This window comes from Oryzias latipes, chromosome 15 (genome assembly GCF_002234675.1).
Source record: "Oryzias latipes chromosome 15, ASM223467v1".
Classification (NCBI taxonomy): domain Eukaryota; kingdom Metazoa; phylum Chordata; class Actinopteri; order Beloniformes; family Adrianichthyidae; genus Oryzias; species Oryzias latipes.
The window spans coordinates 27,077,271-27,653,986 of record NC_019873.2 but is presented as its reverse complement, the minus strand read 5'-3'; the positions used below and the strand labels follow the sequence as shown (position 1 = coordinate 27,653,986).

Sequence of the window (576,716 nt, the reverse complement as noted above, 5' to 3'; positions counted from 1 at the left end):
GGGTCTGATATAATGAGAAAGAGCTTACTAAACATGATCTGTAGCTCTTTCAAATGAGCTTCTTGAAAAAGCTCCAGCCTGAAACAGTTGTGCAACGGCTCCGATTCATGGGTACACATGCTCTCTCTGTCTACTTCTGTGGGGGTTTTGGGGGGAGTTTGAGGCGGGGGGGTTTTAATGTGCGAGACACAGATGCAGAAGAAGCAAAGCCACCAGAGTCTCCCTTCTTGTGTCCATCCAGAACTCTCACACACAGTTTAATTACTTCCTGCTGGTGCAAAGAAAGGAGCAAAAACAATTTTTAATGATTGCAATCAGGCTCCGCATTTATTCGCTGAATAGACGTTTAGACATCCAGCACAGCGCTTGACTCTTCTGAAAATGTAGTCATTATCAGTTAAATTTCATCACTCTCAGCTGACAAAAACATCGCCGTGGCAACAAAGGTACTTTCCTTTGTCGCCCAGAATCATGAAGTGAGCGTTTTACTGCCCCAGAAAGTGATGCGTTTATTTAGATGGAGGCTTGCTTCTCTCTAATTATTCATAACTAAGCATAATTTGAGGCTGCAGCTTCAAACTGAAAGGATACTGGAACACAAAGAGCGGAGCAACATTACACAATATTCTTCACAATCTGACTGAGCTTTAACAGCCTGCCTTTGTGCCCTAATTAAAGAAGCGTGGTTTATCTCCTGTTCATCTGTCCTTTTTATGTCCTGCTTACCACAGGGAAAACCACTTTCAGTGTCTGAAAAGTCCAAGCAATTAGCACTGTTCAAAAACAGAATCGCCAAGGCAACTGTAGCTGGCAGACAAATGGAGTGATGGACTAAAAATGACCTGAAGGTAAAGAACCTGCAATCACTGCATCTCATCTCTATAGTCTCTTAAAATCCCACTCCGATCATCTTTTGATCTGTTTTCAAAGAGTCTTTTAATTAGTTTTTGGCAATTCTTTGGTAAAATAAAAAAAATTTGTGTCGTTTTCTGGGACATAGCTTCTGCAGAGCTACAAGACTTAATCGAACTTCACCTTGGAGTTGTGAGCAGGACCATTGGTGCAGAGTAAGCCCACCCCTACTTCCCGACATCCATCTGTGTAAACTCTCTTCTGCTAGTTTACAGCCCCTCCCAACCCCAACCTAACATTAGCAGTGCAACAAAAATGGTGATCAATATCGGAGCTGTCCAGCCGTTCCATTTAGATCCAGATTCCAGCTCAGACGAGGAAAATAAAGACGTTCATGGATCTATTTGTCTGCTGGTGGATGCATCAGAATGGAGCAGAGCAGGAAGCTTCTAGCCTGCCCAGCATATTTTCTACATCACAAATACAAGGGTTGTCTTTTTTCAAATGACATTTTTTTGTTTGCTCCTGTCTGATTGACAGCAATTTGACTTAAGAAATACTCAAAACTTTTAAGCTTAATTCTTGATATGAGCCTCAAGAACATGTTAAAAACATCCAAAAACACAATTTTCTTTGGACTGGGGCCTTTAAGAAATGACTTCAGCTTGATGTGTCTCATGAACCGACCATTAGACCAGTAAGAACCGATCTCATCCTATAAATAATAAACAAAACTAACCCTTAAATTGATTTTTGTTGATAAAATGTAATGGTCTCTTCAAACTGGCAGCCAAAGGGGAAAATGTAATGTACTGTATTGTATTAGAGATTCCTCGCAGCTGCCATCTATGTTCATCTGACCCCAGTAAATGTCTTTCTCTGCCTTTTCTGTCTCCAGTCAGTCCCCAAACTATTCCCAGCCTGCCCTCAATAATGGCCCCAATTTAAGCTTTACCATGCCTTACCTTCCCCTAACGTTGCTTCCTTTAAAGTAGCAAAAGCGCTTTCTTCCTTTTTCTGCTGAAAATTTTCACAACATGAAATAAATTACACTATCTTGTTTGAAAACATTCCATGCAGGTTTTAATTGCTTTCTCTGCAGACAGAATCCACTCTCATTTTGTGGCTCACGATCCTTCTGTGCAAGTAAAAGACAATCGTAACAATAAATCCAGTCAAAATACTGTAAATCACGTGATTCATGTCATTTTTTTTACTAAAAGCAGTGTTGACTTGAAGGATTAATCCCAAATGAACTGTTAATGTGCAGAAATAGCGTATGGTAGGCAACATAATGCATCAAATCACAGGCGCTGGAATGTATGCTTAATGTGTTTATTTATGTTATTAAAAAAAGGAGGGAAATGCAGTGATTAGTATGTGGGCAGATGTAATTACAGAACAATTTACACAAAAAAATGTGACGCTGTCATGTTTTTTCCCTGAATAGTACAAAGGGTTCTAAACAAGAACACATTAGAATCCATATAAAGGAGTGTGTATACATTTGGATTCAGTCAAAAAATGCAATATAAAACAGTTAATTTATCTTTTGTGTCATTGTTTTTTCATTTAAATAATTATTTTTATTCTGTTTCTGTCTTATTTTAACCCAATGCCAACCAAGGCGACCCTAAAAAGGCCAAATCAAGCGAGCAGTCATACAACAGAAGGCGGTTTAAACTATTAAAAAAAATATTCAGGATCAGGAAATAGGCACTGGCACAGCTCAGTATGAATAATTTATTTCTTTTATTAAAGAGCCATTTTGAACTCTGGGTTCATTATAAAGCACATCCTGTGCTTTTCATGTCATCTTAAAAATGAAAAAAACTGATTTTTTTTAAAGACTTTTGAAAGCAACGAAGAAGAAAAAAAAGCTCCAGCTGCTGTCATATCGTTCCTTGTGTTTCAAAACGATGCAGCAGATATCAAAAGAATAAATGCGTCAGAGCTGAGAAGATTGGAGCGGAGAGGAATTTCCTTCAGTGTGCAGCTCTGCACCCCCAGCAGTACTCTCCATGGCGGGGAGGAGCAGCTGAAATTCCATTTCTCTGAGATGAAACTTTTCTTTATCCCGCTTTGCATGACAAAGGTGCATGAAATTCCTTTTTTTTTGTGCCAAACTGATGCTGTAAACCACCTCCGAAGGGTTAGATTTTCAGGGTTAGAGGCAAACAACCTCAAATGCAAATGATGCTCCCAGAGTGCTGTAATGATTTATTAAGTAATCTGCAGTTTTTTTTCTTCGTGGTGTCATTCATACCTTTCTAAATACATCCTTTTAATTAGCTTTTGAGTGAATCTTCTCGCACCGGTGGCTTGTTTGGTTGGATCCCACACAGAGATCAGGGGAGCGCGGAGAACGAGCTGTGAGCTTCTAATTCATCATCAGCGGCTGATAAAAGGAAAGAGATGAATAAGAAAGCTCATTATGGCTGATGATCCATACCAGGTGTCACTATAATTTAATCAAATCCCTAAAGACAAAACCGTGGCCTGAAGGAAGCCTCTCCATAACGGCCTGACTGGAGATGACAGGTGGCAGTAACCTGTGACTGAACGGACAGACAGAGGCTTTAGGGCAGCTTTCCACTCTGCCAGGATTGAGTGGTTTCAGAAACGCAGATGGAAAAGGACATCAGTCATAAAATATGATCTAAAGTGACTCATTTAGTGAAGTTTAGTTGAAAAAATGTACTGAATGAGAGGTAAATTGAGTGTCACTGCTTGTAAAACAGATGGATTTCTTTTTCCTGGTAAACATTAGAGAATTATAGGTTGTGTAGCAGGTTTTTCTCACCTTCTCTGTATATTCTCTGTAGCTGATATTAGTGGTTCCCAACCTTTTTCAGGCAACGGACTAGTTTAACATCAGAGAATATTTTCATGGACCGGTCTGTACAAGGCTTAAGAGGACATCCGGGTTTTTTTTTTGCCTCCAGTTTTCCTGAAGCTTTTAACCCTAGAGCGCCATCGCCGGGTGACTTTTACCCCGAGCAAAACTGTTTACATGAATTTCAATATGTTGTGTGTCAAGGGGTCTGTGCCTTCACCAAGGAAGTCCCAGGAATTAGACACGACACCGAGCGACTTGACACGCGTCAATGAGTCGGATGTCGTGGGGAGATTCCAGTAGTTTTCCAAAATAAAACTATCTTCAGAACTACCTATAAATGTAAAGAATTGATGGTGTTTTTTTCTCCTCTTTGTAGATTGGTACCGGGCGTTGGAGACCACTGGCTTAAAGAACTGCAACCCATTGTTCTGAATGTCTCTGCATCTGTAAATCTAAAAGATTATTGATCCGATCAGGTGTCATCAAACCCACATGGTTTGACTCTGAATGTGTGGAGGTGGACTGACGAATGATTAAAAGACAACCCTGCAAATGAATGGGAACCCAACAAGATGCATTTCATAAATTATGCTTAAGTAGGGTTATTTAGGCCATTTTCTGTCTCAGATATTCAATCGAGCTCCTGGGTTCTCAAGAAGATTTGCAGGATTAGAGGTTGTAAGCCAGTCCAGCTCAATATATTGATCTCCGTCGCGCTGAGGGCTGCATTTAATTTCCCAACAATTAGATGTGGCTGAAAGTTAACCTGGTGCCTTCTTAATCCGTTGCCCAAAACTCTGTCTGTGTCCAATGGCCGGTGCAATAATCTCTAGGATGGAGGACAGTTGACAATTAAATCGTTAACGATGCAGGGATTGGTCCTGCAGGCTGGAGGTCATTTTAAAGGAGCGTTAATGACCACAGTGAATCATACTGGCTACTGCTGAGACCCTGTAACCACAATAACATTGGATACAGCCACAGTCCGCTTTTAATGGCCTGGTGTACTCTGTCACACTCATGGTTTGGTGTTCATCTCAACTCGATGATTTCCTATTCTAAGGATGAGGCGCAATTTATAGCAGAGTAGGAAGGAAATTTCCCTCGTGGGGTTCCAGAGATATGTTTCTATGTACCTGCAGTGACCTTGGAGAAGTAGAAATGACAGCAACATTATACGCTTTCAATAAAACTTCCATAATGTTGTCAGTTTTTATTCTTAGGGACCAACAACATGACTCCCGGTGCGGCGGCGGAGGATTTTAAGCAATTTTCTGCTATAAATCTTTGGAGTTATGCTGTCGATAAAAAATAAAGAGACAGAGGCGTAACATTCACAGCTCGATTAAGGGCTCACGTGAGCTGCAGAGCAGGGACAGGGGGGATACTGGTTAACTAGGGAAAAGGAGATAAGCAACAAAGTGTTTTGTTTTTTTCAACTGCTATTTTTGGGGCAAAACTACTAATAGAAGCTGAAAAGGCAAACAATGACTGCAGGTTTGGAGAAAAAAGTAGTTGAGGAAGAAGCAAAGAAAAGCTTTCCAGGTGAAAATGAGAGATAATACTCATTATTTCAAACACTAATGGCTTTCCATAATATCTACCATGAATGTATTATCCTGAAGCCAGGTACGGCAAATTTCTGAATCAAAGAGTCCTCATCTTGTAAAAATAAATGCCTAATAGGTTTTCTTTTAATCGTTATTGTTTCTTAGTTTTGACTAAAATCATTATGAGAGAAGACGACCCAAGAAAATATTCTGTTCTAACCCATGTGGAAAATCAAAAATATGTTAAAACACGTTACAATTTTAAATCTTTATTTCTTAGAAGTCTTTATTTTACATGTAATAAGTTCACTAAAATAATTAGTGACATTTCTGATCATTTTCAGAAAATCTGAAATCAGAAATCCTTTAATCTCTTTGTTACTCAAGAAGCTTGTGACAACGAAAATTCTGGTGTACTCCAGCTGTTTAACCAATATAAAATAAAGGAATATATATGTATACAGTAAACCCTTGTTTTTCGCGGGGGTTACGTTCCAAAAAGAACCCGTGATAGGCAAAATCCGTGAAGTAGAAACCTTTATTTTTTTTTACAATTATCATACAATTAAATACTCTATTATACAATGAAAAGAAAGAACAAACCATTTTACAGGCTCAAGCTTTTGTTTAACAAATAAAGGTACTTTAGAAACATTTTTTTTTCAACAAATAACTTATATACTGTCATGTCAAATATCATTTTAATCATCAATGTGAACAGAAGGCGTCAAATCGCGGAGATTAGCCCCGCCCTCCGCGACCCGAGTAATTGGATTAAACGGGAGAAAATTTAAAATGATTATGAAAAAAATACAAAGTACAGTGGGACAAATGGTGACTCAGGTGTATTTCACTGCTCTACAGACTGAGCCGCTGCATCCTGACTCCTCTGCAGTGTTTTCTTCTTTTGAAGCCCGCGGTGCAGCTGTGTTTGTTCGGGAGAAGAACACAGTGAAAGGCAGTTGTTGTTGCTCTTTTTTCTATGGGTTTAAGAGAAACTCCAAATTGCAAGAGAATTTGCACTTACGTAATGTTAATTTGGCAAGCTGTTTTACGTACGTGGACATATTAAACTGCAGCGTTATTGATGCACAGGTAGAGAAGAAGCGGAGTGACTTTTTAGCCAATCAGAATGCAGAACACAATGCACGATGCAAATCCGTGAAGTAGCGAAACCGTGAAAAGTAAACCGCGTTATAGCAAGGGATCACTGTATATATATATATATATATATATATATATATATATATATATATATATATATATATATATATATATATATATAGATATATATATATATAGATATATGTATAGAATAAAAAGAGAAGAGCAAAAGGAAGAATTTGAGGAACTATTATATATACATACATGTATTGCACACAACCATTATTGCACTTCCTGAACTGTTAAATATTGCACGGCTGGTATACAGTAGTTACAGTTTTTATTTTTTTTAACTAAAAACTTTTTTCTGCCGCATGACTTCCTGTTGGCCTCATCAAGCCTCCAACATGTGTTGAGGTTGTTAGCGACCAAGTGCAAATCAGCTGGGTCATTTGTCCTCTCTAGGTGGGTGGAGTGCTCCTGGCCCGGGTGGAGGACTTTAAGGGGTTTTTTGGGGTCTTGTTCATGAGTGAGAGCTGATCGGAGCGTGAGACTGACGGGCCGATTTGGAACCCCGTCTGCTGTTAGACAGTCGCTGGGCCAGTCTGTGGTGAACAGAGAGTTGAGTTCGAGAGCAAAGCTCTCAATGTACACGTCGATGTTCGTTCCAATTCTCATGGGCTCTGGGTCATGACCTAAAGAAACAAAACGAGCTTCCTCCATAGGGCGGCTGGGGCTCCCTTAGAGATAGGGTAAAGTTGGGCCGCTGCTCCTCCACATTAGGTCAACTTGGGTTTTTTGTTGTTGTTGTGCGTTGTCTTTAACCAGGTTTTAATTTCCCAACCTTATCAAAACTCCACAACTCTGTTAGATATTTACATTTATTATTGTTTACGAGACAAAAAAGTCATTTGCTTTACTGCCTTTTTTCTTAGAACTTCATCTATAATCACACTTTCACACTGAGCCGTATGGTGTGCACCGGGGTTTGTTTTCTTGGAAACCTTTCCTCATGTCAAAGTTATTAGAGTTCATGCAAACTCTGGTGCTGACCCTAAGGAACAACGGACCACCTGAAAACCAAGGTCTTGGATTACTTCCATACTTGTGTGGTTTGGTGGATAGTGTGAGCATCTGTCCTGCCAAAAGAGCAGCTGAAAAACAAAGTAAGGGAGTGATTTCAGCGCTGAACGTTTAATGTCGTTTAAGACCAGCATGAACCACTAAAAGATTAAGAAAATGACTCGTCGGTAAACGTGGCATGGGGGGAGGTAAGCCGCTTATTTTTAATTTGCTAGTAAGAGGTTCTTTATTTCTTTGCCCTTTTTCACTGGTCAGTGCTCATTTTGCTCAAAAATGCTGCTGTAACTTAGTGCTTTGTTTCGAACCGCACAAATATCATCAAATTCTGAAAGAACACCAGGAAAACCAAGCTTTTGGAATAAAACACAACTGCCTTTCTTCCTGTGTGCAGCAGGCAGTTTTAGTGGGAGGTGGAAAAGTCAATACTTCCTCTGATTGGCAGATTCTTAAATCAGTGTTGTTGCTACCTAAGAGATGCAGCTCCTTCCCACATACATATACAGACATGATAACAGGAAGAAAGCCAGGTCAGAGGGACTTCTTTAGTCATGTGATCAGCTTGGAGATCCTCTGTCACTAAAAAAGAAAAACTGTACATTAGTCCATAAGGTAAATGTGACAGTCAGAATGTGGTTGACCATTTCTTTATCACCTTTCACGTACTGGTGTAGACATTTTACATCCTCAATCAACGGCGTGTGGAAATCAGACCAACAACCTCTTTTCCAAACATGTTGAACCAACTTCCGTGGGTTTTCTGGACGGGGCGGGAAAAGGTGACGGGATCTCCACATGGACACGTTAACCCTGTCATTGCTGTACATACTTGGCCTTGTAGTTTACTGAAATGTATTTTTTATATTGACATAGTTAAACTTGTATACTTTTTTATACTTACTCCTTGTACTCTGTTGGAAAGTCATGCAATACATTTCACTACATACATATATATATTATATATGTGTATGTATGTGGCAGATAAAATTAGAATTCTCCTGTCAGGATGATAACTTTCACAATCATTTTGCTAAAGCTCCAGTCGTGACTAAATTACTCTGCAAATTCAACAAGTATTTGTCTGTCTGCACTTTTTGGTAGTTTTTTTCAAGCAAATATTCTGCATAAAACATTGATTTACAATGAATACAAACAACCCCGAGGCTTTCACAGTTCAGCCAGAGCATATAAAAGGTCTCATTGTAGATTCTGTGACTTGCTTTTCGAAAGGCATCATGTCAACAGTGAGAACAAAGCAAGGAAATAAAAGCAGGCTCTTTTATTTTCACTTTATCTCATGGATCAGCTAATTCAAGCCATTAATTCAAGCCCACACTGTTGTCAGAATCCCTTCATTTCTGCTGCTCCGCGCAGACTAATACTTTATCCCCTGGTGGTGTATGGAGAAGCGGATGCGGGCACTGCCTCAGTAATTGGAGAGACCTTCTGAAACATGCAGATGAAGCTGAGTGAGAAGGAGAGGAGCAAGTGGAAAATGAAAATGGACCATATTGGTAATTACCCGTTTCTCCTTTTCCCCTTTTTCATGCTCTGTCAGGGCTGCAGTCCTGCATTGGGGGTTATTTCTAATGTGCATGCTGGCCTGCACATAATTAGGCCCTGTGCAGATGATTGAACAGAGAGTGATACTGTCATGACGGCCGGAGCAGGGGGGGGTCAGAATGAAGGCACAAGCTTTGATGAGGGTTAAGAGCATCATCAGCCGCTGCTGGGATGCTTCCTTTGGAGGGGAGCTAATTAGATTGGAGGATTAGGACAATTAAAAAGCAGTTAGCCTGTATTTTCTGGGAAAACCTTTGTTTTGAAGACTTGTGTTTGACCAAATGTAAAATCCACTATGCTGTCATATCTATTTTTTTAATAAATCTTTGATTGATCTCATTGTTTGTCTTTATTTTATGATTTACTCTAAACGCCTAAAAGACAGCGGCAGCAACGATTGATAAAACATACAGCAGTTCATAAAAAAAACATGTGAAAATAAAGAGTCCAGACTTTAATAATAATAAATATGCTCAAACTATAAGTTAGGATTGTAAAAAGGATACAAAAATGAGTATTTCTGTTAGCAAAGCAGGTTTTACTTCATTGTGTGGATAAAAATATAATTGTTTATATACTCTGTTAGGAAAACTGTAAAAGTCACACGTCAACAGCCTGTGATGAACTTGGCTTCAATTCCTAATGTATGACAAATGGATAAAATGAGTAAGAAAACAAATTATTGTTTGCTGAAATGTTCATGGTTTTCCCTCATAGTCCAACATTTTCAAAGCCTCTGTGTTCTAAACTGTTCGTCGTGATTGTGAATGATGTCGATGTGATCCCTGAATACACTTTTTCTGCATTGAATGTTTATATCGAATTAGAGCAGCTAAAAGGTTAAAAAGATTAAAAGGTAAAATAATAAAATAAGGGATTCAGTCAAATAAAAACACTGATGAAAAACAAAAGCCTGGGTAGCCAGGCTGGGGGTGATGTGGTCCCTGTTCGAACAGCAGCGTTCCGGACCAGCTGGAGACGTGGGAGGGACGATCGGTACAAAATAAAGAGAATTACAATGAAGGCATGGATTACTGTCTCAAAAATTAAAAAAACGGCTTCATCTTCACCAATTTCCTTATATAAAAGAATCTGGATTAATCCCAAATGCTGGGGGACCAAACTCCACTGTGGAAGAATCACAGGAGCTGCTCGGGTCAAACATCATCAAACTTAAAAGCTTAGGATTGTCCAGTTTTTCATATTGGAAACAAAACAGAAGTGGGGTAACGGATCAACCTTTCTTAATGGTAAGGATAGTGGTCTATCATCAGCATAGAGAGAAAACTTAATGTTTTCCCAGGACGGAACCCAGAGGAAAGAGGTACAGGGAAAACCATAGAGGTCCTAAAATTGAGTCCTGTGGAACAACAAACAACAGTGGAGTAGTTGAAGAATAAGATCCAGATGACAGCAGGGCGATATTCCAAAAAGCAGGTTATGCTAGTAACCATGGTAAGTTTGAGGCTAGGAAGCGGATAACCTCAGCTTTCGGTTCCAGAAATGGAGGTATGTTTTAGGGTAGGTCAAGTTGCCATGGCAACTCATGCTCTGAACATAACCTGGTCTGGAGCAGGTTAAGTTGAAGCTTAGTATGTTTACAGAGAGGTGAAGCAGCATGGCGTGTCCATTTGAAGATGATTTAGTGGATGAAGAAGCTCAGATAATACTTTTTCCAGCATGAGAGGGTGATAAGACCACATATGGATGTTGGAAAGATAAACTTTTTACATTAATATAACTTTATTTGCTTCAGTTAAGATAAATCATTTTTTGGAGTTCAGTCACTTTCATTTAAATTAATTCAATTAAGTAGGTGTAAGGTGAAGGTGTAAGGTGATTGTGAGATACCATTCCCTTTGCCTGTCTGGACGGTTTTGGGTGTGTGGGTTTTTGACCTAATGTGTTTAGTTGTTTAGCTGTTTTGCTGTGTATTGTCTAGTTATTTTGTCCAGTTATGTTCAATTCTTTCTGCACCATGAGTGAGCGGGAGGAAGAGGAGGATGAGCTTATTATGCACCACTAGTGCAGTATAATGGTATAAGAACTGAAGTTACAGAGTCACAACTATTATATGCATGGTATGTATTATAAATCAACACTTTATCATTTATTTTGATTTTATAAAAATGTGAAAATCTACAGCCTCTATCTTAGACATATGAGAGTTCAAGAAGTAAAACAAATTATTGTGGAAAACATTTAATTGGATTTTGAATTTAATTTAATTGGAGTAATGTGACATTTAGTTAGATTGAGTTGTATAAAGAACTATTGAGTTGGGTAGACATAAGAAATTGGGTTGAATAAAATTAAGTTCTTGTTGTACTTGTTACCAATTGAATCAATTCATTAAAGTTTCATAAGTTGTATATACTGTATATACATCACAATGAAAATAGAAGATCAGAAACTTGTGCGTTCACTCTGTTTGTTCTTTTTCTCCAAGCAGAAACTCTTTCTTTTGCTGATGATGCAGCCCTGTTACTTTTTTGATGGGCGTATAATCTTCATACGCCGTCATTTAAATCTCAGACTCCGTCTCACTAAAGTATAGCGCTCTCTTTTGTTTACCACGCGTTTCCATGGTGACTCCGGAAAGCGGCGATCTATTGAAAATGTCTTCATGTAGTTGTCGTGCACGTGCATTAACCCAGGGTTACCAAGTCGAGTGTAACTACGCTAATTCATATCCAGTCTTTTGGAACCGACATACCCAGAGTAAGAAAGTTCAGGCGGATTTCTGCCAGTTAAAGTCAGGGTAGTTTAAACTTGTTTTATACCCCCAGTACAGCACCGAACAGAATGACAACTGCCATCCAAATGTGTCACAAACATGCGCACAAACGAGAAAACGACTGCTTTGTTCACTGTTGTGAACCACATAATCAAACCCAACAAAGAGGAGCGTTTCTCTACAGAGGAGTGCTATGCATACTACCTTCATCTGTCCTGTTTAAAGTGGTATTTAATGCACATTCATTACCTCTAAAACTATTGTCATGTGTTGGCTGGAGATGTAAGCTATTGCTCTGGGGAAAGTTGAAAAAAGCCTGATAAAATGTTGACACATTTTTAAAGAAATTGAATGAAGTAAGAATTTGAAATGTGCAGACAGAACCAGTTTTTGCTCATTCTCTTCAATTCATTTGTGTTCCTCTCATAAAAAATATGCTTTTCTACTGTTTTTAGTTGTCTATTCATGAGAAACTTTTTTTATTTTAACATTAAACCTATTTTGTCATTAGCATGAAGTGTACTAGAAATGGATTTAATGTAAAATTGTTTATATTTGAAAGATTTCTGACACATTTTAATATTTTGTCACTTTATTCTAACAGGAGTGGATCACTTTGGAGCAGATACATTGCTTAGTTTATTTTTTTCTTTACAAACATTTTGCAAAGGGTTGACTGAATTGATGAGAGCAAAAGGGCCATGGATCCTTCCTGCAGCAGCTAAGCTACCTACCGCAGCTAAAGGAGGTTCAAAACTACCCGTCTTGCATCCTACGCCGGGCTGCTCTTATCGCCAAGCGGCGGGGCTACAGAGAGGTAATAGGATTGTGCCTCGCAGAGAAAGTGCGCCGCTCACCAAGCAAGGCAAAGGTTGAGGTAGGAATGTGTAGCTGTCCAGCTCTGCCGGCAGACAGGAGCAGCAGGGGAGGATGTGCTCGCCTCGATCCGTAAATAACTGTGCTAAATTGCAGGCTTTGTGGGGTCACTGAGACACTGGTCTGTCAGGGTGTTTCTAAAAGCCTGCATAACCTGTAATCCTGCATCCCATAAACCCAACAGCACAGCAGTGATGCTGAAGGAGTATTTTCTACAAAATTGAAACGCAGCTATTTATGAGCTTTGGGACAGAAAATGGCAAAAAAAAAAAAATGAGGGTGTGAGATTCGTTGTGATTGCAGTCGCTGTGCTAGACGTCTTCCTGTGCTGGATGAATCCCAACAGCAGCACAGAATCCACTTTGTACTCAGAGGAAGGGGATGAAAGCAAGCGTTAGTCGAACAGGGATGGATGGGGGGCAGAGAACGGAGGTAGTTGACAGACAAACACATCCTTTTTACTTCATTTGGCTGAAATGAAGGACAGCTCCAACAACAACAACTCTGCTTAGATAAACTCTAAATATGGATGTAAATTGTGAAGGAGCCATCTGTGATGTTCTGGAACAAAAAGAAAAAGTGCAATTCTGCTTTGACGTTTATCTCTGCGTGTTGTGATCCAGAAGACATCCTGGTTATGTAAGACTGAATGTGTTTTAGTTGAGGTTCCCCAGCAATCGTTGAAGAAAGACGGGATGGGAAACGGCTGCAGCAGCTGACTTCTTTTTCCCTTGAAAACATGATTGAAGGAGGCAGCGAGCACTGAAAGCAGCGTGTTTGTGTTGATTTCAGGTCATTACTGAGAGAAAGACACAATGACTGTGTTTCACACCAAAGACACAGGAATCCCCTCAATCTCTATTACAGTTTTAAAACTTTTAACAATAAAAAAGAAGAAAAATCATTTTTTATCAGAGCAGAAACGCTGGCCAGAAGACGGAGGATTGAACCGCCATATTTACGTTTAAAAATATGCACACAACCTGCCAACACTACATAAAGAACTAATTTATTCATTAATTAATCTTAAGATGAAAATCACTAAAAAGTAGTAAAATTGTGAAGTTCACTTGATTTCACAAGAAATCTCACAAGATATCAAAATCTTCAAATAGGTAAAAAGCTAACTGTTAAAATTACTTCAATTTAAATGTTAAACAGCCTAATATTAAATATGTTTGCTGATTCTACGCAAATTGTAGTGTATATTGAATAAAGTTACAAAAAACGTATGTAAAAAGTGGAAATGACTCATTTTAGAACGAAAAGAAAACCAAAAGTTATATTTCTTTCTCACAGCTGATTTAAGCACTCAAACACTTTACTAAAAAAAGATTTTCACTTTTCCTATTTTACCAACTTACTATTGTTATAAGATGCTTACTTTATTGTTTTTGTTGTGTGTGAGAGAATAAAATGACCAGTCCTGCTAGATTTTAGTGACTAAAATGATGATTTTCTTTTCTTGTTTGCATTTCTGTCAGACAAAATAAGATTGCTGCTAAGGAGGAATCAGTGCCTGAACCCAAAACAAGACATTTACCTATCAAAAAAAAGAAAGAAAATTAGAAAAGTCAGAGTAAAAAAAAAAAAAAAAGTCTAAATAGACCCAAAAAATACAACTACAAACAGGAAGAGAGGGGAGAAGCTGGGAGAACAACGCCACAAAAACAAAACAAAAGAATCAACAGAAAAATCCAAAAAGATCACATGTTGAGGAATTAGACTCTTTTGTCCTTGTCATTGGATCAGTGAAAACCCTCCTGGCAAAATCCCGACAGGCTGTCAATCGTCCTTCAGTGAGGACCGCTTCCTGACTGGCCTTCCTGTCACGGAGGTCCAGATGATGGAGAACTTCTGCCTCACTTCTGTCAAGTCTTGTCGCTTGGTTTTAGGTTAAAATGAACTTTTGAGAAGGTTGTTGTTGGTTTTTAGGCACTTTTCTTTTTTCATGCTGTCCCAAGAATTTACACCAACAAATGACAAACACCTATGACAGAATTATAAACTCCTATGACAGAATTATACGCTGTAGTTAACATGTTCTGACTTATTTATGTTTTACATTTGATTTTTTTATTGCTTTTTGTATTTTTTGCAATTCTATTTTACTGAATCTTATTTTTTGCCAGCTCTCCAAAATGAACAAACAAACAACATAAACGGTCAAATTAACTGTAAAAGCTCAGAAAAAATGTTTTTTAAGGTCAAACACTGTCTAGTTCATTCTTGTCTGGCTTAACATTAAATATATACACTCAATCTTCTCATCACTGTTTTCTATTCTAACTCTCAATAATTAACTTGAATTGTGATAAAACGTGTTACAAACGGAGGAAAAAGGCAGATCAGAGGGATTGATGTGAAAACGAGGAAACAGGTCTGCAGACCTTCTGGTTTCCCTCCGTTTGCTGGCCTCTCATTTATTTCTTGTCAGCCTTAACGAGATAAAGTGACAAGTTGTAAGAGATGGCTGTCAGGCACAGACGGCGTCTTTCTTCTGGCTGCCTTTTGGCGGCTATCAGTTGTAGGGATCGGGTTTGGATCACGGCTGTCACACGGAGGGTCAAGAGCCCCTCGCTCAGCGACAAAACCTGTTTTTGTTGTGTGGCTGAAGGACGCTCGCCACACGCACTGCTTTTTTAAAAAGGGGATTTGGCTTTTCCGATGGAAATAATTCAAAAAGGAAGAATCGGTTACCTTAAAGAACCACTCTGATGAAGGAGGTATCTTTTTTTCTGATGATGGAGGAGATTATATAAAGAAAAATAAGCTTGAAATTGCTTTTTGGAGTTTTTCTTTATGCAAATAGTTGTGAATCCGGAGCAGACGAACAGAAGGCAGTTTGAAAAAGATCGTATTTGTGAGAAAATACACTTTAGTGTCAAAAAAATTTTTTTTTAATGAACTACTGCCGCTCTGCAGAAACTATGTCCAAGAAAACAACGCAGGATTTTAGAGGTTTGCTAAAAACAGCATCATCATATTTTAAAAAAACCATTGGGATAAAGCATGTAGCTCATCTGCTTTCATATGTGGTTCTGTTTTGTTAACGATGGCATTTATAAATTCACATCATCACCGATGAGATGATAAAAAGATCTTATAATGCTTGTTATTCGCTCCAAGGCATGTGTTGTAGCATTAAGTGAGCGTTAAGGTTTTAATGGTTGGAAAATTAAAAGTTAATTTGATTTGTGCTTGTGGGCTACGACGGAACATTTAATAGAAAAGCAGGAAAAAACCCTCAGCAAAATACAACAGACCTTTAAGTAAGCAGATAAACTGAGTGGAATATTCATTTTCCCATTGCAGCTTCACAGATGATTACTTGCAGGCTGTTTTTTTTCAATTTGAATGATATGTTTGTGATTGTTTTGTTCACATTGCTCTGTTTTTTTAATAAAATGTAAAAAATATTGAATTCCCATACCGTGTCACTTTTGACGGTCACTTAAAGGAAGTTTTTTTTTTGTGGCACATTTTGACATCTTCTAGCTTGTCACATAAAAGAAACATTTTCACAAACTCTTCCACATTCTGCTGTGTCTAGTCTGACCCATGGGACAACAGCCTTTCTTTGATGTATTTTTACTTTACCGTGAGCTGTCTATATATTAAATCTCTGCTGTTTCCGGTTTGTTTTCTCTCTGGTCTGCTTCTCCGCTTCTCTCTCTCGTTGGCAGAAAAAGACGAAGCGCCCCGTCACCGGCTGAGCTTCTGCTTCAAAACCCACAATCCTGTTAGGAGTTGGCACAGCCATAGCCGAAATGCAGTTTGCTCATCAGTAAATGTGAACGATGCTCACGACTAGTTTTTAGGTAGCGGAACGTCATCCAAGGATGAAAATGTTGTCCCGTTTTGTAGAAGTGGGTGAAGCTCAGCAGCGAAACACAAAGATTTGATCAGGACAGAGCAATGGTCGCACTAATTGGGCCCACCGTCTGATCAGCATTCAGCAGGTGCTCTGTGCAGGGGGGGGGGCTGGCGTTTTCCCGGTGCCATCCATCAGAGTTAAATGGCAGATGGTCTTCTCTGCAGCCAGGCAGGAAGCATGCTAACACAATTGCTGCAAAAACACAGGGAGCACTTTACCTGCTGATAATCCACTTATGCACAGATGAGGCTGCTTTAATCTGCCTGATCCTTCCTGAAACACCCCCCCCACCCCCCACCCCCCACCCCCCTCACACACACACACACACACACACACACCAACACCACCCCGGCAAGGCCAGACCCCATGCTGGAGAAACGCCGCAGATCCACTGCACGTATGTGCTCAAGCTGGGCCCTGACAGATCACGCTACGATGAACTGATCCGGAGCCGTCTGAGAGGTGACAGAGGGGTCGCCGACAGTACTTGTTAAAGGCCGGGAAATATTCACAGCAATGCAGCTTTCATTTCAGCAGGTTGTTTCCTCAAATGTTGAACGATTTAAAAAATAAAAAAACAGAAGGAAAACAATCAAAGTGTTCTAACAAAACAAAAAAATCATAACTGTCGTATAGTAACATCCTGTCTGCACGGTAGTGATAGATTACCCAAACGCAGGAGACGTGTCACTAACAATAATAACTTAAAGATCCACTCCAAGGAAAACAGTGTTTTAACATGTTCTGGTGGCATTTTTCTGATGCTGGAGGAAATATTTCAAGAAATCTAAGTATTTCTTTATTCAAATCGTTGTAAATCAGTAGCATAAGCTCCCTGCTCCTCTCCATTCTGATGAATCAACACAACATCTTGGTTTTCCTGGTCGGAGCTGGAATCTTGGTCAGAACTGAACAGCTGGATTGCTCCGATATTGCTCGTCGTTGTTGTTGCTCCGGCAATGTTAGCTTTGGGCTGTGAGGTAGCAGGAGAGCTTGGAAAGAGCGTTCTCAGTTATGGGTGATAGGACAAAGGGGGGGGTTTCCTCCACACTACGTCTCAGGGGTGAATTTCTAAAGAAGCCCTGCAGAAACTATGTCCTGGAAAAACGACACAATAATTTTGATTCTGACGAAAAACTGCGTAGTTGTTGTTAAAATACCGCTGGGAATGCTTTGAAAACAGACCAAAATATGATCGGAGTGGGACTTTAAACATTTTATAACTGGAAAACTGTTGTTTTGCAATCTTACCACTGGGTGGCGATGTAAGGCATGTTGCAAGAGAAGAAGAAGCTTCACCTGTCATCACCTGTCCTGCTGACATGTGACTGTACAAAGACGTAACATTAAAGTTCTGTGTAAGGATCCGCCGTCTGATTCCAGTGACTTCTCAGTATAACCCAACAGAAATAATTTACAGAAAGAAGCTGAGATTATTATATTTTTGAAGCCTGGTGTGAACATGAGGAGGACACAAAACATGACTCAACAAAGATTTAAAAGAAGAGCCAGAATGAACTAAAGTCAGAAGGAGATTAGTTTTATGCCAGTGACTGAATAATTTACACATTATTTTATTCATTTCATTAAAAAAAAAGCAGGGCCTGCACTGTGGTGTAGTGGTTAGCGCCCTTGCTTCACAGCAATGGGACTGTTATCAACAAAGTACTAACAAAATGAAAGAGGAAGCTTTCACAGTTTCTTGAGACATTTGAACATTGACATTTAAATTAAATCTTTATAGGCTTTCCAGGTGTCATACATTCGTTTAAATCTGGCTTTAAGTCACCTTTGATGGGTCTGGGATACGGAAACTGTCATTTTTCGGGGACAAAAAGAAACATTTGACTTGAGCTGTTTTTCTAGGAATGTGCAAGATGCGTAGGTCAACATAAAAAGCATTTGCATATTTTCAAAAATAAAAAATAGGAGAAAAATAGAATTAAAAGTAAATTCAAGACATGTGAATAAATCATGTATTTGCACTTATTGCACAGATGATAATTGGTCGTATGTTAATGAGAAAAGTTGTGGTCTTTACGTGAAATGTATCAGGAATGAACCACATTAAAATCACAGAAGAAGTTTGAATGAATCATGCAAAGAACACGCACATCAGCGTAGAACATGAACTGTGTGTGATTGTTGTGTTGTTTAAATGTAATTTTTTAATCATTTGTGTGTCAATAACGTAATTTGAGCGTGATATGTGCGGCGTGTGCATGATATGAAAGTTTTGCATCTGTAGTACTAGCATAAAAAAATCCATTAAACATGTGTGGAGCGGTCAACCGACCAAATATGTTGAACAGCTCAAGATGTAAAGACCTGTCGGCCAAAACCCTCGACGGACATCTGCGCACATCGACGAATGACGGATGCAAGAAACATTTAGGAATGAAGTATATCACGCATGAATCACGAATTTCATACATGAAAAACGCGCAAAATGCAAGTAGAGACTGCTTGACACGATCTTTAAACAGGTTCATGGGTATGGAACTGTTCCAATGTTTGGTTGTCAAGAAAAATTTGAAAATTACATTTGGGCTTCCTTTTTAAGTTTTCACTATAACTTTTTGTTTTTGTTTTTAACCATGGTCGGGGTGAATACTTGATTCTGATTGGCTGCATGGCGTCCATTAATTTCTAATATTGGACGCCTACAAAAGAAGTTCATAGCCTCCGCGTTGTCCATTCATTTCCGATAATGGACGACTCGTTATCCCTTACTTAATGGACACCCTGTAGCCAATCAGAATCCAGTGTTCACCCAAACCGGGGTATAACCATAAGATCAAAGCTCTGATCATCTCTGGTGTATTTGACGCTACTGCTGGTTCCATGTTTGTAGCTCTATCTCATCCACATCTACAATCAGGTTGGTCCTGCAGCAGAGGAAAGTCAAAGAGCGAGCGTGATTCACACAAAGGCACCTTTATACAGAGGTTCACGGTGGAGGACTTGAGCTTTTTTATCCCCTGACCTCACCTCACTTGACTCATCCACACGACACAAATTTCTTTTATGTCTCATCTCCTCTTTGTTCTGGTTATACGCTCTCGTTCTTCTCGCAGGCGGCCAACGGCGGCCCAATTCCTCCCCTCAGTGAGAACTCTTTGCAGAGTCTGGTTTGAACAGCCTCCTGCAGAGAGCCCTGCTAAGATCTGCTCTGTTAGCTCGCTCTTTGCACCGCCGGAGTCTGCGCCTGCATTTTATGAATTTACAATCGTGTCATTTTATATTTATGGGATGTTACTTCCTGTGAAAATTTTAGATGGTTTTAATTATTCAGGGAGCTAACCCTCTTTTTGTCTTTCAGAGTGAGAATCACTCAGCTAAGAGGGAAATTCTGGCAGGTTTTTTATTAAGGATATGTATTTAAATAAAAAACAAAATGTATATAGAAAGTATTTCTAGTTGGAAATAGAAAAGAACAAATAAGAATTGTTGCTGTTTAAAGAATTTCTTCTTAAAAAACCTATAACTAGCTGCTAAAGTTGTGTCCTTTTGTGATATCTTCCTGATTAATATGCTTATCAGAAGCTTGGAGGCGTGTCAAACCACAAGCTGGAAATCCCAAAGAGAGTCATTAAATTTCAAGAGTGGACTTTTTCCTGATTAGGTTTCATTAAAACAACAGTTATTTAGGCAAAGCGGGAGAGCAAAATCCCTTCTTTTTTTTGTACTGCTTTCAGAATAAAATATCCTGCTGGCCTGATATTCTGCCCACATCAAACCAGATTTATAGAACATTTCATTTTCTGTATCCTGAGGCGCTGTCCTGTTCCGACTCGTGAACTCATCCCTTTAACAGTTTGAATAAAGACTTCTCCTCTTTCCTCAAAGCGCGATTACTGAAGCTCTACAGGGAGGAGGTGTCAGAGCGGAAGAAGAGCAGGAGAGGATGAACAATTAATGTGGAGAGGTGGAACAGCTCCATGACAAGGCAGAGGCGGAGGAGGGATGGGGGGCCATGAAAGAGGCCAGGTGCAATACGGCATCCGTCCTGTCAGATCGCTGTGAAGGGGGGCAGAGGAAGAGCGTTTAGCTCCAGAGGATGCATGTGGAATGCTGACCGCAGGTTGAAAAGAATCAACTATTCAGACGGCGTCTCCTCTCTGTGCCCTGTGGAGGGTGGGGGGGGGGGGGGGGGTATCTGCCAAGTGAAAACTATTCCAAGCATTTTTTGAGGTGCCTGGAATACCGACAAGAGAAACCAGGTCTGGAGGATGAAAGCTGACCTTGATTACACCTGCTGGGAAACTGCAGGATGAAAAATGAAATTCAATTAAATGAAAGAAAATCAAATCTGCAGCTGTCGTTTTACAGATGACAGTTCTGATTCCCTTCCCTTTGTTGTTCCTTTGCCTTCAACAAATCACACATCAGCACAACTTCCTGGAAATAAATTGCAGTTAAAGTTTAAGCCGTCTATTGTCTACGCTGAGTTTCTGTCAGCGTTTTCCATCCGCAGAACAACTTTTAATTCTGCTAACTCATTAGTGTCAAAGAAGAGTAAAAACAATTCTCCTTTGAGTTTATATAGTCCAATTGATCTGACAGCATCAAATTCTCTCACAGAAACAAAGTGAATTGAAGCCGTTAGCATCGTTGCATGACGGCCCCCTTTTGGCCCCGCCCTCACTGCTGCATGCCCCTCACTCTGCCCCGTCACCCTGGTCAGTGCTGACAAATTCATGAAAGAAAAACGTTTATTTTTCCTCAAAATGGTGACTTTTCTGTTGGTTTTGTCTCCATAGCAACCATTTCATGTTTTGGTCGCCGGCTGGTGACAAACAGGTCGACATAATTTCTAGATGAGTCAGCAAGAGTAATTTTTTTTATTTCTTTGGCAACTGAGGTATTTTGTTAACCACGCCCACATTTCTAATATGGTCATGTTGTACGCCATATTGTTTTGTGCACCTTGAGCCAACGACTCGTACTCTGGATTAAATATGGGAGCAGCAGGGGAGCGCCATTTTTCGGGGTTTGCCACGCTATCGCCGTTCAAAATCTACAACTTCTGAGACCAACATTTTTACCTAAGTAGCTTCCTGTTGACGCTCAAGGAGCGATGAGGCGGTAGATTGAAAACCATAGGAGGAATTTTAATTTGTTAAAAGGTACTGAAGGCGAAAAAATGAAAATTTGGCCACCAAGGGTCCTCTGGCCTCCCAAACTAATTTCAGAACTTCCTTCATCCCCGACACGTTTTGGTTTTGTTGGTGAATTTTGACATTTTTGGGCTTTTTTTTTTTTTTAAACGATTTCTCCTCCTGTGGTGTGACAAGTTTTCCAAACTGTCAGGAGTTGCTTAGAAAGGTTTAGCAAAAAGTCTCATTTCAGTTCTTTTGTGAACTCTGTTGATAACATGTGTCAGGGTTTTTTTTTTGTTTTTTTGTCATGCAGCAGAATTAAAAAAGGATTTGAAGGTAAAGAAAACCTAAGGTGAAGGTGGAACTCAATAGATTGATCATCTGTGTACGCTTTATGGAAAGTAAGACCTTAAAATGTGCTTTAATATCATATTTAATAGTTGCACTTTTGAGATTTCAGTGTGGAACAAAACGAGTGAAACCTCAAATGTCTAAAATTCTCTTTAGATAAGGAATATAAAACCCTAAAAACCCCAAAGTGTCCAGGTTAATAACACAATAGAAGTCAAGTGCTTGTCTCTGATTGGCTTTAAGTGCAACTGCATTAGTGCTTTATACAAGAACTTTTTTTAACTGCTCTTAAAGCTTTTTTCTTGATTAAGGTTATAGAGCGTGCTTAAAGAGCATTTTAAGCTCCTGCCGAAAGGGAAAACACACCATTTCAACCATTTTCCTTATTTAAAGAGAAATGAATGATGGGCCGTCCAAGATGTCCTACTGATCTGGCACACAAAGCTGGACAGAGTTAAGTTTTAAACCTCAAATGAGGCTGAGACATACAGTTTTATGAGGGTCAAAGATAGATACTTTTTAAATATAAGCTTCATCTTTGATTTTTTGTTCATAGATTGTTTTGTGGTTTTGTGAAGGAAAGCTGTATAGGCTGAGAAATCTCGGTATTTGTCCATCATTGATTGGTGTCTCTGTTAAAAGTGCAGACTAATGTCTTGATTAAATCATTGGAGGGCGCTGGTGTGGTTAAAAAGCCACCCGCTGCTCTCACAGACAGCCCCCTTTTTCCTTTTACAAGCATGAAAAGCCTTATTTTTTTATTGACTTTTTTTTACCTCAAAAGGTCAAAACCAGCCTCTTGTTCACTTGGTGAAAAGCAGGGTACTGTGCAGGGTACTGTGATCTTTCTGTCTGTTTGTCTGGCTGGCTGGCACAGCTGTTGTCACAGCTTCTTGTTTTTTCCCTTCACCAATGTTAAAAAGGTGAAAAAAGGGACAAAGGTGTGTCTTCTACAAACAACATTTCTGTTTCAAGGCACTTGACAGGAAAAATAAAGGTCAAAACGGTGGATTAATGAAGTCAAGTGAGAGTAACCGGCTCACAAAGCTGCTTATCCTCTGAGACGCTCTGTAATTCTATCGATCAGTTTGGGGACCTTAACTGTTCACCGCCTGACAGAGTGGAGGACACGCTTTGCATAAGACACTGAAGGACCCTCAAAATTAGCCTCAAAGCCAATCATTAGGTGTCTACTGTGTAAAGCATATTCAGTTTTCTTTCCGGCTCTGGGATCCTGTATCTCTTCATTTTTTAGAGATTACTTCAACAGGCGGAAAATGTTTTCATTATAGAAAAAAAAATGAACAAGACCTTCCTGTTTTTCACAACAAACTCAACCAAAAGGTTAAAACTTTAACAGTATTATTGACTCAGGAGGCCTACAAGCCTTGAAGGACACAGAAGTTAAGAATTTCATGTAACAGGAATAGATCTTCTCACCTAAGCCCCGGGCTAAAGTGGTTCAGGTGAATGACTGACTCACAAGTCAATCATTCACCTGACGCTTTCACAATGTCACAGTTAACGGCACAAAAACTCACGAGACGTTTTACCCCATCATACATGTGGACATTCAATGTTTGCAATATCAGGGCAGATCCACGTCGCCTTCATTCTTCAATCACTGATGCAAACTAGGTTCTAACTATATCATTAAAACAAAATGATGATTGACTAAACTGACAAATGTTACATGTCAAAAATACTGTATTTTGAGGGCTTTTTGTATTCTTTATCGTCATCACATCGTTGTTGTCTTTTGTGAAGTTGTTTTTTAATGCAACAGTTGTATAAACACTATTACGTTAATAATTGTTCCTTCTATTAATTAGTTAACTTTTTTTTGCATTTGCACGTTTGCATCTCGTCTTCCGACTGTTTTCTATAAAGCAAAGAGAGACACGCGGCTCAGGGAAGTTAGGAGGACGGACATTAAGGTCATTGTGAATGTTTCTGGGCATCCACATCTAGGAGGTTTTCAAATTTTCACAGTCGTGAGAAAGACCTAAAGCGGCCCGTGGGAGTCAGTCTTTTTTTTTATGTTACAAATATCTGGAGTTATTGCCATTGGTTGGATATGAGAACTGGACTGAGTGACTCTGGCGTTCCAAACAGGAAGTGACCACTGGCTCCTAGAAGACTCAGTCACTCTATTAGTCAGAATAACCATTCTTGCTCCGATACCTTTTCTTTACGTTCTTGAGAATCCTCATTTCTTTCATATTTTTCTCTGTAGTTCAAGTTTTCAAGTCATAAACTGACCAATTAGAAGCCTCAATAGAAGTAGGTGGAGCCGGCTGGCCCCCACGTCCAATAGCTTTCATTGCCATCTCCTTTTTATACGGTTAAAAAAAACATGTAAATGTTCCCAGATTTAGGACCAGGATGCTCTTCATAGAGCTAAAAGCCTGAGATGAGGTTTTGTTGTGATATAGGCACCAATGATCTATGTTTTAATTCAAACTTTTAACAACCAAAACCAATATAGCTGCCTGGAACATTGTGTACATAGTCTTCATGCACTTATTACTAATCATGAGGAGATCCTCGGGCACCTCTTTAGCAAATGTTCGCTGCAACAACAAGATGAGGAGAGCATAAACAAGTTCTAAGGGCTCCTCTGTGGCTCTTTCACTTCTTGTTCTGCCTTTCTCATTATGCACAAGCGATTCCCTTTAGGAGCTAATCTCATGCAGGAAAAAGTCAGAGCTGAACGATGCCAGGATCTTATCACAGAAAAGAGCATCAGTAAACAGCCAAGCACGAGTAAAAAAAAAAAAAAAACGTTTTTATTTTATCAGGATGTCCAGCAGAGGATCAAAGCTGCCAGAAACTTCTCTTAGCCAGGTCTGAGGAAACAGGATATTCCAGCAAAGATCCCTGCAGGTCTGAACATGGCTGTTGGTGTAGCAAATATTTCATGGCAACCATCATGGAGCTGATAGCAGCATTGGCCACAGGACATGAAAAAGAATGTCTCTAACAGGGGAGGGGGGGCATTAGCATGCACAGACATCGGGAAGAATTACAGAGATGCAACCCACTATAAACATGGACGCGTAAACCTAAGCAAAGTTTATTTCCTTTTAAAGAACACAGCTGGGGCTTTGGAGAGATGCATTTTCTAACTCCTCAGAGGCTGTTGCTTTAGAAACACTTTTATCTTAAAAAGCCTTAGTCGCATGGAGCAGACTATGAGGAAACATAATTCTCCTGAAAGGTGAAAGACTTCATAAAAAAAACAGATTGAAACCTTAATCACATGGACACTTTAGAGGAGTTGACCTGTACGAGCACTGCAGGTTTTTGGGTTGTCCGAGCCCATGGAGGGTCCTAGAGAGGAGCCGCCACATCTTAAAGATCCAAAGAAGATTGAAATTGCATTTCTGTACTTTTTTTTTTATTCAAATCATGTGAATCAGGAGCAGTTGAAAAAATGTATTTGGAAAACGATCATGTTTTGTAGAAAATATGCTGGGCTGGCAGCCAACTCCCTCCTCTGACCTCTCTCAGTATCAAGGAGGGGAAAGGGGGTGGGGTTGCTCCCTGCCAACCCTTCAACACCAAAGCTTTAGCTCCAGTATTGACGTTCTTTCGACTACCGGAACTCCTCAACCGTTAACGCACTTAACCGAATTCCGGCTCATTCTGAAGCAGAGAAAAGTAGCCTTGCGCTGAAATGCAACACTTCACAGCAGTGACGTGCATACACCAACAAATTAGCGGATTCACGTTGATCCTGCAAGAGCGCAAGACAGCTCTGGTGTCATAGGGTTAGGCGTAACACAGGTGCGTCTTGCAGTTCCCTCAAAGGACGTCATGAAAATGGAACGTACCATTGTCATGTGTATGGTAAAGTGTATCGTGAAGTAAGGATAATGGAAGTTACACGCAGCGGTGATGGTATCATACCATGTCCTTCTAGTTCAGGATTGTTAGATTCCAGGCCTCGAGGGCCGACCTCCTGCTGGTTTTTCAAATATCTTGCCTTTTCTGCAGTTGATTACCTGAATCAGGTGTGTTTGGCCAATAAGAAGCTGCAATAGCAGGTTAGCTGGAATACATGTAGGGCACCAGCCGTCGAGGTCTGGAGTTTGACACCTGTGCTCCAGTCTGAAAGGAAGGTGGGAGTACTGACATCTTACAGACCAGCATGGGATATATACATACGTGCTCGTAGGACGCCAGTAGGATGCCCACACAGTGTACGCTCTGATTGTCTTACTAGATTGTTACAATTTGGGGGGTTTGAAAAACGAAAAATCTTTACGACACGCTTGCCTCTCACCTACTTTAACCTTCCCTGTGACCTGCATGACTGTAGAAAGAATGTGCGTGATATTTTTGCTCTATGGGCTCACTGAGTGGTCCATGACCTAGAAATTTTGCACAGCCACCTGTACAGGTTTGGCTATTTTTCGTTAAGAGACAGCCCGTATCCCCCCGTAAGGACGTTAAGGCTGGTATCAAGGCTTTAAGTGCAGTGTTACAACCTAAACTTTGCTCTGAAAAAAGCTAAAGAAAACTGTGGGTTTAATGAGATTTTCTGTCACCCCTACATGTTTCATACGCAGCTGCAGCATGGAGTCAAACTGTTGTTGATCTCCCGTTATTAAAGGCGCAGTGTTCAGCTTTGGCTGCGCTGTGATGGGCTCTCCGGAGAGGCCGAATCATGTAGTCTTATTATAGAGGAGACAAATGAAGTGTACTAAAACCCATCCCTTTCAGCCCTACATTCTCAAGGTTATTTTCAAAGATAGCTCTTGTCGCTGTGCTGCATGTGGGCCTGGCTTAAAGTAAGCCCCCCGCCACAAGAGGCATGGCGTAACCCTGTTCAGTAGAAATAAAGGGGGAGTCAGAGGCCTCAGAGAGACGGGGGTGCCGCTAATTTAAACCCCGGGGAGGTTTGGATGGGCGCTGGCTTTCGTCCTAGCAGACTGAGGACAGGCCACTTTAGTTCTGGGCACGCTGCGCTTCACACACCAAAGGCGTCGTCGACGTGTGTGTCAGCAATCCGGCTCTTAAAGGTAATGAGATTTAGGCTTTCTGCTTCACAAAGTAGGACCGGCTTGAGAAACCCTAGAGACAAAAGTAACTGTGTTCTGCCTAGAAGCACAAAATAGACTTACATCATATCAGAATCACCACATTCCTCAGTAAAAAAATGGTTATGGACTCCAGGGAGGCATGTTTCTTCTGTCAACGGAGCGGTAACCATCACACGGCATATCTATCATGAGCAAGTGGACAAGCTCCACAACAACAAGGAAGGAATAGCAACTTCACAGCTCACTGACTTATATGCCCCCGAAAACATCTTGTCTACTGCAAAAAAAAAGAGAAAGATCTTATTTTTTCCTTGAAACCAGGATTAACAAATGATACATTTGCACAAAAACAATGAATGAGACCACTGAGGCAGATTTGTCACCGTAAATTACTGTCATGGATTAGTGTTCACTCCAAATAAAATCCAGTGTTTCAGTTTGAATCATGTGAAAGTGGGAGGAGTTACTAAGAGTTAAAACACAAGACAAGCACTGCTCTGTGGTTTTGACATCTTAAAAACAACATATTAAAACTACAAAAGAAATTATTCCAATCGTGGTGTGACATGTTCAGCTAAGACAAGTATTATAACAGGGTTGCTGGAGCCTGTACTGGCCACTATTGGACGAAGGCAGAATAACACCCTGGACAGGTCACCAGTTTGTCGCAGGGCGTCACAACCATTGGGAATTATTTCCGGGCTCAGAATTATTGCTAGATGTATAATCATATGCGTATAGCAGGGCTGCTCATTCATGGTCCTCGAGATCTACCACCCTGACTGTTTTCCAGATCTCCAGGTCCTCCTTGCTGCTCATTAGCTCAATCCGATGTCTCCACACTCTGATTGAATGAACACACCTGGTCCAGGTAATCAGCAGCAAGCAGTGCGGGGAGAGCTGGAAACAGGCAGGGTGGTTGGAATGAGCAGCCCTGGCCTATAAAGTCAAAACTAGCGATGCCACAACACATTAAAACTCAGCCATACGTTACACCATTGAACAGAATCTTTTACACAGTAAATCTTTGCATCACTACTGAATATCAGTATGATTACGCTAAAAGTGTCAAACGTGAGCTGAATTCAAGAAGCATGTACTATCTATTGTTTAACTATGCTACACCAGGCTGAGTTTGAGCCAACCCAAAGATTTTTCTTTATCGTTTACTTTTCATTTTCCTGAATTTGTTGTTTTTTGTTGTTGTTTTGTAATAAACAGATCAGATCTTGATTTGAAACAAAAATCCAGGTTTGACCAGGATCATGGAGAAAGTCAACCATTGCGTCCTCAGTCAGAACATTAATCAGTTAAACCGCTGTTTTATTTTGTGATAAGGCTCTCAAAATGAAGACCGCACAAGAGCTAACAACTGCACCATCCCAGACAAAGTCACATGACCTACTGACAATGTTTTGGAGTAGAAGTGTGCATTAGGTTCCAGTGAGAAGTTTTAATCCTTTTTCACCTGAGCTTTAGCTCCAGTGTCTGTATTCCTTTGACGACTCACTCTTTAACGCAGAGAATGTAATTCCAGCGTTTTCCCCTTTGCAAAGAAACTTTCCGAAGATGTTTGTTTTTACCCATTTTGCTAGCTCCTGGGTTTTATTTTAGCGGTAACCTATCACGTGACCGAGATGAGCGCCTTGGCCTGCGTCAAGAGTAACGTAGACGGATGTACCGGACATAGCGGTCCGCGGCCCGGGTGTTGGGGACCGCTGCGATATATGAAATGATATAGGCTACGTTCACACTGCAGGCTTGAAAGACCCAATTCCAATTTTTTTGCCCCTTTGCGACCTGCATCTGATCTTTTCATGACAGTCTGAACGACACAGATCCGATCCGATCCTGACCAGAAAACTAGGAATAAGTTGAGGAGACCACGAAAACCAAAAATACCCCCCTTAAAGGTGGGCAGCACCAGAAGCCAGGAGCCATCCATTTGACACAGCTTCCAAACTGCTGTAGGGCAGCCATTTATACGTTTTCTTCTGCCTTGAGGCTGGCATCCCTGAACCTCCAAGTGGCAAATCCTTTTTTTCCCTCCATCCTATCAGTTTCTAATGACCACAGATTCTTAAGACCCAGCATGCCTAAGTGTGCATGGCTGATTGATGATGCAGCTGAAGTGCTTGTCTCTTCAAATGCACGCGCATTGCAGGAACCATCATCCAGGCAGGTAATTGGCTGCTGTTTACATTGCCCTTGGCGCGCTCCTCTCCTCCTGCTTGACACATCTGTGCTGTTCATTTGAACTGGGGGAGGGTTGGCTGTGATGAACTGTGTGGAGCAGCGAGGCCTCTGAGGCTGTTCGTTTTGACAAGCCAGATCAGTAATCAGATTTACGCCTCAAACTCCGAAGCTGACGCTTAAACCGCCCTTTAGAGGACTCACGCAAAATCCAACGCAACACAAATGAATTAAAAATGAGTTGCAGGTTTTTTGTGAAGATTTGGAGACAGCTGCTGATTTAAAAAGCGGGGGGGGGTCATGTGTGGTAAACGCGGTGGGGGCTTACTCCACGTGGTCAAACGGCAGATGGAACAGCAGCTGAATGAGATCCAGGGAAATGGACCCATCATCATCTCCACTCTCATCGCCTTTAATGAAAAGCTGAACAAAAGTGACAGACGATTCAAATGCCCAGAAACTCCAGCAGCTTGTTGGGTAACATGGTTAAAGCAGACCAGGAGGAAACAAATTACCTGAAAGATGTCGGATCTCGCCCATCCAGGAGGTTGAGTCTTAGCAACTAAACTTAAAAACGTACAGAAATTAAATGTCTTTCCTATGACTCGACTTCAAGACAATACACCTGAAAGGTCAAAGACCTACAAAACCACAGATTAAAGCCTTAAGGCCGTGTCACACAGCCACCACGTACATTTGGAGCATTTTCCACGTGTAAAACGTCCATCTTTCGTGATAAATGTGTGATGTCTGCAATTGAGACGTGTGTCTTCGTTGGTCATTCGTCGATGTGCATTGATAAAGTGTTCAATTGAATTCAGTTATGAGCTGGAGTTGTTCAGTTGAGAATTACGCAGTTTATGCCTATTTTACCCAATTTTAACGTAAATCTTACGCAATTGTGCGGCATTTTTTGTCATATGCAAAGGAGAATTTCTGGTTTTCCATGAACGTATGCAGACTTCTCATGCAATCCTTTTTTTTTTTTTAATAGAATTGGCCAGTCCATGTTTTAGTACATTGCTTACCCGCTTTTACCTGCGAGACATGCAAAACCTGCAACATCAGTGTGGAAGAAACAGCATAAATCACACTTCTATGTCCACTTTTTGCTTTTATTACTTACAGACCAACCTATTCTTCTGCTGCTCACCTACCTTTTAGAGATTCATTTTAGATCCCAATCATGTATGTAAAATGATCCACTTTCTTTTTACAACAGCTACTTTATGATATGCAAAACATCTGAAACTCAAACTTCATATGATATATTTCATTTTAGCAACTATAATTGGACCCGTTGGCACCAAAATCCTTCAAGTCTCTAAATTATAAGCAGTTTAAGAGCAGGATCTATTTCCAGAAAATTCCCATCTTTGTTAATATTCATAGGAATAAATAGAATAAACAAAGATATAAATAAAACATTTAATTTTCATTTATACATTTCCATAAGATTTTGATTTAATTTAATAAAACTTAAACCTAACAGTATCTTTTTTTTATTCCATTGATTTCTGTTTTTAGACTTTTTTCTAAAAAAAATAATTTTTTTAATAATTTCATTTCTATAATTTTACTATGACTTAAAGAGTAGATTTTGTTTAACACCAACAAATTATTTATTATAGTTTACAAAGTTCATCACAGTTAAAGATGCTCTTCGATATTTTTTTTTTTTTTGCTTGAGCCCTCATCAAGTTTGATCATTTGAAGAGCAAAAAAAGTACAATTTTATTAAACTGAAAAACCCCAAAGCTACTAATAATACATTTACACATAAGCAAGCATTAATATTTTTTTATTAAGACAAACTGCAAAAATAAAAATGTTAAAAACTATTATTTAGAGAGGGGATTTTCCTGTTGAAGCCTCCTGAGGAGCAGATGGGTGCAGTTCAAACGCACAAATATCTGATTCCTCTAAATACCCCCCAGCCCCTGCCTTGCTTTGCATTTTCATTTCTTTTTTTTTTAAAGCAGTGGAGAAATATTACGTTTGCTTCCTATAAGTTGATCAACTTGATTTAAAAATGACTGCGAAAATACTGTGGCGATAAAGTGGCGTCCAAATATCAAAACATAGCGATCAACAACAACAAAAAACCTCCCGAGCTCCCCTCTCCTCCTCCATCCGGAGTGCAGGTGAGTAGGAAACAGTCGGGTGTCGCTAATTAAATTAACAAATGTGAAACATGCAAAACTACAAAGTAGCAAGGAAATACGGGGGGAAAAAACTACATATTGGCTCCTAAGTCACTTAAAGTAGGTCCATCTCTGGTTCCATTGTTTTTCTTGTATTGCTGCTCCTTGGCAGCCTCAGGAAAAGGCCTCTTACTGTTTTTATTGCTTTCCTGATTGCCATGGGAGAACGACTGACCTCAAGACCTCGCCAACCTAGTATTACTCACTTTGACCAAACCCGTCCTTCTCCGCAGGCTCCCAATCAGAATGATTGCCCAGCACCCACTCCCCAGCAACCACACTTGAGGGTCATGGGCCTTCTCAACATCGACGAAAAGTGTCTGGAGGATTTCTGATCAATGAGAGAAGAGATGGTCCAGTTTGCATCAGAGTAAGGGAGAGAAAAACATTCCATGAAGAGAGAAAGACAGGAAAGATTTGGCAAAAGGAGTGGTAAAAAAGCCACGCTTAGGGAGGATTTTTAGCAAATACAAAAGTGAAGTAAATTCAGAATGTTGACATTAAAGAACTGAATTTTTATTTCTATAAGCACAAACCAGAGTTTTTTATCAGGAGTGTCGTGTTTTAGACGTTGTTGATTGTGCGTGCACAGAGTTCTCCCCCTCTGAGAATTTCTGGTTCGGTCTTTTCATCTAAACTTTCAGCGTGTCTTACCTTTCCTTCACCTCATTACTTTCCAAAAACAACGTTATGAAACGCAGGCAGAGAAAAGGCGAGGTAGAAAATAGCAATGTGTTAGAGAGCTCAACACGTGTGCTAAACGTGTGGAAGGAAATTCCTGACAAGGAACGAGGAAGAAGCCGAGGGGGGAAAACGAAGAGAGAAAATGCTCAACGTCAAAGCAGCTTCTCCAGAAATAGTTGCATCTGTTTCATAGAGATGAAAATGTCGGTGAAGCTTTGTTTCCTACACCACCTCCATCCTCAACGTCCACAGAGAGATGGAAGCTGTACGTTATTTTTTTGTATCGAAATGAATCGGTCACAAGACGCCACCAAACAGACGGACTGTGTTCTGCTGGGCCCTGCTGCAAAGACAAACACTTGTAACATATACGTAATATCATGCCATAAATGAAAAACTATTGCATATACAAAATTTTAATCTTTCCTGCACACTCTGTGGTTCAGAGCAGGTCCAATCCAAACCAGCCTGAACTGTACCACCTCAGGCTGGTCTGATAAATACAGATTCTATTTATTATTGCATCTTCTGAGGTCTTCAGCCAGGCTTTGCCTCTCCTTCTGGCAGTCTGGTCGGCTGCAGAAAGGTAATGTTATAGCTGTGAGTTTCAGGAAAGAAGCGTCGCAAGCCCTTTGATGTGGCAGCAGTGCGTGGGCGGCACACCTCTGCAAAACACGGAAATGTGATGCAACAATGATAGGTGAGGGCAAAGACATGCCAGGGGCTAAACGAAAACGCTGCAACCTCTTCCTCTTCCTCACAGCTCTGTCTGTCTGCATCCTAACCCTGATGCAGCCTTTTGGCTACCGCTCGTTTTTACATTTCGGTTGACACGTTGTGCACACCCTTCGCATGTAATCGTTTGCATCTCTTTTACATCTCTTTCTTAGGCTTTTTGTTCATCTAGTTTAGTACATCGACATCCTGGATGACGTGTTCTGACTTCAGAAAACTTTCAAAAATCCTCTAAAGTGATCAAGTCGGTGCTTTTGTTGGTCAGGACTCAGAAGCATCGTCTCCACTGAGTGGTCCAGTCCGGTTTAGAATGGTCCAGGTCCGCTGCAGCTTCCTTTCTGCTTGGCTTTGGTACTTTGTTTTTCTTTTTGTCATCTTTTGACGGCAATCAGCGTGTTTCAACAGCAGCTCCGCCCTAACTGGTCCGTTCAATGATTCTATGGAACTACAACCAACAGAAGCCCAAAAATGGTACGATTCAGTCCAGACTAATGAGTCCCTTTTGTAATAGAAACACTCAAAACGCCGGATTGGACCGGACAGAACGGCTCAGTGTAAACGAAGCGATAAAGTACAGTATAGCAAAACCTTAAACTTTGCCAATAGTCGTGGTTTATCAGAGCAAAATGTGCAAAACTTTATCGAGATTCTAGAAGTCGAAAAAACACAATATTGCAATTACGCTGTTTCCATTGAATCCTAATTATGCAAATAAACACAAACCAACTCAGGCGATAAGCTATTCAAAAACATTGTGACGGATGTGAAAAATACTTTGACACGTTACATTCAAATTTCTGCCACGACACTAGCGCTCATCATTATCTATCTACCTCCTCCAAGCACATGAACTTTATTTCGATAAATGCGAATTTTTTCAAACTCGTCATGTTTCCATTAAGCAAATTTCTTATTGCAAATCCAGTTTGCGCAATGTCATAGTCAATGTAAACACAGCTAGAGTGGTTGCCCAGGTGATTGTTGTTTGTTTTTGCGTATCTAAAAATGAACACACAAACAAATTTTAAGCTCAATTGTCCGCTGATCCACTGCACACAAAAGCAAGCCGGCAAACTCCTTCTTGGTCTGACCTTCACCTGCACTGCAGAGTTGTGTGTCTAAAGGAACGCAGCCACATCCTGTTAAAACCAAGACCTCATGGACGGTAGTGAATTGCAGACTAAGAGATATGATTGTGCAGTCAGATCAGGCCTGCAGCAGCAAGGCTTTAGAGGCTTTAACATGTACGCAGCGCATGTAATAACCAAGCCTCGGGGCATGGCTGTGAGCCAGCAGCCTTTTAACAAAACAGCCATTGTGGACGCTCATGTTCATGTCACATAATTAGGTAAATAATGATCCCCCGGAATTCATGTTGCAAATTCATCTTTTTCTAGTCTCCACAAAGTCCAGTTCACTCTCCTCTGAAATAACCGCAAAGGACGGTCCATCTGCCTGCATCTCAATGTAGAATTCTGCTGCTTTCAATCATCTAACAAAATCATTTGCTCTAATTAGACCATGTGGAGATTCTGCAATAAATTTGCAGCGTAGATCTGCCTGAGAAGCTCAACCTTTAACCAACTCGTTAGATGCACGGCGCAGTGCATCATGGGGATTGGATTACTAATGCCTTCTTTCCTCCACAAAAACTGGAAATCCTAATCCCCTGAAAAAAGAAAATGCAAGTACTGTACTTATTGGCATTCAGTGCATTCACTGTTTGCCGCTTTCTGTTCCTTCTTTAGCTTTTCAACATCTTTCCTCTAGTGAGAGAGTAAAAAAAAAAACCCAGTGCGGATGTATTATTGTCCATCAGTAGAGCAGAACATGAAGCTGTGATGTCAGACAGAACTTTAACAGTGACTGAGACAATAACAGCATTCGTTGTTGATTTTCACCATAAAAATAAGACTTTAAAATTGTTTTTTCATCTATTAAAATAAATAAAAAATGATGTGTCTGAATTCAAACTTATGTTCATCTCAAGAGTCTGGGGTGTCTTATATTTGTTTGAGCTCACAGGTAAGCCAACTCAGTGGCCTAGTGAAGGAGTGTCCGTCCTGAAACGGAAAGTTGTGAGTTCAAATATGTGCTTTAGTCATACCAAAGACTAAAAATGGGACATGAAGCCTCGCTGCTGTTCACTCACTATTAAGGGGCTGGACTGGGGGTATAACCCAGTAAAAAAAGAAAATTTACTCAAAGAAATGTTTGTAATCTGCAGTTCCAACTCATAAATGAGTCCTTCAGCATTAAAGCATTTAATATATCAATCCGATCACTTGATCCATCACTGATACTTTAATTCTGCAGAAATATATCCGGCATCAGGTAAATCAATCTTCGTTCATGACCTGAAATCCATTTTTCTCTGCGCTCCCTGAGCATTGGACTATGACATTGTGTTAGCATTGTTTGCTCTGACTCACCGTTATGCAATCTGACCCATGCATGACCCACAAAGGGGATCTGGCTATTTTAGGAGAAGTTTCTGCAATAATCGATACAGAAAATGAGCCCTAGAATAAAATGATTAGACGTGAAATGGTGGTAGGATAACCACTTCATCCCTAAACTAGTCTGCAAATTGAAGGAAACTGGTTTTGCAATCTGTATTTCCACATTGGTATGCATGAATATGAAACCAGATTATTATTAAAGAGGATGTAATCTGACTGCATTAAAGAAAAGGGATGCTTCTTTTTGCATTTGTATCTTTAAAAATACATGTTTATCGTGGGTATCTGAAGAAGTTCAGCGTTTTGTCCTCTCATGCACATCTTCCCCTTCACCTCCGGTGTCACCGAGCAGCAGCATGCACTATGACATCTCTCTATTTTAGGAATCTGACTTGAAGATGAGGAGCAGCCTCGCGCTGACATGCAGAGCAGATTGATGGGTGCTGTGCTCCTGTAAGTACATGTTTCTCTGACGTGAGGGGGTTGATTATATCTAGGTCACTATTTTTGCAAGATCAAACAATGAGGAACTCGGAAAAAAAAATGCTGCAGTGTGAGAGCACAAAAACTGTTGTGAGTTTGCAAATAGAAATAGCAAACATTGGTGCAAAAGAACACAAGTCTACGCAATTATGGTGAATTCACAACAGTTGGAGGACTCTGGTGTATTGCCTTGTAAATGGGTCATCCGAAGACTTAAATGCAGTCTTCTTCTTTGCGGATCAAACGTAATTCTTGTTTTGTCATCTAGTATTTTTGCAACATGGTGGGTGCTAAAAAAAATCAAATGCAGTGAACCAACTGATCTGGTGTGTGTCAGATTGTTCTTTGTTTTGTAAAGTATTCACTTAAAACCAGATTAAATGCTCACAGAGGAAGAAAAAGTCAAACAGAGCAGCAGAGATGAGCCTCATTTGTTGCTCCAGACACTAAAAGGTTGCAGCAGTAAAAGAAGAGCAACACAATAAACCCAGATTTTTACTCTTTAAGGCCGTGTCACACAGCCACTATGTATGTTTTACGCATGTTGTGGTGGTTTTTACATGAAACTTTCACGTGCAAACCACGCAAAGAACTCGTAAATCAAACCATGCGCGATTCATGCGCTGTTTATAGGCAGTTCATCAGTAATTTGTGCGTCTATTACATCATTTCAATGTGATATGTGCACCGTATGTGCGCTATAAAAGTTATGTATTCCTGGTACATGCGTGAAAAACCCTCAGTGAACATCTGTGCACATCGCCAAAAGACGAACGCAGGAAACACGTATGAATTAGATATATCACGCATGTATCACAGATACATATGTACCACTTGAAAGCGGCCTATAGGAAATCTGTCAGTCAGGTTTTGAACGTTGGTAGGGGGGGGGGGGGGGGGGGGGGGCTCCACCTACTTTTATGAAGGCATCTGATTGGACAGAAAGTTGAACACCTTGACCTACAGAAAAAATGTTTAACAAATGATTAAGATCATGCTAAAAGGACGGTATAGGAGCGAGAATAGTCATGATGCCATACTTTTAAGCCAGGGGGGCGGGGCCACTCGGTACATTGCTCATGTACAGTGTTGACACCCCAAATAACAAACCCTGTGGTGTAATTAGGTCATTCTCAGTGGGGGGTGTTCATGTGGAAATCGCACATATTGTTGTTGACTTCAGTGCCAATCAGGGGTCCATTTAACCAAAGAGAGAAAACTGAAATTAACTGAACACTTCAGTATTTCTAAAATGTTTTCTCGTTTCCAATTTTAAAAGTGTTGTATATTCAAAGTGTTTTGGCAGAAACACAGACTCATCAGATTGTTTATCTTCTGTTCTTAGACTTTGGGGAGATCCTGAACCGTACAGTCAGCCTCCGTTTGCTCAGTTGACAGCGGTGACAGCTGTCTTCTGCTGCTGCATCCCTTCGGCATTAAGTTTTAATGTGTTGTGCATCCGGCAGACAATGGCTGTATTGACTCTGTGTCATCTGGAAGCACTTGGATCATTCTCTGTGTACTTATGGCACCAACAAGGCATTTTCATCCAGACAATACACTCACTCCTGATCCACCATGACAGGTACGTCCAAAAAAAAAACAAAAAAAAAAAACAGCAAAGCAGCTTCCTCCTAGTTTCAACCAAAAACGGATCACCACGTTGTGCAGAGAAATACAGTCAGCAGTTTTCCAGAACTCACTGGTGATGAAGATCTTTCTGAAAGGTCCATTTCCTTCTTAGCTTGTTTCAAACAACACTTTTTCACCGAGACATCCGCAGTGGCGCCACCAGGGGGTGGCCAGGGGTGGCCATGGCCACCCCTCTCCGACACCTGGCCACCCCAGTGGCCACCCCAGTAGCCACTATAAGCTGTGGTAGCATCAGTTGTGCGTTTCATCCCAAATGCACAGCCAGCAAGCGGCAAGTCGCTCTGATCACCTAAACCGGCCCACACCCCCTCCCCTCCCTGCTGCCTTTGAGTGCGCAGACATCTACAGAGGAGCCGCTGGACGCAGAATGAACAAGACGCGTGGTTCACTTCCGCGTTCGAACCCTCAGATCCTCTGGGCCGGTCAGACAAAAGAACCAGTCTCAGTCACTAAAGATGAACTTTCTTTATTACTTTTTCCTTAAGTCCAAAACGGCGACTGACCGCGCGTGTATGCGCTCCACACCCTCACACGCGCTCTCCCCCCTCTCTTCCTGCATCGCGCGAGCACCGGTTTCAGCACGCATACACACGCGTGCGCGCGAGAGCGCACGCACGCGTGTGTGTGCGTGCGTGCGCGCGAGAGCGCACGCACGCACACACAATCACACATCCCAAAATGCTACGTTTCTTTTCCTGTTAAATATTTTCCGTGGGTCTTTAACAATCTGTTTACTGTACTTTAGATCTAGATAGATAGATAGATAGATAGATAGAAAATTATTATGAAAAATTATTATCAAAAATTAGATTCTTATTAAATAAAGAAATAAATATTAAATATTAAATAAATACAGCTGCAAAAGTGTAAAAAACAGGCGGTCTGCAAAACATGTAAACCCAGTGTGCAAATACTTGGTGCAAATACGCCACATCATCAGCGGCGGTGGATGTGTCATTACTTCTTATTAATAAGTAAAAAAAGGATGTCCCTGTCACAAGCCACTCATTTTCATGGCACTATTTAAGCACTGGTTGTTGTGTTACCGCAACATTTTGATGTGTTTTTGTTTGCACAGAGTTACCTATAGTCATTAGTTGATGCTTGTGTCTGTCCATTTTCAGAGAATGAAGAGAAATTCAACATATATTCTTATTTTAAGAATAAAAGTGCAGCAGAAGGAGTGAAAGAGATGGTAGGGGAGCAACAGAGGAGTAGTGAGGAGGAGGAAGATGAGACAGAGCAGCATGAATGACAGAAGAGAATAAGGAAGACAAAGATGAGACGGCATCAGAGGAGGGACAGTCAGCATCATTGGTCAGAGAAGCAAGGCAGAACTCAGCATAAGCAGGGGCTCCACCTGTTCCTGGACCAACTGGTGAAGTTAGAATTATGTTACCCTAATAATAAAAATGTTTCATGATTAGAAGTCTGAATAGAAATGTCTACAGATATAATTAATAATTAGAAGGATATTTTTATTATTATTTCAGAACAACAGATTTCATTTTTTGTTTATTGTAGAAATCTCTCAGTCAAGAGCCGAACACCCCAAGCAGACACACCAAAGCATTAAATATAAACAAAAAATATATATATATATATATCAGTAGTAGTATCTACTAATGGTATCTACTAGTATCTATTAGTTATTATACTAGTAGTATCTACTATAAGTTCATGTTCTACAAAATATCAGTAGGCATTTATCTTTCTGTTGGTTTTCTAAAGGTTGTTTTACTACGTTTGGTAGAATGAATTTTAAAAATATAGCTCATGGTTTTTGTGTGCCACCCCAAGATTTAATGTGGCCCCCCACTGGCCACCCCCATGAAAAATTTCTGGAGGCGCCACTGGACATCCGGTCCCCCCCACCCAGTAATTTCCTCACGATAAACCAAATTTGCATATCAGACTGATTAAAGAACTCTCTGGAGACCACCACTTGTCCCTCATGCCGTTGTTTTTCCTGGTGTTTTGAATATTTTACATTGAGCGTGTGGAGCTTGTCAAATGAGAAGCTGAAGGTTACTGATGTCATTTTAAACTGCGTTAAAAACAGGTCCCAACTTGACTGTGGCCTTAGCGAGAGCTTATTGTTCCGTTATTGTTGGACCTCCATCACATGTGGCAGCCTTTCCGCCCTTTTTTTTTCACGACACCACTACCAGCTTTCATAAATAATTAAAGATTTAATCTGTGATATTTTCAAAGGTCAGATGCACAACAAAGAAAGAGAAATGTCAGTCCTTCCGCTGCAGGAGCACTTTTTTTTATTTTTTATAATCACTGGGTTTGTGTGTGTTTTTTTTTTTTTTACTGGACCAACAAAAGGCGTTTCTCTGCGTCTCATGGCAGCTGAGGTCCAAGTGTGACACGTGAGCTGAATGGATGTGGTCCTGATGGTTTCTCCTGCTGATGCATTATCAATGAGCATCTCATCCTCAGCAGACAGAGAAGACTCATCTGCTCAGTGCTCATCTCACAGAACTCAGCAGAATAAGACGCCTCACAGTTCAGTCTCTGAGAACTGAGGTGCCAGTGAGGTCTGACACGTTTGGGGTTTTTTCTTCTTCAAAAATAGTCTGAACAGTTCTACATTTTGAACCTTTTATCATCATAGCTTTAGCTCCAATGATTGCATTCTTTCGATTATCGTGACTAAAAACGTAAACTCAACCATTTACGCAACTAACGTGACTCCAGCAGATTCTAAAGTGGAGAAAAGCAGCCTTACGCTGATATGCAACACGGAAGTGTTTACACCATCACCCTAAATCAGCTGAATCTGTTGCTTAGACTTAATATTAGTAATGAAATACATGAAAAGCTGCTTTTATCTGAATCAGCTGATTCACGGTGATCGTGTAAACGATCGAGGAGTTACGTCAAAGAGCGTGTATGATTTTGATGGTGACGTTAAAGGGTTAAGTAACTAAAACAGAGGTCACCAAGGGTCAAAGGCAACCTTTGTTTTTCTATTTTCCTTCAACATTTCAACAGCTTCATTTGGTAAATGCTTAATTATTTTACTTTACTCTTTATCTATTTCTTGATTTATCTATTTTCTCTACTTAAGACATGTTTTATTTTTTAAATTGTATAAGGACTATTATCATGATTTTTATGTTTTTAACATACTACCCTTTTTATTGTTATTATATTTATTATATTTAAGGTTACATTTTAATCATTTACGGATTTAATTTTTTTATGTATTTTTTTTAATCACTAATATTGATATGTCTTATATTTTTTTTAGTATTATAATTTTCATTTTGATGTTTCATAATCCAGTGTTTCCTCTTGGGGATCCATTGTTCTGGGGCACCACCAACTCTGCCTGTAGGGGGTGCTGTTGCTGCGGTGCTCGTTCTCATTGGGTCGGCTGGGGGCCCGCTCTGTAGTCTAATACCCATGGAGTGGGCCCTAGGGTGCTCTGTGTTGGGTGGGCGCTGTGGGAATGACCCCCAAGGTCGGGCTGGGCCCTGGAATTAATGGATCCTCATGATTTTGTTTCCTCACAGCAGAACCGAGCCAGACCTTTTCCTTATGCTGCAGTTATTCGTTTTTGTTCAGGGTTCTACTGGGCGAACTGGGTGGGTGGAGGGAGGAATCTGGAGAGGGAGGGGTCCCATCTTGTGTTTTCTGTTTTGAATAATTTTCATGTTTTATGACTATTTTATCTGCTTTTATGTTTAGCGCTTTGTGTTTTTAACCAAAATGAAAGGCGTTATACAATCAATAAAGTTTGAAGTTTGGAATGATGGACTGATCAGTTTTTGTTGTCATCACATGCGTGTTTGTCTGCTGTGATGGTCAGTTTTACCTTTAATAAACTTACCGTGTCTCAGTCCAATTGGTATTTTCCAATATTGATTAAAGTCTTTTTTTCTTTTCCATTTTGAGACAGCTTTAAAATTTACAGGTCGATGGGATTAACAACTGGCCTCAGACAGATGATCTGGTTGGATCGCTAAGCATTTCATCATTATATCTAATAATATATATCTAATGTTTATGCTTTGAGGTTTAACTGATTAACAAAAGAAATTTTACATGAAGGAAAAGCAGGCGATTATAAATAATTTAAACGTCAACAAAAGCTGTCGGATGATTTATAATATCCTACTATAGTATCCAACAACTCAATTAAAGGTTAAACAACGTTAAAATGGTATGTTAATATGGGACCATTACGTTAAAGAGGAACATAATGAAGTAAAAATCTGGTACTTTATGCATCAGTGCTAAACCCCAAAATGATATAGAACCTAATCATGCAGCAGTATTATTACTGTTCCTTCTCTCCTTTAGATGTACGCTCAGGGCTGGAGTCTTATCTCGTCAGAGCACCTGGACAGGAAAAGAAGAACTTCACTGAGTGAAGTTTCCTGTTCCGTCAGGGTTTGGTTTCTCTCTATTTGCTCCGAGCTTTTGTGTGTTCTTTTTTTTTTTTACTCAAAGCTGGAAGGATGAGACTGTCAGATCCAAAGAAAAAGTTAAACTTAAAACTTTTAATTAAATGTTTCTTATGTTTGTTGCTTTAAAGCAATCTTCAAAAAATCTGACGGCGTTTCCGTTTTTATTTTACATTGACCTCACCCTTGGCCACACATCATTTCATATGCAATCCAATTCAACTCGGAAAAAAAAATTCTTATTTCTTTTTTGCTGGTTCAAGCGTTTCCTTCTCCGTCTTACTGATGTCTGTGTGTTGAGAAGATGAATTCTGACACAGAAAATGTGAAAATAAACTTTTTTAGATTAACTTCTCATTCTGTCCCTCTAGTTCATAAAGTTGCATTCGCTGAATGTTTTTTCACTTCTCCAGGGCTTATTCCTCATTACAGCTGTGAAGTTTTCCCGTCTGCGCTGGGTCATATTTAATTACTCTAATGAGTATTGTACAGACTGCAGTGGCTTTACTATCTGCGATGCCCCACAAAAATACTTCAGTGAGTGTGTATACAGTTAGAAGAAGGGAGGGAAAGTGTGTTTCCTTGTGTGCATAATTGCATACCGCTTCCAATCCTCATCTCAATGGGTCCAACGGGTGTTTTTCTTGTCAGAGGTTGTGTTTGGCTGCCTGCGATAGCGGCACCCATTGTTTTTAACCTCCACTCTGCCTTTGAGTTAGTACGTTTCTGTCAAGCGGCAAACCCGGCTTGGCAGGCCCAAAACAGGCTGCTTACCCATTAAACATTCATGAACTGCAGCGGAGCGGCACCAGTGCAGAAAGGTCACTGAGGAATGATCACTTTTACAGCACCATGCATCAACGAGCCCAAAAATGAAAACCAACTGCTCTGTCTGTCTGCGGGCAAAAAATGGACAAACCTGTGCGGGGCTGGTAGGTGGCCTCCAAAGGTTGTAGACTGTCAGTGAACCAATACAGCCAAAATGTTCACGGTTGTAGTGAACACTTGATTGTGCAAAAATCCCATTAGTTCTGTTCACGTGATACGTGTGTGCCCCTAACGCAGTGCTTCTCAATTATTTTTTGCCAGGCCCCCCCTAGGAAAAGAAAATGTTTCGCGCCCCCCCTGACCCCCCCCCCCCCCATAACCCCCCCACACACACACACACACACACAGACACACTCGCGCGGTGACAATACATCAGGTCAGTATCTATAAAATTTGTATACCTAAAATTGTATCTTTTAACACTAACAAAAGAAAAAAGCAAAATAAATCCACTTTCAACAAATATTAACTTTATTTAGCCACAGAAACCCTGTTCTAGTCTAAAACAGAAAAGAAGCTGAAAGTACCTGAAATAAAAAAAATCTGTCATTCCTTATTTAAACTAGAAACATTTTGACCAACTGAACCATTTGATGCTGAAAAAAATAATTCAATCAATAAATAATATTAAATCTAAATTGATCTGAAACATTAACACAGCAGCACCAATATATTTAACGTTTTTAGTCTGAAGAAATAGGTAAAAACGTGCTGATTTTTTTTTTCTAAATGACGGATTGTTTATTTCTGATCTCATAAAAGTGCAGCTGTTTTCCTGCATTACCTGCTGTCTTTATGTCTGTCTGACACCAACTAAACCACAGGCAGACAAAGAAAACATGGATGGAAAATAAAGACACGTCATCAAAATGTCTACAATAGTTCATAAAGAATGACATTGTTAGCATGAGCTTAGGAATCTAAGGGCAGCGGTGATCTTGGGCAACAGGCAGCGGTAGCAGTGGTCCGCGTGCCCCGATTCCCCTGGCAGACAGGGCCCACACCACCCCTCCCCTTTCGTTCTCACTCGCGCAGCCGCGGACAGACAGAACAGACAATAGGAACCGAATAGTGGACCAGATTATTTTCCAAGCACTGAGCCGCTGTCACCGCTGCCCCCACGTTAAATTTGCGCACCGGACAAACCTGTGCCTAAAACCGCCACCACCGCGCGCCCCCCCTGGCATCGCTTCGTGCCCCCCCCTGGGGGCGCGCCCCACTATTTGAGAAGCACTGCCCTAACGCAACTGTCAGAGTTAAGGAAATAAACTTTCAAAGTGTAGTTAGTGTGGGGGCCCTACGGCCACTTACATATAGCGTGCACGCCTGGTGCGTGCAGCAGTCAGTAAGGAGCCAGTACTCTCACTTTACTGCTAACTGGTGTGGTGTTAGGGCATCACCTGTATGGCGTGGGTGGAACATCTTTCAGCCTCACAAATACTTTGCGATATACTTATCACTTGCATGACACCAGTATGTTCCATTTTCATGATGTTCCTGGGAACTGCAAAACCCACCTGTGCTCCCTTAGATGCAGCCACTTCTCTCTATGACCCCCCATGAGCCCAGACGCCCCAAAAACCCCTTATCACCCATTCAGGTGCATGTGACTAAGGTTTTACCCACAGACCTTTAGCCTGACAGTCTGTCTCTTTCCTAACTCAAGAGGCATCCATTTGTTGAAAGGCTGAAGGCTCTGTGGGTTTTTGGGACGAGTTCTGAAACTTTTTTCTTACAGCAAAGCAACACATTTATCCGGCTGGCTTTGGCGATCTGCTCTGAGAAAAGGTGTCATTAAAAAAGGATTGAGTGATTTTTTAGAATAAGTCAATACTAAAGAGTTCTTCAGGGAAAATTTGTTCTGTCTCGGTCTTTCATTGCTGGTCCTCTGTGATAACAAATGAAGAGTGTATATTTTCAAGATTTGACAGTGCAGCAGCTGTTTTATGAGGCAAGGTTCTTTGCATCCAACTGCAGTAGTGTTCTTCATCCAAGGACACCCCAAAAGCTTTGACGTGATGAGAAAGAAAAAAAAAACATACACGGCTAAGCCTTTCACAAAGTCAACAAAGACATTTAGACTCAGGAATTCAGGCCAAAACATTTGTCTAGAAGTAAATTTGCAAGTTTATCCACTCCACACAGCACAGCTCTTAATACCTTCATAGCTCTGACCCCTGCACTTTGATTAATGTCAGAAAACTCTCACATGTACAGAAATGTTGCATTCCAGAAGGCTTTACTGTATCCTTGAACGAGAAATCCTTACAGCTGCAGTTTCTGTTCATTAAAGCTACAGTGCGGTTATGCATTACAGACATTGCTTATAAGGCTTTTGTCATTTAATCTTTATCAGTTGTTGGTTGTTCAAAGCACATAGACACAGCTCAGAGCTTCAGACCGTAATGAATTGGATTCAGTGGAATGGGTTACTGGAAGGCCGGCAAAACAAATCACATTACACCTCTATTAACACCACAAAAGGGTCCACTTTTATTCTCTGCAATAAAACAATCTGTCTCACGCTGAGACACTTTCTGCATGCTAACGAACCTGCATGCTATAGAGCAATGGGATAGGGGGGGGAAATGAATACAGAGACCAGACACGCTAATAAGCCCTAATGCAGCTTTAGTGATCCTAGTTAGACTGCAACTCTTGTGTCTTCCTGACCCCGCTGGTCTCACTTGGTTAATTATGAAGGGGTGCATCTGCCTCAGAGGGCTGAGAGCTGATTGGACTGTCCGGTGGAGCAGTCACCACCCCCCGTCAAGAGACAAGGACATTCCCAGGGAGGGCCCGGTGTACAGCTGAAGGCCAATTACCCACCTGCTGCATGACTGCAGTTCAGGATGTCATTTCATGCTAATAACACTGCCACTATTGCAGTGGTTTTCCAAGTTATGGAGTTATTGAAAAGGGACCCTAAAAAGCTTTTTCAGCAGAAACAAATGACAGACCATACGCTTCATTTATGCGGAAAGAAAACCTAATAAAAGCAGATTGGAAAATATTTTTGGTACATTGACAAGTTAATTTTACTGAGTCTAGTACTTGAAGCTACTGAGATGAGTAATGCCAGAATGACCAGGCTGACTGTGCGGACCAAACTGTTGTTTTCCTTCGTGATGAGCAAAAGTGAAAGTCTTTGCACCAGGATCCAAGTTGCAGATCATTTTTAATTGTATGTACATCATAGATACGGAATTCACTTTTCTCTACTTCTTACCACAACAGCAATCAAAGACCTTTGGCCCAGAAACACACCTGTCTGAGTTCAGCTCATTGGCCTAAATTTATGATTGACATTAAGACGACATGTTGACACCAACGGAATGAGATGATTCAATATGGCTCCTACAATTTCTCTCTCATAACAGTACTCTACGTTAGTCTTAGTCTTACCTGTATGGGTGGATACGGGCTGTCTGAGGACGAAAAATGGTCTAACCTGTACGGGGCATGCAGGTGGTCCCCATGAAATATCAAGACCACTCGGTGAGCCCGTGCATATAAATGTTTGTGCTCATATTTTTCTACAGGCATGCTACAGACGACAGGTCGGCTTGATCAAGCTTGATTATTTTTTTTCTCTCATTTTGAAACATCATAGGTCAATTGGATTTGATTCGATATAATCCCGCCTCAGATAGATCGATCTAGTTGGATCACAGGAATAAAAATCGATTAATCAATTAATCGTTACACCCCTATTAAGTGAGATAATCATGGGTACCTGGAAATTCCATGAGCCTTAAGAATACTTTGCACTTACCGCATGCACAGCAATGGTACGTTCCATTTTCGTGATGTCCCTCGTCTCAAAAGGAATTGCAAGATACACCTTCACTCCTCTCAAGATCCTCTCTATGACGCTGCACGGACCAGAACGACCTAAAGATAAGATACAATTTCTTTTATTGCCATATGTACAGCTTTTACACTGACTTACGAAATTACATTCCAGTACAACACAAACAAGATCAGACATTCAACAGAAATACACATACAGTTCAAAGTTGACTGTCGGGTAGCCACAGCAGTCGCACCTTGCTTAGGGTGGGTGTAGATGGATTATGATATGGGGGATATGTGTCGTATCTCAACACTGCTTACTACAAGGTGTAGATACAAGAAAAAAAACTACACCATTTAAACACAGAGCCACATATGCAGACAACAACACAGTACATGACGCTCGGTGGGGTGATTTTATAGATCTAGAAATGCATATTTTCCTTTAAATGACACTATTACGTTTTGTATGAAAATTGTAATCTGCTCACATCAACGAATGACGAGTGAATTATGTATATTATGCATAAATCACAAAAGACGGAAATCCCATACATGGAAAATGCCCAAAATGAACGTAGTGGCTGTCTTAATGCTTTAATTTTTTCTTTTTCTGGTCTTTGACCTGTCAGGTGAATTGTCTTGAAGTTGATCCAGACGACTCAAAAACCTGTTTGGGTCAGCCGTCCCACCGGTGCACCTGACTACATGACTAAGAGTTACGTTTAAAATCCCCTCGTCATCAAAATTATTTCGTGTTACACCAGTTGAAATGGTGTCATTGTGTTGCTCCAGAAGATGCAGTAAACACAGGAGTAGCGTGGGGACTCTTGTTTACGGCAGCCTTTTTTATCGCTGTCACTATCGGTTTTTCACACCGGTTAAGCACAACACTGAAACAACATGTCCCGCGTTCATTGTGAAGTCAGTCCCGGAGTCTGCTGCCTTCTCTCAGCCTTCGTCTCCCTCATGACTCTCACATGAGAGTTCTGAAAGAGTGGAACAAATGTAGGTCAAAAAAAGAAAAGAAGTCCCAAACTCTAAAATGACCACCAAGAAATTCCATTACATATGAAAGAGAACAAGTGGACTAAAGGTAAAAGAATAAATATTTTTAAAATTCTGGCATCTTCTCACAAAGCTGCCTTCTGAACATCTCTGGGCTCACACCACTCCGGTCAGAACCGAGCCCGACCCGAGACTTTCCCAGCAGGAATGGATCCTCCCCTCCGATGTCTAATCACTTTTCTACGCTTCAGCCGGCTTTTGCCTCCAAACATATGAGTGAGGATGATGATGAGTGACAGCAACTTTTACATCTTGTCCCAATTAACGAGCCCCCCTTGTCCAGCTTACAGCATTTAGCAGTCAGTTTCCTTCCTGCGTCGTCCTTCAGTTCTGTCTTCGTGCTCAGGGAATGTTGTCAGGATCTCCAGAAGTCCTACATTAAAAACTAAATCTAGAATAGAAAAATGTTCATATATGCTCATCTGATTAGTACATTCAGTACATTTTGTGCTGAAGGACTTCATACCTATTGTTAAATCTGAACCACACTTCGGTAAATGATAGAATAAATCTTTATAAGTAACATAAACAATAAATTGTTGCAATTATTCCCCGCCAATAGGCCATTTCCAGCACCATTGTGAAGCGCTAACACATTTGGCATTTGTTAGGTTTGATCCAAAAGAATGAGATGTGTCTGCTACAGCTGTGAAATGAACGGCTGGGTTACATTGTGCAACAGATGCAGGCTGTGTTCAGAATGTCTCTTCATATGCTGAATCTCATTTTTTTAACCATCAGCTTTACTTGTGGATCTTTACGCATTGTCTAGAATGTCTCTAAAGTTCATAGTTCCACTCTGATCTCATCTTTTGATCTATTTTCAAAGTGTTCCCAGTGATGATGCTGTTTTTAGCATAAATCCAAAAACCCTGTGTCGTTGTCATGGACTGTATAATAGAACTGAACTGAGCGTGTGTGACATCACAAATAGAAAATGACTTACCTACACTGATTCAGTTGCCATTTTTCTGCGATACCGATGTCGCCACGTCCGAATTCCCTCCCTATTCCCTAAAAAACCATGAGTTTTAAAAGCAATTCAACGCTCACAACTATTTTTCTCTGTATTTTTTACCGTCAAATACAATTTCACAAAGTGAAAACCTAATTAACACAAGCATTCTACGAAGACTATGAATAAACCATCTACTGAAGATGAAAAATACAATCAAATGCATTTTTTTTCCTCATAAGTTGTTAAAACGCTGCACACAGACTTCTGGGAAATTTGTAGGGCACTCGATTCTGTGGTTGTAGATTTGGACAACCCTACAAAATGGCGCACACACTATATAGTGCATGGTAGTGAGTAGTGAAAAAATTCGGACACAGCCTGTGATTGGTCGACGTCGGTCTGAGTCAACTTTTCTTTGGCAACTACGGTCATCCGTCAGGGGTCATGTTGTATGAAGTCCACACCCCTTCCTCTGAAAGAGGCTTGGGAGAATCTGACAAGTTGGTTGCCAGCAGGCACCACATGCTTTTACTGGGCGTTTTTGATTGGCAAACTATAATTCGACTAAATTGTGATAAAGAAAAACTACAATAAAAAATGAGGATTATCAATAACATGTTAAAAAAAGGTATCAGAGCAAGAACGGTTATTCTGACAATAGAATGAGTAACAGCTGTAGATTTCTCTATAGAAGATTTTGACTTTCTGGAACCAGTGGGTACCGTTCTTCCTTTTTGAAATGTCACTCAGTCCAGTTCTCCTATGCGGTCAATGCTAAAACTCCATGTGTGACACTGTTGTGCTTTAAATAATACTTTTTGCTTAACAGTCTCCAAACAAAATCTTTGTCAGCATGTGTCCGGTTTGTTCTTCATTGCTGATTTTGTTCACTTCCATTTCCACTTCTTTCTAATTTGAGCTCTAGGGCTTGCTGGAGTCTTTCCCGGCTACACTTGCACCCAGTTTAGGAAAAATCAAGCCATCAGAGTCATGCTCTGTGCATGCAATGACAGAGAGTTCCAGCTTTGCTTAGCTTTTACAGTCACCTGCAGCAGAAACAAGATCAGCAAAAGCTGCAGGATTGGACTTTCAATCCAACAGTAACATCCAGAATCAGCAAAGACAAAGTGTTGTAAAGCAATGCTGCAGCGCTGTGCTGTACTGTAGACTAATGCTCTCATAAAAACTGTGCTCGATTAAACAGGCTCTGAAAAAAAACCTTCTATTCTGATGGAGCAGCTCCAAAAACAACTGGTCCCAGTAAATCTGTGAACTGGTCCAGTTTTAAAGAGAACTTCAATTCTAGAGCTTTATTTTTGCTTCATTCAGCGTTTCTGTAAATTTAACACCCTTTTGAGTCAATCCCAAGTTTTAAATAATAGTGTTTTTCTTATTTTTTTTAGCACGAGTACTTGACACTTGCTCCTAACTGAATCGGTTTTATTTTATTTTCCCTTCAGCGTTTTCTGTTGTAAAAGATTTTCTATAAAACTGACCTAAAATATAAATTATTGTCTTTATTTGAAACCAGCTGTCACTGAGCATTACATTCGTCTTTGGGTTATTGGAAACATGCTCTCCATGCTTTCTCTGCTTTTGCTGTGATAAATGATTCATTAAGCAGAAATGTTTCTGCCAAACCCACAGAGCAACATCTCTCAACATATATCCTCATTTATTCCGGGGTTTTTTTGACAGTCCAGCTCTAATAAACAGGCTTCTTTTTCGTCACGCCGCCACGAGTCTCATCAGAGAGGACAAACATGTTCCCCCTCTTGGAGCAAACCATTCATCCTTTTGGGCATCTTTGTCTGGAGTGACAATAACTTCAGACTGGCCCGGTGTGGAAGGAGAAACCATCTGCTAATGCCTGATGGTCCGTGCATCAATTATCCAGATACAAAATTACCTGCCAACCTTTTTTTTCCTCTCTTTTCCGTCCAGCTCTCCGGCTAATTGACCACATCAGTGAGATTCAGGCAGACTGTCAGAGGTTCTGGTCAGGATGTTCTCAGCAGACCATCATCACAGCTGAAGATTTCCAGGCCTGGAGAATCATTCATGCCACTTACAAAAAGCTTCAGTGGGCAAAGTAAATAAAACAAAATATTATTCAACTTTTACTGACACTATGGGCATTAATCAAAGCAGTTTATCCACTTAAATTGGAAAACCTTCAGATCTCCATGGAGTTAAATCCACAGTTAAATTTAAATCGAATCCGGAGAGATGTGGATGCAGAAAAAAAACGCAATTTGATGCTCACAGACATGATTGCACGTGCTTTTCTAGAATAACATTTTAATTGAAGTACTAATCAGATTCGTTTCGCACAATATGGTAAATATATCTTTCTCTGTTGGCGGATCAATGTCCAATCCTTTTCTTCCATTTCTTAGTATTTGCTGTTATTTCAGGGATTTTACTCCTTTAAAGTCACACTGCTAGAATGTGATTGTTTAGCAGCTGCAACTAAAGTGGAAGGAACCAAAGAGAACTTTAAAAACTGAACATTAAAATAAAAATGTGTTCAGTTTATTTGTATAGCTCTAATAAGGAGCAAGATCATTTTAAGCTATTATTCTGAGAAAGCTAATAAAGTACAGTAATTATATTACATTTTACTTCAATTTTCCATCATTCCTGTTCAATTAAAGCCATTTTAACGTATTTGACTGTGGAAGGAAACCAACAGTCTATGTTGGAGAATTGGAATGAAAATAAAAAGAAATTAGTCTTTTCTTCTTTTTATAGAAAGATTTTTGTATTTAAAACACAACAGAGATGAATTGGTAGCCGAATTATGACTAAAAATCCTTTTTCTATATACATCCAAAGAGAAAAGAACGTTTTCAAACTAAAAAACTGCCTAAAATCATAAATCTTTCTAGGTGATTGGCGACATATGTGCACAGTTGGACTAATTTATAGGACAGAAACTGCCTTCAAGTCAAGCCAAGACAAAAAACCACGGCGAGGCCTCGTTTAGACACTACGGACCTCGTCTGTGGAACAGCCTGCCTGAGGATGTGAGGACCTCATCCTCTGTTGAGGTTTTTAAAAAGAAACTAAAGACTCATCTGTTTAACTTAGCTTTTAATTAGATCTTATATGTGGTATTTTTACTCTTATATTTTATATGCTATTTTATCAAATATTTATTTGTTTAATATCTTTTAGTCTTTTTATATTCTAACTTATTCTAATTTATATTTTAGACTTTTTTAGGCACTAAATCATCTTATCTTATTTTAATTAATATTTGCATATTTTACCTGTTTTTATATTTTAACTTTCTTATTTTATTACTTTTACATTTTAGACTGTTTATGAGTGTTTTCTCTCCCTTGGCCGGGGTGTTAATGTTCGGGCTCGAAGAGATTCTGTCCATGCTTGCCCTCTGGCATCTCTTGTTCCGACTCCCCGGGCTGCCGGGCCTGGTGCGCCCACGTTTGGTGCTCTGGGCCTGGGGGTTGGGGGTCTCTGGGGTGGGGGGGGGGGGTGTGGGGGGGCTGGGGATGAGTTGTGCTTGTGTTGCTTAGATGCTGACACCCCGGCCAACAGGAGGACAGGGCGGACGGCGCCTTCTGGGTTCTCTTTTCTTAAGCTCTGTTATTTCTCTTTTACTTGTGCTTGTTTTTGTGTGTATTATGAGGGGCTTATTTAATTATTTTACTTCATGTGTGGGGTTTGTTTTTATTGTATTCTTGTTTGTTTTTTATGGAAAGCACCTTGAGCTGTCTGTGTGACATGAAAGGTGCTTTATAAATAAAATTAATTTGAATTTGAATTTGCCTTCTTTCAGCTAATTTCTTACTACCTTTATTTATTTTTATTTATCCATTTTATCTTGTTTTATGAACTTACACTAGATTTTTAATGTGTTATTTTAATTTTCTTTTACCCTATTTCAATGTTTTGTTGTTTATTGCTTTTATCAGTATGTTTACTTTTTCATTCTCATTTTTATTTCCGGTGCCTCCTCAGTCGGGACCCCTCCCTCTGGGTCGGCTGCTGTTCAGCCACTGTGGCTCTGGATGGGGACCTGCATCACTGCTTGGCTGTGGTGGAGCGGTCCCCGCCTGTGATGCTGCATTTGGCTGTCTATGCAGCTATTACCAGAGAGGGAGGTTCCAATTATTAGCGTTTCCAACATCTAGTTTTTCTGCTCAGCCTATTTCTCATTGTCTTTCCCCATCAGTTAGGGGGGTGGGAGGTGTGAAAGAAGTGGGGGGTTGTGTAGGTACGGGGGAGGAGGGCCCTATTTTTAAATTTTTTATTTTTGTGCTTGTTTATTTTAATTTTCATGCTTGTTTTTATACTATTTATTTTGTTTTGTTTTAATGTAAAGCACTTTGTGTTATACATTTATATGAAAAGTGCTTTATAAATAAAGTTTGATTTGATTTGATCTGATTTCTACACACGGGCGTCTTAGACGATGGATGCAAAGATCTTTCTCATAAACTGGAAAAATGCTGCATCTCTCTGCATATGCTGGAAAATGTGAGCTTTCCCAGTAATTACAGTTTGTATTGTCTTTTTTCTTATTCAGTCTGCAATTCCTCCCCCACACACACACAAAAATATTCAAACTTTTCTGCAAGTGTGCCATAATTTTGTCTTTTTCCTCACAACTGAGTGAGCAGAAGTAGAAGTGGGATTCATGCTCTGCATTTATTTCCATGGGATTGTGTTCAATTGCGTGGATGTTTCCCCTCAATGTACCCAAAAACAGCAACGTCTGAATCTTCCATCTCTCATGATAAAAATATCTGCTGCAGCTTCTATTTGCATGTTAAAGTAAGAAGCTGCAGCAGATGCAATATTCTCTATATCACCAGGTTTTTCTTCATATCACTCTAGATATTGAAATGAGGTCAGCCGGTTCTGACGAAGAAATTACATGATTTAATAGCGCCTCGAGGAAAGTTTAAATATAGCTCTGCATCACAGCTGGCCTCCATGCCATGACAGGAGTTCATCCATAAACAATGGTCCAAAACCCAAAGGTGAAACTAAAAAAATAAAAAACACGGCACGATCTGGGAATCTCTTTATTGGAAGATGAGTTTTCACGTGAAGAGGAGACCATGGAGGTACAGGTGTGTTCTCAAATGAGGAGGGAGGATGCGCTCCTATTTGGTGCCTTGGGTTACCACAGGGTGGCAGGACAACCCACCGAGTGTTGTGCAAAAAAAACAGAAGTGTGATTAAACAGTTGGCCAAGCAAGTAACTTTGCTAATCTGAGTTAAAACATGCGGGTGATAGAAAGGAACTTTTTATTTTGTTTTATTATCTGACCATGAAATTAGAGCGAAGAGGAGAATTCCACCAGCCGCTGTCCTGGAAGGATTCATCTGCATCCACAGAAATCTCCTCGCTAAGTTTTTAGTCACAGCATTTAAAAATTATTACAACTCAGGTCGTTGCTTCGTCCGTCTGTCTGACAGCATTTAAAGTTTGATCGATTGATATCACTTTATTTTCAAACACAAAATAAAATAATTAAGTAACCATGATGAACAAAAAGTGATCAAGTTCTCAAAAATCCTATTAATTCCAGCCCCTAAGTTATCAATACCCCCCCCCCATAAAGTAAAAATTATTGCAGCAACTCAAGCAGTTGCCCCACCCCCCTGTCTGATAAAACGTCAATCAAAAATTATTGCAACAATTCAGATAGTCGTTGCGTCCGTCTGAAATTCAAATTTAGATAAAAAATTATTGCATCGATTGAAGCAGTAGCAAGTCCGCCTGATGAAATTTTAAGTAAATGTTGCTCAGGGAACTCAAAAAATTGCTACATCCGTACATCCAATAACATATAAAGTAAAAACTATTGTAGCAACCCTAGATGCATCTCTGTTAGTTGATAAAAATCAAAGTAAATATTGCTGCAGCAACTCAAGAAGAAGAAGTTTATTTGTCAAACCGTTAAAATTTAAAGTGACAATTGTTGCGGCTACTCAAAAGTTTGCTCCATCCGTCTATCTGATAAAGCTTTAAGTAAATATTGCTGCAGTAATTTAAGAAATTGCTTTGTCCATCAGATAAAACATAAGTAAATATTGCGGCAGCAACTTAAGAAGAAGTTGCTTTGTCCATCCATTAAAATATAAAGTGACAATTGCTGCGGCAACTCAAAAAGTTGCTTCGTCCGTCCATCTGATAAAGCTTTAAGTAAATATTGCTGCAGCAACTCAAGAAGTTGCTTTGTTCATTCGATAAAATTTAAAGTGGACAATTGTTGCAGTAAAACGAGAAATTGCTCCGTCCCACCATCTGATTAAACTTAAGTAGATATTTCTGCAACAACTCAAGAAGTTGCTCCGTCTGTCTGTCCAATAAGATTTTGTCTAAAACTTATTGTTGCAATTTTAAAAGATATTCTGTCAGCTTGATAAAATCTAGACCAAAAAATATTTGCACCAACTCAACAACTTGCTCCTTTCTAAAAATAAATTAAATAAATATTGCTGCAGCAACTTAAAAGGTTTTTACATCTTAAAGTAAAGTAAAAAATTAAAGCTCAAGATGTTGCCCTGTCAGCATGATACAATTTGAAGTAAAAAATTATTGCAGCAACTAAAGAAGTTGCCCCATCTTCCCGTCTGATAAAATTTTAAATGAAAGTTAATGCAGTAACTTAAGAAGTTGCGCCATCCGTCCAAAAGAATTTAAAGTAATAACATTTGCTGCAACTAAATAGTTGCTGAATGTTTTAATGATTGCAGTAACCAAAGCAGTTTCTCTGCCTGATCGTCGCATTTGAAGGAATATTTAATAGTTTGAATAGAAAAAGCGTCCTGAGGAAACAGTTCACTCACAGGATAGATTTCAGTCAGTCTTCTGATGAGGAAATAGTCATATTGCTGAGAAAACCACCTTTCATACCATAATTAAACTGAATCCACTTGTTTAGCAGGATGACTAAACATCTGACTGCTTCTTTAATCCTGCCTTTCTGGAGCACAGACTCAGAGGAGGACAATTCAGGGATGAAGAGCGGGAACAGACTGCAGATGGGAAGAGTGGAACGGCTGCAAACATCTTTAATTTTAGAAGAATGCTCCGGATGCAGAACCGCCTATTAGCATTCATTACGTGTTCCTCGCTCTTGGCTTCGTTCTGAGTGCACTTCCACGCACTCATCTGCCAGCTTTGTAGTTTTCCCATGCATACAAGTGTCAGCCTTCATCCCCAATCACTGACAACATTTCTAAATTATTACTTAGCCATCATACGTCAGTGACAAATGCCATCCCACAAGGCCTTGCAGCTTTCAGGGAACACTTCAAACAGCGCTCAAAGAAGATCCGAAGTATAATCTGCTCTGACTTAAACCAGGATTTAGAAGTTCTGCACATTTCAAGGTTTAATAGAGGAAACAAATGTCCGGCAAACCATGTTGCTGTGAATGTGATGATTTAGACTGGACAACCCAAAAAGGCAGCAAACACTGAGCAGGAGGTGAAACAGTGGTGACCAGGGTGGTAGTGAGGTAAACCCAGCAAACAATCCAAAGGGTAATCCGGTCCATAAACGAAGCTCAGAGTCCAAAAACAGGGGGAAAAAAGGCAACGACAGGTGAACAAGGCTTGAAGGTGGGGACAGTCTCAACAAACTAGCAGAGAAGCAGAGTAGAGTAGGTGCAGTTCAGAACAGGTGAAGGTAACACTTTAGTCACATGCACCTGCACAGGTGCTGATGGTTTTTGAAGAGAGAAGAGAGAAGAACCACACAGGGAAGGAGAATTTATGTTTGGCTTCTGCAGAAGGAGAGTCGGTCTGTCGCAGGCCGCCACAGAGGAACTCTGGCTTCCCGGTACATGCAGTCCGTTTTTACTGCTGATTGCATGAAAGAGGGTCAGTCAATCAGGCAGAACAGGAACAGCATATCTTGTATAATCAGCACTTTGCACGTCAGTGTTTTGTCACTGAAAGACAGGACTGGACTGACACAATCATATTAGGTTGATGACTGCATGTGTGAGCAAATGATAACTGCATAAACTATCAATTACATTTTAGAAATCAAAACATAATTCCAAAAAAATGAAATTATGGAGCCCCTAAAGGAAGATTTAAGAAAAAAAAAACTAATTGGTGCACAACCGTTACTAACTGGTGAGCTCCAGTTGGTTGTTTTTTAGTTTTCTTTTGTTTTGATACTTAAGTTGTTTTTTTTTCTTCCTTCAATGGCCCTTTATAAAATGTATACAAATTAAACTTTTCTCGAAAAGAGAATACACAGTATGACAAGGTAGGTACAATGGGACATCACTGATTGGATGATGCCTCTGGTTTTTGACGTTTGGGTTTTGTCAAATCCGCAGAAGTTTAGAAAATTTTACTATTCCTACTGAGCAGATCCAGTATCGCTTCATGCCAAATACACTTCAGATTAAATGATGGACAACTGTCATCATCCAGTCAGTGAAGTCCCATAGTACCTACCTCTTCTGGTTTCTTCTCGTGTTTCATTTTTGAACATTTCATTTTGATTTCTGGAAATTGCTTTAGTTTTTTACAAAATGTTATAATTTTTGGGGGGGATTGTGTTTCTGTTTGTGAAATTTGTTGATTTCTAAAATGTAATGTTGTTGTTTTATTATTTGTTTTCTTTTTTTTATTGTTGTTACGACCTTTAAAATGTTTTACATTGAGGGATTGTTGATGTGATGTGCACTTCAGGGCCACCGTACTTTCGGGTCGTGTGGGCCCGTGGGGGGGTAGTAGAGGGGAGTGGCTGCGTCTTAATAGGGGCGCAGGTGCGTTTCCTTGGGGCTTATATAAACACATCAAGGGGTGTCATGAAAATGGAACGCACCATTGTCATGCAAGCGAAATATCTGTAAGGTTAATGGGAGTTACGCACACTTATGAAGTACTGTCCCCTTACTGATTGTGTGCAAATGCTGTATGCACTAGGTGCACATGATATGCATAAGTGTCCATTGGACGCCTGTAGGATGTCCACAGAAACCACTCTGTCTAATTTTCTCATGCTGCACATAAGGAGCGTGCACTTATCACGTTAAAGTTCCTTGTGGATTCTGCAGGGTTTGTGGGGGGTTTAAATAAAATTGAAAATGGGTTTAAAAAAAACGCCTACTTTACTCTTGCATGTTGCACAAGTATTTGCTAGAATCCATCGCCCGCAGCATATCCATAGAAAACATTTGCAAGAACACTTTCTCTCAACGTGCTCACCAAGACATCTGTGAACTTAAAATTTCCCGTGGGACACCTATGTCCCCGTACAGGTTTGACCATTTTTCCCGCTGCAGATAGTCCATACCCACCTATAAGGAAAGTTGTGACTAAGGAGGCCAATGTGGAGGGAAGGAAGACCTGATTAGCAACAACTGCTGGATGTTTGGCAGCCCAGGAAAACATGACGGTGCAGGATGGAGTTTACCACCAACAGCAAACAGGCGGTTTGTTGTGAAACGACACACACGTAAGAACAACTGTGACAGAGACAGCAGCACATTAGAAAATGGGCTCCCAACAAGATTTGTCATGCACAAACATTCCTGAGCATACCTCACGCAAAACGTTTAGACATGCACATGCATTCCACACGGCATGTTCTGCTCCGTCAGCTTTTGATCGTTAACTGTCATCACCCCAGGTCTATAAAGGCAACAGTTGAATCAAAAATGCAGCATTCCTCTTCCAATTCTTCCCGTTTACTCCTCAAACTTCCAGGTCGTAGTGCTCACACCGAAAAGGAGGAACCTCAAACCAAAGAGGTGTATTCTCTTTATTTGGGTGGGAGGTCAGATTGAGGCATTCCTGTCTTGTGATCGGTGACTTTCTGCTCTTGGAAATGAGAAACACTTTGATGCGGACAGAAAATAAAAGCTGCAAATAAAAAAGAGGAAGGTGAAACTGAGTCCTCTAGCTTGTTGCTGTATACTCTAAACAATTATGACGACAGAACTAGACTTCGAAAGAAAGAACCAAACATAAATGTCATGTTTGTTTTCTTTCATGTTGAGTTTCAAGATTTAAAAGCAAGAAGAAAAATGATGTTGTTCTTGTCACTCCCATGTGTGAACTGTTACCTACTATCTGAGCTTAATAGATCAATAATCGATCCATAAAAGTAGAGATCAATTGTTATGCCTTTCCGGTGACCTAACGCAAAACGGCAGTATGGCCAAAGTCCGCTAGCTTGATGCTAACATACGATGGAATTTCCCATAGGACGGCTAATGCTAACGCTTGTTTGGCCTAAACGTACATTGCTGACTAAAGGAACAGCTTTAAATACTCACATGCAAGAATTTTCCAAACTCTTTTAAGGATTTTTTTTCTTGTTTGTTTGTCTTTTGGGGTGTGTATTGACGAGAGTCTGGCGATACGATACATATATAAGAATACACGTCTCATGATACCCACCATGAACTTGTAACGGAACAAATTTTCATTTGTTTTTTTTTTCCAAGAGTATGACTTAGAAAAAGCCTCCTGAATATCAATACGCCTTTCATTGTAATAAAATGGTAACATTTATTATATTTTAAGATCACAATGTTAAGCACTGCAACTATATTTTATGTACAAGTTGCTTTTACCAAAGCAAATTCATTGTGCTTTTATTTTGGTAACTTAAAACAACTTAAAAACTTAATGTAACTTAAGGTACAAACTTAAGGTAACTTAAAACATATTTTTTCTTAAACGGAAAAGTCAACATTGTCTGATTTTTCGAAACAAATGTTTATCAGTATAAGAAAAAGAAAGTAGAATGAATGTGTCTTAACCAATAATGATAGTGATAATGAGGAAATAAAGTTCTGTTTGTTTCCAATATTGCTTGATGTAGCTTCTCCAGTACTTTTAAACGGTTCAGGAGTCTGAACGGTGCTTCAAAAATAAAGGGGAAAAACACCAATTCTTTCTATAAACAATAACGTGATGATGATGAGGCAGCATGACAGGATGAAGGAGACTCACCGCTCATCACCTTTTTTCAGAGCGTTGGACACATCCCTCTGGTCCATCAGGTCGCTTAACCAAACTTCTCTTTATGGGAGGTTCTGCAGAACTTTGGCCCGCTTTGCTGACAGCATTTTGGCTGATGCTCCGTGCATTAGCCGCTGTGCAGCTGCAGTGCTTCACTCGTTCTTATCTGAGCCGCTACAAAGCACAGCAATCTGGTTTTTATATGATACTGGCAGCAACACGGCACAGAGTTTGGGTTCGGTACCATCCCAAGTAAAAACTAAGTAGTTCATGTCTCATAACAACAGAACAAGCTGCTTCTCGCTGAGATCTCTTTGTCTTGTGCGTGTAGAGCTGCTCTCAGTTGGGCGACGGGGAAAAGGGACGGAGGCGCTCTGTGCATTTCTGCCCACAACTCAGAGGTGAATTTCTAATGAACTCCTTCCGCTCTACAGAAACTATGTCCCAGAAAACAACACAGATGTTTTTTTATTTTGGTTAAGAACTGCATAACCCTTATTAAAAAACCGCTGTGAACACTTTGAAAAGAGATCAAAAGATGATTGGCATTTAACACACTTTTTGATTGTAATTACTAATGCAACTTCAAGTAGTTTTAAGTTATAATTTCTTGATTTTAATTACTAAATTATACACTTTTTATTAGTTGCAATTATTTTTCCTTTTTGTTTCTTAATTATGAATGATGTACTGACTTATCTATCCATTCATGTATTTATCTATTCAGGTCAAACCATAAACATAACGTTTGTTGTTTAAAATTCCTTTAGTTGGTTTAGTTTCGCCCCTTACGCACAAAGTTAAAGGTCAAATAAAGAGTTAAAAGCAGATATGGTTGGACTCTGTAAACGGTCTGAAGCGTCCCGTTTACGCAGAACAGAAACATCAAGCGGTGAAGTGAAGTTTCAGAGGAAACCGCAAACAGGTCCCAACATTTCTGGAGGCTGAACCGAAACGGCAGAAGCAGGAAGTCCCCGCCAGTCCGTCATTTACGCAGCGCAGCGGCGCCTTCACGCGCAGTGGAGGAGGAGTAGCCGCTCCCGGGAACATGGCGAGGAGCGCAAACGGAAGCGGCCTGAAGCAGCTCAATCACAGCGGGATGAAATGGGACGATTCCGGGAAAAACGGATATCACAGAATAACCACAGAGGTATGTCCGGACCGGCGCGGGGATTCCCTATACCTTAAGGTGACGGTGACTGGCGTGGATGCGCAACAGACGCCGCATCCGCGTCTGTGTTTACAGTGGGGTGTCTGACATGACGTGACCTCCAAACTCCTTCCAGTCTGACCTCATCCTGAAGCTGAAACTTTATTCTCCTGAAGGGGAAGAGCTTCCTGGAACTTTGATGCGCATGAAATGTAATCCTAATCTTTCCACTTAAATAACAACTTTTGAGTTCAGGTTGCAGGACAGAATGATGTGACAGTTTAGAAGGGAAGTAGAAAAATTATCCTTCCTGAAACATGTCCTCTAAACAGACAGTCAAGTGGCAAAGTTTCTGCTTTGGATTTCTCCTGAGGCTACAAGCTTCATGTTTACTGCAGTTTTCTGTAGATAATAGTAGCACAGTGTGTTCAGATCATAAATTCAGACCTTGACATATTTTACAGGAAATTTGAGAAAAAGTTCTGAGAATTTCTTCCCATTTAGAAATATTTTCATTGAAATCCTCCTGAAGAATTAAGTTTAAATTCTAAACATCTTTGATTTTTTAATTTTAAGCTGTAAAAACAGTTTTCTAAATGACTGTTCCATCCAGGAGATTGTTTTTAACACATAAGAAAAAAAGAATATTGAATTTAAGGTGAAATAACTGGCATAAAAAAAACTAAAAAGATGTTTAAGGCGCAATCATCTTATGGTCATCTTTCAAAGCGTTCTTTTCATTATGATGACGCCGTTTTTAGCCAAAATCCAAAAACCCGTGTCGTTTTCTAGGACATCGTTTCTGCAGAGCGGCAGGAGGTCATTAGAAATTCACCTCTAAGTCATGGGCAGGACTGTTGGCACGGTGTACGCCTGCGCTAATTTCCCATCATCCATCTGTTTACACTCTTTCCCACTAGCTTACAGCCCCTCACAACACCAACCTAACATGACTACCAGTGCAATAGAAATGGCGAGCAACATCAGATCTAACCATCCGTCCAGTTTAGATCCAGATTCCAGCTCAGACGAGGAAAACAAAGACGTTCATGGATCTGTTTGTCTGCAGGTGGATGCATCAGAGTTTTTCAAACGTCATTTTCTCATCTGCTCCAGTTACAACAATTTGAAATGAAGGCCTTTTTCTTGATTTTCTTAATATAATGTCGTCCATCAGGAGAAAAATACAACAAGAACAAGTTAAAAAACACCAAAAACACTCATCAGAGTGGGTCTTTCACAGCCCATTACAGCTTATTACAAAGTGGACATTAGAAAACTAACGTACTGTCAATTCCAACCACCATGCTGCAGGTGTATGGCTGCATTGTTCGAATGACAGTTGGATTGTTCAGAGAGTCAATAAAGGAGGTTTACAAACATCCGCAAAGCGTGCATAACTCCAAACACAGTGAAAGCAAAGAACTGGCTCTGTAAACTAAATGTTTCCTGATGATGAAGAACCTCATCACAACTGTCATCACTAAGCATTACAAATGCCGGTGAGCTCATGCAGAACTGGAAACACCACCATATAGGAGGAAAAAACAGAAAGCCTGAAGGCACTACAACCTCATAAGGCTGGTCAAAACCACTAAAGTCATTTTTATTCAAAAATAGGACATTTATTGACAGTAGTAGACGGATTTTAGATGTTCGATTCTGGGTGCAGTTGGTGAATTTTAAACTTTTATACTTTCTCGCGAGTATTTTTGACTTCTTGTCACTTTTTTGTTCCTTTTTATTCATATTGAAGGTATGTACTTTAGAAAAATGACAAAGCTTTTATACCAGAAGGGTATTTTTGACCCGCTGCAGCCCCCCCTTTCAGGACACCTCCACCCCCCTCTGTATTCCTGATAAAACAACATTTCTGCTCCTGCAGATACTCAACCGGTAACTTTAATGGATCTTTAGGAGCAAAAATGCTTTGAGGACATTTATGATTTGAGCCTCACCATGCATGAGGTTTTTCACACCAACTGCTTAAAAACCCACTCAGATGAACATGGTGTTTTGGGGTTTTCACAAGCTCCTGTGGTATTTTTCTCACGACAGGAGGACATTTATAAAGAAGTGCATTTGTGATGTAGAAAATAGGCTGGATCGCTCGAATATTGCTCGCCATTTTGTTGTACCGTTAATGTGAGGTTGAAGGTGTGAGGGGCTCCTAAATTTCTTTTTCTCTCAATTGCACTTATTATTTAATTTATAACTAACAAAAAGTATTGTTCTCATTTAACTTTCTTCAAGTTTGGCTGATTATATTGTAGATTTTGGTTGAGTTTTTCTTCACACCTGGTTGTTTGTTCTAGGAGGAGCTTTGCAGAAAGAACTGGTCTGACAACTTCCTTACCTAGTGCTTATGTATCAGGTTGTTGCAAAGACTATTCCCAAATGAAATGAAGCATTTGTGCCTATCTTTAATTCTTCAAAGCACTTCTTTTAATTTTACAGCATTTGTTTTCTCTGTGCTCTACAAATACGATTACCTTTTGTTGCCTCGCCAAGCGATGTCACATGTCTTTTGCTCAACAGAAGCTCGGCGCCGGCATCAGCACGGCCTCCAGGCAGAACAAACAGGAGTCTTTTGAACAGGCGCCCATGTATGTGGCTGTCTGCACCTACATGGGCTTTGGCATCGTCACCCTGTTCGGGTACTTCAGAGACTTCCTCAGAGCCGTGGGCTTGGAGAAATGCAACCTTGCCCAGGAAAGAGAGGAGCAGAAGGTGGCTATGATGTCATCACCTCACACAATGCCATATAATGCCCTCACAGTTAACCCAGTCTTGAAAAAACAGTTTTTCTCACATAATTTCTCTTTTAGCCCTTCTGCATGTTTCTCCCTCTGTGTTCTTTTGCTTTGTAGCATTGCCATGGTTGAGACATGACACCAAAGATGTGCTGAAGATCTAATTAAATCTCAGAGGATTAAGCCTTGTCTTTGTTGCAGATACAGATTCCGTACAGAGCCTTGGCTCTACTTTTCTGTGTTTTAAAAGTCCTCATCCTACCATAAATCTGTTTTTGTCTTGTTGCTCTTTGCATGTTTTCTTTGAAGTTGAAATCAGAAAAATCCTCCTTGTTGTTGTTGTCTCTGTTGGCACATGAAGGAAAGCTGCTTCTGGAAGAAATCATGAAGCAATTTGTTCAGTAAGAGTCGATCAAAGAAGGAGAAAGAAGAAAAGAGGCTAAAATCCAAACTTTTCCTAAAAATGAAAAAACTTTTGACCCTGTGGACACAGGATTCGTCCTCTTGTCACAAATGTTTCTACTCTCTTTCAGGATTTTGTTCCTCTTTATCAGGACTTTGAAAACTTTTACACCCGAAATTTGTACATGAGAGTACGGGACAACTGGAACCGGCCCATATGCAGCCTGCCCGGGCCCGTCTTTGACCTGATGGAGAGAGTGTCCGACGACTACAACTGGACCTTCAGGTACAGAAACATCCTGGTGGCTCACGCTGATAGAAGCCAAGGAAAGTGGCAGCTGAGTAGCTCACAGAAAGCTCATCAGGTTCTGGGAGATCTGATGTGATCTGTGCTCAGGCCAAAGTGGCTTTTTTTTTTTTCTCAGCATCACTTCCTGAAACTCAATTGATATTCAACCAGCACAGCATGAAGAAAAGGATGAGCGGAGCCACACAGGAGGAAAAAATATGAATCTGTATTAAATAGGGTTTAAGTGGAAAAAGTAGCTCGACTTTTGGTGGTCAAGTGTGGTGAATCTGCACGGCTGCATGCTAACTCAGTTTGCTGGAAAGAAGTGGGTCAGTTGGTGAAATGGAGAAGTTTTCTTTAAATACTTAAACAGGCATGTGCAGCAGGGATGTGCACTCTGTCCTGACAGCATGTTTCCCAAACTTGCTCTGTTGCAAAAACACCCAAATGCTGAACCGTTTACTGGGAATGAAAATATGCCAAAAAAAGGACGAGGCATTCAGCTTCATCTTTGCTTCTGACAATAGAAATTGAAACGTGTTGGAAAAAAATTACACATTTTAATTGAAGCCATTCGTAACATTGTATGTATGGCCCTCGCCGTCCACTTTTGACCCACGCTCATTGGCTGCTACACACCCCTCACTCGCCCCTTCTGCCCCCGCAGCCCTGGTCAATGCTGCATGTGACAAATTCATGAAAAAAACACTTTTTCTTAAAATGGCAGCTTTTCTGTTGGTTTTATCTCCATAGCAACTATTTTATGTTCTGGCGGTGTCGAACAGGTCCATGTCATTTTTAGAAAAATCAGTAAAAGTACATTTTTGGATTTCCGTGGCAACAGAGTTTTATTTGTTAACCACGCCCACATTCCTAATATGTTCGCATTGCATGATATGTCATTACATTCAGCTTGAATCAATGACTTATGTATTCAATTTTCACAATATATTCCTCAAAAAATGTGTGAGCAACATAAAAATGCCACTTTAGCAAGCTCGCCATGCTAACGGCGTTTAGAATCTACAGCATCTAATTCTAACATTTTATCCCAACTCGCTTCCCAATGATGTTTGAGGAGTTGGGAGCGATAGATTGAAATCCCTAAGAGGAGTTTACATTTGCAGAAGGGGAGGAATTCAAGATGGCGACCTTATGCCAAGGTCAAAGGTCAATGAAGCTTTGGCTGTGGTTGTAGACTTAACCTGGTGGCGTGTGTGTGTAATTTTGTGACAAACAAAAGTTTGTCCTTTCCCATACTGTGCGAAAATGTGAAATTGCCAAATTTTACACTTTGCCACAAAGTAGCCACCAAGCCGTAAATTCATTTTCAGTCTGGGGGGGGTTTGCGTAAGAAAAGAAGGACTGTGAAAAAAATTAAATTTATGAACCAATCATTACTGATGATTGGTTCATATATCCTTTCAGGATCCCTTAACCTAGTTTAATGTCTGTTTCTTAGTAGATGAAAAAGTCAAACTGGTAAAAGGTGCAGTTAGCTTTTCATTAACTTTTCTCCAACCAGGCCTGGTAAATGTGTACTTCCCTGTGCTGGCCTCAGGTTTCCTTCTTTCAGTTGACAATGGACGCAACTTTCTGTGTTGCTTAACCACAGTACAGGAAAACAATTTTTTTTGTTTGTTTTAATTGTAGATTGGAAAAAAATCCAGATTTTTCAGACTTTCTCAGTTTGCACTACAAACTCTGGAGATTTTGCAATTTCAGATACAGCTTTAGATATACAAGTTTACGTGAAAAAAACAAACGCCCTAATGTAAATACTTATACCTTTTCAGGTTTACTGGAAGGACGATACCCAACGTCATCAACATGGGCTCCTACAACTACCTTGGTTTTGCTGAGAACAACGCTGATTTCCTCAAAACGGTAGCAGACAAAGTGCAGCAGTACGGAGCTGGTGTCTGCAGTACAAGACAGGAAATTGGTGAGTTTGTGGTTTGTGATGGCAAATTTCAGTTGCCCTGAAATATCTTGTTTTTGCAGCGTTTAGTACAACTAGCAGTGCAGAGATACTTAAATATCTGCCTGCGATGGGAAAGGCAGGTCAATTATTTAGGCTTTTCGTTAATTATGCACTGCAGGCATCGCTAGAGGCACATATCAGTCCACAGACGGGAGCTGTGAAAGCCATGTTTAAGTGGAACGTGTGTCAACTTTAAACAAACCCAAACAGAATAATGGTATTGATTAGTCATGTGAAAGTGGGTTCTCTGTACTGACTGTATCGGAGAACTGGAGTGAGCGCCAACCATAGAAAATGGTTTACCTTATGGATCCAAACAAATGAAGTCAATTCAGTCACCATTTTTTTACATTACGGACGCCGCCATGTTGCAGCCAGACATCATCAATAAGCCGTGATTTTCCAAGTCGGTCTGAGTCAATGTTTCCATGGCAACTAGGGGTGTGAAGATTCATTTTATTATAAATTCGATTCATATCATACTATGATTCATAGTCGATACTGGTTCATTTTGAACGATTGGATTTACTGACCTAAAATGGATCCAGAACATCTTTATGTAAAACTTCCAGCAGTGAGACTCAGACAGAAATTCCTGCTACTGAACAGTGAAGTTTTCCAGATTCTTGGATTTCTTTCAGATCATCAAGTGGAAATGAAATCTGTGTCCAAACAAACAAGTAAACAAGAATGAATGTCAAATCCATTCACATGTTAGTTTCCTAAAGTTCACCACTGTTGTTTTTCCACATCCAAAGAATCCAAAGGGAACATTCTTAGAACATTCTAGACACTGGAATGTCACATGACTTTGCTAAATTCAAAGTGTTTCCACACATTGAACTGCAACGATGGTTTAATCCAAATGGTATTTGGTCAATTTGATCAACTTTTTGCTCCAGACAGATCGATCTGGTTAGATCATAGGAATACAAATCCATTTATCGTTACACCCCTAAACAAGAACTCATGTAAAAACACCAAAAACACAATTTTCCTCAGAGTCTTTAAACAACACCAAACAGAATATAACTATTGATCCATTATGTCGACAAGGATGTGAAAGTGGCTTCTCGTTCATTTTAATTGGTGCTTTTTGAAATTTGAATCCAGTTACTGATTATTCTGTCCAGGTTTTGCCCTAATTTGCTCCCGACAGCTTGGATCAGCTCCAGCAAACCCAGGACCAAGTCAGCTTATATCATTGATGGTTAACGTTTAAATGACGGTGTAAATGTGACACTCATAGGGCTGAAGGCTTGTTTATTTTGTTAAATTTTGCTTTTATTTTTGTCCCTCTGTGGTGTTTTTGACACTTGTGGTTCCTGTTGGTTTTAGCGAGCTTTTCTTAAAGACAGAAAGATGGTTTTGTTTCTGTAAAGTGTTGCATTCTTGCACCAGTTTGGCAGAGAAAAACTAGCAAAGCTAAAAGGGACAATTTTTTTTTTTTTTGCTTTATATGTTTTTCCAAAGTTCCACTCATTCTCAGAAATATGAAATCCCCAAACTATGTATTATTTATGTGTGTTTTTACATGCAGTTTTCTCTTTTAAACTTCTGCCTTTCCAGTTTGAGAATGTGTTGAAGCAGATGTAAATATTTGAAGAATCCAGGGTTTCTCTGTCTTGCAGCAGAGATGTTGCCATCGCCACAGAAACTCACTCTGGTGATGCAAACAAAGCCCGTCCATATGTTTTTGTTGAATCTTTTATATTTAGCACTAAAGTGAACCCAGAAGCAAAGGTTTTCGGCGCCAATTGAACGAGATCCTACGATTCAAAGGGGAGGATCTGGTGATGAACTGATTATGTGGAACCTGATTGGAGCTGCAAGGACAGTAACCTTATCGGAAAACGCTTTCTGAACAAAAGAGGAGATGAAAAGTTTAAGGGAGCATAAGTGACAAACAAGGTCAAAGATGGCCATCTGTTCCTGACTGGTTAGACGAGACATTCTGGCAGCAGGTGACTGAAAGGCTCGAGGTTATCGGTCGCTGGAGATTGTAAGATTTGAGTTAGATTTGTTTGGCAGCTGACTCATACTGGAGAGCCAGGCTCCACCTATAATGACAAAACACTCAAAAAAGTTCAATTTAAGTCATTTCCTTTCTTGAGATTGGCCACTTTTCAAATTCCATTCCATGTCATTTTACATGACTATATATGGAATAAAAGCCCTCAAAGTTCAAACTACACCTTTCTGAAGTCTTCCAAACACGAGTTTGTGTACAAAAACTACACAAACACGTGAAATAAAGCTGAGAATGTCAACACAAAGTGCACTGACTGCACACCCTGTAATTAAGCAGGTCAAACATTCATGGAGCCGTATGAATGGCAAAGCTGGCGTTCCCTCCTTTTCTGCAATCATTAACGGCTAGAGATAACACTGCACATCACTTGTCATGATAAACCGCATTTAGGAAGCAGGGGTAGCCACCAAACCTGTGGAAGACGGTAGACAAACTGATGTTCAGGACACGGGCCTTTTGTGTCATAACATGTTACAGTGAAGCACGGGGCTTAGCCGGTGTTTGGAAACTCTTTAGAAGTCCAGTTTTAGAAATGATTAACTACATAAAAGCTGGTTTTATTCTTCTCTTGCAGTAATGGCTTCAGGAAAAGTCACATGCTAACAATAAAAGAGGGAAACACAGTAACGCCTTTCCAGCTCAGGTGACCAAACCTGAGTCACTGTTGCACCTGAGCCAAAGTGAAGCCAGCTAAATCCGTTTAATCTAGTCCTACCTCCGAGTGTCTGGATTTGGAGCTTTCTGGAGCTTTCTGGATGAAGGAGAGCGTCCTCTGTTTAGGGAAATGTTGTCTAAAGAGACTGAAGTGATTGAAACCAGCTGAGGTGCCACCTGAGCGGTCAGAGCGGCGCGCCGATCGATCCGACATCGCCTCAGCCGTGATGGAAAGCTCCAAACGAATCACCATATAGATGGAGCTGCTCCTCTTCATTACCAGTTTATTCCCATCACTACACATTCTCCTGGAAACATCTGACAGTTTGAACTTTAACTGCCTGCTTTAGTCAAATACAGGCATTGATCTGGATTATAATGTTTGGAGCTCCTCTTGAAAGCAATTATCACACCGTTCTGAACATGTAGTGAGCTTTTTTTTTTTCAATCATACAAATCTGTTATCATCGTCACAAACTGTTCTGAAAAAGTGATCCGGTACAAAATAGAAAAACCAGAATGTCATTTTATAGATTTAAAACACAATGTGAGCAATTTTCTAAATCAATTCAGGGTCAGAGCTGTTATGCGGGCTAATCATTACCTGACTGACTGAGCTGCATGCAGTGCAGCAGAACTGTTCAGAAACACGCATGGTGGGCGAGGACCAACAGCTTTCTAACATCTATGAATTTAAATCATATATTAAGAGAAGAACATGTACAGCGAGAATGGGATGAACCGCTGGATCACCAGTGATTTCATTGAGTTATTCATTTGTGATCCCATCTCTTAGGTAATCTGAGCATCCATGAGGAGCTGGAGCAGCTAGTGGCCAATTTTCTGGGAGTGGAGTCCGCCATGACTTATGGGATGGGTTTTGCTACCAATTCAATGAACATCCCGGCACTTGTTGGCAAGGTAGGTTATTTTACACCAAACGTGATCGGCATTAGTCACAATCACCCCTACGGGGCAATGACCTGGGGCTTTCTGGACCAATAGAAGGTTGTAGAGAGGAGTGGCTGCATCTTAAGATGAGCACCAGTGTGTCTTGCAGTTCCCTTGAGGCTCCACATCAACCATACTTTGATTACCTCTCACCTACTTAACCTGTACTTACCCATACGTGTAGTATAAGTGTTTACGTTGACCTGTCGCCTGCAGCATGCCCGTAGACAAACATGAATGCACGTTTTCCTTCTACGGGCTCACCAAGGTCTATGAATTTAACATTTCCAGCGGTCCAGTTGGATTTCCCCTACAGGTTTGCCCATTTTTCCCCCACAGACAGCCTGTATCCACCTGTAGGGGTAGTTGTGACTACGGCAAACAAAGAATTTTGATTGTGTGTGGGTGGCTCAGCCGTCTTCATCAAATTACTTCTTACATTAACGACTAAACTCAGCTGCGAACAATTAACCACCTCAGTTAATTAAAATCATAATGAAACATTACAGTAGCCAGAAGGAGAAGGCTCAGGGACAATTTGCTGCTTTTAGACATCAGACCAGGAAAGGCAGCTTTTGTCACGGGCGATGCTTCGGGGTGTGACGAAGCACAATGTGGTTTCTCAGCAGATTAGGCCGCCTCGTGCAGAGAGGATAACCAGAGGCAACGCAGCATATATGCAGTGGACTAGACAGAAGGAAGACGAGGCGGATGGCTTAAGCCAGCGGTCTTCAACCTTTTACAGGCCACAGACCGCTTTAATAACAGACGGTCCGGTCTGTTCTAGGCTAAAGAGAGCATCTGTTTCACTAAACATTTGAGGGTAAATTTGATCTTTATCTGTAAATATCTGGAGATCTTTTTCTGTACACAAGATTTCATGAAAGAAGCACAAAAATGTCTTCTAGATTTTTCCTTAACTCATATTTGTCAAAGTGGAAGCTAAAAAAATCAGGTGGCGACTTCATCTTCGACCGACTTTTAAGTACTGATAAATAAATAAAAAAATAAAAGAATAACGGTCACTAAAACTGGTGTTTTCTAAATATAATAACACACGTTATTCCACTACTCGAACAACTTTATTAGCAGCATCCTTGTAACGTTAGACAGCTGGTTGATGAATATTCTTACATTATTATTATGGTCTGTGGGAACAACAGTCATAATGAATCCATTTTCGGAGTAAAGACTCCTGGTTTTTGTCTGTTAAATTTCCTCTCTCTTTTATTTTGAAGTCTTTTGTTTCCTTTTTTCTGCCAAAAGAAACTTTTCAAAGAAGTTTGTTTCCCGCTAACTTTGCTTGTTTTGGAGTTTCAGCTTAGCGGTCGACTTAGCCGCTTCAGGAAGTAGGCATTAGATTTTACCAAGTGACTTGACACGCGTCAAGAATGAGTCGCATGTGGTGGAGAGAACCCAGTAGTTTTTCAAAATGAAATTTCCTTCTGAATCCAATTATAATTAACACGCAAAAAAAAAATGTAGTTCGTGTTTTATTTTTCTCCACAGCCCGGTACCAACTGTCCTATGGACCGGTACCGGTCTGCGACTCACTGGTTCAAGTGATTGGAGTGCAACGCAGGAGGTGTACACTTTTTGGGCTGAAGCCCCAACTGACCCTGTCAGGGTGCGAGGTCAACCCCGGCTGCAGCGTCTGTCCTGCAGGGAACAGCGCGTGTCATGGCGGGCTCCGTGTGCAGCCAGAGCAACATCAAAATGACAGCTGTTGGTACACGAACAAGTGGGTCAGCTGAACCCCGGGCCAAAGTCTGCATATCTGTCACTGAGATGGTGCAAGCGCTGCCTCAGTCAGATTAATACAGCGTCTGTGTTATATATGCTAATGCTCAAGAGAGAATTTTGTGGAACAACTGAATTCATTTGCATGCTGATTTTTTATGTAACACCAGGAAACTGCACTCTCTACATGAAATCTGTAATGTCTGTGGGGGTAAAAAAAAAAAAGTATCTTTGAGGATAAAAATTCATACACAGAGGACCCAGACATGGATAATATGTGATAAAGAGGGATGGGCTGACTAGCAGTTTAGCCATGTGAATCCATTTTATTCTATTCCCGTTTCTGCAGGGGAATCTGGCGTTGATGGGATAACAGAGATGAACAGCAAGCTTGAACCTCATTAGCTGCTTTTACGATGCTGAACACCGTTCATTTATTTACTTATCTTATCAACACTGTTCAGATTTGTAGACGAGTTTTGTTAGAAATGGCCTCCAAGAAGATGATAGGCTTTGGATGTCATACTATGTGCCGCTGTTTTTCAGGGTTGTTTGATACTAAGCGACGAGCTGAATCACACGTCTCTTATTCTGGGGGCCAGACTGTCTGGAGCAACTATCAGAGTGTTCAAACACAACAGTAAGTTTACGTCTTCTGCGTCCTCCTGCAGGCTGAGAGACGCACTTCCTGCTCTGCAGAGCGGGATCTGCTTAAGGCTCAGACCTACTTAACATTCCTTATTTAGAGCGGAAGAAGTTTTCACCAAAGAAGCTCAGTTTGCAGTTTAAACTGCTTTTCATACATCAGCCGCAAAAAACGACCCCACATTTAAAGTCCTATTCCATATTCCTTATTCTGTTTTCAAAGTGTTCCCAGTGGTCTGTTAGTTATAATTATGCCCTTTTTAGCCAAAATTGAAAAATCAGTGTTGTTTTCAAGGACATAGTTTCTGCAGAGCGGCAGGAGTTCATTCAAATTCACTTCTGAGTTCTTTATGTTCTATCCTGCTAGCTTACAGCCCCCTCACAACCCCGGTGCAACAAAAGTGGCGAACAATATCAGAGCTATCCAGCCGTACAGTTTAGATCCACATTCCAGGAAAGCAAAGACGTTCGTAAATCTAGGCGTCATAATGGGGCGGAGCAGGGAGCTTGTAGCGCGCTAATTGTAGCACGTCAAAAATACGATCTTTTTCGAGCAGCATTTTTTCATTTGCTCCTGATTCACAACAATTTGGATAAAGAGATACCTAAAATTGCAATTTTAAGCTGAATGTTCTTTGTATATGTCCTCCATCATCAGAAAAAGGCCACAAGCAGATGTTAAAAACACCATTTTCACTGGAGTGGGGCTTTAAATTGAAATTGTACGTCACGCTTGCATGTAAACCTACACCATTCAGAGCAAATGCACAGCAAGCGGCTGTTTTTTCTCGCAGAAAACCATTTCATGCACAATAGCTGGAATAAGCCAGTGATGTGTGAGCAAATGTGTGCTGACAGGTACAAGCTCAGTCAGTTATGGGCTCTCCCTGCAGACCCCACAGGCCTGTCTAAAGGCTAAGAACCCTCCAGCAAATCAACTGCGGATCCTTTTCCCCCCCCAAAAAAATGATATTTGAGTGGAAGATTGAGTGTATCTGAAATATTTAAAACAATAGCATTAACATCACCAAACTATGGCTGTGGGAAAATGCTACAATTTGTCTCTTTTTACTGTCCTCATGTTGTACAAGTAGCATTTCCTCAGCCAAGGAGATAAGATAAGAGGCGAGATGGAAGATTTACAGCAGGAAGCACATGTCCCACATAACCAAGCAGTCACACAACATTTCAGACGAGTTTATCTGAAAGCTGAGCTGTGAAGCCGTCTCCTTCACAGTGGTGTCTGCTTGTCTCTAACGCTGTTCTGTCCAGAAAATCAGCAGAAAGGCATCCGTCTCCTCTTGAGTAAACATGCTTTTTCATTCAGGCAGTCATATCAATCATGCAGACCCTGTTATTAGCGGTGGCAGACTTTCTTCTGATCAGTACTGTTCAATTTCAGTCCTGCTTGAAATGTTTCATGGGTGGTCAACACTGCCCCCTGCTGGCGTGCAGCAGGATTGCTTCACTTGTTTCTCAAAGTCTTAGTAAATCAGAAAATTTGATTCGAATATTATAACAAAACAACAATGTGGATGTTTTTCTTGGTACGCTCTTGACTAAATATTCACAAATTATGCTTTTTTTTATCTTTGTCAGACATGCACAGCTTGGAAAAGATGCTAAAAGAGGCCATATGCTGTGGGCAGCCCCGGACCCACAGAGCCTGGAGAAAGATCCTCATCATGGTGGAAGGCATCTATAGGTCAGAGATCTCCACACAGACGCACATATTTGGACTCGGTGGAGAGAGTTTTTGCTCCCCCAGGTGTTTCTCACAAAGTTTTCCCCTGACAGAAATGTGTAATCTGAGGTGACCCTGTGCTCAGCGGTTTCTATAATGGACCCTTTTCATGGCGGCCCCTCCCACAAAACGGATCATGTGTGTGCCTCTAAAGGCGCCGTGTTTGTGTGTCGTTTGATTGGTGCGGAAAAGGAGAGGTTTTGTGTGTCCTTCCTGGCAGCGAGCTGTCCCAGGTCTCAATGACCCTCTCCATCTGCTCATTAGCTCCATTTCAAGGCCAAATGGAGCTACTGAGATTGATTTGGCTGAACTTCCAACTCTTTTTCCTAAAGCTTTCATATTTTGCATGTTTGAGGAAAATCCAAAACACAGCCGTTAATATTTTTATAGATTTTATGTTTATCAGACTCCATTTATCAGACAATAATGGCTCAAACTGACGATGCAGCGAAATACTACTCCGGAAAAAATGTTCTTGTTAAAAAATATAGAACGATGATTTTTATTGCTATGAATAAATAAAATTCTTTAAAACAAGCTTTGATTTCCCGCCCTTTCAAGGTGAAATTAAATCCTAAAAGTAGCTTTACACATGATTTAGATCTCTGGTAATTGGAAAAACTATGTCTTAGAAAATCTATTTATTCTTATTGTTTTCATTTTATTTAAAAATATATGGTTTTGTTATTTTTGCAATGCTTTAAGAAGCTCGTGTTGGTGATTTCTTAGTCTTTGTCAATAATTACACTAGTATTGACTCAAAAAATGGGGGTGGGGCAAAGCTTTATGGTGGGGTCGACAGCTTTCCCGATTGCCCCGCCCTTAGCTCCTCCCCTGCTTATCATTTATATAAGTGTTAAGTAAAGTGAAAAGAAGCATTATTATATTTCTTATAGACATTGCTAAAAAACTGAAAAATAAAAAAACAGATAATTTCAAGAACAAATAACTCAACTTCTTGTTTTTAAATGTATAATTTTTAAACAAGTTGTTACATTTACTGAAAAGTTACTTGTAATTTGGTCTTAAATCAAGTTAATGAGATATTAAAACTAGAAACTAAACTAGTCACACATTCTCGTCTCTGAATAAGTTAGTGTTCAAACCTGAGTTCCTCTCAGTCATCTGACACCTGAACAGGTGCTCAGCCAGCAGGTCAAATCGCTCAGCCACATCACTTATTATGTTAGTACTTTAAAAGGATTCAAAAAGTTTTAGAGGAAAGGAAAACACAGAAGAAGAAGGAAAGACAGATGCATAAAGATGGATCAAGTTTGTGCATTAAAAAAAAATGTCGTCCTCAAAAAATCTGCCAGTAGAGCCGGTAGAATTGGTAAGATGTCTTAAGATACATTGAGATGTTGTGCTCCAATTTTGCATTTGTTTGGTTCTCCAAACAATAATCAATGATCATTATTAAAGCATCTTGCTTATCAAAGCTCATACAAGAAAATCAAGAATACACAAAGAAAGAAAACTGCATTATCTTTAAATGAGCAATAAAGACTCAAAGTGAGGCATTTTGCTGTGGTCACTGGAAATATTATGTTACCAAAAAAAAACTGTATTGTTAAAAAAAACGTTATATCTTTAAAGTAGGTCCATTTACATACATACAGTACATGTGAGGCACTGACGTCATCATCTGATGTACAAACAAATGAACCCTACGGAGTAGATTGTGTGTTGTTTAAAATTGAATTTCAACATTTGTCTTCCGTTTGCAAACTGTAGCATAGAGAAGAATCACTGAAATGGTTATAAGTGACTTACTTTTACTCATAATTGAAGTCTGTGTGCCTCTCCTTCTGAAGAAACACTTGGATAGCCTGTTTTAGACGTCTTCCTTTTTCTTTCTTCAGCTTTAAAAGTCTCTCTGTCTCCATGGAGATCACTGTCCAAGACACGTCTAAACAAATTCCCGAGTTTAGACAGTAAATTCTCCTTTCAGAAAATGATGCTAAGCAATATTAAAGAACTACTGGATGGCTGCACCTGACTTCTCCCACTAATTCTATTATTCTTTATCTGCAGTGCCACATTCTGTGGGATCACCAGCGCCCTCTGCCTTGAGGGAAGCGTACTGCGGGCCTCACCTGGTGTATTTCTAATGCACATTTTTAGCAGATAAAAAAGACTAGATGGGTCACAAAATGACACCAATGTAATCAGACAGTTGGCGCCAAATAGAAAAATGAAGTAGTTAAAAATAAAGCGCCTTCTGTGATGATAGAAAGACCGAAACGCGCGCATCAGCTGGAACTCAGTCAGTGTCTGCGGCGCAGGGTAGGCACGGACTGCCGGTGCCTCACCTGCTGCTTTATCGTGTGTTTTTTTTCATTTAGCTCAATGTATTTATGTATTAAGCTATATTTTGGAGGTGAGGTACAGACTCACCTGCCTCCACTTACTGCACGTCAGTAATGCAAATACTTTTACCCCAAAATATTCTATTTTAATCACTGCAACAAACCAACTATCCTCATTTTTAGGCTTGATAAAATAAGACAAGGTTTAGACAATTTCGGAGAAAGTTTTTAAATTTGTATGTAAATTATGAGTCAAAAAGATGAGTTTTATCATAGAAATGATTTAAAACAAGATTTACGGTTGAATTTTATATTGAAACAAGCATTTTCCTAAAAAGGTTACTATCAAGTTATTTTTATCTTCTATCAAGGGTAAAATGATATATAAACTAGAAACTAGACAGAAATCCTCGGTGATATTTTGTGTTTCTGCTATAAAGCTTGAGTTCCTTCGATGCTAATTGTGACTCTCCGGCCGTCAGCATGGAAGGCTCCGTGGTGCGGCTGCCTGAAGTCATTGCCCTGAAGAAGAAGTATAAGGCGCACCTGTACCTGGACGAGGCCCACAGCATTGGAGCTGTGGGGGCAACGGGGAGGGGAGTGACTGAGCTGTTTCATGTGAACCCGGCTGATGTGGACGTGATGATGGGGACTTTCACAAAGAGCTTCGGGGCTTCTGGAGGCTACATCGCAGGGAAAAAGGTTGGCTTTTTCGGCCAGCATTGGCTGCTACCTGTTGTTTTCTTGTCCGCTTTTGATTTATATTCTTGCACCACCGTAGATATTAATTTTCAGATGGCTAAAATCCCTCTCCGAGCGTTCCTAATGGTCTATTGAAAATGATTGTGCCATTTTTAGCCAAAATTGTTTTCTTGGACATAGTTTCTGCAGAGCGGCAGGAGTTTATTAGAACTGCACCTCCAAGTTGTGTGCGGAACTGCTGGCACTGAGCAACCCCGCCCCCCCTTCCCCTCCTTTGTAGCTGGGAGCTCAGAGCCTTGTGGCCTGCCCAGCGTATGTTCAAACAGCATTTATTCATCTGCTCCTGATTCACACTAATGTGAATAAAGAAATACTCAGAAATGTAGTTTTGAGATTAATTGATATATTTATTTATATTATATATTATAAACAACAACAAAAAAACAACAAAAACACTATTTTCATGGGAATGGGTGTTTAAATTATGTTTTAATGAAAGATCTTGTGTTCGTAACACTCACTAGTTTCTTCTTTCAACAAACTTCTTCAGTTATGGAAAACGCTCTTCATAAACTAATTGATAAAAAAAAGAAATGAGATTTTCCCCAGAATTCCTTTTTTCGGACATCAACCAAAGTGTCCAATCACTTTAATGAGGAGCACAGCAACAGCCTTCCAGTTCTCTGTGCAGCTTTTATCCGGAAAACAGGGATGTGTTGTCTCAGAGTAAACGCAATGCCGTCCATCATCTGTGTTTTTATTTCCTTTCACATCTCCAGAAACCCGTCTAGTTGCTACGCAAAAAAACAATCCTCTTGGACCCAAATAGAGTTAAGATTGATTTCCAGAAATAGGTCCGGAGGATTAAATGCTCTGAAACAATTCCAATAGCCATTAGTTATAATTACAGGTTGTTATTTCAACACTTTTTAAAGCGCCTGGCAAGATGAAATACATAACGCACTTTTTAAATAAACTGTTGGATGGAGAGATGAGAGTTAATCACACGCACTCCATCTAACATCCCTTTTTATGCTTCTCATGTGTCCCGACAAGTGTTCCTAATATCCCCTTAACTGTAAATCTGGGCCTTTGGAATTCCTTTTTAGTCCATTAAAAAGTTCACTTTAGTACATAACTGCGCTGGTTTGTGGCAGTTGATTAGAAAGCAACAAAAGAACCAGCCGTGCTGTTCGAATTAGGCGGCGAGGAGCGGACCCTTCCTTCACGCCATGGAAGCTCAGGCCTGTAATAAGAAGGTAACGCTGGCAGAGGGCCAGCCCCTTCTTGTGGCGGGCATCGGAACTGCGCTCCAGATTTTTACCAGGCACGGTGAGGTTTGGGGCATGAACACACGGCACGGTTTGACAGCTGACTGTCGTAAACTCCCAGAAGAAGAAGGACAGGAAAGGAGTTGATGCATTTGTTGTTGTGGTGAAGACCCCAAATCCTACTTTAAGTGGGTTGGGGTTGGCTAACTAAAGACTCTGCAGATGTGATCTGGAGAACAGTTGTGCTTTAGCTTGTTTTATGGGACTACCTCAAATAAATAGCAGAGAAAAATAGTCTTCAAGAACTTTCTAAAATATTTACAAAGTCCAGATCCAATCATTTATTGAGCTATTTTGAAAACATTGAATTATGTCGATTTTGGCCAAACTCAAAAACTTCCCTCTGCAGGAGTTCATTAGAATTTAACCTCTCAGTTGTGGGCAGAGCAACCCCGCCCCCCTTTCCCTCCTCTTTCCTGGGTGCTTTCTGTTTAGTCCTCCACTGCCCCCCCCCCCCCCCCCCCCCAACTAACATTAGCGGTGCAACAAAAAGAGCGAGCAACATTGGAGCCATCCAGCTGTAGAGTTTGGAGCCAGATGCAGCTCAGACCAAACGTTCAGTGGATTCATCAGAATGGAGCGGAGCAGGGAGATTGCAGCCAATCTTTTTCAAACACGTTTTTCCGTCTGAAGAAAGATGTACTCAGAAATGCATTGTAAGCTTAATTACCTGTTGGGTTTTTGTTTGCCCTCCATTAACAGAAAAAATGCTACAAGAAGATGTTAAAAACACCAAAAATGATTTTTCCTTAGCAGTGGGTCTTTATGTGAAGGGAAAGATTATTACTGTGGCCATATTAAAACCACTTCTGTGACCACCATGTGGCTGAGGAACCATTCTCAGCTGTCACTCCATCCCCAAAGCGTCTAATGGATTTCGGACATCTTCTCTCAACGGGCTTATCTTGGTTTGCACCACAATCCTGCGGGACCGCAGGGCTGCAAAAATCGTCCGCCTTAAATGAAAACACATGTCAGGTTTCTCCCAGACTCCTGTCCTCCTTCTGAGCGCTTTTCACTCCAAATCCCCGTCTCTCCTCGAGTGTTGGAGGAAGCCACAACCGCCGCCCAGTGGGGGACAGATGGCATTGAACAGAGTGGTGGCCAGACATCATCTCCGGCTCCGTGTCATCACCCCGCCGCCGCTCGCTGCCACTGAGCGGCGGCCTATGGCAGCTCCAGGCCCACTCCCAACCTCCAAGTACTCACACATGCTGTAGAGCCAAATCAGTTCCCCTGAAATTCTGCTCCTCTCCTGTCAAGCATCGGTAGAATTCATCTGCTGCTGACATTTCAGACAAATGAGCTCTGACGATCCTCATTCTGGCTCATGACGCTGTTGGTTCTCTCTGCGGTTCAGCTGGGAGATCATCCTGAACTGCTTTACAGCCAAGACGTTCAAAACGTGTCGGGTTTTAAGTGAGCTCTTCCTCATGGCGCTAAACTTCTTTTGCATTTACAGATCTGAAATTTGAAGGACGCGCTCAGTCTTCACACACTAATCCTTACCGCTTGTCTCACCTGGCAGGAGCTGGTGGATTACCTGCGCAGTCACTCCCACAGCGCCGTTTACGCTTCGGCCATGTCGCCTCCGGTCACAGAGCAGATCATACGGGCCATCAAGTGCATCATGGGAAAAGATGGAACAACGGAGGGTACGTGTTTTTGTGTTTTTTTTGCTGCCTTTTGTGTAAGTTCGTCTGCAGGACTGAAGAAGTTGAGCAGTGGAAAACAAAGAACTCATTAAAATGAGAGCAGCTCTTCAGATTTGCATGACCTCAATCGCCATTTCCTCTGGACTTAATGATATTTAGCAACTTTTACTTTCTTGACGAACATTAACTTACGTTTTATACTTTTTTTAAATAATTATCTTATAGAAAAAACAACTAAGCAAATCCAGGAGACACTGGCATTGTTAACGTTACGAGAAAGACCTGCAGGAAAACACAAACAGCTGCTCCGTCCGGCCATGTGGAAACAATTACAGGGGTCTGTGGTGGTGAAAGAAGGGGAGGCGTGCAGTCGTGGAACATTCTTATATGGATGTTGATCCAACGTTACTGTGTCACGGGAATTAGACACAAGAGCAGAGAAGAAGGGCAGAGAACGCTCTGAATTTCATCTATGAAGAAGAGGAGGAGGAGGAGGAGGAGGAGAAAAGGAGCGGAAGTTTGTGACACCTAGTAAATGAGGGGGAAATAAAGCAGCATTATAGAACAAGCATCATGGGTTAGTCAGTGCAAGGATGAATGTGTTTGAGAGACAAAGTAGGTTCAACCAGGACATCTTCGCTTGATGCTTGACAGGCTTTCAATCTGACGTTGTTCAGGGAAATAGCTGTTCTGAATAAAAATCGAGTTTTTGGCGTTTTTCACATGTTCTTGCGTCATTTTTTTCTGAGAATGGAGGGCATATATCAAGAAAGTTCAGCTCAAAATTGCATTTCTGAGTATTTCTTTATTCAAATCATTGTGAATCAGAGGCAGACGAATAAAGTCAGTTTGAAAAAGATCGCGTTTGTGACGTAGAAAAGTTCTGATGCATCCACTTGTAGATGACCGCGTACGTCTTTGTTTGCCTCCAGTACTGCTCGCCATTTTTATTGCACCGGTAATGTTGTGTTGGTGTGAGGGGCTGTAGCGGGAGGGTGTGTGAACAGAGAGCTCTCAGCAGTATGAAGGTTATTGATCTCAGAGCAACTTGGAGGTGAATTTGGAACTCCTGCCACTCTGCAGAAACGATGTCGTAGAAAAAAAAAACATTTTTTTTTTTTACTTTTGGCTAAAAACTGCATAATCATAGTTAAAAGACCACTGGGAATGCTTTGAAAATAGATGAGAAGATGATCAGAGTGGGACCTTTTCCTGTCTAATGAAGGGAAAAAACGCAATCAACACAGCATCTCTCTGAAAAGACTTTTTCTCTTTTGATCTTTCTCCACGATGTCACCTTTTGCATCACTTTGACAGAAGCAGCATCCACAGATTCTCCTATCATTTCTGCGTTCGGCAGCAGGAGTTTGACCTCCGTGGCTGCTTGCTTAGCAGAAAGGAGCAACTCACTGGTGCTTTTTGGCAGATGTTCTAAAGTTATGTCCCCCCCCCCTCTGTTGCTGCTCTCAGATAAGGGGATTTAAAGTTCTTTCTTACGTCTCTTTGAAAGATCTGCCAATCTGTTTCCCAGTAACCCGAGGGAAACAGAGTCGTGCTCCAAGATTGGGCCGATCCAAGCTCCGCTGCAGTTAGAGAGCAGGCAGGCTGCCTGGCCGTTCCCATTGTTCACAAACACAGGGAGGGGGGTGAGCTGAGAAGGCCACCTCTGCTGCCTTTGACGTGTTTCCTGAGTTCATCTGAAGGGCTGTACATTCACCATTCAACCGTTATTCATGACGCTTTTCTGTCTTTGCTGACCCGCTGCGGCAATTTCCAATTTTTGGAGAAACCCATTGCAGCCGATTAGTAAGCCAGTCATCGTGGAAACAAATAAGTGCGTGTGCAGTGCTATCATGCAGGAAAAGCTGAACCATCTGCTGCTGCTGCTGCAGCTGAGATGTAATCAGGAGCAACCTCGTCGTAGAGGTTAGAATGGCCCAGATGGAGATGCAGGACTCACAAGGAGATGCTACTGCACAATCTCACAGCGCATTAGCTGATCCCGACTCCTGCAGCAACGTGGAAAATGGGGAAACAGAGAGGGTAACTCATCTGGTGGTGTCCTTGTTTTAATTGCAGGCATTCGACGGATCCGCCAACTGGCAGAGAATACCAGATACTTCCGAGCCAGGCTGAAGGAGATGGGCTTCATCATTTACGGCAATGATGACTCACCTGTTATTCCTGTCCTGCTCTACATGCCGGGCAAAGTGGTGTAAGCACACACAAGAACAGGACACTCCCACTGAAGCAAAAATGAACCTCCTGAGGCTTCACACAGCTCTGCCTGTATAATATCGAACTAATTAGAAGCCAAGTTTGGAAACATTTGACAAAAATCATTAAATAAAATTGTCAGAATCCATGTTTTACATGAAGACCATTGTTGTTCAACTTCAGGTTGTCTGAAGTTCTGTTGTCGACAAGTTTTACCCTCTATGATACAAAGACTATTGGTCAAATGTTTGCACACATTATTTTTAAAATAACTTGTTCCAAAAGAAAAAGAAAAAAGAATCAAAGTTGTGTTTTTTCTTCCTTGGTCAGCGCTTTTGCCAGAGAAATGCTGCAGAGGAAAATCGGTGTGGTGGTGGTCGGCTTCCCAGCCACGCCAATAACAGAAGCCCGGGCTCGCTTCTGTTTGTCTGCAGCGCACACCAGAGCCATGCTCAACCAGGTAAACGCACAGTGACATCTCTACGGTGGCCCTGAAGTGCAAATCACATCACCAAATCACTCAACACAAAAAATATGTATTAAAAATGACAACAAAATGTTAAAAAGCAAAAGAAATCAATTAAAAAACTCAATTTTTAACATTTCATTTGATTTCTGGAACCTACTTCTGCTCTTTTAAACGTTTCCTTTTTATTTTGTTTGATTGTTTTTATTTTGTTTGATTTCCAAAATGCAATTTTTGTGTTGCTTTTTTAACTGTCATTGTGATTTTTGATGTTTTTATTGCGGTGAGTGATTTGAACTTCAGGGCCACCGTACATCACAGACACACACAGAGCGCTTTAGCCAATGACACTTTGCATTTTCAGGTGCTGCAGCATCTGAATGAAGTGGGAGACCTTCTGTGTCTCAAGTTCTCCCGACGGAAACGTCCATCTTCGCTTGACCTCTGTGAAGAGACAGACTTCGGGCTGGACAGCTGATGCACCTTTCTAGCAGTTTAACATTTCAGTGTCAAAATCATTGACTGTATCTGGGAACTGGACTGAGGGGCGTTCCAAACAGGAAGTACCTGCTGGCTCCAAGAAGCCAAAATCCCACAGACTTCTATAGAGAAATAAACAGCTGTGACTCAGTCATTCTATTGGTCAGAAGAACCATTCTTGCTCTGACCTTTTTTAAAACATCTTCTTGATAATCCTCTTTTTTTATTCCAATTTTTTTTCTTTGTTGCACGTTATTGAAATTATGAACTGACCAATCAGATGCTTTAATCAAAGTAGGTGGAGCCCGCTGGCCCCCACGTACAAGCTTCCAAACCTTTGACAGATTTCCTGTAGCCCGAGTGCTAGGGGTGTGGCCTTCCAACAAGCTCGCCCCTGATTGGTGAGAGTGGTCGCCATAGAAACTCAGACCGACTCAGACAATCGCTGCTGCAACAAGGCGGTCTCCATATTGCAAAACAAAAGTTAGGCAACTGAATTGACTTTTTTACACATCACACCCACTCGGCCCAGGTCTCAGATACGGTCAAAGGTCAAAACCAGTTTTTTTACGACACTACCGGCTCGCGAACGAGAGGCTCCAGCGAGTTCATGCATCCCACTGCACTGCGGGATTCAGATGTGTAGCAGATGCTTTCACAAGGTTCTTAATTCTTCCTGATTCTAGTTAATTGTTGTTGCTGTTCCTCAAAAACCCAATGGACTTGATTAACGTGGAGAGATTTGTGGAAAATGTGTTGAACAATCAGAAACAATCTGGTTTCAGTCTCAGGTATTTTGTAAAATAGTGTCTATTTTGGAAACTGATTTTTATTTTATTTTAGAAGACTTCAGTCCAGAGGCCTCAGCCTTTTGTGTCTCATTTTATCATTGATTTTTAAAAATAGAGCTCAGAAGAAGGCTCGCTCGTCTCTTTATGTCTATATTTAGACTGAAACTTTATGTGGGCAACTTTTTTTTGCCTTGTATAAAATAAAGTCTGCCACCATATATGGAGAAAAGTTGGGGCTAGTAGACCATAAAGAACAATTTTGTGTTGGAATGAATGAAGATGGGAAACGTATTTACTGCACTGCAAAAACAGATCCCGTAGCAGGAAGTCAAACAATCTGCCAGTGGGGGAACAAAAATGCTCTTACCAAAATTTGTTATGTTAAGAAAAAATGCAAAGTCACACAGATGTGTTTTCTTAAACTAAGATTATTTTGTTGTTAAAAAACTTTTAAATAAGATTTTTTTTCTTACAAGACAGAAAATGAGACTATTTGTCTTTAGATTCTATTTTTGCAGTGCGTACGTTATTTTTAGATCGTCCAACTGTCGAGTTGATTTTAAGGAGGATGATGCTTTTTTTTTTATCTCAAACTGAGGTCAGTGACAAGAAATCAGATTTTAAAAAACAAAAGGCAATAAACATATTTCTAAAAAGAAATGACGTTTTTTATGTTCAAAGAAAAGAGTTTGAAGCTAACGGAAACACAAAAGTTGATTAATGACCCGACTGAGGCGTTTCTGATCTTTTCTTTTGTGCGTTTTGGTTCCTGACACGAGATTATTTACCCTGTTGCAGCCGATCCGACTCGGCAAAAGACGGCAGCGTTTGTGTTCCACAATGAGCTGTTGTTCTGAGCGTTTCCTCAGAGTGCAGCGCCACTTTCATCTCTGTGATAAATGGCGGCCCTTCTGTGTGCCGTAGATCACGCAGCAATTACTCCTTTGACGTGCAGTTAAATCTCAACAAATACAGAAGGTGTCACGGCTTGTTTTGTGGCGAGACTGCTCCTGCACTCGGAGTCTAAACAACTTAATTGATGATGTTTTAAAGACCTGCTGCTCACAAACTGTGCAGCAGTCGTGAAGGTAAGTATGCTGAGCATGCAGCACCTGAGCCAACAGAAACCTAACCCAGCAATTAGCGCTGAACCCTAAATTCTCATGGTATGGAGTAATCATCTGATTAACTAAGGAAGGATAATGGCTGCATAAAAAAATAGGCTTTCACAATGTGTTCGCTGCATCGAGTTAGCACTTGTTTCTCTTTGGGTTCTCCTGTCCACGACTGTAGGGATTTCTTCTCCAAAGGTTTGGTGAAAATGCGGCACACGGGTCTACGGAACAGAAACAAGAAACCAACCTCGACTCTCTCTCTAATGGATCAATTTGTTCATGAAGTTAATCCTTCACATCTGGCTCCTATAGCCAAAGAAAATCTGGAACAGCTTAATCATTAAATCTGTGATGTCATTCTAATACTCGGTAAAGACGTTGAGGAGCAGCTGAAAGGTGGCCTCCTTTGTCGGATTAAGCTGCGCTAATGTCTTTCGGATGTCTGCGCTTCAGCTTTGTGTACTTTTACCCATAAGTCTGAGTGTGAACACACCTCAATTCACAGCAGAAAACCCCTTGTGTGTGAAGAGAGACTGAAAGTTTGGAAGCTTAGTAGACGGGGCTGGGGGGGTGGGGGGGGGCAAACACTAACCTGCTCTATGGAAAAAATGAAATTCAATGATATGTGTATATGCCCCCACGACCTGGACCGGGTCGTGGGGGCAGCAGTCTAAGCCTGAAACTGTCCAAAAAGTAGTAATGTTTTTTTTACTGCGAAAATCACAAAAAACTAGATTAAACTGTTTTTTTGTGGCAATACTGAATGTCCATGTATTACAGATATCCATTATTTTAAAGATACTTTTCCTTATATAACAAAATAATTGCAAAATACACCTGAAACTGTCAAAAAAACTCAATTTCGAGTGATAAATGTAATCACCATTTTACAGCGAAAATCACAAACGTGACTAAACAGCTTTTTTTGTGGCAATACTTGATTTCCATCTATTAATACAACTTATATATATTTTTTCATGATATCACACAAAAACTCCACAAATAACGTAAAACTATTCAATTAACTATTCAACTATTCAATTCCAAGTAGTATAATTTTTTACTGATAAAATCTACAAACATTTATGGCAAACTCGTCTTAATGTTTTAACAGAGATTAAATGTGCAGAAACACCATAAAAATGTATAAATGTGAAAAAAAAGTATATTACAAAGTCTAAACAATGTAAAAGCCGGACAAAGCTCCACTAAACTACAATGTCCTAATGACTATTCTGTTCTTTTAAAACCGGAATTTCAAAGCTGAAAACTGAAAAATGTTAACTGCGATTTGCAGTTAGTTCGATATCTAAGATGTCATAAGTTTATATATATATATATATATATATATATATATATATATATATATATATATATATATATATATATATATATATATATATATATATATATATATATATATATATAAACAGACAAAATGATTTCTCATAAATGTAACTCTGGAGGACCCAGGGAGGAGTGTATATAATTCATTTTGTTCCGAGCTGTTTGTTTTTAGCTCCACATCAGAGGCGTGGCTTTCAAAGTGACCAATAACACATGGAAGTCAGTCAAGGTGGCGAGCACGTGTGCGTTGCCGGGCTTCCTTCCATTTACTTGTAACTGCCGTCAGCTTCATCAGAAGTGGCAAATGGGCTGCGATGGCATTCAGAACATCTGTGCAGCTGGACTACTGGTGGCAGCTCTCCCAGGACCTGCCTGCCTGCACCAGCCTCTTTTGAACTGCAGATCTGAACGCGCTGCACTTATTGGAATGGCATGTAGCAGCTATTCTGAAGGGGGGGATCCTCTGCTACGCCTTTGATGTTCACCACTGTGTCCAAAGCAGGCCGACCATTCTCTGTTTTTCATTTAGACAGAGACACTTAGAGTTTGAGGCCAAGCAGACAAAGCACAGAGGTGCACTATTTGGACAGCCGAAGACTTTGAAAAAAAATAAAAATAGAGAGAACTCTGCAGGGAGGGAATGGGAGATTTCATAACGTGCAGAACACCCAGACATTTTTTTAGCTTTATGCAATTATATGTCCTTTATGTTCATTTAATGTTTCATAATGTATTTGTTCACAACCCTCGTGGGTATTTCAGTTTAGTTGTATTTTCCTTGAATATCTGTTTTATTACTCTTTTTTTAAGGTAGACGATTTTAAGATGAAAAGTAATTCTGGCTCATTGCTTTTAACAATCCCTTAGAAATAAAATCATAAAATAAAACAACTTATTTTGTTTCCAAAAACTCTGGATATAATGGCAGGTGAATTAGTTGATAAAAGTCATAACTATTATGTTATTATTATTATTATGAAGGCAAATTAGAGACAAAGGCTTTGAAGATAATCTTGTGATTTTAAATAGAATCTTGCATAAATATCTGGTTTGGATTAAACTTCTTTGTTATGAATTGATATTGACCCCTTCGTGCTGCATAAATACTCTGCAGAAACGTAAAATCCTAACAACAGTTTCAAGTTTAATCATTTTATTACACTTGATATCAAACAAAACTAGCTAGATGGAATGACTTGTTTTAAGACAAAACATTTTGAATATCGTTTAATCTAGAAAACTTCTTATTTTAAGTCATATCCCTAACGAAGCTCTTTTTTTTTACTCATAATTTACTTATAATTTTTTGACAACTCTATCTTTAATTCTACATTACTTGTCTTATTTTAATTGGTGTGAAAATATTGTAGCGCTTAAACAGGGTTTAATTGAGGATAAAGCATTAGCATGTATGTGAATGTACCTACTTTAAAGATATAAAACTTTGTTTAAATAAATGCTTGCTTTACAAGATAATATCTCTAATTAGAGTAAAATAAATTATTATGAGTTTGTAAGGTTGGTTTTGAAATTCAAATTTGTCCTAAAAGAGCTACTTGTTTTAAGAAATCTTACAGATACAAGTTCCCTTTTTGTCACTTGTAACAAACAAAAAGGTCTTGTATTTTATATTTTTTATCTTGTTTTGAGAAGGACATTTTTTCTCGTGTGTGTGAAGTTTTAGCCTGAGGTGAAGGGAGCTGTCAATCACACTGACGCATGGCATCAGCTGTTAAGGCAAATGGAAAAGATCAGCTCAAACTAGGTTGGCGTCATCAAAAGGATGCTGACGAGCATCTTTTGGCTCGAACGGGAGTCTCTGCAGTGAGACTCTAAATGACATTGTGGATTTTGACTTAAACCTCCAAATTCAAAAGAAAGTCCATCCTGGATGGAGGCTGTACTGCGTCCATGTGTGTTTCCTCTTCATCTGCCTTGAACACAGTAGCATCTCTGGCATTCCGACCATCTTGTGGGCTTTTCTAAGTGTTCCTCAGAGGTCTTTTGATTCCGCTGAAGCCAGTTTTAGTCAAAATCCAAAAAACCTACATCGTTTTCTTGGACATAGTTTCTGCAGAGTGGTAGGGGTTCACCCAACTTTAAGCCAGTTGCAGCTCAGAGGAGAACAACAAAGATGTATATGGACACCCCCACACACACACACACCACCACCACCCCCACAAAAAATGAACTTTTTGGCATGTTTTCGTCTGCTCCTGATCCACAACGATTTGAATAAAGAAACACTCAGAAATGCAATTGTAAGCTTGGTTTACTTTATATGTGCCTTTCATCGTGATAAAAATGCAACAAGAACACGTTCAAAACACAAAAAACGTCATTAGTGGGTCTTTGAAGGACGAAGAGTTAACCGGGGGCGTGGGCGCGCGCGCACACTGGGGCGTTTGGTATAAATCCACCTCTAGAGCGCACAACAGGACCAGCGTGTGTCTGAGGGAACCTACTTTCATTTGGTTTGACTTCTCTCCTCCAGCAGGCCACGACGAGACGCACACCCTCCCGCGTCCCCTTTTGCAATGGATGAATCCTGTTTGTGACGCAGACGCGCGCCGTTTAGTACAGAAAATCCGGTTTTTGTAAACCCCCTGAAGACAGTCTCGCAGAATGTAGCCAGAAGAAGAAGAAACGGACCAAGTGGAGCAACCTGTGGCATGAGGAAGAGGAGGCAGCGAAGGCAGCTGGAAGCGCGCTGAGGTCTGAGCGGAGCGGAGACTTGGGGCTGCGCGCTGATCGGGATCGAGTCCTTCAGTCTTGATCTTCAGCTTCTTCAGACTGTATGAAGAAACTCTAACTAAGGAAAATACCTCCCAAAGAGGAGTGGCGGCAGAGACATTTTTATCCGTGTTCTTTCTTTGGCATCTTTTTGGATCCTTTTTCTTTTCGTTTTTTGAAATTCTGATCCCCGAAGTGGCTCCGAAGTGCTGTTGCGGCTCCTCGTCCCCGGCGGATCCGGAGATCGGAGTCTCTGCACCGGCAGGAGGCGGAGTCGGAGCTCCGGCCACGCCGGAACCCCCGAAGAGCGGCCGCGTCAAGAGGATGGTGCGGCTGGCGGCGGAGCTGCTGCTGCTCCTGGGACTCCTGCTGCTGACTCTGCACATCACAGTGCTGCGGAGCAGCCCGCTGCCGCAGGCAAACGCCACCCGGAGCCTGGACCGGGACGCGGCGCCCGCAGAGGTGAGTGTGGAGGGTTCCAGGCCGGCGTGCGCCCCGGGGTCTGAGGGGACGGGCGCTAGACCATGATCCAGGGTCAGAGATCAGCTCCCCGCCGCTGGGGCCTCAACGGTACCTGCAGGCAGCCCTCTGTCATCAACCGGGCGCTCACTCGATAACACAGAAGGTCAAAGATGAGTCCTAGAGGGGCTTTGGAGAGTGCAGCACCGACCTGATCTGTTTAGGGTCAAATTCGAACTCCAAATAAATCCATTTGAGATACATTTATGTAAAGAGGTTGCTCCACTTGGATACTGGCGTCAGATAAGCTGCAAGTTCTGATCTGAGATTTGTTGAACCCTAAATCAGCTGAGGGGCCAAATGCAGCCTGCGTTCAAATTTCTACTGGGCTCCTGTCATAAAACTCAATGCAATGTGGCCCCCAGGACTTTCTCAGAACTTTATGTAGACATTTTGGAATATTAAACATTTTAAATGAAGTTAGATTTAATGTTGAAAAGCTTTTTTTCATTTTATTCCTGGTCATTCCAGTCATTTTTGGTTTAAATGTCTTTAGAAACATTTCTGTTCTATGTGAAGAAATATCCCATAGCAAATAAAAGCATTAAATTGTTTGTTTGCATTTAATATTATTATAACAATTGGATGGAATGGTTGGCCCTCCCTGCAAAAAGTTCGCAAAGAAATGTGAAATTAAAAAGGCTTTTTACAGTGAAAATGTGCAGATTTAAAATGTTATTTGATGCTCAACAACACCTGTCATCTGTCAGTGATGTGTTTGTCCACTGAGCTGTTTCCTCAAGAAAACTTTCTGGGATTTCTTGAAATAATTCCAGGACTTGGGTCAGGATCCCCGCCAGCATCAGTCTTATCTCTGAATCGCTTTCCCGTCTGTGTTTTGCTGGACATTCGACCACGCAAAGATGAGGAAACATCCCAGGAATTTCTTGAATATTTGTCACCCGGCCAAATGTTGAATTGGACGAGCAGGATGAAAAGCAGCGGGGGGGTTACTCCTGAGGGATCAAAGAGGAAACTCGAAACATACACCTCTTCTCCCAACTTCAACATCCCTTTTGTCATTTGTCCCATTTTTCCAAGATTCTTCCTGGAGATAAAGCCGGAGGCATGCTTTGAACGCCGTTGCTTTAAAATACGCTCCTCTGCATGTTTGCCTCTCTAACTGTCGGTGATGTCACCTTTCAGCCATGCTTGTTACAGTACACAGTGGTGTCAATTCAAAGAGAAAAAAAACAATACAGGAAGCAGCCTTGTGCACCTGAAGCGCAGAGAGGAAACTCTAGACGCTCTGCAGAGTTTGGGTGAATATCGGGGTTTTCTGGATCTTTGTGGAGGCAAACATTTGTGTTGAGCTTCATGAGGTGTGCAACGATGGAGGGATGTTTCTGTTCTACATGAGTGATTGCTGGCACAACGTGAGCTGCCTTCATTTCCTGCCAGTCTCTCCGGGGGGGGACCGGGGGGGGGACCCCTGAGTTGTTTCCAATTGAAAATGGAGTCATGCCCCTTTAAGCAGCTCCTCACAGAGGGGAAACGAGGGGTGGCGGGAAAAGAAGATACCCTGAGAAGAGAGAGGGGGGGTTGTTGTTTGTGCAAGTGCTCATTCATAACATGTTGTAGGGGGGGGGCTGAAGAGGCCCCAGATAAACTGAGAACCGTTGTGTCACTTTTGATCTCCAAATGAACACATGTTCCTTTGCCGCTGACCCACAAAGACAGCAAGGCGGCCCCACACTGCGCAGTATTCCAGGTTGAGGCGGGTTTTCTCCTGGGTTCTGGGATGGTTCTGTTATTCTGACCCGCAGCCGTCCTGGACCGAAGGACCAGACTGATTTAGCAATTCCACCCAAACGACACCTTTGCCAACAAAAAACGCACAAATCTAGCACCAGGCGAAAAGGAATTCTGGACAAAGTGAACCCCACAAAATGATGACATCACACCAGACTAGTGATAGCCAAGAAACATATCCTAAAGAAGCTCTGAAGTAATTATGGGATGGACGCAGGACCTATGGCTTGGTGTTAATTTTGTGGCAAAGTGTGAAATTTGTGAATGTTCACATTTTTCCACAACGTGACAAAAGAAAACTTTTGTCCGTGTAATCTTTACGAAGTTTCACACCTGCAACAAGATTAAGTCTACAACCGCAAATGAGGTTTTGTTGACCTTTGAACTTCCCCTAAGCAAAAAGAAGTAATTTTACTTTATGAAGTATACTTGAGTATAAGTATAGCAAGTGTACTATAGACATTGTACATGTAGCGTAGAAAGTGTGACTAACTGAATATTTCTTCAGACTAAAGTTTACAATGTAGTAAATACAAAGTAAACTTCATGTATACCTGCCTCACCATTTATATTTCCCAGAAGTCTCTGCGAAAAACTAGTGTGCATCGATGCTCGATTGGCGAATATAGACCACAATGCACTGGATTTGAACAATAGTTGTAAAAAAAATGTGTTTAAATGTATTTTTTTTAGACAAACCATCAAAGTTTTAATCATTAAAACACAGTGGATTCATAAATATTCATCATAAAATGTTTGTATTTATTAGCTTTTTACTTTGTGAAATCGATGACGTCAAATTCGCCAATAAAAAAAAGGCAAAAAATGTAGTGAGCGTGGTGTCTGAATTGCTTTTAAAATCCAGGGCACTACATAGTCCCACACTATGTCGCTTTTTAGTAGTTAGGGAGGGAAATCGGACTTAGCCTAAGTATGCCAGTACCAGTAGTTTACTTAAATAGACTAAGTTTTGCAGATGGTTGGAAGAGGCCGCCATCTTGAATTTAAAAAAAATCACCTTTATCACCTGCAAATATAAACAACTACTAGTAATTTCGATCTATCACCTCATAACTCCTTGAGTATCATTTGGAAGGTACTTGAGAAAAAAATGTTGGTTTTAAAAGTTGTAGATTTGCACGGCGTTAGCACGTCAAGGTCGCACAAATGGCGTTCCGTTATTGCATGCATATTTTACCAGAATATTGTGAAAATCTAACACATGAATCATTGGCTCAAGCTAAATGAAATGGTAAAACTTATGATATGAGCACATTAGGAATTTGGGCGTGGTTAACAAAAACCTCGGTTGCCAAGGAAATTCAAAAGTTTACTTTTGCCGATTCTTTTAAAAATAACATAGACCTGTTTGTCACCCCTGAGCGAACAAAATTTAGAATGGTTGCTATGGAGATAAAACCAACAAAGCCGCCATCTTGAAAAAAAGTGTTGGTTTTTTTTTCATGTCGTGCAGCCTGACCAGGTTGTCAGGGGCAGAGGGGGAGAGTGAGGGGTGTGTAGCAGCTGCTCAGGTAAATAGTGGGTAGTGGGAGGGCGGTGAGGCGCACCTGTGGACCATTTGCTTCTTTCATTGTCCTAATTGTTACTAAACTGCTTGAAATAAAACAGTTTGTTGATGACCTTAAATTTTGACGGCTTCTCCTGCGGTGAGCCAGAGTCAAATTTGAAGTTTACTTTGAAGTTTGTGTTGAAATTCTGCTTGAAACTTAAAATCACTGCGCGTCCTTCTTTGGCCGACTTTTCACAGCACCGAATCAAAGCCTTCTACTTCTTGATTTGCAGATAAAACTCGGCACACAAAAAAAGGGGCTCTGATGGGGATTTGCGTCTGTTCTTTTGGCAGAACAGATTTAGTTTTATCTTCAAAGGTTTGGCCTTTAGCTGCAGAAAACACTTTTTTAAATGAAAATATGCAAATGTCAGGGAGAAATTAAGCATCTTTCTTGTGAAGCGAGGATTACGAAACGGCTCTTATTCACCTGTGAAGCCTTTAGTTTTGTAATCATTGATGATTACGCAATCTAGAAAAAAAACTATTATATAAGAAACTGAATTACACTGATTTCCACATGCTTTTTTATGTTTCTACTTTCTCCCAAATAAGACATTCTAATTTCGTATTTGTTGTTGGACTTTGAGGAAGAGACAAAAAAAAAGCAAAAACAGCAATAAAAGGGAAACCCTGGAAAAAAAATCAGCAGTTTTCCGTTTTAGTTGTTTTGTTTGCTGTCAGGAGCTGGAAAAATGTCATGAGATGCATCAAAACTGCAGCGTAAACATCAGACTAGTTCAATCTGTAGGAAGGTTAAAGACTTGCTGGGATTTCTGGGATGTCTGCTCAGATGTGAGTAAAAAAACCTTTGACTTTAAAGCTTTAAGTGTGCAGAAGACACATTTTTGCCTAAAAAATAGTAACATTTGGAGACTGCATGTGGCTGGACTTTTTAAGGTTATTACTCTCACTTAGTTAACTAATTTACAAAAAGATGTTTGCATCATTTTTATTGTTTTATTATCAGTGAGACTTAGGTGGAAAGTGTTCATGGGAAAGCCTAATGCTAGATTCTCACTCTGAAGGGGACGTTGTCTTGAAATTTCAAGGGGAAAAAAGCAAAATTATGAATAATTTCTTATGTTTCCATTGTGTTTATGCAGATCTATGTAATATCAGTGGAGAAGGGTCAGTCATCGTCAGTGGTATGGGGTTCTCTTCTCTCATATCATTTTTTGGTTTCATCGGAATACTTGCCTGACAAACTGTTCCCCGGATTGAGTTCAGTGGTCTCTCCAGAGTAAAGATTCATTTAAAGATAAGGATAAAATACCATATTTTATGGTGACAAAATACAGTACATGATAAGATGTCATTTATTACACAGGAGGGAGGAGCTAAAACCTGTTGCAAAAGCTCACTTCCACCTAGTTTCCACCTATTCTGGATTTTTCTTCTCAAAACTTAAATGGGAATCCTAACGAAAAAGGCAATAACAGTACATTTGCGTTGTGATTTACAGGGAGCGGCACATAACTACATTTTTCTGAGTCAAATCATCAAACCATCAGTCAAATTATCGATCTCAATCCAGGTTTCCATGTCGGTTTTCAATTTACGCTTTAAGTTTTATGGGTGTGGGGGTCAGGAGTGTTGTGAGGGCGCGTTGTGTGTCTTATCATTTTTTTTATTGTTTTAAACCAGTAAAGCACGTTGTGTTACGGCTGTACGAAGAGTTTTTTTATAAATAAAGTTTAAATTTTAAACAACAAGCAAAATGCATCCCTGATTTTATGGATTTCTTTATCATTTTTTTCTCTGTTAATCATGTTTTCTCTGGAAAATAAGACATTTTAATTATTGACTGAAATCTGTGGTGCAAGAATATCCACACAAACGATGATCATCATCATCATACTTTCCCCCCAATCAGCATAAAAACATCTTTACTTGGTGGTTGTAGAACTCTTTCCTGAAATTATGGCTGCTTTTGTAATTGTTTTAATTATACCGCAGAAGCCCACGTTCCAATAGAAATGTGCTGTCAAAGTTCTTTCCCATGCATCATGTCATCATATCTATCTGCTGGACACAAGCTGCAGGCATTTCTGACCTCCTCCTTCCTGCTGTGCAGCTCCTCTTACAGCATCTGCATCAGCACACGGTGCAGCTCGGCTGGACACGAGCTGCTCCACTGGGGGGGGGGGCTTTTATGCCCACCACAATGTGGCTGAGATGACCGTTTGTCTGTGACTGGCAACCGTACAGCAGCGCCTTCATAACCTCACGCTGGAGAACGGCTACAAAAACACAGAAAAAGGAGGAAAACAAGACGCATGATTGATGTTTCCTTTGAACTTATTTCTGCCACCAGAGATTGCATGATTGCCGACTACTTAAGGCTGTCTGTCCAATTTAGAGGTAATTGTTTTTTTCTGTGCATACCTGATGGAAGGAATATGCCTCAGCTGTCATTTTGGGATGGATTTACAACAGCGCTGGCCCAGGACCAAGTGTTTTTCTGTCCTAAAGAGCAGATATTCTCAGCGTGTTTGCTAAGGCCTCTCTGCATAGCAGGAAAGCCATCAATTCAGCAAAGCTCTTATCTACTAGCAGGCATCCAAACACAATATGTCTGGAGCAGCAACTGTGTATTTTGTATGCTAAGAAACGGAAAAATGCGTATTTCAGCTGTAAAATTGGATCTGAATGCTGGGAAGCAGAAGGATAAAAAAATAAGATCTGACGTTCTGAGCATAAGGATGTTTTAAATGTGGAGTCAAAGCATAAACTCCTTTCCTTTTTATTGTGTATAAAGATGTCTAACCGAAGGCATTTTTGTCTAACGTTTGTAATATGTGATTGTTGTGTCTCTTTTGTGGCCTGTGCAGAAAAACAAAAATGGAAGAAGCCGCTCCTCTTCACATCTGGCTCCTGAAAACCGAGGGTCCGGTCCGGAACACCGAACATCCCATCAACCGGCGTCCCATCCCTGGACACAGGACGGCAGCGTCCGCAGGGACGGCCACGGATCCTTCCTCCTAGACCTGCACAACTTCCCGGACCTCTCCAAAGCGGATATTAACGGGCAAAATCCCAACATCCAGGTGAGCGTGTGCGACTGTGCACCTGCCGCGGCGCTTTGATGCTGCCCGTGGCTTTAGAGGTGGCTGCTCAAGCACACAGGGCAGGAAGAGGCGTCTCCTTACACCCTTTAACACCAGCTCCTTGTCCCTTTCACACTTCCTGAGTCCTATAGATAAGACAGAAACTTTAATTAATCCGGTAGAGTAACCAACAAAGGTGGGCACAGCTTCTAAACTCTCATAAACCCCCCAGTGAGTCACGTTTGAACCGTTTTCCTGCAAGAACATCTTTTCCTTTCTGAGGACATCGCTGCTAAATGTCAGCAGTGTATTATGTGGAGGGAGAGCACAGCTACCAATTGAGCCAGGGCGTGAGGCTGTGGGATACGGGGGGGGGGTCTTTGATCCTGGAATTCATCTGGCTTTCATGGTCTGGAGGAGGCTGAGGAGCCCTTTGAACTTTGTGTTTAGGTGGAGAGAGCCCCGAGAGGCGGGGGGTGATTGTGGAGCAGGGGTGGTGTTCCCCCCTCATCTGGGAGGCACATGTGTTAGGACAGAAGGGGGAGGGCGGTGGTACTGTGTGTAGGGGGGCAACCAAGGGTGCCACCCAATTGATTTTGTCATTCTTTTAAGTGTGGCGTGTGTTTTATTCCTTTTGCAGAATGTGGCGTTTAATTGGGCTTTCTTTTACCGCAGGTGACCATTGAAGTGGTGGACGGACTGGAGGGCCACGAACCAGAGAAAGGCTTCCGAAAGGAAAGCAAACCCAGCTGGGCCTCTCCCAACTGGAGGAACTGGTGGCCTCGCACTTCTTCATCCTCCTCCTCCTCTTCCTCCACTCATCAAACGGGAGTGCGCGATCGCTCCTACGGCGGCAAAACTGCAGATAGCAACTTCCTCAGACCGCCGGCAGACTGGGACAGGAAAGGCAGCAAAACTCAGACAGAATATGGTGAGATCCACGGCAGAGAAGAGGAATGCACATCACTGCAGCACTGCTGACCTCACTGCTCCAGTCTGAGGTGGAATCTGTCATTTACAGATTTAGGCATCGTGATAAGTGGAAGCATCACAGGCACAGCTTTTGGAAGCCCCTGATTGAAGCCTTTAAGCTCTTTTATGAGAGGTATTCTTCGGCATTGCAGGGTTATCGAACTGTTTAAAGTCCCACTTCAATCATCTTTTGATCTGTTTTCAAAGCGTTCCCGGTGGTCTTTTAAATACAACGTTGAAGCCTGTGTTGTTTTCTAGGACGTAGTTTCTGCAGAGGGGCAGGAGTTCAGGAGTTGTGAGAAGTGGTGTGGAAGAAGAAGAAGCCTTTCTTGTCATTGTACATAATACAACGGAGCAACCCCGCCCACGTTCCCCTCATCCATATGTTTACATGCTCTCCTGCTAGCTTACACCCCCAACCTAACATTAGCGGTGCAACAAAAATGGCGAGGAATATCGTAGCCTTCCATCCATCCAGTTCTGATCCAGATTCCGGCGTTCATGGGTCTGTTTGTCTGCAGGTGGATGATCAGAATGGAGCGGAGCAGGAAGCTTTCTGTAATAACTTGCACATTTTTTCTTCTTCAAGCAACATTTTTTCGTCTGCTCTTAATTCACAATGATGTGAATAAAGAAATACACAGTAATGCAACTTTAAGCTTCATTTTCTTTGTCCATGTCCTCCAAAAAACACTATTTTCTTCTTGATGGAGGACATTTATCAGGACAATATAGCTCAAAATTAAATTTCTGAAGATTTTCGTATTCAAATTGTTGTGAATCAGAAGCAGATACAAAGAGATCGTATTTGTGACGTAGAAAATACGCTGGTGCCTCCACTTGCAGACGACTACATCCATGTACGTCTCTGTTTTCCTCGTCTGAGCTGGAATCTGGATCTGTGCGGCTGGATTACTCCAATATTGCTCGCCATTTTTGTTTTAGCAATAATGTGTGTGAGGAGCTGTAAGCTAGCGGGAGAGAGTATAAACAGAGAGCTCTCAGCAAAAGAAAGGAGGGGCAGGCTGGGTTACTCCATGCCAACGGTGAATATTCTAATAAACTACTGTTATGCTTTGTCCTAGAAAACGACACAGGTTTTTGATTTGGAAAAAAAAAACTGCATAATTATAATTAAAAGCAATTGGGAACTTTTTAGAATAGCTCATAAAATGATTGGAGTGGGTCTTTAACCGCCTCACTGCACCTACGTGCAGTCAGTCATGGAGCCAGAAACATGGTCAGGCGTCCACAAAGCGTCACAAATCTCTCCATGAGTAGCCACACTGATCAATTTGTCAGGAAAGAGTATAAACTAGATGTCACACAGTGAAGGCTGTGTTGAAGCTCGCCCAAACCAGAGTGGCCAGGCGGGAATGCATGTGCCGTAGGAGATGTCATTCCCATGGAAGCTTTTAGGAGGGTGATTTTCTATCATTTGTAAAACCTCAAACCAATATGAAATTCTTCCAATTTATCGCCGTGGTTAGGTCTCGTTTTCTCCTCATTTCTCACCACACAAACGGCTTAGGAAACACTTCATCCTCTTTACTGTCACATTTTTCAAACTTAATGATCACAGCTGTTGACTGGCTGTGACAATCGTCCATCAAAGAGCATTACAGTTGTCTCGTTTGTGGTCTAAACACAGGCTATTATCGAAATATCTAAGTTCAGACTTTTGTCCGAGGTGCCAAACACTTCTTCAAATCACTTTTCAAAATCATGACCTGACAGGGAGAGCAGAACAGCTGCTGCTGGCTACTGTGCAATAAATAAGGTTACTTCATGAGGTTACTTCGTTGGTTTCGATTGTTTTGGGTGTAAAATGGGTTCAGGGCATCCGTCTTCACCCATTATCAGTGAGGCATGCTGGAGCTCCCTAAGAATAAGACCCGTTTTTTCTCTCTGTGATCCAAGATTACATGGATGGAGATGGGGACTGGAGCAACTGGTCTGCATGCAGTGTCACTTGTGGAAACGGAAATCAGAAGAGAACCCGTTCCTGTGGTTATGCCTGCACGGCCACAGAGTCCAGGACATGCGACATGCCCAATTGCCCTGGTAATCTATCACCACAACAGACACGGACAAACGAGTTGTTTTTCATCCACTGCTTCACCTTTCAAAATGTCTGTCTTCCTCTAAAGGTATTGAAGATACCTTCAAGACAGCAGCCACTGAAGTGAGTCTGTTAGCTGGAACGAATGAGTTCAACGCCACAGAGCTCTTTGGTGTTGGTAAGAGTTTTCCTCACATACTACCCACTTTTGCCTAATGCTACACACACACGAGGCGAGGGACACTGGTTCCTAAACGTGCTTTTAACATTCACACTGGACTTGGTGTGAAACATCGTAGCGGCGCAAATCTGGTGAATCTTGCTCCAGGCTTTTTCTTTCATAGCTCTATTCCGATATATGGAAGACTTTGTTGTAGAATTCCGACCAGACAATAATTAGTTTTTGGAACTTCAAAGGATTAAAAAAAGGGCACAGAAAAAACTGATTTAAAAACTTGTGTATCAACGTTTTAACTCGATTAATGCAGAAGCCAGAAACGCACATGTACACCCCATTTACATAGACTTTTCATTGGAAGTAGACTTTTCACTTGGTTGTCAGGGTTCATGAAGGGACACAGAGAGGAGCAGCCGTATCTTAAAGGGGAAGGCAGGTGTGTGTTTGCATTTGAGGCTCGTATGGCCAGCCGTCTAAATGGAACATTCAATTGCTGTGCATGTGGTGAGGGTATCAGGAAGTATTCGTATGGATAATGTAAGTTGCATACACTTATGGTCATGCCTCAAGTCCTTGAGTAGCACTCACTGGGTGAGCATGTGACAAGGGCTGAACACAAGGATTTGGGGGTGTTGAAAAAATAAAAAATCTGCACCTCACCTATTTGACCTTTATTTACCCTTATGTGTCATATATAAGTGTTCACTACGACCTGTCTGCAGCGTAGCCATAGAACAAAATCTGCATGAACAAATTCTCTATATGTACTCACTGAGCGGTGTACGATATTGATATTTTGTACAGGCCACCTGCATACAGGTTTGCCCACTTTTATCCCGCAGTCTGTATCCACCCGTAAAGGCAGTTGTGACTGAGGCATTACATCACTTTGTTCCCAATAACCTCATTGTAGGTTTCATCGAGTTTCTTGTCAGGCATCGACTGCATCTTCATTTTCTTCCAGACACCGACAGCTGCGAACGATGGATGAATTGCAAAAGCGATTTCTTGAAGAAGTACATGACCAAAGTGGCAAACGATCTCCCCAGCTGCCCGTGCTCTTACCCAACCGAGGTGGCGTACAGCACAGCAGACGTCCGCGACGCCCCAACGCGCAGAGATTTCCGCTGGAAAGACGCCAGTGGACCAAAGGAGAAGCTGGAAATCTACAAGCCCACAGCCCGTTACTGCATCCGCTCCATGCTGACCCTGGAGTCCACCACGCTGGCGGCTCAGCACTGCTGCTACGACGACAACATGAAGCTCATCACGCGCGGCAAAGGTGCCGGCACGCCCAACCTTATCAGCACGGAGTTCTCAGCCGATCTGCACTACAAGGTGGACATCCTACCCTGGATCATCTGCAAAGGAGACTGGAGCCGCTACAACCAGGCTCGACCGCCCAACAACGGGCAGAGATGTCCAGAAAACCCTCAGGATGAGGACTACTACAAACAGTTTGAAGAAGCAAGGGAGTTCTAGCCTCGTTAGAACGTAAGGACTAAAAAGAAACTGCTTACATCTTCACCTAAACCCAAAGAATGGCTCTTTAGGTCAGATTACACCTGAACTGTGAGGAAAGGCTTTTACTGCTCGACTGAACTGACACCACTCCAACAAACTTCCATGCCAAGCAGTAGTGCCCAACCGAGTGCTGCTTTTTTATTTACACTTTCTTTTTAAAGAAAATGAAATGCTACTATTTCTAACTCAGATTTGGTCAATATAGGGATAAGAGATTTCATATCCTCAAAAGGGAAGAATAGTATTGTAGAGAAGTCAGTTTGCCCGTGTTTGTTTCTGTACATTCTTTATGTTAGTAGAATCTGAGAGGTAATGGAAAATACAGCATCCCTCGGGAAATTGTCAGCAATTAGAGCACAGAACAGGGTTTTCCAGTTTTTCTCGTTTTGTGGGTATGTCTATTTAGCATGCACATTTTTTTTTATTGCATTAATTTACCTGTTATTTAACTGCATCCTTTCTGTCTCTAAGGCAGTTTTTCAATGTAAAAAATCCTGCAATATTTTTGTAAAGTATATTTATTAAATGGTAGCTGTGTCTGGGTCGGGAGACTGTGACTGTGGCTCGTCATTAGCATATGGCGGAATGCTAACTTGAGATTCCTCTCCAGTTTATACTTAGCCAACATTGTGCATGTCCCAAGTTGAAATTAAAAATGGAAAGACAGCGACGGATGTGTGAATTCAGTTGTAGGGACATAACGGTGGGATATCACTCAAGTTACAAAAGTCTTGTCTTTCAGGGGCAGATTTTCCCAGAAAGTGCCTCTAAAATGCATCCTTGATGCATTTTAATTTAGTAATTAATAGGGGTGTAACAATTAATCAACTTAATCAATGAATTCCTACAATCCAACCAAATCGATCTGTCTGAGGCAAGTTGTTAAACGAATCGACCTTAGGCATTATTAAATCAAGTCAAAATGAAATAAATCGACGATAACTGATCTTGGAAAACACGGTTTGGATTGAGGAACGGTAGGTTTATTTTACTCTAAAGTAAAAATGACCAAATGCCATCACAGCACATATGATGGCTGCAAAATATGATTAAACCATTGTTAAGCTACGTCCACACTTGGCATGTGATGCACATATTCTGGAATGCGAATGTCTCCACCTGATACTAGCACATGTATGCATGTGCGAATCTGGTGAATCTGCCTCCAGTCTTTTGCCTTCACAGCTGTATTCCGATTTAATGCCAGACTCGGTGCCACATCACTCCAGCCGGGCACAAACCATAATTATTAATTGTCTCTTCATGATTAGTTTTCAAATAGCTGACTCTTCAGTCCTTTGAAGAGGGCGCTATGTATACGTCACTACGAAATCCATGTCCCCAATCGGTTAAAGTCCAACTGGTTTAACTTTTAGCGAGCATTCAATGGCCGCCCGTTTCCTACGTAGACGGTAAATGGTGTAAAGACCGTAAGCGCTTTACAGTCACTGTACGATTCACATTCACACACTGAATTCAGCGCAGCAGACCTCTTTGGGAATCAAACCTAAAACCTCCTGATCATGGGTTGACCTGTGGAGCCCAAAAACTGGTTTAAAAGCTTGCGTAGTGATGTGTGAATGCTAGAGTTTTGAAAACAGACGCAGACTTTCGTGCATAGATTTTATGTGGCAAGCCAAACGGATCATAAATCCTCAGGAAAACTGACACAAAGTATGGGGTAATTATCTCTGGTTGAAGTTTTGGCTAAAGATGTCCTGGTTCCATTTCAGGTCAGTGAATCCGATCGTTCAAAATGAACCAAAAACCCAATAATGAATCGCATTGACAACTGCAAAATTTGGTATGAATCGAATTGTTAAAATGAATCGTTACACTTCTAACTAGTTGGAGTTTGAGGCTGTTATTAAAACAAATTTCTAGGAAAAAGGGGGTCTCATCTGATCAATTACTCGTCTGCAAATGACTTAAAGCAACCCGCAACCATTCCATGAGTTCTTTTCAGCGTCGCTGTCCGAGCAGGCATGTTGATGGGGGTTGTGATATTTCTTCAGAGGGCGAGGAGAGTAAGGTTCCTTCAATGTGACTCAAATTCTTTGTCTTTGGCAGGCATCCTCACATTCCAGAGTAATGTCTCAGTGTACACACACTCTTTCACACACGCTCACCGCAGCTCGTCCGCGGCCGGGACCTCTGACCATTCCTTTCTCCGCCGAGCGTTGCAGTCATTGTCACACAGAGAAAGCCATTCATGGCGCGCTCATTCCTGCGGCCGCGTGTGCATCACAGTTGGCCGGGCGCAGGGCTTGTCTTTCTAACGCAGCAGGCCTCTACACGCCTTGCAACCCCTGAGGCGCTTTTTTTTTTGCAACTACCTACTTGTTTCACTCTTCATGCAGAATTCCTCTTCAGGCATCGTTCGACCCATTTATCCCAAACGCTGCCTTCTGTCAACACCGCAACCTCTCCTACTTATGAATCACACTTTCTCATAAAATGTTGTTTGCACAGATTCATTCAGACTTAAGCTCTTTTTTTTTTAAGAAACCCCTCTGTTCCTGCGTAACTTAATTTAAAAGATTAAAGGAACCAACATGGATCGCTATCGTGGCAGAGCGTCTACTCAACAGGCCTTGAAGATCAAAGACATGTCTCCATCCTTATTTTGAAACATTAGTGCCAAGCTCAAATTGATGACATACTTCCATTCTCTGCACCCCACCCCCACGCAGGCTTCCACGTGGCTCCAGAGCATCCACTCACTTCTGCACCCTTCCCTCCTGTGCCTCCTCCTCTAAATCACAGACAGGCCTGCAGGTACGTTTCAGGTTGGATGGTGGGAAAGTGGATTTGAAGACCAGTTAATGCAAAGCAAGGCTAGATATGGACATGGGGGGGGGGCTGTCCCTCCAAATGTGATGGTCTGCAAAAGTACACGATTAACTAAAGACATAAAAAATGTATATTAAAAAAACAAACAAAAGATAACAAAATACAAAAAAACGACAGACAGATGGACAAATAGACTGACAGACACAGATAAATAAATGAATGCAGCTTCAACAGGGCACAAAACCAGTGTCCTGCTTGTGCTGGTCCCAAGCCCGGTCACTGCAGAAGGCGGTGTCAGGAAGAGCATTCGACATAAAACTTATAGGAGATGGGCAATTCCAGGCCTCGAGGGGCTGGTGTGTCTGCATGAAGCCCCACTCATGACTGATGACCTTGTTCAGGTGTGTCTGGCCAATTAGAACATGCCATAGAAGGGTATGTTGGAAAGGTATGTTGCACCCCATAGTGACGCGGGCCAAAACCAACATGATGCACTGACTGCATGGCATCAGTGAGCCCCCCCCCACCCATTGTGTTTCTATATCCAGGACTCCACGTCGGTCTGTTTCAAACCATCATATTAGTGGTTTATTGTCAAGAAACCAGAAGGGCTCATGAGGCATCATAGAGGTATGATTTTTGGTGTTTTGTTTCTACTTTGGTCAGAAGGGTAAAAAAAGATCTTTGACAGAATTTGCTGAACAAAACCTTCATAGAAGAGAAAACTGGGACTATGGGTCAGGTACAATCATGTAGGAGGTTTGGTTTGGCAGTGCTCACAAAGATCTGCTGCTCCCTCTACATGCAGCGTTTCAGGTGGTTTGTGGATACTCCCATGGATAAATGAGAGGCACGCTTCTGTGGAAATCACACATCTTTGTTTTGAGGTCTGTTGCAGATGTGGCAGAGCCATTTTTAGGCCCTCACTTTCTTTCACTCGCCGCCTCACGTTGCTGCTTTATGGGTGGTGTAGCACAATGCAGGAAGTGTCTGGGCCACAATACCGCAGGGACAGAACTGCATGGCAAACCTAATTAAAAGGGTTTTTCTTTTTTCCTTTTAATCTGCAAGTACTGACCTGGATAATATGTTACTTACAATGGAGAAAAAAAAAGTATTTCTCAGTAACTATTCTGCAAGCTGACCCAACTAAAAAGCTGAGTTTGGTCTGTAATGTTCATCACAGATACACTTTAAATGTGAGAAACAGAATGTATCAATATACATCGTCTGATTTACTTTATTTGTATAAGAATTCCTCTTGCATCTCAGACCTCTTATTTCTTCTTTAAAAAGCTTTTCTGTTCTCCACCAGTTGCCTGTATTAATGTCACCTGTTTGAACTGGCTATCTGCATATAAAGACATCTGTCCTCACCTTTAACCCTTGTGCTATCTTAGATGACCCCACCCTTACATTGACGTGTTCTCCCTACCATGACAAAGGTGGATAAAGGTGGAAAGATTTCATGTAATCCATGGACACCAGTGAAGATCACAAATCATTGAAGAAAAAAGGTTCAGAGCACTGTCTAGTGGGTCTAGATGACCCAACTCCCAAAGTTAAAGTGCCTAGGATAGCACAAAGGTTAAACAGTCAGACTGAAACCTCTCCACCAGGACCAAAGAGCTGTCAAAAGTCCCCAACAACAAGATTGTAGACCTGAAAAAAGACTGGAATGAACCAATCTACAAAAAGCAAGCAGCAGCAGAGAGGAGATAAACTGTAGGATTACAAGATCACTGACAATCTCCCTCCCCCTAAAAGATCTCACCTGGTGGGGTCCAAATGATCCTGAAAACAGCTACATGGGGGAACGGCTCAATGACCTGAAGAGAGCTGGGACCACAGGCACAGAGGCTGCTCGATGTGGTCAAGGGTTCAAATCCTGCAGAGCTCCAAAGATCCCCCAGCTTAAACAGCGCATGTCCGGGCCCGTCACCCAGACCATCTGGATGATCCAGACAAAGATTGGGAGACGTCTGTGTGGTCAAATGAGACCAAATGGAACTCTTTGGTAAAAACACCGTGTTTGAATGAGGAAGAATGCTGAGTTTCATCCCAAAAAACACTAAACCCACTGCATAGCATGGGGGTAGAAACATCATGTTTTAGTGCTGCTTTTCCACTAAGGGGACAGAATGACTGATCCGTATGAAGGACAGGATGAATGCAGCCATGTATGGTAACATTTTTGACAAAAACCTCCTTCCATCAGTGAAAACATTGAGGATAAAACATGGCTGGATCTTCCAGCAAGGAAATTCATCGCTCTGGGCGACCAAGGAGTTGCTACGTAAGGTTCTGGAGTGTTCTAGCGAGCGTTTGGACCTCAGTCCAACAGAGAATCAGTGGAGGGAGATAAAAGTACAGCAACAGCCCCAAAACATCACAGCTCTGGAGAAGATCCCCATGGAGGAATGGACCAAAATATCAGCCACAGTGTTTGAAAACCTGCTGAAGGCCTACAGGAAACCTTTGACCTCTGTCCTTAAAACCAGGGTCACATTACAACTTTTCAGAATTTTTTAGGCAAACTTTTGGATCTTCTGCTCCATTTTACAACTAAACTATTTAAATATATAAAATTGACATCATCTTTTTATAGGGAACAAGTTACAGAATCGGCAACTGCCACTCAACGCTCTTTACCTACCAGACGAGGGGGAGTGGCCTCCCACCTGTCGTAGGCTCACATCTTTGACATGGCGACACAGGGGAAGAGTGGGTCAGAGGGTTGGGGGACAAATATACCCGGGCGTGCTGCTGAACAAACACAGCAGATATATGTGGACGATCTGAAAGGGCAGAGCGCCGTCCTCCAACTCCCGCTGCCTGGACGTTGCTGGGATGCAAAAACTAAAAACCACATAGTGCTTCTTCCCCCCGAACACAAAATGTGCAGTGATGTTAGACACTTGTATTGCGTCAATAAATAGCCAGTTCAATTATGATATATTTCAGAATTTATTGCATATAAATCAATTTAAAGTGACTTTGAAGTTAAAAAAAAAACGAAATTGGAGGATTTTAATTGAAATAAACATGGCCCAGGGATCTAATCTGTAACTATAAGCATGCACAGCAACAATCACCACACAGTATAAATCCAGGAGCCGAATAAAACCCCGGGCTGCTGATAGAAGTGCTGTTGTAACCCTGTGTGTAGGTGTTGACAGTAGCCACTGCCGCAGAGTGCGTCGGCGTGACGGAGTCAAAGGGTCTGGTGGCGCTGAGATGCTCGGGGGAGAGGAGGCAACATGTGCGTGGAAGCTGCATGGCCGTGACTCACGGTGACAGCCCCGCTCGGCATGTGAGGACAGCAGGGAAGACGGGCAAGGTTGCCTGCCTTTGATCTTTATTTGCTCCACCGTCTGTTTTGCATTTAAGAGCCCTGCCGAGCAAAAGGCATTGGATGGGCCCTGAATAGCTCAGGACCCTCTCCACTTTTTAAAGACCAAGGGGTCCCTTTTCAAAGCCGAGGGAATCTAGGAAAAAGGGAGGGATGATGTTTGAAGGGGAAACCTTTAAGCTGATTGAGTAACAGCTTAGCTTTGATGAAAGAGGGGGCTCCATAATAACACAATCACAAGTGGAGAATGGGGGCTTTGTGAGCATATATGGGGCAAGGCAACATCAATCTTCCTTCAGACGGATCCAGTGGCTGTGGAACAAAAACAAACATCTCCTCCACTAACACTCCAACGTGGATCCACTTGGAGTCCAGCATTTCAACCAAACACGCAGCCTTCTGCTTTAAACCAGGTTTTTTTTAAAGTCGTGTTGTTTATTCTTTCCATGATCTAAAAAAAAAAAAGAGCTAAATCAAAGTTTTGCCACTTATGATCGTAACTTTCGCAAATCCCAAACTGGAAATCTTTTTTTCTCTAAGGGAATCCTCATTTTGATAAATATAAAAAAACTTGCTTGATTAAAAAAAAAACATACGTGAGGATTTCCTGTTTTTCAGTGACACCATTACATCACATTTCTCTGTTTTGTTTTCTTTACAGACTTTTTACTGTTTTCTAAAATTACTACTGTTCTTATATTTGTACACATTTGAAATGTGATATATTCTATTGCTTCTTCATATTTACATTGTATTTGAACACCTTAATAATATCAGTACATTAGAGATGTAAAAACTACAGACATGTCCTGAAAAATCGTTCTAGTACCGGGAGTAACATCTGTATCGGTTGAAAACCACAAATAAAATCAAAGTTATGTTGGTACAAAAAAAAGGTATAAATGCAATCAGGAAGTAATTAATCTGTTTCTGTCAAACTTTGTGTGTTTCTCTTCCTGTTTGCCTTTTTACGCACATCTGATGCAAACATGTGGTCCAATCACAAGCTTGCTTCTGTTTTAAACACCAAATGAATGACAAACATCTAGATTGTATCAGTTTAGGTAAAGAATTGGACTCCATCTGTCGTGTCGCCACAAAGTTCATGGAATCTTTTATGGACTGATTCGTGGACCATGCATGGAGATGCGTGTTGAGTCACGTGAGAGGGAAAAATACACAACCATATGATATATTATATATAGTTTTAATTCTCATTTCTGTTCCCTTTGGATTTTTGTTGTTAACTTCATTTTGTTTTTAGGAAGACTAATTTTCCATCTGTTTAGCAACAACAGATGATAAATAGCATTGAGGCTGACTGTGGTACATTTGAAGAGATGCTATTTAGTGAAATAAGTGTGTTCACCTTTTGGCATATCCCATCAGCCACCACAGGGGGGTTTGGCAGAGATTTTCATGAGCGTTGCCCTTCCTGACATGACCGGCTTGGGGACCGGCACATGGAGCACATAGGCAGGCAGTGGATGAAGCTGATCGCACCACCTGGGAATCGAACCCGGATTTGCCATGTGCAAGGCCTGCACTTAACCAGCCATCCAGCCACAGTTTTTTGTCCTGTTAAATAAACCATTAATAATTTTTGAAAAAAGAAAAAAAAAAAGATAGGATTTTTGGTAGAACTATCATAGAGTTTAAAATATGACAAATATGATCCACAACGTCCTCTATGTTAGAAGTTACGTGTAAGAAAAAAAAATAATTTTCCATTTATAACAATTATGAACAATTACAGATCAAATAAAAACACAAAACAATAAAAGCAAAATAAAAGCCATTATAGAAGTGAAACCTTCTTCCTGCTGTTTGTGACTTTACGATTCACGGAACATCATTTTTTTTTTCAATTCAGTGAGAAATAAATACAGAAAAGAATAGGAAAATTCACTAAGGGATTCTTTTTAAGTACTTGCTGCAAAAATACATCTCATATTGGAAAAAAAAGACAAAGAATTCAAAGCATCAGATTTTATTTTGGTGCTTGGCACTGCTGGGGGGGAAGGGGGGTCCACATGATTCTTATAGCTTATAGGACTTTATTTTGGTTGGACATTTGAAATAAACCATGACAAACTGTAAAACGAAAACATACTAGCAAAAAGAAAAAACCTAATGAACTGAATGGATTATCCCAGCAGACACAGAACTGAACACCACGGCAGTGGTGTTCAGTTCTGTGTCTGCAAACACAGGCTTTTAGCTGCTTCTTTCTACTATAGCTTATGCTTTTGTAAGGTTTAAAACAATAAAAAATTATAAAATGATATTATCTGTTCATTTGTGTGCATTTCATAGCACAGCTTCCTTCTTAACCAATGGAAATCCTTAGCAGGAGAAGAAAAGGTATAGTGAAACTTTGCAAGGTGCTGGAGGATTAATTTATATACAAAGACGTTGATTTATCATCACTGGTATAGCCTTAAAAATAAAAATGTTTCATTGCACTAGCAGGCATTCCACAAAGTGCAGACTTAAATCTTTTTGAACAAACTGAAGCTTAGGTCCAGCATTTTAATGTTTTCAAGAAGTCTGTGCTTAAACACATAAATCATTTTCCACCCTGTTGTCCTAAATCATAGCTTTTATACATATATATATATATATATATATATATATATATATATATATATATATATATATATATATATATATATATATATATATATACAATGATATATATATATATGTGTATATATAAATGAAACAAACCAAAAAAAGCCATTTAGCTGAAAAAGGTGCATCAAGGCAATGGGGTATCAAGTATCATCCAGGTGACACTGGAAGGGCAAAAACTGGCATAGAAGCTGGAGGCAAAGGGGAGCAAAGGGGAAGTCCGTTAAGTGCACTAGAACAGAAGGCAGCAGTCCTCGCTACCTCCTCACCAGCTGTTGAAACACCTCAACACATCTGGAGTTGCAATGATGCAGGAGAGGGGGAGTGCATGTTGGTTCTGTGCAGCAGTTTTAAGGAAGCCCAGAAGAAAAGGAGATGAAGAGGCTGAGATTCACTCCGTCACACCCATCAGCCGACACACCCCTCCCTCGATGGCCAGAGACTGTCCAGGAACCGTCCCAGATGGTAACCTGGATATGTGCGTCTGCAGGAAACACATGAAGACGCACGACGTGAAAAAGACGCACACGGTGAAAAGAAAAAGGTCTTCAAAGGAGGTGAGAATAAGTGTCTGTCTCCAACCTAAAAGAGCTGTTCAGAATGTAAAAGTGCTCTTTTATTTAACATGTTCAAAATATTAACTAAAACAAATTACCCCTAACTAAAAGCGCATTATTTATTCAAATCGTTAGCATTTTCTCCAAAGTCAAAGAGCCACAATGTAGGCATGAAAGAGCCGCATGTGGCTCCACAGCCTCAGGTCGCAGACCCCTGATTTAGACCATTTTTGTGTAACACGAGGAAGGATTTTATCGTCCAAATGAACATTTAGACCAATTAATCACCAGAGTTTTCTCTCATTTTTTTGCCCGATGTGATCAGATGTAACTCCAACCATGTTATTCAAAAATAAGTTGGCTAAGTGCTCTATGAGTGTGGTCATGTGTGAAAATATATCTTCCAATAGCAGCCCCGGCGCTTACGTATTCTAAAAATTTGGCAGCTGGCGCCGCATCTATTGGAGACTGGCGTGGTGATGGCAGGAAAAAAGAAATGCAGACAACACCACCAGATGAATATTTCAGGATTCACTGAAATGATGAGGACGTTGGCTGTGAAGTTTCTTTTTCTTTTAAAGTGTCAATTTCTATCAAAAATCCTCTTAGCTTTCATGCCAATCATTTTCCTGGAGACACGCACACCTTTCCGTCTTTGGTGGGGGCTTTAAAGGAGCCCAGCCACTATTAGAGACCGGGTCTAAAGTAACAAAAACCCGATATGCCCGGCTTTTATTGGAGACCGGCCACTATTGGAAGATATACAGTTTAACTTCTTTCTTTGTTTTTGTTTTTTCTCCAATGTTGTGAGTTTTGGTGGTGAAGATTTGGCTTCCAGCATTTTCCTAGATTGATAACTACTCTTCTAAGTAGTACTTTTCTTCAAACATATATGTGTAGGAGACATCAAATACTAATTAAAATCAATACGTATCTATTGTGCACAAAAAACTAATGAAACTATTCACTTTGTTTCAAATATCTGCTAATAAGCACAATATTTTCTCCATTAAATTGTTGTAATTTATGATAAATCTCAAATATCTATGGAATAACTGAAGGTACATGAAGAAACTTGTTTTTTTTTTAGAGGACAAACTAAAAAGTGACCATTAAAAGGGGGCAGGAAAATGCCAGAGGGGGAACCGTGTGCCTGTGAAGCAAGAATACAGCAGAAAAAAGATCTGCTGAGCAGCAACACTTTGTCTGGTGAGAATGTGTGAACGCCTCACAGGAAGGGGTCTCCCACCTAACATTACAGCTGAAACTAACACAGCTCTTCATAAAAACAACAACTTTCAAGTGAACAAAGTGCTGTGTCAGCATTTGTAGAAAACAGGAGCCAAGCAAACTGCTGGAGGACAATAGGAAGACGGCAAACACAGCTGTGGTGATGGGAGAGATGCTTCCACCGGGGGATCAAAGGTGGCTTGACTTGCCCTGTTCTGTTAATAGCTGCCATTCTCCTTTCCCTCCCCACACAAGGTTTCTCAGACTCCATCATGGAGACAGACGGCACCCACTCGTGAGGCAGGCCATTGATTGGCCGGACGTCTCCCTTCCAGATGCAGCGGCAGACTGATCCGTCTTTGTTTAGGCTCAGACTATCGCCCAGAGCAACTGTCACCGTAATGGGACAAGAGCCGGACAGGATGAGGCACATATGGCAATACTCTCAGGGAGCGCTCCGTCTCCACGTTCATCTTTCCCCTTCATCTTCTGAGGATGAGGTTAGGAAAGGCCTTGTTGAAATTGTTGCTTAGCTGGGTCATAGTTAGCTTTTGGTGACATGCTAAGTGTTTTCCTTTTGATCTTTATATGTGTCAGGGGGAAAACAAATTCCTTTCCACGCTAAATATATGCTGTGAATTTATTTTGATTTTTTTGGAGTGAGGAATAAGTGAGATGTCTTTTAACTGAACATTTATGCTTAAAAAAATCTAGAAAAGTGTGTAAAAACACATTTACGTACGTTAAACAAAACTACAGGCCTAAAGCGTTTGAAGCATGTTGCTCAGTGACCAAACTTCTGCATGACAGCCTCATGGCAGAGTCACAGAGTAAAAACAAAAACACATTATGTCTTTTTTCTCTTTAAAAGAAAAACAAAATACTTGGGACATGAATGTATTTGTCAGTTTGTAAATCCACACATTAAGTTTATAGAGTAGAAGACGCACGGAGCTTTGTGACGATGAGCTGGATTTTCCCGCGGTTTTCTTTAAAAAAAAAAAAAAATTAATAAAAACAACTAGAAAATCTGACCTGAGTGTGGCGGTTGAACGGTACTGATGGGTCCGGACAATTCAGATAAAAACTCCAATAACTAAAAGACAGAACGCACTCTGATGCAGGGTCGATCCACTCTGACCTCTGTCCTAAACACCCCAGCTACTGTGTATCAGGGCTTTCATGTTCTTATCACAGAGAGGCAGTGGACGATGAACTCCGGCTGCAAAGAAACAGCCAGCTAACAAGAATGGGAGGAATGTTTGATTAATAGCAGCTGGGACTGAAGATGACTTTGGGCTAATATTCTCAGCAAAGATAAACTATTCAGGAAAACTCAACCCTTCTTTTTAGGAAGACTTTTTAGAATTAAATTGATTGTTGCAGAAGGATGGCAAATGTTGTGACTCAGAAAAATTAAATATCTATGATATCTCTTGTTTTTTGTTTTTTTTGCTTTCAACAAACCTTCTCACAGGTTCATTATCAAGGCTAAGGACCGTGACGGGTCACGTTATGGGTCTCCACAGCAAAGGAGACGCAGCCAGAACACTATCTCTCCAGTCAGAATAAGTTCAAAAGGCCAGAGTGTGTGAACCATGACTTCCCCTTAATGGATTTACGCTGGAACGTGATGATCAGAGACCAGTTGTAGCACAGCTGGAGTCAAACAAACCTGGTTTGGCACCCAGACTGCAGCTATGACGATCAGAAGAGCCGACTTGTCTGTGGCACAGATGGTCACGTGCAGAAGCACATCAGAGCTTCGCACCTCAAGCCCCAAAACTAGTCAATGACACCGATGTAGGCGAGTAAGCCTTGGTGGGGCAGCTGTGGTCCTGACTGCCCTCTCCAATTACACCGAAAGGCTCTCAGGGGGACGTGGACACCCTCCCCCAATGGCTGAGAGATCACTGCAAACAGATGATGTTCCTCGACGGCTCTTAATGTGCCACAAAGGGTGTTTTACAGTACATCTATGGCAACAAGTCTGGCCAAGCAGGAGTGAGCTTGTTAAAAGGCCACACCTCTACCACTCGAAAGCGCGATACACAAAAATCTGTCGATCAAATGTCAAAGTTGGTGACGGGGGGGGGCAGCAGGTTCAACCTACTATTACTGAGTCATCTGATTGGTCAATTTACAACTTAAGTATTATCAAGAACTTGTCAAAAAAGTATCAGAGCAAGAATCTTCATTCTGACTAAAGGGTGTAAAGAAAAATCGATTCCGCGATATATCGCAATATTTCATTTGATGATATTTGTATCCATTTAAAATGGTGTCATGTTGATATTTATTTAATTGTTTATGAGGGTCCTTTAGTGTCTGGCTATTGTTTTCCACTTCAACCTCCAACCACTAGTTGGCAGCATCGCCTACTGTGCCTCTTTGAGCAGCTCTACACGCACAAAACAACAACAAGATCTCAGCGAGAAGCAGCTTGTTCTACTTAGTTTTTACTTGGGATGGTACCGAACCCAAACTCTGTGCCGTGTTGCTGCCAGTATCATATAAAAACCAGATTGCTGTGCTTTGTAGCGGCTCAGATAAGAACGAGTGAAGCACTGCAGCTGCGCAGCGGCTAATGCACGGAGCATCAGCCAAAATGCTGTCAGCAAAGCGGGCCAAAGTCCTGCAGAACCTCCCATAAAGAGAAGTTTGGTTAAGCGACCTGATGGACCAGAGAGATGTGTCCAACGCTCTGAAAAAAGGCGATGAGCGGTGAAATCCGTCTTTAGAGAAAACGGAGCTGCAGCTGCAGAGTTGACTGTCATGTAAATAAAGCATCTTAGCCACATTCATGCGTCATGCTGCCTCATCATCATCACGTTACTGTTTCTAGAAAGAATTGGTGTTTTTTCCCCTTTATTTTTGAAGCACCGTTCAGACTCCTGAACCGTTTAAAAGTACGGGAGAAGCTACATTAATCAATGTTGAAACTAAACAGAACTTTATTTCCTCAATCATACATTTAGAACATTATTGGTTAAGACACATTCATTCTATTTTCTTTTTCTTATACTGATGAATATCTTTTGTAAAAATCAGACAATGTTGACTGTTCCCTTTAAGAAGAAATATGTTTTAAGTTACCAAAATAAAATGAATTTGCTTTGGTAAAAGCAACTTGTTTATAAAATATAGTAGCAGTGCTTACCATTACCATGATCATTAAATAAAATAATGTTACCATTTTATTACAATGAAAGGCATATTGATATTCAGGTAGAGTTTTCTTCTAAGTCATAAACTTGAAAAAAAGAAACGAAAATTTGTTCCGGTACAATTCCACGATACGTTTCATTTCACGAATCGGGATACGTATCGTATCGACAGACTCTTACCAACGCACACCGCTAATTCTGACCAATGGAATGAATGAGTGACAGCTGTTTATTTCTCTATAGAAGTCTATGGGATTTTGGCTTTTTGGAGCCAGCAGGCACTTCAGGCACCAAAAGTTTGGACACACCTTCCCATTCATTTGAATGAGAAGGTGTGTCCAAACTTTTGGTCTGTACTGTACATACTGTCAATGGTCATTTGTGATGGCGGGGGGTCTTACCTTTGCTTTGCTGTCTTGCACAGACATGTAACCGACACACATGCTCTCTGTGGTGTGGCTCCACAAGAACTCCACTGTGAAACATGAAACAGTGTTCGGTTATACATCATCGGTGTCAGAAGTCATTCAATCAACCACAGCATACTTAAGCACTGCACTGAGTGAAGCTCAGGGCCAAATATTGTTTGTGCCGCTCTGCCTTCCTTACCGGGCGTTGTATTTGGACATGATCTTCTGTCTCCTGACCCTGTGTCTCACTCTAGCTGGACTTTGACCACCCTGTCTCTCCTCTCACGATCTCCTGACCCCTGCCTGCCTGAACTTGATTTAGCTTTGTAGACTTTTAGCTGAGCTCATAAACCTGCTGCATTTGGATCCAGCCGTCTGCCTGTTCTTGTGACAGTCTGGACCTGAACATTGAAATAAACCAGAGGTGGGCACTGAGGGCCGCATTCCTGCATGTTTTCCAGCATACCCTGCTCTGGCATGTTCTAATTGGCTGGACACACCTGAACCAGGTAATCAGCCATGAGTAGGGCAAGATTATCTGGAAATCATGCAGACACACCGGCCCTCGAGGCCTGGAATTGCCCACCCCTGAAATAAACTATTCTTACCTAGAGTAGAAGGTAGGCAAGTGGAACTTCAGAAATATTCCAGTAAATACACATATAATAGTTACTAACTTGTCACGATGTAAGGCTACGTTCACACTGCAGGGGTTAATGCTCAATTCCGATTTTTTGAAAAATCCGATTTTTTGCAAGGCCGTTCACATTTCCAATTAAATGCGAACTTTTGTGATCTCCTGTGTGAACGTGAAATGACCCAGAAGTGACCTGCATGCGCAGAAGAGTACTCAGCGGTGAACGACGTCACTCGTCGAAGTAGCTAACGTTAGCAATGGATGTCAACAACAGTGTTGTCAACAGCCGAGCTCTTTTTGCATCATTACATTTATTTTCACGAAGGAGCCAGCACAATTACAATCTTCTCATTTTAAGAAGCCATTGGAGCCAGGATCGTCTGGACCCACTGTTGAGGAATGGGGATGTGTGTGTGCTGGGGCCACGCGTGCATGTGTGTGTAAGAGAGATGAGAGAGCCATGCAGCACACTACTGCGCTGCACGCGCTCTCTCCTCTCTGAGGGGCAGTGACAGGGGCATTGGGGGGCGCATTCATGTTGTGTGTTACGGAGGAAGGAGAACCATAATAAAAAAAGGTTTCCCCCAGAATAAATGCTATTGACTCTTTATTAACCCGCTCTGGAGAATCTGAGGGTCCTCCAGGCAGTGAACCCCGAAGGAGGATCCACCTTCGGCCCCCTGCGCTTTCTGACCACGGTCGGAAAGGGGAAAAAAAGTCATCACGGGGAAGGTTCAACATCACACTCAGCCATTTCACTGGAAATGTTGTCAAAAACCGCCCGGTTGCGATAAGAGCCATGGAGTTTGGCCTGAATAGAGCAGTCACCCCAAATATTAATCAAATCAGTGACCTCGCTTCCCTTCCACTGACTGGTCTCAGCAGCATCCTCCGCCACGGTTGATGTTTATGTTCTCGTTTCCGCCTACTTCAACGGAGAATTATGACGTTTGTAGTGTATCGATGACCTACGGGTCAGATTCATGTGGCCTGGCCGTTCAGAAGGAGGTCGCATTTCAAAAGATCGGATACGTATCGGATTCAGGACCACATACCCAAGTGGCTTGGGATGCATTTGAAAAGATCAGATCTGTTTCGTTCAGACTGTCATGAAAAGATCAGATACAGGCCGCTTAGGGGCAAGAAAATCAGAATTGGGTCGTTTCAGCCTGCGGTGTGAACGCAGCCAAGGTGTTTTTCATTTTAATGCAGTGCTTCTCAAATAGTGGGGCGCGCCCCCAGGGGGGGGCACGAAGCGATGCCAGGGGGGGCGCGCGGTGGTGGCGGTTTTAGGCACAGGTTTGTCCGGTGCGCAAATTTAACGTGGGGGCAGCGGTGACAGCGGCTCAGTGCTTGGAAAATAATCTGGTCCACTATTCGGTTCCTATTGTCTGTTCTGTCTGTCCGCGGCTGCGCGAGTGAGAACGAAAGGGGAGGGGTGGTGTGGGCCCTGTCTGCCAGGGGAATCGGGGCACGCGGACCACTGCTACCGCTGCCTGTTGCCCAAGATCACCGCTGCCCTTAGATTCCTAAGCTCATGCTAACAATGTCATTCTTTATGAACTATTGTAGACATTTTGATGACGTGTCTATATTTTCCATCCATGTTTTCTTTGTCTGCCTGTGGTTTAGTTAGTGTCAGACAGACATAAAGACAGCAGGTAATGCAGGAAAACAGCTGCACTTTTATGAGATCAGAAATAAACAATCCGTCATTTAGAAAAAAAAAATCAGCACGTTTTTACCTATTTCTTCAGACTAAAAACGTTAAATATATTGGTGCTGCTGTGTTAATGTTTCAGATCAATTTAGATTTAATATTATTTATTGATTGAATTATTTTTTTCAGCATCAAATGGTTCAGTTGGTCAAAATGTTTCTAGTTTAAATAAGGAATGACAGATTTTTTTTATTTCAGGTACTTTCAGCTTCTTTTTTGTTTTAGACTAGAACAGGGTTTCTGTGGCTAAATAAAGTTAATATTTGTTGAAAGTGGATTTATTTTGCTTTTTTCTTTTGTTAGTGTTAAAAGATACAATTTTAGGTATACAAATTTTATAGATACTGACCTGATGTATTGTCACCGCGCGAGTGTGTCTGTGTGTGTGTGTGTGTGTGTGTGGGGGGGGTTATGGGGGGGGGGGGGGGGTCGGGGGGGGGGCGCGAAACATTTTCTTTTCCTAGGGGGGGCCTGGCAAAAAATAATTGAGAAGCACTGTTTTAATGCATTATGGGGTTTTTCTGGTCTACACATTTAACAACATTAACATTAAAAGTTATAATAACTCACCTAATTTACCCTGAATGTTTTGAGATGACTGAGCTTCCACACATGTGCAGCATCTCAGGACAATAACTCCACCCAGAACGCGATCTTCACTGGCCAGAAAGGGTGAGCCTGGACACATAAGGAAGAGAACTAAACACCACAAAGGCAGGCTCTAAAAACAAACCAAAGCAGTTAAGACTCAACTCATGGCCATAAATAACGAAATGTTGTTTCTATCACGATTCACACAATGTGGTTATTTCAGAAAAATGTTCAAAACTGCAAAAGCAAGGACAAACACAAGAAAATGCAACTTCTCCAAAACGTATTTACATTTTTTTTTCCTGGCAAGGTAGTTTAACAAAATATATTTTATACTTCAAGTTGATGCAAGTTTCAAAATTCAACATTCTTCCTGTCAAGATAAATTTGAAGAACCGTTTATTCTAATTTAGGGAGTCAATACAGAACTTTAAATGTCTAAATAGCGACAAAATAGGCCTCTAAAGATTCCATTTAGGTCCTGCTAGAGATGGATTGATGATGGTTTGTTAAATCTGTATTTTCTGATCCATTTTCAAAGCGTTTCCAGCGATCCTTTGATTAAAATTATGCCATTTTAGCCACAATTAAAAATAAATCTGTGTTATTAGAAATTCCACTGCGAGTTGTGGGTGGGACCGGTGCAACGTAAAATGTCGAGCAATATTGACTCTATCCAGACGTACAATTTAGATCCAGATACCAGGACAGATGAGGGAAACAAAGACGTTCATGGATCTATTTGCCTGCAAAGTGGATGCATCAGAATGGAGCAGAGCAGGGAGCTCAATCACATTTTCAACTTCACAAATAGGATCTTTTTCCACAGGCATTTCTTCTTCTGCTCCTGATTCACAGCGGTTTGAATAAACACTCAGAATTTCAAATTTTAAGCTTAATTTTCTTTATATATGTCCTCCATCATCAGAAAAAGTCCACAAGAACACGTTAAAAACAACAAAAGTGGGTCTTAAAAGTGACTTCTTTGAGCTCATCTTCAGTTTTAACTCATTACAGTGAGCTGGGACAGAGCTCTAAGGTCCAGAACAAACCACACTTTTCCACATTCGACGGTCACTCACAAACAAAAACACTTCTTAAAACTGACCACTTCTGAGAATTTAGCAAAGCTGCATCTCCAAATAAAAAAAATAAAAAAACATCTAACAAACCAAAGGTCTTCCCAAACTCTGTGAGTGTCAGCTATGATGTGAGGAGCATGTTTAAAGTCTTCTTTAAACACAAAAGGGCTGCAAATCAAAAGCTGTCGTTTCTATTATTTTCCAGTTTCGTCTTGTTTACTCATCCTAAATTTTAAACATCTGCTGGTGCAATTTCTCAGAGTTTCTCCCTTCACACAAACACGTACTCGAGGGAGCCAGAAGAATGCGGGGTTGAGTGTGTGAATGACTCACTGATGAACTTGTTTTGCATAGCCTCCAGCAGCGCTTGGTGGGCATCTTCAGACTGCATAGCAGCGGAGCATTCCCGAGCCAGCATGGTGCGAATCAGATGCTCTCCACATCCTGGCAGGTCACACACAAATCACACACACATACACACTGCTGTGAGGCTTAAAGTTATAGTGGGGTTTTTTTGTTGTTAACATCTATTTATTTTACCTTCTTTACGTAAACTGAAAGTTCCCTGTGCAAAGAGTGGAAAGAAAATCCTTTTTATAAAGACAAACGACTAAATTCTGAATAAAATACTATCAAATGAATTTGGTTTGATTGTTTTATTTTGATTTTCAAGAGAATAAAAACATGTCTTTGTTGTTTCTGAAAGGAAAAAACATGTTAAAATCCGCACTTAAATGCATATTTTGCTACCCAATGAGTGAAAAATGAAGAATTCCTGAAGTAAAAAGCACGACTTCATCTGGAAGAGCGCTTGTGAAAACCCATAAAGACAGAGGAATTATTGTTTCTGTAAACACAAATGAGGGCCCTATAAACTCCAGGTAACCACAACAGAACCCAATGCAGATCGGTAACCGTGCAGACAAAAACGCTCGCAGCAATTTCGAATTGTTTGGAAAGCAGATGAGAAATTGGCCGTGCCCTGTGCGTTTTTCACTGTTTACCATAAAGCCTTGTTTTTGCGGGAGCTCCAGCAAACGCCTCTCAATAAAAAACTGCAAACAAACTTTCAGATGATGCAGAAGAACGTACACGTTACAAAATGAAAAGGTCAGTGAGGAGGACGAGGATCATACCTCTTCTGTGGATGAGGATGATTGTTTTTCTGTTTCGTTTGATGGAAACGCCTTTCATGTTAGGATATTAAAAACAGGTGTTGTGCCTGGAACACACATAATGCTTTGCGGACCCATACGGCTGGCTTTTTGTTGGCAACATCAAAGCATAAAGCCACAATATAGGACAGAGTGAGATGAAAAATACATGCGGAGCAGCCGTGCACAGACCATCTGAGATAGCAGCTGAATAGCAGACCATTATTAACCGGCGCGCAAGCTGAATTAAACTAATACAAGATAAATCAGGTGAGCTGTGAAGAGCATTTTCTGGTCATTTTGGCCTCATTGAAAACCCTTTTGTCCTTTTGAGTTGCTTCAAAAAGTGCCAGAGAGCTGAACATCAGGCCGTCGGGGGCAGATGGTTTTTGTTTCCAGAGGCCATGTAAATTAATGCCATGAGCAGTCCATGTAAAACAATAGTGTTGGTATGTTGGTGTTGTTGTTTAACTGCCCTAAAACGCCTCAGCGATTGCTTTAGATCAGTTTATCCTCAGAGTTGTACAAACTGCATTAAAATGAAAGAAAAAAGGCGCTCACAGCCGCAGCGAGGAAGATCAGAGCTGCTTTTAACTGAGGAACACATTTTATTTCTGAGAAACATGTAAATAAGAGTGCGTGCATTCACAAAGATGGATTCCTGTCAGCCCAAATATTCAAAAACCCAGGTCAGTAATCGTTTATTGGCAGCTATGTGGTCATAAAATGAACACGCTCGTGCCTTTCTGCTGTTCCTTTTTCAGGATTGGAGTCCTGAATTGAGACCAGCTCTATGTGGTCGGGATGATGGGATCTTTTTAGCAACATTGTAGTGAAGCCAGAGTAAAATACACATCAAAATCTGTAACCGTGAAGAGATAAATGAAAGAAAATCCGGCTTATCGTTTAATCAAATTGTTGTGAATCCGGAGCACTGACCACTGGAAACGCACTGAAAATGGATCAAAAGATGATTTTAATCTAAAGTAACACAGACGAATACACAACATTCATTCCAGAAAAAAAAAAATGAGATAAATGTACACAATTTCTATCTCTGTAGCGGATTCTCCTATTATATCTACAACAGGTGGGTCACGTCAAACATCACAGCAGCTCCACAGAGCTCGCCATGCACCTGGCAGGCAGCTATTTAACCAAAGAGTGGAGTACGATGACTCAATCGTCGGAGGAAATGACTGATGAGACTCACTCAGCGGGACGGTTGGAGGTCAACGGAAAGTTTTTTAGCCCCGCTCAGTGAGTCAGATTTGTGTTATCGCCAAACACAAAAGGCAAAACAACAGCGTGAAGAGTGTGGCGGTGGTGCTTTGGAGACGGTGCAGGCGTACCTGAGGTACTCACTGCTGTGGAGTAAGAGTCGATGTTTCGGGCATTTTCAGCCCAGCAGCCACATCCGTAATGAGCAGCCTAAGGAAAAACATCCATGTTTTAACATGAACAGAAGGCATCTCATATTTGAATACGTGCTCTGTGAAATAATACAAGTGAAAGGTGTCAGTGGAGGACGATCTGTGTTTTAAGGCAGACTATCATATGTGTGAATTTATGCCCCCCTCAATTTTTAATCAAATAATTTGTAAATAATATAAAAAGCTCTAAACATGTGACTATATGCAGTGAAGAATTATTTTACCCCTACAAGGTCTAAGAGTCTTTCAAACCCATGGAAACAGAGACCTCTAAATAGGGTTTTCATTTACAGACTTATGCAGGGCTGCTATAGCAGGAAAAAAAATGAGGGAAAAAATATGAGGGAAATAATGATAAAAAAAAAAAAAAAAAAAAAAAAAAAAAAAAAAAAAAATGAGGGAAAAGCGGCCCACGACCTGTCCAATCCTGCCTGGATGTTTCATGGCGAGGCCTCCGCTGGACACGGCTGCAGCAACGTTTCCCTCCAGGTCCACCACCACAGCCCCGACTGTGTCCAGACACCCTGAGCCGTTTCCCTGCATCGCAGCAGCAGCAAGAGCATATTTATGGAGAAGACAAAACGAGAACTACAATTAAAAGACAAACACTTTTGAAGTATACATGTGATCTTTGTCTAAAAACACTGACTTCAGTGTAGAGGTGTTACTCTGTTTTTTGTGCCGTTGATTGTTCAAAGTGATGTTAAATCACATCTGCATTTCTTTAACTGCAGTTTGTGTTGGATGAGATTTGTAAAAAGACCTTTAAAAGTCCATAGGGAAAGGACTGGGGGGGAAGTAAACGTGACAATTGTCAACAAAATTCCAGTTGTATCAGCTACTAAGAATGAATCACACTATACTGTTTGACAATCATTGTGTCACAGAATCAATGTTTTATGTCTGTATGCTAAACTGTACATGTAAATACGTCTAAATTAGGTGAAGCAATAAGATAGCAACACTTTCTCTTATTTTCCAGTCATATTTATGAATATTTATGTATATATATATATATATATATATATATATATATATATATATACACATCTTAGAATACATAACTGTGTTTTTTATTGTCTCTTCTCTTGGTTATATTGCAAGAATTGCTTAAAATAAACCAAATCAATCAATCAATACTTTGAGCCTTAAATTTAAAAAATCTAATGTTATTTGTCTATTTGTGTCTGTTTTTTGTGTGTTCTTGGTTGTTATTGTCCATTTTTGGTCTGTAATTTATCTGTGCTTTGGTTGTTGAATTTCATTTTTCATCAATTTGTCTGTTATTTATCTATTTTTTTCTGTTTGTTGTTTTTTTGTCTGTTTTGTTGAATCAATTTCAGAGGGTTTACAGCAAAAATGAGTCTTCGCTTGAATGAATTCAGCTTCTAAAGTCAAAGGAATTCTACAACAACCCGAGAAATCCTTCAATGCTTCCTGGGAACTGCTGACAGATCTTTCTTGGATATGAGACTCAATGTTGACAACAAGATTAAAGGGTTTTATGGAAACTCACATTTTCATTTGATTGTCGTCTTTTCTTTGTCTGACTATGTCCTGTGTCCATTCTCTCTGCCAGCTCCATCTTTCGCTTGTTCCTCTTGTATGCAGATAAACTGAACTCTGAGTAACAAAAACACGGTTTCCAGCTTTTTCTATAGGATTTTTAAAAAATGTCCCCCATTAAATGTACCGCAATGTGTCTAATACTTTAATTTTACGGCAATAATTGTTGATTTAACGGCAAAGAAAATATTTTTTTTTTTGTTTAAATAAGCCTCGGCGCTGTTAGTTGCTGTACTAACACTTACTTGTGGCCATTTTCTCTGAAGGGCATGATGGGATTCCATGACACACTGCCCAATCGTGGGCTCCTCGACCGACTAGAAAACTAAATAAAGAAAAGAGAAATATGTGGAGATTTTCTAGTAAAACCTGCAAGAATGGTTATAAAATGAGAAACTCACCAAGGTGGTATTCTCCCAGCTGACAGCTTCCCTTTCTGTCCTTCCTTCAGCAGACGGTTTGCCACTGAAACAGGATTTTTAATACCTAGAAGGAAATAAAAACTCCAGGAGCGATGCTTGTACTTCTTCAAGACGTACATAAAGTAGTAAAAATCCAAGTATAAGGTCTCCGTTTTGTCGTAAACAATACAAAAGCTGTACAGTAAAAGTTAAACAAAAGCTCTTGCAGGATCGTACAACAGTGTACTAACTCACCACTGATGGCCCCCACTGCACCAAAATGAAGAGACTTTCCATCCATGATGCTTGCATCACATTCAATCTCCCCTGACAAATTCAGGTTGGAGCCCATGCCGGCGTTTGTAAAAGGGGAGTCCTGAGAAGAGGTAGGACATTATTTATTGAAAACCTGCTACGTTCAAAACACTGTTCATGCTTTTTCAGTGAAGGTTGCAGCTTTTAGGCTGAAATTATTTCATTTAAAAGGTTAAAAAACTGGTCATTTGTAACAAAACGGCTGTTTTTCTGACCAAAATCCTCTCCCATTGTGATTGGAATTTAGAAGCTTCTCTGCTGTCTGCCTACAAGCCTGCGGTTCAGAGGGACGAGGCGTTCCCTGACTCATCCACACCTAAAAATATCAATGCCACAGTGTGGAAGAAAATACCTAGGAATTCTGTTACTTAACCCTTCATCAATATGTGAAAACTCGCTGTCTCATTTGTTATTTTTAGAAAGTGAAGTGAGATAGATGATGGATAAATGGATACCAGAAGTTATAAAAACCCCGTCCAGTCTAGTCAGCCTCTTATTTCTGTGTTAGAAGAGTTCATATAAAGAATGTTGGCATGATTCAGAGACTAACCTCCAGCTCAACCAGCGCAGCAGCCACCGCTTCCACGGCCAGCGCCCCGGCTTTGAGTTGATCCACAGCCTGATAGACACGTCACAACAAGGACAAGTTCACAAGTCATTCACCTCATGACAAAACTGCAAAAATAAAAAGACACTCTTTACTGAAGTCACATGCTAAAACAAAACAAACACATAAGAATGTCAGTCTCAACAGCTCTTCCTTCTGTTTCTAATCTATAATATAATCCTAAAACTCAAAAAATTCTAAATATATTTTTTAGAGTTCCCTAGAAAACATTCTTTTGAACAAAATTCTTAAAATGTAATTTAATTTAATCAAACCAGTTTAGTTTTAATCGAGACATGATGTTTTGCCTTCTGTGTAACATAAAACGAACATACAAAGCTATGCTGGTCTAAAAATGAAAGAAAACTATGTTTATTCACACAAAAAGAGAAAGAAATACCCCCCCCCCAAATGTACAGCAGTACAAGAAAGAGAAAACCTGTGTATCTGTACAGGACTGCTGTCTTTTGGCTGAAATGTCCTTTAAAAGAAAGGATGGATTTGACTGAAGAAAACTGAAAGTTTTTTTTTTTTAAAGAAAGAAAAGAAAAAGAAAACATTAACACTAATAAACTGAAAGTTGTGTTGCTTTTATGCAGACACTCATTGTGTTTTTCTTGCTAAGAGCTGACAAAGTAAACTCACCCTCTGGCAGGCTTTTTTGCAGACATGCTTGTACTCCTTTGCCTTAGATTCAGAGTGATATCCTGCTCCTGAAAGTACATGAAAAACGTTTTGCTCAAAGCTTTAATCCTAATTCAAATGGGATAAAAGATAAAAGAACAAATATACAGAAAAGCATTAACAAGATTTTATTTTCCTAGTCAGATGCAGGAATTTTCAAACAGATTTATTTCAAATGTCAGTGAAGGTTCTCATTCATCCAGGTGGCATTGTCACAAGTAACAGTCAGAAAACTGGTGCAAATGCAGCTTTAAACTTATATGACATTAACTTCAGATAAGTAACAGTAATTACATTTAAACGTCCTTTTATTTTTGACAAAAGCTAGGGGAAATCAAAACAAATTTCAAAAAGTAAATCCCATTTTTTCCAACTAAAGCAGTTCTATTTTTTCAACAGTCATTGCATATTTGCACTTTTTTTTTTTTTTTTTTTTTTTTTTTTACAGCTAACTGGTTTGTTTTCGGGTCCCACAATGAAATCTGATGAGAAATAAGGTCAGAAGTGAAGACATGTTTTCCCCTTTCCAGCTGTAGAGCACCACATGTGCGTCGCCAACTGATCAAAATCAAACATCTATAATTCCCTGAGGAAGTAATTTGACTATTTACCAAAAGCTTTATTCTTTTTTTTAAAAACCCACTGTGAATGAAGAATATTTAAATTCTTTTGAACATGTTGATATCTATTTTGGGGTGGAAAAAAATCTTATTTCTTTAAGAAAATTTAATATTTTTAAGGTGAACCAACCGTGTGACTCTGATCTTACGGATCCAGAGCTCAAGGGGCCCACTTACATTCCAGATCTGTCACTAACTAAAAACATCTGGCATTCTATCAAATGTACAGTACGACAATAGAAACCTCCGACTATTATGGTGTGCTTCTTTAAAAATAGATGCAGGCAAAAATGTTGGTTTATGACCCTACCTGCATGGACCAAAACAAATCCACCTTTTGCCTTTTGGGTCCTGCTTGATTCCTGTTTATTGGACCATAGGTTGGCCATGGAGGAGGGTTGCTGCTCGTCAGCACAATTCATCACACTCTCCATAGCCCCTGCATCCCTTGACCAGCCAACCACTGCCTGCCAGACAGCAGCAAAAAAGAACAGTAGAAATACCGATGTCACCTGTGATGGGAACAAAAAAACAAAAAACTTTGATGAACGATTAGAAATTTTTGCAGACCAGATTGCTCAATTCTAATAAAAAAAATAATTAAAAAATTAAAAACCTAATCATGTTTGAATCATTTATTATTTTCAATAATGATTTTTTAAAAATGCAATTACTTTTTTCCGATATTGTCTTTGGTAGATTATTTTCCTGTGTAGAAAGGAAAGACTATTTATTTTCCTTTTAAATGGCAATAGCAATATAAGAATTCAGAGCAGAATTTCTAACTTATTGCTCATAACACAAATGCACATTTTTCTAACAAATGTGGCACCATAGATTTGTACAATTACCAGGCGTTTTTATAATATAAAATATTCCAAGGGAGCCATATTGGAATGAAGGAAATAAACTCTCTTAACTTTTGAGCTACGTTTAGAGATTTACACAGAGCCGCAGCTCTACAAAACTTCTTAGTTATTAGGATAATTGACATAGCTGTGTAACTTTGAATATTAGTTCTGCTCGTGACGAAATATTTGCGGCTAATTTTAAGTTTATGCTATTAAATTGGCAAGTTTTATGTTACGTGTCTTTCGGAATATCAAATAAACAACAAACTAATAACTTTTCGTTTGTACCCCCCAAGTTAAAGTGGTCGTGTTTACGTTAGCCTGTTATTAGCGAAAAGATGCTAACTCAACGACAAGATTCTCTTAACTTACAGTTCTCCCGTTCGACCTGTCAGCAACCAAAGTGCCTGATAAACATTTAATTAAATTACATTTGACTTATACGGCCAAACTGCTTCCAAATGTATATATTTTGACTAAAAATAAACTTTATTGCCGCACACTTTTAGTGCTCTGTGCTGTTTTAACCTAGCAAGCTAAACGGCGCAGGAACACTTCCAGGTCCACATATGCGTTGCCAAGGAAGTTTGTTTACGTCACATCCGGGTTGAATGACGTTACTTCAAAATATGGAAATGAATTTTGCCAAAGAAAGATTTAATATATTATTAATTTAAAACGTTATTTGATTATTTTATTTAATGGCTGTTACATTTCATTACTGAACAAATTTCATTTTACTTTGAAAAATATTGCAGGTTGGCTTGAAAAAATACAAATTAACCTTTTCCCTTATTTATTTGAGCAAATTTAATTCATGAATACACATTTAAAATAAATCAATTATATAAATCTTTGTATTTTGAATTGAATTAAAAGAAAAGTGAAACAATTCATTTTTAGCTGTTAAGTAATTTAAACTCCCTTGGAGGACGCTTCAAACTTTTTCATTTTTCAAAATTTATTTAGACGTTGTTGCTTTATAGAAAAAGGTATGAGCAATTGTGACATATTAAAGCTTCTCTTATCAAAGTACAAAAAAAAATTCTAATATTTTTTTTAAATATTATTATGACAAATTCTTTCAGACACAATCACACAATGATGCAAGGCACAGCTCTCCAAAAAAAATGTATACATTCAAATATATACGTATTTCAGAATAAATTACATTTCCAGGCATTTAACAATCTGGACCCTAGAATAGTAATCCCTACTGTACTAGATTTATAAATTTCATCTATAAAAGGATTTTTAATTTTCTTACATTTAAACTCTTGAGACCCATGCTCTTGTTTGATAAGCCTTTTTTTATTTTGTGTAGTCACAGCCATGTAATCACAATTAACTACAGTGTTAATTAATCCCACAATGTGATGTCCTTGTATATGTGGATGCCAGGTTTCAAGAGGATAAATAGGAAATTTCATGTCCCTGTTTTCTGGTCTTATCATTTGTAAGGTGCGGCGTATCCCGGATAGCCCATAACAGGCATCTGAATTTCTGTTTCACAATAGGAAGTCAACAGTAAAAAAGACAAAAATAACAAACAAATTAAACACCTTCACAAAAACCTTTGGTTCAAATAGCCTGTTGTCAGACCGGTGCACCCAATTTTTCCCCACACTGTTTTAAAGTCAAATGTGATGTTTTTGCTGTATTTTTCAATTGTTTTTCTTAGTTTGAAACCAATTTTTCCAATCACTCATTCACAAGACACAATCTAATGTCAGTCTGTTTTTTTTTTTTTTTTGTATAATAATTGTACTTCTGTCTAACCATAATTATGGTAGCATTTATATAATATATCAGTAAATAATGGCTAAAAAAAACCTGTTATTTCTTTTATGCCAGAGTGAAAATATTTGTGGAAACTGTTATTGGGGGCACAAAATGGCATTGTGGTATTGGACCGTGAGAAAGGTCTAAAGATTACCTTTGAAGTGGTTTTGAGTGTAAAGACTTCCAGATAAAAACACGTTTTCTCAAGAAAAGGCAAAAAAGAGGCAGAACATGTCAGTCAACTAGAACAGCTCAGAAAGATCCAGGACCATGAGAAATTCTCATCCACTTGTGGACCAGTTCATTGGTCTCATGATGGCCATCAATTTTAAATTCTATGAAGAAAGATCCATTATTTGCCCCCTGAGATGATCCAAAAATGTAGAGTGGATCCATTTTCCTGACAAGCTGTTTGTTCTTCAGCTGGAACATTTTTTTTTTTTTTGCTAAAAAGGGGGCCAGTCTGAAGAGTTTTGGCCCCCTGCTTCAGTCACAATATGCCGTGTTTGCTTTGGCTCAAGTCAGTCAACAGAGATGAAAGAGGGCCATTGACCAATTAATGTAAAGATGGCTGGGGCCGGGGTGCAAAGAAGCAAAGAGGGGCCAACCAGCCTTTAGGGGGTAGGTTTTAATATTGCATACCATCAAAGCTCTGTGGAAACTTCTTCAAGCTGTTGTGAGCAGTGTGCTGAGAGGAGCCTGCTGCATCCAGTATTGAACTAATGTACTCATGACCACACAGACTGCAGGAATGGTTCAACCCCTGGACTGAACTGTTTTAGTGAAGGAACCTTAACAACTTTCTCGACAACTAAACATTTTTGTTTAGATTTGGAATTGATTTATTTCAAGCAATTAAAATAAACATTTTTTATTATACATATAATTTTAGGTGTGGGAGGAAAGGAATTTATACTTTACCACTCTGTTATGCTTTACGTCACTAACTTTTACATCATTTTCATATACTGGTCTATAACCTCTAATTAGAGTTATTTACATTTAACAGATCAGATACTTTAACAATTCTGTAAGTATTGTCAATATCAAATAACAAACAGAAATTACTAATCAATTAGTTTGTGATTGGTCTGAGTCGGACCAATCACAACTTAGTTGCCTGTTAATGTTGGAAGTCCACACCACTTGAAAGCAGCCCACAAAATCTGTCAAGCGTTTTGAATGTTGGACGTGGGGGCCAGAAGGCTTTTTTTGAGCCATCTGATTAGCCTGTTTAAAACTTGAATCGGTTGAAAAAGGTATCAGAGCAAGGACTTTGTGTTTTTGAGCCAGCAGGTACTTCCTGTTTGCCATGCAAAGCGTAGGAGCCCCTCAGTCCAGTTCTCTTATGTAGTCAATTGTGCAGACTCACAAAAAACATGAGAGGTGCAAACTGATTGTTTAAAAAACAAAAGATCAAACTTTGTGATTATTTCATCAAGAATGCAAGCAGAAATCAAAGATTACAACACATTAAAGACACATGCTGTATGGAGCACAGAATCCCCATCAATCTGCAACGATTTTACAGCATGTATGCTCTAAAATTCCAGCTGAGTTCAGCCAGCGATCAAGGAGGAATTCCTGGAGAGCATGCACATTCTGCTGTCAGGCAACACGCTGGATGGGGGTTTTGTTAAATGAAGTCAAATAAATAAGGGAAGTATTTGCAAGTGATTTTTGCCAAAGCTAGAACCCTCAAGTACTCTGAAAAAAAAAGAAGCCCCTCAGTGTGGTACTTTTTCTAATCCAGCCTCAACCTCATTCTGAGGATGCAGGTTAACCACAGAGCCGCCCAGCAAACTGCTGTATTTACCTTTCTTCATTACAGTGCAGTCCCTTGACAAACAGCATCCACAGTTGAATAAATCTTCACAAATAAAACAGGTCCTGCTTAAATGCACACATAAGTAAACCTTTGAGAGAATCGTTATGAAACACGGGGGGGGGATACACCTGCAAATTACTGTCAAGAAAGTTATAGTTTTGTTTTTTTCAGTAATATTTCTTAGGAGGAGGAGAACATTGCACATTTCTGAACAAGGCAGCAACAGTAAAAACACCAGATTAACTGCTGTGTCCCGGCAGGTTTGATAAAAAAAAAACAAAATCCAAACAAATGTGTTGAAGATTGTTGTACTTTTTCCCCAATTAATGACATAAGACATGCACAAGAGCAGAAAATGTTACATCTTTTAAAATAAATCAAGAAAATAACTGTATTGAAACAAAAGCTCTGGTGTTGCAAATATTCCAGACAAAAATGAAACACAGAACAGGAGGAAGCTGAACTTGACTTGCAACATAGTACAGACGAAAACGACAACAAGGACCTTCGAGGATGAGGAGGAAAGAGAAAAGACTTCATGCTGCTGGAATAATGATGAGGTGAGTGAAAGCAGGTGAGCGTCATAAAAAAAAAGAACCGTGAGTCTGAAGGAGCTGAAGAAATAAACAGGAAGCAACAAGCAGCCGTGTTTTAGAGCCGCAAATGGGTAAATAGATACTACTACTACAAGAGAATAAACAATACTAAATGTACACAAAATGGTCTGACCACAAAATCAAAGCTGAGGGAGACCAGTGACACAAAAATGAAATCATGGGATCCCAAAAGATTGCATCAGAAGAAAATAAAAAAAAAGTTCTAATTTATTTATTGTCCTCCTGGCAAAAAAACAACAACGGGAAAGCTGTTCATAAAGAAAAATTGAGAGATTGAGGAAACCATAGTTCAAGTCAGATGAAGTTCTTGTCAGTGACTTCTTGTAGGTGCAGCTGCAGGCTAAATCCTCTTGTAACTATGACAACAACCTACACAAACTTACACAAATAGATACTCCTCTGTTTAAGGTTTGCAGAATTGTCCCACAGATTCAAGCATTTACTACTTATTTATGATAATGTGACAAAACACATTTAATGCTTAAATTATTGTTTTGTTTCCAATATTACATTTTTTTTTACAACATACTGCAATTAAAAAGGAAAACAGCATCTATTAATGCATTATAGTTGGATTGCCAAATATAGTTATCATGAGATGCATTGTGTTTTAAATCATTGCTTTTTTCTTTTAAGTGCATTATTTCTTTTTGTTACAGCAGAAAATCAACAGGATAATATAATTATAAAGTTTGCAAAAGGAGCTAAAAATAAAAAAATAAAGGATGGAAAAACTTTATTTACGTGATAAAATGATGAGAAAACTCTTCTTTTTTGTGTTTTATCTGCAGTTTTCATTTGCTCACTTCCTGTTTATTATTATTATAAGTATTTTGTTTGCATCTTTTTGAGTTTTTGCAGCAAACGTTTTGTTTATTTACCAAAGTTTGCACGTTTTTGTTGCCACTCCCACCTGTCTGTTTTGCATTTGAGGTGTTTTGCTATTTTATTTGAGCTCTGCATGAATGAAGAACCTTGTCCAATGTCCAATTAATGTTTTTTGTGTGTGAACCCTCTGTTTTTGGTTCCTATTATCTTTCATTGCAAAAGAAAGATAACTTGAGAGTTCAGGTTTTGGCTGAGCTTTACTGTCAAACATGAGGTTGTATATAAAATGATCCAAGATGGACATCTAGTGGTGAAACCAAACAGCACACAGGGAAACTACAGTTCATCCCTTTGTCCAATCCTTTCTAAAAGCTTCATTTTTACTTTAACTGGACTTTTACTTTTCTGATAGAGAAAGTAGAAACAGCTCTTTACACAATGTTACTAAAGACATTTCAGTTATCAACAAGTGGTTGGGTAATGATTAAACTTAAAAATAGATATATATATATATATATATATATATATATATACCGGGGGACAGTCTATCAGCTGTCCCCAACTTACCCCCTTCCTCATATAACCTCATAATAGGGTGAGGGGGTGGGGGGCTTAGCCTGCGATGAGCCTTGGGGGGGTTTACTAGGCAGTGGCCCCCCTCCTATGGTTGCCGTATGGAGTGGGCCCCCCCTCTTTCGGTTTTATTTGCACCTTAGACATGTAGGGCCCTTGGTAGGGGGGGTGCTTGGACATCACTGCCAGCAAGCAGCGGATGTCCTCCTAGCACCCTACCCGCCAATTTTAACCACACCTTAGACATTTAGGGCCCCTTGGTGGGGAGGGTGAGGGGACGTCACTGTGAGTAATCAGGAGATGTCCCCTTAGTGCCTTACCCGCCAATTTTAACTGCACCCCCCTTAGTACACACACCCCTCCCCCCTCAATATATACATCCCATCATAAACACACACACATGCACACACACACCATCTCAAACACACATACACGCACACACATTTTGCAAGGAAGGTGGGACCTGGGTCCATCTGTCCCTTGCCTCTTCCCTGGTGGGGGGTACGGGCCCCTTTGCAACGGCGGCTGTGTCCCCGGGGTGCCGGCTTCCTGGGCCCGGCGGTGCTCTCTCCGCGCGGTGGGGGAGTTCACATTACATCTGAGCCGGGGGTGTCTGGTCCCTGGGGGGTGGGTTCTGGTCCTTGCTCCTGAGTGCTGGGCCCCGCCAAATTTCCAACTGTGGCCGAGCCTGGTCGGGCCATATTTATAACACCCCTTGTGGGCCCTCTTTTTTTCCCCGGGGTTCCCCCCTCCTGGGCGGGGGCGGCGGGCCCCCTGCCTCGCTCCTCCCTGGACCAACCGTGGGCCAGGCGGATGGCTGCCTGGAGTGCGGAGCGGGTCTCCCTTGGGGGGTCCTGACTCGTACCTGGGGTTGGGGCGGGGGGATGCCCGGAATCCTGGGTGGTGGTGGGGTGCTCATTTGGGGCTGTGGGCGTCCTTCTCCGGTGGGGCTCTGCGTTGGGTTCTCCCGGCGCGGCGGGGGGGCTACTCTCCTGGTTGGGCTGGGGCGGCGCTCTCTTTCCCTCCGTGCTTCCCTGGCCTCTGGCTCTGGGGGCCTTGCGGCGGCCCTGCTGGCCCTGGCCTGGGTGGCGGGCTTGGTCGCCCGGGCGGCGGTTGTTCCCTGCCGGTTCCCGTGTGGCGTTGGGGGGATTCCGGCTGCCGCTGCTGCTGCGGTGGGGGTCTTGGCGTGGGGATGGCTGGGCACTCTCCCTCACTTCTTTTCACGTTCCACCATCCATTTTAGAAGAACATAAAACCTCACCTGAGCACTGGTGTTAGCTCACCTTTGCACTAATAGCTTGCATGACTGAATGACTGAAATATTTCACACTAGTATGTTTTAAGGCATAAGTATGCGTGTGAACACTATCTGTTTTGTGTACATGTCGACAGGTGGACATTTTTGCAGCTAGCAGGTGTGTTTATAACATTTGAGTGTGTGTGTGTACGGGCCCCGCCCTTTTTGTACTGCATTTGAACCTTACCATAATGATTAACAACCAGTAAACTTGTTGCTGTATGCTGCTTCATGGTCTTATCCCCCTTCCCCTCCTATTATCACCCCCTACCCCCCCCCCCCCCCCCCCCTCTCTAGCCTCCCTCTCTCTTCTTCCCCTCTTTCCTTTTCTGTCCGGTCCAACACCAAAGATTTTCAGACATGATTGAAATTAATAAAGTTTGGCCTCAATTACAAAAGGGGTTTATTCAGACATACCTTTGGTTTGTCAGAAGATGAATAACCCCTCTTGTTAAAGCAAAATATGTCCAACACAAGAGGCCCTCAGCTCTCGTCTGTCTGCCCAGCTGTTGGACAGGACAAGTTAAAAAAATAAAAAAAAATAGATATGTATCGTTCAGGCTGCTTGTCAATGGACTGGAAACCTCATCCAGGGTGTACCCACCTTTGCCAAAAAGTGGCTGGGATAGGCTCCAGCAACCCCATGAAAGGGATTCAGCTTCGGAAAACGGGTGGATGACCATTCATGTTGTAGCTGCATGCTGGCGCAGTTATTTAAATATTTTCCCTCTCCTGAGCAACATATGATGTGTGTACCGTTTGAATCAGGATAGGATGTGAATGGAGATTAGAGCGGCCACGGTGAGGTTGAAAGAAAATCTACACTCTCAGATATTGTCCTCTATTTCAGCAGCAGATGGGTTTGCACCAGAGCTGTGCTAGCACAACAGATGACAGACGGTGGTCTCTGGAACCAGAACCAGATGACAGCCTGACTCGCTGGTCTGACTCGGTTTGTCCTGTGTGAAACTGTCCTGTACCAAGTCAAGCATTGAGAAGCAAAACTAATCAACCTTTTTATTTCAATGTATGCATTGAAAGAAATCTCAATCTATTAGAAAAAAATTGGATTTTGCACCATTAAGTATGTATACATGCACAAAAAACGATCAAAATGTTTTCTTATTTCCTGTGTTATCAGATTGTGATCATATAAACAGTTGAATCTTTTATCTGTTCAAAAAATGAGAGTGGAAAGCAAACAACCAAGAGGGCATAAACAAACAGCAGGGGTCTGAAACCAGAGGCTGCAGAGCCACACTCTTTCAACCCTCCATTGTGGCTCTTTGGCTTTGAATAAAATGCTAACGATTGAAGAAATGATGGTTGGGTTAATTTTTCCTAGTTGATTACTTTTGATTCCCTCATGTTTAGATCTCTAACGTGTCAGATTACGCTCAGAAAAAGCACATATTCCTATCTTCTACGGCACAACAGTGTGTAGTTGTAGTTCAGAGACAAAGATCTTAGGATATATAACTGCATTTACATGTGTGTATGGATTAATAACAATGGATGTCATGTTTATATTCAATAATAAAAAAGATGGTGGTTCACCATAGAAAATGTCTTTTTAATGCCATAAACTCTGTTGCTGCAAGATGATCTTAATGACATGTATTTTATTATGAAAGGAACTTGTGTTGTCAAAGTAAAATAAAATAAAAAATTACAAATAGAAGAACACAAGACTTTTACGATTCAATTATTGTAAATATTCAAAAGCAGCATGTTGCAAATGAACGGCTTAATTGCACAAAAACTTAAATGAGTTTTTTTCCAAACGGTAAACTTAGCAGCTATTATGGCGTTTAGGACCTTCTCTGATAAAAAATATGTTTTTGGTGTTTTTAACATGTTCTTGTGGAATATATTAAATGATGGAGGAACAGTTGTTCCTGTTCTGCTCCGTTGTGATGCATTGACGACTAGATCCATGTACGTCTTTGTTTTCCTCGTCCGAGCTGGTTGGCACTCATATTGCTCGCCATATTTGTTGCCGCAGTAATGTTATGCTGCGGGCATCACGGGCTGTAAGAGTGTAGAGTGTAAACAGAGAGCTCTCAGCGATGGGGAGAGGAAGGGGGGGTGGAGTTGCTCCGTGCCAACAGTCCCGCCCACAACTTAGAGGAGAATTTCGAATGAACTTTTGCTGTTCTTTAGGAACCATGTCCTAAAAAAACGATAGGTTTTAAGATTTTGGCTAAAAATCATAATTAAAATAGTTTTGGGAATGCTTTGAAAATAGATCAAGAGGATTAGAGTTGCAGACCTGTGACCTATGCCATCTTACTGACTATTGTTAAGGCCAATTTTAACAAAATGATAACAGACTATATAAAAACTCTGAAAGGTAAAGATCTAACCTCTATTTTTTGCACTTGCCTTAAACCTAACAAAAGCCTCTGGAATTTAATAATTATTTAATTTCTGAAGCTTGTGTAAACCCTTCAGGCATTTGATTATTACCCATTTTCAGATTTTGTGGTCACGTAAACATGCTTTTTCAGTATATTCCTTAGTAGATTGCAACACTAAAATTCAATATATTTAACGTAAAAAACTGCAGAGGTAAACTTGTGCCCAAACTTCTCAGCTGCACCCTATGCCTCACCCGGAAGGGGGATTGACCGCCTTCAACGGCGCTTTGATTGACGTAAACATCTGACCAATTGTAGAGTCGCTTCCTTGTCTGTGGCGGCCAATCAGGTGGCCGGAATCCGTACACACGATTTACGCTGCCAGCATGTTAGGTTGCGCGCGAGACTTGAGATCCATAGCAATTTGACAGCTTCACAGAAGAGGCAGCCGTTCAGAGTCTCTTTCACTTTTATTTCTCCTCATTTTTTCTCCCCTGGACTCTATTGACTGTGAGCCTGGGGTTGTCACATTCAAAAAACATCAATTTGAAGTCTTTACACTCCGGCAGCATGAGCAAGAAGAAAAAGGACTGGAAGACAGAGAAAGGTAAGGGGGTTATTTTGGGGGGAGTTAGGCTATCATCATAGCAGACTGAACAAATCTCGTTGTCTTAGATGATTGGCAGACACCCAATCTGCTGTAGATTTTTTATTTTTAAAAATAGGGTCGTGATTTCCATTCAAAAACGAGCATCAACTGCCGTTATGTTGGCTACAAACTGCTTACTTAATGGTACCTCCCCATAAAAAGAAAAAGAAAAATTAGCTTTCGTTTTATGTGCTCACCGGCATGACATGAACATTTTCAGAACTTCTGGGATTCGAACCTGTGACTTGCTGAGCTTTCCCGTCTGTTGAAAGCCCCACAGCCGCTGTATGGACGCGGCGAACACCTTTCTGACTCTGAAGGCTCGTGTTTAGCTGCACAAAGGACCCTGAACGCGCTGCAACTTTTTCCAGGTGTGACCTTTTCCCCCCACGTGGGGAGCAGCACAGGTGCGAGCATTTGGCTCCATGAAATCCTCTCCAGCATGCCCATTTAGGTCCACATGTTTTAATACAACAGGATTTAGAAGCAGATCAAAAGGCTTCAAGTAGTCGAATTGGTACATTTTTCTGTCCAATCATCACAGTTGACATGATTTCATCTTCTCAATCATCCCTAATGGGGTCAAATTCTGCACATTATGGTATAGAAAAGCTATAAAAAATGAATAAATCTGAAACTGAAATAATGTGTTTGCTTATCCTAGGTTAAAGTAGAAGCATGTTAGGGTAAAAATGTCATGCAACAGCTTGAGCAACATAATAATTTTTATCATGGTAACATGCAACATTAGTATTTTCTTCCACTGTTTCTTTGAAATCTTTAAAAAAAGAAAAAGGAATTTTTTTCCCGCCGTTTGCTCCACGAGCTGAAACATCATCCACAAATGAAAAAATCTTTAAAAATAAATGACAAATTTAGATAATCACTTTTATGTAGTTAGTTTTCTTTGATGGTGATGTCTATAGGATAATAATGGCTGCTGTGGTGCAGCACGCCACCTATTGGTTTAACCTAGAAATGCCATTTTTGGTCTTTCATATTCTTAATACTATTTCATAAGTGTCATAATTTTACCTCAAGATAAAGAATGCAAAGCTGTAAGGTAAGGATGGTATTAAAAAACATTTTATCTGTCTTATTTCGACTCTGTATTTACTAATGTAAGCTATATTAATGCGTTTTCTCCGAATGGAAACATAAATTGGTCATTTTTAGCTCAGTTTTTTTCTCTTAGAATTGTTAATTTAGTTTAAGATACATAAAAGTATGTGATGTTTGTTTTTAGAACTTGGGCTTAAGTCCTTCGCTGTAATCTAAACTTTATACCAAAATTAATACATGCTATTATTAATATTAATTTTTTATTTCTTATTATTTGTGCTGCATCTAACAGCAACACATTTCACCCGTATTTTATTTTGTAGGCACCAGCAGAGAATTTTTTCCCATAAGAACAACTAAGGAAATTTAAGATTATTATTATTATTTTTTGGCTGATGTTATTCACACATATTTACGTCTGACCAGGCATAAAAACTGATGGAAATCCCTGTAATGATGCAAAGATGCACATTGCTGCCTTGCTGGCACATATTTCAAGCTAAATGTTGTTATTGATGGCACGTATTTAAAGTTAATGTCCGATTAGTTTTTTTTATTTCATTCTGTTTTGTTCTGTTCTAAAACAACTACAACAGTTTTTAAAGTTTTCAAATAACACAAAGTTTTCCCCTCAGAAGACATAACAAAATACAACATGTCTGTTTAAACTCATCACATCTTTGTTACTATCGAAATAATTGAGTTGAAACGTCTTATTTTGAAAAGTTGGAAGAAACTTTTGCTGTCAGAGAGAAAATATGGGCTATGTCCGAATTCCCACCCTAACCCCTAATTACTAAAAAAAAACCATATGATGCGGGACTAACCCTACACCCTAACCCTAACCCCTAACCCTATATAATGCACTATGTAGTGAGTAGGGAAGGAATTCGGACACATCCGTGAACTCCAACCTGTGATTTTCCCATGATTCATTGGGCCATAATCACCATTAGTTTGGCTTCAATTGTCCCGGTCCGTTTTCTTTCTCTTTTGTACTTTTCCTTGAGTGTAAATTGTGCTTTTTCTGTTTGCAGAAAGACTGCTCCGGTTAGACCGGGAAGTAAGACGCAAGGAATACCGTCGTCAAGATTTTATGCCTTTGGAGAAGATTCCGACCTGGAGAGAAGAAAACATCAGTAAGACGGACAGTTTTATGCTGGATTATTCCAAATGTCCTTCAGAATTTGCAGGGACGATGAACTAAAACAGCAGTTGAAGCTGCCATTTAAGGCTCACAAAGTCCTCTCTGTTCCTCATTGGTTGTTTTGAAGTTGTTTTGACAACCCCTGCTTCAGTTTATCACTAATTTTAGCTTCACAAATGTCTTTTTTTTTGACATCATTGGTTCTAAACTAGTTTTTTTTTCTAAACGGTCTTTGAAGATCTGATCAGAGCCTGGAGGCTTTTCTTTCCATTTTTGTGGTTTACCGCTGAGGTGAAGATTCTTATCGATTCTCTTTTTGTACAGAAAAGATCCTCTTTTATGACAGTTAGCCTCACATTAGTCTTTTTTACACACAGAGTAGGTTTTTCAGTTTCATTCCCAACATTTTGAATGTTTTCATTGAGCATTGCAGCCACTGAAATGAGGAGAACTTCTGGATGTTTACTCCCGGACTTTCCTGATTAGTTTTTGCTCTTTTTGATGATTAACTCCACGTTTGGTATTTGCCCCGTCAGTCTGAAGTATTGAGGGTAAAAACGGGCTTTGCTGTGGTTCCCTTCACCTTCCAAACCAATCGACTGTCAACTTTTACTGCAGTGGTTACTGGTAATGAGACAAAAGGGTTCCTTTACTTTTACACGCTTAGTTTTTCTTAAATACAGACATGCATTAGCATTTACAAAACTAGTACAATGACAGAAATACAAAAATACAAATTGGAATTGACAGATGCTGCTCTGTGGATGTATTAGTGATCTGTTATTCCAGAACCAGCTGACAGCTGACTGAAGGCGCTTTTTTTTGTCCATCAGGGTTTTCAGTTCGATGGTTTTCATATCTCCAGAAAGTTCTGTCATCTGCTTCTGAACCCAACTCAAATGTTGTAAACAAAACAAGCAGCTAAAGATATTTTGGCAGCCCCCAACATGCACACAAACGCTAGTAACGGCTTTAAAAATGATACTTTGGGAGGAAAAAAAGTCTTAAAAACAGATCAAATATTTCAGTCAGTCCTAATCTAATGCAGTCTATTCTTTAAAAACAGCAACTGTTGCAAAGTCTGTAAAACAAGCACTTTTATGATTTAGAGCCTAAAGGTAAGGAAAATTCACCCTAAATTGTTATTTTATTTTCTCAGTTATCAAAGAAATATATTGAATAAATTGTGCCAAATTAATGTTAACGACATTTGTCCTTATGTTGACGTGTTAACCCTCCAATCCACATGAAGCGGGGAAAATTAATATTGTATAGAAAAAATGAAATGGACTTTGGGTGTTCAATGACCAATAAAACAATCGAATAATCCAGACGGAAAAGGAAGTGATGGATACTCCAGAAAGTAACTTAGCAAAACTCAGCTTCAGGTCAAAGCTGGGCTAATAAAATTATTTAAAAAAAGAAACAAAAATAAAAAGCTTAGCACATTTTCACATTATAACTAAAAACAAGCAACGGGAACAGTGCTGGGCTGTAACACCATCATTCATTAAAATGTTCATTTTCCGAGTGCATATTTGAAAATAATTGTAGTAACACTAAAAAGGGCTTAAAAACCTTAACAGTCTTATCCAAAGAAGTGTTTTAATGGTTCTTCTGTCTTTCTAGACCGTCTTCTTTCCTTCCCACCAAGCTGTGGATTCACAGTTCAAATGGGTTTAACTTTAAAAAAAAGTCACTCTGCTCCTAAATACTTTGAGATTTTCTGTGTCTCATCAATAATTTCAAACCATTATTTCTATGACAATTGTGGAAAAGGACAATTTTGTTCAAGGTTATGCTAAATTAAGGGGTTTGTTGCAATTTGAGTGTGTGAAACTGTATATTTATTTATATTTTATTTACAATACTGGTTAAAATGTCTTAGTTTTATTATCGCCTCATCTTTTAAAGCAAAGTCTTTATTCTGAAATGTTTTAGAAAAAAAGTTGTTTCTTTTAAAAGCAAACATGATTTGAACTAATTCCAACTTCTTCCATCTGTTTGCTTCAGCCAGTGACAAAGAGGATGTGGAGCTGACTGGAGGAGGAGGAGCAGGAGGACTGAGCGATAAAGTATCTCTGTATAAGGGGGACATCACCATCTTAGAAGTGGATGCCATCGTCAATGCTGGTAGGTCCTCTATGATCTCTGCTTGTTGATCGGCTGCAAACCCGAGCGTTGTCGCCCTCTGCTGTCCACATTCAGTAATGCCAGCAGCATCCTGTTGCACCATTTCAGTCCGAAGCATGACTGCCAGGCAGTTGAATGAGTGGATCTGTTCAGCAACAAATCATTCAGATTACATAATCAGCTTAGCGCTCATGGGAGATCTGGCTTGTTTGGACTCTTTAGTAATACAGTTTTGACAGAGGATTTTCTCAGGAGTCAAGATTTTGTTTTATTCTGCTCTGGAATTTAGGAAATGTTTGATCTATTTATTCTTTTATGTAAATGAACAATGAACAGGTCGGTTTAGTTAAAAATGTAAATGCTGGAGCCTCTGATATCTTACCTTCATTACCAGTGTGTGTGTTAATGTATCATTCTCAGTAAGCAGTGATTGGTACGAGTCGGTCTGAGTCGACGTTTCCATGGCAACCTTTCTGGCCAATCGGGAGTGAGCTTGTTATAAGGCCACACCCCTACCACTGGAGAGCGGGCAACACGCGGGCTGTCAACCGTTTTGATCATTGGATGTATGGGGACAGCAGGCTCCACCTACTTTTTATTGAGGCGTCTGATTGGTCAGTTTAACAGAATAAGACAAACTACAGAAAAAATATCTTGGAAAAAAATGAGGATTATAAAGATGATGTTTAAAAAAATGAGGATCAGAGCAGGAATGGTTATTCTGACCATTAGAATGACCGTAACGGCGGTTTATTTTTCCATAGAAGTCTATGGGATTTTGGTTTCTTGGAGCCACGTCCTGTTTGGAACGGCGTGCGGAGGGGCCACTCAGTCCAGTTCTTATTTATAGTCAATATGAACATCCTTATTTTGTGTTGTTTTAGAATGATGTGAGACTGGACACTGGTTTAAATAAATGTAGTTTAGATACCCAGAAGTGAAGGAACTTACCCCGTGTGTCTCCTCATTTACATCAGCTTTATTTAAGCAATTTGGATTCCTTACTAAAAAAATATTGAAGCGAAATTAGGAAGAAAAAAGCCGAGACAGAACGTTGTTTTTGTTTCTTTTAGGCGGTCAGAGAATCTTGCATCCAACCACAGACCCTTTGCTTCATCCGTTACAGCTGTCAATGTTTCAGCTGTGATTGAGTTACTCTGTGGTCATGCAATCCATTCTGTTCAGCGGATCATCACGAGCTCTGGAAGGGTCAGGAGACGCTTTGTGACTGCAGGTCGAAGCGTTTGGTTTCCCGCTAGTCTCTCATCGTTCCCACACAGTTGCTTTACTGCAGGTGAAAACGGCCGATGGGGTCGTATTCTATTGACTGCGATGCCGTTTTGCCGCAGCTACGATCCTGCAAACTTTTATTTGCTGAAACGGAGTTTCAAGTGATTTTTCTTTGTTGCTGACGGGAAAAACAAAACAAAAAAAAGGGTCCAGACGCTCCGTGACATTATGCTTGGAAATGTTATATTCTGCTGAGACTTGTTGCATTTATAGAAAAACTGCTTAGAGCGAACTCTGTTAACATCGAAGTTTGGCACATTGATCAAATATTTGGAAGTTGCTTTTCACACGATTCCTCCAGTTTTCCTTGTTTCATAGTTCCCATTTACTCTTGGGGCGTGTACACTGAATTATAGCACTTATCAAGTAGTGCTGGAGTCCTACTTTAGGCTTTAATACTGTCAGAATACCTTTTATTTAGTTTTCTAAATGTTGGGTAACATTTCCACAGACTGTGGGTAATTGTAAATGAAATGTCTTGTTCTGCAGAATACAATGGAAGCATCACATTATTTTGAAAATAAAGCATTATTTTATGCTATTAAACATTCCCCAGGCTTGCTATTTAAAAAAATCTGGTGTTCACTCATTTTCTGGTTGCACATCTGAATTAATATATTTTTAAATGCATTTTATGTGCTAAAGAAGCCTGAAATATTCCTGAAATTATATATCTTTTTATGACATCGGCTTTATGTGGATACCAAAGAAATGAAATCCAAAGCTCTGCGTTGAAGTTATGGCCTCCCTCTATAGCTTTAGGTGGTGTCAGCCTGCTTTATGTCCTCCTTTAAAGTTTAATTACTGGGCTCATTGAGTTTTTAATTCTTTCTTAATTCTGGTTGCACAGAAGGTACTTAAACTGTCACCTGGGAAGAGCTGGAGAGCAGAACATCTGTAAAGTTCAGTGTGAGGTTGAGGGTGTGACGCCCTCATGGTGATGAGGAAGGAGGCGTCGACTGCAGCATGCAGACTGCAACAGTGGTTTTTATTAGGATTAGGATGTTTTTTAGCCAACATTTCCTTAATATTTGTCCTCCATCATCAGAAAAATGCCACAAGAAGATGTTAAAAACACCATTTTCATCGTAATGGGTTTTTTAAAAACATCTTAAATGTTTTAAATCTTAAATAAGGCCTTATAAAGCATTTAAGTGCCTTAAGTTGTAGTCTTGTGTCTGTGTTGTGACTTCCTGAAAAAAAAAAAAAAAAACATTTGTAAGAGCTCTGTGTCATAAGGGTGTGAACTAGCCGATCAGCTAATGCTTGTCCATGCGGTAAAATAGGAAAGCGCAAATATATGGAGAAAAGCATTAAAACTGGTTGGTGGGAATCCTTATGAGGCAACCTGCTCAAAGGTTGAACAGGGGCTTTTTATGATGGTCCATTGCTGCTTTTTTGGTTACCACAATGACAGTTTTTTTTTAAGTTATAAAAAAGTCTTGTGATTTCTGACTAAAGTGACAAAATTACACTGAATTTTACAGAATATGTGGTAAATTTGTTGCAGGGGAAATATCGGTTATCGGTAAAATGATACCGGCCCCTCCTTACTTTGCACATAAAGTTTAAAATTAGGTTGTAAATATTAAATGTAACTTCTGTAAATCTATAGACACCCTGGATTAAGTCTGGGGTGTCGAGAGGAAGTTATGGTGTTCAGTAAAGACGCCAAGATTAAAAAAACAAAACAGAACGTAACTTGAAATAACAGAAGCGGCTGCCTTAAGGGTTATGAACACGATGAGGAGTAGTACTACAAGTATTTCCTGCCTGGCAGTGTCATTTTATTCTGTTTTCAACTAGTTTCGCAATCACTTTTTTATTATTTTGTTTTGCAACACTTGCCTTTCCCATTAGGGAGCAATAAAGTATATATAAGTTTTATTTGTTTAATTATTGTTTATTTCTATAATGAAAGGATTCTACTACATGCTTAGGGGTCTTAGAATAAATAGCACAATTAAAAATGAAGACAATTCAAGTTAAAACTCAAGATTTTGTTTGTCGTCTGCCTCAAATCTGCCTATAAATGGCTGAAAAGACACGAATATGACAAGTTTTCTCAGGGCCATTCTGGAGAAATAATGACAGTTTCGTCTCCTGATGTTCTCCAACACTGTTAGGCCATAACTTTGCAGGTCACAGCAAAAAGGTGGAGATAATAATCTGTGTCGCCTGGCGGAGAACCAGAAATGACTTTATATATCAAACATTTGTCCAGCAGTTTTGCAATGTGCAATGTATTTGCTGAGCAGATTTTCATAAGCTTGGAAAATTAAAATATTAACGATGCTTTTGAATTCTCCAGAGGAAACCATAAATGCAGTTCTGTGTTTTGTAACCTGGCAACGTGTAAAATAAGAAATACGCTCCCACCAAAATGATGCCTGTAAAAATGTACCTGCAGAGGAATAACAGAAACTTCCATCTAACGACTCAGCGTCTGATGTTCACGTTCATCTGTTGTTTATGCGCTAAACTTGGACTGTAAATGTGCTTCTGAATGGAAGGCTTACCATTTTATTGCTTATAGTCCTGGTGTGTTCACTCCAGGGCTGCTGCTCAACCATGTATAGATATTTTTTTAATGTTACTTTACATGAGAATTGAGGAAAAAAAACAGAATCATTTCAAACATCCTCCTTTTTCCTTTTGTTTCATCTGCATCTGCCACGTCCATCTACATGCCATGCTTGCAGCCTTTCTTCCAGGCAGCATCTCACATGGCTGCTGCTGCGTGTTGGCATGATCACTCATCAAAGAAGATGCGTAAAAATGATCCAAAGTAAAAGCCTAAAACAGGGCTCGACATAGCCATTTGTCCGCTGGCCCGATCCTGTTTTTCGAGCAGTACGGACCACAAGACTTTATTTTTTACTTGTCCGCTCGGGCCACTAAAATATCTAACAATTAATACATTTTTCACCTTTTACAATAAAGTATATTTTGCGAAAACGTGTAGATTTACCTCGTCTTTATAATTCACTTTTTCTGCTAGTCCGGTGTTCAGACTTCAAGGGTTTCTATGGGAAACCTTTTATTTTTTTTTTTTATTTATTATTTTTTTTTTTTAACTTGTCCTGTCCAACAGCTGGGCAGTCAGATGAGAGCTGAGGGCCTCTTGGGTTGGACATATTTTACTTTAACAAGAGGGGTTATTAATCTTCAGACAAACCAAAGGTATGTCTGAATAAACCCCTTTTGTAATTGAGGCCAAACTTTATTAATTTCAAACATGTCTGAAAATCTTTGGTGTTGGACCGGACGGAAAAGGAAAGAGGGGAAGAAGAGAGAGGGACGTTAGAGAGAGGGGGGGTAGGGGGTGATAATAGGAGGGGAAGGGGGATAAGACCATGAAGCAGCATAAAGCAACAAGTTTACTGGTTGTTAATCATTATGGTAAGGTTTAAATGTAAAAAAAAAAAAAAAAAGGGCGGAGCCTGTCCACACACACACTCAAATGTTATAAACACACCTGTTAGTTGCAAAAATGTCCACCTGTCGACATGTACACAAAACAGATAGTGTTCACACGCATACTTATGCCTTAAAACCAACTAGTGTGAAATATTTCAGTCATTCAGTCTGTTGAGCTAACACCTATGCTCAGGTGAGTGTTTATGTTCTTCTAAAATGGATGGTGGAACGTGAAAAGAAGGAGGGAGAGTGCCCAGCCATCCCCACCCCAAGACCCCCACCGCACCAGCAGCGGCAGCCGGAATCCCCCCAACGCCACACGGGAACCGGCAGGGAACAACCGCCGCCCGGGCGACCAAGCCCGCCACCCAGGCCGGGGCCAGCAGGGCCGCCGCAAGGCCCCCAGAGCCAGAGAGCAGGGAGGCACGGAGGGAAAGAGGGCGCCGCCCCAGCCCAACCAGGAGAGCAGCCCCCCCGCCGCGCCGGGAGAACCCAACGCAGGGCCCCACCGGAGAAGGACGCCCACAGCCCCAGACGAGCACCCCACCACCACCCAGGAGTTCCGGGCATCCCCCCGCCCCAACCCCAGGTACGAGCCAGGACCCCCCAAGGGAGACCCACTCCGCACTCCAGGCAGCCATCCGCCCGGCCGACGGTTGGTCCAGGGAGGAGCGAGGCAGGGGCCCGCCGCCCCCGCCCAGGAGGGGGGAACCCCGGGGAAAAAAGAGGGCCCACAAGGGGTGTTGTAAATATGGCCCAACCAGGCTCGGCCACAGTTGGAAATTTGGCGGGGCCCAGCACTCAGGAGCAAGGACCAGAACCCACCCCCCAGGGACACGAACACCCCCGGCTCAGATGTAATGTGAACCCCCCCACCGCGCGGAGAGAGCACCGCCGGGCCCAGGAAGCCGGCACCCCGGGGACACAGCCGCCGTTGCAAAGGGGCCCGTACCCCCCACCAGGGAAGAGGCAGGGGACAGATGGTCCTAGGTCCCACCTTCCTTGCAAAATGTGTGTGCGTGTATGTGTGTTTGAGAGAGTGTGTGTGTGCATGTGTGTGTGTTTATGTTGGGATGTATATATTGAGGGGGGAGGGGTGTGTGTACTAAGGGGGGTGCGGTTAAAATTGGCGGGTAGGGCACTAAGGGGACATCTCCTGATTACTCACAGTTACGTCCCCTCACCCTCCCCACCAAGGGGCCCTAAATGTCTAAGGTGCGGTTAAAATTGGCGGGTAGGGTGCTAGGAGGACATCTGCTGCTTGCTGGCAGTGATGTCCAAGCACCCCCCCTACAAAGGGCCCTACATGTCTAAGGTGCAAATAAAACCGAAAGAGGGGGGGCCCACTCCATACGGCAACCACAGGAGGGGGGCCACTGCCTAGTAAACCCCCCCCCCCCAAGGCTCATCGCAGGCTAAGCCCCCCACCCCCTCACCCTATTATGAGGTTATATGAGGAAGGGGGTAAGTTGGGGACAGATGATAGACTGTCCCCCGGTGGTCAAACAGCCGTCCCCCGCCCCCCCCCCCCCCCCCCCCCCCAGCAAGGGGGCCAGGCCCACCCAGCCCCGGGGCCCCACCCCCGGAGGCGCAGACACCCCAGGCCCAGCACCACCACCCCCACACAGAGAGAGGGGAGCCAGAAAGCGCCGCCCCCCCCCGGAGCAAGCCCAGGCCCCCACCCCCAAACGCCGGCCCTAGAAGAGCTCTGGTCAGGCCTCGACGGGACCGAGGCAGCCAACCGGCCGGGGAAACTGCCGATGGCCTCAGCGGAGACCCCGACCCGTCAACCCCCCCTGCCCCGTACCAATAGTGCCCCCCCCCCTCCCCCAGAATGCCCCCCCCACAGGACAGGGCCGACAAGACTCTTCTCCTCCTCTCCCGCCTGCGCGCGCGGCTGTCACTGCCGAGCACCACGCTCACTCAATTTTTTTTTCAAACTTTATTGAATGTAACAATTCAATACTAAACAATGTTAAACAGCAACAACGAAGGAACAAGCCAGTGGGTTATTATTACATTTTAGGCAGATATATTTAAACTGACACACATATCAGCGCGCGCCCCCTGGTGGTTTTTCACCGCGATGATCAAAAATCCAACACCGTCACTGAAGAGAGACTGAAGCATGTCAGAGATGTGGAAGACATGGCAGGAATAGATAGGAATATGTTAGTAGTTATTAATTAGTACTATGGACAGCAAGATATTTAATGAATGCATTGAAGAGGAAACTGTATGCACTAAGCTTTAAGCTGAATGTCAAAGAATCAAAGGCAACTCAAAATACCTGAATCTCAGACTCAAATGGAGTACAAGGTCAAACTACTTAATTTTGTTTTTCTTTACAACACTGTAAGCAGTAAGTATTTCTAGTTAGCTGAATGATCACAGTAATTTAATTGTATTTAATTTTTCAATTATTTAATTTAATTAGGTAACTGAAGTAACTAAAAAGTAAATGTAACTTTGCAACAGTAACAAAAGCAGAACCTTAAGGCAGTCAGGGCAAAAAAGTCAATAAAACTTCTTAACTATTGATTAGGAACAAATGTGAAATAGCAGTGATTAGAAGCAGCATGAAAACATCTTAACTAGTGTTAACTACTACACTGCAGCGCTCTCTTCAAAACATCTGAAACAGACTAGAGCAGATTTAAGTTTGATATGCTCTATTTTTAGTCATTGAAAAGTGTATAAATAAGTGCTAGATGTCACCAGAATGCACCAAATTGCACCATATTAAAATTTTCTGGGGGGGCATGCCCCCGGACCCCCCTAAAGTTGCAAGCACCTGCAGAGCGGCGGGTCTCGCTGTGCGCGGTGTCGGGCCAGTAACTTTCAAAAACTACTGGCCCTGTGGGCCAGTGCAAATTTCTGGGCTATGTCAACCCCTGCCTAAAAGCTGCAGAAAATTGTAGATCCAGGAGAAAAAAAAACATAATAACTGAAAACCTGTAACTACACTTGCAGTCTGCTTATTGCTTTTGCATCTCAACAGTCCTTTAGAGAAAATATTTAACCTGACTGCTTCTCTTAGGGATTAGCCTGTGACTACAATGTTAAAAGTTCACTTTAAAGCGTGAACTGTTTGTCCCTAAATGATCTAACTCAGACAAAATAATTATGAAAAAGATAAATGCTTTTTTTAAATTTTTACCTTATAATACCACATAATGGATAGTCTGTAGTGTCTTTGTTATACAAGATGCTTTTCAGTTTTGTGGTCTGTCTTATGTAACCCTTGTGCTATCCTAGGCACTTTGACATTGGGAGTTGGGTCATCTAGACCCACTAGACAGAGCTCTGAACCTTTTTTCTTCAATGATTTGTGATCTTCACTGGTGTCCATGGATTACATGAAATCTTTCCACCTTTATCCACCTTTGTCATGGTAGGGAAACACGTCAATGGAAGGGGGGGTCATCTGGACCCCATAGCACAAGGATACAAGGATACAACATAGCACAAGGGTTAAGCTCAAAGTACCAATATTTAATTTTATATCTTTCTATGTAAGTAATTTCATGGCATTACAATACTGAATATTTAATTATACTTTTAATAATTAGCTATATAAGAGGATGAGCGTAGAACAAAACTCATGAAACAAAGTATTTCTTTAAAAAAAGGTTTTAGTACAATGACGTTTGAATCAAACTATGACCGTGTTTGCTTTTATGACTGCTTTAAAACAGCTGAATTTGTGACTGTTTTCTTCTATCGATTTGAGCTGACCCTCTACAAAGTCACAGAACAACAGTTTCGTAAGGGATAATGGCGTCCATCATCAGGAATGGACAGAAGACGTGGAAGCTGACGGTCCGACGCGAGGCAAAGGACTGTTGCTTCTGTCCATTCATTATCCTGCTTATGTCCAGGGTCACTTATAAAAGAAGTAAATATTTAATCCATTGTTTTTTATAATTATTTTTTTTATTATAAAATGCTTTTTCACAAAAAGGGGACCTAAAGTATTTTTGTAAATAAAACTATGATTTATCATATCAGATCAAATCTATCTAGTATTTTTTCTTATGTATTTAGTTGATTTAAAAAATAATAATAAAGAAATAATTACAGATTATAGTAAATAAATTGTTTCCAGATGTGTTTGTAAAGGTCAGTCACAATTAGATTTTATTTAAAACAAATAAATTTAAAGTAAACCATTTCACTTTTTGTTTCCTGTGGTCTGTTTTCATGTTTGCTTTATTTCTGGACAGAATAGGCTGTCGTGTCCTAGAATCTCATGCAGAAATAGGTTTTATGGAGACGGTGTTAAATTTTAGAAATAGAAGGTGTTGGGTTTGTTGCGACTCTTTGACATGGACATCTCTGCATCGTCTTTTCTCCCTCTTGTCTTTGCTCGGGCGTCATTTGAATGTCATCCACTCCATCTCAGATAAGGAGGTGGGTAAAGATATTAGCTCGATATGGTAAGGGCTCCTCTTATCATGACAAATGTGGTAATTATACACAGAGGTTGACTCCTGATCTATTGCCTGATGTAAGCCGCTTCCATCTTCCTGGATTAGATTGTTATAAAAGTAAATCTGGTTTGGATTAGCCCTGAACAAAAATGTTTTTATTATTATGCGTTTTGCACAGCTTGATATCGCAATTTCGCAAAAGACGGTGAAAATTGCAATAACCTTAAATGCGCTAAAACAAGCTTATGGCAGCTTGAAGTATTCAACAAATCAAATAAATCCATTTCTGGATTTGACCAATCGGATGGATATCTTTTTATTGTAAAGGTTTGCCTCCTCTGAGGGTCAATTGGAGTATAATTTTAGTAATCTTGACTCTTCTTTAAATTAAACTGTTGGAGTGAGTGGAAATAATATATTTAGTTGTTTTGCTGTTTGTTCATGTATTGCAAGTTAAATCAAAATTGATAACTAATATTGCAAACTCAAGTTTTCCTCATATGGTGCAGCCTGATGAGGTTAGATCATTTTAAGAACTTGAGTTGGTGTTTGGTCAACCGGAGACACTTTGGGTCTTTACTGACCCCTTGAAGAGGAGAACTGACATTTATTGTTTATTCTACAAGACAGAAACGGCTTTATTTATCTTAATTTACTTTTATCAATGCCCTATTGGTAGTTAAATTCAAGAATAGGTTATAAAGTTTCCTTTTTATAGAAACTCACAGCCCAAGATGATATTTATAGATACATATTAGACTGCTCCTGCATGTCTTTTTATTTTTTTGGAAAACAACAAGCATTTAAGATGATGGTCTACTACTTCCAGATAACATTATGTACTTTTCTACATAAAATACCATTTGCTTTTCTTTTGTTCTTATGAATAAAAGACTGAGTGCTTTCTAAATATATTTGTCACAAGTGGAAAGATTCCTGGACTTCAAATGTGTAATTTCCTTTCTCCTGACATTCCTTCCTGAAAATGTCACAGTTTCATTGATTTAGTTCTAAAAGCTAAAGCTTTTAAAAAGGACATTTGTTAAATTTAAATTCACATTTACCTCTGCTTCCTTGAGTTTTTTATATCTAAAAATTTGCATCTGACAGACCAGTTTTTGTGGTTTTTGGATTTTTATTTTTCCGAGCACAGTGTCTGAAGATGCTATCAGCTTTTGCCCAACTGTGGTCTGACACGCGGATATTAAACTTTCTCTTAGCTTCACGTATTAAACCTCAAACTCCTGATCTACTTCCCATCTTTAAAGGATCTTTCCTGTGATTAGATTTCCTGTCAGACCACAAAAATGTGGGCCCGCACACCTATCCCAGGAGAGTCTGTCTTGATGGGTCTTTCTGTCTTGAGATTCTCTCTGTGCCCTAACCTCCTTAAATAATGCAGCAAAGCTCTCATAGTGTTTCCTAACAGCCTGCTGCTTGTGTTGTGAAAAGTCCACATAACACTCATGGAATCTGCTTCCCCCCCCGAGACTATCTGGTCATTATTACCCATAACCACCACTGCTTATACCAGCAATGCTTTAGTTTTCAATATTCGATTGAACAATATTATGATCGCACCAAAACACCTATTCTAATAAACAGTAATAGCATTTGTTAGCTTGGTTCTAAACTTCCAGACCTCAAAATAATGAATCAGATGCCCTACAGGAAGGAGCAACAAAGGAAGAAAGTTGACTCTATTTACGTACTTATGATTTTTTTTTATGTTTTTGGACAATCATCATATGTTTATATCTTTTCTTAGTAAATGATCATCTACTTTGGGGGGAAGGTTTAGTCCAGATAACATTTCTTTAATCCTATTTTCCATCAACACCCATCCAACACGAACAAAAGGATTGAAACTAAATCTGTCTTTGGAGACAGTTGCCAGTCCTGATGATGGTATCCATCATTCAGGACGCGTCCTCTCTTATCTACCCGCCGTGGACAGAGAACCACTGTTGTGAAGGTCAGGACGTCTCACTGTTGCACCCCTTGTTTTTCCTCAACTCCTCACCTTTATGCTGGCAGCCTTTCGCTCTCGTAAAACATTATTTTTGAAGCATTCGATCTCGTGCCTTCCATGTCGGTTACCGTCCGTTGGTGAGAGACGTCGTTTAGAGGATTTTACCAGGAGTTTGTGGCTTTCCATCCTGTCACTGACAAACGGAGTGCTTTTACAAATAGAAACCTCTTTTTAAATGTTATTGCAGTTTAAAGGCATTAAATAAGCAAATATAGACTTCTGTTATATGACTTCTAGTGTGGGTTGGTACATGAAGATGTCTGTTACAGCATGAGCATCTTTAGTTCATCCACAAATCAGCATGTTTAACTGTAAATGTGCTTGACAAATATGGGAGACTCTATAACTCCCACAGGTAGAAGATCAAGGCAATGAGCTTAATGTTTAGAAGACTGAGGTAAAGATGTAGATTTATAGATTTTTACCTCTAGGGGGCACTGTGCCTCTTTTGTAAATGATTTGGTTTTTTTTTAAGGTGTGATGACTTTAAGTTCTTCACTTCAGGCAGATAAATCCTGATCTTTTCCTTTTACCTGCTGTTTCTTTACAATTGTTTTTTTTAATAAGTAGAAATCTGCAAATATCCTCCATGTTTGTGTGTGCTGCTCATAAAACCAACCCAATATTGTGTTGTTTTTGTATAAACACACATCTTAACTGAGGAGGTGAGATTTCCTCTCTGCTCTTGTCTTCTTTTCTTGCATGTTTGTAGTTTTGTTCATCGGGGATGGAGCGACTCGTTTTATCTACTTAAAACATGCCGGCATTCTGTATGAAACTGGCACAACGCTGCACGAGAGAAAAGCAAGGGGGGAGTAGAGGGCTTGTGCAAAACCAACCCCACACTGCTCAGTGTTTTCATAGCATCCTCAGGCAGTGGGCTTCAGCAAGTGATTCAGCGCTTTCACAATGCCTTCTTTTTTTAACTTTTTGTTATTCACTCTACTATTGTTATTGTTTTTTTCCCCCTCTGTTTCTTTATTTCAATCCAAGTTTGGCCTCAAATTCTTCAAACATTTGCAGACACGAATGCCAAACCACGTAGACTCTAAATGTGTGCACCTAGCAAAAATACTGATGAGCTGCCAAGTGGCAGACCTGCAGTGGCGAGCTTTTCAGTCATGGTGATGGTCCAGGTAATGAGTAGCATCATGCTTCAAGTAGGTAAAGCAATTCCAGGCACATACTCTGTTTGGGTATACATTAAGTTGGGTTGTAAAAACGTAGCTATTCTGTGGTCGTGCTAAGGACTTGATCATTAAAAGCTGCTTTTCTGTTGCTAAGTATCTGTCAGGTTTGTACAGGACCCCCCCCCCCATCCAGCCTACAGAGTAATGGACTGTCCTCCCATTTTCTGTTTGTGCTAAGCAAACAGAAAAGACTTCATTGACAGGACCTGAAAGCATCTGAAATGAAGGTCTGTGATGTTTTATAGGTTTCAATAACAACACTCTTGTTTTTAACCCCAGGCGGTTCATTCAGTATTTGTGAGCATGCACATTTTCCTGAGTGGAACCGAAGGCTCCTCGTGAAGTGAGCCTTCAGTCAGCCTTTTTCTGTTTTTTCAGAGGAACTGTTCCGACCTGTGTTCAAAAGGATACGACTCGTCCAATTTAAAGGGCAGTTTTGTAAGGCCAGTACTACTAATGGTTTGAATAGGAGACACTGCGCTATAATACTTTCCGTTTAATTTCTGTTACCGTTAGATTAAAAACACAAGTGGAGATGGATATTTCGAAAAATGAGGATTTCATTGAGTATGTTTACTGTTGTAGGTAAACTAACTCCAACTATTCTGTTATTTTCTATTCTATTCCTACTGAAAAAGTTTTAGTAACTCGCTGCTAATTTAAAGAATTTCCTTTTTAATGGTACTTTTGTTCTGTAGTTCTTTAAATCTTGAGTTCTCCTATTTAGTCTGATGAAAGGTAGATTAATTCATAAATGTTATTTGGAAGGGTTTAATTTGATCTTTTTTTTATTTTACAAACTCATTAGGAAAAAAGAATCTGAACATGAATTAACACATGAGCCGTCTTCTCAAAACATTTTTCGTTAATTGGAGCTGCAAATTACTGGTAATTATGAAATTGGGCCACAGGAATACATCAAAATGTTTGAAAGTTATTCGTGTTTGTCATATTTCCTACATGTTTCCCCATCACCAGTGTAACAGGGGTCAAATCTCTGTGCAGGGTTTTGTCCTTTTTGTATGGTAATGAAGCTAACTGGATATCCTGATGAAATAGATTTCCCTTGAGTTGACGTAAATGACCGAATGATTACTACAGGCCATTCGGAAAATGGACTCGTTACATAAAAAAGACATTTGTTTGATGGGATATTATGGAAGTAACTTCAGATTTTATTATCAATGGTAAACGGTGGGCTATATTTTGAGTGTCAAGGAAATTGTATTTTAATTTGATGTTCTTGAGTAAGTGCTTTAAGCAAACCCTATAAACCCTATGTTTTATTTATTTTAATTTAAATGCTGAATATGTTTTATTTTATTTTTTCTTTGTCCAAAACCAGCTGTAGATATTTTAGCTTAAGCTGTAAACCAGGCTACATGTAAGTGTTGCATTGCAACCCAAAGAAATAAAATTGCGACTGGAGAAACACTCACAGCACAAGTGCCAGCGATGCAGAGGGTTTTGATCAAATGTGGTTCAAAGGGTTGCATCTACAGAGCAGTTATAGACAAGGTGATTATTTGCTGTGATGTTCAGAGGATGGCGTGAAGACTGACTTTGAAGCAGTGCAACCTCAGACAAACTGCATTTGTTTAACCTTGTTTAGCAGTTAGGCTATAAATGGATGATGGCTTCTGCCATTAGCATGATGAAATGGACAAGTAAGTGACTTTAGTGACAATGAATTGGCTGGCCTTTGATTCATCAGTTTTCTATGGCAACGATTTTATCTCCTTAATAGATTCTTACAAACAAACAAAGCAGATTAGGGTTTCTATTAAGCCAAAGACGCTTCTGAAATCCAGTTCCATTTCCTGTGCTACAGGTGTCCTGTTGTAGCGTTCATTCTGTTAAAAATCTTTTTGTTGTGGCTCATTTTACAAATGCAACTGTGTTGTTTAAAGGTTCTGCTTTGTTTAAGGGGGGTTGCCCCCACCACGATGATTAATGAGTGCTTTAATAATGAAGTTGTTAAAGATTTTGGCTGCATAGAAGTGGATATTTTCCTTTTACAGTCATGGTTACAACAATAATACAATCTGGTGTTTAAGATATTTGTTCTTGCTATAAAAATACAGTCAGGATATATTTTATAGTTTTTTTTTATTTGGTCAGAAACTAAGGGATAAATATCTTAATAAGCATTTATATGGTTTGAAAAGAAGCAAAAACAATTCAAATGCTTTACTGTATAGGCCTTCATGGTTGACTCTAAACCTATGAAAGTAATGTGAAACTGTTAAAGATTTCATGTTGTAAATAAATTGGAATCAGCTTATTTTGAGCAATCGTTGCAAAAGAGGAAACAATGTGAATTGTCAGGAGATAAAAGCTTAAAAGAAAATAAGAAATACACTGACATACATAAAATACATTCATATACATACATGTATAGATAAATGTGTAAATCATGCCATTATAATTTCTCTTAATCATAAATGGACATATTTGCACGTATATACGCAGTATACAGACATACGTGACAGATTGCATTCTTTAAATTTTAAGTTTGAGAAATTGAGTTTGATGAATTGCTTGAAAGGGAATGTGCCACAGACGTGACATCACAGATGTACAGTACTCATCTACAGATATTCACCATCGCGGGATAAACTTTACTTCTTTTTAAATTTTAAACAAAGTCCTTCATCTTTTCTGCCGCTTTTGAAGGAGAAATTTAAATGAGTTGGAATAAAAACTTGAATGGTATCTCAGTTTAATGGGTTCTCTGTCTTCTCTGCGTTTGAGGTTTTACTGATTTGTTTTTTGAAGTCATTGTTGAAAGGACCAAAATACGGTCTCCTGTTGAATTATTAAATACTAATACAGTTTGCATGAATTCATTTAACACAAAAGTATTTCAAAGTTTCAGTAGTATTATGCAATTATGAAAATGAAGAAGCTGTCACGGTTTCAGTTTCTTTGCCTTTGTGTTTTGGTTCTTTGTTGTTCTGTCTTGGTGTCAGTTCACTTCCTGTTTTATTTTGTAGGTTTTCCTGTTTTGTTGTTGGCTTTTGGTCCCCATCTGTCCTGAGTGTTTCCACCTGTGTCTCATTTGTCTGTATGTATTTAAGTCTTGTCCTCCCCCCTCCTCCTGTGCTGCTCCATAGGTTACTGTTCCCCTAGTTCTTGTGTGATTGTAAGTTTCCGAGTTTGCCTGCCCGATGCAGTGGTTTTGGTTTGTAGTTTTTGTTTTATTAAATCCCCTGTTTCCCTGAATACCTTCTGCCTCCTCCACCTCTCTGCGTCTGGGTGCTTCCCTCAACCCCCATTCGTGACAAAAGCATATAAGGTTTCTTTTATTTAACAGCTTTGATACATACCAATTGGAAAAAAAACACCAATAAATAAAGCAATGCAAAAGAACACAGAACATAGGCTAGTACACAAAACAGAAGCAGTTGAGAAGTTCAAAGCTTATACCTAAACTGCTCTTTTTTACCAGCCCTTCAACAGGACTATACAAATAATAACATGCATTTTATTTACTCTTTAGTTACTTTACCAGATTTTGTATTATGGTGAAAGGTGTGTGAATAAACAAATCAGCAGTCACCCTTCCTAAAAAAAGGAACACATTTTTTTTTGCTTCTATTTAATGATGGAAAACTGCAAAGCAAATGTAAGGCACAGGTATTACCTTCTAATGAAATTCAAAAATTACCCTTCTGTTCTTTATTTGGTCTCTTCTGACACAAAATGAGATGGTTTTGTGTACACAAAAGCAAGTGTGCCATGAACCAGATAGAATGGCACAGGAATTGTGCTAATGTGCCATTATTTGATCAAATTAAATGTATATTATAACCACTAATGCATGTAAGTAGCAGTGAGCACTTACCAAGTTTTTGTATTTCTCTAGTTTTTTTTTCTCAAAGCCTCCTCACAGCAGAGCCAAGCCTTACTTGTTTGTTTATTTATTTATTTTTCTTTGTCTTTTATTTTTTATATATTTATTTCATTTTTTTGACAGTTACATAGTCATTATTCTTTGTACGGGGGTCAGTGGGAAGAGTGAAGAGTGGGTTGGGTTTTTAATGTAATATTGTGTGTTTTCTGTTTTTAATGTTAAAGCGCTTCGAGCTGCACAAATGTATGAGAAGCGCTATTTTATAAATAAAGTTTGATTATTGCAAGGATTTCATTTATGTTCATAACTCATCTTTGCTTTACTTAAGAAAAATGGGAGAAGAGGGAGGTTTGGTGCTACTTCAATTCACCAAAATAAGTCATTTTTTAAGGCTTTAACATGTTTTCTGCATGATGTCAATGGTTGGTTGTGTTGCCGTGCATTTAATGATGTATGGTCAAAGCCCCCATACATTATCAGTGAGTATTGAACTGTAACTTGAACAGTAACTTTTCTACATCTATATTATATATTAAATAAATGTTATTATTATTATTTTTTAAAGAAGATACCATTGCAAAAGAATGGGGAAAATATTGGCAACAAGATGGTCACTGGTGAAAATGTTTCTAAAATCCAGTGTTCAAATTGGATCGGGTACATTTTTAACAAAGTTTCTTAGACTTTCTCTGAGTTTCCTTCACCCATAGAGTTAATGAAACCATTCAGAAAACTTTAATGTTTGTAGATTAATCTTCATAAAGGAAAATGGTGCTGTGCTCTACACTGCCAAATGGTGCATGAGGGAACACGCCGTCCTGCTTTTTTTTTTTTTTCTGCATGTTTCATTTGGTTTCACTGCTGCTTTTTGTTAAAGCATTTCTGTCGTGAGCTAAAATATATGGTAGTAATGAAGTCGAAAGATTAAGTTGGAGCCATTCAATATAAGCCAGGGTGCGTAAGAAGCATGCTTTTACACTCCTCCACAGTATGTACAGACAAACATTGGGGTCAAGTGCAACACTTAATGCAGGTGATTCAGCAATGAACCTCTTTTTTTTCTGTTCACTTTTGCATTTGTACTTTACACAAGCAGTGAAAGCTGTGACTTCTATCTCATTTTTGGTTTGTAAAGGCTTTTGATTCTACAGACACAAAAACAAAACTCAGGCTGTTTCAAAATGACTGTTAAATTCAAAGTATTACCATTTGGTTAAAGCGATTAAACTGGTTTGCAATTGAAGACAGCATGGCACAAATAACATTTGAGTCCAAATATTTTATTATGCAAAGCTGTTCTCTAGTACACTGGCAGGAAAAATCTAACATTTTTATAAACCACGAGGAGTGAAAAGACTTTTTGTTTCTACGGTAAAGAAGTTTCAAGTGGTCATACGACCAAAACACATGGTTTGACTAAAGAATTGCCACATGTTTACCCAGTTGTTGATCCATTGATGGCGACGAGGCAGTATTCTTTTACAAGTATCAGGTAAGGAGGATATGGCCACTCTCCCCACACATTACTAAATGTGCAACGGGCAGTGTACAGATGCCTCTCAATGTAACCCGCATATTTTATGGATGAGAAGAATCTCACTGTCAGAGAGTGAAAGCACTTTGCAGGATGGAAGCTTAATGGCCTCTCAGTAAAATGAGACAGGTCATCATGAGTGTTTGTCATGGCATATTTCACTAACTTTATTTTAACAGGCCTAAAGGAGGAAACAAAGCTCTGGGATTAGCAAAAGCCTCAAATTCATTAGCTGTTGGGCTGTTTGCTGACAGAAAATGAAAAAGGCTTTTCTTTAAAGTGGGGGCTGTAAAGTTTATTTAAAAAATGATTGAAAATTCAGTTTTTCATTACCCAAAGGACATTTATGGTCTGCTTCTTTTATGTGCTATTTGCATAAACCTTAGACTTGTGTCAAAAACACCGTTTTATACTCTGTATTAGGGCTGGTATCACCAAAAATTTCCAGAATTGATTCAATTTGATTTACCAGAGCCTAGATCAGTTTGGTTAACAATTCTTTATAAACGCTGTTCCTCCTTAGTCAGCCATGTATGTTTAGGTCGACCAAGCGTTGGCATCGGCCGTCCTGTGGGAAATTCCATTGTACGTTAGCATCAAGCTAGCAGAGTTTGGTTTACTGCTGTTTTGCATTAGGTCACAGGAAAAGGAAAGGCATAAAAGATTGATCTCTACTTTTGTGGATCGATTATTGATCTAACAAGATTGGATAGATTCAGATCAATTCAATGATTTTATCAACCCAGCCCTACTCTGAATCCTGACTTGTGTCTACTTTGCATCTATTGAGGTAGAATGATGTGATCCAGTAATACTTGGGTAATTGAAATTTTAATATTTCCGCTGGTCAGTATAGCAAATGTTATCACTGGGGCAGTTTGGCTTGAAAAGGCCTGAAAACACTTCTAACCTGACAAAAGGCCTCTCAGTCTTTTTTTGCTGTGAGGTTCCAGTTGCTATGGTTGGGTGCTTTACAAAGAACCAAGTGTTTCCTTTTCAGACACTACATCAAAAAACAATGAATACATTTGTACAGTATCAATCATTTAGGCTTTCAGCACTTTAAATGACTAAACTGTGGCCAACTGTAACAGCATACTAAGGTTACCTGTTTCCATGCAAATGACAAGGGTTTACAAAAATGTCTTTTTGCCACTAAGAAGTCATTGGGGTTTATATGGCTGAGTACTGCTGAATGGGCCTAAAATGAATAAAGATGGAGACTTGGGAAGAATTGGAAATCGAGTGGAACAAAAGAGCTCTCTTGGAAGTTAACAGAGCTCATCAGTTCTCAGTTGGTTCCAACTGAACCAACATTGATAAAAGAGGATTCATTACAGTACTGTGGAATGAATGGATGTATCGTTAGAATTCCTTTATCATCAGATGTGCAATACAAGCACAATAAGGTTTTTTGGACCATACTCTACTCTTCTAAATTGAAATGGTTAATGGCGCAAAAAAAATCTGGTTTTCTTTCAAAACCACATTGTTAATAAAATAATTTAGCGACTTATCTCAGCATTGTTCTGCTGGTGACACCAGCAGTGCTTTGTTCCGAGACTGAGATTTTGTGACTTTTAGAGTCAGGTGTAGTGAGGCAGGTAAGGCAGGTGTCATGCACCACTGATCTGGTCCAGATGCTGATGAGAGAAAGATAGGAATAGCTGTCTCTATAATTGTCTTATAAATGCCTCGGGCCATCAAGTAAACACTGACCCTCAGTTTCCCCATCAAAGTAACTTTATAGCTTCTCTCCACACCACCTTTCAAGGTCTCAACACCTTTCCAAGGTTAAAAAACACCTCACACCAGTTAACTCCCCTGGATGTTGACCTGGTGGTGCAGGTCATCACTTTGAGACAAAGAGATTCTTATCAACCCAGCTGCCTCCTCCTCACCCACGGCCATCCTCTGGCCCTCTCCCAGTGAGCGATGACTTCTCTGAAACTTAATATGAGTGATATCATCAAGGTGCTTCTTGACCCCGCTCTTAGGGTTCGGAGAGGTGTTGTGAAAAAATGCCATCAGCCACTTGCTTGACAGAAGACCCCTCCAGGGAGTTGGATCCAGTTTGGTGCCATTAAGTGGAGTGTAATACAAGACTGAGAGACTGATAGAAAATTACACGGAGGGTGATGCAGAGAGACAGTCGTGAAGGAAGAGGTTAATGCTCCATTACCCATTTTCCTTTTTTAGCTGCTCAGTCCATTTTTTTCTCTTTAAAGCGATTTTGGATAATTTTCCAGAGCCATTTAGTATGGAATATTAAGTATTGCTCATTATAACTTTTCATATTATTTTTATTAAGTGTCCTTTAAAAGATACTTTACTTGGTTTTGACTCTTAAAACACTTTGAGTGTATATGTGTATTTCTAGATATTCTAATAAAATCAGCAAACATACCAACATTTAAATAATGTCAGTATTGACTTATCATTAATCTATCATTTTCATTTGTACATAGGTTGGATCTTTGTCCACTTAATGTTGGTATAATAGTAGTAATAATAATAATGTTTCACCTTTGCGGTAGTTAAACCAAATGTCATTTTTAGATATAATCCCAATAACTTCCTTTTAAAAAATAATCTTTGTAAAAGCTTTATTAACGGGCTCCACCCCCTCACTGACCTTAAAAAAACTAGAATCAAGAGTAAAATCCTCTATAATCATTGTTAAATTCTGATCCCCTGTGGTTTTCTGTCATTGCCAATTTAGAAATTCATTGTGTTCATATTTATATTCAGTATTCATGAAGTTTTATGGCTATTAAAATAATTTCCCCCTGAATGTTTGGGCATCTCGACTTCCTCTTTGCATATCAAAGAATTTGCAAAGTTTTCAAGTTAGACAACACACAATTTTAACGCATGAAACTTTATGAATCACTTATTTATTTATAGCATATAGGAAAAACAATCTTCAAAAAATTATTAACCAGTTTCCTTTTTTAAGCCACATAATCATCTGGTTTGTCTTCAGCTTGCTTTCATATAAGAACAGAAAGAGTTCTTCTTGATTGTTGCTCACAATTACTCACTTAATCAAATGAATCCTTGTTCCTCTAGTCAATCAGTCAGGCTGACAGATGGTGTCCAATATCCACTCTCCTTATCAGCTAATCACAACAGAGAGTTATAATCAAATAATCAATGAGCCATTTGACCAGAGTCAATATTCTACCTTTCAAAGCTGCCAATTCTGGTTTTCATTTGTCAGCCTGATGTGACGCTTTGGTCAATTAAACATTTTTAGACTATCTAGCTTAATTGCATAATCGCTTTTCCTCACTCTATTATGTCTGCCAGACAGATCTGTTGTTATGACACCAATTTGTTCTCTGGAGTGCTTAGAGAATGGTTGGTGTATAAATTGAAGAAACAACAGCAAAGCTCAAATGCTCTGTCCGTATTTTATTATGATACATGTGATAGAAATAGTCAGACAGTACAAATCCGCTGTTAGCTTTGGAGTTATTATGTTTTATGCGTATTGTGGAAGTTATTTTGATTTGTCAGAAATAAGAAAGTTCAAATGGTATTTTAAAGTAGATGTGAATATCAGATAAACAGTGCTATAAACTAGGATAAGAGGGATTACGCGCTATAACACATTTGGGATGCTCTTCTCTGGGGACCACAGCCAGATGGACTGGCGTGGGCGGTCAGATGGACCCAACAGGACTGCTTGACCGCGCCCTGAACATGTAACTGACGGTGGCGCGTCACGACGGGCAGCAGTCGAAACATGTCGAGATAAATACCAGTTTCCTCCTCTATTGGTCTTAAGACGTGAACGTGTAAAGAAATATCAGGAATAGCCAAACACACAATTTTATTTCTGTTACTTCTTTAATCTAAGCTGAAGAAAAGTGAAAGGATTTCCTCTGACTTATATGTTTCTGATGGTTTTTTTTCAAATAGGCAAAAACGCAGTTTAAACTGTTAGTTTTGATCGCAGAGGTGAATGTTGGGTCTCAACCATGTACCATGGAAGAGGTCTGAACTCGGGAATAAACCATTTTCAGTTCAGGCAGAATTGAGTACAAACAATATCTATGGTTTCTAGTTCTCCAATAAATTGTAATTATTTTGTTTAACCACGACAGATGGTCATTTACAGAACACAATCCGTTTAGCAAATGTCAAACCTTTTTGAACATGACCTCAGAAAAGTTTTTTTTTATATATGGTAGAGGCTTTCTGCTGTTGCTCAAGTTGGGTTTTACAGGATTGTTTTTTTTTTTTTTAAAGTGAATTTTCTGATTATATTCTATTAGAATTGGAGTAATCTTTGCCAGGTTATAAAACATTTACCTTATTTTGGGCTAAATGTGAGTCCTCCTGTTGGTTTGGGTCCCCACAGAAACTCCTGTCACCACTGATGGCCTTCTTCGATCTCTATTCAGTACAGACTGGAACTGGAGTGGTGAAGCATATGGCTCCTATCTTGTAAATGCTGGCGACGCAAGCTTGAGAAGTAGACATCATTGTTCCCTGTGTAAGCACACGTCGTTGCCTTTGTCTTTGTCCCTAAATGCATCTACACAGAGGCCTGTCTAAGTTTAAGCTCCTTAAAACAGATGGTAAAGTCTGATCAACTGTCTGGATTCAGTCTCCTCATTATTTTTTTACAGGTATCTTGGGTATTATTGTATTTTACAGTGAGGCAGTGACACTATGGTCACACTATATAAATATATATATATTGGGAAATACTTCCTTGAGTTAATCATCATATGGACTATGTAGTCAGAAACCAACATTTAAGTTTACAATAAGCATTTGTGAATGCCTATTAGCCTTCATTATATACCTCCTGTAGACTCATGGAATTCAAAAGCACGGACCACAGGGAGTTGTGGGAAGGCATCCTTTCTTCACAGTGGAGAAGGGCACGGAAGAGTGAACATTTCACTGAGCAAGAATTGGAACTAGCTAATGGCGTTAATGCACGGGGGTGGAGGGGGTTCGTGGAGGGTTTGGACAGACTTTAAACACATCCCACTTCAATAAAAGAAGCAGGGTGTTTTTGAGGGACCTCCTTCCACATTCTGTGGTCCGTTGCCTCCCACTGCAAATCCTTGTCATTCACACAGTCAAAGAAGTCACTGGGCAGCTGTTCTTAGGCTCAGGCAGTTCCTGGGAATGAGATGGGCTGAGTCATACTGCAGGGGGAACGCTGAAGAGGAGCTTTAGCTTTTGGTTTGGGAGCACCTCGTATTAGCAAGAAATTAATCATGGAAATTCCAAAAATAAGTAACAGTATTATACAGTACTTGTACCTTCCTAATGACTAGAATGTGCTGTTAGGACATCGTACGACAGCATCACCTGTACGTCATAAATAGGTGCAACTTCCATGAACACTACACAATACACTCACCATACGCACAGAAATGTTACCTTCCATATTCATGATGTCCTTTGAGGTTGCGGTACGAGTCTCGAGGGAACTGCAAGACACGCCCGTGCACATGCTGCCGCTCCTCTCTACGACCCTCCATGGACATGGACAACCCAAAAACCTGCATCCCCTGTTTGGGTCAAAGCCCCAAAAAGAGTCCATGTAACTAAGGTTTAAACAAAAATTATTTAAAAAGTCTCAAATGTGAACAAAGCTTAGCGAGCCACGATTTGGCTCATCGGGTCTGCAGAGATTTAATAGTGTGTCACAGTTATTTGAATCAGGTGTGCTTCATGAGAATGAAAAGGTCATACTTGCCCGGGCACGGTACTTGAGTGCTGAGATTTGGAAACACTCCTCCAAGATTTGCCTTTTACTTTTTAAATCCCAAGCATGATATAAATGACATTTTGCTGCTCCTTTGGGACTCTTCTGACTCCAAAGTGTGTCCTATTTTGTGGTGAATTTTATTTTTGCTGCCTTTTAACTCCAACATCATTTCAATACAGACTCAAAAACCAGCAACTTCTCAACAGTTTTTGCTTTCATAATTATTCAATTTTTCAGAAATAAACCTCTAGCCTGAAGAACAAATGTCATCATCAGGATAGCAACCAAGTACAGAGATGAAGCCTGTGTGGATTTTTAGGATTTCTGAATATTTTCTGAGTCTTTTTGAATACTTTTGTAACCTCTGTCCAAACTCTTCCGACTTTGCTCTTTGGTTGTGCAGTAATACAGATTTTTCTTTCACTCCCTGTCCGTATCACCACTGAATAACGATTGGTCCCGCACATGTCAGAAAGACTCCGCGGGACGAGTGCGTGTGAATGATGTTGATGTTTATCGGCCGATTAACACAGACCCAATCGACTGATCTGAATAATGCCAGAGAGCAGCCTGTCATAGAACATACATCATTGTCTGCAGTACCCTTGACAAATGTCAGATTGGCAGAGCGGCAGTGGAAGAACAAAAAGTTGTTTGGAAAGGTCTGTGCCTGATGAGTAAAAAAAAAAAAGAAAGAAAGAAAGCTTCATGAATTTTAAACAGCTTTTTGTTTGTCTGCTTGTAGATTTGAAAGACCAGAGTTTTTCCTTTTTTTTTTGTATTAAACAGACTACGGGTTGATAGAAGAAATCTGCATGCATTTGCATTTATTTTACCGCATGTTAATTTGGCTTCTCTTAGAGGTGCATTTGCAGTTTATCTGCATCTTGTATTCCTTTTTCTACTCTAACTTTATGCTGAAACTAAATGATCCTTTATTGACATTTCCTCCTTTTATTTCCTTTTGTGTTAAAAGCTGGAAATCTCTTTTCTACGTTTTTTAAAACTCAATGGATTTTGCTTGTGTTGCTTTCTCATCCAAATGACATGAAATCTTGGTCTGGTCATGGAATAGATGTACAGTTCCTCAGCAAAGCATTTCTTTTTCTTTCATTTTCCAGCTTTGTAATCTCCAGTTCACTTCCTAAAAGAAAAAGGTTGAATTTCATTGCAGTTCCTCGGTTTCGGCATCATCATAGTGTGCTGCTCTGCACTTTAGCCCCACAGCTAGAAGGTTGTCACTTGGATTGCTGACTTGGTGTTTCGGGGTGGCTCTATGATGGACTGCCAGTCTGCCCCAGGCTCACCCTGCCACTCATCAAAGCCTTCTCAAAAAATAACCTCTTGAAAAGTTGGTTCACTGAAAATAAGATGGAAAGCCACAAAAAAGTCAAATGTCCTGTTTAAGAACCTCAGATTACTGTTACTTCTACTGAGAAGAAATAATGGAAAGTTGCTTAATATCTATCCAGGACATGGAAGAAGATGGATTAATATCAACAAACTGCCAAGGAAAATGGAAAATAGTTGTAAAACCAGTTTTTTTCCCCCCTGCTGTTGATCCACATGACTGTTATGTTTGCATGAGCTGCTTTGTGTTACTTTACTGTAAAACTGCATTCGATAGAGAGTAGAACATTCATTTTCTGCTTACTTGATTTTCCTCAAACTGTTTTGTCCCTTAATAGCAATGATTTTTTTATGCACTGAGCTCTGATCTTTAAGTTTATTCTCAGCCTCTCTGCCTTTATGTAAATCTATGTAAATTTTGTGACTTGATTTTGAATGGCGGGAAGATGTTTGTTTTTTTGTTTGATACAAATTTAGGCGTTTGAACTTTTCTAAATCTCATTACAAAGGTATGAGCATTAATAATCCTTTCATCGGGGAGAATCTGAAAGTGAGGCATCGTTTATTACAGAATATAAAAAACTTGCTCTGACTACATCGCTGTTTGCTAAAAGGTTATTAAAGGTTATTTTCTTTTCTAATCTTAGACAATTTCCTAAAGTTGTAGTATTATTCCTTCTATTTAAGGCATTAGGGTCATTCAGCATTGTCAGACTGTGCCCTTTACCCTACTTCTATTGGTCTATTTGGTTTACTGATTCTACAATTTGTATTTCACAAGCTTTTAAATGAATACTGATTCTCTGTTTATGTGAAATTCTCTTTTTGTTGGCGGTTATTGTCTAATGACAGCCGGAATCAGTCAAATGACATATTTGGATGGAGAAACCTAAAATGAAATTAAATTTTTGTATAAAACTGTTTTATTCAGGTAATGACAGTGTAAATTACTCACACACTTAAATGCAAGAACTGATCAACAACGGAGGAGTTTATTTACTGTATTTAATGACCTAAACCTCTTGCATGGCAGCTTTTTAACTTGAGAAACCTGCAGATAAAGAAAAGTGATTTTTTTATTTTTTATTTTTACTGTGGGACAGTTGCTAATTGACAGCCGTCAGCTAACGGTCGCTAGTTAACTGACGGCTTGTTTTATCCAGTGTTGTACTAGAATAAAACCTTCAAAATAAGGGCACTGCCCTCAGCACACATAGATAAAACAATTCATTTTTAACTGAGAAAAGCTTAATTGGACATTTTTTCGCATGGATGTTCATGTTTTAACCGTGAGGACTCAAAAAGGACGAATTTTTGGTCTAACAAATGACAAAGTCGTGTAAAACAATCATGGAGTTCCTTTTACCAGTCGTATTCGTTTTTAATCTTTGTGTGTGCTTGCGTCTTATTCTTGCTAAAATCAAATCAAACTGCTGTTCCTTTAGTTTCTTGAACAGGTTTTTCCTTGTCTTCTCCTAACCTTCGTGAGACATAAAAAAATATAACCATGGCACTGGAATAAAGAAATGCTTTCATGTCTCTGAGAGGAACCGAAATACTATTTTTAGCTTTTGTAGGGAAGAGACTGTCCTGTAAGATATTTAGTCTGATATTTTTAGTCTGTGTGCACTTTAATCAGGCAAATGCATTTAAAGTTACTGTTATTATTCTTTTTTTAATGTTACAGAATGGACTAAGGATAAGTCAGTCACTCTGAACCCTGTCTTATTGGCTAATGCAGTAAAACAGTTCCTGTTGACCTGTGACTGATGCAGCCTCACAGCATTTTCATTATAACCTTTAACTTAAAGGTCTTTCATTTTAATGTAGACACAGAAAATGACTTTATTGAATAACCAGTTAATTTTGTTGTTAAATGTTGACTGAGCATAATGTCCCATGAGCACGATTAGTAATAATGCAGGCATTATTAAATATACCTCAAATGGTGAACCTTTGAGATATTTTGACCACATACCTTCTTAGATCAACTCCATTATTTTTGGATGTAACACACATTCAGCAAAGTCTAAGAAAATGCAACTTTAACTGGAAAAAAACACTATTGCAATGTATTTCTTACCATGGGACAGTTTTTAAGCATGTACAGTCACCAGCCGCTTTATTAGGTACACCTTATTAGAACCGGGTTGGACCCCTTTTCCTTTAGATCTCCTTTAATCCTTGGTGCCATAGATTCTACAAGGTACTGGAAACATTCCTCAGAGAGTTTTGTCCATATTGACACGATAGCATCACGCAGATGCTGTCGGCTGCACATCCATGATGCCAATCTCCCGTTCCACCACATCCCAAAGCTGCTCTTTTGGTTTGAGATCTGGTGACTGTGGAGGCTGTTTGAGTCCAGTAAACTCAAGGTCATGTTCAGGAAACTTTCATGCATGAAAAGCTAACATCAAGTAATTAGAGACCAAATTTGACAAAAACCAAGGGACTTTAGGAATGAGAAGTAGTGCTGATTTTCTGATTCTTTGTTGAACTTTAATCTAACTCGAGTACTAATATGATGCGGGGGCGAAGACTGAGTAAACTGAGCTACTTTCTGGAGGAAAAATGGTCAAACTCTTCCCCTTAATGTGAGAGGCTGATGCCATTACTCACATAATGATTACTTCAATCTAGTGGTGCTGAAGAGGTTTCCTTAAGCGGTTGAATCACAGTCATAATCAGGAAGGAGGAAGTCCAAGACGGTGATACCATTGTGGAGCACTGTTTACACTGATCTTTTTTTGGCTCTTCTAAATCTTTGAAGCATGAATGAAGCTCTTAAGCATTTCATTGGAATTCAGTTCTTTGTCTTGTGGCGGAGCTGCACTTCTGTCTGTCGTCTTTACGCTGTGGTGATGAAGAGCAGTTTTAAAATGCAGACATATATGATTCAGAAAAAAATGGAGCAAGTGTAAAAAAAACGACACATGACTTGAAATAAACGTTGACTGTCAGAAGTAAGTATTGCATAAGGAACCCCAGAATGATCATGCAGTTTCCTTGAAATCTCCAGTTTGTAATTACATCCAAAGATGTTACCCACAATGCTACTTTTTGTTGACATAATGTGCATGCGGAGACCTCGCCAGCCTCAAGACAAATGGCTTTTTTCACCTATTAGGCAGACAATACGCTGGATGACATGAGAAAATGCATTTCTCAGATGGGTTGTCTTGAAAATATATTGCTTCTTTCTCTCTGAGCAGCGATGAGTCAGTTAGAACAGTAATGAAGTTATTTTTCCTTCTAGTAAGAAATGAGAGAAAGAAAGGGAAATCAATAGCGATATCTTGAAGCTAGAGTCTGCCATCTAATCTCTCAGTGGTACTGGAAGTGCTTCATTTGGCCTTTTTGATGCTTCCACTCCCACACTCTGCTCACAAAAACACAAACTCCCCTGTGTTCTTTATAAGTAAACATGCATAAATGGACCTCATACAAGCTTGATATATCAGCTTACCCATGCGCTAGAGATTTAAGAGAGTGCAGACAAATGGAAGTCCTGTAAGACTTCGGCACAAGCGGGGCGCTGAAACATTTAGTTGTTAATCATAATTTATTAAGTTACTACTGTATGTTTCATTTTATCTATTTTTGGTGCTTAACCACAAAATTACTTGCATTGCACTAAAAAAGAGTCTCATCTTATGAATTACTTGGCACAAACATCTACGTCCTTTTTCCTTCATGTCCATTAACCTCCTTGTAGTTGTTGAAAGATTTTGAACAGTTTGGGTTCAGTAACACAAGAGATAGAATCTGTTTATTATGTAATAAGGCTTCAAATTAAAAATGGTCTAGTAACTGTACTTTTTCTCAGAGACCATGAAGTCTTGGTTGGTATTGTGTCGAATGATCCGATGCCAGCAGTCAGCACTGACGAAGCCTTTATGTAACATAAAGACCAGCAGATTCCTAGTTGTTGTGGCAGCTGAAGCTCTAGATTTAGGAGTCATCAGCCACAACATTACAGGATGTAATGCAAGAGACGAAGAACAACAGCCAAAGCTTTGAGAAACATCTGATTCCGATTGTGGGATTCTGGAGGAAAACACTATCGCAGTGCTGGAGTCCCTCAAATTTCTGTCCTTGAAAATCTCATGTCTCCTTCTAGAGATCATATGGTCATGTCTGTTTATCTTTATTTTGCTGTGAGTCTGACCTGTAGGAATCTGGGTTTTTGTACCCACCGACTTCTTTAAGACCGTAGGGCATGAACTGTGTTTAAAGACTATTAATATTTGGGTTCTCCAGTGGACTTGACAATGACTGTTCTACCTTATATTTGAGCTTTACTGCTTAGTCATCATTGATCATTACCAAGCCTTCCTGATTATCAGTACATGTGTCAAACACTTTTTAAAATGTTATTCTTCATGAAATCAACCATCAAAAATGTCAACATTTGATAACAATTTCATGTTTTTTTTAGTGTGAAATCATTGTTTTTTGTTTGTTTATCGTATTCTTTTATAATCAAGACATTTGAAAACTAGCAAGAACATGCCAGAAGTGTAGGAGGACTTCATCTCATACAACGTACTGAACTCAGCAGCGACTGTGACTAATTTCACTGCAAATAATTTACATACAGACAGTGGCATTTGGTATCGTCTTACTCATCAAAGAATGAAGGGCACAATTGAAAAAAATCCAACGAAATAAGCACAGGAGGAGAGTGACGGGCGTTTTGATTACTGACGAAGGATGTGGCCTGTCATCTAAATGCAGACCAACTCCAAAAAAACAAGCCTTCCAAACCTGTGAAAGAATAAATTCTAAAGAACATTGTAATTTTTAAAAATTGGATTCTGGTCACTTTGCTGAACTATAACTCAACTGAAGTCTGTTGCAGTTTGATAAAAACTTAAAGGCTAATATGTTTGTCCACTATTTGCCCACTCCTTTGTTTACTGCACAGAATGGTTACTTTATGAGAAAATATGCTTTTATTGTGTAATCTGTCAACATTTAGACACGTTTTAGTTTTCGATGGCTTTTATATCTAGTCAATTTTCCTGTGAACTTTTGGGAGCTTTAATTAACTCTGAGCTCAGAATAAGTGTAACATTATCTGTAAATATTTTGTCTCATTTGCGAATCGGCACAAAGCTTCTTTTCTTTGCATCAAAATTTGTTGGATTTATATTAATTGCATAAACAGTCAAAGACTTTTGATAGCTTGTAGAGTGTGAGCTATTTCCATGGACTGTATCCATGTATCAGTCAATTCAATTTCCATTAATTTTGCAAAATAGATGTCGCCATATTGGAACCAGAAATAATTAGTAAGCAATGTTTGGTCTGTAGTGGTCCAAGTACACATTTCAATGGCAACAACTCGAGCCAATCAGGAGTGAGCGTGTTGGAAGGTCACACCCTCACCACTTGAAAGTGTGCTACACAAAATTTGTCTAAAAGCTTTGTTTTGTCATCTTTGTTTTGTTATTTCTGCAGCCTCTCTGAGCGCACTTCCTGAGTTTTCCTGTACGTTTAGGGGACCGAGGTGACTTTTACTCCTTCATTCCACATGCTAACTTAGATTCTCTATCTGACTGAACTCAATTTCTTTCTTTGCTGCCTCAAACTCCATTATCAGAATAGGGTGTGATGCAGCCAGAAAGTATTCCTAGTGGCCAGATTTGCATAAACATCCATCATACAGAAGTCCTTTTTTAGAGGTTTTCACCAATGTTTTTTTAATTGAACATTTTCCATTCCTTGCATATCAGTAGATTTAATCTATTTTTTATTGAACATTGCGTTTGAACTTGAGTTACTCGCTTCTTGTGTCCAAAGTGTGTTGCTTTCAGAGTAGTGTAACAGGATGGAGACTTAAGACGCAAACAGGATATGAGCTATTTAATGTTGCATTTTTTGCAGGTGCTGCATTAGACTGAGAATTCTTCCGTTTGCCGGAAAAGCCCCCATTTAGTCAGTGTTGGCAGACCTTTTATAGAAAAAGTTGATACCAGATTATTAGCCAAAAACAGAGCCTGAGTCGTATTGAAGATGATCTAAAAGCAGTCCAATCTGCAGAACCTTTTATACTGATGGAAAACCAATGCAACTTAAAATGCATTTCAAATTAATTGGTTGGCCTAAATCAGCTGCTGAGTAAACACAGTTTTTCATAACTAAAACATAGCTTTGGAATGGACGTTTATCAAAAAATGAATTATATTGAACCCATTCATGGATTATTTAAAACTCAAGGACCTGGTCTTTGCTGAATTTCTCAACAAGTTCATGACTTTTCAGATATTACCTTTAGAAGTTTATTTTTTTGTTTTACGACGCCAGACTTTCTCTGTTTTTACAACAGGTGGTTTTCACTTTGGGACTAGCTTTCATGAAATTTCTTGGAGAAAAAGAAATGTCAATCAAAGTATTTTGACAGTTTAAAGACATTGAGACATTTCCCATTTACAAGTGTGGCTCTACATATATTGACAAGTTTTCTGTTATCTTTTACAACAAATCATAAAACATATTTAAGTTCAAAATATGTTCGGAAATGCAAGGCATGTAATTAAAAGGCATATTTTGAAGCAGGGTATTGAAATAAACCCAAAATGTTTGCTGTTTGTATGGGGTGGTTTTCCCTATGAGACCATTAAAAATATTAAAAACTCACCTTATGGGGAAATCTATTTTTCTCTCTGTTAGATATTTTTCTGTAACAGAACAAGAACACTTTGTTTAAATTACAGTTGGCGTAAAGTATGGCCATGATTGACGTTGAAGCAACGGCTACATTGTAGCAGCAAAATACTGTTTATAAAAAAAAAACACAACAATTGTGGCCCATTCTCAGACCTTACCTTTGTAATAACCTATTGAATTGTGTAAGTTGTGTAAGTTACCACCTGTGAGTGTTCCAAGAGCATGAATGTTGTCTATAGTGTTGTATGGTTTCATCTACACAGTATGTGTATCCCTTTTCCATTTGTGAGTACAGAGATGTGATGAGAATTGAAGCTCCAGGAGTCTTTCAGACATGGAAACACTCCACTGCCCCGCAGGCGCTCTCATATTTTTACACCTGGGTCCACATCTCAGGGCTTTCACAGATGTTCAGCTCCTTATTACATGTTTGCTTCAATGAATTCTTTTGGGTCAATCCATTCTACACTCTATTCTTGGTTTGGGATTGTTTTCCCAGTTAGTTTCTGAGAATTCTGAGAACAATTTAAAAAAAAAAAACTAAAAAGATGTGGTAAAGTACACTTATCCTATATTATTTTAAAGTCAAATTAATACATTCGGTTGAAGATGGTTTCTTTTTATCATTGCTCCTGTAAACTAAAACTACACCAAATGGCGTTTCCTGAAAATCTGAAAATTTTAAAATGATCTCCCACCCTATTTTCCTTAACCAGATAAGCAGAGGCAGGAGAGATGCAGATAGGAGCTCATAAGAGATTACCTTTGACAATATTTGACTGTTTTATCTTCTTGGTGGAACTTCTACAATGGCTCTGGCCAGAGGAGTTCAATCTGAATTAGCTTTAGTTGGAGGGAGAGAAGAGGCACTGAGAGGGTCTGCAGCTAATCCCAGGATATTGAACAGGATTCCTAGGATGAGGCTTTGCTCCTTTGCTTTCCCAAGTGTGACGATGGGGAGTGTTGGGGGGGATGAGGGACCAGGGTGGATTTGTGGTCTTTTTCTCTACTCTGTCCCCATTGTGGGAAGAGTTTTCACAGTTTAGGGGCACAGTGTCTGGGATTCTCTGTCTACTGAAGTGAGTCTTTTTTTGGGGTGGGGGCAGGCGGTGTTGGCCCCTGAGGATTAGACCAACTGGGATAATCGGGATCACTTCACAGTGTCTTTGGAGGGGGTCTTAGACTGCGTCCAACAGAGCAGCTGAGGTGACGCCACCCTCCTATGTAGTTAGAGGTCCCCACCAATATCCTAATGATATTAGCCTCTCTGCTTCACTGTGTTTAACTCCCTAACTATGAAACCCATTTAGATTATGCATTCAGTCATATATAAGGGCTTAGCTTTGGTGTTTATATCACTGGAAGTTAAGGGACCAAAAACGAGACAAAAGGTATAAACACTTCAATCATTTTGTTTGTAATTCTGTTTTTTTTATTCATTTTTTGTCCTTCAGATCTGCCTTTATAAAAAACAACTCAGCCAATATTTCATGTCAGACAGTTGCACTAATTGCCATTACATTTGAATTTAGGTACAACAAAAATGATGTTTCTTTCTTTCTTTTTTTTTTTTTTTAACACAAGCTGTTATTGAATGTAAATACAGACATCCTGATTTTACCACCGATCATTGTGTTGTTGCAGAAGGAACGCCTTTTTTGTTCACACCCACATCTGTTTTTTGTATTTATCCTGAACTTTTTATATCTACGGTGGCAAACTCGACTCAATCAGTTCCACTCATTTCCTGAAGCGCCACAATGAAGGGTTGAGAGCCATACCCAGGTGGCGCTACTGTTGTTATTGTACCCAGAAAGAAACAGGAAGCAAACCTTCTTTTTTTCATTTAGACCTATTGTTCCTTTTTTATAAACAGATCATTAAAAAAATAATTTTGGGGATTCTTTTTTAATCAAAAATGAGCTTTTATCTGAAGTGGAATCCTCTTAATTCAAGTGTTTCTAGTTTATTCATACAGTAAGAACTTCCTTTACTTGGTGTTTTCCATGATCAGTTACTAAGATACAAGCGTCGACAAATAGAAGAATCTGGGTGAGCTGGTGGAAAGCTCCAGAAAGCCCACAAATGGCTCAATCTGCAGCAAAAAAACCCCAAACAAATAAGTGCTTTCATATCTGTCCTCCCTTTCTCTTTTGGACAGTTGTGTACTTGTATGGAGAGAAGGACAGGGGCATGAGGGGGGTCACACTGATATAGGGAATCCATTGTTGGGACATTTTGGTTGTTTGAGTTTCACTGCTCTTGATTCATGATCTTTTTCAGTGAAGAGGGCTGTAGACTATCCTTTTTTACACATTTCACAACACAGTTTTTTTTTAAATTAACTTTCCATTTCTCCATGCAAACGTCGGAAAATAGCAATAAAGGGTTACCTTAAATGTGCTCAAACAATCTTATGGCAGATTGATACATTTAACAAATCAAATAAATCCCTTTATGCATTTGGCCTATCGGATGGACCCCTTCACGTTGTTCACCAATCGGATGGAGTTCTTATTATGTGAGATGTCTGCCTCCTATGTAGACCAGGGTCATGTATTGTGTCGTTTAAGTTATGTTGACTCTTATTTAAATTAAACTGTTGCAGTGAAATGTAAATTAAGTATTTGGTTGTTTTGCAATGTGTTCATATATCGCAAGTTATATCGTCATCGCAATATTAATCATTAGTATTGCAAATTGTGACTTTTCTTCATATCATGTAGCCCTAAGGTCAAGTTTAAATTTTGTCCTTACCTTTCTTTTTATTGTAAAGTACTTTGGCACCCTTATAGCATCCTAAAGTACTATAGAATTTGTTAAATAAATATCCTGTAGGACCACCTGCTGCTCATTACAGTTAAACACAAGTATAAGGTGTTGATCCCATTTAATAAATTAAATTGCATCATTAATTACTCTTCAGCAAAATGTGTTTTTTTAACTTTAGTTTTTTAAGAGAACTGAGCTGTGGTTCCTGTTTTAAAAGTCAGAGGAAAAGTCCCTAATAGTTGTGGCTTCAGTATCTGCCATTTCTCGTCCTTTCATCTCTTTTTCTTCTATGTCTCATTTGCATTCTTTGTTCTTTCTATGTTGTTTGTGCATGAGTAAACACGAAAAAGATCAATCATGTATGTCTTTTTTTAATTTAAAAGGCAGAGCACAAATGTGCGACTGAACACTGAAAATGTTAATTATTTGAAGAAGTAATTTGGCCTTGACTTTGGTTGTTTTATAGCATAAATGTTGGCCAGCATTTTCATTTTCTTTAGATTCTATTTTCTCTTTGTAATACGTATGATTTCCTCAACCCTGCATGTTTTTCACATCTTGCAATTCTGACTAAAACTCACAAAAAGACACGCTAGCTTGACCGGTACTTCATCTAGGTTGATGGTAAGTTTGAACTTGATGCACACAGATGTTTGTTTCTACCTAAAATGAATGGGATATCTTTGAGTAACGATTAGGTTCCTGTTTGTAAATGTGCTTCACAGTTGGGTGAACGAATACAGGACTTTCTGTCTCGTTACACTGATGCCTTTTATATAAAAAATCATGTCTCCTTCAGTCCCACAAAATTAGATTTCATATATCATCTTATTCCCTACATAATAAGACTTTAAATTAATGTTTGCAGTGTTGAGGTCCTTCCTTGGTTGAGTGTATTCTACAGCTGAAAGTGTTGTATTTCATCTTACACAATTTGTTTTTCGTTGTATTTCCGTCCTTTTCCCCCCAGTGGAAAAAACCCGCCTTCGTGTTGGCCAGTGTGGTGCTGTTGCTCCCCCCACGCTTTATTAATGGGATCCAGGAGCTCATCTGGGCATACCAATAACGGAACAATGGAGAACCTTTCTTTGACGATCTTTCATCTCTGAGAAGCTGCAATTGATCACCAATTCAGTTGCTAACTGCAGAAAATTGAATTTCTAGTCCTAACCTTGTTCACTAACCATGGTGCCAATGAGATGGCCATCCAGATTAATGATAATGGGAGGCTGAGATGACTTCTGAGACGACTTGCGAATTTGATTAGCTCTAGACGGCTTCGGAGACAAAGAACGGCCAATCACAGTCTTATGTGAGAGTATTTGATAAAAACCTTGTAAGTAAGGTAATTGGGGGATGTGTTTTCCAGCTGCTGCCACGTCTCACTTTACGATGTAGTCTTCATTTCTGCCTTAATTGCTTTTAAACAGAAGCATAAACAAAGTCATCCCAGCCTTCTTTAATTACAGCACCCAGTAAGTAAAGTAAATGTGCACAGAAATATTGCACATCTGTGTGTCATGTGATTGTGCTCATGTTTATGTTCTCCTTCCTCTTTGTCCTGTCAGTGTTGTGGGGCTCACTGCTCTTCCTTGACAGTGCTAGTCAACCATTGCCAATTAAAAATAACAAAAGCACACATTCCTTTCCCCTCTCCCTCTGAAGATTGACTCATGCTACTGAATAGACGAAACTTTTGGGAGCCACTACTTGTAATGAATGGTGTAACCAGATAACACATTTAGTCAGGTGAGGCTTTGTACTATCTGATTTATATCACAGTTTATGACCAAATGTAAGACATTATTTTACTTTAGGGAACAAAACTAAGATAATAGATTGATGAAACAAAATCCTAATTAAGAAATTTTATGAGTTTTTACTTAAAGGTCAGTGTATCCCCCAGACTAGTGTCTGTGGTTTGCATGATTGTGACTAAATGTTGTTTTGATGGAGGTAAAGTAGCAACGCCTGATGGATATGAACCTGTTGGCGAGGAGTGCAGCTTCTGGAGATGATTATAAGTCTTTAAATTGTTAATAAACTTTGACCCAACAAAAGTTATACATAAATATTAGGCATTCTACAATATGCCTTTACAACATCACTCTTCTCCATAACACAATGGTCATTTGCTATTTCACAGTTCACCTTTCACAGGATTCTTTTAGAACAATTTTGCATGCGTTTTTACATTTTTTTGCAGCGCATGGTGTTCTTCACCCTGATTGGTTGTAGAGCATTGTCAATCAAACCTCCTGCCTCAGGTCTCCTGTACAGAATGCATTCACTTTGCTAAATTTACATAAATCGTTGTTTGCTAGCACACTTTTAATTTTATTCTATACCAATGAACTTAATCTTCAGCAAATGTTTGAATTTTAGGAGTTTAAGCAAGAGTGAAAATTTTCAAAAATTATGTCTATCTGACAAGTGTATAAGATGTGTAGTGAGGGGTCTGCAGCCTTAAATCACCAGTGATAATTGTAAAAATAAATAAATAAAGGTGACTACTTTGCAAATTTCACCTAGCGTTGGTTATTTTTTAGAACAGAACTCCTCCTATAAACAAAGAACCATGCAGTCATTTGACTGTCATTTGACTGCTTATAACTGCACAGCAGGGTTTGGTTTAGTTTCTCATACTAGGTTAATTTTCCAAGACGAGGAGGCTGTTATAATTCTCCCTCCTTTAGTCATTTTTCTCTTAGAAAGAAAGTCAAATCCTCCCCTGAAAGCACGAGTAAATTAGGAGCTCTTGGAGAAGTAAAATCCAAGGCGAGACTCCAAAGCAAAACTGTGTTTTGGACTAAACTCAATTACTCTACATTTGCATGGGGCAGGATTAAAAAGTAAACACAATAGAAGTTCATAGTGAGGTTAGACCCACTTCTAATTAACAAATAATAAATACAAATGAGACACAGTCTGTGAAAGGAGCTTGTTAATGAAGTTTTCATCTAAAATGAAAGGACGAAAACACACCGCTCTCACTAAAAAAGGTTAAGGACTTAGTGGAGCAGACCAGGAGGGTCTATGTTTTGGATCCTGATCCTCGGGGCTTTACTTGTTTCTAGTCCGCTTCATTTAGAACCCAATGTTTCAATCTGTTCTCTGCATTTCAGTTGCACTACAGAAAAGCATCTTCTTTGAAGCTTTTATCTTTACTTAAAAGGCTACAATGCGGCATACAAAATGTGTTGTTCTAACATTTAGGGATGGCAGTGTAGATCGTTTTGGGAACCCAATTTGATTTTATCATCTAGAGCTTTACATAACAAAAACCGTTTTGGAGCTCAAAGTGAGGTTCTTGTGGTTGCCTTTTAGATGGTCGCTGCACATTGAATAGTTCTTTGGTTTTCTTTTTTATGGTTTTCTACAACTGTTCTAAATTATGGCAGAAGGTAGCTTTCCACTGCAATTAATTTGCGTTAATAAATATTAACACTTTAATTTTTTTTGAATAATAGTGGGCGTTAATGTGTTATGGTTGACAGCTCAAATAAAAACAGCTTTGACCAATGCTATTAGTGCTGATCTTCTCATTGAATGTGTCATTTTATACGTTTCCAAGTTTCTGTCATGTGTCCACATTAGAAACTCCAGCTTTGTAAGGTGCTTTTTCCAACTGGAAACAATATTTCCCAGTTAAAGAGCTGAAAATGATGCATGTGCACATTTTTTCAAACCTTCACTTTGGCAGCTTGGAATCTTATGTGAAATGTATTCTTCATATATGTTTAATGTACATTAAAGGAGAATTTAAACTTTTGATGTGGCTTTGCTGCATTGACTCCAGCATCAAAGCAAAAGTAGCACCAGCTTTAGCTGAAGGACATTTTGAGGTGTTTTAGGTTCTCTAAAGACCAGAGATTTAAGACGTTTCAGTTTCTTCTTTACCGGATCAACTTTGTTTTGAAGTGAAAGAAGAATTTCATGCCACTCCCATGCTCATAAATGCTAGGGTTGTATGAAACCCCAATGACAGAACGATATATTTCCTGTCATCCTTTATTCCCGTTGTCTCCTCAGCTGGCTCTGAATCACACCTCTTTACACTTTTGGCTGGAATTTACTGCTTCTTGCACAAAAACACACATTAAAAAAATACAGCAGCGTGTCTGGGGTACAAGCTTCTGGGGTTTCACTTACATCTTGGCCCACCTCCACATCAGCCCTTTTGCAAACCAAAACTGACTGGATAATTCATCCCAGCCAAGCCAACAAAAACGTAAATAAAGAACAAACGTTTTCTGTTCTACCCATATCATAGGGCCTCTTTGGGAATAGAGCTCTCTTAAAACTGATCCTGCTGCAGGCTGACCCAGACCATTCCTCTCCATTCCTTTCTCTGAAGCAATAGTACAAGGCAGTGTGCCACAGTCTGTTCGCTCTCCTTATCTCACATTGACAGACTTTGGGTCTCCCTGCAGTCTGGACTTATGTCCGAGCTCCAGCAGCCTATAGGCTGACGCTCTCATCTGCCCGGCCATCTCCCATCAGCTTGCCTCAAACTAATTGACTTTAATTTGTCTTTTGCGTCCTCCAATATAAAAGTATGCATTTTGTGTTAGCGGTCATAGCAGGTGTCAATTAAAAAGGCATTGCTCTATTAAATCTGTGAGCGAGTGATGTAATTAAATCAGAGTTTTAATGAGTGTGGTACAGGTCCCTGCATGGCTCTTATGACTAGATACCCATTTGGCCATGCAGTTTAAGTGCCAGTTTCAGTCCGGATTCTAATGAAGCTTGTCGGTTTATATAAGCCACTCTGTGAAATGGCCTCATAAGGCATATTATTATTAAAAAAAGAAGAAAAGATGGCTGAACTCTGACACAATCTTGTTTGAGTTCTTTTTTCCCTCCATACCAGTAAAACCACAGGACAGGTTTCAAAGCTCACCATGATAGTCTAACAAATAAAACATCTCCTGAGAACAAATGAAAAGGTTTGATAGTTTTAGGATAAATTCATCGTCACATGGTCACTGGTCACTGTTATTTTTTTTCAATAAATGTCCCATCTGTTCTCAAAGTCAACTAATCAGCAGAACATTAGCACATCCCGCTAATTACTTTGAATAACACTTCAAATTTGACATAGTCTGTCATTGAATCTGATTTGAAATAAGGTAATAAAAAAAATGCAATGCCAAATTACCCCAAACTAATTTTTATTTAAATATATTTGTAAAAGGAATGTAATTTGTTCAACTATTTTAGTTTAGCTGACTTGTTGAGAAAACGTTTTTGCCTAATTTGTCAAAGTTAGAATGTGTGCACGTTTTTCACGTGCATCTCTACTTTATTTCTATTGTTTTAATAAAACATAATATAACTGGGAGTGTTGGGACATTGCAAAATCACACTACCTAGAGATGTTTTATTGGCCCTCAAATGGCCTTTATTTCGTAGTATTTCGTCTATTTAAAACTGAACTAGCCAGACTTTGAAGACCTTCACTTGCATGTTATTGGCTATATTTATACTATTGTTGCTTCTTTTACACTTTATATATATTGCGTTAAAATCATTGATGGTAAATAAAAACTGGACTGAGTGACCCCTCCCCCTTGCGTTCCAAACAGGAAGTATCCGCTGGTCTCCAAAACCCAAAATCTCATAGACTTGGACATGTGAGACTTCTGGTGAATGCGCAGACGCCTTGACATGCGACATATTGAAAATTCATGGAAATAGTTTTGCTTGGGTGAAAATCACCCGGGGATAGTGCTCTACGGTTGAAAACTTTCTTTTGACTAAAGATTTAAGTTTTTTAATATAACCTTGTTGATATACACAGATACAAAAAGATATACCTGTCTTTGGTATATTATAACCCAGAATCCTGGTTGTAATCTGATGAATATTCTTCCAAAAAGGACTAACGTTGGGTCATGACCAAAAGATATGGGTTGGATCTACAGTTATGTTGTCACATTTCCTTCAGCATGGCTGAAGGCTCTGAACTGTGCTTGCTTGTGATTTTTTTGTGTTCTAAAACGTCTAATTGAATGTTTCTACAAAGCAGTTTCCGTGATGAAGTTGGGGTCTACTGTGTTTGCAACATTTCAAGCCAATAATCTTCTGATATGGATATACCCTGTTCCCTTTCCCGTTCTTTTTGACATGTGTCATGTTCTTTTCACAACAACCATGAGTTAAGTGTTGATAGGATTCTGGAAAGCATAAATATATTTAATTAAAAGTGTGATTGTCCTTGGGACATACAAAATATCAGTGAACGTAATCCTTGCTTTAATCATTGCTCAACTTTTAGCTGATTATATCATACAGGTTTAACTGTTTATCATGAAAAGCAGGTAATGAAACATCAAATTGATCGATTTAGAGATGAGTAATTTTTTTTAAGGTAACAGGTTTTCTTCAGGTGTTTGAAGAACTGTCTCCTATATTTAAAATTACTCCGTGAGTGACTTTGTTTTGGTGTATGATTTGTCTTTTTCTAAATGTAAATTCTTGACTCATAAACGATGTACTCTTTTCATAGGTCCTCTTGGTGAGGTGAATGCTAACTTCCCTATAGAAATTCTCACCTTCAGGTGGTTCATGGTCTGCGTTTGGTTTTATTAAATTTTTCATAAGTGGTAAAAAATCATCAGGTTGTTTTTTTCTGATTACTTTTGTAGTTACTCATTTTTGCTTTTGGCCTCCCAGGGGAGGTATGGCTCTTTCCACATCATGTCCTCTAACTCTGTCTGGAGTGGTTTGCTGCTGAGTGTGTAGCTGCAGGGATGAGAATTGGCAGCTCCAGGCCTGAGGCCACGTTTCTCCGCTGAAGAAAGTGGAATGGCTCTTCTGGGTTAAGAATGAGTCACTTCCTCAGGTGGAGGAGCTTGAGTATCAGAGTGTTGTTTACAGGGACGGATGTAGTGGGTTATTGAAGCTCAGCCACAGATGGACGGAAGGGTGTTCCATCTTCTGTTTAGCTTCTCTTTTTTTCTTCTATGGTTTGTTGCGTATGATTGTTTCAGCCATTGACGATATGTGAGAACTGGACCGAGTCAGTGTGACATCATAGAAAACGACATCTGGTTCAAAGGAAATGGAGTCATCTTACGCTGGATTATTTTCTCTATTTGGCTGCCGGCCATGTTTGAGCCGGTAAACACCGATTGGTCCAAGTAGTTCTGAGTCATAGTTTTTAGGGCATCACTCTCACCAATGAGGAGTGAGTTTGTTGGAAGGCCACACCCCTACCACTGAAAGAGGCCTACACAAAATCTATCAAAAGTTTTTAACATAGGAAGTGGGGGCCAGGAGGCCCAACCCACTTTTATTGACGCTGATTGATCAGTTTTTTACTTGAAAAACTTACACCACAGTATAAATTAAGGTATGCAAGAACATGTAACAGTAGCAGAGCAAGAATGATTATTCTAACAGATATATTGACTGACTAATAGCTGTTTATTTCTCTATAGAATTCTATGGGATTTTGACTTCTCAGAGCCACCGGGTACTTCCTGTTTGTTACGCTGGGGGGAGGGGTCACTCAGTCCAGTTCTTATTTACAGCCAGTGGTTCCAATTGAAACAATTTGACTGCATTACATCTCATAAGATTAGCTTCCCACAGAGATGCCATGTCTTTTGTAATGTCTTCCCTCTGTGTCTCATTTCATAATCGCTCTGATCGGACCCTTACTCGTTAGACCTAATTTCTCTCTCCTAAGTGACAGTCGACCACTGAGGCTCATTGTCACGATTTAGAATTCAGTCAATATTTCATCTGTTGGTTCCTTTGATTGGCACTATGTAGCAGTGTTGAAACAAGCCATCTAACTATGATGAATCTTTCTGTTGTACTCACTAATAATAATAATAATAGCTCGTTTTTCTAAGACAAACCACAGTTATAGGAGCTGACAGGACTGTGCATTTGATAAGCAGCTTTAATATTATATACCTGTTACTTCTTCTAAAAACATCTGTTTCTCTTAATGCAGACTTTCTTTTCTTTTTCTTCCTTGTTTCTATTCCTGAACTGTATTTTCAGGCAAACTGGCCTCCATGAAGGTGAAAAAGAATCACGTTTTCATTAAACATTTAAATCGCCCATCCTTGAAGATGTTTTCTCAATGTATTAAGTGCTTAATACACATTATCAACTCTATTAAAGTCAAATTCACTGGCAAATGTGGATTTCAGTGGTCATTGAGTTGAAAAATTCCACAAAGAGAAGAACAGATGAAGATAATACATTTCCTTTGTCACATTCACATTAAAAATGCTCCCATGGACCTCTGCTTGTGACCTCCATGAGGTGGGAATTTTAAGAAATGTTTCCATTTAACATGTCCAGAAAAGCTCCATAAAAAAACTATTTACTTTGAAGTGTGTATTTAATTATGACCTGTCAGGAGATTATTATATTTAAATTAGTTTTTTTTTCACAGAAGTCTGACTTTTAGTTTTTCAAAATCTACAACATCTAAGCTATTCACTAGACAAAGATTGTATCTATGTAAAGATGCTCCACACACTACTGAATCCTGTGTTTGGAAGGCTGTGATGTTGGTTTTGTTCATGGGGGGAGGGAACACTTTTATTACTAATAAACCATCTTTGCTTCATAAAATATAAACCTTGAGACAAATTGCTTAAAGACAACTTTTTTTTCACAATAGCAGTTCCTTTGCATATACCAATGCTGGTTTATTTTGTGAATGTAAAGGTTTTACGAATTGGCTGAATAACATCCATAACAGAAAGGTCAGCTTTATGGAAGTCTGAGTTATTGGTCTCAAAGTTTCTCCAGAAAGTTTTTTTTTTTTAAATCTTTTCTGTAAAAGCTTCATTCAGTTCAGAAAAGACCTGCAGCCGTTTAAAATGTTCTTCTGTCAGATTCAATCCTGGCACCTTCATCACATTTTGTTAAACTCGAATTTTTATCTGACTGTCATTTTGGTTGTACTTCAACTTTTACATTTTCGATGACTTAGTTATATATATGGTTTTCTATTTTCTTTACTGTAAAATTATTTTGTTGCTTTCTTTTTCATTTTCTTACTTCGCCAAGTTCTTACAATTTCATGTTACTAAATCGGACGTTAGTGAAACAAAAAAAAAAAAACTGGACTTTAAGCTTAGTTCAAGAGCATTTGAAATATATCTGTGTGTTGTTGGATACTGTAAAAAATGTTAAGTATTAGGCATTTTTTGGAAAAGGTGCATTTAGTGAGCATTATTTTTCATAGCAAGCATAAAAAAATTAGGTTTAGACATGAATTGTTGGGGTGTTTTCAGTCCATTTTGTTGAATCACAGCACAAATACTTACGCCAGGCTCCTGACTACAAAACCCAAAATGCTCCAACAATCCATCACGCGCTGCAGCATCTGAGTTTACCAAAGTCGTACTAAAATATTTTTGATTTTTGAGCTTCAGGTCAGTCAACACAACCGGAATCATTATTAGTAGATTATAGTAGATTATAAAGTGGAAATAAATAAAAATGGAAAGGAACTTGAGTTCACCTTATGGTCCAAAAAGGTGAATTACCATTGAAGTCCTGTTGTTTGCTAAGCTTAATTATTTTTTTAATACTGCAATTAAGGTTGGTAATTAATGTTAAAGAATACAAAATGTCAGTGGTGAAAAAATGCTTAGAATTATCTGCTAAAACATTTTTAGCTTTTATAGGAACTTTTGTTCATGTTGTCATATGAAGCTCTAAAAGATTACATTTACCCCAGTCTATAAAAGCCATGCGTTTCTTTTGTTTTTTTGGCCATAAGGTCAAACTTATGTTACCGGACGGTCGTGTTATGTGATTAAGTAAGTGAGGGGTCACCCGAGAGGAGCCACCTGTCCAGCAGCAAACCTGCTGTCAGCGTGATGAAGGCTTTGCTTAAACTGGCTTAAACCCTGCTGTCATATTCCTCCTCTTTCAGTAACACTGTAACCCAACACCAGAGGAGATCAGGCCAAAATGATTTGTCATTGCATCAAAATGCATGATGTATGTATGTATGTGAGTGATCTAACGTGGGCTTCATCCTGTGCACGTTGCTGTTTAAACCACTTTAAGGGACAAGCAAAAGTGACAGATGGACAGATGCCTCCCCCACATCCCTTTGTAGATGGCTTTTCCTATGGAGCTTTGCTATATTTATTATGTCAGACATTATTTATGCCCATCAAACAGAATTTCCCTGAAACTCTGGCCATCTGGCTCCTGCTGATTGTTTGCATTTGCATGTTTTTTCTTGTGGTGACAACTGTGTTGTCAGAAGTTCCAAATTATCTTCCGTTGTTGCAATCCATGCCTCTCACTGGGAGCACCATTCATTAAAATGGTCCAAATAAATTGACTAAAAGAAAAGCCTGTTACTTGGGCTTTTGATGCGTTGGCAGATAGGTAATAGGGTGAGAGATACTAATTGAATTCTGTTGTCCTGCATGCTTTTGCTGGCCATCACCATAATTTGATTAGTGACCTAATTACCATGAATGTATGGGTCCTCTTCATTTAAGTCAATTGGGACTCCTGGGTCAAAAGTCCAAGCTACGGGGCTCGACCCCCTTCCAAAGAGGCCTTCCCCTCAAGTCATGTATGAACACGACCGGGCGACTGTGATTAATGACCAAATTCACAGTGGTATTGACTAATTCTGGTGACTACACAAAAGCCAGCGCCCTCGTCACGGCAGCACTAGGCTGAGAATATTCAGATGAATGCAGTCACATGAGGACACAGAAAGTGTGCCTCAGAATAAATATGACCACCCAAAAAAATACAGTGTTTGCAAAAAATATGCTAGAAGTTTTTCGTTGGGTTGCCTTCACATACAGTAGAATCTCTGCACAACAACCTAATTTTCTCAGTGTGCACTTCCTGGCATCCTCTGATTTCATTAGCGTAGTGTTCCCATCATTTTATGTCTTCCCTGTCAGTTGCGTCTCTAGCTAATAATAATCCAGCATAATTATAAAATGAAGAATGGCCCTGTCAACACTCCCAGCAGTCTTTTCTGACAGTGAAAACTTCTTCTGTTTAAGTTGTGTCTCTCCAAATTATAGAGGTAGGCCATTAGTTACCAGAAAGCCTTTGGTTATACAAAAATGTTGAATGGCATCAGTTAGTGAGGAGCTCAAATATATTTAACATGCAAACAACAACACGGCAAGAAGATAATGTCATTTTGGAAATAGCTTTCCAGACTCAAAATCTTCCTTTCTATTTCACAATTTCTGTTCTCTTTTTAGATTGATTTTCCTCGATCGGGACGGCAAGGTGTGAATTAATGAGCCCCAGACCTACATTTCTCCTGGCAAAGACTTTACAATTTGAAAGTCTTCTTTGAAAAGGATGTCTCAGATTTGATCAGGATGGGTTATGCTTCTGATCTTAATATGTGTCTTTTGCAAAATCACAAAATAAAGTCGAAAATGTCAAAACTAAACCCAACTTGGATGTTTGTGGGAACCTTTTACTTTATCCTTTATGTTTTTACGTGGTTCACTTTTTATTTTACACTGGATTCCTCTTGATTGCTTTTACTTTATCCTCCAAGGCTCTGTATGAATTTCATAAAAACAAAAAAAAGTTGAAAAACAGTAACTTATCGATTTGAAACTGCTTACGGTAATTCTGATTCTTCAGATCCGCCATCTTGTTTATCCTCCAGCTTTCTGTGCCCCACTTGCTGCTTTTATCTTGGATTCTGTGTATTCAGTCAGAAGCTGGAATCATCTGATTCACTTCATTAGCACCGAGCGTGGAAGAAGAACAGCTGAAAACCAAGCAGCTCGGTAGATTTGAAAGAGTAGGTTGGGTTAAAGGCAGATTTAGATTTTGGAATAAGGACGGCTGTTTCACATGTACAGCAGGAAAAGCTTAATCACATGCACCTGTACAGGGGGTTGGCCCTGAAGGGTGCCACCGGTTTTGTGGTTCTCCAAGTCGGTGGAGGGTCACAGAGAGAAGGGGCCATGTCTTAAGGGGGAGCGCAGATGTGTGGTTCGTACGGCCATCTAGAGAAGCTTCATGGAAATGGAACGTACCATTTCTGTGCGTGTGGTAAAAGGCCATGTCATGCAGCAACTGTGTAGGGGTGGTCAAAACCGAATTCACAAAAAGACCCGTCGGCAGAAACCATCCAGGGACATTTGTGCACATCGACGAATGCAAAAAACACTTCTGAATTATGTATATCAAGCATGTATCACAAAAGATCAAAATGATGCTGTCATACATTGTCCTTACTCCACACTCTAGTCATTAGTAGGGTGTGAGCACTGGCCCCTTACTAATACCCAAGTGCCTATAGGACGCCCATTGTCAATGTAAACAAAACACTGATTATGCAATTTCTTTTTATAACAGACCGTTGGGTTTTAGGCAATGAGCATGTACTTATCACATAAACGGCACCAACAGGCTCGCTTCTCTGGATTTTAAAATGTAAACGATACGTTTGACACCCCTACGTCTCAACAACTCGCTCTTACGAGTCAAGCGTTCACCACCGTACTCCTACCGGCTCTCTGAGCGGTCTGCGGCCTTGATATTTCCTGCAGGACACCCCATACAGGTTTGACCATTTTTCTCCCACCGACAGCCCATATCCTCCTGTAAGGGCAGTAAAGACTAAGGTTTAGGACAGAGGTAAAGTCAAGGTTGTCTCACGCCTCCAAATACGGAGCTTTCTCAGCTTGTTCACTGACACAAACACATTTTTGGTGTGTTTTGCGGCGGAATGCTGTGAGGATGAGCATGTCGAACACAAAAAAAGGTGCTGAACGATGTGATTCTGCCTGGATCTGACAGACATCTGTGTTCACACTCTTTCTTTATTTCTTCAGCAATCGCTGGTAGTAACAACACATCCTTTTCCTCTTCTTCAGCCATGTGCTTCTCTTCCCTCCAAATCAACTGAAAAACAGGAACTGTTGCCGTTGCCCCTGTGTTGCCGCTGAAGGCTTTAGTAGTTACAATTCTCAGCTGTACTGATGTACTCTGCAGTGGGAGCACAAGAATGCGCAGGCGCTCTGTGCTTTAGCCTCTTGTAGAGCATGAAATGTTCTGGCCAGAAAGAGTGCTCTTCTTGCAGGCTTGAGTGCGAGACAATTGTCTTGCTTTTTGTGGAGCATGAATCAGCCGTATCCCTCCAGAGACGAGAGTCTTCATTCAGGCCGGTTGTTGGGACAGACTAAATTTATAATGGCAGCCAGACCTGAAAGTATTCTATACATTTTTTATGAAGACACACTTGGTATGTAGGGTTTTTAAGGAAATGTTACCTCAGCAGATGGTATCTTGTTTGCTGAGTGACAAAAGTTTATGAAAAAATGTCACATTTTCCTTGTGGGGAATTGCTTACTGCACATTGTTTACGGTGTATTAAATACACTTATCTGGAAATGAAACAAAAAGGCCTATAGAGATGCTCAGACAGAATTGCAAAGCAGCAGATGTCTGATGAGAAAAGCAGGCAGATTGTGCAGACCTAAAACGTTTGATTTGTGTCTGCATTAAGTGTTCCAGCTTCCACAGAGGAGCACATCAGTGCACCACTTCTTCTGGCTCTAATAACTGCAGCAATGAGGACTATGAGACTTGCCTGATTAGTTTGAATTAGGGCTAGGCACTCTAGTTACTTTGTGTACTTTTGTTTTAATCTTAACATTTATTGCAAAAATCTTTGACTGTTAACGCTAAGGCAGAGCGTTGGTACCTAAAGGTGAACCTTTATAGCAGCTGAGGCTTTATCGTTTCTGTTTACAAGAAATCTCTTTGTAATCCAGAGTCGGCACCATCATATTATGATTGTAGTCAGGAAGTGACATCCTTTATTTGAAAAAAACAACACATTTTTATGAAATATTGACAGATTTCTAAATTGAAAAGTCACAAAGTCATGTAGGCACCAGTATGGCTCTGAAGAAAAACTGGATTTAACCCTAATCAGACTTTTTATCCACATATTCGGCAAACAACAATCTAAGATTATTTTACAGATGGACATTTGTTGGGCTAATTTAGGATAAAATATTGTAGTTTATGAATTTTAAATTAATGCAGAAGCATTTTCCAAAAGACAAGTAATAGGCATCGTTTATATAAGCAGAATACAACTGGTCAGCCATGGTTTTATAAAGAAGGATCTTATACTGTCTTTGCTATTGTTAAACAGGCTTTAGTATAAAAAAAAAGCTGATTCTAATCTGGTAGAAAATGCTTCACTTTTACTATCAAAACATTAAAGAGAACATAATTATGTATTTTATCATTGAAATATTTAGCTTTAGTAAAATATGGAAAGACTAAAGTTCCCACTAAAGAAAATCTGAGCTATTTAGTTTTATATCCCGCAGCCGTCCTGGACTGAGGGACCTGATCGTTTTCACAATTTTATTTTCTTACCGTGCCAGCGGAAGAGTCCATCAAAAAAAAAAAATGGGGCCAAAGTCTCCTATGTGGCTCAAAAAATAGTGCAAAATCCACCAATGAAACAAAACATGTCAGGGATATCCAAAGGAAGTTTGTAAATTACTATGGGTTGGCCACCGAAACTTTGGCTTGGTGGCCCTTTTGTGGCAAAGAGTGAAATTTGGCAATTTTCACACAACATGGGAAAATAACTTTTGTTTGAGCAATATTCACGAAATTTCACACACATGCCACCAGCACAAATCTACAATGACGTTTTGTTGACCTTATCAACTCTAGTACCGGCTATAAATTTAAACTCTTAGGGATTGCGATCTGTTGCTAACCATCTCATCTAGCCATTCTAACTCCTCGAGCATCATTGGGAATGTTTGAGAAGTTGTAGATGTATAACGGTGTTAGTGTGGTGAGGTGGCCAAAGTTGCGTTTCCCTGTTCCTCACACATTTTTTACCGGTATATTGTGGACATTTAATACATGATGCCCTGGCTAAAGCTGAACCAAACGATATGAACAAGTTAGGAAAGTGGGCGTGGTTAATAAAAACGTAAGTTGTCAAGGGAATTTGAAGGTTTCCTTTTGCCGGTTCTTTTAAAATTACAATTTCCTTTTCATGAACTGTATTACTGAACATGGATTGTTTCTGCTGTTCTCTGATAGCAAACATTTGTTGGTTCTTGTAATTTAATAAACAATAATGATTATTAAATCTTAACATCTTGTTTTTCGTACAATACCTGTTCAGTTTTGATTACTGTTTGGACACTGAATCAAAACGGTCTCTTTTTTATTGTCAAGCTAACTACTTTTCAACATAAAATGTTGCAATCAAATACATTTGAATACTTGATTAAGTTCAGCAATTAACAATGGGATCGATTGTGATCGATCACAGAAAATTATGCAATTAATCGCAAATAAAATATTAGGCAGTAGTTTGAACATGTAGTTGAATTCTATCTGCAGCTAAGAATGTTATCTGGTGACTTGCACCAGCGTATTTTTTGATACGAAGGGATTTGTAAGCAGCGAAGGAGTAAGTGAATACGGGTGTGCCGCCAGATGTTGGTTTAAGCTGCATCAGAGTGTTCATAGTCACACATGTATCGCTCTGCTAACTTGAACAGGTCTTAAGCAGGGGTGATCTTAAGATTACAGTGGCTTACATCCTTTGACCTTTCCCCTTTCCACAATCAGAGTGATGCTCGGTGTAATAGATTCCTCTGGCCTATTCAAATGGGAAAGAATTTCACTTTGCCCTCTTTTCCATAAGGATTTTTTTTTAATTCTTCTAAATGAAAAAGGATTCCTGGGTATTTTGTGCCACAGACGGCCCTGTTTGCCCCCCCCCACCCCTCAGTGAGGAGGAAATGAGTTGTGGGAGCAGATTCTTCTCACACAGAGACCTCAGTAATCGTGTGACTGTGTGTCATCAGGGCTCGACAGTGACAGCCGCCTTTAATTAATCCCACCACATACCCCCCACCCCCCACCCCACACCCCTGTGTCTGACCACTGGTGGCTTCTCCCTCCAACTTTGTCTTCTTAACTTCATATGTTGGCTGAGGTTGTCTGGATGCAGACCTTTTGGGTTTTCTCTGGCTCACTGCAGCGCTGTGTGAATATTCTGAGAGTTTCACTTGGACTCTGCCGTCATTTCTTTTGGACACAGCAAGTCCTCTAGGTTTTCTCTAAAAACTCAGAAGATGCAATAGAAACTGTCTAGCACTGGGTCCATGTAAAATTTCAGTACCGTTACAGGGTGGTGTTTGCTGCAAAGCAAGACTCTTGTGGGAAAATCGTGTCCGCTGTGTCTGTATTGACTTGCATCCAGTTTGCTGCTGGACGCTTGTCCAAAAGTGTATTCATACACTTGCCGCTCCCGCCTCATCTGGGAGAAACCACAGTCAACAGTTTTTTTTGCCTCATCGCCACATGGACGACACAAATACAATGGTGAAAGATCAGGTTTATTTATTTTGAACAGCTCAACAAAGGCATCAGTAGTGAAACACGACAACGAAGGAAAATAAATCAAAACAAGAAAATAAAAAAAAATAAAAACTAGCATCTATTGAAAAAAGTTTTGGCACTTGGACGAGGTGGTTTTTAAGACGTATCAAAATTGAAATATTTTGCAGAACTGCAATGGAAACACTTTCTTTCAAATTAAATGAGTCAGATGGCGATGCGCTTCTTGGCTGCTGGTCACTGGACAGCGGGCAACACAGGGATCCCACAACATCACAGCTCATCAAGAGTTGAGCGTGTCAAGTGGAATTGTTGGATCACCAACCACCATTTCTCAAAATGGCGTCATCCGTAGCCACTCCTACATGGAAGGAGCTCGCCGCTCCGTCAGCTGAAGAAGACGCCAACGTCTCCTTTTGATAGATGATGATGAGGGCTCGAGCCGCGACAAAAATGTGAATGCATCTGCTGTAAATCAAAGTTTTAGTCGCATCCGTCGCCAAGACTTATTGCGTGATTTGGTTTGTGTTTATTTGCATATTTATAGTTTAATGGAAACGGTATAATTGAGATTTTTTTTTTTTTTTTTACATTTCTAGGATTTCAGTGATGTTTTGTGCATATATACGTATGTTTAATGGAAACGCAGTTACTAACTACGTCTCCATGTCTGGGTAAATGACATTATTCAGAGCCTCTCTCCGTATGGTGACCTTCACCATCTACTGCAGGTGCTGCGTCTGAATGATGGACGCTTTCAGCGGTACTTCTGTCTCAATGTGACCCAGTTTAACAAGTTGTTGTCCTGCATCAGTCTGAAGAAGAAGAAATATAAAAAGAATAAAATTGGAGCACTTTTTAATTATTGTCTCCAAACAAATCAGAAAAATATAAAGTTCTGGAGGAGAATGATGCTTTACAGACATGTTGCTTTGGGGTTCCGTCACAGGCCAAAGCGGAGTTCCTGATTGGTTGAATGAACGTGAATTCTTTCCCAAAGTTACAATATTTGAACTGTAGAAACATTGTTGCAGAATTTTTCCCAGAACTCATTGCCATCACACCTAAAATGTGCTGCCACATGTGAATACCCCCCTGGCGCGCGAGTCGAGTTCGATGTGAACTTAGCTTAATTCAATCAATTCAATTCAATTTTATTTGTATAGCCCAGATTCACAACAACAGTCGTCTCAATGGGCTTTCGTATAGGTAATTGAAAAAGTAAAACATAAAATCAAAAGGATCTTGAATAGATAGAATTCAATATGAAAATATTAAATTGAACTAACAAACTGACTAAGCTAAACTGGACATCCCTGCCCTTAGACCCCCCTTAGACCCCCCTTCGCTTAAGGATTTGATGTTCTGAGTTAAAAACTTGAAGTGATTGCTGGATTTGTCTGGTACTTGGTCCAATCTTAGATTTAATTCTGTTCTATTTCCCCCACACAGTACAACCTCATGCTAAAGCAAATGTATGCATTCATTTGCAATGTTAGTTACCGAAGACCTTGATTAGCTTCCATGGGGAGTTACTGAGGTGTAGCTTAAAGTTCAGACTGTCAACAGTATAGAACAAAATCTTCAGAGGTTGACTTTTCCATTGAGACGTCACAGGAGAACACAGTCAGTCCTCAGAGTATGAGAACCAACGCTTCATCACATTTTCACTGATCGTCAGTGAGCTGATGTGTTTGCAGCATTTTCTGCATTTAGGTTAACAAAGTGAGAACCCCCCAAACCTGGGCTCTCCTTTAGTATTACTGTGCAGTCCCAGGTATTAGGCTCACAAAGTGAGCTAAGCTTGCATGTGATTAGGCTGTCAACGTCGGAAAATAATGTGCTGCAGACAGAGCCAAATTGGCATGCAAATGCTGCACTGACATTCAAAGCTGGCTTAGCATAAACGAGAAAGAGAACGGATCGAAGTGAAGCTTTGCTTCCTGCTGCAGAGCTGCAAACCTGCTCGGGGTAATGGACAAGTTGGACCCCTCAGAACCTTTACAAATGAAATGATTATTCCCTTGCATCAGACTTTATAGACAAATGAGACCCTGGGTCGATTAAGTTCTTAGGGGGACGTGGTGTTGATCTCATAAAGGGCATCAGGAGATGTATGGTCTCTTACAGGATCATTTAAACCACTTAATGGAAGACAGGAATTAATGACTGCCACAGAGCAGAGTCAATTATATGGATATTTTTTATAACATATTGTGTATAATTCACAGTGTAATGTCATCAACACTAATCAGACTCTCTGCTTTTGTTTTGCTTATTGCCTGTTTTAAATGAGATTATTGACTCTGGATTTTTCGGCTGCTCAGTAAATTCGCCGTCGTTATCAAGTAAAACAGAAGGATTTTTCATTAAATGGTATTTAGGGGGGCACAGCTTTTATGGGGGTGCCTCCTGTTAATTTATATTAATGTCAGCCAATTTCAAGTTGCAATAGATGTATGTGCATGCCTTGTTCTCTCAGGCAAAGAATTGGATTCATTAGGAAGACAGAGGAGCTGGTTAAGTTTTTTGGCCTTGTGGTTTCAGGTCACTGAGTAATGTGAAGAGATAGAGAGGGTCTTGGCCTGCAGGCTTTGGGGAGCCCGTCAGAAATGGAGGAGAAGGGACGACACCCCCACATCGGGCCACATCGCTCACACTGACACATCTCACACCGTACACAATGTTTTTTCACCCCGGCGCTCTTTTACTGCCAGAACAGATTGTGCTTGTGACCGAGGAAAAACAATGTCACATATGACAGTCGAGGGACAACCGGGAGGAAGGGAGGTGTCGACTTTTCCTTCTTTTGCTTCTGTGAATATTAATCTGTATGTTTGACTTTGTATGCTAATTAGATGTAGTGCAAATGTGCAACGGTCCACATGAAAGAACAGAAACGAGAACAACTGTCACATTCATAATCATACATGTAAACAAAGCGCAGTCACAGATGCTGGCGCTCACATGGGTTGGGATGAGCTTTTTACTGTCAAATGCAAACAAGTCCTGATGTTTTTTAAAACCAATAAAATAAAATGATGGAAAAAATCATGAAAAATGGAAAAACTTGCACCAAAAAATTCTGTCAGTGTTTACACTGCTTATTATTGCTGTTCTGGATTAAACTCTTTTACAATAAATGATTGAAGGGTTAATGGATCATTCTCTTTGACTATAAAGTAACACTATCAACATTATTCAATAAAATAACTTTTTCCATTGCATCTTAAATCATTTTTCTTTAGTTAAAGATGCATGTTCAGCACTTCCTTAGAAATCTCAATCCTATTGAATTCAGTTGATGGAGCTTGCATTTATTGAATTCTGCATTTAAACTGATTGACTTCACCTAAGCTGCCACTTTGAACTCAGCAATGATGCACATTTGGTTATCTGCAGCCCACATCATTTTTGTTCCGTTTACAAAAATTGGCTTTCACTTTTTACCTATACGGGCTGTAGGCAGCAAAACTGGGGTTCACTCCATCTTTTGTTCAAAAATCCATTTTAAAATGGTTGAAGAATAGCCGCCAGATTAAAAAAACAACACATTTTTAAATTGTTGATAAAGCTTATCCTTTCCAGTTAAGCATTACATTATAAAAACAATCATCATCTATTGAGTTTAACTGGAGCAAATTTGTCTTTTTTATATTTTAGGTATTGTTTCTGAAGTTTGAAATGTCTGAACCTGAAATGACTTTTAATAAAAGTAGTTTTTTTTAAAGGGAATCGCCCCTTAAATGATTCTTTAATGGATTCTGTTTTAGGGGTAGTCCCGTGTAATAATTTTTCATCCCTGAAGATCTTTGAACTGATCCTGACCTGACCTTTGTGACCTTCACAAAAGCGTCGGGTCACATAGCCTGCTCTTTTGGATCGTCCTAATAGTACTAATGGAGAAAAAGCATGCATGGCTTCTGGCGATGAGTCAGTGCAGGGGTGCTTTGATGCTAACATCTATAGGAATGCAAATGTGACCGATTGCCTGACTAGTGCATAAGAATAGCAATAACAAGAGCTTAGGGCAGACAGTGCACCTGCTCCCCCCATTAACTTTAGTGGCAGGGTTAGATAAAGGAAAAACATCATTAAGCTCTGCATGTGTCACTTAAGACAAATGCACGGGCAGCTTGTGTTGTTCAGACGGTCGTCTGACCCCGGCGAGAACTTGAAGGTGATTAATAAATAGTTTGAAGGACAGATTGCCAAAAGGTTGTTGTTTTAGGTCCATTTTTATCTTATTCTTTAGTCTTTCAAGATGCACAAAGCCCTTTTACTTGATATATTATTTTCAGTGAAAGTTTAAACAACAGAATGTGCTGTTCATTGTATCGGCAGGCTGTAATTTATCACACAGGTGACTGGATACGTGTCATAGCTTTAAACTGGTCTAATGACGGACCTTTTTATTTATTCCAAAAGCACAAAGGATTGCTGTGCAGAAGGAATTTCAGTTATGTGAATTCACTGGATTCTTTTTAGAACACTTGCTAAAACATTCATCTAAATGATTTAACATTTTTCTTTTCTAAAATGAAACTGATCAGTTCCACTCCTATAAAATCTGATAGAACTGTGTTTGTCAGAATGACTGAATCCTTGAGGTTTGGAATGCTTTCCGTATTTTCCCTCACTGAAATTAGGACTAAAATCTTCCATGTAAAATGGAATACTTTTGACTAAATAAGTATTTTGCTTTTGCTTACATACATTTTTAGGAAAGTACAGCATGATCCGAAATGTATCAACTTCCCCTCAGCAATGTTGCTTTACTGTCAAATGTCAAATTGCTGCATATGCTGCTCTATCGCAGGCAGATCTTTTCCCCTGCCAGAGAGATCTGCAACCATGTCATTAAGATTGCTGCCTGCAGCAAAATATGTATCCTCCGTCCCCTGCAGACACGGGCGTCCCTTCAGGATCTGCCCATCCACCCAACAAGCCTCGAACATGGTGCTGCCCGGGTGGCTGGGAGGCTCATCATCCCAAGAGTTTCTACAGCCCACTTTTTACTCCGCCGTGAATCCCCCCCCGCTTCTCTAACCAATCGGATAAGTTACACATGACTTCACAGCACAAAAGAACAAAAGCAGCCCCAAGCAGATGTTGCTCTGTGCACTGCCCATTGAGTGGAAAACTGGGTCTCAAGCAATTTTTTTAAGTAGTTTTAAGGAAATCTCTGTTGTAGAAAGGGAGTCTGGTTATGATGCATGATAATTCACATCTTTATGAAAGATGAAAATAGAGCAGGCTGTGAGATTTATTTCTAGATATTCATAAGCACATTTAACACTGTGTGCCTAGCGGTTGGGTCAATATATCAATGTAGGAGTAGCCCCCTTTGGCACTTAAGAGGAGTTTGTCAATACAATAAAAAAGTTACTCAACCCTGAAAAAGAGTAAAGCGCAAAGAAGAATTTCAGGAATCATAATCCTTTTAAAAATGGAATACAAGCATAGGAAAGAGCAAATCTATGTTTTTTTAATCCACTTTTATTTTGTAATATGACCAATATTTTTCATATTCAAGTGTGTATGAAAAGAAGTCACTGCTTTCTTAAAAAGCTAAATACAATAAGCATTAGATCAAGGCACGTACAAGACTGGCCAAAGGGCATACAATGCACTTTGGTTTTTTTAATTGTAAAGAAATTTTACTTTAAACAGTGGCAACATAAAACTGTGTTCATTTGGAAAATGGTACAAAATAATACAAGAGGGTCTTACTGACACTGTCTTCATTTTAATGAACCTGTTTAATCTTGGTGGGAGGCTCTAAAATAAATGGTACATTGTATGGTACATCCTACTAAAGAATGCCGTCATTGTCATTTGGCCATTGTTGGGTTGTACAAACAAACGTGGTTCTGTGTCAGCATGACCTCCCTATTTGTTTGCAGGAGCAGAAAGCCCCTTAACATTGGTGTGCTTCATCTGCCTCTTGCTGTGGCCTACAATCTTTTCAGGAACATCAGAACCCTGCTTTGCTGCGCTCTGCCTGTTTGCAAGTCAAACTAACACTTTAAACAAAGCAGAAATAGTAAAAAAACAAACCACAATCATGGCACCTCATCTTTAGTTTTTCAAAATCCCACATTAGGGTAACACTACCGTAAACGTCTTGGTCCATAGTATTTGGGGTTTGCTACTGACTGTTCAATCTTTTAGGAGGCAGCATGCCTGCTTAGTAACATATTTGATCAGCTGTGCCTTTTGTTTTAGTGTCTTGTAATTTTTTTGCCTTTTGTTTTTCTAACAGCCACAAAGTAAAAAGAATGACCTGTGCTTATACTACAAGGTTTTCTAAAGTCTGATTGTTCAACACAGCAATGAAAACCCACTTTCACAGTTGACAAGTCATTATATCTTAATAGAACACAGAGTTTCTTTGTTGGTCAATAACCTTAAGCAAAGGAAGTACAGTACAAATACTACAAAACCCTAAAATATAGAATTGCAGTTAGTAACTCACTGATGGTTCAGTGATGGACTGCAGCTGGAACGTTCTCCATCTTCATAAAACGTCCTTAAATATAAATTATATGGCAAATGAACAGAACATTACTTCCTCAGTCCCATAGATCCAGTGTTTTGTAAAAGTCTTGCCACTCTGTTTTTCAGTCACGCACTTGTCACAAATGTCCATGTGCAATATCATGAATGGGAATGGTCTGAATCTGGTATTCCACTGTCTCTGTAGCTCCTGTTGTTAATGCTGTTCTCATTGTGTGGAGTTTTATATAAACTCAATCCATTTGGAGGGAAAATTGTGTGTATCACAAATTCCTCTTTGGACACTGGTAGATGGTTTATAGGAATCATTTGAAAAGTAGTTTCTCTTATTTCAAGGATGGAATTGTCCTTTTTAGTGCCAGCCTCAGCGTAGTCGTCCTTTCTCCGACGGCCTTTATTGTAGGTGCAGTTTCTGGAAAAAAGTGAACCATTTCTGTGGATGTACCAGCAAACTAGGGCCAACATGATTATTGCCAGAAGAGCTACTGCCCCTCCGATGATAGCAGCCAAAGGCAGACTGGAATTTTTGTAAGGCTCTTTCTCCTGTTCTCTGTTTAAAATTGTTGTTGGGTTGTATGATCTGTGAGGACCAGTCTGTGTCTCAATGCAAACAGGAGTTTCATCTGACAGGTAAATGTTGCTGGTCTCCATGGGAACCATGCATATTCTGTAGGAGGAATCGGGCTCCAGCGCAGTGAGAAGATACTCGGTCCGTTCTCCTTGCACTATGGTCTCGGTGATGGATCCAAAGGCAGGGCTGTGTCCTTGCTTTAGCCAGCTAAGCCGCAGGGCCGTCATTGGTTGCGACACCCTCCATGAAATATGTATTGCATCTTCACTACTTGACATTACACTGATGGTGATGATCTTTTTGCCTGAAGATGTGGTGGTGCTGCGGTAATTCTTACTGATGTCGGGCCCTTTTGCTCCAGGCCTTCGGGTGACAAACGAGGGCCTCTGTGGCTTGGATGTGCTGAAAGTGTTGGAGACTGTGCTTGTCTCATATATGGAAAAGAGTTCCGAGTCTGTGCAGTTGAACATATCTGTAGTTAAATCTTTAATGGCCATGCCTTTGACCTTATCAGGACCCTGACACATCAAGCCACGTACATTCACTTTTGATGGTAGTGACCTCAACCAGTCACGCACCCATCTCATCCTGCAAGTACATTGCCATGGATTACTACGTAGCAGGAGCTGGGTGAGATTGTCCAGATCTTCAAACACACCATGTGGGAGGCTGGTTAGCTTATTACCTGACAGGTCTAGGCGATACAGCTGTCTAAGAAAGGCAAAAGCCCCAGGCGGGATCCTGCTAATGTGATTATCTTGTAGCTGTAGCTTCTCCAAACTGGTGCCAGGTAAGTTGGCTGGTGGCGCCGTCAAGGAATTTCTCACCAGTGAGAGCTCAGTCAGGTTGATAAGGTTGATTAAAGCCATCTCCCCAATTCCACGGTTGTTGAGCAAGTTTCCATCAAGTATTAGTCGTTTCAGATTGATGAGATCTTGCAGAGATTGCTCAGAGATGGAGGAGATGCGGTTGTCTTCAAAACGCAACTCCTCAATGCTCATGGGTAGACCTGATGGAATGGTGCTTAGGTGGTTTCTGGAGAGGAAAAGCAATCTGAGGTGATTACTGTCCCTAAAGGCTCCGTCTTCTATGCTGACTGCTGATACAGAATTATCATCCAGGTGGAGTTCCTCGATATAGGGAATTTGGGCTAAAGAGGCGTGGGTAATCATCCTGATGTTGTTCTCCTGAAGATGAAGCTCTTTTAGTCCAAGAGGAAGATTGGTAGGAAACTCATCTAAATTGTTGCAGTAAAGGTAGATCTTCTCCACTTTTGAAAGTCTGCGGAGCTCAGTAGGAATGCCTGAGCTCTTAATGCGGTTGTTTTGCAGAAAAAGCACTGTGGCATCTCGGGGTATACCGAGAGGGATGGAAGTCAGGCCTCTGTCATTACAGTATATGAAAGTCCCATCACAGCGACAGACTGAGGGGCACGATGCTGACGTGACCAAGGGGTTGGCAAGACCCAGCAACAACCCGATCCTGATGAGGAAGAGGAGGAAGGACTTGCATTGATATACCATCTTGAAGCTGTGGTGTCTGGCAGTCTAGTCACACAAGAGGCCCTAAAAAAGCAAATATTGAAATTAATACAAAGGGTTTTTAAGAAATGGGAGGAAAAAAAAGTCATCACTTTCTAAAATAACACCTTAAAGCCCACAGATTTGTCTATCATTAAAAGAAATGCCATCAAATAAAATCAATTTATAGAGTTCTACAATTAACCAGTTAAACATTTACATTTGTTTGTACAAAAAAGGTTTTGGTCTAAAAATATTCCAGTCACTAGGATACAGACCTGCTTTTTTCTTCTTTGAACAACTAATTATGAAACAATATTAAGACTGGCTATATTTTTAAGTCCTAGTTTCTGAGCAATGCAGTTGTTTTGCTCATTTCCTCCACCAGAACTACAACAGTGAACAAGGAGAAGCTTTTCATTAAAAAAAAAAAGAAGCCACGAAACTTTAAAAAAAGCTTTTAGTTACATTGTTTCTTCCTACCCAATATAAGAAAGTCACCAAACAGAAGCTGCTTTTACAAAATTTGTTCAATCATGATGGACTTGCAACATATGCACTACGTCTTTTAGATTTTTTGTTTGTGTACACACACCAGAATTAGAATTTAGTTGTCCAAAAACTTAAATTAAATCTCTTTGAGGTCACATTTTTCTAGTTATTGTGGGGAAAAAAATATAGATTTGTGCCTTGACTTCTCTTCCCTAATGTCCTTAAAAAAAAAAAGTCAGCATATTGGAAAGACAGGAAACCATCTGCATCCGTCATACCTGATTTAAATGAGGCAGTAAATCCTTTTCATCCAACAAAATCCAATCAAGATTTCCTCTTGAATTTGCCTTTATCCTCTCTGAAAGGAAAAGTTTGTCCAAAGGGGGGTGTCTTGTGATGTCCTGACCTGGTCAGTGTTTGCTGAGCTGATCCTTGTTTGAACGACGACCTCCACCGTGTTGTCAAAGGCTCATGCTTTTCAAAACCTTTACTGTGGCAGATAAGCCTGCACAGAAAGCATCCACACTCACGGAAAAAGCATGCAATCTTGGGTAGTATTAAAAATCCTAAAGGCTGTTGCAATTTTCAGGTTCAACAGCCATAACATCAGATGAGTTTTTCTTTCTTTTGCGCCATATATGGATCCGTACGTAAGATGGTGGAAGCTTTAGGAAAGGCTCCTTTCTGCCATCATGCTCAGCAGGGATGATGCGTTGACACAAAGCTGGCCTGAGCCATGTCAATCCCCTATGCCACCGGATCAATCCAGGCCTATTCACTTGTGTCGACTGCGTCTTCAGGTAACCCAGGATCCTCTCCTCCCTTGTTGAGCCAGAGTGCACATTAATCCTTAGATCTGGTCCTTTTCCTGAAGAAGATAACAACTGTTCTCCTATCCTCCGGGAAGCAAAACAGGGCAAGTTGCTTATCCTTTAGGGCCCAGTTTTTCGCATACATCAGCAGCTCGAGTCTCACTGTAGCCTCTGTACATCCGGAATGGCGTTCTGAAAAGTAATCACACAAGTACATATTTCAAATCAGTCCCTTTAATATCCACATTACTCTGAACAGTTCTTGTTAGTTCAAAGAAAAGTCTTATAAGCCCTTAGCAAAAAGTAGTACACTTGAAGATTATAATATGAAGTATTCCTGAGTGTAAGTACAAGTACACTATACACCATGTACATGTAGTGTAGGAAGTATACAAACTCTTCAGACTAAATTGGAACATTTTAAGTTTACAGCTTATGTAAAAAGTGAACTTCAAGTATACTGCCTCACGTTTAGTATAGACTAAGGGTACTTGTATCCGTAAATAGACTACTTTTTACTGAGGGAGTACTTCAGTCATTAACAGTTGATTGCATGAATGGAAGGAGGGCCGCAGGATCCACTACTTTGACCCGTCCCTCTGAGCCGTTTTCTACCTAAACACTGTTTATGTAAGTGAAAACAGAATTTCCTTTGACAAAGAAAATGTTTCACTTCACAACACAATGCCTGGTGTCCTTCAGGTTTATGTGACGTATTGGCGGCTGCTGTGCATTGTCCAACAGTCAAAGGTAAATCAGGAGCAAACTGCTTCGTCGTTTAACAGTTGTAACCCATGACAAGGGGAAGATTAGGATATTGAGAAGCTTGTAACTCGATTACAGCTCTTGAGATGCTGTTTCATCCCCCCCCCCATTCCACCTGAACACAGATCTTTTAGTCCAGTTTTGGCTCAGTAGTAGATTGCAACAAAAAAAAAGCCCCATATGCCACCTCCATGAACTCGCTGAATAAGGTAGTTAAGCCAGGAAAGACAGGTTAAATATTACATTTAATCCTATAAATTTATATTAATATTATGTCTAGTTTGAACAAACTAATAGGAATAGGTTGTTTGTCAGCAGAGGTGAACTATTTATAGTCATCTTTTGTCCCTAAACGCTCTACTCTGTAATATTGGGAAAGTATATAATCTTAGTTGATGTAAACTTGTTATCAGACAAATTCTTTTTTTAAAGTGTCTTTCTGCACTAGGAAAAATATCCAGTATACATAGTCATGTGTTTCAAGTATTTTAATTATGCCAACTTTTACTCTTTTTAACTCTTGTGTTGTATCTGCTTTATAAATTATATTTTTAAGAGAAGCATATGTAGGCAGAAATACCTAAAGCGCCCCCCCCCCCATGCGCATCAGATTTCAGGAAAGTGCCCCTCTTCATTGTTTCCTACAAGGCAAGCGTGGACCATGGAGCCGCAGCCTCACGGGGGGGTTGAGGTTTTAATACTTTAATGCTAGTACTGAGACATCTATAGAACTACTTTTGTTTGTTATTGTCTCCATCAAACCTCTGGATTTATTTTAGTTACTAACACGTTAAACTCCCACGGTGTGTACCACCATTCAACCATTTGGAGCCACAAATTTTTCTAAAAAACTTTTGTAATAAACTTCGACTGCAGGACAGAAGAATGTTCCACCAATCAAAGCGGCTTTGGCTTCATTTTAGCTGAAATGATGAAGTTAAATTCAGCACCTTGAACAGAAATGTGCTTGAATTTGGCGTTGGGGGCCTTTTTTAATGAAAAGCTGAGCCTCACAGAGTTGGACACTGAGAGCTGTTGTGAATAGAGAACTCAAACATGGACATAAGTCTGATAGACACTGACAAAGGTTTGGGACAAAAACATTTCCGTTGCAATAGCTCATTAAATTCAGGGTAAAGTAGCAGCGGCTGCCATTAAGGTGAGAAACGGCAGTAAAAACTGTGTTAAATTATTCATAAATGTTGAGATGAATGCTGTACCGCAGTACAGTCTCCATAGGGAATCAGCTGTATTTGTATCTGCTGTTGATATTCACTCTGATGCACAGTTGAGTTTTTGAACTATGATTGATTGCACACGAACCTTTTTCTGTGCGTTTATTCTGACTAATCACTTGTTAAGTTTATGTTCTACTCAGACCATGAAACAGAAAAAAATGAATGAGTTGCAGTAAAACTGTTTAAAAAATGTTTGTTTATTATTTAAATTAAAAATTAAGAGTTTCTGAAATGGAAAAAGGTTGCATTTGGAGTTCCCACTTTTTTATTTTTTTTACCAAGTTGCATGTCAGAACACCTGACACAGGCCCACCGTGCTGCAGAGACACAATGGGACATTCATGGTCACATCTGAATTCCCAGGAGCGGCGAGCATGTTCCAACTGAAGGGAAAAACGTTCCAAACCACCAAGATGTGGTATGTGGCCTCCTGGTGCTGCCTTTCCATGCTCTGAACAGATGATGCTTCTGCTGACCCATTAAGAGCAATATAAGGCCTCGGACAGACGGGGGTCTCTCCTTTGTAGCAGCCTGAAAGGAGAGCTCTGCAGCAGCTGCAATTGTTTTTCCCCACATGGGGGTAGCAGGCACTGCAAGATAAAATGTGTGTCTGCACACAAACCCTGAGACGTGAATGCTGGTGGGGAACTGCAGGAGACAGGCTGACACATAGCCAACATGAAGGCATTTGTTCATCTCTAACATCAAAATTATGGAGCTCTGCAAACAGTATCATTCTTCCAGAACTATCCTTGGGCTTTGTGGTGGAGCTGTGGCTAAATAAATTATGAAACAAACCAAATTAGACCCCTTAGAGTAGGGTGTTAAATCTAAAATATGCCTTGGTAGTTTTGGAAGTACCCCCCTTCCTGTCCATATATATTTTATGCTTTAAATTTTTTGACTTGCAAGATTCCATCTGCAGTGACCTGGTTGGATGTTAATCTTCCATGTGAATTCCCTCAGAAAAGCACTGACTGGGGACGTTTGCCTGGGGCCGTTATTAGAGAAGAATTGGGCCTGTCTTCATGTCTGCCATGTTTAGCAGCCTTTTCATTTTTTTTCTGTGTTGAATAATAATGAGCTGCCGTTACATTTCTGACAGCTTATGTTGGGTTTTCCTTCATCGTGGTGCTGAAAAACAGGCAGCGGCTTATCAATGAGACATTATTTAAAGCTTTGGTGACCTTATCTCCTAATGGAGATAAAAGGCTGAGTTAAATTGGATTAACAACTGTCCCCACTCAGGTGTTACCGAAAATATTTTATTGCTCTAAATGGATCAGGACTTTAAACCAGTCTCTGCTATTTTCTCAGAAACGATGCGTTTTTCTCTGCTATAAATCCACCAGTGTGGAATTGTTGTCATCTCAACAGCACGTCTGATAAATACTGGTTATGAGACTTCGGTGTACTTGGCTGCATATCTTAAGTGAAAATGTGCTCCGTTTGTGGTTTTTGGACGGTGGGAATCGCAGCAGATCTGCGGCGCTGAGCGCGCATTTAGCGCTCTCTCCAGCTGCCCCTTCATGTCCCACTCCGCGGGGTCTGCGCTTCAATTGTGGCTGCGCACCGGGGTGTCTTCTGGAGCTGAGACGGCGAGGCTACGCGCAGACGGCGCGTTAATCCCCTCAAGTTTGTGGATTGTGATCGTTTCCCACATGCGTAAAAACGAGGAATATGTTTCCAAACGAGGCTGGATGTCTGTGCGCACTCGGATGCGGAACGCGTCTGCGGCGGCGTTGGAGCAGCAAGTTGCGCGCTCGGTTTTATAACTGTGATTTTCATCCGCCAACCAGCGGATCGGATGGGATTTTAGTTGCTTCACTCTTTGGGTCAAATGAAGGGGAAATAAAAGGGGAACCCATACATTTCGTGTTTGCTTCTTATTTTTAACCAGGCTCCGGAGGAATCCGTCTTACTTTCAGTGTGTTCTGACCGGGAGAGAAATCCAAAAGACTACAGGGACGCACTCCCAACTGGACCGGACCGGCACAAACACACTTACCTCTCCAATTAGCCCCAAAATGGAAAGTAACAGGTATCCTCTTAGTGGGGAAACAGTAATCCAATCCAGGTTTTGAAGAAATCAATTCAAATCCAACAAAGTTCTAACAAAATAAAACAAAAAGGAAAAAAAAGAAAAAAAAAGGAAGCTCCTCTTAGTCAGTAGAATGGAGCTTTTTGGAGTTGGTGTGCAGCAGGACTGCTGTGCTGACTGGTATACCCCTCACACGCACACACACAATCAGCAGGCTGTGTGAAGACATGGGTGCATGGGTGGATCACAGTACAAATGTGGAGTTGTGTGCGTCTCTAGCTTTGCTTCAATAGAGCACTGATGTCATCTGGAGGAGGGGTCTCTCTATCTCCCACCTCTCTCCTCCTCTGTGTGTTTTGAGAAGGATGGATGCAGTACCGGCATGTGACGCTAGGGGGAGTGAAGGAAAGAGAAAAGGCACATCCCTGTCAATATATCAACAAAAAAAATGGCAGAGGGACAAGAGGTAGTAAAAACATTCAGTTTTTGTGCAGTTTGGTAAAACTTGGCATTTGTTATTTTATTTTTTAATGTTTCCTCTTTCTGTTTGGCCTTTTCTTCTTTGCAACAAGATTAACCGGTTTCCATCATTTTCCAGTAGGATTTCTTTGGAAGTTTTTTTTTTAAATAAATATTTGTTTGTTTATGTATTTTATTTTTGGCTCAGAAAACATCTAAAATCCAAATGAAACATAATTCTTTTTGTTATGCAAGGAGTTCTTTTAATAAGACATACAGTTAATAAATATTAGATGATTGGGTCACACCAGAATAAATTCAGTTTCTAAAATGTTTGATATGTGGATTTGTGCATGTAGTTGTGATGCAACAAATGCTTGCTTTGTTTATTTCAAACAAATTCAGCGCTAAACAAACAAAACAGACGATTAAAAAAACATATAAATCACATGTTTTTAAGATATTAAGTCACACATTCATTAAAAAAGAAAAGAAAAGAAAATGATGATCTTCTTGACATGATTGCTCCTAATCTTAAAATAGACATGTTTGCACTGACATACTGATCCATTAAATATGATTGTCAAACGCGACAGACGAGTTAAGGCAAAGAAAAACCCTCATTTATGAGTTGTTTGGGTGTTCAGTTTAGATAAAGCCAAACATCAGGTTTTAGTGGGTGCCCAAAGCGTTGGTGAATCAGCCTGTTAGTCAGGAGCTGAAAGGCTGATGTGATCCAGCCAACACTCTCCTGTCCTGCTTCATCTACAGTGCTTCCCCCTCTGGCTCCCTGACAAGCCAGACACCCCAGATCTGTGCGTCAAGCTGCAGCCGAGCAGCTCTGCTCATCTGTGGTTGAATATCATATTCTTGTTGATGCCGGTGGGGATTGAATGTGTATGACGTGCTGAGCTGCTGTTGGAATGTGGGGACTCCTTTTAGAACATATCATTCCCCACTGCCTTCTGTTAATTACCCGTCAGATACTATTTTCCTAGGGGTCTGTAATTAGTTTTATTCAGTGAAATAACATATTTCTAAAACAAATATCAATAAAACAGAATTATAGACCAGCTTTGTCCAAATTCACTAACTTGCACTATTTAGGGCGTTAGGCCTGTTGTCAGGGTGTCCAAGTCTACAATTCCAAGATCCAATGCCCTGAAGATTTCCCAGAAGTCTCTGTAACCAATCGTTGTGCATCAATGATCACTAGATTGGTGAATGTAGACTACGAGGAAATGTATGTCAATATTTTTATTATCATCATCAAGAGAACACAGTGGATTCATGGGGGTCCTTACTCCGGCAAATGGGTGACGTCAGATTTGGCGTTTAACAGAAACATTTGTTTGAATCGCTTTAACCCTTTAAGGCCAAAGATGTCGCCGACCACACCTAAATAACATGCTCTTTGACATACCACAACTCCTCGAATGTTCATGCCATCAACGTGAGTCAGCTGATTCTGAAGCAACGCATTGCTAACGCTGTTGCATATCAGCCCAAGGCTGCTTTTCTCCGGTTCCGAATCCGCTGGATTTACGTTAACTGCGTAAACGATTGAAGAGTTATGGTAATCGAAAGAATGTAAACACAGGAGCTAAAGTTTCGGTGTTAAAGAGTTAAAATCCAGAGCACTAGATAGTCCAAAGGGGTTTGGGAGGGAATTTAGACACAGCTTTAGTCATTTTTCAAGGAGGAAGATTTTAAGTCCAGTTGTGTTGATTCCAACTCTAAGATGATGCCACACGGATGAATAAGATGGTAAATGGTAAATGGTAAATGGCGTATACTTATATAGCGCTTTCTACCTTCTTATGAAGGCCCAAAGCGCTTTACAGTCACAGTCCCATTCACCCATGCACACACACATTCACACACACATTCACACACTGATGGCGGCTCCGCTGCCAAACACTGGCGCCAACCTCCCACCAGAGGCAAGGTTGGGTTCAGTGTCTTGCCCAAGGACACTTCGGCACATGGGCGTGCAAGGCGGGAATCGAACCTGCAATCTTACGATCATGAGTCGACCGCCCTACCGCTGCACCACGGCCGCCCAAGATCCTTCACCAACATAACTTTAGCTTTGTTTTACCTTTCTAACAGTTAACACCTGGCCTTGACATAAGCCTCCTGGTTGATGCGGTACATTCTTTCAAGACTGATCTTTATAGACAACAGTTGTTGACACATAAACGAACTTTTGTTTTCCACACTCATAATTGCTTCTTCTGCCGTCGTTGACAGCGGCAGTATCTGTCCTGAAGCTGACTGTCGTTAACATCTTAATGTCACGTTTTCTAGATGGCAGCGTCACCTCTTAAGTACATGGTTTAAACCGTGATTGTCATCTGAACTACACGGCCTAATTGAACAGACACCTAACCCTAAAGCTTCTGCTAAAACTCCTTAGACCTCCGATTTTGTTTGTTTTCCAGATTGAAGGACTCTCACTTTGTCCAAAACCCAAAGGGGTGGTTGGGCAGGTATAAACTGTTCACCTGCATTACATATGTCTGCACAAGTGGAAGAAAATCTATTGCTAAAGCTAACTTTAAGTCCAGGTGTTGCCTGTCAAAGATTGCGAGGAGATAAAAGCTTCGGCTGGGACATCTTGACCTGATCATTGTCTTGTCTTCCATTGGGACAGAGCAGAGAATACCTTTGTCTGACCTCAACATGGCTTCCTCTCCCAAATCGACTGCAGACACATCTGTCAGCGGTTGCTGATTGACCCTCTCTTAGACGTACAAAGAGCCCCACTGGAGGACGAGGGTGTTGGGTTTCTGTTATCTCAAGACCAGGGGAAATATCTCACCTTGTTAGTCTTTTCTTCAAGAGGATAGGTGTTCTCCTTTCAGAGTGCCACGCTCCAGTCTGTCTGGCTGGTTTCTGTGTTTAGACAACACCAAGACTGTTACTGATTTCGTTGTGCCTCTTTATTTTTACCACTTGATACCTAAAGAGTCTGATAAGTCTGGTGGCAGCAACGCTTTTACGGTTGCAGTTGGTTTTGGCCTTCATCAAACCACTGGGAGGTTACCAGTAGTTGGTTTGTTTTTCTTTAATATTTATTCACGAGTTTGCAAATACAATGGACCTTCAGTATATCTGACATTTTTCTACAATATTATTTTGTTTTAAGCCTTATTTCTATAGTTTTTTTTTTAGCTTTAGTGGCTGCCTGCCAAAACACTTAACCCCACATTGCCTTCAGTGGTTAGAAATATTTAGTTACCTTGGATAAAATTGCCTGCTAAACTTACAAAAATGTAAAAAATGCTCTGTGGACTACATTTCTGAAGAGGTTCTTGGTGCAAACTAGACATATTCCCCTTCCTGTGCTTTCCTATTCAGACTTTGTTCTTTGTAGCCGGACTTGGCTCGGTTTTAACCAGTGGAAAATGAAGGGGAACATGTAAGTGGCTGCTGCCAAAACCCTGCTTTGTTTTTCATTACCTTCTGCTTTATTTGCATAGCCTCTACAGGCAATCAGCAACAATCTTCGCTTGAAGCTCTTCATCTCCGCTTTGCCTTCCTGACAAGCAGACCTTCAGGATCACAGAAGTTTGACTTAGATGTGTGGATTAAATGTGCTGTTATGTTTATTAAAAAAAATAAACCTTTTTTTTTGTGAAGAAAATAAGCTGTTAAAACTCTTAATGTGCCAAAAGGATATTGGATTTCATCGTCGTGGGTTTGCGAACATTTGAACTTGGGTGTTTTGTTGTTTTTCCAAAATAGCTTGTAAGAGAAAGCTGTGACTAATGAAGCTCAGACAGTCTTCGTGTATATGAACGCAGAAGTCGGTTACATAAAACAGTGCCCTGCCTTTAGGCAATATTGCTGCCACGCCATGCGGGAAGGTAATGGTCTTTTCTGATGTGTCTCTGGAGACTTGAATGCAGACCAGATAAAAATGCAAGAAAAAAGCGGAGGCCTTTGGAAAACTCAAAAGCCTTGTCGAGTTGTGTTTTCATAGTAGAATGGCAAACCATAAGAATAGCCGCATTGGCTGTTTTTTTAAAGGCCTTTTGTGGCGTCTTGTGTTGCTGTTGTCGTCGTTGTGTTGTCCCCAGAGACAGAGGAAATCAAGGATGAGTGGATTGCATGAAAAAGGTGAAGGGATTGTCAACCTCTGGACCTCCCAAAGGTTAATGACCCCAAACAAAATGCTTGCTAATCAGATTAGATTAACAGCCCCTCCCCCAAAGCACTAATCAGCACAATAAAGAACATTCAAGAAACAATCAACATAAACTATTTCCCCCCTCTGCAAAATGTCATGCCGCTTTGTGTTGGGTTTTTAAACCGGTTGACTTTGTCTTTTAGCTAACGACATCTTTTTCTTGTCCATTTTACACTGTAGATATCGTTATGATGACTGTTTAAGTGCTGACAAAGCCACTCTCTAACCTAAAAGCAGATTCCTCCTTCATAGGGGATTTTGGTGGACTGAACCCTTTGACGTTAAAGCTTGGTGTTTTTAAAAAAAAATTTTTTTATAAGGGTCAGCCAGAGTTTAGAATTTAAAGACAGGAAGCCGGCAATCATTTTATCAGTTGAAACAAACCTTCTCAAGATTAGATAAAATAGATTACACAGTACCTCATGATCTGTGGTCTTTGTATTTCCGTGGATGCCCCCCGAAGCCTTTGCAGGAACAAAGTGCTTTTGTTTTGAAAGGGTGGGTTATGGGTTCATTCTTTTTTCTTTCTTTCTTTCTTCTGAATTTTAAAGCAGAAAGTCTGAAAACTTCAAACCTAAAATAAGACTGTGAAGGGAGATGATGGCAACTCGGGACGCTGGAAATGAACATTTTTAGGTGATATTTATCCAATAAACTGTATACTTTCTTTTAAACTTATTCTTTTAAATGTTTTTATTCATTTATAATTTCAAACATGAATGTCTTTTAAACCTATGGGATTTAGCATCATATTCTGCCACAACATTTAGTTCAAATAATTAGACAGCTAGTTTACGGGATTTTTCTTTTCTTTTTACAGTTTATTTTTTCTTTATTAGAGGAAATACAGCTTAAAAGTACCATCTGTACAAGCATCATTTTGATACTGACCTCTCCCCTGTACTGTAGAAAGTCACAAACGCAACAAAAATATATGTTGGCTCATATTTAGCCATTTAAATTTGGTAAAATATAAAAAAAAAACATCTTCTGACAGTCAGCCAATGAATTGACAACTCTCCATCGTCTGCTTGCCTTAAGACAAGTGATGGTTTTCCGAATGACCCCCCAGTGTCTTTTTTTACATATTTAGGGACCCCCGCTCTAACAAGTTTAGATCCATCAACATAAATCTGTCACTTCCAGCATGGGATGAGTTTAAAGAGCTAAAAACATAACAGACTGAGCCACCAACTAGCAGGGGATTCAGTAAGCTACTGATCAGGTCTTCAGAGAAATCCAAAACTTATTTTTGTTTTTTTACCTTTGATCTGGTAGAAAACTGCAGTTTATCTTTTCTACATAAAAACTTTAGCTACCATAATTGATCGGTAGCCAATTTATATTATTTGAAGTCTCCAACTGACCAAAATCGCAACTGTTGCTTTCAACTGTACGACTCCTAATCAGTTATTATTAATATTATGTCTAATAATTACTTGAAAATTATATTTGCTTTATCTAATTTATTTCTCCAGGCAAGAACAACTTAAACTATGACAAAAACACATGTATTTTCCTGTTTAAAGATGGTCTTAGTGGGCGTTGTTCCAAAATACAAGCTGGTCATAGTCTTTAGTGATGGTTGATGGCATTAAAGGTGATGGACAAAAGCAGGTTGACATGTGCTCAGCCATCTTTGACCTGCAAACTGTTGAAAATACTAAATGGTTGGAGAAAAGCTTTGGTTGCTTCTGTGTTCACTAGAACAGGAAGTATCCGCTTTTATAATCACGGTTGGGTTAAAAGGCAGAACATCTTAGCTTAACATACCCTTCCTCTAAATGCTGCTGCAGTCTTTCAGCAACCCCCATCTCTGGAAGGGTGGGGCTGGGGGTATTTTGACTCTATAAGGGGCAATAAGAGAGAGAGAGAGAGGGGGGGGGGTGATAAAAATCTTGACAAATAGATTAAATGCAGTTGGCAAAGATTATTTAGATTTAAATGCTCAACTAACTAACTTCCAATATATTTTCTAATGTATTCATGAATCTTTAAAGCCTTACTGCCCAAAACTAGAATGTTGATAGATTTATAAATTGGTAAAAAAAAAAAAAAGAAGACTAATTCATGCTCCACAGAAGCAACATTGACGTGTCTTGGATATCAAATGTCTGCTTCTCCAGTCAGAATTTACTTTCAGGTAGGTCTACCTCAGGTTAAGAAGTGGAGAACATTTAGATTTTTATTGAAACCATTACATTTAAAACATCAATTTACACCGAAGGAATGAGCTTGTGTTGGAATTGTGAATGACACATTTTTTGCAACATCTAGTAATATCCTAAACCAATTCTTTTCACTCCTACATATTATCAGGAGAAAATGAAAATAATATGTAGCAATGCCAGATTGAAAGAGGCTTTTTTCACACAATTGATGGAGAAGAACTTTAGATGAAGTGCCAAGTTGTCCGCAGCATTCAGTCATGCTTTAGTAATCAAAAGGACTTTCAAATGTGTTGCTTTAAACGGTTTCAAACACGTGTGGGTTTTTGGTAATCTTTTAATGTGCAACCTGTAGGCGGGGTTGCCAAATTTCAGTTCCTGAGTTCTACCACCCCGCCTGCCTTTCAGCAGTTCCCACTCTACCTGCTGCTGAAATCTCTGGATTCAGCAAACCTGCTTGGAGTCTGAAAGAGGGCAGTACCTTTGGAGGATCAGGACTGGGCAGCTGTGCTGTCGGTTCTGACAAATAGTTCTGTAGAATTTTTGTTTTCTTCCTTTTTTTTTTTCTCATGGAAAACGTTATGCAAAAGCTTAGAGGAACAAGATACATTATTTAAGAAATTTACAGTGAAAGCTCAAATTTAAAACCAAACCACATTTTTTTAATGGCCCAACAAAATGGAAAAACTATGTAGACACACGGATTAATACCTCAGTGGTGACCGAAGAGCACAAGGTGAAGACTACAACAAAACAGTAATTTATTTCCTGAAGACTCACTTCGTTTATCTTTGATCTATTTTCAAAATGTTTCCAGTGGTTTTAAATTATGATTGGTCATTTTACGCCAAAGTCAGAAAACCTGTCGTTTTTTAGGACATAGTTTCTGCAGAGGGGCAGGAGTTCATCAGAAATTCACCTCTGAGTTGTGGGCAGGTCTGTTGATGCAGAGCAATCCGGCCCCCTTTCCCTTCACCTATAACTAAGTCATCTATTTATACTTTCTCTATTTTCTACGTCACATAGACGATCTTTTTCAGACGGCTTTTTTTTTTTGCCTATTTAAATCCGATTCACGATTTGAAAAAGGAAATACCCAGAAATGCAATTTTACACCTATTTTCTTAAATATTTGTCCTCCATCATCAGAAAAAGGCCAAAAGAAAATGTTTAAAACATCATTTTGATTGGATTGGGTCTTTAAAGGCTTAACTTGGTAATTTATCCGTATCTTAGAAAAAGGCAGTAAACACAACACTGTGACATTTCACAAGCCACTAAAAGCAGACAATCAAAGACGACTCATAAAAATTACAAGTACCAGGTAACCATGTAAAGCTGCCAGGTTGAGACAGTAAGGGTTGGATCATGGGGTCCATCATCACTCGTAGATGAAATACATCTGAAACGGCATTCAGAAAAACCTGGAGAAGCGGTGAAAACAGGGAGCAGTTTCTGTTGTGAAAATAGTTGTCATTTAAGCAGGAAAATGGATTTCTTGTAAATTGCATTTCTGTTGGTAGAACATCAATGCCGCCGTGAATCCTGTCTAAAATGGCAATAAGCTTTTTGAGTGCATGTTTTTGTTTTTGCAAAGGTCACTGGTGATGTGATTTATCGTAGAATTCCTACAAGTTCATTTGTTACTCTAACCATATCTTTTACAAAGGACATTCATATTTATTCCTACCATTGGTTCATGGGTATTTTGTATTTCTCTATGATATGATGCCAAACGTTGCTATCTTCCGTATTCTCTCTCTATAAACATATAAACAACCCACAGCTATTCTTTTTCTGTTGTTCTCAAAATGATTTTATCCTACTTGGGGTTTTTGTCTAGAACATTTTCAAAAATGTACCAATAACCCAATTTCCTCACAGTAATCGACATTTTTTATGAATTGTGAAGCACTATTTTACTTATTTATGCCATCACCTGGGTATAATTCATAGAACCCTAAATCTTAGACTAAATTCCCATGCTACTTATTTTAGGATCAACCCAGTTTGAGCTCACATTTCTTTGCATAATTTGAATCCAAAATTGAACAAAATCCACTGAAAGGCTGTGCACGGCGGCAGCAGCTGCCCTCAGCTCTCTCTGGGACCGGAACGTCCCACAGAAGGCTCCATTTAACCCCTTAGGATTAGTGCGCATGCCTACTCTAGCACGTGTAAAAGGGAAATCATCCAAGCACAGTCAGCCATCAGTGATTTGGACGCCTCTTACTCGTTTTTCATGCAAAAGTGGACAAGGAAACAAAAATAAAAGCCAGCAGTTACACCCCGTTACTCAACTGAATATTTAAACATTTGTGGTATCGCTTCTAAATATTTAGAGGAAATCAGTGACTGCAAGGAAAACAAAAGAAACATTGCCCCAGTTTTTGCTGTTTTTACTTGTTTTATGTCGATTCCGCGTCGGGCTGTGAGGCTTCTTCGCCCAGACGCTGCTTGGCTTTTGGGGGACATTTACAGTCTAGTGCTGTGTGGGGAGGAGTGGCCCCCTCTCACAGGGGTCCCCAGCCAGCTCAGGCTCTGTCTATTGACTTTAGCCCTCCGCTGACATTTCCTTGTGTTTGTGTAGGCTTTCATCACAGTGCTGTTCAAGCAAACGCCAACAACTGAAAACATTCTTTCACCGACTCACAGGAAGGCACACATGCATATGCAGACGTACACACACACACACACACACACACACACACACACAGCTGTACTACCATCCACTTTGTGCTGATTTTATACAGACAATAACCTTAACATCATTTACACTTGCATACAAAACTAACAGGGTGCCTAAAAACGGAGTTGTTTTTGTTCATTCAGACCAGTTAAAGTTTCCTAACATGGTCACCTGTTGTTATAAGGTTAGCAATTATGCCAGAAATGGTCTGTTGAGCAAACAACAAAGCGTAGAATTGTAATTTAATAATATAATTGAACATTGTGTCCTTCTGCCAAAACAAAACTCATATTTATGAGATATTTAGTTTGTTTTCTGAAATCCACAGGGCAGTGAAATGCGAAGGATTCCCCATAAAGAGTGAAACCCCAGCTGCACTTTTGCCGTACATTTCCTAGCTTTAGATGTGTCAAAGTGGAAGTAAGAGGCAGCAAACGAGAGTTTATCTGGCAGTTAGGCAGGAGGAGTGTCTTCGGTTGGTGTGGATTGCTGTCTGGATGACTTCCCAGCCTCCCAAATTTCCCGCTTGCGCTGGCGCCGCATTGATGCAGGAGGAGGAGCGCAGGAAGACGGTGTTCTGGTGGAGAATGACGTCACAACTGTAGGAGGAAGGAGATTCAACATCCTGCTGTGGCTGCAGCATGATGAAGTGAGAGATTTAGAAACCAGGTGCGAGTCACACCTGCATGTATTCCTTCCACCTTGTTTAATTAGAGTTCGCCATCCTTCTAATTAATAGATTCATTCTTGTGTCGTCTCTGTGTGTTTGTATGTGTGGGAGCCAGTGGGCTCAATTGGGAATTATCTAACATTCCCTGGAGAAAGCTGCTTTCTTCCTCTCTATTTATTTATGAAAACCCCTTCCTGTGTTGTCTGTAAAAGCTCAACAGCGCACAGCTGATCAAGTCTATTGATGATTTCGACTCCATAAAAGTGCGACTGCGTGTTTTTGTTAACCAGAAAGCGAGTTTCGGTTTCAAACTGCCGTCATGATTGCCTGGTGTGCCAGAAGGAGATAATTAAACCGTTCTCTTGTAGCTGGATCTTTGAGTGGGTTGTTGGGATCAGTCGCATCATTCATCCAGTCTGAAGATGAATGAGTCAGAAGTATTCATACTGTTTCATTTCTTATAGCATGTAGTTTGCTTGTGACAGTGCAGCTAAAAAGTTGTATATGATGTGCAGTGCCATGCTGAGTTATAATTAGTAGGAGGACTCCTCGAGCCCCGTTTGGTTCCTTTGAGTACAATGAAATCTTTCTTGTCACACTGAGTTCTGCTTCTTTTATATCCTCGTTGTCCTCATTGTTTTTTCTTAGCCATCACTTTACTCAAGTTGAAACTACAAGGTGCGTTTGATCTGCTGTTCTTGAAATGAAACAGCGCTAGGCTTTAAGGACGGAATTACTGAAGTTATATCTTTTAAATTAAAGGTGCATTTAAGGCTATAGTGTAGCATTTCTTCCGTATGCTCCGCTCACATGAAATGCCATTTGATGTCTTTTTTTAAAAAAGCATGTCAAATTTCCTGCTCTAAAAATGTTTCATAAATTTGCTGCATATGGGAGGAGTTACAGCTAAAAGTGCTGAGCCTCATCACAGAATGTTGAGAGATCAGGCTGATTTATTTTGAAGAGCTCTACAAAAGCATCAGTGATCACGTTTCCACGTCTGGGTTCATGAGATCATTCAGAGACTCTTCCGGTACGGTGAGGTTCCCCTTCTGCTGCAGGAGCTGCAGCTGAATGACGGACGCTGTCAGCGGTACTTCGATCTCTCTGTGACGCAATCATGATGGAGCCTAAGTAAGTTCAAAGAAGGAAAAAATAAGAGTAAAATTACAGGAACTTTTTTATTTGGACTCAACCTGCTGGTCATGAACACATCGTGGGCTAAAACTGAGTCCCCAAGTGGTTGATGTGACACATGTTCTTCTCCAAAGTTTAGATATTTGAACTCTAAAAACATTGCAATGTGACGGCTAAAACCAGAGGACCGCTCCCCGCCCGACGCTCAAAACGCACCGCAGGACCACTAATCGCATCTGTATATCGACTTAACATTGAAACTGGATGCCGCTGAAGTGTGAATCGCGTTTGGTATAAACGAAGCTTTAGGCTTCTCGAAAATGTTGGAGCTACCATGCAGCCGTCTAAACAACCAAACCCGGATTGGACCGTTTCTGTGAAGGCACAACGTTTGTTAATCTTAGAAATTTACAATGTTTCTTTTAATCTTCCTTGCAAAATGTTAAAAATAAATATGAATAAAAAAATCACATAAAAATGATGCTCATTTTGGTACATGGCTTTGAAAGACAGGTATACATAGAACCATCAGCTCTAGATATGCCGTGTGTTGCAACAATCCAAAAGGGTCTTTATCCCACCTGTTTGCTGGTGATACCATCCAAGCAGACAACATCTTTAAATGAGCCAAATACAAACCAATGAGACACTGTACCACTGGTTCTTACACACTGCTTTTGTTCAAGTCCATGTTGGTCCTCCCCAAAAGTTTCCAATCATGATGTAGCATATGTTTTTAATTGCAGTCCAAAAGTATACAAAAACCAAATTCTATGTCTTTTAGGCAATTCAGAGTTTAGCATTTAGAATTTTACTCTGGGCTGCGTAAGCCGTCCACTTTAATTCCACCAGGCTTCACCAAGTAATGCCAGTGGAGACGTTTCTTCATCAGTTCGTCGATATCTGTGGCGCTTCTGCAGGTGTGTCTCTGGTTTCCTTGTGGCCGCGTTGAGGCTGGATGTGAGCGTAATTGCTAATTTAGCTAAAGTGTGGGGGAAACAAACGGGTGAAAAAGGCAGAATCATCAGACGATGGGTCTTTCCAGCTGCCTAATCTACTCAGGTAATTCTCCTTAAACCCACTGAGTCCATACAAGCGATTGAATTTCAATGCATCTCTGATGAGATGGAGAGGAGAGGAAAAAAAACAAAAAAAACACCCAGCCTCCCGTAGCACTCAAATGGACTGGCAAGCAGATGCTCGGTCAAAGTGACAGGTGATAAGTGCTTTGGAAAGCTGTAAGTGAAATCTTTATGCATGTATTTCTGTATGTAGTAGTGCTGTCTGTGCCCATCTTTTATATTGTCTTATTTGCAGTACCTCTCAGAGCATTTTTTTGTTGCTACAGAGCAAGCGCCTCTCACATTCTGATGAGCACCTGTGACCTTTTGGTTGAAGTGTTCTGTTTATTTAAGGCACTATTGCACTGCTTGCTTGATAAAGTGCAGTGTAAAGAAATTAAAGCAGAATCTCAAATACTTCTGGCACTTGATTAATATGGAGCCTTTTAGCCTCCTATGGTAATTTCTTTTTGAAACTGATTTTAATTTATACATGCAAAGGTAATTAATTCAGGCTCAAAGCCTGTTGTGTGCAGGTATTTTCAGATTAATTGCAATAAGTTAGGTGGAACTTTAAATACTTGGTTGGTGTCAAACTCACATTAAAGAAAATCAAATAATAATTGAATGATTAAAGAACTCTGAGCTTGATGTAGATGCAGCTCAGAAGCTTTCTCCAACAGTTTGTTTTATTCATCCATAGAAGCAAAATCTTTATTTTCATCGTATTTTTCAACTTCCTGGAACAAGAAAATAGTTTTTCTGTCAGGCTTGTGTCAAACTCCACTTTTTAAGTTTCTCCTTTTTGCTTCAATATATCAAAAGGCTCTCAGAAAAGCTATTTTTATTATTATTTATTTTTATTAAAGATCTAGGTGAGCTAAAATAAATTGTGCCTTTAACAATCTGCATTGACAATTACCATTCTTATCAACTGTGGTTTCCATGGCAGTATTAATAATTGAACATGTTAAAAGGCTTTTCCTGACTGTATTACCCAGAGCTGGGTAGAGCAGCTTTGGCCAGTTTTTAGCCCACAGTGTATGTTCTTATGAAGCCCCCCTAATTGGAGTCTAGGGAGGAGTCCCTTGGGGCTCTCTTTAAGACCTGCATGGGTCAGAGAGCAGTTCAGGCTTTTGGATTAAGTTTTATGACGGAGCATTTAAGTGGAACATTTTATTTAAAAGCTGGATCACTTGGAAAACTCTGCAATATCTCATCGTTCTTCACGCCAAACGGGCTCAGCCATCTTCATTTCTTTCCCTCCTCATCTGACTGTAAAGCATTTTTCATCTGCAGGAATGAGGAGGAGAATAAATCAGCCCAGATCTTTGTGAATCACAGTTTGAACGGCGAACATTTGATGCAGTTTGCCGTCTTTAGTGCAGGAGGAATGTCATGATAATGTCCAGAGAGCTGCGGATCACAACGGCTAATCCTGTTGTCTCCAAGGACAAAGCAGGATGGCAGGGAGGCAGGGGTGACTATTTTAACTCCTTTTGCCTCAATCCACAAAGCTGGAGTTTTCCCGATGCAAAGGTCTAATCCTTCTTTTCCCAATCTGCCTGTTGGTCAGTCATCCATTATGTCTTGTGTTGTTCTGTCCCAGCATCATTAGTTGAGGGTCAGTTCTGACCTTTTTTCCCTCCCCACTGTGAAGTCCCCGTTGCTCTTTTTGAATTGTAGTCACAGTTTCCAGTAGGATTCATTATTTTTCTGTTGTTGTAACTCCCTATGAAGAGCATTGGAAGCATTTAATCCAGTAGAACTACGACCTCTCAAATCTAGGTAATAAAAGCCTGAATGCTCTGAGCACAATGGCTCCCATCTTTTAAAGTAGCTCTGCCAATATTGAAAAGGAATATAAGATCTCATAAATGTTATCGTCCTGTTTCATTACATTATGCAATATTACATTCTCCAGAGATGTATTGTTATGATGTGAAAATGAAAACTAGTGATAAACGAAGGAATATCTATAAATGTTTATTGATGTCCATAAATTGTAGCCTTCCTTTTGATGCGGTGAGAAAGCATAAAGTTCAGCCCCTCCTCTCTTTTTTTTTAATACTGTTTGCAGTCATATTCAGGGCACAAACATGGTGGATTTTAATTTTTAGTTTTATAAAACACTGAGTTAGCCGATCAAAAATCAGTCGTACATTTGGATTGAAGAAAACGACTCCAACATTTGGTTCTTGGTCTCTTCAGCGTTTATCAATGTGACTGCAGTGTTTCTTTCTGCAAACATGCAGCGCTCTCAGAGAGCGTTAATTTGAAGTGGAAATTGGATTTAACTGCAACACATAAATGTTCTTTCAGGACTATTAGAGCTGCAGCCAGGCATGCCGTCCTTCTGCATATTCCGGTTAAACGTAGGACTGAGCTGCTCAGGACCAGCACATGAACGCCCCCTTTCTCGCCTGCTGAGCTTTGAGACGGTTTGAATTCCAAAGTTTGTCCTTCATTTAAAGTGGACCGTTTTTTAGACGTGGTTTTATAGTAATATGCTGTTTTCATTCTTATTTTTATTGTAGAAAAGATGGTGCTGCAACAACACAAATAGTTGTTAATAAATCGTAAAAAAGTTGTCGGAGAACTTTGAGTCGTTACCTTAAAGGCATCGTCAACAGATGTGGTTTGTGATGAATACAGATGTTTTTAAATATTTTATGGGTCTGTTTCTGTCTTTTTTATTGTAAACAGTAACATGGTGCCTTCTGTAGACTTTTATTGTAAATATTGATGTCATGTTTTGCGTGATTGTGACCTATGTTGCACTTTCCTTCTGTTTTTGTATCATTGCTGCAAACTCAGGACGTCGTTGTAAATGAGAAATTGTTCTCAATTGATCTACCTGGATGGATAAAGATTTAAATCAATTAAAAATAACTTCAGAATCAGTTAGCATTGTTTTTGCCAAACCTGCTAGAGATGCTACAAATGCTTTGTCTGTTAAGCCTTTAACACCTTGGCTGTCACCGGTGACCCTAACTCTAAAACTCTTTGCACAAATAACGTCATTTCAATGGGTTCTGAAAGCTGATCAAAGCGGCTTTTTCACTGATATGCAACACTTTGCGTAAGATTCACGTAGCATATAACCTAAGTAAAACACGCGTGAACTGTGGAGGTCTCGAAAGTTTTTGAACGGCTCCAAAGCAAATTCTAGTAAAGACCCGTCGGCGGAAACCCCTGATGGACATCTGTGCACGTCGGTGACTGACGAACACAAAAAACACATATGAATTACGTATATCATGCATGTATCACAAAAGACCAACATTTCATACGTTGAAACTGTGCAAAATGTACAAAGTTCCTAAAATGAACAGCCAACGATAATAAAAGATGGCTTAGTTCAAAAGTATATATCTCTATGACTAAACTGTATTTTCCTTTATCCTGCAAACACAGAGTGACGTGTGTCACATGGCAATAACCTTCAGTCTTTGTGAAAATGCTTCATATTCATTTTCAGACGAAGAAGTGTGAAATTCCTTCATGGATGTAGAGGCCATTATTCTCTGTGGAAGTCATTCAATACACAGAAAAAACAAGCCGGTTATGACACACTGACACTGATGGTTTGCAGAGACATTAATTAGGAAAACCATTGTTTTATGGTGCTGGAGAAAGTCTGAAGTCCTGTTCAGCTGTCTTCTGCTTTTTGTGCCTGAGCGACTACAACAGACCATCAAAAACGGCTAACTTTAAACTTCTGATATGTTTGAGAAAAGCTTCAGGCACAACAACCGGCATTCCCGCTCTCCAAAGCTCCTGCCTTCATTCTTTCCCTGATGTCTTTGTGGTTTCTCCTGTTCAAAGTCTTTTCTTCACTTTCTCCACAGATGAATTATTAAACACAATTATATTGAATGTATTTACACTAATAAGCATTTAAACAGGATCAGGAAACTTTAAATCCAGAGGAATTGTGATGGCAAACTTTAACTTGGAAGGTTTTAGTCCTACATTCATAATGATTTGCATTCACTACATGGTTTTATTTTAATAATACTTGAAATATTTTAAATTTCTTTTTCAACAGATCAGGTATCTGCCTGCAGACGCTGCATGTGACTTTAGAAAAGTATAATATAAAGAGATATTCAGCAACCGTTGAAGGATTTGAATTGTTTTTGAGGATGACATTTTTGTTTTCTACTATTTTTCCAAACAGACGTTAAAAAAACTGCTGAGAAATAATTGATCTCTGGTTTAATTTACCTTACCAGCATTTGCATGCAGATTTATATCCAACACATACTTCTGACTGTCATGAAAGTTGAGTTTTTTGGAGGTGGATTTGAAATGAAGCAGATTGAATTACTGACACACTTTTTTCATGGATGGACATACTTCCCTCCAAAAAGCAGATAAATTGAGGGATTAACTAATCCGATATTTCTTAAATGAACGTCCTTCTGCTGTCTCCTCAAACAAATCAAGGCTACGTCATCTTTTACTGGATCTCTGGTTCCCTTTCAGTGCTGCTTGTTTCCTTCCTGCTGCTTTCTCTTCTTTGAATCTGAACCCTAATGAGGTTTTTTTTCCCGGACTATCTGAGACTTTACCAAAGATATCAAATCATTTCTGAAAAACACCCAAATGAATTATGTCTTAGTCATTTTTTCTGTCTAATCAATATAAACCAAGGAGTCCATCAAGCATCACAGTCATTACCATGATGTGAAACTCCATTTTCTTGTGTTAAATCCAACCAGAAGCCTTTGGTGCTGTCATTAGTTTGTTAATTCAGCTTTACATGGATTTGGAAAATGTTGGTTTGTTATTGAGAACGTTGAACGTTGAAACCTGCGACCTCCGTGGCGGGCGGCACAGTTGGTGTTGGAAGCTGTGGACGTGACAGTCAGCTGTGTGAGCTGTGCGCTGGCTGTTGCTCCAGCAGTCCAGATGGGCAGAATGATGTGCTTTTTAGTGAGCCCAGAGCCATGAAGCCTGCATGGAGCCTAAACAGCTGCTGCTCTTTAAATGAAACTTCTGACATTAACAGTGGTTAGTGCACTCCTGTGAGGCCTCCCTTTACAGCTGTTCTGAGGCCATTTTGCCTTTTAATTGCTACGAGAGAGATCATAGATTACATTAGTTGAACAGGAGACTCTGTGGGCCAGTGGGCTCCCACAGTGGGACCCCTTCTTTTTTATTTCCTTTGTACTGCTAGCTTTGATGTTCCCTCCTACTTAATCTGAGTGCTGGAGTGAGCTAGTACCGCACAGGCCAACCTTTATTTAGTCAAAGGCAAGTGTAGGAGCTTAATTGCCAGGCTTTTGGTTTAATTACTCTTTTTTCTTTGTATATTTGTATAAAGAAACACTTCTGCAAGAATTTATTAAGTGGGTATTCTTTTTTCTTTGTCTTTATACAATGTTGTAAAAAAACAAAGTGTTTAGTTGAAATCTCACTCCGATCATCTTTTGATCTATTTTTTTAAAGCGTTCCTGGTGGATCTTTTCATTATGAGACCAAAAAACCTATCGTTTTCTAGGACATAGTTTCTGCAGAGCGGCAGGACTTTCTTTTAAAATTCACCTCTGAGTGTTGGGTTTAGGTGTTGGCGTGGATTGAGCTCACCGCCATATCCTATCATCCATCTGTTAACACGCTCTCACACTAGCTTACAGCCCCTCACACCCCCAACCCTGACTTTAGCAGTGCAACAAAAATGGCAGCAATTTTGGAGCCATCCAGATGTGCAGTTTTAACCCAGACGCTCGCTCAGAACGAAGACATGCATGGATCTATTTGTCTGCAAGTGGATGTATCACAATGGAGCTTTTGACCCACCCAGAGTATTCTACGTCACAAATACGATCTTTTTTCAACGCCATTTTTTTCTGCTCCTGATTCACTTTGCTGAAAATACAGAAAGACTTAGAAATGGAATTTTTATGCGTTTTTTTTTCTTTATTTACATATGTACTCCATCTTCTAAAAAACCCAATTTTCATCGCATTGAGTAATTAAGGTCAAATTAGACCGATTTGTCTGTTATTTCTGTCCAGAAGCTTCACATGAGACGGTCTGTGTTGATGCAGGAGTTGAATGTACCCACTGGAGACAGCTACAGACGACGTATCTGCATCTGGATTTTGACATTTAGCTGGAGACTCCATTTAAATTTGATCTGGCCAAATTCAAGATGGAATCCTTCTCTTTGAGTAAGGTGGGGCACGGAAGCCAATATGGGGGGTAAGCGACTGGCTATGAATGCTCCCAGAATGCCCCCTGCATCCATGTGGGGGGGGGTTAACCTGTACAGGTGCTGTGGGTTTTTTGGTGGTCCGGGTCCGTGGAGGGTGGTAGAGAGGAGCGGCTTTATCTAAAGAGGAGCACAGGTGCAGATGCCCACCTCAATGGAACGTCCCATTGTTGTGGTGAGTGTATCTGTATGTATTCATGAGGATCATATAAGTTACAGGCACTTTCTATGAACAGGTGATGCTGTCGTATGGTGCCCTTACACCACACTCTAGTCATTAGCCCCTTTACTGAGTGTGCATGAATGCAGCATGCACGAGGTGCATAGATGATGCATAAGGGATGTCCGTACAAACTACACTTTGACTGTTTAATGTCCTCAGTGTTCACCTGTAAGCATCGTTTGGCAAAGAGGAGGTAAACTTGCAAGCAGAACATATACTTTCTTTTCTCTGTGAGCGAATGTTCTCTGTGTTCCAGCATGAGGTTTGTCAGCTCAACACACACACAGATTGTTACCGCCTTCTGGTCTCTGTGTATCACTTGATCTCTTAGCTCGTATGCCTCTCCCATTTGGAGTTTAGCTGGACGGCCTCGTGTTTTATCGGCTACCACAGGATTCTGCTCCATCCTGCATCAGATCTCATTAAAGATGGAAGCAAAGATTAAACCCCATCTCGTTCAGCACACTGCAGCAGAGACATCCACTTCCTTGCATAACTCCTAAATAAGATTAAACAGGCACTTCCTGCAGTGACGAAAATAATTCTGGTCGCCACACCAGAGAAGGGCTGTTTTTGACAGAGAAGCTCTCAATGCCGTGGACACTATCAGCACTCCAGCAGTCCAGGAATAGGCATTTTCTAGAAAGACCCATGGGGCATCATGGGATGTAAGGCTGTGGAGGGATAAAGTATGCATTTGAAAGCTTTATAGGAAGTGCTGTACTTACTGCACCGCCATTACACTCGTCTCATCGTTATTGTTTCCTTCTATGACACATCATAGTTGGACATTTTTCCCATTAAAAATGCATATGATGTGGACTATCTGCTCGTGTTAATTATTTAACTGTGTGACGCAGACGTATTGGTAGTTTTTAAAAAGTTCCTCAGAATGGGAGCAGAGTTATGTTCCTTTGGTGCTTTTGTGTCGCACAAGCAGAGTTAAGCCAATTAAGAGCTTTGAAGGTCTGGAAAAAGCAAAGGATCCTCATAAATGATGAATGTTGCGAGAGCTAGCATTGGTCTTTAACTGGTGGCTCTCCATTAATTAGAGCTTTCATTAATGATCACAAATTACCTTCTCTTTCAAGTGGTCCCTTAATCCAGTCGGTGTCACATTCTCTCAGTGTGTTCGAGTAGAAACCTCACAGACGCTAATGTGATGTCAAAGATGAATGCCTCTGCTGTAAAGGGATGCCTCCGTTGTTTGAGGAAAGGGACTGATAAAAAAAGCTTTTAGTCGTTTATCCAAGTTTAACGACACTCTGCAGGTTTCATATGTTGGAGGGAATTTTATGTTTAGTGTAACATTTTTTTGATTTGTCTTAAGTTTATTTGATCCTTTTCTACAATTGTGTTGAAGGGCAAATTCCCCTCTTATTCAGTTTGTGCCGATTCAGCTCCTCTCTTTCTCTGTACTCGTTTACCATTTGGAAAGGCACTAAAGAGACTTCCTGTTCACAAAACCCCATCGCCTCATGGTCAAGTTACCCTTGGAGCACGGATTGATCTCTGGTTCTCACTGAGGTCACAGGAACATTTTCCATCAGTGACAGGAAAAAAGTTCACATCAATGTTTTACAGTCACGCGGTATTTGACAAACATGAGACTGACAGACCACTCAAGCAATTTGTCAAATCTTTACCTTTCGCCATCGGGGTTGGCTCAGACACAGAAAAGGCTTTTTCGCTTTGTCTCTCAGAATTTAGCACCCGTCTCGGCTCCCAGAGCCTGAGTGCTCTGTGACAGCAAAAACTAGCTAAGGTTAATTCGGGAAAAAGGGGATATATCAAGTGTTGTGGCACCCAATGCATTTCAAATGATGTGTCCTTGGAATGCAAGGTTACTGCTGAGTCCTCACACTAAAAAAAGCCAGAGTAAATATAGGTATTAGTGAAGACGGAAAAGGTCTTTTTGACCCGTCCAGAACGTTGGACAGAATCCTGCGCGGCCCTGTTCCTGGGGACACCTGGGTAATTTGCTTTCTTTGGTGTTGTGGAATAGGATGAATCTGTAGTTTTTTGCACAAAAGTTTAACGGATTAGAAAAAAAAAATGTAATCCAAATAATCTGTTCAAAGTCCTGAAACGCCTTGCGGTTTCTGGAGGTCTCCTGTGGGTGCAGAAGTTCAGGGGCAACAACCTGGTCATGTTCCTGCTCATTTAAATCTGAATTTCATTCGATATTTTGTGGTTTTTACTGCCCCTTTCATCCAAAATCCAGCCTTTTTCTTCCCGCTTTGGATTCCAATCAGAAAGCTAATCTACTGTGATAAAATAAATATGAATTTGACTAATTTTCCTAATGGATTTGTGAAATGAAGAAGCAGTTGAGAAACACCTGTAAGGGCTTTTTCGTCTCCCTGTGTTTTTGTTCTCCTTCATGAAGACACAGATTCCTATTCCTTTAATTAGCCTCACAGCTGATCTCCGTGTTTGTTGCCTGTAAAACCTCGACTTTCCTCCAGACGTGTGAATAATCATAAATTGGCTCTTCAGAGGAGACGGATCTCTTCCAGAGTCGCTTGTGTGTAATTGTGACTCAAGTTTCAAAGTGAAGCAGTTTTGTTGGGCTGCCCCCCCCCCTCCCCCAACACCTCAGTTTTCAGAAAGTCTGTCACAGGAACACTAAAGCTGCCGGTTTGGTGTAAAACTTTAAACAACAGCACTCTTTAGGTCTGCAACTTTTTTGATTTATAAGAAACTGTTTGAATCGGTTTAATCAATGCTTTTGAATTTACTTTTTTCTTTAACCCTAAGACATGATGCCAAGCTTTGAATTTTATATTTAACCTGACATTATAGTGGGTTTACATTTATGTTGATTAGAGAAGAGAAGGGCTTTTAGGAACTAGTCATTTAGCATCTGTCAGGAAGCAGTTAACCTTTAAACAATAGAGCTGTAGCTCCAGAGTTGATGCTTTTTTTTTTTTAATTAACAGAACTCTTTGACCATTTGCTAAATTAATAAAATTCCAACAGATTCTAAAAACAGGTTTGCACTAATGTGTGACACTTTAAAAGGTTTGATATCGGTACAAAGCTGCTTATTTAGCTTCCAGAATCAGTTGGAATTGTTCTTTGCGCAAACGGCCAGAGTCACTGTAACTCCAGGAACAGCTCAGGGGTTAAAGGGTTAAACGAGAAAAGATTTGTATATGTTGGTTTAGGATGGTTTAGGTTGGTTATGGTTTAGGAAGAAACTTGTAAAAAAAAAATCTGCTTTCTAGGTTTCATCCCTTCTATAAATGACCTGTTTGCTCAGTTTACTTAGTGACGTTAAATGTATTAAAATGCTAAGATACATGTATTTGTGTATTGGTAAGTCTTTTCTTCAGATCTCTATTTTCTTAAGAGCTCATCTGTTTAGTAAATGGACTGAAGTGAAAAGCGGTGTCTTTACAGAGGCCTTTCCCCCCCAGGGGGTTAATATTTGGAGGCTAATGGATGAAATTAGCTAATGGTTGTGCGGTGCCGAAGACCTGCAGATACTAGAAAAGCCATCTTCGACTGCAGTTGTCACGAATTTTCTTGTTCCTTTAAAAAAAAATCAATAAATGGCCAAAAGTCTAACTATGATGGTTTGTTTGTCCAAAAGACATTTTTTTCTATAAGTCTTGTGATGTTTTTTTTAGATGCAGTTAAGCAACTTTAGAACTACTTTAGTTTTTTTTATTCCTTTAGCAATTTCAAACCAGCCACGAAATGGATTCATTACAAATGATGCCGTCATAAATCATCATATGGACTGGTCTGATTAAATTGTGTTGGTTGACAGAATGATGTTAAAAATTCTCCTGAAACTGGGTTGTATTAACATTTACCTCTGTGTTTATTAAGTGCCTTTAATTAACAGATCGTCCGCTCGATATGCACAGAAAGAGACCCAGTCGGACTGAGTTTGTACACCAGGGAGGCAAGTTTCTGTGACATAAACCTCCAGTTGCAGGGAGCACTTCACGCATGACCTCAACACTTAAATTTGCTGTGATCAAATAGACTGTGGGAATGGATTATCTTAAGTGCCTGTTAAGTGCATTGTCCTAAGGAAGTAAGAGAAGTTAAAATACAGTTAGAGTTGAAAGGACGATGCACTTTTCTTTAATGCAATGTGCTGCACTCCGGCTGGAGGAACTCTTAGTGTATATTCCTTAACATAACTATAAGGAGCTAGACTCATTTCCAGAGTAATATTTTTGCAAAAAGGAAAGGTGTGAAATGCAGAGGAGGAGTAAATTCAGAAATCGTACTCGAGTAGCGAAGGATCTTCAATTTAATGCTGCCCTGGCTCCTGGTGGAGAAATCCCAGCCGTGTTAGATTGGCCAAATGAAGGGAGCTGTCTGGGTGGCGGGCAGGTGTCTCACTGGGCTGAGAAAGCCCACGAGGAGCCGGTGAGTCTTCACCTTGTCAACAGGCCACCCTCTTTAATGAAGAGGGTTCACTAAGTGACAAATCCAGAATTGTGGCGTTCTAAATCTATAATGTGCACTTACTTACACCCACCCTGCCAAGCCTTGTTTCTCCGTGACATTTCTTCTTGATTGGTTTCCTGATTGGTTTTTAGTCTCAGCCAGAGAGAGTTTGTCTTTTAAAAGCAGTAGGTTTGCTCTGTAGCAGATCAGAAAGGTCAGAGATGGGAGCGGATGATGGAACGTGTCCTGAATCGGTTGGATTTCGTCTCACAAATTTATTTATGAATCAATTATGGATTCAACATAACATCTAGGAATTAAGACTGAACAAAGGACAAACTTTCTTTAGTAAAAAGAATAGCAAAACGTTAAAAAATATCACTGTTGTGTTTGCATGGTTTGGTTAGGGTTAGGTTCGGTTTTTAGGATTTGGTAAAGCTGCTGCATATTTAAAGATGGTACATTCGGTTTTATCAATACTTATATTAAAGACTCACTCTGTTGAAAATGTTTTTGGTGAAAATATTCTTGTGGAATTTTTCAGATAATGGAAGACGTAAATATAGAAAATTAAGTTCCATTTCTAAGGATAATTTTTATTCAGGTTCGTTGGGAATCGGGAGCAGATGAAAAAAATGCAGTTAGAAAATACGCTGTAGAAAATACGCTGGGTGGGGCCACAAGCTCTTTGCTCCGCTCCATTTTGATTCATCCATCAGACAAATGGATCCATGAACGTCTTTGTTTTGATGGTCTGAGCTGGAATCTGGATCTAATCTGTAGCTACAGTGTTGCTCGCCATTTTTGTCCCACCACTAATGTAAAGTTGGGGTTAGAGCTGCACGATATGAGGAATATCGTTCAGCCCTACTCAATATTGCGATGACGATAACTTGCGATATATGAACAAATAGCAAAACAGCCAAAAACATAATTTCCATTTCATTGAAAGAGTTTAAAGTTTATACTCCAAATGACCCCCTTCTACAGAGGAGGCGAACATCTAACATAAAAGGGCTCCATTCAATTAGTCAACAACGTCAAAGGCGTCCATCCAATTGGTCAAATGCAGAAATTCATATATTTGATTGGTTAAATACTTTAAACTGCCATAACATTGTTTTAGCACATTTATTGTAATCATGTATTGCAATCTTTGCCGTCTTTTGTGATATGGGTATTGCACAGCTTGATGTCGCGATAACAATACCCATGCGATATCTTGTGCAGACCTAGTGGGAAAGTGTGTAAACAGAGAGCTGTCAATCATGAGTGACAGGTGGTACATTTCTAATGCACTACTGCTGCTCTGCAGAAACTGTCCTAACATCACAGTTTTTGGATCTTGAATAAAAATTATATTTAAAGAAAAAACAATTGAAATGCTTTTAAGAGTGATCTAAAGAGCATCGGAGTAGTTTTTTAAAGTAAAAGATTTTTTATTAATTTCTATATAATATTCTTTCATGTATTCTTTGACATAAAAGCTACAAAGAATGACTTTTTTACTTAAATCATTGTATTTGGACCAAAACCTTAAAGGCAGTATTATTTCAGTATATTATACTGGAATTTCTTGTTAACATGTTGTCGTTTTTTTTATGTAACGTCCTTGGACGTTTATTACTGCCGAACCTTTATTTTGAAATTCAGCTACAGTTTTATCGCCCTATGTACTTCACATATAGAGCATTAAAGATTAGATTAGGATTAAAACAGTGTAAAAGTTGAGATTGGATAGAACTGTTGGTTCTAAAGTTCTGCTGGTCTTCAATGGAATCCTGTTTAAAATCCTGGTTCTAGTGCATATATCGCAAAAAGACGGCAAAAATTCCAATAAATGTTTTAACACATTTAAGGTAACCACTCTTATGGCAGCTATTTAAGTATTTATTCAAGTAAAAAAAAAAAATCAATGTATGCATTTGACCAATCGGATAGAGCCCTTTTATGTCAGATGTTCACCTCCTATGTAGACGAGGGTCATTTGGAGTATAACTTATATAAAGTTATGTTGACTCTTATTTAAATTGAACTGTTTCAGTGAAATGGAAATGATGTTGATCAAGTCCTGAGTTTTCGTCAAATCGTTCAGCCCTTCTCAAAAGCCAAGAGTTCCTTTAGTTCCATCCTCAGTCTTTTCTCCTTTGCCTAATTTTGATGACGTTCATTTTTTTTTCTTGGTGTTAACTTCAGAGAAAACACAAAGTCTTGTTGTCGACGTTCCGCCTCCAGTTTTGCTGTTTTTGTAAGATTCTCCAGTAAGACACCCCCTGCCCCCCTTGGTGGATTTGAGGGCTGAGCAGATACAGGTGGATGTATATTTATGAGGACGACGTGTATTTCAGGGCAAAGTCGAGTTGTGAAAGGTGACCTTGTTAGATAAAAGGGAGGCTTGGAAGCCAAATGATGAAAGAGAATGGGATCATCCTGGGCTCATTATTGTGGATTTGAAGGTCAGGTAATTATAACGGTAGATGTGTGGGTTGTCTTGGCATCTGGTTTTGTTGCTTTGTTATGATAGTGACAAGCCTGCAGAGGAAAGGGATTAATCAATGTGACACCAGCTTGTTGTCATGTTGATGCATTCAGACATCATTGCACTACTGCTGTAATTTTTAAATTAGGCTCCAAAATAACATCATTTCTAGAACAATGAGTGTCTGACATGCACTGTAGAGAGTTTGATAGATGTAGCAAGAAACAACAGTGGCCTTTAACATAGTCATAAATATTTTAAAGGAAAATAACACCTTAAAATAGAAAAAGGATTGTTTTTACCTTGGCGACGAGCTGACCTGATTTTTCTTTGTCGTACACAAATACCATCTCTAGCTCCAATGCAGTGTTCCCTCATTTTTAGCAAGAGTTACCATCTAAAAATAGTCTGCGATAGATGAAATCTGCGAAGTAGTCGTCTGTATTTTTTAAAATAACTATACATGTTAATTAACAGCAAAGTGTTAGCTCCAGTGTTCTTTGGAGTACTGTTTACGCCATGAACGGAAGTCCAGCGGATCCTGTCCCAGAGATCAACAGCCTTGCGCTGCTGTACAACCCTTTAAATGAGTAAAGCAATGTGCAGCGGTGCAAGGCTTTAATGCAATGCCATTTTTTTATTGTCAGAATCTACTTTTTTCATGTTGATCACGGAGAGGATTGACAGTGGTTTACAACCTATCAGAACGCAAAACACAATGCGCCGTTATAAAGAAAAAACACGTAGAACTGCATTAAAAATGTTTTCAAGACTGTAAAAAATGGACCGTGTTATATTTAGGGACTACTGTACATTTAAATCAGCCTAAATAGAAATGTAATTTTATTAATATAAACTTTTTCTTCAGGACTCTTCTAAAGAAAGTTATTTCATTTTTACCCTTTTGGCCCTTCAACAACCTTATGTTAATTCTAGTGTTGATACTCTTTGAATTACTTTTACTCTTCAACCGTTGATGCAATTAACGCAATCCTAACAGATTCTCAAAGCTGTGACAATCAACTTTGCGCTGATATGCAACACTTTACAGTGAAGAAGGGTTTACACAACCAACGTGAATACAAACCACATAAATCGTAAACTTTACCAACGGAAACTGTTGCATATTGCTGCAACGCCCCTTTTCTTTGCGTCAGTGTCATTTGGAATTGTGTTAATTATGTAGATAGGCTAAGAGCTACCATAGTTTAGAGAGCGTGTGCTTTTGCTGTCGCTGGTGACATCTGCTGCTGTTAAATTGTTAATTTGACACCTGCCAAAAGGAAATAATTAGTAGCTTTGCCTAGTTTAAGCACCAGAGTGATGCGTTTCCACCAATGGTAAACTGACTGGAAGCAGATTAACATCCATAAACACTGGCCGGCCATTTAATGCTGGACTGAATGCAGATTACATTTGCATTTCACTCAAAAGTGCAGTAAACAGACGTTTTCTGTCCAGTGCAGATGAGATGGGCACCCAATAACTGAGCAGAGCAGACAACTTTTACTTTAGAAAAATCTGTCTGTAGTTTCTGTACACCACAGTTTATTTCAGAGCCAAAGCAGAGAACAGTATTAACCTCTGAGCTAACTGAGAAGCATGAATGACCACAGAGGATAAGGTGAGTGTGCCTTTGCTGAAGCATACTGAAAAGGTTCAGTTAAGTGGCAGACACCAGACGGTAGATATTGGATCACTTTACTGCCTTGAGGTTTTCTGGGTATGCACTAGCACTTTCCATTTAACTGTATAATCTGACTGTGCTGATGACACTTAACATGCAACCTAGATCCATGCATCAGTACCCAGTGTGCTCAAAGATCTCACTCGCAACGTGGAAATGAACCACTTTTACAAAATGTCTGAAGAAATTCCTGACACAGTGTGATAAGACTGAGCTTTCACCAGTATTTATCCACCGAGTGTCTTCAGTACGGCTTCTAGTAGCTTGTTGTGAAACTTTGCACTAAGAGCATCATTGCTTTTTTGTTTTTTCTTTGTGACTGAGTGGCTTAGCAGATGCAGCCGAGAGTTTAAAAGGCAGACAGGAAGCAAGTGTTTCTGCTATGACGGTGCTGGTGTGTGTTTTATGGCCCACCCTAATGGCGTGGACCAACATTTCCTAATGATCTACGGTCTCCAAGAAAACCAGGGAGGCTTCTCCACTGAGGTTTACGATGCATGTTGTGGTTACTGCAGGGATTCCACTCTAGACTAACTGCCCAGTTTTGGCTTCACGCTAACTTCACATTAACTGGGTCATTGGTCATTGCAAGCCTTCAAGGCTATTGCCACAAAGATATTTAGGTTCAAAAGTCGGTTTTACTGCTGTATTTTAGAAAAAGGAAGTGTGTGTGTGTGGGGGGGGGGGGCATATTGAAATTTCTTTAAGGCAGCTGCTAAAAAGATGACTGTGAAGTTAGACAGTTATTTAGCATGTATTCAAATGACAGCTCCACATGGAGTCTCTTAGCCACAGTGAAGAACGTGGTCTGCTAGTAGCACCGATTGTACAAATGCTCCAGATCTCCAGATGCTGTCTTAAAGGCATAAACGTGACAATCCACAGGACGCACACACTAAACTCAGAACAAAAAAAACACAAAGGAGACCTACCTTATAGAAAATACGCTCTCAATAAAACATTGACTGTAAAGCAGTTTGGATAAAAATGAAATTCTATTCTGTTTCCAGCCAAATAATCTTAATTTTAGATTTTCATTGGGGTTCTCTGATTAAAAAAATGAAATGAATAAAATGAAAGTAAATGAAGAGACATTAAGGGGAATTATTTTTAAGGATTTATATAAACATGTATATATCAAACATCAAAACTCATCAGACCAGATATCGTTTTTCCAATCTTCTGTTGTCCAGTTTTGGTGAGTCTGTGTGATTTGTAGCCTCAGTTTCCTGTCCTTAGCTGGCAGAAGTGGCAGTCGGTGAGGTCTTCTGCTGCTGTAGTCCATCTGCCTCCAGGTTGGTCGTGTTGTGTGTTCAATTCTATTCAATTTTATTTATATTGCCCAAAATCACAACAACAGTCGTCTCAATGGGCTTCGTTCCGGTTATTGTAAAGTAAACATAAAATCATAAAGATCATGAATACATAGAATTCAATGGGAAAATTCTAAACTGAACTAACTAAACAGACTAAACAGAGATGCTCTTCTGCAGACCTCAGTTAGAACCGGTGGTTCTTTGAGTTCCTGTTGTCTTTCTATCAGCTGGAATCAGTCTGGTCGTTCTCTGACATCTGGCATCAAAAAGGCATTTCTGTCCACAGATCTGCCGCTCACTGGATATTTTCTCTTTTTTCTGGACCATTCTCCGTTAATCCAGTAGATCAGCAGTTTCTGAAATCCTCAGACCAGCCCGTTTGGCATCAACAAACACGCCACGTTCAAAGTCACTTCAATCACCTTTCTTACCCGTTCTGATGCCCGGTTTAAACTGCAGCAGATCGTCTTGACCATGTCCACCTGCCTAAATGCATGCTGCCATGTGATTGGTGGATTAGAACTTTGTGTCAACGAGCAAATGGACAGGTGTGTCTAACAAAGTGGCCAGCGAGTGTGTGTGTTTGTGTGTGTATGGACATACAGTACGTAAAGGTAGATACATGTATGTATTTATTTATATGCATGTACAAGTGTGTGACTGATTAGGAACCACATATCCAGTTTCTGATTAGGTGCAGAGTAAATGAATTGCCCCCCCTCTGGCAGCATTTCCATAATGTCACGTAATTAAACCCCAGTGTTTTTAATAGTGCAGGAATAGGAAGATTTCCCAGGAGACTTTACAATACTGATGGTCTATGTTGAAACCTACTGCCTGCTTAGGATGAACCTGCTATGGAAAGGATTTTTACTGTATTTATAATAGATATTTAACATCATGCTTAAAGTTCATAGTTTAGACATTTACTTACATTTGGATTCATAACGCAGTTTTGCGTAGAATTCTTTGCTGCCATATTTGTAGCCCACAATGAACAAACCAAATAGTGTCAATCAGGGCCTTTTAAACGTTTCAAGTTCAAACTTTTTATGCCTCATTAGGTGGTTTTAATATGTAATAAATAGGTTTACTTTACTACAAACCTTGAATGCAACCGTTCAAACCAAATTCACAGTTTACAGGTTGATCCACCCTGGAGTCTTGTTCTTTTTCCCTTGCAGTTAACCATCAGTATCAATCCTCACCTTGTTTCCCCATTACATTTACTACATTTCACAGGTAAGAACAGGAAGTGTTTGGTATTTAAAAGCTGGTTATGAAATGGTACGCATGGCAGCTTTGTGTTGTCTGTTGATAGCTGACAGATTCCATTGTTAAACAGAAGGCTCTGGCAGCGTGAGTCTGCCTTTCATCACAGGGAAACCTAGAGAAGTGCTATTGTAAACATGACAGTGGATTGTCAGTGCATCGGTGTTTGGGTTGCTGTTTTACTTGTTTGCGTATGTTGCGCTCATTCTGCATTGTGCACAAAGACACACAGGCACGTAACAAAAGGCCCCTTTGATGAACCAAATCTGCAGATGTAGAGTTTTCTTTATCAGGCCCACTCAGGAGAACAATGCCAAGCCTTAACGGTTCCACGGAAACATGTGGAAGCAGAGTGAACTCCAGAAGTCACTTGCAGCATGTAATCAGGAAAAATTAAATAATGCATACCATGGGGGCCGGCTTATTATCTGCTACTCGGGCTCAAAAACATGTTTGAGAACTAATCTGCTTTTAATGGGGTCGTGTTCATTCCAATGACAGCTGATGTTACAGATCAAACCAAAGATTGTTTTTAATGTCCCTTTTATGAACTGCAATCTTCCTACATGGGGATATTTTGGTCTAGTTCAGTAGATGTTTGGGTGTGCAGAGTGAAACTGGCAGTTTTGATTATCGATTTTTAAGGCATCACTTAACATGTGCTGTTTCTGAACCACAACAGGTAATAAAATTAAACTAAAAGACCAAAACACATTAATATGCTTTTGAAAGAATCTTTTTTTTTAACCGAGGGGATCTTCAGTGAGTTTATGTTTGGATGTCCAAATCTTTCAAGGAAAGTCTTATGCAACTTTGCCTGCGTGGTGATGAGAAAGAGCAAAAAACAACTATTATAGTCCAAGTAATGTATTTATATATTTTTTACATTAAATCAACTATAAGAGGGGCTGCAGAGATCCTGCAAACCACCCATCAATAAATAAAACATTGATAAATCATAAATCAAACAAATGAGCTTCCAAACATTTGGAACGTTTTAATAAATTCAGCTCACCTGTTCCATTGAGTTTAGTCTGTCGGTCTGCTGCTGTGCGGCGTTCATCTACCAATTAAAATCTCATAATTTTACTATGTACGACTAAAAATCTCATAATTTTACTTTTTTTTTAGGTGGCCTTAAAACTCCATTGTAGATAGGTTGTAACCAGCAACCTTATTCTTCAAGGTCATAACTCAAAAAAATCTAAAAGTCCAAAAGAGTGAATAATGCATTTAATTCGTTTTCTTTCTTTACCTCTCATCTCTACCAAGAACAGCTTTTTTTTAATCAAAGAACACTTTTCATGGTACTTTTGTTCCTGTTTTTACTTTGACACGGCTATTTGAACAGATTTAAATAGATGTTCTTATTTAATAATTACGGTAATTGCTTTCTTTACACGCATATATTGAAATGTTGAGTTATGTGGATTTATTTTCTATGGCTAAAAGCATAAATAGATGTAAGTATTAAACACAAGTGGCTTATTAATTCTCTCATAACTACCGGTATATCGTTTAGAAGTTACTAGTTGAATATTGACTTTTTTTTTTCTTTTTCACAGCAAATTCCAGTCTTCTGGGAGGAGGCGGAGGTGAGTCGATGTCTTTGACCTTTTATTTCTAAAATATTTGAAGAATGTAAGCTGGCATGCAGCACATTCCCAGGTATGGGCTCTACACTGTTTTTTTTAAATTTAATTATTAATGCAGCCTTTTGTTTTGTTTTTTCTCTTGACTTGCTGTAACTACATGTAAGAGCAGATACATTACCCTGTTTCCCTGAGGGACATCGTGGCGTTCCACATGAGAGGTGGTCATTACTTTGGCCACTTGTCAAAGAACATAATCGTCAAACAATAGAGGAAATGCAATTCAGCCGATGGCGATGTGGGAGTAATGTGCAGGCGGCTGTCCAGGAGGGCTCCAGCCGAGTCCTTCTGTCCATCTTCTGAAGAATTAACCTTTGGCAGTGACATGATTGAAAAAAATGATTCTTTATCACACGAGGAACAGCTTGAAGTACAAAGCTCTCATTTGCTTGTAAAATGTTCAGCTGAATGGAGAAATGCTTTTTTTTTTTTTTAAAGAAATAAGGCCATAGCTCCAGTCCTCCTCTCTGCCTTACCCCTCCGTGTTCGCTGTCACTTGATGTATAGCCGTTTACCCAGAAGCCCTACTGCGTCCTGCACAGTCCTGCTCTATTCTGATTTATGGTATATCCATCCTCTGCATGCTGTGTTTTACTTTTGTAGAATGCTTGAGGCCGTGCTTCTTGTTGTGCTGACTCAGGCTAAATTGCAGTGTTATCAAGACTGCAAGCTGATTGGCCACAGAGTGGCATCACAAAGGCTTTTGTTGTTTATGATATGGAAATTGGTGGATATTTTCCCTCCAAAACAGAAAAAAAATCTTTTTTTTTTCTTTTCTTCCTTTAAAATGCACCCAGATTGAGCAGCGGGGTCCAAATACATTCCAACATTTGTTTCCCTGCTTCATTAAAGCTGGAAAACTGGGAGTGAGCAGCTCTACCTTGATGTTCTCCACTGTTGTGATGAAACATATCAAAAAATGATGGATTTGGCAAAGACATGAGGACGGCTGCAGGGTTGCTGCAGCAAACCCGCACACATTCGTTGGTAATCGAAGTTGGACTCAAACGCGTCGCAGCGTTTAGCATCATGTGGAGCAAGACCAGAAAATTGGAACAGGACTTATATCGGCCTTGTTCAACTAAGAGTTGAGTGATTTCCTCGGCTTCAACGTTTTTTTTACATGAAAGTTGTGCATTCATTTGATCTTGCCACTAAAAGGGACAGAAACATGAACACTAGAAACATGTATTGGATCTGAGAATTGGACTGAGTGAGTGTGACCAAAGAAAATGGTTTACTTCTGGTTCCAACTAAATTCAGTTAATTCAGTCGCCATTTTTTCGCAGTACGGATACAAATGCTGCAACGTTGGACCCAGACGTCATCAGTAAGAAGGCATTGGTCCGAGTTGGTATGAGCCAACATTTCTTTGATAACCACTCTCACCGATCAGGAGTGAGCTTGTTGGAAGTCCACATCTCTTCTTTTGATCTATCAATCAAACGGTCTGTCATATCGGTGTAAATCTGCTTTTTTCAGCTTCAGAATCTGTTGGAATTTTGTTAGTTGCATAGACAGTTGAAGATTCAAACATTCAAAGAACGTCAACACTGGAATTAAAGGTCCATTGCTAAATGGTTAAAGCATCTTAAACATCAGTTAAAAACAAAAACCTGTAGGTCCTCGTATCTTAATCCTGAGTGGGTTGTAGAGGCACCATTGACGATTTTTTACAATTACCTACCATCTGCAACCACCACGGGCTTCTTTCCGTGAGTCGCAGAAAGACAATCCTGTCCATTCTTTGATGTGGTCGTTTTCTGCCTTCCTCTCTTCCTGCCTCCTGGTACCATCCCTTGTAAGATTTGATCTTGTTAAGTGTCTGTACCCGGTCATTTTTCTTCTCTGTATGTAGCAGGCTGTCATCTGCACAGATGGCTGTGGATATTCTGTTGCGCACATCCTTATTGGTAGTCCTTGAAGAAGTTCAGGATTCTTTGGTAGCATCTTATGAACACCTGTGGGTGTTCTTATTGAGGGTCCACAAATCACAATCGTCTAACAAATGTCCTACTTTAACGCCAGTATAGAAGTAAGTATAGAAGTTTTTCTGAGGTGAGACAGTCATCGTGCATACAGCAGGAGGACAAATTTGTGTCATGAATTTATTTTATCAAAGCAAGCTTTAGTCATTAGAGCCAAAGACGGGTTGTTTGTGTCTGTGTCTGTTTTGGTGATGTAGGCATTCTGTCGGCGTGCATGACGCTGTTTGTATTCATGTACCTTAGAGCAATTCTCATGTGATGCACGGTTAAAACTGCAATCATCGCTTGTGGAGTCCCAATCTGTCAGTGATGTGGTGGGATGAAGGGGGACCCTCAGCTTGGAACCATTCGAAGAATTTCTTTGATTGAGAGCAGAGGTCACAAATATACATCTCCATTTCTGAGCCCGTCTCTGCCCAGCAGCGAACACCGTCACTCTGATTGGTGTCTGTCTGAGCTGCAGGCAGGTCTCCATATTGATTTGCGATGTGCAGAGAAACACAAGAAGCTATTTTCTCTTCTATGACATGGCCATTATTGTTAAATTAAGATGGCTCACCTTTTTGAATTCTTCACATATCAGCCTTGTTGACTGATCCAATTTCTTCTTGAAATAATAACAGCTATTATAGCAGGTGATACCAATTGCTTGGCATCAAGTCAGCAGCAGTGCAATTATGTTTGCATTTCAAATGGGAGATTTATATGTGCATCCGTTTTCAGTTAGCATTTTAGACTTTAAAAAAATATCTTGGTGGATATTAGCTCTGTAGCAATTAGCTTAAGCCAGCACATGTTTTACATATTGTTATAAAGAGCTGCTGTTACTTAAAGATGACTTGAAGACCTGCTAGATGAACCCCTGTGTCATTCTGCTCACCTTTCCCACCTGTGTCTGTGGCTCGCCATGTAATGACCTCCTGCTTCGGTGGGAGTGAGAATCGATGTGAAAAGGAGATGTGCTCTGTCCCCATCTTCCAACGGTCCTCTCAGAGTTCTGTAGAGGGCCAGCTTCAAAACGGGATGATCCATCACACTCGCCTCACACACACCTGAGCTGTGGCTAATATTTTTTTCCATTTTTCCTCCAGAGCTGTGCTTCAAGCCAGTCAAACGAATATGAATAAAGTCCAATGGAAATCAGTGCTGCACCTTCTTAGTCGTCAAAAAGTGTCTGTACTTTGAATTTTTTTTTTCTATTTAAATTGTGTTTAGGAAAATGTTTCCACCTCTTTTTGCCTGTTGTTGATCGTGGTTTCACAAAGCAGGTGAGCTTCTTTTTAGATTAAATCTAGGAAATTGCTGTACCCAAAAAAAAACAACAAGAGATAAGTATAAATGAAGCTTTGGTTAGTAATGGACTATTTTATTAGCAACAGAAACAATTCCCATGGTTGTTTGGGTTTTGTGCATGATTAAATTCTAAGAAAAAAACTCACCGATCTGAATTCTCCCAGTGCTCTACAGCCTTAGTCTTACATACACAATGGGGTCACCCAAAATAGCGCCGTTATCTTTGTAAGACATGTTGGTCTCGCTGGAATTCCCAATGTACATAGAGGGAAATAACAATGATTTCTGATAATAGCAGGCTAAATGAGGCCTCTGTGAATAGAAGGTAATTATAAATGCTACCAAGTTGCCCATGCGATGTGTGTCACAGCATGGCTGGCTGCTGGCGAAGGACCGATATATAGACCTAATGTAAATTTCATAACTGCCCTGCCTTTCCTTCCACTTGACTTTTTCTGGCACAAACACAAGCATTCAAGCACACAGTAAACCTTCTAATGAAACCATGAAGCCCTGTGTAGCTTTGCCTTTGATGTCCCCATCCAGGGAGGAAATTGCCTCATTAGCATTCTAACCCAAACTACTGGCCGTTTAGCTCCGTGCTTTAACTAGACCACCCAAACAAATCGTTCCTCTCAGGTTCAGGGATCTTTTTCTGCTCTAGTTGAACAGCATGCTGTTTTATGCGTCCTGACCAGCTATTTTACCCACGGCAGCAACACTTTCAGGAAAGTCTTGACTCTTTACCACCTCTTGCATAACATTGACCGCAGCTTTTTCAATATTTTTTTATTATAAAACTGCATTTTTAGAATCCAAACCCAACTCTAAGCAGGGCAGTAGAGACTTTCTTCCAGGTTACCACAGAATATAGATCTCAAAACTATTGCCTTCCCATGTAAAATGTTCTCTACAACTTGACAATGCAACATTTGCTGCAGATTTCAGTGAGTTATAAATATAAGTGAGATTCAATATAAACAATGGAGTTGTAGTTAGATTTGGCAGTTTGGCTGTTTTTTTTTTTCTTAGCCCAATTTTTCATCTTTTTATAGTGAATTGTGTTCTACGTCCTGATTGGCTGATCTCCCCTGCGACTACAGAATGTGTTTAATTTGCCAAGTTTTAAATTTGTTTTGATAATGAGCAGATCTTTGGTTTCATTCTATAATACTGGGCTTAATCTTGCACGAAAGATTGAACTTTGAGAGTTTAATAAAGAGAGAAAAATGTAAAAACGTCAACTCTTTAATGTCACCAGCAACTCCTAAATTACCCAACACTATAGATCTTTGATCATGAATTAGCGGATTCTGACATATCTGCTTTGAACTGATATGCAACATTGTGATTGTAAAGTGTTGCATAACCGTGCGACATAATCAGCTAATTTACGTTAATTGCGTAAACACTTTACTATATTGTGCAGTGATGCATATCGGCATAAAGCCGCTTTTCTCCGTTTCAAAATCTGCTGGAATTCCATTAATTGCGTAAAAGATTGAAGAGTTACCGTAGTCGAAAGAATGGAAACACTGGAGCTAAACCTCTGGCCTTGAAGGTTTAATTTGTGTCCAGCAAAAGTATATAAAGTGTGTAGTGAGGGATTTGTAGCCTTGATCTAGAATTGTTATCTAAAGTAACACTCCTGTGATTAACGATGGATGACTGTATTCGACTTTTAAAAAAGCAAAACAAAGATTAAAATAAGTTTTAAAAAAAGGGTAAAACAACAAAAAAATGATCAAACATTTCATTCAACGAAGCGGCGATCTGGGTGGTTCACTCTATGACAAAGATGTCCAGCCTGCCAAAAAAGATTGTATACAGTTTCAGAGGTGTTTTCTTATTTCTTTATCAGGATCCTTAAGTGCTCCCAAGCGCTTATCTGTGCCCCCATTCATTAAACGAAGAGATCTGTTTTCTCTTCCTGTCACCTCCAGGTGAACCATTATCCTCTGTCTGAGTCCTGCCCCAGGCTTGTTTATGGAGTAGATTGAAGGGGACAAGATCCTGATGTTTGGCGCAGGGGGAAGGGAAGAGGGCTATGTGACAGTTTGGGAGACTTGGCCTGAAGTACCTTATAAAGCTGCAAGGATGGCCCCAAACGAGTCGCTCTAAAATGAGACTTTATGCTCATAATTCATAGACTGCACCTCATGCATGGCTGAGATTCCTCAATTCACAGATGGTCCTAACAGCCATTAGTATAACTTATGACAGAGAGAGTGCATTCCCCTGGAGTATCCTAAATGTAAAATGATAAATCGAATGGAAAAATTCTGTAGTCAGCAGGACACCCTTGGGATTTACTTATCTTCTCACATGTAGTATTGAGTTAGTTACACTATGCTTCCTGCCCAGCTTTCATTTAAGCTGTTATTGTCCATATTCTCCTTAATTTGGGTTTTACACAGCACTGATTTGAATGTTTTTTCAATCTTTATATTTGGGATTGACTCTGCTTTTAAATGACATCAACACAAAACTGTATATTTAATCACTTTTTGTATATAGAAATAAAAAAAAGTAAATGGCTGTTAAGATAATTAATAGTCAGTATTATGTTGAAGTATGGCCAAGCCTTCCTTGATCAGTGTGAGTCAATGACATTTATGTGGAAATATATACAGTTTCAAGTGTCCTAAATTATATTTAACTGTAACTAATGAAGTAAGTCATTGTGCTGTGTCACAGAACGGTACAACTCTTAGTAGATCTGTTACTGAAAGTCATTGTTTACTTAAATGAGGAAACCACCTTTCCATTTGGAAGCTTACATGTCTGACACCATAGAGAGCACCACCCATGAACACCCCCCCACCCTTCCCCTCCCATCAGCTGTGATGGATGGACTCATTGATTCAGGATGATTTGCTCATTCATTTTAATGTACAAGAGACGCTTCTATATTTAGGATTTACAGTTCAATAGAATTGGAACAGGTTTATTTTCGATTAATCAAACATACATACACTGACCAAAAATATAAACGCAACGCTTTTGTTATTGCTCCCATTTATTATGGTATGAACTCAAAGATGTGAAACATTTTCCACTTACACAAAATAACCAGTTCTCTGAAATATTGTTCACAAATCTGTCTAAATCTGTGATAGTGAGCACTTCTCCTTTGCCAAGACAATCCATCCCACCTCCCAGGTGTGCCATATCAAGATGCTGATTAAACACCATGATTATTGCACAGGTGTGCCTTAGACTGGCCACAAGAAAAGGCCACTCTGAAATCTTCAGTTTTGTTTTATTGAGGGGGTCAGGGGACTCAGACAACCAGTCAGTATCTGGTGTGACCACCATTTGCCTCATGCAGTGCGACACATCTCCTTCACATAGAGTTGATCAGGTTGTCCGTTGTGGCCTGTGGAATGTTGGTCAACTCTTCTTCAATGGCTGTGGGAAGTTGCTGGATATTGGCAGGAACTGGAACACGCTGTCGTACACGTCGATCCAGAGCATCCCAAACGTGCTCAATGGGTGACATGTCCGCTGAGTATGCTCGCCATGAAAGAACTGGGATGTTTTCAGCTTCCAAGAATTGTGTACAGATCCTTGCAACATGGGGCCGTGCATTATCATGCAAAAATATGTAATAAAATATGAGCAGTGGGAGCAACAGTTCATAAAGTAAAACTAGTCAACTTAGTTCATTTTGAGGACAATTTAAAAAAAAAAATCAGTTAAAACGGTAAATGGCATACTTTTTTATGAAGCGCTTTTCTACCTTGCTTTAAGACCCAAAGGGCTTTCCAGTCACTGTCCCATTTACCCACACACATGATGGCAGCTTCACTGCAACCAATAACTACCACCAGCAATGTGGGGTTCAGTGTCTTGCCCAAGAGCACTTCAACACAAGAACTACTCACTAGATGACAGTGTGAAAACATCTAATTCATCATCTCAAATCTGAAAAAAATAAATACATTCTTAAATACCCACTCTAATGAAAATTGTGTTTCTGTGGCACTTTTCTCATGATAAAAGCAGTATAATTGTCCAGGGTTCTCTTGAAAAAGAGATTGTAAATCTTAATGAGCCCCCCCCCCCCCCCCCCCCCCCCCCCCCCCGTTAAATAAAGAAATCATAATTAAAAGACCACTGGGAAATGGTTTGAAAAATACATCAAAAGATGACCAGAGAGGAACTTTAAGATTGTAATTTTATTGAAAGCTACTCAAGTAAAATCAAGTGAAGGCGTATAAATTGTTACTGCCCACCTGTGTTGCTCAGCTGACTATTGCTTGGCTTTCAGGGGTTTTTCACTGAACTTATAGAGTTATGTTGCAATTATTAAGTCTGAGATTGACAAGTTTCTATATGGTGTGAAACCCTTTTCTGGGCCCATGAATCATTCATGGCGTTCCATCTATAAATCAAGCTGCTGGCTGTTGCCTGTGGCAGTCGAGCATTTGCTCCTTGATGCCATCACTTGATCTTCAGGATCTGGGCGACAGAAAGGGTAAAACTCTTAACCGTGCACATATCTGCATATCAAGCCAAGTGGGGGCTTTTACTGTCTTACTGAGGTTCTAAGCAGTATGGAGATGAGTGAGACCACAGAGAAACGCTGGCATGAGGGCATGTTTCTCCTCAGTGTTTACGTTTGCTTTTTGTGTCAAAATGATAAAGGGCCTTTTGGTGTACGAGGTTAAAACATGTTTGGTGTATCCTTTAAATAAAAAAGCTGAGATTGGATTTGTTTAAAAGTGTTTCAGCAATCCTTTGAGGGATTTTTTTAAATAATAAAACACTTTGTTTTCCCTAAAATGTTTAGGAGTCGCACATCTGAGTGGAAACAAATGATGGCTAAATACTTCCAGCAGCTTATTACTGCGGTTATTGTATGTTCTTATCTTAAACAATCATGCTAACAATAATCAAAGGCATGGGTAACGATAGTTATTTGGATGAATGTGACGTCTGCAAAGTTTTTTTTATTTCTTTTATTTTTTTTATAGCAGGAGGGTTTCTTTTTATTTGCACCTTGTTTTTTGTTTGCACAGTTAACTTTTTCTGCTGCTCGGCGGGTCTCGGCCACCATAGTTAGCTAACTAGGAGAGCCAAATACTATCTAGAAAAGGAACTTCAAGAAGAACCTGGCAACACAAACAAAACACCACACAATCAATCAAAATAGACTGAGAATAGAACAGATTCAAACCAAGAGGGGGGACAGGCAGAAGGAGTCATGATTAGAACAAAATGAAAATCAGTTTTTCAGTTGGATGTGCTTGGTCAGTCCTGGAACATCAGTGGCTGTAACGCATCGTGTCTGCTAATCGATTGGTCAGGGGTTCAGAGCTCAGCCTGGACGGTTGTGTCCTCGTGTTAGAACCCTAACCCCACATCAGCAACACTTGTCCAACATGTTCTGCTTTGTAAAAAGCTGTTTGCTAAATGCTACGTAATGTACGTTTTCTTTTAATATGTTTTTACCGTCAGACTTTCGTTTATATTGCTGTCATGTTTTTACTCACTTATTTGTTAAATTTATTTTTATTTTGTTTAGCTTTTAATGTACAGCCCTTTGTTCAGTTTTAAGTTGTGCTAAAGCGCTTTAATACATAATTTTTTGATGATGATTTATGCAAAACAACTATAAAAGTGTCATTCTTCCCAAAACTGTTTGTCACATAATCAAACCTAATGAGTTTGAGATTGAACAAAACAGGTTTGGGAGTGTTCTCAAATCACAAAAATAAATTGTTGTCTAAAACAGATTTTTGAATATAGTTAACTTTATTTAAATACAGTGGGAAGTCTGGGCATCTCTGCTCAGTCTGCTGCCCCCGCGACCCGGTCCCGGATAAGCGGAGGAAGATGGATGGATGGATAGATAAATACAGTGTTTTATCTCCAAAAAAACCCAGCTTAACCCTTGTTCTATCCTAGCCTTTTTAACATTGGGAGTAGGGTCATCTAGACCCACTAGACAGTGCTCTGAACCTTTTTTATTCAATGATTTGTGATCTTCACTGGTGTCCATGGATAACATGAAATCTTTCCACCTTTATCCACCTTTGTCATGGTAGGGAGAACATGTCAATGTAAGGGTGGGGGGTCATCTGGACCCCATAGGATAGCACAAGGGTTAAACAGAAAGTGTAGTCACACACAGACATAGGGCAGATTGCAGGACAAACTCATCCATCCACCCACTCATTTTCTGAATCCACTGACTGCCTTTTAGGGTCATGGGGTAGATGGAGATTGCCCCAGCTGGGATTGAACCAGGACCACTAATCACTACATCACCATGCCGTCCACTGCAGGAAAAATTGGTTAAAACAAATAAATACGCAAACTGATACGTTTGAATGACAATTGACAGTTGTCCTTTATAATGACAACTGTCATGAAAAATAAAGTTTAATAATAACATCAGCACAACATTTTAAATTAAGACATTAATAACAAAAAAAGAAACTGTGTTTTTAAAACAGGGTCTTCTTAGAAATGTCCTATTCAGATGAAGTTCTCAGATTCCTAAGGCTGTTCTACTGACTTAGTCATAGAAGCCATATGAATCAAATGTGCAAGTAATATGCATCTTCAGTGTTTTTTTTATATCGTGTGTTCCTACAAGGAGACAAAAGCATGACGTTAACCATTTCAAAATGTTTAGTTGTTGCACACGGTCAGCATCTGCAGCCCTACTGTAACTTTAGCTTTTTCCATGTAGGGGCATTTTGAGGATGTTGTGTAACTTTTGCTAATGCACAATAAACAAACACAAAAAGGAGCTCAGAAGCATGTTGTTTTGTGCTTGTTGGTTCACCTATTTATTTATAATAGTCGAGCCAATTCATCTCTCTTCTGATGGTTATAAGAAGTAGCTTTACCCATCCAGTTTAATCCCCATTTCAGGCATGTTCACACAAACAAAGTGACCCTGGTGGAACAAAACCACATCGCATTCACCTTTGGAAGAGCTATTTCAATCAGCTATTTTCTGATTGGCTTGCCTCTTTTTGTGTTTTCAGCCTCCCCTTTTGGTATTCATTTGGGACATTTTATCTGAACAGCTAACCAATCGTCTCATTTGTTGAAAAGCTCTTGTCAGCTCTTGGTGTTCACAAATGGGAGATGCTGGGACAAACCTTGAGAAATGGAAACAGAATTGTCAGTTTGGTTTTTTTCCACGTCTTTTCCCACATGACCTCTTTGTAAACTCCAAACCCCCTCCTGAGAACCAGGATTTCTGGGTCACTTGTTAAGATTTCAGACAATTTGCAATATTACCAACCCTAGTGTCAGTGCAAATTTGTGTCCTACATGGGCTTTGTTGTGACTCGTTTTGGGACACTCCTGCATGCACTTTTAGCAGTGCCTTTGCATTTTACTTGTATGTCAATTTAAATACATCTATGACTGTTATCAAGCAAGTTAAATACTTGCATGACGACAAGTCTGTGTGTCTGTCCCAATATTTGTTAAATGTTTGTGTTTTTGTTGAATGTTAAACGGTCCTCTCAGTTAACGCGGTGGTCAGTTTTGGTCATTTTGCCCTGAGCGATGCTTGATTGACTGATGGGAACTGACAATTTGAGGCGCGTTTTACCGGGCAGGCTGCTACTTCATAGAATACGTTTGTCTTGACAATTGGGGTGTCACGATTACAAAACTTTTTAAAAGTTTAAAAGCAAAGTTTTAACTAACATAGCAGTTCACCAAGAAACGGACATCCTGTTGGTGAACGTTCTTCTCAGTACAGAGAAGGAATGAGGGTGGTGGATTTCCTTCCTTTTCCTTAGAAAACAAGCCCGTTTCTGGTTGGATGAATGTGGAAATGGAATAATTGATGGGCTTCTCATGTTTTAAGACATTTACCTTGATCCTATGCTTCAGCAGTTTTCACAGGAGCCTTGAGAAGATGAGAATTTGCTTGCCTTACAGACCCTCCGCCATATGGCCTACTTTTCTGTTGAAGCACACATCTGCTGTTTTGCTTTGTTTAATGGTGTACATCTCAAATGAAGGAATACACAATCATAAATTAACTGGGACTCCAAAAAAAAGGTGTTTAGCTATGGTTAAAAACAATCCTATGCTCTGTGTGACTCAATGGTGTAGTTAATGTTAGAACTTAAGGTTTTTATGTCCTGGTGTTCCAGGAACAGTAGGATATGAGACTCGTGCATGCGTTTGCCACTTGAGTCTTTTTAAGTCTTTCTCTTAAAAATTTATTCACATTCCCCCGTAAGGAGTAAACCAGTTTGGTTGCTGTGGGTTTTTGGGTTGTCCGTGCCCGTAGAGGGTCGAGAGGGTAGAGAGCAGAAGTGTCTCTTGCAGTTGCTTTGAGGCCCGTACGGCCGCCTCAAACGGACATCATGAAAATTGGAACATACCATTGTCTTGCGTGTTTCGTTCCAAGTGCGTGGTAAGTCTATCGTGACGTATTTGTAAAGCTAACGAAAGTTGCGCTTTTGACGTATGGGTGATGCTGTCGTACAGTATCCTCATGCCGCACTCTAGACATTTGTAAATGTGAGTACTGGCCTCTTACTCACCGCATGCAAATGCCACACACACGGGGTATGCACGTTACGTAAGTGCTCGTAGGATGTCCACACAAATTACGCACATTTATCATGAGACCAGTACTAACAAGCTCCTTGCTCAGTACACAGGATTTTGGGGAAGTAAAAAAAGTGAAATTGACCTGTCGGCGGCAGCATACCCATAGAAAAAAAGTGTGTGTGAACATTTTCTCTCTCATTTTCTCTCACCGAGCGGTCTACAACCCAGATATTTTGTGCGTTTGCCCGTTTTTCATCCGCAAACATGCAGCCCAGATCCTCCTGTAAGAGCAGTTGAGGCTAAGAAATGTCACAGTCCTTTAAATTTAGTCCAAAATCTGGTGCTTTATCACCACCGATGTACCACGATACGCTTAAACTCCAACACTGATCAGAATTATAGGGTCCTTTAAGACAACAGCAGTCTGGTGGCCTCTTCCTGTTGGGCCATGAAAGTGTCCTTCTTTTAATTCTTTTGGTTTAAAATGTACAAAGGATAGAGTGAACCACACACAATATGAAAATGTTATAACACAAAAATCCATCCCAAAGAAAAAACACAGATACAGAAAACCCAGCTAGTGCCAAATGGCGGACCCCTCTTACTACTCTACAACTGCCCACCAGAGATTTTACTGAATTTACTTAATACACTTTTTTTTTTTAGATTGTTCAATGTGTGTTCTAGTTATTATTAACCGGGATGCGCAGTTTATGTTTTGCAAACTGTGTTTTTTTTATTTTTTTATTACTTTTTTGTCACACATAAATGCATTACTCCAGAGTTGTGTTGATAAATGTGGTTCATGTAATTTCATTTTCCAGATTTCTTTTGTGCAGCAATGAGTAAATAACGTTTTTTTTTTTTTTTTTTTTGGTTTTAGATTTTTAAAAATACCAGTTAAATCGCTTGGCCCTCAGCGGAGTCTAAATGAGCTCTCACAGTTGCTGATATAAAGTAGGCAACACAAGGAAACAAACTCTGATTCAGACCAAACAGTCCTGCTGTGAAAGCAACCTAACCCCAAATTCACAGGCCCAAAAGACCTTATGCTCTTTTGTGACTGCAGCATATAATAACAGGCCTTTGAGTTAGCAAAAGCAACGAAAGGACAGCGTTTCTATGAGCATTTCTTCAGCGATGCCTCTTTGGCACTTTGTGTGCTGCCATCGACCTGGTGCAGCAGGCCTTTACCAACTCCGTACCAACAAACTGTCAGATTTCTGCCTCCCCGGTGGGGCATCCGAGTTAGCCGAGGCTGACTGGCCACTCATCTACACGGAGACTTGAGGCCCAGGGAGGACATAGAAACTCCAGAGGAAAGCTGTCATCTTTTGTGTCGGACCACACGGAGAAGACGAGTGGAGAGGGACTTTCTCTTTTGCTGAGTCTCTTTCTACCCCTCTATATTTCTCTCTGCATCAGTCTTTTCCCTTGGTGAAGATCTTCACTTTCCCAGCGCCTGTTATGCCCCTCTCAGCCTGACTGTGCAGAATAAACAGAGCAGTGTCGGAGGATAAAACACCACATGTCCCTCAGGAGCAGGAGCTGTTGTGTTAGCTATCTCACTGTGGCCTCCTGAGGACCACAGCAGCCATCCCAGTATGAGCAGGGAGTGACACTGAGACAGGCAGTTGGACTGAGGTGAAAGTCACTCCATGCATCCTTCCTGGGGGAGAGATGAGCGGTTATACCACAGAGATGATGCCCAACACTCCACATAATCCTCTTTTCCCAGACACTTCATTATCACCCGCACACTGCAGCTGTTTATGTGTGCTGACAGATCTCCAAGGAGAACCACAGAATCTTTCAAAAAGGTAGGAGAGGGAAGACTATTTAAAACCAAGAAGCGTGGGGAGTGAAGACGAAGACGATCACTTGAAAAACAACTGAGGGATATGCAGTGTAAAAGATGTGGTGGAAGTGTTGAACAGATGTCAGTGTGTGATGATGAGAGGAAAACTGTTTGTGTGACATCTTTTTATCGTCCCATCCATATTTTCACCCAAAAGCTGAAATGGAAACTGAATAATGTTTCCTTCTGCAAACTTCTGTATTCATTTATTGACCGATAAACACAGACTCTTTTGTTTGCTGATACGTGGCGCCAGATCTGGCATATTCAAAACAAGCCAAACATGGAATCAATCAGTCAATTCTTTGGCATTTTGTGAGCAAACCTTTAGTAATCGAGTTTTAAAATGAAATGTTTTGGTGTAGACAACACAATAAATACCAGTTTGGATTCCTTTCTGGGTTGATATGAGCAAATGTGTCTGCTGGGAAGAAGATTAATTTCTAAGTGGGAGAGTGCAGCAAAGCTATTTGAGCCCAATGAAACATGTTGGCTCACCACTGTGAGACTCACATTAGCGCATGCCATAATTGATGGAGGAGCATACTTAGCAGTAATAATGGGCATGGGCATTACAGGGGGTGGTATCAAGACATTGGTTTACAAAAGCTCTAATTAAGCATTTTGCTTTGCCTCTGGTGTAGTACTGAGTGTCCAGCATCATCAGGAAGGATCTGGAAGTCTTTGTTCAAAACGTTTGCCAATCAGTTGGTTCTGGGCCTCTCATGCACATCAGGAAATAATTGTTCATTTAACAGTGAGAGATGGAGATCCTCTCCACGGACTTTAGTCATGGCGACCATTTTAACATAAAGCAGTTTTAATACACTTTGGAAGAAGTGATATTCATACCAGGAGGTGGGAATGCTGTCCCTGAAAAAGTTCTAACATGGCATCTCTCTGTTTAAGATGTCTGTTTTTCCCCTAAAACTGAATAACACGATTGACTTTTTGTGTGCAAAAAACGAATGCAGACCAAATGAATATCAGTGATTATTTGGAATAAATTAATTCTGTTTTTTCCAATTTCCCCTCTCTGTTCTGTTCTGGGTTCTAAATTGTCACCTAGGTGTGAATGTAGCCCCGAACCGTCCATGGTACACCTTGTCCTTTGACCTTGATATGCTTGGTTAGGCTCCAGCAACCTGTGACCCCAAAACTGGACTAAGCGGGTCAAGAAAATGGATTGATGTTCATTCCTGCTGCGCTTATGTCAATTGTTTCAAAAGTTATGTTTTAGTGTCAGTGAAATATTAAATCCTCCAAGTTAAAACAAACCTGTGTCTTATGTTGGTCTGACCCCCATCTACTGAGGTAAGTTGTGTGGCTCCAAAGGTTGAACCTTTTTCAAACCTTGTTTTAAAAAAGACTTGTCGCATTTAGATACAAACGCGAAAACCAGTGCCCCCCCCAATTATAGTCAATCAGTTAAAGGATTGCTGCTAACCTGGGAGATAAAAGCTTTAGGAACCGCCTGGATTGCCTCACCTCCACCTCTCTCCACTTGTAAAACTAAAAGCGTGTTTGTGTCCTTCTCTGAGCCTCTGGGGTCAAACAAATGATCAACCCAACACTGAAACAGTCATTGGTTCTTTTTTTATGATCGAGGGTGGTGCCTCTATAGTTCATGACAGGGTTAGGGCACTTAAATGTACTATTTTATCTCAAAACATGAACGTCATAGAGGATGACACATGTAGACACGTTTAGAATAGTAAAAAATACCATGACCACTCGATCTGATGACCGCTGGGAACCTTTGACCTCAAAAAGTGGCAACTATTGTTGCATGGACGTAGTTTGGATAGAAGAGGACTGACATAGACCAGACAAGTGATTTCTAAAGCATGTTAACTTCCGTAGTTGTGCCATAAAAAGACCCCCCCCCCACACACACACACACACACACACACACACACAATCTCCCTCTCCGTCATGACTCTGAACCATGGCTTTTTTTGTGTGTGTTTTATTTTTTTTTACTTTTGAGTGTACAGCCAGATTGGGATTATTGATAAATGTTGTGTTTTTGGCAGCTCTAAGTCACTTGGAGTCAGAATTAGAATGGAGGCAGAGGGTGGTCTGCCAGAAAATGCCCCCATCCCCTTCAGTAAATCTGTCCCTGTTTGTCCCAGCATGTTTACGGCCAAATCAGGATTTTTGAGAAATGTTGTGAATTTGGTGATTGTGTGTCAATTGGAGGTAGAATCTAAATGGGGGTCGGGGGTGGGGGGGGGGGGGGGGCATTATCTGGCAACATGCATCCATTTGTTAAATCCGTTTTTGTTTTCCCAGATAGTTTTACTTTTGTGTGGATATTCACTAGAAACATATACAAACCATCAATGGATTGCTTCTAGACGATTTCCTTTTCTTTGACCCTTTAATATCGGAGGTCTAGCCCCAATGTTAACATTCTTTAGACTACTGAAACTTTTCAACCGTTTACGCAATTGATGTAATTCCAGCGGATTCTAAAGCGTAGAAAAGCATCTTTGTGCTGATATGCAAAAGTTTACCGCAGTGAAGTGCTTATCACCTAATTCTGAGACAGAGACGAGCTGTGTAAAGACGAAATGCTCCACCTTTTTGGTAAAGTGAAGGAACGCCAGTTTGTCGCTTGCGTAAACAGAGTTACGCTAGGTCAAAGAGCACATGTTCTTTGGATTTGGCTGGCGACCTTTCTGATGTTAAATGGTTACATTTAGAGCTTTATCTTCTGTGTTCTTTGAGTTACTGTAAAGCTATGTTCGGCAAGTGACCATTTGAAATAAAAAGTCTATGTAAATGCACATAGAAAACACACATTGACTCATTGAACATTAAACCAGTTGAACTTTGATCCATCTAGGAGGGACAAGGATTTGGTAGTGACTCATGGATGGCATCACTTTCAATTCACAAAGTGACAACCGTTTGAAAATTGATCATGGAGGACAAATTAATCATTGCTGTTTGTGTCCAGCCAGAATTGTATAAGTTATGAGTTACTTATTTTATGAGATGTGACAGAAAAAACCTGGAGCAGGATTCGCGACATTTGCACCACTTTAACATTTTGCACCAAACCTCCTCCGGCTGTAGGTGACGGAAATGTGCGAAGGATCGGGTAGTGACAGCTCGTTCAAGAACGTGCATCACATGCTCAGGGTGAACGTAGTGTCACTTCTCAACCGTTTACGCAACTAATGGAATTGACAGAAAATGGCACAAAGAAGCTTTTCTCTGCCTCAGAATCCATTGGAATTGTATTAATTGTGTAAACTTTTAAAAGAATTAAAAGAAAGTGTTTCATGTTTCTGTTACCAAAAATAGCTCGGGAGTTAAAAGGGTTCAAAAAATAAAACCAATATTGACAGCTGGTCCAGACATTTTAATATCTAATCGACAGTCACATGTACGCCATCTGAAGTCAATCAGTAGAGGCAGCATCGAACGACGACTGACCAAACAGTCCGGACGCTGCATCCCCACATAAATTAGGCTACATGATTGTTTTAATGGTAGATGTGAATGCTTGAAAAAGGTTCTAAATTAAAGAAATATTTAGTATTTTCTACCCAATCATTTTAAACTGCATATCCACATTGCAATTTTACTTAAACAATTCAATCATTTGAGTTAATTACAAAACTGAAATTAAAAGAAATTGTGTGTGTCAAGATTTGAAGATGGTAATGCTCCAGGTACTGGGCAGAAATGTCAAACTGTCTGTTTTCAGACACCATGCTCTACATGAGCAGGTCTGAGGAAACATTAGAGGACACAGAGCAAATGCAAGCCTCGCCTGCAACATGTTTCTCCCATTTGTGGGCAGCGAGGAAAATCTCACCAAGCGTGACAATAACAGAATGCCAAAACACGGATTGGGCCAAATGAGCTGTGAATGCTAACAGAGTCGTAGATTTGTTCTGTGCAGCTTTGGGTGGACACGTGTCCCCTCGGCATGTTAAACACTGTGCAGTTTTTACCTAGGACCGGCGGTTAGGAAAAAAAAAAAAAAGACAAAGATGAAAGAGAAAGATGCAGCAAAATTAAGCAACAAAGGCTATGTTAGCCTAAAGAGTGTATTAATTATTCTAACAGACACGCACTTTACATCGTTTGAGGGCTTTTCTTTACTCTGTGCCTGACATTTACTCTGCTTTTATGTACATTTTTATATAATTAGTTGTGGCCACTAAGGCTGGAGCCGGTTTAGCTCGTGCTGGTTTGCGGCGCCTTCCGTCCGTGAAACCAGGGTTCGACTCCGGGCTGCTCCCTGTTCCCTTCTCTACCTCAGCCGGTTCCAAGCCCAGTTTGAGAAGGTTGCGTCAGGAAGGGCATCCGGCGTAAAACATTGCCAAGTTTACCATGCGACTTGTTCGCTGTGGCGACCCCTGATGGGAGAAGCCGAAAGAGGACGACGAGTTGTGGCCACTAAGGGTAGCTGTTACGTTATTATGGTATGGGATTGGAAAATGGCTAATTAGTACAAATACATTTTTTCAGCCTAAATTTTCACGTGAACTCCTCTTTCTTTGCACTAGTTTTTTGTTTATTTCTTGCTCCAGCAGGAAACTCCCAGTCTAAAGTCAGTTGTACGCCTATGTGTGGCTCAGCTCTTAAATGTTTTATTTACTGAGCCTTGAACAGAAAAAAGGCAAGTGTTTTTGAATGTCTGTCTGAGGAAATCAGCATGCGCCTGTGTGTGTAAGTGAGCAACTATAAACATATGCAGCTAATAGGGGGAAAAATGCAGTCTTAGTATTTCTCAGCTCGTTTGAATTATTCTACTGGGCTATTATCTGACAAATGGGTTAAAAATCTTTAGATTTGTTGATGTTGAACAAGGAGCAGGAAGTCATTTAACGATTGGATACATGGATGAGGTCTTCATTGTTTTGTATTCCGATTTTTTTCAATAGTTTATGCAAAACTAATGAGAGCAGTTAGGGGATGGAAATAGCCAAACGGCACAGAAACTGGTTGGATGCTGGGTAGCTTATTAATTTCTTGGTGTGCTTCCTGAGGTGAATAGCTCTCAATGTAGTCTCTGCCTTTGATCATTCACAAAGCATGTCGCATGAAGGTCCACAATGGTGCCCAACAGATGGTCATTAAATCATGCAATTCATTTTACTGGTGCTTGTTACATTACTGCAAGAACGCCGTTTTTATTGTTGCCATGGAAGATATCTACTAAGCCGATTAAAACCATTTTTTTCCAGAGTTAGCCTAAACAGTCAACGTAGAGCCTAAAATTTGCGTAAAAGTAAGAATTGTTTCAATGTGGAACAACTTTTAATGAGTCTGAGTGCAAATGAAAGTGCAGATATTTTCTTAGAACAACAATTGTATTGCTGTTAAATCTTCTAAAGTTATAGTAATATTTGGCTCTTCGTTATGGGGACAACAATTCTACTGCTTAGCTGAAATCTAATCTATGTTTTAGAACTAAAGTCCTAGTCACAACTGCACTTCCGGGTGGATACGGGCTGTCTGCAGGTTGAAAATAAAAAGATACTCAGTTGGCCTACTCGAAACATCAAAGTTTTACGCCGTAGAGTAAAACTGTTCATGTACATTTTTCTACAGGCATCCCACAGGCAACAGGTTGTAGTAAGCACTTATACAGCACCGGGTTGATTTAGGTGAGATGTAGGCGTGTCTTACTTTTTGTTTTTTTAACACCCTCAAATCCTGCAGCCTGGGCAATGAACCCGTCAGTACTGTTTACGTGACAAGTGCACCCTCCTTGAATGCAACCTGACTGTTAGAAATGATGAAATGATGCAGTTAGTGTAGTTTCTGTAGCACCTGCCCATCCCTTGCACATGCTCAGTAATAGACCAGTACTTGATCTTGCTAAGGGCGATTTACATTAGCCTTACCAATACTTCACGATACATTTATCACATGCACAACATAGGTATATTGGTATGGTATTTTTTAATGACGTTCCTTGAGGTGGTTGATGAGCCTCAAGAAAACTGCAAGACACCCCTGTGCTCCCCTTTAAGTTGGACCCGCTCCTCTCTACGACCCTCCACAGACCCGGACAACCCAAAAAGCCCCAACGCCTGAGGTTTTATGTAGCTTAGTTCAAAGTCAAATCATCTAAATTCAGTTGGCACAATCTTATCAGTCTTTTTGACCACTGAAACATTTTAACCTCATAGGTATTATTCACATACAATCCCACAGTGTTTCCTCCTTCTACAGTTTCTTTTTCTGCAATTATACATTCTCAAATACAGTCATTACTCCACATCAGAGCCAATTGTTTTGATGTTATGTTACATGTTTAATAGAAGAGAGCAGCGGAGGACAGTCATATTAACCTACTGGAGGATATTTTACCACCTGTCATAACAGACCTAAACAGGGTCAATTCCTATGTTTGATAGCTTTAATAAACGGTTGTATATTCTGTACAGATGCAGAATGAGCTGAAGAATGGACTATCTGACATTTTACAGCAATAATGTTTCGTCAATGTTAGGTCTGTACCTAAAGACATGCAGGAAAAGTCTTTTTTAAGACCAATGGTAGGATAAGATGTTTAGATCGTTTCTATCACCTCTATAGACTGAGACACATGTGCGCCACTGCTTTAATCACCTCCGACTTTAACATATACTTAAAGCTGTTGCAAATGAAACATTTCACAGGAAAAAGTGACACAATTTTCTTTTATTCTGAAGTGAGAATTGAAATGCACAATGTCCTTTTAGTCATTAACAGGCTAAATGACAGACAAAGGCTGTATTCGTATTGTCATCAGGGCCAAAGTTCCTGACATGGCAATTTGCCGTCTCTTCTTTAGGGTGAGTGGTGAAAATGGTCTGCTGTAGGTTGAATTGGGTCCCTGTGTGCTGTAGTGTGAAAGCAGCTTGGCTTTTTGCCCCTGGGGTCAGTGCAGGGATCTCAAACACCACAGCTGATGAGCTCTAATCTGGCTTTCTCAGCAAACACAAGCCTTTCTCTACAACCTTCAAGCCGTGAAACACAATTTACAGCAGCGGTGGGGGGTCACGGGGACCATGGGGCAACAAGCGAGGGGGTGTGGCTTCACACAGCACACAAAACACAGTAAACACAAACACATTGTAACTAATGAAACTGTTAAACCAACACATCCACAAAAACCCGCCTGATCATCTTTGAATTTAAAACTTCAACTGAACGCAGTTTAATGCTCAGTAGTTGGTAGAATTTTATGTTTTTTATGACTTTATTCTTCATAACAATATTTCTGTAGATGTTGGGGTTTTTACCGTCTTTATGACTTGTGGGACTTTCGTTTGTTTTTATAAATGCCTTAGTAGTGTTGTAAACATAAAAAAAAAGGTAAGTAAATTTAGAAATCTTCCAACATGAAATGGTAAATAATATTACAATATTAAAGGACTCTTGTAATTACTTCAGTAAAGTCAATTTTTTTTTGTATTGCTTTTTCAAATTTAACTACGTCAAAATGAATTGAAATGTAAAATGAAAAGCCGTCTTATTTCAGAGTAAGATGTGTGTTTCTCAACGATTTGCATCTCAAGACACTTTTATTCCAAAGATTCTACATGAATATAAAGACTTCATCTTTAATCAAACTTTATCATTTACAAGGGGAGCCAAAAAAACAACATTTTCTTTTTAATGTTTTTCTTCAGAAGTGAGAAATAAAATGTCTTGGTTAATATTTTTTTCTTTCAGATTTTCAAAGGGTTTCTTTTTTTTTTAAATAAAATGCAAATACTGTTATCACTTTTCAAAGATCAGTCTTTAAACTAACAGCTTTAAAATTACAGAGAAAATTTCTAAAGGCAGGAAGTCATACCACTACATTATTATACCTCTTTTTTTTTTACATTATTTAAAGGGTATTTTGTTGTTCAGTTTTTGACTTTACATTAAATTGTCTTTTCACTTTTCCTCTGCAGTTTTGTTACACATCATGGAAAAAAGTCTTTACGCTTCTTTAGAGGGTGGGCAAAGTTTTGGTTTAAACCCAGCACTTTATAACAAATTAAAATAGAAAACTGCAAGGAAGTAGACAAAGAATTGGGGAAATGCATCAAGTGATGATTTCTCTAAACATTTAAAGCGTAACTAACTGAACAAAACCGCCACTTGAACATGCTGCATCGTCTTCCTTCTGTGGATTTACTTGTCTCGATGTCGTCGGCTTATTTGGAGATGTTGAAGCCAGAGTACGTTTGAATCAACATGGAAATGAGTGGTTCAGGGAGCAGCAGACATCTTTTTTACTCCAACATAAAGAACGCAAGATTTTAGGGGGAAAAAAACAACTCAATTTATGCAGATTGAAACGAAGTACATGTTGCAATCAAAGCTGGAAGGGCTGATTTGACAAAGACATTGGTGTTTCTCTGGTTATTATTGACTAACTCTTTTATTCTTTGTGTTACTAAGTGGGTAAAAGATTTTTCCTTACTGTTAGCATTTATTAAAATGTGTTTGCTATAATGTAGTTTTTGCTGCAGTTTAGGAAAACATTCAAATGTAAGTTAAGACCAACAGAGCCTGTGTGTGATAAAAGCGTTCCTCTCAGTGATTCCTGCAGGCAGCATCTTGGATTGATTCCCCCCTCAACCATCAGGAAGTTTTAGTGCTGCTATGCGTTTTGCTCAAAGCCCAGCTTAATAAAGCTAGGTGGTCATGAGCTGTTAAACCAGACGCGGACAATAAATAAGCAGATCTGCCGCCACGCTTCTACTTTCCCTCCTTTCCTTCTCAGCCAGCCCTCTTGTCTCAGGACATGTGGATGTCTTCCAGGATCGTGTCATGACCGGCGTGCAGCTGCAGGCCGCCGTTGAACCGTTAAGTGACTGGTGTGCAGAAGAGGGCTCTCTCTTTAGAAAGATCTCAGCATATTATTGGGGGGGGGGGGAACAAAAACTGCCCCATTTTGCCTAAAAAAGGCTTTTAATCTAAATGTGAGGCTTCATGGGACATATGTCTTTTGAATATTATGCATATAGAGATTGGTGGGAATGTGTCATGAGGCTGTTGCCACAACACAGGCCATCGGTGAAGCAGATTGATGTCGAGGGGCCTGGCAGATAGAGATAGAGTTTATCTGCTCCAGGCTTGGAAATGAAATCTAATCACACGAGTGCCAGGTGAGGAAGTGCAGCCGCAGACGAGCCACTAACGCACACCATCACACTTGTATTCAGAAACGTGAGGAATTTCTCTCTGCCGGGTTAAGACGAGCGATAAGCTTCAGACAAGAACTCTCTCACGCCAGACGTATATCTTTCAGAGAAAGACGTGAAAAGAGAGGAGGGGTGAAAAAAACGGTGAAAAATGGTTCTCTTCACAGCCCAAAATAATAAAATCTATTTGTTCCGCATCGTGTGTTTGATACTGTAATTATTACCGGAAGACGTGTTTTTTGAGCGGCTTCTTAAATAAGAAAAATGGGACTGGGGAGAGATAAAATGAAATAAAATAAAGAATTCAAGGAGAAACTTTCTCTGCTAAATAATAAATTGTGTGCTGAAGACGTCCCTCCAACACTCATACAGCTGCAGTACTTTAACCCAAGTTTCACCTGCAGCTCAGGTCTGCTACAACTGGCAGGCCCTTCATATCACTTTTCATAGCTCTTGCATTATGTAATCCTTTTCAATTTTTAACGCACAACATCTTAACTTAAGATGCTGTCTTAAGCTATTGCTGACATACCGCATAATTCCACATCAGCTAACAGTGGGACTTCAGGAAATGTTTTCTACAAAGTATGATACACCGCAGTGTTTTTCAACCTTTTTTGAGCCAAGGTACACGTTTTCCTTGACAAAAATCCAGCGGCACACCAGCAACCAAAAAGAGAGAAACACTTTAGTCTGTACTGATGTACAGACTCTCCACGGTCTCATGTGCATTTACTGTAATAATTGAGGCACAATTCCATTGAAATTGCAGCTAGTTTTCCTCAAAGTTGCGACGGTTTTCAATAATAATGTTCAACTAAATTAGTTGAAAATTTGCCCAGATAGTTGTTTTTCCCTCCAGTTTATTAAAAAGGAGTTTCATGTAAACCTCACAAAACCCAAATCAAATGACATTCTTTCTAAACTCATTTATTTTCAAATATTTTTTTGAGTTTATGGAAGAGCAAGTTTTGAACAAATATATAATAACAGCATATTTGATCAAATGTACACAAAAACACCAACATCATATTTATGTTTAGAAGTTTAATTGTAACATCACAAAAATGTGAACACGCTGAACAAGTTTTATTCGTTTTTCTTTGTAAATGTAACTTAAATAAAAATGTTTTATTCTTTGTGGGAGATAAAATAGTTTTATTTAGTTAAATGTGCCTGTTGGCCACCTTACTTTAATGCTGTTTGATTTATTTTATTTATTACCTATATTTAAACTTAACTTCAAGTTTTCAAAAGTGAATAAAGTCAGAAATAGATTTAGTCCTTTAATCCAGACATTTCTTTCATAGAGACGACAAAAGTGATTAAAAATGATCAATAGGTCCAGTGATTTGAGCTAGTCATAAATGCTCACCATCATATTCATGCTACAACAACAGTTTTATAAAAGGAAGTGACTATTTGCCAGTATTTAGGGCGGGGTTAGGGTTCAAATCTGTTTGATCAACGCAACAGTGTCCATTTTGGCCGCATGGATTACATGTGACCAACATGAAATTCCATAATTTATTTATCATCTAATTTAACAGTTGCTTATTTTTGTTGTTGAAAGTTGGATAATTTTATGTGATTGTTCAGGCCACCTCACAGAAGTGCTCTGTTTAAGTGTAAAATGATTCAATATGGTAATAAAGTAAAAATAGGGGGGAAAACAATCTGTTTGTAAAATGTTTTTTACTTTTTTTAATGTATTACAAGTATTGGTTCATGACTTTGTCAGCAGATACTTAAATTCAAATGACTCTGAATCAGCACCGGATTTCCTTTATTTCTACATCTGCAGTTTTTCTCTTTTTGATCGTGCCTGTGCCAGGAATAGGAATTAGAGACAAATTACAGATTATTTCCTCAAGAATTAGAAACGCACAACACTTTATCTGTGCGGTGATTTAGTCTGCGCCTTAATTTTCTCCACACCTAACGTGGTGTAACATTTATTCTCCTACAGAAGAATATTATTGACATTTTAACTAATCACAGGATTCATGGGGATTCTAAAAATGTTGGTAATGCTGCTTTCACAGAATGTTGCTTACTAAAATTTCCCAAATGTCAATAAAACATAGGAAATTAACAACTTCAGGAAGAAATCTGAAAATGAAGGAGTTTTTCTGTGAGTTTCACCACGGCGCTCCTTCTGATGGGGAATAATTGAAGTTGGCAGAAAGGATGAGAAGAGAAAAACACTTTGGGTTTGAACAAAAACACTGAACTTCTGGTGTTCAGAGAGAAGTTGGCTTCTGCAGCTACAGCGATGTGATGTAACCACTTCCAACTGTTCAATGAACGACAGGAAGTCATGTTGAGAGAACATAAAACGAGAACAAGACGAGAAACAAATGGTCCCAAATAGTTTATTGATAATATTTTAACTCAAAATCGGAATCAGATTGATTTCCATCATCATGTTTTTTAAAATGATTGCATTGGATGTGATAGGGTGGCTGTGTCTCAGACATTGACTGTATATGGAAATTGGAGTGACTCCTCCCCCCTGGCGTTCCAAACAGGAAGTACCTGCTGGCTCCAAGAAGCCAGAATCCCATAAACTTCTGTAGACAAGCTGTTACTCAGTCATTCTATTGGTCAGAATCACTGTTCTTGCTTTTTCTTTTAAATAATATTTTTTCTGTAGGTGTAGAACCAAAGTAGGTGGAGCCTGCTGGCCCCTACGTCAAATGTTCAAAACGTTTGATTGACAGATATCTTGTTGCCCGCTTGTAAGTGGACTTCCAACAAGCTCACTCCTGATTGGCAGGAGTCAAAGAAACGTTGACGGGGACCGACACGTACCATCACTGCTCACTTACGGCGTCTGGCTCCAACATGGCGAAAAAATGGCCACTAAATTGACTGTATTTCATTGGGGCAGCAGGAAGCCATTTTCTATTGGTGACATCACACTCACTCAGTCCAGGTCTTGCATACATTTCATAGCCATCATTTAGTTTGGTTGTTTATTGAAAGTTTCAACATTTTAAATTGTGATTTGTGCAGTTTTTAGTGTTAAAATGTGAAGCCTTTCCTCTAACGTGCAGTTTCCACGTGCAAACCTATTTTATGTACGCATTTAAAACTTCAAAAGTAAAATGTTTGTTTACCCTAAAGGTAATAAACCTGTCAGAACATGTTTGCTATGCTATGGTGAACTTCAGCTATCATAAGTTTAACCCTGCTTGTCCTCAGCTCCCTTATATAGTGAGTGCAAAATGATGAAGTGTTGGGGGCGTGAGAGTAATAATGACCTCTTCACCCGGTCAGTGACACAGCCATCGGGCCTCTCTGTGGAAGGCCAACCACACACATCTCTGCTTTGCTTGTCAAGCACTTTGGCCATCAACACCCATCTATGCAACCTTCAGGCTTCTGCTGAACTGGCGACCCCAGAGCTAGGATGCTCTGCCATCCGTTTGCCAACAGGGAGATTGTTTTTCAGCCCTTGAAATTGTAGCCTGGAAGATCAATGTTGCAGCTGGCCTGTCAGACCCACAGGGGACGAGAGGTGGGCGAGGTCAGGGTTTTCACCAGGCAGACTCCCTGTAGTGTGTTTATGGCAACACAGGATATTGTGGAATTGCCCAGTTTTTTCTAGAGGCTAAAATTCAGTCTTGAACTAGACCTGATCAGATTATTGGTCTTGTTTGAAGTGCTTGGCTCCTATTAGGTGTCATTCGTTTGCAGGACAGAGCAGTCTTACTTTTCATAGGAAGAAATAGTTTCACTGAAATGGTTCTTAAAAAAACTCAAATGAAAATATTCAGAAACCTGTTACATCCGCTAACCCTAAAAAAGTGTCATCATCCACTTTTACCTTTTAGTAACTTATACAAACCAAGCCTAAGTGGTTATTTTAGTCCTAAAATATAATTCATTTGTAGTTATCCTAACTACTGTTGCATTTTTGCTTTCTCAGTATAAAGATTAATCCAAAAACCCTTTGATGTATGCATTGGTCACTTATACACATTAGTATTCAATTACAGTAATATACAGTTTAGATAATCTGCTATTATTAGAATCATCTGGAGTGTGCAAGGCCCTGCGTCAGACTAACAACCTCTGTAGGGTGCACCCTGCCTTCACCCACGAAACTTTCACCTAGGACTTTCCCTCTCTGTTCTAAAAACGGTTCATTGAACATTTTGGGGGGCTTCCACAGCAAAATGTGTCACTTTTTTTACAGGTGAAATTGTTGCATTTGTGTTTTTTGTGTGTGAATACATCATAGAAAAATGACAAAATAAAGTTGGTGTCACATAGGTGACATTAACTTGATTAAGCATATCTTTATATATATATATATATATATATATATATATATATATATATATATATATATATATATATATATATATGATTGACAGGAACAATTTAAAAAAGGTAGCAGAGCAAGAATGGTGACTCCAGTGAATAACAGCTGTTTATTTATCTTTTTGGCTTCTAGGAGTCAGCGGGTACTTCCTGTTTGGAACGCCAAAGGGGAGGGTTCACTCAGTCCAGTTCTCATCTACAGTCAATGGTTGAGATGTATTCTCTGCATTCAGGAACCTTTCAAAGTGGATTTCCACTCCCTACAGGCCTGTTTTGGCCCTTGGGCGATAAGTTGACCATGTGTGGTCTGGCCAGACGAGATGCTATTGAAAATCTGTTTTTACCAGTCTGCAGCCCACTCTGCACCCACTGCTGCCATCTCATGTTGTGCTCTTAAACACATACAATTATTTCTGCCTGTTCCAGCTGGACTGAATCAGAGTGATTTCATGCTTTCCATTTAGTAATGGCATTATGCAAAATGCCATTACCCAAGAAAGGTCACTCCAATATGTGGAAGCAGTTCAAGTGCTCATTTTAAAAAAAGGTTATCTGTGGAGTTGTACAAAACAACGTGAACACCCATGTCTACCGACCGGCTGCCTAAAGGGCCATTTAGTAGAGAGACATTTAGGATGGAATGGTGGCAAACAAAGGTCTTTTGTGACTAATGGTCATTGTTAGTTTGGTTCCAGAAGCACACTAGAATCCCATACATTAATTCTCTCTTTTTTTCATTCACACCCTTCCCTTTTCTTGGTCTCTCCCTCTCAGCTCGTGAAGGTGCTGTTGAGATCTGAGTGAATATGGAATAATGGAAGCTCTTTGTTTGCTGAGGTGCTGATCCTTCACAATGGGTTCATAATGGAGAAACACTTTAGAGACAGATGTTCCCTCTTCATGATACTCCTCAGTCTGACCCTCTTTGGAGGCAAAGAGAAGCAAACGGGGACAAAAGATCATTTCAACCAGTAATGCTTCTTTTTATTTTAATAAAATGACCTGAAGAAAACAGGTTTAGGTGTTGACATAAAAAAAAAACGATTTCACGTTTTGGCTCGCTTGAATCTATTAACTCGAAATGAAATGTTGATAATAAACATCTCACATTGGAATACACAGTATCCTGAGCGGAGATGTTGTTTTCATTGGCACAATTTCCCACAGTCTTTATGGGTCACCTTGACGGCTGAAGAATAGATAGAAGGCAATCAATAGCTAAAGCCAATAAGAAAGCAGGAGGCTAAGGTGAAGAGGGTAATCCTTGATGGTAAAGCAGGAAATCTATAAAATAAATGATTTCTCCCCTCATGAAGAGTATGGATGTTTACTCTAAAAATAAAAGTTTGGGAGCACAAACTGGGTCATAGTGGAAAAGAAACATACAAAATATGAAATATTTTTATAAATTAGGAGCTATTTATACCCTTGCATTGCAGTTAGTTTAAGTGTTGACAGTTTTGTTATAATAATTTAATTAAAAAAAATTAAAAACTTGATCAAAAGGTGATGTCATCTTTATTCACCAATAAAAAGTTGAATCAACATAACTGCTGAAAGGTGGATCCAATCAAAAGACAGAAACTAGAATGGTGAGGCAGTTAGTGTTAGGTTAGCTGAGAAGACGTTGGAAAAAAGCTGCCAAGTGTTTGAAAGGGAAAGAATGTTTGAGTGAAAAACGAGAGTCAATATGAGACCACACTTCACGAATGAATGATGTGACCAAAAAGAGGTTTTGGTATTTGGTCAAAATTCAAAGTGACACAGTAGAAAACATGGCTGGTTATGTACTATACTAAATTCTGGCTACTGTGCAACAAACTACCATAAGCATGGCGTATCATAAATAACATGAACATCATCTTAGACCACATTGGTCAAATATGTTTTCTTTAAATTCTCTCTCCATTAGACTCCTTCTCTGGAATTTTTATTTTTTATTCAACACCTTCAAGTTGTTCTCAACCTCCCCTGGAATTTATTTGCTTAGACCCTCATTTCCAGGCGATGCTTGGTCAGACTTTAGATCAGTTTTCATTCAATATGGAAACCAGATCTGGTCCTGAGGAAAGTATCTGGTTTAAATAATTTGGTTTTACCGAGTCTGAAGTCTTTGATCTAAATAAAAAAGTGTTTTAAGTGATCGACAAAAAATACAAAGCTGTAGTTTGTCATTTAGCATTTGTCAAAAGTGAACTTTTTCTTTTTTATCAAATGACAGCTCTGCTCAGATAATCTTCCAGTCTGAGACGTCTTTATCTTCCCGTTTTGGTTAACAGAAAAAATAACATTTCTTATTTTTGCTGCCGTTCCAGTTATTTTTGTAAAGCATTTAAATGAAGACATTCAGTCTTGCCTGAGTGAATCGAGAAGACTCAAAGGGACCACGAGCTAATGTGGACAAGTGATTTTCAGAATAAATGAGGCAGGATCTTCAGCTGTGACAAGTGGAGAATCCTTAAAGATGAAGTAATGCCGAAATAAAACACTTGAGCCCATCAAACAGCCAAAACAACAGATTCTAGAGGAATCTAGCAGAAGGATCGTCTGATTCAGAGGAACACGGCAGTGGATATGACACAAAAAGAGTTGATGTGAAGACTTTTTTCCCCCGATTGTTTTACTTCACATGATCTGAAAAACCCCAAACATTGAAAACTCAGATGTATAGGGTTTTCTGCCTCGCTTCAAGTGTTGCGTTATGATGAGCTCAATTGTCTTAAATGATTGGAACAGTTCATGATTTGAGCTTTTTGGAAAAAGTAAATACTCTTTTTTTTGTTTACCTCTAAGATTTAACATTTACAATATTTCTTTATTTATCTACATGTTATTACCAATGTCCTAAAATATTAAAGTTTCCTTTTTTTATGAGCAAACCAAATGAAATCCTTGTTTTTTCCTTTTATGGTCTCAAGAAATTAATTAATTTAATTTCTTTATTATTTTACATAAAAGCCCACAGAGTCTTAAGTTTAGTTCTGGCATTCAGTGTTGGACGTCATTGAGTCTGATAAAAATTTAGAACCGACTCAGATGAAAAATATAAAACTTAATGTCAAACAGAGGCACCATTTTTGGTTTTTGTTTGTTCTTGAGGCTCAAAGGTTTCGTGTTCATTTGGGTTTTTCAACCTCCAGTTGAAAAGACTGGGGGGGGAAAACAGATAAAATGTGTCCCAGATGTTTGCAGCATCTTTTGAGTCACGATTTCAACTGATGCTAAATAGCTTTATGAGCTGATTTGTCCAGGGGTTAAGGGGTTGTCCTCATCAACCTTTGACACAGGAGGCCATTCATAAGGTTGTGCTCCAGGCATGGCTCCATTTATAAGGGTCACTGGAAAGGTCGTCCTGTGTCCCTCTTTACTTCAATCCAATTAGAGCATCAGGAGGCGAATCAGTGCCTGATGTTCACTGGAACTTTAATTGTCCTCATTGATTGGCATATATTTCAACTCCGTGTCCTCGGAGTGCCACATAATGATGAGGTTGTTCTCTTATCTCAACAGACTGTCGCTCTATTAACAGTTCCCATGTAAAACTTGTAATTACCCAGAAAAAATCTGGGTTCCAAATTAGATTTGGCATCAAAACAAATAGGGCAGAGCACACATATACTCTGTGCTGTTTGGTCTATTGGTTATAATCAGACTGCAGTATATTTTCACTTTCTATGATATTTATAATTATATTTATTACATCAAGCCACTATCATATACTCTACACACACACACGCACACATATATATATATATATATATATATATATATATATATATATATATATATATATATATAGATATATATATATATATATATATATATATATAAGTATGAATTGCATTTGTGTGCATCTTTTGTTTTCCCGTCTCGAGTTTATTAAAACACACAGTTTTTATGAGTTATTATTATTGTAAAGCACTTAAACAATTAGAGGAATTACTCTGAGTTGTCTGTGCATCAAAGCTTTTAAATGCAACTTAACAGAGACTGTTCTGTCTCAAAACTGGGACAACACTCCCACCCACTAGAAAATCTAATTAAACTAGTTTTTATCAGTTATAAATGACTTCAGAGGATCCATTCGTTATGCCTGCCCTCTAGTGCTGTCACAAATATGCTTTAATATTAGTTATTTCATAAATAGGTTACTAAATGCTTCTTCCTCCTCTACATTTTGTTGTCTTTCTTTAATGTGCTTTGTTGTTTTAATGAGATAATGTAGTGGTTAAATCTAAATGGAAAAAAAAAAGACTGATGCTTTTAGTGAATTTCTTCTGGTGACTTACTTTGAGGCAACAGATTGAACCAAACATTTCAATCAAATCAGCTTTAAAGGTTGAAGAAAGAAAAAAAACAAGTAATCCCTAAAGGATTTACACTTTGGATCCCGATTTTATTTCTACTGCTCTTCATGCATAAAAAACAAGACCAAGATAAATGTAGTGTTTAGTGAAACGACAAAATAAATCTCTCTCCGATTTGATCATCTGCTTTGCTCCATTCCCTCATTTGCCTTCTGCCAATTTTCAGTTGAAATGATCTGAGAAAAACGAATCTCTTTCCTCATACCTGGTTTTAGTAAAAATAGAGATGATTAGCATTTGGATGCCTGGCTCATCCTTTGCTCTGCTGAGTTGAGGACGGATATGTACACCATTTCTCTGGATGAGGGATGTGAAGGTTAACAATACTGTTTGAGAGGCAGACACCTGGAGCTTTCATCAATGGAATACGATATTTAGGATGGAGTTTGGTTTATGTTCAAGATGCATATAAAATATTTAGTCTCTGAAGAGCTGACGTATCATTACAGAATCCATCCAATTTTTAAACCCGCGTCATCAATTTTTGCTGGAACCTATCCCAGCTACTGTTGGGCGAAGGTGGGGTACACCCTGACAGGTCGCCACTCTGCCACAGGGCAACTCAGTCACACCTAGGGGACAATTTAGAGCAACCAATTAACCCACAAAGCACATTTTTGGACTGTTGGAGGAATCCGGAGGGAGTTCCTATAGAAAACCCACACATGCAAATAGGAGAACGTGCAAACACCACACAGAAAGGCAGCGTTTGAACCCAAAACCTACTCCCTGTGATGCAAGAGTGCCAGCCACTTCACCACTGTGCAGCCCCAAGAACAGGAATCAATCAAATCAAACTCTTCCTTTTCATATCCAAAAACGTAAAGGCCAAAAAGCTACAGGCCCTACAATAGAACCAGTCATTGTAGACATTGATCTCATTTGATTTCCAAAATTTAAAATCTCCTCAAATACCTAGTTTTCAATCATGCAATCATTTGCATTTCACCAACTGACATAGGGCTGGGCGATATGGCCTAAAAATAAAATATCCGATTTTATTTATTTTTTTATTCGATTTCCGACCCCCCCCCCCCCCCCCCCCCCCACACACACACACGATGTGTACGATGAATAATAAATAAATTAACACAGTCTTGGAATCAAAGTCTCAGCTGTGTTTTAAGTCACACTTTGTCGTCTAGACTAAAAGGAGACAAACATTCACCTTGAGAGTAGCACCATGTTCTAAAGGATCAACAATACAGCTCATATCTGGGGTCAAAGGTTTTCATTAAAGTAATAAACCCCGTCTTCTCCACGGTATATATGGGTACCATGTCTTTGGCATGGTACCCCCCCTGGTCTCTTCCTCCACGTCTGTGGCAGTAAACCCATTCCAGTTCCAAACAACAAATGATTTTATTCTTTTTGGGGAACAAACTTCCCACTCTCATCGGTAGCCATGCTGTCGCTTGCTATTTCTTGTGTGCTATGGTGTTGTTGTCTGTCGCTTGCCATACCGCCGTGTGAAACTAACTCTACGGAAGCTCTGGGGAGCCAAAATGCGCCATTACACAAAATTTTCTCTTTTTTAAATCGCCCGTAACAAAAAATTCGAATTAATTCATTCAATCGATTTTTCGCCCAGGCCTAAACTAACGTCATTTTAGCAGCATTATTCTTTGGGGTTGTTTATAACAGGAGCCCCACCAGTGAAGAAACAAAGTATTCAGTCATTTTCTCATGAAAATGACAAAACCAAAATACATTTTCAGAGTAGAAAAGGAATACAAAACGTATCAACCATTAAAGACAGATATCCTTTTGAAGAGTAATAAAACTGCAAGTTTTATTTAACTTGACAATTAAATGATGCCAAGATAATGAGTAACACAGCTACTGTTGGTCTCTTGTTGAGAGACTAATTAACTTCACAGCTGATACCATTGATTGCTAAGGCGAAATTAAAGTGAGGAATTTTAAAGCACTCCATGCTGTTTGGTCAAATCTATTTCAGGCTGTCCCCATGTGGAAATCACTTCTTAATCTTGAGAAATGAACAACTTTTTAATGATGAAGGTAGCTGACCTTCCAGACCAACTTCCTCAGCTCCAAAGTCCTTCTTTTGTTGGTGTAATTACATGTTAAAATAGCCTCATTTCAACTGTAAAGTGTGGAGTATTTTCAAAATTCCTAAGCAAGGCTCTTGTAAATGTGAGAAATGACTGTTTTGCATACCTCCAGATTGATTGCTGTTCATCAAAAAGGATCTCTGTGCTGGACTACATCCCATTTATATACGTTTAATCATCTAAATGAACAAGTTGGACAGTAAAATGTTGCCTTTGCGTTAAAAACCCACTGATGAAAATTGTCTTTTTACTGTTTTTAACATGATCTTTCTCATGATGGAGGACATATACAGTCAGGACCATAAATATTTGGACAGAGACACATTCTTTCTAATTTAGTTTCTGTACATTACCACATTGAATTTTAAATAAAACAACTCAGATGCCATTGAAGTGCAGACTTTCAGCTTTTATTCCATGGGTTGAAGAAAAAGATTTCATAAAAATGTTAAAAACTAAAGCATTTTTTAAACACAATCCCTTCATTTCATGGGCTGGATGACAGCATCACCTGTACGGCTTACATTGTCCTTACAAATGCTTCCCGATACACTTAGCACACACACACACACACACACAACAATGGTGCGTTTTATTCTTGTAAATATGTTTCATGAGTTGTTTTTTTAACAGTGAGGTGACCTGGATTGCCCAGAAATGTACTATTATTAATATAGGGCAGTATTATTATTATTATGAAAGCTATGACTCAACATGATACACACATGATGCTGCAAACCTGACGGTGGTATTTGTAGACTTGATTTAGTTCTAGATGGATATCTAATGATTGGTTTATGTCATCACTCAATATAGTTTACCAGCAGGTGTAGAATACTACTAAATATTTGCAATCAATATAAATGTATGAATAAAGATGAATTTGATTTGATGTCATTGGAGAAGACTGCAGATACATACTTTTAGTTTTTTCACTAAATGAATATTGAAGCGATCATTTTTTTTATGAACCATCATGTGAATGGCAGCAACTTGAACCTGTATGTTTTATCGCAGTATAAAACAAATTGGTTCTACTGTGTGTAAGAGCTCTAAAGAACTCGTGAAAGTATTTCCAAAACAAAGTATGCAGCATCCCGTTGTACCATTCATCACAGCTGCTTCATCGCTTCAGGGACATAAACGCTGACCTGAGACATTTAACGTCAGAATTGATAACTAGTATTCTTGGAGGTGACAGAGCAAGCTGCGTTGTAAGTCCACATATCATTTCTAGAAGGTCAATGGCTTCTATCAATAACTGATATCCGCCTCTGCCAGTTTATGACACAGAAAATGGTGCATGATGGTTTTTTTTTTGTTTTTTTGCAGCAGCAGAGTGTAATGTGATCGTAGCAATAACTGTTCTCCAATCCCATAATCATAAACCTTCAGCACAGAATATTTTTTATTGTTGTAGATTTTTGTTGTAGATTACCAGTCGAGCTCAAAGGGGGTGGATGGGGGGGGGGGGTACTGTGAATGCATTTTATGTGGTGCTTGAAATAAATAGCCTAAAGTACAGAAATTCCTAACAATGCAAAATCATTTTGAAGTTCAGATTATATCTTTTATATGGGCAGCAAGTGGAGCTGTGAACAAGCAGCTCTCTGCAGACTACAGGGGTCATTATAGTGTTCCATCTGAATGCTAAAGCCCCCTTTGGGGTGAGGTGGGTGCTGCTCGGGTGCATGTCTGTCCAGCAGATAGCAGGCATAGGTCTCTGCGAAACGGTTGAATGGAAGGGCGACCAGGCATCGCTCTCATTATTAGACGTGTCACCGTCACTCACAAAGGCATGAGTGACAGAAGACCCTATTACCCTCCCAGATTCATCTGGTCTTGTCACAGACAGACAGACCGGGCAGCTTTAACAGTCCTCACTTTGGTGGTTTAAGTGTGGAGGGGGCAGCACAGGAAACGGTCTTGGACAGCTTTTTTTTTAATTACGATATGATTATACTTTGATATAATTTCATTCATGAATTAGAAATCATAAAGTTCCTCTCATATATTCTTTTTCAGCCACAATTCTAATAAAAAGCCGCTTGGTAACTGTGTTCAAGCCGGTCTTCCCCAGAGAAAAATTATCTGCTTAATTAAAAAGACCAACAGGAAAGGACCGGAATCATGATGGTATAATTATAAAAGCCCCAATTCTGTTAATCCTTGGCTCTGCAGCAAGGAGCTTCACATCATGGATCCAGGCCACCGCCACCAGTAAAGCACTGAGGCCACACAAGGCCTCTCCAGAACACGGTTATGACGCTCAGCGCTTTGCTGAAGGTCTTTTAGATGGAGTCAGACGTGAAGAAAAATATGAAACCGAATCTGTGGATCGCTTTAATCCCAACCAGCGCTGTTAATCCACGTGAACAAAAGACTTTTGATAAAGAAAAGGAAATAGTCCTCTATCATACAGCTCCACAGGATTGGTCATCAGTTAAGTTTCAGGATACAAAAGCATTTACTGACCACCATTATCGGCCATTGTAGTTGCGATATTTACCCAACTATTAATCATGGCAGGACCTTTGTCCCGGCCTTATTATTTACATGGATCGCGGCTCTGTTTTGCCAGTCTGCCTCAGTGCTCGGGCCTTTGATTTGTGTCTCACAGCTGGGCCCGGGGTAGACGGTTTAGTGGGCAGCTGCGGACACTTAATCTCCCCTGTGCTGACACAGACTCAATTAATAGATAGCACACTTTGGTATTCTGCAACAAAGTTGTCAGATAAATCACTGGACAGAAATCCAAGCTCTATCACACACTCTGGCCCTGGTGACCTGCTTCTCATTGTTTGCTTACTTTAGGTTAGAGAGGAGGAATGATTTTCATAGAATCTCCATCAGCTGCTTTGGTTCTCCTGATTTATGGAAGAAACAAGAGTTTGTGTTTTACCGAAATCATTTCAAATAAATGTTAAAAAGATTGCCATGGCTTGAATGTGTGTTTTGGACCAATACAGTGGTCCATCGTCCCTCAGCAGTCCCTCGTTTATCGCGGGAGACACATGCAGCTTCTCAGTAAATCTTTGCATTTAAAGATTTATGTCGATTTGGTAAAGGAAAAGGATTCTGTACAGCAGACGCAGCACAAAGGAGATTGATTGACATTGGTCTACAGCCAATCACGACATGTCACAAAATGTGCATTAAAATAAATGTAAACAGCAAAAAAAGTACTGATATGTAAAATTGCACTGAAAAAAAATCTACAAAAGAACGAGGGACCACTGTTCAATCATTTATTAATATTATTATTATTAATTTATTTCTAACATGCAAATGACAAAAGTGACAAAAGAAGAAAATATCCTGTTGGAAAGGGCGTGGCCAGAAGACAATCTTATTTAAGCCCCTCCCTCATGCTCTTCACACGCTTTTTAATAAACTCCTCATAGTAACATCAACATAGCACTCACACCATAAACAAATTAACAATAAAATAACATCTCTGTATGGTTATCACCACTATCTTCATCATCTTCATCTCATCATCTCTAGAAGTGTAACTAGCTTCTATTAGTTCTATTAGTTTCTAATATTAACTAATATTCTATTAGTTAATTTCTATTAATTCTAATAGTCAATTAATCAACAATTATTGTTCATATAAGCTGGTGTGCAACAGTTTTGCCCTAACTTGTTGTCAAAACCTCCTGTAGTAAAAAAGTAAGCAAAAACATTTCATGAACTGTGGTTTTCAATGTATTGCAATTATTGAACAACTATAAAATAGAGTGCAACATGTCCTGACAACTCTACGTTCTTTTTAACTTAAGTACAAATATGAACATTGAATAATGGATGAAATAAATATTAGCAAATAAATTTAGTAATTTAGCTGCAGAAAATAAAGTATGAAGAGTGTTGGAGTACAAGTAGACGCATATTTAGGATGCTGTGAGTCGGTACTGCAATGACCAGTCTTCAGAACAAATGCGTCTACAGTTTGGAGCCAGTTTTGGATCTATTTATCTACAAGTGAAGGCATCAGAATGGAGTGGAGCAGGAAGCTTATGACCCCGTCCTGTTTTTTCAAATGGCTTTTTTTTCCGTCTGCTCCTTATTCACCACAAAATTGAATAAAAAAGTTCTCAGAAATAAAATTTAAAGCTTAATTTTCTTTATATGCGTCTTATAAACGTTAAAAACACCAAAAATGACCATTTTCATTGGAGTGGGTCTTTAAATTTTTCTGTCTTGTTTTACAAATGTTGTGTGTGCAGATGTCGGCTTGCACCTTGCTCCACAAATTTCCATAATAACTAAAGCTATTCATGCATTCTAGTTGCAAAACAAAACAAAACTGGCCTTTCACAGAGAATCTGCATCCTTCTTCATTTCCATCATTACACTCTCAGCAGAGAGTTAAGAATTGGGGTTCTTGGGGTCCGAAGCCAAAGCCACGCTTGCTTTCCCTCCTCAGCCCTAAAGCTGGCTATTCCGATTGCTCTATAATTACAAGCATTTGTCTGCACTGTCTAATGTTGTTCCTGCTCAGAGCACAGCAAGCTTTGAACAAAGTGCTTCTGTTCCAGCTCTCACCTCTAGCCAGGTTGTTCTTAGGGAAGCCATCCTTTACCATCAAGCAGTGAACTCTCTTGGGCAACTCAAAAGATGAACTTTGTGCAGCGGGGTAATTTATGAGGATGCTGAGCAGGATCTGCACATGGACGCTGTTTTCTCCTCCTGTTTTCTTAACATTAATGGCTGCTTATTAGCCTAACTTTTCCAAGAGGGCAAATTCTTTAGGAGCGAATGTTTGATTATGTCGGGAGGAAAACACACATTTTTTTATTGTTTCCGGATAGTCCTCCTTCTTTGGAAGACTGGTTGCTTTTAGAGTGATACAGATTCTTTAAGTGTAATAAAAAAAAAAATTAAAATAAACTCTTCAAAGGCTTTGTGATGTAGTTCATCACTATTAGTATCAGCTAAGTTTGTAGTTAATCAGTAATTCCCATCCTGGTTTCTTATCGAGTCCAAAAGAAGCGTTTTAAGCTCAGCACTGCCGTTATATTTTCTAACTGAGAATGATTAGAATTAATTTCGGCTTCTTTTAAACTGATTTGCTCCTGAACTCTTCAGTGGCTGGTAAAGTCATTGATGGAAGACGCGTCCTGGCGGCGGCTTACATGTTGAGTACCTTTGTAGCAGAGATGTACGGCTCTCTTAAAGCCCCTGCAAGCACTTTGATGTCAGCTCTCCTTACAGCACAGATTTAGCCGTCATGTGATGTTGGTCTTGTTAATAATCTTTCAGATGTTCAGAAAAGCTTTGATTCTTCCCAGAACACAAGAAGATATTTAGAAATAGGTTTAATTATAAAAGCAGTTTAACCTATGGACGGCTGTGTGAGATGAAAGATTTTGTTTTTCTTCTGTTTACACGATTTCAGACGACCCGCAATGACCTTTATCTTTAAAGACAAAAACACTGCAAGTATGAGAACACCAGCACTTCCACACACCCTACTCAGATCATCCACACTACTCTCTGCTTCAAAGCCTTCAGCGGGAAGAGTAAGAGGAAAGCTTGGGTGCCAAAGGTAATTTAACCTGGCAGAAGAGGCGATAATAGCCTCAGCGGCAGAGTGCTTGTTTGTAATAAGAAAGTGGATGAGGAGTCAAAGGTGAAAAATGAGCGTGATATTGAGGGAAAGAAAGGAAACTGTAAAAATAGGTTTGTGTTTATCTGTGGTTATTAGTGAACCTCATACTTAAGAACGGAAAGGTTTGATACCCACTGAGCCTCACAAACGGATGGAGCCATCAGGCAGGAAAAGGTTCTGTACGTTTTCTTGAGAGTTAATGAAATAATTGACCAATTTTATCCTTTTTACTGGTCTTTTTTTGTGTCTACTGATATTCTACAGGCCGTGCCATTATATTAGCAGGAGACAAAACTGTGATCTTCCTGTACATTTCTTTGTGACATGAGAAAAACCAGATTGTTATGACTGAGCCATGGGAAGAAAAGAGTAGTTGGTGATTTATCTTTTGGAAATGAACTAAACTGTCTAAAAATGTTGTGGCACAGTGATCTTCGAATAGGTAGTTGACCCTCATTTTCCATGCAAACACTGAGAAACAAACACTTTCTGCTATTTACGTATGACCAGCTATCCAAAAATCTGATAAACTCTGCAAATAAGCATCACTACCCCTCACAGTCGTTCCCTACAGGACCCTTCTCTATACCTTCAAGGAGAAAGAATGAAAGAAAACTAATTAAGAAACCATTGGAACTTCACCCAAAGGTTGTACTGAGCATCTATCATTCTATCAACACTTGTGTCTGCCGCTGTTTATCTTTTAACTCAGTGGTAAGTTGAGCTTAATGATAATTTTCAAGAAATCTGTGCCTCCAAATATGAGAACTGGATCAATGAGTGAGACTGCATCCATAGAAAATGGTTTGCTTTCGGCTCCAAACAAAAGAAGTCAATCAAGTTATCATTTTTTCGTTATACAGACGCTTCCCCGTTGGAGTAAGTTGACAGCGATTGGTCTGAGCCTATGTTACAATAGCAGCCATTCTGGCTAATCAGCAGTGAGCTTGTTGGAAGGCCACACCCCTACCACTGTAACGTTTGTGCTATCTAAGGTGACCCCCCCCCCTTACATTGACGTGTTCTCCCTACCATGACAAAGGTGGATAAAGGTGAAAAGGATTTCATGTAATCCATGGACACCAGTGAAGATCACAAATCATTGAAGAAAAAAGGTTCAGAGCACTGTCTAGTGGGTCTAGATGACCCAACTCCTAATGTTGAAGTGCCTAGGATAGCACAAGGGTTAAAGTGAGCTACACAAATCACTTATTCAAACATGAGACCGCCTACCGGGACTTTTATTGAGGCATCTTATAACTTTAATAACTTGAACTACAGAAGACATATGAAAAAAAAAACGAGGATCAAGAACTTGCTAAAAAAAAAAGTATCCAAGCAAGAATAGTTATTCTGACCAACTGAGTGAGAGCTGTTTATTTCTCTATAGAAGTCTATGGGATTTCAGCTTCCTGGAACCAGCAGGCTCTTCCTGTTTGGAACGTCAGTGAGGAGGGGGTCACTCAGTCTAGTTCTCAAGAATAGTCAACGCTCCATGGAGTATTGATAATGTTAGTAACTACTATTATGTTAGTGGAATACAGTTAAATTCAGATGAATAACATGCTTTTTATTGCTGATGTTTAAGAAGCCAAAACCTTCATTTTATTGATGTTTACCAGCTACCGTCCATCCCACTGTTGTGTTTTCATCAGAAACGTTGCTCTCGGCTCTATAATAAGCTGCTATTGTAACTCAGGAAGGACTTTTGTGAGTTCTGTCACTTTACTTGCTCAGTTTTGCAGAGGAAGTACACATCCTGAATGCAACATGGCTCCCTTTCAAAAACCTCATGGATAAACCATCATCTACAAAGATAAATCAGTGCAGAAGTGGGTAAAAACAGAAAGTCTGTGATAGGATGATGAGATGCTGTTCGGGTCCACATAGGGTTTTTATTTTTGACATCTTCAGAGTGAGACACTCCCTCCGTTTGATGACTTAAACACTGTGTTTCCGACTTATGGTTGAGAAGAAAACAAAACACTGTTCATGTAAGGAATGGCAAGTGGGCTGAGGTCCCTCAACATCAACACAAAGAAGTTAAAACAACATCATTAAATGTGAAAGCCGTGGCTGTCACTGCCGCCTTAAGTAGTTCACGGCTGGGGTTTGGCACCGAGTTGTCCGCAGCTGTCAGGTCCAGGATTTCCAACAACAGTGTCAGACGAGCTGCAGTAACCTAACCTGGCATCCTTTCATGGCTCTGGTATAAAAGCATTGGGCTCCCTGGGAACATCAAACTTTAGAAATCCACACAGGCTTTGCAGAGCAATTTAGCCCCAAAAATATATGCATGTATGGAGTTACTGAAATTTCACATTTAATAGAGCTGCAAACTCATTTTTACACCATTTGGTCAAATTCTGTCCGAAATAATTTTGTGTTTCTGTGCTACCAATGAGAGACCATCGATAAAAGTTTAAGAAGACAATTCCTCAGTATGACATATAAATGTTGACATTAATTTGCAAAAAAAATGACCGTTGTGTTAGAGGTATAGTCACATGCTGGGAGTTGCTGGTTCGTCCTGTTCAAGGGGGGTTGTAGAGAGGAACAGCCTCATCTTGAAGGGGAGCACAGGGGTGTCTACAGTTCCCTTCAGGCTTGTTAAAGACAGAACATAAACATTTTTGCACATGTGCTAAGTGTAGCAGGAAGTATTTGTTAGGCTAATGGAAGTTCCACGCATCTATGACGAATGGGTGACGCTGTCGTACCGTGCCCTTAATTCACACAGAATAGCTGGATCTGCTGATACCAAGTTGTCATTGATCAGTTGATTGATTGATTGATTAAAGTCTGATCCAGGTAATTAACAGAAAAGTATGGGAAGGATCTGGTAGATCTCCAGATCCAGGATTTGGCTGCCTCAGTCAGAAGCCAAACCTCTCGTCTTACCTGTACAGAGAGAACTGAAGTCATTTACACGTTATGACGCTAGCTATACGTTCATGCTGCTGTTCTGTGATCTTGAACTTCAAAATGATTTTGTGTAATTAGAAGCAACAAGAGGTACCTGTAGATGTGGCCCTTCGCCTGACAGTGGCGTGGTTAGGCTTTTGACATTTCCGGGGCTGCTATGCTGTCAGTGCTCCTGAGCAAAGCTCGGAGCTCCTGATGCTCCAGGACGACTATTTATGTGCGAACCTTTGGTTCAGGAGTATGAAAGCTCCTCGGCAGGAAGCCATGAGATTCTTCACTTTTTGATGAATTAACCAGTGTTGGCTCAGTTCTATGCAAAATATTTTCTTTGTATTACTTTAGTAAATTGGTAAACAAGCAGCTTAAAAGTTGTACATTTAGCAAGTTATGTATTCATTTATGTATTAAAAGTGTGAACCGTCTTATTTTGTAAAATAGAAATCTTCTTGTGCTGACGGGTAACAACATCAAAGACGTGCCACACATCCATTTTGCACATTTGACGTAAGAAATTTTGGTCTTTCGTGATACACGCATGATTAATCGTAATTCGGCTGACAGGTCTTTTTGTGAATTTGGTTTTGAGCCGTTAAAATTTTTTGGGTTGGTTGAGAATTGCACAGTTAGCGCATATTTTACGTAGTTTATACGCAATTATGAAAATTTTTGCAAGATGTCTAGTCGAATTTGTGACTTTTAACGACGGTTCCACGTATGGACTTTTCACGCATGTAATACAATGTACAACTTTTCTATCGCATATACAGCGCACATAACACATTAAAATGACAAAATTGATGCACACATAATGAATTACATATAAACACGCAGTAATCACGCACGGTTCATGTTGTATTTGCGTATTGTGTGGCTTTTACTTTGAATTATTTGTTCTTTGCATGGTTTTAACATGGTTATTTTGTGATACATCTGTGAAAATTTCACGTGAAGAACGCAACATTTCTCACTTTTTCCACATACATTCACCTTTGATGACCAATATACCTAGTGGCTGTGTGACACGGCCTTTCCTTAAGGGTTTTTTTTTTTTTACCAGGAACCTGTGACTGATGTCATTCACTCAAACTCCTTCTGTTACTGGAGTTTTTGGGGAATTGGGATCCAAGTAAGCCGCCGGTATTTGATATCATTTTAGTGAGATCTGTCTGGTTCACAGTTAGCTTGGGTATTATGGGTAAAGCGAAGATTATCATCCATGTCCTGAGAACTTGGTTACAGTGTAAGAGTAAGCTCTGGCTCTTTGTTGCCTCCAACATTACTCTGATTGAGACACGTAATCCACCTTCACTGGGGAGTAACCACCGTGGTTGTTGTATACTTCCACCTGACATTTAGCTCAACCAGATTTCTGATTGGCACTTGATTAGCAACTAATCCATGTCATTATGTCTTCAGTGAAAATAGTTGAATAGGATGTGGTGTAAATCACAGAGGTGGAGGGTTTTGATCAGTCCAAAGCTTTGAAAGTGCTGAGAGGAAATTGTTGTTGCCATGGTTACTGCAGCAAAATAGGCGAAAGGAAATTTATGGCTGTGTAGTTTCAAAAACATGTTTGGGTTTGTGTAAAAACAGCAATTCTCACTTTGAGATGATGTGGAAAAATGTTTCGGTTTGAATTGCCCCGCCCCTCTTACGTAAGCTTTTTTTTTTTTTTTAAGGGAAAGTTTAGGTCTGGCAATTCCCTTCTGCTAGATTAGGGCTGATATTCAGGCTGCCAGGTAAAATCCAGCTCACCCCTCCTTCTGTTTTGCCCACCCTACCCGCCTCGTCTGGCTCCAGTCCTGAACTTAACCCTCCAAGGAGAGGAAAAATAATTAGGAGAGAAAATTGCTGCTGACACCATTTCTGAAAAGCAGGGTATTGTAATGAGAGCAGAGCAGGTATTCATTGTGTCTGATGGAGCGATTGAAGCCTTTGGTTTGCAGGCTGCTTTGGAGAAGCCTGGGGAGGGTAGACAGAGCTTTACTGAGTCATTCAATACAAGTGGGAGCTGAGCCTTGAGAGGACGAGGCAGAGGTGTCTTCAACAATGGCTGGAGCCAAGGTTACAGCTGAGTAACTAATTCAAACTGCTCTAGACTGACACACTCAGTCTCACACACACACCCTCATCTCCTTTGTCTTCCTCAATGTGTCTCTCCGTCTGTCTTCTGCTCTCGCTTTTCTCCTTTTATGTGTGCAGAGGAATGCCGTCCAGCCTGCCCTTAGCTATCTTCATTAGGTATGTGGACTCACCGCGTGGTTGTTCTGGGAAGTTTCTCTGATCAGGGCACTAAGAGAAGATGAATAAATGTTTTGTCCCACATAGACCCAGCCGTAAGCAGTGGTAGCCTGCAAGGAGAGATAGATGAGCTACCGACCGTTCTTTTTTTTCCAGCCGGAGCTGAAGAAGTCCAGTCGAGAAGCACATGCCGTAAACTTGGAGCTGCTAATACCAAATGCCCTCTGCCGAGCAGCATCTGTCAGAAGTTAAAGAAAGCTCGTTGCACTTTACACCGTGCATCAAAGCCTTCGTTTACGGAAATCTCTGGAATAATCCACATTACGACTTTGGAAATGCCATCTTCAGAAAATCCTTTTCAACATGTTAGTCAGTTATCTGATTTATTTTAAAGTACTTCATAGGTTGTGATGAAACTTGCAAACTTTCATTTCAATGTTTTACATGTGGCTGCTGTTCTCCATTAAAGGTAAATGGGATTTTTCCCTTAAAGAGTCAACACTACCTTCAGGATGAGGATCCAATGCTATGGAGGAAGGCGCATACATGCCAAGTAAAATCCAATGGTTTAAACAGGAATGTGTTCATCTTAAGCTTTAGTGACATAGACCTGTACACCTGAACGGATCCTGTGGGATTTTGAGTTTCTGGGCCCATGGAGGGTCGTAGAGAGGAGCGGACGCATCTTTAGGCCTGTATGGCCACCTCAATTGGACTGTAATCATGGCTGTTTGCTGCATCACATGCGCATAGTCCTCTGTGATGCTTTTGGTTGTTTTTACGTTATAGTAAAATAAACCTACCATACCTCAATCCAAATGGTATCTTTCATTAACGATACAATCGATTGATTTCACTTTGAAATGATTTTGTAAAGGTATAGGGAGATTCCATTAACAGCTTGCCTCAGACGGATCGTAGGACTGTAAATTGATTTGTCGATTAATCGTTAGCGAGGAGCGAGTACCGGTTTTTTATTGACCGCTTGCAAATGCTGCACACATGCGGTGTGCACTTAAGTGCAAGTATGATGCCCACGCAAGCTATGCTCCAATTGTTTAATTTCCAACAGCAGTAGGGAGCGCGCACCTATCCCATGAACAGCACTTTGCGGCGTCTGGAAGATTTCGAAGGTAGAAGAATTGCTAAAATCCGAAACGACACACCTGCGTTGTGTAAGTCTTCCCTACGGCCTGTCACCGCAGCATGCCTGTAGAAATAAATGTGGTTGAAATGGGTTCCCTGATCAATCTATGACCTTGATTTTTCGTGCGGGCCACCTGCATGTCCGTGCAGATTTAACCATCTCTCTGCTGCAGACAGCGCGTTCCTACCAGGAGTAGCAGTTGTGACTACGACTTTAGCACTTGTTTTTCACTATGACAGCCTGAAAGAGTGTTGGTCTTTGAGGATGACATATTGTTTGTCTCGTATTACTGTTGTGTTGTTTTTTCTCCATCTTCTATACTTGTCATTGTTGTGAATTTTTGTGCAGAAGTGTGTGTGTTTGTGTGTGTGTTGCTGCTGCCTCAGCCTGGATGCTCCTGGGAAAGAAGCCGATTATTTAAAGCCAGTTTGTTAATAGAATTAAAGTTCTTCCGTGATGTTCAATCTGAAGTAAAGCTGAGAGGAGATGCGCTTAATGAGATCCGCCTTTGTGATGTTGCAGGCATCCATAATGTGGAAATCTGCTGGGAATAAAACTGAGATCTGACTTAAATGAGAAAATAAATTGATGGTCAAAATGCATGTGGGTCGGATCTCCACTTATGGGAACTCAGATCTGCTATTAGTTACCTAAGTAATGGACACAAAAAAAAATGGATTCACAATCAAGTTTGGATTGCTTCATGTGGTGTTCTCTCTACAATCGAATTTGGATTTACAAAGTGCATTTTGAAACCTATCTCTGTCTGGACACTTCCTTCCCTTTTTCCTTATGTCTTTCTCAGACATGCAGACCATAAACACAGCTATTACCCACAATGCATCTGTTATATTACTCCAGTAAAACAGGTAAATTAAATCTGCAGCTCTGCAATCCAAGATTCTGGTCACCGGCCAGATCAGTCCAGGCTCTGTTTCCAGGCACCGGGAACAAATTTGTAGCCTTTTAGGTGCTCGCTGTGACACACTGAGGGATATTAGAAAAAAAAGTAGCTTATGCAACATGGAGGAGAGGAGGAGCGGTGAAATGAAAGCTGAATCTTTTATCTACAGGCTATTTTCTTCTTTCAGCGACTGAGCTAAAACACAGAAACGGTTAGGATTTTCCTGCTATAGGTAAGAGATCAGCTGGGCTCAGCGGTGATGAGTGGAATGGTCTGTGCTGGATGGAATCCTGTGGGAAAACTGTCAACTAGAAGAGGCCAGCATTACTTCTCTCTAACTTGTCTGGCTCTCTATGAGCATAAAAAGATCAGAGTTGAGTAGAGAGGAGCACTGAACAGTTTTCTTGCTTCTGAACAGTTTTCCCTTCCTGCTTTCCAACTGTACAAAGCTGCTGCTTTTTTATCCGTCTTTCATTTATACCGAATTCAAATAAAGTCCTTGCTATTTACTCTTATTTTAGCATTAGTGGCCTTGAATGACGGGATGTCTGCTTCACTGAAGATCTTTCTGCAGGTGGCGCCTTTCACAGGCAGCTGTTAACTAGCAGCCAATTACAGAAAACCCCTTAGCACACCAAAATGCCTGCTTTTTGGGATAAATGGGAATTTGTAAGTGTACTTTTTTGGCATTTCTCTGTTGCAATTGGAACCTTTTTTTTTAAAAGAATTTTCAAAATAACATTATAGCACGAAAGAAAAATCCAATATCACTTACCTAAAGCTAAAAGAGGGACCGTTCCTCGCTGTTCTTCTGTCTGAAGGAGAAACTGCAATTAGATGATTTATCTAAATGTGATTAAAAATGCTTCAGAGGTTCTGGTTCTCGCGCTTGAGAAATTTTAGGCAGCAATTGTGATGCAAATGAGTGTCTGATAATCGTTGCTTGAGCGGTGGATATTATAGAAATGCCCAGCATACATCTGCTCTGCGTGGTGTTAAGTGGCTTTCATTGTCACTGCAGTGATCTCTGCAAATCCACATCACTGTCAGGCTCATGTTACTGTTTTTTGTATTTTTTTTTTGAAAACCCATCAGGATTCGTCTCTGTCAACTGCCTGTCTCTCAGTCCATTAAAGATGATTGATGGAGCCTGAAAAACCCTCCGCCCAGCTGTTGGTACAAACTCTTCCCGGAGATTTTGAAAGGAGCTAGAAAATGGGCCGTCCCTCATCAAAAGGCCTGTTGTCTGTGTTGATAATGTGTGAAGATACCACATAAGCAATATAGAGCTCGTCCTCCCTTTTTTATAAAAGAAAATAGAGATGAAAGTATTGATTAGAGTGTTGAGCTGCAGTTTTCAGAGGGATGTTCGAACATCTTGCACGGCCACCAAGTCCAAAAACGCTTCCCATTGTCCAGGTGTTGGCTTACCTGTCTCCCTTATCATTTAATGGGTTGTGAGGGTTTTTACAGGACTACTTTATGATGTTTCATAGTGATTGATAAGCAGCTCTTGGAGAGATGTCAGGCTTTCAAAGGCAGATAATGTGGATTTCTATCTCTCTGCCTTCTTCCGTAAGATGCGCTATCAATCACGTTCATCACGCCCTTAACCTGGTAAAATTAAAACCTTCGGGGGGGGGGGCAGGGTCCATTGGTCTTCACGGAACCGGAACACACACATCAAGAGGGAGCGTGACAGAATCAGACCGCCGCTCCAAATCATAACGGGCTCACCGCAGGGAGCCGGGCAGAAAATACAGTTAATGATCTGGCTGCATATTGCTGTTGACAGAGGAGAGGGATTACAGGAAGAACAGTCTCATTTTCACCACGCGCAGAGGCGTTATTAGATCCTCAGCCAGCTAATTTCATTCCTGAGCATGTCAATATTTACCAGCATCGGGCGTATTGCACTACAGCAGACATCGTCTCCCTACAGAGAGGACAACCGGAGTCTGGGAAACCCTTTAACGAAATAAAACATGACGAATCAAAGCCAAACCATTTGGTTGTTTTTCACTTGATAAAATGAACAAAGTGCTAATTAGCCCAGCTTGCTTCAAGCATGTGATCGTCTTCTTTTGTTCCCCTGAGCTTACCTTGATTTGTGTGTCTTTTGTGTTTCAGTGGACGGCTGCATACACAAAGCGGCAGGGTCCTGCCTGTATGAGGAGTGTCTCTCTCTTAAGGGCTGTGAGACCGGCAAAGCCAAAATCACCTGTGGCTACGATCTCCCTGCAAAATGTGAGTACCACCAGTTTGGAACATCTCCCTGATTGCTTCATAATATCCACTCCAGCTCCTGCGGTGAAGCTGCTACCATCCAGGCTAGATCCTCATGGCCGGATGGGGGGGGGGACTGTGCTTTTCTGAGACATTTCAGTCATTTTATTGTCAAGCAGCATCTTTATTGACCTTTTTAGACATCTTATTGAAGTTGATCGGTCTAATTTTGCTCTGGTTTCAGTAAGGTCCTCTTTACGGGATCTTTTTTTTCATTTCACATTTATTTATTCAAGTTAATTTCACATTTAAACAAGGTAAACGAGATCACGAGGGGGTAAAAAAGAAAAGTATTCAGTCAGCCACCGATTGTAGAAGTTCTCCCACTTAAAAAGATGAGAGAGGCCTGTAATTTCCATCATAGATAAACCTCAACTATGAGGGACAAAATGAGGAAAAGTAATCCAGAAAATCGCATCGTCTGATTTTTAAAGAATTTATCGGTAAGTTATGGTGGAAAATAAGTATTTGGTCAAAAGGAAAAGTTCAACGGAATACTTTTTTATGTACCCGTTGTTTGAGAGAGAATAAGTTACCCGGCCGTCCCCCACACATCGTCATTTACATCTAATGTCCCAATGTCAACACATAGATCTCATTGGACCATGAACACCTAAATCTTCTTTGGCTTCTATAATATTTGAATATATCTGCATATTTTTCTAATGCTAACACTAATTTAAATAATTACATTGAATTATCTAGTTAAGTCAACCATTTTATTCACAAGAAGCATCTTGGTCATTGTGAAGTATTCATATTTACCTCCAAATGTGTCCTGTCCTTTCACTGTCCTCATCTGGGATTAAGTAAACATGTTTATCATTATGCTCTGGTATTCATTTGTTTATTCATCCTCCATTTCTGTGTCAGTGTTTCACTTAAAGAGGTTTTAGTGTGTAAAACTTGAGCTTCTTTCCATTCTGGTCAGTGATTCTCAATGCTTTCAACAGATACAGATGTTCAATATAGCTGCTGTATGCATTAAGACACATCTAATACGAAATATACAATACGAAGTAATGGGAATGTTACAAGTCTTTCATTTGGATGCTTTTATGCTTCACTCATTCCCAAAATAAATCAATCAAACTCATTTAATGAGAAAAACCTTTTAAAGAAATGATTGACAGAAAATATTTGACCAGTTCTTTAAATGAAGATGTGCATCGACCACATTTCTGTTTTTAATTTCTCCTTTCTTTCACTGTCTTGAGGTCCATGATTCTCACACAGCACGCATCCATAAAATCATGTTGCATGTAAAACAGTTTTATTTACATAATGTTTATAAAGTGAGACTCAATCCACCCGACAAAAAGGTCTAAGAAGAATAAAACCAGATGTGACAGAAGCAGAGTAATGTGTGGTCAAATAAGACGGTTTGGATGTTTAATTTAATCATATTTTAATAGTTTAAAATATATGAACATGTCAATATAATAAATTGTCAGTCCCTGGAATGTGTTTTTCCACAATCTGTAGACAAATGGATAGAATTATCATTTGGTTTCTTCGGTTTTTACTAGTCAGACTGTAAATGATTTTTTATCTTGTTTTTGTACGTTTTTAATCATCAAAGGATTTTACGCCGCTTCATCTGACGACTGTAAGCCTTTAATCCTTTTGTTTAGCTACACCTCGACATCCGGTATGAAGACATGATTGGACTTTTTCAAATTTATGACAAACTTGAGTTAAAAAGATCCCGTCAGGATGAACAGTCTGTGGAACTCGGTCGACACAAGCGTCCCAACAGTCCTAACCTAACCCTGAAGGATTTTCTGTGAGACAGTCGAGAGAAGACGCTGATGCTCAGATAAATTTAGTCTGTGTTAATAAAGCATGTCCTAAAGATGTCAAACAAATGGAGCAGATAAACTCTGATCCCGTCCTGCAGGGGGCCGTCACTCCACCGGCTCTGAAGGCAGGCTCGACCCGAGAACCCTCAGGGTCATCTGGAATCATCTTAGTAAAGTTTCTCTCTTTGCTTTTTTGGGGAGTTGTGTTGGATTTAGTGTTTTCCTCTTCCAAAATCTTTTTCATACCTTGTAAACAAAGTGATATATACCTGAATAACTAATGAGGGCTACCTTTGCATGTCGCACACTATTATTGGCTGAATTGTTTACATACTTATCTTTTTTTGAAATAAACTCAAACAGATGTACTTTCAAACATTTAATTTTGTACTGACAAATCTCCCGTGAGAGATAATCCACTACATATGTGTGTATAAACATGTACATAAAGCACATATAGTAAGCATGGACATGTAGTTTTAGTAAATTATTTTATCTATTTTAAAGGTAATGAAGAAACTATCCTCATTACCTTTTTCTGAATCACTGTTTGTTTTGGTTTGATCATGATGCAAAGATGCTTCTGCGAATGGCTTTATCCCATTTATACCATGTTCATTTTCTGAAAAATAAATATTAAACCAATTATCAGTAATAAACCTTGTTGTCTTGAACCTTTGAAGTCCCACTTCAATCATACTTCTTGCTATTATAAAATCCTTCCCAGTGGTCTTTTACTTATTATTATTATTATTATTATTATGCAGTTTTTAGTCAAAATCAAAAAGCCTGTGTCATTTTTAGGGCATATTCTGCAGCACGGCAGGAGTTTATCAGAAATTCTCCTCTGGGTTGTGGGTGGGTCTGTTGGCGCAGAAATTGGCTTTGGCTAATTTCCCGTCAAACCTTTGTTTTCGGTCTCGCCCACTAGCTTATAGCCCCTCACAAGCCCAAGCTAACATATCAGAGTTATCCAGCTGTACAGCTTTGAGCCAGATGGCAGCTCAGATGAGAAAAATGAAGATGTTAATGGATCTATTTGTCTGCAAATGGATGCATCCGTATTAGAGCGGAGAGGGGAGACTTTCGCCCTCCCATGGCAATCGCTGCGTCCCAAACCCGAGCTTTTTCATAGCGCTGCTTTTTGTCCGGAAATACTCAGAATCCCACTTTTCATCTAAAATTCTTTTATATATGTCCTCCATCATGAGAAAAATAGTACAAGAGCATTTTATTGGAGTGGGTCTTTAGATCATTTTTCATAACAAGTGAAGTGTTTAATACGCTGTGCGACACGTTGTCATGGTAACGCCTTCCGAACCTTCCCTCTGCTGCAGCGGAGGAAAGTGGTATATCCGCTAAACCTCATGCTAAGTTGTCCAGAGCATCATTTGGAGCATCAAAGTTCACCTCTTGCCACCTGCTTTTGTCCAGACAAGCAAAAGTTGGACTGGGACTTCTTCTTTAGGTGACTGTTATCGGCCTGCAGCCAATCAGAATCCAGCATTTTCCCAGAGGATGGTAAAATACGGATTTAATGATGTCAACATGGAATTAATAAACCAAAAATGCTTCAGTGAGCTCTGAAAACCGGTCCAACTCCACGGTCGATCTCAAAACTGGCTCGTCCTTTATTTTTATTTTTTTAAGGGAGGGGTTAGATGAGTTGATGCAATCAATTGCAAAAAGGGCCCCCCACCCCCCGATTTTGACAAGAAAATGACTCTCCATGAGATGTCACTAAGCAGTTTAGACTGTGAATCCTAGCGGCAAATGAGCCTTTCTTTTAGGAGGGCTGCGCACATGTGGTGCTCATTACTGCTGAGCATGTCCAAGATTATTAATCAATGACAGTAATTACTCACCTTCCACTGCACAAAGCCTCCAAAAGAGGAAAAATTGTATCCGTTATAATAATTTGGCCTGGAAATGATCAGGTTGCTCTTTTGTTGAAATCTGCTCATGGGTTTCTGGGCAAATGAAGATGTGTTGTTGGGAGAAACAGATGATTGGGGGATGCAGAGGGGTGAGCAGAACGCTAATGTCACTGTGAGGAAGCGCACGGTCAGGCAGAAATCTGTGGAATTGATGAATATTTAACATCTACAGGCCCCAAAGCGGAAAACTTTTTCTTCACTAAAGATTTAAAATTACAGCCATTACTTTTTCATTTTGTAAAATCAAAGCGATTACTTGAACCGCAATACATCTTAGGACATTATAGGGCATTTTAATGAATTCACACCACATTTGGTTTCATTTTCATTCAATCAGTTGTTTTTTTATTTGATATCCTATTTTACCTTTTAGTTAGTATGTTTACTGTCCAAGGTGGATTTAAAGGAAAATAATGTGACGTTTTTCTGCTGCACATCCCAACTAAACACAACATTGAACAGAGAAAAGCAAACCATCCTAACAGTTATTTATCTGAGTCGTGTTTATAAAATAAATGAGATTTACCTTACTTTGCACAAACACACACAGGTGGATGTATTTCATATATAGTGGCGTTACTCTAACTTTGCATTTAAGATGTTTAATCAAATCCAAACAGACGTTTGAATAATAACAAATATGCGGCTTCAAATGATTTTATAGGACTCAATGATTTCTTTAATTATCACCTAGTTATCGTTGAGACACGATTCTTTTCACCCCATTCTTCATCAGACGCTTGGTTTTACCACAAACCAGGTGTGTCTGCTGCTTTACCGTACCTGCACCTGTGCTAATAATACTAATCATCTGTTGGAGATGCATCCTCCTTCTGCATAACCCGTGAGAAATCCTTCCCATGAACTAGTTCATTCAGGAGACGGCGGCGTCTGCTGGGCGTTTTTCATCCAATCGCAACGAAGCGGCTTCTGTGGGCAAAGGACGCGCAGCCTCTTCTGATCAAATACGCTAAAGAGCATCGTCCGTGTGTTTTCTGCTTGTGTAACGCGATGCTTTTAGACCACATGACCGTTTCTGTAACCCACTGGGCAGCCAGTATGAGTTCATCTCCCCACAGAAAGACAAAGCCTGCTTTAAACAAAACTTACTCATTGATTGATTTGGTTTATTTCAAGAACTTTCAAAAATAAAATAAAAAGAAGAAAAGTACATAGAGATATTGGCATATTTAACTAGATATTAAACTAGATATTAGTTAATGAATTAAAAATAAAAGAATATGATAACGTAATTGCTCTAATCAGAGCATATTTCCACTTATACAGACAGCATATTGAATGATTTCAATCTGATTGTAAAATAGAGTTTACGCAGATGTGAAGATGCACAACTGCAGATGCTTGGAATAATTTGAATCTGATTATCTGATTAAAGAATTGATTGAAAATTAATAGTTGAACTTAAATCTAAAGTAAAAAATTCAAAGTCCATAAAAACAAAAAACAAGTTTGAAGTGAAGCTGCTCAGTGTTGAGGCACACTTCATAAATGTCATTTGGTCTCCTCAGCTCACCTCATTCTCAGGACAGAGTCCCCCACACTCCTTCTGTCTGTGAGGGTTTTCATCTGCCACCTCATTCTGCCACTTTTTATACGGCATTTAAAGCTTCAGCTGTCCGTCTATAAACGAAGCCTGGTCAAATCCAAGATTGAATTAGAAAGAAAAGAGTGGAAGAAGGAAAAGTTGAGCATTTGATGCTAAAAAACAAGGTCAACCTTCAGGTTTGGTAGAAGAGCTGAGGAGTTTTTGATTTTGGTTTTAAAAAAACGCCTCTTTTCTCCTCCTTAATGAATTCACAGCTCGTCTGTAGTTGTAAGGAGGAGAATAAAAACCTGATTTGACTACTTATCTTTAAAGGTTTTTATTTTTTTGTGGTATTTTTCTTCCTTTTTTTGTTATTTGTGCTTCCTTTGTTGGCTGGCTTGTCAGTCTTCCAGGCCTCTTGAGGACCGGAGTAATTTGGTAATTTGGTCTAAATGGTGATACTGTAATTATGTGGCATCAGCTGCCTGGCTGTCAGAGGAATGGCCAACGGTCATTCATCACCAGGAAACTAGATGGGGTTTGGTGTGTGGGGGGCATCGCTACTGGCTGAGTAAACACTTGCAGGAAGGAGAGCAGTGGTCCCTCCTAAAAAATGGCTGAAAATAAGGGGTGAGAGGCCTGCTGGATGGATGGATGGGCTACAAAAAGCATTTCTAGTCTGTGTGGTCGGCTGGTTTTTCATCTGTATGGGGTGTGGGGGGGCATCAAGGCATTCCTGAGCTCTGTTATTGGTACCGATTTATTGGGAGGAGGATTGTCGAGTGACAACATCTTTACTTCGGTCCAGTCTGTACGTCAAAAAAGCAAATCCCATCCGACCTGGGGTTAATAAAAGCGGCTTTTACCAAATGTTAGTCGTTAATAAGTGATGCCACTTTTATATTTCAGGGGTTAATCATAATTTTATTGCAAAAAGATGAACTAATTTTTCAGGAGGTTTTAAACAAATAAGTTGATATATACAATTATTGTGAAAAAAACCTTCTTGTTTTTTTTGTTATTTTCTTTGAAGCAGTTAAGACAGAAAAAATGTGAAGCAGTGCCTCTGCCATGTATTATTTGATTTTTTATAATGTTGTGAGATTTTATTTTGGTGCCCTACAAATGTTTGTTATCATACTTATTAAATGCATGTTTGCATAGATGGAGAATCTGCACAGTTTAGGTTAAAAAACTAGTTTATTATAAAATAATACCAAAAAAAAGTCACAATTAATGGACCTCTGTGCACACGACAAATTCCATCTCATCTTCTACTTTTTTGTTGAATTACTTAACTCTAAATAAATAAAGTATTTTATTATATAAGACAAGTCAAGGCTATTTTTCAATCATATATTTACATTTAAAGTTTTTATTTTCATTGTTTCATCAGTTTTGACTCCGTTTAGGTTGACTGCTGTGTTTGGAAGATTGAGTCCTTCGCCTAAACATCGCTGTAGCAGCGTTAGGATGGGTTCCAGGTTTCGTAGTGCAACTAATGCTCGCATACAACATTGCCATTTATTGCCCAGGGACAATAACACACAGCTTATGGGCAACGCGTGCATGTCTCCTCTGCTGACAGTGTTGCTCGTCTTAGGAGGAAAGGCAAAGTTTTCATCTGATGGATTTGTTTACCTCTCATCCCAGACTAAGGATAAAAACTAATTAAGAATAGACAGTTGCAGACTCCTGTAGTGCCATTTTCACGGCTAATTATGCATGAATACAGGCAGCCTAAATAGTTGCTCCCCAGTCTTTGATGTTCTTTTCACTAAATTGCTATGGTTACTTCCGCTCATTAGGCTTTTAAGATTGTAAATGTTGACAGGTTTTGTCTTTTTTTCTTTTTTTTAACCTTCTTTCCTCTCAGAATCCCTCTGAACAGATACAAGGGAATTGTAGACTTGAATCTATGCAGTCATGGGCGTTGTGAGTATCCGCTTTATTTAGTTAGCATTGATGGGTGAATTTAAAGCTTTACTGCAGTCGTTCACCTTCCTGTAAAAGTGTGTTAAGCTTTTCATAGACCCTAAAGAGAGGTGGGACCAGCAGAGACACCATGTCCTTCAAGCAATGTTGTCGTGCTGCTGGTTAGTCTGAATCAATATTTATGACCTTTGGTAAACAGACGTTTGGGCTGTGTCCGAATTCATTCAATACTCGCTACTTACTGCACTACACAGGGCATCCGCCATTTTTTGGAGCGTCCAAATCTACAATTTTAAAATCCAAGACCCTGGAAATCTCCTAAAAATCTTCAAAAAAATCATCGATACTCACTGGTTTGGCAAATATAGACCACAATGCAATGCATTTGAATGAGGGAAAAAAAGTGTGGTCATTTTATTTTTATAAATCATCAGTTTTCATCCTGACAGGCGGTGAATAGTTTCCACGAAATGTTCCTATTTATTAGTTTTTGTACTTTGGTAAATTTTCAACATAATATTTGGTATTTAAAAAAACATAGTGAGCATGCGTCCAAACCACACTAATCCAGGACACTGTGTAGTCCGGCACTATAGACCGTTTCTTCGGCGCTACAGGTAACAGCGGATGACTGAATGATCTATTTTTAAAATTGTGTCATATATATGTATATATATTATTTAAGGATTAAGCATTATATATAAGCATTAAGCGAGGCAAGGACCAGAGATAAGTCAGTCTGACTTTATCAACTGCATTCACTTTAGTTCTTGAACTTGTTTGTAACATGCTACATGTTAGCCACGTCAGAAGCATTGGTCGCGTTAGCGTGTTCACAATACCCACAACTCTCAATCCTGTTTGCAACGCGTAAAAAAACAGACGGATTCCTCCAAAACTAACAGTATTGAAGTGTTTTTCTTACCATGAAAATAAGTGTTTTGTTTGCAAACGGAGGGCTAACCTTGTAGTCGAAGGTAGATACCTTCAAAAGTCTAAACAACAGTTTAGTCTGTAAATTCAACACGCTTAAGCTTTTTTGGACCAAAAAGACCTCAGTGAGCTGAGATTTGGAACTCCAAAAAAGAGAGTCCAACTTGAACAGGAAGGTCATGCTGATCTAGTAGAAGTTGCTTCTGTTTATGGTCGTCTGTGGTTGATGCTTTCTGTCGGCTGCAGGTGCAAACAAAAAGATGCAGGGATCCAAAGGAAGCCACGTCAAATGTCAATACAGAGACATGAAAGCGTGATGTCCAGAGAATTAAGCGATTCACTTCAAAGAAAAAACCAAACAGTCTGGAAAGATGGACGCATAATGAGCCAAAGAAATGTGAAATTCCACGCAGAGAAACCAAACATGAACAATCATCAATCCATCAGATGGAGAAAATGAGATCACAGTGGTTTATGGAGAAGCAGTCATGGACTGTAAATGATGATAAAGTGATGCAACGCAGTCTGCAGTGGTCAAGGAGATTATGTCATGCTTTTGTTGGAGGCGCTGTTCTTTGACATACGACTGCCTGGTGTGTTTTTGTTCTTCCATCACCGAGCCTCCATTTCCGGGGTTGTTTAAAGGCCCTGCAAAGTGAGGGATGGCGGGGTGGCGTGTAGTTTTTATGGTGATCACCTTGAGTCGTAGCCATGGCTAGAAGAGCCGGCGGTGTAATGGATCTGCTGGGAGCCCTCAGCTTTCACAGATTTATGAAAGGATCCGTCGCCTGCCTGCGTTTTCCACAGACCAAGAAACACCGATGAATAATGTCACAGAAACGATCCAAGATGGTAGATGAGCAGCGTTATGATCAGCACTGTGAGCTGACAGCGCTCTGACAAACAACACTCAGTGATGCTGTTCTTGCACTTGTTACTGATCGACTGTTTACTTATCCACTACTTAAGGACACATTTTGGAACCAAATATGACACCTTGGATTTTTCATGGGAAATAACCTTCTGCTATTGCAGAATTGGGTGTGAAATGATCTCCCCGTGACATGTACACACAGCTACACACAAGCAATTCTGCATGTCACAAAGTGTGCGCTGAAGGGGAGCGGGGGCATGCTGGTAAAGGTCCCCTCTGTGCGACTGGCGTTTAGTTTGGCAGGGCGAGCAGGGGAGCGTCCGGATCAAGTTTCCCCCTCCTGCTGTCTAATTATTGACCCATCTGGTATTGTCGTTTCAATTGTTTCAATTATGATGGCACTGGTGTTGCTCAGCACCCTGGCGTCAAGGCATTCATAATTCATGCGTAACACCCTGGACTCCACTCAGAGCTGTGGGTTTGAGCTGAATGTCAATACTGCCTCGTGCCCCCAGTGGAGCAGGGGATTGTCTGTATTGACAGCAGAGCAGATAAGGAGAGCAAAACCAACTGCTGCCAAAGACAGTGGATACTGATGCTATCATGGAGCTTGTAGGCGACAAGAGTGTGTGTTTGTATGTGTGTGTGTGTGTGTGCATCAGTGAGAAGTGAGCTGTCTTCACAGGTTGTGTTTGCTGTCACCCAATATGTGGCCTCATTATTGTCACCCCCAGACCCTAGAATCAATATTGTTCAATAACTCATGAACCGCAGACACGGCATTGTTTACGGGGAAATGAGAGCCAGCCAAGGGTTAACTCTCGTCAGCGCTTTGACCACGACGGCTCCGAGGCGGAGAAGGAGCTCCAAGTTAATCAAGAGGAGAAAACGGGTTCAGAGTGTGTCAGTGTTCATTAGGAGGTGTTAAGATGGGATAAAAGAGAGGGTCATACTTTTTTGGCGTCTTGCTTTATTGGAGGTGAATCAGGGAGGGGGAGTGTGTGACATCTATAAAACGTGTCATTACTGGATGCCAGTGGCAATTGTAAAAGATTTCCGAGCTTGGGGAGGGTTTAACAGGTCTTGTGTTATTGTGGGAGCAGGCCTGCCCCCACCAGTCCTCTCTAACCAAATGGTTAGTTAGTTAGTCAGGTCTGGTTGGTCAATGGCCATCAACAACCCCCTGCCATCGTCTTCTGTTCCCAGCAATCCTTTCTAGACCCTCCGGTCTGTTTGACGTCAGCCTCCAGATTCCTTCTCCTCGTGTTCCTTGGTCTTCCTCGTTTTCTCCTCCCCTGGGGGATCCAGGTGGGGGCCTGACGAGTGATGCTGTATGTTGGTTTCCTCAGGGTGTGGCCGATCCAACGCCATCTTCTCCTGAGCTCTTCTTCCACTGGCGCATGGTTAGTCCTTTGCCAGAGCTTCTTGTTCTGATTGTTTCCAGCCAGTGGATCTTGAGGATTCTTCTTGGAACATGAATTGATCGGAATCTCTTGATGGTAGTTTTGGTTGTCCTCCATGTTTCAGCTCCTTCCAGCAGAACAGATTGGCTGTTAGAGTTGAACAGACAAATCTTGGTGCATGTTGTGATGAGGTTGGATCTCCAGATGTTCTTGAGGTTTGATTTAGGATTCCCTCGCCTTTCCAATTCGGGTTTTTGTGCTTGTAGAGTTGGTCTTCAGGATCTTGGCCTTTTCTGTTGAAATGTCAGGAAAAATCATGCTTATGCAATCTGCATGAGCACTCAAAAACTTTTTTTTAAAAGCTTTAAATTCTAAATATTTGCTTATTTTCATCCAAGTATGCTACACATTTCTTTGCATGTAAAGTTTTTCAATCTCCATCATTATCCTTCTTAGTTTTAATGATTTGGCACTAGTGGAGCCATGTGACTCATCAGAATTCAGACAGTGACCTTACCCAGCAGCTCACCTTTAGTAGCGGGGGTGATCATACACACAGCGGCCTCCTGGCCTTCAGCTCTGCGGTCACGCTGGATGTGCATAAAATAAGCTGCCGGAGCCGTGACATGACCGATTTCATTCTGAAAATACGTCTTTGAAGACCTCAGCCTACAAAAGCTAAATGATGCCCACAGGGGGGGGAACTTCACAGTGCAAATATTAACCCCCCCCCCCCCCCCCCCCCCCCCGCTCCACATTCAAGGACATATGTTAAAGTAAAAAATGAAATTTTCTCTGGTTCTCACTTTAACAGACGTCTGATACTGAAAACAACTCCTGGATATTAAGATTTGTTACCTTGTATGAATCTCAAAGATTAACCAGTTTTCCAACATTTGTTGTGGCCATCTTTAGAATTTACATTGTCTATTAATGCTCTTATAAACTGTAAAGCATATTCCTCATAGAATTCAGCTGTGTTTGCTTCACTGAAGCAGCAGCTTTTTTTGTTTTTATGGCCTTTCTGTTGGTCTGAACTTCATTCTTCTGCCTGTCCTTAAGCTTTGTTTCCTGTTTAGATTGACACAAAGCCTTCAAGTTCTCAGAAGTGTCCAGCATTCACGTCGTTGTGGTGGTGCGCCTGGAATCTGGCTCCAAACTGAACAGTCGGTTAGCACCGATATTGCTCACTATGTTTCTTCCCCCAGTAACGTTAGGTTGGGGCTGTAAGCTGGCAGAACAGCGTCTAATAAGCGTGTCATAAGTAGGGGTGGTTTTACTCCACGCCAACAGTCCCTCCCACAACTTGGAAGTGAATGTCGCTCCGCAGAAACTAGCTTTTTGATATTTATCTAAAAACGGCATCATCGTATTTAAAGACCACTGGGAACACTTTGTAAATGGATCAAAAGAGGATGAGAGTGGGACTCTAAAGTATTATTCTTTTATGATGGTGAGCTTTTGGTATCTAATACTGCATTTGAGCGGTAGAATGTACCACGCGAAGCGCCGGAGTCCCAGCTGCAGCAGTGCTGTTGAATGGAATGGTCTTCAGGCAGATTTTTCATAGAGGCGCACGCATTACTCTGTGTGACATCGCATGGACTGCGTGTAAATCGAGGAAATGACAGGAAAACATCCCGTCTGCGTCGGAAACTTTGAGCAGATCTGCTGGTGAAGAATCTAATAAGCTCCGGCTCACTTGTTACTCGTGACAGCGAGGCTCCGACACCACAGGAAGGCTGGAATAGATCAAAAATGACGACAAGACGAGCGATTGTACAATAGTGGAAACATTATTTTTCTTTTGATGTAGGACACAAAGCCAGCCTGCTGTCACCCTCTCCTGGCATAGCGACACATGCACAGCTGCACACCCCACCCCTTAACTCATCCACCTCCTGCTCCGGGGCCATCGATCGGGAGCTGTCACGCTCTCAGGGGGAGCAGTGTGGGCTTCTTCCCTAGCACAGCATTGCCCTTCCGAGGTAGATTTGCAGAGCTGCAGGAGGTTCAGAGGAATGGGGGGCTGCAGTGTGAGCGGTTGAGGTGGGTCGCTGATGTTTGTGTGGTGAGCAGATGCTTTCCTATGGATCGCTTCATTAATATCCCAGAACAGAAATCTGAGGGGCCGCTGCAGACTAATTAGCCTTGTCTGACCCTTGCATCTCAAAGATGCTGCTTCTCTCCAGTTCTACCAGATGTACTGAAAAAAAAAACCTTAGCGCCACCCTGACACACAATCTCTGCCTCTGGGGAAAGTTGTCGCATTCGGAGTCTGTGGTACAAAAATTTCAATACTTACGAAGGACCGCCCTGAAAACTGTCCCTCCGTCGTCGCTTACCTGTCTATGTTCATCGCGGTGCACGTTTTTGTACAGTGATAAGCGATGTGTGCGACTCCTAGCAGGCAGCTGGGACAGTGTAGCACAATGGAAGTAGTGTGTGTGCTTTGTGCCAAGAGACAAGAAAGCCACCCCTCATTAGTATCATCTGTGTCCCCAGATGGCAGGGTCAGGGTCGGAGGGAAACTTGATGAAAGGACTTGTCCCACAGGGTGACACTCGTTCTGCTGCACAATATACTCTGGAAGCTTCTCAAAGTTTGCAGCTCTTACAGGTGATTCTATGGCTTTAGTTGGATTCAAAGAGGGGAAGGAAGAGATTTCGGTGTTTTCAATCCTGCTTTAAAGCCATGTACCCACTCTGCAACCTGATTAGTTTAACAAGGCGATGTGTCAAAGAACAAAAAAGTTAACTTCAGAAGGTGACATTCCACAGGTTGATTGAAAAACCGCGTAATTACTTTGACACCTGCTTTTCCCAAACGCAGTTTCGCTTTTGACCTAAAATATTTTCAGACAGGTTGACTTATATTTTTTATTTTTAAAGCGATTCAATATTTTAAAGTCCGGGTCCAGCAGAAAGCCAGGCTGCCTTGGGTCAAGGCTCAGCTCTGTGAAGGAAGGCGTAAGCGATCTCCTCTGTGGCCTCTGGAAAAATGGCTGCAAGAACGGATAATGAGTGCTTTTACATTTTACCTTGAAAACTCACCAAACTGCTCTTATACCAATTAAGAGCTTGTTTTTCACTGGAGTGGCCATGATCATATCTGACCTTCCAATTATTTTTCTCATTTTCCTCCTGATTCTGTCACCCCAGTGTGCCTGGTCAGCCCTCAGAGCCCCAGAAGATGGGCAAGACATGGCTAATAGTTTGTCTCAAAGACATAAGACACCGAGATGGTAAAATGGGCTGCTGGTTTCAGATATATTTCCCAACTTTACCCTAATACACCCTTTTTTATTTACTTTGTATTTAGTAGAATTTATGAATCACAATTAATATTATTTTTATTTCAATGAGGTGTAGTTGCGGCAGCAGTAGTATTTGGCTCATAGGAGATTGTTCCACTTCACAACTGCCCTCACAGGTGGATGGGGGTAAAAAAAAATAAAAAAAGGCAAACCTGTACACTGCACATAGGTGGCCCACATGAAATATTAAGGTGGTAGATCACTTGGTGAACACGCAGGGAGAACATTTTCCTCTACGGGCATGCTGTAGGTGACGGGTCGTAGTGAACACTTAAACAACACGTAAGGGTGTCCTACAGGTTTTTTCAACGCCCCCCAAACCCTGCGAACTGCACAGGGAGCCCGCTAGTGTTGTTCACGTGATAATTAGACAATCAGATCATAGTTGTTGTGGACATCCTACGAACACTTACGTCTCACGTGCACACGCGTAATCAGTCAGTAAGGGGTCAGTATTCGCACCTTACTAACCACTAGAGTGGTAGTAGGGACAATGTACGACAGCATCACCTGTATGTCATAATCGCGTGCAGCTGACATTATTTTCACGAATACTTCACGATACACTAACGACCTGCTCAGCAATGATGCATTCCATTCTCATGACGTCCCTTCAGGTGGCCGTATGAGCCTCTAAAGAACTGCAAGACGCACTTGAGCTCACCTTAAGATGCTCCTCTCTACGACCCTCCACCGACCTGGAACACCAAAAAAATGCACTTGACTAAGGCTTAAGATTTAAAAAAAAAAAAAACGGTTCTTTTTCTTTAACAATTGAAGCATTTCTTTGCATTTCAGTGTGTCTCATCACCTCTAGTCGGGTTTTGTTAGCACGCTTATCTGATGGTTGCGGTCGCCCATCAGTTGTTCAGAGGTCAGTGATCTGTCATTGGATACTCCTGCTGCTCCTGCTCCCACAGCACATAAACAGATTCAGGAAAAAAAAAAGAACTCCAGTGTTAGAAGACTGAACCCGAAGACTTCCACCTGCATATTAACTCTGTATAATTCTGGGATTTATTGACTTTAATGTACTTTGATTTTGTGATTTATGGAACAAAGAGGCGCATCGTATGATGTGTTATTATGGAAAAACTAAAGTTTCCATTCATTCCCCTACTCGCCTGCATGTCAGACATCAGGAATTTCAGTGTCTTAGAATAAAACATGCCTGGAATGAGATCTTTTGTAGGTGGAAACACATAACAGCATTGGTTTAGAATGAGCAGAACGCATGATTAAACATCATTACCAAAATTCTATGAATTCAGAATGAATGCTATTAAGACGTTTTTCATGAAAAAAGGGAAATAAGTGTGGAGACCTTAAAACAAAGCGCTGAGATTCTATTGGAAAGAAGCAGAAGCCGGTAATTGCTCGGTCATGTTTCAAAAGCTGCAATTACGAACTATCGCAAAAGACTTTTCCAAAGCTACCCCGACCGTCCCCGGTTTAATTTAGACCGGGCCACGTATCTTTCAACTGTGCTCTCTCACTGCTATGCGGAATAAAGTGTCCAATTTGAGCTTGGATCGACGTCTGACCCTTCTCTGTGTTTTCTGGGCTTCGGAGGTCATTTTGAGTCCAGCTGCAAAGGAGACGTTGTTTAATTCATCGTCTCTCAAACGTCTTTTCCCACAAGTAATGACTCCATTAGCATTTTTGGCAGAGCTGTTGAAACTACCAAGAAATGGCAGAGATTACCAAAAAAAAAGTCATAATAAGGATACTAAATAATGAACATCTTTAATAAGAAAAACAGGTCTAAAGTGTCACGTTAAGAGGAATAAACTCAGAAGGGTCACGTCAGCACTTCTAAACATGAACAAAACTTCAACAATGGATTCATGCGCTCTAAGATGTTTGGCTATTGGTCGTAAAGTGTGGGATAAATAACTGCTGGTGTAAACAACTGATTGTTCAAATTGAAATTTATCAATATAATTTTATTAAAATGGTTTAGATTTTGTATTTTCTTTATTTATTCAATTTGTTTCTTATTTTATGTTATTTTTCTTGTTTTTCCGATTTGTTAAATTATTTTATTAAAATATAGTTTTATATTTGGATTTTTTTGTTCCCTAATCTCTGCTTTAAAGTCACATTTGGATGTGAACCCACTGCTAAGATGTCAACCTAAAAGTCATAATTATGTTTATTCAAATACAAATAAGGTAAATAAAATATTTTTTACGTGTAAAACATTAGAGCATCAATGTAGAGACTGGTTCATTCGGTTGCATATGCGGCAGTATTTCATTTTGCTAGATTACTCTGCAGAACAGATGGTCCCCGACCTGCAAGACACTTTGAAGTTAGATGTTGTTTGGTGTCTGCTAATGGCATCTAAATTAATCATCAGTTCTAAAATCCACTATGGCCCCTTTATGTTTCACATACGGGTGGATTGCACCTCCCCCCCGCCTGAAAAATTACTCTTAAAAATGTCAAATGTGTCCCTCTCAGTTCATGGAGTTTTACTGCTTTTCGTGTCGTTTAAAATAAGATTTTACAGGACGATAGAAAAGTGATATTATATTTCCAACGGTATTAAATCTCAGTGATAACATAAAAATCTCATTTATACTGGAACTGCCATTGAAACTGGAATTAATGCAGCACAAAAACACACTTGAAGTTGTGCAGGATGACGTTTATTTATCAAAAAAATAGGCTTATTAAAAGAACATGATGCACACAATGTGAAATAAGTTATTAAGATATATTCAGCTGCGAGCGCTCTGCCTAAATAATGCTTGCTGCGAAGCCCTCAGTATTTTTCCTTTCACGCATACAGCTTCTTTTATGTTCTCAGTTGAGCTCCCTGTGCAAAATACGGATTTGAAAATGAAAAGATAAGAAGTAAAATACAGTTTTAGTAGGGATCTTTAGGGAAACAAAATGAAAAAAAAAAAATAAAAACGAGGAAAAGCTCAGAAATCACAAGCTGCAATGCCCACAGTGTCCCTTGTTTAGTGATCAACAACAGCGCCACTCAAAGCGTTCCCCCAGAAACTTTATTCCATTTCCGTTCACTTTTATTGTGTTATTGATTGAATATTATGAGAGCAATATCTCTGGCAGACTTCATGTGCGGTCTTTGTGAAAGATGAGATTCTGGCTTTAAACCCACCTGTTTAGCCTCAAGTCAGAGTGTGAGGCGCGGGTGTGTGCGTTCGCCAGCATGTGTACATTTCTCTATGTGTTAGCAGACATTTGGAGCAGGCCTGAGTGTGAAATTGACCTCCGCCACGGGATTCTTTCCCCCCGGGGAGTTGGCCCACCCACACATCAGCCAATATCAGTCTGTGCGTTCAGTTGACAACAGAATTAGCTGTTTTTATGTCGGTTTCTGACTCAACACTTTACCTTCAGTTTGCCTTTTTGTAACTGGATGAGTGGCTGTTCTTTGCATTTACATCTACAGTTTTCATTTTCTACTGCTGTGCAGCTCTCAACAGCTCTTCAGATGGCGTCATAAGAGGAGAAACGACCAACCATTAGTTTGTCCTTTTAGCCCGTTTACTTTATTTCAGATCAAAATATTGGCTTTGTGTGGAGCAGACGTTTGTTCAGACTCTTTAAAGGAAAACATTTATTGAACACTTTCTATATTCTTTTACTGGTTACAGTAAAATAATTGTCCAACTGAAAAATGGACTTGAACAGATCACACTCAGGATGCTGAGTCATTCTACAGGTCTGCATAAAAATGGTTGAATAGCTACTTTTCTGCATTGACAAATGAAATTTTAATTGGTTTAATCTAATGAGTTCTGCATCATGACCGAATGGTTTTAATGTGTCTGCTTTTAAGAAGATTCCAGGAATTACTCCGTTTTTTAGTTAAAATTTTTATTGCTTGGAAAAAAAGAGTTCCTGCAATTTTAAATACGACAAAAATGCACAGTTACAGCCTCGTAACACACTGATAATGCAGGTCCAGATGAGTCTTTTCAATTACATTTTTTACACAACATTGATCCTCTAAATTCCCATTGTACTGATTGTCAGTTTTTTAATGGTTTAAATGAAATGTGTGCTTGTAAAGTCATCATACTGAGTTACATGAGATATTTTACTATATTAACCTTTTTTACAGATTTATATCTTATCTTATCTTTTAAAGACTTACTTCAATAAAATTGGTGTTTTTGGTATTTTTAACATGGTCTTGTAGCATTTTTCTCATAATGGACTACATGTATAAAATAGTTAAAGATTAAAACTATGTTTCTGAGTATTTCTTTATTCAAATCATGTTGGATCAGGAGCAGATCCAAACCGAATGTTTGAAAATGCTGCCATTAGCAGGTCAAAGTCTCCCTTTCTTTCAATGCCATATCCCCTAAGTCAGCGGTCTCCTTCCCCCGGGCCGCGGACCGGTACCAGTTTGGTACCGGGCCACACAGAAAGAATAAATAACTTACATTACTTCCGTTTAATTTATTTTGGAATCTGAAAGATGTTTTATTTTTGAAAAGTTGCCCCATTCTCTGTTCCATCTGCCTATGTCAGTCTTGACGCAGCCCAATTCGCTCTTCTCGGTCATGTGATTGGTTACCGCTAAAATAAAATCCAGGAACTAGCAAAATGAGTAAAAAACAAACATCTTTGGAAAGTTTCTTTGCCAAAGGGGAAAACGCCCTGCCAGGAGACAGAAGAGGAGCCTTCCACCTCCAAAAAAAGAAAGCCATATTTAATGGACAGTACTTCTTTTTTGCACCATGAGTGTGGGAAGGGGAGAGGAGGATGACACCTGAGTGATGTGCAAAGTTGTGCGTGTCAAAGTAAAAGCTTGGATTTGTCTTGTCACGACTCTGTTCCTCCTTCAGCGTAGCGGTTAAAATAGTCCTCCGCCTACTTCTTAAAGACCGGACCGTGAAAACTTCGTGTGACGTGATACCGGTCCGTGGCGCTAAAAAGTAGGGATGGGTACCGAGCCCCGGTATTGAACCAGCCCCGGGGGCCACATTCTTCAAGACCGCAGTATCGTTAAGATCTGACCTGAACGGTTCTGCTATCGGTACTGGAGAAGTTACTTTTTCTTTTTTTTTCTTTTTTTGTGTCCCACAAGCGTTTTCTGCCATATATAACTCACCAAGTCAGTCAATTTTCCGTTAATTAATGATGATATTAATTTCGGTATTCTCGTTGAAGCGGAGAGCTCTGTCTGTTTGTGTACACGGGGGGGCGGGGCTGTTGTTCAGACAGCACGCGCCGCGCGCGCACAAACACAAGACAACGCAGCGCACACACAGTCAGTGGCGATCTCGTAGGGGACACGTGAGCGCCCTAGACTAAGAACAAAATTGAATGTGTGGTTAAATGACTCAAATGACAGCCTGTACCATTGACTGTAAGGAGAACGACTCTGATTGACCCCTCCTCCCTGGCATTCCGAACAGGAAGTACCTGCTGCCTTCAAGAAGCCAAAATAACAGACTTCCATAAAGAAACAGAGCTACTACTTATATTTTCAGAATAATCATTCTACCTTTTCGACATCCTTTTAAACTTAATCCTCATTTTTGTTAATAATATTTTTTCTGTACTCCAAGTTACAAACTGACCAATCGGATGCCTCAATAAAAAATGGGTGGAGTCTTCCGGCCACACATCCAACGTTCCAAACGTTTGACAGATTTGTTGAAGCCCACTTTCTAGTGGTAGGGGAATGGACTCACATCTGATTGGCCAAGGTGGTTGCCATTGAAATGTTGACTCAGACTGACTTGGACCAATAACAGCTTAATGACGAGGTCTGGGCCCAATGTGGCGGCAGGAGACATTATATGGGCTATAAAATGAATTGACTGCATTTAATAAGATACATAAACAATCTTGGAGAATTCAAAGCCAGCAAGTAGACTGACTGCTGTCGAAAAATATATAAAATAAAAATACACTGATTTAGAGTCAAACATGGTTTTATTTTATTTTGAAAAACCTAACCACCATATAACCTTCATCATAGATTTTTATTTTTTTTTGCAGATAATCCCAACTTTTGGCAATTAACGTATCTCACCTGACGGGATAAATGTGGCGATATCTGTTGATAAATGATTCCCATGAATGGTCTCTTGCAGTTTTTACAGACAGGGGCTCGAATCGGTTCCCCGATACGATTTTGTGCACAGTAAGGACTGGACCCATAAAATGTTGATGTTTAAAGAGGCGGATTACCCATGGAGGTATTTCTGTGTAGATCTCTCCTCCATGAGAAGCCATTAGCCTCTGGGGGCAGTGACGAGGTCTGCCCATTATTCAGGGACAAGGTGGTGGAAATGGAGAGGGATAAGACACAATGTGCTCAGGGCCAAGCTGCTCGCTCCTCTGACCCGCTTCTCAAATGGCTTTTCCACACTCTCATAAAAGCCATTGCGCTGCATTTTAAAGAATAATAGATTCGCTGCCTCCTCCCCGAGAAACTATTTTAGCTTTGTAATTCTTTGGCACAGGGGCATTTCTTTGAAGGTGACTTCACAGCAAGTTTTCTTTTTACACCTACAAACGCCTGTAACCGAAATCAAATGCTCCCTTAAACAAGGGCAGCATGAGCATTGCTGCTTTTGTCACCGCAACAAGTGATGGAAATTAGCCTGTGGAGAAGCCGAATTGCTTCAATGTCTTTGAAACACAGACGTGTAAGTGGCGTGTCGAGGGATTGTGCTCCCGTGTGATGCTTACATCGCGTTTAGACATCATTTTCTTTTCAGTCTGTTGGGCGTCTTGACGGGTTTCATTTACGTGTCGTGGGAGAAGCTGATTGAGACGGGCGTTTGCCGCTAAGTTCTGGACATTAGCCAGAATTTGTCTAGTTGTTTCTGGATAATCTTAAATTAGATAGAAAGGTTTCAGTGAACAGCAATTGAACTTTTGCATTTCAGCCAAATTATTATATTGCAGCTTTAAAAGCCTTAAATCACGTAAAACAGTTGTCCCCAACGCCCGGGCCACGAACCGGTACCGGACCGTAGAACAATTAAAACCGGGCTGCAGAGAAATATAACATGCCCTACAATTTGTTCTGTTTTATTTATAGTCAGATTGTTAAAGAAAATGTTGTTTTGGAAAACTTTTATTTGGACGCTCGGTCACATGTTGGATATCCATCCACGGCTGCACCGACCACCGAAGCTGGCAAAGTTAGCGGGAAACAACAGATTTAGAAAGTTTCTTTATTCAGAAAAGATCCAGAGAGGAAACAGATGAAGAGCCTTCCAATTAAAAAAAAAAAAAAAAAAAAAAAAACTACATTTAACCGACAAAAAACAGGAGTCTTTACTCCATACATGAATTTATTATGACGGTTGGTCCCACAGACCATAATAATAATGGAGAATATTCAGCAACCAGCAGTCTAATGATGCGATGCTGCTGCTAATAAAGTTGTTGTTTCACGTTTATGATGATATTTAGAAAATACTAATTTTAGACAGTTTTTTTTGTCCTGAGAAGGTTGAGACCAATCGTCTAAAACATACCACATGCACATGAACAGCCATATCCAGTGTCTGATAAACCCTATTCTGCAGGTTTTTTATTTTCTTTCATTAGGAAATGCAGAAAAAACAAAATTGTCGTAGTTTTTCTGTAATGCAAACAAAACTCCGGGATTCGTCTTTCCACGAGTTCACAGGTCATCCCTGCATCCGTGATGACGTTTTTCCGTTGGGTTTGTGTGATGTTGGTTACACATTTTTCAGATTTACAACAGTTTTCTCAACAAATAAACATGTTGAAGCCTCTTAATTTATTTTTAATTACGTTCATTAAAACAGCAGCTGTTGATGTGAACTGGTTGGATTTGTTGAACACTTCTTGACCATTAGATTTCTCAAAAAACTAAAAACACAGTTCAGCGGCAGATAAGCTTAGACAAATGTCACCTGCTTTTAGCCATTTTCCCCCAGTCTAAGTAGCACACTGTGTTGATAAAGGAAAACACACCACTCTTGTCTTCCCATTGGATGCCAGGGGACTCTGAAATTGCTCTTATTAATCAGAGCCGTGATAATGAGCAGTGAATAATAACCATGGTTGAGGGCCCGCTGAATGCAATGAGACGGAAAGAAGAAAACTTCCCCTCGAGAGATGTTTGTTTGAGATTTGAAGATTTGAATGTTTCTGTTGTCGTCCCAAGAGATGCAGTGTGGGTATTTCTGCCGCTGACCTTATCCCTCACCAGCTGCCGTCCCTCCCTTTGCGCCTCTGCTGCATGGAAAAAGGGTTTTTCAACAAAACGTTCCTGTTGCAATTGGCTAGCAAAGCAAGGCTGAGAGTGGATTTGAATTCATTTAAATCCAAAATACCATAAATCTACTTTACACCAATAGATTTGAGGCGTTTGGAAACACATCTATTATTATACGGCTTAAATGTTTATTAAGACCTGTTGCTCACAGCATGCCTGTAGAAAAACAAAAAGGGGAATCAACATTTTCCCTGATTTCACCTTGATATTCAGTGCCCCACACTAGGGTTCCCAATTTTTTGCCCATCCCGTATCCACCCATAGGGGCAGTTTTGACTAAGGCTTTAGGAGTAAATTCTGTCTTCATCTTCACACGAAACACAAAGAAAAGCCAGATCACACAATTAAGACTTCTGGTTTTTATTTATGCCCCAGATTCGTGTGTGAGATGAATTTGAGTCAACATCACAGCTTCCTCCTCAGAAAAAAATAAATATATAACTCCAAATATATAACTCCAATATGGAGACATTGTGTATAATCTCAATGCTAAACTGTCCAATGTTTTCAGTAAAGACTTGAGTCCCGTCTGTTTTTACATTACTGACATAAATGACTCAGCCTTTGTTGAGCCAGCCTCTTATCAAATCCGTTCTTCCACTTTCCTGGAATTGTTGCTGTGATCGTTTTTCCGAACAGTTACAGCAGTGATCATTGACAACTTCTTTCTTCAGGTGTAGCATTCCGTTTTCAGCGCTAGCTTAAGTCATTAAACAAACGGGACTTTTTTCTCCTGCTGATTTTGTCGGCCGTGTCTTTTTGGCAGGTGTGCGATTGTTTTTCTGTAGCTTTTTGGTTCAAACGTTTCCAGCTATTCTTTTGTTTTAGCTTGTCGTGTTTTGAATGCACCCAGACGTGCTGAAATGTTTTATTATGCTAAGCTTTTGCAGCTTATGATTTTGTCTTTTACAGTATTATTCAGGCAGGTTTAGGTACGTTTTTTTCACAAGTTTCCAGTTTCTTTTTCATGATGTTTTTAACCTTCACTTTTGTTTGAAGGTTTTGCATCATAAATGCCTGTTTTTCAGTTTTATTTTCACTATTATTAGCTAGTTTTGGGAGCTCATTAGGATCTGAAAATTGTGTGATTGTTGGGATCATTTTAGCCCTCTTCCTGTCTGGTGACGGCTGCTATGGGCGCCGGTGTAGTTTGCTCTGTCGCAGTAGACTCCTAATAAATTCAGTTCATTCACCATGTGCAGTTCTGTCTTTTTCATTGCTGCCTGTTTGTTTTTTGATGGCTTATGATTAAATTTAGTTGGATTTTGCTGCTCCTTCACCTTCTCTGAGCCAGAGCCAGACAGGGTGTGAAAGCTTCTTAGATGCAGGTTGTGATTGATGAGATTTTGATTGGAATTGCGAATGAGACACTTTCATTACTGGCTGTCGAAGTGCATCCTGATAGGAGCCATAAAGTCTGTGAAAGTCTGCAGTTTTGTGTGTGTGTGGATCTCACACTTGTGAGAACACCATCACTTAATGATGAGACCCACTTAATAACGTCTCACATTATGCTTTCCCCCAAACCTTGAGTGCTCAGAGGTTGGAAAGAAAAGCCCCAAATGTTGAAATAAATAGGTGACCTTGTGACCCACTTCTGACGGGTTTTTCTTTTTACTCATTTTCATTTCGTAGTGTGCTTCACCTTGGGTCAGAGTGGTGGCGTTTCAGAAAGATGTAATGTATTTGGTTTTTTGCTGCTTAGCTTTTACACAGGTGTGGTTCCAACAGCTTGCTTAACTGACGGTGTCATCATATCTATGCCACCATGTGGTGCTGAAAAAGACAGAGCTGGACATTGTCGTCCTTCATGTTGTCGGTGAAAAGAACCACAACATGCTTTGAACCGTTCAAACATTGAGTCCTTTGTGCACCTTCACTGTTGAATAATTACCACAAGAATGTTTCATTTAATAAGAAAACGTGTAAATGCTGGGTCATAACTATAGTAACTCCTAATGCTGTTCTGAACCGTCATTTAAGGAACTTCCACATGTCTCACTGGGGTTAATGCAGACCCTAAGGGTCCAGCTTGAGCTTCATGGAAAGTAGGCACGCGTTTGTAGAGTTTAGCCCATAGAGGAGGTTGGGACGTTGGTGTGCGACGGCGTTTCTTGCTTTAATGCTTAAAGGTGCGTTCAAGTGACCACTTCCAATCAGAAGTCTATGTAAATGCACAAATATGCACGTTGCAGGCTTCTGCTGTCAAAACTCTCGCGTTCGTTTTCAGATAGTTTTTCAGTTTTTTAGGCTCTATGTAGAAAATGCATTGGAGACCAGTGACCAGCGTTCCTGGTGGTCACTGCATGCGCATACGAGCAGTGTTTGATTTTCAACCTGGCGATGACCACGTCGTCGATCTGCTTATGGTCATCAAGTCATTGTGATCGTTGAGGTCCCGCCGCTGTATCACTTCCTTCAACACATCCAGTATCTGCCAGCGCTGGATCCTCATGGCTCTCACTTCCTCCACTAGGAAATCAACCGTTTTTATGGTGTGGCGTGGCGCTGGCGTGCTGATGTCGTCAGGGTCATGATGACCACAAGAAATGCGTACACTGCAAACGTGGGTTGTAAAGCATGCTGCCACCTGTTGGGCAGAAGAATAATAATTTCATAGCAACTGTTTGAAAAGAAAATTTTTAAACTTTTTACGCTTTTTTGGTCATCTAGATTTGATTCTCTTTTTGCTTCATGTCTTGTCTTTGTGTTGACTGAAATAACTTGGAAACAGCAGTTTCTATAGAAAACGGAGCATCTGCAGACGTTCTGCTCTTCTACCACTGATGATCAGCAGCGGCTGCCTTCAACCGACACCGTCTCAAATCTTTTAAAAAAAAAACATTCATTTCATTGTCAGTTTGGCCCATTGGAGTATTTTTCTTTTCTTTCTTTCTTTGTCTTCAAATGACAAAAAAAAGGTAAATATTTTAAATAACATATTATGTAAGGTTATATTTAGATGAACCTCAGCTATGCATTCATGTTGAAAAATCAATGTTAGGCTGTAAAAAGTCAAATATTCATTAGATACCAATGCATTATATTAATTATATAATGCATTAGTTATTCTGTGCCTGGTCTATTAAATGGAAATTTGGGAAAACACGAAAGAAAACAAAAAAATTTATTTTTTATTTTACAAAAGCATCAGTAGGAATAATTAGAAGAATTAACTCTATAGGGACCCATCTAGTTCAATAGCTTTTAAATCTAACATTAACATTCCCAGTTAATAGTATTTTAAAATGGATGTTTAAAGTGCATCATTAGTGTTTAAAAAATGTTTAATACAAAATATCTATGGAATGATCTTCAACCACAAATAAAAAAGGATAAGTCTAATAACATATTTAAAAAAAGATAAATAATTTAACTATTTGACGTCTGAATTTATTCCCAAATAGTTTTTGCTTTCATGCTAAATTAAGAGGCTTAAAGCATATTTGTATCGACGGGCAACAAAGGGTTAAAAATGTCCTGAAATATGAACAATAATAGATGTTGGTTACTTTATCTATAGTTTCTAGTTATATTATGTGTTGGAAGTAAGGAATCCATGTTTGTTGGAAACAGGCTTTCTTTATGAAGTACAAGAGGCCGAAATAAAAGGTGTTTGCTCTCTTCTATTTTTAAAAACGTGTTGTTTTTGTTTTGTGAGATTGAAATAAATTAAATAAATATTTTAAAAGTTTCTAATTCAAGAGAGTGTGATGGAAATAAAGTAGGAATCCATATCGACACAGGAAAATCTGTTTCTTTCATAAAGGGTCAACGTTTTTCAAAGCTCCATATTAGAATAGAAAACCCCTTTTCTCAGCCTGTATTAAGTCTTTGTGGAGAGCCAGGCGCCTTTTGAAACTCATTTGGACTCAAGTATGTAATTAATTTAAGCTATGACACAAAACTTCCTTGATATGCTTATTTGGTTTATTTAAGGCTTTTATTATGCCTCCTGCTGTGATCAATTAGGTCGCCAAGACAAGTTTTACAAGCTGTTCTGGCTTCATAATCACCACAACGGGAAACTCTGCATCTGCTCGCTCATCTATTCTCAGGCCAGCTTCCTGTTCGTCGTGACATAAATGCAACCTGGGAAAGCTATTGATTGTTTTCCACCTTTTTAATAGTAGCAGCTCCAGATTTATTTGCTAAATAGCAGTCATCATTCCCTTATACCGAGGAAGCGTGACAGGCTATTTTGCTTCTGGCAGTGTCACATTGTCGCATTATTTTGCGTTTTGTTCGGGTCACCTTGGCGCCGCCTGCAGCGGCTGAGATTACAGCAATGTTTATCAGCTGAAGATGTTGCTTCAACAGAAACAAACTACATCAGGATTATTGCTCAATTAGTGAGAACCAACTCATTTTTCAACTTTTGCCTGTGGTTCTTCCCTTTGATCAAGTCAAAAACAGAACAGGTGTTTGGGTTTGTAAAGGCAGTTTTATGAAGCCCCCACCCCTGGATTTTTTCATAAAAGAGCAGGAACAAAGAAAATCCTGTCCGGTTCTGCCCTGAAAACTGTCCTTAAACACATTAAAATTGGGTCACAGTGCTTCTTTTAAATCCACAACAGCATTTATGTATTTATTTATTCAAAACATAACCCTAGTAGCCTAAAGCTATCTCTGCAGAAAGGCGTCTTTTCCGCTGGAGCAGCCATTTTTTTCAGGCAGTGGATACACAATATTAATTGTTTCATCCATCTTGCAAAGCAGAAGCAATCAGTTAGTCAGACACATGTTCATTCATATGTTAATTTGGTTCATCTTCATACAGACATAGCCAGGAGAGTGACAAAGAAAGCTGTAAAACTCTGAATATTTGCATGTTATTAGACAATACAGTTCATTTGTTTACAGCATAAAAACATTTTTGGGTATAATGCACAGCAGCGCAGCTGACTTCAAAAGGAAGCGTTGCATATTTATTAAAAAGAGAACTTCTTGATCACACTATGTCATAAAATACGCACAGTAATGTTTTAAATAGGATAAAACACAGACTTAAGTTTCTTTAGAAATGTAAAAAAGTGGGGAAAAAACAGCTACTCTGTCTTCTTTCTGGTCTCTAATTCATCTTTTAATTAAATTACCAAAAATAAAGAAAAAACTCGATTTATGCTTAAAAAGTGAATGCAATGCATTGTGGTCTATATTCACCAGTCTAGTGATTATTGATGGAAAGAGAGACTTCTGGGAATTTTTTAGGGTGCATGATTTTGGAATTGTAGACATGGACAGCACTATAAAATAGCGAGCTGTGGGGGTCCGGTGCGCGTGAGGGTGGTTTCTCCTGGGGGGGGGGCTGTAAATAGTTGTGGCCATACCATTTGTTAGTGTGCTGATTTGTGTGCATGTGAGAACTAAGTCGGCTTATTTACTTACGACACACTTATGTCATGACTCTGTATTATTGACTGCCCCCCCATATCACCCATTTCTTACATCCCACCCGTCCGGTCCAACAAGGAATGCATGTAAATATAATTAGTATAAATAAAGCTTAGCCTCAAGTACAGAAGGGGTTTATACACATATACTCCATCTGTCTGGAGATCCATAAACCCCTTTTGTAACAGTAAAATCTGTCCAACACAAGAGTTCTTCAGCTCTGATCTGCTTGTCCAGCTGTTGGACAGGTCGGGGGGGGGGGACTATATAGTGCCCTATATGGGGCTCTATATAGTGAGTAGTGAAGGAATTCGGACGAAGCCTTGAACTTCTGCCACTCTACAGAAACTGTGATAGAAAGTGACACAGGTTTTGCCTAAAACCAGCAAAGACCACTGGCAGCATTTTGAAAGTTGATCAAAAGATGATCGGGGGGGGGGCTTAACTTTGATTATAGATTAGGTCACTCTGTCTTGTGACCGTTTAGCACGAATCCGCCTAGAAAGTTGATTCAATGCTGCACAAACCGAATAAAACAGTTTTTATTTTTTCAGTCTCTTTTGTCCTTTGGAAATGTGAGAACCTGGCATCGGCGAATGTTTTTTCCCTCCGAATACAGGTGTGTTCGGGGGGGGGTCTTTGTGAAAAGCTGCAGCGTACCACCTGCGTTTCAGCCTGCAAAGCACAGACAGCTCCCCAGTAGCTGTTACAGCCGATTCTGCCTCCCGCTCTGCAAAATTATTGCACATTTCTTCAGCTGTCACTTTAGTGACATGGTATAAGGTAATCTGTTTGTGAATGCACAATTCTCTGGTGTCATGTGAATAAAAATGGCTGCATTTTTCCTTTCTCACCTCTCTGTAATCAGTTTTATGTCTCTCGGTGTGCTTCTTGCACTGCTGAGGTGATAAAAACCCCAGTTGTTTTCTCTGAAGTCTGTCTTCCATTTTGTGAGCAGCTCATTGAGAATCCATAGTTAATGACAACTTAAATCATCCCATCATAGCTCAAGAAACTCTGTGACTCACATAGCTGTTTATATTAAGTCAAGTAAAGCTCTTCTAACCTTCACTGCTCTCTGCCTTACCAATTTGCGGCGTGCCCCTAAACTAGCCTTATCAGGAGCCTCTCAGCCCTGCAGGTCAATGCTGAGGGTTTGAGTTTAACTAGCTCATGTCTTTATGCACCTTCTTGACCTGAGAGTCTCTGTGTGTTTAGCATTCCCTCCATGTCAGAGAACAAATCCACCTCTGCAACCAAAAAGGCAGAGCTGCCGGAAAACTGTGAGCGCTGGCGGCTGACTTTACATAGTGGTTCTTTATTCTGAAAGGACCCCCTAGAAACTATTTGTTTATAGCAGCCAAAAGTAAAAAGGTCAAAAAGATTTCTAAATGGTGATTAATTCACTGTTAACTGTCTAGATTTGTACTGTAACATCACTGTGGGAAGAGTTTGAATCCAGCTCCAAATCATAAATCCAAAAAAATATATATATATATAATTTCTAGATATTTTTAGCCAGATTTAAGGCTTTTATTATTATAGAGTTTAGAACTCTGCTTTAAACTTTAAACAACCATAAAATGCTGAAATCTTTCTGCGTATGAGGGATGCAACGATTCGCCTTCCCCAAGATTCAGTTCTAACCTAAATTTTTCGGTCATGGTTTTGTTTCGGTTTGATGCGGCGTTCCCTCGTTTATCACAGGGGTTACGTTCCAACAATAATAACCAACAATGGATGAAATCTGTGAATTACAGATGTTTTAAGGCTGTAAAACCCCTTATTTCGCTGTCTTAAACACCCTTCTCAGACAGACTCTTTCAACTCTCAGTCCAGTCTTTTGGAATGAAAACAAAGATCTGATTGTGATGAAGATTAATGTAAATGTATCAAGCTGAACGCATTCTTTAAAGAAGACATGGCACAGAGGAGATGTATTGACAAGGTCTGCGGCCAATATGCAACGTTGCACTGAAATAATTCAGCGACACAGTGAAAGGTGGGCTGTGATTGTGGATGTGATGTGTGGAGAACAGAACAACAACAAAACGAACTTTTTTCAATTTGCCCATAAGAAAGTACCAAGGATTTCCATTGGTTTACACTGAGCCTGGTGTGGTTTAATAAAGCAGTAAATCCTTCATAAATTAATCACAAACACTGTCAACATAAACATGTTTGTCTGCAACGATTGACTTTCCTCACGATTCTGTTCAAATGGTGTAATGTACCGTTCGGTTTTGTGGCATCCCTCTCGAGAAAAGGTGTTTTTTTTTAAACGGAGGTGCTAAAAACAACAGTTTGCTTCTAATCATCAAACCCAGCTGTCACATATTTAGATTTCTAAACCGCAGAATCACGAATTAGTGTTGACGTTTTTTTGTTTTTTTTTCACTCCCAATATAAGTAAAACAAAAGAAAGTAATCCCTGGGTGACTTCAACAATGCAAGATTTAAAGCCAAGCAATCAGTTTGATTTTGTTGATTCCTGAAATCCACAAAATGGTATCTTTATAGCCCCTATCGGCCCCTTTTTTTCTTGGTCAGCACACTGCTCCTTGCCCAGAGTGGAAGAAGTCATTCTGTCCGCTGTCACCACACAGACAGATTCTAGGCTGTTCTTGTCTGGATGATGAATCTGCTGTTGTCAAGGAGTGCTGACTCCTTACTGGCCATCTCTCCCTCACCACTGCACGTCGACTCCTTAGCCCACCAGCAAGAGCCGTCGTGATGGATGGGACATCCATCCTTCAGCCCGGCCTGCCTCTCCCCTCCACCCTGCAGGGCCTTTGTCAGTCAGGCCTCCGGTGGAAGCTCCGCAACCTGACAAGACAGAGAAAGACAGGCAGGGAAACATGCTCGCCATATTGTTTTCAGCCTCCCTGCTGTCAACGCTTTGAGGTCGTTTTCAGTTCATCCGCAGGTTCAGGGAGAACTTCAGAAGCCTGATTATAAAGACCTGTTTTCTTTCCTTTTGGGTCTTCTGTAATTTGTATTATGAGGAAAACATGCCACGTAGTGATCTTTAAATGTACAACCCTTCCACTTTGCTTTTAGTGCTAAATACAAACCTTCCAATGAACACATAAATACTACACATAGGTTAACCTTCACGTTCCAAATCTCTCTACCAAAACCCACATCCTGTATTGGCCTGTTTTTGTTCCCACGGTGAACCTTTTTGACCTCGTAGGAACTCCTACACCCGACAGATTCATTCTGACACTGTGACACTTTGCGTTTTCCCCTTTTTGTGAAGACACTTGTCTAAGAGCAAAGCCCCTCGTGTTCACAAAGTCCTTCAATAATTTGGAACACGGTTAAAAAAGCTCAACTGTGAGAGCGGCCTTACTCACGCACCATTTCCCACAGACAGTGCTGTCACCTGATGCAAGGAAGCAAAGCTAACCCGTTCAAAGAGGACAAAAAAAAGCATGTCTCTGTCGTTATTCAACCCTGTAAATGAGGGGTAGAAGTATTTAACCAAAGTCGTTCTTCCTTTTCACATCCATATTCTACAAAACCGGTGTTTCTATGAAATTCAGTTCTGCCATTCAGAAGTGGGTAACATGGGGAGCCAAAGAAGTCTCTGAGGTGTGTAATTAGGTGACACCTGATATTCTCTTGGGTCTCTGGGCCTCCATCTGTGAGGGACATCCAGTGGCTAATCTCCTGTATGCACACAAGGAACTGATCACACTCACCTTCAACCTGAAATATTTCTTATTTACGCACATAGTTTAGCCCACGATGAACTCTGTTTAGAGCGGGTAAACATTGGGTTCTGCGTACAAACAAATAGGCCTGCTTTAATGCCAGCACGCCGTTGTGGTTGTCCCCGTCTCTTCTGTACTTCCCTTTTCATAATCCACACCTTCTGTTGCTCCTTTAAGCTCTTCAGATAACTAAGTGGGGAAATGGGCTGTTGCAAATGATCGTCAATGCAGCTGGCCTGCTGACAAAGGAGAGGGAAGCGTTCCTTTCAAACCCCATTCACTGCATCCTTCATTCATTAAACGCTTCTGTGTGCTAGTGTTTAGATTTTCTGAGGCGTCATTCCTTTTCCTCCTTCAGCGTTTTTCTCTGCATCTTTTGTTTTCTACTGACATTTTAATTGTTATGCTAGTTTGTTGTAGTAGAGCAACTGTCGAAATCCTGACTTTATGTTTCACTTTGACATAGATGGTGTTTCTCTACATGATATCCCTTGAAGCCTCTTCTGAGGAACTCCTTATGAATATTCATTGTTCTAAAGGTTGGAGAAACTATCCAGTTACTGGACTGTTGTTGCACATGTAGCGGATCTTTGGCATTGTAATGCTGCTGGTATTTTTGGTTTGTTTTTTCACCAAAAAGAGGCGTCATGGGGTCTGATGGGGATCAGGAAAGTCTGCTGACATCAGCCTCAGCATGGAGAGGAATTAGTTTAACATTTATTTGCATAGGCACACATTAATGAACATTTCTGTATATGTGCCAGTGTTCGCTGCAAAGCTTTTCAACCGTCGTCGTTTAACAAGTTGTAGGTTTGCCAACAACAAACACTAAAAACACACAAAATTGACAATAAGAATGACAATAATGCAAAATTCAGTAAGAGTTTGAAGGTTAAAAAAGAGTAGTCTCTACACGTTTCTTTAAAAAATGACGTCAATTGTTAATATATTATAATGAAACCATTTAAACGGTCAAAATATGATATGCATTCAACACAGACGTACAATCGCCTCTCCTGTGTGGAGCAAGTCGCAGATTAGTTGGGTCTGAACTTGTTTTATATGATGATAATATGCAAAACGACATTAAATTTCTGACTTTTGCAGTTGATGAACAAGATAGAATACAAATATACTAGAGCCGCAGTGACGATTTCCATTATAAAACCCTAAAAAGGTCATTAATCTGTTACCAAATCTACTTAGAATTGTTTACAGTATTTAATGCACTATAGGGCACATTGGGTTATAAGGGGCATCGTCATTTAATAGTCTATTTTCAAACTTTTCTCATGAACAAGGCACACCGGACTGTAAGTCACATTAAGGGAATCAAGAGTAAGAGAGTCAGACTTTATCCACTGCAGTCACAGTAACTCTAGGTCATGTTTGTAGCACATTACACGTTTGCTGCGTTAGTCTTCACCACACCATACCTGGTACTCCCAACCTTGTCTGCAACACATAAGAAACTGATACCCCTAGACAAGTGTTACTGTGGCTACGCCATCAGGCAAATTCGTTAGTAACATGTAAAAAAAAACACAGTTCGACACTGCTACATGTCAGTTGTGTTAGCGTATTTACAATAACAAAAACCAAAATAATGACATTTTTACAGAGCGCTGTGTACCCCTCAAAATTGCTTGGACACCAGTGAGGACGACCAGAATTGGTTCATAAATAAGGCGCTCTGGATTAGAAGGTGCACAGTTTTATTTTTATTTCTAAGGGGTGCATTACTATTACTGAAGACGGTACCTGTGACCCTGAATGGGATACAGTGGGTTTAGAAGATGGATGGATGGGTACCATAAGAATTTAGGACACAGCATCAAAATATCAATTGCATTGATCTTTTCTTTCTTGTTTTGTCTGTTTGTAATTAGTGTCCTGCTTGTATTTGCACGTAATTATTTTGGTCATTTTGGGGTTACAAGCTGCTCCTAGTAGTTCATCATCTTATCAAAGTTTGAAAAAGTCCCAAAAGAGCCTGAGCTCAGGGCTGTTTTCTCCACACTGCTCTTTAAATCATTGAAGGTTCAGGAGATTATCCATGCATGAGGAAGTCCTTGGCAGCAGCACTTTACAGAAACCTTCTCCACATCCAGATCGGATGGATGTGTCTGAAAACTGTTAGTGGTTACTTTAAAAGTCGAGGACAGTTGTTCTTTCAATGAACCATAAAGTTGTCTTCATGTTCAGTCCACATTTTACTTATGGATGCAGAGCAATGAAAATGTGACTTATATTAGCTCTTATCTTAGCCTCCATGTTGGCTCAGATGTGAAGACGCTGAAATGGATTGGCTTGAACTCGCTGGACTGTGACAGGTGGTCTGAGTTGACCCCGCTGCACCACCTTAAAGTGTTATGTCTTGATCTCTGATGGAAAGAGAATGTGAGACTCTCCAGACAGATCGTTTTTCAGCTTTACGGCTGGAAACTTGACAAAAAGTCATTTTTCACACGGACCTGAAGACTTTAAACGTTGTTTGTCTCTGCAGCCAAAGCAGCTGTGCCTTTGTGAGTCCCATAAAGCTTCTGAAGAACTCATATTGAAAAAGGAACAATTAAAATGCAGGCTTGCGTTCAAATCTAGCACATTAATCCTGGCAGGAATATTCTGGCACAAAGAGCACGGCATGCTCGTGTTGTGTCGCGTTCTCACGTAATTATAAACTGTGGCAAAAATCAACAAAATGCTTTAAAGATCGCACTGTAACTCTAATGTTTTATGCACCTGGTCCTTCATTTTTAATAACAGGCAGTGGGCTGTGAATGTCATAAAGGTATTCTTCTAATCACAAATCTCATTATGAGTTCTACTGCTTTCTTGGTTCTTTTCAGTTAGCCAGAGTTTTAACGTTCTTAAACTCTTGTTGGTTTTGAAGAGCTTTGCTGGATTCTTAGGTCTCTCGTCTACCCAAAGGAACAACAAAAAAAAGCACAAGTTTCAGTCAAAGAAGCTTTTTTTTCTCTTTTTTGGAAGAAACCACAACAGATTATTTTGTCTTCCCACTTTTGAATGCAGAGGCACTGCTGCGTGACAGCAAAAAGGCTCTATTATCACATATATTCCCTCTATTCCTACTGATAAAGTCATGGATCTCTTGGGCTTGTAGATAGTCTAGTTATGCAACAGTCTGAGTTTATTCTGTCTCGAGGCCCATCCATGTTTTTTTCTTTATGACTGAAAGCTTTTCAAAAACCAGGGGTTCAGTGGGAACGTGGAAACCAGCATATAACCATTTAAAAAAACATTTGCGGTTGTTTCCGTGGGGCTTGTTCTCATCCCTCGTTGAACCACTGACATACATAATTCAAAAATTCCATCTTTTCATGATCAGAACCAGGATCTAAAGATAGTACCTGATGGTATTGGAGCAGGTGGGGGTGTTTTTAGTCCTTAACGACACAGCATTGGAACATGTGTGATAGACGGGAAGCTGAATGTTGCCGTCTGCCTCTTTCCTCCTCACTTGTTTCTCAAGTTTGGCTCCCCTCATTTGTAATGCAAATGAGGGACTTCAAAGAGGGCCTTATTAGCATTTTCAGTGTGAGAAATGGTTCATTGTGTAGAAAATTCCATGATTGGATGCATGTTTTGTGTCACCATTGAGGGTATAAACCGTTTTGGATTTGGTAAATGTTAAACGTGTGACCTTTTCTTCTCCTGTTGAAGTCGCAGGGATCATGAACTCGGAATGGAAGCACAGGAATTGATTGGCGCTGAGTTTTTGTTTGGTGGATTGCCACCTCGGGCCTCATCTCTCTTATTTTTTTTTTCTTTTTGCCTCGTGATCCAGCCGCACATGCTCTGTACCGTTGTTTGGTTCAATAATGAGCCGATTGATTTCACTGTAACAGAGGGTGTGGGGTTGAAGGAAGAAAGGCCTGGCGAATATTGACCCTTCCTGCTAACAGGAGCGACGCTACTCTGTCTCCATAAAAACAACGTCACACCGTTTCCCTTTTTCCTCTCAGGCCTCTTGAAGCGCCGCCTTAATGACCTAAATAACTCCAGCGTTTGATGCAGTTGCTTAAACCTGTTGGGGACATTCTGCACTGACAGCGGCGTCGTGTCTGCCGGTGCTCAACAGATGTTGATATTCCCCGCAGCCCCGTTGATTATGGCTGGTATTGTTGTAATTGAGTTGCTGTCACACTGCCGCGGCTGCGCTGAACCTGACAGCCCAACTGCATCCTGCTTCTGATGGAGAGCCTTAGGCAGAGGGGGAGGTGACGGATGACAGAAAGGACAGAAAAACCAGAGCAGCACATGAAGAAGCACCAAGTATGCTCCTCTGAAACATTCATGATTTCTACTGTTCCCTCAGAAAAGAAAAGCAACCCAAACACACTTGACGTACCTTATTTCTTTCTTTATTTTTAAATCTTCGCTCTGATTGGTTGCTGCCTCCTGCAGAGACCTGGGCAGAGATGTCAGCCGCCACATCCCTGCCATCCTCTCCTCCTGTCCATGAAGAAGTGCCAGTGCATAAGTCACTGCCTCTTGTGCGCTTGATGAAATGTTGGAGGGGATGTAATGGCTGTTAAGTGCTTCACAAGCATATGCAGTACAATTATGCTCAATTAAGACTGATCAACATTTCCATAATCTTTGTACCAATTACACCTTAAAAACCAATCAGATGCTGTTTTTTCAGCATGAAAGCCACATGAATAATTCATGTCCGCAAAATATATCTATTCTGTGGCTCTCAGTGATCTCAATGGCTACTCTGCCGCCCCAGTCATCTATCATTTATGATGGAGAGAGTTAGGAAGGCTCCCTGATAGAACTAATGAATGCAAATGCAGCATTCAACTCCAAAGGGTCAGTAGCTTCATTCCCTCCTCCTTACTCCTGCTTTCTTCACTATCAATTCAGCGCCAGCCCATAAACAAATGTGGCATGTCATTTACTATGACTGCGAAACGATTAATTTTCATAAAGAAGGGAAGAATTGGCCATCTCTTTTTGTACTTGGGGCACCTGGTTGTGTTGTGACAGTGATGATAAGTGTACATGGCAGCTCAATTACATTCTCTGCACTAGTTTTTCTGTTTTCTTTAGGCCATGGGAATCCTCTCTGTGGGAAACACTTTGCTTAAATACATAAATGGCTGCATTTGTTGCAGATTCTACATCATTAAGTACATTAACTCTCCCCCATGCAAGAGCGTGCGTCTTTGTGTTTCACTGAACAAAGTAGTCTTCCATCTTCTGATGCAGTTTGGTTTGAGGACCCTCTGGATTTCATATTAGATTTGTTTTTGTTCTCTAAATTAAGCATTTCACAATATTTCTTTTGTGTGTTGAATGGCTTGATAGTTAGAACCCAGTAATAATTTGGTTTTCAGGTTGGCCCAGTGATCGATTAGCAAGTGTTTCCCCCTTTGCCTAACGTTGGGAGGGATAGGCTCCAGCAACCCTATGATCCTGAAAGGGTTTCAGCGGGTTTGGAAAACGAAAACATGGTTTTCTAAAGATTTTAATGAAAGCTGCACTTTTGACCCTTTAACATTGAAACTTGAGCTTCTGTGGTGATGTGGTGATGGTCCTGGAATTGCAGCAACTCTTCAGCCTTTTACACCAGGTGTCTCCAAATCCAGGCCTCCTGCTGGTTATCTGCTGTTGATAACCTGGATCAGGTGAGTTTAACCAATAAGGAGCTTCAATGGTAGGATGGTTGGAAAACATGTGGGACATCGGCCCTCGAGGCCTGGAATTGGAATTGGACACCCCTGGTTTACGTAATTAACCTAATTCCAACTGATTCTGAAGCGCAGAAAAGCCTCTATAAGCACCACTTTACAGTAGTGAAGTGCTTCACATAAACCAACAGACTCTGACTCCGAGAGAAAAGTAGCTTTATGCTGACATAAAGTATTGAAATAACAACACAAAGCAGAATCCGTTGAACTACATTAATTGTGTCAACAGTCAAAGAAGAGCGTGTTTTATTTTGCTTTCCCTAGTTTACTGTTTTTGCTTTTCTTTGTCTTTTATGAGATAACTAATACACATAAAATGTGTCCCATATTATCTCTTTAGCATCTGCTTCACTTAGGACATAAATCACAAAATTATGCATTTTCTTAGCCTTTTTAGCCTATTTGTGGAATTTTCCCGCTAATTCACTGGTTTTGCTCTTTTTTCAACTTTTAGTAGAACACCATTTAAAAAGAAAACCAGAAATTTTCACCTTTTGATGAAGAGTTTTGAGTTTGTAGCAAACCATAGAAATAATTTGTTTTTTTGTCTTTAAATAGAATTTTTCATAGTGTAACTCTTTAAACTGAATGGCTATTCTGGATTTTGTGACTGAACTGTTAGAAATAACACCCAAAAAGACAAAGCTGGTCTTTTTCTCAAGTTTGCTTTTTTTTCTGCTCTGTATTTCTAAATCATGCGGCTCTGGAGCACTCTCTCCAAACACAAAGACTGAGTGACATTATCTGGCAGCAGTGGTTATAAGCTTTTTTCCCCCTTAACCCAGGCTTCCACAGCTTTGACAGCACAAAGCTCCCCCACTCCAGACAAAAGCATTCAAACATACACGCCGCCGCCTCTTCAACTCATCCAAATGTGAAGCTCTACCAGGGTTGTCAACTGTTGCCAGCGTGGCCTTACCTTTTTTTATTTTCCTCAGTAGGCACCCATAGTTTGCTCTGACAGCTCTGCTTTTGATATGTATATTGGCGTGGAATTTTAATTACTTTGTGCTCCATCCTTCATGTCTTCCCATTGTGAACCTGTCCACGACCACGTGCAGTTTTGTTGTTTTACAGTCTGCCTCCCAGATGCCGACGCTTTCATTCCACAACACGTGTCCCTTTCTTTTTCCCTCGGGCATTAGCATGTTATTACCTCACCACCAGGACACAGGACGGCACATCTTTGACAGGCACTGTGCATAATTTTCATAACGTTTTCATTTCAGTTCCTTCAGGTCACAGACGAACACTGGTCCATAAATTCCAGTCCAGTCATTTGTTTGTTGGTTGGAGATTTGTAACAGTCCTTCACAAAAACTCATATTTTTATACATATAAAACATTTAAAGCGAATATTTTGGTTTATGTCTCAAATCTGTTATCATAAAATAACTTGCTAACTGTGTGTGAAAAATACTATTGTATGACTTGATTTAAAAGAATAAATTGGTTAAAGGTTTGGATCAGGGGTCCTCGTTACATTGAACGGATGTGACGGTAGATTGTGGGCCATCACAGATAAATAAACAAAACATAAAAACATTAATTTAAAAAAATCATCATCCTCACTGTGTAATACGACACTTGATTGACAAGCAGAACGGGCTTTAGAATGTCATGCCCCCCCCCCATAACACGGTTTACAGCGTAGCATTAAACGCGATCGACACTACGTTTTGTTTTTATAATAAAAAACACTTCATCAGTTCTAATTATGTATTACTATAAAAAAAATATTGATTCACACAACAAAGATTTGTGTACTTTAACTGTCTTTTTTGAGTTATTAGTACATAAACATAGTATGTTTGGCAGAAGATATTCATTAGATATTGTCAACTTTGAAGTTGACTAAAGTGACCTTGGTTCACATATATATATATATATATATATATATATATATATATATATATATATATATATATATATATATATATATATATATATATATATAAACATTAATATACATAAATAGAGAGAAAAAAGTAAATCATTTGGAGCTTGTCGTCTCAAAAGTAGCTCACATGTCAAAAAAGTGTTGCTGTATATCATGCAAAATCAACTTTTGGAATTTTTAACTGTATTATAAAAAAACAACCCCAAAGGAGTATTTGGATCCATTCCAGCATCTCTGAGTATTCCTTTTAAAACCTGCGCTCCGAGTATCAGCCCCTCCCAATCCACAAAGTGAGGAACCGCCCCTTCCAGGAAGAGTTTGTGCTGCCAGCCCCACCCCCAGGCTAACACACAGACACCCACTTTCTCCGTGGAGCTAACGGCGATCGACTAAACGCGTTTATTTTATATGAATATCCATCTTTGCAAAAGTTCTGATGTTTGTTTTCGTAGGCGTAAGGTAGGGTTGGGCGATGTCCCCTAATTTGGCCGTTGACGATGTTTGCTGTCAACCATCGGGATGGACGATGACATCGTCGGGGGGGGGGGGGGGTATTTTTACATTTTTCGTTCTTATATAACTGTTATTTGTTATTTTGCTTTTTTCATTTTATTTCCCAACTAATGGTTAATCCGCGATGATCCAGTATAAACTGAGGGGAGTGACTTTAACAGAAAAAGTAACAAGCAAGATAGAAAAGAAGTAGTCCGCTCCCGCACTTAACTAGCGAAGTGGACCGGCGAAGGGCGGATTTACAGCTTTCTGTTTGATGGGAGGGGGGGGGGTACATGAGCGGTATGTGTGGGAGATTTAAGACTGCGATCCGTCCCGCAGCTCTAGGGGTACGAGCTATCAAACTCAGAACCGGGTCTAAACGTGTGTCTGAGCACAGTTCGGATCGTCAGCAGACACACAGCGGTTTGAGCTTCAAAGCAGAAATGTCGCTCAGTCCTTAGAAAACATTCAATCAATCACGTGGATTTGTGTTTCCAGTCGTGTCCCGACTAAATAAAGGCTGATGTTATTCACAGGATGCAGCGCCACCCAAAGCTAATGTTGTTAGCCCGTGTTAGCATACTGCTAATCCTGGCTACGTTCAGAAAAAGCACTGACCACACGGATTAAAATTCAAATGATGAGCGAACAGGTGTTTCATAATAACTGTAACATTATTAAAAGCACGTTTAGAAGATCGTCTCGTATTTTACCGAGCTGACATGTCAATGTATATAGCTGCTCGCCGCTGTTATCGTTTTGTATTGAATTGTTACCTTCAATAAAGTTTGGAAAAAAAGCCGCTCGGTGGAAGTTGTATCCTCTTCCGGTTTTCAAACTGCGCATGTGCGAATACTGCGCGTGTGCGAATGATTTATTCCGACCGAAATTGTGACCTTAGTGAACGTTTTTATATTCTGAAAACATTTTTCTGGGCCCATGTACACGGTTGGATTCTAATCCGACCATTGATCCCATCAAGATATTTTGTACATGTAACCGCGGCTTATGATGTCGACGCGCAACGTGGCGGGGGCGTGGCATCACGATGGTGGTCTCTCCATCGGAATGTCAGTCACCCATCACGATGGACGATGATATCGTCCATCGGCACAACCCTAGCGTAAGGCAGACACGCTGCCGAGGCCGGCTCTAGGTTGATGTCATGAAATGGGCGGTACCCACAAGGAACAAAGGCGGAGCCTCAGAGATATTCATCTTACTTTAGCAATTTGATATGAGAAGTCCTAAGGACACCTACAGAACTGACGCTCTTTAACGTGTTATAACTCTCCAACCGTTTACGTGATTAACACGAGTCAGCTGATTCTGACGTGGAGAAAGACGTTATGCAACATTTTACTCAAGTAAAGTTAGCTAATAGCCTAAAGTGTTGCTTTACGACGCAAAGCTGCTTTTCTTCGTGACAGAATCAGCTGATTTACGTTAACTGAGTAAACACTTTGTTCCTGTAAACTACTACACATCAGCGTCAGGCTACTTTTCTTAAAATCCGCTGGAATTACGTCATTGCATTAACGGTTGAAGAGTTACGGTAGTTTAAAGAATGTCATCAGTAATTAAAGGGTTAAATGATTTTTATCCAAAGAGTGAGACTTTGATTTATTTATTTATTTTTAATGACTAAAACATTGTAATGACTGAGGTTCCTGTTCGGCTTCGGGACATCCTGCATTTTATTATTGGTGGGTTAGTGTTTGTATACATTGGTGTCTAGAAGCTATGGATTTCTGCATCAATGTGAAGTCTTGTTATATATTTGCATTTTTATTTACTTTGCAGCAGTTCACACAACACCACCACAGTATTGATCGTAGATGCAGAAAACCAGAAAAACGTGCTCAGATTAGTGAAAGACTCGGTCAGCATTTTGCCCAACATTGATCCGCCACCGATCACATGACGGTGAAGCTTCTGGACGTCAGCGCGTTTATTGAGATTCAAATGACTTAAAGAATTCATAGTTATCTTTATAATGGTTCCATTCTGAGCAGCATTAGCATCTAATTTCAGTTTTTATGCAACAAAATTCAAAGAAAAACAAATTTTTTGTACAAAAAAACAATAAAAATAAAACAACTGTTTTATAATTATTACTATTATTAACTTCTTTGGTTCATCTGTTATCAGACACGGTTGTGTTTTTCACATACTTGATATATAATACAGACACTGTGAACTTTATTGAACTATTATTGTTATTATTACTATTTCAAACTACATTGATAAAAAACGTTTATATTTGTTTGTGTTATCTTTGGTGTGTGGACGTGGTGCAGAGGTCAACCTCTGATTGGAAGGCCGCAGGTTCGGGTCCACTTTGCAGGACACTGAAGGCCACTTTGCTCCTGGAGGTTGAAGGTCGGCGCCAGTTATTGGCGGCGAAGGTGAATGGGACAGTAACTGTAAAGCGCTTTGGATCTTTTAAGGAGGAAGCAAAGTGCTATATAAGTATAGTCCATTTATCATTTATTCTGCTTTTAAAGACAGAATGCAAATTTAATCATAAGAAAAATGAGGTTTCTGTTGTTTTAGCCCATTTGATTGCAATAAAAGCATCTTCTGGAGGATCCCATTTTGGCTTAAATAGATTCAACAAGCCTTCGTTTCATGGTTACAACCTTTTTCCTGTAGTCTCTGCGTTTTATTCTGTGTGGTTTCAAGATTTTGAACCCTTTTGTTGTTGTTGTTGTTGTTGTTTTTAACTTCCATTACACCTGCCACACTGTTTCCCCGGAGATTTGGAGTTTGTGCAGATATTTTCACTTTAACATTAAACAATGCCTCCCCAGAGAGACGCTTACACGCCGCCTCACTTAAGCACAGAGGCTCCTCAGAATATGCAGAAAGGCAGCATTAAGTAATTACCAGTGGAAGTTGTGACTGACATCTTTCAAATTTTGCACATTTACTTGGCTTTGAAAAAGTCTTTTATATGCAAATAAAGGGAGGCTTTTAACTTCCGCTCTGTTACAGTGTTTGCTAAAACCTTTAAAGCTGTTTATTTTCAAATGCTGAGTTTAGATGCAGAACAAATCTGTAGAATGAGACAAAAAAAAAAAAAACATGTCTCCATTTGTTTTTGGATGGGAAATTTCCCAGCATCCTTTGCGTGTGGATGTAGCTGGCATTCAGGTGAGTTGAGATACACATCAGATCATGTCGGAGAACGTGTCTGTTGCACCTCGGGGACAAAGTCGCACTCTATTTCCCCTCATAGATGAACTTAATCCTCCTTTAGGTTTGCTGTGAAGTCCCCCCCCCCCCCCCCCCCCCCCCTGAGGAAATGTACCAAGAGGAAGCTCTGGTTTTCCTTGTTCTGCCCCTTCTTTATGCTTTTACTGAAGTCAATTTGCCTCCACCAAGTTTCTGACTTATGGTATTATGGGTTATATTCTACTTCAATTATTATTGGCTGCAGGAAGCAGCCACTGAACAACCCCTTTTTCAAATTATCATCAGTAAAAGACCTAAAAGGCAGAAAGAAAACAGACTGCTTCCATGTTTAAAATGTTCTGCAGATATTTTTATTCTCCCATGTCAGCTGCGTGAAGAACGTCCTTGGACCTTATTTTGACACCCTTGGAATAATCGCCTGCAGACAGGCATGTTATGTTCCACTTTGGCATTGTAAATATACATAAAGCTTCTTTTTTTGTTGTTTTTCCACACAGCAGAGGACAGAAACATTAAAGATTCATTAAGCGCTGCTGTGGTGCAGCTTCTTTAAAGTGGAACTCTGACATATTTCATGACCTTCACTCCCAGAGACGAATCCTCGTGTTGTTTCGTGGCGTGGATTGAAAATGACACGATGCCAGTTTCAGCTTTACTACCACACTTTATGCAGGGATTCAGCAGAAAGAACATTTTGTTTAATGATCACATTGTGTAAAGAATATTTTAGTTTTAGTGACAAAACTTTGAGTCTACTCCAGATTGGAGGTTTACTCTGGTAGGAGGATATTTTGGCAGAACTGCCTTGCAAAAGCAAAGCGTTTTAGTTGTTGCTCCTCCATAATCTCGTGTTCTTTGGGAGATTTAGCAATTGGAAGGAGGTTTTATATCTTGCTTTTAATGACAGATGAACATTTTCCTTTTGATTCATGCAGCATCTCCCGGATTTGGATTCAGAGAGCTGTGTCTTTTATTCACTGGCTGTGTTTCCAGTTTACCGCCTGCATAAATAAAGGTTTTAATCCTCTTTTTCAAAGCCTCAAAAATGCCTCTTCTTATTTTTTTGTCCATTACTTTGATGATAAATGCAGTAATGATCATAAATTAATTATTCATTTTAATTCCTCTTTAGCTTTTGTTTTTATGCCTGATAAGTAATCTGCACTTAAATTGCTAAAAACTCATATTAAGACCCAGAGAAGAAAACACTCATTTCATGTTTCTTCTGCTTTATGATATCCCTAAAATGAAGAACTTGAAATAAACATGACTGAAGTGCCAGTTATATATTTAATGGCTAGCTTTTCCCCCTTCCCTGAATCTATAGAAAGCAGCGAGTTCCTGCATTTATCACTGAGAGCACCGAGGTGCAGAGTGGAAACGGAAACACGGAAAGACTTTTGTGGCGAAACATCTCATCAGAGGCTTCCTGTCATCCGAGTCATTTTGCATCTCGGGCCCCTCGGGTATGCAGGAGAACACACTTTGCATTATTTAGATGGGCAATCACTCAGAAATCCCACTGTGTTCGGCCCAGCAGAGTAGAAAGGCTCTAAAAATATCCCAACCGCGATGTGTGATTTCCTTTTGTCATATCACCGGGACCTCCAGGTATGTACATTTGTCTTTGATGCTGCTTCGGTACCAACATGGCAAGAAGAGAACATGTCTGTGTGTTGTGTGGGAGAGCAGCCATGCTGCGTCTTCCTGGAAGTGTCCTAGATTTCTAAATCATCTGCAGTCGTTTGTTTGATGGACAGACAGACAATTATGTGTAAACGAATCGTCGGATAGACACAATTATCGGTGGCAGGTCACCATTACTATATGATTGTCACCATCACTCTTCCTCCTCCGTCATTTTGATAGAAAAAAAGGGGAACTCAAGAAATCACATCTTCATAATGCAATCACAGGATTTGGGGGATTTAAATCAGTGGTCCCCAACGCCCTGACTGTGGAGCAACTGGTACCGGGACCAAGAAAATGAATAGATAATAGTAAGATTTTGTTTCTTTTCTGATTCTGAAGGATTTTTCTTTTGGAAAACTACCAAATTCGTGACAAGGCGCCGCACCACCGCTGCAGTTAAGATCCGGCAATATATATATGCTGATCTTTCCGACAAGTGAAGCATCAGTTAAGACAGAAAGTTCTCCTCTTGTTTTTGTCCAGATGATGAAGCTAAAGTTTGTTTCAAGGTAGCCGTGATACAGAAGATTTAGGTGACCGGAACTACTTTTTGGGGCGTGTGGTTATCACTGTGCGTAATCAATTTTTAATGCAAACCCAGCAGCCAATCAGAATCGAGTATTCACCCAGACCATTGTATAATATTTTGTTAACCATCTACTAGTGAAGCTTTGTTGAAAAGCAAAGGTACAAAGAATCTAATGTTACACGTATGCGTACGGATAAAGTTGCGTACACAGTGGATTTATGTTTAATATTATATTTAGAAATGACCGTGTCCATGATGGGTGTGGGTTTTTTTATGCTGAAATTGTCGTTTTTCCATTGCAAATCTGCACAAAATTTGCACAATTTCATAGTCAATGGAAACGCAGCTAATGCTATAAGCTTTTCAAAAATAAAACACCAATTTCAGCCGCAAATATTGTCTGACATTAAACTGTTCTGTGGCCTAAGAACCACTGATTTAGATAACTGCATTTTATTTTGAAGTTTATTTTCCTGAACATCATCACAAAAACTGTTTCCTGTCATGTTTGAGGCTTTTGTGTTGTCAGCAGGTATAATTAAACAGTTTAATCTAGTTTGGAGATTTAAAGCTGCTTTGACTTTACACGTTGAATTTTTATTCAGTTAAAACGTGTCCAAGTTTCTGCTTTAACGTCAAAATGAATCATTCAAATTCTAATGCTGGATTAATACTCAGAGATGATTATACAAAGCTCTTTGTGAATTTAAGCTTTTCTCATCAAAGGCTGTTAGTGTCATAAAAAGAGACAAATAAGCAAAGCAATTTGATGTTTGATCAAATTTAAGTGACTTTCTGAAAGGCAGACTGAATTTTAAACGGTATTAATTCCGGTTTTTCCAGATGAAGTGACATAGGAGGGTGAGAAGAGCCTATTCAGGCAGAAGTGTGCGTGGGTTTAGAGAGAGGCGCCTTACCCCCCCCCCCCCCCCCCCCCCATTTGAGCTGTTTTTTTCTGGGGATAATAAGCTCAACAGCCGTGAGGACCACATCTCCAGACACTGGAAGCTTTCAAAGAGCAACCACCTCCTTTCTCGCACCGAGCCCAATCTGGTCCTAGTCGTTAATACATATTTCAGAGACGTACCCTGTGGCATGTCCCCCGCTGCTTTGGTCCCATGCAGTTTCAGTGCTGCCACTGTTGCACGCTTCCATTTGAATGCTTGAAAATTAGAGAAAGGAGGGCTGAAAAAGAAGCAACAGTCAGAGAAAGTGTCAAAGTAAACAACATCATTATGACTCCCTCGGCTCCGGCCTTGTGAACTGGTCCAAAGTGTTTGTGCAGATGGTTGTTAGGATTGTTGCTGTATGTTTAGACAAGGTAATTATAGCACACAGCAACACATGCAGACGAGCAGTCTCCCACCTGCTGTGTGGCCTTGGTGAAGGCAGAGACCTCAATGTTCCTTTCCAGTCTGCTTACAGTCTTGTTGGACTGCCTGTAAACAAAATGGAAAGTGTTTTGGGTACGGCCCTCATCAGAGATATTAGGAAATCAACAGTGGAACACCGAGCTGCATTTGTTTCCAAAGAGGCCGTACTTCAGCCAATGGGGGCAGAAAGGATATTTAGTTATGATGCTGAGGAAATGGTGTGTTTTCTGTCCTCCATCACTCTCATTGTTATTTGATTTGTAAAATAATATACTTATTTAAACATATTTAGCTTACAAATATTTTCCAGTACAAATCGATAGTTTTCACTGCATGTGAAGTGAAAGAAGATAAAGAGACTAAAGACTACATGACTATTTATTAAGGACTTTACACAATTGTCACATTGGTCACCTATCCTAAATACATCCGTTATCTTCTTAAAACGGCTCGTCTGAAAGCTAAATTAAAAGCTCCAATCTATCAAATGTAAGTCAAGTGATTCTGACTCATTTATTCCAGTGGAATATGGAGCAAACTGTCTTTTTAACTCGGCACATGGTGAAAACTTTATGGAAAAAAGTTAGGAAATTCCTAACTTCACATAAAGAAGTGGACATCTACATGGAAAATACAGCAAGTTACAGGACAGATGGATCTTAAATCTCTGTCTTGCAGAAATTTTTTATTAAATTTTTGTTTCAGTTTTACATTTTTTTGCCCTGCTTCTGTTTAGTGGACGAAGCCCACTTCTTCCTCTGCCTTTCACGTTCCTGCACAGACGCAGCAAGTGTCCTTCATTTGAAAACTAAACGCTGGAGACGGTCACTACACTTGAAAAGAAGTTCAAGTGTAGTGAACTCAGAAGTTCATCACAGTTAACGCCAATTCCACCAGTGACTTGATGGATCCCGTTTACTTACTTAGTGAAATGCTGCGTTCATGTGGTGTTTGAATATTGGTATTGTTCAGGGGGTCGGATCAAACATGGAGGGGGCCATAGTTTTCCACCCCTGTTATAGACTTTCCTTTTACTGTGTCCATCTTTACAGGTAGAACAGAAAACAGTATTTTCTTGCTAAGAGGTACCTAAAGGTGATCCCACTCATTTGTTATTAAATATTTTTAAGTTCCACAAATCATGTTGCCTCCTTTGTTACCAGCACGTCACCAGACAGATGGTTTGTTACTTTCGGCAAATAAAGCTCCATCATTGATTGTGCTTTTCAGTCGTTTTTATTTTGAAGTGTATTAACGATTAAAGGCTTCAGCTGCATATAGTGAATGTTAATGGGGATTGAGACCAGCAGAAGGAAACACAGTGCCAGTAAGACCGTCTCTCAGGGCTCAGCCTTTTTCTTACCAGCAGACTATTTCAATTACTTGTGCAGGTAGCTCTGCTCATTGCATTACCTTTCTTTGGGAGACAGCAGCACTCATTAGCCGAGGCTTGCTTCATTTGTTTATTTCTGCAGCTGACTTGGAATTAAGGCTGGAAACACATTGTAAACAAAGCTAATATCATTTGGAGGCAAACTGCACGCAGTGACATTTTCTGGGTCTAATGAAGACAAAATGGTGTCTGTTGTCGAGGGGTTTTTGAGGGAGCTGTGAGACCTTACGGAGAAGAAAGTAGGTCAGCTGGTTGATATCGGGGGCCTGTGGACATGTTTTTAAGCTGCGACGGCACACAGCAGCCTTCCACAGGCGGAAAAAACCCACAGTCAACCGTAGTAACAGCCCGTCATTAGCGGAAACAGCCTGAAGCTGTTTATTTGATCATCTGAGGGGTTCCTGTCGATCACGTTGTGGAGAACAAAACTTATTAAGACAATTTATAACAGTGCTGTTGTTTGTGTGTCAGATTTGACTGTTTCCGTGTCAGTGTGGTTTTTGGAATACAGCTAACGCAGCGCTGTTCAGATCCCCATGAAAGCCGTGAGAGCTGAGCCGGTGTGCAGATAAAATAAAACCTCCGTCATGTTTTTGCAAGTAATGAATGCACTGTTTTCTTTGGTTACTTGTTTTTCAGTATTTTCATAAATACTTAAGTTATTTGTTGTTTGGAGTTTTTTTGGAGGAGTCCAGATGAGATGTCAACTAGATTATTTTAGTGTGAAGAGCCTGTGGCTCTACTTGGAGCTCTGCTTCCCATCTCTAAGGACACGTCCATCCAACCTGCAGAGGATTTTCTCCTTTCAGTCTTGTATTAAAGTTCATGGCCATAGGTGAGGGTAGGAAGCAGATCAATGCCGCGACTGCATTACTGCAGCCTGTTAATCTCATGAACCAAGCCCTGAAATCCTTAAACCCCCTCCTCTTGGACAGGAGCTCTCAGGTGCTGCTCCTCATTCCAGTTGCTGTGAACCGTCCCACAGCAAAGTGACGGTCGTGGTTCAATGAAGCCAACAGAACAACATCATCTGCAAAAAGCTGAGATCAACTTCCTGAACTGGACTCCCTCTGGCACATGTCGCTGTTTCTCTTTTGATTCTTTCATTGTTTTTTTTTTTTATTTAATTTATTGACTTTATTTATGTTCACCTTTTGTTTCTCTACCTGTAAAGCATTTTGATGATACTAAACTCTTATCAAATGCTGATTTAATGAAATGTTCATTCAGGACACCCAAACTGCTGAGATTTTTTGAAAAGTACTATTGAGTCATTTGTGTTTTTGATGGAAAGTTTCAACTTAAAGTATCAACAACTAAACACGTCCGTCTGTCGCTTTGAACAGGAAGAGTCAGGAAGGCAGACGACTGTAAGAAAAGACGGTGTGAAAGCTGCAGTTAATGACTGGAAATCTGTCCAACTGCAGAGCCACGACTTCATCGATTTGTTGTCAAGATTGTTATAAAAGGATATCAGCAGTGTTACTGTTGACTGTGTGCTATGACTGACAGTCAATTAAAGTGAGAGAATGATCAAGACTGAGCCACTAACAGGATGAAGGCTGTTTACGATGAGGAAGTCTGACTACTTATAAGATCAACCAGAAGAAAAACGCCAACATTTTTCAGATACAAAAAAAAAACATTGGGGAAATGCAGTGTATACTAGTAGAATTATCTGTACGATAGCATCACCCGTTTAACTTCCATTAGCCTTACCAATACTTCACGAATACTTCACGTGTCAACGGTACAATAATGGTATGTTCCATTTTCATCAGATCCCTGAAGGGTCTCAAGGAAATTGCAAGACACACTTGAGCTCCCCTTAAGATGCGACCACTCTTCTCTACGACCCTCCATGGGCCCGGACAACCCAACACCTGTACAGGTCAATGCCCCATAAGGCGTTAGGTCTTTGGAGTTCATGTTGTAAAGTACTCCTGTACTTCTGCAGAGAAAAGCAAATATACAAGCAGCGTCACGTCTTCTGATATCTGTGTCAGCCACATGTTTGTATAAAAAAAAGAAAACACGTTTTTTTCTTCACTCCAAACATTTCGCCTTCTGAAAAGCAGCAATCCCATTTACAGTCTGGTTCTACACAGTGCTTTTGTGCATTGATAAGCGTTTGTGAGAGCACGCGTCTTTGATCTGTCCCACCAGAGAAGACGTTGACGGTTTAACGGGTTGATGCTGGCGTTTACTGCTGAGCTTAGATATGGACTCCGTCCGCATGCAGCGGCTGACTGGGCTGCTTTGCTGCAGTCCGCTCCTTTCACGCAAGTCTCAGGATTTCGTCCGGTAGTCTGTCCCCTGTAAGGAAAAAGGTTTTCCTACCAGAAAGAAACATCAGAGGAATGAATTGATTCAATGCAAAGTAAGAATGCTTGTAATTAAAAGCGTGATAATGCCTAAACAGTTGCTTTTTGTTGTAGTAGAATAACAGATTTTTTCCCCTATTTTTCCTTAAATAGTACATATATACAGAGCTTAAGATGCTGAATTTCTCTTTGGGTATAAATGTGATGATGGAGAGGATCAGGAAAATACTTTTTCTTTTAAATTTGGCAAAAATACTTACATTTTCTTATTGTTTTACAAACATTTGCCATATATTTATCACAAAAGTAATGTCAATAAACACAGAATAAACTATTCCTATACCTGAAATCAGATTATACATGAGGAAAATAGGTCTGAACATCTTTAGGTTATTTATTTACCATAAATCGACAGTGGAGAAAAAAAAGTTTGTTTTTAATGAGAGAAATCTACTAAAGAATCTAAATAAAATCTTTTTTTTTGTATTTACCAGATAATAAAATATCCCCTGTTTTCTTTTTAAAACAACTCAGATAACGTTTTACCTGGAAAATGTTATTTCAGTTTTTTGGGTTGGAACTGGGAACAAGTTAGTACCCTGAAGTAATAACTTATGGGTTCTTATTTTATTTTTTAGTTCATTTCTAAATCAAAATACCTCATTACCTCTCTACATTTCTTTTGCATTTCTGATGATTTTTTTTGTCTAAAGGGCTAATAATTACACTGAAAACCTGTTTAAAATAAAACACATCCCTGTATTGAAGGACAGGAGTGCTGTGTTTTACTTTTCCTTTTTGCTTTTGGAATTATGCTCTCCAATGCTAAAACGTACAGAGCATCATTGTTCTCATGTCCCCTATTTGCTGTTAAGATCAATAATTCTATGAAATGCTCTCTGGCTGGACTGTAGTGTGACCAGGCCTCCATCTTTCCCTCATCAATCCTGGAAGACACTTATCTCCTGGTGTGTCCAGGTGCACTGAGTGATATCTTGTGTGTTCATTAACTTGTTTTCCAATGAGAGGCATGGATCAATGGGAGACGTGGAGATTCCTGCACCTGTACTGATATGCTTTCAGGAATAAAATGATGGAAATCTAGAATGTAATGAAGGAGTCAGTTAGCAGAACGTGAAGCAGCACGATTGAAGCATAGATTAGAGCTACAATAACAGACATTTCTTTGGAATTATATACTTATTTTTATCATAGATGGATCAAATAAAATACAAGGTTTCTGTTCCTACCTCATTTTAGATCAGATACTGAAATCCAAACCCAAGAAGTTACGCAAACTTTAGGTGTGAGTTACATGTTCTGGACGTTTTTTGAAATATAAAAAAGGTGTATATTTTTAGAAGCTGATTTACTTCATCTGTCAAACATAGCATCTCTGGGCTGTACTGCTTTCCCGGTGAACTGAGTCATATCCCACATCATAACGGTGAGGCGGGGAGTTCACTTTACACTATGAATCTTTGGGATATCTCATTCCACTGTTTCTCTGTCCGTATTTATTGTTCCTCACCCTGTCCGCCAGCAAAGGCAAAACGCTACAAAAATAATCTTAACATTTAATAAGTCTTTTTCTTTTTTTGAGTTCCATAGAGATTTGGTCTGGACTTGTCTCCCAGGCAACATTTGTATTACTTTGACTTTGTGAATGTGGAGGTCGTGACACATAAGTCATTCTGGAAAAAAACAAAAAAAGGATGTATGGGAATGTTTTTTGAGGACATGACAGCCTTAGTTTAACATCTGACTAGCTATAAAAACATCTTTTTCTAGCAGAATAATTGTTTAAATGTGTAGAATAAATCATTTAAGTGGGAATATGCCAACAGTGATTTATTTTTTGTTTACATGGTAGATTTATTCGTACAGCAATGGTTCTTATCTGAAATGGGCCGTATTTAAAAAGGTACTCTTCTCTTGCTTGTCACTTTGACCCCATCTCCCAATGTGTGATGGATCTGGAATGTGATGGAGATACTTTGAACCAATGTGCTTTTCGTTGCTGCTCAGGCATGGACTTCACTGCTCTGATGTAACTGATGACGGGGGATGTCTTTGCAGCTGCTCATCCTCTCCTTCCTCATATCAATCACCTGCGAGTCAGATTATTTTGTCATGCTGCATAGCTTGAGCTACCTCCCACCATGTCTCCAACTGTACTTCAATCAGATGCTTGTGGTGTCGCACATATGCCCCCTTTTCCTCGTGATAAACCAAAATCCATGTGGTTTCACTCTGAATAGTGCAGATGTCAGCACGGCAAACCGGGGGGAAAGTTAAACTTTCACGGATAGTGAATCTGTCTCTTTTGTGTTCTTTTGTGTGATCAGCTCTCTTGCAGCCTTGTCTCCTGTTCATTTGCTAATTTGTACATCCCATTCACCTCTGGCTCAGTCCAGCAGGAACAGGAAATGATTGGCCTCCTATTGCTAACCCTGTGGGACTCCGCTGACCACAGCACTCAGCACTAAGCGGTATTACAAAGACGTCATTACAAACAACATATGTGTGACTGATGGACACCAACCACCTTTGCATAAAGGAAACATCAACAAAGAGCATCTTTGAAGCATCTTTTCCTCTGGGGAAGCAGAAAATGCTCTTAAGTGAAAGGGCTGAATGGGGGCGATTGAGTGCTGCTGCGCTCAGGAGGATCCACTGGTGGTCTGATCCAGAGCGCTGTCAATTTATGGATTCGGCTTAATGGAAAGTATTATTTCTCATTTCTCAGTCAGCATAACAAAACCAAAATATTTCAAAACTGCAATGAAACCTCCTGTCACTCATTGTTTTGGGGCCTAACCTTTGAATGAGTTTTGTTTTTTCATTTTATTTGTGACAAATTATTAGTTAGTAAAGCTCTCCAGTCTATATATCATACATAGATATTGACTCCCAGGTAACAGCAGAACAAATGAGCCTTTCAAACACAAGAGGGCTGTTATTTTGTCCATTATTCGGACCAGATGAAATGTGGTGTAATGTACTGTTAAGGCTCTACACTGCCAATATTTATTCATGGTTTTGTCTGCTGTTATCTTTCTAAAATGAAGACTGCTTGTTGGACCTATTTATGAGCTTGGACCATTCTGCAATAGCATCTGAACCCAATTGTAGCCGCTTTCACATTAGCATAATGCTATTAGAGAAATTAATATTTTCTTTCCTTAGCAAAGTGTCTGGACTTCAATCAATGAGGTCTTTTTCTGGAATCACTCAGTTTATTGAAATGTCAAATCCATCTTTTTGTCCTCTGTAATGAGCACAAGGGTGCCGGCTTAAAGTCATCCATTTTGTTTTATTGACCATTGGATTCCATAAGTAAAATCACGTTCTGATGCCTCTGTCACATTTTAATGAAAATACTTTGGACCTTGAATACATTGCCAGAGGTTCTTTTAGATTCACAGCCACTGAGCATATGTGGACATGCCTGAGCTACATCAAATTACCAGCAATGAAATGCTTGGCTCCAGAAAGTTGGTTTTTCCACATGACTCATTTGAATGTGTCCCCCCTGTGTTTTTAGTCTTTGATTCCCGCTCTGCTTAACATTTCACTGTAGCCGTGTGTCTGTGACCTGAATCCACACACTTTGTGTTCAGCCAGTTAGCTCAGATTTTAGTTATACAGAAATCCAGTACAGTTACTGCAGTGTACTTTACATTTTTTCAGATTACTTAAGGTAATTGATTACAATAACTATGCCAGGGTGAAAGCAAACTGCAGTAAATTCTGTAAGTCTGGAAGTTCTTTGATGTTACTGCCTTATTCCCACTCAGACGTGAGAACTGGCACATAATGCTAGAGTGTCTCTAAAAGGATTTATAACCTAGATCTGCTTCTTTTCTGCCGATAAATCGACATTCCAACTGAGGGGATCCAAATAGAGAATGGAGAGTTTAGTACCATATTTTCCACACTATTAAGGCGCATTTAAAAGTCTGAATTTTTTTCAAGAAACAACAGTGCGCCTTATATATGGATTAATTATTCTGCCACAAGTTGGGGCGTTATTTTGAATACGCTCACAAGGCTAATATGTAGCGGTGTTGGACTATTTTATGTGTTACTAACGAGTTTGGAGGTTAGCCTAGTCACAGTAATGTTTGTTTGTATCCGTCTGTTTTTTCTTGTGTTGCAAAGTTGTGAGATACAGGTATTGTGAATGTGCTAATGCGGCTAGCGTGTAGCTATGTAAAACTGTATTTTTTTTTGTTTGTTCACAAATTACTAACGAGGTTGGGAGGTTTTTTCTTGTTTTCCAAAGTTGGGAGTTACAAGTATTGAACAATTCTAACGTGGCTAACGTGTAGTGGGACACAAGTTCTAGAGTTTCTGTGAACGCACTTAATGAAGTCTGACTGACTGACAGACTTATCTCTGACTCTTTTGGCCTGAGATAAGTTTAAAAATAGACTATTCATTGACTACGCGCCTTATAGCTCTAAAAATATGGTAATTGAAGGTTCAACTCATGTTTATACAGGCGTCGCTTGCAATGTCTGAACCAAGAGCCCTAGGCACATGTCGCTAACTCTGGTCAGAAAATAAGAGCAAATAAAGTGAAAAACATTGAATTTTATGACGTGGCAAAAGAAAGGCCAGCTCTTGTCCTGCATGGCAACCTAGTGTACTTAAGTAGAAAATTGAAAACATCTTGTAATCAGGTTGTACATCAGCCTGATGCCCAGAGAAGTGACAGCTTGACAGATCAGGCCTAGTCACAACCATTGACTGTAAAAACAATGGACAAATCCATTGCCATTTCCGGTTCCGGGTTATACAGCAGGACGCGTGGCGTGCCTCTCTGCGAATACAACCATCTTCAAATTACTTATAAAGTTGATTTTTCTCCAAAAAAGAGAGCTGACCATGCCCCCGAAGAAACCCCAGGAATATGAAGATCTCAAAAAGTCTCTTGACATTATTCAAGAAACGCTGAAAAGTTTTATGGATCAAGTGTCGGCTAAGCTAACACCACTCTGGGAGATGTTGGAAGAGTTCCGAAGATTTCGGGCTCAAAACGAGCGGCGAGAAAACCGGGTCGAGATTCTGGAGAAAAGACTGGACGATGTGGAGCAGCAAGTAAGGATGAATAATGTCATTCTCACTGGAGTACCAATCAAGCCTCGAGCGAAGCTGAATGCAGCAGGAGCTAGCACTGCTAATGCTAGCGCTAGCGTAGCTAGCAGTTCTAATACGGAGATTGGTGCAGCGACGCTGGAACAGCAAATACATTCATTTCTCACATCTAAAGGGATTTCCCTGGATCTCAATACCATCGAGACCTGCCACCTGCTCCCCAGGAGAAAGGAGACGGATAAACTAGCGATCCTCATCAGGTTTGTGAATTTCAAACACAAGCTAGCTCTGATGAATCAACGCAAAAATCTCTGAGGATCTGCTGTTTATCTGAACGACCATCTGACCAGAAGGAATGCTGAAATCTCAAAACATGCACGGCTTCTCAGGAAGCGTAAGCAGATTGAGAACACTTGGGTTAAAGGCTGCAGGATTTACTTCAAACCACTCGGTCCAGAGGACCGGGCCAAGGTTCTGGTCGTGAACACCATGAAGGACTTTGAGAAGTGCTTGATTACGGTTGTCTGAAACAACGTGGAGTAATAAATCAAAGATCCAAATAATTTCAAGAAATTTGACACCTGGAATCATCACTTTCTCTGTATGTCTGACGTAACCTGAATAACAGCAGAGTTCTGACCTGCAGACAACTTGACCTCAACTTTCACCGCAGCTGATAGCAGCTGAAGAAGGATATGGACCTGAATCTAATGTCTGCAGACATAACATGGAAGAAAACTATTAACTGTTTAAACCAAGAAAATCGGCTGTTATCAGTAAAAGAAGAAATGCCAACCTTGGACAATTCGACAGTTTATGGACCCTTTTTATTTTTCCCCTACGGCATTACTTTATTATATATAAAAAAAAAATATATATATATATATAAAAGAGTAAAACAAATGATTAATCACTTTTGAAAATTGTTAAATTGATTGACTTTTGATGATATTACTTCACTAGCTCCTAAAATTGATAAATTGATTCAAAAATCTTTCCTAATGTAGCATAACTTTGCACATGTTTTTAACTTTTGATACTTGATGAAATTTTGCTATGAAAATTCCTGAAACAGTGTTGTGTCTATTTTACTGATATAGTATTATGTTTTAATGCATATGAATGACTTTTAAAAGCAACATAATTTGCATATATTTCAGATGCTGCATTTGCCATGTTGATTTCTAAAATAGTTAATTTTGATGTAGTACTTAAGTAATTCATCTTTGGCATCTGCTTTATTGATACCTTATGATTGTTAATTCTGTCTGATAAAAGCTAGGAACCGGATATTGATAAATCATGTAATAAAATGGTTATAGTATAACGGGGTGGGATTATATAAGTTCGCTTCCTTCCACTCCCTTTCAAGCAATATTTATTAATTATGTCTAATTATCCTAAGTTTGATTAGTTACTGTATGAATGTATAACTGATGATTATATTGTTTTTGTGTATTATTTCTATTTTGATTGCTTGAAATAAACCATTTCAAAAAAAAAAAAAAAGAAAGAAAAAAAGGTGTGACGTCACCCAAAGAAAATGCTGTACCTCCAGTTCTGGCCAGCCAAAATCCCTCACCATTGCTTCCTGACACGGGCCATGCTGCCATGTTGAAACCAGTCGACGGTCCGAATCGCTCTGAGTCATCGTATCTATGGCAATGGCAACAGTAGTTGCCACAGATATGATGTTTCAGAGCGAATAGGACCAATCACTGTCGACTGGTTTCAACATGGCGGCGCACGAAACAGGAAGCTATGGTACTTCCTATTTGGTAAAACGAGAAGGAAGTGGTTGAGCTGTCCACTGTTTTTGCAGTCAATGGTCACAACCCACCAGTTTGGTCCATTTGGCCCGAAAGCTGTGAAAGTTGGTGTGGTCCCCGGACCCTCACCCTCACCACTGGCCTGCCCTACAGAGGTTTGATAGATAACAGGTTAGTGGTGCTGGATGTGCTCTCTACTGTATTGATGGACCTGTTAGCCAGTGCTTGGGCACCGAAGTTAAGAAGACTTAATAGGTGCAGCCAGGCAATCAACCCCATGTTGGGCTGTCGGTGCAGCATGGCCCCGATAGTGTGCTGTGAGAAGGCCTTTAGTCTTTACGCCCCCTGGGCCTTGGACTTCACTGAACTGAGAGGTGGACTGTTTAAAGCTCACAGTTGGACCAGCATATGTTTTTGGCATGTGGAGAAAAGGAAAGCTGTGTACACAGTCTAAAGAGCTTGGTAATTCCATTTGCAGTTGGACATAACACTTTGCAACAAAATACACAGGCAGAGAGGGGATTGAATGAGAATTCAGCAATAATCCTGGAGAGGGGGAGGGCAGGAACACTCAAGCTGTGCAATTACCAGAAGAAAGAAACAACACAGGACTCCTCACATCTACACAGAGCTGCACTGCTATTCCTTAATTCCCTGCTTTAACACAGCTCGTATATTTAAGGTTCACCATCAAACTTTGCTTTTGCCAGTCTTCTTTGTGAGCATGTACGGCACCACGCTTGTATCTTCCCCCAGATTCATGCTGGTACAGTTTCAAAAAAACGCTTTTGGTTAAAGTAAGTAGGAGCGCAATTATATTGGCTACCTATAATGAACAATTATGACTCCATCTCGATAATTCCACAAAGTAAAAATTAGCTGATACAGTGTGCAGATAATTAAAACCTCAAATTGCTGACTAGCGCTGTGGTTTACCCCTGACAACCCTTTCTTCATGCCTCCTCCTCACCCTCACCCATCCTGCAAGCTTCTGTCGCATCTAAGTGAGGTCACAGCTCAGCGCCTGCAAGAGAGCTCTAGAACAAGGTGGCGCCGCATTGACCCATGTGGGCCTACAAACAATTCATTCACTTTATGCAAAATATGTGCAACAAAAACGCCACGAGGGGGTGAAAATACTCAATCAGTGCGTCGTGTGGATAGAATATGAAGCTGCCACCAGTGCTAATGTTAGCGGTCATCCATAGAACTTCAGTCAAAGACTTAAAAAAACAAATTCTATTTGTCTCAGTTTATTTTTTACTTTATTAATTCAGGCATTACTTTTATCAGCACAATGTACTTGCTACATTGTTATTTAAGTCAATTTAATATTTGTTCTGACATTAGTTCACAGATGTATGGCACAACATGGAAAAGCCTAAATATGTCTTTATACAATCTGTTGTTCAGTGTCTTTACATGTAACAGTAGTGCTGGATTGGATTAAAGCAGAGTTAAACATTTTTAATTCGTACTTACAAATAATTTTTTTATTGGTTGACTATCATTATGACTCAAAAGAAGCAGGACATTATTGGGTATTGGTCATAACAACTCACTCTGAGATGGAAGTCCAGGGTCTGTCTAGTTTAGTAATTAGCTATTGTTCATATTTTTTCACTGATTCTTTGTTTTTGTACATTTATTGGTGTGCAGCACGTTGAGACAACTGTGTTGTGATATTAGGCTATATAAATACAATTGAATTGAACTGAATTTGATTATTGTGCATCACTAGTTAGAATACAAACCTTTGACTCGTCTGTTGATAAAGACATTACATTAATGTTTATTTCTTTCCTGGTGACCCAGTTTGAGAATCCTAAAGCCTCACTGGGGCTGCTCCTTAGTTTGTAGTTCTTAATCCAGTGTTCTGCTCGGGACTACGGGGGCCCCGGAAGAGAAGCAGGCGGCGGGGCCTCTGGATGAGACAGGGGCACAGTTGTGTTTAATGGAGCATCTCAGTTACAGTGGGAAGGCCCTTAAGTGTCAACCCAGTTGTCTGAGAAGCTTGTCTACAGAGATTCCAACAGTTTTCGCAACACAGCATGGCGACCACAGTCTCACTAATGACACATGTTTTATTTCAAGAAGGACATCTCTGAATGAAGTATGCTGATGTAAAAAAGCTCTCTGTGACCCAAATGTCTTAGTACATGTACTATCAGAGATATAGGGCGCTACTAAATTAACTAGTTATTTATCTTACAGTGGAGAGGTGAAGTATAAAGAAGTAAAACGTTTCTAGAAACCTAATCAAAAATAGCTTATTGGAGCTCTTAGTTTTGAAACCTATGGATATTTCTGAATTAATTTTTATTCTTTAAATCAGGGTCTGTAGGATCTGACTTGCTTCATCTCAAAAATGCACAATATACAATTTTTATACATGAAGATCAGTTTTTTAAGCAGAAAATGTTTCCAATGTTTAAAGGAAATTCAAAGTAACAAAAAATCTAGTGTTTCCATTTATGTTGTGCTTCACAAATATTTTTGGCTGCATCTTAGTTTTAAGAACTTTGTTTCAGGTTCTGAACACATTTCTGAAAACTTAAATCATACTTCTCTTTGTAATCAGAAATCTGCTCTAGGATGGGAGGGTAAAATAGTCTTTGTTGGAAATTGGTCAACTTTTTAGACTAATCACCAAATAGCAAAAAATAGTCACATTTGTCATATTTAGTAGTCAAGCATTTCTTATCTGGAGCTTAGACATGCTCACTGCTCGCGTGTTTTTGAAAACACATTTTGACTGGAAGTAGCTTAATGGTGATAAAATGTTCTACAGCTCTCTAATCTACGCTCAGTGCAGCCATTTTTACATTTCTGTAAGTCTTATTTTTGTTTGCTTTCCTATTGGATGGAAGAGTCCGCTTCCCTGCAGATCCACATTTAATTAGCTTGCGCTGTCATTTGTTGAGTACTGTCCTGTGGCTGTTCTTCAGTGTCCATTCACACCTTTTACCAACTCCCTGCAGGTGGAGTGTGAAATCAATTTGTTTCAAGGCAGGAACCAAAGTGCTCTCTACCCCGTGACAGACCATTATGTCCACAGCTCCAGACAATTCCTGTTGAGCTAAACAGGTATAACTCAAGCATATAGGTCAAGCCACTAATGGTAAGTCATTAAAGAAACTTCTGTTTCCACTCATAACGAGTTTGTTCTGCCTTGTTGTAATGACCACCCGTTGTTTCTTGGTTATTTCAGTGATCAGCACACAATTAGTAGTTTGACTAAGCTCAAGTCGAGGGTCATGAATCAAGAAGCGACGTTACGTCAGCCTGGTTTTACTTGGCCTTTGTTAAATTAATTCCCTAAAGAAACTTCTCTAGCAGCCATGTTTTCAGACTTTTGGAAATGACTTATTACACATCAGCAAAAAGCACAGTTTTCTTATTAGCTACTTAATGACCAACCTTTGAAACTGTGTGCAGAAATCAGGGTGTTGTCGAGAAGCTCCGATAACCTCCAAGCTGACCTTGACTGCAGGTGAACATCCTGTTTGTTTTTGACTCTTCGTAATAACCACAACATGAGCGTTTAGGAGGGATTTGGGATCTGCCAGACTTCAATGATTTAGAGCACAAGGCCAGAAAGTTTGCTTCCCGTCTGGGGAGGCGCGCTGCTCTTAACGAAATTTTAACATGCTAAATCACTGCAGTTAGGGCACCACCTGTCTCGAGTGTGCCCTGGTAATTATCCTGCATCACTTCTTTCTCATTTCTGCCCACCAAGACGGCATTAGCATAAAACCAGAAAGGCCCTGCATATGTTAGATGAGCCGGTCGGCTGATTGCACGCCTGCACCGGCCACGAAGCCCAACACACAACCAGCGGAAACACTTCAGATCATAATGAACCCATAGGATGTTTTCTTGCTTCTCCCAAATAAACAAAGGGCTCAAATGTTAGACTTTGTATAAATTAGCATTAATGACTTCATTATGTTTCTGGCCACTGTTCCCTCTCTACAATCAGCACTTCATTAGATGGTTCGGACACTTAATTGAAGATCTTTTTTTTTTTTTTTTTTTAGTTGCAGAGGTAAACTAATGGCCTCATTCTGTAAAAAAAAAATGTTTAAAGTGGGTGCACACGTAGGAGTACTTATTATAGCACCTACTAAGACTCAATCCAATGAAAATGATGTTTTTAACCTTTTCTTGTGGCATTTTTCTTATGATGGAGGACTTTTATAAAGAGAATGAAGCTTGAAATTACATTTCTTAGTATTTATTTACGCAAAATTGTTATGAATCAGGAGCAGATAGAAAAAATGCAGTTTGAACGAGATCGTACTTGTCACAGAAAATGTACTGCTCTGCTCCATTCTGATGCATGCACTCGTAGACGCCTGGATTCGTGCGTCTTTGTTTTCCACATCTGAGCTGGAATCTGGTTCAAAACTAAACGGCTGGGTAGCTCCAATGTAGCTCACAATTTTTATTGGACCTGTAATCGGAGAGCTTTCTAATGAACTGCTGCTGCTCTGCAGAGACTATGTCCTAGAAACGGACAGAGATTTTTTTTGCTTTTGGCTAAAAAAAAAGCCTCAATACAACTAAAGGACCATAGGAATGCTTTAAAACTAGATCAAACAATGATGAAAGTGGGAGTTTAAATGTCATTCGACCACATTTTACCATCAGGGTGTGACTCATCTGAGGTTTTGGTGAATGTAACTACATTTTAGCTGCTGAGATTTGACGTCATGCTGCTTAAAAGCCTCTTCCTTAGGGTTTGATATGTTTTGGGGTTAAGAGGTCACCCTCTGCATCTCCTGGATAAAAGGAGCTCTTATTTCTGTTATACTTAAGACAATAGTTTGCTTAAAAAACAAATCTGACAGTTGTTCTCAGAAGCAGAAATTCACCTACAGATGTTTTTTTTTGTTTGTTTTTTTCATTTTTCTGGACTTTTCTTCTGTTGTCTTTTGATCCACAAAAGCAGCATATGAACATTCTATGAAATATACTTAAATCTAAAATATACAGTGTACCTTCTGGATAAAAAGGAGACATGAAGGAGTGCTGCTAAAAGTATTTAGCTGCTATTTATATTCATTTTCCAACGTTGGATTGATCTTAAATTCCCCTTAATAATTTAGGATAGATAAATCGATCAATGAATCAAACACAGATTATGATTTCTTTTTGTCTCTAATTAAATTTAAAAAGTTTTCTGTCTAAACAGAAAGCTGTTCATCTTCTGTTCTGCCACAAATCTGTAATCACAAAGCTGTAAATTCTGCACCTTGTTGGTGTTGACATTTACTTCACCTTCGGGCTGCAGTTTTAGATTTTAACAAAGAGGAGACGTGCTGTTTGTTCACTTGACATTAAACATTCTGCATTGGTTCAGCTCTCTGTTAGTGTCTGCCTCTTTATGCAGCTTTATTTATGAGTTTGTTCAGAGCAAATATATTAAGTCAGGTGAAGAAGTTTATTTTTCTAGTTTCTAATCCAACCCCAGTGTAGAATTATTCAGAAAAAAAGGTGTTTTTCTTTGTGTGTGTGTGAGCTGCTGTATTAATTTTTGTTCTCAATGCAAACACAACACTTCCTTCTTGCTGCCACAGTCAAGGGATCAAACGCTTTCAATTATTGTAAATGCACTCGAAAACCCGTGTGAACTTAAGCCTTGAAGCCTTTTTTATTTAATATTCAAATCACCCGACTGTCCATAGGCATCTTAAATTGTTCATTCATATTAAATATGTGCTTTGAAGAGAGTCTGAAAGAAGAAATGCAAACAGAACGCAAACGTCTTCATATGTATTGTGCGTTTGTGAAGTTCTTAGACTCCACAAACTTCAGACCCACATGTAGGGCTGCAATCATTTTTGCAATGGTTTAGAACAAAATGTGGTTAATCCACACAAAGCTGTAAAACCTTCAGAATACATTTGTTTCTGACTTTTTTCTCGTCTCTGTCTGGCTCCCCTGGTGTCTGGATTTTCCATCAGTTTTGTATTCCACCTTCGTTTTGTTCGGGGCATCGGGTGTGGGAGCACATTCTGTCTTTCACAATGCAGGTAGCAGGTCAGGGTTCACCTTGAACAGGACACAAACAAAGCGAGCTCGCTCCTACCCCACGTCTGATAAAGACATCACCAAGCGGTGGACGAGAATTCCAACTCCAAGCCTTCATGTTGGGATTGGAAAGTCCACATCTTTTTTAAATGGATCTTGATTTTCTTTCTCATTTTTCTTTGTTCTGTTCAATCTTGAAGGATGTTTTGGATTTTCTTTTACTCCAAAGGTCGGTTTCAATCCTAGTTTCAGCCTAAGACTTCCTAATAAAGGTGTGTTTCATCAGAGCACTCCGCTGCTGCAGACATGTACTTGCGTGTTTTCTTTCTTTCTGAGAAAAATGGAAGGCTCCGATAGTGATGGGTTCACGCTCAGTCGGCTGCAAACGGATTGAGCTTTGCTTTAGGAGTTGTGGACGTGGGAAGCCGGTTCCTCCAGCAGGTCACTGTGATCTTCTGGCACCCATCAGAGCTCAGAAATAAAAGCCCCCCTCCCAACACATGTCCCAGAGAGGAATATCAGACCTCAGGGGAGGCTGCATCCCCGTCAGAAGCCAGCTGTACTGTCTGGAGTTATCTCTGTGTTTTCATTAGCATTTTGACAGATCCGATATGAGAGAAAGAGCTGTATTTAGTCCGGGTTAGACACCAATGGTGTTTCGAAACACTTCCAATTTGCCTCTTTTTCTGATCTTTTATTTCTGCTGTGTCCACTTCGTTTCCCTTCCAGTCTCTGCGTGATAAGATGAGACAGGAAAATCAATAAAGAAAACTCTGCAGTTTGACAGTGACACGAAACACCCATGCATAGAGCCAGTTGTCAGAAGATGAAGAATCTGTTTTTAGTTTTAGTTTGCTGGTCTTGTACAACCCGAGATAATTCAGATGCAGATATGCGTGCGTGTTTCTGACAGCATTCAGTCTTCCAGATATCGATCATACTCGTTTAAAGGTTTCTTATCTGGGTGACGGATAGAGACGTGATGTGCATGTAGGGTCTGTTTTCATTCACATGAGAACGGACAGCACTAAAAGGAAGGCGGACATGTATGACTCGAGAGGTTAAAGAGTTTCAGACCTCTTGAAACATGTCATACTCACTTTACGCACAAGTCTTATCAAGTGTGCAGTGACTGTGTGAGAAAAAGACCAGTGGAAAGCCCAGATTTCTTTTATTTTTTTGATGTTCTCAGTCAGCCCAACAGCATGAGCCTAGCTGTCAGTTTGAGAAAAAATGTCTCAGTCCCCTCCATTCCTACGTCTCTTGGCACCTCTGGTTCACCTTTCATATCAGAGCCGAAGCAGCTGTAAGTTTAATCCCAAAAAAAACATAGTCACGACTGCCCGTATGGATGGATACGGGGAGTCGGCAGGCAAAAAATGGTCAAAACTGAACGAGGCATGCTGGACGAAATATCATGGTTGTAGAACGCTCGGTGAAGAGTGAAAATGTTCATGCACATTTTTTTCTATAGGCATTCTGCAGAAGACAAGTCGTAGTAAAGACTTAAGAAACATGGACGGGTAAGTAAGGGACCACCTTAATGACTAGAGCGTTGTGGGATGCTACATTCACACCAGGCTCGAAAACACAGATTTGAATGACAGCTTCTCATGAAAAGTCTATGTAAATGCACGCTTATGTGTAATGTTGGCTTCCGTGTTCAAAACTCTCACGTTTTTGTGTCGCTACAAAAATGGGGGGGGGGCTGTTGTTCAGACAGTCCGCGGCGCGCGCACACAGGAAGCTACCAAAGATATACGAAGGCGGGAAGAGCTAAACGGTCCAAAATGCGGCTCTTTCCTCCCTGTGCTGCAGCTCTCTGTGTTTTTGTAAAATAACTATCATGTTCTCATATTGTTGTGGTGTCTTTAACACCGTCAGGTAGAGCTAACAGGCAGGAGGGAGACAGCAGCGTGAGCACGCTGAGGGGGCGTGTCTGCGTGTAACATTAATTAAATTTTGCGTCAGGGCACCCTTATTATCCTGAACTGGCAGGAGAAGTATACAAGTACAAAATGAACTATCGCGTCATATCGGCAAAAACATTTTTTCTAACACATCTAGTGTTGCGGCTCCCTGTGCTTTCATCTCAGTGGGAAACTGATCCAAATGTCTCTTTGAGAGGTTCAGGTTGCAGACCCCTGGTCGAGCACATCCACGTGCATTCCAGGTTTGTATTGTAACATTATCATGTATAAAGTAAAATGTTTCATATGCCCAGTGTGAACGTAGCATACGGTAGGTCCATAAGGTATGTGCAGCCCCTGCATCCCCTGTACATCATTAGTGCATCCAACTTCCATTAGCCTTACGAATACTTCACGATACACTCACCACACGCACAACAATGGCACGCTCCGTTTTCATGATGTTCCTGACCCTCACAGGAACTGCAGGACACACCTGCGCTCCCCTTTAGAAGCGGCCGCTCCTCTCTACAACCCTCCATGGACAACCCAAAAACCCACAACACCAGTACGGATGCATTTGGCTAAGGCTTTAAAAATCTTTAGGAGATTCATTTAAAACAACATCAATAATTTGATTTGCAAAATGATACCTCTGTGATCAATTCCTCCTGAAACTATTGAATATGTGCGCTATGAACGCTCCAGTCCTACATGTCAGGTTACCTGTACAGGATTTCACAGCTTTTTGCTGCTTTTTTCTATTGATTCTTCTGTTAGTTTTCAAGTTGCTGCTGGAAAAACAAACATCTTTGCGATGATCATTGTTGGTCTTGTGCTGAACACATCAGAGGTACCAACAAAGAAAGTGAAAACCTCCCACCCACACAACAGGGTGACTTTCAGCCCCGTATTACTTTGAAGTCAGATTCAGAGCTTGAAGCGCCGAGGTTGGGAACAGATAAGGCAGCGATTCTCTCGTTTTTTAACCATCCATTATCTTTGCTGAGTGAGTGAGAGTTTATTCTCTGTGGTCGCCACAAGTTCACTTTTCATCACAAAGCTTCTGTTCTGGCTGTGCATTAAAAAAAAAAGAAGAGGTTTAGAGAGCCGTCATGGTTTGTAGTGTTTTAGATTTCAGATCCTTATGAATAAAACTGCATGTAATTCAATTAATACTCTCCAGAAAACCACTGAGTTGTGTTTTTAGTCAGCTGTGAACTCATTTATGTCAACAGCCGTGAACACTAAGTGGTTTTTCTGGCTCAAAGCAACTCTAAATAATTTAACCATTTTAGAGAGGAAAGGGTCTTTTTTTTTTTTTACACTTTTGTTTTTTGGATAAAGTTGCCATTAAGACTTTTCAGACCTGTTTGGATCTGAACTTGAACACTCAGACCAACTTTATTTACGTTTATTTTTGGTATTCTTATGATTGTATGTTTAAATGCGTTCCATCAAACCCTTCGTAGTTCCCATCATTCCCTCAGAATAACTGTTTCTTAGGTTTTGGAGGGTAAATAATGTGAAATACCCACTCTGGTGACAATAGTGTTTGTAACATGTTCTTGTGGAATTTTTCTCATGATAAATAAAGAATGTTTAAATTGCATTTCTGAGCATTTCTTTATTCAAATCATTGTGAATCAGAGCAAAAATGCTGTTTGAAAATTAGAGGTTGGAGGTGTGAGGGGCTGTATGCTAGCGGGAGAGGATATGAACAGATGGATGATGGGAAGGGGGCCGGCTTACTCACTCAGAGGTGAATTTTTATGAACTACTGCCGCCCTGCAGAGAATATGTCCTAGAAAACGACACCGGTTGACTAGGCTGAGCACACAGATTTAGTCTAAAAACTGCAGCATCATAATTAAAAAAAACCCGGGAACGCTTTGAAAATAGATCAAAAGATAAGTGGAGAGGGACTTTAAGGATTTCATCTGTTCTGGCACTTTCATGAACAAAAAAAAGGCGTACAGCTACAGTCTGTCATCTGCTCTCCTCACGCTCTCCTGCTACTGTATGCAGAGGCTAATAAATCAATGGTGCCAATGCTACAGTGTGTACATAACATCTCCAGTGCTGACACAGACAACAGATGCGTGGTTGTTGATCTCTTTTATTTCACCTAAAACCTCTGCAGTCAGCATAAAGTTATACCTCCATTTCTGAAACTCAGCATTGTCAGACGTCCCGTCGGTGGTTTTCGTGTAGTTGTTACTGGTGTGTTAATGGTACAGATGGGTTTATTCCACAAGACCTGGTAGAAAAAGTGTGTGTGCACTTTTAACACCAGCAGCTTTGTGACGTGAAATGACATTTTACCAGTCATGATAACGTCTGCTTTAATGACCCTAATGTCCCTCCCAATAACACAGTTCACCTTTGTTTTCTCTTTTTTTTTTCTTTAGTGCAGTTTTCTTTTTCCTTAAATTTTTTACAGCACATTGTGTTCTGCGTTCTAATTGGCTTAACCTTTTTATCACCAGAGCTTTAGCTCTAGTGTTGACATTCCTTCGACTACCATAACTCTTCAAATGCCGAACCAATTCCCATAATTCCAGCGGATGGTGGAGAACTGCAGCCTTGCATTGCTATGCAATGCTGTACTTAAATCAGCCGATTCTGTCGCAGAGCTGATTCGCTGATCGCATGAACGCTCAGGGAGTTGTGGTAAAAGACATCTTTCTCTGTGTTAAAGGGTTGTCAATCAATCTCCTCCATACCGTGTCTCCTGTACATAGTGCCTTCAGTTTGACACATTTACATGACTCATTGATCCTGATCAGATCTTTGTTTTCATTCTACATTTCTGGACTTATTTTTATCTGAAGGCTTGAAACTTGTGAGTTTGAACAAGAGAGACGAGTGTGAAAAGTAAGGAGTGAGGAGTTTTACAGCCTTAAAACATCTAGAATGTTATTTTTAGACCATAACTCCCACGATGAACGAGGGACACCTGTATGTTGTAGATTTAAAAAAATCTACAACACAACAATCAGCTCTTAATGTCCATTACAGAGAACAATTGGATGGCCTCTCTGTGAATTATAAGAAAGATTTAGTCTTTCTGCCTCATAGAGTTGGAAAATAAGTCCTGTTAATTTTTTTAAAGCTTAATATTGACTTCTATTAAAAATGTTTTTGCACAATGTTTTAAAAAAATGTAATGTCCTTCATTTGCTTCTCACAGAATTAACATTAAGCATATCCTGTTTAATTGGATCAGAGCTTTTCGACAGCTTCGGTACCTGTGTGCAGATTTACAAGGGTGTTGTGCAGAAATGTGCAGACACGTCAACCGAAAGAGTTCTTTGGACAAAAATTCCTGTTGATAAAGATGTCAGAGGTTAACGTCTAGATGGCAAGACACAGAAAGTGTGGGACATTTCAAAAATCTCGTTTTACAATGAGAGCCAAACACATCTCACAAAGTTCAGCATGTTTAAACGGTTAATGTAACAACAAATGAGTGTGTTGTCCTCCTTTGAGAACATGCAGTGGGACAAAACTGCATAAAATCTGATTGATCTGATGGTATTCATTTCACAGAGAGGATATGAGAACAACAGAGCTCCTGCTCCACACGATGTCATCCCTATACAGTTCTCAGTATACAGTAAATAAGGCACAACGTGTTTTTCAGCATAAGAGCAACTGTCATAAATATTTGTTAGTGTGTTTCTGTGTTAAGATGTGTTTTTTCCAGCTGGATCTAAATTACCAGTAGCTGTTAATAGCTAGCATATTGTTTGAAAAGGGAGAGACTTTCAAAGAGGGAGTCATTGCTAATTGGCGGTTGAGTTACTCCCATCTGTTCTTCTTGTGCAAAGAACACATCTGAAATGCTAAAATACATTATTAGGACCAAACTTTAAAGCTGCAGCTTTCAAATGGGTTTTTTCGTGGAATTTTTTTAGCTGTTTACAGGTTTTTTTGAGGGTGTCGAACATCCTTTGCAGTGAAATAGTTGCAGAATTTGGAGTCATGTGTCCGTGGAAATGAATTGTTTGCATGCTGACCCCCTGAGAATACCTTTTGGCCTGAGGGCCTAATCCACTTACAATGTGTGCACCAAGCATACTTTATCACGGTCTGCAGTATCTACCTCTCCTCAGGCTGGCCATGCACACTCTTGAGGAAACTGTAAACTCGGAGCGCATTTTCCTAATCCTTTCCGAGGCGGAGAAGAGACTTCACAGGAAAACAAAAGTTGCCCTTGGCCAGAGCTGAGGGATGGCTCACACTTGACTCCTTTGAATGGTCTCTGAAAAAAAATGGAAAGCATTTCTTTTGAAATTCTGCAGGCTGTCATTAAAATTAACGTTGGACTAGACTGACCTTTTTATGTCTATATGTTTATGATGAAAACAAAAGATTTAGGTTGAAATCTTTTGAGTTTATTGGACGAGTTACAGTGGATGTATATCTACTAACCCATAAAAATCTTGCAAATAATAGTTGTTTATGTTTTAGGGCGCCACAAGATCTTTAATATAGTATGGGGTCATACCATTTAGGTCAGTAGGAGGATTTTAACTTGATTCTAGATTCAACTGGGAGCCAGTGAAGATAAACATGCAGTTTCAGAGTCCTGTGAAATGTGAGCCTTAAATGATAAATCCTGGTCAAATAAAGCCCCCAGGTTTCTAACTGTGGAATTGGAGGCTATACTTACGCCATCCAGGGAGACTATCTGATCAGTCAGAGCATCTCTGAGGTTTTTAGGACCTAGCATGATGATCTCAGTTTGGGTCTGCGTCTCACCTGCTTCCCCCATTGCTTTTCAAGTTTTTGAAGTGTTCACTACAACTTGTGGCTCACAGCAAGTCCAGAGAAGAGAAATGTGCATGAATATTTTCTCTGTGTAGGTTCCCCAAATGTGGCGGGTTTGCCAGTTTATTTGACTGCAGACAGCCTGGATCCACCTTTAAGGACAGCTGGGAGCAAGGCCTAAATGTGAAAGTACTTACAATAGTAGTCTCTGACTTTATTTGCTTTATTTTAAAGTGATGCAAAAAATACTATTTGGAGCCTCTTTGACATTTTGTAAATCTTTGAATCACATTTTTGTTTTAACCATGATTCAATCGATAAAGAGTGTAGCTCATTAAGAGAAAAACAGTGTCTATATTTTAGGTCTTTGCTGTTGAATTTAAAGAAATGGACTGTAAAATTAGGAATTCATGAAGGAAGAATTAGCCAATTTTCCAAATTTCTTCATCTGGGATTTTGTAGCAAATTTAAGAATCGCTTGTTCATAACATTTTAAGCATCAATCCGATCACAGGGTGAGTCGTATCCTGACAGAAACCGGTTCAGGTTTAAGATTTCTGATCAAATCTTCCAGGTTCTGTAGGATATTTCCCTAAAGGTTGTGTGTTCTGTTTTTAATTGATTGAAAACGGTTTTGAAGCAAAGAACCATTTCTGTGACGGATATGTTTCTTTCCCTTAATTTGCTTTGTATCTTAATGATCTAATCAGCTTTTCGCAGATTAAAACTCTGAATGATAATCCACTGTGTCCCCTCCTCCATCTGGGTTCAGGATGCTGCACTGCTTCCTCCCAGAGCCACCGAGGCTCCTTTTTAACCACTAACTTCATCCCATGCGTTCAGAAAGCGAGCGCGAGAAGACGGGGAGAAATTAAAAGCTCTGCATTTGGAAGTAATGCAGCTGCAGAGATGGAATGCTGCTTGAAATTTCCTTTTCCACTCCTTTGTCTTTCCTGTTTTCTGCTCCAGTGAAATTTTGTAATTAGATTGTCACGGCAGAGAGTGCTCTCGGGCTTGCTGCGGTTTTATATGCAGATGACTCATGATTTCATTGTGGCTGTTTGCTGTCTTTGACTGTGTTGATGTGACAGTGTTGTGGCTCGGGAGAGATGCAAAGCTTGGGGGAAGTGGAATCTGAGGAAAATAAACAATGTTTACACCGGGGTGCTTCTGATGAATAATTAGTCTTTTTTGTGTTCCTCGAAAATAATCCAATTAGAGTTTTCAGCAATGATTAACTCACTGTATATTAATTAGTTAGCCAGACAGAGGGATTGGAGCTTTTAAACTGATTGCTGGTGGGACTAATAACGCGTTACTGTGATTCAAAGACAGGATTCTTCCTCTGCTCTTTATCTTTTGTGAACCACAGTGGCTGCATTTTCATTTGTGTATAGAAAAGCATATCAATGCTCCAGGGAAACATTGATGATGTGGTTTGTGGGTAGCACACACTGTGGGAATGACCTTTCCTCTGTCTTTTAACCGTCCCGCCGTCGAAAGCCCTGAATTCCAATTCCTTTCCCACATTTAATTGCTGCTGACCGTACTCTCTGAAAAGTCCTCTGTAAAGTGATCTGGCTGCTGTACAAGCATGTTTGCAGAAGCCCCCGCCAGATCTGTGTCGCGGTCCAGTGGAGTGGGCCAAAACCAACAGATGGGTCGAGCAGAGGAAACGCTTCCACAGTGTTTGTCCCATGCACCACGTGGAGTGGGTGTCCCTCCTGAGAGACTCATCACTTGGCGCTGCGCTCGCTGGGCGGATGCCAGGAGAGTTGGAAATGGTGGGGGAGTGAGGAGCTGCGAGGCAAATATAGAGGAGGGGGCACCAGCCAAACTACGTGACCTTGCGTGTGACCTGTCCTTAACTAGAAAATGTACTCACAGACGGCAGAAAATTCAAAAAAAACAAAAACTTTCTACGTTGTGTTCTCTTACTAATGTCCCGATTCGGCCTCTGGGATTTCAATTTAAATGAAAATTTTTGTGTTTGCTGTCCTCCCTCTGCAGCCTGCTGCTGTTCTTCTCTGCAAGTCGTAGCAGAACAGGCGACCGACATGCCCATCAGAGTGTGGGTGGGAGTGTTAATGCTCCATATGAGCTGCTTCTGCTCTCCCTGTAAACAGGATATATCTGCTCCTCATTAATGATGCAGGACTCAGCCCCATGCAGCAGAATGCATTAGAGCTTTAATCAGCAAATGAGATTGCTTTGTGCTTTATCTGACTGCACTGGGGAGCCCGCTCTGATTGTTTTATGACAAATAGCTGTCAACAGAAGAAAGCGAGCGCAAAACAAAGACAAAGCTAAAAAAATTATTGTGAAATTGTCAGCTCAGAATAATTTTAAACCACATTTATTTGGTGGTAAACCTGTAAAAATATTGTGCTAGCATGATTTATTTAAGCTGTGGACCTAATTTCTTTTATCAGCTAATTTCCTCTTTGTACTTTTATTCCAAAGAGGATTTCCATATTAAAAAGAAAAAAAAAGTTTAATGCGGGTTATACAGTACAGAGGATTTTTGAGGAAAAATCTTGTCCACCGCCTCTGTTTTGGCGCACCAATCACGTTAACGTATTAGCCCATTTCGTTATTTATTTCTTTTTTTTGAATCTTTTTTGGAATAAAAGTCCTGTTTTGACGTTTGTTACCAAGCGTGTTCATAAACCCGCCGCTACAGCCGCGTTTTGGAGGAGTGGAGAGTTCAGGTTTATTGATTTTGAAGAGGTCTCCAAAGGCGTCGGTAAGCTTGTCTCCATGTCTGGGTTCACAAGATTTAGAGGCTCTCCAAAGAGGGGGAAAGTAAAAAGAAAAGGAAATTAGAGGATCTTTTTTCTTTTTTCGAGCGAATAAGAAAAGTATAAAGTTCCGGCAACAGTCAGCTTTTCCTCCATGTTGGTTTTGAATTTCAGCCGCAGATCACATCATCGACACCTCACAGACTAAAGCTGAGTTCCTGAGTGGTTGACGTGACACAAAGCTTCGTCAAACTTCAAATATCTGAACAAAATGTGCTTTCCCTAAAGAATCGCACCATGCCCAACGCCCAGAGCGCGCCTCACGACCTCTGATCACATCTGTACTTGGACTCACCAACGAAACTCGACACCCTTTTTACAGAACGAATCACGTTGGTGTGAACGTAGCGCTAGGATTTTATGTGTACTTCTTTAAAATTCTGTAACTTTTAAATGACAACTTTTTTGTTCTATATTACGTTGAAGACTAAATATGATCAAATGGATGATCCCCACCTTAAGGGGCGTCATGAAAATGGACCATTGTTGCACACATGTAAAGTGTATTGTGACATATACGTGCGTACGGACCCACAGTGGATGTTTCACTTCTCGTATACAGATGATGTGGTAGCTTGTCCTACGTTCTGGGTACCTGCTGGTCATGTGTGAATGCTTTATACGTGGGATGTACACGTAATACGCGTGTTTTTGTGAGACACCCATAGTTATTCCTCATTTCTAACACTCAGACGAGGAGCACATACTTGTCACTGGAACAGCATTCATGGGTTCCCTGGGCAGGGTTAGGGGTCATTGAAAAAAGTAGCCTTGATCTCACGTACTTCACCCGTACTTCCCTTTACGTGCTGTTTAAGTGTTTGGGATGAGAAAACAGAAAATATGCACTAACCTTTTCTCTCTGCGGGTTCACCGAGCGGTCAATGATCTTGATATTTTGTGCGTCCTCCATACAGCTTTGCCCACTTTTCGCCTGCAGACAGCCTGTATCCACCCATAAGGACAGTCGTGACTGAGACTCTACCGGACGGTGTGGATTTAACAAACTGGACTGGATTATCCGTTTTCCGTTTGTGTGCATTGATCTCTCAGTGTAATTCATTTCAGATACAGTGTCTAGTGAGATCTGTTTGCCATTTTAAGAGGCGGCAGCTCGCCTGGCAACATTAAAGCATGTTTGTTTAAGAGCTCATCAGGGATTATTGGCTGTTATTATGTCAGTGGAGCTCATCAGCTTGGTGTGAAAATTGCCTAAATGGATTCCGTCCATTATCCATGCTAAGGATTTATGTTGTACATATTTGATAGGTATGGTCAGCATAATTTCAAGCTTTCTATCGTACGAGAGGGCCGCCTGCAAAATAGTAGATAGCAGTTAACATTAAAATCCTTGTCCCTGCTTCTCCTTCTGTCAGCATTATTGCCTTTTTGCAAACCGGGTCAGATTGATCCTGTTTGCTGTCATGAAAGCTTCCTATCAACTCTGACAGCTTGAGTCTGCCTCTGTGTGGGATTTCTACTGGGCTAGAGAGGTTACAGTGTCTTCTTTCTTTCTTTCTTTTTACTTATCACCAGCATCTTCATCAGTTTTCTATTCATCTCGTGTCTGACGTGACGCCTTTTTCGGAGAAAAACTATGCATGAGCCCTGCTCTCTGGGTGGAAGAACTAATGGATGAGCTCCAAAAACCCAAATAGAGTCTGACATCTGCCTCCCACACATCATCAGAACCGTGCAAAGGGGGCTCAGACTGCTTCCTGCCACAAGCCCAAGCAAAATGTTAAAAGCCGTATCAAGGATCCATTGTAGTGCCTGAGCCCGTGGAGCCCTCTGTGCCAGTCAGACAGACGGAAACCTGAATAATAGTTGGTGGTCCAGCTGTTTGGGGAGCTAACAAGCGCTTTCATGAGTTCTTATACATCAGATAGTTCCCCACTGTTTGATTCACCTGCAGACGCCCATTCCTCAGACTTTTGACTGACAGGGAGGTGCACTGATGTGGAGGCGTGCTTGGAACAAACAGGCGCCACACGCTGATCGCTGAAAACAATTCCGAGCCTTCCTGCACCCCTAACTTCTGCTTTTAACACGGATGACTGAAATCCAGTGACCAATTTTTGAAGGCGCCGGTGGAGAAAGACGCCTGTAGAGAAAACTCTCCTCCATTTGCTGCATTTAAAGCAGAAGCAGCAGAAACCGTCTGAGAGAAGTTGTTTGTTTGACTCCTCTGTTTTTATGAACGTTTAACGTAGATAAGCCAACTTTTCAGAGCCGATGATCAGCTTCAAAAACAAATCCACAAGGGGACAGTCGGAAAATAGACAGAGTGTTGGAGAGAGAACAAGAACCCCTAAGTTCCCCTCCTACCAAGCAAGAAATGGATCCCAGCAGCGGCATCTTTTTATGACATCACTCCTGCTACAAGAAGCACTGCTGTCCTCCCAAACCAACAGCACAGTAATCCATTTGTCCTGTAACTCTGCAGGAGCTTACCAGATGGCAGAAATGACTGCTTTTAGGGAATTCCTCTGTAAACAAATGAAAGTGCCTCTTCCTCTGAGGCTTCAGCTGCTCCATCACACACTCTTCTTCTTGTCAAATTTAGTGTTTTTAAATTCTAATTTGCAATTTCTAAAAACTTTTTTACAACTTCCAAACTTTTCACCAAGTGTTTTTGCACTTTTTAAGAGACTCAACATTTGGAGGAACAATATTTTTGTCCTGATTTGATTTTTTTTTTCTTTTGGCACGGATCCGATTCCGAGTCATTGGATTTTGAGAATCTGCCGATTACCGAGTGACGGTCCGATCCTGATGTGTTATGTTGAAAATATTGAACAAATGCCCAATTTTGTATTTTATTCATCTTCTTTTCTTATTTAACACTTAAACAGTCACAATGCCTGTGAAGTAGCCAGAAAAATTAAGAAAAAACTGCAACTATTAACTGTAGGATCTTCAGAACTATTGAATATTTTTGGCCATATGAGCTTCATAGCTCCATTAAAATTCCTAAAGGAAAAAAAAAGTATTTCTTGGAAAATCATTGTTTTAGCATAATTTGACGATATATGACCATTTGTTTCTGTTTTTTTTGAGAAATTATGGATTTTTTTTAAATCACATTTTTCCAGACCTTACACTTTGTTAAATGACCCTTAGTAGCCATCTTTCATTCTTATTAAATATATATATATATATATATATATATATATATATATATATATAATTTTTTCTTTTTGTTGAAATGCCTTTATAGGTCACTGTTTGCATGAAGATAAAGCAATAGAGACAGTTGCTGTCAGTTTAAAACATTTATTAAGAGTAATTAAGCCAGGAAGTCAGAATTTGTGAACATCTCGCTAATTTTAATTATTTTATTTTATTTATCTGTAAAAATAGGCTTGACATATTTAGTGCTGATCATTATAAAGAGAATGAAATACATATCCGATCCCTGATTGGGATTTAACATCCGTTTCTGGTCACGTGATCGGATCAGGACATCCCACCAACAACATCTCTTTAACTAAGAGGGAGATGATATTTTTGTTTGTTTCCCACAAAACAATGACAAAAACAAGAAATTTATTTCTTCTCCTTTTACTTAATAAATATTAATTATTTATATAATATATTTATTAATAAAGACAAGTTTCCTTGTGCAAGACACTAAACATTACTCCTAGTGGTTATAGGTTGGCGCCGGTGTTCGGCAGCGGAGACACCATCAGTGAATGAATGTGTGTGTGTACTTGTGTGAATGTGTGTATACATGTGTAAATGTGTGTACACTTGTGAAGAGGCGTTGGGGCTTCTGAGAAGATGGTAAAGCGCTATATGAGTATACCCAGTATACCCACTGGTACACTATTTTTTAGTCTTTCGAAACGATAAACAAAAAAAAAACAAAAAACAGATGGCAAACCCCAACAAGTGTGTATTCCCCTTATTTAAACACTAATTATAACCTTAAAAAATAGACAGAATAACCAATAATTCTTTTCGTTCATATTTATATAACATTTTTAATATTTTTTTTAAATATATTCATTGATTTAGCCTCTTTGATTTGTGGTTGAAGATCATTCTTTATGATACTTTCACGCCATTTTCTGTCTAAGTTCTACGTAAACCGACTTTTACTGGTAGGCCTCCATGTCTGACAGTGCATTGAACAATGCTTGCCTGTTTCCATGTCATAGCAAGGGTATAGCTAAGAATGTCTTCAACCGGGGGACATTTACATTAGTAAATAGCACAGAACTGACAGGCTCTCCTATAAATGAACAAGTATGCTGTCGCATCAACGGGCGAAACGGCTGCTGGTGAGGAAATGGGACGTGTTAGGGCCGTAGCAGCTGTATATACCTGCTGACAATGATGAATGTTAGCGTCCAAACGCAGAATAAATGACTTGCTTTCCTTTATTTTTTTATATACCCCCTAAATTGGGGCCAATTTTGACCAATCTGGCCGAAGGCAGCTATATGTGTTGGGAAAGTAAAAAAAAAAAAAAAAAAGCTGAATTGAAGAAAACAAATGGATGTGGAGAAATTGTTGCTCCATGAAAATGCCCCAACAGCCCCGATGAGCCATCACCACCGACCCGATGGCACACTCATCTACGCAAGGAATTACTAAAGAAAAGGCTGTTTAGATTAAAGTCAACAAGAACTATTTATCATATAAAATATACTTTGGACTAACATTTCTGTTGATTTCTCTATGACTTCATCTACTATAGTATTGTTTCTGTCATTATTTGTCCAAATGTTGTCAGTCAGTCACTGTGGAGATTGCAGGTTTCAGAGCCGCACTTAAGTTCCCGTAATCTATAAAAATGTTCTTTAGACCATGATGTTTGATGGGGTTTCCATTCTAGCTGCATGACTGCTGCTATGTAGATCCAGATCACAGATAGCATTTATTCTATTATTGACACAATTGAGGGATTTTCTTTCCAAAAACAGAAGCATGTATAAATAAAGAAATGGAACCTTCAGAAGCTATACATTTTTATTATTATTATTTCTACATTATGCAGCTGTCAGGGACATTCCAGAACTACAGGACTATTTTTTAGAAGGTGATGTCATTGATTGGTCTTTGTGTTTGTTTTTTGTTTGTTTGTGGGAATTAATTTCACAGCTAAAGATATTTAGCAGCTAAGTTGTTAATCCTTTAATACTGGAGCTGTTGGCATTGACAGCAAATAAGAAGCTTTTTTGAAGTACCATTACTTTTATGCAATTTAACACAATTCCATTGGATTCTGAGCTAAATTTTCTGCATGATTGCTTCAAAACTCTACAACTGTAAAGTGTTGAATATCGGTGCAGAGCTGCTTTTTTCTCAGCTTGAAAATCTGTTGGAATTACGTTAAATGAGTTGCAGTGAATCAAAGTCAGTCAACACTGGAGCTAAAGCTGCTGAACTACATTCCCTTAAAGTCTAGTTTAAACCTGACACAAATGTCATAAACGCCATCTTTCAATTAAACTCTGAGAGGAACATTTGAAAATCAAATGATGGGATTCTATTTTCTTTGAGACCACCAATAAACAAAAAGTAAATCACACATCTTTACGGTTTATCATTAAGTTATTGCTGCTATAAACCTTTTAGTGTTACTATTCTATATGAAAACAGTTTCAATATTTAAAAAAATTCCAGCTGCGTCCATGTGGAGTTGAAAGTTTACGGTTTGGCTGCTTAAATGTGTCATAATTCACCTGTTCTTCTGCAGCCCCAGCTTGGACGGGCGTAGTTATGTTCCACAGGGTCCCTTCATTAAGACGTCACGTTTTAAGCCATAAATGATGGTTTAAGGCATCCAAAGACATCTTCAGCCTGTTGGAACATCACTATTCCTCTGCTGATTTACAGATGAGCTGTGGAGATGAATCCCATTAGTCTCACTGTTAACTTTCATTACTCTTTTCTTTTTCTTATTAATCGCTCCATCGTTGCTGACGGATTTAACGACACTTTTACTTTGGAAGTGTATTAACACAGATGCTCGGGGAGAGGTTTGTTGCGGGGCGTCTTTAGAGAAAAGGTTTTTCTTTAAAATATTTGAACACGATTCAGAGAAATAGAGGAAACAGGAAGCGTGTTGTGACACCCAGATGTTATGGATGAATGCCGGGGTTGTCTTTGCTTTTATCAGGACAGCTAAAGGAGAAGTCTGTTAATTAGTGCAGGAAGTTCACACTCCTCCTGTCAGCATATCTCTTGTACTGCTACACATGCGGTTTTTTGGACACCAAAGTTGCTGAACAGTCTTAACGTTAGCGCTGTGGCAGTTTGCCAGCCTTCCTGCAAATCCTCTCTCCTCGTCAAAGAAATGGAGTCATTGTGGCTGGTGATGAAGCTCCGTCTGATTCCACTGACAAATGAACTCATTAATGATAGATTTAGATTGAACATGTATGAAGACGCCATTCATCTATTCATGGCATTTCATTTGTCCGCTTTTATGGAGTGGTGCTTTTGACAGGGAGAACCAAAACGGAAAAGCCCAATTGTCCAGGAAAGGTTTTTTTTTTTTTTTAATTAACGCTTTTCTTCGTCTCCGCCTGTTCTCTCCAATCCCAAAAATACCTTTTTGATTTTTTTTTTATGGTATAAATGTGATTTTACTCCTGATTACGACTATTGTAGTGCTATTGTACTTGACTTGAAACGCACAATTCTGACCATTTTTTTTGCAGGTTTCAGCACGTTTCATTCACTTCTTTGTGACTCCATTTTTCTTGGTCCACACCCCCAAACTTTGGCACCAAATATGGGCCAGCGATTATTAACACATAGAATAGGAACTGTTGGGCTCGAAAAGGTTTCATGGTAGCAAAGGGGTGGAGCTGCTCCTCCATACCTTCTGGACTGGGTCAGCCCTGCCAGCAGGAAGAGCGATAGAGGATGCACAACAACACCAACAATAAGATGCCTGTTTCTTAGAGATGGACAGGTGAAAGCTGGGGAGACTTGGAACATCATTATTATTCTTATTTTTTAATTCTTTTTACCTCCGGGGACAGGAAGCGGCCCAGATCTTTCTATACTCTGGTGGCCCCATGCAGAGCAACACGGTTGTGTTCTGTCAGAACCAGAACGCAGCACGCCGTCGCTGATAAACCTTCTGTGGGAATGAAAGGAGATAATGTGCTGTGGGTTAAATCAGAGCAGACTTGCATTTGGAGTGCTTCCTGTTACCGCTCCACTCTTTTATGTGTTTCTCCGTCAAGAGGAAATTCTGTAGCATTTGGTCTTTAATGAAGGGAGACTTCCCCCCCCATCAAAGTGAGATATATCAGCTTCTGTAGCTTTTTTAAAGATCTTAGAGAGAAGCACACAAAGAAAGCTGCTTCTTTTTGACAGACTGTGGGTGTCTGTACCTGCTCCATTGTGCGAGGAGTAAAAGCTGAAGGGAAAGTCACAGAAAAAGACTTGCTTTGTGTGGAAGTGACAGGATTTTAGAGATTTTAATTCTCTCTGTTAGCAAGTGGTCATTTCAGCCTGTCATTAATCTTTTTTATCTGTATTTATATCAGTGTAGCATTCATGTCATGATTTCTTTTAGCAATTTGCAAGGAGGCGTTAATTGTTATAATTTAGAGGGTTTTATCTTGATCGCTCTGACAGCCACACGACTGTTTAATAGCTTATTCAGAGAGTTAAACGGGATCTTTTTGGTGCAAACTGTGTTCTCACATGTCAGAAATAACTTCCTTAATAGGACCATCATTACAGAAAAGTTGGCAGTTTTAATAAATCTCCAATTATAGGATGCACTCCTGCTGGAGGCACCACAGCGGTGTGGACTAAACCCTGCAACAGTAAACTAAACCAGTTAAATAGCATCTAGTGTTAAAAGCATTTGCTGGAACTGTTCTTCCTCAAGATTCTCGTTCCCTCTTTAACCCTTTAACACCATAAAAATCACCGGCGACACCTAAAGAACACACACTCTTTTGTAAATCTTTGACCATTCAACAGGATTCCTACGTGGAGAAACGCGGCTTTTCATATCGGCTTTGCACCGATCTGCAACGCATCACTAACCTAAACTGCTGCATAACGGGGCAAAGCAAATTTTCGGACCGAACACAAGTAGCAAATTTGTGTCGTAAAGGCATCACTACTGTAAAGTGTTGCACATCAACTCAACGCAAAGTTGCTTTTCTCTGCTTCAGGATCCACTGGATTTACGATAATTGCGTAAACGGTTGAAGAGTTACGGTAGTTGAAAGAATTCTAAAGCTGAAGCCAATGCCAAAGCCTCAGTCATGTGCACCTCTACGGGGATTGACCTGTATGGGTGCTGTGGGGTTTTGGGTCGCCCGGGCCCATTGGTGGGTTCTGCGGGTTCATCAAGTTGCTGCTATAAACTTTTTGTGACCTTGATATTTTGTTACTATGGGCAGTTCCCCCAGCTCGGAAACATGCGTTCAATTGATAACTTCCAATAAGTTGGAAGTTGGGGCGGCCGTGGTGCAGCGGTGGGCCGGTTGACCTCTGATCGGAAGATTGCTGGTTAGATTCTCGCCCTTGCCCCCCCCCCCCCCCCCATGTGTCAAAGTGTCCTTGGGCACCCCACCCCACCTTGCCTCTGGTGGAAGGTTGGCGCCAGTGTTGGGCAGCGGAGCCGCCACTGGAATGTGAATGTTTGATTGAGTTTGTGACTGTAAAGCGCTTTGAGCAGACGCCTTTCCCTTCAAGGAAGGAAGAAAACGCTTTACAAGTATACGCCATTTACCATAAAAGGTCTATGTAAAAGCTCATATAGGCTATTCTATGACACCAAGTCATTCAAAAAATGCTTTAGTTTTTCACATTTTTATGCAATGTTTTTGTTCAACCCATGAAATAAAAGCTGAAAGTCTGCACTTCGATGGCATCTGAGTTGCTTTATTTGAAATTCAGTGTGTTAATGTACAGAAACTAAATTAGAAAGAATGTGTCTCTGTCCAAATATTTATGGTCCTGACTGTGTATGGGAACAGACCTGTAAAAGAAAAGTCACCCGATTTGCACCACTTCAACTTTTCGCACCAAGCCTCTTCCAACTGGAGGTACATGCGCTAGTATCGAGTATTTTGAACCCCATATGGTAAAAACGTGTTCAAAAATACCCGTTCTTAACCACGCATCACATGACCGGTGTGTACGTAGCATCAGGCCTAATGAGAACCTGGAACTGCATTGTGCTACAATGTCTGACAGCACTTCTATCCTTAATAAGCACTTTGTGTTATGCTTTTATATGAAAAGTATTTTATAAATAAAGTTTGATTGATTGATTGATTGATAATATCCCACTGCCTGTGAACAGAGCAACCAATCAAAAAACTGCTTGTTTTTGCTCATCTTAATTTGTGTAGTGGAAGGCCGTGAGTGACTGGCGACTACCTGCTGTCAGCTGCAGCCGAGGCGCCGTCGTCTTCATCCCTGATCCTGCGTCTGTGGTTCTCATCATGATAGGATGAGCAGAAGATGGCGTTCCTAGTATTCTTGTTAAAGCGTGATCCTCAGCATTATGGGCTGAAGAATTTCACTTTGAATGAGTTTTGACATTCACTTTGCTGCATGTCCAAACTGGTAGCACAATGCATTATTCACTCATAATGCAGCCTTTGTGCAATGCTAATGCTTTCTGCTGTTCCAAATGCCATTGGCAATTTAGCGCACTTGCCATTGCTTAACCCAATTTAATGCCAGTGTGTTTGGTTTCTACCAACTGGTGGGTGAAAATATTGTCTTGCAGGATGGATTTTTTTGTTTTGGTTTTTGTTAATAAATATGATTATTATTTTTCAGCAAGTAAACGACACAAACAACAAATGTATTTTTTAATAGAAGCCAGTATGTTTGTTTCCAGTGTTGTGTGTGTGTGTGTTTAAGTGCCCTTTAGTGTGAGCTTCAGACCTTCTCAGTTTGGTTGCATTTGTGCGCGTCTGCAGGCACGACACATTAACCACAGGAGATAAAGCTTCAGTGCTGGTGGGACGCTGGGTCACCGACAACAACGCAGGGAGCAGAAACACAGATGATTGGCTTGAAGTGAATGCCATTTAGTAAGTGCCCAAAAAATGCAGACTTTAATTTGTGAGAAAACTCTTTCTCCCAAGTTATTAGCATTCACATTACAGGCTCATTAACAAGAATAATGGAGCTCAATAAAAACAATCAGGCCCCGAAATAAACTACAATTAAACAACCTTATTTTTCCCCATTAGAAGAGGACACCCCCCCCCCCCCCCTCCACCCTCCCTTCGGGTTGAATAAGAAAAACTCCGATTTGGTCTTCTGTCCCCGAAGACGCGCGGCGCTGTGCAGCGACGACGGCTGCCTGCCGTCAACATCAGACAAAGACAAACAGGACAGAGAGGATTTCTGCGCGTTCCTGTGGTTTGAAGGCTTTTTAAACGCTTCTGCCATCTTAAATAAACACCACCCAAAGCTTTTAATGTCTAGTTACACCGCACAAACACATTGTGTACTGCTGTTTGTCTACAGAGTATCATTTCCTGTCGTAAATCCATCCAAAGCCTCAGCGTGATGTGTGGAGTGCGGCGCTCAGACGTGTCACACGGCTTTGCCTTTGGAGCTGCAGCATCAGGAGCAGCCTCTCTGCTTAGGAGCTGTAATTTAATTGAGGGATTAGCATTGCTGTGCAGGGTATAATATTCTTCTTTCAGCACCTGGCATTTAACCTTGCCGGTGCTGAGCGGGACTTGCAGGAACACAGAGAGGGGTTACTTCTAATCGCCGGCTTGCCAGAACCCTGAATGGTGGCTGGGGGTTTCAAGCCCCCTTATTGATTCCAACAGATGGCAGAACCTGAGAGAGGGAGAGCTTTTCCGCTGACTCCATGCCCATACGAACAGCAGTGGAGAGCTCGCCATGGCTTCATTAAATATTCACTCGCAGTGACAACACACCGAGCATTAAGCGCACACGGACAAACAGAAGAAAGACAATAGAGAAGCTCAATAAATTTGCCACAGTGCAGATTCTGGACACAGCGTAGAGCCATGTCAAAGGAAATGGATTTACTCCTCATCTCCTTTCAAATATATAAAAATATCAAACTTTCACAGCTGAATACCTATGATGATAGAAGTTTGAGTCCTATTAATGAGTCATCCTCAGCTTCATATTTTTCTGTGGAAGAAATGCTCGTTTTCCGTCCTTTCCAATAATCGTTTAGTCTTTACGCAGCTTTGCAAGAAACAACAATTTAGCAGATCATAAAGCAGCATGAGGAGGAGTTGTGAGGAGGACGGTGTAGGTTTTTGCCGCAGCTCTGCTCTAATGCATGTGGAGTGCGCATGAACCGGGGCCACCGGAGGATTTGTTTATGTTAGCAATTAACTGGAGGGAAGATGATCGCTGGGCAGGTCAGGAAAATAATTAGAGGGCTCAGACGATGTCAGGCGTCACATTAGGCCGCATCAAGACCTGTCTCTGCTGCCCTGAATTAAATATGAAAACATGCAAATCAGGCTTGGAGGGATGCACGTCCTGTAACGCCATAACAAGCTCATTGAAATGCAGCGCCACTAGTGTGTGCAAGCTGCTTCTCAGAAGGTCTGCCGTTATATTTCAAGAGATTTTTTATGAAGTTGAAATTGATCATTATTTTTACTTTTTTTTTTTTTTTTAGTTGACCGTATGCTAGCTATGCTAAATTAGCAACAAACTAAAAAAGTCTCAATAGCTGGGTTCACATGGACAAAAGTAATCGTAACAAACGCCTGATCAGAATAAAAATGCGTCCTTTGAACACGCCGTTCGGAATACTCCCAATCAGAATCGTTCAGATCAAGATTTATTTCCGATCGAGATAGGTGGGTTATGCCGATTGTTGGTGCGGTCGTGGCGCATGTAAACAGTTTTATTTCGATCGTGGGTCACTACTGCGCTGGTTTAGGTCATGCGTAGACGGTGCGGCGCTCAAGAGGAGGCTTTGGACCGCACACCGGGAGCATCAGGTTCATGAAGACACTTTTGGAGACGTGTCTGATTTGTTCATGTTTGCTGTAAACGCAGCATTCAAATGCATGACCAGAATCCAGTATTATAAGTACGATTCCTATATTCTCCATTTGTTTGAAGCATTGTCATACATGCATCCTTCCCTAATGGTTCAGGCGGCTGCACTGCTGCTATTTTCCAAACAACACAACTGATCGTCCTGCAGCCTCACTGTGTGTTGGGTGATCCGAGGTGGACAGGGACGTGTCAAGATGAAATTTAATTACTGCTGTTTGGTACTGTTGTCTTTTATTTGGCACGTGGAGTTAAACAGAGCTCAGGGCTAATTTAATTGAGCGAATCTGTTCACGCTTGATTTTCAGAGTGTTTTACAGAAAAGAAAAAGGAGGGGGAGACACGCCAGCTTTGTAGACAAATTCTGAAACCAGGACCTGCAGCTACCCTCTTTGCTATGCATCTCTGCCATAATAATGGGTGGAATTTTATGTAAATGTCACAGTTTACCCATTTATATATTCATTTTATTTTATTTTGTTAGTGGAAATGAAAACGGAAAACACTTTTGTCAGCTTTTCTAAAAGGTTTCATTTCGTAGAGCCAGGATTAAAACAGGACCTTGAGAATAATTTACAAACTAAAACTAGAATTGTTCAAATGGCACAACGTTCCGTGGAGTCCCTTTGTGTTTCTCTGAAGTGGAGGCTTTTGCCACATAAGTTGGTTGTGTTCAGGCTGTCTCTGTCTCGGGGTGTCGTTCCCCTCTGTTTGGATGCCTCCCCCTCCAGGATCACCAGACTGTGCAGCATAAATCTGATTGGCAATGCTTCACTGCAGCAATGTGTTTTTCTTTCACACAGAGATGCAAAGTGTAAACTGCAAACAGAGACCTATTTTAAATGGCAAATGTGAGGAGAGAATTGGAAAGAGATGTTAAAGATTATTTTTTTGACTCCATACAAACAGTTGCTTCTTTTCTCAGGGGCCAGAATTTTCCTTTTTGTTGTTGTCATTTTAAAAAATCGTTTATTTTGGAGGAAACCACCTAAACCAATTAGGTCTAGATTTTTGGGCTGTTTAAAATTCAGTCAACAGACATGAAATAAAATCCTAACTCTCTTATGTTTTATTCAATTTTACATTTTTTTATCCTCTGAACCATGACAAATCTCTAACTTTAATAGAAAATAAAGGTGTTTGTGATATTTTAATGACCTAGACGGTGTTATTGTGTTGTACACCTTTCAAAAAAAAGGTTTAATATTGCTATTGTTTTTACCCTTTATTTTTGTTATTATTTGCCAAAACTGGTACAAATTTGTCCTATTAAGACGTCTTCTTTCAGTTTTTTCTTTGAACCATGTGATTTTAGGTCTGCCTTTTATTTTTAAAGTCCCTCTCCGTTTATCTTTTTCTATTTTCAAAGCCTTTGCAGTGGTCTTCTAACTATGATTATAACATTTCTAAGCAAAATTGAAAAGAATTTGTCGTTTTGTAGGACTAGGAGTTCATCAGAAATTCACCTCTGAGTCGTGGGCGGGACTGTTGGTGTGGAAGGGCGACCCTTTCCCCCCCATCACCCATCAGTTTGTCTAAGTAGGTACATCAGAATGGAGCGGAGCAATCTACTCCTGATTCTTTAGGCCGATCTCTTTATAAATGTCCTCCATCATCAGAAACATGTCGTGTTAAAATCACCATTTTAATCAAAGTGGCTCTTTAACATTTTATTGTCATCTAAAGTGTTCATTTAAAAACAAAAGTCTTAAAGTTCATTTTTTTAACATTTTCAGTGGTTTTTGTTTCTTTATTTTTATTTTGTGGAGTCACTAAAGTTCCCCTGTAGCTCTTTTGCATTTGTCTAAATCTTTTTCTTGCTATTTTTTTAAAATAATGTGTATTTATTATGCACATTGGCTTAAGTATATGAGAAGTTTCCTCTTTTTCTAACGTTTCTTTTTTGTCTTTTAGTCTATTTTCTATGGGCTCTGGCCATAAAGATCGTCAGCTATTATTATGCAACTGAAATTTGCGATAAGTAGCCGCTCATTTGACCGTCCTTGCAGGCCAATTATAAAGCTGTAATAGAGCAACACCCTTCAGTCTACTCTTATTAAACTTCTCTTGTCTCTCCCTCGGTTTCTCTTTTTGTCTGTCATTTTTTTCCCGCATTTCCTTTCCCTCCATTTCTTTCTTTTTTTGTTCCTGAGCTCCCTGCAGCGACGGATAGGAGAGGGCAGAGCGGTGATGGTCAGCTCTAGTGTCCTTTAGTGTCCGATAACAGAGCCTTCCCATCAGCCGCCTGCCACCGACAAGCAAGGCCTGTTTAATGGATTTGGCTGCCAGGCATATATCCCTCCTTTTTCTCACCTGAGCCTGCCCTGCTCTCCTTCACACCTCTCAATTATTCAGTCCCCCCCTTCTATGCAAATGGCTTTCCACTCAAGAAAATGTGCCATTATTTTCATCTGGTTGTGCCGATGCTCGGGACTCTGGAGACCCGGCTGCATACGGCAGAGGATATGGAGGACTCTACATGCCTGCCATTCTCTTATCTTCTTCTTAGCAAAGTTCCATCAGACCTGAACCATTAAAGACCGATCTATCCAAGTGCCTTTAACAAGTGGTAACACTCTGGCAGTTCCCTAGCAACCGCCTCGAGCGCCGCTTTTCCACTGTAATGCTCAGTTGCTTAGTTACAGAGACTGACAAAACTACACATGGCTGATGAGCGCCAAGATCCACCAATGTCATCCCAAAAACCGATCAACCAATCACAACAGGTTACGACACAAGGCTGAAAAACTTCAGTGAGAAAATGACAATGTTTGTGTTTTTCAAGGACCGGGTCATGTCTGCCACAGAGTATGAACCCCACACCCGCTGTTCCAGCTGAAATGATTACTTGGGTGGTGGGAAGCTCGCATGTGTTTGATTGCCTTTGTGTTTTGCTCCTTGAAGTGGGGGCGATTGAACGAAGGGCAGAAGGTCACAGGGATGGAGAGGATGTTTGTGGAGGGCTGGGTAATTAAAGCGCATAAAACAGTCAGCAGGAAGGTGTGCTGCTGGGTCGGTCCTTCCCGTCAGCGCTGGCCACCTGTTAGAGGATGCGTTTCCCGGGTCATTGGCAGCTTTTTGACAGCGTGCGCAGCAGGAGGGCAGCAGACGGGCAAAGGAAGGGAAAGTCTCAGCATGTCAAGGAGCCACTCCAACGAAAATGATGTTTTTGCTGTTTTTAACATGTTCTTCTGCCATTTTTCTGTTGATGGAGGACACGTATGAGCACTTAGCTAAGTAAACTCAGCTTAAAATTGCATTTCTGAGTATTCTTAGGTTCTAATTGTAAATGAGGAGCAGATGAAAACATGCCGTTTGAAAAAGATCGTATATGTGACGTAGGCAATACGCTGGGGAGGGGGGACAAGCTACCTGCTCCGTGAACGTCTTTGTTTTCCTCGTCGGATCTGGCTTGTGGCTCCAAACTGTGAGCCTGCATAGCTCTGATATTGCTCACCATGTCTGTTCTTTAGCTGTAATGTTCGGTTGGGGGTGGGAGGGGCTGTAAGCTAGTGGGAGGACATGAAAACAGAGAGCTCTCAGCAATGTAGAAGGGAAAAGGGGGCAAATCGTTTTTTTGGCCCGATGTCCACAATGTGTCTCTATTGAACATGCATTGCAGGTTCAACCAAGTTGGACTTCGATCAATCGGGGAATCGCATTTATAGTTATAGGTATAGGCGTATGGATGGCGTTCCTTTTCATTCACGGGAGTACCAACTCTATGAAAATTGCTCACGGAGAAGAAATTAGTTATCACGGTTTGTTCCCAGCTGGAGTTGAATGACATGACTAGAGCTGTGAAAGAAAGAGCCTGGAACAAGATTTATGCCACTTTGACACCAAGCCTCTTTCAACTCTAGGTACTCAGTCCAGTGTGAACACCATAACACGCGCAACTATGCGCCTTCAGCGCATTTTTTAACGTGCCTGGTGAGAACATCGACATAAGGAAGTAATTGTTTGCTCTCATGGCTGGTTTTAATATGGCAGATTTACACAAACTGTTTCCAAAACCCGTTTTTTGTGAAATGAACTTTGTTCGGAAACCCGTTTCCTGCAGAACTTTGGTGGAGTTTGGTGGAAAACAACCTGTGAATGAGAGAAACTTCCTCTTTCTGTCGTCTGGGGGACAATGTGCTCTTCCAGTAGCCTACCTTAGCAATGTCACACCCTACCTAAGCAGATGCTCAAGAAAAACACCGGCAAGTGCATTTACCCCTAATTCACACTCTCATATTTCATTTTCATGTCCACCGAGGTTCTTCCCCCCCCCCAGGCTTTTGCAAGGTGAAAATTGTATGTCACCTGGTATTTATAAGAACTGCAGTGAAGAACGCAGGTCTGTGTGTATTTTGACAATGTCCCCAAGGTAAATTAATGAATCTGTGGTTAAGTTTATGCTAACAAGACCGGGGTGAGCACACCCCCAGATGGTGGCACATATCCGCCTCCTGAGAGGAAGGCACCACTGGGCACCAGCAAGCTGTGGAAGAACCTGCTGCTGCTGCTGCTGCTGCTGATGCTGCTGATGCCAAAAAGAATTAAGCCCATTTTTACCTTTTTTTCCTCTCAAAACTTTCATCCGACTCTGCAGGCCTCACTGGTGACACATGATGTCACTGCAGAAAGAGTCTTTTCTTCAAGTCAGCCAAAAGCAAAACCATGCAAGTCACACTTGACAGTTTGAAAACTCTTTAATTGAAGCTGTATGATTATGCATAGGCTCCTAATATATATATATATATATATATATAATTCACAGTATTTGTACAAAGTATGATTATATTTCCTTGCTGAAGATGACAGGAATGTTAAGTCTCATACAATGGACTGATAACCTATCGGTCCATGACTGAAGTCGCTGCTGCTGCTGGAAAACGTCCAGCTGTCGCTGTCATGTCACTTTTTATTCCAACTTTATCTCAGATTCTGCATCTTGAACACATACAGAGCGGTTTAATTGTCGGCTGTGGACTGTGAAGGTTGCAGCTGATTAGTTTATGTCACTTCTCCTGAAATAAACAGGCAGACTGAAAAAAGATCCTTTCAAAGCGGATGATTGAGACGGATGTAATAAACAGTCAAATATGCATCCGGATTTTTTTTTTATTTCATAGCATGTTTTGATTTAAAATGTGGTAGTGATCCAACCCGATAGATCTTTTACTCTAACTTTACCCTCTGTTTGTTTTTTAACTTTCCCCCTTTGGTAACTCTCATGCTAAACTTTCAAATGGAATGGGATGGTGAGGCCTGTTTAAAGGTCACCATAGTGTCGTAGGCGTCTGCTGGAAGAAGGTTGAGACCGGCTTGTGTGCGCAAAGCCGTTGGACTCAATGATTTCTCTTAGCTGGGCTGAAACTGATGAATGGTTGCTCAGCTTACCTTGTGAAGCCTGAATCACGCAAAAACATTTCTTCTGCTGCGGCTGTGATCTCGCTCTAAGGTCCCTCTGTAATTTCTTTTGTCCTCCATGTCGGTAAGTTTGTACCACTCTGCAAAGTGTGTGTGTGACATTCCAGTATGACACCGTAATTATTTTAATCAACATTTAGGAGGTTTATTGTCATCATTAAACGTGATGTATAAAAACCTCTCCAAGTGTAGATACTTCGTATATTTTTATTTTTTCCCGGTGGCACAGTGGTTAGCGCTCTTGCTTGCTCTCCCACCGTCCAAAACCTTGCTTCATAGGTTAATTACTGTAACTTGTCCCTAGGTGTGAATGTGAGTGTGCATGGGTGTGTGATTTGTGTGTTCCTGCAACAGACTGGCGACCTGTCCAGGGTGTCCCCTGCCTTTGCCCATGAGTGGCTGGGATAGGCTCCAGCAGCCCTGTGACCCCGAAAGGGAACAAACGTTTTAGAAGATGAATGAATGACATTTTCCCCCCAAAGATCTTCAGTTTTAATACATTTAAAATAAATAAATAGGCAGGTTAGAGAAACATAGCCGTTGAAAGATGCAGTTTAAGGTTATTCAGTAAGTTATTCAAGTTATAGACTGACCAATCAGATGGCTCAGTAAAAGTAGGTGGAGCCTACTGGCCCCCACATCCAACTTTTAAAACCTGACAGATTTAGTGTAGTCTGCTTTCAAGTGGCAGGGGTGTGGCCTTTCACCAATCTGACGATGACTCTGACTGGTTTGGACCAATCACCGCTTACTGGCGTCATCTGGCTCCAACACAGCGGCGTCCGTGTGGCATACAAAATAATGACTGAATTGACTTCATTTGATTGGAGCTGGAAGTGGGTCATATGGGTGACGTCACCGCCATTCTCAGATACAGTCAATAAGACCTCCCTTCACCTGAACTCAACCCCAGGACAGGTAATAAGTTAATTGTGTGGAAGTGTAACATTGTCAGTCAGTTCAGATATCTATTTAAAAGTGAGCTGCTGTTGTACCACATTTAGAGGTTTGGTGTTTGTTGCCTTATGGAACAAAAGTCTCATGTATGCAACTGTAAACCTTTCATCATCAGCTCCAAAGCAATAATCAGGGGGTGGTGGTCCGTGCCGTTAATAAAACTGTTCTGTTGCGTGACAACGTAAAGATTTGTACTCCAAAAAAATAAAATAATAAAAATAATAATAATAAACAGCCCCTATAAATGTATGCATCTCTGCTTTCCCCTTGCCTCTAAAAGGAAAGAGTTTATATGTGCTCCACTAAAGGCTTTCTCCCTGGTGAGGCATTTCTGTCGGGGTAACAAAGTGAGCATATGTGCAACCAGGCCCAGCCTTGAGCGGAGGAATGGCCGCATCTGTGATAAATCCACAGAACAAACAAGTCGCAGTAAAGCAGGTGTGTTGAGTCTACCAATGCCATGCATCACCTTCTGTTTCATAACATTATGTAAACACAAACCTTTTTAACTTTAGCAATTCAGAGGAATGACTTCGAACTGGAGGAAGACAAATTCAAGAAAAGCGTACTTGAAGAGAGAAATCAGAAAAAGAGGCGTCACTGGGCTACAGCATGGCAGGGCAAGAAATCTGTTTGCACAGCCGAGTTCACTCAATGATAATTCAAAATGACTTTACACCAAGGGGGGGGTGGTAGATAATTAAAAAAACACTAAGATAGAAGCAAAACCATAAAAGCCATTGCAGAATGCATTAAAATGGCTTCCACATATGCAGGTTTCTTTGGAAAATGCATAAATAAAAGCTTGGCCTGAAAGCTTGGCATGAAAGTCAACATATTTTTGTAGTCATAGATAAAAATGAGAATGTTTAGAAAGCCAAGCTTTTAGATCAAACTATTTTAGAGAGCCGCTTAATGAGCTAAACTTATGATACTTTTATTTGGTTTGAACTATGGCAGTCAATCTTGGTCAAAACTGGTAATATTATATTTTTACAGAAGTGTCTAACCCCTTACTTAAAGAAATAACCTTTTATTCAAAAGTCTATGAAAGGCTCATTAAACTTTGCTAAAAACATTCTAGCTATTATTTATGATGTTTTAGTGCTGCACTAATTGCTGTGCTAAAGTCACGAGATTTGTTTGTCTAACTTATTACACTAGTGCAAATTATGTACAATTACTGCTATCTTGCTAATTATAAAAGGTGCAAAAAATGCTTTTATGACAGTTCTGGAAATGACTGAGATGAATGACTTTGTGAAGACACGTGAAAAGAAAAGAGCACCAACACAGATCCTTGTGGGACACCATCTGCTGTAGAACTCGATCATTGAAGACTTTTCTATGAAACATTATCTGTTTAAGGGGAACCTGAGGAAATCATGCGTTTGTTTCTGTTGGCGTGGCTTGTGGACTATCAAGCCTATTATTACTGAGAGTGAAAATACACTTACAGCTTTCTATGTTTCTACACCACCGATAAAAACTGCACATGTAGAGTTTTTATTGTGGGATAGCTTCAACAACGTTGTTGTTGACCATATGGCCATTTGTTATATACTGTAAGTAATATATTCCCAGGAGGGCATGTCTCTTGTACTGTGACTTTGGTTGTGCTCAGTACTGTGTGTGAGTTTCCGTTTCTTTGAATTATTATGTGGCAGGTGTACCACCGCTACATAGCTGCTCCCTGGAGGAATGTGGTCACAGTTCTTCTGGTTCCACACGAGGCCCTGAAACTGTCTCAGTGGGTGTTTTTGGAGACAGAAAGAGTTCCTGAAGACGAGGCTCTTTCACTGAAGCAGAGCTGCTACTTAGTTGTCTGCATATTCTGATGCTCTGGAAAACATTCCGGAGTTTGTGACGTTAGCGTTCCTTCTGGACTGAAAAGCTGGAGAGGCCCAAGATGCATCTTTATCACTGCAGCCTAAAAAAAGCACAACATTAAATAAATCGGGTTTTGAAGAAAATAGGCCTAATTTGAACCCTTTAACACCATAGTTTTTGCTACACTTCTGTTTTTAGAAATACCATAACTCTTCAACCGTTTCCACTATTAACGGAATTCCAATGCATTCTGCAGCTGAGGAAAGCAGCTTTGAGCCGATATGTGACATTTTACAGTATAAAGTCTGATGACATGCTACATATTGGCGCAAATGTCCTTCTTTTTGCTGCAGAATCTGTTGGAAATACGTCCGTGAAGGTTCTTATTCAAGCATGTGACGTTGTCTAAGTTGAGCCGTGGAAACTGGACTTGAAACCTTCTAGCTTGAAAGGTTTCGCCACTCATCCAAGTCCTTTGCCTTGAAGGACATAGGACGCTCATCTGAAGTCCAAATTCTTGACAGATGGTTTGAAAGAGGGGTCAGCAAAGCAACATGTTGGTGGCAATTCGGCTCACGGATCAAGCTCAACAATTCACAGTTTAAACTGTGGTTCTAACTCCATAATATAATGTGTTTGTACATTTTCTCTATGCATGTCTTTTTTTGTTGGATGTATTAAATTAAATTAAATCATTTATATCTTTATTTAGAACAGGACCTCAAAATCAACAAAAATGATAAAAACACAAAGATCTAAATAGAAATAAATGATATTTGTCTTTTTAAACAAGTCGTTTTTTTTGCCAAACTTCTGGTTACATTCAGCATAACACAAGCGGGATAAAACAGAAAAAAGAAAACATTGCTGGTGTTTTAGATTATTGAACAATAAATCCTGAAAATCTTCTCCACTATTTTTCTATTCTTAAACTAACACTTAAACTACACTTAAGCTACACGTTTTGTTCGTAAACATTGCATATCGGTGCAAAGCCGCGACACAATCAGCTGATTCATGGTGATTGCGTCATCACTTCACTACTGAGCTGCTTTTCTCTGCTGGAATTAAGTTAACTATGTCAACGGTTGAAGAGTTACTGCAGTCAAAGGCGTGTAGAAACTGGAGCTCCGCTGTTAAAGCAAATTCCTTTTTTTCAAAACTTATGTCAGTAAACTGAACTTCAGTCTCATTTTTTCCTAAAACTTTACTTTGAAATTAGGAAGCATCATTGCCACTTTATTTTTGAAGATTTGTTTACATCCGGTGACGGTAGGGCTGCACGTTTGGCTGAGGTTTGATAACTTTATATACAACGTTATTCTGCATTTTAAAGCAGAAATAGATCCAATTGTATTTTTACTACACTCTATTATATTTATAAATATCGCCAACCAGCGATCTTGGACGTTGCAAAGATCTATACTCGAATTTTCGAGAGCAGATTGTGAGTATTTGAGTAATCGGATACTCGTTACAGCCCTGATTCACGTGCATGTTAATAACCTTTAGAAATAAAGGCCTCAGACACAATGACTCTCCTGTCTGCCACGCTGCTCTAAACGCCAGCGTGACCACACCCAGCCATCATGGGATGGGGGGTTTACATGAGGGGTTTCATTTTAATTTCCCCTCTTCGTTTCCCTTTAATGAGGCGTCCATTTGCAGGAATGTGGGTTACCCACTCCAGGAAGAGTTTAAGTCCAGTTGCTATGATTCTACTGCAAAAGCGCTGGATTTATGTTGATTGGATAAACGGTCCAGGTAAGTTAAGGTAGTTAGAAGAAAGCAGGTTACTTTGTCATCTTCGGTATGAAAGGGTTATTAAAGTAGTACCGGGTTAAGGTAGTTTTACCTGCCAATGCTTTTAAACATAAAACACCAAACTTTCTTCTCTTGAGTGATTTGTTTTTCTCTTTTCGAAGACGATTCCCGGTGAAACTTTATTTACTGTAATGTTTTCTGCATACTGTTTGACCGAAAGCAGCAGGCTACTCTTCCCTTAATGGAAAAAAACATTGACTTAACAGATGATCGGTCGGCCAGCCTGTTCTGTTTGATCTAAAAAGTCGATATTTGAAATGATCAGATTGAGTGTAGCTGATGTCTGGAGAAAAGCGGTGATCCATCTGGTGATTAACTTCTTTGAATTCACATCATTTAGTCATCTAGACCAATCATTGACGGCAGTGGTTTCCTTTGAGTGGTGTTGTAATTAAACTGCAGCAGCCATGAATACATGAGCGTTCTGCATGTGAAGGATCCTATAAGTGGCTGTTTGGAGCCGAGAGACACAATGCGGCACAGAAGAAAAGGGCTGACCCACCTTATTGCAACGCAGAAATAGTTCCCAAAGGTCACTTCCACCCATTTTTCTTTTTGTGTCCCAACGTACCTGCCCCTTCAACTCTGTTTTTCTTTGTATTCCATTTGAGAAAGGTCAGACTTAGTCAAACGCAAGTAGGTCTGTTTGACTGCACAGCATGCAGATGTTTGCATTGTGTCCTCCTCTCTCTTTGAGTCCTTACTAAATTTATGTTTAATAACGCAGAAGAGCCAACAGCAATACACCGTTTTAGATTAGAGCTGGATTAAAAATTGGTTTTCTCTTCACATGACAACAGGCCTCCGTCCTGCCCCTGGGAGAGCAACTGCTCCGTCAGCATGAGACGTCCTCCCCGCAGTTTCTCCTTATTGCACCCTCGTGAATGTCAGCATGTCACCGGACTTCTCACTTTTTACATTCATGTATTTACATAAGTCAGTGAGAATTCTTTATGGCATTTTACTGTTGGCTCCAAAAAGAAGAGAATGAAGGGAAAGTTAAGTCTGGCTCAGAGCTTTAGATTCTCTCTTGGGTCTGAAGTTCATTATTCTTTGGAGAAAATGTGTTTCTGATTAACAGGAGTGTTGACTTTAAGTTGCAGAACAAGGCAGTTTTATAGAATAAATCTATCCACACCATTAAAATGATACTACATAATCTAGTGGCAGTTTTTTTTGGCAACATTAGAAGTAGGTAATTATCGGCAAAAAACAAAACAATAAAATGATCAAATTTGACAACTAAAGTAAAAACACCACAATAACAAAAAAGAAATGCTTGTGAAAAATGCGAGCGCTGGGTCTCGAACCAGCGATCTTCTGCACCAAGGATTCCCCATGTGTTTCAATGGAGGCAAAATTCCTGGAATATCTGCAAAAGTTCAAGGATTTGAAGGACCTGAAAAAAGCTGAAAGAGCTGAACATTTGAATGGTTGAATGGTTAAAATAGCTGAAGAATTGTACAAGGAGTTAAGTGCCAAAAAATGGCAAAAGATACCATAATAAAGAAATAAAGAGAAATTGGAAAACAATGGGTTGGACGCTTTTTATCATTCAACCAACAAAGTACAATCATAGATGTTTTATTCATTGCTCTGGTGTTGCACCAAAGATGTGATTACTCAAAGAACTACTCTTCTGCAGAACTTTAATGTTTTCCACGTGGATTAATTTATTATAGAAAAAAGATCATTTATATGTCACTGATTTGGTCAAACTAACCTTTTTGGCTGATGGGTTCTTTAGGACTGTTCTCCAGTGTTTTGAGTGTTTTTATTCCCACCGACTGCAGAAATGTTGAGCTGGGTTTGAGCTTTACTTCCAAATATCTGCTTCACACTGTTGGTATTTTGCTGGATAAATGACACAATCACACAGCACTTATCAATACTGTCTGCTGCTGTGGCTTGATGCCGGATTGTTGCATCTTTTAGATTTGATCTCTGGAAACACTGAGTTTTTCCATTTGTTTTTGTTGATAGAAACAACAGGGATTTCTGCTGGTAATCCTGGGAATTTTTCAGCATCTGCTCCGGTCACCAACAATGCCAACAAAGAGGTTGTTAAAATGTAGGAACAGCTGATGAAGCTTTGGAAAGCTGAAGCTATGCCCAGAATATCAGCCGTCCCCCGGAGGAGTAGGATAGCAGACACAAAGGAGAGGAACAATGAAATGGAGGCCCATGTTTCAAACTGGATTCTCATCTCTTCTATTTCACTCTTTAATCTCTACTGGACTTCCCACTGCAGAAAAATACATTTTATTTCACTGTTATTCTGTTTTAGTTGCAGTAAATCAACTATTTATTCCAAAACATATTTATGCTTTTGTGATAATTTATTATTTTTATTTCAGTTAAACATGAACCCCATTTAGGGGCTCCTGTTTGCATCACTAAACCGACAAAATAAACTCTTTTATAAACTGAAATAATAAACTGAACCGTTTGATTTTTTAAATTTTTTTTTTATCTTTATACTGTTGTTGATTGGCAGTTTGTTTAAAATATTTTTTTTTTCTTGTTGCTATGGCAAAAAACTAGAAGAAACAAAGAAATAAAAACGCTGACTTATTCAGTTGTTTGTATTTATCGTGCAAATATATTGATCCCAAATAAAAGTGACATTTTCTAATGAATAGAAGGGTAAACTGCGCTTGAGCGGTTACTGGTTTGAAGTCAAGTGGATATGTCTAAACGGCTATAGTGTGACACAAATAATATTTAAGCCATTCCCTAACCCCTCACTTAACAAAACACAGACTTGAATGTGGCTTTGTAATTACTGTCATTAGGATAATTCGGAGAGCGTGGCACGTGTTGTTGAAACGAGAGCGTGCCTAATCTCGCCGCTCATAGTGTCTCTCCCCATCAAATCCGCCAGGCGTGCACACGTCTTAATTGAAATGATGGCCACTAGCATCTGTGAAGGCCACATCACTCCCCGTCTTTCTGCAGCTGCACAGCCACCAGTGTGTGTGTGTGTGCGTGCGTGCGTGTGTGCGCGCACATCTGTAACATTTAAAGATTCATGAAGCCCGGCTCAAGGACCTGCTCGCACGGGCCCTATAGAATTATGATGCAGTGGGCTGGCGGTACGGAGCCCTAATGAGAGAAACGATGGGATGCAGCTGATGTCTAACATCACAGAGAGGTTGGATTGGTGGAGATAAAAAGGTGGAACTTTCTGTACATATAGTTTGTTTTCTACATGTAAGGAAGAAAAAAATACAGCTTGAAAGGGGGTTGACTTTAAAGCTTTGCTGCTTTACAGAAGTCTCCTTGCTACATGGAAAACAAATGTAGACACTCCGCCTTTTCTACAGGTTTATTAAAAGCATATAAATAAATATGCATCTATATTTTCTTGAATCAGAGTGTTTTTTCTCACGCGTTTCATTGATGCTACCCAGCTGGGACGATTCCTCTTAAGGTGTTCACTATCCTGTGCTTAAACGGAGTCACAACTGCCCCTAATGGTGGATGCAGGTTGACTGCGGGCAAAAAAAAGGGGCTGACCTGCAGGTGACCTGCAGGAATATTACGTTTTTCTTCATTCTATTCTGTTTCATTTCACCTGCACACAATGCCTCACAATGTGTTTTAACGTCTATGTTTTCTTGGGGAAATAAAATAAGTAGCAATATTTAACTGTCTGCTCTGTAAGCCTGTCTATAAACTTGAGGGAATCCAATTGTTCTAGTGCGTTTATTTCTATGTGCATGCTGCAGGCGACAGGTCGTAGTGAACACTTCTCCAACAAGGAGGGGTTTTATAAGTACAAACCCCCCCTGTGCACTATGTAAGGATGAACAGTTAGTGCTGTTCCTGTGTTTAAAACTCCTGCAATCCCAGGTTGCTTTGCAGGTTTTTGTGTCCATTTTCAGGCTCTCCGTACAAAATATGTGACCATTGAAAATTCAACCAATGGAACTTTGATCAATCCGGGCCTCAGGTTTGGTAGTGACGTATGGATGGCGGCCCCTTTAATTAATGGAAGTGTCATCCGTTTGAAAATTGATCATGCAGGAGAAATGAATAACTGTGGTACATGCAGTGTTTGCATGCAGTCAGTAAGGGACCAGGCGCACCTGACGGACACACCTGAGGTTCCCTTAAGACGCGTTGACTCCTCTCTGCGACCCTCCACAGACCTGGACACCCAAAAACCTGCAGCCTCCGTATGAACGACTGAGGCTTTGAAGGCGTCATCAGTTTAGAAAAGATCGCTTTACTCTGAGGTGGGACACGCAGCGTTAATCTTTTTCTTTACCACCATTTGGAAAAAAAGGCTAAAGGTTTTAGTGACTGATTCAAACCAAGAATCACACTTCAAGCTGGTTACTTTAAATGTGGGAAAAAAAAACACAAACTGTGACTCTGAGGAAACGGTCTTATTTTGTGAAGACACTCGACATTCAGTGGCAACAGTCAAGACTGAGTCCTCGGGGGAATCGAGCATAAGACGCTGTTGCAGCTTTAACTGCCCTTTTGGTTCAGTCAGGCTGAGTTTAGCCTTCATCTTGGTTATAGGATGACCTCATGGTCTGATAGATTTCATGTATTTGTGTTAATAAATACAAAATACACAACTTAAAAAGTTAAAACAGCAGTTAAAAAAAACTAAGATCACAAAGGTTGACTGTTTTTCATTATAAATAGAAACATATTGATTTTTAACAAAATAAACACGAAAATAACATTTGGTTAATGGGTACAGAGACAAATGACATGTGCAAGGAGTCCCAGTGAACTTATACAGAAGATATAAGAAGATGAAATAAATAAGAGAATGTAGTGTTGGATCATAAATGGTCTCTTTAATAATTATGGCAATGTTCAGTCCAATGCATAAGAGGAAAGATTCACAGGCCTTAATAAAAGCAACACCTTTGTAGTCGACAAGTAAACTGGTTTGTATTCATCTCTAACCCTGGAAAAACCCACAGGGTCAAATTCAGACTTTTGTCTTTATTGTTTTTTATTTAGTTTATTCATTTTTTTAAAATCATTTTTGTTTTTTATTTGTATTATTTAGCCGCTGTACTTTAGAAAGCCAGAAGAAAATTGCTTTTGGGTTGTTCAGAGTTGAAGGCTGACGTTTGCATTTATGAAACCTCAAAAGCAGCGAATGCGTGTAGGACGTTGTTCTTCAGCCTCCCTCACATTCGCTGCACCTTTTCTCACTACAGATGTTACTGAAAACATTTGAGAGATTCTTGGAGAACCAGAACCTAACCATGTCGCTGAATGAAGCTGGGGGAGAGCGGTGGAACATCTGGCAGGTCTGCTCGGTGACTTTCTGCTGCTTTACTGAGGTCCCTGCAGAGAGCAGCACATGCACAACAAAACAACAGACACACAACCCCGTGTCCTTCAGCGTGTGGCAGATGTACACAGGGCTTTCTCCGTTTGGGAAAACATATGAGCCAGCAGAAAGATGGGCTGCAGACTAGAACGTAGCTCCCACAGCTTTTTGCACATCTGTTGTAATCTGATAGATTGAAACGTTCCTGTGATCTTTTTGAGTGACAGATGTTCACTTCCTGATAAGAGTGTCTTTCAGGTCTCTTAGGATTGGAAACTGGGATCAGAGAATTTAGCTTTTCTTTTTTTTATGTTTTTTTTGATGAAGAAAACCATCAGAACACAGGCTCCTGTAAATTTCTGTGATAGAATGTCATTGTTCTTTTGGAACTGCCCCACTTTTATTTCCCCTCTTTACCCTTCAGCCTGTTTGAGCGTGACAGAACGTCAGCGGCACTCACAATGGAAAAGCTCTTTTAAAGCCAAGTGTATGAATAATCACTAAGATACCCTTATTCCCTTAAAAAAACTGGAATATTAAAGCCGTAACAGCTGTAAATGCTTGGTATGCGTCAGATGACTCCAGAGCTGCAAAAAGCCTCTCCCTGTTTCATCCTGGCGCTTCAAGCATTAGGGGATCACTCGGCACTCTCTGTCACCATGACAACACCGGTTCCATGTCCGAGTGGGTGTACACACTTCATTTAGTAATCCTTACCGACCAGCAAGGGAACAGCTGTGTGCATGCTGAGAGGGTCTTAGCCAGCAATCATGACAAAATACACTTAATTTCTAAAAATGTGGTTACACTTGTGGGTATGATGAAATTAGTTTGAGTGGCAATAGTTACTGTATGCTACCAAACTTTGGATGGTGGGTATTTTTCAGGTTTTTAAAATTAATATTACTTATTACAAATACTCAGATTTTTTTTTTCTTTTTTACTATTTAGAACTAGATCTCTACTGATAAAAATACATGTGCTGTAATTTTTTACATTAAGTTTCAGCATCCAAAAGTGATGCATAAAAAATAAAATGGTTGACTTAACAGTCATTTTTTTTCCTAAGTGACTGTGGTATAAGCGGGATAATGCCCTCTGCTTTGCGTCGGATGGTTCACACCTCCATGGTTTCCATTAAGTTAGGGTTAATGCTCTTCGCGGCGTCGGTTTCAGGCTTCCACGGCGTTCGTTAATTTCTAATAATGCACAATTCGAAGGCCATTAACCCACTCATACCATGGTCACTATCAAAAGAAATAAGTATTGTTTGGTTTAGATCGCTTTTTTCACAAAAAGAGGACTATTTGTTACGTGGTGGTAACTAGACTGCAGCGGCAAAGGAAAGCGATATCTACGCCGATGGTCACAATGTGTTAAAAGAAGAGAAAGAGAGATAGAAAGTTCACCTCTTAACGCTCGTTTCTGTCCAGATGATGAAGCTAAAGTTTGTTTTAAAGAAGCTGGCGCAGTGATATAGAACATTTGAGCTACGTGACCGGAACTCCTTTTTTAGGCTTGCTTTACTCTGTGCATTATCACTTTTTAATGCAAACCCAGCAGCCAATCAGAATTGAGAATTTCTGATGATTGACATCTCTTCGGGCATCAACCCTAACGTAAAAACGGTTAAAGCAAACGCAACGTGTTGCACTTTTTCACGGCGTTATTGTGAACTACACCAAAGTGTCTATAGTTGCTTTAAATATGTTTGATTTCCTATGAAAAGTCTAAGACGTTGAAGTTGTTTTAAGTTCTGTGACCCTGTTCTAATAAGTTATGAGTCTGACTCCCCCATCAGAATTCCCTCCCTGATTCTCTGTGGCGATAGCGCCACGACCCCTGTCACCTGCAGGCGAGACACTAACTACCCATAAGTACTTCACACAAACCCACTTGGAAGAAGAATGGGAAGAAAAAAAGAAGAAAGAGTTGAGTCATGTCAAAGCAGGTGGATCTTTACCTCCTAAACCTGGCAACACGCCGTGTTCCTCTGTGACAGGCTGACAATGATTGTAAAAGAGACACGCGGGAACGAGAAAAGCCTTTGAAATAAGACGCTGCTTCTTGATTTTTTTTTTTTTTTTTTTTTTTTTTATACGGACCATTGAGCTCTTTAAAAACAGCTTTGTGACCGACAAAAGAGAGACAAGTCTTTTCACTTCACAATAACTTGCACTGGCTGGTTGTCGTGTACAAACAGTCTCTAATTAAAACAAGCATGAAAGAGTAAGCAGGGAAAGTTAAGGGACTGGCATTTTCCCGTAATGGGTTTGCAATGAGCATGAAATTATAGAGCAGCAGGTTTACGGTGGTATATAGCCTTCATTAGTTTGCTTATTAACATTCTTTAAGCTCGCCTCTTATTTTCCTATCACTGCACTTTTTGTGCTTCTGCTGCATCTAATAAGAAAATATTTATCCTATGATGTTTATCCCACCACGCTCCAAGTTGTTAATAATGCAATAAACGGGATATGCATGCATGTATTTTTTTTTTCCCCATTTAAAGCGGCTTACAAGATTAATATACATCATTTTCCCTTGTGTTCTAAAATTCTGTCTAAATATTTTTTCCAGCAAGGTTTTTTTTTTTTTTTTTAATTTTTATTCTTGTCTTGTTTATCTGAAATGGGGAAAAAAATCAATGTTAGCTGTGGACGGACAGGAGCTTTCAGTATGTGTTGTCTGTCTTTATTGATCTCTTTCTCTCTAATTTGCACCAAAGCATTACACTATTGTGAAGTTTCCTCAATCACATCAAAAGAGGCCGGCAGTTGTTTCCCAAAATCCCCTGAATGTGTCTATTTATTAAAGAAATCCGCCTGTGTGTGTGTGTGTGTGTGTGTGTGGGGGTGTGTGTACAAGCACACACACACAGGAACATACACAAAGAAAAACACTTACATGTATGCATAAACGTACACACACACAACTACACACCTACATGTAGGCATAAACACACACAACTACAAATAACTACACACCTACATGTAGGCATACACACACACATCTACACACCTACATGTAGGCATAAACGCACACATACACACACAACTACACACCTACATGTATGCATAAACACACATACCCACGCATAAACACATGCACAAACACACGGAAATGGACACAAAGGTACACACATAAACACACACATCAACGCACAAACACAAATAACTACACAGCAACGTAAACAAAGATACACAAACCTGCTTGCAGAAACACACAACAAAACACACACACACAACGATTAACATGGAGAATGATACTTAAACACAAATGTGTGTGTGTGCCACTTTTTTTTGTACGTGTGGGCATGCACATACATATGTATATGTATTGCATGCATGTTATCTGTGTGTTTTATTTACATGTGTATATGCATGGTTGTGTTTGTGTGTGTGTTTTTTTCCACGTATGTGTGTGTTTCTCTGGGTCTGCTGTTATATTTGTGTGGTTTTATTTCTCCATTTCTTTGTGTCTGTGTGGTTGAGTATTTTTGTGTGTTTAGGTGTGTGTATTTGTGTGTTTCCCTGGGTCTGCTGATGTATTTATTTCTGCTGTGTGTGTGTGTGCTACCTGGGAAAATTATCAGTTCTGAGTTGTGTGTTTGTTTTCTGTTGTAAACTGTTCTAGTTGTTCTCTTCAAAAAACATTGTGTGTTCAAGTCATCTATTTCTTTTTATAGAACCTTTCTTAAATTGTTTGTTAAACTTGGATAAATACGTTTGTTTCCATGTTGAATTTTGTAAATTGAGTTGAATTTTGTAAATTGAGTTGAATTTTGTAAATTGAGTTGAATTTTGTAAATTGAGTTGAATTTTGTAAATTGAGTTGTGTGTTCTCCATTGTTTGTATTTGACTAATAATGCTCTGAAAACACTCTGGTGTTTGTGTCATTGGTGGGAGCTCCTGTGTGATGGGAATGAAGAATAGACGAGTCTTGACGATGTTGGTCTGGATTTTTATGAAGCTGTCGAGCTGGTTTTAGCAGAATGGGGGTGCCCGTGCTCCCCCAGCCCTGCAGGGACAGCTGAAGAATTATGCAGTTGTGGGGGCTTCTCACAGACGTTCTCCTACAAGCCCTGAAGTAGATGTATGGGGGGGTCAGCCTGTGCGGAGTTTGTTCTGCTCAGACTGAAAATCATTTGGAGACGTCTCTGTCAGGATTTAGGCTTTTATCTTCTCCAGGTTTCTTACAATCTTCTCTTATTATTGAACGTGACACCGATTTTCAACTTTAGACTGTTTCTCTAAATAATTATAGTTTAGTCAAATTGTTTTTTAATAATCCTTTTGGTTCATGGCTCCTTATCTGCTGTGGACGTACACAACAATGACGGCGAGAGGTTTTCTTCATCAAATCTTTCATTTGCGTAAATAATCCCTTTTTTTTGTTTTGACTTCTTTGAACAACACTGAGAGTTTTTTCTTACTGTACTTCAGTTATGAAGTCATTAATTTTGTTAAGATGAGAAGCTCTCCAAGTTTCTATATGTAGATGATCATAAATTCAACCAGTTTAATATCTTTATGATTCAATCACTTTGATGTTTGTTATGATTCTTGGCTGACAAATGATAGAATAATGACATTTGGAGGAAACTGTGCTGTTGTGTGATGAGATCACACAACATTTCCTTTGTTTCCTGCTGCGTTCAAACATTGTAATGACTCAGAAACGTATTTATTCAAGTTTAAACACAGTTATGTTGTTGATACAAAAATGCGCCTCAGTCACATTTATAGGAATGAAAGTTTCACTTTTGCAAAAGCTTTAACACTTTTGCGTTAAAATTGTTGGTCTGACAGTTTGGATTTTATGATTTTATTTATAATTATTATGGTCTTTCTCTAATATGATACTTTTACATACATACATATATTTTTTTTATAAATCTGCAAATAAATAAAATAAAAAAGAAATCAAAATGTTTAAAAAAAAATTTTTTTTCCATAAATGTAGACTTTTAAACTCATTAGAAAATGTTTTTCTACTATAAGTTGGCAGCGTATAATTTTAATGACATGAAACAGGAACAGACAAAATGTTTGGAAGTAAATCAGGCTCTTCAACTTTCTGCAGCAAAGTCAAACTCATTTAAAAAGTCTTTAGTGTATCGCATATGCCAGCCGTGATGGGTTCCATCCTTTAAAATGATTAAATTACTGATGTTCTTTTGCCTCAAAAAGGACCAAACTGTCATTTTTAAGAAGGAAAAAGGGGGTCGGTCCAGACCTGTTTATAAATCAACAAAAATCTCGAACCGTTCTGGCTGTGGAGACGTCGCTGATCTGTCTTTATAAAAATATACTTGATCTTAAAACGAGGCACAACTTTTATACCCAGGAGCAGAAATTCGGAGCTTTAATTTAAATATCATGAATTCAACACAACTCTGGTTTTGACACTTTCCCACTCTCTAATTGGCATGCTCCTGTTCTCTAAAGATCTCTGTGAATTATGCACAAAAACAGCTTAGCATGTCTGTTTCAGCAGCATGTAGCACCGTGTAATTTTCCACCTGCTGCTATGGAAAAAGACGATCCACACAGCTCATTGCACATGAGTCAGTTTACTGGAATGAATGCAAACTTTTTGCTATTTTACTGCCTTATACACTGAAGTCGCACACCTGAAATCACAGAAACCATTCTTCACATCTGTAAGGATTCGTTTAATTGGATTTATTTCTTTTGTTAAAGCCGAGGAGTAAAAAGAAGCAACTTGTGTTTTTTGTTTTTTTCCATGGTGAACAAAAGGTCAGATTTTTATTCAAGATAAAAAACAAAAGTGTAAAAAAAAAGACTTAAGATGGCTCAATGTAAAGACAAACTGTTAAGTTTATTTTGCTTTTAACCTCCTAAACTGACAGTGTTCTCCGTAATACTTGAAGGCACAAAAATAAGTGAATTTACATTAAAGTAAATGGATAGCATTTCTACGTCTATTTCCCTAAAAAAAAGAAGCTTTTAAAAAGAAAAGCTGTTTTGTTGCATATTCTGCATTGTTTTTCCTCTGCTGTTCACAAAGTGAAGTTGTGTTCCTAAAACGTGAGTGTGCGGCGCGCCGCTGAAACCCTCCTCGTTAGTGTGTATAAATATTTGTGGGGACCTCTCAGGAATGCTTTGTGGGCGATGTAGAATTACTTCTTCTATATTGACGTTGACCTGCCCTGCCCAACATTGAGAAGGCCAAGGGTATCCAGGCCAAATGCAGAAGATTATGTTTCTGTCAAGTCACTGCTTTGATTGTCTTATTTTCCTGTCATCACTCCAATGATTCAATTAAGAAGCCGCATTCCTGAGTCTGGCCGGGCCCGACGAGGTTCCCAGTGATTGACAGGCAGGAGACATTACCATGCAAAGGGGAAGAGAGTACAGGCAGAGATATGAATATTTGAGTAGATGACATAAAAGAAGTTTGTAATTGATTTCCTATCTGAGCTTCGGCTGCATTTTTTGAATCGGTGCATTCTTCTCCGACCCGGTCGCTGGAGTCGTTGTGATGATTCATTGTCTCTTCCTGAGGACTAACTGTCGCATATTTTGTCAGGATTAAAATTTTTGTCACCCCGAGCTTCACGAACAGACGTCCAAAGACTTTCCTGAAAGACTTTCCTGGCGAAAAGTGGGCAAACGTGTATGGGGCCCGCACGAAACATCAAAGTCGTCGACCGCTTGGTGAACAGAGTGAAAATATAGGTGCACATTCTGTTCTACATAGTAAACCCACCCCAAACAGCAAGGCCTAGTGGGCCGCCGATGGGTTTGCCTCAGTGTCCATGGTGGCCCCACCTGTGTTTCCCCACATTTCATAAAGTGGACACTCAGTGGACTGGCTCACTACGCTAACCAGCCGCCCGGTGGACAACTGAGCTGTCCACCGGGCGGCCCAGCATCTGGTGGACAGAACTGAGTGCCCTCTTAAGCCAACGTGGGCAAACAGGCTAAGACTTCCCGTAATGAGAACTGAGCGCCACAGAAGGTCCTTCCTACCGTTGGCAATAAAACTCTAGAACTCTGTATCTCATAAATATATATATACTTCTTTGTACACATTGATATTTTGAACTCTGCAACTTTACACTTGACTGGATATTATCTGATTGTGTAAATACTCTGTGACAGGAGCTCTGCTGTAAATGCAATGTCTCCCTGGGATAATTAAAGAATTCTGATTCGGATCACCTGTATGTCATCAGTTTGTGTAGCCTCCATTAGCCTTACGAATACTTCCCGATACACTTACCACGGCAGTGGTACGTTCCATTTTCATGGCGTCCCTTGAGGTGCTCGTACAGGCCTGAAGGGAACTACAAGATACACTCTCTTTAAGTCTCGGCCGCTCCCCTGTCCAGATCTGGACAGCCCAAAGACCTGCAGCACTCGTACAGGTCAACCCCCCCACCCCCATAAGGGGTCATGTGACTAAAGCTTTAGTTCCTGCAGATGTTTTGAGACATTCCTCTTTGATAGATGTAGGGGTTTAAACTGCGCCGCTCCTCTTCTTGCAGATGTGATCCATACTGTTGGTCCGGTGGCCAGAGGTCATGTGGGGCCCACAGAGAGCAGCGACCTCGCCTCGTGCTACCAGAACTCCCTCAGGCTGATGGAAGAGCATAACTTGAGGACTGTGGTGAGTACAGGATTTCATCCCTTCAAAGTTCTGCGCAGTTCCACGTAGATGAAAGATACCGAGGATCGTTCCTGCTCCACAGAGATAAAGCATTTTTATTTTTTATTTTTGAGAACTTATGTCAACAGAAGGATTTAGCTCCTTTCATTTTACACACAGCTCCCAAAAAAAGCCTTAATCTTCTTTATCCAACAAACAACAGAGAACACAACAGCATGGCTGCTCTTTATGTTTGTCAAACGAAGACGCTTTTCCTGTGGATTACTCTGGCATGTCAGACTGCAGACAGCTCTTTATGTGCACCTTTCTGCTTTTTGGTTAATTACTGAGATGTTTCTCGAAGGCTTAAACAATGCTTCCTGAAAAAAACAACAAGTGAATTTCACAGTAAAAATTGAAATACGAAAGAATTTTTCTGTTTTTTTTAATTTTTTATTATTGGTGGAAAATTCAGAAAAATTACTGTACACATGCTCTCAGTTCATAAATAACACTTGGGCCTAGGATTGTGTTTTTGGGTAACCTGAATTAAATATAGCTGGGATTTATAGTAAACCATGTCTTAAAATACAAATTCTTGTTATTTGTATATTATTGCTAAAATGAATTATAATTCAAATTTTATTTAAAAATTTTAAAAGGAGTAAATAAATGGGAAAAATAATTATTATTTTAAATAATTCTTGATGTTTTTAGGCCGTAAAGCTCCTCATTACACACTACATAGACTTTTCTCTCTTGTTTAAACTCCATTAACAGAAAAATAAGTACATTATTTGAGAATTAAAACAAAGATCAGGTTGTGAGCAAAGATTTTTTTAAATGTAGCTAACCAATAATTGTGTAGAGTAGGGTTGTGCCGATGGACGATATCATCGTCCATCGTGATGGGTGACTGACATTCCGATGGAGAGACCACCATCGTGATGCCACGCCCCCGCCACGTTGCGCGTCGACATCATAAGCCGCGGTTACATGTACAAAATATCTTGATGGGATCAATGGTCGGATTAGAATCCAACCGTGTACATGGGCCCAGAAAAATGTTTTCAGAATATAAAAAAGTTCACTAAGGTCACAATTTCGGTCGGAATAAATCATTCGCACACGCGCAGTATTCGCACATGCGCAGTTTGAAAACCGGAAGAGGATACAACTTCCGCCGAGCGGCTTTTTTTCCAAACTTTATTGAAGGTAACAATTCAATACAAAACGATAACAGCGGCGAGCAGCTATATACATTGACATGTCAGCTCGGTAAAATACGAGACGATCTTCTAAACGTGCTTTTAATAATGTTACGGATATTATGAAACACCTGTTCGCTCATCATTTGAATTTTAATCCGTGTGGTCAGTGCTTTTTCTGAACGTAGCCAGGATTAGCAGTATGCTAACACGGGCTAACAACATTAGCTTTGGGTGGCGCTGCATCCTGTGAATAACATCAGCCTTTATTTAGTCGGGACACGACTGGAAACACAAATCCACGTGATTGATTGAATGTTTTCTAAGGACTGAGCGAAATTTCTGCTTTGAAGCTCAAACCGCTGTGTGTGCTGACGATCCGAACTGTGCTCAGACACACGTTTAGACCCGGTTCTGAGTTTGATAGCTCGTACCCCTAGAGCTGCGGGACGGATCGCAGTCTTAAATCTCCCACACATACCGCTCATGTACCCCCCCCCCCCCCCCTTCCCATCAAACATAAAGCTGTAAATCCGCCCTCCGCCGGTCCACTTCGCTAGTTAAGTGCAGGAGCGGACCACTTCTTTTCTATTTTGCTTGTTACTTTTTCTGTTAAAGTCACTTCCCTCAGTTTATACTGGATCATCGCGGATTAACCATTAGTTGGGAAATAAAATGAAAAAAGCAAAATAACGAATAGCAGTTATATAAGAACGAAAAATGTAAAAAATCCCCCCCCCCCCGACGATGTCATCGTCCATCCCGATGGTTGACAGCAAACATCGTCAACGGCCAAATTAGGGGACATCGCCCAACCCTAGTGTAGAGGAGACACCATGGAGAAGGTTGATTGACAGCCAATCAGGACGCAGACTAAAATGCATTGCAAGAAAAAAGAACACATGCAAACTTGTAATAAAAAAAAATCCTCAAAACAACGAGAACCGCAAAATATTAACCGCGTCACAGCGAGGGACGACGGTATTTACATTGTTTAACCTTTTTTACACCGGAGGTGGAGAAAAACAGCCTTGCTTCTGACACGGGGAAAATTGGCTTTGTGCTGTTTACGTTACTGTTGCATAATGTTGATTCCCGCTGATCGCGTCAATAGTCAAAGATTTACCATATGTCAAAGAGCGTGTGTTGTTTCCGTGTCGCTGGTGACATCTCCGGTGTTAAAGAGGTGATAGATGGGTGGTCTGCTAATGCCACCAATCCAACCCTCAGAGCTCCATTGCTTCTGTCTGTGTGGTGAGGTTCAGACTCCTGGTGTGTCCTTCATCCAAGTTAATGTTCTCAGTGAAGGAACGTCTCACTCACTCTTATGATTATGTCTCTCCTTCCTCAGGGGTCTAACAATAATTTTATAACACATCATTATCGTCCCATTAAGCTAAATGTCTAATGTTCTGAACAAACATCCTGCTTGGCTCCCAACCAGAGGCCAGCTAATGAAAGTACAGAAACCGTGACCGACCCCTGCCCTAAGACCCTCCTTCTCTGAGGAGTTTAGCCCAGTTTAGCCTAGTCTGTTTAGTTTAGTTTAGCCATTACCTATTGAATTCTATGGCTTGAATGATTCAATTCAATTCAATTTTATTTGTATAGCCCAAATTCACAACAACAGTCGTCTCGATGGGCTTCGTATTGGTAATTGAAAAAGCAAAACATATAATCAAAAGGATCGTGAATGCATAGAGTTAAATAGGAAAATACTAAATTGAAGTAACAAACTGACTAAGCTAAACTGGCATCCCTGCCCTTAGACCCCCCTTTGCGGTAAGGAAAAACTCTTAAAAGAAAAACGGATTCCGGAAAAAACGAAGAAACCTCAGGGGGCTATACTTACACCATCCAGGGAGACTATCAGACAGAGCATCTCTGAGGTTTTTAGGACATAGTATTATGACCTCAGTTTTTTTCTGGGTTCAAGAGGGGGTAATTAATTGTCATCCAGGTCTTGATGTCTCTGATGCAGGCATTCAGTTTCTCTATATTGTCATTCTGGTCAGGTTTCATGGATAAATACAACTGCGTATCGTCGGCATAACAATGAAGACTAATGCTGTGTTTCCTGATTACGTTTCCTAAGGGAAGCATGTAGATCATAAACAGGATGGGTCCTAAAACTGAGCCCTGTGGGACTCCATAGTTAACTGGAGTGCACTGAGAGGACTGTCCATTTACATTAACGAACTGGTACCTGTCGGATAAATAGGATTTAAACCACTGGAGGGCAGATCCTCTGATCCCTATGTCATGCTCTAACCTTTGGAGTAAATACTGTGGTCGCGCCTCTATCTGTTCTAGCCTGGCCTCCAAGTCTAACACAAGACTACACTTAACACACCTACAGCTATCTACACTAAAGGAGGCAGGATCATCACTAAACATATGGCACATGAGGCAGGAGAGAGGGTGAAAGGCAGAAGAAGTAGTAGCCTTGCTAAAAAAGTGCAAAGCTAGGGCTAGCAGTGTTTAGCTAAAGAGAAGTAGTTTATTTAGCAAACTGAGAGAAGGTGGACAGCAAGTGGTTAACACAGTAGTGCAGGGGTGGCGAACAAGTTTGACACCAAGAGCCGAATTTTTTCACTGTGAGAGTCAAAGAGCCACACAACACACTGACCTGCCAAGACGTACACACAAACAATTTAAGCCATATTATTTTCCATAACACACTCCTCTCCCTACAATACAACAGCAAGTATTGTACTTGTGTTTATTTCAAGGAAAGTGTCCACCCTCAATACACACATCAAATGCAGCTTAGCCAGAGTTAACACAGCGACTACCTTGGAGGTCAGACCCCCCCCCACACACACTCTCTCTATTTCACTATTTTCTCTGGCTCTCTCTGCCACACACTACTACTACTCAGTGATGGGCGGTGACGTTGATGCTGGTGAGGCACCGAGTCCTCTGAAGTCAGATTTACGATGATAAAAACTGAATATTTCACCGTACATCCAACAATATTTAACTGGTGATTCTTTGCAACTCAACATTCCTCTTTCAATGACCCTAACACCAACAAACACACAAACATCTGGAAAGAGCATCCTTCTGGTGTCTAAGTGATTCATATTCACAATAAACACATTAAATACATTACATTTCAGTTGTGTGCATCTTAAATTAATTTTTACCTTCATTAGAATTTCTTGCCTTTACATGTTTTTTATATAAAATTGAATGATTGACTTTTTGCATTAAAAGCAAATAATATATTAAATGTTACTACATTGCAACAGTTAAGTTCATTCGTCAGAGTATTAATCAACTGAGTTACCATGAAACTGGCTGCGTTATTCCCTCCCCCCGTACACATTAGAGCCCATTAAGTTGAAGCCAAACAGCATTCGAATCACTTCTGCAAACAGGTTCCTGACTTATGGTTTTACAATTGAGATTCCCCCATTCCCATGAGTCTTAGAGGCTGAAGGCAGGGCTAACCCCCGGTAGCCTCTCTGATCAGTTCCTTTACGTGAGTGTCGGTCAGAACGAACCGATGCCTTGAGTTCACGTGTTTCCAGGTAATAAACAGGACATATTGAGTAGAACGTGGACAGCAGATTGAGAGCAGCTCTTTCACACATGGGGATTTCTCCGTTCTCCAAAACGTAACAGGGCCTTCTTTCAGAGAGATTCCAGCTCAATCATCTCCGGTAAAGGATCCATGAGAAAAGTGATCTGCGGTCGTTTCTGTCCAGTTGCGCAAGCAGCGTCACGTTCTGCGCTTCATTCATTTAGATTGCAGCTTTCTGCTGTGAGCTCCACAAAGAAGGTTAAGTGAATGTGCACTTTGAAAAGCTTGTTAATAAAGGAGACAATTTGTGTCAGATCAGGAAGAGTTTTTTTTATTTTTGTCCGGGATCTGTTTTGTTCTTTTCTGCCATGAACTATTTTACTGCTTTCAAAAGCTCATAATAATAAATACAGTGACGCCATTCCATTCAGTAAAAAAGTAAGAATCTTCCCATTCTTCCAGAAACGTCGTGTTTATCTTTATACTCTGAATTTCACCATTTTGACCATGAGGGTAACGGTCTGCAGCACAACAAATGTGTATCTGTGTGTTCCGGCATTGGGCGTAACCCGCGCAAATGATTGGCGGTCACGTATGTGTCGGGAGCAGCATCAAACACACAGACTGCTAAATTACTTTTATTAATATTTATTATTTATTTTTAACACCCTCTGGGGGTTTGAGTGTGGTTTAAGAGGGAAAAAATTATGAAATGAGGCACAGTATATAGAAAATATGATGACACGCAAAGAGCCGCACGCTCATTGGCCAGGAGCCGCATGCGGCTCGAGAGCCGCGTGTTCGCCACCCCTGCAGTAGTGTATTCGCTACTAAAAGGTGCTAGTTGTGAATTTGAATATTAACCCAAATAACGCTTAAGTTAAGCAAAAGTAGTCAGGCTAATGCCAAACAAGAGAGCAACAGTCAAACACGACCAGCACTGGATTACGCTCACCCGGAAATGACGTCACAGGAACCACCCACCTGATGATTTCATGTTTATCATACAATTACCAGTATGGAGCCCATTGAGACGACTATGGTTGTAATATGAGGCTACATAAATAATATTGAATTGAATTGAATTGTTACAGACCTGTGAGTCTTTTAGGAAACCAAAGAACTATCAAAGATTAATCCTATTTTTGATTTTTGTCAAACCCAGCAGCATATCTTACAGTCTGGAAATGCAAAGTGCTTACAGGCACTTAGCATTTGAAAAACTGTCACTTCAGGTCTGTCTTTGCATTCATTTATTTATTCAACGACGCACAGCTTTTTCAGGAAACATCGTATTTGTTTTCATTTCAGACAAACTAGATTCTGTCTATGTATTTGCACAGCTGCTCTGTGTTGATCTGACCGAGGAACCTGGTGGTCGTTGATTGACAGGTCTTGGAGGATAGGTGTAATGATTGACATTATCTGAGTTACAGTGTATTTAGTTTCTTTTTGTTGTAACAACAGGCAGGAAAATGAGCCGTGTAGTACTTTTTCTGCAGCCGCCTCGCTGTGGAAGACGTTTTTTAAGAAAACGCTCAGCCTCTTGAGATCCTGTGATTGCAGAGTGAGTCACAATTGTTTAACTGATCGGGGTAATGCGTACTTTGACCCACTCACAAAGAAACAGCACTTCTAAAAGGAGGAACCCTGCAAAGTGGGTCTCTAAATAGGCATAAAGAGGTTCCACAAGTGAAAATGTCTGGGTCACCAACTGGGATTTCACCCTTTTAGGAGGTTGAGGAGGAAAAAAACACAGTTAAATGCAAAATCTGTGTGAGTCTGACACAATAAAAGGGAAAAGCAATGCCTTTTTGATCTGTGTTTCTTGCATGTTAGAACCAGCCTTGAGGCAGCATGACAGTTGTCTGCCACAGTCATATCAAAATCCCCCTCTATATGTAACATGTCAGGAGGGAATGAACACGGAATACCACTGAATTTCAGACAGAAAATGCTACAAGTCTAGCTTAAGGCAGCTTGGTGAATTTGAGTGAACATTTACCAAAAAACCCCAGAAGTCAGAAATGAGATGCAGGAGCTTTTCTGTGTCCCTTGATGTTGCAATCGCTCTCAGCTCCACTGGGATGGAATATAGAAAAATTCAAGATGTGTCTTTAGGCAACCCCAGGCGATTGAATTAAGTGGTTATTTTGGAGTTTCTAGGTTAAATAATTTTCATATTGTGGTATTTAAAAGAAGCTTTCAATTTTTCTTTCTTTATTTTTCTTTTATTCTGTGAAGTCCTGTAAATGAATTAAGTAGAAGTTTTTGCTCTTTTACGATTTTATGATTATTGCTGAAGTGATTTTTTTTTTTGGTTTATTCTCACTTTAAAATGTTTTTTTTATTTTAATATATGCTCTGTTAATGTAGAAGTCTAAACTCCTAAAGTCTCTTACTTTAAAATATAACACCACACTTGTGTCCTGTGTTTTTTATAGTTGTCAGGATTTGTTATTCACATCTGTAACATTAGTAATTGTCTGCAGGTTAAAAAGCAGACAAAGTTTTATTATTATTTTTAACAAAAGAAGAAACTGAGGTGAATGAGATCCACAAACCCTGCAAATCAACGGTCCCCAACCCTCGGGCTGCGGACCGGTAACAGTCCGTAGAACAGTTAGTACTGGATCACAGAGGAAAAAAAACACAAGCTTTTTATTTTTTCAGTTTTATTTCTAAACTGTCTCTAAAGAAAGTTTTATTTTGAAAAAAAACTACTGGATTCCCTTCACCACGTCGGACTCATTCTTCATGTCAAGTCGCTCAGATGTCTAAAATCCATCCGCTACTTTCTGAAAGCCGCTGCTCCGACCGCTCAACTGAAACCCTCAAACTAGCAACAATAACAAGAAACAAACATATTTGGAAAGTTTCTTTTGGCAGAAAAGATCCAGAGAGGAAACAGAAGAAGAGCCTTCCACTTCAACATAAAGGAAAGCTGCATTTAACTGCTCCAAATAGGAATTTATTGTGACAGTTGTTCCTACAGACCATAATAATAATGCAGAATATTCGACAACTGGTTGTCTAGTGTTACAAAGACGCTGCTAATAAAGTTTTTTCAACCAGTGGATTCACAATTATGATGATATTTAGAAATAACTGGTTTTGGAGACTGTCTTTTTGTATTTATCTGTCACATCATAACCCTTGTGCTATCTTGTGGGGTCAAAATTACCCCACCCTTCCATTGACGTGTTCTCCCTACCATGACAAAGGTGCATAAAGGTGGAAAGATTTCATGTAATCCATGGACACCAGTGAAGATCACAAATCATTGAAGAAAAAAGGTTCAGAGCACTGTCTAGTGGGTCTAAATGACCCAACCCCCAACGCTAACGTGCCTTGGATAGCACAAGGGTTAAACGGCTGATGATGTTGAAATTGGCGTCTGATTTTTTTAGCTTCAACTGTTACGATAAAATCTGTCACATTTTGTTGGCTCCTTGAGGATGAAGGTAAACCCCCAAACTTTCCCCTTTTCTTTTATTGTTGGAGGGAATTTGATTGGATTTGATTGATTTGGTTTCAAATTACAAGTTTACGATTTCATTTTGATTCAACATGATGCCGGGAAATGCCTCTGGATTTGTCAAATCTTGGCATTAGAACTAGTTTAGTTTGGTCAAAAAACAAATCCACGGCTGGTGATTTAACCTAAACAAAGAGTTGGACTTTTATTGATAAAATGGTCAATTCTGTCAGAAAAACTGTTATTATCATGAATTTTTGTCTAACTAAAGTTGTAATGATCTCAAAACCCCCTTTCCGTGTAGTCAATTCTATGTTTGTATTTCCTCCTTCCTGAGAGTTTTTCTTCGTTAATACTTTAGTTTCTCCAATAATGACAAAGCTCCATGTTTGGTTGATCTTTCTAAATCGTCTCCAGATGGTTGCTTGCACGTTTTTTCTTCTTCCCTGTGCGTCCTTGTGGCGGCCTGCTTCCTCTTTAGTGTCCTTTTCATCCAGTGAAACCTCAGGCTGAAAACGACGCCAAAATGGATGGATAGTTGTGTCGCTGTCCCTGAAATTAGTTTTTCTTCTTCTTTTAAAACTATAAATAAGACACAAAAATCTAATTCAAGCCTGTTTTTTTTTTCTTTTTTTCCTAATTCAATGTCAAAGAGGGGAAAAAATCTCTCCTAAAATATCAACCTAAATTATTCCCTCTCCTGCGGGGTGTTTCAGTAACTCATTAAGTGTAGAGACCTGAAAGCAGGTCTGTGTGTTTTATGTCTATGCTGCAATGCTTTCAGGATAAATGGAAGCAGATTTAGGACTCGCAGAGAGATTCAGATGGAAAAATATGGTTTGTTTGAGCCAAGACACTCGCTGTTAAAACCAGACATTAAAACTAAATGCTCTCTATAATGAAGAGACATTAAGCCTTCACACTTAATATGTTTAATATTTTTGAAGTCACTGCGGGGCCTGTTGGTTTTTCAGATCCTACTGACTGAGATTATGTTCTGTCTGCATGCATGGATTTTACGTGCATGTCGAAGATGCACAACAGTCCTCCTTTTATCGGAGACGGCGGGATGCTCCCCCCCGAGCTGCGACTGGCCGCGTCCTGCAGGCGGAGGGGCTGCTCGGCTGCAGCTCGGGGCTTATGAACAGCATGTTGTCAAACAGCCCCCTCCTCTGCTCACTGCTTGCTACATGACAGTTTGCTATTTGCCTCCTGAGCAGGTGGAGAGCCGACGAGGGGATCTAGTTCCCATTACGTCTTTTTCTTACAAGACCTGAACTTCTGTGGTGATCGATGAAAATCATAGACATTTTTTATATTATTGGTTATTAGATGCATTAATTATGATCCATAAACGGTTCTGGATCGTGATGTGAATTTTATATATTCAAGAATCGAAAGAATTAATGGGATTTACCTCAACCCTTGTGCTATTTTGTGGGGTCAAAATGACCCCACCCTGACATTGACGTGTTATTCCTACCATGACAAAGGTGGATAAAGGTGGAAAGATTTCATGTAATCCATGGACAAAAGTGAAGATCATTGAAGAAAAAAGGTTCAACGCACTGTCTAGTGGGTCTAGATGACCCAACTCCCAATGTTAAAGTGCCTAGGATAGCACCAGGGTTAAAGGTTTGAAGCGGAACAATAACGGGCAGCACATTTTTTAAAGGGAACACAAAGATGCAGAACAGCTGATCCACTCCCATGAAAATGGGGTTTTGGTGTTTTTAACATGTCCGTGTGACGATGGAGGACATTTATCAAGAAAATTAGGATTAAAATGGAATTTCCGAGGATCCAAATTGTAATGAATCAGAAACAGATGGAAAAAAATGCTGTTTACAAAAAAGGTTATTGCCCACAGCCTCCTGGGGAAGGGGGGGGGCGGGGTTGCTCCACACGGACAGTCCAACCCACAATTCATTTCTAATGAACTCTCGCTGCTCTACAGTAACTATGTCCTAGGTTTTCTTTTTATTTTGGATAAAAATGACACAATCGTTTCAGCGTAAGTCGCCATGAGAGAGAAGCGGCGCAGGGAGCTTGTTGTCCACCCAGCGTATTTTTTACGTCACAAATACGATCTTTGTCTGCTTTCGTCCTAAATAAAGAAATACTCAGAATTTTCATTTTCTTTTTATTTGAAGTACATGTTAAAAACACCAAAAACATCATTTTATTCAGAGTGGCCCTTTAATGCTGATCTATTGGAAAAAGGTCACATTATTTTGTTATTTAAAGTTGTTTAGTTCAGGGAATTATTTTTCTTTAAAAACCCTATTGTTTATTCTGTAAAAGATTTTTAATCATAAAACCAAACACTTTTCATGTCATACTTTTTGTGTTGGTAATAACAGTTAGAAAAGCAAATTCTTCTTGTCTTTACTTAAATGCATTTTGGTGGAGAACGGTCAGTCTCGTGCAGCGTCTGCAACCTTTAACCCTTAACCAGCCATTCAGGTCGGTTCCTGACCAACAACAATCCAGTGGGAGCTACAAAGTTTTACTTCACCTTCTAGAATAAAAAGAAAACACTGATGTGTATTTATGTTATTGTTACTGTATGATAATAATAAAAAAAATACATATATACATATATATATAAATATATATATATATATATATATATTAATATTTTATATATTATATTTATATTTTTTTGCATAAATAAAACATAAACAGAAATAGAAAAATAGCATTTTTTTTAATCTAAAATGGTTTATGACTTTTGACATCTTTTAAAATAAAATAGACCCTGTACCAGCAAAAGGTAGTGTAATATAAGCAGTGATTAAATAAAAATGTTGATTTTACTGTTGTTAGTTCAACTCAACCAAAAGTGTGTAAATATAACAAACCAAAATTAAATAAGTGCTAATTAAATCATCCTCTACCAAACTATCCGTGCCTAAAATCCCTACATTTGTTGAAATGATGAAAATCCCCCTTAATTCTGGTTGTGTTCCCGACTATGGATGGATTGTCTGTTTTCGTTTGACTTGTGATATGTAGGCGACGGACCTTCAGCTGTTTGTGAAGGAGTTAAAAAAAAAAGTGAGTTGTTTTTTTACTTTTTACTTTACAGTTACTTTTTTAACCAAGAAGCCACAATGGAGGGGTAAAAGCTCCGGTTGCAAACCCCCCTGGTGTAGTGTCTTGTGGGGAAGAGAAAACCTTTTTTTTTGAAATCCACAGACTCCAGATGTATTGATGATTGTTTCTTAATCAAATCGCTGAGGTGTCCATAGATTCCCAGCCCTCATGCTAGTATGTTTAATGTCAACAGTACTAGACGTTAGTTCACGACTTTTCCAGCAGATGCTAAACATTACATTTCCTGTAACATAAAGAGACTCTGAATTGTCATTTCCTTGGTGTGTGTAAAATCCGACTCTTGAGGATCTTATCTCCAAACAGCCATGAAGCCATTCAAAAGTGGAATCTGAGTTAGCCATGGAAGGTTGCTCCGATTCTTCCAGGAAGCAAACGCAGCATCTGTCTGTCGGGCTGAAAGAGACGCCGCCATCTGGAAAACATTCTGCCTCGCTCTCTGATTTGCTTTAGAGATTATACTAAGTACCCATTATGCTGTGACCTTTAGAACAAAAGAACGCCAAAAGTCCACTTTACTTATTGCACACTTACAAAGACAAGATGACAGAATTTTGTTCTGTTGGCTCCTAAATGAAACAAACTTTTCCTAAGCTTTTCCATTTCTGCTTGTTGCTTTTGGACTTTGATGGAGTTCTTGACTCCAGTATTTGTCTTTTTTTTAATTTATTTTTTTTACTATTTCAGGCTGTGGGTTGGCAGCTGCCAGTGTGGGCAGTGACAGGGTCTCAGACTGTATTTAGTGACCTCCTGTCTGACTCCCAGGCGGCCTTGGGAGTGTTTTGTAGCCATAACGCACTGGCTTCGAAAAGATCCAGCAGGGAAGCCACAAAAAAAAAGAAAAAAAGAAAGAAACCAAAAGCCAAGTGGATTGTAGAGGAATAGTGTAGAATGATAGGATTAGCCGCCCTTCTCTGTTGGCTTATTCCAAGGCTGCCAGGAGCTTTAGTTCTCATTCATCTTTGCCCAATTTGCTCCCAGAATGCATTCTCCAACAGCAGTATGGTACGGTGACATACATCAGCATGCACATTCTGTTTGAAGATTACAGCTGATGGCCCCCACTAAATAGTGTTTGACATGACGGGGACAAACAACACTGTATCAAAGGGGTGGGGGGTGCGTGCCCCCAGGGTGTTTTCAAGAGAAGGATACTCTGTTGACATGCTGGATAAAACAATGTCTTACATTCAGTTCTGACATTCTGACAGCATTCCCTTTGTTGTTCAAAATGACGTGGCCTGCATGCTTTTTGGATTTCTCTTTGTGGATTTAGGTTCATGCGTTAGAAAGATTTTTCACTCCTCTGAACAAATGCCTTGTAACTTTTTACCCCCCCCCAAAAAACGACTATAACAGACTCATCAGCATCCATATGTCCCAGTCGATGTGCTCATTACACGCAATTAATTTAGCACCCTTTAAGAATGCACATTTTATTTTCTACATATTTTTCTTTTTCTGGTATATTTTATTGTAGGATTATTATTATTTACTCCAATCTTCTTTCTCTTTCGGCTTTTCCCATCAGGGGTCGCCACAGCGAATCATCGTTTTCCACTTCACTCTATCATGAACATCTTCTACCCTAACATTAGCCAACTTCATGTCCTCTGTTAAGACATCCATATATCTCCTCTTTGGCCGTCCTCTTGCCCTCCTGCCAGGCAGCTCCATCTCCAACATCCTTCTACCAATAAATCCACTGTCCCTCCTCTGAACATGTCCAAACCATCTCAGTCTGGCTTCTCTGACTTTGTCGCTAACACAGGCAACATGAGCCGTCCCTCTGATGTACTCGTTCCTTATCCTGTCTAACCTGGTCACTCCTAAGGAGAACCTCAACATCTTCATCTCCGCTACCTCCATCTCAGCCTCTTGTCTCTGTCTCACTGCTACCGTCTCTAACCCATAGAGCAGAGCTGGTCTCACCACTGTCTTGTACACCTTTCCTTTGAGTCTTGCTGACACTCTTCTGTCACACAACACTCCTGACACTTTCCTCCAACCGCTCCAACCTGCCTGCACTCGCCTCTTCACCTCTTTTCCACACTCTCCATCACACTGAACTGTTGACCCCAAGTACTTAAACTCCTGCACCTTCTTCACCTCAGCCCCCTGTAACCTAACGCTTCTACCTTGATCCCTCTCGTTCAGACACATGTATTCTGTCTTACTACGACTGACCTTCATGCCTCTTCTTTCCAGAGCAAACCTCCACCTCTCTAGCTGTTCCTCCACCTGCTCTCTACTCTCACTGCAAATTACAATGTCATCCGCAAACATCATTGTCCAGGGAGATTCCTGTCTTACCTCGTCTGTCAGCCTGTCCATCAGCATAGCAAACAAAAAAGGACTCAAAGCTGATCCTTGGTGTAGTCCCACCTCCACCTTGAACTCCTCTGTCTGACCTACAGCACATCTCACCACCGTCATACTTCTCTCATACATGTCTCATCAGCATCCATATGTCCCAGTCGATGTGCTCATTACACGCAATTAATTTAGCACCCTTTAAGAATGCACATTTTATTTTCTACATATTTTTCTTTTTCTGGTATATTTTATTGTAGGATTATTATTATTTACTCCAATAATAAATTTTAAAGCCATGAGGGTTTACCCCCCCTTGAAGCCTTTAGGGCATATTTTGTAAGTTCTAAAAAATAGATTCACGTTGGCAGGTTTTAAAGAAAGCTTTACATGAATAACTTAGGTTTAAATTGTTGGAGGGAAGATGAAATCAGGGAAGAAAACATCTGATTTAGTTTTTGTGCATAAAAACGTATTTCTGATCATAGAGATAAGCACACTTATGCAAGGTTTACAGGATTTTCACTTCACTTTCGATAAAGCCTTATTCCCCAACTGCCCCTTACGGGTTGATAGGGAGGTCTTTAGGTAAAAAAAGGATCAAACCTGTTGGGGGGGGGGGGGGGGGGACACAGGTGCGCCGTCATTTCAACGTTGCTTAATGTAGCATCTTCAGTACTTTTAAACGGTGCTTCAAAAATAATGGAAAAAAAACAAATCTTTCCAGAAACAATAAAGTGTGAGGAGACAGCATGACGGGGTGAAGGAGAGCGCTTGAATGTGGCTAAAAGGCTTTATTTACGTGACAGTCTGCACGGCAGACTGTGGAAAACAAGAGTCAGCTGCTGACTTAAATAAATATCGTCCAGACAGCATTTTAAATCGATGAAATATCACGATACATCGATTTCTCCCTACAGCCCTAATCAAGATGGTAAACCTGTAGAGGAAACATGTTAATGCACTTTTTTTTCTACTGAGTTTTCTGCAGAAAATCTCCCTCTAGGTTATGGGCGGGACTGTTGCTGCAGAAGTAAGCCTCCACTGATATCCCATCATGCCATTGTTTACATGCTCTCCTGCTAGCTTACACCCTGTTACAACCCCAATGTTAAGCCTTTTTTATGTCTAGGGGAATCTAAAAGCTTAAGAAAACCACATACAACACAAATATGAAGACTTGTAAAATATAAAGAAATGAACAAATGTTTCTTTGGGGATAGAGAGAAACTCTACAGCTGATGCTTTTGGGCAGACCCGGGTGGGGGGGGGTCCGCTAATTACCCTTTTGGTCCTTCTGTCCAGATCATAACATGGCTGTGCATAAAGCTCTTGATTACACTTCACACTTTGTGCTGCAAAAGTTTTTCAGGTGGTATCATCATTTAACTGCCTTTGGGACGCGCCGTTATTTGTGGCCCACATTCACACACGCCGCACACCTGCGTGCCTCAACAAAGGTTAATTAGACAGAAGCTTAAAAAGGTCACACTACCATTTAAATTAGTCCTTTCTGTTTGCCTGATCCAAATCATCGGCAGCACCGGGCCAATTATCCAGTTGTGCCCATAGTAGTTGCGCTACTCTTCCGCCTATTTGGGAATTAATGACCATTGGACACCCGATTGCCTCAGCGACCTAATTCATCAAGAGGTGAGCACAGCGGGAAGAGCTTCAGGTGCAGGCAAACGTCACCTTGTTCTGACATTCCCTTCATTTCAGGGAAACTGAGGAACTTTATGTGAGGTGAAATAGTAAGATATGTAAAATGTGACATTTCCACACAACCTGGTAGCAACAGAAGGAGACGTTAATCTCTGGAATGTGCTGGTGAGAATATGCTGCGGTATTGATTATAAGCACACCATGCCCATAGCAATGAGCAGTAAGACTGAACTTTATCTGCTTCTAATGCAATCTTACCCTAATATTCTCCAATCTTCTTTTTTATGTGCACCTAAAATAATAAGGAGCCCTCATATAAAGACTATAGTCTCCCTCAATCAGCACTCAAAATGGTTTTATTTCATGCCTTCTCTGTGCTGTTTTACCTCCCAGTGAAGAGTCTCTTCAATATTGATGAGGATCTTTTCTGGTACCATGTGGGATTTCTGGAAAGTCGCATCCAAATCTTGGACTGTCACAGGAAACTGTTGATTAAACAGACATTCTTCCTCCCATGTGCTGTGGAACAAACAGCACAGTAAGCATGCGGTCATCATACGTATGCTACAAATGCTATTTCCGTTTGGTTCACATTAAAGCTGACTCGTTTCCTATCTTTGGTTTGAGCTACAGAAATGTAGCCAGAGAACTCATGGATCCATCTAAAGCCTGAGCCACATGCACCCATGCAGGGAGTTGGACCGTTTTTTTGAGTGGAGGGTCATGGAGATCTTAAGAGGGTCTGAGGCGTGTTTTGTTGTTACCTTGAGGCTCAGGGGACATCATGGAAATGGAATATACCATTGTCATACGTCTAATAAATGTATTATGTAAGGCTAATGAAAGTTACACACATGATCTTCAAATATGGCTCAAAATCATGACAGGTGGATGTTTGTTAGCTTTGAAGTTTCCATTTCAAATCTGGTTCATTTTGAAGTTTTAGTAAAAAAAACAAACAGATTTATTTTCAGCAGAAAGCCAGCATTTCCCTCCAATAGGCTCCCGTCAGTTCAGAGTGGCGCCTAAAACGCCGGTGCCACCTGATAAACGCTTCTCTTTTGATCAGAGGAACTGTGTTTGGAGGAAAACATTCATATAAACACAAATGGGCTCCTGACATTTGATCTTCAGTTTGCCGTGTCTCACAGGTTTGTGATGTTGGTTCCTGTTCATCAGAGAGTCGAGCTTTTGGGACGTCATTATGGAAAACACGCACAATCAGTCCGGCTGACGGAACCGGAGACGTTTGTATCTGAACAGAGTCGTCTCATTAATAACAATGCGATCTCCCTCTGGTGATGCCTCCAAGTTGATTTATTTGTCCTCCTGGTTGCATTGGTCATAGATTTGGAACTGCCCAATCAGAGAAAGATAAAACCACAAGATCCTTTTTCCCCTACGGTCATAAGTAATTATGCTTATTGTGGGTTTTATTATTTAGCGTCCATAGACGGGTATTTGAAACAAATTGCAGAAATGGGATTCTGATTATAAATTAGCCTAATGGAAACACCAGAATGAAGAAAAAAACTTGCATTTAAAAAAAAGGTTTTGTGCTTGGAGGTGGTGGTTTTTGATGCGCATGGAAATTGACATATTTCACACATCACGTGACCAACAGCTGGATGGCAGTTTGCTTCTTGGTAGGACCTGGCTGCCTTTGGCGCTGCCTTTGGCGCTGCGCAGCGGGCGCCACCAGCGGTCCCACAGCATCACAGCTCATCAAAAGTTGAGCGTGTCATGTGGAATTGATGGATCCAGAGTAAAATCACCAACCCCTATTTCCTAAAATGTCTTCATCCGTAGCCGCTCCGACGTGGAAGGAGCTCGCCGCTCCATGAAGAAGACGCCAACGCCTTCTTTGATTGATGATGATGAGCGCTAGTGCAGGAATTTGAACGTATTTGTTGTTCACATCCGTTGCCTTGTTTTTGAATGAGTGAGTTGGTTTGTGTTTATTTGCATAATGAGGATTTTTTGGAAACAGTTTATTTAAGAAATTGTGTTTTTTTTGACATCTCTAGAACTTCTATCATAAATGAGATGGAAACGCAGCTACTGATAGCATCAATTACAATCTTTATGATCCCCTATAAAGCTGAGTTTTCTGGTAATTGTCAACGTCAGAAAATCTTCGTCTTTGTGTGTGAGGCGTTGAGATTAAGCGTCTTGAGCAGAACAGCTGCCGTAATGTTTGAGTATGAAAAAGGAACAACAAGAGGAAACGAGAAGTAATTGACTGTGCGATGTGTCAACAGTAATCCTGCCGTCTCCGTGTCACTCCGGTGCCGTTTCCTGACCGAGAAGCGCTTCTGTGTGGTCTTTTCATTTATGGATTTTATGAAGCCAGGTGTTGAACCTGGTGCTGACCTTTCCAGACCCGTGTGCATGAAACTGGAATTTCCTGGTCTTATGACAGAGTTTCATTTCAACAACCAATTATCCTTCAATTGCAGCCCTCGGCCCTTACAGATGTGTTTGATCAACACTCAAGGTTTCGCTGTCACTGCTCGCCACAATGGTCGGACTCTTTTACGCTACACAGCCTGTGTTTAAGGGCAGGGGTTTCAAGCTAAAGCAAAGCATCACTGGTAAATAAAAGGTTTGCAAAAAGTCTTCATTTATAGGTAATTTCGACCTGCAGATCCAGTAAAAAATGTCTTAGCATCATCTGACCAAAGTTTATTTTAAACATTATTGTTCTCAGCTTTTCATTGTTGTGTTCTTTTCCCACCACCAACACACAAACTCCAGAAAACAGAAGGAAAATGCATACAGAGGGTAGCCCGTTCTGGTTCTTTGTCAATCCACCAGTCCTCATGTGTTTTCATGAAAGAGAATGCTTACGGTGGTTAGCTGACAGGTACTTGAAGCTGTTTGTAGTTCTTCAGTTAGTCATGTGCTTCAGACATGACGAACTGCGCGTCTCAAGGTCATGTGTAGAGTTTGAAATGGTATTTATTTTACTCTCCATCTGCTGGGCACATGTTTTGATCCACATTTGTGGTCTTTGGGATGAACTTTTACGTCATCTGACCTCTCCTACATGACAATGTTTGGACTTTTTTTTTTGGACTGTTTTTCTGTCGGCTGACATGAAGGATTGTGTACATATGTGGGCAGACTTGACAGTGTTTCTGTTTTTTCTGCATATTATACTAATCACAGCACGATTACCCGGCACACATATCTGCTTTGGTTCCATTATTCTCTGTCAAGGTCACAGCTAACAAGGGATGATGCACTATGTCTGGCCCGGGCTGATTGACTCGCACTGCTCAACTGGCTCAATTCAGTCCTACTCAGCAGTTCAGCAGGGAAGGCAGCTCCTCACAGGTTCATAATATCAGGATAATTCTGTTAAACTGCATAATATGTGCAGTTTTTGTCTTGTCAGTGTTTTCTCTTGAAAGAACGCTGAGTTACCTTGTGGACAAATCCTGTTACACAAATAAACCTTTTTCGCTGATTTATCTGCTCATTCCTTGCTGGCTGTTAAATTGCCACCGGCTTTATATTTAGACCTTATAGCCGTGTCATGCCCAGCAGCAAACATTTTAGCAGTTAAATTTAAACAGAAATAGTCCATTCTGCTCTTCCCTGTAAAGGTAAAGCTCAGCGCTGCTACATAGCTGACTATAATGGATTAATGTGTAGCTTCAATAGACCTTGAGTCCCACCCTCTCCATCTACACTCTTTCTCTTTTCAGGTTAATTAAAAATTATACGACATGTTAGCTGTAAATCATTATGAAGTAGGCTCTCTAAAATAATCAATTCATGGGGTAATTTAAAAGATTAAGCATTTCTTTTATTGTCAACCAGTGACCTTAATATCATAAATGTCACACTTGCCTTTATGAATGCTGCCGCAACTGTCAGAACGGGAGGGGGGGCTTTAAATTTAGCGGTGCTAACGCCCACATTTTCATTTCACGCCAAAGGGAATCCAGAGACTTTGTCACCATGATCAGATATCCTGGGCCTGCTTTAGGCGTCATATTCATTCATAGGGAATTTACCGTAGTGATATGAGGTCCACTCATGTTATTAAGTGTGGCATCTGGACACAAAATTGGTACATTTGTAATGAAATTTGCAAGTGCAAGATAAGTCTGTGCACTTTTTGAACTGTTTTCAAAGCCTTTGCCACCTTTAAATATAATTATGCCTTTTTTTAGCCAAAAAAGAAGTTTCCTAGGACATAGTTTCTTCGGCAGTAGTTCACCTTTGAGTTGTGGGCGGGACTGTTGGTGTGGAGTTGGCCTTCTTTTATTTCCCATCATCCCTTTGTTGACACTCTCTCACACTAGCTTCCAGCCGCTCGCACCCCCAACCTAACATTACCCTGCGACAAAAATGGCAGCAGTATCGGAGCCATCCAGTTGTACAGTTTGGATCCAGATTCCAGCTCAGACGAGGAAAGCAAAGACGTTCATGGATCTACTCATCTACAAGTGGATTCATCATAATGGAAGCTTGTGGCCCACCTAGCATATGATTTACATCACAATTACAATTTTTTTCAAACGGCTCCTCATTCACAACAATCTGAATAAAGAATTTCTCAGAAATGCAGTTTAAGGCGTAATTTTCTTTATATATCTCCTTTATAACCAGAAAAACGTTACAAGAACAAGTCAAAAACACCTTTTGCATCAAGTGGGTGTTTAAGCATCCCATTGAGATGTAACATGCAATAACCACACATGCCATGTAAGTATGATGTTATCACCATTTTTCAGTTCTGAGCAGCCTTCTTCCCACAGTGGATGGAAAGCACAGACATGAAAACATAAAGACGTCTGTTTTCTATAAACGTCTTCTTCTCGTCTCAAATAAAACCTGAGTTTTATCTGAACAGTCTGCAAACTTATTAAAAAGTGAAAGATCACCGATTCACTGATGAAAAGTATATACAATAAATGTATTTTAATACTCAAGGTCTTTTTAACTTTGAAGTATTTCCATAATGATTTTTATAATTCACATCAGACAGTAGAGATCCCCTCATCTGTTTGTTGTGTAAAATACTGATAATCACACATAGAACCGACACGTACGGATTATTTTGTTCCTTTTTTGATCTTGTATAAAGGGGCAGGATTGTTTTGACACATAAAGAATAGCCTTTTCTATAAAGTGATGCATCTTTGCTCCAAAAAAACATGTGATGCATTTGGAGCAGAGCAAATGGTTTTCTCTTTTTAGTAACTAATTAATTCTTTATCAATATTCATGATGAACTCCACATTTAGAAAACTGTAATTAGCTGTATTATCCTTTGGGCATTTGACAAAAAAAAAAAAAAGAGTCATGCAGAAAGTTCAAATGAAGCCACCAATCAATTAGCTGACCAAAATGTCCACAGTAGGATCTGCTGGCGTGGGAAAGCTTCCATGCTGACGGCAGGCGTCTCCAGAAATCCAGGGTTGGTCTGAAGGAGCTCCTCGGACGCAGTCATAAATTCTCGGGAGCCACCTGGCGCTTCCGTCGGTAACCTTCCAGTTTCCTCGCAGCCAGCTGCTTCCTGTAATCCCAATCAATCTGCAGCGCAACGCCGCAATTCGCCATGACCTTGAGTGGCAGGCTTCCTTTGGATGCTGTTAGGTTGTAGACCCTCCTCATTTGAACATCCACCTGTGCCCACACCAAGATTGCTCGACTTTCCACAGCTGAACTTCACTAGATTTAACAATAATCTGACACACTTATAACACTGAAGCGTGGCCCGGCACACCACATTCATACATGTAATACCATTTACAGGCATAATGGCGTGAAGATGAGTAGAAATATGTTAAGTGAGTAGTTCACCATCATCATATCTGTTCTGAAATTATCCCTGCTCTCTGCTTTCTTTGATAAACACCCAGATAAGAGGCAGCAGAGAATCTCTGATTCAGAGATGTCGCTGTTTATCTCATCCTGCAGCTTGGAGCCATGTTACAGCTTTGACTCTTTCCAAGTCTTTTTTTTTCTTCAGTCATGGGATTTGCGCTTTAGCATAGGTTTGCATAATCTGAACCAGTCCAGGGTGGAGGAGGGGACCCTCTTCATGGGCTCAGGGTGACAGATCTGCCTCTCTACATGAAGGTGACCCTCTCCCTAGACCCACCACTTTTCCCAGCTCGCCTGTCAGGTCCTACAGGCGTCATGGTCTATTAAGCACCTTAATGATGACCACTGCCTCCTGCACTGACAAAATACATCCTCACTGCCTCATATATCTCTATATATTTGAAATGTTGAATGTATACTATTGTCTGAGGACATTGTCTCTAGACTACCATCTGTGAAAAAAGGCCCCTATAGAAGTCCAGCTACAATCTGAGAGATTTTGATAAGACCTTGATGTTTGGTGAGATGTAATTCTATTGGGAAAAACCTTCAGGAGAATTTCTCACTCAGTAAATTCAGAAATACCACCTTAGTCCTAAACGCGGTTTTTAAAACGTTTGTGTTTTAGGTTAATATTTAAACATTTTACTCACCGTCTTCTTATTGTTTCTGGTTTTTTTTGTACAGGAATTCTAAAATGTTCAGATTACTGGTCTGAAATTACCTTCCAATAAATGAGATTACTGAAAGACCATTGACTGTATGAGCATTCGACTGAGCGAGTGTGGCATCGCCCAGAGAAAAGGGTTTTCTTTCTTTGAATATTTAGAAATCCAAACCGTCATCATTTACTACCTTCCAAACAATAAAATTAGTCAGAGTAGAGATGACTACAATCCCTGCTAATACCAACTCAGTGGCCTAGTGGGAAAATGTCCGCCCTGAGGCTGGTAGGTCGTTGGTTTAAATCCACTGCTGAGTCAGACTACAGTAAAGGCTCTATGGGACTCAAAACCTGTCTGCTTGACAACCAGCATCAAGGCAGTAAATTGAGGGGGGTTAAACCACCAAATGGTTCCCAAACACAGTTTTGTCTTTAGCTCACTGCTCCCCCAGAGGAGGATTCAAAAACAAAGAACATTCTTGAACTGTTATGCTTAAAAAAACTATTATAAAATGTCTGCTTTTGCTGCATATTCTCTATTTCCAGCGGTAAATACAGGTTTTTTTTTATTGCCTTTAATGTCAAATTATTTTATTTGTGCTTTTTTCCCGTCATGTTTGTTTTCATCCCTTCCTCCCAACTAAGTTGCTCTCAACCACTGATTGTATATTAGAATTGGACCGAGCGAGTGTGACGTCACCCACAGAAAATGGTTTACTTCAGGCTCCAACCAAATGAGGTCAATGCAGCTACCTTTTTTTTTATCCCGCAATTCGGACGCCGCGATGTTGGAGTCAGATGACGTTTAAATTTTTGGGGAATCACTATTAATAGAGAGGTTGATGGAAGGCCACACCCCCACCACTTGAAATTGGGCTGCACAAAATCGTTCTGTTTTGAACATTGGATAGGGGGGGCCAGCAGGCTCCACCTACTTTTATTGAGGCATCTGATTGGCCAGTTTATATTTTGCATGAGTTGCGCTAAAGAAAAAATATTGTTCAAATAAAAATAATAAATATCAAGAACATGTTAAAAAAGAGCAATAATGGTTATTTTGACCAACAGAATGACTGAATAACAGCTGTTTATTTCTCTATAGGATTTTTGCTTCTTGGAGCCTGCAGCTACTTCCTGTTTAGAACACATGGGGGGCGGGGTCACTCAGTCCAGTTGTCTTATACAGTTAATGGTCTCACCTACACTTTTTTTTTAATGTCTCAAATCCACTTTTTATGACTTTTCTGAAAATAAGTTTTAAAATATAACATTTCAACGTTTGTCTTTTACAATTTCATATAAATTTAATTTGTAATTTACTGGGTCTTTTTTTTTTCTTTTTGCAGACAGCTTTATGCTTTTTATGCTTTTAAAGGGAGCCGGTTTAGCTCGTGCTGGTTTGCGGCGCCTTCCGTCCGTGAAACCTGGGTTCAACTCCGGGCTGCTCCCTGTTCCCTTCTCTACCTCTGTGCCGGTCCCAAGCCCGGTTGCTTTGAGAAGGTTGCGTCAGGAAGGGCATCCGGCGTAAAACATTGCCAAGTTTACCATGCGACTCGTTCGCTGTGGCGACCCCTGATGGGAAAAGCCGAAAGAGAAACAACAAACAACAACAGACAGCTTTATGCTTTTATGTCTCATATTTCTATAGACACCAAGTGCTTTAGGCTCATGAAAAAAGTGAATTATTTTTTCTTTTCTCACCTTTCCCACTGCTTTTCATGTCTTAAACTGTAGATACAAGCCCTTCTGTTTTGGCCGCAGGAGTGAATATGTGTGGATTTTTGATGAGTGCAGTCAAAGTGAGTGTGTGCAGCAGCCGTTGCTCATGAGACAGTAACACATATGGAAATGAGCCGACATCATGACTAATAGCTTGCAGGCTGAACTAAAAGGCCTTCTCAGCAAAATGCCTGTTCTCTCAAAGTAAGCCATTACACATTTATCAGACAGTCTGCTTTAATTTGATCTTTACGGCCAAAAATAAAAAGCAGAGCCTCGGTGAAGCCTCTGGTTTTTGCCTTTTGCTCTCATGCCCAGGAATGAGGATAAAATGAACACAAAGGAAGCCGTCCCTCTTGTCCCTAATCCTTCCACTCCTGAGTCTGTGCCTGCCGCTGCATCGTCAGCGCCGAGCTCAGATCAAAATGAAGGAATGGCCCACAGGTCTTCACAGCCGTGCACAGAGCTGACCTCCTCAGAGCTTACACTGTCCTTGCCCCAAAGTCCTTTAAAGGACCAGACATGTTCATTAAAAAGCAACGCTGCACTGTGTGTCTAAAATAGCTTTAGTTTGCATCTGCAGTCTTCAGTCTTGTTATGTGGACATTTCCTGAGGCAGAAATCACTTCTTCTCCGTCAGTTCTGATAAAACACTGACTGTTTGCACTGTTAGGTGGCTGCAGTGTAAACCATACGTCGCTTATCACTCATGAGGACCAAATGAAGTCATGTTTACATGTAAGTCTCATTACTCGAAGAATTTTGGAGCAGAAAAGGCAGTAAATTGGAAAAAAAGAATAGTGTTTTCTCATGCTAATACGACAAAGGCCTTGACCTCTCATCCGCACTGTTAATTAGTGTGGGCTGCTTTGACCTCAGGCGAGCTCAGATTTATGGCTTCATGTTGTGGGGAATTTTAAAGTGACCATGCGCGGTTTCATCACATGCCTTCCAGTAAACATGGAGCTCTCAGAACGTTATTAAACGTAATTTAGACGTAATTTAGGAGTGAAAAGTTATGCCAGGTTAAAACAAAACTGCTAATTTCTGCCTGTAGTCCCTACGAAAGGAAGAATAAAATGAGAACAATTCATTCATTCATCTTCTAAACCCGTTTTGTGGCTTTCGGGGTCATGGGGCTGCCGGAGCCCATCCCGGCTACTGGACTGGTCGCCAGTCTGACGCAGGGCCACAAATCACACACCCATGCACGCTCACATTAATTCAATTCAATACAATTCAATTTAATTTTTTTTAAAATACACAACAGCAGTCGTCTCAATGGGCTTCGTACCGTTAACACCTAGGGACAGTTTAAAGTAACCAATGAACCTATGAAGCAGCCCAAAATAAGAACAAGAAAATATGCATCACTCATTGACTGTATATGAGAAATGGACTAAGTGGCCCCGCCCCCCTGACGTTCCAAACAGAAGGCCCCCACAGGCTCCAAGACGCCAAAATCCCCGGACGTCTATAGAGAAATAAACAGCTGTTACTTATATTTGGCAGAATAATCATTCTTGATCTGGTACCTTTTTTTTAACATGTTCTTTATAATCCAAATTTTTAAAGGATATTTAAGTAATTCAAGTTATAAACTGGCCAATCAGATGTGTTAAAAAATAGGTGGTGCCTGCTGGGCCCCATATTCAATGTCCGAAATGTTGAGGTGTGGAATTCCAACAAGTTTCCTCCTGATTGGTCAGGGTGGTTGCCATAAAAATGAAGACTGCTGCCAACTGATGATTTTCAGTTCCAACATGGGGACACTCCAGTAGTAAACCATTGTCCACTCCAATGCTATCAGTGTTGGATTCGAACATGTCACTACAATTATCAGTCACATATAAAATTTAACAAGAGACAACCATTTTTGGCTTCCAAACAGAATAAAACGCCAAAAAACGGCTCCTCCGGTTAAACAGGGTCACCCATCTGCCTTGTTGTTCTTTTTTTCTCACACGCTAGTTTATCTTCCTGCTGTCTACCTCAGCTCGTAAACATGCTGCCTCCTGTCTTTTATGCCTTCACAACCCTGCATCAGTGGAGTTTGCAGTATCACTGCATTTGTCCAAACGGTGAAAGCTGCTGTAGAGATTTACAGACCTGAGTGCATTGGAGGCAGTCACAGAGAACCCTGAGCTTTTGTTGACAAGGAGAGTTCATTAAATCCGTGAAATTCTCTGCTCACAAAAACATTTTCGCTTTCCAATCTCAGCTAATTATTCTTGACGTTGAAAGCCAACGATGCTATGAGAAACCAAAAATGGATTTGACCGCAGGTGTACTGTTTGGCCTCAGTTTAGAAGAAAAAGACAAACATTCATTCTTGTAATTGAAAACTGTGTCTCTATTCTTCCTTTATAATGATCTGCTCACCGTTCTTCTGAGGGATCACAATAGAGAACTTAATGAGGTTTGGTTTCTTGACCAGGCCTGATGGTTTCAGGCCTTTGGGGAATGTGGGCAAAGCCTTAAGATTCTGCTTCCATTTATCTGGTTAATTTTCCAAGAATCCGCTCCTGTTTAGTCGCCCCGTTTAGTCAAACTAAGTTGTATTCCATAAGATTAGTTCATGGGATGGTGAGATAAAAGGAAACAACTAAAAATGATCTTTTAATACTATGAGGCTTATATTTATGCTTCCTGGGGTATTCCAGGAAGCATGTTTAAACCAGCCTGACTTTAAGCCTGAACTCTGGCTGAAATCTGCCTGAACTTGCTTACTCTGGGTATGTCGGTTCCAAAAGACCGGTTATGAGTTAGCGTAATTACGCTGGACTTGGTAACCCTGGGTTATTGCACGTGCGTGTCAAGTACATAAAGACATTCTCAATAAATCGCCGATTTCCGGAGTCACCATGGAAACGCTTGGTGAAAAAAGAGAGCGCTATACTTCAGTGAGACGGAGTCTGAGATTTAAATGATGGCGTATGAAGATTCTAAGACCGTCAAAAAAGTAATACGGCTGCATCCGCAAAAGAAAGAGATTCTGCTTGTAGGAGAAGAACAGACGAAGTAAACGTACGAGTTTCTGATCTTATTTCCATTTTCCTTGTGACTCATATATAAATAACTTATACAATTTTGCCACCTTAAATGATATACTTCTATTGGTAACAAGTAATTGAGTTAAATTTATTCAACATAATTTCTTATGTCTATAAAACTCAATAATTGTTTATACAACTCAAATTTACAAATTTATCTTACTAAAGGTCATATTACTCCAATTCAATTAATATTTTTTCCATCTTAATGAATTATATTTCTTGAACTCTCAAATGTCTAAGTTTGATATGCTCATTTTTATAATAATAAAAAGAACGACTTAACATGTGGTTAACGAAATCTTTTGCAGATTCTTCTAAAAATTAAGTAGACTTGTTCGTCACCACCAGTTGACCAATTAATAAGGTTAGATAAATCCACCAGAAAAAACGCCATTTTGAATAAAATCTTTTAAATGAATTTGTTGCGTACAGCCCTGACAAGAGTTAGGGGCATGTAGCAGCTGCTCAGCCAGTGAGGGCGGGTCAAAAGGGAGTGCCGCCCCTCCTCATCAGCTCATAAAATGTTCTTTTCGCCGGACATTCCTATTCATTAGTATGCAAAAAGCAGAGAAAGGATTTGACTCTCCACCAAAAACAGCCATGTTGCAAGTCACTTGTCTTTATACACATGCTGCTCTGTGAACTCCACATTCTGTGAGGTTTTGACTTTGAAGCTTCTTTGAAAACGCTGCTTTTGAAATGTTGAAGGGCGCCTTGAAAAGGGGGGAAAATAGTTTAATTAGTCGCCTTATGTTGGAATGGTATCATAGGGTCACTTTCTCGCTGAAGACCAGAAACTTTTTTTTTGTTCCGATGTCCAATTAAATGTGCCATTAAAGCCCATTTCTAAATAGAAATGAGTTTCTGTATAAAATATCATTTAGATTGTGTTTTACCATTCATTTAGATCAGTGGCTTCTTCTTCTTTTTTGTGCTCATCTTGAGTGACATTTTCAGGCTCATTATCCTCAGCTTCATGCTCCTCGTTTCTTTTTACTGGAAAGTTGGTTGGACGCTGAGTCACGCTCAGAATATCCCGCTTTACCTTCCACGCGCTGGATGTCTTCCCCTCATTCGGCTTTTTTCACTTCACGTACCGTGTTTTGACGGATTACGACACAATCCTCCTGTTCGCTCTTTTAATCATTTTATTTGTGACCACGTGTAATTCCAGGCGGCCAACGTGCAAATGACTGCTAATGCCACGCCGCGTGCACACGTACTCCACGTTTCTTAAGCATTTATTGGAATAATCACAGGCTTGAGCGCCCGGAGGCATAATGAATGATGGCTTCTCCTCTTCTGTGAGGGAGGTTTAAATATTCAAATCAAACATTATGCTCAGAACCACCACCATTACAATTTCCTTCACTTAACTGCACCCTTTGCTTCCGTCTTGGGATTCAATCAATATGCTTCCTGCAGTTTATAATGTCAGGACATGAGTGATAAATACGATAAGGGTTTCATAAGATCGTCATAATTATTTTAGGCCAAAAGATGTAAAGCTCAAGAGGAAGAGGATGTTAGATAACGCTAATGATAAATAAATAAAAGGCTATATTAAAATTATAATGGGGCAGTTGGAACAGATTTGTCATTGTAGGGAGTGGTTAAAGTCCAAAAGTTTCTTATATTTCTTATGTTTTTGCAATTTGCTTCCAGCCACTGAAATCGCACATTTATGTAATAAAGAGGAGTAGAGCTGATAATAGGTATGGAACAAGCAGAAATCTGCATCAAATTTTGTTTTAGGAACAGCTGTCATGTTCAGCTTCATGCCTTAAAATTCCTTATCAGACAGAAAAGGCAAAGGTTCACGAACCACACCGCCAGTCTGAAGCTTCTCTGACCCGTCACATCCGTTTACGGAGGAGTCCTTGTCATGTTCTCCAAGCGGGAGGACCCAGATGCTGGAACCCAGAGAGAGCGAGACTGGTAGTGACAGGTAAGCAGAAGTTTATTTTGATTCCTGGGAGAACTGAGGCGTTGACGTCGGTTCCGAGGCAGCTGTGGCTAGTGGCGAGGCTGGAGGTACGAACGCGGTCCGCGTGGATGACGTGGTCCGGTGGGCTGCTGTGGATGGATCCGAGGTTCCTGCTGACGTCACTCGTGACGAGGGTTTCCTGGAGCAGGAGATCAGAGTTAGTGTCAAAGCGAGGACTAAGACAATAGCGAGACTTAGCATGACATGAGACCAGACTAGTCACCATAGAGGTTAACGAACTGGCGTTGAACTGATGCGTTGGGTCTCCTTTTAAGCAGAAGGTAGATGAGGAGAGTGGTGTCAGCTGGAGATGATTAGAAAGCATGGCTGGCAGTGTTGGAGGGGGAGGAGCCCGACAGGCACCATGACAGTACCCCCCCCTCAACGACCGCCTCCAGGCGGTCCGGGACGCCGATCCGGGTGAGCGTGAAAGAAGTCATCAATGAGGGAACGGTCCAGAATGAGGGAGCGGGAGACCCAAGAGCGCTCCTCCGGACCGTAACCCTCCCAATCCACCAAGAACTGATGGCCACGACCCCGGCGGCGGACATCCAGGACACGAGAGGCCGTGTAGGCGGGGGCGCCATCGATGAGCCGGGCGGGCGGAGGGGAAGCGGAAGGCGGGCAAAGCGTGCTGTCCATAACTGGCTTGATCTGCGAGACGTGGAATGAAGGGTGGACCTTGAGGGCCGCCGGGAGCCGAAGACGGACACAGGTGGGGTTAATGATTTTATCTATGACGTAGGGCCCAATGTAACGAGGAGCCAGTTTACGAGAAGTGGCCTGAATCGGAATATTCCGTGAGGACAACCATACCCTCTGACCTGGTTGGTAGGTGGGTCCCACCACCCTGCGGCGATTGGCTGATCGGCAATAGACCTCCTTAGCACGAAGGAGGGAGGCCTTTGTGTGCTGCCAAACATCCTGGCACCTCCGGAGATGGTCCTGCACGGAGGGTACAGCCAGATCCAGTTCGTGGGATGGAAACAAGGGTGGTGGGTACCCGAGGGCAGCCTCGAACGGCGAAAGACCTGTGGCAGAGGAGGGATGGGTGTTATGAGCATATTCGACCCACACAAGGTATTTTGACCAGTCCATGGAGTTCCGATCGGCCAGACAACGGAGGGATGTCTCAAGCTCCTGATTGGCCCTTTCAGCCTGTCCATTCGATTGAGGGTGGTACCCTGAGGTGAGGCTGACAGTGGCACCCAAGGCGGAACAGAAGGCCTTCCACACTTGGGACACGAATTGGGGCCCTCGGTCTGACACGATATCCGAGGGGATCCCATGGTGGCGAAAGACAAACTGGACCAGTACCTCAGCAGTTTCTGCGGCGGAGGGGAGCTGAGACAGGGGGATGAAATGCACAAACTTAGAGAAACGGTCGATAACAGTAAGGACGACGGAATTACCCTGAGAGGGGGGTAGTCCGGTGACGAAATCGACCGCAATATGAGACCACGGGCGACTAGGAGTGGACAGCGGATGGAGCAGACCAGACGGCGGAGAAGATGAGGATTTGGAGCGAGCACAGGTGGAGCAGGCCGCGACGTATTCCTTGACGTCTTTACCCATGGAGGGCCAGAAAAAACGGCGATGGAGTAGGCTGAGAGTTCTCGCTATGCCTCCATGGCACGCTACTCGAGATGCATGAGCCCAAGTTATAGCCTCAGACCTGAGGGATGAAGGTACATACAGGGTCCCAGCGGGAGGGGCAGGATGGTTGGGTTCCTCACCTTGAGCCTGCAGTACCTTGGTTTCAATGTCCCAAGTTAAGTGTCCTATGATGCAGGTGTCGGGGATGATGCTGGTGTAGGTGGTGTCCCGACTGTCAGTAGAAGAGTACATCCTGGAGAGGGCGTCTGGCTTTACGTTGCGGCTTCCTGGTCTGTAGGTTATGACAAAGTTGAACCGATCGAAAAACAGACACCACCGAGCCTGGCGAGAATTCAGTCTCTTGGCAGATCGTAAGTACGCAAGGTTCCTGTGGTCCGTCCAGACGATAAAGGGATGGACCGCTCCCTCCAGCCAATGACGCCACTCTTCAATAGCCAACTTGATTGCTAGGAGTTCCCGGTTGCCAACGTCATAGTTGCGCTCTGCCGGCGTGAGTTTTTTTGAGAAGAAGGCGCATGGTTTTAGTTTGCCAGTCTTTTCCTCACGCTGCGAGAGCACGGCCCCAACGCCAGAGTCTGAAGCATCCACCTCGACCACAAACTGTCTGGTAGAGTCCGGTTGGATGAGAATGGGGGCTGACACGAACAGTCTTTTGAGGGTATCGAAAGCGCTCTGAGCCACGTCATTCCAAACATAAGCCCTAGTAATGGACGTGAGTTGAGTGAGGGGGGCCGCGATGGCACTATAGTTCCTGATAAACCTGCGATAGAAATTGGCAAAACCAAGGAACTGCTGAAGTTTTTTACGAGAGGAGGGTGGCTCCCATGAGGAAACAGCCTCAATTTTAGCCGGATCGGGACGAATACAACCTGCCCCGAAAATATAACCAAGGAAGGGAATGACAGAGGAGTGGAATTGACATTTCTCGGCTTTGACGAATAACTGATTTTCAGAAAGTCTCTGAAGCACCAGACGGACATGTTCCTGATGTTGAACCGGGTCAGTGGAATAAATGAGGATATCATCGAGATTAACGAATACAAAGCGGTTGATGAAGTCGCGCAGTACGTCATTCACAAGGCGCTGAAAAACAGCGGGGGCGTTGGTGAGCCCAAATGGCATCACAAGGTACTCGTAGTGCCCTAAGGGAGTATTGAAAGCGGTTTTCCACTCGTCTCCTTCTTTGACCCGGACGAGGTGGTAAGCGTTCCGCAAGTCTAATTTGGAGAAAATACGAGCTTCTTGAATGGAATCAAATACAGAGGAGATTAGAGGAAGGGAGTATTTGTCCTTGATGGTGATCTGGTTGAGTCCACGGTAATCAATACACGGGCGCAGGGTCTTATCTTTCTTTTGAACAAAGAAAAAACCGGCCCCAACGGGAGAGGAGGAAGGTCGAATGTGTCCCGAAGAAAGTGCCTCATGGATGTAATTCTCCAACAGCAGCCACCCGCGGCCTGTCTTCTAGCGGGGGGCTCCGGAGTTTAACCGGGCCCTACATTGATTAACCTGGTGTCCGATCTTGCCGCAATAGAAACACGCACCTTCTTCCCGACGTCTCTGACGTTCTTCAGGAGTGAGCCTGGAGTGTCCCACCTGCATCGGTTCATCCGTCTGGCTATGACGGATCTCGGGAGGGGAACCAGAAGCGAATTGCTGTGAAGCATACTGCGTAGGCAGGGCCGGACTCTTGCGAGATGGAGGGGGTCTTTCGCGGTGTCGTTCCCGCAGACGAGCGTCGGAGCGGAGGGCGGCTGTGACGAGCTCCTCAAAAGTATTGGTCTCGGGCTGCGTACACAGATGATCCTTTATGTTCTCGTTGAGGGACTGGTAGAACACTCCCTTCAGCGCTGGATCTGACCACCCGGCTTCCACCGCCAGAATTCTGAAATCAATGATATGGTCAGAAACAGGACGGTTGCGTTGTTTTAAGGCTAGTAGCTTACGTGTAGCTTCCTCCTGTTTCTTGGGTTGGTCAAAAACCAGTTGGAATTCATTAATGAAACGTTCGAAAGTGAGGTGAGTGATGGGGTTGACCGCTAGGAAAGCCTGAGCCCACTGTAGGGCTTTGTTACGAAGTGATTTAACGATAAGTGTTATCTTGCTGTGATCGGATAGATAGTACCTTGGCGCTTGTTGGAAGAGAAGGCGGCACTGGAGGAGGAATCCGCCACAGGCCTCTACATCGCCGAAAAACGGCTCTGGCTGTATGCGGAAGTTCTCCGGTGACGAGCCGGAGGCGGAAGTGACGATGTTACCGGGGGCCGGAAGTGATGCCGCGGTAGCCGGCGGAGCTAACTGCCCTGAAACGTCCATCAAGGTTTGCGTAAGTCCGTCTAGCCGTCGAAAAAGTTCCTGCTGGGCGGCAGTGATTTGGGACAATGCGTCGGCTTGGCGGCCCAGGGCGATGCCCTGTTGACTGACGGCGAAACGTAGTCCTTCCGGGTCAGCTGGGTCCGGGGTAAGGCCAGTTCGTTCTGTCATGTTCTCCAAGCGGGAGGACCCAGATGCTGGAACCCAGAGAGAGCGAGACTGGTAGTGACAGGTAAGCAGAAGTTTATTTTGATTCCTGGGAGAACTGAGGCGTTGACGTCGGTTCCGAGGCAGCTGTGGCTAGTGGCGAGGCTGGAGGTACGAACGCGGTCCGCGTGGATGACGTGGTCCGGTGGGCTGCTGTGGATGGATCCGAGGTTCCTGCTGACGTCACTCGTGACGAGGGTTTCCTGGAGCAGGAGATCAGAGTTAGTGTCAAAGCGAGGACTAAGACAATAGCGAGACTTAGCATGACATGAGACCAGACTAGTCACCATAGAGGTTAACGAACTGGCGTTGAACTGATGCGTTGGGTCTCCTTTTAAGCAGCAGGTAGATGAGGAGAGTGGTGTCAGCTGGAGATGATTAGAAAGCATGGCTGGCAGTGTTGGAGGGAGAGGAGCCCGACAGGCACCATGACAGTCCTGGATGTTTGCCCACAACAGGAATGCAATCAATCCGAAATATTAAAGAAAATACAAATAAAATATTCTGACAAGATTTTTTGCCTGCAGCTGTGTGGATGCAGAGCAAAACCCAGCGTGAGTCTAGCCGACGTGCTTCAGCTGCTTATTGGAAATGAGTCGATTCTTTGTAGGTCTTGTATCGGCCGAATTATTATTTGCATTTTGTTTCTTCTGTTGCTGATTGGTCAATCTCTTTCTCCTTGGGAGGTATTTATCCTATTTATTTATGCAGAGGCTGTATAAGTAGATCAATTTTGTTTATTACTTTTTTTTTTATTTCCTCAAAAGAACAGTAGTTTAACTAACCTCTGTAGTCTGGGGCCTTTTTGAGCATTCTTTGCTATTTTATAATTTCATTTTTAGAGCTTTTTGTGTCAATGCTTTATTTCATCTAACTGATGATTGTAATATTTTTTTGTGTATTATTCTTATTTGATCGCTTAAAATAAACCAAATCAAATCCAAATCAAATTTCCGTCTTTTTAGTAAAATCTCAGCTTTTTCTGTTTTAAGAAAGTTTTCAATATAAGTCCTCAAAAAAAATGGAAATTGTTCAAAAAACTTGATTCTTAGTGGTAAATTTTGTATTTTTTATTGCAAAAATCAAGAAAAAGGGAGATCTGTTTTAAAACTCAACTAGAAAAACAAAATGTATAAATCCATCCAAAAACAAGGTCCAAACCACGTGTCCGAAAAAACCAGACGAAGCTCCACTGATCTAAATACAGTGTTTTACAGAATAAGTCCAAGCGGAATCACAAATATAATGTTTTCAACCACAAATGTCAAAGTTAAAGAGCTTTTTGAAACTTTCAGGGTGAATTTTAAATGAAAACAGTGGTTGTGGGGGTTGTCGATGTTATTCCTACGTCTGCTGCTGATGTGATTGGCTAACTCATCCGTGATTTCAGAAGCTACTAAGAGTTAAAACATAAAAAAAGTTTCTAGTGGAAAACTCAGAACTTTAGTTAAATCAAGTAAAAATATGAATTCTGTTTGTTTTATCAAATCTGTTTACTCACAAAAATATAAATGCATTTCGCAATGAAGTTGGTGATAGCAATATTAATGCAGATGTTGGCAGAAAATGAAATATCTACCTTGGACTGCTTCAGAGTACGGAAATGTAAAGATGACTTTAACATTTTCAGACAGTCTGCATCTGGATGCTTGGAGATTTGATCTTCTAGGAGAAAAGATTTTGGTTTAGAGCTCAGAAAATGTGACCGAACAGCATCCTGCTGATATAAGTGAGACGTATTCCAGTTCAGGATGAGAGGCAGCGGCAGCAGCAGGGGGTGAAGGCTGGAGACTGGGGGGGTCTGCGTCCTCCATCTGCTGAGTGGTTACCACAACTTTCATGCATTCATTTATTATTTTCTTCTGTGAAAAAATGATGAGACCAGTACAATGACATTAAAAACAATTATCACCAAAAATATTTTACAAATATTAACAAGTGAATAATAGAAAAAGACAATAACTTTGTAATGAAATATTAATACGACTGGTAATAGTCTGTCATCTTGTTTTCAACTGTAAACCTAACAAAAACAAAATAAACTAAATTAATATTCGTTTAATGGCTTTTATTTTTTTCTTCCATTATTTATTGAATTCTGTCTTAATTAAAAAATAGAGGTGTGTTTTATTTAAACTACCTAAACGCTGTATGCCGTGACTGCGAATAATACATAAAGGTTGTGGGGGGGGGCTACAAAAATCATGAAACGTGTGGTTTAAATGAAATAGTTCCAACATGCCTTTAAATCTCATATCATTTGATGCATCGTCCCTCCAAAGCAGTGACATTTTCCTGCTGCCATTTTTCAAAAATTTAGGAGATAAAATGCAAAAATAACTTCAACTGCACAAAAGAAAGACATAAATAAACCGTTGGAGTATTTTTAAATTACTTTAAAATCTTTTGCAGGAAATCAGCGACCTAAAAAAATATATGCATTAAATAAACAAAATGTCATTTGTTAGATGAATAATTAGCCCATAAAGAACATTAAATGTTAGTATTTGTAACTGTTTTTGCTGCATGCATTCAGGCTGTCCTCAATGTCTGCCCTGCAGTTACTGAAGCGTGACCAACTTCCATCTTGAAATAAGTAATATAAATAAATAAGAAAGTAAATGCACTGCACCTTTGGCCTCCAGGGTGAACTGTGCTTAATCAACCACAAAGCCGGCTATGGACCACTGAAGCCATCAGTTTGGCATCTGCTTGTGTCGCCTTCCTTTGCCCTGCACCGTCTATAGGTTGCAGTGTTTGCGCCTTTCGGAGCGCCATCGTCTCAGCTGTCACTGTTTGGATGAGCAACACGTGGACAAATCCTGTCTTCTGTGGGCAGAACAACCTCCATTCAATATGCAGACAGTCGTAGGTGCTCCAAGCCAAACTGTGACACAGGCAATAATTGAGAACTGTAATTTCCATCATATTCTAAGACAGTAAATCATGTCCAGCAAGTATCTTGCTGATTCTACTTTTAGCATTTTGCCCCATGGACCTTTAAATTACTTTTTTAGCAGAGTCAGCACAGGCTCAGAGCTGTCTCACTGTAGCGTTAGCAAACTCACTGCTCCCGTTTGAAGTAAATTACATTACTGCTGCCTAAATAACCTTTAGCTCTTTGCTCTGGCTTATGAAACAGATTTGAATGAAAAAGAAAACTTAAGGCATACAGATTATACAGCAAATAAAATAAATAGCATCTCTATAAAGAGCAATAGAGGCAACTCGACATGAAATAAGGGCTCATTTTAGTGTTGCCTATGGGGTTGTGTCATCGTTTTAAACTGCAGTAAAGACAAATCTACTGACACCAGCAATCAGTGGAATAAGCAATACCTGCAGTTTGTTTTCTCTGTTGTTTCTCTCGTGTATCAAATATTAAAGAATAATTCCTCCGGAGTGCATTTTTGAACCGGAAATTAAAAAAATGCAACAGTTTTTTTTTCCCTTTATAACAAAAGCCTTAATAAACTGCTACAGCTTGAGAGTCTCGACCGTTGGGTTACGTCCTGCGCAGTCTTTGTCGACACAGAGGAATGTGGTAACAGTTGCAGTTAATCACAGTGGTTATTGAGACTCAGGCGATTAGGTGCCGGGTTTCCTGTCCTCCGCGTTTCTCCATCCTCCATTTAGCATAACGACACTTTAGCGACATGTATGAGGTATTATGCAGAGGGTGTTAACGTATTCTGATCTCTACCAGACGTCCTCCTTTCAGCAGCAGGTGGTTCATTCCTGTAAAAAAAGAAAAGACTTGTAGTCAACAAAGAGGATTGACTTGGATTCATGTTCTAATACCCTCACGTAATTCCACTATGTGGCAAAGCTTGTGAATAATACCACATACTTTTGTTCACGTTTGCACAAGGTCTCCTCATGCCGCTGTGATTTATAAGCATAGATTCCATCTGCAAACAGGCTAGGAGGCCTCAGCCTGCCGGGGCAGCACCCAGGGTCCAGTGCTATTTACCCAGCCAGCCGAGACGAGGTGCTCCCCTGGCAGGATCCTGCAGCCTCTGTGCCTAGCTTTTTTTTTTTTCTTAACCTCACAGCCCCCTTTTCTGCAGCTGCATCAGTTGAAATTGAAGGACTGTATTTTAAATAAACACAAAGTCTTCATATTCCAGACGTTTGTGTTAAAATCAGGGGTGTAATGATACATTTTATTCATATCATAATTAGTAGTTGAAGATACGACTCGGTTCATTTTAAACGATCCGATTCACTGAACAAAAATGGATCCAGGACATGTTTAGCCAAAGCGTCAACCAGTGTGACTCAGAGAAAAATACCTGGGTACTAGGAGTGTAAACATGAATCAATTTCTGTTCCTATGATCCGAACATATTGATCTGTCTGAGACAAGTTTTTAATCAAATTGAATTGACCTATACCATTATAAATCATTTCAAAACTCGATAAATCAATGTTTGATATTGGAAAATACTATCTGAGACATGGTAGGTTTATTTCACTATAACCAGAAAAAAAGATCAGCTCAGAACACTTTAAATTTATCAAAGACATGTCACAATGGTTGAATTTGATGTTAAAGATTTCCTGGATAGATTTTTTTTATCTCAGTGAATCGGAACCAACATCGACTATGAAACATATCGGCGAACACTAATTATGAAATTGATTAAACTGTTATTAAAGGAATCGTTGCACCCCCTACTGTCCAGTATTCCTTGGATTTCTTGTCCCTTCCAATACCACTTTGTTGGTTTTAAATTTGAGTAAAATAAACCTACTGCGCCTCAATCCTAATCGTCTTTTCCAATATCGATATGATTTTTTAAATTTTTTTAATGATTTTCTAATATATAGGTCTATAGGTCTATATAGGTCGATTCGATTAACAACTTGCCTCAGACACACTATCTGGTTGGATTGTAGGAACACAAATTGATTCATCGTTACACAATGCATGTCTTAAAAAACTGTGTGAGTTATATTTTGATTGATAATAGGAGAAATTGGTGTTTCTACAAACAAATACTGAATCCCTCCATGCTGTGATGCATTGTAGGCGAGCAGGGATGCTGAGAGGAAAGGTGCTCCACTTTGAAGTGATGTGATAGATTAAGGAGGAGCCCCAGAAACAGCATATTTCCCTGGTGACCAATTTCTGAACACCCTCTAAGCAAAGAAAGTCAGCAACAAGGCAACACGTCAAGCGAAGCCTTATGGTTTGGGCGTATGCGGATGAGAGGAAGTGCTGACTCACTTGTAATGAGCAGCCAGAGATCCAGCAACAATAAAACTTTAACCACAGAACCATAGGTTAGGACAAGCCTCATGCACTCGAAGCAGAACTACGTATTCAGAGGAGCATCAATGCTGTTTCAGTTCTGTGCCTTGATCCTCAAACCGGATGTTGACGTTTAGCCGTGATTTGAAATATTCCTCGTGGTATTAAATGATGTTGACAATAAATGTGCCAACCGCTTTCATGAGTCTTTTTATTTATTACAATAAAGGCCTTTAAAACAGCGCGGTGCAGTGACAACATCCAATGAAACGACTACCTGATACATCTTCATGTTAGAAAGATCAATGTTCCTGAATGGTTTAGTCGGGGGACTGATAAAAGGATTTGAATTGATTATGCTGATGGTTTGTCAGGTTGCTTCAGCCTGTAGCATGTTAGGAACGGTTCAGTGTTTAAGCAGAATTGACCGACACCGTGGCCTTTCAGCGCTGAGTGTACAGTAGGCCATGGTGTCAGTCACAGGTGAAGTACGGGGCTCCATTTGTGTCAAAAATATGTTTTATATTCCCTGTCTATGTCTTTGGTTCATTGTCTCTGTCTATGGTCTACTGAAGCAGTTTGATGAATATCGGTTTGTGGAAATGTATTACTAAGTAGAATCTTAAGCACGGCCATGCTTCTTTGAAGACTGTCATGTATTTGCATCATGATTTTTGGGCTTCTTTTACTCTTCTAATGTTACTTAGATGTGTTTAAAACTTTGCACTTGTCTTTGCTATTGTTTTATCTTGTTTTTTTTTCCGACGTTATCAGACGCAGTTAATAAGTAATTCTTTGTCTTTTGTTCCTGCAGCCGTTTGGTCTTGTTGTTTTCCTATGTCGTCAGAAAAGTCCTTGGCAGCCACTACTATGGTCATTTGGTCTTCTCATATTCCTACATCGTCATAAAAATCCTTCGATAATCATTAATACAGTCGTTGAGTCTTGTTCCCCTACGTTGTCAAAAACGTTCTTGGTAGCCATCGCTACGGTTGTTTGGTCTTGTGGTCTCCCTACATTGTCGAATAAGTCCTTGGTAACTGTTACCATGGTCATTTGGTCCTATCATTTTCCATACATTGTCTAAAAAGTTCTTGGTAACCATTGCTTTGATTGTTTGGCCTTGTCGTTTACCTACTCCTTTAGAAAAGTCCTTGGTAGTTTTTGCTGCAGTCATTTAATATTGGTGTTTCCCTTAGTCATTACAAAAGTCCTCTGTGACTGAATTTTATGGTCGTTTGGTTTTGTCGTTTGCTCACATCGTCAGAAAAGTCTTCGGTAACCATTGCTTTGGTGGTTTGACTTGTCGGACCCCACAATGTTGGAAAAGTTCTTTGTAACCGTTCCTACAGTCATTGGGTCTTATCGTTTCCTTATGTCGTCCAAAAGATCTTAGGTGACTGTTTCTTATGGTCTTGTTGTTTGTTTCCCTACATTATCAGAAGAGACTCCTGTAATCTCTGCTACTATAGTTAAGTGGTTTCCTGTACTTGTCATAAGAGATTTTCTGTGGAACAGTTCTTGTGTGTCCTTGTTTGCTGTCACAGAACTATGGGATCCTGTTTCTGCCAATATGGTTTTGTGTCCACTGTCTGTGTCTTTGGTCCATTATTTTTGTCTATGGTTCACTGTCTGTCGAACATTTTAGTACATCCAGTAGACATTGAGAGTGGACCAAAGACATGTTTTTCACAGACGAGACCCCACAGTTTTGTGACAGCAAACAAGGATACAGTTTTGAGTACTTTTCGTTCCACAAGTGGAATCCCATAGAGAAGACACTTTTTACCCGAAAATCTTATCTTTTCTTTTCAGATATGTTTTACTTTTGTAATCAATATTACTTCCTGTGTGTATAGGGTTTTCCCGAATCCAATTCTCTGATGTTTTTCTGTTTGTTTGGGTGTAAACATTTATATTTTGTTTAAGAGCAGAGTTATTACTTCTTCACAATTCCATTTTTCTGTCTTGCCTTTAATCTTCCTTTGCAGAACTCTGTGCTTTAGCAACAGTTCTTCATCGGCTCTTTGCGTCCGGCCCAAACAGTCATCTACAAAAGATCGAAGCTTCGGTAGAAGATTTAAATCACCTTTTAGAGGAAAACTGTGCACTGACAGCCCCAACCTGAAACCTGGTAAATGGAAAAGCAGAACCACAGTCATTTCTCTTCAGTCAAATGAAGGAGAAACCTGCATTTGTGTTTAAAGACGGTCTATTGTGATGCTTGACGGGAACGGCATGTTTGTGTGCAGAAAATGTATTTCTATCTTCTTCAGACAGGAGAGCAATGCTTATTCCAGGTTGGAAAACAAATATTCAACCTCTGGCTGTTCGTATTATTATCCTGCGAGGAGACGTGTATTTCTTATGCCTCCCCTTCAGATCTATTAAATTCTAAAACGGAGCGGTCTCGGCACAAGTGCTTTGCAACAGCACATGTCTGAATCCAACCTGACGGGTCAGTGTGAGAAAACAAACTGCTGGGCTGAGTTCGGCACTGGGAGATGTCGACATATGAGTGTTTTTCTTTGATGAATTTAAGATTTGCTCTTTTTGTGGAAACTGCAACTGGATCTTTTTTTTTCTTTTCTTATTAATATCGTAGACAGACCTTTTGATGTATGCAGCAGCTAAAGCAGGAATTCAGCTTGTTTTGAGGACAAATGGGACCTTTAAAGTGTTTTTCTTTTATTTCCTGTTTTAAATGCTCTTAAAAAGATGAATGGGAAATAAGGAAGTTCAGTGCAAGGCTTATGAATCATAATGTTTTAGCTCACGGAAGTGAAGAAAAATGAAACTATTTTCAGCTATAAAGCCATGCTTGTGTAATAAGTCTGCTGCCAAGTGTTACAAAGCAAGGCCTATTACAAAGCTGTTATGTTTTAAATCATTCTAGAAAAGTTATCTATAGATCCATGTTGGTTTTTGCATCAAGATGATAATCTACTTCAGGTTTTTTTGTCCAAACATTTTGGAGTTTTGTGAAAATGTAGGTGATTTAGAACAGCTGCATCAGAAATAACTGGGGCCGATTGGTTTCTAAAACTGTTTTTTGTAATTTTATCAAAGAGCATCCTGCTTGGCGGGTCTTTGGTGCCACTGCATGATCACAGCAGACGGAGTTTTTACTGAGCTCACTGCACTTTACCGTTTTGCAGTTTTGATGCAATAAATTCAACAAAATGGTGTTTGTGTGCATGTTTGGGCTGTGGGCAACAGACAGAATAAGTGTGTTGGAGAATGTTAAGCAGTACGCTCTAGCCTGTCTGTATCTATGAATTTACATGAGTCTCCCTCACTGTTCCCTCTGGCAATATAAGTAAACCGCGGCTGTTATGGATATTGAGCACTAACAGGCTGTCTTGCTCCTTTCTGCAACAATCCCTGATGAAATTTTGTCAAACAGCCTTCTAAACGCAGCGCTGTGATCACGATAATCCATGAAACGTGTTTGAATAGGCAAGTTTAGGTAGATTTCAGACTCAATGAACACAATGTAAAGGGAGAAAAACCTACCTGAACAGGATACTTGTAGTGGTTCAGCCGAAGGTCAAGAAACGGCTATTTTTGGAACTATGAAAGCATAATCAGTCAACCTCAAAGACTCACAATTTAAAATGAAGAACTTCAGTACACATTCAGAATTTTATGTAACATATTTAATCTGAATTGTTTATTAAATCCTTTTTTTCAGTCAATCTTGGTCTGAAAGAAGTGACCTTCTGCAACGAATCAATTTGTTTGCATTATCAGCCTTTAATTGTTGTTTCTTTTGTTTTTGCACAGGCCTTCCCCTGCATTTCCACAGGCATCTACGGTAAGCCTAACCCCTCTTTCATTATCTGCTTTAATTAATACCGCTTTTTTCCTTTGTGTTTGGCAGCTTTTGCTTATAAAAGTGCACACAGCGCAATTTAGAGCACTGTGGATAAAATCCTCTCAACGCAAACCAAATTTGTAGAGATAAAGAGGATTAGGAGTTTTGATCACAGACTGTATAATTTGATTGTAAAGGAAATTTTAATCCTCTCTGTCAAGAAGGTTATTATTATATTTTATCAATATAAAGTTGTTGCCATGCTTTGCTTTAGCATCTAGCTGCAGTAATCACAGTGCGTGCCAAATGTGTAAGGATTAATTAACATGTTAATTTTCATTATCAGTAATTGACTGTTAGTCAGCAGCGTCGTAGTTCAATTAAACATCTTGGTGAGACTTTAGCACAATTGTTAATACCTGCGTGCTTTTGCCCCTCGAGTTTTGTTTTTACTGAGTGGTAATCTGTTACATGCTTCTCCGTCCTTCACTGTCACCACAAAGCCAAGAAAATGGAAGAAATTTAGCAAAACCTCATGAATTTTTCCATTTTACTTATTTCTTTTGATCTTTTTCTCTCTATTCTGTCTTCCCGTCTTTGTCTTCTGTTTTTCTTTTTTTACTACCGGTATTTAATATTGAAGTATCAATGTCCTAGAAACCACTATTCAGCAATTCGATTCACATCATAATTAGCGGTTGACGATACAAATGACAGTCAATTTTAAACGATCCGATTCACTGACCTAAAGTGGATTCAGATCATCTGTACCCAAAACTTCAACCAGTGTGACTCACAGAGAAATACCTGGTACTGAGATGTGCAGATGAAGTTTTCCCTTTTCCTATTATTTCTTTCAGATCATCAAGTGTAAATGAAATAGTTCACACTGTTGTTTATCCACATCCAAAGAATCCAAAGGGAACATTCTTAGAACATTCTAGACACTGGATGGTCACATGACTTTGCTAAATTTAAGTGTTTCCACACACTGAGCTGGAATGAAGGCTTGATTGTTTTTTGCTGCCACAACATGTCCACTGGGATGTCACTTGGACGTTTTCACCTTATAGTAAAATAATCCTACCATGTCTCAATCCAAATGGTATCGATTTATTTCATTTTGAAACGATTGGTCTAGGTCAGGGGTCTGCAATATTTATTATCAAAAGAGCCATTTTCCCCCTCTACCAACCAAAAGAAAAAATCGTTGCAAAAAATAACGGAGCTTGTAAACTTTTGAAAGTTTTCATGTTTTATTTATTTTGCCACTGAATGTAACAAAAGGAGTGCAGTGTGCATTTGTAGCTGTATTTTGAAATGAATTAAAATGTAAACTGTAGGCCTTTTTCAGTCCTTCCTTTATTTGTGTAAAAGTCAAATAAAAACGACCCCACTTCAATAAAACTAAAACATATAGTTGCAGCTTTAAAAAAGAAATGTATAATTAGGAGCGTCTTTGACAAGCCCGTGTCGGTGTTTCCAACAGAATTTTGATTTTCTTAGTCACACTTATTCGCAAATGAACTTTCCTGGAGCAGAAATAATAAAATGCTCTTAGTGCTTGAACAAAAGTGAGTAAACCCCCCAGCGACGTGGCAGATTAGCAATAATTAGATCCAGTGGTAAAAGAGGAAAATGAAAAATCTTCAAAGGCAAATAAAGTGCAGGCGGTTGAGAGTGGGTCATACGTTTGACTGTATCTCGGCTGCTGCTGACGAGGCCACATCTCATTGCTGTTTATTGTACAACATTGTGCCTCCAGTGGGAGGCTGTCACAGCAGCTCCACCAGGAGCCCCCTCACATCAAAGGAATAGTCTGTGCAGAGGCAAGCATGCAGCGGAGTGGAAGAACAGTCTGTTCAATAAATAAACAGCTTAGCACTTCTCATAAGTGCATCTTCACAAACAATACAGCTGATTAAGACTAAAGATCTTCACCCAGCAGAGGGCAAATAGGGGAGGGACTTTGAAATGAAACACGGTGTAGAGTGCTGCGATGTTGTTCTCCGTGACTCCTGGCTGTGCCCCCGGAGCGCTGCTTTACTTTGAAAGAGGCCCCGCTCTCTCATCAAGAGGGTTGACATTTTATGCGCAATTTAGATGACCTTTAGGTCGGCCTTTGATTCAGCGACGTATAATCATAAGCTTTCTGGAGCCAGAGTTCCAACCTCCTCCAGTCTTCCTGTCAGTTTTACAGCACACACGCAGTCAGGTGAGAAAGAAGGGGAACTTTTTGGTTTTTCCTTTTTGCCACTGCAGTAGAATATTGAGCTCCACGGTGGTGTAATGGTTGGCGCTCTTGCCTCATAGTGAGAAGGCACTAGTTCAAACCCTAGCTGGCAGTGGTCCCCAATCCCCAGGCTGTGGACCAGTACTGGTCCATGGCAAAAAAAACAAAAAGACTACAGTTTTTCCATTTTATTAAAAATTGATTCTGAAGGAAGTTTTATTTTGGAAATCTACTGGATTCACCCTACCACATATCGAGACATTCTTGATGAATGTCGAGTCGCTCGGTGGAAAATACTGCCGCAACTTTCCAAAAGCGGCTGCGCCAACCACTAAGCTAACAAAGTGGACAAAAAACAAACGTATTTAGAAAGTTTATTTTTGCAGAAAAGATCCAGTGAGGAAACAGAAGAAAAGCCTGTGACTTCAAAATAAATCTGCATTTAACAGATAAAAAACCAGGAGTCTTGGATTTAATGCAACAGATCGTAATAATAATGGAGAATAATAAGCAACTGCCTGTCTTTTTTTTCTACTGTTTTCAGCGCATGCCCACCACCCACAGTTGAAAGAGGCTCGGTGCGAAATGTCGAAGCGGTGCAAATCTTACTAATTGAGCTCAGAACTGAGACGGTTCGGTTGATTGCTAGCGTTCTTGCAATGGGAGATACGGATTACTGTCATGTCAGGAGAATGGCCTTGGTTTAGTCTTTATTTGACAAACAAACACAGACATAAATCTCGTCGCTTTCTCTGGGTTCACCAGATAAACCAAATCCATTAAAATATAGTTTACAAATACAGCTAATGTTTTTTTTGTTTGTTTTTTTACAGAAGATGAAGATAAACTTTACCCTCAAAAGTTAAGCAAATCTGGAAGCCAAAATAAGAAAATTGTATGTTCGCTTCAGCCTCATACAGGCAGCTCTGTGAAAATATATTGTCTGACATGAATGTGCTGGTTGGGTACTTTCTGTGTTTGCATGTTATCCGCCTGCATCCATGGTTTTCCTCAGGGGACTGCTGTTTCCTGCTACATTCCAAAAACATTCTTCATGGCTTCACTGGTGATTCTGTATTCTCCCTCAGGTGTGAATGTGTGTCATTGTGTGGCCTTGCGACAGAATGGCGACCTGTCCCGGGTGTACCTCGCCTCTACCCAGTTGGGCTGGGATAGGCTCCAGCAACCCTGCGAGTCAGGAAAGGATTTAGTTGGTTCAGAAGATAGATGGATAGAGAAGGGTAGAGAAGTTGAATTAAGAGGAAAAAACACAATGTGGGTCAATAATAACCTCAAACAATATGTACAATGTGCTACTGAATTATTTATATCTATCCATCTTCATGGTCTCTGTGTATTTTTTAAGATTTCTTTTAGGCTTTTGCATCATGCAAACTAAGCAGATTGCTTTTACACATCATGGTTTCCATTCATTATGGTCTCTTTGCATCTCTTCCAAGGTTCTACCACATTTTATTCAAATGAAGGTCAAGGACCAACACGACCAATTCCCCTCATTCTCTTTGGTTTGTCCATTTCAATGCATCTCCATTGGAATGTGAGGCAAAGACTGTAGAATGTGAGGTTTTGAGTCATGGCCATACAAAACTGTTCAACTAGTTTTGTGTTTAAATAAACCTGGAAGCTCAAAGCTGTTTCATGCTGATGAAACAGGTGCTTTTGTAAAAGCTCTCTAAAGTGGATGCATTATTTAAGTGCATTTGATTAGCCTGCGCTTTGTTCAGCATTTTCCTTTAGTTCCGGAAGCAATAATTTTCACACCTCCTAATGATGAGATGTCAGTTTTATCATCTGTCTAAAAGGAAATTAGGAAGTAAAAAAGAAAAGTTTGGTCAGTTTGAATGTCTGACTGAAGCTAAAGCTTTTCTTTGAGGTAAAGCAAGACGTGATGCTTTCAATGTCCACGGCTGAAGAGAACTGAAAATAAATCCTGTGTCCTCTGCGATGTGACAGAGAGAAATCAGGAACAAGTTATCCAAGGCTTTTGTGGTGGGAAAAACAGATTTGTCAGGAAAGCTAATGCTAATTGACACTCTCTGTCACGCCTCCATTTTCCAGGGGACGCAGTCACCGCTGACAGATGACGGCAGAACAGGGAGGTTGGGTGTAGCAGGGGTGCATGGGGTGTACCTTACACTCTCGGAAAGAAAAATGAGGGCTCATGCGGCGCTGACAGTCCAATCCCTCAGTCCGGCCCATTAGCCACAACAGAATTTTTGCACAGATAGTGTGTCGAAGGTACCACCCATAAACAAACTGGTGCCCACTGTGGGCCACGAGGTCGCCCAGCATGATAGGGGTTATTAAGTGCCGCTTCTGTTCGCGCATCAATCATGGCCGTACAACCCCAGTTTAAATGGATTATTCCTTCCAAGGAGGAGACATCTCTCAATGTCTCCCAGGATCTGAGCCAAGAGTCCAACTGCATCAACTTAGAGAGGTCATTTTCTCTTTTAGGATCACTTTCTTTTCTGTCCTTCTGCTAATACATTCTCTTCTCTTTTTTTAGTCTACTTTCTCTTTCGGTCTTTGCTGTTGCACAAGCAAACACAAAGCAAAGTCAAATGAGCAAAACAAGACTTTAAGCTGCCGTGCAGACAGTTTAAGCTGACTGAAGATGTCACCCCAATAACCTTGCAACAAGACCTACAGCTGAGGACTGAGATTAATCTTTGCATAGATCAGGACGCTCACTGGAAAGATGTGAAAGCAAGGGGGGGGGGATACAACGTCTTCCTCTGCCTGATGGATGCCCTTAAACTCGTACATTTATAACCTGATGGAAGTAATCAGAGGCGCTCAGCGCGGGAAGGCAGCTCCTCTTCTTCGAACAAACATCTCCCTGTTTACCGCGAACCTCCCACCTTTGGCACATCTGTCTCTGTGACGGATCGGCGGATTGTTGACAAAGGAGTTTCAGCTCTGGCTGGTGGTTGTGGGAGATATGTGGATGTAATCCACCCAAGCTCCACTGGTATGACCACACTCCCACACAGCTGTACTGTTTAGATCAAAGGTTTCAAGCTGCAAAGAGCTTCTTTTTTTTTTTTCTTCCTCCAGCCAGGACCGTGTTCTGGCTCTCCTCACCCCTGTCTAGGATTAGAAGAACTGGAGACATTTATGGCATCTTATCTCTTTACAGTACGGTGGCTTGGTGCTAACTAAACAGAGATGGTCTGGGAAAGTCGGGATTTACTACATGAAGATTAGTCAAGCTGCGTTTGGAATTTCTTGTAGTAACACGCTGTGCTGTTGGGTGTTCCTTAAAGAAACAGGAACTTTCTAGACATTTGAGTTTTGATACATTAATATACCGGTACATGATTTGATTTGGATTAAATCGAATTGATTTGATTTATTCACGCATGAACTGAAACGTTCCCATGTACAACAAATCTAACGGAGAAAGTAAGAGATGCAATGGTGTGTGACATAAGACCTTCTGGGTTTGTTTACATGGTCACACCCCTGCAATCTTCTATGAAATAGAATTTAAATTATAAGATAGAAAGAAGAAATCTGAAACAGAAAGGTCAACAAACTAAGTATCATAAAGGCTGGCGTTATGATTTACTTTTCACAGAAACAGCTCACAAAACATGAAAAAGAAGTAATACAAGCCTCTTGTAGGTAAGCACAATAACACATGCTTTAACATTATAAGTGTAACGGAAGTAAAAGATAGCTAACAGATTTGAAAACATGTCAGCTAAAAGCTCTTCTAAATAAAAACATCTATATATAAAAACTTATATAAATACACTAATCGATACACATGATTATACATTGTTCAGATACACAGACTGATACAGAACACATACTCAGTTCTTTACAACCTTTGAGGCCACAGATCGCTTTAATGTCGGACAATATTTTCACAGACCAGTCTTTGTGGGGCTGAAGTTGGGGGTCTTAATTTTTATGTTTTTAGCCTTAGTGATTAAAGAAAAAGTTTCCATCTTTCCTCTACTTGTTTACAAACGATTTTTACAAAAATAAGGAAATTGCAAAAAAAAAATGCATAAAACATTTTCAGTTATACTCTGCTCTCAGTCTTCCCATCTCTCTCTGTGTGCCTCTCCTCTCCTCTCCTCTTCCTCCTCCCATCTTTCCTGTTTCCTGTCTTTCTGTGGGCTGCAAAGTCGGTCATGGTCACATCCCTGCTGTCGTGTTCCAGTGTCGGTCCAGAAGCGGCTCCAGGCCATTTGACACCCGTACTTTGGCGGGTATAGTCTTGGGGCACCACTCTGTCCTCCACCCTGGGTCACCTCACCTCTCCTCTGGGCCTTGATGGGATCACAACCTTGCTCCCCCACTCGTTTTCCAGATGAACACTTTGTTCCGCTGCCCTCAAGTAAAGCAGCCCTCAGCTGTGCTGCTTTCATGTAATGATTTCTCCTGCTGCCCAAACCGCTGCCAACCCATTTAAATAGTATTTATTAAGTCCCCTCTGCCCGTCTGTTGTGATTTTAGCCCAAGTCTTTGTGAAGAAGGTGAAAAAAAAATGTTTGGCAGATTTTTACAATGAAGGTAAAAAGTTCAAAGTATTGCACAAAGGGAAATTTTATTGATGCAGTAGTCTGTCCTTCAATAAAAAAACCTTAACTCTCTGCAGAGTAATTATAGATTTAAATTGCTTTAGGTAGGACTCGTTTTTTCAGTCAGACTTTTGACTGAAGATCCTGCAGCCCCTCCCAGAAAAACCTTCTGCTCTCAACACTTCTAAATCCTGTCTTTGCATAAAGACATTTAAAAAATGAACAACATTCAGTATAAAATAAGTTTAAATAATGGTTTTCATTTGTAAACATGAAAACATGTGATTGACGCTCTAACTTGGCCGTCTACAACATTTTTTTAATAAAGCTAGGTCACTTACCGTGTTATACAAGAAAACGAGAGCAAAAAAGAAAAGTCACAATTCTAAAGTCTTAAAATAACTGCAGGATGTATTCTCACCACAAAACAAGCCAACTCAGGAAAAGCAGAACCTGTGTGATCTGCAGTCTGCACTTGCTGCTTTCACATTTATTTCCAAATAAAAAACGAGACTCCGTGATCACTGGCACCTCCTGATCTTGTTGCTTCTTATTTGCCAGCATTTTTAGATGTTGTTAGTCCTCAACAAAGGGAAACATCTTTGTTGAACTCTGAAACCAAAGCTGATGCAAGATCACATTAGAGTTTTTTATTTAACAAATGTCTCTGCTGGTTCTTCAGACTAAAAGATACTTTTTTGTAGGGGTATTCATTTTTTAAATGAGTCAAATGGTGGAAAGAGATCAGCATTCTTTTACTTAGAACTGAAATAATGTTCCTGTCCGTCAACAGAACAGGGAATTCTGCACACTAACATAAAGCCGTAGTCCCATCTGCTGTTACGGGTGGATACGGGCTGCCTGCAGGGGAAAAATGAGTAAATCTGTACAGAGGTACCAGCATCAGGGTCCTAGACCACGTGGTGAGCCCGCCGAGTGAAAATGTTCATGCACATTTTGCTCTACGGGCATGCTGCTAGTGACAAGTCATAGCAAACATAGAAACTTTATCTATACAGCACTTTATGGTACCTATAGGGAACCAACGTGCTTCACAGTAAAAGACAAAAGAAAGTTTAAAATTACACAAATTAAAAAGGAATACTAAAAACAAACTGCATAAAACTACAAACACCAATTAGCAACAAATATGGATGCAATAAACCAAATAAAAGAAAATAAAAATGCCACAGACTAAAAGCCATTTTATAAAGGTAGGTTTTAGTTGACATTTAAAACTGATGAGGTCTGATATCATTTACAATTCTGCACGAATGTTACTCCATAACTGAGGGCCGGCAATTGAAAATTGTTTGCCAAGGTTTCTTCTACATCATGTAAGGGTAAGGAAGGGTGAAGTAGACACAGACATGTCGTACGTAACCTGTGAACCACACAAGGAGCCCAATAGTGCTGTTCAGGCGCTCCTTTCGTGCAGCGTGACTGTTAGAAATGAGGAAATTAGAGACAGAGTGTAGTTGGTTTTGGCATCCTCTGGGCACTTGCTTTCATTTATGAATACTTCACGATGCACTTACCACACGCACATCAAAATGGTACGTTCCGTTTTCATGACATCTCTTGAGTTTGTTGTACGAGCCTCAAGGGAACTGCAGCTTGGACCCGGACAACCCATAAACACACACCACCCATACAGGTCAACACCCCCAGCCCCACCCTCCACCCCCAATCAAGTGCATGTTAGTGAGGTTTGAGTAAGTGTGAGTTTAGGTTTTTTAAATGAAACTAACTTGCTTTACGTGTTAAATTTGAAGTCTTTTCATTTATTTTCAAATGAAGTAGTGAAGAACCCCAGAGTTTCATTTACTGTCTTCATATCAATGTCAGCTGACTCCACCAATCCCCAACCTAAAGACAGTACAGTGGGGCTTGAACCTTCACATCAACTTTGCTCATCGTTTCATGTCAGAATGACATAACTGCCTTGCTGACGTGACTCCTGCCGTCGTTTCTCTGAGCGTCTGCGCTCCTGAAGCCGGTTTTCTACCATGTGGTGAAATATGGAAGCCTTCAGCAGCAATAACACTGCACCACCTGAGCCCTCATCTGCAGCGCCGGCCGCGCTACATACATCCCATCAGTGCACCTCACCAAGACAAATCTCTCTGAGCCAGCCAGATTCCCCGCATTGGGGAGTGTTGAGGCAACTAGATACCCTGGAGGGCCCGCCATCACGGTGTCTGATGTTAGGTCCTCACCACCTGACAGATGGGCTTCTCCCAATGTCCCAAATGAGAAAAGACTCTGGTGATCGTGGTAAGGAGAGCGTATTAAAGTATCGCTGATTTTCTTCATCCGCTGTGTACTTGAGCAGATAAAATACTTGGCTCACTCAAGTCTTTCTAGTCGTAACTCAAAAAGTGGATGGTGCCAGCAGTGGTTTCCACGGCGATGTCTGCTGGGGCCAGAAAACATGCAGCATTTGGAGTCATTTTCTGGATCTCTTACTATTGGCTAAGCTGAAAGGGAGGGGGGATACAAAGAGACCAGAAGAGAGGAAGTTTAAAGCAGTGTACACTTTGAAAGAGAAGAAAAAGCTGCCGACACACTCGCACAGCTGCTTTACACTTTGTTCTGCTAATTTTGAGAACGACTTTTCTAATCGGCCAGCTGCAGCTCACAAAGCTGCACTGCAAAAAATGTCCTCAAAACAAGTTAAACACAATACAAGATGTATTTTTTTGAAAAGATTTCTGAAAATAAGTAGTGATGTCCAACTTTTTAAAGGCAAAATCTAATCTTGAAATCAGCCAAAAACATTTAGGTGGATTGCTCTGATAACTGGAAATCTTGTGTCCTGAAAAGAATGTGTATTGTTAAAATAAGTTTTACACCTTTAAAGTAGACACATTTACAAACACAAATAGATGCTTATTTCCCCAAACAACATCTTATTTAAAGTACAACAAAAGTCTGCCTTTCTTTATTTCTTGACCAAATAAAAGACTAAAATCACACTTTAAGATAAAGTTATCAAACTTATTTGTAAAAAATAAAAAAAACTGTTTCATAAAAGATTTACTTGAAGTCCCAATCTGATCGTCTTTTGAGTTTTTCTAAAAGCCTTCCTGCTGGTCTTTTAATAATGGTGATGCCATTTTTAGCCAAAATCAAAAGATCTCGTGTAGTTTTATAGGACATAGTTTCTGCAGAGCGGCTGTAGTTCATTAGAAATTCACCTCTGCCTTGTGAGCCGGACTGTTGGTTTGGAGTAAGCCAATTCCTCGTTTCCCATCATCCTTTGGTTTACACTCTCTCCCCCTGGCTTACAGCCCCTCACATCCCCAACCTAACATGAGCGGTGCAACAAAAATGGTGAGCGGTATCAGAGCCATCCAGCCGTATCCAGATTCCAGAAAATACTACTCCACCAAAAATCCTATTTTCATTGAACTGGGTTTTTAAAATAAGATGTTTTTAAGATCAAATGACTCAAGATATTACAGGTTTATTGCCCTAAAACAAGTTAAGGAAATTAGTTTTGTCTGATATTGAGTGTAATAACATATTTAAACTAGAAACTATATAATGCTACTACCGGTATTTTGTGTTTTTACAGTGTACTCATTAGTTTTCTATGCAAGTCTCTTCGGTTTCTTTTCTCCTGCTGTTTTTCTACTCTCCTCTCACATTTTGATTTCCTTCTCAGTCATTCATTCACCATTATTTTCCCCTTTAGTTTGCTATGAATATTATGTGTTGTTTTCCAATCAATACTCACTTCGCATGCTGTTTTTTTGTTGTTTTATTGTGAATGTCATTGCCCCTGTGTTCATAATTACCAAAACACCAAAAATCCTCCCGTCTTTGAGATAACCTGATCGTTTTTTTTTTTTTTTTTTGTGCTTACTTCCATGACACCTCCTCACCGCTTCCCTTCCTAAACACCTGACTCCATCCTCGTGGAACCATTTTCCTCAGCTTTGACATATTCTGCGCATCTGCTTGGCTATGTGACTTGATGTGTGAGTTGAAGTGTGGGCACACCTTCACAGGTGTAGGAACAGTTCTTGGAAAGGGGAGCATCAGCAGAAAAAGTGATATCACAGAAGAGGTTAAGTGTGCTTGGGAGACAAAACGAGTGGAGCACGCCGCAGATTTGGCATTCTGGATGAGGTTCTGAGCACACAGCTCTCGGGGTAGGAGCTGTGAACAGGCTCACACTGTGCGCCTAACATAGCCATAGGAGCAGGCCGCTTGTCACTGCTGGCTGCTATGCAGCTCACATCTTTCTTCACCCCGAGCCTGAACAGGAGCTCAGCTCGGGCTTGGCAGCGCCTCAGCCCCTCTCCTCTCATCAGTGTAACTTGGCCACTCCTGTCAAGCTGGGAGAGAGGAGGAGAAGAAAAACAGAGAAAGAGACATCAGCTGTAGCCAGATAGGTGGAAGTAGGGAGCATAACCCTATGTACACTATATACCACCTGTCACAGCAGTTGATTTGGAGCCTTTAGAGAGAAGTTGGTAAGTGGCTTTGACAGCAGCTGTTCTCCGTCAGAAACGAAAGAAATCAGAAGAGAAAAGGTTAGATCTCTCTGACTTTTCAGTTTTCTAGAAATTCAAGGTAAAGGACAGGCTGCTGTGGAATTTGTAAGTTGTTTCTTCGGGCAAACAGCTGCGACAACGACCCGAGGAATTAAAAAAAAAAAGTCAGGATGTGACCAATGTTATAACCAGCAGGTTAAAACTGCGGCGTGGCCCTTTTATTTGTTGATGTTGGTTGAAATTGAGGTCTTGACCCCCTGTAGTCGGAGGAACACACCGTCTATATCCCATGGTCCCACATGAAGGTCAGGGGTTCCTAAATGGAGACATTTGTAGTTTTAAATCCCATACTGGGTCACTGGGACTTAAGAAAGCGGCCATGTCTGTTGGCTGGCTTTTGGTCTCAACCAAGCACAGGTCATCTCATGGCAGAGTTAAAGAGCAGCTTCTAGCTACCTTCACAACTCCAGCAGAAGCTTTAGAGGAAAAAAAAAAAGAGTCCGTTGTTACGACAGACACAAAAACTGAAAGACGATTGTTTAGAAATAAAAAAAAAAGCCTGTGGCAGATTGTCAGCTCTTCTGTTAATGACATATTTATTTTCAGCTGCAGCAAAGCTACCCCAAAGGATTTAGAAAGTCAATATCTCACTGAAAGAGTTTGCTCTTTAGAAGTTATCTTTAGTGGCAGCACATAATCTTGAAATCGATAGCGTTCCGTGTTTTTCTTCTTTTTCCTCGTCCTCTTTCTTCTGTGACCTAATTACAAAATAATCAAATAATTCTTTTTCCATCCATAGATTGTGTTAACACACCACACGCTTTTCTCTGTTGCTACAAGTGTTGTGATGAATGTGGTGCTTAGCAGCATTGTGTCTTAAATGCACCGTCTTTACTACATGTTCATTTGTCCAGGCTGATGAAAGAAAATAGCAAGACTGATCACACGTCGAGGTGTAATTTTCCCCATAAAGACAAAACATTAATCAGTTCTGCTTGAGGTGGTAATGAGTGAGAGTGTGATTGCAGATGTGTCTATGTAGGTTGAGTCTTCACTATTGAAGACCTTGTTACGTGTATGTTTTCACATCACTGTGCATCTGGAAACTTGTGTCTATGGTTGATCAGACAGCCGGTCTCATCTCCCTGAACGAGCCGGATGTGCTGCTTTCCCATTGATTTAGTAGAAATGCTTTTACCTGTGGAGATATCCTCCTGTCTGTCTGGTTTTTTGTCTCCCTCTGGCATCTGCATGTTAGATACAACTAGTATTGACTTTGTTTTTTCCCTCCTCAGGCTTCCCCAACGATCCTGCAGCTGACATCGCTCTGAAGACGGTGAAGGAATGGATTCAACAAAATCCCGACAAGGTAAGAGACATTAGCATAATACGTCCGAAGAAGGAAGGAAGCGCAGCCTTCAGTCTGCAGCTACGTGTCCATTCTTCATGTCCCTGTCAGCTTTGTGCTTTCTTTGATGGGCTGATGGCAGGAGCGAGCGCACCAACACCGCACTATTCTACCCTGAATGTCACATGTGTCTGAAGTGGGTAGACATTGGATAAACCTGCCTGTCTTCAAAAAATCTGTTTCATAACTGCTTATAATTTTTTTATAAGGAAGATTTGACTTCTCTTAAAGTCTCACTCTGATCACTGGTCTTTTGTGATATTTTTTTTTAGCCAAAATTGAAACTGTCCTCTTTTTCAAGGACATTCAGAGCAGCAGGAGTTTAATAAAAAGTCACCTGTGAGTTGTGGGCGGGACTGTTGGCAACCCAGCCCCCCTTCCCCTCAATGTTGCTGAGAAGTCTCTGTTTACACACTCTCCTGCTAGCTTACGGCCCCTCACACTCCCAACCTAACGTTACTGGTGCAACAAAAACGGCGAGCACTATTGGCGTCATCCAGCCGAACACTTTGGAGCCAGATCCCAGCTCAGACGAGGAGAACAAAGAGGTCCATGGATCTATTTGTCTGACAGTGGATGATCAGAATGGAGCAGAGCGGGGAGCTTTTGGCCCACCCAGTAAATTTTGACACAGATTAGATCCTTTTCTAATGACAGTTTTTCGTCTGCTACTAATAAACAACGATTTGAATAAAGAACAAAAACATACTCAGAAATGCCATTTCAAAGGTCTATTTCTTCATAAATGAACACCATATTCATCTGAGTGTGTCTTTAATGGTCTGTTGGTTGAATTATTAATTTGTTTAAAACTAAAACTATCATCAGATAAAGTCAACCTTTTACTCGTTTGCTCTGGATGATCCGTGTTTGACGGATTAGTTTCCCTGTGAATCCTAAAGTCTGTCATTATTAAAGTCTTGCTCATCTGCATCTTCATCTTTTATGGTCAGAAAATAATCTTTCTAGTTTTGATTAGTAAAAAGTCTATTAACAAGGTAAACATTTGACACCAAGCTTGTGCCCTGCAAGAGTGTTTGCCAAAAGTTGGAGCTCCTTTTTACTTTCACGTTACCAAATAAAAAATGGGATTGTGTTTAACAGGTGTTCAAGTCTTTAGCACTATTTTAGTGTCAAACTCCACGAACAACAAACTACCTATTTCTATCGGTTGTCAAAGGATGCATTTTTAGGGCAACTCTGCAATGAGATTTATTGTCATTTCAGTTCAAAACAACAGATTTTATTTGTGACGATGTGTGACACTTTGCGTTTTGCCAGAGCGTTTATCAGTCTGTGAGGCGGCGACTGATGGTAACCTTCAGGGGTCATCTCCATTTACAGAGGGGGGGGCTGTTCAAACCTGTCACTGCGGATCGAGGTGTTTTATAAAGCTCACAGCTTGATGCGCTGCAACATCCCTCAGCCTGGTGTTATGGCTGTTGTGAACAGGCTAATACAGAGCCGCCAGATTACTTTGCAGTTGATGTGTTGTTTGCAGCTGTTGTTCCCGGCCTGATGATTCCAGCTACATGTACTTGTGGAACCCATCAGCTCTCTGGGGTGAAGCGGGTTACACGTTATTAACCGCCGACTGTAAATAACAACGGCGGCATGTGAAGCAGACTTCTGCAGTTGCCTTGTTCCACATCCCAGATTTCCAATGGTCCTTTGGAGACTTCTGATCCAGGGCCACATTTCGGACTCGCTTGACCGACCGATGTCTCTCTGCAGAAAAGTCGAAGGAATCATTTTGAAAGTCATGTAGTAAAAGCGTTGTTTCTAAAAGCTCCCCCTAACGTTGTTTGTTAAAGCTCCACAAGTGAGCGCGGGACGCCTAATACAATGTGAGTAAGCTTTTAACAAGATCAGCGGGAATAAAGTGGTCCATTATACCCAGAAGCACAGCTGCATGTTTTCTTACTCTGTAAAATCTTCCCATCCAACCAAACGACTGCGTGTGGCGAAGCAGAAGGTCTCTGCTTTTCCTGTCATTTCATTGTTGCGTTGGCAGCTCATCACTTAGTGCCTTAGTTAGCCACACATGCCCTGACGGGTGGGTACGGGCCCACCCCTGTACGGGGTCACACCAGACCTGCAGCTCCAGGGTCGACAGTCTTTCGAATAGCGTGACTCTTGAAGCGTTTACTCAAAGTGGCATAGCTGATCGGAAAAAAAGCGCTTTTCTATAGAGGACCTGACTGCAGACATCATCAGCCAGAACAGGAAGTTCACGACCACCCCCCCTTCCCATTTCGGTCAAGAAAATTCTTTTTTTTTTTTATTTTGGTCAAAAAAGTCTAATTCAACTGGTGACCCTAACAGTTCTGTTTTGTTCCATTCTGTTTTATGCTTTAAACCCTTAACACCAGCGATGGCTCTGTCAAACCTTCGGTAACGCTTTCTTTTACAGTACAGTACTTACAGTGTACTTAAGTGGTATTTACATGGTACTTATAGTGTAACTACTGGGTACTATCAGGGTACTTACATGGTACTTTTTATGGAATTTACTGGGTACTTACAGTGTGTTTACATGGTACTTTCTATGGTACTTTACTGGGTACTTACATGGTACTTTTTGTGTCTACTCTGTACTTACATTGTACTTACTGTGTATTTATATGGTACTATTTGGTTCATACCTATGTGGTACATACTGGGTATTTATAATATTCTTACTGGGTATTTACATGTTGTGCAAAGGTGTCTTTTATGGTACTTACCACATGTAAGAACAAGGTAAGTACAAATAAAGTACCTTGACCTTTAGGTCTGCACTCGCTGCACGTTTCATGGTATTTACCATGAATTTACCACAGAAACTACCCCTTAAGTACAGTGAAACTGTAACTGTAAAAGAAAGTCAGCCCTATTTCCACTCAACTACATGGTACTTTCATTACTAAATACCGGGTATGTTCACTTGAATAGTACTTGGTACTTACCCCTTAAGTACAATGAAACTGTACTGTAAAAGAAAGTCAGACCTATTTCCACTCTATTACATGGTACTTTCATTACTAAATACCGGGTATGTTCACTTGAATAGTACTTGGTACTTACCCCTTAAGTACAATGAAACTGTACTGTAAAAGAAAGTCAGACCTATTTCCACTCTATTACATGGTACTTTCAGTAGTAAATGCCACTTATTACCTTCCCGTACAGTGTACATGAACACACTTGGTCTTCTGACCTCACCACATGAGACAATGCTAACCTGTTGGTAAGGGTAAAGTAACTACATTGTAAAAAAAATATACTGGCCTGATTACTTCTTGTAACATGAGGCAAGTTTAAAGAGAAACAAGACAGCTGTGAAAACAACAATCTTTAATATGATACATGTCTGCAGCATACAAAGTGTCATCACAATGAAATAGGTTTTAAGTACAAAACAGTACAAAGGAGAATTCTAAAAAACACATTATTGGCCTGAGGGTCGTGCTTTTTGTCCAGTTTGGTAAAGGTGCAGGACTTCTTCAGGGTTTGTAACTGCAAGAAAATTCACAATATGAGCTCAAGTGAACATAAAAAGCATAACGACTTTGATGAAATACAAAATAAATTTTACTTATTTAATCATTTCTGTAATGAGTTTGATAAATCTCTATGAATTTTTTTATCGCTTTGACTGTAATGCTTGAAATTAATCAAGTACTATCCTCATTTAAAAACATGATAATAAATTATTCAAAACTTAACTTTTTTTAAATATTGTTCTAAAAATGAACTTTTTTAAATATATATTATATAATGTCAGGAAAATATGTAAAACAACAAGGCTAAATAATTAGTTTTAATACTAAAAACACCCCGAGTGTGTGTTTTTGTTAAGTATGGCAGGGGAAGTAAAGTTGCAAATTCCCAGCGCACTTGAATGCAGCACAACTACCCCCAAAGTGAACGTGCAGATTAATCCGGAGAACCTCGAGGCGCGCGCAACAGTTTGAATTTCTCTTCATCTGGCAGGTAAGCCAGTGGTTTTTTTTTTTTAAATATTGGATAAATTACATGTAAATATTTAAACTGATCAAACTTTATAAAGAAGCTAACCTCGTGATTTCAAGCCGCTATCTCTGTGTTTGAAACGTGACGTAAGAGCCTGTCTACCTTGCTGCAATAATTTCAGTTATTTCATGTATACATTTTCAAAGTTTGTAATGAAAATCTACAAACATTTTTGTTACTTACCAGGAGAGAGGCACCTGTAAAACAAGCACGTAGCCTAAGTAATAAAGTCTGTTGTTCTGTGCTCGTTTGACTGAGCGCACGTCTTTCTGGGAAAATCAAAGAAAGGCGATTATTTAAAATAATGATGACGTACTTCCGTCTTTTTACCGCTTTAGATCAGCTATGGTGAAGAAGACATCCCAGACGAATCCGTGAAGCCACAGGAGAGTAAGCTAAAGTAAGTTAAATCCTCCAAGTGGACATATTATTTACATTAATGAAGAGTTTAACTGCCGTTTCCCCATTTTCTTTTCTTTCGCCGTTTTTATTTTATTTTTATTTATTTATTTATTTTCAAATATGATAGAGACAACAATACCACCCAACAGTGAATGTAAATGTTTGAAAATTAAAACATATTTTTGTGAATAACTGTGTTGAATTTGAAATTGCCTATTTATTTATTTTTTCCTTTTCTTTTACACTGCAATGTTTTTCATGCTAATGCAAATTGTAGGTGCGAATAATATTTATAAAGAATAAATACACACAGCAATTGCCAATTAAAACATTGCTTTTGTCATTCTTTGTCTAAACAAATTTGATTTTTTTATGGCAGTTTGATTTTTTTTCTTTGATTTCTTTTTTGTTGTTCTTGTTTATGTAACTAAAATATAAAGTTGTGAATAATTTATTGTCATGTTCATAAATGAGGATAATTGATTAATTTCAAGCATTACAGTCAAAGCTATAAAGAATTCACAGAAATTTATCAAACTCATTACAGAAATGATTAAATAAGTACAATTTATTTTGTATTTTATCAAAGTCGTTCTGCTTTTTATGTTCACTTGAGCTCATATTGTGAATTTTCTTGCAGTTACAAACCCTGAAGAAGTCCTGCACCGTTACCAAACTCTGCTGAAAGAATTTTGATGGACAAAAAGCACGACCCTCAGGCCAATAATGTGTTTTTTGGAATGCTCCTTTGTACTGTTTTGTACTTAAAACCTATTTCATTGTGATGACACTTTGTATGCTGCAGACATGTATCATATTAAAGATTGTTGTTTTCACTGCTGTCTTGTTTCTCTTTAAACTTGCCTCATGTTACAAGAAGTAATCAGGCCAGAATATGTTTTTACAATGTAGTTACTTTACCCTTACCAACAGGTTAGCATTTTCTCATGTGGTGAGGTCAGAAGACCAAGTGTGTTCATGTACACTGTACGGGATGGTAATACGTGTACATACCCAGCATTTACTACTGAAAGTACCATGTAATAGAGTGGAAATAGGGCTGACTTTCTTTTACAGTTACAGTTTCAGTGTACTTAAGGGGTAAGTACCAAGTACTATTCAAGTGAACATACCCAGTATTTAGTAATGAAAGTACCATGTAGTTGAGTGGAAATAGGGCTGACTTTCTTTTACAGTTACAGTTTCACTGTACTTAAGGGGTAGTTTCTGTGGTAAATTCATGGTAAATACCATGAAACGTGCAGCGAGTGCAGACCTAAAGGTCAAGGTACTTTATTTGTACTTACCTTGTTCTTACATGTGGTAAGTACCATAAAAGACACCTTTGCACAACATGTAAATACCCAGTAAGAATATTATAAATACCCAGTATGTACCACATAGGTATGAACCAAATAGTACCATATAAATACACAGTAAGTACAATGTAAGTACAGAGTAGACACAAAAAGTACCATGTAAGTACCCAGTAAAGTACCATAGAAAGTACCATGTAAACACACTGTAAGTACCCAGTAAATTCCATAAAAAGTACCATGTAAGTACCCTGAAAGTACCCAGTAGTTACACTATAAGTACCATGTAAATACCACTTAAGTACACTGTAAGTACTTTACTGTAAAAGAAAGCGTTACCAAACCTTCTATGCTCCTCGACATGCCGTAACTTCTTACGCAATCAACGTCAATCAGCTGATCGGCAGAGAAAAGCGGCTTAGCGCCAGTAAAAGTTAAAGCGGCTTTTCACCGATATGCAACACATAATAACAACAGAATACTCTGATTCACATTCATCATGTTAAGGGGTTGAAAAATAATGTTGGTTGAAGGAGTGGAAACACTGAAGCTAAAGCTCCGGCCTGAAAGGGGTCAACAGTTTTACAAATCTGGACACGTTTGTTTTGTATCCTTGTTTGTTTGTTTTTTTGTCCCAGTTTAAGCTCAACTTGCCCACTAAACCATTTAGTCACATTAAAAAGTTTTGATAAAAGGTGCTACGGTTTTAAAGTCTTGTAGAAGATTCCACCTTCCGGCTAATGATGTCTGGGCGCCATCTTGCCTGCATCCAGGTGCCCCTCGCTTCAAATTGATCACGTGAAGGGTCAACGATTTACTGTACGCTAAAGAGAGTGTGTTAAGGCCGGGTCACACAGCCACATTTTGTGCTTTTGCCACGTATGAAATTTCAGTCTTTTGTGGTTCATGCATGACTTACATAACTCTTCAGTGTTTCTTGCGTCCGTTGATCATCAATGTCCGTCGAGGGTTTCAGGTTTTTATGTGAATTCACTTTAGAGCTTTTCAAAATTTTTGGTCGTTTAAGAATTATGCAGTTTTTGCGTATTTCACGTAGTTTATATGCAATTCTTACTTAAATCTTATGCTATTGTGTGTGATTTTTGGGAGATTTATACGCACGTTTGTGGCTTTTCACGGCTTTTCCACAAACAGACTTTTCATGCATGTTTCACCAATGTGTAAGATTTTTAATCGCGTATATGACCCAGGTTAAAATGACGTAACTGCTGCTCGACTTTCGGGCCAGATTTGGCTTTTATGTTGATTCACGTGTTCATTGCGTGGTTTATCCGTGATACATCTGTGAAAATGTCATGTACAGACCACAACTTCTCTGACCGTATATTCACGTATGACCTATTTTCATACATAGTGTGACGCTGCCTTTGATTAGTGTTAACGGGTTTCTAAAGGAAATATTTGGGTTAAAAGCAGACTTCAACTAAATCATTGTTTGTTCTTTCTTTTAGATATTGATGAAGCGCACACAGAAAATAGAAATAGACATAATAAGTAGGGGTTGTTATGAAGCGCTTAAACAGTGTTAGCTTTCTGTAGCTTTGGGTGTGTCAGAAAAAAACAGCCCTGACTTTGGATGATGTGTTCTGAAAGGCACCCTGAGTGAAGCATTTCATTGATTGACTCGTCCTTTTGTCGGTATGATTGATAGCTGACGCTCTATTTTGGGCCCTGTCGTGTCGCAACAAAAATGTGGTTATGAGCTTCTATTATTTACAACCCGAGCTCCAAGAATCCTGAAGAAAAGCCGTGTATGTCTGGTTTTGGGGGAAGTTGCTTTTAACGCTGCGGTTTGATTTATTTTTTGCTGCATTGCTTCAGAGTCAATCACTGCATGCGATGAGCCAAAAAGCCGTCAATTCTGTTGTAGTCACTCCGGTCACAGATTTCCCACAATTTAGCTGGGATACAGGAAGAATGAGAGGTCTGAAGCCCAGTTTGCCATGCATGGAACAATAGAACTAGATTGCACTGCTCACTCAACTCTGGCTTTGTGCCTTCAGATCCAAGGCGCCTGTGTTGTGGGCGTCCGCAGAGGCAAGTCATTTGAGGGCCGTGATAAGGGCCCTGCTTGGGGAAGATACCGTGCTCTTGTGGCTGAATTTCAGCACAATAGGCTGGCGGAGGAAGTACCGCATGGGGGTAAAAGAGTGCAGACTTCAGCTCTCCTCACTGCAAGCCTCTCCACAGACCGGGGAACATGATCCTATTGGCTGAACGTGGGGCTGTGTCTCCATGCAAGAATGTTATCAAATAGCAAAGCATTTTCATTTTCAAGCTGTTATTTGCTGTAATTGTCAGCTGATTGAAACACCAACAGGTAATCTTAGCAGTGGAGGATGAAAAGGGAAGACGAACACACTGCGCCATTGATTAGCTGAAAGTTAATCTCCAAAGCCGGTGTTGATGTGATGCACTCAGCAGCGCACAAAGAGCCCCATCGCTTCCATGAAATTCCCTTTTAGCAGCACCTTAGACTTCGTTGAAGCAGATTAAACAGCCGTGCCGTGGTCAGGGACGCCAGATCCTTTATGCAGAGGAGGGATTCCTTAAAACACAGATGAAGAGACAAAAAATATTTTGCAATAACCAGATAAAAGGGTGTGAACATCAAAGTGTGGAGGTTTCATTCGTTTCTTAAGGCTACGGATCGTTACTTAGTTGGTGATCTGAGTCACAGATTGAACTATGATTCCTACTATTTAATCTAAATATGTTTAAATGGTTGCTATAGATATATATCTGTTTTATTACTGGATAAAGGACAATTAAAATAATATGTATTTCTGTAATGTCATTTATACCTTTATATAGAACAGGAGTCAGCAAAACATAACAGATAAAAACTCAAAGATTTAGAAAGAAAGACATAAGTTTATCACTTTAAACAATGTCACACAGTTTTTTGTCAACTTCCTGGTTAACTTCAGCCGGAAACAAAACATAAACATTTGTGCTGTTTAAGATTGTTTTGTACTTCCGATAATAGCATTTGATTCGCTTAGTTTATAGTAATATTTACAGCTTATAGTAATATTTACTTAGTTTATAGTAATATTTACAGCTTATAGTAATATTTACTTAGTTTATAGTAATATTTACAGCTTATAGAAATATTTACTTAGTTTATAGAAATATTTACAGCTTATAGAAATATTTACTTAGTTTATAGTAATATTTACAGCTTAAAGTAATATTTACTTAGTTTATAGTAATATTTGCAGCTTATAGTAATATTTACTTAGTTTATAGTAATATTTATTGATATTGCCTAAAGTATATTTTTACTACACTCTATTGGATTTATAAGGATTGCGAATTTCGGACGTCACAAATATTTGTTCTCGTATTTTTCCACGTCTTTTGATCCTCGCTGCAGTCGTAGAATTTCACGGTGGCTCTCTTAACTCAGAAATGGTTAAAACAGTTCCCCCTCCCTGCTGAAAACATGTCCCTCCACTCGTCTGGCTTTGGTTTATTTCTCATTTTCTGTTCTAATTTGGTTTAATTCAGGCTTACATAGGTTTAATCTGGAGATGAAAAATGTGCTCTGACACTTTATTTGGCTGCTGCGGACCCGCTCAGGATGGCCAAGCTTTTTAATGGAGCATTTCGAGGAAGCCCCAGCCCGGCATTACTGACACAGGCTGAGCACTCCAGACAGATTGAGAGTCTATAATAGAGCGGGCTGCACTGTGCCACTCAAGACCGACTGGATGTGTGGAGATTTCACCTTTCAGCTTCCCCCTGCTTTGGGCTTTAATATCAAGCACTCCAGGATGCCAGTGCCGGCCTCAAAGCAGGCGTTTCCATGCAGTTTCTGCTCTGGTTACTGTCTGTTTGTCTTTGAAGCATCTGTCATTTAGGAAATCTGGCAAACACTTCATCCTCACTCAAGAGTAGAAAATGTAAAAAAAACAAAAAAGTGAGATGCTTCTGGATTGTACGGTTCCTTTTTATTTGCTCTTCTTGTCTTTGAGATTCAACAGCTCTGAAGTCTTTTACAACACAAAAATTCAGACATAAAATGAATGTTTATCGTCTAAATCTGCATCCGGTCTCCTTTTAAAAATGCCAGCAACAATATTTCCAAGTGGGTTGACAGGAAGTAAAATGAAAATGTAAGTCTGAGGCAACTTTAGATTCTGAGTTTTTAACAACAGGTTGCTTGTTTTTGCCTTTTTTCAAATGTACAAATACTAGAATTAGCTTCTTTTCAGTGTATTTTCAAAGACAGGTGCAGGAACATTAGAAGATTAGCTTTGATTGACGTTCGTCAGGCAGGAACAAGGAGGAAGGTTCAGCCTGTTCCTTCTTCAGATTGTTTCCGCCGATAATTTCTAAATCCTATAGTTTGTTTGTCACTTTTGCTCAGACTGTTGTGACTATGAATGTATCTGCTTTTTTCTGAGACTCAAAAAAAAATGTTTTGGTCAATTTTTCCTTTTTGGTCGTCAGAAAAAACATAACTGTCACTTTAATCTATTCCTTTTTTTAAGTAAAACAAAACATTCTTGGCTAAAATAAACTTCATACAGCCATATTTTAAGATAAATCCATCATGTTTTTGCATAAAAATGTGTGCATTCGTGCTGTTATGAGCATGGATTGGAAAACAGACTGTCAGGAAATAACAGTCCAGTCCTCATGAATGATATGAATCCCTTCAAACACCGACGGTTTGGTATTTAATTCCTATGAGGTCTGTGTGAGAAGACAACGGTGGCTGTAGCTCAGTGGGTTGAACAGTCATTTGCTAAATGGCTACAATGCCAAAACCTCATTAAATACCTATAAGCTCCTTTGATTCAAATATTCTGAGTATTTAAAAAATGTATTGATTGTTTGGTTTATTTACAGGTTTGGTTTATATACAGAGCAGTTTTCTTCCACCTTGTTCTTCATTCCTTGACCCAATTGAAGACTGTTTTTCTGCTTGGCGTCGGAAAGTTTACACTTTTGCAGCTGTATTTATTTAATATTTAATATTTATTTCTTTATTTAATAAGAATCTCATTTTTGATAATAATTTTTCATAATAATTTTAGTAATATTTTTAATTATCTAATATAAATGTCATTTGTGATGTCCTTTATTGATGTTATATTATATAGATTATTTCTGAATGTCGTGTTGCTGCCACAGAAATGAAATTTCCCCATTGTGGGATTAATAAAGTCATCTATCTATCTATCTAAAGTCATCTATCTAGGTTTACGAGAGACAGCCATACGCTCATGAAAACCTATAGCAGACCATGAACATGGCTCCTGATGACCATTTCCAGCCCTGCTTCATTTCAAGATCATTGTTTCCTGTTGTATGGTGGGAACATTGCCTGAGATGAGATGAAGATGAGCCGCACAGAGATGAGATGGTGAAGTGCAATAACCTGAATACTAAATACTTAAATACTCTGGGTATTTTAACAGTGTTTTGTTGTGTTTGTCAGTTTTGACGACAGAGTATTCATTGTGACCTCAAAGTGACTGAGGAGCCAAGTTGTTTTTTTTACATTTAGCCTATATTTAGAAAATTGCGTTTGGTTAAATTGGGGTTAATGTTCAGAAAATGTGTTTTAGCAATTAGGAAAAACTGTAATCATACAAATGTGGCAAAAGGTACAGAAAAAAACAGGACTATTGCAAAAGACACAAGCATTAGCAGGTCTTAGTTGTAGATTTGGACGTGTTGGTTCTTCACATGTTGCTCCACTCATGCTCAAGGATGCTGCTGTGCACACAACACTTGGAAAGGTCATGGCCGACAGTAATCGTTTCAAGCTTGTGTCTCTGTGTTTATTCATCATCAATGATTTTATTATTTCCTAACAGCTCTGCTTAAAATTTGATTATTTTTTTTTATACGATTTTGTTCCAATTAGAATTCTGACCTCAGTGAGTTATCTTCTGTCCTCGGGCTCTTTGTCAAACACATGCCTCCTGATTTGGTTTTAAAATGCCCCTGGGGAGAGTTTGTGAAAAATTGTATTAGTTTTCTCGCTGAGAAAATCACTTTTCTGGCACCAGCGGTAACACGCAGCATGTAGAATAAAACCTCAGTGGCAGCTCTTTGGCCCAAAGCTGTGCAGAGGAGATTTTATTATCCAAAAACGTTATTGTCTGTTTTCTTCTGAATCATACGACGGCCAATCTCTGATTCCCTTGACCTCAGGTTGGTCTGTTTATATGACGGCAGTTTCAATAGATTCCCGACGACATACAGATTTTCTGAACCGACAGTGGAGAAAGTTGCACTTAAATGAATAACTTTTATCTTAGAGAGAAGCAGTTTTGATCAAAACTTCCTTCTGTCAGAGATAAAGCAACGTTTATCAAATGCTTCAGTATATTCTGTGTTTATCTGAAAGGTTTGATTGAGCCGTTGCCTTCAGAGAGAAATCCTCTGTGTATGAAAGGGGATAATGCCTATCATCTTTATCTGCGCCCAAAGACCACGCTGCCGCTTTACTCCTGATTATTGCGTGGCGATCACCTCTCATGTAAGGTGACTTTGAGTCCTCTGATTTGAAGGAGAGGGATATTGAATTTTAATTTACCCAGATGGAATTAAGCAAAATAATTAGAGTGGGATAAAGGAAAGTTAAATCGCAGAATTGTTATCAAATGTGAGATTAGTCACTTTGTGATAAGTTACTTTAAAAAAAAAAAAAAAGCTTTGAATATTATCATAAAAGGGGGGTTAATGAGAAAGTCAGTTTTTGACCCATCCACCCCTTGAAAGAAAAATCGAAATTAGCTTTGATCTTAAGAATTAGCTTCTAAAATAATGTTTACGGTATTTTATTTTCAATTTTTTTTAAGTGTTGTCTGCGATATCCACGTTTGCTGTTATTAGCTCGCCACACTCATGCATTCTGGGATATGATGCCCTCTCGGTTTGGCTCGCTCTGTTCCTGTAGATACAGTAGTCCTTCTCCATGCTTATTGTGCTGGAACAAGCTATCTTAATGACATGCTAATTGATTTAGTGTAGCTAAGATAGCACCAGGCTGGCACACCGTGATAAAGCAGGAGTGGGTCGAGCGTTCGGACGACGGGAGACTCGTCAAACTCAAGCTAGCTCATTTTCTCCATTTGAAGACGATTTTACAGCGCTGTGGCCCACGCTGAAGCATGGAGACCTTTACTGCTGAGGTGCTGTGTCTGTGTGTGTGTGTGTGCTGTTAGGCGGATGCTCTTAAAGGTGTTATCGATGTGACCCAGCAAGCTCATTTTGAGGATGTGACACTCTTAGACAGGTTAAAAAGGTGAGCTATCACAGGAAATGTTGGTCACACTTGGTAATGATGAAGACTTATGGCAACGCCACTGTCTTCTCACGCCCTGCAGACGGTGTCAGGCGTGACCTTTAGGACACTCGAATAACCCTGTTTAACCCTTTATCACCTGAGAGGTCGCAGGTGACACCTAAATAACTCACTCTGACACACTGTAACTTTTTTTTTTAATCTTTATTTATTTCACCAGGAGGATCAGTTGAGAACAAATTCTCATTTACAATGATGACCTGGCAAGAAAGCCCTCTTCGTTAACTCTTTGTTAATGCAATCAGTGTGAGTTTGCTGATTCTGTTGCAGAAAAAAGCAACTGGTGTGTTGAAGGGTAAACACTTCGTGAGGCATATCAGTCCAAACCTGCTTTCCTCCGCAGCACAATCAGCGCAATAAACGGTTGAAGAGTACAAAAATGTAAACACTGGAGCTAAAGCCCCAATGTTGAAGGGTTAAAATCCAGAGCACTGGATAGTCCCGCATTATGAAGTCTCCACGGGGTTAACCCTTATGCCTCCAGGCACTTTAACGTTGGGAGTGGGGTCATCTAGACCCACTAGACAGTGCTCTGAACATTTTTTCTTCAATGATTTGTGATCTTCACTGGTGTCCGTGGATTACATGAAATCTTTCCACCTTTATCCACCTTTGTCATGGTAGGTAGAACACGTCAATGTAAGGGTGGGGTCATTTGGACCCCATAAGATAGCACAAGGGTTAGAGAATAGGGAGGGAATTCTGACATAACTAGTAATTTTTTAAGGAAGAAGATTTTGAATTCAGTTGCTATGACTACAATGCTAAGACAATGCCACACAGACCAATGTGACAATTTCGTCAACTAAATGACTTGTAAAAAAACTTGGTTTTAGTTTTTTTTTGTAAATATTTGAAATCTTAATAATCTAAATTAAAAAAATAACAAAGTACTTCTGAATTTACTAATTTAAACCATTGAGATTTCTATACCCTAAATCTCAAGTTCCCATATGAGGGGCTTGACGCGTATTGGTTCCTGTGAGTTTTTGTGTTGTCTGGGCCCTAAGAGGGTCATAAAGTGGACTGACCGCATCTTAAGTGGAGCTCAGGTGTGTCTTACAGTCCCTCAAGGTGCTTGAAGAAAATGGAACAAACAAGTGAAGTATCAGTAATGCAAACGGAATTTACACGCATTCATGGCGTACGAGTGATTGTGTTGTACAGTGTCTTTACGCCACAACTTAGTTATACATAGGGTGCAATTTCTGTAAAAAATCTGTACGACACGTCTGTGTCTCAAATACAACACACTTACTTGCCCTTCCAAGTTGTAGAAGTGTTCACTAAACTTGTTGCCCGCAGCATTTTCCATAGAAAATGTACCTTGACTTTTTTTCTCCATGGGCTCACCGAGCGGTCTACGACCCTCATATTTCCTGTGGGTCACCTGCGTACAGGTTTGCCCATTTTTCCAAGACGACCTGATTGCAGACAACATGGCACCGTGACATCGTTAGCTGGAACAGGAAGTCGGGAACCAGAAGTTCACGTCTCGCCCCCACCTCCCCATTTCAGTTAGAAAATACTCTTTTTTTTTCTTTGTTCCAAAAAGGGTTACAGGTTTTTTTTCCAGGTTTAACCGTTAAAACCTTAACACCGGAGATGTCTCTGTCAAAGCCTGCTTTGCTCTGACCGTAACTCCTTATGCGATCAACGTAAATTCACTGATCGGCAGAGAAAAGCGGGTTTTTCGCTAGAAAGCAACAAATCAAAGCAGCTGTTACAAGTGTTACATACTGACACGAAGCCGCTCTTCTCTGCAACAGAATTAGCTGATCCACGTTGATAGCGTTAAGTGTTGAAAAGTTACGGTCGTGAAGGAATGTAAACACTAAAGCTGAAGCTAACAGTTATACAAATCTCCAACAGTTTTGTTTACATCCCTAATGAAAGGAATAAAACGATTACCGTTTTTGCCTCACTGAACCGTTGATTCACATCAAAAGGTTTTAATAAAAGGTGCTACAATAAAAAAAAAAGGTAGCATTTCTGTTTCTAGCTAATGATGTCTTGCCGCCATCTTGTCTAGAACCAGGTCCCCCTCCATTTTTCACCCGCAGACAGCTCTTATCCACCCGTAAGGACTATGGATTTAGTTTATACAAAAGGTTTATACAAACTTTTAATTCTCTCCTAATTCATTAGAGGTAGAAGTAAAAAAAAAGAAGTCAATGACATTGGGGGGATTTATGTTGTCTTGGGTAACTGTATAATTCAAATTCCCCAGTTTACCATACAAGCCTTTAACAGTCATCAACACATCTTTGTGTAAGCAACTATTTGCATTATAGCAGGGACAGTTTTGATATTTTATTTAATTTTGGAACCGACTCTGCTGGTCTTTATATACTGAGACAACATTTTATAAAGCCCATAAAATATTTAACATCCTCCATTAATGATCAGAGACTACATATGGTCACTTTTCCCTCAGCTTCCAAGCCTGATCATTAAGCACAACTCCATCATCACACATGCTCCAATGCACATAATGAGCTACACGGCTGCTGTGTTTCTGTTTCTGTATGAGGAGCACATATCCAGGACTTCCCAGCACCACTGATGTGGGGCTTCAGCTCAGTTCAGTTCGGGGGGGGAGGCTTGAGACCACCGCTGTGATTACTTTAGCTGTTGCTGTATGATTGCATGGTCTCTGGCATGTGATCAGGGGGAATGGGCCATATCTCTCACAATCTCAAAGGGGATCAAATCAGCCTCAAAGCCTGGCTTCAGGCGCTGGTGCATTTGAAAGTCAATGTTTTATTTCGAAGCATAAATTACTTGATCACGACAGTTTTTTGCAGAAGGTTGTATTCAGAAGTGAGGGCTGGCTCAGTTACGAGTTGTGAAAGTGAATTTAATGTTTAAATATGTCACTTCACAAATGTCCCCATCGAACCCATGAGATTTTGAGATCTGACTTTTCAAAGTAAAAAATGTTTTAGCCAAATCTGTAAATGATTTTAAAAGATTAACTCAATAGTTTTTTAGGGTTTTTTTCATGCTTGTGTGACCTTCAGCAACACGGGATTTGTCCTTCAGGATGTGACTTCCAATAGGAAGAGACTAGGTGTGTAAAGGCTTTTGGGAAAGATTTTGGATCATGGATGATGTTTAACGTTTTCTGGAATTTTTGAGCTTCTAAACTCTGACTCTGACCTGCAAAAAATATCAAGGATCTAGACCGCTCTGTTGACCGCTAGGGCAAAGATGTTCATGTGCACATTTCTACGGGAATGCTACAGGTCCTACTGAAAACGTATTCAACAGGCAAAGGCAAGTAAGGCTGAAGTAGATGAGTGCAGGATTTTTCTTTCTATTGACCCCATGAAATCCTGCAGACTGCAGAAGGAGCACTTTAGTGCTGTTCATATAATAAGTGCCCGCTCCTTTTGTGCCTGTTATTAGACAGTTAGAGCGTCGTTTGTGTGCACATCCTACAGGCGTCCTTTTGGCACTTGTGTTTCATGTGAACACACCATGCATGCATTTTTCCGCAGTCAGTAAGGAGTCAGTACTTCACAAACAACTTGATTGTTGAGTTTACATTATCCAGATGAATACTTCACAATACACTCACCACAGACAATGGTACGTTCCATTGTCATGATGTCCCTGGCTTTCCTTGTCTGAACTGACATCTGGCTAAGAACTGCACAGCTGGTTTCGCTCCAATATTGCTCGCCAAATTTGTTGCACCGCTAATATTAGATTGGGGGTGTAAGGGGCTGTAAGCTAGCGGGAAGGTGTGTAAACAAAAGGCACCAACTCTGCACCAACAGTCCCGCCCGCCCACAACAAAGTGGCCAATTTTTCTGCCGATTGCAGAAACTATGTCCTAGAAAATGACAAAGGTGTTTGTGATTGGCTAAAAAAATTGCACACTTTATTTAAAAGACCACTGGGAACGCTTTGAAAATGGATCAAAATAGGATTGGAGTGGGTTTTTTAGATATGGCCGTTCCTCTGCACACCCCTCCCTGAGCCCGGACAACCCAAAAACCCACATCACTCGCACAGATGCTTGTGACGAAGGCTTCAGTTGACGTTTCATACAAAGCCCATCTCACAGTGTCAGCCACAGGATGAGCGTCTCTTTTCTTTTCTTTTAGTTTTGATAACAATTGCAACGTTAAAATGGGGCTGTTGAACTTGTGGGCAGGAGTGACGGTGCCTGAAGGCAGCAAAGTGCGTTTCTGCTGCATTACTATGCAAATGAAAAAATAATTAGGAAAAGCAGCTTATTTTTTTCTGATGTTTGGAACAGCTGTGTGTGTTAACATTGCGACCCAAGCTCCAACCTTTGTCAGGCCTGTCTTATCCTCACCATGTGCAACATTCACAGCCTGCACACTATCTGCAGACCTGTTGTACGCAATGGCTGTCTGAATAACCAAAGGAGAGTAGGAATAATTGCTTGACCCTGACAGGAAGCCAGGTGCTCTGGAATGGGTCATCACCTGCCCTGGAACAAGTTGCCCCACATTTTTTCACGACTTCCTCCTTTCTTTCCCTTCACCTCTTGCCATGGCCATCCTTTTAGAAGTTGTGGTCCATACCTCAAGATGTTGCTTCAAAGTCACCGGCCTGTTTTGTTATCCTAAAAGCCTTGAACTCAACCTGAAAGTGTGATAACTTTCCATTTTTAATAACAGCTGGTCCAGCCTGCTTTCCATAAATCTTTTCCAGAAAATGATCCCATTCCCGTTCCACTCTTCTTTCTGTCTCTCCACGCTGGGATAAGAAGGTGAAGCAGAGGAAAAGGGTTTTCCTGACTTATGGCTGATGCATTCATCAGGATTGTGCTGCACCAATATCACACTGTCAGATGGAAACATGTGGCATTTTATCACCATGAGATGCTGCGACAGAACAAGTCCTTTTCCATTACACCCTCTTAAGACGATCCCTGATATTGCCACTGTGCTCCGTAATGTGTTTTATTTCAGCCGCTTGCCTTTTATATGGCTTTTTGCTAAAGGCTTAAGCACATCTAAAGCCAATAGAATATTTAAAATATTTAAAAAAAAGAAAAAACAGAGCACAATGTGACAAAGTGTCAAAATTTCCTGTGTTTTTTTTTTTTAATGCGTGACAAATTTGCTGGTCGACGCTGTTCCAAAGATGTATTCATGCTGCCTGTGGGAGGAGCTACTCTCAAAAGTTTGTAGCCGACATAGAAGACACACATGATGTTGAGACATCAGGTTTTTTTCTCTGAAATTGTCTGGGTTCATGAGATCATTCAGACATTCTTCCGGTACGGTCAGGTTCACCGTCTACTGCAATGACGGATGCTTTCAGCGGTGCTTCCGTCTTGGTGGATCCCAGTTTGACGACTTCTGTCCCGCATTAGTCCGAGGAGGAAAGAAAAAAAAAAAAGTAGAGAACCTTTTTACTATTGTCTCAATGCAACAAAGAAAAGTATCATAAAGTTCAGAAGGAGAACAGTAACGATCAGATTATCCTCCATGTTGGTTTTGGCCTTCAACACGTCGCGGGACAAAGCTGAGTTCCCGATTGATTGACACTAATTCTTCGTCAAAGTTCAGATTTTTGAACTCCGGACGCGCTGCGATGTTTGAAATGCGCTGCTGCCACAGCGCCGCACCCAATGCTCTGTACATTGACTTAATATTAAACTGGACGCCGCTGATGCGTGAATCACATTCGGTGTGAACTCAGCTTTAGTCAAATCCATATTCAAGTTGTAATCAATGAATAAATCTGTAAAGGATCCAATCTTTTGTGGTCAGAATGTACTTCAGGTAAAGATTTATCCACCTTATCCAAATGCCAAAAAGCAGACGGATTCTTCTACCTGTCTGTTTTCTTTGCTTACAATTCGTTCAGTTGATGCCGTTAGGAATATGTTGTCATGTAAAATAGTCTCCAGAGTCACTGCAGCTCTGACCGCCTGGAGTGCAGAATGACTGTCAGCCCACAGGAGTCTGTCGCTGCTCCTCTGTGGTAAACAGAAAACGATCAATACAAGGAGATATAAATACATTTTTCTTTCTCTCCCACATTTCGTTTGTCTCTTTTCTCTAAATCAAAAAAAAATCAAAAATGTATACTTGGAAAATAGCTTTTTAAATGAAAACTAAGTGGCAGTTTTAATCACCGTTAGTGGTCTCTCCTGACTGTTGAAATGAAAACCTGCCCTTTATTAAAGATTGGAATTAGATTTGTTCACATTTACAGAATAAAAAGCACTCACTCTGTAATGTGAACACTGAGGATCCTTTTTCACGACAGCTTTGATGGAAATCAAATCAAATCTGGAGGATATGAGACCAAAGAATTCTGGCAAATCTGCTGAGATTTCTGTCTCTGATGTGAAGTAATTCTGCTTTCTCATCTAAAGAGGCCAAACCTCAAACTAAAGAGACACGAATTTCTCAAAGAATGAGTTTCTCCTGCAGACAGTCATTTTTGCAGGGTGCCCCACCAAACTGTTTTGTCTATTTGACCAACTGTTTTTAATACTGTAAAGTCAAAAATAATGTCCCAATCCACACATGTGGTGAATTTAATTTTGTAGGATAAAAGTTCAGTTATTATTTGGAAGACATTAGATGTAGATGTCTAAAATTAACCTTAATAAAGGTTTTAGTCATAACATAATGTCTTTTTTTTCCATATTTGTTCCACTAAATCAGGGTCCTCCAAATCCTTTCCATCTTCCTGTCTTCCAGCTTTCCCTGCCTGGTTCTGATCATCTGGATCAGGTGTTTTTGGTCAGTTAGACGGTGGAAACACCAAAGTCAGTCCATCAACTGCCAGCGATGCAGAAAGATCTGGAAAATTGGGAGGATGTTGGATCTGAAGGACCAGGGATCCAATTTCAAACACACTTAGGATTTAATTGTCCATTTAATTTACCATAATTAACCACTGCATCCAATGACTCTGACTGAAAAAAAATTTTTTTATCAACATTTTTTAAGCTCATTCATGAAATCTACAAAAAAAAAAAAATATTGTATCAGATATAGTTTTAACTATGATATAGAATTTTGATAAATATTTCGGTTTATTGTATACATTCACAAAATGTATTAGAAAATCCCAAACCGGCTGAAATACATAGATGAACTAGGTCGAATTTAACAGACATATTTTTGATAAAGCAATCATGTTTAAATTGTCATTAGAAAAAATTGCATGTGGTTTAGCATGAACAACTCGCCTGACTTTTTTTGTATTATTGTAGTTGCAGACTTAATTAAACCAAGTGGAAAAATGTGTGAGCTTCAGTGTAAATAACAAATGTACTCTCAGCGTAAACAAAACAAAAAAGTTATCCATAAGATTCAGTGTTTCATCATTTCTGTGAGTTATAAAAATACCACAAGGAGACTGAAAGTCAGTTTTACAAACTGGAAAAGGTCTGTCAAGGAAGCTTTATTGAGTCATACATAAATATAATAGTTTTTAAGTCCGAAAAAACCTAAAAGCAACAAAGTTGCATAACCTGAAAAGTTTGCTCCTGTTAATGAAGGTGGTTTTGTGTGACATCTTTTACTCCAGTGAGCAGCTGTGAAATTAAAAGTGCACAAAGCCACTGGTGCAAACAGCTGCAGAGTTTCCAGAATGTGCTAAAAGCTTTATCATGTGTCCACTCTCCCCAAAACACTGAATAAGATTGCAAGCACAGTGTGGGAGGAATCCCTGCTTTCTGATGAAACTTTGCAGAACAGCTTGAAATAGTAAAATATCATGTAGACGATAGGAGGTTTTTGGAGGTTCTGTGAAAAGATCAAACAAAAACTAATCTTTCTTGCAAATTTGCTCAGTGCTGTTTGGATAAAGAGACTCGCTGCACACCAGTGTTACAATCCAATACCAAATATAATCAAAAAAGAGAAGGAAAGAGTGGTTTGAACACACTATCATAGTCCAAAAACCAGTCGATCAAGGAAAACATAAACAACAAATTGTGAATACATTTTACTTTAGAAAGTTTATACTAACCATCTGGTAAGAGAAAATATGTAGCTGGAGGATCTGTAGATATTTTTTTTCTGGCAGACTGCAGGCTTTTACTTTTTCTCTTTGTCAGACAAATGGACGAATAAAGATGCAGTTTACCTTGACATGTTTCGACCGCTGGCCTGCAGTCTTCCTCACGAGGCTTCATGACGCGTTACTATCAGCGGACTCACACAACCCTCAGAGAAGAACTGGTTCACCCAAAGGACACAGTAGAAGAAAAGATCTGCAATCTTATTTCCAACGTATACAGTGTAAGTCTTGTGGAAAAGCTCACGAATGAGAAACAGGACGAATCTGTAACAGAAGGATGTGAGCAGGAAACAACTAGAAGACTCACAGAGATAAAGAAAAAGGAGAAGCAGAGCAAAAAAACCTCAGATCACAGCAAAATAAACAATAATGCAGTGGAACAATCCAAAAGTAGGAAGAACAAAAACGAGTTCAAACATTGGAAGAAGTCATAGAATTTAAGCAACCCAAGTACAGTGATCCCTTGCTATATCACGGTTTACTTTTCACGGTTTCGCTACTTCACGGATTTGGATTGTGCATTGTGTTCTGCATTCTGATTGGCTAAAAAGTCACTCAGCGAGTAGCTCAAGAATGGGACCCTTTGATGAGCCGTTCATTACAGTTCTCCAACATAATCGATGGGGGCATGTCGGTGTATAAGGATCTTTAGCAAAGAAGAAAAAAGAGCGACAACAACTGCCTATCACTATGTTCCTCTCCCGAACAAACACACCTGCAGCTGCACCGTGGGCTTCAAAAGGAAAAAACGCTGCAGAGGATGCAGCGGCTCAGTATGAAGAGCAGTGAAAAAGAAGACCGGAGTCAATATCTGTCCCACTGTACTTTTTTATTTTTTTCATAATCATTTTAAATTTTCCTCCGTTTAATCCACTCGGGTCGCGGTGGGCGGGGCTAATCTCCGCAATTTAAAGCCTTCTGTTCTTATCGATGATTGAAATTATCATTTGACAGCACACTACAGAAGTTATTTGTTGAAAAAACGTTTCTAAAGTACTTTTATTTTGTTAAAAAACAATTGATTTAGCCTGTTAAATGGTTTGTTCTTTCTTTTCAATGTATAATAGTGTATTTCATTGTATAATAATTGTAAAAAAATAAAGGTTTCTACTTCACGGGTTTTGCTTATCACGGGTTCTATTTGGAACGTAACCCCCGCGATAATCAAGGGATCACTGTACAACAGAGAGGAAGGGGTCGCACATGCCATCATCCATCGATGATGTTCCAGCCTTGAACCACAACTTGATAGAGTTGGCGTGGTCACTCAGATCAGACAACACGGGTTTGTCTGACAGGCCACGCCCATTACCAGTAGCTGATGACAGCGTAAAAAACCTTCTGAGGAAGACTGCAGACGAAGGTAATCAATGTAATCAACATCTATATTCTTTATTGCCCAGACAAAAATGAAGAACCTGACGTACGGACCACTAAAACAACTTGACTTATGTAGTTCCAGTGACCTGATTTCTTTTTCTTTTGTCACTAGCATTAACCTCAAAACAGAAAAGAGACCAACGTTTCTGGATCTATAATTTATCTCATGATAAAAATGATGAGAACATGTTGACAGAAAGCTTTGGGCCAATACTAGACATGTAGCTCATGTAGACATGCAGACAATAACCATCTTTGTTTTCTCTCAACAGCTCAAACCAGCCAAAATGAACAAAGTAAAATAAAATTAAATAAAAAGCCTTTTATCTGTGATGCTTTTTCTCAAATCTATTCTAGGCTGGTAAGGTTTAGATGGTAAAGCAGAAAGTTTCTGTTTTAGGTATTTCTAAAATTCAGAAATCCTCAGTATCGTATATATATATGATATATATATATATATATATATATATATATATATATATATATATATATATATATATATATATATATGTCATATATATACAAAATGCCTGTAGGATCATTGAAACATAAACAACATGTACTTTACATGTTTTCCATGTAACACATCTGTAAAATGTCATTGTAAACGTATCCATATGATCTTCTGTGGTATAATATCAGGCAGGCTGTAAAGATACTGGATGGTGTTGTGGGCAAGAATCTAAATGTAAAACTGTAGTTTCATGTTTGGAATAAGTTTATTTTTTTTATTTTTTTTGCTGCTTGAAGGGAGATTCTCTTGATAGTCTTCTCCTGTGTTCTTCCTCTCACTTTCCGAAATGCCTCAAATCAGTCGCTACAACATAACTTTAAAAGGTTTATTCAGGCAAGAAATTGCCCGTGAAATGAAACTATGCCTGTTCAGAATCCCTCATCATTGATGGGAAAATGTACGACACGCAGAAGGAGGTTTGTTTTTTCATGCTAGTTATGATACAGAATGATGACATTCTATATTTATTTAGCAAGAGCTTGTAGAAAAACTTACATTTTAATACTCCAGAGTGTGGAAAGTTACTTACTGTGTTTTCTGACTTAGTCACACTAAAACCCCCTTTTTTTTTTCCCTGTAATCCACAGTAATCCCCAGTGCCTTATATATGCAATAAAGCTGGTTGCTTACTGACGTTGAAGCTATTCTGTCATAATGTCAGACTGTATTTTTATGTGTTGCGAACAAGTTTGGGTGTTATTGTGAGTACGCTAACGCAGATAATATGTAGCAGTGTCAGATTGTGGTTTTTTACGTGTCAAGGCCGTACACACCGGGACGAATTTCGCCGACGTTTAACGCCTCTAACACCGACGCGAAAAAACGCCACGCGTCAAAGCGTCACTTTTTAAAAAACGCCTCGGGTTCATTTTTTTGGTTTGACGCGCCGCGTCGAAAACTATACGACCAATGAGAACGGCGCTTTTGCTCACGTGTCTGGAGCTTCTGAAGTTACAGTAAAACACAACTTGGGGGCGCTCAAACACAAAACTGCCTTTCTGAGCACATATACCAGCGAAGAAGATAGACGCAAGGGAGCGTCTACACTGCTGCGAAGAAATAATGACGGACATTCTAAAATATCCCTGAACTAAGCACCAGTTGGAGCAACTGGTGCTTGAAATATTCATGTTTTCTTTGTTTGATTCTGACAAGCGCGTAAATACTTGCTCTCTTCTTCTGAGTGAAAAGCGACTTTAAGAAGCGTAAAGTTGCGCAGCGCCACCTTGTGTACAGGAGTATTTCTGTTTTACATTAAGCGCCATCTAATGTCAGGGAATGAAATTGCATGTTCGCTCAACTCATCGTCAGCGAAAATCGCCTGGGTGTGAACACAAAAAACGTGGCGAAAAACGCTGGCGAATAACGCCTGGCAAATATTCGTCCCGGTGTGTACGGGCCTTTACTCACAAGGTTGGGAGTTGGCGTAGTCTCTGTAATGTTTGTTTTAGTGGTGTCAGTCTGTTTTGTTAACGTGTTGTAAGCAGGGTTGGGAGTTACCGGTATTGTAAAGACATCAACATGGCTATCACGTGTAACGTGTTGGAAGTTCTAGAGTTACTGTGAATTCTGTTGAAAAAAGGGCTGACTGACATTCTATGTCTCGTTTAATATGCCTTAAAGTTCGACGTCCAATATATGTCTTCTCCTTAATCCTACATTTATCCCTCCAAGCGGAGAGATTTGGAAAAAAATTGTCTTGAAATTTGGACGTTACTACTGCTTGATGACATCATCAATAGTCGCCGGTCATCCACGTTGGTGCGTAGCTGCCAGAGCTCAGAAAATACCTGACATCTGTTTTATAACTTAAAAGTCATGCAGAATCAAAAACTCAATACTTTCACCTGAATGTAAACTTCTCTGCCTCAGAGCACACCCATGAGAAGAAATGCATTTCTCCTCCGCGCCACAGCCGCGATGTAAATCACCCTACCGGCGGAGCAATACCAGCCCTAAGTTGCTACAGCTCCTCCTACTTTTTGGACACCATCACAGCTTCAAAATGCCCCTACAGTTGGAGCAACAGGGGGTAGCCTTTTGCTCAAACCCAATATGAACCAATCACCGCTTACTGACGACATCTGGTTCTAACATGGTGGCGTCCATAGTGCAACTTAAAGGTTGACTGCATTGGCTTCATATGTTGGAGCCAGAAGTAAACCATTTTTTATGGGTGACGTCACACTCAGTCGCTGCAGTTCTTCCATAGTCAATGATTTGGTTGTAAAGTCACTTAAATCGAAAAATTGATAAATATTTCTGCCACTGCTTGATATGAAAGTCACTGATAAAAGCTTAAAGTTGATCCAAAGTTTAAGAAGATACATTTATGACTCTTTGGGAGGATTGGTGTCTAAACCTGTTTGTGAGAAGTGTGTTGTAATCATTTCTGGATAAATAATGAAACATTATGTGATTTCTGCATCAATTTGGACTCAGTGCAATCTGTGCTCCAGTTCAAAGCAGAACCACTATTAAGAATGCTGTCAGCGATGCTCTCATATTCACTCAACCTCTTGGTCTGACAAGCTGTTCTGCATATCATAAAACAAGACTGGATGTAATGAAGACTGACAGATTGCACCATGACCCTCTGAACACAGAGAGCACTTGAACTCTCTTCGCTCTCCAAACACGGTTAAGAAGAGCTCTCCACCTGACACGTCCTCTTTGCTTTTAATCTGCTCAGATGTTTTCATGGCACACTCTGTGTGCAACACTGGCTTTAGTCCATCAACAGTCTGAACAAGCCTTATTTAAAACTGCAAAATAATTACCCACAGCCTCAGTCAAGGCAATCTGAATGACATTAAAGTGTGAGCGCCCGTTATCTCCAGCGTGGGCACTTTTCATCTTCATCTGACTGTCAGGTTGAGAGATCTATGAAAAGCTCAGAGCTTTTTTTGCCGTTTCGCTTCTCTCAGCGTGACCCCATTCATACTCTCTCACTTCATCAGCCAGCCGGGGGTTGAGCCACAACCGCATTCCGCCTGTCACGTCTGCGGTGAGAGTTTAGGACTTTAGTCTTAGCATTTCGACGGGGACTTTGAGAGAACTGAGTGGAGGCTCACTGTCTGACTTTAGCCAGGAAGAGGTTTCAGCGCAGAGCTATCTGTCAAGGTTAGCTTTGGTGTTTTTGTGTCTGCCCAAGTCACATGCATGTGTCTCAACAAACTCATATTTAATCACAGCACAACAGGATACGGCTGGATTGCGTTACATAGTCTCTATTGATTATACCTTTGCAATAAGAGTCGTTTCTAAATTGGTCCAACCTAGCACAGCAAGGGTTTCACGCGTGCTAACACCACTCTTCCTTTTGTATGCTGGACACTGAATTTAGAGCCTGAGATGGCTTCAGCTGACAGCTTTGTGATTTCTTCTGACAGTTGAGACTTATTTATGCCTCTCATGGTCTTTGCTGCCTCTCTGAAGGCCTGCGCTACAAACCGCAGAGACTGCACAGCATTTGACAGGGTATCACACTACAAAGCCCTCACACTCATGTTGATTGGCAGCAGCCAACACACCATTTCCCTGCCTCTGTTGCTATAATATCTGCTTCTTAGCAGGTCTTTGACAGTTTTTGTACATTATGGCTGTGATTTTGTTGTTGTTATGACTTTTTTTATTATTTACAGTTTAACTGTCCTTAAAATAAGTTTGAATAATATTCCATGTTAAGCCTTAGTCCCAACTGCCATTATGGATGGATTTGGGATGTAATTCAAACCTGTAAGGATCAAGCAGGTGGCCCGCACGGAATAACAAGATCGCTTGGTGGACTTGTAGATGTTCACGCACATTTTCATCTACAGTTCGTAGCCAAGTTCAACTCCGATTATCTTTAGATCTATCTTAAAAGTGTTCCCAGTGGTTTTTTAATCATAAGTAAGCCATTGATAGCCAAAATCAAACCCTTGTGTTGTTTTCTGGGACATAGTTTCTGCAGAGCAGCAGGAGTTCATCAAAAATTGGCCACAACCCCGAGGACTCTTGTTGCAGAGTAAGCCTACCCTCATTTCCCATCATTTCTTTGTGTACACTCTCTCCCACTAGCTTACATCCCCTCACACCACCAACCTAACATTAGCAGTGCAACAAAACTGGGGAGGAATATTGCAGCTATCCAGCCGTAGTTTTGATCCAGATTCCAGCTCAGATGGGGAAAACAAAGACGTTCATGGATCTATTTTTCTATAAGTGGATGCATCAGAATGGAGCAGAGCAGGGAGCTTGTGGTCCGCCCCGAGTATTTTCTACGTCACAAATACGATCTTTTTCAAACAACAATTTTTCATCTGCTTCTGATTCACAACAATTTGAATAAATAAATTCTCAGGAATGCAATTTTAAGCTTAGTTTTCCCAATATGTGTCATCTAACATCAGAAAAATGTCGCAAGCTCATATTAAAAACACCAAAAACACCATTTTATTTTGAAAACATAAGGGTGAAGTAGGTGACACACGGATGTGTTGCTCAGACTATGGACTGAGTAAGGAGCATGTCAGTGCTGTTCACGCATGACGCCTGACTGTCAGAAATGAGAAAATTGGACAATCCAAGCGTCAATCCAAGCGTAGCTTGTGCGGACATCCTATGGGCACTTATGCATTACATACAAACCCCATGCGTGTGGCATTTATGCACGTTCAGTAAGAAGCAAAGCTAACGGTGCTGCTACAACATATTAGTTTATGGGTGTGCACCTAACTAACCACTAGGGTGTGGCGTAAGCGGAGCATACGACAGTATCATCTGTATGTTGTAACGTCCATTTGCCTTACGAATACCCTGTAATAGACTTACAGCACTGGTGCAATGGTACGTTCCATTTTCATGACTTTCCTTGTGGTGGCTTATGACCCTTAAGGGAATTTTCCGATACACTCCTTAAGATTTGGCTGCATTTTTCTACGACCTTACACGGGAAAGGACAACCCCTGTTTGGGTGGTTATGACTAAAGCTCAAGTTCTTGTTTACCATAATGTGGAATTTAAGCTTCATAGAAAACCTGCCTGTCGATTGTAATCTGTAAAATACACGATTTGTCAAAAATGTTTGATATTTTCAAAGTAAGAGCCTCACAGTGACACACTGACTGACTTAAGAGAGATGTATTTTTTCTTACAGCCATATTGCGTCCTTTTTTTTTTTTTTATCTTAGGTTGAAATTCCGTGAGGGATTTGAGGAGAAAATTAAAAGAATTTCAATTAAGTGTTTCCTGAATTGGAAAGAAAATGGCAGTGATGTGGAAAAGACTTTCAATCTTCGTGAGCCACCACTTGTTCCATTAAACTCATATCCCCTGCTTATCTCACTAATCATTCCTTCAAATGCCAGCAGTAGCCTTTTTTTTCTTTCTTTTTCATTTAATAAATTCATCACATCAGTCTTCCAGAAGTGCCTGACACCTTGAAGTGGACAGAGAATAATTTAAGTGCTACCACAGATGTTATGGCCCAGTTAGAGACGAGGGGAAAAAATTGCGGTAAACTTTCATTTTGGGAAGTCAAAGAGTTTGCTGAAAAAATACTGACAACATTCCCAGAATCTTCATTTTTCTTTGAAAAAATGACCTCTTCAACTTCAAACTCTGAAGGTTGTCAGTCTTTGTGAATCTGTGATAAACCTTTTTAGTAAACTAGCCCTAGCATCAGTACTAATAACCTAAATGAAATGCTAATAATGTCCATTTTTATAAACTAAATTCCAAATTACCCGTTTTTTTAGATTGTAAAAACCAGTCTCTTAGTTTTTCTCTTCAAGTAAAATTTAAGGATTCCAAGGCTTAAAGTTGGAGGCTGTTTTTTTTTTCTTTTTAGTTACCAAGGTAGAATTTTCTACATCCAGCTCATGTATTCTTAAATGTTTAAAAGTCGACCTCTGTTTTTAGTGCTACACTTTTTTTGTATAACTTAATATTTGCTATATTTGCTAACTTTTTTCATTTTTTTGTTTTGTCAAATGAGATTCCATTCCGACTAGTTTGCAATTGATTTATATTGAATCGGTTAATTCAAAAGGGGCCCAAGTCCAAAAGGTTTGTTTTGCCAGGAAATGATTTTAATGCAGAGCTTAAAGGGAGGCTACACCAAATGATTAATACTTTACCCAGATTTAGCACATGTTCATAGCTTACAAATGCTATAATATGAAGCACCTCACTTTTATCATTTCAGAGGACTAGCAAACTAAATTCTCTGGACTTGGGCCCTTCTTGAATTAAACAGGGGCGCTGCCATATTGGATAACTAGTGCTGCCATCTGTGGGATAAAGCTGAACCCATGCAAGAGAGGCCCAAGTCCAGGAATTTGCATTAAAGCATTTTAAATGTCAAGCATAGTCAATACATTACAACGGACTTGGGACTTTTTTACACATAATCAGATAGCTTTTGCCTTGAAGACCATAGAACATATTATATCTCTATTTTTAAAAGTTGTGGCCCCTTTTGAACTAACCGATTTAATTGTTTAAGTGAGTTCATGCTAATCGGGTGAAGCGATGGCTTTAGTTGGCAGAAAGGGAAACTCTTTGCAGGAAATGATAGCAAAAATAGACTTATTTGCAGTGAAGATTATGTTGCAGGTCTGAACTCCTCAAGAACAAAGTGGTGACGTCCGATTTGTTTGAGCAGACTCCTCTCTGTGTTTTTCCCTTTCCTTATACAAGTCATTTCCAGCACGCCGGCGCCGGCTTTGATTTACTGTATTTATCTGGAAGCCTGAGCTGCTGCACGAAGCAGAAGAACAGCGCCTGCGCCACAGAAACTAAACACACGCTTTGTTTTATTCATTAAACTTCTGCCTCAGCAGATGGCCTTTGACGGAGGTTTGTCTTTGTTGTGTGTTATTGTTCGGATCTGCATTCAACATGCTTGATACTTGGTACTGATTTCTATAAAATACCAAACTTCAAAAGGCTTTTTAGGATGCGTCTTTTTCCAGCTTGAGCAAGGACACACAGCTGTTCACGTCTTTGCTGAACGGTAATGAAGATGGCGATATTTAAAAAATAAAAGCCTTCGGTTTATTTGGGTCCTTCCCAGGAAAATAAAAAGAGCAGGTGGGAACTGAAAGCAGGAGTATTTACCTCATTAGCCATCAGCAGCTTTTTCCCGTGCATACGTATGGACAGACTATAAAGCCAAAAAAACACATTTTTGGTTGGCAGCAAACATCCCTTCCATTTGAAACTGTGCTACTTTCAGTGTGATCAACTAGCTAAAGGTAAAAAAGATTTTAAAATGAAGTTTATTAGTGTTCTACCAATTTGGCCCAATGAACTGCTGCTGTTAGAGCTGCTGTAACAGAAGAAAGTATTCATCATAGATTCTGTGTGTGCGTGCACTGCAAAGACTAAACATTAAATAAAGGAAAAGACTTGTTTGTTTCAAGAAAAAATGACTTTTTTTCTGTCTAATTCAGAAAATAATATTATCTAAAAAGTTTTATAACTGCAAAATTATCTTAGTTTAAGAAAACTCGTCTTAGTGACTTAGTGAAAATAAAAAACAGACCCAGTTGGAAGACTTTTTGCTAATTTAAAGAAGTATTTAAGAATATTTGACTTATTTCTAGGTGACCCATTTTTCCAGTGTATAAAATAATTTAATGTAAGTTTGATGATGTAAAAAGGAATGCTTTAAAAAGCCAATAAAGTTTCTTTATTTCTTTATCGATTTACATATTGCAAAGTCAGCGACAAAAGAAAAACCTAAATTACATTAATGATGGCGTCACTGCATTTGCCTTCAAACCTTATCCATACGCTTGCACAAAGTCAGCTGTTTGATCAATCAACCGACAAAAGGTGGCCATGGCACAGAGGTAGAGCGGTTGGCCTATGATCAGGGGGTCGCAGTGTCGATCCTCACCTGCCCATGTGTCTTTGGGCAAGACACTGAACTTTCTAGTGTTCACAGGTTGGCGTCAGTCAAATGTGGGTACATTTTGTGTTAAATGTGTCCGTTTTATATTTCTTTATCAAACCATAATATAAAAAAATAATCATTTTAGGGTCGTGGCTATTGTTTAAGCCAATAAACTGTGTCTGCTTGTACTTTTTATGACGTCAAGAAAGCCAAGAGTTAAATAGTTTTTTATGTTGCTCGATAATTTCCTCTTTTCTAAAGTTATTTTGGTGTCAAACTTGTTGTTTAACTCTTTCTTTTTCACTTAATTAGCCTGTTAGCTTCATTTATGTGTTCAAGCATCATTAACTGACTCTTAATTTAGTTCATCTGCTCCATTTCAACATCAATTATCAAAAATAAATGCATAGCAAATTTAATTTATAGCAGTTTTTCTTGCCGCGGGTGCAGTGTTTTCCTGTGTGTTTTTTTCTTTTCTTCCTCCAACAGTTGGGTAATCTCAGTGAATGTCGGCTGTGACTGGAGTTATTAGTTTGTGTCACTGTTAAATAGCACACAGGGAAAGCTGTGATATTAGCTATAGCTGTTTTTCCGGACCTGACGGAGCTGAAATAAGACAGATCTGTGTGTAAACAGACAGGCAATGCTAACATGATGATATCAGTATGATGACACCAAATGTGTTTTTCCCGGCAGCAGAGCTGCACTCAATGATTTGGAGATGGAAGATTGTTCAGTGCACTGTAGGACCCCCAAAAAATCTACCAGGCAACTGTGTGAGATTGGCATGTAATAACCTCACATGCCAAATCACGCGGTTGTGTCGGTCTCAAATGTGCCTGATTATTTCGTCAAGTGTCAGTTTTTCCTCTCGGTTTCGGGCTGACATCCCTGCCTCTTTCTTGGATAGTAGGAAATTTGTCTTGCCGTATGCATCAGCTCATTTCATTGTGTTTTTCTCACATGAAATATTATGTCTTTTCAGCTCCAGTGCTTGGCAGTCTGTGAAGTGAGCGCCTGATTTTCAGCTCGCATGTGTGAAAATCGGAGTATATCATGTTGACAGTTAAAGCTGATGTGACAGCAAAGCTAAAACACTCCGATCACAGAGGAGAGATCTACTCGGCTCTGAAACTTTCCATTTAATGCTCAAACGTTTCATGATGGGAACTTTTTTGGAGGACTCTTCACCTCGTCTACAACCCCGAAGAAGGTGACGCTGTGTTGAAACTAAATGCATCTCACAACGGCCGTGTGAGGTTAGAAACCTGAATCCTGTGTGTCTCCTCTGATGTGTTTGCAACCTTCTGTGTGTTCTTTCTGCAGTCTTCTCAGGTGTTTACCGTCTGTCGCACTCATATTCATTTTCGGTCGCTGTTACTGCAGCTCATTTCGCATCGGCTGTGTTGGAAGGTGAAGCTGGTCCTTTGTGTTTGTCTAAACCTTTGTGAACTTTCTTTTTGCTTGCAGCAACTCTCTTAAAGTCCCTCTCCAAGCATCTTTTGATCTATGTTCAAAGTGTTCCCAGTGTTGTTTCTTTAATTAGGATTGGAAGCAGGGTCTAAGGGCAGCGATGCCCAGTTTAGTTTAGTCTGTTTAGTGTAGTTTAGCAATTACCTGTTGTGTTTTATGACTAAATTCTTGTTCTTATACGATTATCGGTATGAAGCCCATGGAGACGACTACTCTTATAATAATGGGCTATATAACTGCATTTTTCCGTCTGCTCCTGATTCACAACAATTTAAATAAAGACATGCAATTTTAATCTTAATTTAATTTATCTATGTACTCCATCTTTAGAAAAATGGTCTTTAAAAGGTGCTCATGCTTTTCATGAGCCTTTGAGAGTAAACTATATCCATATATTTGATAATATTTTACCTTTGGGATGCCAAAGAACCATTTTTTGTGAAATATGAGTTTTTTTCGCAGTAAATTTTCTTACCCAGAAGTAAGATGACTTGATCTCTGAGGCTCCGCCTTTCTCTCCTTGTGGGTCCCGCCCATTTCATGACATCACCCTAGACCCAGCCTCGACAGCGTGTCTGTGTTTCACCCACGAAAACAAACAACAGCCGAGCTTTTCCAAAGATGGACGTTCATATTGTTCATATAAAATGAAAGCGTTTGGACGATCACCGCTAGCTCCACTAAGAAAGTGGGCGTGTCTGTTATCCTGGGGGCGAGGCTGGCAGCACAGACTCTTCCTGGAAGGGGCTGTTCCTCACTTTGTGATGTCACCATGTGAGAACCCGCTGGTATTTGTGGATCGGGAGGGGCTGGTGCTCAGAGAGCAGGCTTTTAGAGGAATACTTAGAAATGTGTGAACGGATCAAAATAAAGTTTTGGGTTGTTTTTTTTTTTTTTTGAGGAATTAACATTATCACTTAAAAGCTTAAAAAAGGGGATTTTGCATGATATAGGTCCTCTAAACTGCCCTTCTTTAAGCTTCAGGGGCACATGCTGACAGTGTAAGGACTTATTCCGTCTTTTTTTTTTAAAATCTGGTGTTCGTCTATTACAATTTGATTTCTATTCACCTTGACATCACCAGGAAAACAGTTGTTTTAAAGGGTCTGTGAACTGTGATGAATCCTTATGAAGGGATAAATTAAAATGGCAGAGGTTAATGTTATTGTAATTATCAGTGTTGGGTCTTTTGAGGGATGATTTCCTCATCAGTGAAGAGCTTTTGTGATCACATCTAATGCATTAGCCTGATAATTAGATTTAGACGCAGTTTTTATTTTTTTATTTTCATGCTTTATTAATGCCACAGCCAGCCGGTTTGCCGTCACCATGCTTAATTTCAAATATTTTAGCAAGCAGCTAAATGGGGATTAAGTCATGACGGCCGCATCAATATGAATGCTTCAACCGCTGAGCTTACTTAACAGTGTCCCTGCAGCCTGTTGAGTCACACGTTGTTATCAAGCATGATTTGTCTCATTGGGCTAAGGTGTTGAAGTGTAAAAATGGCCCTGGGTGAGTCACAGTAGTGAGGCTCAGGTTTAACATTTACTGCAAAGAGCGATGGAGAGGGACTAGAATGGCTGTCTGACACAATTCATCATCTTCCGTTAACCTACTGCCCACCGCCGATATGAACAGTTTATGGACGAGACGGCTAACATTTAGATCCATAACAGAAATATTCTCATCCATTTCTGTCTCTGCAAAAAAATACAGCTGTGTGAAAATGTGCTTCAGCGGTTGTCACTTCATAATCCGGGTTTTCTTTCTCGCAGCAGCAGCAGCAGCGAACTCAGCGGCAGTCGTTTATAGTTTGTGGCCGAGCCCAGTGGCAGTGCTTTCTGTAACACTGACTGCAGCCAGACGTGCCTCATGTGTTCGGCAGGGTCTGCGAGTCACAAGTGCGCTTTGGAGGAGACTAAACCTGGCTTGGATGGCTTGCAGCGCATTTGCCACCGATGCCCCGGCTGCTGCAGTCATCTTCCCGTGGGCAATTTATTATGCAGAGTCTGCAAAGATAAATAAATAAGTCGGTGCCGTGATACGGAGCTGAAGCAGCTGTGATGAATGAGGCCTGAGGGCCCAGACCTCATAAGTGACCACGACCAGAAACACTGCTCCGACCTGCTGCTGGGATTCAGGGACTAAAACTCCATAAAACTCCCTGCATGTGTGCGCCAGTGTGTGTGTGTGTTTTAGTGAGAGTGTGTGTATTTGTGTCAGAGAACTCAATTCAAAGGTTTTCTATTAGACTAACAATCCTATTAACAGGCTTTCACCAAGTTCTGAGCCATTTCTGTTATGCTAAATTTCTTGATACTTTATTTAGTGGAGGTGGTAGAGTATAGTGAGAATATTGTCATCCGTTAGTTCAAATTGCATATCTCTGGGATTTGTCGCCGTGGCATATGAAGCCTTGTGAAACCACCAGAGTCTTGTTAGGTGGAGCTGTGTGAAGGCTGACATGATTTGCATTATTCAGAGCACGCTGCACAACTGTGTGTTAGCTCTTGTCACTCTGTGGGAGCCCAAGGTGCTGTCCCCCAGTGCACCAGGAGCTTCCTGTGTTGGTCTTCGCAAACACCGTCTTTGGTCAGGTAGACAATTAGGAGATGGCGGCTATTGTCAAAAATCACTTCCCCAGACTTTTTAACGTCAGAGAAGTGATGTGGACTCGTCCGCAAAATTCACCATTTTAGCATAGCTGTTATTTCATTGTACCATAAAGATAGAGATTACGTGGGATGGTTTCTAGATTATACTACATTTAAAAACAACAGGACAGCCCTGTGACCCCGAATGGGAACAAACGGATTAGACGACGAATGACTGAATTTTTTTCCCTAAAGACACTCCATAAACAGGTTTCTGGCACCTCCTGGTACTCACGTGTACATCACATGTGGAGGACCGAGCTGCTACAGGCAAGTCTCTTTGCTACCATTTATGGTTATGATTCAGCATGAATATTACCTTTCCTCTCCGTCCGGCCTCGGTTTATTTTTCTGGTGCATTTTGGGGGGGGGCTGGTGTCGTTGCTAAAATAAGGAACTATATGGAATGGAATTGCTGTCAAAATGAATACTTATAAAAAAACGGGTGCAACAGAAAAAGCAATACATCTGGTTTTAGGTTTGTTTTATTGCATCTCAATTTTTTTCTTTATTTTGAATACAGACTTTTAAAACATTAATTCAACATAGTGTGCAGTCGTACTACCACTGGAGAAAGTCAAGAATCCACTATGGAGAACAGCAAGCAACTAACGGTTACATGTCTTCAAAATGACTTTAGTATTTCTATGTTTTATCATTACTTTATTGTAAATTTGTTAATGATTGGTCAGAATATATTTATTATTCAGGATTAATATTCCTGTCTGGTTTTATTCATATTTATGTTTAAAAAGTTAAAGTTAAGTTAAAGTTTTAAAGGTTTAAAAGGTTAGCTTTAGTGTGTTCAATAAATAAATTCATGCATTTTTTGTGTGTAAAATGAGCAAATAAAAGTATAATTGGATTATAAAATGTTTTATTTTAAGCAATCAAAGAAGAAAAAAATACAAAAACAAGACAAACAATTGCAAAAAAAAGTAATAAAATTACACCTCATTTAGGGTGTGTAGCTAAAATGAAAAAAACACTCATGCCATATCCTGGCAGAAAAGTTTCAGGAAAAGAAAAACAGTTGGATTTGTTTGTTATTTTTTATGTCATCTGGCGCCATGATAGGATAAAAGTTACTTTAGGTCAGGGTTAGCTCATTTGTTTTTGTTTCATTATTTTCTTTCTTTTAGCACGCACATTGGATATATTTTTTTACACAAAATGAATGTAGTGAGATTCCTGCTAACCACTTTTCTTGACTATTTTCCACCACTTTTGGGTCTGGGACGGTTTGCCACTGCATTGTTTACACGATCAGCTGTTGTCGCTGTGCAACAGCAAAATGCTGCAGCTGGAGAAAGCTATGGTAACTAGTTCATTTCTCTGTTGTGGGATCAATAAAGTACTTTTCAGTTCTATTCTATATAACTTTAACAAATGAGCCTCAGAACGCATATGCACTTTGCTGAAACATTGTTTCGTGACTCACTATATAAGTATTACTTTATGCACAGCTTTGTCCATATGTATGTGTTTCATTTTGACAGTTATTCCATAGAATGAAATTGGTTTTGATTGGAAAGTGCATGATGAATAACCCCCAGCTTCCCATCAACATCAGCCGTGGTCACTTGTCATTATGCTATAGCTGGTCCAGCGATGGTGACAGAAGGTGCTGCCCGGCCATGCTGCCCTGCTATGCATCAAACACTTCACACCATCGTCTGCTCCACCTGTTTACAAACCTGGCCATACTGCAGGAACATATGCCAAATTGCTCCCCTGCAAATTTGGTTGAAAAATAAACGATATGGAAGAAGTCTGAATATTTTGGATTGATCTTTCAGTATTTTTTTTTTCCACTCATCATGACTACATTAAATTGGAGGCCAAGGTGAAGGGCCCTGTGCAATGTTCTTCACAATTGATAGTCATAATTACAACTAGAAATCAATTAGTGCAAGTGAGAGTAATTTGTTGCTTGCAATGTCTTGCTAATTGCATTGTTAAAAGGCAAAGATCCTGCTAACATAAGCATTACCCTCTCCGTTGAAAAAATCTATATGTCCTAAGAGGAAATAGGTTTCGGAACACATGTCTTCATTAATAAAGCAGCATTCGCTCTTTTGTTGTGGAGCATCAACATATTCTTGGATGTCTTTACCATCGCTTCCCACTGAATTTAATGAGAAATTGCTGTTTGCAGATGATGTATCACCTTAGTCATTGATGTGACAGAATGAATACCCTTCCTGACTTGGTGGCAGCCAGCAGCTAAATGGAGAGACACACAACCAACAGTTGTGCACACACATGCACACACCACACAAACACGCACAAGAGCAGACACAACTGTGCAGATGAACACACACAAACACATGCACATCCATCCACACAAACTCATATGCATCCACACAGAAACACACCAGCACACACTAGCGCGCCCACATACAGGCATACGGATACACAAGCATGCACATCCATATAAGCATCCACACACCTATTTGCACACACACACAAATACACGCAAGCACACAATTTTACACAATTCTTGAGGGAAGTGCTGTATCGTTCTGATAATCCATGTTTAACACCGTCTGAGATTGTTTTCAGTCGGCTGTTAAAAGTTGAATTAAACTATTTACAATCATCTATAGAAGTAAAGGCCAGTTTCTAACCTTCTCAGTTTAGGTGTTGGCCTCTTAGCTTCACAGGAGTTGGTAAAAAGTGACTTTAAAACGAGATTGTTTCTCTCTAATTTGGACACTAATCGAATGCCACTGAGGAAAGCCACAAGGACAACGACGGATTAAACTGTTGCGGACATTTGTGAGAGTCGGATATATAGGATGGCTGATTGGACAGCTGAATCTGCAGGTCAGTACTGGTACTGTTTTTACAAACAGGAAGGGACAGAGTACAACCAACTGAACGCTTTTGTCTTCGTGTGGATGTACCCGAAACAAACCAAACATTTGACCAAATAGTTATCAGTGCACACTACTCTCATTCCATGCAGCCACTGCTTTATTTTTTTACAAGAACAAAAATGAACCCAATAAACTCAGACGCTTCTGTCTTCATCTAAAACAAAAGAAGAAAGAATTCATCCAACTTGGTTTTGTTGTATCTGAAAAATACCACTTTGGTTCCAAACTCTACTTTATGTAGCATCTACTTGAAATCAAAAGCATTATATATTTATTTTTTAGCTGGATATAAATTCAGGCATTAAGGGTTTAACACTGGAGCTGTCATAGGCAACAGCAAAACAACTCCCCTTTGAACTACCGGAGCTATTTGACCGTTTACACAATCAAGGTCATTCTAATGGATTCGGCTGAGATATGTGGATCGCGTGAACACAAAGCGTTGAATATAAACGCAAAGCTGCTTTACTGTTCTGTCAAAATCTGTTGCCTAAATCTTATTTCAGGTGTTTATCTCCAGGCGGTTAGAGCACTGGACTTTGTTGCAGCTGCAGTGCGTTCAGAGCTTCGGTCCTGACTAAAACAAGGAAGAAAGATCTCATCAGTCCTGTCCGCAGATCTGTAGTTAAGAAGTCTCTATGCTTGTTGCTGATTTGTTAAAGTGAACCAGGAACCAATTCTCCAAAAAACCCTTAGGTGTCTGCAGTCATTTGGGTTTGTGGACACAACATTTGTGTTAGGAACAGAAAACATTCTTTCATGTCTTTCGTTTGTCTAACGTGAAAATCCCAAATGATTTCACTGAAAACTTTTGCTTTGAAGAAAAAAACAAAAACCGCCTGATCTTAGTTTCACCTTGTCCCGACTTAATGAAGTGAGAAACTGTGGAAACAGAATGCACACAGAAGTCTTTGTGTTGAATGTCAAGAATGACAAATGTCATTAGAAATGTAGATGTGTGCTGCTGCCAAAGTAAACGTTCTTTTTAGTTCCCAGAATTTGCTTTTCTCTTTCTGTGACTTTGCCAAGTTGTGTGTTTTTTTTTTTACTGTGTTTCTTCTTCCTGTTGATCACCTTTAGTTCTTTTGAGGAGCTTGTCTGCCAACAATGGAGCTGAGCTCATCTGCAAGTTCACGAAACCTTTTAAAGAATTCAACTTGTGTTAAAAAAGAAAGTGTAGAAATATCCATCATTTGTTCTCCTGATTACATCCTGTAAACCCATAAATACTAAAGGGCTGAGAATCTTTAGGCACTTCATAATTCAAGTAGCTTATGAGTATCAATGCATAATCAATGCAGGCCTTTAACATGCACAATGCAATGAAGCTGTATTGACATAAAGATTTAACTTTGGTACAACATAACTTACTCACGGTAGGACTTTTGTCCGGAGCTCTTTGACCGATAAAATTGAAAAAGGCAAAATGCTTTCAAACATTAGCTTTAAGGACACACACTAGTAAATACTAACTATGAGAACAGTTTAAGAAACGATAAATGCTGTCTTTTAAAGGAATGGACCCTGAAGGGCTAAGTCCTGCAGGGTATCAACCACAGATGTTTGGATATGCCTTTTCTTTATACTTGCTAATATAAAATCAAAGCCAGTCTTCCCTGGCCTGTTTCCGTGTAAGCAATTAGCCGTGAGAAGCATCTCTGGCCTCAGCACAGCTCGTGACGAGCTCGTACTACAGTGATCAAGAGACCAACTTGGTGCCCAGAGCAACATGGCAGTGATGAGAGCCCTTTCAGCATCGGCAGCCCATCTGGGAGCTGCCCCACCCGCCGTCCCCTGGACAACTCATTTTGGCTGGCTGTGCCCTCAGCCTCCAAAGTGAAGGAGAAAAGAGAAGCAGGCTCCTCAGGCGGAAAGCAACTGCGCTTCATGGAGAAAGTGGGGCATTGTGGTCACATCTGCAGCAGGCTCTACTAGTGTCTTAAATTTAGCCACTCCTGAATGAGGACAGCACTGCCCAAATTAATTATCCATAGGTATTCAACATTAACTTGTCCATTAGACTCTCAGACTTCAGGCTGATAGCTTCCTGTGAAACTGCATAAAAAGGTGAGGAATAAAAAGGTAGGAGATGATTTCTTCCTGCAGGGCTGTGTTGTTGTCATCCTCTGGCGGGAAGTCCTGCCAGAAAGTTGTGAATTGGTGACAGCAGGGAAGGTAATTTGTTTGGGAATTGTTCAGACTGACCAGCAAGGCCTGCGGACTGTCCTTGGGTGTTGATGTGCTCCTGAGCAGTGGAAGCTGTATTGACAAAGTACTGTGACCAAAGGCAAAGCAGTAAATCAGAGGGGGTCAAACTCACTGTGCAGAGGCAGTGCTTCTTTAAAATAAGAAAAAGGTACCAGAGTTTATTTGAGTCTGATCTTCAAACCATTTACGTCTCACTCTGATCCTCTTCTAATCTATTTTCAAAGCCCCCCCAGTGGTCTTTTAATTATGATGTTGCTGTTTTTACCCTGAATCCAAAAATCCGTGCTGTTTTCAAGGACATAGTTTCTGCAGAGCAGCAGGAGTTCATTAGAAATTCACCTTTAAACTGTAGAGGGACTGTTGGAGTGGAGTAACACCGGCCTTTTCCCCTCCCCATTGCTGAGAGCTCTCTGTTTACACACTTTCCAGCTAGCTTAAAGCCCCTAAAACCCCCAACCTAATGTTAGCGGTGCAACAAAAATGGCAAATAATGTCAGAGCTATCCAGCTGTGCATTTTTGAGCCAGATTCCAAAGACATGCATGGATTTAGCCGTCTACAAGTGGATGCATCAGAATGGAGCAGAGCAAATACCAATTTCGTAGCTTTTATTTTTTGTCTTCCTGATTCAAGGCAATTTAATTAAAGAGATATCAGAAAAGGACACAAGAACATGTTTGAACACACTCAGACTGGGTCTTTTTTAAGATCTTTTGGAAGCACACAATGCAGACATTTCCATTTTCTGTGTCATGCTTGGGTGTTGCAGTCCCTCCAGTCTCCCCTTAAAAACACACAAGTAAATGCACATCAACCTAATCAAAGAGAAGCACATGCTCAGCCACAGGGAATTACTGGCTGTGGCAGTCACATGCCCATGAAGGTCAGGAAAATCTGCACAGATGGCCTTTTGCACAAAATCAGCAACTTTTCCAAAGTGTGGTCAAACATTCTCACATGGGGTTTACTCACATACTAACCTACTTACTTTGTTCTTTCGCATGTTCTGTGCAGTCAAACATTGACAGAACGCACATCCAGTCACATGGTTTATGCTCACTTAACCAGAAAGGCTTTTGGAGTTACAATACGCGTTTCTGTTACAGTACATTTCATCATCTTTTATCCATTTATGTCTGCTGCTCTGTGATGGATTTGTTGTTGGTTTATAAAAAGGCCAGAATATTTCTGTTTTAAAGCTCCACGAGGACATTATTCCCTAATGATGTCTTTATTAATAGATGTGGTTTATTGTAATCAATTCAAAAACAAATGAAAAATCTGCAGATTGATGTTTGAAAACCCATTTTGCTCTGATGGGTCACCTGATTGATTAATAACGCTTGAGTGGTTTGCAGCTGCACATTTCTTTTTAAACATGTGCCTCTCTGGCTTCTTGACAGGCGATTAATTACACAATTATGTTGCGTGGTGATGTTGTGTAAAAGACGGAAAGCCACAGCTGTAGGTTGTTACGGTGCAGACCTTTAACATGCACAAACACTAACTAGGACACCGGTGGAAAGCAACCAGAACACAAAAGGGTTTGAAAATGACCTTTTATTGTTTACAAATGAGGAGCCAAACTTGAAGCGTCGTGTATCTTTCCCTGCATCTCCATGGATGGTCTATGAATTGATACACAAAAGATATGACTTAGTTCAATTCTTTACCTAAATAGATACTATCTAATATTTATTATTCATTCTGGTGTTTAAAACTAGAACGGAAATACATTTGAACAGAAAACACATTTCTTTTCTTATAAAACAGCTTTAATGCATTTATTTGTAGACCATGTATGGATATCGAATCATCTGAGGGGGAAAGACACACAACTCCACTTTTAACCCAACATACTAATCTTGTTTGCATTCGTGGCTTTGAACTGATAATGTTACTCTCATAAATTGATATTTCAATGTATATCTTTTATCCCTTACATCCCCAATCTAAACAGTCAAGTGATCACTTTTCAAAAGCTTTAATAATCTGCAGGAAATGCCGGACTCAAAAACGTAATTTAGGTTAAATATTTGAATCAAGTGACTGAAACTCGGAAGATATTTTCTAAAAGATTGCAACAATATGCGTATTTCTGTAGTGTTTGGAAGCCCCGTCACATGGAGGCGAGGTGAAACAAGGATGTGTGAATGGGCTGATATGACAGAAAGTGTAACTGTCACCTGGGCTCCCGGGGGCCCAGCTGCTCCACAGCCTCAGGTTTAAAGGAGAGAAACACTCATTAACCACGTCACATTGATTCAGCTCTGCCGGTTTGTTTCATCTGACCCTTTTCTGTGAAAGAAGGGAGCTCGGAGGCTCGTAATGACATCCTTTTCTCTATGGATGCCATCTCCGCTTTTTCTTTTCCTCACTGTGCTTTTTTTAGTCTTTTTTTTTTTATTGTGCCATCAAAAGGCCCCTATATGGGATATTTTGCCATTATTGTGACAAAAAGCATTCTCTCCTCCCTGCATGGATGCTCAACCGCTTTACGATGGGAAATACTGTTGGAAACCAATGTTGTGTGGTAATGATAGAATCAGCTGTCAATCAGCATCCCCCCCTCCGTCTTGTATGTTGTTGGTTTGTGTCACTCAAAAAAAAGGGAGTAAAAAAAGGGGCAAGTACAAGTGTTTGTACGGCGTCTGACTACTGCTTTTTTTGTTCCGTGTTGTTAGTAAGCTCTCAAATCCGAGCGCTGCTCCGTCTCCATGGCATGCTGTTTGTTCATCAGGCAAACCATCTGCTGAAGTTGTATGTTTTTCTCCGCATGCTGTCCCTTTGGCACACCGCTTCACGTGGCGGGGCTCTACCAATTATCTGATGCGAGCAGGGCGCCCTGCGTGAGCCCCTTCCCGCCGCACAGACACGAGTCTGCGGGCTCACGCCGGGCAGCCTCTCTGCACGTCACCAGATAATGGGGAGAGCGAAGGGGAGTCCTCTCCTGAGCTTGCCTCATCATTCATTTAGAGCTGATTTCCTCCTCTCTGTGACCAGCAATAATCTGCAGCATTTCATGGCCCATTTCAGAATTACCTTTTTTTTTTATTTGTTCAAACAAATGCTGTGTTTGTAGTCTGCAACAAATGCCCCTGCCTCTCTGTGAGCAATGTTGCATGTAAAACATTAAAACCCGACTTGTAAGCAGCGGTAATTGCACTCATTTGTTATTTTATTGTGCAAATTTTGGGCAGCTTCACTACTCATGTATGGGAGGGAATATAGATGAGTCTAAGTGATAAATGATTTTCAAATTACCAGCAAATATCACTCAGACTATTTTTTTACATGAAGAAATAATGAAGTTTTAAATCAATGTGCAGCTGTTTAACACAATGAGACCCCACAGACAAAATCAATTAATTTAACTCTAAATAATTCCTGCGCAGCATTTTTGATCTCGTCTCTGATAGGAATCATGTGGGGCAGCAGACTTTCATGAGCGCCTTCCTGCCAGAAGATGATAAACTCTACGGTTCCTCTCATGCGTCTTCAGCATCAGTATTTCCCTGAACTCTGTCCTTATCAATACTGTATGGGATTTAATTTAGATGTAGGTTTGATGTTAGAAGGGGTTCTGTGTCTGTGGCATGTTAGCAGTACTTTCATGATTGATCCCTTATTTACGATTAATTTGGAAAATTGAGTAAGAAAAAAGACTTTTACGAGGCTTAAAGCCTTGGTCACATGCACCCCAATGGGGCGTTGACCTGTACTGGTGCTGAGGGTTTTTGGGTTGTTCGGGCCCATGGAGGGCGCAGGTGTGTCCCTTAAAGCAGTGGTCCCCAACCTTTTTATCGCCACGGCCCGGTGTGACGTCACACAAAGTTTTCACGGACCGGTCTTTCTTTCTTTTTTTTTCAATAAACTTTAATGCACATTTTTCAATTTAACGGACCAGTCTTTAAGATGTTGGCGGAGGATTACTGTAGCAACGCCACGCAGAAGGAGGAACAGATACGTGACAACACAAACCCCGAGCTTTAATTTTGACACGCATGGATACAACATCGCACAGGAGTCATCATCCTCTCCCCTTCCCACACTCATGGTGCAAAGTACTGTCTATTAAATGCAGCTTTCTTTTTCTGGACGTTGAAGGCTCCTCCTCTGTCTCCTGGCTGGGCCTTTTCCCCCTGGCAAAGAAACTTTCCAAAGACGTTTGTGTTTTACTCATTTTGCTAGTTCCTGGGTTTTATTTTACCGGTAACCTATCACATGACCGAGAAGAGCGTCTTGGCCCGCGTTTATGGTGACATAGACGGATGTGACAGAGAATCGGGCAATTTTTCAAAATAAAACATCTTTCAGATTCCGATATAAATAATTCGGAAGTGAAGTATGTTATTTATTATTTCTGTGCAGCCCGGTACCAAATGACCCACGGACCGGTACTGGTCCGCGGCCCGGGGGTTGGGGACCACTGCCTTAAAGCATGTACGGTCACCTCAAGGGATGCCATGAAAATGGAATGAACCATTGTTGTGTGTGTACTAAGTGTATAGTAAAGTGTTTGTAAGGATAAAGGAAGTCACGCACTTATGACGTACAGAAGATGCTGTTGTTCAGGGTCTTAACGCCACACTCTAGTCGTTAGAAATTTGCGCATGCTGGCTCCTTACTGCTGCCTTAATGCTGCACGCATGAGGTGTGCACATGATATGTAAATGCCCGTAGGATGTCCACACATGCTGCACTCTGTTTAATTCCCTCTTTTCTACCAGTCAGACTGCAGCACACTTATCACTTGAACGGCACTAACGGGCTCCTTGCACAATCTGCACGGATGGGGGGGGGTGTAAAAAAAAAGATAAATCCATAAGCCGCGTCTGGGTCTCACCTACTTCATCCTTATTTACCCTAACGTGATGTTAAAGTGTTCATCATGACCTGTCGCCTGCAGCTTCTCCATAGAAAAAAATGCACCCGAACATTTTTGCTCAACAAGCTACTCTAGTAATGTATTTTTGTGGCCACCTGCTGTGTGCCCCATACCGGTTTAACTATTTGTTTACCCTCAGACAGCCCATATCCACCCATAAGGCCAGTTGTGACTACAGCCTAAAGTTTAAAAAATCAAAACTTTTTCTAGACGATCATTAAAAGTTACATTTCAATTCAGAAACATTTCATTCTATACATAACCTGCACTAAGAACCCGTCAGACGTCACTGGATATTTGGTAGAAGATCTATGGCAGTAATTAAAAGCTCCGCCCTGCAGCAGTGCAGTTGAGTGAAACCTTCCTCCCTGCAGAGCCTTCAGGTTGAAAACACCACTACCACGCTTTGGCACACAAACGCCACCGCAGGCTCCGCTGACAACTTCACAACTTCTGTATCGACGGTCAAAGAGATATAATCATGGATTCCGGGTGTTTCCGTAGGGAATAGTTCAAATGCAAAGGGGGAAAAATGGGCTGGAAGATGGGGTATATAAGTGTTCACTACGACCTGTCACCCGCAGCATACCCACAGAAAAGAAATCCATTTTCACGACAGTTTCACTAAATGCTCTATGATTTTGACTTTATATTTCCTGTGGGCCCCGTACAGATTTGACCATTTTTCGCCCACAGGCATCCCGTATCCACCCATAAGGTTTACATTCCAGTTCCAGTCAGTTCACAGGTGTTAGGATTTACTGGAGTGAACCCACTCTACCCACTGAACACTGACTGAATCACTCCGGCAGAAGAAACTGTGAAATGTGATGCATTTGTTGAAAAAAAAACATTTTGAAGCTGAAATTTTGTCTCTTTTTAAGCAACTTTTGTCAAATGAAACTTGTTATTTAAGGATTCAGATCAATCCCAGGTTGTGTTTGAATTCACTCACTACTTAATGTACTATAAGGAGTGTTCACCATTTTTGTCATGGTGTCCCAATTTACAATTCCAAAATCCAGTGACCTGGAAATGTTCCCAAAATCTCTGCGACTTCCATTGTGCATTGATGCTCACAATAAGGCATATATAGACCACAATGCATTGCACTGAAAAAATTTGATATGTATTTAAAGGAATATTTATTAATCATCCAAGTTTCCTCATCAGAAAACATTAATAGTCCTTGTAATAGCTTTGTAGTTATTAGGTTTTTACTTCACTAAATGGGTGATGTCATAAAAAAGTAATGTTCACATATTGTAAAGCTCTAGTGGACAGCATTGCCTATAATCTAAACTACCGTGTTTTGGGGATTACAGAGGGAACTCAGACACGAGAAAGGAATCATCTTTTTTTTTGTAGGATCTGCTTTGTGTAGGTGTGAACATGGATGCCCTTGTCTAAGTGCTTCTGAGCATCCGTAGGAAAAGTTCCTTCCCGCTTCGTTCAGACCTCTTTCCTGCAGTTTTCTTGTTATTTGTTGGCATTTTTGAAGGTGTTATCAGTGAACCTTTTCTTTGACACTCCATTACATTCTCACTCTGTATCTAATAATCTTGTCATTTTCCACCACATTTCCTCCACTAAGCAGTCAATTAGTGATGCAATACTTAGACGCCTTCAGAATCCTCTGAAAATTGTGTCTAAAAAGGTTAATGTCATTTCGAAAGGATAAAGTGGATGGAACCGGCTGGTGGAAGTGTGTCTCGTTCATTAGAGTACATTTTAAAATCCACTATCCCAGACTGGAATCTGATAAAAAACATTTAAAGAGTCAAACTGCTGGGAACTGCTTAACATTTACCCTCTGCATAATTTATAGATGGTGAAGCAGGAGTTTTGTAGGATTTAGAAAAGTATAGGATTTAAGTTTTTTTTTATGTTTTTAACCTGTTCTTGTTGCATTTTTCTCATAATAATCATAGAATTTATAATTAAAACAGCGTTTTAGTCTGTCAAAGCTCAGACTGACAACGCTGTTACGGACATGGGCGTGCCAAAGTCTCTATTTGCACCGCCACTCCGCCCCCAAAATACAACTGGGAACGATTTTACAAAAGATAAAAAACTGGTTGGAGTGGGACTTCTAACTGTAGGTAGCTGGTCTGTCTGCATCTTGAGACCTTCTGTTGTTTCTGCTGTGCCTGAGTGACTGCGGACGTTGTGGTCTTCCCAGTTCTTTGACATCTATCAGCATCATCTCTCACATCAAACCTTGAGAGGATATGTGTGTGATACACCCCACTCTTGCTGTTTCAGTTTACGGTAAAAAGGATGGGATCTCAGCGGACCGTCTGTCTTCAAAATCGCCCAGACACTTTGTGCTGGACGGACGTTGGTTTCTGCTCACGGGAGCAGGTCTTTTGTCATTCCCCACAACACTCCTAAATGTTGGCATGTTCGGTGTGAAGCCAGGAGTATCAGAGACTTTACGTTAAAGCCATACGGTGACCTATCACCCAGGATAGCAGATACATTTACAGCTGAGATAGTATAAACTCCCTGCCTCATTTCAGTCACTTCATTTACTATTTGCCCCCCCCTGTTATCAGAGTTTTAGGCCCAGACTCCTGTTCGTGTCGTTGATGGAAAGACCATTTACGGGTCCTTGCATACGGAGAAGCTGTCCTAATGATTTTCAGATGTTAAACAGACTTTTTCAAAGTTACATCAAGTCTAAAATAACGGCAATAAGCACTGTCATAGAAATCCGCAGAGTACTTTTCAGGACCTGTGAGTCACACTAAATGACTGAAGCCACATGAACGGCGGCCAACGGCACACATTTAAATCAACTTCTCCCACTTCTAAGGAAAGGAAGCGATGGCTCGGGAGCTGGTTTGCCATTCACGGCGTCCAGGCAGGATCTGAAGGACACCTTTTCAGCCGCAGCCGGACCACAGAAGCAGAGCTCTCACGTAATCTCCAGAGACTCTGGTTTGTGTCTGAACGTGACAGTCCACAAAGCCCGAACCCAGGTGGATTAGTAATCCAGCTCATGTTATCAGCTGTGATTTATCTTGTGGATGTGCTTTTTGTTCCTCCTGAACTGAACTGCTCGCAGCGAATGTTTGCTTCCTTTGGGTTTATATGTTCAGCCAAGCAGCAGAGATAAAGTTATAATGTTTGTACTGATTTATTTTGCTTCATAAAAACACAACAGTAACTAATTTTCTGCGGCACATTTTAAATGAGTTGTGAATCTTTTTCTTCCTACCCTTCTGTCTGCAGAACACTGATAACGTAGCTCATTCCTGGTTTTTAAAGAACTCATTATTATCCAGGTGCTTTGGGCTAAACATTTTTAGTTTTTTTTATGCGTAAAACTTTGGCTCGTTGATTTGATTGACTTTTATTTTCAAACTCAAATGAAAATAGTTAAATAAACACGATCAAGCCATTGTCCCCCAAATCTGTTCAGGCTAAGGACCGGTTATCTTTATCCCCTGTAAAATATCTGCAGCTGCTTTAAACTTTGTTTGTACACTCGATTTCATATAGGAACCATTAAAATGTGATCTAGATTTTCCCTGAACCACAGCTGTCAGTAAAAACTAAAAAAATCAAACGCCAACTTCAGCCTTGTCGACTTTTAAGGTGCAATGGATAAAATAAAATTGGTATTTTATAATACAATAAAACACAGTTTAAACAACTTCATTTGCAGCATCCTTATGATGGCAAGTTGCTGAATACTTTGCTTTATTATTATGGTCTGTGGGAACAACCGTCACAATAAATCCATATTTGGACTAAAGAGTCCTAGTTTTGGTCTCTTAAATGCAGATTTCTTTTATTTTGAAGTCAAAGGTTTATTTGTCTTCTGTTTCCTTTTTTCTGCCAGAAGATATTTCCCATAAGCCTTTGTTTTTTTTGTTCATTTTGCTGGTTTGGGGGTTTCAGTTTAACAGTTGGGGCATCCTCTTTAAGGAAGTAGCGGATGGATTTTCAACACGCAATCGAGTGACTCTACATGCGTCAAGTCGGATCTGGTAGTTTTGATAATAAATCTTTCGTCAGAATCAGATTAGAAAGTAAACATAGAAAAGGGAGCACAGCCCGCTACCCAACTGTCCCCCGGACCGATACCAGTCCACGCCCCAGGGGTGGGGGGCATTTGCAATAAGCAGAAAGTGATCAAGTGCTTGAAAAGCAAAAAAAAAAAATGTTTATGAACTCCCACCCCAAATCATATGATTTTTTTATGCATACATTTTTACATGTTAAGCATGTAAAAACAACAGGATACCGAAACAACTTTTTTATTATTGTGTAACATTTTTCAATCTTCCCTCCATGTTATTCTACAGCCACATCCCACAGACAGAAATGCAGGCTTTTATGTGTTGTCCTTATAAAAGGTTGTTATTTTTTAGAAAATAATATCCTTCCCTTCCCTGAAACAGTTTTGCATGCTAAAAGCTAAAATATAAAGCTTTATATATTATTTTCAATATCTATTATGTTATTATATTACATGTATTACCTTTAGTAGTTTTGATTTATAGAATAAAATGCTTTGTTGGTGTTTCCACACCTCAATAGTTGAGGTAGGGCCGTACTAGCACACTGTATTAATAGAGAAAATACTTAACTTTACTTAGTATCCATATACTTTTTGATATTTTTAGCTACATTTGTAACTTAATTCATGGCCTAGGAATCTCACCATTTTTTTATCTTAATAAAAACAAAACAATTATATACGGTAAGAAGAAGAAGCGAGGCAGAGCAAAAGGCAGAACAGTGATGGGAGTTAACCTAGTAACCTGAGTTGCTGGGTAGGCTGGAGCTGGAGGGGTATGTCTCGTACAGATGTTCTCCTGACTGGATAACACTGATAATGAATCTTTGATTTGAAAGACTGCCTTCCTAATGAGTTCCCTGATGTGCTGGCGTCAAAAGCAGATGAAAGCAGCGACGCCTTGCACTGAAGAAGCGCACACCCAAATTCAGATTGCCAGTGACAGTTTCATCAGGGCTTCTTGCATATGGTTGGAATTTCATCTTATTAGGTTTTTTTTTTCTTAGATTGTTGAGGAACTTCAAAAAGAAGTCCCCTCTTGATCTCATGCCCACTGTTGCAAGTCCTTGAAGCAGCAGTGAGGGAGCTGCTCCCTCTCCAACGGAGCAGTAAAGAAATTTCCACGAGGCTTAAAAACTGACAGGAGACAGGAGCGCATCCCTTAAGAAACTGGTAACCAAATTAGCCTGCAAAAGATTTTCAGTGGATGTGTGATTGATGTGATCCCAGGTCTGAGCTGTGACCCCTTAAGCCCACAGTCAATCTGCAGGGAGGAGCCGGCGTCAGCTCCAGCCTGCTTCACCCCACCATCATGGTGCTTTTATTAGCTTTTAAGGGATTATGATTGTCTTCTTAGTCATCCTCTGTCTGTGTGCCTGTCACACAGATGGAAGTTGAACCCTAATCCTCATTTTGGAGGCTTTCCTGCTGATTTTGCTAAAGGAGTTTCTTTTTTTTTTTCTCTTTGATTGCCCCTCTTCATGAAACTTCCCCATCCGCTTAACCTTCACACAGCCTCTGTGAGTCGAGTACACGTTTCCTCATACCTGTACGGCGGTGCTTTCTTCCAGCAGACCATAACCTTGAGCGTTTAAATGATGCTGTCTGTAGCATCAACCAGCGACTCTCTCAATCTCCTACAGATGTGAGATTTTTTTTTGTGTGTTTTTTTCTCCCTCCGGGAATTTTGGCACTCCAATCCAGTAAGTTCTACAGCCGAACAACTCCGAAGGGTAAAACATGAGAGATTTTTTTTTTTTTCCACGGTTCTCGCCACGCCTCACATGTGGGCTTTAGCCTTGTCCCAACGGGACGTCCTCAGCCCTTCACATTGAATCGGAGCCGCTAAAATAAACCGCCTAATTAGAAAGAGTTTGACTGTGTTTGAGCTTGTGAAAAGCATATCATGAATGTCTTTTCAATGTTTAAGTGACACCTGGAAGGAATGAATATTCATAAAGGCAGACATTGACTGCTTTTAGCTGCCTCATACACGTCAGATTTAATTGGAGTTTGCTGAAAGACAGACTCACATTCTCATTTAAAGTGAGGAATAATCTGTGGATCCGTATAGCATCATTTAAATTCATACGGTAGGCACTGTTGGTGAGCGGTGCTGAGTTTTACAACCAAATGAGGAAAGAAAAAGACTTCAATTCCATGTAGGGACACTATAGAGTATGTATCATTATTTATTGTCTTTCTGAATTATCCTTACACCGGCCTCATCAGGAGCCTGGACTGCAGGACTTCCTTAAGTTTCACTTCTGTTTCACTCCTTAACATTCTGGATGTAAAGGAGACTGCAGACGCTCGGCTCAGGAAAGGCAAATCTGAATTCTAATTTTTACTGCCGCTTTATTTATTTTTTTTTTGGGGGGGGGGGGGGGGGGGGGCATTAGGAGGTTGTGACAAAGAGAGGTGTGGAAAAAAAGAATAGACTTTGCTCAGGACAAAAACCTTTTGTTTGTTCGGTTTATCTGTCTGCAGCTTCAGCGATCATTGCAATAATTGCATCATTAACTGACTACCTGTCCTTGGACGTGATCGAAAGGAGGCCTTTGTTCAGTCAGTTTCTTCTTATCTGACTGATCATTGACTGTATAGAAGAACCGGACTGAGTGGCCCCTCCCACTGGTTTTCCAGAAGATAAAAATCCCATAGACTGAGATTAACAGCTGTTACTCGGTCATTCGGTCATAAACATTCTTGCTGTGATACATTTTTTTAACACATTCTTGACAATCCTAATCCCCCCCCCCATATTTTTTCTGTAGTCCAAGTTATTCACGTGACCAAGCAGATGCCTCAATAAAAGTAGGTGGAGCCTGCTGGCCCCCAGATCCAACGTTCAAAATGTTTAATTGACAGGTTTCGTGTGGCCCGTGGTGGGGGCGTTGACTTCCAGCAAGCTCACTTGCCTTGACTTGACTGGTGAGAGTGGTTGCCATAGAAACGATGACTCAGACTAATCACTGCATACTGGGCCTTTCTGGTTCCAAACTGGTGGAGTCCATACTGCAAAAAGTGGCGACTGAATTGACTTCATTTCGTTTGAGCTGAAGGTAAATATTTTTTATTTGAGGCATTACATTAACTCAGGTACAGTCAATGGAACTGAAAACATATTTGTTGTTTCTCCGCTTCTTTCTTCATTTGTTGTTTTTTAAACTTCTGGTGTGAATACCATTTTAACAACATTTAATTAAACCCAATTTATGCAACTTAAAAGTATCAAAACCGAAATAGACGCAACATAAAATTGATTCTGAATTCTGCTGGAAAGAAAATGCTAACCATGTTTGATATAAGTTCAAAAATAGTCATATGGAGCCTTATTGAATTATCCAGAGGTGATGCAAAAATGTTTTTAAGAAATGTTACTTTCTAACCACCATCTTTGTGAATAGAGTGAATGTTAATAGAATTGTTGTCAAAACAATGTAGAAAAATGAATCTGAGAGTTTTAAGTCTATGCCTGCTATTCTTCAGCCTTTTGTAGTAAACTATATCACTGCCAGTATTACCTTTGGCACACCAAAAACATGTGAGACCCGCTCGTTTTCGTGGGTTGGGAGGGGCTGGTGCCCAGAGAGCAGGTTTTTAGAGGAATCCTCAGAAATACCACTTTTAACTTAAAAGCTCAAAAAAGTTGATTTTTGCAGGGTTTAGGCCCTTTAGGCAATTATTTTAATTTTCAATTGTTTGTTAGATTTAAAGAAATGAAAATAAATGATACCTTTAACATATTTATCATTCCTCTTTGACACATATTAATCAGCACATCCTTCAATTCTAGGCCAACTTCTCATCAGCCCTGTATAACAATTTCTTTTTCTTTTTTCTATAATTCATTTTTTTCATGAAAAGTTAAATGCCAGCTTTCTCCATAGATTTAAGTCTCTGTCCATCAAGAAAATGTCAACCTCCTTTTTCATTTAGTTGTGTCGGACATTTGTTTTTTGGTGAAAAAAATCAACGTCCCAAAAGTTTGGACTAAAAACTCGTTTTTTCTTCACCACCCAGCCTGTTATTATTGGTGCTTGTTGGGAGTAAAACCAGATGCACCATGCAATCAGGTTGGAAGACACAACCGCCACAATAATAAATAATAAATACAATTTGTAGTTGTATTTGACATCCTACAAGCCTTTAATATGCCTTTTAAGTTCATATACCTTCAACTTCTAAATATTTACCGACATTTGAGATTATGCATCAACAAAACTTTCAAATTGGTGAAAAAGGCAAAACATGCATTTAAATACACAATCCCCTCTAATTGACCTTTATCCTCAAGTTAATTTTATGTTACGTTTTATTTTCATTTATAGAAATAAATCTGCATTTCTTTCCAACACCTTGTTGATGTCTTGGGTTTGAAACAGTAAGTTGCTGCATCTCTGTGATCTCAGCATGCGCTGCTCCACAGAGCTGTCCGTTGACCCCGCCCACCTGCAGCTACGCCAAAGGTGGAAGTTAAGTCCTCATTTGAAACCCGTCTGCCACGGCTTTAAACTGCTCACCTTCAGCCAACAGGCGCCTCCCTAAGTCCACGCCAGCTTTGGTCATTGGCCAAAACAAAAGCAAGCTCCACACAGAGCGTGCATGAATAAAAGATGTCATTCCAGGAAAACCAGGCAGGTTCCACACCGGACAGAATGCTACCGCTGTGAGTGCAGCCCTGTCAACACATGCCCCTGAACGGTGAGGTCACAAAGACAGTAGGACGCTGATACACTGCATGTCCGTACAGTCACAACCACATCCCTGTGGAGGAAGACAACACGCCGCTGTTGCTCTGGGCTATAAATACCTGACAGACCTGCACTAGCTGCTGGTCATCCACATTTTTCTTTTTCCTCTCTCAGGTTGGATGTTTGTTTTCACTTGTTGAAAATGAGTCACATTGTGTTTGTGATGCAAGAATCTACAGTAAAATAAAGTATGAGAGTAAACACAAAATCTTTTGTCTTGTTCTGAAAATGAATTTGTGCGGATAATACTTTTCCACATAGAGATAAAGTTAGTGTTTAGAGTACAAATGAGTCATAGCCTTCTCATTAGTTTGCCATGGTTCCGCTAAGTATCCTAATTAGGTTATTGGGGGACTTACTGGTGTCTCTGTTTGCGTTGCGCCTCTTGACTTCTGATTACATTTCCCGCTAATTGTTTTGTTTTGTTGTTGAATCAGAACTGCTGCCTGCTATGATACGGGCTCTTCTGCGGTCAGTCCAGTCTGCTCTTCTTTTTTTCTTCATGAACTGAAAGAAAATATACACTAATCACAATACGTTAGGGTTGTTTTATTTACATGACTGCTTTTCCTATTTGGTCTGAATTTTAATGAAATTCGTCAAACTTCGCTTTGATATAACTAATAACAACTGAGAAAAACCATTTTCATTAGTTTGATATTTATTATGCCAAAAATTAAGAAAATAATAAAGATTGCCCCAAATAGCAAACATTGACCATGACAATAACTGATATTTTCACCATTTGCCGCAATGACAGCTTGATGGCGACGTTTCCAGTCCTTTCCAGTCTCATGATGTTGTTCTGAAGGGTTCCACTCTGACACAAGTGCTACATGCAGTTCTGCCAGGTCGCCTGCGGGTCCGATGATCCAGTCCCTGTTTCAGCTGGTCCCAGACACGGTCTGTGGGGTTCAGGTCAGGGGTCATTACTTGTCGTACCCTAAGAGGCCGCACCCACTTCCTGAAGTCCAGCTGTGACAATTCTGGTACCATGTGGTGGAGCGTTATCATCCATGAACAGAAAGTTGGGGTTGTTTTAGGCTAATTGATGAATGATGATGGTTCTATGGTGTCTCTTAGGTAAGAACGTGCAGTGACTGGACCATCTGCAAGAACCAAATAGGTTTGGTGCTCAGACTGTTGCATCTCCTCCACCAAAGTGAACCCTGGATACTATGCTAAACTTGGCGTATCACTCTCCTCGCTTTCTCCAGAAAAGCTGACAACTATCATTTCTGTGGATGGTGACCCAACACTCATTGAACTGGACAGGTTGTTCAGGTCACATGGTCTTCTACTGCAAAGGTTCATGGTGGTGTCTTGGTGCAGTGGAGTTACCTGCAACGGTTGTCTTTCATTTTAGTTAAAGCATTGGAGTTGGTTGTGAATGGTTTGTCTGGAAACCCTAGTACCCCTCACATCTTGTAAACGAGCCTGCAGCTGTGTGGCATTTGCTAAACCATGTCTGAGGTCAGAGGTCCTTGGGTTCTGGTCATGGTTGAGGTCTGTCACTGGCGAGGGTCCACTTCCTGGGTCTGTCACAAACTGTCTGTAGTTCTGAGTCTTGAAGTAGGCCTGCTAATGACACCTGACTGTCTATTACACACTTGAAGGCGCTCTGATCAGGTGGTTCTTGTCATCCGTCCAGCGTTGTTTGAATGATGAACTTGGAATGACTTACAGGTAAAATCCGCTTTTTATACCTACTGAATGTTTAAATTGACAGCACATGGAATAGGTTTTTCTTTTAGAACTTTTTGATTTTGCCTCTAATACGTAAGACACACTGAACACGGTGTGGAAAACACACAACGAGGTGTCCATCGCCAAAATATAATGACCTCCCTATCCTAAAAAAGAATCTGTAATGTTAAGCGAACACTGTGTTTACGACGGCCACAGAGTCTTTCACTATATCCCCAACTTTTTTAGGGTAATTTGTACAAACACAAAAATGGAGGTAAAGCTAGCGATGGACGCTCAAAAGTGCAGCAGGAAAGAAGAGGCTGGTAGTAAAAGTGCTTCTTCATTTTCATTCTTGGGTGGAGCCTCTCATCAACTGCCATCTTCTCAGCTTCAGGCGTCTCAAAAATGAAAAAGTCTGGAGGCAGAAAGGTCACGCTCCTGGTTTAGCTTTAATAACCCGTCAAATTCAGGATTTACCTGACCAGAAACAACCTCACTGTAAGCATTTTGTGGAATTATTTCAACAACCGGCACAGTTTTGGTCTGGAAAATGAATGCCAGCTTACATACATTTGTTAAAACGGTTTAACGCTGGAGAACCCAAGAACAATTTTCTTAAATTAGTTTGAGTTCTTAAGTTAATTTGACAAATTCTTTATGTTCATTTAGGGTAGAAGAAAATTATTAGCAGCCAAAATATTAAAAAAGTGAAAACAAAAACATAGAAATAAATTAATTAATAAATAAACAGCAGCCAAATTTGACTTCATGAGTTCTCCAGGATTGAAATCAACCTCTAAGACAAACTGCTGGGATCAGTCACCACTTTGGTCTAGAATGAACTTAACCTCGTCTTTCATCCACTTGAGCAAAACATGGCAGTCTGATTAAACTTTCAGAGCTTCCTGAAAGCCATCTTCACCTCTCAGTGCAGCCAAGCGATCTGGTTCCTTTTCAGAGATCTTCCTGACTAATCATGCCTAAAAAGCTTTTCGAAGTTCCGAGTGGGAGAGCACTTGAGTTTGAGGAAGGGTTATGTTCCCTGTGCAGTGATAGAGAGCGGTGTGGAGAGTGGTGATAAATATGATTCTTTTAATACAATAGCTTTGTAGGTCAGTCTCTGGAGAGGCGAGGCACGCTCGCTTAGTCGGCTTCCCCTGCAGAGCCAGTGCAGCATGCAGACACAGGAACACGCAACCTTTAAAGAGGGATTTGAAAAGGTCAAAGCAGAGGCACGCAGAATGGTAAAATAGGAGCACACCTCCAGAGGTCACAAGGTCAACATGGGCTTTTTTCTTTCATTTTCCTTCCCTCCAAGAAGCAGTTATGGTGCAGACCATGTGGAGTCTCATTGAGACCACATTTGCAGAAGCTTTTCTTCGTCTGGCTGTATCGCTTTCGTCTTTCTCCAGAGTTGTTCTCTGCTGCTGTTTTAACATTTAACTCCTCCAAACACTTGGTAAGAAGTGCAGCAGCAATGAAGTGAGGAGATCCACTTGAGGGGGTAAAGGTTTACAGCCTGGAGTACAGTGCAGAGACTCTCGTTCCTCTTGGTCTTCACAGCTTTGGACCTTGATGTTGGGCCAGCTCACAGTTCAAAAACGTTTTTTAGGTTAATTGGCAACTCTCCGTTGCCCCTCAGAGGTGAGAGTGTGTGGTATCTAGCCTGTGTGTGTGTGGCATGGCGATGGATATGCGACTTTTCGCGGCACACCCCCTTTATGTCCAAACACAGCGGGGACAGGCCCCAGCACGACCCCCAGGACCCCGGTCAGGGCGGTGCAGGTATAGATAATAAGTGGATGAACCGATAGGCTGTGATTGATGGGACTGGGAGGCGTTTCTAAACACCAAACTAACTCGATCTCTGCCTCTTTATTTCATGGTTCCAACTAACATCTCTGTGTGTTTACTGACTCCTTCCAATGATCTAATTAGTCCCTTGATACGCCTTTAATGGGCTGTATTTATCAAGAACATTAATTAGTACATAGACTCTATAATACTCTGAATCCAGAGGATGTCCCTATTTATTAACGTACTTAATATATGGAGGCAATACTCGGTATTATCCCCAGGTATTAGTCACTTAGTGAGCCTGCACATTCATCATGGACCTTCAGGACTGTGTCCTCTTCTCCTACTTATCCTTGTTTGTCTTTTTTAAGAACACTTACAAAGTGATGGTGAATTATCATCCTTGTTTTACTCACACCGTGCTGATAGAAAAGGTGTATCGGACACATCATGATCAAAATATGGGCAAAGAAGTTGTTCTGTAAATTGCAGCCTAAGCTAGACTTTTTTTAATCTTTTCTTTGCAGTTCTACTCATACTTTTATCTGGTTGTTCATCACTACCGCCTAAAAAGTAAAGCTAATGGTAGTGAAACAGAAAGGTTTGTCGTTGTAGAACGTTGCTTTAGTCTGTTGTTGTTTTACCAAGAGTCCGCCTCCTCTCTCTGATTGGTTTTAAGACTTCAGACGGCAGAACGGCGACCTCCTATTTCTGTTCTAGTCAAATCTTAAAGAAGATTGCAGGAGACTGGGAAATACATCTGAATTTGGAAAAGTCATTGATTTTCTCTAAACTCAAACAGACACTTATTGATTGGGAACTTCCTCGTGATACTTTCTCAAATCAGGAAGTGAGATAGGAAGTGCTCCTCATTACCTTCAGACAGAAATAAACAGTGTTTTTCTGCTCAATGGGTTTTGAAGGCATCTCTGCTACAGTCAGTAAATCTGTCTTGAATCTTCCTCAGTATTTGCATACATTATCTAATCACCTGCTGTCTTTTGTCCCACCTATTCATAATTAATTTACACCATTACCTGTTTGAAAGTGTTTTGACCTTTTTTTGCCTTTGAGTTCATTTGTGTTAAATGTCGATTGTGACCCTGAGTTTCAAGTAAGCTGTGCATTTTGATGTTTTTTGTTTAGTTTTTAGGATATCTGCATTCAGAAGTCAAAAAAATATGTTTATTTACTAGTCTTAAGGCAAAACTTCTTATAGGACATCTGTGCTGCATGATTTAATTAGATAGATAGATAGATAGATAGATAGATAGATAGATAGATAGATAGATAGATAGATAGATAGATAGATAGATAGATAGATAGATAGATAGATAGATAGATAGATAGATATGTTATTGTCATAAATTCTATCCATTCTTATTTCATTTCGAGTCACAGGGTTAGAGCCGATCCCAGCTACTGTTGAGTAAAGCCAGGTACACCCTGAACAGATCACCAATCTGTTGCAGGGCCAATTCCTCACACCTTGAGACCATTTTTTTAGAGTCACCAATCAACCTATGAAGTATGCTTTTGGAATGTGGGAAGAAAATGGAGTTTCCGGAGATAAACCCACACGGTCCCAGCTAGGATTTGAACCAGGGCCCTGAGGGCGCTAACCACTAGCGCTACAATGAAATGTAAAAATTAATAATAAAAACTAAACCAAAACTAATTCTTAAAAATAACTGCTTATTCCATTTGGAAGAATAATGCCCAATTTAAGTCTGTCTGTGGGTTTTAATTGAAAATTGTCTTTTTTATGAGCAATTCTTTACACAAACATTAGTACTTATTATTTTTGTTTACGTTTATTTGATCTTAAAATTTTCACATGGAAATTTTGGAGCATTTCTGTCTCGCAGTACAGAACCCAGCTAGAGCAGGACAAAAGACTCGAGCAAATGGTTTGTAAGAATGCACACGGCAGCATATCATATTTAACTCATGTAAACAGATGTCGATTTGCTCATCAAATTGAGTTACGATGACAGAACCTCCAGAACTGGTCAGGTCCAGACAGGCGAACATGCTGCTGTAAGGAAGAAACTGGACATAGCAGTCAGCCAGGATCACTGCATGCAAAACCTGCTTACTCGAGGGCCAGCATCCAAAAGGATTTATCTGAAAAACTAGTGACGTTTGCATATTTAGTGAAAGTCAGCAAATGGGAAATAGGTTTTTCCTGTTGCTGCTGATACTCAAAGATCTTGGAGCAGCTTCAGCTCCAAAGGTAGAGCAGGATGGGCTCATAGAGAGAAAGAATCAAACAAATAAATAACACATTTTATAAAGTAAATCCTATTTGTTTTAATAACTAGATAGATGCTCACTACAGATGTTAGTACTGGAAGGCCTAACAATCAGGTTTAGTGTTTGTTTTTACTCAGTAGGGTAACTATTATTGAACTCATTACTAAATGTAACGTTTTTTTAAATTTTCTATATATCTTTTCATATAGTTTTTTTTTCAATGAGAACTACAACATGAACAATTAAGAGTGAGAGTACAGCTCCCTGAGGAGCTCCTGTTCTGCTGGACTCCTCCTACACACACATCCAAGTCTCACAATTTTCTGTGTCAGTTAATGAGGATCCACCCATTTTTATAAATCACATACATGTTATATTTTCAAAGTTTTGCTGTTTTTAGGCAAAATGAGAAACCTGTGTCATTTTATAGCACATATTTTCTGCAGAGCTGCCGTAGTTCATTAGAAATTCACCTCTGAGTTGTGGGCGGGACAACTCTCTCCTGCTAGCTTACTTCTTCCCCTCACATCTTCAACCAAAAAATTATCGTGCAACAAAAATGGCAGCAGTGTCAGAGCTATCAGTCGTGCAGTTTGGATCCAGAGTCCAGATCAGACGAGGAAAACAAAGACGTCCATGGATCTGTTTGTCTGACAGCGGATGCATCAGAATGGAGCGGCGCAGGAAGCTTGTGGCCCGCCCACCGTAGTTTTACATCACAAATACAATCTTTTTTCAAATGGAAATTTTTTGTCTTCTCCTGATTTACAACAATCCACATAAAGAAATACTCAGAAATGCAACTTTTAGCTTCATTTTCTTTATATATGTCCTACATCGTCAGAAAAAAGTCCAGAAGAACATGTCTAAAACACCAAAAAACAGTTTTTATCTAAGTATTCCTCCCTTCTTTTGCCCCGAAGAGGTGGTATCTCCTCATAGGAGAAGAAACAAACTCTAGAGTTATTTAGAGGTGGGACATTATGGTCTCTTTAGGATGTGGATTTTTTGCCTTAAGGTTAAGTATTCCATAGGTGTTAATGGCAGAAAGATAAGATCTGTAGAATAGCAGAACAAGACGAAAACAATTTTTTGTAGACTTTTCATCAGAATTTCCCCTAAAGCTGATGTTCACAGATGATCCATAGTATTTGGTCCATTTCCTCACCTGACTTTTGGAGAATAAAAATTGGAATTATAATCCTGTTGTCACATCTAATCTCAAACTAGTTCTATATCAAAACCAATGTTTTTTGTTTTTTTTAATGCTAGTCATTGAGTGAGAACCTATGGTCAGTTAACTAATCTTGCCTCCATCTTCATCCTATAGGATGTTAGATCCAGCTGCTCCAGAGCAGAGATTCTTTGGGTTTATGTCTTTCAATCGTTTGAAAAGGAAATATGGCTGAAAATTTTTTTTAAACCTTTAATGTAAAGCATGAATCTAGCCACAGGGGTTGCAAGCCAGTTGCCTCTGTGCCGGTCCCAAGCCCGGATAAATAGAGAGGGTTGCGTCAGGAAGGGCATCCGGCGTAAAAATTGCCAAAATAACCATGCGAATCATCCACAACACTTTAGACATACCGGATCGGTCGAGGCCCGGGTTAACAACGACCGCCACCGATGCTGTTAACCTACAGGGTGTCGGTGGAAATTTGACTACTGTTGGTCGAAGAAAGAGGGGAGGCAGAAGGGCACGTGGCCAGAGAGAGAAGGGAAAAGGCAGGAACATAGGTTTGAGAATAGGGACTCTTAACGTTGGCACAATGACAGGGAAAGGCAGAGAGCTGGCAGACATGATGGAGAGAAGGAAGGTAGATGTACTGTGTGTGCAGGAGACAAGGTGGAAGGGCAGCAAGGCACGTAGTATTGGAGGAGGATACAAACTGTTCTATCATGGTGTTGATAGGAAGAGAAATGGGGTAGGTGTGATTCTGAAGGGGGAGTTTGTAAACAGTGTTCTAGAGGTGAAAAGAGTCTCAGACAGGATGATGAGCTTAAAGTTAGAAATTGAAGGGGTGATGGTGAATGTAGTCAGTGGGTATGCGCCACAGGTTGGCTGTGAGTTAGAAGTGAAGGAGAGATTCTGGAGTGAGTTGGATGAGGTCATAGAGAGTTTCCCCAGAGGAGAGAGAGTTGTTATTGGAGCAGACTTTAATGGGCATGTTGGTGAGGGCAATAGAGGTGATGAGGAGGTGATGGGCAGGTTTGGTGTGAAGGAAAGGAATCTGGAGGGACAGATGGTGGTGGACTTTGCGAAGAGGATGGAAATGGCTGTAGTCAACACTTACTTCCAGAAGAGAGAGGAACATAGAGTGACATACAGAAGTGGAGGTAGGAGTACTCAGGTGGACTACATCCTATGTAGACGAGGTCATTTGAGAGAGGTTAATGACTGCAAAGTGGTGGTAGGAGAGAGTGTAGCCAGACAGCACCGCATGGTGGTGTGTAAGATGACTCTGGAGGCCAGGAAGAAGAAGAGAGGGAAAACAGAAAAGAAGACCAAGTGGTGGAAGCTACAGAATGAAGAAACTTGTGAGGAATTTAGGCAGAAGTTGAGGCAGGTCCTGGGTGGTCAGGATGAGCTCCCAGAGGACTGGGAAACTACAGCAGAGATTATCAGGGAAACAGGTAGGAAGGTGCTAGGTGTGTCATCTGGAAAGAGGAAAGACGGTAAAGAGACTTGGTGGTGGAATGAGGAAGTACAGGAATGCGTCCAGAGGAAGAGGTTGGCTAAAAGGAAGTGGGATGTAGAAAGGACTGAGGAAGGTAGACAGGAGTACAAGGAAGCGCAGCGTAGAGTGAAGAGAGAGGTGGCAAAGGCCAAACAGAAAGCTTACGATGAGCTTTATGACAGGTTAGACACAAAGGAAGGAGAGAAGGACTTGTACAGGCTAGCCAGACAGAGAGACAGAGATGGGAAGGACGTGCAACAGATAAGGGTGATTAAGGACAGAGATGGAAAGGTGCTAACAACCCAGGAGAGTGTACAGAAAAGATGGAAGGAGTATTTTGAGGAGCTGATGAACGTGGAAAATGACAGGGAAAGAAGGGAGGAAGATGTGGTTGTTGTGGAGCAGGAAGTAGCAGAGATTGGAAAGGAGGAGGTTAGGAAGGCTCTGAAAAGGATGAGGAGCGGAAAGGCCGTTGGTCCTGATGACGTACCTGTGGAGGTATGGAAGTGCCTAGGAGAGACAGCAGTGGAATTTCTAACAAGGTTGTTCAATAGGATTCTAGAGAGTGAGAAGATGCCTGAGGAATGGAGGAGAAGCGTTCTGGTCCCGATCTTTAAGAACAAGGGTGACATGCAGAACTGCAGCAACTATAGAGGAATAAAGTTGATGAGCCACACAATGAAGCTGTGGGAAAGAGTAGTGGAAGCCAGGCATAGGAAGAAGGTGGAGATCTGTGAGCAGCAGTATGGTTTCATGCCCCGTAAGAGCACCACTGATGCCATTTTTGCTTTGAGAATGTTGATGGAAAAGTACAGAGAAGGTCAGAAGGAGCTGCATTGTGTGTTCGTAGATTTAGAGAAGGCGTATGACAGGGTGCCGAGGGAGGAGCTGTGGTACTGTATGAGGTCGTCTGGAGTGGCAGAGAAGTATGTCAGAGTAGTTCAGGACATGTATGAGAGAAGTATGACGGTGGTGAGATGTGCTGTAGGTCAGACAGAGGAGTTCAAGGTGGAGGTGGGACTACACCAAGGATCAGCTTTGAGTCCTTTTTTGTTTGCTATGCTGATGGACAGGCTGACAGACGAGGTAAGACAGGAATCTCCCTGGACAATGATGTTTGCGGATGACATTGTAATTTGCAGTGAGAGTAGAGAGCAGGTGGAGGAACAGCTAGAGAGGTGGAGGTTTGCTCTGGAAAGAAGAGGCATGAAGGTCAGTCGTAGTAAGACAGAATACATGTGTCTGAACGAGAGGGATCAAGGTAGAAGCGTTAGGTTACAGGGGGCTGAGGTGAAGAAGGTGCAGGAGTTTAAGTACTTGGGGTCAACAGTTCAGTGTGATGGGGATTGTGGAAAAGAGGTGAAGAGGCGAGTGCAGGCAGGTTGGAGCGGGTGGAGGAAAGTGTCAGGAGTGTTGTGTGACAGAAAAGTGCCAGCAAGACTCAAAGGAAAGGTGTACAAGACATTGGTGAGACCAGCTCTGCTCTATGGGTTAGAGACGGTAGCAGTGAGACAGAGACAAGAGGCTGAGATGGAGGTAGCGGAGATGAAGATGTTGAGGTTCTCCTTAGGAGTGACCAGGTTAGACAGGATAAGGAACGAGTACATCAGAGGGACGGCTCATGTTGCCTGTGTTGGCGACAAAGTCAGAGAAGCCAGACTGAGATGGTTTGGACATGTTCAGAGGAGGGATAGTGGATATATTGGTAGAAGGATGTTGGAGATGGAGCTGCCTGGCCGGAGGGCAAGAGGACGGCCAAAGAGGAGATATATGGATGTCTTGACAGAGGACATGAAGTTGGCTAATGTTAGGGTAGAAGATGTCCATGATAGAGTGAGGTGGAAAAGGATGATTCGCTGTGGCGACCCCTGATGGGAAAAGCCGAAAGAGAAAGAAGAAGAATGTAAAGCATGAATTGATATGTAAATGAATTTTCATGTTAGCAGTTTCTCAGTCTATTCATGCTCAATGCTCTGAAAAACACTCCACAGCTTTTTTTTTTTAGGTCTGTGCTTTTAGAATATTTCGTACACAGTAAAAATTTTAATGTGATAAAACCACATCTATTTGTGGAGCTTTTTTTTGCCGACCAAGGCACTTTCAGAAACACCTTAACTCATTTATATTTTGTTTTTCAACCTACACCTGTGCAAATTATGAGGAAAACATTGCTCTAAATAAAGCACCTTTGTCTGCATTTCAGCCAGAAAATGAACAAAGTCTGGATTTTTTATCATCATGTGACGTCTTTCGCCTAATGGATGGAAGGAGAAAAGCTCTGCTGTCCCTCAGAGAACATCACCCACATCTCGGCATCTCGGTTACTTCTGTGTGATTTGTCGAGATTTTTCAGTTACCACTTTCAAGATAAAAGTCGTCATGTTCTTTGATGAAGCTTTAATTTATTCTTGAGCTAGTGACACTTTAGATTATATTCATTCAAAATTCTCTTTTCTCCCTTTTCTTTCCTTCTGGCAATGGACCAAGATGGTTAAAAAAACAAGTTTTCAATGTGTGTGGAGACCTAAAGGACATTTCAGAAGGCGTAAATGAAAATGTTTTAAAACTGCAGAATAAATCCCCTACAATCCTTGGGAAGGCAAAATCTGATGGTCATCAGACGCTGACGACAGCAGCATAGATGGAAAAAAAGGTTTTTGCTGAAGTTACAAAACGTTTTAAACACGGAAAAGGTACCGTTGTGAAAATATTTTACACAGATGTTAGTTCTGTGAAATATTCATCCAGATAATATTCTTTTTAATAAGTTCTGATCAATCTCAATATTGGAATTTCTGTCTCTGTCTACAGTAATGCCATCTAGAATGTACGTAGGAAGGGAGTTATGGCTCAGCCCTCCGTATTCCTTCACAAAGGCGCTTGTGCCTCATCAGCAGAGGTTCTTATAGGTCATTGTCTCGTCAAAGGTCAGCTCATTACCAGCGAGTCCTCGGATCAGAGGTGCAGCCCTCATATTAGTCTGTCCTTCATCATTCCCCCACCGACCTCATCCACAGCTGCCCCATTTTCCAGCCCATTTTTTCCCCTTTGCATTTGAACTATTCCCTACAGAATCACCCAGATTCCATGATTATATCTCTTTGACCATCGATATAGAAGTTGTGAAGTTGTCAGCGGATCTGCAGTGGTGTTGTTTGTGTGCCAAAGCATGGCAGTGGTGTTTTCAACCTGAAGGCTCTGTAGGGAGGAAGGTTTCACTCAACTGCACTGCTGCTGTGGGGAGCTCTTAATTACTGCCATAGTTCTTCTACCAAATATCCAGTGACGTCTGACGGGTTCTTAGTGCAAGGTTATGTATAGAATGAAATGTTTCTGATATGAAATTTAGCTTTTAGTGATCAAAAGTTTCAAGATTTATCAAACTTTAACAAATGTTTAGCCTTAGTCACAACTGCCCTCACGGGTGATAAATTGTCAAACCTGAACGGGGGACGTCAGTGCACCACACAAAACTGTAAGCCGCTGGGTTGGCCCATTGAGCAAAAATATTCAGGTTCATTTTTTTTCTTCGGGGATGCTGCAGGTCGTAGTGAACAACAGATGATAAGTGGGCGGTCCTTCCATGCAACCTGACTGTTAGAAATGTGGAAATTAGACAATCAAAGGACAGTTCGTATGGGAGATTCACATGCCACTGGCATAAGGACTAGACTGGCATAAGGACTAGACTGACAACCAGAGTGTGGCTGTTGCTCTATGGCCCAGACATCCCAAAACCCCCAGCATGTGACTGAGGCCATACAAGAGGCTGTTCAACCACGGAGGCAGCAAAAGTATTGTATGAATTCCATGTCTTTTAGTCAGTTAACCTGTTGTCAGACAACATGGTCTCAAATGAAATTATTTTATAGCCACTCGAGTCCCTATTCAAAACAACGTTGAAGATGAGAAGCGTTTGTTGTGTCTCTATTGTAATGTTCCTAGTAAATATGATGAACTGGTTTTAGAAAAGGATCCTCTGTTTTGAACGGCTGTCTCATTTTTACAGCTTTAAATGGGCTTGATCCCCCACTTTTAATGAGTTGCATACATAGGAGAAAACAATGTAGAGCGTTGACTGTTATACACTACATTTAGTGAAATGGATCAGAGGTGCAACGGTTTGGAACACACTGCCTGATCACATCAGTAAAGGCCCGTACACACCGGGACGAATATTCGCCAGGCGTTATTCGCCAGCGTTTTTCGCCACGTTTTTTGTGTTCACACCCAGGCGATTTTCGCTGACGATGAGTGGAGTGAACATGCAATTTCATTCCCTGACATTAGATGGCGCTTAATGTAAAACAGAAATACTCCTGTACACAAGGTGGCGCTGCGCAACTTTACGCTTCTTAAAGTCGCTTTTCACTCAGAAGAAGAGAGCAAGTACTTACACGCTTGTCAGAATCAAACAAAGAAAACATGAATATTTCAAGCACCAGTAGCTCCAACTGGTGCTTGGTTCGGGGATATTTTAGAATGTCCGTCATTATTCCTTCGCGGCAGTGTAGACGCTACTTGGCGTCTATCTTCTTCGCTGGTATGTGTGCTCAGCAAGGCAGTTTTGTGTTTGAGCGCCCCCAAGTTGTGTTTTACTGTAACTTCAGAAGCTCCAGACACGTGAGCAAAAGCGCCATTCTCATTGGTCGAGTAGATTTCGACGCGACGCGACGGAAAAAAAAAACGAACCCGCTTTAACGGGCGTTTTTTGACGCTTTAACGCCTGGCGTTTTTTCGCGTCGGTGTGCACACTCTCGTTGGTGCCCTTTGTTTAGTGACGAGGCGTTAAACGTCGGCGAAAATCGCCGGCGAAATTCGTCCCGGTGTGAACAGGCCTTATCTCTGAAAATCACACAGTTACAAACAAACCAGACATGCACCCATAGTTGAAATGATCCTTCAGGAGCATTCATCCTAGAGTTGTTTTATGGTGTAAACAGTCATGTTTGTGGTCATGTCTACTCTGTGTTGTTGTCTAAGTTTTCATGTCCCTCAATGTGCCCGATGTCTGTTTGTGTCTTTTGTCTTTACCTGCGTTATGACAAAAGATATTTAGCTTTTGGGTTAATTCTGGCATATTTATGTTCTAGCTATGCTTAAACGTAGATTATTGTGCATTGTCCCAATGAATCGGTTAGTTCAAAAGGAGCCAAAGTCCACAATTTTTTAAAGTAGAGATATTATATGTTCTATGGTCTTCAAGGGAAAAGCTATCTGATTATGTGCAAAAAAGTCCCAAGTCCGTTGTAATGTGTTGACTATGCTTGACATTTAAAATGCATTAATGCAAATCCCTGGACTTGGGCCTCTCTTGCATGGGTTCAGCTTTATCCCATAGAGGGCAGCACTAGTTACCCAATATGGCAGCACCCCTGTTTAATTCAAGAAGGGCCCAAGTCCAGAGACTTTAGTTTGCTAGTCCTCTGAAATGATAAAAGTGAGGTGCTTCATATTATAGCATTTGTAAGCTATGAACTGGTGCTAAATCTGGGTAAAGTATTAATCATTTGGTGTAGCCTCCCTTTAAGCTATGCAATTAAAATAATTTCCTGGCAAAACAAACCTCTTGGACTTGGGCCCCTTTTGAACTAACCGATTCAATTCAAATTACAATTTAATTCCAAAACCAACCCAAAATTTCGGATCTCTCTGTCAGAAATGTAAAACACTAAATTTATTCTCCTTCCTAACAAAAAATTCTAGTAATAAATTGAGTTTTTCTCATGAAAGAATGAAAAATCAGATAACACTTTTGCTGCCAGCAGCACACTTTGGCAGAAAAAGCCAAACGATGTCTTACTCAGTTTGAGACAGTCATATTTTGAAAATTATGGACTCAAAGACTAAATGTCTCAAGCATGATGTACTCCAATTTTCAGCGCTGCTGCCACGCAGCTGTGAATCCTGGGTAATACTGAGACATCTATTTGTTCAGCTGTAATGTGTAAAATATTTGAGGCGTATGAAGCATTTGTTGGATTAACATACAAATTAGGGACGAATCCTACAGCACGGCAGTTTCTGTCGGATGTTTTCTGCTACACAAGTTACTTGTTACGTTTTATGTTAATGAAATATCAGCACACAAGAATGTTATCACTTCTATTTAGTCACAGTGTGCCAAATGTTTTCTCATAATTGTGCAAAAACACATCAGTCTTGACTCAGTTGATTATCCAATTGCCCCTGTGACGATACGAAGAGCCTCGAATGTCAGCTGGGCTTTGGATGGAGAGCCGGAGCTCAGCACTTCCCCCAGGCTTTTGGTCCAAACCGTGTCTTCTCAAAGAGCTCGCCTTGCTCTTTGATGTGTGGATGGAGGCGTTTTGTTCAAAGGGATAACCTTTCCTGGGCACTTCTTTGAAATGATAATTCTCCAGCTTGCTGCGGGTGGAGCTGGAGCACCATCTGCAAAGAGGTCAATCAATGTCAAATAAGGCAACCGCTTACGGCCTCACCAGAGCCTCCCGCGCAGGTACCTGGCGTCTGCTGGTGCCACGCTGCGAATCTCTTAGCTTCTGGAAAAAGGAATATCACAGATTGTGAGCTGCGTAGTTGTCCTTTCACGGATCAGAGGACGGTTTTGAATTAATCTGGTCGAGTGTTTTTTGCAGACATGTGAGGCCCGAGTTGAGTTTTCCTTTTCTGTGCAGCAAGCACTTTCTGTGTACCAGTGGTGAGAGGGACACAGCTGTGTGTAATTACCTCAGTAATATAGCCTGGATATGGTCCACCTGCTGCAGAGTGAACCCTCTATCCAACCCAACGCTTCTGACAGAAAAAGGGATGAGTGCCTGCTGATTACAGCTTTGATGATGCAGCGAGGAGGCTGTGTTTTATGGGGAGATATATCTGGCTCTGGGATAATTTGCTGGAATTATTCAATCTTTCTTGAACAATGGCATGTATTATCAAGGCGGGATCACAGACTCAACACTCAAATGTTACATGTCACGTCAGAGATAAATTATGTTTCTTAATAAAAAATGGATGTGATTCTCTGACTTCACCAGCTTCCCGTTTATAAAATTAAAAATCAAGTTTACTAACTTTAGAAAATATTTAAAATATATATATTTAATGAAAATACAAACACTGGCGCCACGCTGCTTTTCCCCATCTGGATGCTGGAGTTGTAGCTCGACAAAGAAGTGTAGGACAGAGACACAACTCTCCCATGGGTGTGGGCTCCAGCTGGAGCAGACATGCTAGGGCAACGTGTTCCTATTATTGTTTGTGACAGAGTGAAGACGGAAACGCAAGAAACAGAAATGTGTGCGTGGAGTCTGCACGCCGGATGCCGCTGCGACTGCCCTCTGTGTAATTATGGGCATGGGTGGCCAGCGATGACAGCTCATCTGTTAGCCAGCTAGCGGGAGTCCGGTGCACCTGGCGAGCGACAGACAGGTGCAAAATATGAATCCGATGTAGAAATAAAAAATATATAAATAAACAAGTTAGTGTGTGACACTTTGTTTAGGTTTAGGTGTTTAGGTTGATTTAAAAATAAATTCTGCATTTTACTGTAAAGGAGTAACTTATTCAAAATTTCTCTAACTTCAATTACTTTTAATGAATTTTATTATACATTATAAAAATGAGAAATTTCACAATTTTATTTTACATCAGTCAAAAAAACCAATGAATTTCTTTAATTTTGTAGTTGTTTTTTATTTATCTGCTTCTGTCAGTGGCTCCAGCTGGCAGGAGTCTGGCACACCTGGCGAGCGACGGACAGGTGCAAAATAGTAAACAAAGTTTTTTTTTTTTTATTAAATAAGTGAAATCTGTTTGGGGTTGGTTTTAAACTTTTTTTAAATATTTTTTTCTGCATTTTTACTGTAAAGGTAGACTTTTTGTTGCTTTAGACGAGATTTTATCTTCCACCTCTTGTTTTTTTGACAACTATGAATTCCTAGTTCAGGTGTTTGCTTTCCATAAAAATAATAATATTTTCCATTCTTGGATTCAGAAATCTAAGAATGTATTTCATTTTTCTAGTTTTCATAAGTTGCTCCTGTCTGCTTGGCCATGACAGCTCGTCTGTTATCCTGCTACACCTGGTGAGCGACACACAGGTGCAAAATATTAATCGAATGTAGATATCAATTTTTTCAATTTAAACAAAAGACTATATGAGACTTTGAAATCTGTTAAGGGTTGATTTTAAACTTTTAAAAATAGTTATTTCTGGATTTTTACTGTAAAGGAGGAACTTATTCAAATGTAGAATCTTCCTCTTGTTTTTTTTTAATAATTATACATTCTATAAAGCATTTTTTTCATCAAAAAACATATGAATAAAATGACCTATGAATCTTTTCTAGTTTTTCTAAGTTGCTCCTGTTGGCGCTACACTCAAACTTGTTGTGCAGAGCACGTTTTTATCAATATGACCATCCCTCCTGTTCGAAGCCATGGGATCCAATCAGTGATGAGTAATGGCTGGGCAGGTTAGCGTGCGGTGATCCCAGCTTTCTAATTAGTCTTCCATTAACTTTTTCAACCTTGGCAACTCCAGGGTGCACGCTCAACATACACAATCTTCAGCCCAAACACCGGACCTCTGATCTTAAAACCTTCAGTGAAATATCTGCGTGTTCCTCTCATCTGTGCTTGTTTAAGTAAAGCCTGACATGACCGGCGGTGTCTGTTCCGGTACCTGTGTTCCGGTACCTGTGTGCCGATACCTGTGTGCCGGTTCCAGATCACCCTCTATGTTGACTCTTGGGCAGACCGTCAAGATGCTGCAGCAAGGAGGACAAAACGGAAATGCCTGAAATGGTCGTTTCATTTTTTTAACTTAGGAAAATCTAAAACTCACGAATATTTCTTAGATGAAACTTTCCATTAGACTGATTAAATTACTATCTATGTGTAAAGTCACATGTACCAGGACGGGGGGGTTGGCCTGCAGGGATTGAGTTTTTCAGGCCCGTGGAGGGTCATGCAAAGACCCACTCCCAATAAAAATGGTGTTTGTAACATGTTCTTGTGGCATTTTCCTGAAGTCAACTCAAGACACTTTTACTCATAAATGCTTTTGGCTGACTGGTTTCATTGTTATTGTTATATTTTTATTCTACGTTTATTTTTCTGCTTTTACTGTATGTTTTTACTGTTCAGCGCTTTGTGATTTTAAATGTGAAAGGCGCTCTATAAATAAACCTTACTTACTTACTATGACGTATTTGTGACGTAAGCTGGCTGAAGCACAAGCTCCCGGCTCCGAGCCCTCAGCGATGGGGAGGGGAAAGGGGGCGTGGTTGCTCCGCCCCAAAATTCCCTGTACAGGTTAGACCTGCAGACCCGCAGACAGCCCATACCTTCCTGAAAGGGCATTTGGGGTTTTATTTTTTACATGCTGGCCTGTCTGTCTGATGCAAAACATGACTTTAGGAAATGTTCTGTTGTACAGTTTTTATTATTTTTTTATAATAGCGTACCAGATTCAGTCTGCTGGAAATTCCTGCAGAGCAGCTGCCCTGTGGCCTTCCTGCACACAGTGGTATGCTTCATCATAGAGCATCATCACTTTTCTGTTTGTCAGCCAGCCCCCCCACTTCAAAGGACACTCGAAGCTTTCTATTGTTGAAGGTTTGAGAGTCTACATATTATGAACAAAGCCCCCCAGGACATCTAGCAAAATAAAATGTTAGCAGCCTGAATGCAGCGCCTAACATTTACTCCAAAGCACTGATCATAAACTATTTATAGCTGCATGTCTATATGAGTATCAGAAGGGTGCCTCTTTAAATTGGACCCCATCGGCGGGGTCAGAGACGGGGCTGTTAGCTTTCTTTATCCAATAAGAATATCACCATGTTGCATTGAGAAGGATGGCTGGCAGATGGCTTTCCTGTTAAATTGCCATCATTCTGTCAAGCAATTATCTGCTGCCGTGGTGGGTTATGGGTTTCTGTGGCTAATGCCGGCGCTCCGTGTGATGGAGAGGGGTAAAGGTGGAGCCGCTGACCTCCGTCTCCATCATTTCTCCACAAAGCTCCTTCAATCAGACACTATTGAAGTCGCTCGGGGTAACTTCCTGTTTAGTACTCAACCTTTATGTGGTGTTAACAAAAAAAATGTAACAATAATTTATTTTCCAATAGATGTCTTGCGTATTCTGACATTTGCTCATCACCACAAACCCCGTTTTTTTGCTAAAATATTTGATTTGAAGTTTCATAAAAGTAATAAAAGAAAACGCTTGGTTTTACTTTGTAAACATATTCGAAAAATTTGAACTCAGTGTCAAGGAGGAATTCTACTTCAAAATAAAAGAAAGCTCTTTGCTTCTCCATCCGCAGGGCCGGTCGGCTGAAAATAGATGTTCAGACATTTTACAAAAGCTTTTTCTTTTTTTACATTAGTGAACTTTAAATTCCACCCCTTTAAAACTAAGATCGTAAAGCAGGATGGAAAAAACGTTTGTTAGCGTTTCCCTTTTAGTTCTGTCCTGCCATCGTCTTGGATTGAAGGACCTGAATGTTTTTCGCAATTCTGCCAACATTTCATGCTCAAACACTCACCTTCACTAAATCTGCACGCACAGAGCACACGGACAAATGAATTTTGGACAAAGTCAACGAATCCCCCCCCCCCCAAAAAAAAACAACAAATAAATAAACAACAATGATGACATCACAGCGGGAGAAAATGTCAAAACAATAAATGGGGCCAAAATTTTTAAAATCCACTCATGAAGCCGAAACACAGGTGTCGGAAATAATAAAAGGAAGTTTTGAAATTATTATGGGATGGCCACAGAACAGAGGGCTTGGCGGCCATTTTCCTGCAAATTTGGCGATTTTCACAATTTTGCATAATATGGGAAAAGAAAACCTGTTTGAGTGATCCTCATGTCACACACATGCCCCCAGTGTAAGTCTACAACCATAACCAACGTTTTGTTGACCTTTGACTTCAGGAAGAGGCCGCCATCTTGAACTTTCAAAAAAAAAAATCACCTTTTGCACGAACTACAAATTTAAATTCCTCCTAGGGATTCCGATCTATTGCCTCCTTACTCCTCTTTTTAAGCTACTTGGGAAAAAATTTTGGTTTTAGAAGTTGTCGATTTTTAGCTGCGTTAGTGTAGTGAGCGTTCAAAAATGGCGTTCGTCTTTTGACCACATATTTTTCTTACCAGGTTATTGTGAAAATTTGATACGCAAATTGTTAGCTCAAGCTTAATAAAACAATATGAATATTAATGTGACTATATTAGGAATGTAGCCAACAAAACCTCCGTTGCTAAGGAAATTCAAAAATGTACTTTTGCCGATTCTTCTAAGATTATCATTGGCCTGTTTGTTGCTTCCAGGTGACCAAAAGTGAAAATGGTTGCTATGGAGATAAAACTAACAGAAAAGCTGCCATTTTGAAAATGTTTTTTTTTTTTCACGAATTTGTCAAATGCAGCACTGAATAAGGTGGCAGGGGGTAAAGGGGGGTAGTGAGGGGTGCTAAGCAGTTAGGACGTGTTAAAATGGGGGGGCGAGGGCAGGGCAGGTAGCGCTGTTTGAGGCTTTAATTTTTTTTTCTTTCAAAAGGCTCCAATCTTTGTAAACTATCTGTTTTTACGATGTAAAATTAGCTTTTCATTTTAGGAACGTTTTTTAATTTATGGATACTTTTTGGGCTTAATTTGTCGCATTAAAGATAAAAATATCTCATTTCATGGTGTCATAAATTATTGCTTTGGTTTTTAAATTTCTCTAATGTTTCTTTATTTCCTTCAAACGCTCTTCTCTTTCTCCTGGTTGTACAATTTTCTGTACATTTAAATATAAAAAAAATAATCTGTTTCTCATTTCCCGTTGTTATTCTAAAATTGTCGAACTGCCCAGCGTGTCTTCCTGCTGTATAATTTACAGGCAAACCTTTGTCCTTTTTGTTCTTTTGTGCAGATCACACGGGTCATTTTCTGCGTCTTCCTGGAGAATGATTTTGCCATCTACAAGAAGAAAATGTCTGACTTTTTCAAAGGTACGTCTGTGTTCTCTAGTATTTACCCACCTTAAGCTCTGAGAATCGTGAATCCAGTACTTCTAATGCTTCACATGCTTGGAGAGGCCCGTCTTTGCAGGTTTTTTATGTTAATTGAGCTCTTGAATGACAAGTTCAAATGTAATTTCAGACGGTTATTTGGTAGAATTTGTGCTGACAGTTTTAAAAAACACAAGTGTCACTTGTTGTCTTATAAAGACCAGCGTATACGTTTTTTTTAGTTTATCTTCCTCGCACGTTTTTCTTGTGAGACTTAAATGTCAGATTTGATTGACTATAATAATGACATGAATGTGGAGCAAAATAGAAAGTGTGCGTGTGCCTAGCAACTGATCGTCCCTGGCTACTGCTTCTCTCGGCTCTGTGCGAAATAAACAAACATCCATTATCTCCTGCTCCCGCTTTCTTCTCTGTCCCTTTCGCAATCCCCTCCCCTCTTTCATGCCATCATCTTCATGCATGGACCGGGAGCAGTCACCAGCTCTGATAGGGCTCCACAGAGGATTGAACTGAATAGCTCGGGAGCTGAAAGAGGCTGGCTGGTTTCGGCAGCCCAGCATTACCTCCCATTTGCCTCACTTTTCCCTCCTCACCTCCCCAGCGGAATACCAGCTCTCAGGCCTTCATCTGGCTGTTCCCAGATGGAGAGTGTTTTGTTCTCTGTGCACTCCTGTCACCTCCACCCCCCCCCCCCCCCCCTCTACCCAGTCTTTTCCAAGAGAGATTACATTCCAGGGAGAGACCTTAATTATGCCTGTCTGCCCCTGTGCATCCAGCACCCATCTCATCATATTAGTGCTGTGAAAGGAAGCTGTTCTCCAGTGATGACTATTACCATTTAAAAGAGTCGCCTAGGCAGTGAATGCATGCATGGTGCTCCCATGAATGCTTTCATCAGTGCATCAGTGAGAATGTCACAAAAAGCTCTGAGACTTATTTCATAGATCCCAGAAAAGCTGTTGTTTACCAAGATACAGTTATTTGCTCATGAGGAAGAATAAAGTCAGTCGGTGGTTTAATGTTGGGTCGCTTAGACAGAACATAGCAAAAAGTCTTAGTTACAACTGTCCCTATGGATGGATATGGGCGAAAAATGGACAAACCTGTACAGGGCACGCAGGTGGCCCACAGGTAATAGCAGGGCCATGGACCATTTAGTGTACCTGCAGAGGGAACATGTCTATACACATTTTATCTACAGGCAAGCTGCGAGCGACAGGTTGCTCAAAGGTTTGTAAGGTAAGAAAGTGTGAGACGAAGGCGTGTCGCACGGATATTTTATTTTGGACCCTCCAAAATCCTGCAAGGAGCCTGTTAGTTCATTGAAAATTGAACCACCAAAGAGCAGTATTTGTGGGCATCCTACGGGCGTCCACGGAGCTCTGGCACATCACATGCAAATCCCCTGCATCCCTATTCATGCGCAGCCAGTAAGGAACTAGACTTGCACCTTAGTAATAACCAAAGTGTAGCATAAGGACACTGTACGACGGCATGTGCAACTTCTATTAGCCTAAAGCTACGCTCATCTCGTCCTTGCCAACGCATGTTCAAGCGGCCACTTCCAATGAAAAGTTTATGTAAACGTGCATTTTGGGCTTCCACGTTAAAAATACTTGCAATTAGGTGGAGCTACGCAATTTTTATACCAAAACATGTGATCACTGAACGGACATTTAAAGTTAAACCAGTTAAAAATTTGACCAATCAGGCACCCAGATTTTGTGGTGCCCTACTAACTGCGTCCTTTTTAGTTAGGATATCGTTGTATAGTTAGAATATCGTTCCAATATCGTTGGAATTTTGATCATGAAGGAGACATTAATAATGGCAGTTTGTGGCTGCTTGGACCTCTACGACCCCAAGTCTTTCATGTGTTGAAATAGATCTGTGATCTATTAGATTTGCACCGCTTTGACATTTCGCACCAAGCCTCCTCCAACTGTAGCTCCATGCGCTACTATGAGGCAGCGACAGTCCAGTGTGAACACTGTATGCTGAAAGTGCGTTCAAACACTGAACACGTGTGACATGCCCAGTGTGAACAAAGCCTTCTCATCCAGTCACATTGCTTGCCCTACTGTCGGGGCATCTTTACCTTCCTGTGCACGTGTGCATGCACGTGCATGCAGGGGATAAATCTCTCTGTCGTAGAAGTCTTCTTCACTCTGGGTCAGTTTCTTGCTCTATACACGCAGCATTCTCACCTTCACCTGTTCTGCTTCTTCTTCACATGGAAGATGAAGAGGTTTAGCACTTTCTTGGTGGGAACAGAAGCTGTTTTGAAGCATCTTCATTATCTGGAGCTCACAGGTTTAAAATATTAAGCTGAAAGGGAAGTTGTGAGGAAGGAAATGCTGATTAGTATGATTGCACCATGCTGCTGCCACATAACCTTACAGTCTAAAAGGACTTGCTTTTAGTCAGCACAGAATGTCAGGAGTGAATCAGGCTGTGAATGAGCTCCGCAGGTGCACATTCAGAACTTCTCATCATCCTCACTGCCTCGTAGATCCTACCACAGCCCTGAATGCCTCACACAGAGGCGCCACATGCTTCTGCAGGATCCTTGCTTTTTAATAGTCTTCCGTTGCACTTACCTTCTCTTTTTCATCGTCGTCTTCTCACTTTTGCTTTTTCAAACTCACAGGCTGCGCAGCCTGTGGGATTAACGGCTGTAGTGGGCTTCCTGTCATTCGTTCACAATAGTGTGGGGTCATGTGAAACATCATATCTTTGCTCTCAAGTCAGTTTCAAGCACGTTTGAGGTCAAGAAAGAGTTCACAGAATTTCATTTTGAAATAGGCTCCTCTCATTTTTCATCATATACCGGCTTTCCTCAAATTCAAGCAATCTGTGGCATAACAATACCCGGAGCAGGAGGATGTAAACAGGAAATTTGCATAAAGGAAATTACCTTATTATAGTGTTTCCAGCAGCAGTCAGCATGAAGAGTCTGAAATGCGGGTACTTAACTGTAGAAAGAGGAGACAAGACGTGAGCTCCGACCATAGACTGTACATGAGAACTGGAGGGAGTGAGTGTGACGTCACCCACAGAAAATGCCCCAACTAGACGAGGTCAATTCAGTCGCCATTTTTTTTTTTTTTTTTTTTGCAAAATACGGACGTTGCCATGTTGGAACCAGAAATTGTCAGTAAGCGGTGATTGATCCGAGCCAACGTTTCTATGGCAACCACTCTAAGAAATGGGATTGAGTTTTTCGGAAGTCCACGCCCCTAAAACTTGAAACCAGGCTACACAAAATATGTCCATCAAACCTTTTGAACGTTGAACGCCATACAGTTTGTAACTTGTATAACTTGAACTACAGAGAAAAATATGAATTATCAAGAACATGTAAAAAAAAAGGTAGCAGAGCAAGAATGGTTATTGTAAATATTGTATTTGGTATGAAAAATATACTGGATGTTTAGGTGCACTGACACCGAATTTAAAAATGTATGTCATACATATAAATATATTTAAAAAATGAGTGACACAGATAAAACAAATGGTACTATGACCACGCTAACTCACAACCTTATTACTGTCCGACTAACATTCTGACGGCTGGTACCTTTTTTTTTTTTTTTTTTTTTTTTTTTTTTTTTTTTTTTAAAAGGTACCAGCCGTGGAGACGGCTGGTACCTTTTAAAATCGTTTCGACAACCAGAGCTGCTAGATAGAAAGACGGTTTTCCAGCCCAATAGTCATCTAAAGACCAGGTTCCACAAAAAAACGCCCCAGAATTTGAAAGTCCAACTTTTGAGACATTTTAAAATGATATTAGAGCCACAATTTTGTTGCTAGTCAGAGCAAAACATGGACTGACTCCCATTGAGCTTCATTAACACCCAAAGGAGATCAAACGTGAGCTATCGAACCCCCCCCCCCCCCCCCAATTCCTTTTTCCCCCTAAAACATTAAGAACAATTAGAAGGAAAAAAAACGGAGAAAAAATTACAAAGTTAAGCAAAAGTCCTTGTGAAACAATAATAGGGAGCCATTGGACTTTTGGTACTTCCTGTTTAGAACGCCAGGAGGGAGGGGTCACTCGGTCCAGTTCTCATATACAGTCAATTCCTCCAACACTTTTATGTGCAAACTGCACAGGAGACAGAAAGTTGCACTTCCACAATTTTCCAATCATAATGAGTTATTCAAACACATGGAGGCAACTTTTGCTTTGCACCAGATTAAACAGTTTAATCAGACAAACCAAACAAGTTCCTGAAGTGTTTCCATACATTTAGAGTCTCGTCTGCTACTGACATTGAAAGAAGCCCCCCCCAGAACTGAACTTATACTGTAAAGGACTGTTTATTTCGCATCTTAAAGGACAAGAAGTTTAGAGATAGTTTAACAAACTGCTCTTGAAACTTGTATTTGACAATATCCAGGACTTACTGGCCAACTTTGAAAAAAAAGAGACGATTAATTGATTTACATGCACAGCTCAATCAGTGGAATTAATCAAGCGATTCCGTTTTGTGTTTCACCTCACAACACGCTTGCTTTTTGGCGTGTATTCCTATGCAAGTATGGAAGCAGCTGTGGTTGTAGAGAAAAAAACAAAGCATGAAGAAATTGATTCTGGGTACACTCCTCCTCCTCTAATATGATCCGGGTGGCTGCCCACAAGCGGGGCTCCATCTCCTCTTCTCCTCAATCAGCCACGCCGCTGACAGTATTAACACAGCCCACAGATCTGCAGAGGCCGCTGCATTTTCCTCAGCTGTTTCACTGACTTTCCAATTGACATTTATTTACATGGCTCTTAATACTCTCCGTGATCCCAGTCCGTCGGCCCTCCTTCACACGCATGTGCATGCACAGATCTGCACTAAAATGTCCATTACAAAAGCAGCACCCCCCACTGCTTTGGAAGAGCTAAAGCTGTGCTGCACACTGGCTTTTATCACACACGTGTAATTTGTTTTTGGAGGATACGAAAAGCTATAGGAACCCTGTGAAGGGTGAAAATGAAGTCTCACAAAGCAGTTCTTTGGTGCTGGAAAACGGGGGAACCGTGGTGTGCCGGTGATGTGATGGAGGGAAAGCGCAGTCATCTTCAGGAGGAACCAGTTAAACATGAATGTTTCTGCAGAAACGGAACTTCTGCAAGGACATGTTTACTTTCTATTCTGGTTTCTAAGGATTTCAAGTTTCACTTCACACATTTTAGGTCTAAAGTCCTATGTACAATTTTAACTTTAAGAAAACAGACCTTATGATTATGATTTAAAGTTTAAAAAGTTTTTACTGTGCTCTTAAAAAAATAGAGGTAATATCTGGACAATATAAACATCATTTTTCATGTTAATCTGTCATTTTTCACTGCGACAAGCCTGAATATTCAGCTAAAACTAAAACTTTGACTTTTTTTTTTTAGGACTTCTCCCTTACTTAAAGTAGGAATTGTTTTTCAAGGTTCTACACATAAAAAAGCAATATTTTCATGTCCTACAGCAGTCATGGACTGAAGGGACCACATTGTTTCTGCAATTCTTCGTTCTTACCTCAAAAACTCACCAAAATTTGCACATACCTGGTAGAAAGGAATTTTCGACATAAACGGACAAAAAATTTGCAATTTTCATATTTTTGCACAATATGGGAGAAGAAAAAAAAAGTTGCCTTCAGCCAATGAGGGCAGGTAAAAATGGGGTAACGGGGGGCAGCGAAAGGGGGGTATCGTTACGCATCGCCGCTCACAGCTTTAACTTTTCTCATAACTACATTATTTGAATGGATTTGAATTCAAAGTCTCCTTCAAGCATGCCACTTCCTTTGTCATTTGTACCACTAAACTAATGTTTTTTAAAGGGCTCACAGACGTCTTCGTTTGTCGTTTATTCGTAGCGTTTGCAGGAAGCCTCACACGTTTAGTCCATCCTGTCCAAGCGGAAATCTCCCTTTTTGTTTAAATATCTGTGGTTCAACAAGATAAGAGCGGCTCTGGAAGCTCAGACAGGAGATAAAACGCAGGCGCCGCACATCTCCCACTAACCGACTGCTATCTTTTCAAATGATTATAGCTGAAAAAGTTTGCTGAAAAATCCAGTGATGAGGAATGATCATGCTTTGTGTGATTTTAATTCCCTTTTTCTTTATAAAAAGAAAACCATGAAGCATTCATTGATTTATTTATTTTTTTATTTTTTCCAAAAGTAAAGGGCGTTTTCTGTGTCTCTGGAAATAATATTCCAGAATTTGGCAGTCGTTTCCCTTCCTTTGCTGTTTTTACTTTATCACCGGGTCCTCTTTTGTTTCCCCGAGCAGGGTTAGATTAATGCACTGCACCCTTTTATTCAGTGTTATACAAAAGAAAGGCCTGTCGGTGGATCCACGGGGAGCTCTGATGGTTACACTTCTACAGAACAGATGACAACAGCCTTTCATCAAAGCCAACACTTTCTTTCGCTTGTTAACCGTACTGCTATCATTTCACAGATGCATGCACAGTCATACACAACTACATAATTATGCATGTGGCTTTGCAAATATTCCTCACTTTACTCATGTGTGGCGTGCACAAAGGAGGAGAATACATATTTACCGCATATAGATTATAGTGCAATGTCACAGAGTACCTTGAGGCATGCTGAGCTCTGCAAGATCTGAGTGTGTAGGAATTTGTTTTCATGTGTGATCCAGGAGCTGTAAGCGGGGGTCCGCGGCTCCGCTTCCCCCTCTCCTCTTACTTTACAGTTCCTCCTGAAGCATTTGCAGAAGCCTCCTCCCCGTTTCCCCACTGTGCAACTCAGCTCATCCACCCAGAAACTCATTCAGTTCACTCAGTCTGTCTCCAGCATTAGAGTTGCAGGAGAAGAAGAAAAAGAGGTGGGGGGTGGCAGGAGAAAAAAAATATCAAAAGGGCTTTTTAAAGCGCAATTGTCCGTGCCCGCCGAGAGTCCTCGTAATTTGAGGAAATTGGCGGTTTTGTGTCATTTATTCTGAGCTTACTGGTAGGAATTTAATTGAAAAAGAATGCGTGGGGAACGTGACCCTTTCAAAGACATACCCACATACTTTGATGCAATAACGTGTTCAGAGCAAAGCTGTCTGCTGGGGAAATTAAGGGAGGACGTTAAGTGAGCAGAGCGGCCCGTGTGATAAATAAGTGGGAGGTGAAACCGTTTCAAAAGCAGCTCAGGTTGGAGTTTTAGGATTTCATTTAAGGTGACGGCGTTCAGACGGACCAAAACGAGGTAATGACTCATTGTCCCGCCCATTACTAAACACACTAGTTTAACACCTTTTTTTTTTTTTTTTTTTTTTTCCCATGCAAGACCATGGTGAGGAAGTTACAGAGAAGCTGCCACAGGGGGGTGAGTGACAGAATATTTCACGGTTGCCTTTTCACCTTAACACCTCCATTAAAGCACAAAGAGGCTGAGTGAGTAGCATAGCTGCGGCTCCTGACAGTGATTTGCTGGCTCTGGTGCAGAAGACGAGGCTGGATGTTTATTCATCTGCTGACAAGTTTTACGCCCGGCCAATCTTACCGAAGTTAAAAATACTTCACAGTACACGAGCTTTCATACGGCGCTAATTCCCGACACTTCCTTCATCCGGCGAGGAGCTTCAGCATCCTCAGACCACCTTAAGCGGGTGAGAAACAACCCAGCAGACAAACATCTGCATGGGATCGAGGTCAGGATCAGCTGAAAGGATTTATAGATACAATTAAAAAAAAGTGAATGCAATTCCCCCTGGGAAAAATATAGTATTCTGAAAAAAACTGTAAATTTAGAAGAAGAAAAAACATTTGAAAACACAAGAAATATTAAAAAAATAATACTAATAAACTGTATATTTGGGAAAAAAACTTGGGTAAAAAAAAACTATAAACCCAATACTGTTACTAATGGACCTTAGTAAAAAGGGTAAATGTTTTGGGGTTTTTTTTTCATTTGATGACAGTTTTAGGTTTATAGTTTTTTTTAAATTCAAGTTACTTTAAATTGACGATTTTTTTATTTCTGGTATTTCCTTAAAGTTACAATGTTTATTTGTGTTTTTTGTTTTTTAAGTCTGGCACAAAAACTACTGTCGTATGGTCATCAAAAGTGTAAAACTCACAGAAACTGTTTATTTACAGAAACTATTGATCGTTTTCTGTGTTATCTGTGTATTTTGGATAAACAAACCAACCAACCAATCAAAGTTCAGTGACAAGTGTCAAACAGCAGCACTTTCCTTTCATGTCCAGTGATTTTTAGATGTCGCTGACGTTTTTTGGTGCAACAACAACCGCGTTTAACCGCCGAGTCTTTTGAAATGTTCCCCGAACACGTGCGACCAGGTAGGCGGGGAAACCCGATTAGCGCTAAAGGACGTTTTTAACGTTCCAGTATGAAGAACCGAGGGTGCTATCAAAATGTTTCTGCAACCAAAGTCACCATCGTAATTTGCTAATTTCTTGCATCTGTGTTTTCAAAGAGACCTCCACTTTGGGGCAAACATAAAAGGCCGGTTTCACAAATGTGATATTACAGAGTGAACATAATGGTTGGATCATAAAGACTTGGCTGACAGCAACTGCAGTTGAGCTTTTGTCCTGACCAGCAGTGTTTTTTTTTCTTTTTGTTTCTCAGCAGCTGCTTTATACAGCCTTCTAAATAATTACATATCATCAGACCATAGCACGCCAACCAAGCCCTTGATGGTTCCCAGCTTTGTTGTATCATCATAGCAGCTCCTGCCCTGGTCCAGTTTGGCCATGTTTGATGGGCCCCACTGCTGGTGCCAAGCTCTGGCGTGTAGTCCAGCTCCATCGGCCAGGGTTTGAACCGGTCAGCCTGGAAACCGCTGAAAGCTTTGAATGACGCTGAATCCTCCGTTTGTCTGTGACGGAGGTATGGAGATGGTCTCAAAGCCCTTCTGCCTCCTCGCCCCCCAGACAGTGGACCTGTTTTTTATGTCAGTCAGGTATAAAATAAAATAAAATGACATCAAAGCCACAAAATCCCGTCAAACGTTTATGAAGCTCCAATCAAAGTGTTTTTCAGTGAGGGAACCTCAGAAATGTGATGAGAAACATAATTGTTCATTCTTTTGTGCTGTTTTGAAATACTACAAAAATTCAACTCTTTGAGCTGTAAAAATGAAACTAAAAATCGCTTTTTTCGTTCATCAGAATGTTAGATATTTGAGCTTAGGAGTTGAATGCGCATGTGCTCCTGGGCCGATGTGACATCACAACTGCTCATTAATTCAAACCGAGCGTCTTTGCGACAGTTTGATTGACAGCGATATAAAAGGAGAAATACTGAGAAATGCCAAAATGAAAGGATTTTTTTATTTCTCTGTTCTTTTTCATAAGAAAAATGCCACAAGTGCATGTCAAAAGCTCTGAAAACATGATTTTCATCAGAGACTCTTCCTGCTTCACTTCATCGCATTTTCTCCAGTCTCAACGCAGTTTGCAACTCTGGCCTTAAAAGAAGAAAACTTTTGTTGTTCAGTAAAGAAAATAATTTAATCTGTTTTTTTATTTTTTGAAAATGGGAACATTAAGCTGCATTTACACCATATCCAATCCCAGCGTCAGGGGCGTCTAGTTTAGGTGTTAAGTCAATGCACAGACGTGATCTGAGGTCCTGGGGCGCGTTTCTGGTCACGTCAAATTCAACTTTATATAGCGCTTTTCATGCTACAGGGCATCTCAAAGTGCTTCCCAGAGGAAAAAAAAATAAGATAAAAAATATGGTAGGTAAAATAATAAACAGTAAACATAATTTGAATAATAATAACGATAAATGAACTAATAAAACACGTAAAAATCCAACACATACACATGTAGTCAACCAATCAGGGACTCGGCTTTGGGCATGCAGAGCAGTGTGCCAGTATGTAGCACTAAACTTTGGAACGGGTTCAGTAATGAGCTCTAACACTGTTCAAATATCCAAATATTCAAGAAAATGTAGAAAGAAACTCTGATTTCACTATATGAGTTAAGGATCAACAGGTGTTTGAATAATTCCAAATACATGTGTGAACTTGATTGTGGTGAAATAATCAAAGCTCTTTTAATTACAGTCATTGAGAAATACATAGTGCAATAATGATTACTGAAAGGTTTTAATTACAATCAATAAGTTGTTGATTTTCTTTACTTGATTTGCAATGTGTAGAAATAATTACTGGTTTATTGTAATTTTGTGTTCTAATAATAATAATCAATGATTATTACATAACGGTTACCATTACTGTTCACTAAATCATGAATAAATGTTTTCTGATCATTACTAGTCACTGGAATTTGCAACTTGAAAAGAATCTATCGGATCAGAACGGAATGACGAAACTATCTAAAACTATAAAATGAATAAACTCAGCAGAGGTGGGATTACTGAGACACTAGTGTTTATTGATGACGTGACACAGGACAGAAGCAGCCCAATGAATTCTGAGGTGTTCAGAGACATTCTGTCTGCACAGATCCAGGTGAATGCAGCCAAACTGATTGGACGGCGTTTCATAATCCAGATGGACAACGACCCAAAACATACAGCCAAAGCAACTCAGGAGGTTATTAAAGCAGAGAAGTAGAATATTCTTAAATGGCCAAGTCAGTCACCTGATCTTAACCCAATTGAGCAGCATTTCACTTGTTGAACACTAAACTTCAGACAGAAAGGCCCACAAACAAACAGCAACTGAAAGCTGCTGCAGTAAAGGCCTGGCAGAGCATTCAGAAGGAGAAAACCCAGCATCTGGTGATGTCCATGAGTTCAAGACTTCAGGCTGTCATTGCCAACAAAGGCTTTTCAACCAAATATTAGTAATGACCATTTTGGTTTCAGTTATTTCATTTGTCCAATTACTTACAAGCCCATGAAATGAAGGGATTGTGTTTAAAAAATGCTTTACTTTTTCACATTTTTCTTCTATCTTTTTGTTCAACCCATGGAATAAAAGCTGAAAGTCTGCACTTCAATGGCATCTGAGTCGTTCTATTATATATATATATATATATATATATATATATATATATATATATATATATATATATATATATATATATATACACTTGTGTGTGCGTTTAAGTTTTTCTGTCCCATCAAGTCACAATTACTCCTCTTCGGTTTGATATACTTATGTATAGATTTATATCTCTTTTGTTTGTCTTCTTTTGTTTTTTGTTTTTGTTTTGAATTCTTGAACTAAATCAATTCTAAATTCTGACTTGTCTCTTTTCTTCTGCTTTGTCTCAAACCCACAGACGACACACCACCATTGTCAAAGTCAGCAACCAAAGAAGGAGGTGAAAACAACGAAGGTACGCCAACAAACAGGCCATCTCCTTCTTCTTCTGTCCTTTGTGGGACAGAATGAGTAATGCCAATGGGTGGGAAAAACGTTTACTGTTAAAGAAAATAATAAATAACAGTCAGGTCTGCATGAAATAGTGGAACGTCTTCCTCGTCTGTAATCCCTCGCTCTCAGATGCCAAGTCTCTTCAGGGAAATAAATGCGAGAAGGAGCTTGTTCTTTTTTTTTTAAAGAATTTTTCTTTAAGGCAAACTTGTTTAAGAAGCTATTATCTGGCTTTTCTGCAGTTTCAGCCCCTTTGGATGTGTAATATTGAAACAATTATAGGCTTCTTCGATACGATGGACCAAAGATAATTAGATTCTTACACTGGAGGCTGTTGGTAGGCAATTAAAATGGTACACCATCTATTTGTCTTGAAGCCTTAAAGTTATAGGTAATTTTTGAAGGGGGTAGTTATGCTTATTTTTATTTGGTGGTGGTGGTGGTGGGGGGGGGGGTCTGTTTCCCTTGTTTGACGTCAATATGTTTATGCTGTTAAACGAAGTCCAATTTCTTTCCACCCATTCCGCATACCTTTCTATTATCGCCTACACTAATTCATTATGACTCACAAATTCAATCACCAGCATTAGAAGAGCATAAGTATTTTGTATTAATCTTTATAAATCCTAATTTATCAGGCCCCATAGCTTAATTGTATCTAATCCATTCACAAAAGGCCTTGGCACAGCTTTGTAGCATGGGAACGCTCAGTCCTTGAGACAACCTCTCTCCCAGGAAGGGAATGAAATCATTTCTTGCTGCCTGCATTGTAAAGGTTAGGTCTCATTCAATGCAGCGGAGGAGGAAATAATCAGAAAATTCTCAGATGTCAAGATAACACAAAGTAGAGGAAAGACCAGACTGTCAGCTATGCCAGAAAGACATCACAGGAGAGTAAAGTCATCTTTCAAAAAAAATACAAATCTGCATTTTACCATCCCTTCTACAGACCAAAGCTGCTCTCTGATTTTCATCAATATTTGGGGCATCTCATTGACGATAAATTACACTCTGCAGCAGTTGAAGTCTGTCAATACGCTTCAGAGTAATCCATCTGTACTCTTTAGGGGATTCACTCTCCTCCAGCTGAGGGTCTGAGCGAGGTGCTCCAGGCACAGCACCAATGAAGAGAGAACATTAGGGCAGTCTTCACTGTTTTTCCATGATTAATACACTGCTTAGTGGACCTAAGGTAATTATAGGGCCCCTGTGTAGCACTTACTGAAAATCTGCTGGTCTTAGCGTTTTCACCTAGCAAGCCAAAAGGTGCAAGTTTAAGAGAAAAATAAAGCATAAATAATATTCTGATTATCTTTGGAACTATTTTCAAAGCTTTCCCAGTGGTCTTTTAATTCCGATTATGCTGTTTTGAGCCAAAATCTCTGTCGTCATTTCTGCAGAGCGGCAGGAGTTCGTTAGAAATTCACCTCTGAGTTGTGGGCGGGACTGTAGGAGAGCTGAGAGCTCTCTGTTTACATGCCCTCCCGCCAACCTAACATTACCGCTGCAATAAAAACGGGCAGCACTATCATCGCTATCCAGATTCCAGCTCAGTCGAGGAAAACAAAGACGGACATAGATCTAGTCATCAGAATTTAGCGCAGCAGGGAGATGAGATCTTTTTTAACGGCATTTTTTCATCTGCTCCTGATTCACAATGATTTTAATAAGGAAAATACTCAGAAATGCAGTTTTAATCTTAATTCTCTTCATATAGATGCCACAAGAACAGGTTAAAAACCCAATTTTCTTCGGATTGGGTCTTTAAAAGAGAAATAAAATAATAGATCAAAATTCATCCTACTAAATTACATTTATTTTCAACTGCTGTTTATCACTTTACGATATTCAAAGCTTTTATAAATTCTTAGTCTGTCAGAATTGCAGGAGCTGTTAGACAGTTTTCTATCACATTCAGTAACAATGCAGTTTAACGGCGGAGTATGATGTTTTGTAAACAGTAATTCAGAATTTCTTTGATTAAAAAAAAACAAAAAAACTCCAACATATGTTTCCTCAAATACCCCGCGAGTGTGTTTGAAAAAGCGAGTTGCAGATTAGCTGTGTGTTTGTGCGTGATGAGCCGTGCTGTGATGTAATCCACATGAAACACAGGCTCAGCATGCAAAGACTGCGAGCTATATAAGGAAAAAAGGGAGAGCGGGAGGCCGTGGATGCCACACAGAGGCAAAAGCCAGCACTGAGGTCTGAGGTGGAGCGCAACCTTTTCAGGGCGTCCGTGATTTGATATCAGATCAGAATTAGTCCGATTAGTGGATGCCACAGAGCAGGACGCAGAGAAATGTGAACATTGAGCCAGAAATCGATTGCTGGCGTGCTGGATCTCGCTGTGAATGCTCTGACGTAGAAATGGTGGCACATTTCTGTGCCAGAGTGTGAATGGATATGCAGATGAATAATCCGAGGCGTGGACCCACGGTGAGGCTCGCCGCTGGATGTCGTAGAGCGTAGAGCTTCCTGTCAAACATGGCTGACGCGCTTTGCTGGCATCTCTCTCATGCTAAAGGTCTTTGACTGATCGCTGCTGGTCATGTCAGAGACGTTTCTCCTCTACATGTCTCATGAATGTTTTAGGTTCTCCACTTTTTTTTATCCTTTCTCATCCTTTGTTAATAGAAGAGCACTGCGGTAGGGTGTGGTGGGGGCAGAGTTGTGAGTTCTAGGTTATAGATGTCTATGTTTATGTCTAGTCAAATGTAAACTGCAGCTGATGGTCACGGAAGTGGGACGCCGAGCACAGGCTGCATGCATATCTAGTTGTCGTTAATTGGTGAAATGAAGTGTGCTCACCCACACAAGAGCACGCACAGACTAAAAATAACATTTGTTAATAAAAGTGGATTCTATAAGAGTATTGATCCCATTATGCTGGAGGTTGCACCTTTGTGTGAGAAATGCGTTGAACACTGATTCAGTTCGAGGCGGACGTCGGGAGAAAAAAAAAAAGCTGTGGCAATGCTGCCACCTGCTGTCTGCAGCACCTGGACGAGCAGCTTCCATCCTCTTCGTCCTCTTCCTCCTCTCAGTTTTTGCTTTTCTCTTAACTGATCATCTCTCTGAGGCGTTATAAATCAAATCCAGCCTTCTTCCAAATGCTTTTGTGCTGTTTGTCCACATTCTGTCTTTGCTTCCTTCATCACAAATTGAATATTGTTCCATTCAATAAGCCAAAAACAGATGATCAAATAACGTGGAGGAAATTAGATTTGGCCTTTTGTTGGAGCTGATAGATGTTTTTGTTTTTTTTTACTTCAGAAGGGCACAACAACTAAACACATATTTCTGACTTATAAAATGTTTAGAACGACCTCGAGGAGGCCAGAGCGTTCCTGTAGATGCTTTTTTTTCCCCCGTCGTGTTGCTTTCAGCCCCCTGTCTGCGCCCCCCTCCCTCCAAGTGCCAGTCATGATTACTAGAAGGGGTTGCCATCTGTGTGTCAACAGCGTTCTGCGTGACGGGCAGAGGTACTTGAGACAAACACGCCGCACCGGTTCCGCTGGCCTTTCTCCCATTTTAATGGAGGCTGGCATTTTTATTGTTCATGAGTGCGGGGCAAAATTGCATAGATATGAAAAAAAATGGTTTCTCTCTGCAGCTTGTTAAAAAAGCAATTATAGAAGCCGCACAATAACCATTGTAAAGCATGTTCTCTCATTGGTGTCATGGCTTTCATTTACTCAATTTGTCCCAAATGTCATTGGTTTATTTATGTTGGGACAGAAACAAGGGGGTTTCATGCATGTACATGCATTTCACTGCTGTATTATATATGGAATTTTAATTATTGGTAAAGTTTAGGGATAAAATACAGACGTAGACTCTGCAGATGCTGGTTCTAGTGGGTTAGCATGTTAACTGTCTACACATGATCCTGTTTAGGTCTAACTGGGAGGACTCTGATGGTTTCTTGTCTCGCAGAGACTGGAGACAATTAGATTGTCTTTATCTGCTGCTGTGACTCAAATGCTAATCCTTCCTTATTGTTGCAAAAACATTCAAGCTGTGAGCTGAAGGCTTGTTACGCATGGAGCAACTTAGTTAACCTGTTTGCCTTTCAACAGAACGTGGAGCCAATGATTATCTGATGGGTTTGCTGCTAATAACCTGGAATGTAGACAGAAGACCTAAAAAAACACACAAAGAAAACATTTTCATCCACTACAAATGTGTCACTGACAAACTCTGACATTATTCCAGTTGATGAAAGTCTCCTTCCTCGTTAGGTGAACAAGAACCGGATGACGACAAAGAAGAAGAAGAAGAAGAAGAGCGTGATGATGGTAATGTAGCTGCAGACCATTAAAGCAGATTTTCAGCCTCTCGTCTTTCTCAAAGCTTCTTGACGTCGTTTGTTATCAGAAATTGAATCTTCTATTCCTGTCTGTTCCTTCCATGCGCCACCTCGCCATCAAAAAAAAAAGTTATCTTATCACACAAGCTTGGAACAAAGAAATCCTTCAATTATGGATGGCTTTAGATGGGACATTCTCCGTCTCCGTTTTCTTTTTTTCTCATTTAATTTATTCATGTCTTTGTGGTTCCATTGCTCTCATACTGCAATACAAAGGCAAAGCTCCACAAACTGTGGGAATAAAGACTTTTTTGAGGTTACGTCGAAATCCAAGTGTCCTCGGCTTCACCCAACCCAAATGTTTTCCACTCTCTTGACCTTCTCTCTGTTTTCAGATGTGCCGTTAAACAACGACGTGGAGATGCTCAGTCAAAACCCAGGTAAAGTGCAACTTCAAGTCAAAGCCCCAACATGAGCAGGGCTGTGATTACACGTGATTGTCAGTATGTGCAGATTGCCACTTCTCCACACATCACTTACTGAGAAGGAAGGAGCCCGCTGAACTCCCTCTTATCTCCAAAGCAGATGGAAATTGTTCGGCTTTGTCGACGTGCCGCTTCTCACTCTGGTTTTCACTTTCGCTCAGAGTCTAAAGCTACAGAGGAAAAACTAAACAAAGCCTAAACAAAACTCTAAACGCCGCTGCATAACACATCCCAAGACTAAAGTCGGAGTGTGCACGTGTGTGTGTGTGTGTGTGTGTGTGTGTGTGTGTGTGTGTGTGTGTTTTACAAATTGCAGACCATTAACTTTGAGCCAGAATATTTTCTCTACTCTGAATATCCTCTGTGCTGTTGGTATATAATTAAGCCTGTGCATTTGCATACTGGCAGTGAGCAGCGCCTCATCTCTCTTCTGTTTTTGTTTTATTCAAATCCCATTCCATTGACAGAGATTTGACAAATAGAGCCTCTCTCAACATGAATTTTGCAGATATTCTATCAGCACGTTCGTGCAAACGCTGCCCTGGGATTCCATCCAAGACGCATGAGATGCAATTACCTTCTCATGAGACATAAGGAGACAGTAAGGAGTTTCAGGAAGCAGAAATATACAGTTAAGAGCAACACCTGTTGGATAATTAAGGGAAAGCTGCAGCATTGAATCACTCTTAACTGTGCACTGAATGTGAAAACAAGACACAGTAGATGAATGTCTCTACTTCTAATTACTTGGTAAAAACGATATTTTTGCGGAACCTCGAGTCAAACTAAATATCTGTACTCTTTAATTGGACGATTGCTGCTTTTGCAGGCAACTGCAACCTGAACTGACACCCTTCTAACCCCATGGTCCTTGTTTGAATGCAGAGTTTAGACTGTTCCTAGTATCTGTGTTGGTTTGGATCCGTTTCTGAGGGATACCTGTTCGCTCCATGTGTTCTGGGATCCAACCATTGACTCTACATGACAACTGGACGAGTGACTCCTCCCCCCTGGCATTCCAAACAGGAAGTACCCGCTGGGTCCAAGAAGCCAAAATCCCATAGACTTCTATAGAGAAATAAACAGCTATTAATCAGTCATTCTATTGGTCAGAATAACCGTTCTTGCTCTGATACCTTTTTTTAACATGTTTTTAAGAATCCTCTTTTTTAATGATATTTTGTAAGTTATTAAAGTGATAATATAACCAACCAGATGACTCAATTAAAGAGGGTGCCTGCTGCCCTCCATGCACAATGTGGTAGGGGTGTGAACTTCTTACAAGTTTTCCCCTGATTGGCCAAACTGGTTGCCATAGAAACAGTACTCGGACAGACTTGGACGCTCCAAAAAAATGGCGACTGAAGCATTTTATTTGGGTTACATCACACTCACTCGCTCCAGTTCTCATATACAGTCAAAGGCTCCAACACGAAGGCTTTGACTCGCTAATCTTCTGACGCATCGCTCCTTTTCTTCGGTCTGTTTCCAGAGGAAAATACAGCCGGAGATGAGCCAAACCAAGAACAACAGGACGAAGAAAAAGAAAGCCAAGACAAAGATGAAGATATGGCTGTGGAGGATGGGAAGAAGGACAGCGAGGAGAAGGGCCTCGACACTGAAAATACTGAAGACAAAGGTGTCAATTCAGACCAGCAGTGCACACTAAGAATTTCCAATTTCCAAAAATCAGAAAAGGGTCAATCTTTAGTTTTTCTTTATTGTTTCTGCACAGCTGTAGATGAAATAATCATAAAAGTACAAAAATACTCATATATAGACTAAAAACGTACATTTCAAATTTGTTCATGGTGATTTTTAAATGTTTCCTCAATATTTTGTGTTTTTTATTATCATTTTCATTTCCAAACTTAAATTTACGAAGCTGAAATTCAAGGACAATTCTTAATATGAAGACAAAAGGTCTCTGAGTTTTTTTTATAGTTGTTCAGGACGCCAAATGTTGTTTTCTGTAACACTTGTGTCGAGTGCATAAAACCAATACCACGATCTGGATTTGCTTTTCCAGCTGACAAAAAAGAACCTGAAGCAAAGATGGAGGAAGAAGACACAGCAAACTCTGCTAAGGATAAAGAAGGTAAGGTCTCCAGGTTTTTTCTAGGTTAGATTTTATCTGCTGGAAATTGATGGAGAGTCTGAATGAGTGTCTTTCGATAAAAAGATTTTCACGTCCAGTTTGATTTATGTGTGTACTTGTGTATCGAGTTTTGATGCTCTGCGTTGTTTTTCTTCTCTGCTGTTGGAATGTTTTCACTCAAAATCAATCTCAGTCCATCTGAAATCCGCTTTATCACCCATTTAATCTCCTACACGACACTCCACAGGCAGCTTCAGGTGACGTAAAATACCGCATCTCCAGAGATACTGAGAAAGCCAATCATGATCCCTAAATTGATGTTACAGTTACAGCTATTTATTTGTGTTTGTTTAGCTTTTTGTCATTGAGGGTATCGTCTGTTTTAAGATCGATTTCTCCGCATGATGGTTAAAAAATGTCAGTAGATCCTAAAAGACCCACTCCCATCATCGTTTTTGAGCTTTTTCAAAAGTGGTCTTTTAATTACGATACGAAAATGGTTTACTCTGAATTTTCCAGAGTATAAATCAAAGCAGAGTATAAGACACAGGAGCCAAAAATGCATAATAGAGAGGAAAATAACATATATAAGTCGCTCCGGAGTATGAGACACACTTTTGGGAGAAAAGTGCAACTCTTCTGAACAAATCCACCAAACGCGGCGTTATGCTGCGTTCACACTGAACGCGATTCAGATTCGATGCTCACTGACTGTCCAAAGAAATGTTTTTAAACTGGACACTCCCATTGCATGTGGGAGGAGCTAGGATAAAGTTTTTAGCCGCATCGCTACACAAAAGCATTGACTGTATATCTCATTTACATTTAATGGAAGACACGGACGTTGAGAGATAAGGTTTTTCTTTTTTTTTGGGAAAAGTTCTGCAAAAACATCCGTAAACACATGTCCATGTCTGGGTTCATGAGATTGTCGGCGCTTTCAGCAGTATTTCCGTCTCTCTGTAACCCAGTTTGATGGCTTGCTGTCCTGCATTAGTCCGAGGAGAGAAAAAATAAATAACAAAGAAGAATGTCATTATGCAAATAAGAACGTCATAAAGTTCAGAAGGTGAATGATTAGGTTCTCCTCTGTTTGTTTTGAACAGTGCTTATTCTTCTGCACTGCAATTAGTAGCAAATAATACCAACACCTACGGCGCCCTCTAGTGGTTGTTAGTAGGAAACAATTGCTGCAGGGAAACAAACAAATATATTAGATATTTTTGTTTTTAATATTTTATCAGGTATAAGTCGCCCTGAGTATAAGTTGCACTCCTGACTAAATAACGCAAAATACTGTGACTTACACTCCAAAAAAGTACGTTATGCAGTTTTTAGCCAAAATCAAAAAGACTATGTCATTTTTTTTAAGACATAGTTTCTGCACAGCGGCAGGAGTTAATTAGAAATTTGCCTCTGAATTGTGGGCGGGACTGTTGGCACGGAGTTACCCCGCCCCCTCTTCCTGTTGCTGAGAGTTCTCTGTTTATGCGCTAGCTTACAGCTCCTCACATCCCTAACCTAACATCACCGTTACGACGATGAATAATATTGAAGTCATACAGCCGCACAGTTTTGAGACAGATTCTAGCTCGGATGAGGAAAACAAAGATCTATTTGTCTGCACGTAGATGCATCAGAATGGAGCAGAGCAGGTAGCTAGTGGCCCCACCCAACATGTTTTCGACATCACATATACAACATTTTTCAAACAGCTGTTTTGTATGCTCCTGATTCACAACGATTTAAAAGAAGAAATAATAGAAAAATACAATTTTAAGCTTATTTATCTTAAAAATTTCTCTGTTCAATCAGAAAAATGCTACAAGACTATGTTAAAAACACCAAAACTACCATTTTTATAAGAGTGGGTCTTTAAAGACCCGTACCTGTTTACGCCAACGCTGCCAGACACTTGGTGTAAACCAAACACTGGATTGAAAGAGTGGTTCTTTTTTCCTTTTAATAAGTCCTTCTGCAGATTTATCTGTGTTGTTCAGATTTCCCCGAAAAATTGTTTTCCAAGGCTAGAATATTTTTTTTTACTTTATTTCCTGACCCACACAGTGTAATCTGTGGAGTCACTTTCGTGCTGCCATTGAGCTAAAATTCTGTAATAAGGTTTCTGGTATGTTGTTGTCTCAATGGTATAAAAGGAAAACACAAGTTCCTTTTTGTTGAAACTTTATTCTTGACCTTGTGGTGTGGGAGGACGGTGTTGACAGAATTTCCACAGTCGCTGGTTTATCAGAAAACAAAAATACTGAGTATGGACGCCTAAAGAAACTGAGTTTTTGGAACCATTCTTTTGGCCTGGTTTCTCTGAATTTGTTTCTTTGAACTTTAAGAGTCACGCTATTGGATAAGCACTTTCCCTGAGCATAGCTTTAGCCTTCTTTTCTCAGTGTATATTTGTTTTTTTTGCTCCTTCTCCTTAGCTTTCAGGGTTTGAATCCTGAACTCTGAGCGCTCCTCTCCCAGCCCTGCTCTGACAGGGAAGTGAGTCACGCTCTTACATCCATTTCACCTTCTTTTTGAATGACATTCAATTAATTTAGTGTAAGAGTGAACAATCCCGATGGCTGATAGATAGCCCGCTCCATCCGCCCTGATAAACCGCAGGAATATACCAGCACTTTTCCTCACGAGCAAGTGTCACTCTGCCCTATTGAGGATGTTTCGCCCGAGCCTGCCACTGTCTGTCACTGTCTTGCATGCTATAGTATATGTGAGCTGTGTGGCAGGACTGGCAGGTAGTAAACAGTAGTGTCAGTCTTGATTGCAGGCAGATTGCATTTGGTATAGAGGCGCCGTAAACAGGCTGCAGACCTAAACCGCCTCAGATATTGAATCTCTTTCCGGGCCAATACGGCACGGCTTAGTGATGCATAACCAACTGTTCGCTGGACAAGACCAAATGATTCCTGAGCCAATACCTTTTATTAAAAATAATCACTGTAATCAGACTGCGCACTCATTGCTGCAGCGGTTAAATCTGCCTCATTGATTGGGGTAATAAAATGCAGCAGAATGACGGAGAAATGAGTAGTAAATCAGGCCGAATGTGAAGTGTCTGCACATATTCACACACTTATTTTTATCGGATTAGTATGTGTGGGCGGGAGTTTTCACGCATGTTTTTGAGGGACTCCATTTGGCCACAAACTCACTAAAAACTGTTTTTTTTTTAGTTATAGTTTGTGCAGAAACAGTTTTCATGAATGAATGAAATGAATTTCGCCTTTTAATAACAAAGAAAGAATCGATCGATCCAGTTTCATTTGGGGTTTTAGCCAGGTGTCCCACATCACTTTGAGTGCGTCACTTTGTTTGAATAAACAAGACAAGGTTTTAAAGCATTTGGGGAGCTGCATCCACCAAATTGGGATTTGTCCGTATGGTCAACATCAACAACCTCAAAAGGGTGTTATTTTCTCATAAGCCTCACATAATCTCGGATCTCGACACTTCACCCATTTTAATTTGCTTTTTTAGGGCGCCGCTGGGTATTTTCACCGCAAACGTCAATATTTTAAAATGGAGACACAATTTCCAAGTAGCTGACAATGACCAAATAGATAAATAAAGCAGGCAGCTCCATCAGATTTAAGTGTCGGCTCTTTGGAGTGCGGCTTACTCGGATGCTGTTGCGGCCTCCAACATTGACTGCTGCACTTCAGGTGACAAGAAAACAGCTACCTCGCACCTGTAGATGTGGATGCATTTATTCCATAATTACCACTTTGCAAACCTCCTGTCCACCACTAGTTTCTGTGATTGACTTCATAGTAAGGGCGCCACCCTGCAGTGATTGTGCACTAATGGAACGACGCAGACCTTTAGCTGTTGTCAGTGATTCTGGCTCCACTGTGAAGCGTTTTCATCCACATTCATCTGACTTTGGCAGACAGACATCTTTTTCCCAATAAAGCTACAAAGAATAAGACAGATTTATTCATTTCCTCCTCTATTATCATGCTAACATTTTGATGTAATAATACATTCAGTCTCTACATGCTCCCTCTTACTGATATAAAAAAACAGGAAATTGCACAGACCATTTGCTGCCGTTTCATTAGATTTTACCAAACAAAACCATCTGTTGTTTCCTTTGCAGGTTTATTTATGCTGCATTAATATCTGACAATTTAGTCCAGTTGTTTATGGGACCAAAAATAATTTTGAAACAGTATTCCAAGCAACCAGTGAGGATAAAAGATGTAAATTGTTTGGCGTTTGCGCCCCCTCAGAACGGGCTTTCCCTGTGCTTCTGGAGAAATGTGAGGAGGAAGACGGGCAGCAAGTATGAAAAATGTGGATTAGATATCGCCCTGCACAGCTAAGGAGATCCTCTGCCTGATAGCTGAGATGGCGTAAAGGCTCTGCAAATCAAATCAGAAAGCAGGCAGCCCATACATATGAATATTCAAAGCGTACTTTAAAAGGAAAATGGGGGCTATATTGTGATGGTGTGTGTGCCTCGTTCTTGAGACTTGTGAGGGTGGGCAGCTGCTTCACCGAGCTCAATGCAACACCCATAAATTAAAATAAGACCGCCTAAAGCTAGGAATAAATAAATCGGAGTTGCAAACTGATATTGTTTTTCCTTCATGCTGTGTGATTCTGCAAGAGCAGAGGATTGCTGTTGTCTCGGCTCTGAGTTGGATTTAATAGCTGCAAAGATTTAATGTGATTTTTGGAAAGTGTCTCTCTGTCCCAGCAAGTTCTCAAGATTTCATCTGTTAGCATCAGTTAGGATACAAGGATGCAAATAAAGTCTGATTTGAGTCAGCTATCAAGAGAGGCTGTTTTAAACGTGACTAAAGGACGGGCTTGTTCCACGGTCTTCTCGGTAAAGCCCTCTTATCTTCAGTGCATAAGTGCTCCCTTGTCTGGCTGCCTTTGATAAAGTTCCCCTGTGGAAAATGTTGATTATTCGACTGTGTGAGATGAAAGCGGTTCCTTATGATGGAGGAATGCTGCAGCTAGATGGCTAGATGAAGGCCAGACGGACGAACTGAAGAACTGATTAGGTTTATTTCATTCCTTGTGCAGCAGATCCAAAGAAGGTTACAGTTACTGAATGGTAAAGAGGAAGCAATGCTAAACTATACAGCAGCCCAGTACAGGTTAGACTTCTGCTATTAGGATAAGAAACAAAGAAAACTCATTTAATATGAATGCTTCTTCCATTTAAATGAGATAACTTGTTGTTGCTCTGGTTTAATTAACATCCAGAATAAAAGATGGATTTATGGATGAGTTTATAGAGACAGTCAAAACACAGCCTCATCATAGCTGAAACCACAGACTCTAAAAACAATGGACAGCTCAACCCCTCCCCTATCGTGTTCCCAAACAGGAAGTATCCCAAACAGGAAGTACCCGCTGGAAGCCAGAAACCCATAGACTTCTACTGAGAAATAAACAGTAATTACTCAGAATGACCATTATTGCTCTGATACCTTCTTCTTAACATCTTGTTTTCCACTCCAAAATTTCTTATGATATTTTTTCTTTATTTATTCAAGTTATTAACAGGCCAATCAGATGCCTCAGTAAAAGCATGTGGGTCTAACGTGAAACGTCTCAGACGTTTGATTGGCAGATTTTGGGTAGCCAATGGCCGCAGACTTCATCCATGCTGTCTGTTAAGGCCTTTTCCTTCTTATTTTGCAATTCTTTTAAAAGTGTTAAACCCAGAACAACAACGATTTTCTCATGTCATGCTGCAAGCGACAGGCCGTAAGAACACTTAGGCCTCGTTTCCACAGAGTGGTACGGTCCAATCCGCTCCGGTTTAGAATGGTCCAGGCGCATGCGGGGTGAAGCTAACAACAAAAATGGAGGTCATCCAGCATCCAATTGTGGTTTTGCTCGGCTGTTACTTCATATAAAGCATTTAATGTTGTTTAATAGAAGATTGCGGGCGGCGAAGACCTTCAGCCAATCAACAGGGTTCTACAGTAGCTCCGCCCTAACCGATCCATTCCATTTTTTTATGGATCAAAAGCCAACGAGCGCCCAGAAATGGTACAGTTTGGTCCATTGGGCATGGGTCCATTTTATAATAAAAAACACTCAAAATACAGGACCGGACCGACACACAACGCACTGGAAACAAGGCTTAAGGGTAAAGTATGTGAGACCCACATGTGTCGCACAGATGTTTCATTTTTTAAGCCTGACTGTTAGCAACTGTTAGCAACAAGGAATTTAGACAATCTTTGTGTGGATATCCTACGGGCATCCTGTCACGTAATACTAAATAATACACTTACCACTCACACAATAATGGTACGTTCCATTCTCATGATACCTTTTGAAGTTGCTGCACAAGCCTGAAGGGAAATGCGCCTCCCTCTAAGAACCCGGGTCAACCTCATGCATGTGACTGAGGCATAACCCTTGTGCTATCCTATGGGGTCCAGATGACCCCACCCCTTACATTGACGTGTTATCCCTAGCATGTCCACACAGGTGGATAAAGGTGAGAGAAGGATTTCATGTAATCCATGGACACCAGTGAAGATCACAAATCATTGAAGAAAAAAGGTTCAGAACACTGTCTAGTAGTGGGTCTAGATGACCCAACTCCCAATGGTAAAGTTCCTAGTATAGCACAAGGGTTACAGACCCACTCAAAAGAAAGTGGTGTTTTTAACATATTCTCGTGGCATTTTTCTGATAATGGAGCACATGTATAAAGAAAATTAAGCTCAAAATAGCATTTTTAAGTATTTCCGTATCCAATTTTTTGTGAATCAGGAACAGGCTTAGTCTGAGCTCTCAGCAACAGGAAGGGGGAGGGCGCTCTGCAGAAACTATGTCCTAGAAAACGACACAGGTTCTTTATTTTGGCTAGAAACAGCATAATCATCATCAAAAGACCAATGGGAAGGCTTAAAAATAGATCAAAAGATGATTGTTTCTAATGTCTGACATTCTTCTCCTGAACTTTCCTTCTGCTGTGGTGAAGCCGAGCTTCCTTCATCATCACCGTCGCTGATTGTTTTCATTCCATGGATTTTTATCTCCGGTGTTTTTTTTCCCCCACTGCCCCGGTGGCCAGGATGTGTTGCACATACAGTATTGATGTCTATGCTTTATTTAGCAGTGTGATTGTGTAACAAGCGCTCAGAGCTCACTGTATGCTGAAAGCTCAGCTGCATCCACAAGTGCCATATGGTGCTCCCACTCCTGCACCGGGCTCGCTCAGATCAGCTCCAAAGGTCCAACGGAAAAACAAATACTTGAAACGGAGAGTGCAAAAATCCTCTTTTAACAGCCGTCTGGGGATTTCGTTATATTCTCTTCTTTATTGATTTTCATGAATTTCACTTGTTCATAGTAACAGCCTGAGTGAAATGAACACAAAGTCAACACAAATGGCTCGTCTGTAGAGCTCTGTCACTTTAAATGCTGAGGTGTAAACTTCATTATCACAGCGTAGCGACATCAAGCACAAAAAGTGGAGTTTCACAGTTTAGTCAAAGAGAATTTTTTCTTCTCTTCTCTTCTTTTTTTGACTCTTTGAATAATTGATGCTCCTTTCAGAATTTGGTAAAAGCTCTTTGCATTCGGGGTTCCTCATCTGCACAAGCAAAAAGGAATTTGAGTTTCCCCAAATTGCTTATTTTGGGTTCTTTGCTCCGGGTTTTGTGAACAATGGGATATTGGAGATGTAAATGTAATCCTGCGTTGTCCAGTAGGGAGGACTCGTCAGCGTGAAGTTTTGGTGTTCAGCTGAAGCTCCTCTGGGAACGGCTGCCACCATTAGGCTAACTGCTGAGGGACAGAGGCTGCAGTTTGAGGCTCATGAATGGATCGTTGTCTGCATCTAACCAGCTTTGGGGAAGCTTCCTTCGTTAGATTTTATTTTTTATTTTTCTGTGCGCTCCGGATTCCTCCCACAGTCCAAAAACATGCTTCATATGTTAATTGATGATTCTGAATTGTTGCTAGGGGTGAATGTGAGTGTGGGGCGACCTGTCCAGGGTGTTCCCCTGGGATAGGCTCCAGCAACCCAGTGATCCTGAAAGAAACAGAAAATTTGGTTGGTTTTATCATCACTAAAGTCTTAAATTTTACAAATTTGCTGATTCTACAAAGGGATGTAAATGGATAAAAAAGAATTACAACCAAAATAGATCTTTTCTGAAATGTTCCATTTTAAAATGTATCATTTGCACTGTGAGAGCTTAACACTCAGTCCACAACTAGAATGACCCTGACTGCTTGAACAATATACTCATAATCATAATTACTGAATAAATAGCAACAACAGACTGAATGAAACACCGGAGGAATCTATTTTGTTAACCCAAAATGAACAATAACATAAAAAACATGCTAGCATTGCTGTCAGTAGCATAAACTGATACACACAGCTACAGTGCCCTCTAGTGGTTGTTGCTATTTATTTCGAAAAAAAATACGTAGCTAAGTTTAAGTCCTGCTCGCGGCCAAACTATGCAAAAATAAAATAAAATACCCGACTTATAAAAATAATGTATATTGAAAAGATCCAATAGTTCTGGGGGGAAAAGGTAAAACAAACACTAAATGAAACCTATAATAACTGAGTGTTCCACTGTCACCAAAACATTATCACCTAATTAGTTTTGTTTCATGTTTGAATTCATGGTAATCGCTGAAACTGTCATTTCTTTTGCTATGTCTCATTTTTGTCTGTCTTGTCTTTAGAAGGAACCTTTGACTAGATTTTAGCTAGTAAGAGAAAAAAAAACGATAAAGCAGGAAAAAGATCATGAAATATGACTCCTCATGTAAAAAGCATAGAGTCAATTTGAGATTATAACATTGACTTCTTTTGTGTTTGAAATTTTAATGATAAAACAATGTTGTAATAAAACATAACCACATTTAGGAAAAGTCAGATTCCTATTGGTCCATAGGTTGTTGTTGTTTTTTTAATCTATGCCGACACAAGGTAATATTAATGTTAATTAATCTTCAGGCTGATTTATGGCCAAATATAAACACAACTTTCAAATTAAACTATCTTTTTCCTCAGCTTGATGGAGGCTCAGGACTGCATAAAATTGTATTTTTTTCCAACTCTCATGACTTTAAATTCACTTATTGGCAAATGTTGCATTTTTTGCCAGAAAGTAAGAAAACAAAAGCAGCACCAACGACAGCTTCAAAGAGCGTACATTTCTGCTTTCAAGAGGGTCATAAAGACTGGTGGGTCAGGCTTCTTGTTGTCACGGTAACTAATGAAGTTTGACTGGCAGGGACTGCCAGCTAAAATGCAGGTTATTTTTTCACGGTTTATTTAAACACTATCATACGGTGTGCTATTCTGCACTGCATCTCCATTTGGTAATGTCTTCCTTTTGATGAGGGACACAGAAACTGGGGGCCACTTAGCCGCCGAGTCTGGACCGGCAGCGTGTATACCATCCATTACGTCGGTCACCTCTGGCCCAGAATCTTGCTTCAAAGCGCGGGGGCTGCATCTAACAGGGCTGCGAGGGACACACTTCTCTGTTCCGCTTTGAAGCTGCTCTTTTGATCAGCTCTCCTCTCCTGTTTCTATCCACTGTTTGCTTCACAAAAACGGTAAATGAATCAGTTCTGAGCTCAGGCAGGATTTGTCAGCTGGCAACAAACGTGCTTTTGAAAAAGTCTGGAGCATATTTTAGTCCCACACACACACTCTGTGGAAACACAGACAGACAGAAAGACATTGTTTGAGCGAGGTGTGATCTCAGTATGGATTGCTCCAAAAAAGATTTGATAGTTAAGCTCTTAAAGAAGAGTATAAAAAAAAAAGATTCAAGGATGTTCTTTAAGATGCAGACATGACAGCTGAGATTTGAAGTCTTTAACCCTTTGGGTTGTGTTTGACATACCAGTATTTCTTTAGAAAATGAGTCTTTTTTGTTTTTGTAACCTCACACCTTTTTCTAAGAATGTGTTGCAGTTGGTTTGTTAGCAGGGGAAAAATGAAACCCTTCTATAATGATTAATGCAGTCTGTTGCTGTCTTTTCTTACACCCCTGTCAGTCTGAAGCATCACTTCTATCATGTAAACATCCTGATTTTGTTGGTTTGGACCATCATCACTCAAGTGGGCGATTGTCTTGAAGATCAGAACCCTTTGATAACACAAGCCGGATGCCTGAGGGTCTTCACGGACATGTTAATCAAGGTTCTCACCTCCTTGCCGGCTCTGCAGTCTCGACATATTTATTCATTATATTGACCGGCCGTGTGTTTCTGTGAAAATGGGCCCTCAGAAGCCGTCACTTTGTAGGTTCAAAGCTGGTCATGCCTGCAGGAACACACTGAGTTCCAGGTCTCCTCCTGCAAAGGCTCTGCTTCTGCACTCTCCCCAGCTGTGCCGTGTCCTATTTTAATGCATTGCAGTGATTAACTGCGTAACCGAGTGCAGGGCTCCGAGCTTTCTCCGTAAAAGCGTCTGCACCTTTATACAGCCAACCACAAAAGGTATTGGAAACAGCAGAGAGCAGCTGCCTGCAGCGGACCCTCCAGCAGTGCTAAGGGAGTGTAAAGATTATGTAAAGTATTTCATTGAGTGATGAGGGACGCAGATCATCACTGACGGCAGGTTTAGCAGGTATGTAGGTCACATAGGGGGAGGCCTCTTCTGCATTACGCCCCATACTGACTATTTTTGTGTGGTTCTTTTTCTTGTCTAACTTCTAAAATATATATATGTTCTAGCTGTCTTAGACCACCTTGGTCATTCATTCCCATGGAATCATTGACAGTGCATGAGGACTGGTGTCACCCATAGAAAATGGTTTACTTCAACCAAATGAGGTCAACTCAGTCGCCATTTTCCTCTATATGGACACTGCCATGTTGGAGCCAGACGTCATCAGTAAGCAGTGGTGGTTCAGAGTCAACGTTTACAATGACAACCACTCTCACCAATCAGGAGTGACCTTGTTAGGAGGCTGCACCCCTACCGCTTGAAAGCAGGCTACACAAAATTGTTAAATGTTTTGATTGTATAATGTGAGAACAGCTACTTTCATTGAAGCATTGATTGACGCTACTAAAGCGATGCTGACATACTAAATGATGCTGTCATACTAGAGCGGTGCTTCATACTAGAGCGGTGCTGTCATACTAGAGCGATGCTGTCATACTAGAGCGATGCAGTCATACTAGAGGGATGCTGTCATACTAGAGCGATGCTGTCATACTAGAGCGATGCAGTCATACTAGAGCGATGCCGTCATACTAGAGCGATGCCATCATACTAGATGATGCTGTCATACTAGAGCGATGGTGTCATACTTTAGCAATGCCGTCACACTAGAGCGATGGTGTCCTACTAGAGCGATGGGGTCATACTAGTGCGATGGTGTCCTACTAGAGCGATGGTGTCCTACTAGAGCGATGGTGTCATACTAGAGCGATGCTGTCATACTAGAGCGATGCTGTCATACAAGAGCGATGCCGTCATACTAGAGCGATGGTGTCATACTAGAGCGATGGTGTCATACTAGAGCGATGGTGTCATACTAGAGCAATGGTGTCATACTAGAGCAATGGTGTCATACTAGAGCGATGCCGTCATACTAAAGCGATGGTGTCATACTAGAGCAATGGTGTCATACTAAAGCGATACTGTCATACTAGAGCGATGCCGTCATACTAGAGCGATGCTGTCGTCATACTAGTGATGCCGTCATACCAGAGCGATGCCGTCATACTAGAGCGATGCCGTCATACTAGAGCGATGCCGTCATACTAGACGATGCTGTCATACTAGAGTGATGCCATCATACTAAAGCGATGCCATCATACTAGATGATGCTGTCATACTAGAGCGATGCCGTCATACTAGACGATGCTGTCACACTAGAGCGATGGTGTCCTACTAGAGCGATGGTGTCATACTAGAGCGATGGTGTCATACTAGAGCGATGGTGTCCTACTAGAGCGATGGTGTCATACTAGAGCGATGCTGTCATACTAGAGCGATGCCGTCATACTAGAGCGATACCGTCATACTAGAGCGATGCCGTCATACTAGAGCGATACGTCATACTAGAGCGATGCCGTCATACTAGAGCGATGCTGTTGTCATACTAGAGCGATGCCGTCATACCAGAGCGATGGAGTCATACTAGAGCGATACCGTCATACTAGAGCGATACCGTCATACTAGAGCGATGCCGTCATACTAGAGCGATGCTGTTGTCATACTAGAGCGATGCCGTCATACCAGAGCGATGGAGTCATACTAGAGCGATGCCGTCATACTAGAGCGACGCCGTCATACTAGAGCGATGCCGTCATACTAGAGCGACGCCGTCATACTAGAGCGATGCCGTCATACTAGAGTGCCCTGACCTCGAGTCGCTAGTAAGGTGCGAGTAGTGGCTTCTCACTGACCGCGCAGAAATGTTACATGGCGGGTTGTGCAGGTGATACGGAAGAGCCCATAAGATGCCTGTAGGACATCCACACAAACTACACTCTGTTTGTCTCATTTCCTCATTTGTAGCAGTAAGGCTGCAGCAAGGAGTGCACACTTAGCCCTAACAGGCTCCTTGCGCAGTCCGTACGATGTGCCTCTATCTCACCTACATCATCCTTAAGGTGTTTGCTACAACCTGTCGCTCACAATGAGCTTGTAGAAAAAATGTGCCTGAACATTTTCACGGGTTCACTGAGCCGTCTTAATATATTTCATGGGGGCTGCCGGCGTGCCCCTTACGGGTTTGACCATTTTTCACCCACAGACAGCTCATATCCACTCACAAGGGCAGTTGTGATGAAGGCTTTTGAGGATGATGAAGAGATTGAAGGATGTTGCCAGCAGAGAAAGCTGCTCTTCTTCACTCTCCTGGCCAAGTCTTGCCAGTGGTCTTTTTTTCTTTCTTGTTTTGAGATGTGAGCTGCGCCCACTTCATTTCTTTCCATCAAGCACAGCCTTCTAATCATCTCCCCCCTTCCTGTGAGCAGTAGCTAAACCCCAAAGCAGATGGTGTCCAGTCCTCTTTTCACTCATTCACAGCACTTTGTGTTTCCTCTTCTTGTCAAGCATGGCCCGGGCTGTGTAATGAGTTTGGGCTCTTTCAGTTTGTTTAGAGGACCCTGACCCAACTTGGAGCCGCCCCACTGCAGGCGTAACTGCAAGGTTACCTAAACCCGCGGGGAGAGCACAATGCTGCTTAGTGTCCACATCCTCTGGGCCCTTTTTCTTCAGGAGAAAGAAAGCCAGAATATTAATGAAGACTCTTGGCTTTGCAGGAGGATGGCGGTGGAGAGGGGCGGTCACAGTGTTTACTGAACAGGCTTGTTTTCATCTTTCCAGCCCGTGGGTCACAGCTCAGTACTCTTTAATTGGCTCAGATTGTCAGACAGTGTTCAATCTAGGAGAAAAGAAAACTCCAGCTATCAAACGCTACCCCCCTCCACCCACCCGCCGCCTCCAAACCAAATCCTTATTTCCCTTCCCTGCTTCTCTGAGGACGGTCATGCAGCTCAGCTTTTTTTCCACAAGCATGCTCTACAAATGTAACATTAACATATGAAAATGGGCTGCTTTCCACATTTACTAGCTCATTAAATCTTTTGGTTGAGCACTTGTTGAGGTACCCCCCCCTCTCTTGTTTTGCCTGAGAAGAGATGGCTTTGATTATCTTTGCATTAGGCATATCAGGCCCAAAGCTATTAGTCCATGTAAGCCTCAATGAGAGGCTCACTGGTACTTGTTTAATATACTTGGGGCCAGTACAAACCAGCCCCCCTACCCCCGACCACCCAGTTTACCTCCTGAAATGAATCTTCTTCTGAAAGGAGAGGACCTTCGAGAGACGCTGGCACAGACATTATTCTCTCAACGTTAAGTGCGTTTGAGAAACCGGGCCCTCCAGCCGCACCAAAAACCGGGACTTAAGCTAAGAAAATAGAACTAGTTTACATGTTTATCGGGAGTTTCAATCGGTCCTATGCAGAACAGACAGAAGATCTCGAGGAGTTCCTGAAGTGAAATTGGGACACTGGTATTTGTGGTTTAAGGGGGTGCAGCTGGACGTCTGTGTGATCTGCTAGAGTTCAATTCCCCAGGCCTGTTCAAACACAGCCCACCGAGCCGCCATGGTTCTGGGATCAAATGGACCGAAGAATCTCTCCTGGGGACTGACACTGCGGGGCACAGACACCTGTACTCCTTCACACATCCATCGATTTTTTTTTTTTTTTTCATTTATTCTCTGCTCAAAACGAGGAGCTGAATAAAAGTCAGCGAGGAGTCCTGTGGCTGCGGGACAAAGAAAACCACCTGTTCTGCTCAAGCCTCCAGTCTGGAACATTAAACAGAGACGGTTCCCAAGCTGCCGTGTTGGTGACCCGCAGGGACCGGCTCCTTTGAAGGCCGACCGAGCTGAAACGGCACGACCCTTGAAAGCAGAACTGCTGGTGATCGTGACGAATGCCGTATGATGACCATGAGGGGACTTACCCGCACAAAGGCTGCAGTTAATCAAGCATGTGTTATTTATTCATACAATCCTTTGTTTGTAATCTTCATCCACTGTGGCCGTCCACTTCAGGCATGTTTTCTGCAGCGGTTGATTCTAACGCAGCACTTCACTAATGCTGACCAACAAAACACTAACTACTTCTTGTCTAATAAATGAATGCAAGGTGGGGGCATGTAATTTTCTGCTTGTCTGCATACGAGGGTGACTTATGCCCACCCCCCGTCTGCGTGGCAGTACCGGCACATTTTCCCTCTTGATTGGATTGCTATCCAGGATGTTTCAGAAAACTTCCTTAACGCTGAAGTGATTAAAATGTTGAAAAGTTTTGGAGCTTTTTTCTCTGGACCTGGCAGACGGACAGATATGTGGCAGCAGGTTGAACCCATTTTATCCTCATTAGAGGGTTTTAAGCAGTTTTTCTTCATGTCTGTCCTTCTTTTGCACAAACACGCAAGCCAAATCGCGTCTTGAAGCTCTTCTTTGTGCCAGTTTCCACTTGAGAAACCCGGTTCGTGTGATTTCCAGTCCCTTCAGCAGCCCGGTTTCCTTTTCCCTGCCTGGCTTGTTTTTTTTTTAACTCCCTGATCTTTTTACTAAATGATGCCCCCCACCCCCACTCTGGGCACACACCGGCTAAATTAAGAGAGAAAAATCCTCTTTTCCTGTATTGGGGTTGGAAGTGTCGTACCTCTGCACAGAGTTTGCACAGAGGTCGCCTTGGGTCCATCATCCGATGTCTGCTTTACCTGTTCTCCGGGGTTCAGGTCAGGACATTGCTGGTTGTACCACATGAGGCACTCCCACTTAATGGAATTGGGGGATGATGATAGTTCTGATGGTAAAACATGCAGTGACTGAACCATCTAAAAATCGGTTTTGCTCTGACTGGTGATTCCTGTCCACCTCCTCCACCAAAGCCAACCCCGGTGACCACGTTGACCTCGGCGTATCGCTCACCTTGCTTTTGATGACCGTTTCTGTGCACGATGACCCGACACTCATCAGCGAACAGAACGGTAGCCCATCGCTGCATTGTCATGGTCTAGTACTACAAATGTCGTCTGTCCTTCCAGTCAAAGCGGTGGAGTCGGTTGTGAATGGTTGGTAACATCTGGTAAACGGGCCTGCAGCTTCGTGGCGTTTCTTAAACCCTGTCTGAGGTCAGAGGTCCTTGGGTTCTGGTCATGGTTCTGGTCACGGGCAAGGCTCCACTCCTGGGTCTGTCACAAACTCTGCCAGTAGTTGCTGAAAGTCTGCTGATGACATTGTGAGACTCATCAAGTTCACTAGCTACACCTGACTGTCTATTACCAACCCTAAGGCGCGCCACGGCCAGGTGGCGCTGCTCGTCTGTTAAGGGCCGTCGTGTGTTCATGACCGTTTGAATGATGAACTTAAGGTCATCAAACGTCATAAAGGTTTTTCTTTTAGAATTTTTCGGTTTTTGGCCCCAATAAGTAAGACACACTTAACCAGGGGCCTCAAAAGTTGCTAGTAGGCGGTATCAGTAAAACGTGATCTGGTCAAAATAGAAAGATAAAGCTGCTGCACTTTATTATTATTTATTTTTTACAACTGTATTTTCTTTAAAAAATGTGATTATGTTTTGCTGCTTTAGGCTGTAGGTGACTGATTGACAGCTCTCCTCAAGGGGGGGTAGAGGGGACTTTTTTTTTTAGCAGTGTTGTACAGAAACGACTTATTACTGATAAATAAAACGCTTCATTGACAATAGAATACTGCAAAAAGTAGAGCAAGGACTGAAAAGAAATCAACAAAGGGCTTACTGAGAAGACGTTTCTTTAAAAAATAAAATAAAGACCAGCAGGGCTATTCATAATGCCAGTGATGTTTTTTTGTGTTTTTTTTTAGCTTTTAAATGTGTTTTGAATTCCTCTCTGTTTGCATTCAACATATTATTTTATAAAATAAAACAGCTGAGGTTTTTCTCTGTAAAAGTTGTTATTGATGTAGTGAGCGTAAAGATCTTTAGGTTCCAGCTTAAAATTTCTGTCTAAATTACATCTCTGGACCGTAAAATTGTAAACTAACGACTGTGTTAAATATTTTCTTATCTCTTTTAACAGATTAAAAAGCAGGGTTTTTATCTATTTAACGTATGTAACGTTGGGAGTTGGGTCATCTGGACCCACTAGACAGTGCTCTGAACCTTTTTTCTTCAATGATTTGTGATCTTTACTGGTGTCCATGGATTACATGAAATCTTTCCATCTTTATCCACCTTTGTCATGGTAGGGAGAACACGTCAATGTGAGGGTGGGGTCATTTTGACCCCATAAGATAGCACTAGGGTTAAGATGCTTGTTAGTAGCAGCCTCCTACTCTTAAAACCTTTGAGGCTGACCACATAGACCATTATGTGGAAAAAACCCAGAGGGAGGTGTGTCTGTCACAACGATGCAATTATCTGTGCAACTCTGTGCTTACCACATCCACTGAGTTTTTCACTATATCCCCAACCTATTGTAAGTATTATAAGTTTATATTTCCATGTTTTCCTATGCTGTCTCTCTACTTAAAGCTTAAGACATAAAAGGACACTCATGGGTTCCCAAATTTGATCTTTTTTTGCTTTTACAGAACTACTATTTTCTGTCCAGATATAAAGGAGCCTGTTTACGATAAGCCTCAGCGATCCACAAAAAAGCTTCAGGCAATTTTTCCTGCGAGACAAAACCACAAAAATAGAACCTTATCTGTAAATAAGCAGTAGATCCTTTGAAGAACTTTTAATGTGTCACTTATGATGTTTTATTCTGTGGACTTTCTGTTTCATGCCTGGTATCAAAAGCGAGTAAATCAAACGCAGACTGTTGTGCATCCTTCCTGCTTCTCAGCAGTCCTTCAGTCCCTGTTGTGCCTTTAAGAGAAATTCATCCCCAAATGTTGCAAGTTCTCTGTCAGCAGAGGATACTTCAGCCACAGTTCTAGTCTTCTGATCAGATTGCTGCTGAAGTGAAGGTGTCATGTTGCCCACAAGTGTTTGACGTCCTTCTAAGAGCCTCTGCCGTGTGGAAGCCTACCTGCAAAGTACAGCCACAAATCTGCTTTCCTCAGTGATTAAACCAACTTGACTACAGGCTCGCCGCCATAAACACACAGAACAATGACATCCTCTTGGATTCCACGCGTTCTTCTATCACGCTTAAGCAGTCGTGTTTGTTTACATTATCACCAGGCTGCCTGGGGAGAGCGGTTATTTTTGTGAGGAGCTTTGTTTGGAGGATTGTTGTTGCAAAAGTGTGGAGGTTTGCTCAGGGAGTGACAAAGACTGAGTTGTGCGACAAGAGAAGTAACAAGTCGGGGGGGGGGGGGGGGGGGGGTTGCCTTACAGGGACGGCGCTCTGTAATTAATTTTACATGAGTCTCGCTCCCGTCTTGCGTTTGTTTAGTTCTTTTTGGGAGGAATAACTCTTCAGGAAGGAAGTGAATTCCAGGCATGAATGATGAAGCTGCTGTAAAAAATGATCCACATTTCCAGTGCTTTCAGGAAGTGACGGCATCATCTTACAGGAAAATCACTTTCAGAATGTTTGATCAGCTGCATGCATGACATTTATGAGTATCTGCTCTGCATTTCAGGGGTTTCCAGCAGTAATGCCGGCGACGAAGGTGAGTTCAGATGCTTTTCCACATCTTCCTGCGTCATTTGCATTCCACAGAGCACATCTGCATCCTGATTACATCATAAATGCACCTACATTTCAGTGTTATCATTAGAAGAAAAATGCTCTAATTTTGTGTGGTTGTCTTCTGAAAACCTCATGAATAATCAGGTCTTTCAAAGTAGGTCAACATTTCAGATGAACAGCATGGGAGTTTTAAACTGTAACACTTAATAGCAGAAGATGAGACAAAGTGTGAACTCTGCTGTTTTACATTCGACTCCCGTAAAAAGGCACATTTGATCATTTTCTGAGCAGTGCACAGCTGGAACAGGACATCCTGTTTCTGTTTTTAAGCTTTTCACTTTTGAAACTTCCTTTTTTTATGTTGGAAGCCCATTTAGACTTGCTGGTTTCTTTATTCTAGATTCTATAAATAAAAAGTGGCAAAATGTTTGCTTTTTAACCCTTTAACACACATGTGTCAAACTCAAGGCCCGGGGGCCAAATGTGGCCCTCCGTGTCATTTTATGTGGCATCAAAGTTTTTAATTTCTTAGAATAAAAAATAAAAATTGGTGTGTATTTATTCATATCTAGGGGGAATCAGACTTGAAATATGGGATTGGTCAACTATACATTAGGACTTAAACACTGTCCATATAACCTAACCTGACAGAATCAAATGTAAAAGGATTTATGCTAGAGTAACAAGCAAACATGTGTTTTCTATTCAACTGTAATTGTCATTTAAAAAGTTTTAATAAATAAATAATAATTTATTTGACATTAAGGAGTAGTTACATACATTTTTCATTACATTTAGTTATGTGTAGAAGTTATATCTGGCCCTTTGAAGACAGACACTGTACTGATGTGGCCCTCAGTGAAAATGAGTTTGACGCCCCCGCTTTAACACCAGGAATGTCGCCATTTAGACTTACAAAACCGAGTTCGTGGAGGATCGTAGAGAGGAGCGACTGCAAGGGGAGCACAGGTGTGTGTTGGAGTTCCTTTGAGGCACCTGCAGCCACCTTTAACCCTTGTGCTATCCAAGGCACTTTAACGTTGGGAGTGGGGTCATCTAGACCCACTAGACAGTGCTCTGAACCTTTTTTCTTCAATGATTTGTGATCTTCACTGGTGTCCATGGATTACATGAAATCTTTCCACCTTTATCCACCTTTGTCATGGTAGGGAGAACACGTCAATGTAAGGGGGGGGTCATCTGGACCCCATAAGATAGCACAGGGGCTAGTAAGATCATGATAATGGAATGTACCGATTGTCGTGCATACGGTACACATATGGCATACAGGTGATGATGTCTCATTAAGGTCCGAGTACTGGCCCCTCACTGACTACGAATTCACAGAGTGGTCTACGACCTTAAATTTCCCGCGGACCCCCTGAATGCCCCGTATCCATCCCTAAAGGCAGTTGTGACTACTGCTTAAAGCCCCGGTGTTAAAGGGGTTAAAAGGCATTTGGTTTATTTCGGCACTTCTTTATTTCACAAAGATTTAATAATTCATTTGTGTTCATCTGAGGACGTATTCATCTTCAAGATGGTCTGGAACCATATGATTGATGGGGTTTTTTTTTTTCCGTTATACGACCTCAGATACGTTTCTGCTGTTCTGGGCAAGAAAATGAACAACAGATTTTAATTTTTTCCCTCTATTGTCTCCCCCTTCATCCAGATGAGATGGTAGATTCTGTTGAGCCTTCAGCATCAGCCGCCAGCGTTCAGCCCAAAGGTGAGGCCACGAAAGAGACGCACTCACTCTTTCAAAGCAGTTATGTGGGGAAAATCGCCGTCCAGCATCCCTCTGTTTCTCCTCCAGGGTCACACGCATTAGTAAATCTGCTCTACCCTGATATTTTGGTATCCAAGTGCCAGCCCGTCTTTGGAGATGGAGTTTGATGAATTACCTGCAAACTCAACTGTCGGACATTTAATAAATCAACCGTGCCACACTTATTATTCTAACACACATGCTGTAGGGGCAGTAATCATGCCAATAAATCATATTTGATAAGGATAACACACTGTTATTCTCCAGTTTACTTTCACATGCAGGATTATAATAGGATGGCATGCAGTTTGAAGGTCCACTTTATTGGAGCGCATGAAGACAAAAGCCACAGTTTAGATTTCCACACGGCAAAGTTTTTGGGTGGGAAAACTAAATTCATTAAGCGACTGGTGAGAGCAGATTGTCAGGGTTGAATAAATAGGACGGCACAGGAAATAAGTTGGCAGAGACAGTGGCGTCGGTGCAGAGAGGAGGAAGCTTTAAACAATGCCAAACAAAGCAGCGGAGAAGAAAAAGCTTGTTGTCGAACAGCCACGAGGATCAGAGGGAGGTTTTGTATTAGGGACTTAGTGGGCACATGGTGTGCTTTTTACATTAGCTAAAGTAGCGCAAAGGAAAACCACAATGGAGCGGCCGTTTTTTCCTGAACAAAAGCGTGGCTTTATTTTATCTTCACAAAAGATCAATGTTGTTTTTCAGAGTGAAAAAAGAGGGGAAATGGATTAGTCTCTGTGCCAGTTTATTATCCCAACCACAGTTTTTCATTACAGATGAATTTCCCACCAAACTTCATGCCGTTGTGCAGCAACAGCTTTGGTTTTCCGATGTTATGTGTGAAATTTCTTTGGATCTTCGACATTTCAACATCACATTGTCTTTTTTCTGTGTGTTTAAATTAAATTTGCTGAATTTTTTTAATTCTTAAAAAGACAAAAAATGTACATCTAAACAGCAACAGCTGCTCTGTTGAGATTTCGTCACAACTGTCCTTACGGGTGGATTCAGGCTGTCCGGGGTGAAAACGGTCAGAGCTGTACGGAGTAGGTAACCTGTACACAGGTAACCCACGCGAAATATCAAGATCATAGACCGCTCAGTGAAGTCAGAGTTAAAATGTTTATGCACATAAGGGCACGCTAAGAGGGACAGGTCGTATTGAACACTAAAAAAACATTTGAGGATAAAGTAGTTGAGACACAGACTTTTGTACCGATCCAAATCTGACACAAGGAGCCAGAGAAAACATCAACTATGCTGATGTTAGCTTGGGGTTGTTAGGGGCTGTAAGCTAACGGGAGAGCGTGTAAAGCAGGGATGCCCACAATATGTTGGCAGGCGAGCTACTTTTGAGAGGACAAAACGGTGAAATGGTATAGCGTTCTATCTTCTTCAAAGGCCTAAAGCCACTTTAGTCACAGACGCTGTCACTTAACCACACACTGGTGGCGGCTCCGCTGCCGAACACTGGCGCCAACCTTCCATCGGAGGCAAGATGTTGTTCAGTGTCTTGCCCAAGGACATTTCGACATATGGGCGGGCAAGGCGGGAATCGAACCTGCAATCTTCCGATCAGGGTTCGACCGCCCTACTGCTGCACTAAGTCCAAAAGATCTACCTATATAAATACTTACATATCAAATTTAAGTTTAACTTCAAAGTTGAAAACTTATGCAGAATTTTTAGTCTAAATGTTTATATACCAATAATTCCAAAATACAGTGAAGGTACACAAATCTTGATGAGATGAGACGTTGTTATTTATTCAACTTCAAAGCTGACAACTTCTAATACATATTCAGTCAAAAATACATTATGTTTGTACTAATAATAAAAAAACAACACAGTAAGAGTACACGCATTTTTGAGAGGAGATAGCTGAGAATGAATGTTATTTTTGTAGAAATAACTAAACAGAACAGATAAGGCGTTTTATTGTGAAAACAAAAAGCAATGATTATTATTGCAACTACCTGCATATTTCATTTCATTTGCAGCAGTTTGCACCAGTTTCAGCTCAACTAGGAACATGTTAGAGTTTTTAAACAGAGTTTAGGACAAAAACTACAAAGGCTAGAAAATTTAAAAATGGAAAAAATATACATTGAGCAGTTTCAACTCTATATAACACAAAAAACCCCAAAGCAAATCAACTAATTACAACCAGACATGTTAAACACAATGTTTCCTCAATTACATTCTAAAAATGAATCGGTGATATGGGAAATCTGAGAAGTAGAATTGCAGATTTTTTCAACTCCTCTCTGCACATTTTCACGTTTTTCTCTCTTGTTTAAACTCCTAATAGAAAAATAGAATGAAAACAAAGATCTAATCACAATCAAAATTGATGTAGATTTGACAAACTGAAAGATTCTGAACCAGAGACAACACAGCAGGAGATCGACAATCATCTACAGCCAATCAGGACGCAGAACACAATGCACAGTATGAAGCAATAAAAGCATCCAAAGGTAGACTAAAAATATCAGCCAAATAGCGAGTCGGCAAAGAACCACAGTGACAGATTTTACTGAAAACTGTCGCTAAGCGTTTGTTGTAGGAGATAAACAGGAAGTGGAACAACTATGCAAAAAAAGCAGATATAAAAATACAGCACATCCTGAACACATCCTTTTCAAAAAATATACAATACGAAAAGTCCATCTAAAACTCTGTTAAACTGTTTACTTCCCATTTTATCTAAAAACACTTGAAGCTTTGAACTTTTGGTGGCAAACAGAAGGAAAAGCAACCGTCAAACTGCTGCTCCCTTTATATTCTGTCTATTTATATGAAGTTATAGTCTTGAAATATAACACGCTCATTCCTACTATGAAAGCTTTTAGGTTTCACAGAAAAAAATATTTAAAAAACTGCAGAGGTTTTTGAACTAAAAGGGCTAATGTTGTTGGGATGACAATATAGAATATTTTGTTTAGCGGCAAAAAGCAAAACAATATTTAGCCATCAAAATAGGTTTATGTACAGTACGAGCCCCAACACTCGGCCCAATGTTTAGCCTCAAAAAAACTCATTTTCCACATCAACGGGTTCAGTCAAACTGAGTCAAACCTCATATTGGACTAAAACCATCAAATGTCTCCTCTGAACACTGAATTTCTCTTTTCTTGTGTTTTTATCCAGATTCTGCTAAAAAGAATGAATGACCTGCAGAGAGGAAGAGTCGACCTCATCTGACAGCCAGCAAACTGTGCAAAGGCCATCCAGTGCCCCCCCCCCCCACCTTCTCAGTGTGGGCTCTGACCCCGCCCCGGACCACCAGCTATTCACAAAACGCTCACGTCCCCAACTTTACTTCGCCTCTGTCCTCATCCTCAGAAAAGAATCCATCTTTGAGGTCTGTAAATGTCTGTCTGCATACGGAGGGACTCCAACATATCAACCCGAAAAGATGAGCCATACCTCACTGTGTGTTAGGGTCATTGTGTCAGTGGGGTGCGACCAGTTCAATTAGCTTCAAGTCTCTTATTTGATTAAAAAAAAGCCACTGTGAGAGCGCGGTCAGAGGCCGGACGCTCCTCCACGTCGGTTCTACAGGCTGGATGACTCTTCTCACCAACACTCTTTGGTTCTTACAGCTCCATCTCCACTGCAGCACTCAACCCCCCCCCCAAGACCAAGCCGATTACCGCTAAAAACAAGCCCAAAGTCGACAAATCGATCAACTTTTTCTCTCTTTGCCGTTTCCAGTGCATGCCAGAAACCTGCTATGACCCTCACCAACCGTCTTCTTTGCTTCTGCTTTTGTCCTTTCAGATTGTCTATAAATTTATGGAAGGAATCTGCCTTATTTCGTATCAAAACGACAAAAATCACGATCTCAGCCCACAGGAGCCGCTCCTGCTCTGGATTCATGGTTGTGCATTGCTTGCGGATGATTTGTACTTTTAAAAACATGATGTAATGGCTAATACCTGTTTTGTTAATCACACCTGGGGTTTTTCCTTCATTCAATTTTAGGGTCCTTCTCCTTTTTCTGTATCATTTCTTTTAAGTGGTGCCATTCAAAAGAGCAGAGGGGTTTCAGATTTATGAAATGATGCCTTCATACTTGGATGTTTGCTTTGCTAAAACTATAACAATATCAACTAATAAAGTTTAAAGCAGAAGCTGTGAGTCATCTCGTCTTTTTTTGGTTTTATTGTGTGCTTTTCTGATGTTGAGCTGCTGTGCATCAGTGACTAGACAGAGACTGTTAGTCTTCCTGTGATCTGAAGCTGGTTCAGTCTTGACCTTCAGGCTTTCCTTCACCAATCCAGCAGCCCCTCTAACCCCTGGGCTCTTCCTCTCCTTGGAGATGCTCTCTAATGGCTGGAGACCCCACAAGATGTTTGTTTTCATAGAACTAGCTGCCTCGTCTGATCCACACTCCTTACATCCTTCCTAAAGCCTTATCCCTTCAGCCATCTTCACTCCGCCTTCGGCAAAGTGCGTTCAAGCGGCCACTCTCGTGTTCATGAGTCGCTACAGCCATTGAACACGTTGACATTTGGACATCGTACTGGCACTTGGATAACACGTCTACACCCCACCCATGTGGTCAGTACGGGGTCCGGACTCGCACCTTAGCTAGAGTGTGGCGTAAGGACACCATTCAACAGCATCACCCGTACTTCATAAGTGCAAACAGTTTACATTTACCTTACAAATACTTCACGATACACTTAAAAGCAATGGTAAAATGGCAAAACAATGGTACGTTCCATTAACATGACCACCTGTAACCCTTGTACTATCCTAGGCACTTTAACATTGGGAGTTGGGTCATCTAGACCCACTAGACAGTGCTCTGAACCTTTTTTCTTCAATGATTTGTGATCTTCACTGGTGTCCATGGATTACATGAAATCTTTCCACCATTGTCATGGTAGGGAGAACACATCAATGCAAGGGTGGGGTCATTGGATAGCACAAGGGTTGAGGCGGCCGTACGAGCCTCAAGGAAACTGTAAGACACACCTGCACTCTCCTGTACGGGTCAACCCCGGTACAGGTGTATGTGACTAAAGCTGCGTTCACACCAAATGCGATTCACTGGAAACACTGACATAGAATGTGTCTGAATTCCTTCCCCACTTCCTACCTACTAAAAAATACAAATAAATTGTTTTAAAAAAAATCGCACAACGTGATTTCTGAATGTTTCTTCAGATTCTGTCTCTCACTGTGGAAATCAAAATTTTAGACCCCTCCATGTTTTCTAAGTGGGAGAAGTTGCTAAATCACAGGGGGATGAAATATTTATTGGCCTCACTGTATTTATGAATCCACTGTGTTCTGGAGATAAAAATATGGAAGGTGTAGAAAAAAGTAAAATAAAAAAAGTTTTCTTTTGCAAAAGTAGCGCTGACAGCGGCCGTCACTCCGACGCAGCTCCTGTGGTCGACGGTGAAGGTCATCGTACTGGGACGTAATTACCGATGCTTTTTAGGGACCCTTCAAACTAAAGAAACCTGATCTCTCGACGACATCGGTGTCTTCCATCCATTGACTGTATATGAGATAAACAATTAATGCTTCCATGTAATGACGAGGCTTCAGACTGTAGCTCCTCCCCAGAGACTGTAAAGCAATGGACAAATGGAGGTGTGACGTCAGAACATCTTTAAAAGAATTGCAAAATAAGAAAGAAAAGGCCTTTACAGACTGCATGGATGGAGTCTGCTGCCATTGGCCGCCCAAAATCTGCCAAAGGCCTCAGACGTTCGACGTCAGACCCACATACTTTTACAGAGGCATCTGATTGGTCCATTAATAACTTGAACAACTTGCAATAAAGAAAAAATGTCTTTTAAAAAAAAGTAGGATTAGAAAGAAGATGTTAGGTAGAAGGTATCAGAGCAAAAATAGTCACTCTGGCAAAAGAAAGGACTGGGTAATAACTGTCTATTTCTCAATAGAAGTCCATGGGATTCTGGCTTCTTGAAACCAAGTAAGCTTACTTTGTTAATTCACGCCACGAGCACCGACGTCTTCTTCAGAAACAGAAATGTGCTTCTTAAGCTGAGGAATGTGAGCGGAGGTCTGCTGGGATCACACCTCCAGATGTTTCCCTGTAAATATTAGATCAGCCCGTCAAAAGTAAAGCGCCTCCTCTGACGGCAGATGATGATATTTTAAAGATGAGCGAGCGTCTCCGTTTCATCCGTGTCACTTTTGGCTGCTTCAAAGCAAAACAATCAGCAGTAACAAGTTTGTCATCTGTCGAGGTGAAAAGGCCAATTAAAAGCCGGTTGGACCTCACTGACGTAGTAACCATGTTTGCGTCCAGGCCGGCGTCTCCTGTCCCAGCAACGGCGAGCGTTTCAATTTTAATGCCTTCATTTAAAAGTTGCATGTTGGAGCGACGGCTCGCCTAAACCTGAGCAGCAGGTGTTGTCAGGGGAAGGCGCTTCATCGCAGACTTCTGCTCCTCCGCACACAAAAGACTTCAGTGCAAAAATAACAAACGCGTCTTCCACAAACACAGCATCCCAGCTCACATCTGACGGCTTTTGGTTTCCAGGCTCACATCAGAGCGCTGAAAGGCCCGACACACATCTGGAGCACAAAAACGCATCAAAGGGACTGTATTTGTCCCTGCATTAGAGTGAGCCACGAATCCTTGTTACCCTGTTTATATACAGTGTTGTCGGAGCCCTGCTGATTGACAGGAAATATATTTTTGGTGGTGTCTGACAAGGCTTGTCAAGCAGCTGCAGGCTGACGTGACACGCTCCATTTATTCTCACTTTGGCATTTCTTATGTCCTTTTTCTGCAGCTTTTTCCACTCCAGCTCCACTCTTAACAAATCCACTGAGGACAAATAAAAACTTCACTCCGCAGGACACTGCCTTGTTTGCTTTGAGATGTCATCTTCCAAAAAGGAATTTCTTTTAACGAATACCATTTTAAATGTGATTTGCTATCATTTCCAGTCTAAATTAATGTTGGTACTTTTTAGTACCATCATGGGCTCAGACAGGTTTATTATTGACATAAACATGATTGGTAGATACTTTTAAAACTCTTCTCTACCTTGATTTAAGGTCTAAAGTGTTATACAATATACCTTACATAGGCACTAACTTGGCTCTTACCCATTGACTGTATACAAGAAATGGATTGAGTAACCCCTACCCCCTGGCATTCCAAACAGGAAGTGGCTCCAAGAAGCCAGAATCCCATAGACTTTATATAGAGAAATAAACAGCTGTTACTCAGTCAGTCTGAGAGTCATTCAAGAACCGTTCTTGCTCTGATACCGTTATTAATATGTTTAATTCATTATTGTTTGTAGTTCAAGTTATTGAAATTGTAAACTGACCAATTAGATGCCTTACTAAAGGTAGGCGGAGCCTGCTGGCCCCTCAAGTCCAACAGATTTTGTATGACCTACTTTCAGGTGTGGCCTTCCAGCAAGCTCATGATTGGAGTTGACTGAGACAGACTCGGGCCAGTTACCGCTTTCCGTTAAAGTCTGGTTCTTACATGGTGGTTCACGTTTCACAAAAGAAATAACTTTCATAATTTCAAAATTGTGGAATTTCGTTGGACACGCAAGTAAACCATATTCTACGGGTGACGTCACTCTCGCTCGCTCCAGTTGTCATGTACAGTCAATGGTCTTGGCAAAGACACTTCAAAATATGTGGGAACTGGACCTGCGACCTTCCAATCTTTGGTTGACCACTCTACCTCTGTACCACAGCATTTGTCCTGCACTATTGGATTTGGAGAAAACCTAAAAAGCTTGGAAATTTCACAAGAGCATCCTTTAGCAACCACACTCACTATAAATGAATGTCATTTTAATTGGCCTGTATCGAGCACAATCAATTTTTTAAATGTTATAATGTTCTTTCCTCACTGTAAACAACCTCAAAGCGGTATTTTGATCCATTCATGCATTTCTGAGCCTTCCTCTAAAAAACCTGCGCTCTGACCAGCAGCCCCTCCCAATCCGCAAAATACAAGCGGGTTCTCACATTATGACATCACAAAGTCAGGAACAGCCCCTTCCAGGAAGAGTCTGCACTGCCAGCCCCGCCCCCAGGCTAACAGACACACCCACTTTCTCAGAGGTGACCGGCTAAAACCTTTCCTTTTATATGCACAATATGGACATCCATCTTTACAAAAGATGGAATGTCGTTTTGTTGTTGTTTGCGAAATGCTGCTGAGGCCGACTCTAATTTGACGTTGTTAAATGGGCGGCACCCACAAGGATAGAAAGGCGGAGCCTCAGAGATTGAGTTGTCTTACATCCGGGTTGGAAAAGAAGTAAGGAACATTTTTATCTTTAATAAAATGCATATTTTATTGAAATCAAAAATTCACATTTTATTAAAGTTACATTTAATAAAAATTCGTTCTTTAGTGTGCCAAAGGTAAAATATTCTAAATATATGGATATGGTTTAGTATAAAAGGCTTAAGAATTTGCATGTTTTCGGCCTTTCAAAATCCCCCATCTTGTAGAATCAACATTTACTAAACATTTCTAACATTAAGAATTCTAAAATTAATATTGGCAAAGCATCACCATTCATATTGTGTTACAACTGCTAAAAAAAACATGTTAATTAAAAAATAAGCAGCTATATGAGTACACTTTCATAAATGTAAAATTAAGTTTTCAATTGGAAAAAATGGCGCCCTCTGGTGGACAACATTACAAATTAATTAAGACTCAAAAACGAAAAAAATGTGACTTAAGCAACATTTCGCTAGCTTTTCTTTACAAAAAAAAACCATGAATTTTCTAGCTAAACAAGCCAGCCAAATTTCTGAAAAGTTTCTCAAGTTTATGAAAATGTCAGTTCTCTACTTCTTTTTTCCTTTTGAAAAAAAGATCCTGTCAATCTAATGTTGCTCTTGTAATGACAAAGATCAATCGATGTGTGGCCTCCTGCCACTCGACACAACATTTGCTGTTAGCAAAGCCCAAACAGAGGAGAAATAATTCCAGCTAAAGCTCCAAGTCCCAGTGAGAGAAGCTGGTTTTTATCTAAAGTATAGTGTTTGTCCTTCATGAAAATTCATCACCCAAAGAGGCAAAAAGCAGCACTATAGGTGAACTAAGCCAAGATAAACACTCTAATTGGGATGAAAATTGATGCCATTCATTATGGATGCCTTTCTTCAAAGGCAACGAAGGCCACGCAAACGTTGAAAGGAAATTGACTCACAGCTTTGCTGCTTCGCTTTGACCAAGTGAGAATACATCGATTAAACTCTGCCGGCACAAAACAGTAACGGCTCAGAACAACATCGGTGTCATGCGACGGGCCCCATGTGACGAAAAACGGGAGGATTATTGAACTAATTCCATTTTTCACTCACTGATGTTGCTCGATTTCTAAATGTAGCGGCAGGCTTACTCAGGTGATGCCACAGAGTCTCAGCAAAGTCGAGGTTTAACGCGAGTATGGGAGGATAAAAGCACCAACAATCTGCTCCCCTGTTGCCACTTCTGGGCTCCAGATGAGAGTTTGGAGTCTTCTTCTAATGGTTTTCCCATCAATCTGTGCAGAATAATGATGTGGAAATAATTAGCAACAATGTCAGTCAAACCTTCATTATTCTAATTGCTGTTTACAAAAACAAAACAGGGATTTTAGTTTGGTTATTACAATAAAATGTAAATTTGTAAATAGTTCATATTTGGAGTTTTCTTACTGAAATGGTGCCTTTAGTTTGCTAAGTGAATTTTAAAAGGCAAAAGCACATTTAATTCGAAAAAGCAACACAAATAGAATGACTTTGGCTGATTCTTGGTCAATATAGTTTTTAAGGAGATTTTAATTGTTGCATGTTTCTTTTTAGCGCTAATAAAGAGAGCGCGGATGGGAGGGGAAGGCTGAAAGTTGCTTTTCTTGTTAACTTCTGAAGCTGTTTAATTGTTTGTCGTTTTTCATCAGGAGAAAAAAAAAACACCCAGGAAGCCTAATGAAAGGAAACGAAAAGCAGCGGCTTCAAAATGCTCGCTAATCAAATGCAACATTAATTAATAAATGCATTAGTTGTATTTAGATATAACTCTGTGAATAAGTTTGGTTATGCTAATGTCTCATTTCAGCAAAATGTCACCTGGATTTGGAGCTTCCCGTAATTAGGGGAAAGAATCGGAAATGCGTTTAAAAATGAACAACAAGCAAGCGTCTCCTCTTCACGCACTTTACTCCAAACAGCTGAAGGAATCCTCTTCATTTACAGTCCAGTTATAATCGTTTTACAATTATAATTCTGTAAAGAGTCAATCTTTACATCTTTATTTCCAAAGCGTTTGAGTAAAAGAGGAGTTATCAGCGAAAACATCCCATCAGAAACAAGGACAGGAGGAAGTTTACCTCTGTGTTGCATCACCTTCTTGTTTTTACACTCTGCAAACTGGGGAGAGCAGTTGAAACTCTTCCCGTTCTCTCTTTTAAAAGGATTTCTGCCTCTCGACTCGCCTTTTCAAGTCCAGTTCTGCAGCTTTTTCCATTGGAAACGTGTCTAACAGGTCATTTAAATCACTGACAAAACTGTTTGCAAATGGCAGCAAACTTTGCACCACACTGTGTCAATACATGGCTCAGCATTAATGATGCCTTCAAAGGGGTTGGTGTGGACGAATGCGCTTCTGAAACAGAGCAGATGGTCCCGCTCCTCTTTAGTCCTGAGGAAGGAAACAACTGCCGTTTCTAAAAATAATGTCATTTATTCAGCAGACACGGCACTTCTGCATTCATCTCTTCTTCAAATCTGTTTTTTAATACCATACTGGTCAAATGTGCGTCAACTTTCTATATCCAGCCTGCAAGTACTTTTCTGTGCAAATGTTATTGACTGGATCTGAATAAAATTCACAAAGAAAGAAAGAAAAAGTGTGCAGCTTAAGTAAATCATCCCTCCAGAACAGATTGTTCATTATTTACAGAACTAAAGCACATCGACTGCCTTCCTTTACATTTCTTCCTAAGAAAATCCAGAACATCGCTCACCTATAAGCCAGAACTAAACAAAAGCTCCAACATTCTCTGCACTACATCGGATTCAATTTTTTTGTGCCTCACCTGCAAAGTATAGCAGAAGACGATAGATAATTAAAATAAGATGAACAGATTTTTTTAAATTAAATATTACTTTATAGACATGTCTATTCTATGGTTACCTTTTTCTGTGTGGGTTTTCAACGTTTTCTGATTAAAAGTAGGAAATTTACGAACTTCCTGTTTAAATTCACGAGAAGGCGGCAGGTGAGGCACCGGCTGCCCGTGCCTCACCTGAAAAAAAATGTTTTGTTTTTTTTTCAAAATTAAAACGCTTGTGTAAGAAGCTGTTCAAAGGAAAAATCTCATTCATGTTGTCTACTCTGCAGGGTTCTGTCAGATTTGGAAATCTGACAGATGACGTCAGTGCCTCACCAGCCATCAACCTTACCGCACGTCACTGTGCCTTACTATGTAGCCTGACTTCCTGTGCCAGTCCCTAGCCCGGATTAAGTACAGGGTTGCGTCAGGAAGGGCATACAGGGTAAAAAAAATCTCTACCAAACCACCTGTAAGGACATGCCAAAAGGTGAAGTCTGTCAGTCAGTCAGATTTTATTTACTGCATTCATAGTCATTCTAAAACTTGTTTGCAACATGCTGCATGTTAGGAGCGTTAGCAAATTCCCAACACCTGTAACTCCCAACCTTGTTTGCAACACGTAAAAAATGTCCAGCTCCCAACATCATTAATAACATGTAAAAAAAGTCCAACACCACTGCATGTTCGCCGCGTTAAGAGTGTTCACAATAACGCCCGACCTCATTTGCAGCAGAATTAATGCGCAGAAATAAGGTGCTCTGGATTGTGAGGCACACTCTTGTTTTTAAAACATTAAGGCTCTTAATTGTGGCCCTATAGTGTGGAAAACACAGAATTGTTTTTAAATCACACGTTAACACTAAATCGGGTAAAAATCTACAGCTGCTGCATCCTAAGAAAAAAAAATCCAACCTCTTTTGCTCTTATTTCTCTTCTGCAGGTGAATCCACATTGAAAACGCGACATCTTGATGCTTCAGGTCTTTTGTTATGTTTGTGATGTGGAGGAGAGAATCCTCAATCTGAGCTGCTCTCAGAAAGGTTTTAGATTAGGATCTGCACTGGAAAAACACTCGATATCAGACCAAACTAACCTCCTAGACACTCCTCTTAAATATGTCGCTGACTCATTTGATCTTGAGAATATTTTTATTTTAAGCAATTAAGAACAAGAAACAAGTTTATTTAATTTTATTTACAACAGATTTAGAAAAAAACATTCTTCCTGAAAAGTCTAGTTTTATTATAAATGGTTTAAAAACACAATATATTTGGGGGGAAAGTGTATAAATGCACCTACTTTAATGTTGTAAAACTTCTTTTGACTAATATATTTTTTCCAATCACTAAGGCACCATACCTAAAAATGACTGTTTATAGCTAATTTCTGTCCTAATTATTTTCGGAAATCCCATCAAGACAAATTCGGCCACTTCAATTGGCAGATTTTTCCACTTTCAACAAGAAAAACCTTGTTTTCAGAAGGACACTTGTCCAGTGTGATCACTACTCTGAACTTCTGAAAAACGTTTCTGAAACTCTGCTGTCATCAGGAGTTCCAGCAAAAGTCCGTCTGAAAGAGCAAAGCGAGAGTCGCCTGCCTGACTGTGTGTTTTCGTGGAAACATGTTTTTGCGGCGGGGCAAACTCGCATCACTAATCAGCACAATGAGTCACCGCCCTGAGAGCTATTCGAATGAATGCTGGCAGCAGCCTCTGCCTGCATGATTAACCTAACCCACTCCAGGCAACTTCTTGGCCATTGTCACTAATCACTGTGTCCAAAGAAGTTTTCACAAATATTCAAATTTCAGTGAAATCTGCTGCAGCGAAGAATTAAATCTCAAATGAGTTACGTTCCAGCAAATTTGAGGAGTCTTCCGCCAAAAGCAGATGAGCCTGATTGCTGCTGCGTTTCAGCATCTCTCAATCAGCCCTATTGGAGGCTTCTTCAGAGTGTCGTTGCCATAGCAACAGACTGTAGTAAGGAAGGCCTTGTTAGTGCCCCCCCGAAGGAAAAAAAAAAAGTTTCAGGTGAATAGAGTTTATGGGGAAAAGACTGAAGAAAAGCGAAGCGCCTCTCAAATTACCGTCCAATTTATCTCCATTTACCGGGTGTAGAAAAATGTGCACAAAGACTGTCTTGATGGCTTCAGAACTGTCGCTTTTAGGACTGAAAACTGCTCAGTATTTTGCAGATCACAGGTTGCCTGTTTGGGCTTTAATTTTCCGGGCAGACAGGAAAGAAATATCTGACCGTTAGCTGCCTAAAGTGAATCCACTGCAGCGGCAGCCTTCATTTGTCAGGACAGGTAATGATGGAAACTGCCACATGCATCCGCAGTGTGACCCCACGCTCAAGTGCGCACTGTATGTGTATTTATTGATTCACAGATAAGGGAGGATACCGCTGCTCCTTCCCTCCAGGATTCATTATTTTCTGCTCCGATCTCCCGCTGGTTATGTTAATGCATCATGAATTTCCATAACAAAATAGGCATCAAGGTAGGCAGCAAAATCACTTCAACACAGCATGCAATTTAAATGTGCCATTTGGTAACCAATCAGTCAGCGCTGAGGTGAGGATGGTAACAAACAGACTCGCTGCTCATCTCTCAGACTTGGCACAGGCAGAGTGCCAACCAGAGGACAACAATGCAAGATTTATCAGCATCTTTTGTCCTCCAAGTCTGCAAAAGAGATGCACCAAATTCCAAAAAATCTATTTCTAATAAGTTAAGTCTGGCCGTGGATCAAGCGAAATGTTTTTACTACGTAGCTTCACGACGGCAAAGGGAAACGGTGTCAAGCATTGATTTATTCTGCCGATACAGTGTTTTGACACCCATTAATAAATATGATTCATTTAGCATCATTGTCAAATTGCCCAGCCTGCTGGAAAGGTGCAAAAGAAGCTGATTACAAAGACACCAAAACGCCACTTTTTAGGCTTTCCTGTTAAATCCACACCAGCGGCTCTGTCTGCAAGATGCAACACGTCAAACACCTCCCGCCGCATTGTGCGGGGACACTTTCTCATTCACCGTTAATTGGCTCATTTATTCCTGCGTGCAGAGGAGAAAAGAGCAGGAATTAGATCAACCGGGTTGTCTGCAGGGATCGCTCTGGATCCGATCAGAGCCTGACATTAATGGAAGGGAGGTCAGAGTGTCTGCAGGCTGTCCACGCCGCCCCCCGCCCCCTGGGCTGTCACAGACCTAAACGCCTCCTGTCACAGCTGACAACTTCTGCAATTGATTAAGTCAGTCTTGCTGACAAGATGACACCAGGTCACAATTATGATAAATGCTCTGCTTTGATACTACAGAACACGCTTTTTCTATACTGCAACCATGAGATTGTGCTGAACATGATGATGCACTTCTCACAAATTCATCTTCGTAAGATTCGTTCGGGCGGTTTTCAAGCACGCCAACGAGCTGCAACAACTTTTCCCGCCGGCTGCGGCACAAGAAATGAAAAATCCCATTTCTGGGCCTGGAGCAGTTTATTCATCACAGCACTCCATTGTGCATCTATCAGCTCGCCGATCTATTAATGTAGCCTGTCAGATATAAGCTCGGGTCCCTCTCACCTTCAGCGTCTCTGCACCTCAATATATCCCATCGCTCCAGCTCTTCACGGCTCAATACTTTCCACTCTAATATATATGACCCATCCTTTCAGAAGCCAATTCAGAAGCTAACCACCACATTCCGGACTTCTATCAGTCCCTGATAACGCGAGGTTTGACCATCTGTCAGCGTTGTGACTGCTGGCTATAAACTTCACGCTCCGTCTTTTTATTCATCTGTTTCTCTGAGGAGAAATGCAGCCGGCGCCCGAGAGCCTCCAGCAGACTCAGAGATGAGAGAGAAATCAATTACTGCCTTTGCCTCTGCCTAAAACAAGCCATGTCAGAGACATCTACAAAGGAGGACAAAAGGGGGGCCAGTGGCCCCGAAAACTGCAGAACCTCAGGAGACGGGGAGGAGAGCATCCTGTCACAAGTTCTGACATGCAGCCATCACCGCCTCCAGTACAAAAGAGGCTGCTGTCACACTTCAAAAATGGGATTCAGCCACTTCATGTGAAATCAGGCCAAGATCAGTGATTGATGACCACGAGGCGAAATCTAAAAGAAGACAGAAGCGGGGAAACTGCTTTGAGTCCGTGCTGCACAATAAAAAATAAAAAAAAGCCAAACTTTCTGCCCATGGAAGCCAAAGGTTGAGAAGGAAGTCCTGTCTGTGGTCTGGTTGACTTGCGTTGCCGAGCAATCCAAAAGATGCTGAATAATTTACCCAACCTGCTGCATAACCTCAGGCTGATGACTGTAAAACAACCTGTTTCTGTCCTTTTCAGTCACAATAATACCTATTTCTGTGAGTAATTCCCTACCCTACATCCACAGTGGGCACGGCACTGTGTATTAAAGCAACCACTTCCAATGGAAAGTCGGTGTAAACATGGGTATATGTACGTTTTGGGCTTCTACGTTCACAACTCTGAAGTAATGTTCACACCGGCCATGTTGCGTTCAAGTGACTTCTGTTTAAGTGGCCACTTCCAATGAAAAGTCTATACCAACGCGCGTAAACCCTAATTTTAGGCATCCGCGTTTTTCAGTCCGGTCGTGGGCTCAACATACTAATTTGGGCGTTCAATGGTCACATGGTGCGAGTTCAACCAGTTGAACTTTTGACTGCTAAATCGCAAAAATGCTGAACTTATACACTCAGGGACTCGGACTCGGAAGTGTTGGGTTGGTAGCGTCCTTTTTAAAACATGGAAGTGCCAACCGCTGTAAACATGATCAAGGAGGAGAAATCAATAATTGGGGTTTGTTCCCGGGCCGGAATTATGTGACACCAATTCCTTCAAATAAAGGAATAGAGCTGTGAAAGAAAAGTGTTGGAGCAGGACTAGCACTGCATGGAGACACTGCACCAAACCTCTTCCAATTGTAAGTGTTTCAACTGTAAGCACTAATAAACAGTAAAGACAATTTTTGATCTGTCTGTTCTGGGGTTTGTATTTTCTTTTATACCAGAGTGGGACTTTGTTGTTTTTGTGGATCTTTGTATGTTTGTCTGATTATTTTCAGGTGTGGCGCATGAAGGCGTGAAGCTGATGGAGATAAAAGCACCAGCCTGCGAGAAGGGAGCGTGGCTGCAGCTGGTCTCCATGCAGCTTGGCCCTCTTCTCCATTTTGTTTTGTAGTTCTCCATTTGTTTTAGTTTGTGTGTTGCACTTAGTAATACTTTGTGTTTAGGCCCACTTTGTAGTTTGGTTGGGTCTAATTTAGTTTAAGTGAAGCTGTAGGGGTGAACGTGTTTTTCTCCTGTTTATGTTAGTCCAGGGAGGTTGGAGTTTGTCTTTGTTTTCCCTTTTTTTTGGTTCAGGTAAGAAAACAGATTTCAGTTAGGAGGGGTTGGATTTGTTATTTTGGCCTTGGTTCCCCCTGAAGCCTTTTAGCTTCACTTTTAGTTATTGGTGTTTATTTCTTATTTTGCAAATAAAATTGGTATTTTTGTATAGAGACATTTTTTTGGTGTTTTTGTTTAAGTTTGGTGACAAAACCATTTACTTTTTATGTTATGCCCCTCGACATACCCCTAGACAAGAAATGGGGCATAACATCGCTACGCAAGTTTTAAAGTTCGTTTTTGGGCTCCATGTACAAAATGCGTATTTAAAGTTTAACCAGTTGAACTTTGACCAGTCAAGGACTCCGATCTGATAGTAATGTATTGGTAGGGCAGTGTTTTTCCACCATTTTTGAGCCACAGCACACTGTAACCCTTGTCCCATCCGAGGTCACTTTACCATTGGGAGTTGGGTCATCTAACCCCACTAGACCACATATGTCAAACTCAAGGCCCGGGGGCCAAATGTGGCCCCCCATGTCATTTTATGTGGCCCGCGAGAGCATAAAAGTTTTTAATTTCTTAGAATAAAAAATAAAAATCGGTGTGTCTTTATACATA

At 40.3% G+C, this 576,716-nt stretch overlaps 5 protein-coding genes and 1 long non-coding RNA gene across 11 annotated transcripts; 3 read left to right on the top strand and 3 right to left on the bottom strand.

The window, feature by feature from the left end:
- The first annotated feature begins 60,331 nt into the window (after positions 1–60,331).
- sptlc3 (serine palmitoyltransferase long chain base subunit 3) lies at positions 60,332–83,090 on the top strand. The gene is made up of 12 exons (XM_023963031.1): positions 60,332–60,593; positions 63,132–63,323; positions 63,880–64,034; positions 65,834–65,982; positions 69,504–69,628; positions 71,945–72,038; positions 73,643–73,748; positions 76,579–76,798; positions 79,658–79,784; positions 81,864–81,999; positions 82,332–82,461; positions 82,832–83,090. The coding sequence occupies exons 1-12, from the start codon at positions 60,492–60,494 to the stop codon at positions 82,943–82,945; spliced, it is 1,650 nt and encodes a 549-aa protein (XP_023818799.1). The 5' UTR covers positions 60,332–60,491; the 3' UTR covers positions 82,946–83,090.
- A 5,414-nt stretch (positions 83,091–88,504) lies between these two features.
- Positions 88,505–101,222, top strand: ism1 (isthmin 1). Its single transcript, XM_004077475.4, has 6 exons — positions 88,505–89,395; positions 95,609–95,824; positions 96,500–96,755; positions 98,717–98,860; positions 98,947–99,036; positions 100,001–101,222. Exons 1-6 carry the CDS (start codon positions 89,258–89,260, stop codon positions 100,516–100,518), a joined length of 1,362 nt encoding a protein of 453 aa, XP_004077523.1. The 5' UTR covers positions 88,505–89,257; the 3' UTR covers positions 100,519–101,222.
- A 7,457-nt stretch (positions 101,223–108,679) lies between these two features.
- Positions 108,680–126,943, bottom strand: tasp1 (taspase 1). 4 transcript variants are annotated; one of them, XM_023963407.1, is made up of 15 exons: positions 126,737–126,943; positions 126,188–126,221; positions 125,824–126,025; positions 124,855–124,922; positions 124,153–124,221; positions 123,543–123,663; positions 123,288–123,372; positions 123,132–123,211; positions 122,837–122,943; positions 121,738–121,857; positions 121,240–121,318; positions 119,067–119,177; positions 117,631–117,738; positions 114,695–114,768; positions 108,680–109,823 (listed from the first exon to the last, which is right to left on the bottom strand). In XM_023963407.1, exons 3-15 carry the CDS (start codon positions 125,945–125,947, stop codon positions 109,731–109,733), a joined length of 1,239 nt encoding a protein of 412 aa, XP_023819175.1. In that variant the 5' UTR covers positions 125,948–126,025; positions 126,188–126,221; positions 126,737–126,943; the 3' UTR covers positions 108,680–109,730. The 4 variants fall into 4 exon arrangements, with proteins under 4 accessions (XP_023819175.1, XP_023819174.1, XP_023819177.1 ...); XM_023963406.1 differs by lacking the exon at positions 126,188–126,221; XM_023963409.1 differs by lacking the exon at positions 126,188–126,221 and having other exon boundaries at positions 117,640–117,738.
- A 9,097-nt stretch (positions 126,944–136,040) lies between these two features.
- macrod2 (MACRO domain containing 2) lies at positions 136,041–563,784 on the top strand. Of its 3 annotated transcripts, XM_023963151.1 has the most exons (18): positions 136,041–136,256; positions 138,398–138,499; positions 140,521–140,640; positions 236,837–236,866; positions 285,500–285,616; positions 392,666–392,787; positions 434,527–434,557; positions 447,150–447,223; positions 521,382–521,460; positions 528,777–528,815; positions 532,718–532,774; positions 537,057–537,113; positions 537,520–537,564; positions 539,102–539,248; positions 539,639–539,707; positions 557,809–557,838; positions 559,534–559,590; positions 562,795–563,784. In XM_023963151.1, exons 1-18 carry the CDS (start codon positions 136,220–136,222, stop codon positions 562,815–562,817), a joined length of 1,236 nt encoding a protein of 411 aa, XP_023818919.1. In that variant the 5' UTR covers positions 136,041–136,219; the 3' UTR covers positions 562,818–563,784. The 3 variants fall into 3 exon arrangements, with proteins under 3 accessions (XP_023818919.1, XP_023818920.1, XP_023818921.1); XM_023963152.1 differs by lacking the exon at positions 528,777–528,815; XM_023963153.1 differs by lacking the exon at positions 559,534–559,590.
- On the bottom strand, positions 196,801–205,593 carry flrt3 (fibronectin leucine rich transmembrane protein 3). The gene is made up of 3 exons (XM_011484697.3): positions 205,247–205,593; positions 200,702–201,427; positions 196,801–199,976 (listed from the first exon to the last, which is right to left on the bottom strand). Exon 3 carries the CDS (start codon positions 199,932–199,934, stop codon positions 197,982–197,984), a length of 1,953 nt encoding a protein of 650 aa, XP_011482999.1. The 5' UTR covers positions 199,935–199,976; positions 200,702–201,427; positions 205,247–205,593; the 3' UTR covers positions 196,801–197,981.
- Positions 449,547–453,624, bottom strand: LOC110016547. The gene is made up of 2 exons (XR_002291877.1): positions 453,339–453,624; positions 449,547–449,651 (listed from the first exon to the last, which is right to left on the bottom strand). It is a non-coding gene; the product is annotated as an uncharacterized LOC110016547 (long non-coding RNA).
- Positions 563,785–576,716: the final 12,932 nt, after the last annotated feature.

Excerpts from the sequence above, each read along its gene's own strand:
- sptlc3 (XM_023963031.1), top strand. The coding sequence starts at position 60,492 with ATGGCGAGGAGCGCAAACGGAAGCGGCCTGAAGCAGCTCAATCACAGC. Across the intron at positions 63,324-63,879 it reads AGGAAAGAGAGGAGCAGAAG|GATTTTGTTCCTCTTTATCA; the intron begins GTGGCTATGATG and ends ACTCTCTTTCAG. Across the intron at positions 64,035-65,833 it reads GACTACAACTGGACCTTCAG|GTTTACTGGAAGGACGATAC; the intron begins GTACAGAAACAT and ends ATACCTTTTCAG.
- ism1 (XM_004077475.4), top strand. The coding sequence starts at position 89,258 with ATGGTGCGGCTGGCGGCGGAGCTGCTGCTGCTCCTGGGACTCCTGCTG. Across the intron at positions 95,825-96,499 it reads GGCAAAATCCCAACATCCAG|GTGACCATTGAAGTGGTGGA; the intron begins GTGAGCGTGTGC and ends CTTTTACCGCAG. Across the intron at positions 99,037-100,000 it reads CACAGAGCTCTTTGGTGTTG|ACACCGACAGCTGCGAACGA; the intron begins GTAAGAGTTTTC and ends ATTTTCTTCCAG.
- tasp1 (XM_023963407.1), bottom strand. The coding sequence starts at position 125,947 with ATGGAGAGTGTGATGAATTGTGCTGACGAGCAGCAACCCTCCTCCATG. Across the intron at positions 122,944-123,131 it reads TTCAGAGAAAATGGCCACAA|AGTTCAGTTTATCTGCATAC; the intron begins GTAAGTGTTAGT and ends TTTGTTACTCAG. Across the intron at positions 121,319-121,737 it reads ATCCAGGCAGGATTGGACAG|GCTGCTCATTACGGATGTGG; the intron begins GTCGTGGGCCGC and ends GTTTTTCCTTAG.
- macrod2 (XM_023963151.1), top strand. The coding sequence starts at position 136,220 with ATGAGCAAGAAGAAAAAGGACTGGAAGACAGAGAAAG. Across the intron at positions 532,775-537,056 it reads AGGAGGTGAAAACAACGAAG|GTGAACAAGAACCGGATGAC; the intron begins GTACGCCAACAA and ends CTTCCTCGTTAG. Across the intron at positions 537,565-539,101 it reads GATGCTCAGTCAAAACCCAG|AGGAAAATACAGCCGGAGAT; the intron begins GTAAAGTGCAAC and ends GTCTGTTTCCAG.
- flrt3 (XM_011484697.3), bottom strand. The coding sequence starts at position 199,934 with ATGGTATATCAATGCAAGTCCTTCCTCCTCTTCCTCATCAGGATCGGG.